General features: G+C 43.4%; 3 protein-coding genes, 1 long non-coding RNA gene and 1 other non-coding gene across 9 annotated transcripts; 2 read left to right on the top strand and 3 right to left on the bottom strand.

The window, feature by feature from the left end:
* Positions 1 to 243353: 243353 nt before the first annotated feature.
* On the bottom strand, positions 243354 to 243425 carry trnaq-cug (transfer RNA glutamine (anticodon CUG)). The gene has a single exon. It is a non-coding gene; the product is annotated as a tRNA-Gln (tRNA).
* A 2254-nt stretch (positions 243426 to 245679) lies between these two features.
* LOC129705904 (mRNA decay activator protein ZFP36L3-like) lies at positions 245680 to 248381 on the bottom strand. Its single transcript, XM_055649809.1, has 2 exons — positions 248352 to 248381; positions 245680 to 247155 (listed from the first exon to the last, which is right to left on the bottom strand). The coding sequence occupies exons 1-2, from the start codon at positions 248379 to 248381 to the stop codon at positions 246742 to 246744; spliced, it is 444 nt and encodes a 147-aa protein (XP_055505784.1). The 3' UTR covers positions 245680 to 246741.
* A 5976-nt stretch (positions 248382 to 254357) lies between these two features.
* LOC129712380 (ubiquitin-conjugating enzyme E2 E2) lies at positions 254358 to 373167 on the top strand. 3 transcript variants are annotated; one of them, XM_055660766.1, is made up of 6 exons: positions 254358 to 254570; positions 255229 to 255411; positions 285918 to 285968; positions 358619 to 358751; positions 366148 to 366295; positions 368685 to 368829. In XM_055660766.1, the coding sequence occupies exons 2-6, from the start codon at positions 255239 to 255241 to the stop codon at positions 368699 to 368701; spliced, it is 522 nt and encodes a 173-aa protein (XP_055516741.1). In that variant the 5' UTR covers positions 254358 to 254570; positions 255229 to 255238; the 3' UTR covers positions 368702 to 368829. The 3 variants fall into 3 exon arrangements, with proteins under 3 accessions (XP_055516741.1, XP_055516730.1, XP_055516750.1); XM_055660775.1 differs by lacking the exon at positions 368685 to 368829 and adding an exon at positions 371668 to 373167 and having other exon boundaries at positions 254362 to 254570; XM_055660755.1 differs by lacking the exons at positions 285918 to 285968; positions 368685 to 368829 and adding an exon at positions 371668 to 373167 and having other exon boundaries at positions 254360 to 254570.
* On the bottom strand, positions 366210 to 491055 carry LOC129712392 (uncharacterized). Of its 2 annotated transcripts, XR_008726046.1 has the most exons (5): positions 490919 to 491055; positions 407913 to 408058; positions 400646 to 400748; positions 386090 to 386194; positions 366210 to 366344 (listed from the first exon to the last, which is right to left on the bottom strand). It is a non-coding gene; the product is annotated as an uncharacterized LOC129712392 (long non-coding RNA). The 2 variants fall into 2 exon arrangements; XR_008726045.1 differs by lacking the exons at positions 386090 to 386194; positions 400646 to 400748 and having other exon boundaries at positions 366211 to 366344.
* Positions 490976 to 557897, top strand: LOC129712368 (ubiquitin-conjugating enzyme E2 E1-like). Of its 2 annotated transcripts, none has more exons than XM_055660733.1 (6): positions 490976 to 491115; positions 491553 to 491914; positions 492437 to 492487; positions 546377 to 546509; positions 551342 to 551489; positions 556622 to 557897. In XM_055660733.1, exons 2-6 carry the CDS (start codon positions 491649 to 491651, stop codon positions 556717 to 556719), a joined length of 696 nt encoding a protein of 231 aa, XP_055516708.1. In that variant the 5' UTR covers positions 490976 to 491115; positions 491553 to 491648; the 3' UTR covers positions 556720 to 557897. The 2 variants fall into 2 exon arrangements, with proteins under 2 accessions (XP_055516708.1, XP_055516717.1); XM_055660742.1 differs by having other exon boundaries at positions 490978 to 491115; positions 491619 to 491914.
* Positions 557898 to 576716: the final 18819 nt, after the last annotated feature.

The raw sequence follows: 576716 nt of genomic DNA, 5'->3' as shown, positions 1-576716 counted from the left end.
TTTGGAGCGCAGAAGGTTAAGGGGGGACTTGATAGAGGTCTTTAAAATGATGAGAGGGATAGACAGAGTTGACGTGGATAAGCTTTTCCCACTGAGAGTAGGGAAGATTCAAACAAGGGGACGTGACTTAAGAATTAAGGGACATAAGTTTAGGGGTAACATGGGGAAACTTCTTTACTCAGAGAGTGGTGGCTGTGTGGAATGAGCTTCCAGTGAAGGTGGTGGAGGCAGATTCGTTTTAATAATTTAAAAATAAATTGGATAGTTATATGGATGTGTAAGGAATGGAGGGTTATGGTCTGAGCGCAGGTATATGGGACTAGGGGAGAATACGTGTTCAGCACGGACTAGAAGGGTCGAGATGGCCTGTTTCCGTGCTGTAATTGTTATATGGTTATATAGTTATAAGATCGAATTCTATTTGCCAATTTCTTCCACCTAACCAGTCTATCATTGTCTGCCTGCAGTGCAGAACTTCATACTTCTTTAATGACTGCACTATCCAGGGGCAGTGCCATGGCATAGTGTTAGCTGCTGCCTTTGAGCACCAGAGACCCGGGTAATATCCTGACAATAGGTCTGTATGGAGTTCCAATGTTCTCCCTGTGATCTGCGTGGATTTTCTCTAGGATCTCCGGTTTCCTCCCACACTCCAAAGACGTACATTGGTTAATTGGCTTGGTATAATTGTATATTGCCCGTAGTGTGTGTAGATTAGTGCTAATGTGCAGGAATTGCTGGTCGGCATTGACTCGGTGGGCTGAAGGATCTGTTTCTGCACTGTATCTCTAAAGAAGGCTAAACTAAAGATCAGTGACAAATGTTATTATTATATTCCATAGATACAAATCTAAATAATTGATCCGTGCCGCAAGATGCACACGGTCTAGAACTGATTCCTTCAGAATCTTGTTGGGTATAGACTTCCTCTCACTATAACTTCTGTCAGTCATCACTCTGCACTTCCTCCCACTGAACCAACTTGGAAATAAGTATGTTATTCTTCTTTTAAATCCATTCAGCTTGAACTTTTCTTTTAATAATATTAAATGGTTTTTGTCAAATGCTCTGAAAATTACATCAAAATTGCTATACTGATCTGCACTCCTTCGCGAGCTGGAAGTCTGCCATGAGGTGAGCTACCTTATATGGACAGCTCTGTGGCGCAGCGATAGAGTTGCTGCCTTGCAGCAGCAGAGACCCGGGTTCGATTATAACCAGAGGTGCTTGTCTGTAGAGTTTGTATGTCTGAACAGAGTTTGGGAGTTTCTTCCCACACTCCAACGACTTACAGGTTTGCAGGTTAATTGGCTTGGAGAAATTGTAAATTATCCCTAGTGTGCGTTAGTGTTCGGGATTCGCTGGTCGGTGCAGACTCGGTAGGCCAAAGGACGCACTGTATCTCCAAAATAAACTAAAAAGGCAATCAAAAAGGCAGTCCTCAGGGTTTATTCACACTCTCTGTCCACCACTAGCATTAGGTTTATTGGACTCCAATGACTCATTTGATCCCTTTCTTCCTTTTTTAACATGAGTATTGCATCTGTGACCTTCCATCGGCTGGCATATGTATGTAATAAAGAGAATACATTGGAAAATGATAATCAGAATCTGCAGTTACTTCTTGTAAGAGCCTGGGTATATTTTATTGAAGCTGTGGGAATTATTGACTTTTAAACTTGCAAAACTTTAATCTCTCGTTTCTCTCTTAAAATTAAGCATTTCATATGGAACAGTATAACACAAGAATAGGCCCATTGCCCAACAACTTCTGTACCAAACATGATGCCAAGACCAACTCTGACCTGCCTGCACATAATCCATATCCCTTCATTCTCTGCATATCCAATGCCTATCCAAAAATCTCAAATGCAATTTATTAATTCTTAATTCCCATTATATCACATCCTTCCTCTTAGTATCAGTGGAGTTGTTATCCCCCTTCCCTGTGAAGGCCGACTCAAAATAACAATTTAGAATTGTGCACCTGTCTTCAGTTCCAACATTAATTTTTATGACTTTGGGAATCTATTCTTTCCTTTATTATCCCATTCTTTGATTTTTTCACTTCTCTGTCTTCTTAATTTTCTTTTAAATTTCCGCCATGTTGCTTCCTTGGCGCCTGTCACGTTTCCTTATTTGTTTTATCCTGTCCTATCTGTCCTTTGATATCCATTGAGATTTCAAATTAAGAATTTGTTCATTACTTTTTATGACCACACTTGGTTTGAAAGTTCATACATTCCTTGATGAATTATTGTTCTGACCTTAATTTATCTTGAAGTAGCTATTTCCAGTGTACTTTTGCTAAATCATATCAGCTTGGTAAAATAAGAACTTATTTTCCATACACAAACTAAATCTGTGAATTATGATCATTCCACACTCGCCTTTTATTTTTGCAAATATGACAAAATAGAGAGTTAGATTCAGCTCTTAGGGCTAAGGGATATGGGGAAAAGGCTGGAACAGGCTACTGATTTTGGATGATCATATTGAAATGCGGTGCTGGCTCGAAGGGCTGAAAGGCCCACTCCTGCACCAATTTTCTATGTTTTCTATGTCTATGTTTAAAATTAGAGAGATAATTTAACTAAAAAATGAGAGAGAGGTGTCTATCTCAGAGACCTCTCTCCCCTTTCTTGATCACTGTCTCCATCACAGGGGACAGACTATTGACTGACGTCAAATACAAAGCTACAAAACTCCCACAGTTATCTAGACCCACCATACCTGCCTCTTGGAAAGACAATATCCCTTACTCTCAATTTCTTTGTCTCCACCGTATATGTTCCCAAGGTGAGGTTTATAATTCTAGGACCGCTAAGATATCCTCTTTCTTTGGTATATGTGCTTTTCTCCCCCTGTTGTCAGAGATACATCCCTCACCCATGTCTCTGTGTCCAGTAGTTTGGCTCCCGCTCCCCCTCCTCCAGACAGAACAAGGATGGATTTTGGGCTTGAACATATTTCTCCCCTCCCACTCCCCATTCACCTACATCACTTGCATTCTTTTCCTCTAGATTCACAATTTGGAACAGTTCAATCCTTTTGTCTCACACCTTCTGTCTTTTCACCTCCATCCAAGCATATGTCTATCCAAAACCCCTCCTCATCTATATCAACCTATTACCTTCCAGGCTATGTCCTGCCCCTCCCCTTTTCTCTTCCCCCACCCCCACACACACACAATTAGTTTGAAGAAGGCTCTTGACTCAAAACATCACCTATTCATGTTCTCCAGAGATGCTGCCTGACCCGTTGAGTTACTCTAGTACTTTGTACCCTTATTTGCAAACCAGCACCTGCAGTTCCTTAGTTCCTTGTTTCTAACAAAATTATGTTCAGTTACAGGTCCAAAATTACATATTGACTGGGGTTTTTAACATGTTCTTCCTCTATTCCACTTTCAATTGCTCTTTTATTTTGCTAGGGTTGAGTCCCTTCTTCAGATCGAGAGTCAAGGGAGGGGGAAACGAGAGATATGAAAATGGGCATAGAGCAAATTAATGAAAGATGTGCAAAACGACAAATCAAAGCCAGCAACCATGATCAAGGAAAGGTGGATTCTGCGAGATGATGGAGTGGTGCTCATCTGTGAGGTCAGTGGTCCAGGGGTAAGTAGGAGGAGGCGTGTGGGGCAGACCAGATACAACAGCATACCATCTTCAATGACACATAGTACCTGGAAGAACAATCATCCTGATCCATCATAGGATATTAATACACTAAAATGCTTTCACCTAGATGGTTAAGTATTTTGATCTTCTTTTTATCGAGTCCACACACAAGATTAGAAGTTGTTCAGCCAGAGCTGAACACACTTCTCGGCATCTGCATACGATGGTGTCTGTCTTGCGCTTCTTGTGCTTCTTGTGTGTGGTGGTGGAATGATTGGTGGATATAGAGCCGTGACGTGAACGCTCTTTCCCCAGTATTTTGATCTAACAATTAAACTTAACAGTATCTAACCTATACCTACTTAAAATATTTATATGAATCCCCTCATGTTTGAAAAATAATTTCTATTTTATAAAAATATTGAATTAACAATGACTGCAAAAGGACCCCAAAATATTGAATTAACAATGACCCCAATTATTTGCTCAGTGTTATTAGCTTGCAGTCCCTTTGGAAATTTGCATCTGCATGTTTCCTATAGGATTTTGCATTTTCAGTTCTAAAGTATTTCAGAATTTCATCTGTTAATTGGTTTTATCTTTACACCACAGGGTGTCCCTGTCACATGCTCATAAAACCTGCAGACATAATGCCAACCTTCAAGCTTGGGTGACTTTTGATTTTTCCTGACTATGTCTGCAATTTGAATCCATCATCTGTACACTCAGAAGTCTCCAGAAAATTACTGACAAAATGCGGGCAGATGTTTCTGAAAAACATCTTTCTGTAAATCATTCCAGTGTGAGGAACATAGTTAGCAATTTATAAAATGTAAAAATCAATAAAGGCAGTCCAGCCGCTTGTTTACTCAATCTGCAGCATTCCACTACCGTCGATGTCTGCAAGCAAAATACTTGCAGTAACAGCACAAAACCATTCCACATCAACCTTGATATACTCTGGTATTAGCACAGAGGGTAAATGCATGTTAAAACTTATTTTGTTTAAAACAGATGTAAAAATATCACTGATCAACCTAGAAATGAATTGTCAAAATTGGGGACAATTTCTTTGCTTGGCTCAAAGATGGCTATATTATTTTAGCTTTATTATAAACGTGAACACATTACTAACATTAAGCAGCAATTTTTTGACAGATACAAGATGTTTAAACCCCTGTATACTGGAAGTTGTCAAGATTTTTTTTAATGAAGTTATTAATACAACAGTTAAAAGCTTCAAATCTGTGGATTCTAACAATCTGCAGTAACAGAGAACTGCGTGATGTACTGATTAAAGCTGCACTTGGTCATCTCTCAAATTCAAGGTCAATTTATGCAGGACTGCTCGATAAAAGTTGTTCCTGTCCATGGCCTGCTACAGTACAAGAAGAGACGGATTTTGTATCGCATGAGCGAACAGCAAAACAAAACTGACTAAGAACTTGCAACTCAGCAAGGTCACAGGATGGCTAGTGTGGGAAATTAAAAAAAAAAACTTCTGATCCTGCAGCTTCGTCATAGCAAAGGGTTGGAGTAAATCAGATCTGTAGTCTCCAACGCTGCTCTTAACTGGTGCCATGGCAGGAGAAAGAAACAGGAATGTGGTCCTCTCTCCTATCGCAACATTGTGATATTTTGTCCCTATTGTCCTATCAGGATGTGAAATTGATTGATTTTTGGTAAGTAATTATATGGAGGGATATGGGAAGATACAGAGTCAGGTTGTAGGTCAGCCTTGACTTACTGAAGGTGGAACATACCCGAGGAGTTAAATGGCCATCAGTCTTCCAGTCTTCCATATTTCAAAGAGCAGCATGCTTATTGTGAACCTTGTTACATATCAGGTAGCACCACCGCTTCACACTGAGCAAAGTTCTCGCAATCAGTAAAATAGTGATTCCCTCTCAGACCAGCCACCCTAATTAGCCACCAATTACCGACAGACTGTGGACTCGTGCCCATTAGCAGCAGGGTTGAATATATAAATATTCATGTAGGCGGCGCGGCTCTGGCCAGCAGCGGCCTCTGCAGCCTGTCCGCGTTTTTGATTATTTTCTGTCTGTGTTTTTTGTTGTAGTTTTTGTTATTTTATGTTGGGGTGTGTGTGTGGGGGCAGCGGGGGTGGGATGGGCAAACGGTGGGGGAAACATTTTTTAAGGTCTCTCCCTGTGGGCAAAGGAGACCCGACCTTTTGCCTCGGACTCGGGTGTCGTTGATTAGATTGTTTACATCTATGCGGCCTCCAACAGGAAGAGATCCGGGGAACTCATATGTTGACTCACCGTTGCCGTCGCGGAGCTGGCCGAGTCCGGAGCGGGTGGAGCGGTGCTGGAGCGCTGCTGCTGCTGCTGCTGCTGCTACCGGAGAGTCGGAGGCTCCAACGACAGGTACTGTGGACGGCGGCACTTAGGAGCCCACGGCTCCCTGGAGGGAGACCGCTTTTTTCGGGCTTCTGCAACGGCGACTTCTCCCGCCCAAGTTGTCATCTGTCGAAGAGCTCCTGGAGCGGGGGTTGACATCACTGCCCCGCCTGCGGCCTGGAACCAAGGCCGCGGACAGTGCGAGCGAAGGGCTGAAGTGCTCTAACATCATGACCCGTGTGCGACCTCGCACCACCCGGCAAAAGGCTTAATAATGGCCGCGGGACAATCGCCATCGCCAATCGGGGGCTATGACTTTGACTCTGACATCGGGGGGGGAGAGAGTGCAGTGGAGAGATAAGTTTATTTGGCCTTCCATCACAGCTATGTGATGGATGTTTATGTTAAATGTAATTATGTTGTGTCTGGGGTCTATTTGTGTGTAATGTATGGCTGCAGAAACGGCATTTCGTTTGGACCTCCAGGGGTCCAAATGACAATTAAATTGACTCTCTTAAAGGCATGTAAATATGGTCGGGTTGGTTAGTAAATTTGCACATGCCAACAAGGTTGCTGAGGTCGCAGACTGTGAGGAAGGCTGTCAAAGTATGCAATGGGGTATAGATCAGCAGAATTCATGAAAAATTCCTATTATAGCAGCGTTATTTATCCATATATTATATGTAAGTTATTGTGTTTGTTAAGTGCAAGAGAGTGCAGAGATGAATTTTAGATAAACATAGGTTAATATTCCTTTTAATGAAGCAGGATCAGATCAACATGATTGCAGTGCCCTCTTATGGATTTTTTCAAATGTTTACCATGCTACCTGCCCATAATTTTTCCCTGAACACTCATTTGATTGACCCCCAGAACCATAATTCACAAGAGCAGAAAGGAAAGGTTGCGCTGCACCAGCAAGTTTTTATTTGCAGATTGCCCAGTTCAACAAGTAATTTCAAGGTCAGTGACATTCCTGGAGGTTATCCTCTTCTGCACAGTAACAAGAAGAGCTTGTTCAATGGCATAAAGGCCAGTCACACCATTTTTGCTCAAGTAGTAAACCAGTAGAGTGAATACCCCTTTCATTGCAGAATGCAGCCAAGTTAAGTCGTATTGTATCCTGTGGAAAACATGGAGGTTCTCCAATCCTTTATCTAATCATTTATCGGCACAGCTTGATTGTAATCACGTATAGTGTTTTCAAAAGCTTTCCACTGTACCTCGGTACATGTGACAATAATAAACTGAACTAAACCCATTGGACAACTCAATGGTGAAAATTAAAGGTTTATAGCGGGGTCCATCCCAGCTCCCAGTGTAGCAATCCCATAGGTTAACTTTCCCCTCTCTCCTTCCCCGTACCCCTACAACTTATTCTCTCTCATTTACGACCAGTGATTTTTTTTTTTGGCATTAACCTACACTCTGCCAATAAGACTACCAGCATATTGGAAATGTGAGGGAGAGAGAGCGTGCCCAAAGGAGACCCACGTTTCACAGAGAGATTGTGCAAACTCTGCCCAGGCATCGTCCAAGGTCATCACTGAACCTGGGTCATTGGATCCGTGGCACAGCAGCACTAACTCTGCCATTATTTTTTAGTATATACACACTATTTATATCTGGCTGAAATTCCAAATAAGTTAATCAGTTAGCATGACATCAGTAAAATGTGTAACAAAGGAATCACACAATTATGTGATACATAATGAAACAATTCCGCTCATCATGCCTCTGCCATTTAATTTCACTCCCCAGCCTTTCTCCTGCAATTCATTTTCAAGTATGTATCTAATTTCCTTCCGTAAGTTACAAACAAAGGTACTAGAGGAGCGTATCTTTGGTTAAAGTGAGTGTCCTTATAACCATAGAGTCTCCTATAATGACAAATTCATGAAACATAATATATTTAGTATTAGGCTGTCAGCAAATCAGATAGAATAAGCGAGTTCGGTATTCCGAAAAACGCAAGGAATCATGGGATTTGTCAAACGTCACAAGCGATAAAAACTCCCGGCAGCCGTGCCAGGGACACAGACCTGCACTCATCAGCAGCCAGGACTGAACCCGGGTCTCCGGTGCGGCAATCGCTGCAGAAACCGCCATCCCAATCCCCATCCCCCCTCCCGAGTGCGCCCCCCCCCCCCCCCCCCAGAAACGTCGGGAGTAGCAGAACCCACAGGCCCACAGCCAGTGCAGAGAAGCAGATGATGAACTGGAGGTGAGAAAAGGCTCGAACATATCAGGGCTGGCAACAGATGACCTCAGGAAGGGTGGAGTTCATAGTGGCGCATGAGGAAGATGTGCTAGTGAGAGGGATACAAGGATGCGAACAGTGGAACTAGTAGGAAAACTAGGGTGTGGGTGTGGGTGTGGGGGAGAGGGGGTAGGGAAGAAATGAGATACTTGAAATTAGTGAAGTCAACGTTCATACTACTCGGTTGTAAGCTTGATATATTTGTTCACAAACAGTAGACAAGCAGGTACAGCAAGCAATTAGGAAGACACGTGCCCCATTAGGCGCTATTAAGGGCCTGTCCCACTTAGGCGATTTTTCGGTGACTGTCACAACCCTCCCCTCCTCCCCCCACGACAATGTCTACTACAAGCTATGACAACCTGCCACCTAGTTGACGTCAAGGTACCGGAAGCTACCAGCAACTGGAGATCCATTAGGATGTCCACCTACAACCACACCTACGACAACCTATGACCACTCAGGCGACAACCTGCGACAAACTAAGTCAACCTACATCCACCCACGACAATCTACGACAAGCAATGACCCTGTCGGCGACAACTGAAGACAACTCAAGACAATTCAGTCGTAGCAAATTTGCAGATGACGCAAAGTTGGGTGGCAGTGTGAACTGTGAGGAGGATGCTATGAGAATGCAGGGTGACTTGGACAGGTTGGGGAAGTGGGCAGATGCATGGCAGATGAAGTTTAATGCAGATAAATGTGAGGTTATCCACTTTGGTAGAAATAACAGGAAGGCAGATTACTATCTAAATGGCGTCAAGTTGGGAAAAGAGGAAGTACAATGGGATCTGGGGGTCCTTGTTCATCAGTCTATGAAAGTAAGCCGTGGTAGTCTGGCACGCCGATCTCTTCAAAGCTGAGGCCACGCGCCAACTCTCAGACACCTCCTCCTGCTTACCCCTGGACCATAACCCCACTGACGAGCACCAGGCCACCATCTCCAGCACCATCACCGACTTCATCCACTCCAATGCCCTACTCGACCGAGCCTCCAACCTCATCGTTCCCCAGCCCCGCACAGCCCGATTTTACCTTCTCCCTAAAATCCACAAACCTGACTGTCCCGGAAGACCCATTGTCTCTGCCTGTTCATGCCCCACCGAACTCATTTCCAAATACCTTGACTCCATTCTATCACCCTTGGTTAAATCCCTCCCTACCTATGTTCAAGACACCTCAGACACTCTCCGTCGTCTCCACGCATTCCATTCTCTAGGCCCTCACCCCCTCATCTTCACCATGGACGTCCAGTCACTCTACACCTCCATCCCCCACCAGGATGGTCTCAAAGCCCTCCGGTTCTTTCTCGACCAGAGAAGCAACCTATACCCAGCCACTGACACTCTCCTCCACCTAGCGGAGCTGGTCCTTACCCTCAATAACTTCACGTTCGACTCCTCCCATTTCCTCCAAATACAAGGCGTAGCTATGGGCACACGCATGGGCCCCAGCTATGCCTGCCTATTTGTCGGTTACGTCGAGCAATCCTTGTTCAATACATACCAGGGCCCCATCCCCGACCTCTACCTCCGCTACATCGACGACTGCTTTGGTGCCACCTCCTGCACCCGCACACAACTGACTGACTTCATCCACTTCACCACTAACTTCCATCCGGCACTCAAATATACCTGGACCATTTCCGACACTTCCCTACCATTCCTTGACCTCACTATCTCCATTGCAGGTGATAGACTTCTGACCGACATACACTATAAACCCACTGACTCCCATGGCTATCTGGACTACACTTCTTCCCACCCTGCTTCCTGTAAGGACTCCATCCCCTACTCCCAATTCCTCCGTCTACACCGCATCTGCTCCACGGATGAGGCGTTCCACACCAGGACATCTGAAATGTCCTCATTATTCAGGGAACGGGGGTTCCCCTCCTCCACCATAAATGAGGCTCGCACCAGGGTCTCTTCCATACCCCGCAACACTGCTCTCTCTCCCCATCCCCCCCACCCGCAACAAGGGCCGAGTCCCCCTAGTCTTCACCTTTCACCCCACCAGCCGTCACATACAAAAAGTAATCCTCCGTCAGTTTCGCCACCTCCAACGTGACCCCACCACTCGCCACATCTTCCCATCTCCCCCCATATCTGCCTTCCGCAAAGACCACTCCCTCCATAACTCCCTTGTCAATTCTTCCCTTCCCTCTCGTACCACCCCCTCCCCGGGCACTTTCCCTTGCAACCGCAAGAGATGCAACACCTGTCCTTTTACCTCCCCCCTCGACTCCGTTCAAGGACCCAAGCAATCGTTCCAGGTGCGACAGAGGTTTACCTGCATCTCTTCCAACCTCATCTATTGCGTCCGCTGCTCTAGATGTCAGCAGATCTATATCGGTGAGACCAAGCGGAGGTTGGGCGATCGTTTCGCCGAACACCTCCGCTCAGTCCGCAATAACCAAGCTGACCTCCCGGTGGCTCAGCACTTCAATTCCCCCTCCCACTCCGTCCTCTCTGTCCTGGGTCTCCTCCATGGCCACAGCGAGCAGCACCGGAAATTGGAGGAACAGCACCTCATATTCCGTTTGGGGAGTCTGCCTCCTGGGGGCATGAACATCGAATTCCCCCAATTTTGTTAGTCCTTGCTGTCTCCTCCCCTTCCTCAGTCCCCCCGCTGTCTCCTCCCATCCCCCAGCCTTCGGGCTCCTCCTCCTTTTTCCTTTCTTGTCCCCGCCCACCCCCGCCCCCGATCAGTCTGAAGAAGGGTTTCGGCCCGAAACGTTGCCTATTTCCTTCGCTCCATAGATGCTGCTGCACACCGCTGAGTTTCTCCAGCTTTTTTGTGTACCTATGAAAGTAAGCATGCAGGTACAGCAGGCAGTGAAAAAAGTGAATGGCATGTTGGCTTTTATAACAAGAGGAATCGAATATAGGAGCAAAGAGGTCCTTCTGCAGTTGTACAGAGCCCTAGTGAGACCACACCTGGAGTATTGTGTGCAGTTTTGGTCCCCTAATTTGAGGAAGGATATTCTTGCTATTGAGGGAGTGCAGCGTAGATATACAAGGTTAATTCCCGGGATGGAGGGACTGTCATATGCTGAGAGAATGGAACAGCTGGGCTTGTACACTCTGAAGTTTAGAAGGATGAGGGAATCTCATTGAAACATATAAGATTGTTAAGGGCTTGGACCCGCTAGAGGCAGGAAACATGTTCCCGATGTTGGGGGAGTCCAGAACCAGGGGCCACAGTTTAAGAATAAGTAGTAAGCCATTTAGAACGGAGACGAGGAAACACTTTTTCTCACAGAGAGTGGCGAGTCTGTGGAATTCTCTGCCTCAGAGGGCGGTGGAGGCAGGTTCTCTGGATACTTTCAAGGAAGAGCTAGTTAGGGCCCTTAAAAATAGCAGAGTCAGGGGATATGGGGAGAAGGCAGGAACGGGGTACTGATCGGGGATGATCAGCCATGATCACATTGAATGGTGGTGCTGGCTCGAAGGGCCAAATAGCCTACTCCTGCACCTATTGTCTATTGTCGCAGCTCGATTAAAAATCTCAACCACATGGAGGAAATTAATCTTGTTAGTAATACTAGAGCCATCATTAAAAAGCTGCCCTGAGATCTTAGAGAAAAGTGAAGAGATAAAGCAGGCCAAATATTGGATAAGATGAAACGAGTATGGTACATGTTAGATCCACACCACGGGAGTAGTAAAGATCATAAACCAATTGCAACTGTCAAAGGTTCGACCTTTACCAAAACTAAAGGAAGATTAGGACCTAAGGGAGGCAATTTTGCCACTGCTATAATACCTGTGGAAAGACGACAGGTGGAATGAAACAAGATGTATCTACTATCAAGCAAAAAGGATTCTGTGTGTTATGTGATGAAGTTGGTCACACCATAAGGTGGTGTTGAAGATTCAAGAAGAAGGAATATAAAGAGAAGGTGGATTTCTTAAAAGAGAAGGGAATCTGTTTAGGATGATTGAAAAAAGGACACATGGTGAAAGACTGTAAGAATCTTATAATTTGTGATAAGTGCAAGCAAAGTCATCCTGAAGCACTTCACACTGGGAGAAACCACCAGAGCAAATAGAAGAGAAGGAACCGGAGCAAACAGAACAGAAGGAGAAGCCAGCTACTAGTGATGTTGTCACCTCGCCTCAAGTAACTTCTCATATTGGGGCCGGGGTTGAAGCCTGTATCTTCTCTATCTTACTAAGGAATTGAAAGACAAATGCAGTATTGCAAACATATGCATTTTGGATTACGGAAGTTCAGCTACTTTTTGCACAGATGAGAAGGCTAGACATCACAGGAGAAGAGATTAAGATTCAATTGCGTACCATGAATGAAGATAAGGAGCGCATTAGTCATTGCATTACAAGTATGGAGATATCCAGTCTGGATGAAGATAATTTTATGCCAATATCTGAAGATTTTACACATGAGACCATGCCTGTCGGTCGTCAAAATATACCCAGATGTGAGGACTTGAGACAAAGCCCTTACCTGAAGGATGTCAAAATATCTAAAATAAATTCTGTTGTTGACCTACTTATCGGAACGAATGCTTTGAAGGGATTGGAACCTATGCAGTTTGTGAGGAGCCAAGGTGATGGACCGTTTGCTGAAAAAACCCTTGAGAAGGAACAACAAAAGCGGGAACTGGAAGAACTCCTCTGCCGCTGCTGTTAATCAAATATCTATTGGTAAATTAGAAAATCTGTTGATGAAACAATACAATCATGACCAATGAAAGTACCAGTAAGGAATCTGAAGAAATGTCAAGAGAGAATTAAAGTTCTTGGATATTATGAACTACTCAGTAAATATGATAGATGGACACTATTGGCTGGACTTACCTTTCAAACAAGAAAATGTTAGTCTGCCAAATAACTGTCGTATGGCAGAGTAACGCACCCAGAATTTGAAACGCAAGTTTGGCAAGAATACAAAATTTCATGAGGAATATACATCTTTCCAAAAGGATATGATTGATAATGATTATGCCAAAATGGTACCAACAAACCAACTGAAACAAAGTGATGGAGAGCTTTGGTACATTCCACACCATGCGGTGTATCACTCGAAGAAAGGGACCTTGAGGGTGGTCTTTGACAGTGCTGCAGTCTTCAAAAGAAAATCACTTAACTGTCAACTACTGCAAGGTCCAGACCTTACCAACTCACTCATTGGAGTTCTCATTAAATTCAGACAAGAACCAATTTCTTTGATGGCTGATATCAGAGCAATGTTTCATCAAGTGAAAGTATCAGAAAAACACATTGACTACTTGTGATTCTTATGGTGGCCTGAAGGGGATGTACAACAAGATCTTGTTGAATACCGGATGAAGGTACATCTCTTTGGAGCAGTGTCATCACCAAGTTGTGTGAACTTTGCTTTAAAGAAGATTGCAGAGGACAATAAAGTTCACTTTCCAGAGGAAGTAATAACCAGTTTGAAGAATCATTTCTATGTGGATGTTTGCTTAAAATCCATGTCTACTGAGCAGGACAAGTTGAGGACAAGTTACTGCCAGCCAAGTTGATTTTGCAGGATCTTTGTAAGGTAAAACTTGGATGGGATGAGAGTATAACGCACATTTCCTCTCACCTATGGACAGAATGGTTAGCAGATCTCAACAAGATCTCAGAATTCAAGATGGACCGGTGCATAAAGCCTACAAACTTTGGTAAGATCATGGGTGCACAGCTGTATCATTTCTCAGATGCCAGTGAAAGTGGCTACGGTACTGTTACATATGTATGACTGGAAAATGATAACAAACATAGAAACATAGAAAATAGGTGCAGGAGTAGGCCAGTCGGCCCTTCGAGCCTGCACTGCCATTCAATATGATCATGGCTGATCATCCAACTCAGTATCCTGTACCTGCCTTCTCTCCATACCCCCTGATCCCTTTAGCCACAAGAAGTACATGTTGCATTCTTAATGGGAAAGGCCAGAGTGGTCCCATTGAAACAAATGACAATTCCCAGAATGGAACTTACTGCAGCAATCTTAAGGGCCTGTCCCACTTAAGCAACTTTTTAGGCGAGTGCAGGGGACTCTGCGCTCGGCACATGATCACCACATGGTCACCACATGTTCGCTGGTGGTCTCTGGTGAGTCTCTTTCATGGTCACGAAGAGTTCCCGCATTCTGGGAACTAGTAGTGGCCTCAGTATGGTTGCCGCAAATTTTTCAACATGTTTGGTCGCCATGGAGAAAATCGATAATCCTGCATCGATAATAGGTGCAGTTGTAGTGGGGTCGCCATGCAGTTATGGATAGTCGAGGTAGTCGTAGGTAGTTTTAATTAGTCGCCTTTGCTGACCGGACATTTTCATTGGCTCATTGGGGGAAATAAACGTAAGCAGGAGTCTTCAGAACCAAAGATAACCGACCGGTAATGTTAAATGCCCGCCGAACTTCACAGCTGTGTATCTCTGGCTTATTAAAAGTTGGCTGCGTTCTTAAAAGTGTCCCCACTCCTTCTCCCCTTCTCACCTTCCCCTCTTTTAAAGGACTTACCATACACTGTGCTAGCCGTCTATACCTTCCTGTTAATCGCGGTGTATGTTTGTATCACCTTGGCTTTGCACAGTGTGCATTTCAGACAGCGCTCCCCCCGCTTTCCCTGGCCCCCGCCTTTGCGATGTGTTTGTGTGTGTCTGTGTGTGTGTTTGTGTGTTCCACTCTGACAGTCGCCGTTCCAGTTCCAGGTTTTTCAGGCGAGTGCCGCAAACTTGGCAGTCACCGGCAGTCCGCTGAAAAAAGCGCCTAAGTGGGACAGGCCCTTTAGCTGTTAAAATTGACATAATGCTGCAAAAGGAACTACAGCCTCAACTGGACGAATCTATCTTCTGGACTGATAGTACTACGGTGCTTAAATACTTCAACAATGAGAACAAGCGTTTCATGACATTTGTAGCAAATAGAGTCTCTTTTGTATCGGGAGCTTCTAATGTTTCACAATGGAAATATGTTAACACAAAAGAAAATCCTGCGGATGAAGATTCTAGAGGACTGACAGCGAACCGCTTCCTAAGCAATAAGAGATGGATCAATGGACCAGAGTTTCTCTGTAAGCCAGACGGAGAATGGCCAAAACTTGAGCTGGGTTTGAAAACTCTGCTTATGATCCCGAAATTAAACAAAACATCACAGTGAACTTGCTAAAGATTCATCAAAAACAACAAATTATTTAATTACCCACTTTTCATCATGGAATAGATTGGTGACTGTGGTAGCCTGGTTTCTTAAGCTAAAAAGAAGTTATTGCTGTTTGCTCAGAAAAGGAGAGAGATTACTGAAGGTATCTTTGAAGAAGATCCTGATATACTGAAGGAAATGGTTGGAAGGAAGATACAAGTTTTTAAGGCATCATATGATGTACAGGGGATTACATCTTGATGATCTCCTCAAAGCGGGAGATGCAATTATTGCTTTCTGTTAAAGACAGAAATACAAAGACAAAATATCAACGTTAGAGGCTGGAATACATGGTGTAAAAAGAAACAGTCAATTGTACAAGCTTGACCCAGTATTGGATGAAGGTCCTCTGTGGTTGGGTAATCACCTAAACAGATTGGCAATGCCCAAAGAGGCTAAACATCCTATCATTGAATTGAATTGAATTGAATTGAATTGAATTGAATTGAATTGAATTGAATTGAATTCTCTTGAAGGACTTTCATATATCAACATTATTGTTACAACTTATTCATGAAGGGATTGCACATGGAGGAAGAAATTATATATTGTCCCAGCTTCGTAAAAAATATTGGGTTATCAAGGCTAATTCCGCCACAAGAAAGATAATAAAAAATTGTATTATGTGTAGACGACAGCATGGGAAGTTTGGAGAACAGAAGATGGCAGACTTACTTCTGGAGAGGATTCTACCGGATAATCCTGCATTCACAGATGAGGGGGTGGATTATTTTGGTCCGATAGAGGCTAAGAGAGAACAAAGCCTTGTAAAAAGGTATGGTGTAATCTTCAGTTGCTTGGGAAGTAGAGCAGTACATCTTGAAGTTGCATCTATGCTTGACACAGGCTCCTGTATTCATACATTAAGGAGATTTATCTGTCGACGAGGTAAAGTTTCATCGTTAAGATCAGATAACAGTTCAAATTTTGTTGGAGCGGAAAGAAAATTAAAAGAGGAACTTAAAAGCTTAAATCAGGATAAGATCCAGAATACTATGCTTCAACAAGGGAAAAGATCGAACCTTAATCCTCCTATGTGTTCTCATCATGGCAGTGTAGGGGAAAGGTTGATCCGCATGGTACGAAATAGCTGAGCTCTGTTCTTAAACAACAAGTTCTGGACGACAAAGGATTACAAACTTTATTCTGTGAAGTTGAAGCAATTTTAAATAATCAACCTATTACCAAGCGTTCTGATGACCCGAATGACCGATAAGTACTTACACCAAATTATATTCTTCTGTTGAAGACCAATCCAACACTACAGCCTAAGCTCTTTGTAAAAGAAGACATATATAAGACGCAGATGGAAACAGGTACAATATACGGCAGATCTTTTTTGGAGGAGATGGATACAAGAATATTTGCCTCTGATCCAAGAGCGACAATGATGGTCAAGGATTAGAAGAAATTTTGTTCCAGGTGATAGAAACATAGAAACATAGAAATTAGGTGCAGGAGTAGGCCATTCGGCCCTTCGAGCCTGCACCGCCATTCAATATGATCATGGCTGATCATCCAACTCAGTATCCCGTACCTGCCTTTTCTCCATACCCCCTGATCCCCTTAGCCACAAGGACCACATCTAACTCCCTCTTAAATATAGCCAATGAACTGGCCTCAACTACCCTCTGTGGCAGAGAGTTCCAGAGATTCACCACTCTCTGTGTGAAAAAAGTTCATCTCATCTCGGTTTTAAAGGATTTCCCCCTTATCCTTAAGCTGTGACCCCTTTGTGGATATTGTGTTGGTGGCTGATTCTACTGCATCACGAGGTTCATGGTTGATCGTGCCTGATGTTAAGGGTTTTGTGCGCACGGTACAACTTCAAACTAAAAACAATGTTTTAATAAGACCAATAACCAAGTTATGCTTGTTTCTAGTAGGCTAAGATAAAGATGGAAGAATCACTGACGAAGTCAGAACGCGGATATATAATGCATGCTACTTTTTGCTTTTAATATATGTGAATTCTTCATGGCTACTTTTTTGATGTTTATTAGTAATTGCCTCGTTATATTCTCAGAACAATAAGGGGCCGGTATGTAGTGGCCATTTTGCTTAATTTTGTGTGTCATAATTATGGCATTTGCCTTTCAATTTAGTCTGTCTGTAATTATGTGGGTGGGATTTATTACGTAGTTGGAGGCGTGTTTGCTGCTGGGTTTCTTGTGCAAAAGCTGTTAGCTTTTTAGTTTTAGTTCGGAGGAGCATGGTAGAAGGAATAACTTTCAATCATGAGGAGTTTTCTAATGTTTAAAAGCGACATGCTGAAGTTTGACGAAGATTAAAGTGTATGAGTCAAAGAAGAAGGTTGGATAAAGTGTATGAATACCTTACTGTTTTTCTTCAACAATAAAGAAACTATTAATCAAAAGACTGTGTTATGAAGATTTATCTTTCAAGAAGCTTGGAATGTCTCGTGGAGAGCTCACATGCATAAAACGACATTCTCCTAACCCTATGTTTTCTCCTAAGTGGCTAGAGGGAGCGATCTCTTGAACGATATAATAATCTGCCACTACACAGGGTATTGGAAGATGTTAGTCAACCCTGCAACCTGAAGCAGGCTCCATGACCACCATGAAGTGTGGCCATGCGGAGTTAACAGATACAGGATTAGTGCGGGTGTCAAGGGTTATGAGTAGAAGGCAGGAGAGTGGGGTTGAGAGAAAAAGATAGATCAGTCATGACTGAATGGCGAAGTAGACTCGATGGGCCAAACAGCCTATGTCAGCTCCTATGACTTATGAACTTGTGAACATGAATCCCAAAGTAGACATAGAATATGGAAATATCAATATTCCATGCTCTATTTGCCGTTGCATTGAGAGGCACATTCATCAAGGGCAGACTTCTGACTGTAAGCCACACCGGAAAGAAATACAAGAAACTGTAGATGCTGAAATCTGGAGCAAAATTAAAAATAAACCCAACAACAGAGTAGAGTTGCTGCCTCCGAGATCTTCGGTTTCCTTCCACACTCCAAAGACGTACAGGTTTGTAGGTCAATTGGCTTGATTAATCGGCTTGATAAATGTAAAAATTGCCCAGTGCTGAGTGCTGCTCTACCTAGAGCTTTTCAGCGTACTACATCCAGATCCAGATCCAGACATCCATGAGACTTCCACCAATGCTGCTTGACCCACAGTTCTTCCAGCAGTTGCTTTGTTAGGCCATCAAAGAAGCTTAAGTGCATGAATAGGGCCCCTGCTAAGTGGAATTCATCCCAGTTTCATGCCAGTCAGATGAGTTTACATTGGTAACATTATGCTACTGCTGGTACAGCTGCATATTTTCACTCAAGCATTGCAGTTTGATGATCAGAGCATTTATTAATCAAACCCAATATTAAAAAAAAATAATTGTGAATAAAAGTTCAGCTGCAGCTAATTTTTTGGCAAAACTTTGAAAGGAACACGTGATGAAAGAAAGATCATTTTTTCAAAACTCTCACCAGGAGCCAGCACAGTGACATGCAACACAATCTCCATCCAACACAGTGAAGGGCCTCACCCCTGGACATCAGCCCACAGCTGCAGCCACATTCACTGCCTGTTCCAACAAGTCCAACTTTTTGTTGGCGTGTCAGAGACTGACAGTTTATGTCGATTAGTGCAAAATTATGGGCTGTTTTGCACTGTGGATTCATTCCCACTGAGGACTGGGCTGAGAATGCTCAAATCAATTTCCCTAGGATTTTCAGTCAATTAGGTTTTATATTCAATTAATTAACACAGCTGTCAGAGAGAGAACAGTTCTTTCCATCAACATTGGCTTGATTTGAACCAGGTCCCAATGGTGAAAGGACTGTTCTGCTTTAAACTCTTTTAATCGACATTATGCAGAATTGTCCAGTGTTATTTGTGAACTCATTCATCACAAGCTCTGAAAACAAACTAATTAAACAGTTTTGTTTTGATTTGTGCAAGGACCAAGCTACGGGGTAATTATTGTAAATAAAGGAGGAGAAACTGTTATCCATCCTGTGCAGACATTGCTGTGTATCATTGGGATTATTTTTTTAGCGAAATTATGAGGAAGGGTCTCAACCTGAAACGTCGCTTATTACCTTCGCTCCATAGATGCTGCCTCACCCGCTGAGTATTGCCCGCATGTTTGTCTACCTTCGATTTTCCAGCATCTGCAGTTCCTTTTTAAACATTAATTTTAGTGTAATCTGCAGATTTATTAATCATGCCTTGCGCATTCTCATCGAATTGTTCATCTAGCTAAATTGATTTAACAATGGACCCAGTACCAATCCCTGAGGCACACCACTCATCATGGATCTCCAGTCCGAGAAACAATCTTAAATCATCACTTATCATTCCTACCATCAAGCCAATTATGTGCCCATCTCTGTTGATATTAATGGTGAAAAATTTACCATTCTGGCAACTCTAATAGCATGATGACAAGACATTTGATTTTACAGATGATTTTATGCAGTTCACTGCCGTGTAAGAAATGTTAGCAATAAAGTTAATTGCACCAATCATCATTAACTTGGTCCTTTGCATAATGCAGCACTGGAGCAATTTCCCTTTTCAAGAAAGCACATGAAAACGTTGTATGTCATAAACACATCAAGTAAACAAGTAATACATTTTTAGTCCGATGGCATTCACCCATGATGCACAAACATTGATTGCAGTAGAAAATGATACACAGCAATGTTAATAGGTCATTCTTGAACTGAAACCATTTCAGGAATTGTTACCAGTGAGGAATAATGGATACACGGAGTAAGATCAAATAGTGAAGAGTCACATAAAGTACAGATAACACAATACAGGAGAACAACCATCAAGAAAACTCATCTGTGTCAACAAGTTGGGAATCCAATATGGCTTCTTGCAGAATTGACAAATTTAAAAATGAATGATCAGAAAAACAGACGTGAACAAGGACTTCCAGGCCTGAATTCCCAATATCCATTTGCTGAGTTCAGAACTCCAATGAGAGAGTAAGTTTTAAAACCATCAAAAAGTTATTTGGAAATATATATATTTTAATTGTACTTGCATTCGAAATGTTAGCCTGATTAAATACAAACCGTTCACAATTTTATTCACATGCTCTAATCAGGAACTTCCTGACGCAACTTTATTTAAATCATCAAGAGATACATGAAAAATCTAATTGATCCATTCTTAGTTTATTCAAAATCTTTCATAATATTCAGGAAATCTTGCAAAGATTCAAGGGCAAAAAGTTTCTAGTCTGTGGGATCTAAAATAAGTTGTCTAATACTGCTGTAATATTCCTCAAGAGCAGATAAAGTGAAATTCCCGCCTACCCATCTATATCTATATATTACTAAACGTCTGTTCTTGACCGTTTTTGGTCATCTGTGCTGCGATTTCTGAGAGAACGGCGCCACCTACGGCCGTCATTTTTGGCCACCTTGCTCAGAGCCCCCCCTCCGCCATATGTGTGCCGAGGATTTTTCCCGTCGATGTAAAATGACAGAGATATTAATGTTTTTACAAAATTCCCCATTCTCTCTGCTGCCCCTGCTGGCGGCAGGGGGGAGGGACTATAAAATCAGGAAGTGGTGTACCTCACAGTCTCTTCAAGATGGAGGAAGGCAGAGGGTCACGTTTCTCTGAGCTGTGAATAACACTGAACACCTGTCTACTCAAATGTAAGTGTCCTTAGTGGTCTAAAACGCTTGCAGAATGTGTCTTTTTTGGTTCTAAAATGTTTTTTAGGTTCTCTCTCTCCTTTTCCCCCCCTCTCCTCTTCCCCCGTCTCCTCTTCCCCCCCCCCCCCCTCCCCCCCCCCCCCCCCCCCCCTCCCCCCCCCCCCCTCCTCCCCCCCCCCACCCTCCCCCCCTCTCCCCCCCCCCCCTCTCTCCCCCCCTCTCCCCTCTCTCTCTCCCCCTCTCCTCTCCCTCCCCCCCCTTTCCTCCCTCCCTCCCCTCTCCTCTCTCTCTCCTCTCTCCCCCTATATTTCCCCCCCCTCCCCTCCATCCCCCCCCCCCCCCACCATTCCTCCCCTAAACCCCCCCTCCCCTCCACACACCCCCACCACCCTCCCTCCCCCTCCCTGCTCCACTCCTCTCCCCCTCCCCTCTCAGCACACCCTCTCTCCCCCTCTTTCCCCCCCTCCCCACTCTCCTCCCTCCCTCCCCCCTCTCTCTCCCCCCCCCCCTCTCTCCCCCCTCTCTCCCCTCTCTCTTCCCCCCTCTCCTCCCCTCCTCTCTCCTCCCCCTCCCTCTCTCCTCCCCCCCCCCCCCTCCACCCTCTCCCCCTCTCTCTCTCTCTCCCCTCCTCCCCTCCATCCCCTCCCCTCCCCCACCCTCCCTCCCCTAAACCCCCTCCCCACCCACTACACCCTACCTCCCCCTCCCTGCTCCCCACCTCACCCCCCTCTCACTCTCACCCTTTCTCTCTCCTCCCCCACCTATCCCCCCTCACCCACCCTCCCTCTTCTCCTCGTCTCTCCCCCCCCTCTCCCTCTTTCCCCTCTCTCTGTGTCTCTCTCTCTCTCTCTCTGTCTCTGCCCCTTCTCTCTCTGCCCTCACTCTCTACCCCCGCCCCCTCACTCCCCCTCTAGGTGTGACTGCAAGTTGGGGGCTATGCATCAGTAGATAGGGTGTTTATGGGGTAAAAGGAGCAAATTAATAATATTAATATAATATCAAGGGGGGTAATTAGCGTGAGTGCGGGGGGGGGGGGGGATTGTTAGTGTGTGTGACGCTGCATGCCGCCTCCTCCCCCCCCCCCCCCCCCCCCACAACCGCACGATGGGGGAACAGACCCAACGGGTCTGCACTTGGTCTAGTCATTTCTATAAATTTAGTATCGGTCTGACAGAATATCACTGATGCTTCTGGAGATGAAGTAAACAAATGTCAATCCAATGCTTACATCTTTCAACTTCATAACATAATTACTGTGACCGAGTAATTTGTGAAATACTCAATCATATAAAGCTAGAAACTTGTAAATAATTTTCTAATGTCTATTCTTATGTATTAACATTTTCTCCATTGATTAATAGTATTTGGGTCCATTCTACTTGGAAACAATAACATTGGAATTACAGCCATTTGGAAACGGCTAGAAAGCAACCAAAAGGCTTATTTTCAGTTATATAACATCAAAGGCATTTTAACGATATACTCACTTCTGCTAAGATGTCCATTCCACATCATCTCTTTTGAAAGCACTGACTTTCAATTTACGGAGATCAATCCTTGCTCTCTGTCAGTTTTTCAACAAACATGAATATTTTTAAAATAAATGTCCATTTCTGCAGGAGATCTGCAGAATGAAATGAGCTGAGGAAAGTGACAATCCAGCATTTTCAGCAAATTTTGCCATGGTGAATTACGTTCAGAAAATCTTTCATCTTTTGCCCTTGAAGCAATTATTCTACATGCCAAATAGATTTTTGTGCACAGATGGCAAATAGTTACTTTTTACCAACAACTAACAAAGTGACATGCATTGCTGTGTCTGGCACCATCAAATGTGTAAGGTTCTGGAAACATACAAAATAAATACAGCATTGCTACCATTTTCATCAGTTTATGGCAAAGTAGCTGCATTGTTTTCATAACTGTAACTGAGTAATTCATTATCATGAACAGGAAACTGAAAGAGGCTCTGCCTTGACGTACTTCATTCACATCGTTTGCTGTTACAGAGTTTAAAATTAATGAAATGTCTAGCTGACATCAGTTTCATGCTCTGTCTTTTTAATTTTTCTAGTCCTCAGTTTTAATTTCATCAGCAGTAGTATTAATTAAATTATACTTGCCCATTACTGCGCTAGAAGCAGCCCTCTACCCCTCCCCCACCACTCATTACATGGGGCGGGGTTGCATTCCCGGAAAACCATCCATATCGCCATTTTCCTTAACACAAAACCACATTATTTGTGCATGTGCCAGGAAATATGAACTGAAAATTTAAAGAAATTAACATAAACTCCATGACAGCAATTTTTAATTTTGCATTGGCTGGATTTGTTAATTAATTCATTAAAGATGTCCGGCCATGACAATGGCATGGAGGAGCGATGTGGGAGGGGGAGGGGTGTGGTCATCTGTACCAAGCTATCAAACTCAGATGTTTTTTGAAAGATTGACAATTTAATTTCCCCCTATTAGCCTCCTCATATGAAGACCGTCAATTTCCACTGAGGTCAATGATGTACCAGGATCTAGGTCATCTACGGCTGATATGGGCTCTGAGGTGATTCCCAGCAAGCCTCAACTCTGCTGTGGGACTCCAAGGAGAAAGCAACAGTGAGCAGGATGACAGATGCAGCTCCATCGTTCACTCAGTAAGTCACCAATTATTGTGTTCACGTGTGCTGAAGCCAAAAAATTACTCAAGTTGAACAGCTGAGTTCCAGCAGAATCACTCATTCCAGCCAGCTAGATTCTCTTCATAAAAGGCCAATGTCAGACAGACATTGTCTCTAGATCAAAACAAATATCTACCAATCCCTAATCACAGGACAGATAATGCTCATTCTCATCAAACAGAAAGATCAACCAAGTGCAAAAACAGCACTGTCTGGAATGTGGGAGCCACAATCCCTTCACATAAAAGATGGAAAAAACACATGCTCCTTATCCAGCAATGTGGCACATTACTGTCTCCAATCAATGGACTGAGAAGCAATTCAGGCAAAGAGTTCTAACTCTATCCTTTTTTGAACAATTCCTTATTTTACAAAAGCCCTTAATAGAATGAAATACTCAAATGAAACATTTGCAGCACTTCAAAGAACTTGCCAGACTGTTTTTCATGCTTATTTTAATATTGAATTATGGAACATTTTTCAATTCACAGCTTATTTTATAATGCAGCCTCTGCATTAGAGAAATGCATGTCAGTGTGTCTTATATTGACTTTTATTTGCATTCTCCTTTGGTCTCGAAAACCATTCAGCTGTTGCTGGATCTCAATCAACATCATTAAATCACAGTCATAGAGCACAGGAACAGACAATTTAACTAATCTTAAACCTGCACTTATCACATTTTTTTCACACCACATTCCCATCAAATCCTCTCAGATACTACAAGGGGCAATTTACAGTGGCCCAATTGACCTGTGATTTCTCTTTTTTTTAGGGGCAAGGGAAGAAACTGGAGCACTTGAGGTAACCCACACAATAGGGAGAACATGTGAACACCATACAATCATCCCTGAACATCAGGGCTGAGTCATAGAGAAACACCACATGAAAACAGGCCCTTTGGCCCATCAAGTTCATCCCAACATCAACCATCCACCTGCGCCAATCTTACATTAATCCCAAATCTTATTCTTCCCACATCATTATCATTCCTCCAGATTTTACCACTCACCTACACACTGGAGGCAATTTGCGGTGACCAACCCACCAATCCGCATGTCTTTCCAATCTGTGAGGAAACCAGAACACCCAGAGAAAATATACGCAGCCACAGTGAGAACATGCAAACTCCATACAACCGGTAAGGCTGCTTTAATTGTGAGGCAACAGCACTAAAGCCAGCTTACTACGCAGCCCTGTAGATTATGAAGAATAAATATGTTAAAATGGAGCCGGAAACCCTGCCTTATATTCTCTATCACTAATGAGGTGATCAACTTAATTTTATAAATGTTCCTGCACTTCCTTGAACCTTGAAACATTTAGACAGGTACATGGAGAGGATAGGTTTAGGGGAAATAGTGAACAAACGCAGGCAGGTGGGAGGTGTAGATGGGGCATGTTGGTCGGCGTGGACAAGTTAGGCTAAAGGACCCGTTTCTGCACTGCATGACTATGATTCTATACATTTATATTTAAGTAAACAGAGGCATTTTTAAATTTGCATTTTTGCATTGATAATGTTCGATTTTATTCCTGTAAACATTTGATTTGAAATGATAACATTTTGTGGTCCGCCATTAAGAACTGATGTACAGTAGTGAAAGGTAGTCTGTGGATCTCCTCCAACCCACTCTTTATCTGGTCCTCTATCCTGAACCACCGAGTGTTTTCACTGAACTTTCAGAGGTCCATTATCTCAGCAGCCACTCCCCATGATCCATAGGTACAATTGCATTATGCAACGTACAATTTGTTAAAAGGTAATGATATGAGCACTCTCAAGGAGAATGACATCCATTATAGGTATGAGTAATGCCAAAGTTGGAATTTGATCTGATCTTCTCAAGATCAGTGTCATCAAGAAAACAAGTGAGGTCACTTTTAATTTCAAGACCACATGACTCATTGTTCAATTGCCAATATCAGGGTCAATGTTTCAGGTCAATGATCCTTCATCAGAACTCAAAAAATGAGAAAACAAAGGTATTTAAAATGCTCAGAGGGAAGGATGGAGAGGATGGGTCTATAATAAACACAAACTGAATTTGTCAAAAGGCATTTATTTTAAACACAAGCCAATAGAGACAAAAGAGAAAAACAAACTGAAATGGAAATATCCAACAACATTTGTAGAGAGAGTGGGGGGGAAATAAAAATCACATTTACCTGAAATTGTTGAGTTTAATGTGCGCGGCTGGAAGTTGAGGTGTCGTTCCATGAAGTTATGTCAGACATCATTTGAACAACATAGAAGCCCCAAAAACAGGGCTCAGAGTGGAAGTGAAGCAGTGAATTGAAGTGACAAGTAACAGGAACCTCCGGCTCACGTTTGCAGATTGAGTAGAGTTGTTCTACAAAGCATTGACACAACTTGTGTAAAGCCTGTCCAACATAGAGACCACCACACCATGACAATTGAAGTAATACACCAGATTAAAAGCAGCAGAAGCTAATTGCTGTAATTTACTTTACTCAGGTATCATTTGACATAGGTCTTCAGCTTTCTTTCACATCTTTCAAAACAAGTTATCACATAGACCTCTCCGTTGGTTGTTCTTCACACTTCCTGGTGTCAAGCACAGTTGAACATCACTGCATTCTAATATCTACCCATCTGGAAGCCCGATTGACGTGGAAAATGCATAATTTACAGCTGTCATACCCAAAATCTGGGATCTGGATTTTAACTCCAGATTTTGAACCGGCGATTAGTGAAGTGAGTTGGAAATTCATCTGCTGAACCAGAGAAAAGGCCTCGCTTATTTTAGTTTCTGGCATTTTAACAATAATCCCAGTTTCTCTTTTGACATAATAGGGAAACTGTAACAGTTCCGGTATAATTTCCAGCATAAAAGTCAAGCAGAGAGTGATTGGCTGCTTAAGAAACATGCCAGTGATACAAGGTAAGACTTCAAGGTCAGATGTAGGAGGCGCACCTGGGAGACAAAGATGGCCGGACGAGGAGAGCAGTGGAGAGAGATGTCGGTTTGCGGGAACTGCTCCAGTACATCAAGCGCATGGGCCAACCACACTTTGGACAGAGCCAAAACATGGCAGCACCTGCAGTGTAAATAAGTAATATGATTTTCACTGTGCAGTTGCATCTATGACAAATAAAGCACCATTGAACCAGTAACTCCCTGCTAAGGCATGTTTGATGGAGTAAATGATAGTCAACAGGAAAGGACCATGATCACCACAATATCTGGAAATAAACAATAGACAATAGGTGCAGGAGTAGACCATTCAGCCCTTCGAGCAAGCCCTGCCATTCAATGTGATCATGGATGATCATCCACAACCAGTACCCCGTTCCTGCATTCTCCCAAAATCCCCTGACACCGCTATCTTTAAAATCTCTATCTAACTGTCGCTTGAAAGCATCCAGAGAACCAGCCTCCACCGCCTTCTGAGGCAGAGAATTCCACAGACTCACAACTCACTGTGTGAAAAAGTTTATCCTCATCTCTGATCCTCATCATGGCCCCTGGCTCTGGACTGCCCTAACATCAGGAACATGTTTCCTGCCGCTAGCATGTCCAAACCCTTAATAATCTTATATGTTTCAATAAGATCCCCTCTTCTAAATTCCAGAGTATGCAAGTCCAGCCGCTCCATTCTATCAATATATGACAGTCCCACCATCCCGGGAATTAACCTGGTGAACCTTCCCTGTACTCCCTCAATAGCAAGAATGTCCTTCCTCAAATTTGGAGACCAAAACTGCACACAATACGCCAGGTATAGTCTAACTAAGGCCCTGTATAACTGCAGAAGGACCTCTGTTATAAAGGCCAACATGCCATTCTCTTTCTTCACAGCCTGCTGTACCTACATGCTTACTTCCAGTGACTGATGAACAAGGACCTCCAGATCCCATTGTACTTCCCCTTTTCCCAACATCATTTAGATAATAATCTTCCTTCCTTTTTTTGCCTCCAAAGTGGATAACCTCACATTTATCCACATTAAACTGCATTTGCCATGCATCTGCCCACTCACCCAACCTGTCCAAATCACCCAGCATCCTCATAGCATCCTCTTCACAGTTCACACTGCCACTCAGTTTTGTGTCATCTGCAAATTTGCTAATGTTACTTTTAATCCCTTCATCCAAATCATTAATATCACGACTGGACTAGGCGTTCCTGGCCTGCTCTGTTTGATCAGTCCCTGGATCATAAACGAGATCTGGTCTGGAGCTGTAATCATGTTGTCCAGTCGTAACCGATGTAGAGACTGGACCCTCTATGCGGATACAAGTGCCATTAACATGAGCGTTTTGAGTGTCAATTGTTCCAGGCTGAGGGATCTGGCTGGTGGCCATCCCCTGAGGTAAGTCAGGACCTCACTGACATCCCATATATGGGTGTACCTTGGTCTAGGGGGGTTGGTATTGTAAATGTCTTTCATTAATTTTACCACTAGCGGGTGAGATCCCATGGCCTGTTGTCCTGGTGCTAGTGTTAAGTAGGCAGACAGGGCACTTCTCGCTGTGTTGGTGGCAATGTAGCTGAGTCCTTCTTCGTAGTGAAGTTTGGCCAGGAATTCCAGTACGTTGGTGACTGATGCAGTTGGTAGGTGGTCCCTGTATCCAGGCAGTACTTTTCCCATTTTTTGATATTGGTAAAGTACTGTTTTTTGGTGGATGTTCGGAGGGATGCTGACATGGTGTCGACAGTTTGTTCTGATAATCCAAGTCCCAGCAATGGTCTGTTCAGAATCTGCAACCCAGGAGTTTGATTTTTTCATGGCATGGGTGGCTTATGCCAGACACTGGGTGTTTTAATAATTCTGCGTCACTGGGAAATGTCATCGGAGTTCCAACAACCATGTCATGGAGTATCGGGAACCATGGCTGCGTAGGCCAGTCGGGTACTATCAAAATACTTGAAACAGACTCCATTTGTATTTTGCGTAGTACCCGACTAATGAGGCAGAAGGGAGGAAATGCATAGAAGAAGAAATTTACCCAATCCAGCGCGAACGCATCTACCGCTGCTGCCTCAGGGTCTGGTTCCCAGGCGACATACATAGGTACCTGGTGATTTAGCCTTCATGAGAATAAATCGATATCTGGCATGCCATATTGCTTGACAATTTTTGCAAATATTTTGGGGTTTAGCATCCATTCGATGTTGTCATTAAATTTACGTGACCTGGTGTCTGCCACTGTATTTAGCTTACCTGGCAGGTAAGTTGCTGATAGCCAAATATGTCTTTCGACACACCATTGCCAAATTGTGTTAACCAACTTGTCGCATGATAACGATTTTATGCCGCCCATATGGTTAATGTAGGCCACCACCGTAGTATTATCTATTTGTAACCGAACATGCAAGTGATGCATATTTGATGCATATGCATTTAAACCATAGAAGGCACCCAACATCTCTAGATAATTTATGCCCAGTGTAAGTAGTAATGATGACTCAGGGTTAGTCGATCTACCACCTGTGCTGGATATGGCATTAGTTGCTCCCCAGCCTTGAGCACTGGCATCTGTTTGGATAACTAGCGTAGGGTTAGTGATGATAATAGGGCTGAAACTATGCCAAACGTTTTCTGCCCACCACTGTAGTTCTGATATTGCTTCAGTGGGTAACTTCATGACACGATCATAATGACCTGCATGTCGTTTTAGTGCCTGTACCTTTGCTCTTTGTAAGTTTTGATAGTGCAAAGGTCCGAATTGCGTAGCCGGAAATGCTGTTACCAATGTCCCAATTACTCTTGCTACTTGTCGAATAGTTGGTCATTTGTTGACCATTAGATTGTTGCATGATTGTGCCAATGCAACTGTTTTGTCTCTTGGCAAAGTTACAGTCATATGGACTGAATTAATTGTGAAGCTCAAGCAGTCCATAGTTGTGGATGGCTTCAACTTAGATTTATCTGGATGTAAGACAAATCACCAGTCCTATATGGTGGACGTCGACTGGTGGACGCGACGGGGTGCTGCCACTAGGTGTGTATTGCTCTAGGTTTGCTTGTCCCGTGCCCTGCCTTCATGAGACCTTGAGTTTTTGAGGCCTCGGCCATATCCATCATTCGCTTAGGGAGGTCATTGCCAAAGAACAGCATGTCTGGCTCAGAGACTGGGGTTTTGCACAACCCCGCAAATTTAGGATTGAGGGCAGGTTTTATTATTTCTTTATGCAGGTTGTTAATCTCAAATTGCGTATTGCACAACAGCGCGAGAGTATCCTATTGAGTGGTGGTCATCTCGGTGTTGTCCACGTAACGAGCAAACAAAGTGATGGCCAACGTCAGGAGCCTGAGGATCCGCTGCAGTTTTAGCTCGTGGTGTCGAATGTTTGTCCCAACGTGCCCCCAGATTTGGCTGTTTACAGCTGGCACTTTGAGGGACTCACAGTTCTCCGGCGCTGTATATGTTTCTAAAGCATCATTGACCACCTGCTCCTGTAGAGCCCTGTTGGAGAGGTGGTTGATGCTGGCCGCTAGTTTGGCTTCTAACGGTCTTCCTGCACGTGGGGTTGCCACGTAGCGGTCCACTACACTAAGCAGCTCTTCTTGTTCGTTTGCATGCTCCTGAGATCTTCAGCCATCGTCCCCTCTTCTTGACCAGCCCAGTCCTGGTCACCAAAGCTATCCTCTGGTAAGGTGGAAGCAATGGATAGTGCACAAGGCACTGTGGAGGGAGTGCCTGACCTCCCTCTGCGAGAGCGCCCCTCTTGGGGCGCACCTCACTGGAGCACCTACTCCAAGCTTTCGCTCCACGCGCTGCTCAGGCGCTAGCGGAGCTGGGCTCGGCACGGTGTCGGGGATAGCGGAGCGCTCGGTTAGCGTTCCTACCGCCTGTTGCTGCCCCACCCCCCCCCCCTGATGGAAAGCTCCTCTGGTGGAGTCCAACGGGGGACAGATTTCTTTGAGAGCCTTGTCTTTGGTGTACTCATTTCTGAAAGAGAAATCAGACGGCTCTTCTTTGGTAAGTAAAGCCGACCTCAGTTCACTTACCTGACGGTCCGTCTTAAATTGCAGCGGGAGCGCCTGACTCCCGCTGTAGCCGCTTGTTGCACTGCTGGCGTAATGCCGTGCATGCGTGCTGAGCGGGTTCTTCACGGAATCACTCACGTGACTCCGAAGTAAAATTCCCTGTTTTCTCCTCCACCTTTTTAAAAAGTGGGATTAGCTACCTTCCAAGCCACTGATCCTGAATCGAAAGAACATTGGAATATGATCACCAATGCATTCATGATTTCCAGAGCCACCTCCTTAGGTACCCTGGGATGCAGACCATCAGGCCCTGGGTATTTATCAGTCTTCAGTCCCATCAGTGATAGTCGAGGAATGTTTTCATGATGCCTTGTTTTTGTGAAGACTCTTAACAGCATTGGTGTACAGAATAATATTTGGGTTCAAATCCATAGCTCCCTGAAAGTGGCAACACAAGTTGATAGAGTGGTACACTTCCTTTACTGGTCGGGGCATTGAGTGGAAGAATCCGGTAGTCATTTTGCAGCTTTATAGGACTTTGGTTAGGTTGCATTTGGAATGTTCTGTGCAATTCTGGTCACCCCTTTACAAGAGGATATGGAGGTTTTCGAGAGAGTGCAGAAGAGGTTTACCAGTTAGTTGTCTGGACGAGAGTTGGAAAAGTTGGACAAACTTGGATTGATTTCTCTGGGATGTCAGAGGCAGAGGGGAGACCTCATAGAAGTATACAAAATTATAAGAAGCATGGATAGGTTCAGAACCTTTTTCCCAGGGTGTAAATGTCAAAAACTGGAAGGCACAGCCTTAAGTTGAGAGGGGCAACGTTTAAAGGTGCGTGGCAGGTGCCCAGAACGCATTGGCTGGGATAGTGGTGGAAGCAGATATAAGGGATTAGAGGCTTTTACATAGACCCATGGATGTGCATGGAATGAAGTGATATGGATTACATGCATGCAGAAGTGATTTATTTAACTTGGCATCATATTTGACGAGGACATTGTGGGCTGAAGGGCCTGTTCCTGTGCTGTATTGATCTATGCTCTGTTATATGATTGGATCCATGTGAACAGTGGTATACCTCAGGAATCAATGCTGGGACCCTTGCAGTTTGTTATACACATTAACACCATGGTTGTGAATGTTGAAAGTATGATAATAAGTTCCCAGATGATACTCAAATTAGTGGCATTGTCACTAATTTAAGGCAACAGGTTGATGTTAATCAGTTGGTAGGATGAGCAGAGCAATAGCAAATGGAATTTAATTGTGATAATTGTAAGGTTATGCACTTTGGGAAGACTAAAACAACACAAATTAAGTGTGGATAAATGTATAGAAAACGAATGGTAGGGTCCAAGGATGTACATTTCAACAGATCTCAGAAGAGATGGGACAAGAAGATAGACACAAAAAAGCTGGAGTAACTCAGCAGGACTGACAGTCTATCTGCAGAGAAGGAATGGTTGATGTTTCGGATTGAGATCCTTCGATAGAACATGTGGAAGGATGAAGGTGGTGAAGAAGGCATATGGAATACTTGCTTTAATTAGCTCGATGATTAAATATATGATCAGACAGATCATGGTTTAATAAATCTTAATAAAGCATGGGTTTCATAAAGCTGCAACACAGCTCATATACTATGTGTAATTCCAGTCAGAGTGTAGGAGGGGCATCATTGCACTGGAGAGGGGAAGAGGAGTATGTTTTAGATGGAGTATTACAGTCATAACAAAACAAACTGGTTTATTTTTGTTGGATGAAGGAGACAGAGGAATTACGAGGGACAGAAATAGATTGGATAGTACAAACCTTTTCCCCCATAGCAAAGGAGTTGAAAAGAAGAGGGCAGAGAATTGTGTAACAGATTTAGAAAAATCCGAGGAAGAATCTTTTCATCCGGAGGGTGGTTGAAAACTGGAATTAGAAGGTAAAATTACTGATAAATGGGATTAATATTGAATTGAATTGAATTGAATTGAATACATTTTATTAGCTAAGTATGTATACATACAAGGAATTTGCCTTGGTGCTTTGCTCACAAGCAACAACATGATATACAATAGACAATTAAAAGTAAAACATTATAAATTAAACATGTGAAGATTGCAATAAAATACCAGAAGGTATCAAACTTTTGGCTGTTGAGTAGAGCTACTGCGCGTGGAAAAGAAAAGCTGTTTTTATGTCTGGCTGTGGCGGCTTTGAGAGTCTGGAGTCACCTTCCAGAGGAAAGTGCTTCAAAGAGTTTGTGGCCAGGGTGAGAGGGGTCAGAGGTGATCGTACCCGCTCGCTTCCTGGCCTTTGCAGTGTACAGTTTGTTCTTTGGGGGAAGGTTACAGCAAACAACCTTCTCCGCTGATCGAACAACGTGCTGCAGCCTCCGGATGTCATGCTTGGTGGCTGTGCCAAACCAGACCATGATGGGGATAGTGAAGACAGACTCTATGACATTTGTATAGAATTGGACCATCATTGCCTGTGGCAGATTATGTTTTTTCTACTCCTGCAAGAAGTACATCCTCTGTTAGGCCCTTTTGACTGTGCAGTCGATGGGAACCCCCCATTTAAGGTCCTTGGAGATGATGGTTCCAAGGAACTTAAATGACTCCACAGATATGACTGTGGTGTTGTTGATGGTGAGTGGAGGGAGGGGTGTGGGAGCTCTCCTAAAATCTACAATCAATTCCACTGACTTAAGAGCATTGACAATAGACACTATACAATAGACAATAGGTGCAGGAGTAGGCCATTCGGCCCTTTGAACCAGCACCGCCATTCAATGTGATCATGGTTGATCATCCCCAATCAGTACCCTGTTCCTGCCTTCTCCCCATATCCCCTGACTCTGCTATTTTTAAGAGCCCTATATAGCTCTCTCCTGAAAGCATCCAGAGAACCTGCCTCCACCGCCCTCTGAGGCAGAGAATTCCACAGACTCATCACTCTCTGTGAGAAAAAGTGTTTCCTCGTCTCCATTCTAATTGAGCTCCAGGTTGTTGCAACGGCACCAGGACTCCAACTGTGTCACTTCCTGTCTGTAGGTAGGTTCCTCCCCATCCTGGATCAGTCCAATCAGGGTTGTGTCGTCTGCAAACTTGAGAAGCTTGACAGAGGAGTCTGTGGTGGTGCAGTCATTGGTGTAGAGTAGAGAGGGGAGAGTACGCAGCCTTGCGGTGCTCCTATATTGAGGGTCAGCGGGTCTGAGATGTGCTTTCCCAGCCTCACATGCTGCTTCCTTTCTGTCAGGAAGTTGGTGATCCACTACATAGTGGTTCAGGCACAGTCAACTGGATGGTTGGCATGCACACGGTGAGTTGAAGGACCTGTTTCTACAGTATGTGGCATGCTTCACCAGTTTGCACAAAACTGTTTTATCCATGATCATTTTCAATTAAAACATGCTCTCACTTTTTCTTGTTCTCAGCAAACACCCACGAGCAGCATTCCTTTGAGTCTGAAAAAGGGTCTCGACCCAAAACGTCACCTATCCATGTTCCCCAGAGATGTTGCCTAACCCGCTGAGTAACTTCACCACTTTTTATCCATTTGATCACTCCCTTTTCATTTACTTGCCTTGGCAGAATCATGAAATGTTCTCATAGCTTCTTCATTTTCACAATCCCGACATACACATTCTATCTGACTTTTCCAGTCTCTGCTTTGTAAGGCAGTCCTGGGGAAAAGGAGAAGAGAAAATCCAGGGGATATCCAGCCAATATCCTAGCAGGAAAAGGAGGCAGAATTCTCCAGAGGGCTGTCTGGACTTCACTAAAATGGATTTCTGCTGTATTTTGTTTAATTTATTCATGATATGCGGTGTTATAGAGTCATGGAACCATATAGCATGAAACATATAAACATAGAAAAGTAGGTGCAGGAGTAGGCCATTCGGCCCTTCGAGCCAGCACCGCCATTCAATATGATCATGGCTGATCATCTAAAATCATGTACCCCTGCTTTTTCCCCATATCCATTGCTTCCTTTAGCCCTAAGAGCTAAATCTAACCCCCTCGTGAAAACATCCAGTGAATTGGCCTCCACTGCCTTCCGTGGCAGAGAATCCCACAGATTCACAACTCTCTGGGTGAAAAAGTTTTTCCTCATCTCAGTCCTAAATGGCCTACCCCTTATTCTTAAACTGTGACCCTGGGTTCTGGACTCCCCAGCATTTTTCCTGCATCTAGACTGTCCAATCCTTTAAGAAATGTCTTTGTTTCTATAAGATCCCTTCTGAATTCCAGTGAATACAAGCCCAGTCGACCCATTCTTTCATCATGACAGTCCCACCAACCCATGAATTAACCTGGTGAATCTACACTGCATTCCCTCTATAGCAAAAATGCCCTTCCTCAAATTAGAAAACTAAAATTGCACACAATACTCCAAGTGTGGTCTCACCAGGGCCCTGAACAACTGCATTAGGACCTTGTTGCTCCTAAACTCAAATCCTCTCGCAATGAAAGCCAACATGCCATCAGCTATCTTCACTGCCTGCTGTACCTGCATACTTACTTTCAGTGACTGATATACTAGCACACCCAGGTCTTGTTGCACCTCCCCTTTTCCTAATCTGACACCACTCAGATAATAATCTGCCTTCCTGTTCTTGCCACCAAAGTGGATAACCTCACCTTTATCCACATTATACTGCATCAGCCATGCATCTGCCTACTCACCCAACCTATCCAAGCCTCATAGCATCCTCCTCGCAGGTCACAGTGCTACACAGCTTTGTGTCATCCACAAACTTGGAGATGTCACATTTAATACCCTCGTCTAAATTGTTAATATATATTGTAAATAGCTGGGTCCTAGCACCGAGCCTTGCGGCACCACACTAGTCACTTTCTGCCATTCTGAAAAGGGCCCGTTAATTCCTACTCTTTGCTTCCTCTCTGATAACCAGTTCTCTATCCATGTCAATATCCTACCCCCAATACCATGTGCTCTAATTTTGCACAGTCATCTCTTGTGTGGGACCTTGTCAAAGGCAAGAGTCAGAAACAGGCTCTTAAGCCCAACACTTCAATCCATGCCAACAAAGATGTATATCTGAGCTAGTCCAAATCTTCCTGCATTTGGTCCATATCCCTCTGAACCTTGTCTATTTTGTGTAAATATCCAAATATCATTTATTCATTATAATTGTATCCACAGTTACAGATTCCTCTTGCGTATACCCACCAATCTTTGTCTGAGAAAGTTAATCCTCAGAGTCCCTTGATTTAAATCTTCCCCTTTCACTTTAAACCTACAGCCTCTAGCTTCGACACCCCTACCCTGAAAAACAAAAGTATGGCCATCCACATTATCTATGCCTCTCATGGAACATAAAACAGGCCCTTTGGCCCAAATGTCATGACGCCAGCAATGTCTCACTGGAAAAAGTAAATCATGAGTGAATATCTCAGCCACCAGTTGAAAAACATCAAAATGATTTTCTGACGCCCATTAATAGTTTACATTGAACATTAGACAAGCTATACAGTCAACTTACCAATCATTTAAGTTCATGGCTGAAGAACAATCAAAGTATACACCAATATTACCAATATTCATAACTGGCACTTGAAGCTCTATATTTTCAACAGGGACTAAAAAATGTTCTCCTTTGGTGTAACTGCTAACTCAATGGACGTGCCTTGGTAATAAAGTAGGTTCTATTCAATATCATTTTAGTATAGCGAGCTTAGCTCAGAGGTACACAAAAATGCTGGAGAAACTCAGCGGGTGCAGCAGCATCTAAGGAGCGAAGGAAATAGGCGACGTTTCGGGCTGAAACCCTTCTTCAGACTGATGGGGGATGGGGGGGAGAAGGAAGGAAAAAGAGAGGAGAAGGAGCACGAGGGCGGGGGGATGGGAGGAGACAGCTCGAGGGTAAAGGAAGGGGAGGAGACAGCAAGGGCTAGCAAAATTGGGAGAATTCAATGTTCATGCCATCCGGACGCAAGCAACCCAGGCGGAATATGAGGTGCTGTTCCTCCAATTTCCGATGTTGCTCACTCTGGCAATGGAGGAGACCCAGAGAGGTCGGTTTGGGAATGGGAGAGGGAGTTAAAGTGCTGAGCCACCGGGAGTTCAGGTAGGTTATTGCGGACTGAGTGGAGGTGTTCAGTGAAACGATCGCCCAACCTCCGCTTAGTCTCCCCGATGTAAATCAGCTGACATCTAGAGCAGCGGATGCAGTAGATGAGGTTGGAGGAGATACAGGTGAACCTTTGTCACACCTGGAACAACTGCTTGGGTCCTTGAATGGAGTCGAGGGGGGAGGTGAAGGGACAGGTGTTGCATTTCTTGCGGTTGCAACAGAAAGTGCCCAGGGAGGGGGTGGTACGGGAGGGAAGGGAAGAATTGACAAGGGAGTTGCGGAGGGAGCGGTCTTTGCGGAAGGCAGACATAGGGGGAGATGGGAAGATGTGGCGAGTGGTGGGGTCACGTTGGAGGTGGCGGAAATGGCGGAGGATTATGTGTTGTATTTGCCGGCTGGTGGGGTGAAAGGTGAGGACTAGGGGGACTCTGCCCTTGTTGCAAGTGCGGGGATGGGGAGAGAGAGCAGTGTTGCGGGGTAAGGATGAGACCCTGGTGCGAGCCTCATCTATGGTGGCGGAGGGGAATCCCCGTTCCCTGAAGAGTGAGGACATTTCCGATGCTGGTGTGGAACGTCTCATCCTGGGAACAGATGCGGCGTAGGCGGAGGAATTGGGAGTAGGGGATGGAGTCTTTACATGGAGCAGGGTGGGAAGACGTGTAGTCCAGATAGCCATGTGAGTCAGTTGGTTTGTAGTGTATGTCGGTCAGAAGTCTGTCCCCTGCGATGGAGATGGTGAGGTCAAGGAATGGTAGGGAAGTGTCGCAAATGGTCCAGGTGTATTGTAGTGCCAGATGGAAGTTGGTGGTGAAGTGGATGAAGTCAGTCAGTTGTGTGTGGGTGCAGGAGGTGGCCCCAAAGCAGTCGTCAATGTAACGGAGGTAGAGGTCGGGGATGGGGCCCTGGTACGTATTGAACAAGAATTGTTCAACATACCCAACAAAGAGGCAGGCGTAGCTGGGGCCCAGGCGTGTGCCCATAGCTACGCCTTGTGTTTGGAGGAAATGGGAGGAGTCAAACGTAAAGTTGTTGAGGGTGAGGACCAACTCCGCTAGGCGGAGGAGAGTGTCAGTGGCTGGGTATAGGTTGCTCCTCTGGTCGAGGAAGAACCGGAGGGCTTTGAGGCCATCCTGGTGGGGGATGGAGATGTAGAGTGACTGGACATCCATGGTGAAGATGAGGGGGTGAGGGCCTAGAGAGTGGAATGCGCGGAGGCAGCGAAGAGTGTCTAAGGTGTCTAGAACATAGGTGGGAAGGGGTGTGACCAAGGGGGATAGTATGGAGTCAAGGTATGTGGAGATGAGTTTGGTGGGGCACGAACAAGCAGAGACAATGGGTCTGCCGGGAGAGCCAGCTTAGCTCAGTGTTGTTTGCTTTTTCCCCCATTTCCTAAACATTTTCTTTCTTAAACCCTAAACATCAATTCAATAGAAGCATATGCCAGGATTATAGGGAACATTCATTGTTGATGTCCGCAGCTGAAAGGTCCAATATATGTTATTCTGTCTGGATGAAACTTTATTAACAGAATGAATTATCTAAATGAAATTCTCCAATCCATTCACTAATTTTATCCTTTTTTGTATGCATAAGATATTCCAGCAACGCATAGGACACACTGTTCAGTTTTGAAAAAGCAGACCGTCTTCCCTCAGTCTGTCATGATAGTTTTCTATACTATGGGCAGATTGAAATTTCCACCATTTAAAACTTTAATTAACTCCTTGAACAAACCTCTGAGTTGCTCAGTTACCATCATACATCACGAATCATATTAAATTTAACAACAAAGTACCTTTTATGCCATGATACAATTAAAACCAGGAACTTGTTAAACGGCTAAAATATCCATGAATATTTTTTCAAAATGTACAATTTTTACAAGAATGGCTTTGAATATGAAAAACTAGTGGAATTTAATAGGTTACAACTGATGATATATTTCCAATTTTACTAACAAAAGGGCATTCTCAGGACTGAAGAGAATAAGTGCATAGATGGCATGAACCGTGTTGCCGATGATTCGGTAATGATATTGACGGTCTTATTGAAATTACTAGTGGCACAGTGCCATCATGAATGACACAAACATATCTGTAAGTGCTACTGTTTGCATGAATTTGGGAAAGTTGGGAAAACATTTATGAGTTGACTGTGTAAGATAATCACAGCTGTACCAGGATCTGTTAACAGCCTGTTTTATTCTAAAATCTACATATTTTTAAAAGTAAGTTTGCACAAAAGGAATTTATGACATTTTAAACCACATTTTTTCAAATCAACTTTTCAGTTAAAAAAACCCAATTATATTGAAGCGGGATAATAATTTTAACTTATTGACTGCAGAACTTCAGATATTTTTGTACAGACCAAATAACCACCCTGGAAGGGACTTGCTGCAGTCTAGTTCCATCCAATGGCAGAGCTGGGAACTGCAGAGCTGCTATTTAACTAGTTCTGGAATGTCATCAAAATGGTTTTAGAATTTCACCACAAGTCACTTTCTCAAGATTAAAATTATGTGTCTTTGCAGATGGTTCCCCTCAGTATTATCTCCACAATATATATTCACTTACCTCTGCACTGTTGTTTGGTCACACAATAGAATCACTGACATTTACTTCACAAGAGGCCATTCAGCCCATCATGCCCACACCAGCCACGTCCCACTTTCCACCTCTAGGTCTGCATTTTAAAGTGTATATTTGTTAAATGGGACAAGGGATTTTACCTCCAACATCCTTTCAGGAAGTGAGCTCCAGACCAAGACCATCCTTCAGGGTGAACAAATATCTCTCAATGTTCCTCTACTTCCTCATCCTATTATTTTAAATCTTGGATATCTTGACCATTCTGCAATGCAAACTATTCCATTCCATCTGCTCTGTCCTGCATTCCTTCTAATTCCACGACGTCAAATCTTCATTCAGCCTTTTATGACTAAAAATTAAATCTAGCAAAGTCAACTTTGCTTATAGCTAAACAAAGCTTGTATTCCAAGTCCAGTGTAAAGTAACATGCAGCATGTCACGGTAATGCATGAGAAATATGGAGTAATCTAAACTGTGTTTAGTTTATTAAAGATTCTCTAAATAATTTGTCTCACGCATCTACTTTTAACATTCCCCCTCTGACCTTCTATCAGATCTCCCTTCAACCTCCCCTCATCGCTAAAACCCCCAATCCAGGCAGCATTATGGTAAACCATGGATCCCATGCATCTATCTTCTGTATTAAACCACCTTGCGTGACTTCATCCATTGCCTTACAAAAATCTGTGTGGACAACATCACTACTGTCCTACTCTCGTAAATCAACTTTGCCACATTCTTAAAAACACTAATTCATGTTAGTATGACATGTCCTGCCTCAGACAGAGCAATGCTGATTGTCCCGCATTAGCCTATTCTCTTTCAAGTATGAGTAAATCCTATCCTATCTCCAACAGCTTGTTTAAGAAAGAACTGCAGATGCTGGTAAATCAAAGGTAGACACAAAATGCTGGAGTAACGCAGCGGGTGGCACCATCCATGGAGAGAAGGAATTGGTGACGTTTCGGGTTGAGACGCTTCTTCAGACTTCTCCAACAGCTTCCCTATCACAGACCTGAGGTTCGCCGCCCTATAATTTCCTGGATTCTCTCTACCCCTTCTTAAATGAAAGACCAACATTGGCTTCTCTCCAATAGATACAAAGATCTTCATCAAGGCTCCTGCAAATCTCTTCTCTTCCCTCTCTCACCAACCTGCAATAGATCCCATAAGGCGCTGGAGATTTGTCCACCTTAATACTTTCAACACCACTTTAATCTAAGTGTGTAGAAAGGAACTTGAAATGCTGGTTTATTCCAAAGATAGACACAAAATGCTGGAGTAATTCAGCAGGTCAGGCCGCACCTCTGGATGAAAAGGATGGGCGACGTTTTGGGTCAGGACCCCTCTTGAGACTGTCAGACCCAGGCTGAAGAAGGGTCCTGACCTGAATTGTCACCCATCCTTCCTTGTTGACCAAACTCACTCACTAACTAGGGCTTGCTATCAGAGCCTTCACCCTTCTGTAACCACGTGAACACTGATGTTACGCGGAGGCCTAAATTCTTCCGCATTTTTAAAAGATGTTGATGACTCTGCTTTATATTCATGCTCAAAAATGTGCTTATGTGTTACATTGCATTAACTTGTCCTGTATAACCAGGGCTCGAAATTAATGGTTGCCCGGGTGCCACAGACCACTCAAAGCACCGCTGGGCAACCTAAACACCGAGCCATTTTGCCCGGCTTGGCAACCACATACTGGTTTGTACCGAAGATAGACACAAAAAACTGGAATAACTCCGCGGGTCAGGCAGCATCTCTGGAGAAAAGGAACGCAACATTTTGTGTCGGCGGTGACGGCTGTATTGCGTGGGAAAGATACTAGGTGCGTGGTGACAAAGTGTCGGAGCAAATGACAGGCCCAGAACAGCGGCTCCATCTCGTCCTCCTCCCGCCCGCCCTGATAAGGGCGTCTGCTTGCAAACCCACTAACGGCACTTTAAAAAAAACCCTCCCGCACGCCGAGACCGGGAGGAGGGAGGGAGGGGGAGGCCTCGGCCTGCGGGAGGGTTGTTTTTAAAAAAGCGGTTATCGCCGTTAGCGGGTTTGCAAGCAGGAGGAGGAGGAGATGGAGCCGCTGTCGCAGTCGCAGTCGCTGTGCGGGGCCCGTCATTCGCTCCGACACTTCTGAAGCAGCTGCACCAAAGATACTATAGTTATAGGATCTTTGAGCTGCACCGCTCAGCCCCGCACCTTGCCGTTGGCTAGCGGAGGAGGGAGGCGGTGGCGAGGAGTTCCTAAAGCCAAGGCAGCGGGGCGATGTTGTCCGAGGAGCGCTGACCCTCCTTCCTCCCCACCTCGCCTCCCTTCTCACTCTCTCTCTCTCTCTTGTTGTACCCCCCCTCCCCCCCCCCCCCCCCCCCCCTTATCCTGGGACGTCTCCTCAACATCCCGCACCGATCTACATTCCCACCTCGATTCAGTCCTCACTGACATCCCCTGGGCTCCCCTCCCCATCTCCCCCCCCCATCCACCTCGCATTAATTCTCCTGCCACCCCCCCTCTCCCCCCCATCCATCCTACACTGGTTCCCCAATGGACCCTGTACTTACCCCTTTCCCATCCATCCTGCACTTCTCCTCCAACCATCCTGTACTGATCTCCCATCCATCCCGTACTAATCCATGCATTCATCCCATACTGACCCACCCTCCATTTACGCTGCACCTTCCCCTCATTCATCCTGTAGTGCTCCTCCATTCATCCTGCACAGACCCTCCAATCCACACTGTACTGACCCCCCCCCCCCCCCCCCCCCATTTAATCCTGCGCTGATCTCTCTCTCCCATCCATCCTGTACTGATCCTCCCATTTGAGAAGAATGGGGGGAACAGTCTGAAGAAGGGTCTCGACCCGAAATGTTGCCTTTCCTTTGCTCCATAGATGCTGCCTCACCTGCTGAATTTCTCCAGCACTTTTGTCTACCCCCATTAATCCCGTACTGAACCCCCCCATTCAACACCACTGACATCCCCCGTGCTCTCCCCTCACAATTCTTCCTACTCCAACCAAAACGTACTAATTCACCTGCCTCAATCCATCCATTCTGCTTCGACTGCCTTCAAACCACCCCGCGGCCATCTACCCACCACGCACTGATTCACACACACCCCCCTCCCTGATCCTATTATCCTGGAAATGTCTTCAGAGCGAACATTGACTATGTTTGTTAACGGAATGCAATCAAATGTGTTTTAATTCCCAATGTTAATATTTGTTTTAATCTATAAAGATGGATTAATTATATTGTGAACACGTGAAACATTAAAACCGCAGTGTTCGATTGTCACTGCTACCGTTGACATGTTATTACAGAATTCATTTTAACGGCAAATCAATGCTCTTAATATGGAGTATCAGTACTGTTATTTGATGAGCAACAGTATACGTACGCATATATGTTACCATGGTCCAGGATTTATTGACACAGGTTGATCATACGCTGAATAATCCAACCACATTTGTTTGGAAGTGGAAAGAACTAAAGAACAAAATTGTGCACCATACTCCAGAATTGGCCTCACCAATGCCTTGTACAATTTTAACATTACATCCCAACTTCTATACTCAATGCTCTGATTTATAAAGGCCAGCACACCAAAAGCTTTCTTTACCACCCTATCTACATGAGATTCCACCTTCAGGGAACTGTGCACAGTTATTCCTAGATCCCTCTTTTCAACTGCATTCCTCAATTCCCTACCATTTACCATGTAAGTCCTATTTTGATTTATCCTGCCAAGATGTAGCACCTCACACTTATCAGCATTAAACTCCATCTGCCATCTTCCAGCCCACTCTTCCAACTGGCATAAATCTCTCTGTAGACTTTGAAAATCTACTTCATTATCCACAACACCACCTATCTCAGTATCATCTGCATACTTACTAATCCAATTTACCACACCATCATCCAGATCATTGATGTACATGACAAACAACAGTGGACCCAACACAGATCCCTGTGGCACCCCACTAGTCACTGGCCTCCAACCTGACAAACAGCCATCCACCATTATTCTCTGGCATCTCCCATTCAGCCACTGTTGAATCCATCTTGCTACTCCACCATTAATACCCAACAATTGAACCTTCTTAACCAACCTTCCATGAGGAACCTTGTCAAAGGCCTCACTGAAGTCCATATATACAACATCCACTGCTTCACCCTCATCAATTTCCCGAGTAACCTCTTCAAAAAATTCAAGAGGATTAGTCAAACATGACCTTCCAGGCACAAATCCATGTTGAGTGTTCCCAATCAGACCCTGTTTATCCAGATGCTCTAATCAGACCCTGTTTATCCAGATGCTATCCGTCACATAATGTATCCGTCACATTGTAGGTTTGCTTGCACCTTTGCATCACATTTGCCAGCACGTCATGTACTCCTAAATCACAGACCTTCCTCACTTTGACTATATTTTCACAAATGTCAAGGCATAGAGTGGCAGTATTTTGCCTTACTTAAAGAGAAAATTAGCCAGCAAGACACGGCCACTATGCAACATCGCAGCATCTGAATGGTGTTATCAAGTTGTTCAGGACCTGGTCAATGCCTCACCTCTTGAACAGTATTATTGGTGTGAAGATGAGAGGGTGAGCTCCTGGAGTTCATATATCCTGCAGAGTTCTTTACACATTAATTTGGCAATCTGCACAAACTAGACAGATATAGTGTTATGGTAAAGAACATTTGAAGTATACAGAATTTTTGGAACCAAACTGCATGTTTCTATAGGAATCTTATCTACAGCTATTGATAATCATCAGTCCAGTGTGAGAGCAACATGGGGGAACTCAGGGATCTCATGATGCCCACCTCCTGTTTTCAAGGTGATTCTGCGCAAATCCAAGAAATCATTTTAAAAAGTGTGAACATGTTGATTCTGTTCTATAAAGAAATGCATAGTTTCCTCCCACTTATTGCTGCGCACCAGATTAAAACATCAGCAAAAACAATTCAATGTGATCAACGTGATCAGAATTAAGTTAATAACTATAATAATTAAAATAAGGTGAAGCTATCCAGAAACCAGCCAATTCACTTGGTGAACTCTATCAGATCATGTTCTCCCACTCACAAGCAGTGGCTGATCTTAACAATTCAACAAAGACTCCACTTGAGCCAAACTCTGCCAAGTCACTCAATCAAAGTCACAAAGCATTTAATTAGGAAATCTTTTAAAGATCAGTGAATTCATTCGAAAATAGTATCCACCTTGACAGTAATTATAATTGAACATTAACCCACTATTGATCATGTAACCTTCAACTGAAGAGGAAGCATCCTTGACTTACTCAGGGGATCCAGAAATCCTTCAGTCTTTTTGTGAAATGTTACCACTGCTGTAAAATAATGGGAAGCAAACAACTGCACGGTAAGCAGTGATGTCCCACAAACAGAAATGATAAATGACATTGCAAACCATTATAATGATTGAGGGGTTAATGTTGTTCTGGTCACTGGATAAATTATTCAGATACTACAAAACAACCTTTTAAACCCAAGGTGAACTAATGGTACTTTAGTTTAAATGATGATGCAGGGAAAATGGAACAGGTCCTGAGACTCAACAACAACTTGGGGAAACTGCCAGTAGGGGTGGTATGATATAGTATGACAAAACGTGAAGCCCATTTTGTCCTGCATTGCTGTTCTTTATTGTGCTCTGGAAAAGTAAATGGGAGGCTTCTTTCCCCACATCAAAGGGGCCCAGAAGCAAATGCAGGAGCCAAGTTAAGTGCATTTAATTGGCATATGTACCTAAACAGAATAATGAAATTTGTACTTGATAGCGCATAGATTGAAGGATTAGAGGAGAGATCTTCACAAGAGGGTGGTAGGAGTCTAAAGATCAATCTGAAATGGTAGCAACTGCAGACACCCTCCTCAGCTTTCAGGAAATGTTTATGAGCTGCAGCAACAGGGCTACAGAACTAGTCCTAGATGATAAGGTTAAACGGAGCTGCTCTTTTTCAACTAACATTGACGATTAGCTGAATGGCCTTGACCTCTGAGTTTTTTTATAATCGAGATGTCTAGAAGGCTCCAGGCATTTGAGAGGCACAGTTGCAGATATATTACCATATAACCTGTTTCACGGTGCAGTGATTTTGATGTGGATACCAAACCTCTAACTTACAACTAGATCATGCCTCGTTATACTGCTGCTTTGTTCCATGCATCAATATTTTGCCACTAAAATATAATTGACATAATTGTAGTAGGCTAGCTCTCCCTGCTACTCACAATGTTAGCCTCTGCTGAGGCAGGCAGCCTATCCACATACAACTAGTGACAGGACTATCAGCAGTCAAACATGCTCTGCAATGAAAGGGAGTAGACGACTCCTCCCCTTCCCAGCTCTCCACCTCTTACTTTCTTCCTGCCCCCCCATCCCCACATCAGTCTAAAGAAGTGTCACGACCTGAAACGTCAACTATTCCTTCGCTCCATAGATGCTGCCTCACCCGCTGAGTTTCTCCAGCATTTTTGTCTATCTACAATGAAAGGGTGTGGGTTAATCATTCCCCCAAGTACTAGTTGGAGAACATTACAATGGAACCTTTTTGTACATCTTCCCCTTGTTTCTGTGGCCAAAACAACCTTCTATAAAGAGAGACCAGATCATTGCTTTGCACAGCTTTAGCCTCTCTCTCAATTCTGGACCTCATTCCATCGCCCTTTGCATTATTTTTTTGCACAAGTGCATTTTTTTAAAGAAAAACTTTTGCTCTTCCTCAGCTCTGGACCATTCTGAAAATGTTTGTGTTTACAACCCAAGATGCTAACTTTGAGTTTTCCATTGTGGAATTCGTTTTGACACAGATTTTCAAGTCAAGTGTGGTTAATTGTTTTATGCACTGAAACGGAACAATGAAAATCTTATTTACTTTTCCCCATTCATATAATTTATCTATGTCGCTCTAACATTTCCACCTCACATCAACACAGTTTACTGTACAACCTAATTTAGGAGATTCCGTGCAAAGCTGGATGTGCTGAACCACATGACAAACCAGGAATTTGTTTAAAAGTGGATTTGTAGCAATGCATTCACAATTTTTCATGAGTTTACGATTGTTCCAAACAAGTGCCAAAAATTGATCAATGGAACAAGGCAGCAGTAATCCATAATTAGGCATGATCTAGTTGTAAGTTAGAAATTTGGTTTCTATATCGAAAACACTGCATCGTGGAACATGTTATATGGTTATATTACTGTCAACATCCTTTCAATTAAGTTATTTCCCTGGTGTAGCCTCTGCTGGCACTATAAGAACACCAGTTCAGTTTAATGAAGCAACTGGGAATTGGTAACATCAGCCATATACCCGCATGGAAACTCCCCTGATAATAACAATTTAAATCATGGCAGGTTAGCCTGTCACACAAGCTATCTTCCTCATAATTTGATGTTGAATTATTAAATGCTCGTGAATCTTTAAAGTGCTTGTTCGGCTTGCAAAAAAATTATAATAACTACTAATATTTACATTTGTATTGGTTATATTAAAATGTTTTAAGTATAATACTCAAAATACTACAAATGACTTCTGTTTAAGTTATTATAGATAAGATATAAGGAATATCTGAGCATCATTAATAAGTAAATATGGAAATTGATCAGCCCATCATAAGTAACCAACTGCTTTAAAAAGAATTGATCCTTAAACAATTGTAAAAATGTTAACTACCCATGTCGTAATATTGTTATTCTTCATGAGTCAGCGAAGCTTTTGTAAATTTGTGGAAGTTGAAGTACAAAATGAAAGATTTGCTGTCAAAATTCACTACGACAGTCAGGGATTCTCATGATTTGGAGGAAGAACAACAATCTTGGAAATACTTCCCACTTCAAATCATGGAGTGACTACCCGCCATTCCATCAACTTACATTTTCCGGTATTCAATGAAAAGGCCATGGGCCGATGGAATGAAAATCCCCAACGACCAAAAATGGGCAGATTGGTCACTTTACTTACAATGTAATGCTTTGTTATAATAAGCTCCGCTTAATACCACACTATTCATATCATCGCAACCCGACATGGGCAGTCAGTCAATGTTGCTACACAGTTGAAGCAACATGCTGTAGTGTGTTATACGAGTTACTCAGTAAATACTGTTGTACCAATCAGTGAGTATGTCTGATTTGCTCAACAGAAAAAGTGAATAAGGATAGATTATTGCATCTTATTCCACTGCCTCACCTCAATGGTGCATTCTCACAAGGTGAACCTTTTGTGGTTTTGCTCCCATCTAGCCAATATTTTAAGCAATGATTTGAATCTCCCAGCATCAAGGTTGAACTGCCCTGGTTCACCTCAGGTTCCACAAAGCTCTTTGGCAAAAGTATCAGGAGTTGATCAGGGATGGTGATCAGCAACTGGTCCACCTGGGGGAAAGTCAGGAAGAAGTAACATCCCAGAGTAGCAATTGCAGACAATGCAAAGATCATTCTAGTGTTGAGACCATTTCCCCGCTCCACCTGATTTCTTGGATCTATATAAATTTACAGATTCAAAATGAACCGGAATTGAATAATTCCATACTCTACCAAAGTCCATTTTCAAGAAGAGGGTGTGACTAAATTAGCTACAAGATGTTGAGTGTCCAACCAGCTTGGACTTCAGATCTATTTTCACTGACAAGTAAAAATGGAATCATAGCTCAACCACGAACCAGCTTAAAATGAATCATTCCAACAGCTTCCATCAACTATCATGATTAATATAATTACCAGAGTTATGAGGAATGTGGCCATCATTGAGTTGTTTTAGTCGCTTCTGATGGGACTTCCCATTGTAATGAATCTGTGTCTGGGCAGCTGAGTTCAGTTGGATGTTACACACATTGCACAATGTGTAAGTGGCAGGCTGCTTTTCCTCATTTCCATTAGGTGTGGACGACCCCACCTCCTCTGCTACATGCAGTGAGGAAATGCTGAAGATAGCACCTTCTTCACAGGGTTCCTCGAGGTTGGATAGTCTCTTCATGCCTAAAACAGAAAATACAATCCAACTTCAAAATCTCATTCCTGGAAACTACCAGCCCAGAGTCACAACTGTCCCATCATATACACCACGCTAACCTAAGTAATTTTAAATGGTTAAGACAAGCAGTTATATATGAAGAAGGGTTTTGGCCCGAAACATCGCCTATTTTCTTCGCTCCATAGATGCTGCTGCACCCGCTGAGTTTCTCCAGCAATTTTGTGTACCTTCAGTTATATATCAAGGCCGATTCATGCTCCTATATGGCACATGTCACATACACTATATGCTGACAAACCAGTTCTATGAAATAACTAAGAGATTTTACTCATTCCTTCATAGTCATTGTGGTGAGGCTCACGTTTGCTACATTTTCTCAATGGCCCTTGAACTGTAGAAAAATAATCAAACTGCTGATGGAACTGAGCAGGTCAGGCAGCATCTGCAGAAGGAAATGGATAGTGGATATAAGACCAGAGGAAGTTTTTTGACCCAAAATATTGACTGTTTATTTTCCTCTGCACATTGCCTGATCTACTGAGCCCCGGACGATGGCGGTAAGGGTCAAGAACCTCAAATTCCTGGGTGTGCATATTTCTGAAGATCTTTCCTGGTCCCAGCACACTGATGCAGTTATAAAGAAGGCACATCAGCGCCTGTACTTCCTGAGAAGATTACGGAGAGTCAGTATGTCAAGGAGGACTCTATCGAACTTCTACAGGTGCACAGTAGAGAGCATTCTGTCTGGCTGCATCGTGGCTTGGTTCGGCAACTTGAATGTCCAGGAGCAGAAAAGAATGCAGAAAGTTGTGACCACTGCCCAGTCCATCATCGGCTCTGACCTTCTCACCATCGAAGGGATCTATCGCAGTCACTGCCTCAAAAAGGCAGCCAGCATCATCAAAGACCCACACCATCCTGGCCACACACACATCTCTCCATTGCCATCGGGAACAAGGTACAGGAGGTTGAAATCTGGAACATCCAGGTTCAAGAACAGCTTCCTCCCCACAGCCATCAGGCTACTAAATACAACATCAAACATGCTCTGTAGAATAACAGTCAATTGCACTGTATCTGCTTATTTATTGTGTATATACATATATGGTCTATGGTATATAGACACACTGAACGTTTATCTCCTGCTCTGTATTATGTTTACATCTTCTGTTGTGCTGCAGCAAGCAAGAATGTCATTGCCCTATCTGGGACACATGACAATAAAACTCTCTTGACTTGACTTCTTGCCTTCTGACACCTGTACAAACCTGTCTTTCACAAATTCAGCAAGATGATCAAAAAGAAACCTAAGACTCCAAGAAACTGCAGCATATTATGTCCAAGTCTAAGCTTAGTTTAAAGATATAGCATAAAAAAAAGGTTCTTCAGCCAATTAAGTCCACGCCGACCAAAGATCATCCATTACATTGGTTCCATATCAACTCTCCCACTTTACAGAGGCATTAACCTACAAATCCGCATATCTTTGGGATGTCGGAGGAAACCGGAGGAAGAACGTGCAAGTTCCACTCACATCGCACAGGAAGAACGTGCACGCTCCACACACATAGCACCTGAGCTCTGGACAGAACCCGGGTCTCTGACACTGGGAAACAACAGCTTTACCAGCTGCACCAAGGTAGTGACTATACCTTCAAAAACACACAGTACTGTTCCATAAACAGACCCCAAAAAGAGGCTGGAAATTCAGAAGCTGAATATCGGCTACATTAATGGAACAGCTTGAAAACATGCCCACTGCCATTGGGAGAAGCTTTGTGAATAATTACAGATGATCCTTCCACTGGAGGGCACCAAAGCTCTCAAAATCATTCCAATTGAAGAGTTGCGGTACAAAGAGAGTGACAATTGTGGAAATGGATCACCCCATGCTGAAAGTTAACAGTTGCACTTCAAGGACTATATGCCCCAATTTGGGGGTGCTGTCTCATGTGCAAACTGTGACTCAACATATGCCTGCTAAGGAGAGACGAGAGGAGGATGTTGGGAGCTGGCAGTGGACACTGGACAAAGTGCCTGGTAGGAAGAAACAGGGGTTCTTACATTCCACGCCCGCAAGGTCAGCTTCAGGATGCACAAGGCCTAAAGAGGGCCATGTAACAACCAGATTGGAGACAATGACTGTAAAGGGCCTTTGTGGCCAGCTGCAGCCGGAACTGTAAAATGGCACCTCTTGCATATAGACAGTGGGCTGTTCTGTATATGTTGTACTGACCGGGTGATTGTGCTTTTCTATGGTGATAGTCTTGCTGAGCTGTATGCAAAAAAAAGTATTTCACAGTACCTCAGTACACCTGATAATAAAGAAACCATTGAACAATGACTACTGCATGAAGCGGGTGCTGGGATCACTGCATATTCAGAAAGACTCGCCACTTGTTGCATGATAACGTTCCAAGCCGGGTCAAGAGGCCATGTGTTTGTGTCCGAACCTATCCCAAAATGGCCAAGGTTTGTGCCACCTCAAAAGGTTTACTGGAGGCTCCCAAATACCCAGATTCATTTTTCTCATTCTCCTGACCCATCTACTGCAGCTTACGACCTCTTCCCCATCTCACCCCCAACACACAAACCTCAGCTGGTTCAGCTCATGTCCTCAAAAAAACAGAAAATATGTGAGGACTGTCTGACTGCCAGACTGCCATCTTACATTTGCTGGAATTCTATCAATGAAAGCACACTTTTGGAGAGCTTTGGGTACTTGGAACAGATTGCATGAGTGCCAATCACTTTTCTCATGACGTCCAAAATCAATTTATTTCCCTTTAAAATTTGGCAGCATTAAAATGACATGCAGCAAATGTAATTTTAATGGCCAGTATTGAAAGAGTAATAAACTGGAACAATTTGTGTTCAATAGCTCTTTACTACAGTATATGGAAGGCTATTTGGCACATTGAATCCAAGCTACCTCTTGGGTTCATCAATCCTATTTCTCCACTTATTTCCATGTAGTCTATTCTCCGTTTGAGCCTATGCGAGTGAGGGTAGGGATAGAAAGGTGGGACAGGTAAATGAGAGGCTGATGAGCTGGTGCAGAGTGCAGGAACTTTTGAAAAATGAAATTGGTAAGTTGACATGAGCAAAGCCGTAAACATTCCTTATATAAACTTCAGCAAAGCCTTTGATAAGGGTTCACATGATATGCTGCTCTAGGAGGTTAGATTGCATGGGAGCCAGGGTGAACTAGCCAACCGGTTACAGAATTGGCTTCATGGCAGAGGGTAGTGGTGATAAGTTGTTTTTGTGACTAGTGTTGTACCTCTGGGATCGGTGTTGGGCCCATTGCTGTTTGTCATCTATATTAATAATTTGGATGAGAATGTACAAGGCATGGTTAGTTTGCAGATGACACTAAAATGTGTGGTACTGTAGACAGTGAAGATGGAAACATTACAGTGGAATCTTGATCTGATTCACAAATTGGACAAAGAATGGCAAATGGAGGCAAATTCAGATAAATGTGAGGTATGCATTTTGGGAAGTGATTTATTGGACCCTCTGGAATGTAGTATAGCAGGAGAATCTAGAAATACAAGTCTATATGTTCCCTGAAAGTGGCCTACGGATGGAGAGGGTAGTGAGAAAGGCTTTTAGCACATTGGCCTTGATCAGTCAGGGAATTGAGTAATAGAAGTTGGATCATTATGTTTGTGGATAAAAAAGGTTAAGGGATTTGGGCCAAATGCAGATAAATGAGACTAGCTTATTTATGGTCATGATGCAACCAGTCAGCATACTCTCTGACATACAACTGTGGAAATTCAATAAACTATTAGTTTATGTAAACAAAGGAGTCACACAATATAAGATCCAAGATCATCTTTAATCTTTAAACCCCCTTTTCACGGTGCGACTTGACGCAAGAGGTAACCAGAGTTTGACATCGTGGGAACCTCGTGCGGTAACAATACGGCATTCGTGGACCACCGTGGCGCTAACGGCAGTTAATCGTGTACCTTGGGTACTCGGGAGAAAATTCAAACATGTTTGAATTTGTCCAAGAGTGTCTTGTGCACTTGTGGTTGAGCATTGCAACATTTTATGAACGAAGTGTCCCGTGCGATATCCGTAGTAACTCTTGCGGTCACCGTGGGAACTCCTGCCAACGGTGAACCCGGAAGTTGGATAGAGTGAATCCAGCCAGTTTGCTATTTACATACAAATCTAATAAAACTAGCTAAGCATTTCATTAATGTCAGTGTGTCTCTTTTTGTCTGAAAGATGGGGGTGTCTTCATTTACTGGCGGTGGGTGTCTGTCACTGAAACAGGCAGGTAAGATTTCGCATCCACCTTGTGTGTGCGTCTCTCTCTCTCTCTCTCTCTCTCCCTCCCTCTCACACAGGCGTGAATGGATGAACTCCGCGGGCCAGGCAGCATCTACAGAGAGAAATAGACAGACGAGAGAGAGAGAGAGAGAGAGAGAGAGGCAGTCCTGGTCAGTCCTTTGAAGATAGACACCAGTTGCTTGGAGCAACTCAGCGGGACAGGCAGCATCTCTGGAGAGAAGGAACGGGTGGCGTTTCGGGCTGAAAGTTTCTTCAGACTGAAAGTTTCACCTCTCAGTAGATCATAAAATAACACAATCATCACGGTCAATGTGAGATACAGTCTTTATTCATATTTGACAAAATAAAAAGACGACTTCTTGCACATATTGAGAGAAGGTGCATCACACCAAACAACATTTGTCTAAAAAAACAGATTATTCTTCAGCTCATTAAAGAGCTCGGGTGAAAAAAACGAATAGAGTGTGTGACAACAAAGTAACATCATTTGTGCCACGTGATTAACTACACTACAGTCCACGATGTTCATTCGGGAAAGATCGGGAGACGGACAAGTCACTCGCACAAATGACAGAATTGCCGAGTACCGTGGGAACTCTTGGTCTACCCCCTCGTTATATCGTGTGATATCGTGCTAGACCACGACCACTCCACTCTGGCTACATCTTGCGTCAAGTCGCCCCGTGTAAACTACCCATTATCCAAGCTATAGCGGTACAGTAGGCTGTTAGTTGTCAGAGCATCCCAACCGCTTCCAGAACTGAGCAGTATAGGAAGTAGGTGTTAATATAAATGGTATAGTAAGGTGGGGTTAGTGATGCTAGTCTATTATGATTGGTTGTCATGCATAAACCAATCTACAGTTTACATGCCAAATCTGCTCAAATGTCTGAGCGTTGACATGCTCCACCACTATCCCGCCACCAGTGGCAGGTTCATGACCCAGTCACTTACACTCGGGGTTAATTTACTGTAGCTAATTAACCCATCAATCAGCAAATCTTTCGGATGTGGCAAGAAACCACAGCACCCAAGAGAAACGCAAACAGTCACAGGAAGATTTCAGACAGACTCTATAGTCAGGATTGATAACGACATTAACGTTAAAGTGAAGATAACAATATTTTTCCATCTTGCATATTAACTAGCACTAGAATTTTGAACTCAGGATGCTTCAGAGAGGTATGTGGGGAATGGGAAGTAATGACAAAAATAGTGTCTAATTCTATTCTTTTTGCTATCAATTAGCCAATTAAGCAAAAAAAAGACTACTTTTTTGGTCAAAATAAAAAATGCCTGTAAAGCAGTGGCAAGTAAAAATGTCACCGTTCTGGTTCATGTCCAGTGCATATGGTAAATAAACAGTCTCCCCCTCTCTCTCCCTCCCTCTCAAATGCTGCTGTGGATTCAGGTCACATGCATTTATTCCCTCTCTGCAGAACATCAGCATGCTAGAAGCCAGGAACTGCTGCATAAAGCTCTAAGAGTCATAGAGTGATACAGTGTGGAAACAGGCACTTCGGCCCAACTCGCCCACACTGGTCAACAATGTCCCACTTGCCTGCACTTGGTCCAAATCCCTCCAAACCTGTTCTATCCATGCACCTGTCTAACTGTTTCTTAAACAATGGGATAATCCAAGTCTCATCTACCTCCTCTGGCAGCTTGTTCCATACACCCACCACCCTTTGTGTGGAAAAGTAACCCCTCAGATTCCTACTATCATATTGAGAAAAGCTAGCTGAATGCAATTGCCAAGAGGACACATATAGAAATAATTCATATTTTATTTGCCGAGATACAATGAACACATCTGTATCATTAGATTTGAAAGGAACAACAGCAAACTACGAAATATTTACTGTGTGGAAACACAAGAGACTCCAGATGCTGAAACGTAGTAATAAACAAACTGTTGGTGAAACTCAGCGGGTCACCAGCATCTGTGAGGCAAAGGGACGGTCAATATTTCAGGTAAAGACCCTGCATCAGAATTTAAAACATCGGATATCCCATTGCCTCCACAGATGCTGTTTGATCAGCTGATTTCCTCAAAGAGTTAATTTTTTGCTCCATTTACTGCATCTGCTGAAACTTGCTGACACACTCAGAAGCTCCATGTTGAATTAATCCTTCAAATTCCTTGACAGGAAATGAGGTGTGTGGAACTCCCACAGCAACAGACCCATGGACCATGAACCATAATGAACAAAGCATATAGCCTGAAAAAGGCTGGAGCCTTTTTTTTTTTTTATTATTTTGATTAGAAGCAATTGTACAAGAATAAAACATTCGGCATGTAAAATTATACAATTATTGTACAGCTTCAGTTTTGACCTATTAACCTGAAAATGAGGGGAAAGAAAAGAGAAAGAGCAAGAGAGAGAGAAAAAGTGAAAAGTGAAAAGATAGGACCCCTAGACTACCACAGTAGTGTGGCCAAAGAGTGAATAAAGATATGAGAAGGGGGAAAAAAAAAGGAAAAAAAAGTGGAGATATACCTGCCCCTCATCCCCCCCCCCCCCCCCCCCCCAATAAATCTATTCATTCATTCAATCATTCATTCATTCATTCATTCATTCATTCATTCATTTACTTTTGAGAGAATGAGGCAATTACATCTCCATCTTAGAACTTTGTGATGGGCCTTTTGTAGCACAGATACTTGTTCTATACAACTAAATTAGATGACTTTCATCCCATGAGCTTTAGTAGTGGATACTGTGTTGAAATGCTGAATCAGTAAATTTTCATCACAACACAGATTGCTTAGCATTGTGTCTGCAGACAAGATATTTTTCCTCCAGGTGTCCTCTACGCACTTAAATTAAATCCTTAATTAAAAATACGACCACAAGGGAACTGCAGAAACTAATTTAATTAGTGACAATCTGAAGTTCTTCACTGGGCACAATCATTTTAATATAATTGTAAAAATATTAGTTGATGTCTTTGAAATCCATGGGAAGAAAATAAACATGACTCGTTTGATCACCAGAGGTTCATGGATCTGTGATAACCTGAGAGTTGATTATTCCCACACCAACCAAATGTTAATGTTTATAAACCAAAGACGACAACAAGGTCAGAGAATGCATAATCTCAAAGCAGGCCATTTGGCACAATTGTGTTCTGTGATGCGACACTGATCAAAACATTAATGTTGCAGGGAAGGTTCCTCAGGAAGTAGGATGAACTTTACTAAAATATTAATACTGTATTAAACAAATGAACATGTTAAATCATGAATAAAAAGTTAATTATAAAAATTAATTTAAATTTATCATTACAATACAAGAAATTGTAGGTGCTGGAAAACTGAATGGAAATGGCCAAAATATTCAGCAAGTTGGACAGTAGGTGTTGAGGGAGAAGCCATGTTAATGTTTCAGCCAATGAACACATGTAGTTTTTATATAAAGTCCTCAAAAATTATTTTGAAAACATTGCTAGGTTATGAAAGTTTTCCAAAATGTAATTCATTTCCTGACCAAGAAAATAAGGCAAAAAAAGTTGCACACAAGTAACACATAAACCAAGGTAGAACTGTTAATAAATGATTTTTCAGAGCAGTGAGACTGTCATGTCCATCGCTCTGGTCCTGAAATGGCCCTGGTGTTTACAGGACCACCATCCATTTTCCTAATTTGCAGTATTTTCCTTTAACTCTTACACGGGCAAGGCAAGCTTCCATTCCCCATCTCTAACAGGCCTTAATGGATGAAGGGAAAGTGTTTCCAAATTTCCCAATTATGTGAAAATAGGTGGAATGGCAAGTTGTGTTAAGGGTACTATGATTCTGCCATGGGTTACAGACAGATTAGGTGAGCGGACAAAAGACTGACAAATTAGTTTAATGTGGTGATGTGTGGAGCCTTGCATGGCAGTAAGAAAAATCAAAAGGCAGATGAAAAGAATAGAGAGTTAACGACATCATGTTCTGTACAGACATTGTGGGCTGAAAGGCCTGTTCTCAGCTGTACTGTTACTTGGTCTATCAAAGTGACAAAGTACAGATGATTTTAGGTGACCTGGCACACGAATAACAAAGGGCGGCACGGTGGCGCAGTGGTAGAGTTGCTGCCTTACCGCACTTGCAGCGCCGGAGACCCTGTTCGATCCCGACTACAGGTGCTGTCTGTACAGAATTTGTACCTTCTCCCAATGGCTGCATGGGTTTTCCCCGAGATCTTCGGTTCCTCACACACTCCAAAGACGTACAGGTATGTAGGTTAATTGGCTTGGTGTATGTGTAAATTGTCCCTAGTGTGTGTAGGATAGTGTTAATGTGCGGGTATCGCTGGTCGGTGCGGACTCGGTGGGTCTGTTTCTGCACTATATCTTTAAACTAAACTAAACATTAACACGCAAGTCCAACGTTATTTAGGAGGCAAACAGAATTTTGGCCTCCATAGCCAAGGGGTTGGACCTTAATAGTAGGGACATTTTGTTTCTATCGTACAGGATATTTGTGAATCCTCAGCTGGACTACTGCATACAATTTTGCTCTCCTTAGCTAAAATATTATAAAGTAACATGAGACACAGTACAAAGGAGATTTGCTAGGTTAATTCCTGGGATTGGAGGGTAGGAAAAAGAAAGATGAAATTGTTCAGATCTGTATTCCTTGTTCATAAGAATTAGGAATGACCTGTTCAAACGTGTAAGATCAAAAGGGAAATTGAGCAGGTAAATGTTGGGATGTTTTCACCAGTGAGAATGTCTCAAACAAAGGACCATACCTACAAAGCTGGTGATTTAAAACTGTTGTACATTGAATTTCCTTCTCTCAAAGGGTGATCAATCTCAAATTCTCTGCCCCAGCCGAGAGTGGAAGCTGGAGTATGAGAAGTATTTAAAGTAAAGAAAGATATGTTTTTGATAGATAAAGGAATTTAGGGGCAGGGAGAAATGGCACAGAAAGGGAATTGAGGCCAGCATGGATCAGCCAGGATTGTGTTAAATGTGGGGAAGGCTTGAATGGCCTCCTACTCGTTCTGTTTTCATGTCCTTGGACCACTTCACATTAAAACCAATGTTATGGAGCCATTCATATACAAGCCCAAGACACCAGGCTGACATAGAAGTAGGATTTCTTGGGACAATTTAGAAGTCTTATGATCTTAATGTGATGCTAGCTTTCACTAAAAAACATCCAGAACAATATAATGACCAGCTCCAGCTGGTGAGCATGGTAGAATTAGCAGCTCTAGGGCAGTGAGCGTGGTAGAATTAGCAGCTCGAGGGTGGTAGGGGGAGCAGCTTTGGGCAATGATTGTTTTGAGAGCAGAGGGCAACCTCTATACAGTTTCCAAATTACTGAGACTTGGGAGAATTCAGCAACTTGAGGGGAGATTCCTGTAATTGTTAAACATCATAAATAAGTATTTTCTAACCACCCAAGAATGGAGATAAGACCATGCTTAACATCTTCTCTGAAAGCAGCTTGTTCCCATAGTGCAGCAACCTCTGCATAATAAATTAAGTGCTCATATGGATTCTGTGTTCCCATGTCTGCAATGCAACTTTGGATCATGATATTCTGACCAAGAAGCAGGAGAACTACCGTTGAGTCACTTCAGAAGCAGCGTCATGATAGAAAAAAGCTGGTGGCTTTTTGCACCTGCTATCAAAATAGACAGCGGTAAATAATTCATTGTAATCTGATGGAAAGGGAACACTCATGAGGACAGACAGAGTCACTGAGGAGCTTTCATTTTGCTTCAAAGAGAACTGGTGCCTTGTGGCAGGACAGACAGTTGATTGATGCAATCTCTATTGAGCAATTACAGAAACCATAAGACAGATTGGGTTAGCATTGACAGACCGAGGTAAATAGAGGGGGATTTATTTTCTGATGCCCTCAGAGCAATCACCGAGAATGCCTCATTTGCAAATTTCTCTCACAACTTGCTGAAAGGTACTGTAATTCTGGATCCACTGGAGCAGAGATCATCTCCTCAGTTGCAGCCCATGCTGAATGAAAGAGTTGCAAGGCGACCACAGGCTATGACCATTCTCAGTTTGGAGCAAACTGCATGTGCAGTCCAGACCAGCCCAGTCACCAATGGCTCACAATCCAGACCCCAAAGGTCGCATCAACATCCAGTCTCAAAGCAGCATGTGCATTATAAGAACATAGAAACAAAGAACTGCAAACGCTGGTTAATACACAAAAGGGCACAAAGTGCTGGAACAACTCAAAAGATAAGAAAGGAAGGTGTGACACAGGTTTGAACAGCTGTGGATTGTAAAGCCGATGGGAAGGGGGGGGAGGGAAGGGGAAGGAGGAGCTGATTTTGAGACAAAACTTAAAATTGGAGGATCACACCGTTGGGTTGCAAACTATCAAATGGCACATGAAGTACTGTTCTGCCAATGGTGGATGCCCAGTACAGAAAGGTCAGTGTGGGAATGGGAAGGGGAGTTGAAGTGGTTGGCAACCAGGAGATCCAATAGGCTTCGGCGGACCAAGCGCAAGCCTTCCGCAAAACAATCGCCCAGTCTACATTTGGTATCACCCATGTACAGGAGGCCAGATCGGAAACACGAGATGCTGTAGATCAGTTTAGAGTTGCATCCTGTAGCACTGCTTCGCTACTAGTTACAGATTCTATCAATCGATTGTCTCTTCCACCACATGGTGACAGCTCTGTGCCTCTCAATGATACTGTAACACCAATAAACATCACCATGAGTGGCGTGGCTATGTTTACATCAAGTAAGTTCTCCCCTTCCTGCCCGATTGTAGCTTCACGCATTCGTTAGCATCAACACAGTACATTACATAATTTGATAGCAGATGGAGTGCTGGTTTTGTTGCCACACATTTCTGGGGATGGAATCACTCCCAAAGAGATATAGCAGAGCAGGCTTCCTGTTGGCACCCACAGGAAAATAAGGGAGAAGAATACAGTGATCGGTACTCCACGCTACCCTGTGAACCTCAGAGGTGAATTTCCCTTTCTTTCTGCACCCTAGTTTTGTTGAACCAGCTACTCTGCATTAACGTCTGTTGCATCGATCCTTTTGTTCTGAGCATGTCAGTCCCCTGCAGAGCGCAGGGTAGGCAGCCGAGCGTGGTTGCAGCTTACAGTGTTGCAGGGTCACAGTGACACTGTTGCTCCGGTGGTGGAGCACCCTGTGGTGGAGCACCCTGTGGTGGAGCACCCTGTGGTGGAGCACCCCGCAAAGACCATCTCCCACTCCCAATTCTTCTGACAACGCTGCATCTGCTCTCGAGATAAGATGTTCCATACCGGGCTTTCTGAAATGTCCTCATTCTTCAGGGAATGGGGATTCCCCTCATCTATCATAGACGAGGCCCTCACATCTGTTTCTCCTCAGTACCCCACAGCTCTTCTCTTGCTCACACTCCCCCCAGTTGCAACAGGAACAGAGTCCCCGTAGTCCTCACCTTTCACCCCATCAACCATCACATACAGCACATAACCCTCTGACATTTTTACCACCTCCAATGGGATCCCACCACTAGCCACATCTTCCCATCCCCATCACTTTCTGCTTTCTACAGAGACTGTCCCTCCATAACTCCCTGGTTAAAATCCAATCCCACCCAAACTTACCCCTCCCCAGATAACTTCCCAGCAACCGCAGGAAATGCAACACCTGTCCTTACACCACCTCCTTCAACTCTGTCCTGGGACCTCAACAGTTCTTTTAGGTGAGGCAGAAGTTCACTTGAGGCAGAAGTTCACAGAAGTTCCAATTTCACCCACTGTATCCGCCGTTCCAGGTGTGGACTCCTATTTATCAGTAAGACCAAGCGCAGACTTGCCGATCATTTCGCTGAATACCTTCACTCAGTTCACCTTGGCCTATGTAATCCCCCGGTTGCTAAACACTTCAACTCCTCTTGCCACACTGATCTTTCTGTTCTGGACATCCTCCATTGTCAGAGTGAGGCCAAACATAAATAGGGCAAACAGCATCTCACATTTTGCTTGCGCATCAAACTCAGCAATTACAACACAGAAATATTGATTTCTCTCATTTCAAGCAACCCTTGCATCCCCTCTCTCCCCCACCCCAGTCGGTGTACTGGTTTTACAGTCATCTTGACTTCCTCTGTCTGTATCTCATTATCACCTGTCCCACAGCCAACAGTGGCCTATTGTGCACCCCACATTTCCTTGATTATCATTGCTTTTTGCATATCTACCATTCATTTGGTGACGTACTGTCTATATCGCTCATTCACCTTTCCCCTGACTCTCAGCCCGAAGAAGACTCAACCAGAAATATCACCTATTCCTTTTCTCCAGAGAGAAACTGCCTGATCTGCTGAGTTACTTTGGTTTAAACCAGCATCTGCAGTTCCTCCCTACGTAGAAATTCACGGGGTGCTGGTTTGTGGTTTATTTGTGCAAATATACACTCTGCCAATATTTGCAGGGTCAATGAGGGACATGCTGCAGGTCTCCTGCTGGTGGGAGTAACTGCATTGATTTTATATTCAGAGTTGATGTAAATCAAACATCACACAAACCAGGCTAATGCGGGCTCAGCTGGGTATTCCTGAAATGATATGAAAGTGGCTGGAGAGTATTTGGTGGAGATATGGAGCCAAGAGGGTGCCCAACCGTTACCGGCAATTTGCAGAGTTCAATCATGTGAAATAATCTCCACAAATTCCCCCCCCTAAGGGGAAAGCAATAGAATTCCTTGCCGTTGTGAACAATATGCTGACGATGGATTAATTCAAACGATTAACTCATGTTGCTAACAACCCCTGCAGCAACTTGGGATCAATGGTAAAACATGAGATCAATGAGAAAACTAACATTTCAGGACAACAATGGTTTGCTCTTTCTGGCTGTGTAACGTGTAGGTTGGAAAACAGCTTGCGACAAACTGCACAATTTAATATTTTTCTCAGACCTTTGCACAATATTGCCTCAGGTCATTATAATCTCACTTGATTTTGATCCTTTTCAATTTTCTCCCACAGCCTTCAGCAAACAAAGGGGGAAATTGTTCCATCAGACTCAGAAATTATCCTTCACAAGTCAATCCCATTGTAAAATCCACCCATTTTACCTGCCAGGTCCTACTAGCAGTGGCATCCAGAAAATTTACCCTTCCAACCCTGCTGTGAGTTGTACCAAACAGCGACAGAATTTAGAAGAAATAGCTTATAGCAAATCACAGTTTTTATATATTTTTGATTCCTTCAAAATTTATATTCACATATTTTCATCTAGGTTTACTGAGCTAACGACAAACCTATACATCTGCAGAAGGGGCTAGAGGATGATCAGAAATATGCAACTTGTGTCTTGGTTCATCCAATTGTGTTGAATTTGAAAATCTCGCAAAGTCAGCAGAGTGATATGAATGTTTGTAGTAATGGTAAAGAAAAATGAGGGTTTTAATGTCTGATTAACGAATGCCAAAAATATGAAGGACGAAATACAGCAGAACCAAAACAAAAATGATAACCTACTTCTTCTGTAGATAGCAAGGTTTGTTAGGAATTGACAGCAGTCGATAGTTCTATATAAAAACTGCCCTTGCTTTAAGCTCCAATTATTGAACTATTGATTTTTTTCATTTATGTCAGTTCCCCTGATTGAAAATGTCCTTTAATTTCTCATTAAAAGAATTAGGTTCGCATAGAAAGTCAGTCATATGTCTATACATATAGTGAGTGTTTATAAAACATCTTTTCAACTCAAGGATAACCTTAATTGCTTGGAGTTTAAAAACAGCTTTTATTGTGTTTCAGTTGAAAATTGTTCTACTACAAACTTCAGTGATGTATAATTGAGAGTTTCAGTAAATTATGGCCCTTGTGCATGAAACCATTACCGTTGCCAGATTCAATTTATTTCCTTCTGCTATATACAGAAGAGAGTCTGCTGAAGCAGGTCTCATATTTATTGCCAAGTTTAGCTGAAGAATACCTGCAATAGTCTGATGATTAATTGATAATGTCCCAATGAATTCAATTTGTTTCAACTCTGTTCAGGGACTCAAGGAAACAAAGAGGGATATACGGAAAAGGTAAAACTTGCTCACCAGGATTCTTCTCTGTTTACTATCAAAATTCAGAGACTCCAAAGAATCTACCGTTGGCTGCAAACAGGAAAATCCATCAATTTGGGCCACTGTGGAAGTTTGTTTACTCCACAGCCCTCATAAGATGGCGAGCTAGATCAATCTTCCATCATTTCAGTATTTCAAATTTGATAAAATCTGTTAATATTTTGATCAGAAGAAACAAGGAACTACAGATGCTGGTTTCCAAAAAAGGCCGCAAAACGCTGGAGTAACTCAGTAGGTCAAGCAGCATCCCTGGAGAACATGGATAAGTGACGTTTCAGTTCAGATTTCCTCAGACTAATTGTAGGAGGAGGGGGAGGAAAGCTAGAAGAGAGGAGAACCAGGACAAAGCGTGGCTGGTAATAGGTGGACACATGTAGGGGGGGGGGGGGGGGGGGGGGGGGGGTTGGTAGACAGACTGTGGGAACAAAGGCCAGGGATAAAAGTAGAAGATGTGAGACAGAAGGATTGAAGAGTTGCACATTGTGAAGCCAGAGGAAGGAATGTTGTAGGGGGAAAGAGGAGAAATAGGCAACAACCCAGGTGGGAAACAGGGGAGGGGGTGGTGAATAGAAAGGGGAATGGAGTAGAGGAGAAAGGGGAGGAGTGGGGTACTAAGACGTTACCTAAAATTGGAGAATTCAACATCCATTCTATTAGGTTATAAGCTACCAAAGAAGAGTATGAGGTGTTCATTCATTTTGCATGTGGTCTCACTCTGACAATGGAGGAGACCCAAGACAGAGAGCTCAGCATGGAATGGGAAGGGGGGGGTAAATTAGTTAGCAACCGGGAGATCTTGTAGGCCTTGGACTAAACGTTCGGTGAAACAGTCACTGACTCTACCCTTGGGTTTGCCGATATACAGGAGACCACATTGGGAAAATTGGACGCAGAAGACGAGGTGCATCCTTGGTCTCACCTGGAAGGACTGCTGGGGTCCCTGGACGGAGGTGAGGAAGGAAATCTATGGACCTCCCTGCAGTACCAGGGGAAGGTTCCTGGGAAGGGGGTGCTTTCCTTGGGAAGGGATGAATGAACCAAGCAGTTGCAGAGGAAGCGGTCTCTTGTGGAAGGGGGCAGATGGGGAATGCAGCTGGTGGTGGAATCACGTTGGCGGTGTTGGAAATGTAAGAGGATAATGTGTTGGATGCGGAGGATGGCAGGGTGGAATGTGAGAATCAGGGGAACTGTATCATTGTTCTGTCTGGAAGGGGAGAAGAAGCAAGAGCAGAACCACGGGACACGGAGGAGGTATGGGTGAGGGATCCATCTATTACAGAAGGGTGGAAACACATTTACTAAAGAAAAACAAGATCTCCTAGAATCGAAAGCCTCATCTTGAGAGCAGAAGCAGCAGGAATTCAGAGTAGGGAATAATGTCTTTGCAAGAGACAAGGTGGGAGAAAATGTAGTCCAGATAACTGTGGCAGTCTGTAAGTTTGTGGTTGACAACATCAGTTGATAGCCTGTCCCATGTGATGGAGACAGAGTGATCAAGAAAGGGGAGAGGATCATCAGAGATGTTTTGATGACTTTAGAAGCTGATTAACATGATTGTTAAAAGATGAGATTCCCAATCTTGGTCCTAAGTAAATAACCACTTCTGAAAGCAAAAAGCACCAAAATGACCATGCCCAAACAAGTTCAAAGGAATCAGCTTTGTTGCAGTGCAGTAAATAATCATGAATTACTGAACTACATCAGGACCATACAACAGCAAGCAACTGCTTCTACCTTCAGTACTGACATTTTTTTATCTGACAATGTCAGACGCAATTTTTTAAAAAAATTGTCGTTAAGTTATCCTTTTACAGTTTCATTTTATCCATGTAACAGCGTGGATTTTTTTAACTGACCGATTTCACTACAGATCCTTATATGATTTGGCGGTTAGCTCTGTCCATAAAATGTTTATTGAGACTTATTTGACTTTTCCAGATTTCTTCCTGTCTGCCTTATTCCTGATTTTATTTCAAAATTACAAATTAAAATAATATAAGCATAATAGCAAAATACACTGTCCAAAATACACTGTCCAAAAATATAAATACATTGGATGCATGCATCATTGAATTCAGTATTTGTTCTCTCTTCCATTCCAGCATTTTAATTTATTGGCTGGGAGCTCAGGTTATTTTTCCAATTTCAGCATCTAAGCACTGGGACTAACCCGAAAGGATATTCTATTATTAATACTAATTACTTACCCCTGGCAAATTTCAGGGCAATATTGGAGCCAATGTTGAGGACCAGCCAAAATATCAGGCAAGAAATATTTTTGACAATTTGGAAAGGCATAGACTGAGCAGAAACAAGGCTCTTATGCCCCTTTAGTTCTTGGGTTCAATCTCTCATGTTCCAATAATCCTGCAATATATTTGAAAGATTTCTACTTGAAGTGTTCCACCTAACAAACCAAAAATCAGCAACTTATAAACAAGTGGAGAAAAATATGAGAAGCAGGTCAAAAGCAGCTCCTTGAGAAGTTCACATCTTGAGAGCAATAGTTGGTACTGCGCGAATATTTGATGATGCTGTTCTTTACTTCGTTCCTTCCAATGCCATCTGAATATCCAATAGCATATCTGTCTGCATTGGAGCGATTTGTGCTGATGAGATCTGACATGTGTCAAATTCATTTTCCCCAAGTCCCATTTATACAATAGTCAGGTCAGGGGAAAGGGCTACATCCTCCAGCTGCAATTTGCATGGTTCAGCAAGATCGCTACCAAACAATAGGCTGCTCCACTTTTCCTCCAATTACTATTACACAGATCTGCAGCTGCGCATCCAATTTTTCCAACCACTATATTGCATTTGCCTCTAAGATTTGCAGTAGGATATGAATTTCCTTCCACTAACAGGCAATTGCCAAGTTCCAGGTTGCATCCATCTGCAACCTATAAATGAGCTGATCCCAGAAATATGGTCACCATTAAGTACTTTCATAGATTGCAAAAAACGCTTACATTGGACCAGGAGAGAGAGGGTTGTAAACACCCCATAAGTGCAAATCAAAACAGACTAATGTGGGCAGACAAAAGCAGACGATTGAATTCAGCCAACTTTTTCAAGATGAACTGAAGATCCGAACTTCAGCCATTGCTGCACTGGAAGCCCTGGTTTCTCACAGGCCCTGTGCAAGTACAGGACTCCCTGCATGACACAGCCACTGCATCCACCCCCACATAGCAGAGCCATTGCATTTATCCTTGCATGGCAGAGCCACTTCATCCATCCCATCGCTGGTCTCCACGTGCTGAAACCTCATGCCCAATCCACTTATTTCAATTGAAAGTCTCAATGTGGGGTGGAGAAGTTTGATAATTATTTTACTTTAGTTTTGTGATTTGTACTGCCTTCATGTGTTTTAATTACATTTATTTTTTGTAGTTTTTTACTCAATCATTTTTAAGTAACATGCCCCATTTACACTATGCCCACCTGCCTGCATTTGGCCCAGATGCCTCTAAACAAGCCTATACTTGCACCTGTCCAAATGTTTTTTACCAGCTTTAGTGAAAAAATGTCCCCTGACGTTCCTACTAAATCTTTCCCCACTCATCTTAAACCTCTGTCCTCTGCTTCTCGATTCCCCTATTCTGGTCAAAAGACTATTTATTCAATCTATTCCTCTCATGATTTTGTACACCTCTATAAGATCACCCCTCATCCTCCTGCGCTCCAAGGAAGAGAGTCCTAGACTGCTTATCCTCTCCCTATAGCTCAGGCAACATCCTCGTAAATCTTCCTTTCCAACTTGATAACATCTTTCCTATAACATGGTGATGAAAAATGAACACAGTAATTTAGAGTACCGTGTTCATTTTTCATCACCATCTTATAGGAACATATTTAATGACCACACTAATGTTATATAACTGTAACATGACCTCCAAACTGCTATACCCAAAATTCTGACTGATGAAGCCCAGTGTGCTGAAAACTTTTTAAACCACACTGTCTACCTGTGACACCACTTTCAAGAAACTATTTACCTTCACTCCTAGATCCTTCTACTCTCCAACACACCCCAGAGCCCTACCGTTTACTGTGTAAATTCTACCCTTGTTGGACTTCCCAAAATGCAACATCAAGTCAAGTCAAGTCACTTTTATTTCTATAGCACATTTAAAAAATTAATTAAATTAATTTCAGCACAGACAGTAATCAATCAAAAGCACATGCGATGATACCCTCTCTTCTGAAATGAGCTACACCACTTTTTTATTTTAAAGACAGACGATAACAGTGCAATGACTATAAAAGCAACTATTAAAGCCCCTTTTCCCGTACATTTTCTCAGTGTGGCATTATTTATAAAACTATAGACACTATCAACAAGAATTAGCTGAGTGAACTGCGTATCCAAAATTAACAAAAGCCCCAACATTTCAGGCATGTTCAAAGGTGAAAATTACTTTATTTCATCATTTCCCCATCCCTTTAGACCACCAGAGTATTCCCCTTAACTTCACCCATGTAACACAAGGAAGATATCTAAATCAGAGGACTCAACATTTTCAACTTACATGGAGGGGCAACGAGTAAGGGGGTCATAGAACAGAATTAGGATAAAATTAAACTATTTGCTGCCCATTTCTTGTTTACATCACCAATGGGCTGTACACGAGGACACGCAGACATCATATGCTGAATGCTGCTGCGATTCCATGCATCTCACTGTCAACCAGCTCTTGGCAATTGCCCCCATGCGGCTGATAATAAGACAGCTGTGTAGACAGACTTACTGTCATTATGGAGAATATAATTAGCAAGGCTGAGTTGGTGACAGGCAAATATCACTCTGCACTGAATAGTGTTGGCAATTGAGAGAGCTGGCAAGTTGTTTTAGTTAATTACTAAAGTGTGCAAAGCATGAGATCTCTCAGATCTGTAGCAGTATTGTTCCAACATCATTCACCATCCTACTTCACCATTATACTTGCTCAGGGCTGCCAACATTGGGTGAGAGTTGAGAGTGAGAAATTGCGAGGGAGTGCAGCGACCGAGGGGGGGGGGGGGGGGGGGGGGGGGGGGGGGGGGGGGGGGGGGGGGGGGGGGGGGGGGGGAGGGGTGTTAAAGCAACTTTTGTGTTTTAAATTGGATTAGGTATGATTAAGATTAGCTACATTCCTAATTACATTCCACGGTCGAGACTTGGCGACATCCGGGAGAGCGTTCCCACTCTCTCTCCGCCCCCCCCCCCCCCCCCCCCCCCCCCGCATCTTTTCCTCTTCCTTTCGCCCACCCCCCCACCCTCCCCCCCCCCCCCATGAATGCGAGCCGGCCCAGGTGCTCTGCGTCCAGCTGGGGTCCGGGGGAGGTGAGGGTCAGTGACCCGGGGGTTGGGCATCGGAGCGGAGCCATAGTCCGAGATTCATCCCCGCGGCTCCGAAGGCAGGCACCAACGCCCCCACTCACCCGGTCCGCTCCTGGCTCTGAGCCGGGGTTAAAACTCCATGGGGTGCGGACAGAGCGGCCGACGGACACAGAGTTGAGGGTGGGACGTGGCCCATTGCAGACCAGTTAGTCTAACATCGGTAGTGGGGAAACTGCTAGAGTCAGTTATTAAAGATGGGATAGCAGCACATTTGGAAAGTGGTGAATTCATTGGACAAAGTCAACATGGATTTATGAAAGGTAAATCATGTCTGACGAATCTTATAGAATTTTTCAAGGATGTAACTAGTAGAGTGGATAAGGGAGAACCAGTGGATGTGTTATATCTGGACTTTCAGAAGGCTTTCTACAAGGTCCCACATAAGAGCAAACTTAAAGCACACAGCATTGGGGGTTCAGTATTGATGTGGATAGAGAACTGACTGGCAGACAGGAAGCAAAGAGTAAGAGTAAACGGGTCCTTGTCAGAATGGCAGGCAGTGACTAGTGGAGTACTGCAAGGCTCAGGGCTGGGACCCCAGCTATTTACAATACATATTAATGATTTGGACGAGGGAATTGAATGCAACATCTCCAAGTTTGCAGATGACACGAAGCTGTGGGGCAGTGTTAGCTGTGAGGAGGATGTTAGGAGGCTGCAAGGCAATTTGGATAGGCTGGGTGAGTGGGCAAATGCATGGCAGATGCAGTATAATGTGGATAGTGGATAATGTGGATACATGTGAGGTTATCCACTTTGGTGGCAACAACAGGAAAGTAGACTATTACCTGAATGGTGGCCGATTAGGAAAAGGGGAGATGCAACGAGACCTGGGTGTCATGGTACACCAGTCATTGAAAGTAGGCATGCAGGTGCAGCAGGCAGTGAAGAAAGCCAATGGTATGTTAGCATTCATAGCAAAATGATTTGAATATAGGAGCAGGGAGGTTCTACTGCAGTTGTGCAGGGTCTTGGTGAGACCACACCTGGAGTATTGCGTACAGTTTTGATCTCCTAATCTGAGGAAATACATTCTTGCCATAGAGGGAGTACAGAGAAGGTTCACCAGACTGATTCCTGGGATGTCAGGACTTTCATATGAAGAAAGACTGGATAAACTCGGCTTGTACTCGCTAGAATTTAGAAGATTGAGGGGGGGATCTTATAGAAGTACAAAATTCTTAAGGGGTTGGACAGGCTAGATGCAGGAAGATTGTTCCCGATGTTGGGGAAGTCCAGAACAAGGGTTCACAGTTTAAGGATCAGGAGGAAATCTTTTAGGGCCGAAATGAGAAAAACATTTTTCACACAGAGAGTGGTGAATCTCTGGAATTCTCTGCCACAGAAGGTAATTGAGGCAAGTTCATTGGCTATATTTAAGAGGGAATTAGATGTGGCCCTTGTGGCTAAAGGGATCAGGGGGTATGGAGAGAAGGCAGGTACAGGATACTGAGTTGGATGATCAGCCATAATCATATTGAATGGCGGTGCAGGCTCGAAGGGCCGAATGGCCTACTCCTGCACCTATTTTCTATGTTTCTATGTGAAGAAATTACAATTTCCAAGGATAAGACAAATTTTCATGCTCTCACCATTGTCCCAATGGTCACCTAGTAACTTAATATAATATAGCTTTCAAACTGACAAACAAACTGTTCAGTGTATTGCCCTTCTACAAGTGGAAACATTGGAAAGGGATCTGGAGGTCTAAGTGCATGAAAAACGAAAGGTTCGTATGCAGTTACAGCAAATTATAGGGTAGACTGATGGAATATTGACCTTTATTGTACATGGTCTGTGGGACATTGGACACCTGATAGAGTACAAGGGTTGCATTTTGGGGACAACATAGACCAATACAGCTTTGCATATCAAAGCAACAATACAAGGGGTATGGGGAGAGAATTGGAAAGTGGCATTGATGACAAGATTGGATCGGACATGATTTTACTAAAAGGTGGATGTGGTTCAATAGGCTTACACCTGCTCGTGTTCTTAAAATAATACTGGTCATTCCTTTGACTAATCAGGTGAAACAAAGGTAAAACATTACAAACTCAGGGATGGACAAATAGTGGATTGGATCTCCCCCTTAAGAATGCGTTAAAGACGTAATAATTAAATCCTTCCTAGTTGCTACAAGATAATATCTTTAAAGTAATTAAAAATGATCATTGACTTTCTGCAACCTCTTAATATCTTTATTTCTCCCATGGCAATAATTCAATAATCACTGGTGTAATTTTATTAACTTTTATACACTTAAAGCTGCGCTCTGGAACGTTTTAGCATCAGATCAATGAAATTACAAGCTGCCTCCCAGTAATAACATGGAGGCCATACATGACCTCTGTCAGATTACTACACTGACAACAAGCAATACAAAATGACTATAAGAACTCTAAGTTCAACTGAAAACAATTAATAAATATGTAATTCATATTGTGATAATGGCACTTTTATTTTGCACTTTTCTGGAGTCAAGAATCCCAAATGCTTGCTACTTCTAATCTGAATCAGCAACCATATATTTTTTATTTTACTTTTTACTTTATTAATTTATTGAACATGTTAAAAAATGCAAACACAAATAAACTTGTAAGCAATAAAAAAATAAAATAAAACGCAAAGGAATATTTGAAAAGCAATACAATTTTGTCTAAATGATACATCCATTTAATATACCGATAAACCAATGAGTTGAGAACATGTTGTACCTCCATTAGAAGTCATTGTGCATTCCTCACAACAATCATATTAATTTTCATTATTTTTACGATATGCGTGGTCCTGCTGATTTAAATTTAAACTAAGATCAGAGATGCAAACATAACAAACAGCATCAAAAGCCATACTTGAATTATACCTCCCTCTCGCTTTTGCATAAAGTGACCCAGTCGGCAGGATTCAATCACAACAGAAATATTAGGAAATAAAACAAACATGCTGTGACCACAATGTAAATCCACATCATGAGCACAAATCAATAGTAGCTAAACCAAAAAGTAAACAGTGTCACACTGAAAAACTGACCTTCCTTGGAGCCTTTCTGGATGAGATGATGCATTAACTTACAATATCTGAAGTTAGAGCACATAATTTACAATCAATCAGAGCACATCGTCTTATAATCAATGACACAATAACTAAACAGCATGCTCCTTTTAACACTGAACAAATAAATCCAAACAAACCATTAAAAATCTAGAGCTCTTATTTGACCTTGAAGAACAACACTGTTGTCCATTCCCCTGGGTACCTGCTTTATAGAATTCACCTCAATTGTTCAGAATACATTGCTCTCTTCTACTTTTGCAGATCACTTGATTATTGGACATCTTACTTATTTTTGTTCATTGAGTGCATCTCTTTCTACAGCAGTGTTCCTGCTGTTTCAGCAACTCCAATAGCATTTCCAGAACAGTAAGATTTCACATACATCCAATCACCATTCTCCTACGTGATTGCAAGCCAGCATTTATACTATTCAACCCGTTGTAAATTAAAGCCATGTGACCTAATGCATCTAATGAGAAAAATCACTGAAAATTGTGGGAGTATATTTAAGTGGAGAAGTTATTTTTGTCAGCTTACAGGGATATTTTTCCAAAAATAACACCACTTTCCACTGATCCTTTACAAATACATGTTTTATTTCCCAAAATGTTCTTTCGACAGTCATTTTAGTTTGTTTGTTTTCCTTGACAGTGAATGCTTCAGAAAGAACTGAGTTGCTTTGCTACTTAAGATGTGTTGAATATTTCCTGTTTTCAAATCGTACACTTTCTATATTAGCACAAAACTAACTCTGGTGCCACAAAGTCATATTCCCCAATAGGAAATAAAACACATTCTACAGCAGCACAGTCACTCGAGACGCTGGTCATGATACACATCAACTCCATTCTCGCAGACAGGCATTATCCACTGAAATTCACCCACTGCCACAATAGATCAATGGCAGACACCATCTCCCTGACCTATACTCACCCATGGAACTTCTGGTTTACAACGACATCTACACCAGACTCATATTTCAACTGCATATTTCCTGACTTCAACTGCATATTTCCAACCAAACTCATCTCCAAACTCCTGGACCTCAATCACAGCCCCCACCTCTTGCTGACACGTATACCACAATCAAGCGAGAACAGGTGATAACATATCCCGCTTAAGGATAGGTTCTCAGCCCTTTGCTACATTCCCTGTATATTCATGACTGTGTCGCTAAATTCTGCCCTAACTCAAGTAATGGCAACTTTCCGACTCTTCCAGTGTCTAACTTTCCGTTGCCATTACTACACAGGTAACTCGGAGTGATCTTACGCAGACGAAATAGATCAGATTTTCCAGCCGTTATTTTCAGTACTTTGGTTCATTACTGAAGTAGTTGTACAAACAAAGAGATGAACGTCGCAGGTTCTCCTTATTCTGCATCTGTTGTAAAGCCTATTCTCCCCGTCTGGAGAGAACTGTATACTCTCCACCACTGTGCCTAGTCTGATCACTCCCTGTCCACTATGCCCACATGTATACACCCCTCTGTGCATCTAATGACCGCCCCCAAATGTCCAAAATAATACTGCAAGATATATCTAGACAAATCCCTCTCACTCAATTTCAACAAAACAAAGAAACTGATCATCATTTTCAGTAAGCTGGGTAAAGTACACTCCCCAGTCTGTATCAATGGCATGGAGATGGTGAGACATTTCTTGGTGTAAATATCACCCACAATTTAACTGGTCCAACACTGATACCACAGCCAAGAGGGCACACTAATGCCTCTACGTCTTCAGAAGGCTAAGGAAATTTGGCATGTCTTCAATTTCTACAGACGCATCATAGAAGCATCCTATCCAGAAGTATCACAGCATTATTTGATAACTGCTCTACACAAGACCGTAAGAAATTGTAGAGCTGTGTGCGCAGCCTGGTCCATCACATAAACCATCCTCCCCACCATCAACACCTCATGCTTCCTTGGTCGAAACAATGACGAAGAAAGCACACCAGCGCCTTTTCTTCCTTAGAATGCTTAGGATGTTCAGCATATCCCCAACAACACTCACTAATTTCTTCAACAGATGTGCCATAGAAAGCATTTTATCAGGATTCATCACAGCTCAGCTCGGAAACAGCACCATCCAAGAAATCACAGCGAATTATGGACGTAGCCCAAACCATCACATAAACCAACCTCCCTTCCATTGACTCCATCTATACCTCACGCTGCCTCGGCAAGGCCAACAGCATAATCACGGACAAGTTGCATCCTGGCCACCCTCTTCTTCCCTCTCTCATTGGGCAAAAAGGTATAGAAGTATGAAAGTGCACACTTCCAGATTCAGGGACAGTTTCTTCCCAGCTGTTATCAGGCAACTGAATCATTATACCACAACTAGAGAGCAGTCATGAACTATTATCTACCTCATTGGTGAACCTCGGACTATCTTTGATTGGCCTTTACTGGCTTTGCCTTGCACTAAATGCTATTCCCTTATCATATATCTATAAACTATAAATGGCTTGATTTGTAATCATGGATTGACTTTTTTCTGACTGGTTAGCACGCAACAAAAGCTTTCCACTGCACACATAATTATAAACTAAATTGAAACCTTGGGTAAGCAGTCAACATAATCACGGACACTGACACCTAGGTCATTCTTTCTTCTCCCCACTCATGTTGGGCAGAAACATAGAAACATCGAAAATAGGTGCAGGAGTAGGCCATTCGGCCCTTCGAGCCTGCACCGCCATTCAATATGATCATGGCTGATCATCCAACTCAGTATCCCATCCCTGCCTTCTCTCCATACACCCTGATCCCTTTAGCCACAAGGACCACATCTAACTCCCTCGTAAATATAGCCAACGAACTGGCCTCAACTACCTTCTGTGGTAGAGAATTCCACAGATTCACCACTCTCTGTGTAAAAAATGATTTTCTCATCTCGGTCCTAAAAGACTTCCTTCTTATCCTTTTTTAAAATGGGGCCAACTTTGGTGTGGAAGCAGGGTCAAGGAAAGAAAAGCGCAAGACAAACATTGTTGTATGCAGATGCCGAGAAACATGTTCAGCTCTGGCTGAACAATTTCTAATCTTGTGTGTGGACTCTTTAAGAAGAAGAAGGTGTGGAAGCCAATTAAGCTGATAAGGTCGGAAATGCATTTGGTGAATGCCTCCAGCTGCAGTATCAAAACTGTGCGGCAGACTTTCAGGTGTGTTGCAATTTTTATGATAAATAGACAGAAAGGAAGCTAGAAGAAGAAGAAGAAAAGTAATGTTCATTGACAGAGAACCAAATTGCTTTCTAAATCCTCATGCAAGAAAGAAAATCCTAACTTAAAAAATCTGCCGCTCACTGATTACTGTTAAAAAAGGCAGAGGGTTGCAATGATCTAGCTATTTTCACACATTAATTGTGACTCCTGGCATCCTGCTCTGCCATCAATTCTACTGCTGGTAGTGCTGATCTGAACAAATTATTGCTGACGTACTGAAGTGAATGACCTTTCAGCAGATAGATCAACTACATTGAAAAAGGGAAGGATAACAATATGCACATCTGTATGTACTTTATCACATCAATATACCTCAAGATACTTTTAGCAATGAATAATTCTGAAGTGCAGTGACTTGTTTGTAAAATGCTGGATTGATTTCAACCCTCCCAGGTTAATAGGAATGGTGGGCGGGGAGTTTAAAAGGGGCAGAGTACACTCAGTGACTAAAATGCATCCCATTTGTACTTGGTCATATTTTATAAGAACCATGGAGGGATGCAGCTGAGGAGTCGGGGAATTTCTCGGGAAGAAGCAACAGGAAGATACTTTTGTTATTCATATAGGTGGATTCCTTGGTGAGTCTGGAGAAGGAGTCCTCATGCCTCGCTTGCAATGTACATCTTCTTGAACCAATAATGATTTATTTTCCAGTGCAACCACAAAAAAAATTCCCTGGGTTCACTCCCAATCAGCAGTGCACCATGCACAATAGTCACATCACTCTGAAGGTACACAAAAAAGCTGGAGAAACTCAGCGGGTGCAGCAGCATCTATGGAGCGAATGAAATGGGCAACGTTTCGGGCCAAAACCCTTCTTCAGACTTCAGTCACATCACTCTGTTGTACTCAAGATCTGGCATTCATGCTGTTGGCTTTGGAGGTAAAGTACAATCTTTTTCTTTGTGGTAACTATATAGGGTGGTCAACGTGGGATGTATTTCTAAGTACGTTTATTTCAGATGTTTTGAGTGAACTAGGAAAATAACCAACAAAAGTTACATTTTATCAGCTTCTTGAGCGAAAAACCACAGATTCAATCTATATTAACTATATTAGCAAATTAGCTATATTTATACAAACTATATTAGCAAAGCAGAGGTGCAATGACAAGATGAAGCTTGGCATGGAATGTACAGAAAAGGGTTGGAGCTATATTTCAGGGTTTAGAAATCGGATTATGATGTTATTTACCCTGCTTTGTGCAAGTAGTAGATGTCTCTGGATGAGGAAAAGGCATAGTATGTAGGCTCCGGCCTCCCTTTTATGACAATCTTATGTCCTTGAGTTTTCAGTATTATGACTGAACTGGTAAACATCTAATAAAACAATTGAATGCTGATCTTTGTACCCAATTTTGCTCTTTACATTTTACCCAGCTTTGTTGGTGCTATTAATAAATGAGCAAGCAAGGATTCATTTTAATAGTAATTTTGAGAGCAGGTTCAGTAACTGAGCACATCTGCATGTGAAATTTGCCATAATGACTGTGATCTATTTTAATCACCCCGTTTATTATCTCGCAGGATTTACATGCTGCAAAGCTGTGGAATAGCATTTTCAAGTCAATCTCCCAAACACGAGTCAAAAGACTTAAGGTGGCAGATATAATTTTTCATTGTGGTACAGAGTTTCCAGTGGTCTGGGGGTGAGTTTGCATCCTTTTCATTGTGACAATCACTCCACTAATGTTTAAGCACGACTACAATACAAATATGTAAGAAGAGAGTTTTATCTGCTGGCAAGGGCAGCAGCTTGCTGAATGCCTCTCCGGCTGGTCCAAGAGAAGCAATCGCTGCTAACATGTTACTCCTCAGTTTCCCATACTAATTCGGGGCCAGCAATCTGTGGAATACCAAGAATTGCTTTTAATGCGTTTCAAACTTTAATGACTGCTTCCTGTAGTATTTTAAATATTTTTTTTATATTTTCTAGTAAGCAAGGAATAGTCTGAACCAAATTCAATTTTTGGAGTAAATAAAATGTTTTCCTCTAAACATTTGCAGTATACCTGTAGAACAGCCCTTACGAAAGATGATTGAACATAACATATAATAAACACTAGCAGTTCTATCAAATCCAACACAATACTGGAAGGGTGGGCTGATTGGTTTCCCACAGCCTGTAAAGAAGTTTGATTGGGCATTAATTAGAGTGCAGCCATGTTGCATCACACAGTGTGTGCCTAACCACATATCCAACTAATTTCTTCTCCAGGCTCTCGAGAGGCTCTGTTATTGCTCAATCTCGTGTGGCTATACGCCACTTGTCCCTCTAAGAAGTTGGACATTCTTTCTGCAATGTGGTGGTCATAATTATATAAAATACTCAACTTAGGGCGTAACAATTCTGCAATTAATTCTAGCATAACCACTCTGCTCAGGTATTAGATGTTTTATCTAATAAAGGAAAGCATCCTGTGTGTCTTTTAACCAGCTTATAGGAACATAGAAAGTACGAGCAGGAAGTTATTCAGCTCCTTGAGCCTGCTCCATCATTTAATAATGTCTGATCCAACAACTTTCTATCTTGCAATTTTTAAATATCTGTGGACATCAAAAGTCCTCTGTTCGTTCCAATTTACCATTATCATGGCATTTATTGTACATTCCTCTGCCTTATTGCATCTCCCTCACTGATACTTCCCAGATTGTGCTCCATTTGCCACTTTCCAGCAGAACTAAACAGACTGCAGTAACCTTCTGAAGTCAGAGCCAATTTTACTATTCCCCATCAACCAAGCCATTTGTATGAAATAGGAACTCCTCAAGTCTGCCCCGCCATTTAATGTGACAAGACTGATCTGCTCCAGATCTCAACTCTTCTGTGCCAGTTCCCCATAGATCTCAATAGACCTCAAAAGATCATAGATCTTTCAAAAATCTATCTACTTCCATTTTAATTAGATCCAATTATTTATCCAAACAGGCTATAATCTCCAAACATCCCTTATATTAAAATCAAATCACTTGTTACTACACCAAAAAGAGAATGCTAAGCCTTGTGGAACCCTATCAAACAGAGCTTTTGAGTCAAAGACACCCAACAACTTTACTCTTAGTTTCAGCAGTTCCATTTTGGATCAAATCTGCCATTCTCCATCAGATCCCTCAAACTTTTGTATTTTTGACCAGCCTGTCATGCCGAGTCTTACCAAAACCCATAAATACAACATTATGCACCAGTCTCAATGACCCTCCTTGTTACCTGACTGTGAGGCACGGTAGCACAGCGGTAGATTTGATGCCTCACAGCGCCAGAGACCTGGGTTCAATCTGGGCTATGGGTGCTGTCTCTCCGGTGTTTGTACATTCTCCCCGTGAACTGCATGTGTTTTCTCTGGGATCTCCCGTTTCCTACCACACTCCAAAGGCATACAGGTCATGTAAAATTGTAAAATGTCCCTAGTGTGTGTAGGATAGTGATAGTGTGCGGGGATTGCTGGTCGGCGCGGACTGGTGGGTCGAAGGGCCCGTTTCTGTGCTGTATCTCTAAACTAAAATCTCAGAAAGGATCCAATCAATTTAGTCACTCATGACCCTTTAACAAATCCACATTAGATGTTCTCGATTAATCTGTGCATTTCCAAATGACAGTTTAGGCTATCCCTTGGAATAGATTCCAAAAATGAGTGCACTGCTCAAAACTTGACAATGAGTAAAAATGCAACAGTTGCTGAAATAAAATTGAAAATGCGTAAGATACTGTGTTCTGATGAAAAGTCATCCATCCCAGCTTCTCTTTCCCCCTGGTTTGTAATTTTTGAATTGTTATACTGCAGTGCAATAATGGCAGTCTTAAACTTGTGATGCTGCTCCCATAGACATGAAGGATTTATCCGCTGGGTACTTCTTTGCATTTTCTGTCTTGACCTGACAGCATATTTTCATGTCCCTTTTATGCTTTCCCAATTTAATTTCATCCCCACATTTGTCTATTCATCTAATCTTTCTATTACACAATATTTGGCAGACTCCCTTTATTGTTTCCCCTTATCCCCTCTACAACTCATTATAAAGAGGACTCCAGGTTTGGTAGTTGTGCCCTCTGCATTGGTCACCATTTTACACCTAAATGAAAGAAAATACTGAATGGCCAGATTCAACTGTTTGAATTAACATGATTGCACATTGCTAAAGATATTCTAAAGTTTATCTGAGGTCCATGTTTTACTTATTCAATATTAAATTCTTGGCATTAGGTGGTTGTAAATCTATACCTTGTGACTACCTACTACATACAAGGTGCAGAAATCGTGTATGTAGTAGGTAGCATGTAGTAGAGAATCTCTTTCTGATTCCAGCATTTGACCCAGGTCATCTCCCACCCATCTCTCACTCACTCCATTGTCCAGCTGGTCTGATTATATTTTAATGATGTCATGCTCACGGAACTGGATTTCAAACAGTGGGATCCATAAACCGCCAGAAGAAATATCGACCACACAAAGTGAATCTTCACCTCCCCAGAACAGCATTTTCTACTCTTAAAAAGCTTTCGGAAACCATTGTAACCACTGGGCTGCCATTACTCTCCTGCAAGTTATAATGGTGTCCTGTCAAAACTGCATCAAGAAACATAAAAACCTCATGTAACCTTTGGACTATTTGCTAGTATTTCCTGATCCACAGTGTTCACTCTGATGGATCAGCAGAAGTTCCAGAGAAATAGCACTTCGGATATTGAGTAGGGAGCAACTGCAGATGCTGGTTTAAACCAAAGACAGAGTCAAAAAGCTGGAGTAACTCAGCTTGTCAAGCATCATTTCTGGAGAAGAAAAAAAAATAGGTGACATTTCGGGTCGAGACCCTTCTTCAGATTTAGAGTCACTGGAAAGTGGAAAGAGAGATATTGACAACATTTAAGAAAATGAAAGGATATATGCAAAAAGCAATTATAGTCAAGGAAAGGCGAAGCCCACAATGGTCCATTATTGGCACCCGAGCAGCCATCACATACAGCATCTAATCCTCTGACATTTTCACCATCTCCAGTAGGATCCCACCACTAGCCATATCTTCCCATCCCCACCCCTTTCTGCCTTCTGCAGAGTGTTCCTTCCGCAACTCCCTGGTTCACTCATCCCTTCCTGCCCAAACCATCCCCTTCTCAGGTACCTATACTTCGTCCTTCGATTCTGTCTTGGGACCCAAACAGTCATTTTAGGTGAGAGAGGTTCACTTGCACCTCCTCCAATCTTATCCACGGTTCCGGGTGAGGACAAAACCAAGTGCAGATGAGGTGATCGTTTTGCTGAACTTTAACTCCCTCTCCCATTCCCATACCAACCTCTCTGCCCTGTGCCTCCTCCATTGTCAGAGTGAGGCCAACCATAAATAGGAACAGCATCTAACTTTTCGCTTCAGATATGGAAATTGCTGGCGATTATTACCCATCTCTAATTGCCCCAATTGCAGGCAATTATTTCAACTATGTGTGTGTCTGGAATCACAAATTGGCCAGATAGGTTAAGGATGACAGATTTCCTTCCCGAATAACACTGGGGAACTGAATGGCTTTTATTTCAGCAATCCAATCAGAAATATAACTATGAAATGAAGTGCAGCTTTTGTTTTCAAGATTCCAGATTTATTTAATTATTTCTATTTAAACTCCCCACCAGCCTTGGTAGGATTTATTTCATTTGATCAACGGTTCAAGACACTGGCCCCTAAAGGGCCTGTCCCACTTTCACGACCTAATTCACGACCTTTTTTACTCGTGGACATTTTTCATCAGGCTAGAAAAACGCCCCGACCTACTTGATGCCACGAGTACCTACGACTAGCATCACGACCGACCTATGACTTCGTGACGACCATGCTGCGAGTATGAGTCAAGGGAAAACTCGGCAGAGGTCGTGAATTAGGTCGTGAAAGTGGGACAGGCACTTAACTTAACTACCTTACCCAATTAATTGTAACACTTCCACTTGGTTTTAGTCAATCATCTGCTGGGGTTACAGTAGGTCACGGTGACAATACCACAGAAATCCTATTTGAACATTATATTTAGCATCGATCCTTCGTTATCACAAGCAAAACAATTGCTACGTTGTCAGTTACACAAGCAGATAATAGAAGAATGCATGTTATTAATCATACCTGACCAGGAATTCCAAAAGGTGATCTCTCAGCTCATTTCATACCCTCCATCCCCAGAAGTGTTTCCAAGGCAATTGTTATTGCTTTACAGGGCAGGTCACCTTACCATTTCTGCAACCTAAGCACAATTTGACTTCCCCTGGTCATCGCAGACCTAAAGTGTGAAATGTACCAAATTGTGCACTTACTAGCAGATCAAATTATAAGTGAAGTTAAAATGCAATTCTCTATGGTGATGTGTACTTTCTCATATAAACATCACACATATATTGACAAATTTCATTGATTCCCCCCTTCCTGCTCCCCACTCCCCTCACCCCCTCTCAGCACCCCTCTCTCCCCCTCTCTCTCTCCCTCCCTCTCTCTCTGTCTCTCGCTCTCTTTCCCTCCCTCTCCCTCTCCCTGTCTTTCTCTGCCTCTCTCTCACTTTCCCCGTCTCTCTCTCTCTCTCTCTCCCCTCTCTCTGTGTCTCTGTCTCTCTCTCTGCCTCTGCCCCTTCTCTCTCTGCCCTCATTCTCTACCCCCACCCCGCCTCTCTAGACGTGACTGCAAGTTGGGGGCTATGTGTCAGTAGATAGGGTGTTTATGGGGTAAAAGGAGCAAATTAATAATATTAATATAATATCAAGGGGGGTAATTAGCATGTGTGCGGGGGGAGGATAGTTAGTGCGTGTGACGCTGCATGCCGCCTCGCCCCCCACAACTGCACGTTGGGGGAACAGACCCAACGGGTCTGCAGTTGGTCTAGTACTCTCTAGATACTCACGATTCTGTGGCATTGCAGAGTTGGCGATGTAGCTCAGTGCATCACACAGCTACATCGCCATTGACTCATCTACACTTTATGCTGCCTCCATAATGCAGCCAAAATAATCAAAGACTTGTCTCACCCCAGTCATTCCTGTTTCTCCCTGCTCCCATTTGGCAGAATGTGCAGAAGCTTAAAAACGCACACCAGAAGACTTGGGAACTTTTTTGTCTCTGTTATCAAGCTTCAGAACGGTTTTTCCATTAGCTAGGGTACTGTCCAATTCACCTCTATGCCATTGTGGACATTGGACTTCATTCATGGAACAGATGTGCCACACTGCTGAGAACTATTTTGCACTGTGTCTTTCCCTTGCTCTGTCTATTATACATGAATTTGACGATTGTATTTATGTATAGTATATCTGATCTGATTGGATAGCATACAAAACAAAGCTTTTCACGATACCTCGATATACATGACAAGAATAAACTTAAACTCAAAACACAAGTTCATTTGACAAAAGGAGTTGTAGTGGATTAAGCTTCAGTAACAAATGTACTGGTGGGAGTTAGTAAACTTTTCAAACAATGTAAATTGCACACAAATAACAACTTTGCAAATCAAGAGTTGCAGGTTTGGGCAGGTGTTCAGTTAAAATCAAAGTTTGAAACATTACTGTTCCTTTTAGCTTCACCTGAGAAATAAAAACAGCATGTTATCTATTTTACCACAGAAATGTACAGCATACATGATGGCAACTATAAGTCATTTTCCAAGTCACCCATGTGACCTGGAAATATATCACCATTCCTTCACCTTCACTGGGTCAAGATCTTCCATCTCCCGCTTGAACAACATTGTAGGTACACACACACCTCAATGACTGCACCAGTTCACGGAAAGTGCTGACAAACCACCTGCTCAAAGTCAATTAGAAATTGACAACTAAATTATAGCTCAGTCTGCAAGGCCCCATCCATTGAATGAATAAAAAGGGCCTCTCAGCCCAACTATGCAGCAGTGAGGCTTAAACTCCACACGCCTCTTCTCAATCCTTCCACCCAATCTCAGTTTTTCAAGATATTTTTCCCTTCCCCTTTCTCCGACATAATCTTCCAGTTTTCTCTTGAAAAACTCTCTGCTGAATGTCACACATTTGCTGTTTTTGAGATGGGGATGCAATCCAAAGCTGATGCACAATTTTATACCCAGTAATTTCAAGTGGGAGTGTTTTCATGACATTTCAAGTGTTAATGAGATGGTAAATATAAATGATGCTCAATTAACAACAGTGGGACCAAAATAGAACTATTGCATACTATTCTAGTTTAAACCTCCCAAGTTGCAATAGCAAATCTCTCTCCCACCATATTGGTCCCCTCCAGTTCAAGTGCAACCCATCCCACTTCTAAAGGTCACCTCTGCCCAAAAGAGATACTGATGATCCAAGAGCTCAATCCTACAAACCGCACGGTGGCGTTGCGGTAGAGTTACTGCCTAACGGCAGGAGACTTGGGTTTGATCCCGACTAGGGATGCTGTCTGTACGGAGTTTTACATTCTCCCTGTGACCACTAGGTTTTCTCGAGATCTTCGGTTTCCTTTCACACTCCAAAGACATACAGGTTTGTAGGTTAATCGGCTTGGCATAAATGTAAATTATCCCAATTGTGTAGATAGTGTTAATGCGGACTTGGTGGGCCAAAGGGCCCGTTTCCACGCTGTATCTCTAAACCAAACTAAATTAAACTAGCTCCTCAGCCACACATTATGTGCTGAGAGAATGTGCACATTCTATTTCTGCCCTTGCTCACATGTGACGCTAGGAGTTATTCAGAGATTACCACCCTTGGAATCCTGCTTTTGAACCTATTTTCAACCTCCTATCTTCACTCTGCAGGACCTCATCCCTTTTTCCATGTCGTTATCCAACAGTTTCACAGAAATACATCTGTTATGGAGGGGAATAGCCAGAAAGGAACTCTGCACTGTCTGCGTACTCACTTTACCTTTGATGGTGATAACCTAACTACCTGCAGCTTGGACCTTGAGTGTGGCTACCTCACTAAAACTACTATCTCTGATGCTCTCACTATCACGGATGAAACAGAGTGCTTAAATTACTCCAACACTTAGTATTTTAAATTCTAGCATCTGCAGTTCTTTGCATCGCTAAAAAGGAGAATTGCTGAGTTACCAAATGGTTGTCCACAAGGATCAGCTGTGCACCATTCACAAACGTCATTTGGACTCCAGAGAGAAACATTCATTTCAAAATTTGCAGTTGATAAATTATTGCAGAGCCTATGGTAAAATGCATGAAGATATTAATTAAATTGCAGAATAGTCTTTAGTTGATAAATGACCATCCATTTGGATATCTGCAAAATATTGTCTTTTGGTCAGGATCAGAAGTGACACAATACTTCTTTAAAAACTAGTTGCATAGTGGTGTAATAAAAGATGAAGATATGAGGTAGTGTTGCACAGATTGATTAATATCGTGATCCAAGTGAAACAGACCATTTTGAAAATAATCAATGCTCAAGGGATGAATTTTAGAATTCTATTATTGAATAACAGAAATTTTCAGTCAATAACAGAGAGTAAAATTTTAAATCCTTTTGGAAAAATGCTGACTTAAAGCATTCATCCACTGCATTCTTCACAATGATTCTATCCTGCGATGTGCAACATTCAAACCACCGACTAAACTAATGTCAGTAGCATACCAATGGGTGATAATCATTAACTGAGTTAATCTGAGACAAACCACTTAGATAATCCATGGATCGCTCTTCAGAGACAGTATCATCTACAAAGAGATTGTTAGCTGATTTCATGTAAACATAGAACCATGCAGCATATAAACAGGCCCTTCGCACCCAATGTTCAATCCAAACATGATCCATATCCCTCCAATTCCTACATATCCACCTATCTAAAAGCCTCTGAAATGCCACTATCATATCTGCTTTCACCACCACTGAAACACAATGTTTCAAAGACTCACCACTCTATAAAAAAACCTATCCAGCACATCTTGAAACTTTGCCCCCTCACCTTAAAGCTATGCTCTCGTGTCTGACCTTGGTGAGGATAGATTGAAGAAGGGTTTTGACCTAGAACGTTGCCTATTTCCTTCGCTCCATAGATGCTGCGGCACCCGTTGAGTTTCTCCAGCACTTTTGTCTACCTTTGGTGAGGATAGATGTGGCTGGTGACCTAGTCTGACTATTGCTGCAAGGTTTCGATTTACAAATGTAGAATTTCACTGGTAAGACTTTTTAAAAGATAATTATTTTTCATAATTTCATAAGATGAAAGAAAAGACAATGCAATATTTGTTCCTGCTCATGCTTTGCGTCACATCCTTTGATTGGGATCACTGGTAGGAATTGAGAATCTTCACCTAACCGTGCTATGAGAACTAACTGTGTAGTGTAGGAGTAATCTTGTGGGATTTCTTTCAGTGGTTTATTCTCAGTATGCCTTTTATCCATCTCCCTAACCCTGTACTTACAACATAACAGTTTATTCACCAATTAATATAATCCATTAAGTAAAAATGTTACGATAAAACACATTTTCACTGCTTGTTTCAGTGTCTGATATGATCCTTTGTTTCCTTTCATTTTCTTAAAGACTGCCAGTCACTATAATGAATTTTAATGAACTTATGAATGCTAATAACTTTAACCTCAATTACAGTGATATCTTCATCTAATGTTGAGCATCACTGCTTAAACTCATTAAAAACAATGCACGGAAGAGATAGTTAATTATTTTAGTGTATAATTATCTTAGTGTATAAATTTTAGTTCCCCGAGCTCAGGTTAGGTGTGGTTTGGCTGTGGTTAAGTTGGGTTCTGGATAGGTTTAGTTTTATATCCAATCTGAATAAGGGTTTCGGCCCGAAGCGTTGCCTATTTCCTTCGCTCCATAGATGCTGCCGCACGCGCTGAGTTTCGCCAGTACTTTTGTCTACCGCTAATTACTTTAGGCTAAGTTATAAATATGTGCAGGAACTCTGCTGGAATAATACAAAAAAGGATAATAAAAAATACATTTAAATTGCACCTTCTCCTCTCAGAAAAACATCTTGATTATTCCCCGAATAGTTATATTTTGAAGTAAATTTTGTGCAGCAATAATCATTTGGTTGGTAACCCTTTGACAACATTACATTGCTCCAATTAGATTTACCAATTTCCAACATCCTTTGCCCATCATTGGTAATTGTTCTTTATCAGCCATGGCACCAAACCTTTGAATTTATTACCTCAACCTTGCCACTCTTTCACCTCTCCCATCCCCTTAAAGACTCCTTAAAACTTCTCTCATTATCCAAGCCTTGGGCTACATGTCCTAATGCAATCTTCTCTGTCTCAGTGCAAATACATTTTCTATTTGCACTCATTTCAGGAGCATTGGGATTTTTTAGAGGCTCCATAATGATGCAAATTTCCAAATACATCTTTGTACAAGCAGACCAGGTCTGCATTTAAGGTTAATTTGACAGTCATTGCTTTATACTGTGAAGCACTTACTTGAGAAATTCTATGTGGACACCATTTAGACCATTGAATGACTATCCATTTGGGTATAAAACTAAACCAATCCAGAACCCAACTTAACCACAGCCAAACCAAACCTAACCTGAGCTTGGGGGACTAAAATGTATTCACTCCTGACCATTGCTTTCCTCAAGTGAACCTGATGCCAAAAGGAACTTTGGGAGACATTTGCACTTCGAAGAGAACATAAAAGATCTACACATGAGACCTGCCAGTTGAGAATGGTAAACTGATCTGAGCACTTTTTGCAAATTTTAAAACATTTTAGCTTTAAATCCTGATTCCCATTACATTTTTGTCCATGTTCATCAGTGAAATGAGCAGAATTTGGCCATTTGGTCCAAGTCTACTCCGCCATTCAATCATGGCTGATCCATCCCAACTCCATTCTCCTGCCTTCTCCCCATAACCCCTGACATCCTTACTAATCAAGAACCCGTCAATCATTGCCTCAAAAATGTCATTTAAATCATTGATAAACATCGTGAAGAGTAGCAGCCCAGCACCGATCCTTGTGGAACACCTCTAGTCACTGGCATCCAACCAGACTAAGCCCCCTTTATTGCCACTCTTTGCCTTCTGCCATTCAGCCAACCTGCTATCCATGCTAGTATCCTCCCTCTGATACCGTGGGCTTTTTTCTTCTTTCACAGCCTCATGTGCGGCACCTTGTCAAAGGCCTTCGGAAAATTGAGGTTAGGCAAGGTGAAATCCATGAAACATTATCCTCAGTTATGTAAAGAAACTACCTTTAAAAAATAGCTGTAAATATCACAAGACCAAATATACAACTATATTTTCAATCAAAATATTATTTTCATGTTTTTTAAATGTATGCACATGCCACCAATGCAACTTTATAGCAGTTGCTATGGAATGGTAAACTTTCTCAAGGAATAAAAGATAAATAATCTTGTCTTGTTAACACAATTGAAAAATAAATAAAAAATAAATAGCTCACTTACATATAATTTTCAAATTTTCACACGTCTATATATAATGGTCTTCTGTATGCTGTTGCTTTCCTCAGCAACCAAAATAGCAGCACTCACAATTTATTTCCTCCCTGATGGTTCTATTTAGCCGGAAGCATCGTTTTATATTTATATCGTCAATCATAAATCATGTCCCACAATCTCAAAGCAAATGTATATGTTAATTTCATCTATTATAGATTACTGCAAAATACAAAGTGGTCAGCAGAAATTAAAACAGAAAATTTCGGAAACAATCAGTAGATCAAGCAGCATCCATGGAAAGAGAAACAGAGGTAATGTATCTGGTCATAAGTTCTGATAAAGGGTGACCATCCAGAAATGCTAACTCTGTTTCTCATTCCATGCATGTTTACTGAGTATTTTAAACATATTCCATTTTTATCTCATACTAGACTAAGTGGGACAATGCATCCAACAGTGTACATTAAAGAAACAAAATGTGACCACTGTCACAACACTTCTACATTGCAAATATCTAGTTCCGATGGCCATATTACATACACCAAGACCCAAGAATTCTTTGAACAATATTTTAGTACATGTATCGTCACCTGCTGCTTTTTATAGAATTTAATTTCTCCAAGGTCACTGTGTAGACTAACATAGAAACATAGAAACATAGAAATTAGGTGCAGGAGTAGGCCATTCGGCCCTTCGAGCCTGCACCCCCCTTCAATATGATCATGGCTGATCATCCAACTCAGTATCCCGTACCTGCCTTCTCTCCATACCCCCTGATCCCCATAGCCACAAGGGCCACATCTAACTCCCTCTTAAATATAGCCAATGAACTGGCCTCAACTACCCTCTGTGGCAGACAGTTCCAGAGATTCACCACTCTCTGTGTGAAAAAAGTTCTTCTCATCTCGGTTTTAAAGGATTTCCCCCTTATCCTTAAGCTGTGACCCCTTGTCCTGGACTTCCCTAACATCGGGAACAATCTTCCTGCATCTAGCCTGTCCAACCCCTTAAGAATTTTGTAAGTTTCTATAAGATCCCCTCTCAATCACCTAAATACTAGAGAGTATAAACCAAGTCTATCCAGTCTTTCTTCATAAGACAGTCTAAGACCAAAGACCAAAGAAAACCTGTGTGGGAATTGTGGGAAGAACTGAGCTGTCTTCCATTTTGTTTTAAACAAGGGCAGCGCTTCATTCTGTGGGAATCGAACTTTACTCCAGCGAAGTTGCTCTTCAGTGCAATGCTAAACATGTATGGTTCAAGTCATGCCCATTGTCAACAACTTGAACACCTGCATGACTTCTTTTTGAGGGGAAAATGACAGAATATTGGATCACAATCATTAACCTTGTAATCGAGTGTGTGTGTCTGGTGTCACATCAAAAATGACATAAAAATGCTGCATGCTTTGAATTTGGGGAGTCTCTTTCTTGATTGTCCTCCTGGTCTGACAAATTATTGCAAATAAAGAAAAAGTTAACCGTCACTCGCCTCTCTTGTAAATTATTCCGACACCTGCCTGAAATATCCCAGCAACATGGAACAAAACAACTACAATACAATACGGTTTTATTCGTCACATTGCACATAAAGTGCAAGTGAAATGAATTTGTCAGCAGCGATACAATGATAAAGAACACATAATACACAATAAAAATTTAACACAAACATCCACCACAGCATTCATCACCGTGGTGGAAGGCACAACATTTGGCCAGTCCTCCTCCATTTTCCCCCGTGGTCGGGACCTCCACCCTCCGCAGTCGCCGCTGCAGGTATCCAGATGTTCAGACGAGGTAAGTCCAGAGTTGCCTCTGCCCCACCAGAGACCGCGGCTTCAAGATGGTGCAGGCCGCAGGCCGGCGGTCGAAGATTTAAAGTTCCCGCAGCCAGAAGCACCGCAGACTGCAGGGCCGGCGGTCGAAGCTCCCCTCCAGGTGTGATGGTAAGTCCCCGCAACTACAATGCAGCGTTATAAAATTGCACAGAAACCTGCAAATTATGTATGTGCTGTGATACAGCATGGAAACAGGCTCTTTCAGTGAGTCAATGCAGACAATCAAGCAACCGTTGCCACCAGTTCTATGTTTTCACATTTTAGCCCTGGCTTCCCGCACACTCCGGGCACAGTGGCGCAGTGGTAGAGTTGCTGCCTTACAGAGACCCAAGTTCGATCCTGACTATGGGTGTTTATCTGTACGGAGTTTGTACGTTCCCATAACCTGCATGGGTTTTCTCCGAGATCTTTGGTTTTCTCCCATTAAATTGTCTCTGATGTGCAGGATAATGTTAATGTGTGGGGATCGCTGGTTGGCACGGGCTCGATAGGCCAAAGAGCCTGTTTCCGCGTTGAAAATCAAAACCAAACTAAACTAAACTGCAGCCCCCAATTAACCAACAAACCTACATGAAAAGCTCAAACTGATCAATTTGTCAGTTTTCAGAAAATATTTGATTGAACTACAAACATGCAAGGCTGCAGCACATAATCAGACAGTGCTGTGGCCATGTGATAGGTGTAGATAGTAGAAAAGAGAGTGAATGAATTTTCAGCCGGTACATTGGCACTAAAGTTCACTAAAATTTATTGTGTAGTCACTGAATCGCCTACAGTATCATGTCCCGACTCATTCAGTGTTACTGCTGTTGACAGGCTTTCCAATTCATTCTGTTTTAGTTTCCCCAGCTATTCTGTAGGAACTCCACCCAGACCTTTGTGGCTGCTAGTGGCATATCTCACAGCAAGCCAGTGATATTAGAAGCAAAAAATGGGAACACTTGGGATTTCGATAGGGTAAAGGAAAGTTGTTGCACGTCTCACTGTTTTAACAATTTAGTCCATCTGTCAATAAAATATTTGAGTAATGTTTAGTTTATTGTCACGTGCATCAAGGTACAGTGAAAAGCATTATTGTAGTGTGCTATCCAGTCACTGGAAAGGCTAATTGGCGAACAGATAATCAGAGTTGTCTCATGTTGTTTCCTCTTACAAATACAGGAAAAATTAATACAAATTAGTAAAAATAATTTATCAAAATGGCAGTGGTCACATGAAGCCAGGGAGAGATATCAAACATATGCCACATTCATCAAAATATTTTTGGTAATATTATTTTTCAGGCACCCCATTGGAGCTGATTATTTTCATTTGTAGCACCAGGGCAGTTCTAAATGGTTAAAAGCTGGTCTTATTTTCTCTTGAATGTCAAAATGCAGACACAAGGTGATTTGAACAATGATTCACAATTTTAAATCAGTCAGCTTGAAGCTGTTTGTTGCCACAACCCAAATAGGTCAGTAACATCTACAAGGGATGAAAACCTGCCCTCCTCATCCAGGCAGGGACGGTCACACTAACATGAACTGCTCTCCAAAGCAATTCATTCAGTTAGACTGGCAATAAATGACAGGCACACCAGCTTCCTGAGAAGGAACAAAAAACATTGCAAATAGGAAGAAAATGACACAAAACTATGTCAGGGGTTGGTTGGGGAGAAACACTGCTCAGGGGCGGGGGACGTGGGGAGGAACAGCCAGGTGGGGGGGCAATACAAACGCCTCGGGGAGGTGGACAATCAGACCACTGGGGAGGGGGATGTGTTGCATCCTGATTTGGAATGCAAGGAAAGATGGTAAAGGACACATCACACAAGAGTAGTGCAAGCTCTGAATCCATGCATTTTTGATATGCAAGAATTCATCATGGGGAAACAGTCACTGACGCAAAGGCAAAAGTAAGAGGCAGTAATTAAACACTGAAGTAAGAAACATGAAGGAATCTTGAGACTGAAAACTTTAAAATAATTATGATTTTCATTATCCTTTGAAACTTTGTACAAGCTAGAAGGTTGGGGAATTGTCTGTTTACTATATTCCATCTCAACCACTCTTTGAATAAGGTCAATTAATATTCTCCAGAATCCTGGCAATGAAACATTTTGTGTCTATCTTCAGTGTAATTCTTCTGTTAATACTACCAAAACAGATTAGTTAGTATTTTATGTGTAGAAACTGGATTTCCATTTCCTCCCATGAATAATAGTATTTTCACCGTGAATGTAATACCTTAATAGCATAACAGGGAAGAATTTAGGAATTCAAGGTGTTAGAAAGCATTGTTCGGGGGTGGGAGATTGCAACCTTCACGTGGTCCGCCCTGTTTCGACAAATGCAATCAACTCAGGGTGCACAATCAAATAAGATCAAATAGAACAAGTTGTCGAACAACTTTAGGCTGTGCACGCCATACGCAACAAGAAGAAGAAGAAGAAGAAGAAGAAGAAGAAGAAGACGAAGTGAGCATTGTTCAATGGCACTTTTGTTTTAATATGCCTTTCTTTCTACTTTCCTTTCCATAACCAAAGCAAATGAGGATTGATACGCAAGTGCTTTGATTCATGCAGCTAAAACGCAAGATGCAGTCGAACTGATGGCAAAATATGAGTTTCAGCGAATGACAAATCATTTATTTGACAACCAAACAAGGCAGGAAATAGTATAGCTGTGAGGAAGCATCAAGTTAACAAGCAAAGATCCAAGGACAAACATTGCCGAGCGCAGGAAAAATGTAATAGCAATGTAAAGCAATAGCAACTTTGAAAGAACACTTCATGTTTCAGAAGCAACTACGATCAGCTCAGCTACACCATGTATTTATGAGATCATGGCGAGTAATTACCTTCAGTTCAGATCATAATTTAATTCCTCTTGTAACACTACATCAAAACCTTCAACTCAAACTCATATTAAGAATGTTCAAGAGGGAACTGCAGATGCTGGAAGATCGAAGGTACACAAAATTGCTGGAGAAACTCAGCGGGTGCAGCAGCATCTATGGAGCTTCTCATAATTCTCATATTAAGGATGTCTGCTTACAAAAGACAGGAGGATGCTGCCAACACATAGCAAATTCCAGCAAAGTCACTTTCCTCAGAAGTGGAAAATCCCAAGTTCACTTTATACATTGTACACATGCGTTTGTGCTCTCAGCAAGAAAACTACACTGGCATATTGGTGCCAAGATTCTACAAATTAAAATACCATTTCATAACTGTACAGCCAAGCATGTTAATATTTTTTGTTAATTCTTTGTTGTCCTATTTTAATTGACTTAGTTCTTGGGTGGTTATCCCTTGCAACTCATTATAGTACAAAGTACTGAGGTTAATGGGATGAATAACACTAACAGCATCAGATAGGTAAGGATTTCACACATCCAGTTCATTAAGCAGAAACATGACTGCCTCTTTTACTGTGCTCGAGGAGTCTAGGTATTGGTTACACTATGGAGGTACCTAGTTTGCACAAATGACGGATGGATTTAAATGTGAAAAACCCTGTCTTTTGCGAAAGGGAATTGCTTCCAAGATGTTAATTTAACATATTTTTAAATTTTAAATAACAAGCTAAAATTTGCCATGATTCTTTACTTCAATCACCTGCATCGGATGCTGCACATTAAAATATATTAATAAGAAAGTATTATTCCCTCTAATAAAAAGAATGCAAATTAAATATTGTTGTTTGTTTGATCATCTTCTGACCCAAAACAATCCGACATGCTCATGAGAGAGAGTCACTGGTGCTCAGCTACATTGAACTGTTCCAAATTATCGATAGGAAGGTTTCCAGCCGCAGGGTGAAGTAGAGCTGATATTATGTGGCAGTGACTGGAAAGGGGATGTGAAAAAGGTGTTTAGTTCAGAAGGGTGATAGCAGTGGGGGACAAGCGGTTCTTAAGTCTGGACGTTACTGAAAATCTAACACTTTAAAACAAAAAGGATAATGCAATGACTTGCAATGTGTAAAACTTTGCAGAGAATGCTACAAAGTAGTTACAGTAGAGTGAAGGATATATCTGATTCAAATAGCCAACCCCAATTCCATGTTCTGAATAAGCATTATTTATGCAGCCTGTAAGTTGTAACAGCTGCATGTAAAATCTTCCAATTGATAACTTTCTGCACATCGCAATTAAATCAGAATTTTGTCGTTGTACAATTATTTGAACATAGTTCTTTATAGAACACAGGCTTAAGGAAACCCGAATTGCTTCAATCATATTGATCATGCTCAAAATAAATAAGGCTCATTCATTGCAATAATATTTTTACACGCCAACGAGGACGACACAGCAGCACAATAACATGGAGCCAAGAATACTGGAATCTTGAGCGAAAAACAGTGTGGGGAAAAGCAATTCTGGAAGCATTCCACACTGCCTATTGCCAGGAAAATCTTGTCGACACCTCCAGCCACTCTCTCTTGCAAGGAAGCCATCATCTACTCTCGCTCTCTCTATCTCTGCCACATCTGATCCCAAGATGAGGCATTCCACCATGGGATATCCAAGATGTCCTCTTTCATCAGTAAACGTGGTTACCCCCTGCTGTTGTGAAGCCCTCACCAGCATCTCCTCTATGTCCCACAGTTTTGCTTCCCCTCAGATGGAACAAGGGTACAGTGCCCCTGATCAGCTGGCAAGGACACAATGAGCTGTGTATATGGCTCCCTTCTGTATCATAATGATACATTATTAATATTTATACTGTATTCAGATGATGCTTGTAATAACCCAAAGTCCTGCAAGTGAAATAAAATCACATGCAAGAATATAAAACTTATAATGGGATTAGTTGGAAGAATATTGACCCTATTTTATAACAACTGTGCTGAACCAGAATTTACTTCTTTGTTTCATTCAAGTAGTTTATTCAGAAATAAAAATATATATCAGATATATCCAAGGACGCAGTGAAGGCTAGAGATGAAATTGTAGGTGCCGTGGTTGAGGTTTATGAGTCGTCATTAAATATTGGTAATATTCCAGAACACTGGAGGGTGGAAAATGTTGTGCCTTTATTCAAGAAAGGGTGCAGGGAAAAGCCAGGGAACTGCAGGCCAGTGAGCCCAACATTCGTGGTCAGAAAGTTACTAGAAAGTATTCTGAGGGTTGAGATATACAAGCATTTGGATGGACATGGGCTGATTAGGGATAGTCAGCATGGTTTTGTACATGGGAGGTCACATGGTAGGCTGCCCTTGAAGAAAAGAACACATGGGATCAAAGGAGAGATAGCAGAATTGATTAAAAAAAAGTTGGCTTCATGGAAAGAAGCAAAGGTGATGGTGGAAGGTTGCTTTTCGGACTGGAGGCCTGTGACTAGTGGTGTGCCTCAGGGTTCGGTGTTGGGCCCATTGCTGTTTGTCATCTATAGCAATGATTTGGATGAGAACATACAAGGCATGATTAGCAACTTTGCAGATGAAATTAAAGTGGGTTGTATTGTAGATAGCGAAGATGATTGTCAAAAATTGCAGCAGGATCTTGATCAGTTGGGCAGGTGGGCTGAGGAATGGTTGATGGAATTTAATACAGAGAAATGTTAGGTGTTGTGTTTTGGGAAATGTAACATGGATCACCAAGACAACAAGTGAATAGTAGGGCTCTGGGGAGTGTTGTCGACCAGAGGGATCTCAGAGTGCAGGTACATAAGTTCTGTGAAAGTTGTGTCACAAGTAGATAGATTGGTCATGTCTGAGTGTTGAATATAGATGATGGGGAGATCATGTTGCAGTTATATAAGACGTGGTGAGACCATATCTCAAGTATTGTGTTCAGTTTTGGGCACCTTGTTATAGGAAAGATGTTATTAAGCTGGAAAGGGTGCAGTGAACATTGATGAGGATGTTGCCAGGAATCGAGGGCCTGAGCTTCAGGGAGAGGTTGAACAGGTCAGGACTCTATTCCTTGAATAGATGGTGTGCTGCCTTCCCGGTGCCAGGATCCAGGATGTCACGGACAGAGTGCAGAAAATCCTCAAGGGCGAAGGTGAACATCCGGAAGTGGTAGTGCATGTCGGCACAAACGATGTCGGAAAGAAGGGGATGAATATTCTGCAGCGTGACTTTAGAGAGCTCGGAAAAATGTTGAAAAGCAGGACCTCCAGGGTTGTTATCTCCGGTTTGCTTCCAGTTCCCCGTGCTGGCGAGAGCAGGAACAGGGAGATACGGGACCTGAACGTGTGGCTGAGGAACTGGTACACGGGGCAGGGATTTAGATTCTTAGATCACTGGGATCTGTTTTGGGGTAAGGGGGAACTGTACAAAAGGGACGGATTGCATCTTAACAGGTGTGGGACCAGCATTCTGGCAGGCAGGTTTGCCACTGCTACACGGGTGGCTTTAAACGGAATAAGGGGGGTGGGGTGTTGAATGGGACAGTGGAGGATGGAGTTAAAGGGAAAGGGTTTCTTAAATGTGTGAGCGTAGAGACCGAAGGGTGTAAAATGAGGGTAGAAGAAATAGGTAGCAAGGTGAAAAGTAAAAGTGGCAGGCAGACAAAACCAGGGCAAAAATCAAAAAGGGCCACTTTTCAACATAATTGTATAAGGGGTAAGAGTGTTGTAAAAACAAGCCTGAAGGCTTTGTGTCTCAATGCAAGGAGCATTCGTAATAAGGTGGATGAGTTGAATGTGCAGATAGCTATTAATGACTATGATATAGTTGGGATCACGGAGACATGACTCCAGGGTGACCAAGGCTGGGAGCTGAACATCCAGGGATATTCAATATTCAGGAGGGATAGACAGAAAGGAAAAGGAGGTGGGGTAGCGTTACTGATTAGAGAGGGGATTAATGCAATGGAAAGGAAGGACATTAGTTTGGAGGATGTAGAATCGGTATGGGTAGAGCTGCAAAACACTAAGGGGCAGAAAACGCTGGTGGGTGTTGTGTACAGGCCACCTAACAGTAGTAGTGAAGTTGGAGATGGTATCAAACAGGAAATTAGAAATGCGTGCGACAAAGGCAAAATGGTTATAATGGGTGACTTCAATCTACATATAGATTGGGTGAATCAATTTGGCAGGGGTGCTGAGGAAGAGGATTTCTTGGAATGTATGCGGGATAGTTATCTAAATCAACATGTAGAGGAACCAACGAGAGAGCAGGCTATTTTAGACTGGGTATTGAGTAATGAGGAAGGGTTAGTTAGCAATCTTGTTGTACGTGCCCCCTTGGGCAAGAGTGACCATAATATAGTTGAGTTCTTCATTAGGATGGAGAGTGACATTGTTAATTCAGAAACAATGGTTCTGAACTTAAAGAAAGGTAACTTTGAGGGTATGAGACGTGAATTGGCCAAGATTGACTGGCAATTAATTCTAAAAGGGTTGACGGTGGATATGCAATGGAAAACATTTAAAGACTGCATGGATGAACTACAAAAATTGTTCATCCCAGTTTGGCAAAAGAATAAATCAGGGAAGGTAGTACATCCATGGATAACAAGGGAAATCAGGGATAGTATCAAAGCAAAGGATGATGCGTACAAATTAGCCAGAAAAAGCAGCATACCAGAGGACTGGGAGAAATTCAAAGACCAGCAGAGGAGGACAAAGGGCTTAATTAGGAAAGGAAAAATAGATTATGAAAGAAAACTGGCAGGGAACATAAAAACTGACTGCAAAAGTTTTTATAGATATGTGAAAAGAAAGAGATTAGTTAAAACAAATGTAGGTCCCTTGCAGTCAGAAACAGGTGAGTTGATCATGGGGAACAAGGATATGGCGGACCAATTGAATAACTACTTTGGTTCCGTCTTCACTAAGGAAGACATAAATAATTTGCCGGAAATAGCAGGGGACCGCGGGTCAAAGGAGTTGGAGGAATTGAGTGAAATCCAAGTTAGCCGGGAAGTGGTGTTGGGTAAATTGAATGGATTAAAGGCCGATAAATCCCCAGGGCCAGATAGGCTGCATCCCAGAGTATTTAAGGAAGTAGCTCCAGAAATAGTGGATGCATTAGTATTAATCTTTCAAAACTCTTTAGATTCTGGAGTAGTTCCTGCAGATTGGCGGGTAGCAAACGTAACCCCACTTTTTAAGATGGGAGGGAGAGAGAAAATGGGGAATTACAGACCAGTTAGTCTAACATCGGTAGTGGGGGAACTGCTAGAGTCAGTTATTAAAGATGGGATAGCAGCACATTTGGAAAGTGGTGAAATCATTGGACAAAGTCAGCATGGATTTACGAAAGGTAAATCATGTCTGACGAATCTTATAGAATTTTTCGAGGATGTAACTAGTAGCGTGGATAGGGGAGAACCAGTGGATGTGGTGTATCTGGACTTCCAGAAGGCTTTCGACAAGGTCCCACATAAGAGATTAGTATACAAACTTAAAGCACAAGGCATTGGGGGTTCAGTATTGATGTGGATAGAGAACTGGCTGGCAAACAGGAAGCAAAGAGTAGGAGTAAACGGGTCCTTTTCACAATGGCAGGCAGTGACTAGTGGGGTACCCCAAGGCTCAGTACTGGGACCCCAGCTATTTACAATATATATTAATGATCTGGATGAGGGAATTGAAGGCAATATCTCCAAGTTTGCTGATGACACTAAGCTGGGGGGCAGTGTTAGCTGTGAGGAGGATGCTAGGAGACTGCAGGGTGACTTGGATAGGCTGGGTGAGTGGGCAAATGTTTGGCAGATGCAGTATAATGTGGATAAATGTGAGGTTATCCATTTTGGTGGCAAAAACAGGAAAAGCAGACTATTATCTAAATGGTGGCCGATTGGGAAAGGGGGAGATGCAGCGAGACCTGGGTGTCATGGTACACCAGTCATTGAAGGTAGGCATGCAGGTGCAGCAGGCAGTAAAGAAAGCGAATGGTATGTTAGCTTTCATTGCAAAAGGATTTGAGTATAGGAGCAGAGAGGTTCTACTGCAGTTGTACAGGGTCTTGGTGAGACCACACCTGGAGTATTGCGTACAGTTTTGGCCTCCAAATCTGAGGAAGGACATTATTGCCATAGAGGGAGTGCAGAGACGGTTCACCAGACTGATTCCTGGGATGTCAGGACTGTCTTATGAAGAAAGACTGGATAGACTTGGTTTATACTCTCTAAAATTTAGAAGATTGAGAGGGGATCTTATAGAAACTTACAAAATTCTTAAGGGGTTGGACAGGCTAGATGCAGGAAGATTGTTCCCGATGTTAGGGAAGTCCAGGACAAGGGGTCACAGTTTAAGGATAAAGGGGAAATCCTTTAAAACCGAGATGAGAAGAACTTTTTTTCACACAGAGAGTGGTGAATCTCTGGAACTCTCTGCCACAGAGGGTAGTTGAGGCCAGTTCATTGGCTATATTTAAGAGGGAGTTAGATGTGGCCCTTGTGGCTAAGGGGATCAGGGGGTATGGAGAGAAGGCAGGTACGGGATACTGAGTTGGATGATCAGCCATGATCATATTGAATGGCGGTGCAGGCTCGAAGGGCCAAATGGCCTACTCCTGCACCTAATTTCTATGTTTCTATGTTTCTATGTTTGAAGCCAGGAGGAAAAGGAGTGATTTAATGGCGGTATATAAAATTATGAGAGGAATAGATTGGGTAGATTCAAGATTCAAGAGAGTTTATTGTCATATGTCCCAGATAGGACAATGAAATTCTTGCTTTGCTTCAGCACAACAGAATATAGTAGGCATAAATAAATACAGAACAGATCAGTATGACCATATACCATTGAATATATATATATATATATATACACATAAATCAGCAGATAAAGTACAATGGGCTATTAATGATCTGAGTTTTGTTTGAGTTGAGCTTAATAGCCTGATGGCTGTAGGGAAGCAGCTATTCCTGAACCTGGATGTTGCAGTCTTCAGGCTCCTGTACCTTCTACCTCAAGGCAGCGGGGAGATGAGTGAGTGGCCAGGATGGTGTGGATCCTTGATGATGCTGGCAGCCTTTTTGAGGCAGCGACTGCAATAGATCCCCTCGATGGTAGGGAGGTCAGAGCGGATGATGGACTGGGCAGTGTTTACTACTTTTTGTAGTCTTTTCCGCTCCTGGGCGCTCAAGTTGCCGAACCAAGCCACGATGCAACCGGTCAGCATGCTCTCTACTGTGCATCTGCAGAGGTTCGAGAGAGTCCTCCTTGACATACCGACTCTCCGTAATCATCTCAGGAAGTAGAGGCACTGATGTGCTCTCTTTATAATTGCATCAGTGTTCTCGGACCAGGAGATGTACAGAGTAAGGGAATTGAGAACCAGAGGACACAGGTTTAACGTGAGGGGAGAAAGCTTCAATAGGAACCTGAAAGGTGACTTTTTTTTTTTTACACGAAGAGTGGTTGGTGTATGGAACGAGCTGCCAGAGAACATAGTTGAGGCAGGTACTACCACAATATTGGAGAAACATTTAGACAGGTACATGAATAGGATAGGTGTAGAGCCGGGATCTCCACGGGTCACATCCAGCCCGCCACGAGATTTTATCCGGCCTATAGCAAGCTCTTAACACATTCCGTGTGGTGGGCTCTTTAGCAGGTTCTGTAGTAGCGCAGCTTTAGAGATATAGCGCTAATACAGGCCCTTCAGCCCATCGAAGCGATGCCTGTACACACTAGCACTATCCTACAAACATTCAGGACAAATTCAATTAACATGCAAACGTGGAGTGTGGGAGGAAACTAGGGCACCCGGAGAAAATCTACGCAGGTACAAACTCCGTACTAACAACACCCATAGTCAGGATGGAACCCAGGTCTCTGGCGCTGTGAGGCAGCACTCTACTGCTGCACCACCGTGCCACTACTCCCGTGTTGCAAAGGCTAGTTGTGCGTGGTGGTAGCGTGGGGTGGGGTGGAGCGAGGGGGAGGGAGTGGAGAGCGGGAGCTAGTTGGTGGCAGGGTCGGCCAGGGTCGGCGTGTAGCGTTCTCCCCCTCCCCTCCCCCTCCCCCCCCCGTGAGAGTGACCCGTGAACAGCTGTGTGAGGGAGGGAGGGGGAGAGAGAGTGAGATAGAGATAGAGAGGGTGAGAGAGTGGGTGTGTGTGTGTGCGTGTGTGTGTATTTGCATGTGCGTGTGTCTGTGTGAGTCTGTGTTTGTGTGTCTGTGTGTCTGTGCGTGGGTCTAAGTGTCTCTGGTGAAATGTATGACTGCGGGGAAACAAAATTTCGTTCAGACCGAAAGACAATAAACAAATCTAATCTAATCTAATCGAATCTCTGTATTTTGGTACGCGGATCCACATTTGATACGTGTCAGTGTGTGTATGTCACTGTGTGTGTGTGTGTGTGTGTGTGTGTGTGTGTGTGTGTGTGTGTGTGTGTGTGTGAGTGTGGCAGTATGTGCGTGTGTCAGTGTATGTGTCTATGTGTATCAGTGTGTGTGTCAGTGTGTGTGACATTTCTTTATTTTTTCCTAGGGCCCACAAAAATGTGCCAGATATATAATGTGGCCCTCATGCTGAAAAGTTTGGAGGCCCCTGGTATAGTGACAGATTTTCATATAATTAAAGGAATCTTTCCTTTAATCACTATGTTTGAAAGCAGGGGTTCAGGAGATAATCAAAACGCACTCACAAGCTCTCCATGAGACATTCAATGCCATCCAAAGATAAATCTTCAGAGGGATATGGGCCAAATGCATGCAGGTGAGATAGTGCAGGTGGAACATATTGTGTTCCACCTAGTACAGCTCACCTGCATCTACTTATGGGCTGGTATCTCTTGCGTGTAATAAATGTATTTATTGTACATTAAAAATAAGAGGGTGACCAGGGAGAAGGTAGAACCACTCAAAGATAAAAAGGAAGTCTAATGAGTTAGAAAATGTTGGTGACATAGTATATGAGTGCATCTGCATTTATTGAGAAGGACTTGGAGGACCCGTGTGGAGAGGCTTGTAGATCATTACATGAAAGTGCAGGGAATAGTGGGATGTACAGGCAGATGAGATCAGTTTAGCTTGGCATCATGTTTGGCAGAAATATTGTGGGCCGAATGGTCCGTTCCTGTGCTGTCATGGTTTATGCTTGCTGTCACGTATTCTCGTCTGAGGTAAGGCTTAGTTGTGACTAGCACAAATGACACGTCCACACCGGGTTTGTGTTCCAGAGCAAGAGCCCGTTTATTCTGCAATCACTGCCTTTTATCTTGAAGGTCACTTGACCTCAGTCACGAGGCTCATGCACGAGTTTCTGTTACATATAGCACATTACAAAGACATCACAGACATCACATCTCCCTCTTTACTTTTAAGATGTTATCTCCCTCTTTACTTTTAAAGATCTTACACTTGCTATGTCCATGTCCATGTTTGAACCTGTGATCTTGCAGGATTCTTCACTGTCATTTCTCTGCCGCTCATAAATTAATGACTTAGCATTTTCACAGCTATCTGACAACTTTCCTTGGTGCTTAGCAGAATTTCAGTCCCTCAGTGCAGGATGAAACTTATTCAAGGCAGACGTTCTTTATATTGCAAGATTGAACAATGCCTATGTCCAATTAATAGATTAGTCACTAATTTAGGTCGTGGAGAGTAGATAATAATCCCATTATTGTTTATTCTTCATTCAGTAACTAAAATCTTTCTTATTGAAAATCCATATTTGAAGCATAATAATGAACTCCATATATTTGTGATAAAGGTTGCTCAGTGAGTTAAAAGCTGAATCAATAGTAATGCAGTGAAATTAAACAAGGACAGCATTACTTTTTTTTAAAATCCTAGCCTAAGTAACTTCCTCTGAAGATCTACACACACCTAGAATAATATTGTACTTCAAATCCTCTATTAGAGGCCTATATAGTCCCTTCTTGTCTTGGAGGAAAAGTGGTATAGTACTTTCCCATAGTACATCCCATACACCCACCACCCTTGTATGAAAAAGCTGCCCCTCTGGTTCCTATTAAACTGTCCCCTCTCGCCTTCAATCTCCAACCTCTAGTTCTTGACGTCAGTGTAAATTGTCAGGTGTTATGCGGAGAAGGCGGAAGAATGGGGTTAGGAGGGGGAGGTAGATCAGCCATGATTGAATGGCGGAGTAGACTTTAATGGCCTAATTCTGCTCCCATCACTTATGACTCTGGGTAAACGACTCTGATTCTTTGCAAAGTACGGTATGTTGCTCCTTTGCAACTCCAGACAGTCATCCTGATCATCCAGTGGTAGGGTGGTGCAACGGTAGTGTTGCTGCCTTAAACTGAACCAGAGATTTGGGTTCAATTATCACTATGGGTGAACCAAGTTTGTACGTTCTCCTCGCGATAGCATGGGTTTTCTAAATGTGGCATTTTGACACCAATTCCCAAGGGAAGCAGTGATCTAAAGAAGATTGTCTTAAAAATATGTCAATTTGGTCTGAGGACAATCTCCAAAGCCTCATCAGCACAGAGTTTAATCCTGTAATTTAAAGAACATCTGCCTTGGATAAATTTCAGCTTGCATTGAGGGGCTAAAATTCTGCTAAGCACCAGGGAAAGTAATCAGATAGCTGTTAAAATGCCGTCATTGATTTTTGAGCTTGGGAATCTGGTGAACCCCCCAAAAAGATAGTCATGCAATGACACTGAAGAATCCTGCAAGGTCATAGGTTCAAACATAGGCATAGCAAACATAGACCATTACAGCACAGGAATGGACCCTCCGGCCCCCAATATTTGTGCTAGGCTTGTATACTCTGGAATTTAGAAGGATGAGAGGGCATCTTATAGAAACATATAAGATTATTAAAAGGATTGGACATACTAGAGGCAGACAATAGACAATAAGTGTAGGAGTAGGCCTTTCTACCCTTCGAGCCAGTACCGCCATTCAATGTGATCATGGCTGATCATCCCCAATCAGTACCCCGTTCCTGCCTTCTCCCTATATCCCCTGACTCCGCTATTTTTAAGAGCCCTATCTAGCTCTCTCTTGAAAGTATCCAGAGAACCTGCTTCCACCGCCCTCTGAGGCAGAGAATTCCACAGACTCACCAGACAAGAAACATGTTCCAGATGTTGGGGGAGTCCAGAACCAGAGGCATCAATTTAAGAACAACATTTAGAACTGATATGAGGAAAAACCTTCCACCCAGAGAATTGCGAATCTGCCTCAGAAGGCAGTGGAGGCCAATTCTCTGGATGCTTTCAAGAGAGTTCGATAGAGCTCTTCAAGATAGCAGAATCAAGGGATATGGTAAGAATGCAGGAACGGGTTACTGATTGTGGATGATCAGCCATGATTACATTGAATGGTGCTGCTGGCTCGAAGGGCCGCATGGCCTACTCCTGCAACTATTGTCCATTGGCGCTCTTGCATGTATCATGAAATTGCAAGAAGAAAAATGCAAGAAAGTCGTAATGCAAATGTGGCCTTAACTTTGGAATCAATTTTTATTTGCTGGCTGAAATAAGTGAAAACCCTGGCAAGATATGTTATTTTCCCGGTATTTCCTCAGATGTTTATGAAAATTAGATTGTGAGAACCTGTCTCACATTTGTCATGTGGGAACTAACCACTTTCACCAACCTATTTTGTCTTTTAAATTAATAAGAAAATGGGAAATGCACCTTCATTTATTCCATTCTGCTTTCCAAGATATTACCGGACCAGATTAAAACGCCAACATGAGACAGGCTTTTTTTTAATATTTCGTTGAGAACTGTATAATGTACTCATCCCCCAACCTTTTACTATCCTCCTTTAGGCTAGCTTACCTTCACACCTCATCTTTTCTCCATGTATTGCCTTTTTAGTTATCTTCTGATGCTCTTTAAAAGTTTCTAAATCCTTTGGCTTTCCGCTCATCTTAGCTCTGTTAAACTTCTTTTTTATTTTTATACTGTCCTTGACTTCCCTTGTAAGCCACGGTCGGCCCTTACTCCCCTTAGAATCTTTCTTCCTCTTTGGAATGACTGATCCTGCACCTTCTGTATTATTCCCAGAAATACCTGCCTTTGTTGTTCCACTGTCATCCCTGCTCGGGTATCTTTCCAGTCAACTTTGGCCCGCTCCTCCCTCATGGCCCCATAGTCCACTTTGTTCAACTTTAATATTGACACTTCTGATTTTACCTTCGCCCTCTCAAATTGTAGATTAAAACTTATCATATTAGAAACCAGGGAACAAAAAATGCTACGCAACTCACAGGACATTCAGTGGCGGACTGGGTCTAAAAATATTGGTTGCCAGGAGACAAAGGGGGCCCACTTCATCAGGGGCCCACTTGATATAGGGGGCCCACTTGCCATCAGGCAAGATGACACCATGGCCAGTCCGCCACAGATGACATTCATTCAGGCCTGCACAAAACAGGATTCTTACTCAGTGCCTATATCTTTGGGAGTCCCAGGTACACCCCAGACTATATGTGAAAATGGGTCAAACCCAGATTTTTCGAATGGACCAATTTTTCACAGCCCTGCTAACTGCTTTTATCGATGCAATCCAATTTCTTGATTGAATTCTCCATTCAATGGCAGAATGATAATGCAAACAACCTCCTGCCTCTGGAATTCTATACCCCAGTGAGATGTGGAGACGAACTCATTATCAGTATTTAAGTAGAAGGTAGCCAATTCTTTAAAAAATGGGGAGATTTGGCAGAGAGGATTCGAATCATGGAGTAGATCTTTCTGAATGGCAGTGCAGGCATGAAAGGTCAAGGGGCCTACTGATGTCCCTATTTTCTTGTATTCTTAAAGAGACCCTATAATCTAAACTAACCTATCAAGATCTGGTAATCTAGAATAATCTCTTTTGATTATTTCACATACATAGATTCCAGAAAGCAGCATTACCTTTCCACTTGCTCGTGTTAAACCTTTTTATTTGATGAAAACTGTATGGAAACTCGGTAGGAGTTGTATGTTTTGATGAGCAAACGAAAGGCATCTTGTCTGGCATTTTCTCAAATGCAGACAGAAAGCAAGAATTTGAACCAGTTGGAAATAACTCCATCACAGAACACTGCATCTTGCTGTTCTTGCTTGGCATATATTTGAAAAAAAGAGTAATAGAATCATATAGTGTGGAAACAGGACCTTCAGCCCAACTTGTCCAGCCCAATAGGTATGCCTCCATTCGACTTGGCCGACCTGCCTGCGCTTGGCCCTCTAAACCTATCCTATCCATGTACCCACTGAAATGTTTCTTAAACATTGTGATAGTACCTGCCTCAACTAACTCCTCCGGCATTTCATTCCATATACCTACCGCTTTGTATAAAAATGTTGCCCCTTACATTCCTATTAAATCTTTCCCCCCTCACCTTAAACCGATGTACTCTGGTTCTTAACTCATGGTAAAAGTCTGTGCATTTACCCTATCTATTCCTCTCATGATCTTATGCACCTCTATAAGATCCCCCCTAATCTTCTTGCGCCCCAAGGAATGGAGTCCTAGCCTGCTCAATCTCTCCCGATAGCTTAGGCCCTCGAGTCCTGGTGGCACCCTTGTAAATATTCTCTGTACTCTTTCCAGTTGACATCTTTCCTATAATAAGGTGACCAAAACTGAACACAATACTCCAAATGTGGCCTCACCAAAGTATTGTACAACTGTAAAATGACCTCCCCAACCTCTATACCCAATCTTCTGACTGATGAAAGCCAATGAGTTAGAAAGATAGAAACACAGAAAATAGGTGCAGGAGGCCATTTGGCCTTTCAAGCAAGCACCGCCATTCAATAATGATCATGGCTGATCATCCACAATCAGGAATACGTGCCTGCCTTCTCCCCATACCCTTTGATTCCGCAAGCCCCAAGAGGTCTATCTAACTGTCTTTTAAATCCATCCAGTGAATTGGCCTCCACTGCCTTCTGTGGGAGAGAATTCCACAAATTCACTACTCTCTGGGTGAAATCCTTCTTGACCACCTACTCTACCTGTGATGCCACTTTCAAGGAACTATATACCTGCACGCCTAGATCCCTCTTCTCTACAATACTCCCCAGAGCCCTGCCATTCACTGCCCTGTATGGCCTGCCCTGGTTCGACTTCCCAAAATGTAACATTTCACGTATATGTATTAAACTCATTAACCATTCCTCAGCCCAGCTGCCCAATTGATCAAGATCCTGCCGCATCTTGCGACAACCATCTTCGTTCTCTACAATACTTTAGTGTCATCTACAAACTTGCTAATCATACCTTGTACGTGCTCATCCAACGCATTGATATAGATAACAAATAGTAATGAACCCAGCACCGAACCCTGAGGCACACCACTAGACACAAGCCTACAATCCGAAAAACAACCTTCAACCATCATCCTCTGCATCCTTTCATGATGAGTATGTTCTCTCCATTCAGTTCTATTATTCTTTATAATGGGTGCTAGTCATTCGCGCTATAAATTCCCCAAAAAAATAGTACCACAGAGAATCATGCTCATTTTTACTTTTCTGGCCAAATAAATAGCACTAATATTTGTTGGCACAAAAGCTTTTTTTTTTCCAACTACTATATAATTATTGTACTATGACTATTAAACATAGATTACCAACATTACATTCTCCTCCTCCAAGCTAGAATGTTTTTGCTTTTAGCTTATGGTTTTAGTTTAGTCTTTATTTGCTCAAAAGATTTCCTTTATTCATTTTTAATATGGAAATCATTCACTTACATTACTGCCAATCGAATTTTAAATGACTTTTGAAGCCTGAATTTTTAGTAATCTCACATGGCTTTATATCTTTAGATTATTTCTAAGGTACTCAAGCAGAAATTGCTTATTCCCATCAATGCCAATATCTGCCATATCAGATTCCATTCAATTCCAGTCTATAAAATGTATAATTTTACTTTATCCATTTTGTACAAATCCAACCATTTTCAGAAGTTGGCACTAAAAGATGAAAATTGAGCAATGCAGACATTCCCTGCCTTACTCCTTACCTCTCACTTAAAAGTCCAAAGAGGGGCGGAAAATGTGTTAGCTTGTTATAGAGCCTGTTATAGAGAGATCTACAAGGGGGGAAGAATGGCTACCATACAAGTATCTCTTGATCACTTTGTCAAGAAGATCCATTTTTAATTATTTATTCCTAGTAAAGGTAATAGCCAATACTGCACAACACATTAGATCATGTTTCAATCTTTACACAGTGTCTGCTGTACAGTCTAGTACATACATAATAAATTTATACATGCACAGTAGTACTTGGGTGATACCGACGCATAAAATCTGACTTACGCAATGGTACATGGAACATTACCCTTATGTAAGTTGGGGAGGGTCTGTTTCAAGCAAAATTAAAGCACATTTGTGCCTGCCAAGAAAAGTTAAAATATTAAAAATTCAAAGATACTTTAGTCCAAATAATTCTACATATAATCTTAATCAATGGATTTGAAGTCTTTCATCATTGTAATAATGGGGTGGAAGATTGCAACCTTCACGTGGTCCGCCCTATTTCGACTAATGCAATCAACTCGACGTGCGCAAACGGAAGATCAAATAGAACAAGTTGTCCTACAACTTTTGCGCCCCCGAAGCAATACAATGAAGAAAAGGTAATAGCTTTTTTAAATGATTTTTTTTTTAAGTGTGGAGTAAAAATAATATGGCAAAGGTATGAAAAATAATAATGAGGGAAAAGTGACTTGGGTACTAAGCAAATATTATACATCTGCATTCATGGTCCAGAGCACAATCAATGGACCATAAATAGTGTGAGCCAAGAATATACTCATAATGCAAACCTAATGCACTAATTACTACTACTAAATGGGAAGCGATTAAGTGATTAAGAGGATTAAAACTAGCCACAATCACCTATGGGTGAGATCAGGGTTCTCAAAGAAGAGGATGCAGCGATAACTGACAGATTAGTGGAGTTTTTCCAAAATTCCAGAGATTTTCAATCCATCTGGGAAATTGGTAAGATATCAATTTTATCATTACCCTTCTAAAAAAATATATAAAAACCAATAAAATGGAAGTAAGTCTTACATCGATTGCCAGGAAATTGCTAAAATCCACCATTAAAGTAAAGCACTTCTACAATGTGTCATAATGGTAGTCAACATGGTTTTATAAAAGGTCATACATACTTGACAAAGGTCTTTAAAGACAAAGGGATGAGAAATAATGAGGATAAAGTGACTTGGGTATTATGCCCTCCGTAATTCCCTGGTCAATTTGTCCCTTCCCACCCAAACCACCCCCTCCCCTGGTACTTTCCCTTGCAACCGCAGGAAATGCTACACTTGTCGCTTTACCTCCCCCCCCTTGACTCCATCCAAGGACCCAAGCAGTCTTTCCAGGTGAGGCAGAGGTTCACCAGCACCTCCTCCAACCTCATCTATTGCATCCGCTATTCCAGGTGTCAACTTCTCTACATCAGCGAGACCAAGCGCAGGCTTGGCGATTGCTTCTCCCAACACCTCCGCTCAGTTCGCAATAACCAACCTGATCTCCCGGTGGCTCAGCACTTTAACTCCCCTTCCCATTCCGAATCTGACCTTTCTGTCCTGGGTCTCCTCCATTGCCAGAGTGAGGCCCAGTGCAAATTGGAGGAACAGCACCTCATATTTCGCTTGGGTAGTTTACATCCCGGTGGCATGAACATTGACTACTCCAATTTCAGATGGTCCTTTCTTTCTCCCTCTTTCCCTTCCCAGCTCTCCCACAAGCCTACTGTCTCCACCTCTTCCTTTCTTTTTCCTGCACCCCCCCCCCCCCCCCCCCCCCCCCCCCCCCGGACATCAATCTGAACAAGGGTCTTGACCCGAAATGTCGACTATTCTTTCTCTCCATAGGTGCTGCCTCACCCACTGAGTTTCCCCAGCATTTTTGTCTACCTTGGGTATTAAGCAAATACTTTTCTTCTGTATTCATGGTAGAAGGCATAGTAAATGGACCATAAAGGTCTGATTTACTATACATTATCTTAGACCTACTGAAAAATGGGTTATTCCTTACTACTTTCTGAAATTGCCCAACACGCCATTTAGTTTCTGGAGCCATCAATGATGGACTGCAAATGCTGATTTCGGGTAATTTAGACAGACAGATATCCCTGGATTCTAACGGACCATGCAAATTTAGTATTTTCTTTACAGTTCTTCAGATGTCGATTTATTGGAAGAACTGGCCGACAATTCTGTTGATCTTGGAGTATTCAGGAACTGACTAATCGGAGGTCCTGATTCTTGGCTTCTCTGGTCTATCAGCAGCTCTCCAACACCACACCATTAATCTGAAGAGGATCACCAAACGTCATCAGACATAGCAAGTTTAGCTCAGTTTTGTTGATTTTCTGTTGTGCTTTCTTATTAATTAGCAGTAGTTTGTTTGTAATTAAATATATTTTCAAATAATTTAACTTTAGTCATTTAGATCAATTTAAGCAGTTTACAAATACTTCATGATTACAGACTTTCAAGAACAGTTGAAACAGACCTTCGAACACATCGAGGCCTCACAATTCATCTCTGAACGCCTGGTCTAACCTGTGGTGGGTCAGGCCACATACAGTCACGTCTCTCGTGATATTTTTCTATTTCCCTGTACCTGGCTCTGATATAATTTAAAGTTCCATGCTATGAGTTCTTTATCCATACACTGTCCGATCGCCATCAATGTGTGATTCAATGGAGAAATAATCTTCATTTTGACACAAGCCAAGTTGAAATTAAATGAAGAACACATCTGTTTATCACATCAAGGCCCATACCAGTTTTAATAAGGCTACTAGGATCACTGGAGGGAACGTGAGGTTCATCTGACTCCAAGCATCATTTTGTATGTATTTTAACAATGTAATTTTCCACAAAACAATTATTCTGCAATGGATTGTAGAAGTAAATTTAAAATGTGGAATCAAGTTGCTCATTTAGCTTGCTCAAAGCATATCATCATTAATTTAATTAATCATTTAGATCCAATTATATGAAAAGTTCTTAATATTTGTGATCCACTGTATCATATAAAATAGCATAAGATTAAAGAGAATCGGAACAGATAATATTGGGTTTCAAATGAACCAAAGGATGAGCTGAAGCACCCGGTGTTACCGTTGACCAATGGATATTTAATTATTTCACAATTAAAGAATTTTAGAAACAACTGTAGATTAAATTCTGAAATTGAATCTGTGTTTAGCTCTGATCCTCTCCCCTTTCATTTGCAGTGTCAACTTGCATTTCACTGTATCTTCTGAGGATGTTACAAGGATAAAAAGTATTCTGAAGGACGATTATACACAAATCATTTAGTCCACGTTTCTCAACTCGTTACAAATTAGGCCTTACCCTGAAATGCTTTTGAGGAAGGAGTGGTGTGCTTCATTCAGGAACTGCTGCAGTCCTTCTGCTGATAGTACTTTGGGAATTTAGACCCAGTAAGAACAAAGGGCCAGAAATGTACTTCCAGATCAGGATACCTTGCGACTTGGAAACCGGAGGTGATGCTGTGCCAATGTTCTTGCTGCTCCCATCCTTCTTGGGATTGCAGGTTTGGGTAATGCCATCAGAATAACATGGGCATGGACAGGGCTTTCCCTTAACTTTTTTTCCCTGTTGCCAGCCGGGCAACCTTGGCAGCTTTTTAGGTTGCCAAATGACAGTTTAGGTGATCATTTAAGATGGCTTGCATGGCGCGTGCTCAGACGAAGTGCGTAGTTACCAGTCGGAATTATGCTCAATGAAGCATTCGCATATTATTTCTGCTTCAAATAAAGTCACAAACTAACATATTCAACAATCAAGACATGATATATACCACAATGACATGCAGCAAAATTATAATACGGTATTTCAACTCTTTTTACACATTGCAATGAATGCCATTTTTATTATTTCTTTCTACTCCCAAACAAAAATGTGGTTGGATTATTCAGCGTATGATCAACCTGTGTCAATAAATCCTGGACCATGGTAACATATATGCTTAACCATGCACACTACAGATTGATGCAAGCATGTTTTCTGTGAAGGACCGAACATTATTATGACATGGCCATAGCATGGGTCGTGATTGCTATTGGTACAGAAACACTCTCGCTTCCCACATAATTTATCCACAACAAAATATACAGGTTGCAAGAAATTTTCTAAAGGCATTTTATGACAATAGCTGTTAAAACTGACTATATCCATCTGACAGGTTAAACATTACACTAACTAGCAAGAGATGGCCAAAGGACATAAATGCAGCAAATGTTCTTTTGGGAATATATTTAAAGGTGTCAAGACGCCACCTTACCGGACATTCAGATTAGATGTGGCAATGAAGATACCCAGTTTGTAAGCAACAATTTTTAAACAAATTGTTTTCCATCATTCCCACTTCAGAATTAACGTTAAAATTTTAACTGAAATATCTCCTGACCAAATTTGTGATGTATATGATCGACTGTAGAAGTAAAACCTGGATAAATGCAACGTATAGTTGTGAATATTGCTCATTAAATAACTACAGTACTGATACTCCATAATAAGAGCATTGATTTGCCGTTAAAATAAATTCTGTAATAATGTTCAACGGTAGCAGTGACAATAGAACACTGCGGTTTTAATGTTTCACTTGTTCACAATTTAATTAATCCATCATTATGGATAAAAACAAACAACATTGGGAATTAAAACATATTTGATTACATTCCGTTATCAAACATAGTCAATGTTCGCTCTGAAGACATTTCCAACACAATAGGGTCGGGGGTGTATGAATCAGTGCAGGGTGAATAGGTGGCGGGAGGGGGGGTGAGAAGGCAATTGGTGCGGAATGGATGGATTGAACCAGAGGAATTAGTGCGTGTTGGTTGGAGTAGGTAAAATTGAGAGGAGAGAGCGCGGGGGATGACAGTGGGTTGAATGGGGGATCTGTGCAGGATAGATGGAGGTGCAGTGCAGGATGGATGGGAAGAGGGGTCAGTACAGGATGAATGGGAAGAGAGGGGATCCGTACATGATGAATTGGGGGACCAGTGTAGGGTTAATGGGGAGTGGCAGGAAAATCAATGCGATGTGGATAGGGAGATCAGCGCTGGATGAATAGATGGGGGGGGGGGGCTGGGGGGGATGGGGAGGGGAGCACAGGGGGGAGCACAGGGGATGATTTCAGTGAGGACTCAATAGATGGAGGAATGAGGATCGGTGCGGGATGGAGAGGAGGGGTCTCAGGATAAGGTGGGTGGAGGGAGTGTAGGGAGGGAGAGAGAGAGAGGAAGGGGCAGAGGAGGTAGGAAGGAAGGTCAGCGCTCCTTGGACAACACCGGCATCATAGCTCAGATCGCTATAAAAATATGGAGGGGACTCGCGGACAGAATATCTTGGCGGCCGCGCGCACATGCGCACACTCACACACACGCGCGAGGCTTCGGTGAACGATAATTTCAGCTCAATCCAGCGCTAAATGCAGCTCAACTGTGCCTGTCTCACCTACAGCCCTGTCTCAATCCAGACAGGGACAGGCAGAGTTGAGCAGCGCTGCTTCTCTGTGCTGGCTGTGGGCCTGGGGGCACCGCGCCCACCTGACTCCCGACGTCTCTGGCCACCCTCGGGCGTGGGGGGGCTCTCGGGTGGGGACGGGGATGGTCCAGTGGCGGTTCGGCAGCGATTGCAGCGCCGGAGAGCCAGGATCGGTCCTGGCCGCAGTGCAGGTCTGCCGAGCGTGTTTTGGCTCGTCTCCCTCCTCCAATCACCACGCTCCTCAGCCACCCCCCTCCCCACCTCCTCTACTCCTGCCTCTGATCGACACCACCCTCCTCCAAGAGTTTGTTTTGAAAGCGCTGTTGGCGGAGTGGCAGCAGCGGCCGCTAACAGCAAAGACGCTATAGCGTTATCAGGCCGGGCGGGGTGCGGGAGGAGGAGATGGAGCCGCCGCTGTTGCTGTGCGGGGCTCGTCATTCGCTCCGACCCTCCGTCATGCCACACTTAGCATCTACCTTTGATCTTACGAATACCATCACCTCATACAAGGCGATATCAGGAGCTCAATTGTCAGCAAAGCATCACTCCCTGACGAGATCAATGCGTTTTACGCACGCTTTGATAGGGAGAACACTTATGTGTCTTTCCGAGCCCCCATTCACCGTAATGGTATTTCAGTCACAGTCACAGAGGCTGACATCAGAAGATCCTCCAGGGGGGTGAACCTCAGGAAGTGCCTGGACCTAATGGTATACCCGGCTGTGTTCTAAAAACCTGCGCAGACCAACTGGCTGGGGTTTTTACGGACATTTTCAACCTCACACTTCTGAGGTCTGAGGTTCCCACCTGCTTTAAAAGGGCATCAATATTACCGGTGCCCAAGAAGAACAAGGTGACGTGCCTCAACGACTATCGACCAGTGGCACTAACGTCGGTGGTGATGAAGTGCTTTGAGAGGTTGATCATGGTGCTTATCAACCCCTACCATGACAAAAACCCGGACCCACTGCAGTTCACCTACCGCCACAATAGATCAACGGTGGATGCGATCTCACTGGCTCTCCACTCTGCTCTGGACCACTTGGACAACAAAAACTCATATGTCAGGCTGTTATTCATTGATTACAGCTCGGCGTTTAACACCATCATTCCCTCCAAGCTGGTTACCAAGCTCTCAGATCTGGGTCTCTGAGCATCGCTCTGCAATTGGATCCCCGACTTCCTTATCCACAGACCACAGTCTGCCTTTGAAATGTGTTATCCTCGATAACAATCAGCATGGGAGCATCTCAAGGCTGCGTGCTCAGCCCCCTGCTGTACTCACTCTATACTCATGACTGTGTAGCTGGACATAGTGTGAACTCCATCATCAAGTTCGCCACTGTTGTGGGACGAATCATTGATGGTGACGAGTCAGAGTATAGAAGTGAGATCGACTGATTGACCAAATGGTGCCAGCACAATAACCTGGCTCTCAACACCAGCAAAACCAGGGAACTGATTGTGGACTTTGGAAGGGGTAGGATGGGGACCCACAATCCCGTTTACATCAACAGGATGATGGTGGAAAGCGTCAAGAACTTCAAATTCCTGGGCCATGCATATTTCCGAAGATCTTTCCTGGTCACAGCACACTGATGCAATTATAAAGAAAGCACATCAGCCCCTTTACTTCCTGAGAAGATTACGGAGAGTCAGTATGTCAAAGAGGACCCTCTCGAACTTCTACAAGTGCACATTAGAGAGCATGCTGACTGGTTGCATCGTGGCTTGGTTCGGCAACTTGAGCATCCAGGAGCAGAAAAGAATGCAGAAAGTTGTGACCACTGCCCAGTCCATCATCGGCTCTGACCTCCCCACCATCGAAGGGATCTATCACAGTCACTGCCTCAAAAAGGCAGCCAACATCATCAAGGACCCACACCATCCTGGCCACACACTCACCTCTCCGCTGCCATAAGGTAGAAGGTTCAGGAGCCTGAAATATGGTACATCCAGGTTCAGGAACAGCTTCTTCCCCACAGCCATCTGGCTATTAAACTCGCCATCAAACAGACTCTGAACTATAACAGCCTATTGCACTTTATCTGTTTATTTATGTGTATATATATATATATATATATATATATATATATATATATATATGGTCTATGCTATATAGACACACTGAACTGTTCTGTATTTATCCTTACAATACTCTGTTGTGCTGCAGCAAGAAATAATTTCATTGTCCTATCTGGGACACATGACAATAAACTCTCTTGCCCTGACTTGAAGCAGTTCCCCTATGGTCACTGAGAAGGAATTGGATGACAATTGGCAACACAAATGGCACAGGCACAATGGGCTGAAAGGCCTGTTCCTGTGTTATTCTAGTTTATGATCTAGAAATAATGAGGAACAATTCACAAAACTTGAGAAAGGGGCAAGAGTATGGAATTGGTAAGTTACTCAGGTGGAGAGGCAGCAGTGCTGATTTGATTATATGATTCTTGCATTAATATTCGTCCACACTTCTGATAAATAGAATCTCTATTTATGTTGCCTTTATTGGCCTTTCTTAATTTGTCATTTCTGTAATAAATATCTGCAGGGATTAGGTCTTTTACCAAATGCTTTAATGCCTATTTTCTACTTTAGCTTCCAGTTCCCATCGACCATTATGAGGACCGCCTTCCAGACCTTTCAAGATACTCTTTATCTAGTATGCATTCTTTGTGACTTTTGATACCAATTACATAGTTTACACCCCAAATTATAGAATCCCCCAAAAGATAAGTCTACAAGATATTTTAATCAGACTTTAATTACTCCTTTTATTTCTAACTGTGAACATGTTTGGGCCATGGCTTTTATACCAACACACTACCCCTGTAGGACACCAAGCAATCTCCCAAATAATTAATGCAGTAAATTTGTTTTAGAAACATTTAAATACTTTTTTTTTTTTAATAGTAAATGGTTAAAGGCACTGTAACCTTGAATGCGAGCTAAATTTGACAAATAAAATTTAAAAATTATCATACTGGAGTACAATAAAGGCTGAAATCAGCTGTCAGTGGGAAGTGTCACCAATGTAATTTTAACAAAGCTGCATCATATAATAAAACAAACTATTTCAAATATTGATTATGATTGATATTATTTTAAAGAAAATGAATGCCAGTTACATAGAGCCCAAGGGCCAATGAATCTACACATTGAGTGGCTTATAAATACAAAAGTATAAAAAGTACTCTACAAAACATAAACATATGGTTAAAATGGCTTTCGGTACATTGGCCTTTGTCAGGGTATTGACCTATGTTACAGCTGTACAAGGCACTGGTGAGGCCACAATTGGAGAATTGTGTTCCGTTTTGATCACCCTGCTATTGGAAAGATGTTAAACTGTAACAAGTGCAAGGACGATTTACAAGGATGTTGCCAGGACATGAGCACCTGAGCTGCAGGGAGAGGTTGGGCAGGATAGGACTGTATTCCTTCAAGTAGACAATGATGAGTGATCTAATACAAGTGTATATTTGTATAAGATCATGAGGGGAATAGTTAGGGGAGATGAATGGAGTATTTTACCCAGGGTTGGGGAATCAAGAACCAGACAACACAGGTTAAAGGTAAGAGGAGAAAGATTTAATAGGAAATTGAGGGGCAACTTTTTCCACACAAAGTGGTATTTGTAGTATGGAACAAGCTGCTGAAGGAAGATAGTTGAGGCAGGAACTATAACAATATTTAAAAGACATTTGCACAGTTACAGGGGTAGGAAAGGTTTAGGTGGATATGGGTCAAACATAGGCAGGTGGGACTAGTGTAGATGGGGCACCTGGGTCAACAATGGGCAAGCAGAGACCAGGCGCCTGTTTCCGCATAGTATGACTATAACATCATTATTTTCACGGATTAAATTATGACTTTTAGTCGTCCTCTTGAACTATTAATCATGGTATAATGATTAATTAACAATGAGAAATGGAAAAACTCGTGGCAGAATGTTTGAAACATGATTATTTCCTCATGACCCACTTATCAACTAAAACATTTCAACAATACGACCGAACCAATTGCCCTGGAAGGTAAAATACATGATTAGTTAATAGTTGGATTTAGCCATCAATGAATTAAACATGTGCAGAAATGTTATGCATGAACGATAGTGACTGGCACTTTACAACGTTATTACACTTTGAGCAATTAATTGAGTTGCAAAGTTATTTTGGAAATGATAAAACGCAATTTTGATTGCAGTTAACAGATACACTAATTCGCCGACACAATTCAGAAGCCACTGACCTGAAACATCTTGCATCTCTGTTCTGTAACTCACGGCAATAGTGAAGCAGGAGGAGGAGGCGGCGGCAGCAACAACAGCAGCAGCAGCTGCTTCATCAAAGTCGACAGGCGTCTGTTCCAAGAGTACTGTCCAAGTTGAGCTCTGGCAGAGAGAGCGAGTCCGAGTCAGCGAAGAGCGGAGCCCCGCGACCTCGTCCCCTGAGCTGCCAATCGCCAGGACTCCCACACCCAGGAAGCGAGAAGCGGCAACTATGCAGCCTTGGGAGCAGCAAGGCGAACAAGTCCATGCTTCGTCTCGCAACGAGGGACGAAATATTATTTTGGCTCTTGTGAACGGAATCCTCAATTGGTAAACTACAGCTTGGTGTAATGGGTGGCAGTTGTTTCACTGTGCCCTCAGCGACTTGAGAGACACAAAATGCTGGAGTAACAGCGGGGCAGGCAGGCAGCCTCTCTGGAGAGAAGGAATGGGTGATGTTTCAGGTCGAGACCCTTCAGAGTTTAAGCTGAATTGCAATTTCGTGACTTGGGAAAACGAGTATTGATTTGTTTTGTTAAAAGGGATGATTAATTGCTGTTTGATGTACTTTAAACATAAGATTACGCAAACAAATTCATTGTTTGAAAGTTTTAAAAACTGATTCTAAAATACTGATCTGAATTTTAAAATGTTAGTTACACTCACATTTATATATTTGTCTACAGCTGTGTGTTTATAGGATTTTTTGATTTTATTTAAAGTACGCCTTGAATTGTGAGATTGCAGAGTGGCGAGAAGTGTGGATAAATAGGTTAGCAGCGTACTATTACCGTGAACATGGCTGTGAGCGAGTGTGGAGCCGGTGCAGCGGGGCTTTTACACAGTTTCAATGCAAGTTGGGCTTTTACCGCCAGAACGTGCGCCGGATTCATCGTGGGCACGGAGGTTGAATCGGATCCAGATAACAGGTGTGTTAACGGCATTATGGTTCATAAACTCATAAATTCTAGGAGCAGAATTAGGGCAGAATTAGTCCACCATTCAATCATATAGTTCTCTCAACCCCATTCTCCTGCCTTCTCCCCATAACCCCTGATGCCCTTGCTTATCAAGAATCGGTCAAATTCTGCCTTAAACTGTGCATTGACTTGGCTTCCAAGTCATCATGTTCCACATATTCGCCACCCTCTGACTAAATAAACATTTCCTGAAGGTACATCTTTTTATTCTGAGGGTATGACCTCTGGTCCTGGACTCACCCACTAGTGGAAGTATCCTCGCCACATCCACCCTATCCAAGCCTGTCACTATTCAGCAATTTAAATAAGGTCCCCCATCATTATTTTAGTCCAGATTTTGGCAAATGGCAAAGAAGCCGCACCAGGAAAGAGAACCAACCAGATAGTGGAAAAAAAAACTGGTAGAGGTGAAGGATGGCTGTGGAAGGCAAAAACAGGTAGCGTTGCTGCCTTCCAGCACCAGGGACCTGGGGTTGAGCCTGACTGTGGTGTTTGTGTGTTCTCCCTGTGACCACGTGGGTTTTCTCTGGTTTGCTTACACACTCCAAAGATATACAGGTTTGTAGATTAATAGGCTTTGGTAAAAATTAATTGTCCCTCATGTGTAGGATGGTGCTAATGTACGGGGATTGTTGGTTAGAGCTGACTCAATGGCTCGAACGGTCTATTTCCGTGCTGTATCACAAACTAAAAAACAGGGAGGGGCCAATATTGTTTATTGGATGTGTATGTGCTTGTGTTAAGAACTTTATATCTACAGCATTTAGGAGACTATGTTTTTGCTTGTGATGGTAGTGCAACTGGTAGAGCTGCTACCCCAGTGCTAGTAATGCAGATTCAATTCTGACTTCTGGAGAATGTAGAAGTTCTTTGACATGGGTTTCCTCCATGTAATGCAGCTGCCACCTACATCCCAATAATGGCTGATGGGTTCAATCTTTGTGTATGCAGTTAAGTCATTTAATCCAAAGGGTGTGGGCATGAAGTAGAGTTCAGAAATATGCAAGGGATATAGTAGGAAATGGGATTACGCTGTGAGCTGACATTGATTGGCTGGATAGCCTATTTTAGAAGCAGGTCTGGAATAATAATGTATTTGTAATTTATTACTAGCATAAATTAACTTTTTTAGATGGTAGAAGAAAACTGGTTCACTGAACAGTTCGGCCGACATCTGAACTATTGCCAGAATCCACCAGGTAGATCGAAGGTGAGAAACACATCGCAGATGTTCTAGGAAGTCCATTTCAAATGCAGGTTGGTTATGTTATTAGATTGGAAGAAAGTTTATCATTCTAAGAAAGGGCTATGGATTGCAGAAATGTTATACTACCTGAATAGCTGCTAAATGGCTTTGACCAGGCTCTGTTAAGCTGAAACACCTCATTTTGCTATGTGGGGGCAGTTTGAGACTTTATATCCTTGTTGGAATTGAAATGGATCAATTTTTCTCTACTTTCCTGGGAGAGATCCTTGCACATTAATCCTAATTAATGACCAAATTTTGCTGAAGGTTTCCAGATTTTCAAAGAGATAATCAGAAATGAGGAAAACATAGGGGGTGTAACTGATCTTGACAATTAGGATCAAGAGAATGTCAAGGGAGTTTATATGGAACAAGAGATAGCTAGAGAAAGGGTATGTCCACTCGAGGACAAAGCAGTATTTATGCCTTTTCTGTTTATTTCAGATTTCCAGCAACCTACAATATCCAGTCTGTTAATGATTATTTGTTTAAACTATTTTTTGATTTTTATAGGTTTTAGTTTTTATATTTTTTAATGGATTTTAGATCATGGCTTTAAATGCTTTGATAGTTAGCAAAGCAGAGAAAAATGCCTCACTTTGTGTGTCAGAACAAGTTCATCACCTCCATTGCAGATAATTTCGCTCTTTATTGATTTGAAGTCAGTCACCTTATAACATATAACCATATAACAACCATATAACCATTACAGCACGGAAACAGGCCATCTCGACCCTTCTAGTCCGTGCCGAAACCCCATCGGGAGCGCGCCTGCCTTGCCCACAAACTCGTTGTCCATGGATTCTCCACCCTATCGGGAGCACGCATCCATCCCACACCAGCTCCCCAACACGGGAGCGCGCATCTACCCCGGCTCCAACGCCCGTTAAGGGTCACCTTGTCAAAAAGCAAGGAAGTAGTCCCTTCGCCTCTTGGGTATTTTAATGTCCTTGGAATATACACCTCCCTCTATTTAAGGGGAAAAAATTGCCTCTTGGGTTCCTTGGAAACCTTAAATCTATGGTCCTTGATTTGATTACCCTGGGGAAAAGGCTCTGGATGTTCACCTGATCTAGTCCCCTCATGAATCCATAAATCATGTGATCTTTCATAGACTTTTTTTTGACGTCTAATGGTGCCAAACTAGAAATACCACCAAATAAAATGTTCTTATATTTTTGAAATATTAAATTAAAGCATTGTTTTCCGGTAAAATATAACTTGCATGTCTCAGTTTGAAGAACATTCTGAGAAATGGATGATTGGTTAGATCTGTAAAAAAAAAAGTAAAACAAAAAATGTCTTGTTGCATGTAATTATTATTAACTTTACTCTCTTTGTGATGATCTGACGGAGTGAATGGGTTGTTTGTTTGTGACATTTCATTATTTTCATTCCAGTATCATTCCTTTTGAAACTTGGTAACAACTGCTTCTATTTATAATAAATTGTTCTGACTGAAAAGAAAAAAACTAATTCATTTACAACCATTCCGTATGAAGTTTCTTGGGACTGCCAATAGATTTTTTTTCAAGAAAAAGAACAGTACAAATTGGAAATGATTGATCATAACTATCCTTATTTAGGCAGTTAATGGGGTAATCAATAAGTTGCCATGTAACATGGTTTTTAATCAACTGTGTATGATCAATTGCTCAATTAAATTCGTTCTTGAGCAAATATTTAAGAGGTTGATCAGCACAAAATTAGTTTATTTTGATCATTTATCCATCACACTGTGAATTATTTTAACCCAATCTGATAAGCTTTGATAGGGAGAACACTAGGGATGTGCCTTCCAGGCCCCAACAGCTCCTAATGGTATTACAATCTCAGTCATCTAGGCCAAAGTCAGAAGATCCTACAGGAGGGTGAACCCTTGGAAAGTGTCTGGAGCTGATGGTATACCTGGTCATGTTCTTAAAACCTGTTCAGTCCTAATAGCAGGTCTTTGTGGACTTCATCATCCAGGTTCAGGAGCAGCTTCTTCCCTACAGCAACCAGGCTATTAAACACTTCAACCTCAAAATAAGCTCTGAGCTGCATAGACTTGGGGAGCATTGTTTTTTCGTATTTACACTATTATAATTTGCTTGTTTTTTTAATATTGTTACACACCCCCTCCCGTGGAAGCCGTGCTGATCCCTATAACTGACTAATGAACCAGGAGAGGCCAATCCCCAGCATCATTGGTAACTGTTGGGTCCAATTAGCTGATATTGGTTGGCTACTTGAACCTTGTCAGCCTGCTCCTGATAAAACACAGGCATTCCAGCCAGAGGGGAGAAAGAAGAGGTTGAGAAGAAGCAGGGGAAAAAAGAAGGAAGAGAGACGAAGTGGGATTCCTCCCAGTTAGCTGTCCCCTGTCACAGGTTCAAGGAAGACTAGAGCCGTTAGGCCAAAACCCGCGACCACAAGCGCTACCGTGTGGTCAAGTCTGAGCTATCGGGAAGAAGATCTAGACAGCTAGCACCTCGATTGAGGTCAATCTGGGTGACCAGTGCAACACTAAGATGCCAGTTCCTCTTCCTGCCTATGGACAACAAAGGACTGCACCCCCACACACACACAGGCAAAGACTGAGCTGCCAGGGTTATCCAGAGATCACCAGCGCAACCTTTTCTAGCCCAAAGCTGAGCCAACAGGATAAACCTGAGACCATCAGCACCTCCGTTAAACAAGGGTGAGCTGCAGGGAGAAGCATGAGTTTGCCACACCTCCTCCTTCGAAGAACAGGACTGAGCTGCCAGGAAATCCTCAATATCGCAAATGGGCACTGATGGTGTGGAACAGCGTCCACATGTGGTCCAGCACTTTCTTACTACTGTAAATAAAATGCATCATGTCAGTCACACGACAGAGTATCGATGTGGTCATTGCGAAACCCAGCATCTCCCCTGAAGCCACAATATATACTTTTTTTTTGTTTATCACGGTGTTCACAGAATACTATGTTTACATATTTGTTGTGCTGCTGAAAGAATTCCATTGTTCTGTTTGGGACATACGGCAATAAAACATTCCTGACTGAACTGTTAGCTCTTGTAATAACTAGGAACGCCAATGCGGTTAGTTCGCATTTCCGATGAATAAATTCAGAAAACTGAAGTGGATGTCTTACATCTGGATACTTGTATCTGCACAACTTGTGCTTCAACATCTTTTGCATGTATTTTGGTCAGATTAATGGTAGTGTTTAATTGCTTTATGCGCTCTCACTGAATAGTGATTTTTTTTTTTGGAAATGTAGATGTGAATACATTTTACACATATATACCGCATGAACATGTTCACTATTTTCCACAAATGTTTTATTGGACAAAATTGTCTAGTCAATTTTTCCAACAATAAGAATTTATTTTTTTAAATGGGCCATCTAATTGCCATTTTTTAATTAAATGTAGGAGTTTTGGTTAATTGCAGTTACTTCCTAATTATTGATTACTGTGTTTATTTTGGTAGGAAATTGGTGTAAGTCTCAAAGTAGATCCTTGAGTATATTCACAATGTATGCTTCACTGAACTATTTCTGCTGTGCAAGAATAACAAGATCTGAATTTTAATCAAAGACCAGTGTCGCATCCTGATTTAATATCTCTTGTATTTCTCAATCTTTTTTGGTATTTTTGTAAATGTATCCTTCACAAATCTCTGGTACATAAGTGTTCATATTGCTAGGGAGCTGGTAATCACTTGATGAATGCCGTGTCGCAGCAGTAGAGACCCGGGTTCAATCCTGACTAAGGGTGCTGTCTGTACGGAATTTGTACATTCTCCCTGTGGCTGTGGCTTTTCTCAGATATTCAGTTTCCTCGCACACTCAAAAGACGTACAGGTTTGTAGGTTAATTGGCTTGGTATAAATGCAAGTTGTGGGGAGAAAAGGGGGTGGGCAGTGGGGAGAGAGTGGGGTGAGCGGGGGGGACTTGTGGGAAGAGAGGGGGGTGAGTGGGGGGAAGTGGGCTCAGAAAAGATGGGGAAGAGCCATGGGGAGAGAGGGGCCAGCGATGGGACCCAGAGGGGTGGTGGTTGGAATTGGCGGTGCGATGGGGACTCACAGTGGGCGCTGGTCACTGGTCGTTCTCCGCTGGGATCAGAGTTTCCGCTTTCCATTTGGTGACATCGGCGTCATCTCCGACGCTGGGCTGGGTCTCGGACGCTGGGCTGGGTCTCAGACGCTGGCCTGGGTCTCCCATGCTGGGTCGGGTCAGGTGTCCAATGCTGGGCTCTGTTTGCGGAGGAGCTGGGCTGATTGGGTCTTGGCGGGGCTGCTTCGGGTCCCTCAAAGTCCAGTTGGAAACCTCCGCCGGCCACCCTCGTCCCGAAACATCACCTATTTTTCTCCAGAGATGCTGCTTGACTCGCTGAGTTACTCCAGCTTTTTGTGTCTGTCTTCGTTTTAAACCAGCATGTGCAGTTCACTCCTTTACACGGGTCTCTGGAGAACATTGATTGGTAGCGTTCCGGACCCTGCTTCGGAAAGGCATCGATTGCTGGTCGGCGAGGACTCTGAGCTGTATCTCTCAAAGAAGTACATGTGAAAAATTTCTCACGGACCATAAAAATGCTGGACCTTTCAGTAAAGTCCCTTTTAAAGATTATAGTTATTTTCTTGAATCTCATTAACATAACTCATGAATAAGTTGATGTCCATATGCGGATGCAAATCTTTATTTTTTAAATTCAATCCCACAGAAGACAATTTTTACTCACCTTCTGTCCCCTCTGTCCAGCTTCCGAGTTCACCGTTCACAGGAGTTCCCACGGTACACGCAAGAGTCAGTACGGATATCGCACTGGCCACTACGTGCATATAATGTTGCAATGTTCAACCACAAGTGTACAAGTCACTCTTGGAGAAATTCAAGCTTGTTTGAATTTTCTCTCGAGTTACCAAATTACACGAGTACCTGCTGTTAGCGCCACGGTGGTCCACGAATGCCGTACGGTTATCGCAAGAGGTTCCCACGATGTTCAACTCTGGTTAACTCTTGCATCAAGTCGCCCTGTGAGAAAGGGGTATTAAAGGAGCAATAGTGTTTGGTCTTGAAAGAAAATGCCAACTAATTTATTTCTTGATATAAAAAGCCCCAATTGTGGTTTCAATGCATTTTATTTTAATTTGCTGGAAAGATTGGGTTATCGAACTACATGACTGATTATATCATACATCATTAGGACTGAAAGCAGGTTGAAGAACAAACAGTATTCTTTGTATTGCACACATTTCACTGCATTTGAAATAGTCTTGCTGATGGAAACTAACTTTTTATGGTGATCGTGCAAGTTGAAAGTTAAAATTAAATGGTGATTCTAAATTCACTTCAGCAAGATGTAGATTTGTGAATGATGATTAAAAACATTTACTTGGTACCGAGTGGAACTGTAGGGATTTTGAAGGCACAATGAAGCCAGTAGTGTGGGGAGGGGGAATATTAATACTGAACATTTGGTAAAACAGCATGGAGGAACTATATTTACCTGTTACAAGGCAGCTTGTTTGATCTCTCATACAGTAACTTCTGTGTGTGCAACTACTAAATCCTGCAGGAATACAAGGTGTGGAAGGAAAATTTGATGAACTGAAATAAGTTGCAAATGTAGAATTGAAGCATTGCAATAACATGCTTGTTACATTTTGGTTCTCGGATTGGGGAAAATCAATGGGCGTGATCTAAGATTGAAAAGTGATCTACGGTGTACCCCTGGATCACAAGACTCCGTTTTACTTGATGGATTTTACAAACCTATTCGAAAGTAGGATTTGCATCAAATTTGGGTTACAGATGAACAAATGAGGGGGGGGGGTTGTATAGGGGGGGAGGGGGGGAGGAGGGGGAGTTTGGTCTGGGGATGGGGGGGGGGAGGGAGTGGGGTGGTATTGGGGAAGAACAGGGGAGGGGTATAGGGGTTGTGGTGGATGCGGGGGGATGAGGAGGGGTCTGTGGGGGGGGAGAAGGGGGAGGGAGTGGGGGGGGAAGGAGGGATGTGGGAGGAAGGGGGATGGTGGGGGGGGGAGGGGGGGGGGAGGGGACTACACTCTGTGGACTCAATCAGGACTACTTGCAGACTCAGCCCCGCCTCCGGGGTTTTATTCTCCAGCGGGTGCTGGAAGGGGTGTTACCTTCATGCTGAGTGACAGGTGAGAAGACCAATCTGCTGATCTCACAATTTATTTTAAACCTTCATAACTTTTCTAATATTTCACCGATTGGAACAAAACTTGGTGCTTGGGGCAAAGGAGAATGGTGAGTAAGGTGGCGGAATACCCCTATCGATAAAGGGTACCGTTTTTGTGCAATTTTTTTAAAAAGCAAACCGGAAGTGGTCAAGATGAGAGTTTTAGATAAGTGGAGAAGCATATGAAGAAAATAACTCGGGGCTGGATTTTTAAAAAGGACTTTGATTATATAAATTTAATATGTTAAATTTTCAAAGTTGTTGAGCTTAATAGATGGCGAGAAAATTTCCCCACTTTTGAAGGAATCTATTGGAGACGCTACCTCATAAAGGCAGCCAGCATTATCAAGGATGCACGCTGCACTGACGACACGCTGATTTTGCTTCTATTATCGGGAAGAAGGTATACAATTTCGAAAACCATTAATTCCAGTTTCAAGAACTGCTTCTTTCCAACATATCGTGTGCTTGAACGCTACAAAACACTAATTAAACACTGTCTTATTTGCATTAAAAAACTTGGGGCTTTTTGCACTAATATTGGGGTTTCTAATTGTTTTTGGTTTATTATCTATGAGTACTGTGTTTACTGATCTGTTATGCTGCTGCAAATAAGAACTTCATTGTTCCATTGTCCATATTTACGACAATTAAACACTTGAATATTGAGTCGAGTACCAGAGGAATAGTTTCAGACTAAGGGCTAAGTTGTTTGGAATTGAAAAGAGGAGAAATTTGTTTACTCGGTAAAGTTTGGAATTCTCTACCCAGAGGGCTATGGATTTTTGAATTATGTTAATTTAAAGTGAAGATTAATTAATGATTTCTGTACATGGGGACATTGCAGGAAAATGTAATTGAAGTACAAAATCAACCAAAATAAATGGTGGAGAAGGCCCAAAGGACTGGAATACTTCCCAGTTATAATTTCTTGAACTCTCTTCAAAAAGCAAAAATACTGTAGGTGTTAGGAATCTGACATATCTGCCTTTTATGTTACCTACTTTTAATTGTATAGAGCTCCAAGGAAAAGGGATTTGTTTTTCCAAATGATTTTAGTAGACAACTGTGCAGGTATTACATGTAACATGGAAAGCTCACAACATTGATGTTTATTGAAAAGGTAATTGGATGCAAAGTAGGGGGTTAATACATTGCTGAGACCATATCAGAGTGCCATGTACATTATTAGCCTCCTTAGTTAACTGAAGATCATTGAGCCATAGTAGTAGTTCAGGGATGGTTTCCTTGATTAATACGGAGAATACATGGGTTGTCATGGGTTCAACTGTTGGGTATAAATGCAGGAATAGCAAGATGGATTCAACAGTGGCTGAATGGGAGAAGCCAGAGGGTAATGGTGGATGGTTGTTTGTCGGGTTGGAGGCAGGTGACTAGTGGGGTGCCTCAGGGATCGGTGCTGGGTCCTTTGTTGTTTGTCATTGTACATCAATGATTTGGATGAAGGTGTGGTAAATTGGATTAGTAAGTATGCAGATGATACCAAGATAGGGGGTGTTGTGGATAATAAAGAGGATTTCCAAAGTCTACAGAGTGATTTAGGCCATTTGGAAGAATGGGCTGAAAGATGGCAGATGGAGTTTAATGCTGATAAATGTGAGGTGCTACACCTTGGCAGGACAAATCAAAATAGGACGTACATGGTAAATGGTAGGGAATTGAAGAATACAGTTGAACAGAGGGATCTGGGAATAACCGTGCATAGTTCCTGGAAGGTGGAATCTCATATAGATAGGGTGGTAAAGAAAGCTTTTGGTATGCTAGCCTTTATAAATCAGAGCATTGAGTATAGAAGCTGGGATGTAATGTTAAAATTGTACAAGGCATTGGTGAGACCAAATCTGGAGTATGGTGTACAATTTTGGTCGCCCAATTATAGGAAGGATGTCAACAAAATAGAGAGAGTACAGAAGAGATTTACTAGAATGTTGCCTGGGTTTCAACAACTAAGTTACAGAGATAGGTTGAATAAGTTAGGTCTTTATTCTCTGGAGCACAGAAGGTTAAGGGGGGACTTGATAGAGGTCTTTAAAATGATGAGAGGGATAGACAGAGTTGAGTGGTAGCGGTGTGGAATGAGCTTCCAGTGGAAGTGGTGGAGGCAGGTTCGTTGGTATCATTTAAAAATAAATTGGATAAGCATATGGATGAGAAGGGAATGGAGGGTTATGGTATGAGTGCAGGCAGGTGGGACTAAGGGAAAAAAGTTGTTCGGCACGGACTTGTAGGGCCGAGATGGCCTGTTTCCATGCTGTAATGGGTTATATGGTCTTGCAAGGACATGTTTTACAAATAATGTTTTATCCACTGGAAGTTTGATTGAAATGTGCAACAACCTGAGGGGCCCTTGAGTGAAGGTTAGTCATACTGCACAAAAACAGGTTGCATTTTTCCACATATCCCTCGGGTCAGGATGAATGTGAGTATTTATTTTCTAAAATAATCTAGAAAGAGTGGTCACCGCATATTTAAGATGGAAGCAGAATATTTTCTCTTATTTCTCATAGAACTCTTCTACAAAGGTTTGCAGATTCAGCAACCCAATATATTTTTTAAGCAGATTTTTAGGACAGATTTGTAATAAACAACAGGGTAAACGTTGCGAGAGGATGAAAATCCAATTTGACATTTTAATCAGATGAGCGATGATCTTTTAAAAGGTGGAGCAAGGCTGAGTGGCTCATTCCTGTTTCGTATTCTCTTGTGATATATTTTTATATATTGTTAAATTTTGTCTGTGTTGGCTACTGGACATCTGAATTTCCCTGTAAAAGGGGATTAATAAAGTATTTATCTATCTATCGATCTATCTATCTATCTATCTATCATTCTATCTATCTAATAGACCATATCTTGTAACATAGATTGGTGAGAAATACTATACAATGTAATGACTTGGTTCTGAATGTTTTTCAAGATTGCAGTATAGAAGGCAGGGATCAAGATTTGACACGGTATCACGGACATGCTGGTTGTAGTCTCAAAATGTATTTTTTATTTGATGAACATTTATTAACACCACTGCCTTCTTATATCAGCCTCACGGCGCTGTACTCAGTGGTTTATATACTACAACGCTTTTACCAATATATCCTGCAAGCTTTGAGGATATGGGACAGGCACAGGCAAGCAGGACTTTGTTGGATAATTTAGTTAATGGACGAGTTGGGCTATAGGTAGACACAAACAGCTGGAGTAACTCAGCGGGACAGGCAGTATCCCTGTAGCGAAGATATGTGTAACATTTCGGATCGAGACACTTCTTCAAACTTGACCTGAAACATCACCTATTCTTTCTCTCCAGAGATGCTACCTGTCCTGCTGAGTTACTCCAGCTTTTGTGTTACTCATTTGTGCATGATATGCAAACTTGTGGACAAACCTGTATTTTCATCCAGATTGTTGATAAGGTTGGTGACGTGGCATTCAGAGAAATCATTAGATTCCAGTGACTTAATCTAATGCACAATCTTTGTCCTTCATAACTAACCCATTCTTTGCACAGATGCACACATGTAATGACTTGGTTCTGCACACATAGCTGCTTCATAAAATTAATTTAATTTCAAATGAAAAGGTCTTAACCCATAAACCACTTTGTATGTGCTCTTGGGCTGCCTGAAGCTCAGCACATACAAATGCTGTGGATTTCATAATAATGTCGACATCACTTTTGTCTTAACAGTTAGATAAACATTTCTTCAGTTCTGTCCTGGGCTTATATCATAGAGTCCAAAAAATATACCCAGAATTGGAACCTTTGCTTCATTCATTTGCCATAATCCATCCACTCGCATCGCTGGATATTAAATAATGACAAGATGGAGTACAGGAAAGAGATACAGTGCCTCGCGACCTGGTCTCAAGATGACAGCCTTTCCATCCTAGGAAATAGTGATCATCTTCAGATACATTGTCGGCACTGAAGTACAGGTGGTTGAAAGCTTCAAGTTCCAAGGAGTAAATATCACCAGCAACCTGTCCTGGATCCACCATATCAAAGCAATGGCCAAGAAAGCACACCAATGCCTCTAGTTTCTTAGAAGGCTTGAGAAGTTTGGCATGTCCCCAACAACTCTCATCAACTTATACAGATGTGCTATAGAAAACATTTTATCAGAACATAGTTTCGGAACTGCTCAATCTGAGACCACAAGAAATTGCAGAGAATTGTGGACGTAGCCCAGACCATCATGCAAACCATATTCCCATTGACTCCATCTATACTTCACACTGCCTCGGCAAAGTCACCAACACAATCGAGGAAAAGTCACATCCCAGTCACTCCCTCTTCGCCCCTTTCATTATGCAAGATTTACAGAGGTTTGAAAACGCATACCTCAATGATTCAGGGACAATTCTTCCTAACTGTTATCAGGCAACTGAATCATCCTATGACCAGCTAGAGAGCGGTCCTGACCTACCATCTACCTCATTGGATCTTTGGGGTACTTATAATGGGACTTCCCTGGAATTTATCTTTTGCAGAATTAACAAAATGAGACCAAGGAATCTGGCTCTTTCAGTGTTAACAGAATGAGACCGAGGAATCTGGGACCTTCAGTGTTAATTGAGCGACAGTTTATGAAAGCAACTTACATGAAAATAATTTTTATAATAGTTAAAAATTGTTTTTGTACAGGTTTGGATCCAGTTGGCCTTGACTGACTGGATTTTTATTTGGGAAGCCATTTTTGTCTGATCTACAGTTCCTGAATATTGTGAATATATCTTATTATCATGAAACCAGGTTCATACTTTTAAAGTACTATGATTTCTCGCATATTATTGATTGTGAAATGTGATCACAGCCTTGTAGGATATTATGAGATGTTCACTTGCATGCTTCTGTATGTGTGATATGCCAAGCGCAAAAAAAACAAAAAACTGAGTCACTTCAGCATTTAATGTCTATCTTAGGTATAAACCAGCACCTGCAGTTCTTTTTTATTACATTGTATCAACTCAGACTGTTTAATTTTCATTGTTACTTATGCATATTTTCCAATCTTTAAATCTCTTGGCTTAAGGTGTGCACTGTTAGTTCCAATTGGATGTGGTCCCAGGCATCCTGGTTCACTTGCTCTGCATTATCATCTTGAATTTTGAAAAATCTGTGGGCATAAAAATGTTGAGCAAAACGTGCACGGCCAAGTCTAATTAATGGTATTGTTCAATGGCACGTTACAACAAAATAGGGCACATTAACAAAACATAATACCAGTTAAGAGCTTAATGAATTGTAGATGATGATATTTTAGATTCATTTAGACACTGGTTGTGCATCTGTGCAAAGAATGGGTTAGTTATGAAGGACAAAGATTGTGCATTAGATTAAATCACTGGAATCTAATGATTTCTCTGAATGCTACGTCACCAACCTTATCAACAATCTGGATGAAAATACAGGTTTGTCCACAAGTTTGCATATTGTGCACAAATGAGTAACACAAAAGCTGGAGTAACTCAGCAGGACAGGTAGCATCTCTGGAGAGAAAGAATGGGTGATGTTTCAGGTCAAGTCTGAAGAAGTGTCTCGATCCGAAATGTCACACATATCGTCGCCCCAGGGATACTACCTGTCCCCCTGAGTTACTCCAGCTGTTTGTGTCTACCTATAGCCCAACTCGTCCATTAACTAAATTATCCAACAAAGTCCTGCTTGCCTGTGCCTGTCCCATATCCCCAAAGCTTGCAGGATATATTGGTAAAAGCGTTGTAGTATATAAACCACTGAGTACAGCGCCGTGAGGCTGATATAAGAAGGCAGTGGCGTTAATAAATGTTCATCAAATAGAAAATACATTTTGAGACTACAACCAGCATGTCCGTGATACCGTGTCAAATCTTGATCCCTGCCTTCTATACTGCAATCTTGAAAAACATTCAGAACCAAGTCATTACATTGTATAGTATTTCTCACCAATCTATGTTACAAGATATGGTCTATTAGATAGATAGATAGATAGATAGATAGATAGATAGATAGATAGATAGATACTTTATTGATCTCCTTTTACAGGGAAATTCAGATGTCCAGTAGCCAACACAGACAAAATTTAACAATATATAAAAATCCCCCCACAATGGTTCCCACTGTGAGGGAAGGAAGCAAAGTCCAGTCCTATCCCATGTTCACCCATGCTCAGGCCTATTGAGGATTCCGCAGTCGCCGCTACGGCAGCCCGATACTTCAGGCCCTCTCGCCGGTGATGGAACTCCGGGGTCGGCATTACCCTCTCAACGGCTTGGAGTGTCTGGAACGGCCGCTTCCCCCCCGGAGACCGCGGCTCCCGAAGTCCACGGGCAGCACTGGTCGAAGCTCCAACACTGTCGATCTCGGCAAGAGATCCCAGGCTCCGCATTGTTTAAAGTTCAGCGCTGCCCCGCGGCTGGATGCTCCACAGCCCGCAGCTCCGCGATGTTGGAGTCCCAGCACTCCGGTGCCCACCGCACGGCGACCGGGGTGAGGCATACCCTGCTCCGTGATGGTGTTTCAGCGCTGCACCGCCGCCGAAGCTGAAATCCTGGCTGGTCCCGGCAGGAAACGCCGCTCCAGTCCCATTGGTAGGCCACGAGGAAGGGGCGAAGATACGGCTCGGAGAAAAGCCGCATATCCGACCAGATAGGGACTGAGAAAAACAGTTTCCCTCTCCCACCCCCCACAAAAAAGATTAGACCAACAAAACAAACACTTTTAACTCACTAAAAAATGTTTTTAAAGGGTGAAAGGACTAACAGCTACTGGCACGGCAGCCATACTCGACGAAGCCCACTACGTTAGTGAGATCTGATTTGTCTTCAAAGTATTAGAACTATTAAAAATCAATTTATGTAAATAAATTATTTGGGATAACTAGATTATGATACAGAAGTGAAGAACTTGACCCAAGGCTAAGAGATGCACTGTGCACATAATTATCTTTGGTCTCTGGAAAAAAGCTCTTGGTATGTGATGTGAGTGCCGACTTAATGCTGATATTCAATATGCAGATGATTATCGGCCTAGTAAGAAGCCAACACTTTTGCCTGTGGAAGATAAATGAGTCTCTTGGGTTGTTTCAAACAGTCACTGCTTTGCTGAAGATAGGCACAAAAAGCTGGAGTAACTCAGCGGAACAGGCAGCATCTCTGGAGAGAAGGAATGGGTGACATTTCGGGTTGAGACGCTTCTTGCTGAAGTCTGTTTCATGAACGGCAGCCATGCAAATCATACTCCTCAATTCATATAAACTAAAGCATTCTAAAGCACTTTTAGAGAATTTCCAAGGGAGTATTTTCTCCACATTGGTTTACTATTTCCTTTGTTTGACCTTATATGGAATGGACTCAGATGGGAGGAGGGGAATGATCATCCACCGAAGTTCCACCTTGCCAGAGTGGGAAAAACTCAGTAATTCAGATTGTCTCTATCAATCCCTTTTTACCTTTTGTTCCAAACGCTTGCTTGAAGATAGTGTCGACATTTGATTTAGAAATCTACAACGATCACCTGCAAATAGTAATTATAAAAATAACACATATCCAGTTGCCTTTTTCCTGAAAATGAAATTATCTTGTATTCCCTTGTATAATACATTTCCTTTTATTATTTAAGCCCATACGTTAGTGCTTGAAATGTGATTCAGTAAGAGTGACAGTTCAAACTGCGATTTCTTACCAGCCTGGTCAGATGTTGCGCTTTAAAAAAAAAAAGACTGGGTGCATTAATAATATAATGTACTCTTTGATTAGTTCAGGTTTGGCCATTTTAACAGTAGTAAATTAGTTTGGAGATGCATTATTCATGAAACCCGTCAATTATCTCTTAATTGCAGCCAGTTTCTGGAATCCTGTGGAGCCAGCCTGGGAATGCAGGTACATCTGTCATTTGGTGTGAAATGCTTTGATTACATGGAGCCACACAAATTGTGTTCATCGTTACAAATCAGCAACATAATCTTAGATCTGGAGAAGAATTAATTTGATGTATCCATTGATTTGAAAAAATACATGTAACAGGTTTGTAGAGGCCCTGTGGAAAAGAAGGATGTTGCATTGAGCAAACTAACTGCTGAAGGAACTGAACAGGTCAGGCAGCATTTGTGAAAGGGCCAGGACAGGTAATGGAGAATGGATCAGCAGATGATTTAGGTGAAGAAGACAACGGTAGAGATGGTCACAAAGGCTGGCTGACAAAAAAAGGTGAGAAGTGAAATGCATGGGGGAGGATGGGAACAGTAGGGTTGGGAAAGGAGTAGATGGAGGAGGGAAAATAAACTGACAAGGAGGAGGAGTGGTAAGAAAGATGTCCATCAGAGGACATGTGTAGATCATGAGACAAAGGGGGAGGGGTACCTAAAATTTGAGAGGCTACCCAAGTGGAATGAGATACCAATTTAGATATGGTGTCACTCAGGCCCAAGATCTGAATGGAAGAATTGTTTGAAATGGGGCTTGAAATGGGAAACTCCAACAGCTCATATTGGATAGAGCTGGGCATGTTTGGTGGAGTGGGCACCACGTCTTGTTGATGTAGACAAGGCCACATTGAGAGAATGCAATAGATAAAGTTGGAGGAGATGCAAGTAAACCCCTGACTTGCCAGGAAGGTCTGTTCAGGTGTGCTGAGTGAGGTGGAGTAGGGTCAAGTGTTGCACTCCAGTTGCAGGGGAAAAGGATGGGGGGTAAGCGAACCAGGAAGTCATGGAGAGAAAGGTCTCGGTGAAAAGCAAAAAGGGGTGGGGAGGAGATCTGACGGTGCTCCCGAATCACATTATGGATTAGTCCAGGCCACGTGGATGGGATCTTCATTGCATGATAACCAAACAGAACCTGTGACAAAATGCACAGTATACCCAAAGTTGACCATGTTCAGAAACTGAATACAAATCCATGGTACCTGCATACAAGATTGGGAAATCTAAAGCTATGCAAAACTGGCACATAAGAGATTTGGAGCAGATTAGCCATGATCACATTGAAGGATAAGGCAGGCTTGAGGACCTGAATCGCCTACTCTTGTTCCTATTTTCTAATGTTCTTGTATTTGTTTTTTAACAGCCAAGCATGTTTACGTGGTTTAGCCAGCTACAAGGTTTTGCAGCATTTTCTTGGGAAAGTTTTATATCCTGCTGTTCGCTCATCTTCTGAAGTCCTCTTTTCTTTCACCTGTCTTTCCAAAATTGTGCTGGACTACAAACATGTGGACCCGGTAGATGTATAGGGCCCAGCCCTTTGCAGGCCGCAAAATCTGGACCACAAATTTTGGACTCTTGGAAATGTGATAGTAACTAGGACTGGTAGTAAAGCTGAACAAATATATATTCAGCATCTCTTAAATATGTAATGATTAACAAATCATCAGCCAGATAATAACTTCACTTTTGATTCCTTAATTTTATCTCAAGTTATCATAAAAAGTCTTACTAATTTTAGATGTGATCAACATCCAGTTTCTGCATGATCTTCTGTAAAATAATTGATCGTACAAGTATTAAAAGAGTGAAGGGGGAAAAGGTGATCTCAATTTGCAGACATTTCAAAGATACAGATTTTTACTTTGCTCTCAGCTCTCCTAGTGTTTGGTAGAAACCTTTCGGAGCACGATTCCGGCCTTGTTTTAAGAATGGATATAAAATGTGTGCATTGCTAATAAGTAGAATTTCTGAGAAGGGATCATAACATGAAAGCAATTATGGCTGTCTACTATTTTATCGACTATGATGTTCTTTTAAGGTTTTCCCAAAACTATAAATGGGAATATTACCCAGATAAAATTAAACTGTCAGCGTACATTCAGAAGCTATCAGCGATAAAGCACATAGAAGAGTTGAAAATAACAGGCAAAGCAAGTGTGTAATGGAAGCAATTTAGTGTTGCAAATCTGATTGAAAGAGACTGAAGAGAATAGGAGCAGATAATTTTAATCTCTTCTGGACCATAAAGAAAATACATAGATCTATAAGCTAGTGCATTATCTAATCAAATAGTAATTGAATATTTATTAACTCTTGATTTCCAAGAAGGATGAATGTAATATATCATTTTGAAAGCAGGTATAAGCCTGGCTTTGTGAAGCAATTTCAGTACAAAGATGGGGCTATTTTTTTTTTAAAGAAATCTTATGAAGGAAAACCATGAATGAGAAATGTGTCAGTGACATCTGCTTAAATTTGTCTGCAGAGCAAGTTGCATACACAGCAAAAAATAAATAATAATAATGCAGTTTATTTTTAAACCAATTTGAACCAAACAGTTCCAGAGATTCACCACTCTCTGTGTGAAAAATGTTTTTCTCATCTCGGTCCTAAGGATTTCCCCTTTATCCTTAAATTGTGACCTCTTGTCCTGGACTTCCCCAACATCGGGAACAATCTTCCTGCATCTAGCCTGTCCAACCCCTTAAGAATTTTGTATGTTTCTATAAGATCCCCCCTCAATCTTCTAAATTCTAGTGAGTACAAGCCAAGTCTATCCAGTCTTTCTTCATATGAAAGTCCTGACATCCCAGGAATCAGTCTGGTGAACCTTCTCTGCACTCCCTCTATGGCAAGAGTGTCCTCGGATTTGGAGACCAAAACTGTAAGCAATACTCCAGGTGTGGTCTCACCAAGACCCTGTACAACTGCAGTAGAACCTCCCTCATGTCATAAGAGCATCTAAATTGTCTATATTTTGTGTAATTGTCTATCCATAGTCGATATTTTCTATACTAAACTAGACCAAGTGCAAACCCGTTGGGTCTGTTCCCCCAACGTGTGGTTGTGTGTGTGTGTGGGGGTGGGGGGCGGCATGCAGCGTCACACACTAGCTACCCTCCCCCCTGCACACACGCTAACTACCCCCCTTGATATATTAATATTATTAATTTGGTTTTACCCCACAACCGCCCTAGCCACTGACGCATAGCCCCCAACTCGCAGGCGCGTCTAAGGAGGGAGGGTGGAGAGTGAGAGCAGAGAGAGAATGGGGAGAGACAGAGAGAAAGGGGCAGAGACAGAAGGGCAGGTGAGGGGGTGGAGGGGGGAGGAGAGGGGGGGGGTGGGTGAGGGGAGGAGGGTGGGGGAGGAGGGGTGAGAGAGATGGGAGGAGAGAGAGAGAGAGAGAGAGGAGAAGAGAGGGGGGGGGGGCTTAGAGGGGGGGGAAGGGAAGGGGGTAGGGGAGGGGTGGAGGGAGATGGGGTAGGGGAGAGGGGGAAGAGTGGAGGGAGGGGGAGAGGGGTAGGGGGAGAGAAGGGGAACAGTGGGGAGGGAGGGGGAGATGGGGTAGGGGAGAGAGGGGGGAGGGGGGGGAAAGAGTGGGGAGAGGGGGATGGAGAGGGGTGGGGGCAGTCGATTTAGGTGGGCCTGGATATGTGGGCATTGTGGCATCAGCAGCTGGTGAGCGGCATTTATATTTTAAAAAATTGAGTTTTGTGCACAATTTTATTCAAAATCTGGGGTAATAATTGACCAAGGAGTGGATTGCTGAACTCATAAGTTAAATCCTACCGAAATTGCAAAAATCTCTGCGTTTTTGCATCTGTTTTTCGAGGTGATACATTTCAAAGGCAAAATCCGTACAACCACACACACACACACACACACACACACACACACACACACACACACACACACACACACACACACACACACACACACACACACACACAGTTTTAAAAGTATACTAGACCAAGTGCAGACCGGTTGGGTCTGTTTCCCCAACGCACGTTTGCGGGGGGGGGGGGGGGGGGAGCTGCGGCATCACACTCTCACTAACCACCCCCCCAAACACAGGGGGGAGGGGGGAGAGGGGAGGGAGAGGGAGGAGGGAGATGGGGAAGGGGAGAGAGGGGGAAGAGTGTGGGGAGGGAGGGGGAGAGTGGTAGGGGGCGGGGGGAAGAGTAGGATGGGAGGGGGAGAGGGGTAGGGGGGAGAGAGGGGAAATAGTGGCGAGGGAGAGGGGAGGGTAAGAGTGAGGAAGAGGGGTAGGGGGGAGTGGTGGAAGAGGCAGAAATGGGTAGGGGGGAGAGAGGGGGAGAGAGGGGTGGGGGTTGGGGGGGGGGGGAGGAGGAGGGAGAAGGGTGCGTGAGGGGGGAAGGGGGGGGGGGGGAGGTGAGAGAAGGTGGGGGAGGGGGGGGAAAGAGGGGGGGGGGGGGGGAAGTGAAGGGAGGAGGGGAGGGGAGGGAGGGGAGATCGGAGAGAGGGGGTTATAGTAGGGAGGGAGATGGAAGGAGGAGGAGAGAGAGGGGTGGGGAGGGAGATGGGTGGGGGGAGATAAGTGGAAGAATGGGGAGGGAGGGGGAGGTGTAGGGGGGAGTGGTGGAAGTGGGGGAGAGGGAGGGGTAGGGGGGTTGTGGGAAGAGGGACAGGGGTAGGGGGGGGGGGAGAGAGATGGAGGGGGGTGGGTGGGAGCGAGTGGGGGGGGGTGGGGGAGAGAGGGATGGGGTGAGGGCAGGAGGGGGAGGGAGGGATAGGGGTGAGGGAGGGGGGGGGAGGGGGGGGTGGGGGGGAGGGGGGGGGGGGGGAGGGGGGGGAAGAGGGGGGGGAGAGGGGGAAGGGAGGGAGGGAGGAGGGAGGGAGGGGGGGAGGGAGGGAGGGGGAGAGTGGTAGGGGGAGAGGGGAAAGAGTGGGAAGGGAGGGGGGGGGGGGGTAGAGAAATGGAAGAGTGGGAGGGAGGGGGAGAGGGGTAGCGGGAGTGGTGGAAGAGGGACAGGGGTAGGTGAAGGGGTGGGGGAGAGAGGGAAGGGTGGGGGAGGGGGGGGGGGGTAAGGGGAGAGATGTGGGGAGGGAGGGGTAGGGGGAGGTGGGTGGGGTGGAAGAGGGACAGGGGGTAGGGGGAAAGGGGCAAGGGGCAAGGGGAGAGAGGGAAGGGGGGGGGTAGAGAGGGAAGGGGGGGGGGGGGGGGGAGAGGAATGGGGGTGGGGAGGAGGAGGGGAGGAGAGGGAGGGGGTGAAGAGAGGGAGAGGAGAAGAGGGGTGGGGGAGGGGAGGAGGGTAGGGGGAGGAGAGGGGGGGGGAGGTGGGAGGGAGGTGAGGTGGTAGAGGGGGAAGAGTGTGGACGGAGGGGGAAGAATGGGGAGAGGGAAGGGGGTGGGGGATAGATAGAGAGATATCCACAACAGTTTTAGCCACATGTATTGTGCAAAAAATAATAATTTTGATTTATATTGAGTGGATGTTTCTAGATTAATTTATGGGAATTAAACATCAAATTCCCTCCATCTGGCATATAAATTCATGAATAAGATTTAAATATCATGTTATATTGTGAATTCTTAAGCGAATGGGATTAGTTTGTTATTTGGATAATTAGGCTATTAAAAAAAAATATCCTTTTCTTAAGAAATGGATAGATGTTTAGATCTAGTAATAGAATTTAGATCGATTTAATTGGTTAGATGAATTGAATTGATTTGATTAAACTGATGAATATGATTTTTTTGTCGGGTATTTACTATTTGTTTTAGCGTTTAACTTTATCATTTCTACCTTTTTTCTAAAACTGCAAATAATAATTTGTTTCTGTTAATGCTGTCAGTGTTTTTTTCCTTTACATTTTAAACAGATGTCTCCGACGAAGAAATGCAAAATTGTCGATCCAAATGCCCAGCAAAAGAAACTGATTTAGACAGCATTCGCAGAGATTATCCGAATTTGGACTACGCCAAATGTGATGATCTACAGGACATTCTTAATGGGAAAGTAGTGGGCAGAAAGGCATGTCATGCGTGGTTTGAAGAGCAAAAACTTGTAGTTTACAATACCAAAATTGAAAAGTTGAGGAAAAACAAGGTGTACAGAGTTGCTTATTGGTTACAATCTAATGAGTATGATGATGCTATTGATTATGATATGCCAATGTACCAGCTAGCAACTGATCTTCTCCATAAATGGTCTATTGCTAGAAATTGTAATGTATTTACCTGTCTGTTACGTACTTACAGCATATTATACAATAATATTAAAGTTCTGAACTTCACATTTTTGAATTTTCAAGGCAGTCTGGGTGTTTATTACTATTTCCATCACAACGGTCAATTTTGTAATAGCTACAATTAGGTAACTAAACTAATTATATGCTTTAATTTCAGGTCATCCAAGTAAGATGTTTTATATTTGTTTCAGAATGCTTCAATCTATACTAACTGAAAATTTCATTCAGTTCTCTTAATTTTTAAGAAAGTTATGGGCTTTTGACTGTCCTCGAACACAGCTTTTGTGTTAAGTCAATGGAAAAGCAATAGGGAACAAGATGCTAATTTCCAAGTATGAAAATGGCCATAACCTTTTTAATACTGAAGATATAAAAGTGAATTATGTGTCAAATTAAACTTTGTTTAATGCATTATCTGATGGGATAAATTGCAGGCTTGATTTTTTAAATCTAAAAATTTTGTAACATTGCTAAACATTGGGGCCTAGTTTTAATGTGAAACGACACAATGTGCTGGTGTAACTGAGCCAACTGAATCAGTCTGAGGAAGGGTCCTGATGTCACCTATTCGTGTTCTCCAGAAATCCTGACCCGCTGAATTTCTCCAGCACTTTGTCACCTTTACATGGGTGAAGAAGCTGATCGCAGGTGCACCTTGCTAGTCAAGAGTGGGATCGGAAGCCAGGGCTGTAAACGGACGGGGATGGGTCGGCAGGTCCATCCACTATGTCTGACATCTGCTATAAGGGGGTTGTTAAAACGTGGGTTTACTGTATTGTCTTTGTGAAATAGTTAGGAGAGAAGATTGAGATCATAGTTAATTCTTTCACGATAGAGGAACATGACCGGAAAGAGCGAACACCACTCGCAATGCCATCTGTGGCTGCTCAGGGAATTGCATCTGAGCTATGGTAATTTTGCCTGGATTATAGGGGTGGGCAGACCATCAGTTGCCAGAAAATCAATGTTCAACCTGTAAATGGTATCAATAGAAAGATGACAGTAACAAAAAATTGAGAGATAATGTTGAACACCTCACTGATGTATTTGTTGCAATATATGGATGCATGAATTAATGATTGGCTGAGTCCTGAAAAGGACAACATTCAAGGTTTGTGTTGAACATCTTCAAGTGAACTTAGTGCCCCGGTAATCCATCACAGCCTCTCAATTATAGTTCAGATGTTTGCTTTCAATTTCTGTTAATCTTTTAACATATTATGTCTTCATAAATCCATTATGTTAATGCATCCATTTTAAAAACACTTGTACTGAATCCAGTGAAAGTGTATAGCAGTCTGACATGATCATTTTAGTGTACTAGTTATAATTATACTATGGTGATATTCATGTTCATGAGTGATCGGAGCAGAATTAGGCCATTAGACCCATCAAGTCTCATTTGACCCATTCAATCATGGCGGATCTATTAACCCCATTCTCCTACCTTCTCCCCATAACCCCTGACACTCATACTAATCAAGAATCTGTCTATATCTGCTTTAAAAATATCCATTGTTTGGGCTCCGCAGCTTTCTGCAGCAATGAATTCCACAGATTCACCACCCTCTGATTAAAGAAATTCCTGCTCCTCTCCTTCCTAATTGAACGTCCTTTAATTCTGAGGCCATGACCTCTGGTCTTGGATTCACCCACCAGTGGAAACATCCAACATGGTACTTAGTTGACCACCTTGTCAATGGGTTCTGTTCCACACTTGTAGGCAATGTCCTTTTCCCTTGACGTCTGCACATGTTATTGGTGGCTCAACAAAAGCCATGTTCTAAATGGGACAGCCTCAGATTGTTGCTGGGATAGTTGGTGTGGAAAGTGCCTGTAGAAGCCAATGGGGAATGTGTCTCTTGGAACCAATACCTTTCTCTAATTTGCAATCTAAAATCTTGGAAGTGGTGTTGAATTTGTTCTAATTATGACTGCACACATGACATTTAAGCACTGCTTTCTGTTGCAAGTTTATTTTTACACTAATTCCACATTCTTTTGGGGAACCAAATTTGCCCCAAGTGCCGCATGCCATTATGTTTTTGTGCATGAACAGATATGGGGGGGTTTTTATGCAACAATTTATGAATATATTATTGGTTCTTGCTGTTAATGAGTTCTTTCTTGTTCATGTCAACCTCAGAGGAATGAATTGTAGCACTAGTAAAGTTGTGAAGTTCACTGAAGAATTTACATACAGTACTTGCATCTATATAAGTTTCATGGCACTAACAATGTTTAGCAAAAATGGATCCATAATGAAATCCCTCTGCTGCACAGATGATAAACTTAAATTTATCTGTGCGACATTTATTATCGAGTCAAAAACGCTGATTTTTGCATTTTCAAACCTTTTAGTAAAATACTGCATCGGTGAAGATGAAGTGATTTGCATCAACTGGAGTACAACATTAGACAATGATCGAATAGGAAATACTTTTCTAGTCTTCACAGTTAGTGGAACTGTAATAAATTGTGGTGCTAGATTACAAGCATAATTACATGGTTGTCTAAAATGTTATGTAAATTCCTTAACTGGATCTGCTCTAATTCTAAACCATATATAGTTGAATGATACAAATGGTTATTTATATTTATTTGCATATTTTTCATTAACATTTTATCTTAATATTTTATTACCCTGACAGATTATTTTGAGATAAGGTTGAAGTGATATTTCTTATGAATAATTGTGCTGTAGTGTTTTATTTTTTCTATTCTAAATTATTTAAATATAGTTCAATACATTCCATTGCCCTAACAGTTGCAATATGACAGATGCTCATTCAATTCAACAGAGACTGCTCTATTTTTAAGCACTTCTGGGGTTTTCAGTTCAAAGCTGCCAGTGTACATCCATGGTGTGTATCAGGAGATGGTGCATATCTGTTAGTGAATTCCAGAAATAGGAAATTTACCCTTTTTCTTATTCCAAATCCTGATATACAGTCATTGACCAAGTATTGATTACCTGATTTCCTGAAGTTAAGCCCCTAACCATTGTCCTACCATATAACATAGAGGAATATTGAATGAAAATCATCGAAAGAGGTAATTTGTGCTACGTGGACATGCTTAAGCTCTGAGCATTTCATCTGAATAAACAGACCGGAAGTGGCGGCGCTGTTAACAGCTGCGGCTCGCCTGCAGTCCGTCTGTCTTTACTTTTTTCTGTTGGTTTTTTTGTCTTGTTTTGGTTAAGTTTTAGTTTGTTGGGTTGTGTTAGAGGGGGTGGAACATGTTCTCTGTCTCTTCCTTCGGGGGAATGCGACTTTTTCATGTCGTATCCCCCTTCTCTGCCTCCGTCTGCGCTGAGGCCTAATGGCGGAGCTGGCGGCCTCCAGCCTGCGACCGACCCCGAGGCTCCGGAGGCAGAGCCAGCCAGGACTTACCAACGAGAGGCTGGCCGTCTTCGGGGCTGAGCAGCGGTGGCCCGACTTGCTGGTGCGGCGTTCTGGCTTTCGGCGGCGGCCTGGGGCTGATGCAGCAGGGCCCGGAGCTGGGGCAGCGGCCCGGAGCGGAGACGGCGGGACCTGGAGCAGCGACTGCGGGACCAGAAGCTGGCGCGGCGGCCTGGAGCTGGGGCAGCGGCCCAGAGCGGAGACTGCAGGACCTGGAGCTGGGGCAGCGACCTGGAGCTGGGGCATCGGCCTGGAGCTGGGGCAGCGGCCCGGTGCAGAGACTGCAGGATCTGGAGCTGGGGCATCGACCTGGAGCTGGGGCGGCGGCCTGGAGCTGATGCTGTGGCGGGCCGTCTCGGAGCGGGGATGGCGTTCCGGCTATCGGCAGCGGCGACATCACCACGGAGGTCCGCTGGACTGGAGAGCGGCATCTCTGGCCTGGATCGACCGCCTCAGCGCAGAGGGAGAACAAGGAGGGAAGAGATGGAAACTAAGACTTTGCCTCCATCACAGTGAGGATGTGCTTGGTGAACTCACTGTGGTGGATGTTTAATTGGTGTTTATTGTATGTTTTGTTATTATTGATTCTGTGTATGACTGCAGGCAACATAGTTTCGTTCAGACCGTAAGGTCTGAATGACAATAAAGGATCTATCTATCTATCTATCAGTAGACTGACTCAAAGATGATCTGTTTTAGTATAAGACATCATACTTAGTGCCCCCATCGTTTGGGTGATAGCATTGCTTCCTGAACACTAGTGGGGAATCAAGAGGGCGAGAAGGAACCATGCGAAAAGGAACCTTAACAAGTTGGATCAAAAAGAATCCCAAAGCTCTCAATATGTAGATTAAAAACAAGTAACTAACTATTGGGAGTGTAGGACCACTCAAGGATAAAGGGGGGGATTTATGCTTGTCGTCAGAGGATGTCGGCGAGATACAAACGAAGTGCATTACATCAGTGTTCACCAAGGTGGAGGAAATGAAGCATGGTGAGATCAGTGTGAGATATAATAGAATGCTAGGACATTTGAAATTGAGGAGGTGATGTTGGATCTCTTGAGCATCAAGGTGGGCTTGAGCATCAAGGTGGGCTTGAGCATCAAGGGGCTAATGGAATGTATCCCAGATTAGTAAGAGAGGATAGACACAAAAAGCTGGAGTAACTCAACGGGCCAGGCAGCATCTCTAGAGAGAAGAAATGGGTGATGTTTCGGGTCGAGACCCTTCAGGTTAGGGACAAGGCAAATAAGAGATATAGACAATGTTGTAGAGAGAAAAAGAATAATATAGGAAAGATATGCAAAAAAGTAACAATGGTAAAGGAAACAGGCCATTATTAGCTGTTTGTTTGGTGAAAACGAGAAGCTAGTGTGACTTGGTTGGGGGGAATGCCGGGGCTACCTGAAGTTAGAGAAATCAATATTCATACCACTGGGCTGTAAGCTGCCCAAGCAAAATATGAGATGCTGTTCCTCCAATTTGCGTTTAGCCTCACTGTAACAATGGAGGAGACCTAGGACAGAAAGGACTGTGTGGGAATGGGAAGGAGAATTAAAGTGTTTTGCAACCGGGAGATCAGGTACCTTCAGGCGGACTGAGCAAAGGTGTTCAGCGAAACGATCACCCAGTTTACGTTTGGTCTCGCAGATGTATAAGAGTCCACATCTTGAACGGATACAGTAGATGAGGTTGGAGGAGGTGCAGGTGAATCTCTGCCTAACCCAAAAGGACTGTCGGGGTCCCTGGACAGAGTCGAGGGAGTAGGTCTAGAGACAGGTGCTGCATCTTCTGCGGTTGCAGGGGAAGGTACCTGGGGAGGGGATGGTTTTGGGTGGGAAGGGATGAGTTAACCAGGGTGTTGCAAAGGGAACGGTCTCTGCGGATGACGGAAAGGGGTTGAGATGGGAAGATGGGACTAGTGTTGGGTTCCCGTTGGAGGTGGTGAAAATTTCAGAGGATTATGTGAGGTATGCGATGGCTGATGGGATGAAAGGTAAGGACTAGGGGGGTCGCTGTTGCGACTAAGGGGAGGGGGAGGAAGGGCAGAGCTGCGGGTTACTGATGAGATACGAGTGAGGGCCTCATCTATGATGGGAGAGGGGTACCCCCGTTCCCTAAAGAATGAGGACATCTTGGATGTCCTGGTATAGAACACTTCATCTTGGGTGCAGATGAGGAAACGATGGAGGAATTGGGAGAAGAGGATAGAGTCTTTGCAGGAAGCAGGGTGGGTATGCTTGGTGGTATGAATGTTGATTGTTCTAACTTCAGTTAGCCCCGGCATTCCCTATCTCTCTATCCCTTCCCCACCCGTCGCATTAGTTCCTCGTTTTTACCCAACAAACAGCTAACAATGGTCTGTTTCCTTTATCATCATTACCTTTTTGCATCTTTCATTCATTGTTCTTTATCTCTCTACTTCATCTTCTATATCTCCGATTTCCCTTATCACTAACCAGTCTGAAGAAGGGTCTCCACCCGAAACGTCACCCATTCCTTCTCTCCAGAGATGCTGCCTGTCCCGCTGAGTTCCTCTAGCTTTTTGTGTCTATCTTCAGTTTAAACCGGCATCTGCAGTTCCTTCCTACACATTTAGTAAGAGAGGAGATTGTTGAAGCTTTTTGATGATCTTTATATCCTCTCAAGCCACATGCGAGGTTGCAGAAGAATGGATATGTTGTTCATTTGTTTAAAAAGGGAAATAGGAATATTCAAGGAAATGATAAACTGGTGAGTCTCACATAAGTGGTACTGAAACTGTTGGAGATGATTTTCCGAAGTAGGATTTACTTTCATCTGGGGAACAAATGGGCTAATTGGGACTACTCAGCCACTCATGGCTCTGCAGGGCAGGTTATGTCTTAGTGCCCCCATCGTTTTTTGAGGAAGTGGCAAAGGTTATTGAGGGTATGGCAATGCATTTTGCCAACAAGGACTTCAGTATGACATTTGACAAGGTCCTTCGAGTTAGTCTAATTCACAAGGATGGTGATCTGTGAATTGTGCTGTTACGCATGGATCAGAGCTGGGACATTTTTTTGCGATTTATACATAAATGATTTGGATGAAAACATTGATGCATTGGTTAGTGAACTTGCAGATTACACAAAAAAAATTGTGGAGCTGTGAATCATGAGGGCTGTCAAAGAATACAGCAAGATATTACAGAAGTGGCAGATGTAGTTTAATCCAAGTAAGTATGAGGTGTTGTCGTTTGGGTGGTCAAATGTAAGGGAAAAAGTATCAAGTTAATGGCTGGACTGTTAACAGCATTGATGTATAGAGGAGTCTTGGGGTCCAATTCCATAGCTCGCAGAAGGTAGCAACAACAGCAGATCGTGGTAAAGAAGACGTATGGTATGCTTGCCTTCATTTGTCAGGGCATTGAGAAAAAGAGTGAAAAAGTCATGTTCAGCTTCAAAAAAGTGTCTTTAGGCCAAATTTGGATTATTGTAAGAAGCTCTGGTTTATTGGAAGGGTTTTTGTTAACAACTTTACAAACTTCTCTCCCTCTCCCTCTCCCCCTCCCTCTACCCCCCCCCCCCCTTCCCCTCTCCCCCCCCCTCAGAAGGAGGGGAAGGCATGGTCCGCACGCGCTCAAGTCGGGTTAGTAAGCCGCCTGTTCGTTACGGCGATTTTGTTTAATTTTGTTTAACTCTGTTGCCATGGTTCCATGCCATGTTTGATTTTCTAAGGGGAAGGATGTAGATGGTTTATGTATGCAACCAATAATATAGCTACCTCAATACCACTAACCACGCCTTAGTTACCAATTATAATAACGCCTTCTTCTCATTCTGCGCGGCACAGTAGAAGACTGGAGACAGTGACTGCTGATGTGTGTTTAACCCTGTGTTCTCATTAAAGACTAGTGTAAAGTACAAGTGTGTTTGATCACTTATTTACAGTTTGTATAAAGGATTTGGATGAGAATATGGCATGATTAGTAAGTTTGCATCGTAGATAGCAAAGATGATTACATCAGGTTCGTGATCAGCTGGGCATGTGGGCTGAGGATTAGTTAATGCAGTTTAATGAAGATAAGTCATTAAGGTGTAGCATTTCGGGAAGTTAAACCAGGGCAGGACCTACAAAGTGAATTGCTGAGCTTTGGGGAGTTTGATAGAGCAGAGCAATTTCGGAGTGTAGGTACACAGTTCCTTGAAAGTAGCATAACAGGTAGATAGGGTGGTCAAGAAGACTTTGACCTATTGGAATGCTGGTCAAATTGAAGCGGAACCAGGTCATTTCTGAGGCAAGAGTTGGTGCATATCATTTCTGAAGCAGAAGCCGTAACCAACTTCATTAATGTGAAGGTACGTACTCCTGAATGATGGTCATTGAGGCACGACACCATGTTCTTCTTGGCTGCGGTATAATAGACAATAGGTGCAGCAGTAGGCCATTCGGCCCTTCGAGCCAGCACTGCCATGCAATGTGATCATGGCTGATCATCCACAATCAGTACCCCTTCCAGCCTTTTCCCCATATCCCATGACTCCGCTGTCTTTAAGAGCCCTATCTAGCTCTCTCTTGAAAGTATCCAGAGAACCGGCCTCCACCACCCTCTTAGGCAGAGAGTTTCACAGACTCGCAACTCTCTGTGAAAAAGTGTTTCCTCATCTCTGTTCTAAATTCCTTACCACTTATTCTTAAATTGTGGCCCCTGGTTTTGGACTCCCCCAACATCAGGAACATGTTTCCTGGCTCTAGTGTGTCCAAACCCTTAATAATCTTAAATTTCAATAAGATCCCTTCATCATTCTAAATTCCAGAGTATACAAGCCCAGCTGTTCCATTCTCTCAGCATATGACAGTCCCGCCATCCCGGGAATTAACCTTGTGAACCTACGCTGCACTCCAAGAATGTCCTTCCTCTAATTAAGGGACCAAAACGAGACACAGTAAAGGAAGGAGATTGTGAACCTGGTAGCCAAGTGCCAGGAAAACAACCTCTCCCTCAATGTCAGCAAGACAAAGGAGATTTTGATTAACTTCTGGGGGCGCAGTCCTGTATGGGTAGGGCTGCCCAGCCTGCAGCTGTCTGTTTTTCATCTCTTTTTTAAAATTTTTAGTTCGTTGAGTGTTTGTTTTTCGGAGTTCTAGCCTTTTTTATGTGTGGGTGGGTGTGGAAACTGCTTTTCAGGGTCCCTACCTGGTCGGAAGGTGGCTTTTCTCCGGGCTGCACCTTCGACCCGTCCTCGCGGCCTGAGGGCGAGCCTGGAGCGGCGTTTCCTGAGGGGACGGCACAGAACCTCGGCTTCGGCGGCGCAGCGCTAGAGCGCTATCGCGGAGTGGAGTGGGCGATGCCTTGCCCGGGTCGCTGCGCTGGTGAGCTGAAGACCGCCGATGAATATCACGGAGCTGCGGGTCTGAGGTGCGGCCAGCTGCGGGCGGCGGCGCTGAACTTTACATCGGGAGCCTGGGATCTCTCGCCGAGATCGCCAGTGGTGGAGCTCCATCCAGCGCAACCTGTTAGGTTTCGGAAGCCACGGTCAAGGAAGCGTCCGTTCCAGGTTTCCCAAGCCGCTGTGAGGATTCTCCCGACGCCGGAGCACCATCACCTGGCGAGAACGGCCTGGAACATCGGGCCTCCATAAAGGCGACTGCGGCCTCAACAGGCCCGACTATGGGTGGACATGGGGATGGGGACTGGACTTTGTGCCTTCCCTCATAATGGGAATCATTGTGGGGGGAATGTTTTTTAATGTTAAATCTCTTTATTATTGTTATGTTGTTTTCTTTTTTATGTGCTGCAATGGCAATAAACATTTCACTACACCAATTGGTGCATGTGACTAATAAAGAACCTTTGAAGTGAAGAGGTACACACCCTGGTATACATTGATGGCGTTAAATGAAGGTTCAGGTTCTTAGAAATATATATCATCAGCAATTTGTCCTCGAAAATCCACACTGATGGCCAAGAAAGCTCACCACCACCTCTACTTCCTTAGATGGTTTAGGACGTTCGGCATGTTCCTAACAACCCACACCAACCTCTACAGATGCGCTGAAGAAATCATTTTACTGGGATGCTTCACAGCATGGTTTGGGAACAGGTCCATTCAAGACCTAAAGAAATTGTGGCGAATTGTGGATGTAGCCCAGACCATCACGCAAACCAACTTCCCTTCCATGAAGTCCATCTACACTTCACAATGCCTCGGCAAGGCCACCAGCATAATCAAGAACAAATCTTGCCCCAGTCACTCCCTCTTCTCCCCTTTCCCAGCAGGGCGCGGCTTCAATGGCCGCGGGACATTCCAGCGCCCGCCGGGGGCTACAGATTGAGGGATAATATACCTCCAGATTGAGGGACAATTTTTTCCCAGCTGTAATCATGTAACTGAACCATTCTCACAGGCTAGCGTGTAGTCCTGACCTCCCATCCACCTCATTGGAGACTTTTGAACTATCTTTAACGTACTATTTTGAGAATTCTGTTGAATATTTAAAAAATAAAACTTTTTTAAAAAACATAATATGAGGGCCTGGAAAATAAAGGGCTCCAAAACATACTGAGGGATTGACCTTACTGACTTTATCAGTTAGACCAAGACCGTGATTGTGCTGAGATGATTGAACAGCCAGCAAGATTTGGCCACTGGTATATCACTGCCATCTGGTGGTGAGAATTCAACTTCTGTCATCCATCAATCTCTTTTCCTTTCCTGAATTCCCGTCTGTGGCAATGTGTGGCAGCGCGACTCAGTGTTGCAGCGGCCCCTTCAACCTGTCTGGCTTTTTTTTTTTTGGCTAAAGTGTAGTTTTTTTGGTTAAGTGTAGTTGTTCATGTTTTTTAAAACTGTTTTTAACTGTGTATATGTGGGGGGCTGGGGGGGGAGGGGGAAATTAAAAAAAATCTCTTCCCCGCACGGTAGACCCGACCTTTTTCCTGTCGGGTCTGCCGATGTCGTTGGGGCCCAGCACCATGGAGCGGCCTCCAGCCAGAACGACCTGGAGGCTCCAGCCGCGGAGCTGCGGACTTACCATCATGGGGCTGGCCGGCCTCGGAGCGTGGGGAGTGGTGGTGGCTCACTGCTGCGGCTCGACCCCGGAGTTCGGAGGCTCCAGCTGCAGCTGCAGGTCCGGTGGACTGGAATATCTGGAGCTCGCGGGTCGAGGTGGAGACCGCTTTCCGGAGCTCCCGCAACCCGACTTCTCCCGCCTGTGTCGCGGGGTTGGAACGACCCGGAGCGGGGCCGTACATCGCCCGGCGCCTAAAATGGCCGTGGGACTCGCCATCGCCGCCTGGGGCTTCAACATTGGGAGAAAAATGGTACGGGGGAGAGAAAATACTTTGCCTTCCATCACAGTGAGGAGGAGATTCACTGTGATGGATGTTTGTGTAATTGAATTGTTTGTATGTCTTGTAGGAATTGTCTCTGTTTGTATGGCTGTGGAAACTAAGTTTCGTTTGAGCCTCACTGAGGTTCAAATGACATGTAATAAATATTAAATTCAATCTCTTTTCCTTTCCTGAATTCCCTGCCTGAAGCTTCAGAGGGCAAAAAACTTTCCAAAAAAGTAAATTTTATGAACTTAGCCTCCGAGCACAGAAGTTAATACATTGACAGGGTATATCAGCCGTCTGATGGTAAAACTGAAAGGGCTCTGAAGAAATGTACTCTCAGTCAAATAAATAATCTGTCTAGTTTAGTTCAGAGAGTGGGTCTGATATTCATATCTGACTTTCATATCAGATAGCTAATGCCAGGACTTAAAATTCATAAAATCCTCTGACTATATTTTCTGTGACATTACTCAACCTTTTGATCAAAAGGTCTGGAACAGGATTCTGAGAATTACCAGGATGTTTATAAGACAATAAATTAGAAGAATTATTTGACAATTAATTTGGTTACAATGTAGAACAGACTGGAACGATCCTCACTTGGGGTTTCCAGTTGTGAATTGGATAGGTACATTAAAACAAACTATTTTCTTTATTTCAGGAGATACTTGTAGTTATTTATATCTGCATGTATTAGACATTACGAGTGTATTTCAGCACCTGCCTGATGAATTGATAAATATGAGCAATCAATTAAAATGATGAGAAAAAAAATCAACATTAATGAACAGTAATGTTGGTGCCTTTCACAAACTCGGGGAAAGAATGAATTTCATATCTATGGGATTTATTTGATGCCAGAGAACTGGTACTTTACCTTGACAAGACTACTTCAGCAAATGACAACACCACCAGAAGAATCTTGACCCAAAACATCATCCATTCCTTCTCTCCAGAGATGCTGCCTGTCCCATTGAGTTACTCTAGCATGTTGTGTCTACCTTCAATTTGCACCAGCATCTGCGGTTCTTTCCTACACAACACCACCACTGTTGTCACAAAGTATTATTGGCAATGTTGGGGAAGATTTTTGTTGAGAAGAGTGTTGCAAGTTCAGGGGTATGGGGGGTGGGTAGGTTACTATTAGGGGAAGCACTGGAAATAGTAATATAGTTAATGTCAAAATCAGCAGGTAGCAATGCTTGGATCTAGGTTGAGGCCAAAGAGAGTGGAGCAGATCAACCAGGAATTCCAAAGACTGAATTAAGGGTCACAGTTTTGTTTGAAAACTCCTAGCCAAAGAAAAAGACATGTAGGCAGAGACAGCAGAAGAGATGCAGGGAATTATGCTTGGCTCGGAACTAAATAAGATGGAGATGTCGGGAGTGAAGCTGAATTTGCTGCTGAGGAATGAATATTCAGGATTAGGAGAGGATCAGAAGGAATAGTGGAGAAAAAGAGTCAGGTGATCATACTGAGTGAAGATAAGACACAAAATGCTGGAGTATTTCAGCGGGACAGGCTGCATCTCTGGATTGAAAGAATGGGTGACGTTTCAGGTCGATACCCGAAGTCTGAAGAAGGGCCTCAACCTGAAACGTCATCCATTCTTTCCATCCAGAGATGCTGCCTATCCTGCTGAGTTACTCCAATATTTTGCATCTATCTTTGGTGTAAACCTGCATCTGCAGTTCCTTCCTACACATACTGGGTGAAGAGATGGGGTCAGAGAAAGGTGGGGGGGAAAGATCCGGACGGGTGTTAGAATTCAGTGCTGTTGAAGTTTATGATATTTGATGTTCAAAAGGAAGCACGAAGGGTATTTTATTAAAGAACCGGAAGCAGCAAGGGGTGAAGTAGAACATCAGTCCAATAGGGTTGTCACTGGAGCGCATTCATGTGTCACTTTATGGCATTCACTACTTTTGATACCTGATCAAGTGTATTGATAGCTGGTTTATGTGCTGGTAGTTATGCAAGTAAATATCAGTTTTCCTGATTATTGTGCATCCACAAGAGATTTGTAGGACAATACTTAATCACCAGTATATTAAAAAAAAATAATAATTTCACCCCCATAGTCATTATCTTATTCCCATGGAAAGCTCCATGATTGACTAGTGAAAATACCATTGGAATTCATTCTAAAAGCTCACACATAATGCGTTACCACGGGAAGGTGGTTTCATCCTGTAGTCTGGTACCAAACATCACTACTTTCCATGTTATACTCTATTTGCCATCTACTATTTGTACATTTACAAACTATCTCCAGGTAGTTTCCAATGTTTGTTCAAAGTGGAGATCAGGTCTAAGGTCTTCTTTCTTCTTAGCGAGTCCACACACAAGATTAGAAGTTCTTCAGCCAGAGCTGAACACACTTCTCGGCATTTGCATACGATGGTGTCTGTCTTGCGCATCTTATGCTTCTTGTGCGTGGTGGTGGAAAGATTGGTGAAAACAGGGCCGCGAAGTGAACGCTTTTTCCTTGACCCCAGGGCTAAGGTGAATTGGCAATGTAAGGGGAACAGATGCAGGGAAATTAAATTGTCTTTACTCAGAGAGTGGTAGCGGTGTGGAATGAGCTTCCAGTGGAAGTGGTGGAGGCAGGTTCATTGGTATCATTTAAAAATAAATTGGATAGGCATATAGATGAGAAGGGAATGGAGGGTTATGGTATGAGTGCAGGCAGGTGGGACTAAGGGGAAAAAAGTTGTTCGGCAGGACTTGTAGGGCCGAGATGGCCTGTTTCCGTGCTGTAATTGTTATATGATTATATGTGGGTCATCCTTACTTTCCTCTGTGTCTTTTTATTACAAAAGGAAATTATGAGATGGTTGTAATTTCCTATTTGAGCTATATAAGAGGTAGATGACTTAATGCAGTTATATCGGGGGCTTAGTGAGACAATATCTGGTAAAAAAATGGTTATACTTGGAATAAAGACACTTCAGTAAAGATTCACCAGGCTGATTCCAGATATGAATGCGATGAAAGTTTGAAGGATGAAAGCTGTTCTCCTGCTTTTTGGAATTGAGAACTCATTCAACCTTGCAACATTCTTAGTTGCTGGCTGAGGTTTCAAGCAGGAGTCACCAACCATGAATAAGGGGTCAGTCAGTTACTATTGAGCTGTGAAGAAATCACTTCAGGTAGATGGTGGTGAATCTTTGGAATTCTCCCAAAATTGGCGTTGGGACGGAAATTGGCGTTGGGGCATCAGTCATGATCATGATGAAGGGCTCCTCCTAAGAAAACTCCTCCTATTTCTTGTATTTTTATTGATTTGAAGGTCATATCTACATGATCGAGAAAACAATGTTCAAGACAGCATGGTGATATGACATTTTATTGGCATAATATAATGAAGTGCTTTCAAGTTGGAATATCAAGGGGATCAAATTATCTCATGATTTCCAATAGTCCTTTCTCAAATGCATCTGAATTTTAAAATGTCAGTGACTCATGTTGTACTCATAAATATTGCTATTTGAATGGTTTTGAATTAATAATAGTCGGCATCATGATTTAATATTTTGCCTTTTCTGTCAGCGTTGAACAATTTTACCATATAACTGAAATGTTACTGCAAGATTTATATTGCACCTACTTGATGTTACAGATAAAAGGAAATATATTAGTGTATTTCCCAGGTCATGTTTACATATCACAAAATTGAAAGCACAGTTGAAATAAGAGAGCTTGTTATTATATCTTATTATCCTTTGCTTCAACTTTTACACATCTGTATACAGGCATATGCATATTAACATGCACACACATGCTTGTGAACACACACACACACACACCATCATTTAGAAATGTTTGACCACTGTGCAGGACAGCAAAAAAAACCGCAGTGATTTCCATTTGTGCGTCCTCAGAACACTTGTGGGGGAAATTAGAACTTGCTAGTAGAACTGCATCGTTCATTGGTGTCATTGCTGGGGTTAGATAGGAAAACATTGCTCACATTCTTGAACATTCTGCTCAAAAAGCCTTTTTCAAATTAATATTGTCAGGGAAGCTGAGGTGGCTACGGAAAACTGCTAAAATGTTTAGCATCTGCACTGCAGTTAAAAGATTATTAGCAGAAAACAAACTGCTGCGGGAAATCAATGGGTAAGACAGCATCTATGGAGGAAAACGGACAGATGTTTTGGGTTGGGATCTTTGTGACTCCAATTAGAAGATCATATCCAATTTCACCAGTCACTGAAAGTAAGCATGCACGTACAGCAGGCAGCGAAGAAATCGAATGGCATGTTGGCCTTTATAACAAGAAGTGTTGGCCTTTATAACAACAGGTGTTGAGTATAGAGGTCCTTCTGAAGTTGTACAGGGCCCTCGTGAGACCACACCTGGAGTATTGTGTACAGTTTTGGTCTCCAAATTTGAGGAAGGACATTCTTGTTATTGAGGGAGTGCAGCGTAGGTTCACAAGATTAATTTCCGGGATGGCGGGACTGTCATATGTTGATAGAATGGAGCGGCTGGGCTTGTATAATCTGGAATTTAGAAGGATGAGAAGGGATCTTATTGAAACATATAAGATTATTAAGGATTTGGACGCTAGAGGCAGGAAACAGGTTCCTGATGTTGGGGGAGTCCAGAACAAGGGGCCACAGTTTAAGAATAAGGAGTAAGTCATTTAGAATGGAGATGAGGAAATACTTCTTCATAAAAAGAGTTGCGAGTCTGGGGAATTCTCTGCCTTGTGAGGGCGGTGGAGGCCAGTTCTCTGGATGCTTTCAAGAGAGAGTTAAGGGCCTGTCCCACTATGGCGACCTAATTTACAAGTTTAGAAGAGTTTGCGCTCGCCACAAACTCGCAGCATGGTCGACACGTGGTCCTAGGAGGTCACTGTGACTCTCCTTCATGCTCGAGAGAAGTTCCCGCATACCCCCGGCCTCAGTTTGGTCGAGAAACATTTTTCAATATGCTGAAAATTGTTAAGCGAGTAAAAATTGGTCGGCATGGGTCTTTTGAACTCGTAGTGCAGTGGTAGTGGGTCGCCATGTAGTTATAGGTAGTCGAGGTAGCTGTAGGCAAGATCCTTTGCTGATGGGGCAATTTAATTGGCTCATTGGGGGAAAAAAACATAAGCACGAGTTTTCAGAACCAAGGAAAACCGACCGTTAAATGTAACACCTTGGCTTGCACCGTGTCCAATCCTTCTCAGACAGCTCTCCCCCATGCTTTCCCTGGCCCCCGCCTTTACGATGTGTGTTTGCAGGTAACACCTTGTGTGTGTGTGTGTGTGTGTGTGTGTGTGTGTGTGTGTGTGTGTGTGTGTGTGTGTGTGCGTGTGTGCGTGCGTGCGTGCGTGCGTGCGTGCGTGTGTGTGTGCGTGCGTGCGTGTGCGTGCGTGCGTGTGCGTGTGTGTGCGTGTGTGTGCTCCGGTGGATCCAGCTCCCAGTTTCATCGCTGACGGTCGATCCAGTTCGCGGTTTTTCAGGCGAGTGCCCCCGATCTTGAAGGTCGAAGATAGTTGCTGAAAAGTCGTGTAAGTGGGCAGGCCCTTTAGATAGAGCTCTTTAAGATAGTGGAGTCAAGGGATATGGGGAGAAAACAGGAACGGGGTACTGATTGTGGATGATCAGCCATGATCACATTGAATTGTGGTGCTGGCTCGTGGGCCAAATGGCCTACTCATGCACCTATTGTCTAGTGTCTAAATCTAAAAATAATCCCAAGCATGCATCATGTGTTAGCTTTGCTAATTGCTTTGCAGAATTTCATAAATGAAGTGAAACTATGACATTTGTCCAAGTATAAATTACTCCAGTATCAGAGAAAAGGAAATGGTAAACAAGCTGATCTGTTTGCAGTTTCCCATTTTTTCAGGAATTCCACACAATTTTTTAGTTTAGTCTAGTTTAGAGATACAGCGCGGAATCAGGCCCTTCGGCGCAACGGGTCTGCACCGACCAGCGATCCATGCACATTAACACTATCCTACACACACTTGGAACAATTTTTACATTTATGAAGCCAATTGACCTACAAACCTGTTTAGTATATTTTATGATTAAACCCTAGAAATATTAGAATCCTACTGTACATGTTCAGTTTGGCTCACCTCAAAAATAGTTTGGAATCAACATGAACATGGTGGTGACACAAAGAACTGCAGATGCTGGATTACAAAAAAAGACACAAAGTGCGAGAATAACTTAACGGTTCAGGCAACATTTCTGGATAACATCGATAGGCGAGATTTTGGGTCGGGACTCTTCTTCAGATGGTCCACAGCTGATGATAAAATAGTCAGAGTGGCACAGCATAGAAACAGGCCCTTCAGCCCACCACATTATGCCAACCTTCATGCCTGCCTATACTAATCCCACTTGACTGAATTATTTCCATATCCATCTCCACCTTGCTCATTCAACTATGTGTCCAAATGCATTTTAAATATTATTGCTGATCCTGCCTCCACCACTTCATCTGGCAACTTATTCTAGGTACTAACTACTCTGGTGTGGAAAATGTTATCCCTCAAATCTCTTTAAAACTCTCTCTTCCTTTAAACCTCGGCCTTCTAGTTTTAGACATCACAACCATGGGAAACAACTTTGACAATCTACCCTATCTGTGGCTGAGATAACCTTATATACTCAGCCCCCTTTGCTCCAGAAACAACAAATCCAGCCAATCCACTTTTTTTTGTTACAACTCAACTTTTCCAACCCAGGCAACATTCTCATTAATATTTTCTTCACTCTCTCTAGTTTTGTCATATCTTTCTTGTCGAGTGGTGACTAGACATGCACACGATACTCCAAATGCAGCCAAACCAATATTTTGTACAACTGTAACACCATGTACCAACTTTTGAACTATGTGCCATTGACTGATGAAGGCAAGCATGCCATATGCCTCCTTCACTACCCTGTCCACCTGTTGTGGGTTTGGAGTCCTTGTAATAATAAAGACCTCACACCATGTCAGGATATACACTGTTTATTTAGAATAAACAACTACAAGCTCTCACTTGAGAGTTCACTTCAGACTGCGGAGTGCAGTAGACCGCGACGCTAATAAGCTAGTGGGCATAACTACAAAAGCATCACTCATAACATGAGCCACTAATCTACACCTGTGTTGTCACTTCCTGGGAAATATGTATTTGTACCCCTTAAATATATATTTGTTCCACAACCCTCCCTAGGGCCCTGCTGTTCACTATGAATCCTTGCCTCATTTAACTTCCCAAACAGCATCACTTTCCCTTTGTCTGAATTAAATACCATCTGGCATTCATTTTCAATATATCAAGTTATGTTGTAACCTTTGACAGCCTTCATTATCCACTAATTGGCGCCAACTGCAAACTTGCCACTTGTGCCACCTGCATTCTCATCCAGATCATTAACACATGACAAACAACAGTGGACCCAGCACTGATCTCTGTGACATCAACACTCCTCAACCACATCCCTATACCTATAAAAGTCTCATCTTGTATGTGTGTGAGTATGTGTTTTTATATTTTCGTCAAAACGCTACGCGGTAACACTTACATTTTTACATGTTCTGATTCACATTTTCCCCCTTCACGAAGTAATCAGGTTCACCTAAGATTTGATCCTATATTTCACACGTTATTGGTGAATAAAATGTTTTTAAAAAGACAAAACGGCCTTTTTAACCGCCTTTCACACTTAGATTCTTTAATCCGCTTCGACTGATGATGTCACAATGAGGTGTGCGCGCACCATGGCTCAGGTTGGCGCCCGTTTCACACACACCCGCCCACAGCCTCGCTCGGGTCCACGCCCGCCCGCAGCCTCGCTTGGGTCCACGCACGCCGGCGACCTCACTTGGGTCCTCGGGCCCACGCCTGCCCGCGGCCTCGCTCAGGTCCAGGCCTGCCCGCGGCCTCCCTCCCTCCCATAGCACCAGTGTTGAGGATTATTTGTCACCAATCCTAAGTGATTCAAACATAGAAACATAGAAATTAGGTGCAGGAGTAGGCCATTCGGCCCTTCGAGCCTGCACCGCCATTCAATATGATCATGGCTGATCATCCAACTCAGTATCCCGTACCTGCCTTCTCTCCATACCCTCTGATCCCCTTAGCCACAAGGGCCACATCTAACTCCCTCTTAAATATAGCCAATGAACTGGCCTCAACTACCCTCTGTGGCAGAGAGTTTCAGAGATTCACCACTCTCTGTGTGAAAAAAGTTCTTCTCATCTCGGTTTTAAAGGGATTTCCCCCTTATCCTTAAGCTGTGACCCCTTGTCCTGGACTTCCCCAACATCGGGAACAATCTTCCTGCATCTAGCCTGTCCAACCCCTTAAGAATTTTGTAAGTTTCTATAAGATCCCCTCTCAATCTCCTAAATTCTAGAGTATAAACCAAGTCTATCCAGTCTTTCTTCATAAGACAGTCCTGACATCCCAGGATTCAGTCTGGTGAACCTTCTCTGTACTCCCTCTATGGCAAAAATGTCTTTCCTCAGATTTGGAGACCAAAACTGTATGCAATACTCCAGGTGTGGTCTCATCAAGACCCTGTACAACTGCAGTAGAACCTCCCTGCTCCTATACTCAAATCATTTTGCTATGAAAGCTAACATACCATTCGCTTTCTTCACTGCCTGCTGCACCTGCATGCCTACTTTCGATGACTGGTGTACCATGACACCCAGGTCTCGCTGCATCTCCCCTTTTCCTAATCGGCCACCATTTAGATAAAAGTCTGCTTTCCTGTTTTTGCCACCAAAATGGATAACCTCACATTGAGGTCTGTTGCTCAGGAAGTCGAGGATCCAATTGCAGAAGGGAGTACTGATTAAGTTCTTAGAGTTTGGAGTTGAGCTTGAATGGGATAATGGTAGTGAAAGCAGAGTTATAGTTGATTAAATGGAATATGATGTATGTGTCCTTATCCAGATGTTCCAGGGATGAGTGAGGGGTCAAGGAGATGGCATCAGCCGTGGACCTGTTGTGGCGGTAGACGCCCTGTAGTGGATCAAGACTGCTTAGTCGGCTGGAGTTGATGTGTGCCATAACCAGCCTCTCGAAGCACTGGTGGTTTCAGGCTTTTGCTGCCTTGGGGCTTGATGAGGTGGTGCTGGTGGTCTCTGCTTATCCTGGCAGCTAAGTCTTTGACTCTGTGTGTAGGAGTAGTCCCACGTTGTCCGTGGGCAGGAAGAAGCAATGGCATCCCAGGCTTGCTCTAGCCACTCAATCTTAGCATCAGTATAGGCGCTGGCTGCCGAAGTCTTCCCAGCAGCCCAGTCTTGACCACACAGTACGCTCTTTTTTGACTACATTGATACCATCTGACCTGAATATTTCCAGCAATAATTGGGGGATTATTTGACGTGCTTAATAAGATCTGCATTATTATCTGTACCATAGAATTTTCCAATCATGCAAATTTATCTGTTATCATTTAAATTTTTCTGTGTTTGTCATCTTGTAACTTTTTGTCAAGATTAAAGCTTTTAGTTTCTGGGTGTGGGTGATGTGGGGGGGGGGGGGGGGGGGGGGGGGGGGGGGGGGGGGGTTGATGATGCTAATTAATTTTAAGTTGATACTTCATGAAACCCCTGAGTATATTCTCTAAATTGGAACATGGATCTCTTTCAGAACCACAAGAGTTTCACTCCCATTATTTGCAAGCTGTCTGCGAAAGCAACCAAATTATTCTTTGAGCAACTGCGGAAAGTGCACATTGTGTTCATTTTGGCATGCACCTACTATAATTCAGCCAGCATACCAGGTTGGGTGGAGTCAAGTGAATTCCTGCTTGCTGATTCAAGTTAGGGTATCATGTAACAGAGAGCCATGGACCACATGTGGCATGGACACGCAGAGAGGCATGCCACGGACTCGGACAACGCAGAGGCTATCATCAGGATATTGAATCATTTTCCTTGAGTACCTCAGTCTCATTGGAAGCACAGATTGAAGAAGATTGTCAGATTCAGATTCAATTTTAATTGTCATTGTCAGTGTACAGTACAGAGACAACGAAATGCATTTAGCATCTCCCTTGAAGAGCGACATAGCAAACGATTTGAATAAAAAAAAAAAATAATAAGTGTCCGGGGGGGGGGGGGGTGATTGGCAGTCACCGAGGTACGTTGTTTAGTAGAGTGACAGCGGCCGGAAAGAAGCTGTTCCTCGACCTGCTGGTTCGGCAACGGAGAGACCTGTAGCGCCTCCCGGATGGTAGGAGGGTAAACAGTCCATGGTTGGGGTGAGAGCAGTCCTTGGCGATGCTGAGCGCCCTCCGCAGACAGCGCTTGCTTTGGACAGACTCAATGGAGGGGAGCGTGGAACCGGTGATGCGTTGGGCAATTTTCACCACCCTCTGCAATGCCTTCCGGTCGGAGACAGAGCAGTTGCCATACCATACTGTGATGCAGTTGGTAAGGATGCTCTCGATGGTGCAGCGGTAGAAGTTCACCAGGATCTGAGGAGACAGATGGACCTTCTTCAGTCTCCTCAGGAAGAAGAGACGCTGATGAGCCTTCTTGATCAGAGTAGAGGTATTGTGGGTCCAAGAGAGGTCATCGGAGATGTTGACTCCCAGGAACCTGAAGCTAGAAACACGTTCCACCTCCGTCCCGTTAATGTGGATGGACTTCCTGAAGTCTACAATGAGCTCCTTGGTCTTCTTGGAGTTAAGGGCCAGGTTGTTGTCAGCGCACCATGCTGCTAAGTGCTGGACCTCCTCCCTGTAGGCCAGCTCATCGTTGTTGCTGATGAGGCCAATCACCGTTGTATCATCTGCATACTTGATGATGGTGTTAGTACCATGTACAGGTGTGCAGTCATAGGTGAAGAGGGAGTAGAGGAGGGGGCTCAGCACACAGCCCTGAGGAACGCCGGTGTTCAGGGTGAGGGTTGAAGAGGTGTGCTTGTCTAACCTCACAGACTGGGGTCTGTTGGTTAGAAAGTCCAGTATCCAGTTGCAGAGGGAGGGGTCGATGCCCAGGTTACCGAGTTTGGTGATCAGTTTTGATGGAATAATGGTGTTGAATGCTGAGCTGTAATCGATGAACAGCATTCTTACATAAGTGTCTCTGTTGTCAAGGTGGGAGAGGGCGGAGTGAAGTGCCGTTGAGATGGCATCCTCCGTACTCCTGTTCTTGCGGTAGGCAAACTGATAGGGATCCAGTGTGGGGGGTAGGCAGCTTTTGAGGTGTGCCAGGACCAGCCTCTCGAAGCACTTGGTGATGATGGGGGTAAGTGCAACTGGGCGGAAGTCGTTGAGGCTTGCCGCAGTGGAGTGCTTTGGCACTGGCACGATGGAGGTGGCTTTAAGGCAAGTGGGGACAACTGCTTGGGAAAGTGACAGGTTGAAGATGTCAGTCCAGACATCTTGTCACTTCATGGGTATGGATGAACCCTCCATAACGTTGTCCACAAGGATTCACACAGAGAGTTGTGAGTCTGTGGAATTCTCTGCCTCAGAGGGCGGTGGAGGCCGATTCTCTGGATACTTTCAAGAGAGAGCTCTTAAAGATTGGGGATGTGGGGAGAAGGCAAGAACGTGGTACTGATTGGGGATGATCAGTCATGATCACATTGAATGGCGGTACTGGCTCGAAGGGCCGAATGGCCTACTCCTGCACCAATTGTCTATTGAGTCATAGCATTTACTTGCTTTGCAAGCATTGGAACTGGTAGATTGAGTGACTTATTCTCAGCTCTCTTGCTGCTCAACAGCCAGAGCCCAGGGTTCCAGGATGATTGAAATAATAAGGTTTGAGTGTAGGTGAGTCATGACGAGTTGAGGATGGAAGTACGAGATGAATAATAACACACCCAAAGCCTTTTAGTCAGAAGAGAGTGTGGGAAGAAGAGGGTGGAGAATATGTAAAGAAGGATTGGTTTGGAGCATTCCATGAATGATCTGTTTCAACTCTGGCAACGCATTCTGGAGTAGCTCCCTCTTTCTGAGGTCAGTGAGCTCAGGGATTCAGGATCAATCCCCCCTTATTGATCTTATTATCTGTTTTCAAAAAGTCAAGAGATATATCAGTGACCGCTCCTCAACCTACTTCATGTTAGTGTTGCATTTAATGTATTGCGCTTGTGAGAAAATCTCCATTGGAACGGATTCCTGTATTTCTCATGTGATGAATATTTAGCTTTTGACTTGTGTCCTACGACAGTACTTGTAATGGCTGAAAATAACCATTGTCCCAAACCAAGGTTCTGGCTATTCTCTCAGGGGCCGCTATTTGGGGGAAATGATCCTTGATATCCTGCTAAAATTTGGGTCCTTGATCAAAATAATTTACGACAGATCACATAATGTTATCACACTGCTCGTTATGGAAGCTGCACTTTCTATATTTTCAAAGTGACCACATATCAAATGAAGATGAGCTGCAAAACACTTGACTATGTGAAACGGACGTAAAGGGCACCAACTGAACATAAGTCCCTTCCCTTTTTATTCTGTATAATACAATATCTAACTCAAGATAATTTTATGATTGCATATTTTTTAGGTTTTGCAACTTTTTTGCATTTGTGCCCTTTGACATAAGAAGTAAAACCATCCGGCATATTGTGCATAAAATCTCAGTTCATATGAGGTAAATAAGGGCAATGAGCTTCAGATTGGTTTAAGGAAACGATCAGAAATTAGAGTGGCAGTAATGCATTCAATACATCAGTGCCAATAAAAAAATCACTGCTCTAGCAACTGACCTTGCAAACAAATTGATTTATTCAATCAACTGACTGCACAATGTTTTTTTTAAGTTTGCATGAAGTTCTGGAGGTTCCAGGCATTTAACAGCTAAAAAAAATCTTGTGAAATATAGCCAGGATTGCAATGGAGAAAACGCAACAGCAATATGATAGTGACAAAATGATCGGTTTTACTGATGTTGCTTGAGGATTAAAAATTGAACAGTCCAATGGGGTAACTGTAATATAATGCATTGGGTCTTTCGCCAAAACACCCTTGGTTTAACACTGCACCTCAATGATTGTGTGAAGAATGTCAATTCAGAATTTTGAAACCGTTACTTCAACAACCAGCTGACTCGGAGGCAAGAACAGCACAAACTAAGCTGTGAGCCATGGCTGACCTTGTATTTAACCACTGCATTTAAATTGGCAGTTTTTATTTTGTTAATTGCAATTCAAAGCTTTAAAAAAAACTGGAACTAGAGCACTATCATCTTTTAAAATTGATCATAAATGTGTCAAGTGGTCACTGAATGAAAATTTGAGTTTTCCATTAAAGCTGGACCACTATTTATATTAATTGACCAAGTGCTCGTGATTACAGTCCCAATCAATATATAGGTTTTAACCATGAGTCTGAAGAAGGGTCTCGACCTGAAACGTCACCCATTCCTTCTCTCCAGAGATGCTGATTGTTCCGCTGAGTTACTCCAGCATTTTGTGTCTATTTAAGATTTTAGCTGCCCATTTAAATGGATCAGTGAATCAGTCAGCTGCATTAAACTGCTGATGGGCTGTAGTGGTTTAAGGCAGTCCCAACACAAAGATCATAGTGCGGAGCACAGCACCTTCTCAAGAGTAGCAATTAATGGACTACAAAAGGTCATATCTTAAGAATAAATAAAGAATTCCGAAAATAGTAAACTCTTGCTGTGTTAGTAAATGTGAAAATGAGGCTATTATACTATTGAAACTTTATGTGCATGCATGTAGTGGAATTTCCCCGATTATTACTCTATTGTTTTATTTTATGTAGCTACTGATTATCCACTGCTAAAGCACTCATGAGGTTTGGATTTCTGGTTGGGTAACTTTACCAAAATGAAACTGACTAGGGATTGTGTAGTTAAGCTGGCAGAGCTTGTGTGGCCTGTCACCTTCACTGCCCAATTACACTGTGGAAAAGCGAGCAAGCATTGTACAGAGTTCCAATTATTGAGCATTGTTTTGCAGATAAATATTTTCCGAACATACCAAAGGCAATGGATATTTATGTGCTGATAAACTTTTCAGGCAGATCATTTTAAACAATTGTTCACATATTCAATTGTTGAGTTTTCAATTGTACAATGAATGACATATAAAGTTCAGTTCACAATGTTAAAGAATAATACACAGAGGAGGAACAAGGGCAGCCAGGTTTCCAGGATGGATTTAAAGAGCCCCCTAGTGGGTGCTGGTGCAATTGCTTGCTCTGCTTTCTCTGCTGAATGTGCCTGCTATAATAATGGAGCATATTTACATTTCTGTGTATGCACTTTGAGAACTTCTGTACAAAAAGATAAAATTGAATTTATATAATGCATTTTATATCTTGCATTTCAAGATATTCAAAATAGTTATGAAAGATAATTTAAAACTTACCACGGTCATTTTTCCATCGCTTTAGTTGGTACTTCTGAGGATTTTCTACCATGTTAATTATTTTTTATAATCGCATCTAATAAGAAATCCCAATTTGCAAGATAATAGAAATATAATGCAAGAAGGCCACGTTGTTTATTAGACTTGGATGTGTTGCAGACCACAATATGATTGTAGGCTCATAGAAACATAGAAAATAGGTGCAGGAGGAGGCCATTTGGCCCTTCGAGCCTGCACCACCATTCAAGATTCAAAATTCAAGATACATTTAATTGTCACATGTGCCAGATGGCACAGAAATGAAATTCCCATACAGCCATACAATAAAAAAAATAAAGAACACACACTATAGAATTTGACATAAAACATGCCCACACAGCAGAATCAAAGTTCCCCACTGCGTGGGAAGGCACCAAAGTCAGTCTCTTCCTCTACTGTTCCCCGTGGTCAGGGCCTCCCCAAGCCCTCCGCAGTTGCAGCTACGTGTGGCCCGATGTCCAGGACCGCTCGCCGGGGTGATACAAGTCCGACGTCGGGGCTGCGGAATGTCCTCAGCAACGTGGACACAGAGTCGACCCCCTCCTACCGGAGTCGGCAGCTTCTAAAGTCCGCAGGCTGTGCCGGGTGGAGACTGCTGCTGTAGGCCCTCTGCAAGGCACCCCAGGACTCCACGATGTTGTTTAGTGCCGCCCGTGTTGGAAGCTCTCCGCACCAGAGCTCCACGATGTTGGAGCAGCGGCCCAATGCTCCGGAGCTCCAAACGGCGACCCAGGTAGGTATCGCCCGCTCCGTGGTGACTCCAGCGCTGCGCCGCCGCTGTAGCAGCCCTGGTCCGGTTCCCGGTCCCCGGCACGAAAGGCCACTCCGCTCCAGCTGGTAGGGGGCGAGGTGGGGGGCGAGGACGCGACTCAGATAAATAGTCGCGTCCCCGCCAGGAAGGGACTGGGAAACAGCTTCCCCCTTACCCTGCCCCCCTCCCCCTCATAGAAAAGTTAAAGTTTCCCCCAACACAAAGGCTGTAGGTAGAGGCTGCTGACAGTGCCTCTAGTGATCATGGCTGATCATCCACGATCAGTAACCCGTGCCTGCCTTCTCCCCTTATCCCTTGATTCCGCTAACCCCAAGAGCTCTATCTAACTCTCTTTTAAATTCATCCAATAAATTGGCAGAGAATTCCACAAATTCACAACTCTCCAGGTGAAAACGTTTTTTCTCATCTCAATTTTAAATGGCCTCCCCTTTATTCTTAGACTGTGGCCCCTGGTTCTGGACTCCCCGAACATTGGGAACATTTTTCCTGCATCTAGCTTGTCCAGTCCTTTTATAATTTTATACGTTTCTATGATACCCTCTCATCCTTCTAAATTCCAGTGAATACAAGCCAAGTCTTTCCAATCTTTCCTCATACGAGTCCCGCCATCCCGGGGATTAACCTAGTGAACCTGCACTGCACTGCCTCAATAGCAAGGATGTCCTTCCTCAAATTAGGAGACCAAAACCGCACACAATACTCCAGATGTGGTCTCACCAGGGCCCTGTAAAACTGCAGAAAGACCTCTTTACTCCAAAACTTAAATCCTCTCGTTATGAAGGCCAACATGCTATTAGCTTTCTTCACTGCCTGCTGTACCAGCATATTTACTTTCATTGACTGGTGTACAAGGACCCCCAGGTTTTGTTGCACTTCCCTTTTTCCTAATCTGACACCATTGAGATAATAATCTGCCTCCTTGTTCTTGCCGCCAATGTGGATAACCTCACATTTATCTATATTATACTGCATCTGCCCACTCACTCAACCGGTTCAAGTCACCCTGCATCCTCTTCGCAGTTCACACTGCCACCCAGCTTTGTGTTATCTGCAAATTTGCTAGTGTTACTTTTAATCCCATCATCAAAATCATTAATATATGTTGTAAATAGTTGCGGCCCCAACACAGAGCCTTGCGGTACTCCACTCGCCACTGCCTGCCAATCTGACAGGGACCCGTTTATTCCTTCTCTTTGTTTTCTGTCTGCCAACCAATTCTCTATCCATGTCAATACCCCACCCCCAATACCAATTGCTCTAATTTTGCCCACTAATCTCCTGTGTGGGACCTTATCAAAAGTTTTCTGAAAGTCCAGATACACTACATTCACTGGCTCTCCTTCAACCATTTTACTTGTCACATCCTCAAAAAATTCCAGAAGATTAGTCAAGCAGGATTTCCCCTTCATAAATCCATGCTGACTTGGACCAATTTTTTACTGCTACCTAAATACACCATTATTTCTTCTTTAATTATTGTCTCCAGCATCTTCCCCACGACCGATGTCAGGCTAACTGGTCTATAATTCCTCGCTTTCTCTCTCGCTCCTTTCTTGAAAAGTGGGATAGCATTAGCTACCCTCCAATCCACAGGAACTGATCCTGAATCTGTAGAACATTGGAAAATGATCACAAATGCGACCACGATTTCTGGAGCCACCTCCTTGAGCTCCTTGCATGTAAAAATGTTATACAGTCCCAGAGGGATAATGTCTGCAGTACAACAATGACTACACTTCACGTTTGTGCCATTGGCTGTTAAGTACTTTAGGATGTCCAGAAAGAAATATAGATGCTAGAATCATACAAGGTGCAAACCTAGAGAAAGGTTGTGATACAGAACAAATATAAAAGCAGAGTGCTTTGAAAACACTCGATAAGATAGAATCTGTGGAGAGAAAAAGTTAATATTTCATGAGACCTTATTGACAGAATTGAGAAAGAGAATAAATAAGTACATTTTAAGTCGCAAATTAAGCTCATAAATTATAGTCACAGAGGTACAAGCAAGGAAACAGGCCCAACTCATCCATGCCAAGCAAGGTGTCTCCCCAAACTGGTTCCATATGCTAACAGTTGACCCATATCACTTTAAACTCTTCCTATCCAACTTCCTCTGGCAGCTCAGACTATATGCCCACCATCCACCGTGGAAAAAGTTGCATGTTGGGTCCCTTTAATTATTTGCCCTCTTACTTTAAACCGAGGCTCTCCAGTTTAATACTCCCCACCATGGCTCATCCTCCGTCTGCAAAGGCCTGCTGGATCTCCTGGTTGCTATACATTTTACCTTCCCTTCCCATTCTGACCTTTCTGTCCCGGGCCTCCTCCCTTGCCAGAGTGAGGCCACATACAAACTGGGGGGACAGCATCTCATATTCCGCTTGGGTAGCTTCCAACCCAATGGTATGACCATTGAATTCTCCAATTTTAGTTAACTACAAATCACCACCAACCTTCCTGCCAACCCCCCCTCACCCCCCCCCCCCCTCCTCCTATATCCACCAATCAATTGCAAGGCTGTGTCTGACCCACACCTCTCTTCCAGCTTTCTCCCCATTTCTACAATCAGTCTGAAGAAGGGTTCTGACCATAAACATCACCTATCTATGTTCTCCAGAGATGCTTCCTGACCCACTGAGTTACTCCAGCACTTTGTCTTTTTTTATAAACGAACATCTGTGGTTCCTTGTGTCTACTTGTACCCCAGCTCTTTCTGTTCTGTAACACTCCCCACGGCCTTACTATTCAGTGTGTAGATCCTACCCTGATTTAACTTACCAAAATGCACCAGTTTGCACTTAGAGTAGTGCAGAAGTTTGCTAAACTGTAAAGAGGGTGCGGCAGGTCTGTGTCTTTTAATTTGTTTACCTATGGATTACAAAGCTAAATGCACCAACCATTTGTAGTTTCATATTTGATTTATATGATTTTTAAGCATTTTAATTAATAGCTTTTAGCAAATTAAGCTTGTAAATTATAGTCTGAGATGTACATGCTGGGATACAGGCCCAGTCCATGCCAACCAAGGTGTCTCCCTAAACTGGTTCCACATGCTCGCAGTTGCCCCATTTCCCTTTAAACATAGCAATAGGTGGATATAGGTGAGTGGGGGGAGGGGGGAGGGGGGAGGGTGGGGGTTTGTAGTTAACTAAAATTGGAGAATCCAATTTTCATACCATTGGAGTGGAAGCTTCCCAAGTGGAATAAGAGGTGCTGTTCCTCCAGTTTGTACATGGCCTCAACTCTGCAAAGGGAGGTCAAAATGGGAAGGGAAGTTAAAATGGATAGCAACCAGGAGATCCAGCAGGTCTTGGCAGACTGAGAAGGCTGATGAATTAATGCCCCTGTCCCACTTAGGAAACCTGAACGGAAACCTCTGGAGACTTTGCGCCCCACCCAAGGTTTCCGTGCGGTTCCCGGAGGTTGCAGGTGGTTGCCGGAGGTTGCAGGTAGTGGAAGCAGGTAGGGAGACTGACAAAAACCTCCGGGTATCACACGGAAACCTCGGATGCGGCACAAAGTCTCCAGAGGTTTCCGTTCAGATTTCCTAAGTGGGCCAAGGACATTCCATCTGCCATCTATTTCCCCACTTTTCATGTTGATTTATATTCTATTGTCGTCTTAGACAACCTTATTCACTGTCCACTACATCACCAGAATTTGGTTTCATACGCAAACTTATTAATCATGTCACCTGCACTTACATCCAAATTATTAGTATATATGACAAGCAACAGGAAACCCTGCACCAAACTCTGCGGCATACCACTGGTCACTGGCGTCCAATCTAAACAAACTACCTACTAACACCCTTTTGTTTCTTTAGATCAGTCTGATTTTATATCCAGTTGGCTAGCTCACCCTGAATCCCATGTAACCTTATCGTCCAGATCAGCCAATCATGTGGAACCTTGGCTAAGCCTTAGACAGCAGCTACTGCCCTGCTCTCTCAGCAATCCCATCAAAAAACTCATTCAACTTTTTTTGTACTGTTCTTGATCCAGGCACACCAAATCAAATGGGCATTGTGACCTTCCAAGGTCAAGGTGCCACAAATTCCAGCAAGCAGTGTTATCTCATCAATTTCACCTTGGGGCATTCACGATGCCAGTGCTTCATGTAAAGGACCAACCTATGTGGAATTAAAAAAGGAGCAAGACTGGGTCTCGCCCCAAATTCTTTCCCTCCCCATTCAGCTAATAAACGCTTTGAACCACCATGAATTTCAAGATTTGTGTTATTTTTTACTTAAATGTGGTTGCAACTACAAAAGCTCCTGTTAGGCAGAACAATTACTCAAAGCATTCCACGGAGAAGGAAACAATTGACAAAAGTACTTTCATCTTCCCTATGTTCCACTTTATTCAGTTCTCCCTAAAACCTTTTCTTTCACCATCCACTCCAATACATCCCCATGATCACAAATGTGTTTTTTGCTGACAACTATTTTGTTGCACCTTCCTGCTCCTTTCTTGTGCTAAACTGCTTGGAGAGTAAATATTGTGATTCTGAAATCGGGAATTCATCAATCTGCAGGGTACTGTCCTTAGGACAGAGTACAGGCAGCTCTGAATCAGTAAAGGTTTTGAGTACAGGAGTTGCAATGTCATGCTAAGAATGTGTGAGACATAGGGGAGGCGACATTTGGAGTATCGCGTGCAGTTCAAGTTGCCCTACTCTGGGAAGGATGTAATTAAGCTGGAAAGGATGCATAATGATTCACCAGGATGTCACCAAGACTTGAGGGCTTGAGTTATAAGGAGAGGCTGGATCAGCTGGGGATTTTACTCAGTGTCGAAGGCTGAGAAGTTGAAATACATTTTGACAGGTACGTAGATAGGAAAGGTTAGAGGGATATGGGATGAATGCTGACCAATTGGGCTAGCTCAGCTATTGACAAGTTGGGCTATAGAGCTTATTTCCATGCTGTATGACTCTGTGACAGAATCTCAAATCTGGAGTGAATAGAAAGGTGTCACACACTATCAAGTACGGTAGTTAAGTTTGCAGATGACACTAAAGTGGGTGGTATCGTAGATTGTGAAGAAGGTTGTCCTAAATTGCAGCAGGATCTTGATCGATGAGACAGGTGAGCTGAGGAATGGTTAAGAGTTTAATACAGAGAAGTGTTGAGAGATGTTGTATTTTGGGAAGTCAACTCTGGGCAGGACTGGCACAGTGAATGACAGGGCTCTGGCTAATGTTGTAGAGCAGAGGGATCTAGGAGTGCAGGTACATGGTTCCGTGAAAGTGGCGTCACAGGTGAATATAATAGTCAAGAAGACTTTTGGCGCATTGGCCTTCATCAGTCAGAGTATTGAGTATAGTTGGGAAGTCATCTTATTGTTGTACAAGACATTGTTGCAGGCACATTTAGAGTATTGTGTTCAGTTTTGTTCACCTTATTATAGGAAATATGTTGTCAAGCTGGAAAGCGTATAGAGAAAATTTAAGAGGATGTTGCCAAGACTTGAGGGCCAGAACAATAGGGATAGGTTAAGCAGGCTAGGGCTTTATTCCTTGGAGCGTAAAAGGATGAGATGTGATTGTATAGAGGTGTACACATTTATGAGTGGAATATATAGGGTAAATGCACAGAGTCTTTCACCCAGAGTATGGGAAGCGAGAACCAGAGGACATAGGGGAAAGATTTAACAGGAACCGGAGGGGCAACATTTTTGGTAGTTGTTTGGAATGAAGGAAGTACAGTGCCCTCCAAAATGTTTGGGACAAAGACCCATCACTTATTTATTTGCCTCTTTACTCCACAATTTGAGATTTGTAATAGAAAAAATTCACATGTGCACATTGTTAGATTTTAATAAAGGCCATTTTTATACATTTTGTTTTCACCATGCAGAAATTACAGCAGTGTTTATACATAGTCCCTCCATTTCAGGGCACCATAATGTTTGGGACACAGCAATGTCATGTAAATGAAAGTAGTCATGTTTAGTAATTTGTTGCATATCCTTTGCATGCAATGACTGCTTGAAGTCTGCGATTCATGGACATCACCAGTTGCTGGGTGTCTGCTCTGGTGATGCTCTGCCAGGCCTGTGTTGCAGCCATCTTTAGCTTATGCTTGTTTTGGGGGCTAGTCCCCTTCAGTTTTCACTTCAGCATATAAAAGGCATGCTCAATTGGGTTCAGATCGGTGATTGACTTGGCAACTCAAGAATTTACCTTTTTTTAGCTTTTAAAAACTCCTTTGTTTCTTTAGCAGTATGTTTGGGATCTTGTCTTGCTAGAGAATGAACCGCCGGCCAATGTTTTGAGGCATTTTTTTTAACTTGAGCAGATAGGATGTGTCTATACACTTCAGAATTCATTATGCTACTGCCATCAGCAGTTGTATCATCAATGAAGATAAGTGAGCCAGTACCTTCAGCAACCAAACCCAGGACATAACATCCCAACCACCGTGGTACACAGATGAGGTGGTATCTTGGACAGTTCCTTCTCTCCTTCATACTTTGCTCTTGCCATCAGTCTGACATAAGTTAATCTCACCTCATCTGTCCACAAGACCTTTTTCCAGAATTGTGGTTACTCTTTTAAGTACTTCTTGGCAAACTGTAACCTGGCCATCATATTTTTGCGGCTGACCAGTGGTTTGCATCTTGCAGTGTAGCCTCTGCATTTCTGTTTTTCTGGTTGTAAAGTCTTCTGCGGACAGTGGTCATTGACAAATCCACACCTGAGTTCTGAAGATTGTTTCTGATCAGTCGGACAGCTGTTTCTGGATTTTTCTTTATAACTAGACTAAGTGGGAACTGTGGTATCCCTGTCACACGGGAGGCCTGGTCCCCCAACGCAACCCATTCCCCAAAGCAATATTCCACCACTTACCCGTTCCCCCAATGTAATATTCCACCACTCACGCCTACCTCCCTCCCTCTTTCGCCCCCTCTCCCTTCTAACCCCCTCCCTACCCCCCTGCGCTCCCTGCCTCTCTTTCCCCCCTGCGGTGCTCCCTCTCTCCATGTAACGCTGCGGTGTGTTACGGCCGCTCCCGGTGTCCACGCCCGCGGGCAGGAGCCGCTGGAGCATTGCCTGTCCTGGGACCCGTGGTGTCCCTCGTCAGCAGGTAGACAGCGGGGCTCGCCGCTCCCCCTCCCCCATCTCCCTCTATCACCCCATTTCCCTCATCCTCCTCTCATTTCCTGCCAAAGCGCTTACCCAGGTCATAGAGCAGCGCCACGGCCTGGAACTCGGCCTGGTTCTCAGACTCAGCCCGATTATTAGATGCTAAAACTTAAAGTCTTTCAAAGTCTTACCACAGCAGAGTTCCAGTAGCATGGGAAGATTATAAAGCTTTCTCCTGTCTAACATATGTCATTTTCAGCATTGGGTTAGGCATATTGTTAAGCCATCTGCTCTCAATTTGAGACCATCTAATACCACATGCTGGGACATACACATGTCCTATTATTTTTTTACGATTTATATTTGGCTATTTGCTGAGGGTGAATGAAGCAACAGGGTTGCCTTAGTGGGTGACTTTAACATCCCCAATACTGACTGGGACTTGCTCAGTGCCAAAAGCTTAGCAGGGGCAGAATTTGTTAGGTGCATTCAATAGAGTTTATTGAAACATTATATGATTGTCCAACCTGAGATGGAAACATGCCAGACCTTATGGCAGGAAAATGATGCTGGCCAGGTGACTGGTCTTTCAGTGGAAGAGTATTTGGGGGTTAGTGATCACAATTTCATTGCTTTGAATAGGAATAAGGCTGCACCTTGCAGGGAAGGTACTGAATTGGAGTAAGGCAAGTAACAACATTTTGACAGAAGGATAGACTGGTTGCAGTTGTTATTAGTTACATCCACATCTGACATGTGATAGTCATTTAAAAGCCAGTTGGGCAAAATTCAAGACTTACATGTTCTAATAAGGAGGAGGGATAATGATGGCAAAGTAAGGGAACTGTGAGTAACCAAAGAGGATGTAAATTTGGTCCAAAAATAAAAGGAAGTACATACAAGGTTTAAAAAGATAAAATTAGCCTGGGCCTTTGAGGAATATGAAGAAAGGAAGAAAGCACTTACTGTCGATTTAAAAGGAGCCACAAAATGGATTTGGCGAGTTGGATTTACAAAAGCTAGGCTTTTGATATGTAAATCAAAAACAAGCAGATAACCAGGGAAAAGGTACAACTGCTCAAAAATAAAGGAGGGAATGTGTGCCTGGAGTCAGGGGGTGTAGGCGAGGTACTAAACGAGCACTTTGCATCTGTTTTCACCAAGGAGAAAGACGTGGAAGTCTGTGTGGGATTAGCGCGATCTGTAACAGTTACAGCTTTTTCACATTGCAGTCAATTCATTTTGGCAAGCAGTTCATTGTGAGCATCACTTCAAATCATATCAAGAAATTATAAATTTGAAACTATAAGCTAAATTTAACAAGCAACATGGCTTCCACTTTTCCCCATTTGCATCAGCTCTCGCAGTCATTATCATGTAGCATGGAAATAGCCATTTGGCCTATTTTGTCCATGATGCCCACTTCAGCCAACTCTATTTGCCTGTTTAAGAAGGAACTGCAGATGCTGGAAAATTGAAGGTACACAAAAAAGCTGGAGAAACCTGTCTGAAGAAGGGTTTCGGCCCGAAACGTTGCCTATTTCCTTCGCTCCATAGACGCTGCTGCACCCGCTGAGTTTCTCCAGCTTTTTTGTGTAACTCTATTTGCCTGTTTGGCCAAAATTCCTCTAAACCTTCCCCATGCATGTACCTAACCACATGACTTCTAAATGTTGTTTTTGCACCTGCCTCAACTACTTCCTCTGGCAGTTCATTCCATGTGCCAAAAAATGTTGCCCCACAAGTTCCAATTCAATCTTTCCCCACACACCTGAAACCTATGCTATTGAATTATTGATTTCCCTACCCTGAGAAATAGACAAAATGCATTCACCCTATCTATGCCGCTCATCATTTTATACACCGCTCTACGATCATCCCTCAGTTTCCTGCATTACAAAGAGTCTGCCCAACCTCTCCCTATAGCGCAGGCCTTCAAGTCCTAGCAACATCTTCTTAAATCTTCTGTAAACTCCGCTGGGTGGCGCCAGCAATGGCTGCCTCCGCAACAGTCTGTCTGTCCCTTTCTTCTTCATTGTTTTTTTAGTATGTGTTAAATGTATGTTTTTAGTGTTCTTTAGCTTGTTTTGAGTGGGGGGAGGGGGTTGAGGAAACTTGTTCTCACCTCGACGGAGATGCGATTTTTTTCCATATCGTATCTCCGTACGCACTGCAGTTAACATCGAGGAGTTAGTGGTCTTTGCTGGAGACTGATTTCGAGAACGCCACTGCGGAAGCCTTGGACTGCAGGACTTTAACATTGCGGAGCTCACGATCCCTTTGTCAGGGATCGACCTCTGAGCTAGATGCAGGAAGATTGTTCCCGATGTTGGGGAAGTCCAGAACAAGGGGTCATAGTTTAAGGATATGGGGGAAATCTTTTAGGACCGAGATGAGGAAAACTTTTTTCACACAGAGAGTGGTGAATCTCTGGAATTCTCTGCCGTAGAAGGTAGTTGCGGCCAGTTCATTGGCTATATTTAAGAGGGAGTTACATGTGGCCCTTGTGGCTAAAGGGATCAGGGGGTATGGAGAGAAGGCAGGAACAGGATACTGAGTTGGATGATCAGCCATGATCATATTGAATGGCGGTGCAGGCTCGAAGGGCCGAATGGCCTACTCCTGCACCTATTTTCTATGTTTCTATGTTTTTATGTTTCTACCACGGGTGCCTGCGGGCTTTAATATCATGGAGCTTGCGGTCTCTGGTCAGAGACCGGCATTGAGAACTCCAAGCCGCAGGAACTTCGACCACCCCGACGTGGGAGTATCAATCGCCCCGACGCGGGAACTTCCATCACCCCGACTGCGGATGGTTCGACTGCCCCGACCGCGGGAGAAAAACGACGGAAGAAAATTAGACTTTATTGCCTTCCATCACTAAGGAATGTGGGGAATCCTGTTGGTGGACGTTTATGTTAACTTTTATGTAGTTGTGTGTCTTGTTGCTTTTTTAGTATAGCTGTATATCACTGTACCTTAATTGGTATGACAATAAAATACTTTTGAAACCTTTGAACTCTTTCCAGCTTAATGGTATCCTTCCTATAGAAGGATGAGCAAATCTGAACACAATACTCCTAATGTGGCCTCATCAATGTCTTGTACAATGTCAACATAATGTCCCAACTTCTATATGCAATACATTGACTGTTGGCCAATGTGCCAAAATTTGCCTTCACCAACCTTTCGATTTGTGACACCACTCTCAGGGAAATATGTACAATACTTGTACTCCTAGACTTCTCTGTTCCACAATATTCTCCATGGCTCTCTATTCACTGTGAATTCCTGCCCTGATTTGGCCTCACATATTGCAATACCACATACTTATCTGAATTAAATTCCATTTGCCATTCCTATGTCCACTTGCTCAGCTGGTGAAGATCCTGCAGCAACTGAGGATTGACATCTTCACTGTCCATGATATTACCTATTTTGGTGTCATCCATATTGTTTCTCCGGCTCAATTGGACAGAATGGAATATTCCCAAAATGACTGGATTGGTTTGTTTATAGATACAGCACAGAAACAGGCCCTACATCCCATTGCATCCAAGCTGATCCTCAATCACTCATTATCCCACTTATTCACTTTCTACGCATATGGGGCAGTTTGCAGAGTCCAGTTAATCTACCCATCTTTAGGGTATGGGAGGAAACTAATACACCTGGATGAAACCCATGTGGTCATGGAGAACGTGCAAACTCCACACAAACAGCACCTGAGGTCAGGATCAAACCCGGGTCACTAGTGCTGTGAGGCTGCAGCTCTACCACTATGCCACCCCATACCATTTAATACCTCATGTGTAGGAAAGAACTGCACATGCTGGTTTATAGCTAAGGTGGACACAAAATGCCGGGGTAACTCAGCGGGTCAGGCAGCGTCTCTGGAGAGAAGGAAAGGGTGACGTTTTGGGTCTTGACCTGATACGTCACCCATTCCTTCTCTCCAGAGATGCTGCCTGACCCGCTGAGTTACTCCAGCATTTTGTGTCTACCTTCATTTAATACCTCATCTGTCCTTAGCTGGACTGCTATTTATCACCCCCAGCAGGATAGGGAAGATCAATTGGAGTGTCCGTGTCACCCACTGGTACTTGTATGTTTGTAAACATCAAGCCCTGCTGTAAAATCACTGTCCTGCTGCCCTGGCTTGCATTTGAAAAATTGCAAAAAATATGAAAACGTGGCTTCATTTCATATGAATTGTTGAGTTCAATTGAGCCACAAAAGGTGGCAAATCTTGCAATTTTAAGTGTATATGCCTATCATACAGGAGAAGTATCATGTATGTATATCAATTAATAAATACCAAATAATAGCAATGTTACAAAATTTTGAGATTTTAAAAATCGTCTGTAATTTATCCCATCAGATAAAGCATAAAAAGAAGTTTAATTTGACACCTAATTCACTTTCATATCTTCAGTATTAAAAAGGTTATGGCCATTTTCATACTCGGAAATTAGCATCTTGTTCCCTATTGCTTTTTCATTGACTTAACGCAAAAGCTGTGATCGAGAACAGTCAAAAGCCCATAACCTTCTTAAAAATTAAAAGAACTGAAATAATTTTTCAGTTATTATAGATTGAAGCATTCTGAAACAAATATGAAACAATCTTACTTAGATGACTTGAAATTAAAGCATATAATTAGTTAGTTACCTAATTGTAGCTAATTACAAAATTCATTTACTAGATCTAAACATCTATCCATTTCTTAAGAATAGATTAACATTTTTAAATAGCCTAAGTGTCCAAATAACATTCACACAAGAATTCACAATATAACATAATTTTTAAATCTCATTGTCATGGGTTTATAGGCCAAATGGAAGGAATTTAATGTTTAATACCTGTAAATTAATGGCCATTTAATTCAGCTTGCGAGTGGGTTTTACTGGAACGCTATCAATTGGAATGTTGCGGTTGCAGTGGATTTAAACCCGTATCGGCAGCAAATACACTGCCGGTTCGTTCGGGGAAAAAAAAATCACCGTTTCGCTACTTAAAATGTGAATTAAATGCATCTTAAGAAACACTTTTATACATAAAAATACTTTCTTTTACCTGTCCCCTACGTAAAATCCGTCCCCGTTGTCAGCGTTGACGGCTTCAGAAGCTGATTTTAAAATCACTCCAGCGAATAACTTGTCGGGCGAATTTTTTTTTTAAACACACAGAACGGCCGTCAGAACGATTCCTCAGCCAAAACTGCACTCCAACAAAATATAATCCAGGACCAGGAGTGAGAAAAAATTGCGTTTTAACCCCCCCCCCCCCCCCCCTCAAACGCGCCAAAATCGCGCGCACGGCCAGTGGCAGAATTGCAGCGCTGCTGAAGGTAAGTATTGTAACATACCTACAAATATCGCTAGAGGAAAATGAAGCTGAAATTTTCTTCCTGGCCCCAGCTGCGGGCTTCGTCAACTTGCAGTGCGCGGGCTCTGACCTAGGCCAGGGGTTCCGTCAGCGACATGCTCCGTCAGCCACGTGCTCCATCAGCCATGGGCTCCAACTCGCGGGGGTTCCGGTCACACCGACTCCTGCCGGGAGGCATCTTCCACAGCGGCTCGTTACATGGCCCACTGAGTTCCTCCAACACTGTTTTTTGCTCTAGGTGATATCGATTATGTGATTGGAGAAGATGATATCTGTTGCAGAAAACAAAGGTTAACTGTACTCTAGGCACTTTTCCAGCTATTCTCCATGCACATAGAATTTCCAGTAGTGGAAATCTTAAAACGGTACATTTGTTAAAGCTGTTGATTTCTTACAAAGCAAGATGAAAAACAATGTTTTCTCAATGGGGAGAAAAAGTAGGAGAGTGCAACTAATGGAGTGTCAGCAAAGGCAATAATGATGGGTGGTCTTTCTGTGTCCTATGATTTGATGGGCATAATATTTAGGAAAATTATCTAACAGGTTAATTTACCCAATTATAGCTACTTGGCCCCATAAATGACTAATTTGCTGTAAAGATGGTTAGTCATTGGTGGGAAAGTAAATGAAAAATGGAAATTAGTGTTCCATTTATGAATTCCATTCCAAAATGTCAAGTATGAGTCTTGACATTTTCTCAATGAATGTATATATCTTGCAAGACCCATGCATTCATAATGCCTGTAATAATGCCTTAAAAAAGTTATCATGTTGTTCGGATGCTTTTATTGTGGTAAATACTGTAAAGTCAGGCAAGCCCAGAGCTTGAGGTTGAGGTTTCACGAACGTCGACCCACGGATGAGTCAGAGTGGAATCGGAATTGGCAGGGAGAAGAGTGAGCAGACTTTCGTGTTAGTGTTGAGGCATGAGATAATTTAAATACAGATCTACACACTGTCAAATTTGTTACTTTGGTGACAGCTTTAGTGCCCTTAAGATGTGTTATTATTTTGATACCTTTTAAGATTTGTGTTAGTTTTCACAGACTTGTGTAAATGTAAGCGTGTGTATCCTTTCACCAGTTCCCTTCTAACTCTGGTGGCTTTGGTTGATTTTCGGATTTGTTTTCAAGACTTCCAGTCTTAAAATGGATTTATCCAATTATGGAATTAGGCAGTGGTGCTGAGATCTATTTCCCTCCCTGGCAAAAATGCTACTGAAAGAAAACTGCATTGTATCTGGGAGCTGTGTTCTCTAAAGCTATCAATGGAGGAGATATAGTGAATGTGTGGCTTAGAATTTTCCAGGATTTACCTTTACTATTGCAGAAAAAGAGGAAGTGCTGCCATTTTTTGTTCCGTTTCCAGTATAGTCATGTTGACAGGATATAGCTATTCCAAAAAAGCCTCTGTGACAGTCAATCAACTGTGCATAGTTAAAGGGCCTGTCCCACTTCAGCGATTTTTCAGCGGACTGCCGGCGACAATTCGCCAGCAGTCGCCTGATAAACCGGGTACTGGAACGGCGATTGTCAGAGTGGAACACACACACACGCACATCAAAGGCGGCGGTCAGGACAAGCGGAGGAGCGCTGACTGAAATTCACATGGTGCAAAGCCAAGGTGATACAGACATACACCGCGATGAACAGGAAGGTTAAGATGGCTAGCACAATGTACGGTAAGTCCTTTAAAAGAGGGGGAGGGGGGAGAAGGGGTGGAGACACTTTTTTAAAAAGCCAGAGATACATAGCTGTGAAGTTCGGCGGGCATTTAACATTACCGGTCGGTTTTCCTTGGTTCTGAAAACTCGTGCTTAAGTTTTTTTTCCCCCCAATGAGCCAATGAAAATGACCGGTCAAGCAAAGGCGATTAACTATAACTACCTACGACTACCTCGACTACCTATAACTACATGGCGATCCCACAACTGCACCTATGATTACAGGATTATCGATTTTCTCCATGGTGACCAATTTGTGGTCGTAGAAAAATTTTCAACACGTTGAAAATTTTGCAGCGACCATACTGAGGCCGCGACTAGTTCCCAGAATGTGGGAATTCCTCGCGACCATGAAAGAGACTCACCAGAGACCACCAGCGAACATGTGGTGACCATGTGGCGAGCGCAGAGTATCCTGCACTCGCCTAAAAAGTCGCCTAAGTGGGACAGGCCCATTAAAGTCAATCAACTGTGCACAGTTAAGTCAGAGACATATTATTTACCCAAGATATATGATGACATCAATCCACTGCCAAACACCATGTCGGAACCAACTTGAATACGATTACATGTCACATGGATATCCAGCTTATTGGCTAACAGTTGTGTTGTATTAAGCAAGTCAATGTTTGGCTGACCAGGAAGTTATCACACTTTCGTTGAAGAAGTCTCAGTGTTGCTATTGATGCTTGCATGTAAATGCAAGATTAACATTATAGTAGCTTTACCTCCTCTTGGGCTGCTCAATTTGGGGTCTTTCAATACTTCCTGACAAAATCAGACCCTGTGCTTGGGCTCACTTTCATAAGGAGACAGTTAAATTAGTGTTTTCTTTTATCGGACAGATTTTAATGATGTAAATAATTCCAATCCCTAAAAACAGTTCTAAGTCTAAATTCCAATTTGATTTCCGCATATTCCAACAGATGAGCTGCAAGTCATTACCTAAGCCAGTTGTTTCATGTTTAACATTGGGATGGGGCAGTAATAGCATCATCCTATTATCCAGCTTTTGGGAGCGCACCTTTATCAGCAGCCATGCCTAACTCTCAATCTGAATGTCTCCACCATCAATCACATTTGGTGGGATCATACATCAGAACCTCACCCACAGACAGAAACAGAAAACGGTGTCAGAGAAAGACCATTTGACCCTTCCCGACTGCTCCACCATTCAATACGATTGAGATGCTGTTTTGTGCGTGAATTGCTGAAATGAGCATGATGATCAATTTTGGGCAAGGTTCAGATCTCATAATTCAGACTCAATCTCGAAACCAAGCCAATAATGGCTGTAATAAATTCTTATCCACGGCAGATTTGTGGTGAATTGCGATTCAAATTTAAACATTACTTAATCTGTATTAACTGTTACTTAAGTCATTTATCAAACTGTTTGAGATCTGTCCGCCAGCAGAACACAACTTGATCCTGTGAAGCATTTTAAGAAATCATTGGTATGGAACAGTTAGTTTTACCTCAATTAAAATATGCTATTCTAGCAACTCTGTGATCAAATATGATTAGCCCTGTGTAAGATTTCTCCCTTTATTTTTCTTGTTAATCAGTTAAATAAAGACAGTAAAGAGAAATACTCAACAAGCTGTTCAGCTGAGGAAAGAACAGGAGAGAAAAGTAATCAAATTAAGCAGTAACCACACACCTCGGGGGGGGGGGGGGGGGGGGGGGGGGGGGGGGGGGGGGGGGGGGGGGGATTTTTTGATGAGATGAGAGCATAATAAGTGTAGTCACGCTCGAAAAGACGTCCGCATTCAGCAATTTCAGAATCAAAGATCAGAGGACTTGGACGGCGACACGAGTTTACCATGATTGAGATAAAAAAACACACAAAATAATCAAAAGAAAATAAAACCTGATAAACATGAGCATAGTGGACAAGTTTCACTCTCTGACACATGTAATTGGTCGACTCGAACACACATCAAGATACAACACATGTTTATTAAATCTACATACAGCAAGGATCCGCAGTCATCACATCTCCAAGCTGCTGCTCATTCTAACCAGCGTAAGCAGGCTCCTGATAATATGAAGCACATACTAGGCGGAGTCACTACTGACAAACACTATAATTGACTAGTATGAAATAGCCAATCTACATGATCCATCTAAGACAGCAAGAGGGAAACATGTTTACTAAAGGAAGAAGAAACATCAGATGTCCAAGTGGAAATCCTCATCTTGGGAGCAGAAGCAGTGGAGACAAAGAAATGAGAGTTGGGATCACATCCTTGCAAGAGGCAGGGTGAAAGTAGGTATTGTCCAGATAACTGTGGAAGTCAGTGGTTTTTTTTGGGGACGTCAGTCTATACTCTGCCCCTCGCGATGGTGACAAAGATTGAGAAAGGGGAGAGAAATCTCAGAGATGGGCCAAGTGAATTTGGGGGCAGGGTGGAATTGGTGGTGAAGTTGATGAAATCAATGGGTTTTGCATGGGTGCAGGAGTCAACCCCGATGCAGTCATGAAAATTAATGGAGGAGTTGGAGGATGGGACATTTGGAACAAACACTTATCATCCCTGTTAGCAATCTCATAACCTCTGGAAATCTTCCTTTCAGATCCTCCAACCATATAGTTCACCAACCCTGTAGTTACCTAAATCCACAATACCCATCGTTTCTGACTGCTCATGTCCCAATGAACTCTTCTCCAAATACCTTGATTCTATCATTGTACCAATGATATCATCAATTTTAACATTGGACAATCATGCCAACATGTCAGCCAGGTTTCCCTTAAAATTTATCCTTTGTAGGTAGGCATTAACTTCAGTGGAACTGACTTCAAAGTAAAGTTGAATCAGAAGCCACGATTACAGTGAACATTCGTCACTGCAGGCCTCTTTATAACGGAATTTTGTTATAGAGGAAGGAGTGTCTCAACAGTAGTCAGACACCGCCCTCTCTTTAAGAACACAGACTGCTAGTTACACTGTGGGGGTCATAGAAATTGGCAAGCAATTACTTTGATCAACACTTGTGCTTTGATGAAGGGCACAGAGTGCTGGAATGACTCAGCAGGTCAAGCAGATCTCAGGAGAACATGGATAAGTGATGTTTTGGGTTTGTAGAAGGGTCTCGACCCACCGCTGGATCAGGCCGCGCATTTATTTAAGAGGTGAGTTTTGGGTCAGGGAGATGGTATCTACTGTGGACTTGTTGCGTCCAGAAGCAAACTGCAGTGGATCAAGGCTGGCTCAGTGGCTGGCGTTAATGTGCGCCATTATCAATCTCTCGAAACACTTCATGATGGTGGATGTCAGAGCTATTGGAAGGTTGTTGTCAAGGCACGCTACCTTACTTTTCTTTGACATCGGGATAATGGTCTTCTTGAAGTCCCTGTGGATCTCAGAATGGAATCGAGCATATTTAGAGTTGTCTGTGAAAATCTTTACCAGTTGATCCACACAGGTTCTGAGGGCATGGCCAAGGACTCAATCGAACCAGTTGATTTCCGAGGATTAATTCTCAGGAAAGTTCATCATACCTTTGCCTCAGTAAACGTTAATACAACGGACCTGAGACTGACAGGGCAGGTGGCATTCAACCGACCTTCTGTTCAAAGTGGACATAGAATACATTGAGTTAATTGGGGTGTCGACTGATTGTTACCAGTGATACTACCTGCCTTTGTTTCTAGCCCATTATAAAGTGCAAGCCTTGCCACAATCTTCGAGTATACCTATCTTTGCCTCAAGACTCCAGTTCTCAAAACATACCTAAACTGCTTGAGGAATTCAGGTTGAGCAGCAAAGGGATGATGCAGGGTCATGACCCAAAACGTTGACAATCCTTTTGTCTCTATAGATGCTGTCTGACCTCCTGAGTTCTTCCAGTATTTTCTTGGTCTCCTTGTAATTCTCCAATCCTGCGATGGTCCTTTGCACAAAATTATGTACTTCCGCATCACTCACATAGAGTCCCACTGTGTACATCTGTGGCAAATTCTTTCAGTTTATATCCTACCATTTAGCCCGTAATTTGGCATCAGGTTTGGCACAGGCATCCTGGGCTGTGTGCTGTGTTCACATCCTGTGTAATACTTCACTGCACTTTATGTACGATGTGATACAATACAGATTCCTTGCTAAGGCACTCCTATCCATAAAAGATGACTGATTGTGGAAGTATAGTCAAGGTAAAAGAATTACAGCTTGCATTGTTAAAAATATTGTGACTCTTCTTTCAAATTAAATACTAAAGTTGCCTTAAGAATGGCAGAAAAATAAATTCTTCATCAGCAGCAAATGTGAAAACTAAGGCAGTTTTCTCATCTTCAAAATATACTTTATTAACTAATTAACATATTAACTATTAACATCTGAAATGTCCTCACTATTCAGGGAACGGGGGTTCCCCTCCTCCACCATAAATGAGGCTCGCACCAGGGTCTCCTCCATACCCCGCAACACTGCTCTCTCTCCCCATCCCCGCACTCGCAACAAGGGCCGAGTCCCCCTAGTCCTCACCTTTCACCCCACCAGCCGTCACATACAAAAAATATAATCCTCCGTCAGTTTCGCCACCTCCAACGTGACTCCACTACTCGCCACATCTTCCCATCTCCCCCCATATCTGCCTTCCGCAAAGACCGCTCCCTCCATAACTCCCTTGTCAATTCTTCCCTTCCCTCTCGGTCCACCCCCTCCCCGGGCACTTTCCCTTGCAACCGCAAGAGATGCAACACTTGTCCCTTTACCTCCCCCCTCGACTCCGTTCAAGGACCCAAGCAATCGTTTTCAGGTGCGACAGAGGTTTACCTGCATCTCTTCCAACCTCATCTATTGCGTCCGCTGCTCTAGATGTCAGCAGATGTCAGCAGATCTATATCGGTGAGACCAAGCGGAGGTTGGGCGATCGTTTCGCCGAACACCTCCGCTCGGTCCGCAATAACCAAGCTGACCTCCCGGTGGCTCAGCACTTCAACTCCCCCTCCCACTCCGCCTCCGACCTCTCTGTCCTGGGTCTCCTCCATGGCCACACCGGAAATTGGAGGAACAGCACCTCATATTCCGTTTGGGGAGTCTGCACCCCCGGGGCATGAACATCGAATGCTCCCAATTTTGTTAGTCCTTGCTGTCTCCTCCCCTTCCTCAGCTCCCCTGCTGTCTCCTCCCACCCTCCAGCCTTCTGGCTACTCCTCCTTTTCCCTTTCTTGTCCCCACCTACCCCCACCCCCGATCAGTCTGAAGAAGGGTTTCGGCCCGAAACGTTGCCTATTTCCGCTCCATAGATGCTGCTGCACCCGCTGAGTTTCTCCAGCTTTTCTGTGTAACCTACTTTATTAACTGTTGTTTTGTAGATAGTAACAGCCAAATTGCACGCAGATTGTTCGCACAAACAGCAATTGGTCATTTTGGTTTATAAGATTGCTGGAGAGAAAACCAAACAAACCTATTCCACTTTAAAAAGTGCTAAGTGATATTTTATAATGTTTGAAATAATTTAAAATCTGTACTGAAATTGAAGCGTGATTATATTATAGGCTTATAGGCCCATATTTATTGATCCATTTAAAGTAATCTATAACAATTCACCAGTGTACTATAGAGCATTATCCCACAGAGAGGGAAATGAGCATTTAGTCAATAACTCTGATCGCACATGTGAGTATTGGTGCAGCTTGTATTCACCTCAATAGGTTCAAATATCTTGATGCCACTGCAAATGGATGTGCAGAGCTGAGTGCAACCAATAGCTGATATGCACACATGTTAAGTGCTCACAGCTAAAACATCTTCTCTCCCTCTGTGCTTGTATATAGCTTCCTGATATCTTGCACCGTGACTGCACAAATTATCTTTAAGATACAGCCAGCCACTTATATTTCATTTTAGACAGGTTACAAGGAGAGAACATAGAACATGTAACAATACTGCATGAGAACAGGCATTTCAGCCCATAATACCTGTGCCAAACATGATGCCTAGACCACCTCTTTCCTACCTGCACATAAACTATTTCCCTCAATTCCCTGCAAATCCATATGCCTACCCAAAAGTAAATTAAATCCCACTATTGTATCTGTCTCCACCACCACATTCCAAGCACTCATCACCCTCTTGTGTAAAAAAAGGCTTGTCCCAAACATTACCTTTAATAATAATAATAATAATAATAATAATAATAATAATAATAATAATAATAATAATAATAATATCTTTTATTGTCATTGCACATAAGCGCAACGAGATTTGGTATACAGCTTCCAACCGATGTCATAACATAAATAACTAATAAAATTTGGATTTAGATATCCCGAGAACATGGATTGTAAAAAGAACAGTAAAACAGTTCAACAGACTAAAGTGCAGATGTGTCTGTGCGACGTGACCATCCGAGGGAGCCAGTCCAGGGGGGATGGGGGGCACTCAGCAGGGCCGGTTCAGAGACGCTATAGCTCTGGGAATGAAGCTGTTCCTGAGTCTGGAGGTTCGGGCACAGAAGGCCTTGTAACGTCTGCCGGAGGGAAGTAGTTCGAACAGTCCATTACAAGGGTGTGAGGAGTCTTTATGGATGCTGACGGCCTTCCTGAGGCACCGTGTGTGGTAGATGCCCTCCAAGGCTGATAGCTGTGTCTTCAACAGTGTCTTCAAGGATGTCAGTATTATAGTCGATGAGGTGCTGAAGATCCTGACGTGTATGAAGGTGGGCAAATCTCCCGGGCCGGATCAGATACATCTGAGGACACCGTGGGGAAACTGGAGAGGAAATTGCGGGAGCTCTGGCTGAAATTTACAAATCGTCATTAAATACAGGAGAGGTACCGGAAGACTGGAGGCTGGCGCCACCCAGTTGCTATGAGAACCCTGTGAAGTTGTTAATGTTGTCAATGTTAGACCAGGACCATTTCTTTCTCTTTTTTGCAATCAGGCAGGCGACCAAAATGTCTCCTGGGATGAAGCTTGGGACACCGGGAAGGGAATACAACAGTGGCCAGGTTTTGTGAGATCCCTCCTGCCCTGCTTCTCCTCAAGTAGGTTGCGGCGTTTTTCCCAGCCTGATAAAAAAATGTCCACGTGTAAAAAAAAGGTTGGCATGGAAAAAATTGATACTTTTTACTCGTAGGTAGGTCGTAGGTAGGTCATGATGGTAGTTGTAGATAGTCGTAGATAGGTAACTGGCGTAGGCCGGTAACTGGCCCGAGAAAAAAAAAAAAGCAAACATAACATCATTTTATCATGTGATTATTTCCACTCGTAGCTCGTCGTAGGTCTTAGGTGTGGAAGACTGAGATCGAGGGGGGTCATAGGAGGTCGTAGACATAGTCGTAGGAGGTCGTAGACATAGTCGTAGGAGGTCTTTTACTTCGGAAAGTCAACACAACCTTGACATTTTTTTCATCTCGTCCAGGGTCTTCTAAACTTGTAGATTAGGTCGTTCAAGTGGGACAGCCCCTTAACAGTTCCTGCTTCCTGGAGAACTTGCAGAATCACCGCAAAATTTGCATAGAGTGCTTGCTGTCTTTGGCTGCTATTGCAGCTAATTTAAAAATAATACAGGTTCATCTCTCTTCCCAGAGAACAGCAGGGTTGCAGGCTACAATATGGTACCGAATGCCATCAGCTGTGCATGTCCCATTTTCCCATTTGCATATATCGAACTTGGAAATATGCTGCATTTAGAAGTCATTCCCTGCAATGTCCAGCTGGTGGATGACCATATGCAGTGAATCAAGCAGATCAGTGCCCAGTAACTTGGCAGTATGCAGGATGCCTTCATTCTGTGACAGTCTGGTTTTCCATCTGTATTTTGTTTTTCACATCAAAACTTAGGATCACAACTGAGCAATTGGCAACATGGTTCCTGATTTTGAAACACAATGCTTGGGCAATGTGCATAGCATGCAATCTGCTGACAAGCCAGATATAATAGGGGCCCATTGGTGTCAATCAATAATTTTACTGCCTGGATCATGAGAGCTCAAACCTTGCCACCTGTTAAATGTCATGCAAGTGAAGGAAATAACAGAGAAAGAGGACTCGATGACTCTTTCTGGTCAAGTCATCTGTGAACAACTGATCTGATTGTGCTACCTAAAATCCTAATTACCCATAAACCCATGTTTTTTTCTACCTCTGCTGCAACTAGTCGAATTGAATGACACAGTTTTAAATTAAAGCTAACACAAAATGGAATATTCAACAATTTCTTAAACAAAACTCGTCTAAATGCGTACAAACATTACGTAATCACTCTCATTGCATTCCCTTAGTATCTTTGCTTTTCCCTGTCGTACAGTTTTTAGTCTGTGCTGCTTTCCTTTCCTTTCCTTTCCAAAGCCCTTGAAAATGTAATTTTAAGTCAATATGCCTTACCTTCACTAAAATACAATGTTGGAAATTTTCCAATCAGGTTTCAGGGCCCACCACAGCACAGTCTGCCTTGTTGAAGGTACATAATGACCTACTCCTCACCATTGACTCCGGCGACTGTGCATTCCTGCTCCTTCTCGACCTCAGCGCAGCATTTGATACCGTCGACCACACCATCCTAATTGACCGTCTCCGGTACGGGGTTGGTATTGATGGCACTGCCCTGAGCTGGTACATCTCCTACCTCAAAGGTAGGAGTTTCTCAACTAACATAGGCAACTCTTTCTCCTCTCCAGCTAGCCTCTGCTGCGGGGTTCCACAAGGTTCCATCCTTGGCCCCAATCTCTTCTCCCTGTATATACTCCCCTTAGGCCAAGTCATTCAAAGGCACGGCATTTCCTTCCATTGCTATGCAGACGATACACAACTCTTTCTCCCCCTGAAGCCCAACAACCGATCAAATCTACTTAACCTTATCCACTGCCTCGAGGATACAAAGTGTTGGATGGCCAAGAACTTCCTCCAACTAAACAAGAGTAAGTCTGAGGTCATCCTTCTCAGCCCCTCGGACTCAATCAAAACGATAGCAGGCAGCCTTCGAAGCCTTACCCCATTACTCAAACCTCACGTCAAAAACCTTGCATGATATTTGATTCAGCATTGTAATTTGACAAACAAGTCAATGCCGTGGTAAAAGCTAGCTTCTTCCAGCTTCGGACGATAGCTAAAATAAAACAATTCCTCCAGTTTGATGACCCTCGAAAAGATCATCCACACATTTATCTCCTCTCGCCTCCATTACCCACACGGGCATCAGCCAATCTTCCCTGTCCCGCATTGCTACTGGTCCGAAACGCCGCAGCGAGACTCCTGACGGGCACCCGAAAAAGGGACCTCATCACCCCGATTCTGGCCTCTCTCCACTGGCTCCCTGTGTGGTTCCGAATAAATTTCAAGATCCTTCTTTATGTTTACAAAGCCCTTAACAGGCTTGCCCCCACCTACATCAAAAGTCTGCTTACCCACCACACCACCTCCAGGTCCCTCAGATTGGCCGACTTGGGGTTACTGAACAACCCGTGGTCTAGGCAAAAGCTCAGGGGCGACTGCGCCTTTGCAGTTGCAGCTTCTAGACTGTGGAACAGCATCCCTCTTCTCATCAGAACTGCCCCCTCCATCGACTCTTTTAAGTCGAGACTTAAAACTCATCTTTACTCTCAAGCCCTTCTTGACGTCCTCTGAGGGAGGGCTATATGTATGTATTTATGTATGTACTTAATCTATGAACCACTGTTGTAGAACGTTAGTACCTCCACCAATGTAAAGCACTTTGTTCAACAAGAGTTGTTTTTTAAATGGGCTATAGAAATAAAAGTGACTTGACTCCAGTAGTCAAGAAAAAAGTGTTACCACACATTTGGAGAAGGCCATGTCTGCAGACATGCTTGTGCAGTACTTGATGTGAAAGGTCTGATTTCAAACTGCAGCTTCTCAAAATGAATGGGATGTCTTTAGATGTAATGAAGGTGGCTGTTGGACATAATGTAAATACAGTAAACCTTTATTATAATGGATTATACAGGGGTGAATGGTGTCTCCCACAACTCCCACCACACAACACCCCCCCCTCCCCCACAACTACTCTGTTCCCACAACCCCGCCCCCCCCCCCCCCCCCCCCCCCCCCCCCCCCCCCCCCCCCCCCCCCCCCACCCCCCCCCCCCCCCCCCCCCCCCCCCCCCCCCCCCCCCCCCCCCCCACCACCCACCCCCCCCCCCCCCCACCCCCCCCAACCCCCCTACCCCCCCAACCCCGCCCCCCCCCCTCCCCCCCACAACTCTCTCCCCCCGCTCACACACCCCTCCCCCGCACACACCCCACCCCACACCCCCCACCCCACATCCATCCTCCCACACACACCTCCCCCCACTCCACACCCCTCTGCCACACACCACCTGCCACACCCCTCCCCCCCCCCCTCCCCCACACACCCCTTCCCCCCACACCACCATTTCCCCCTCTCCTACACCTCCCCATCCACACACACCCCCCCCCCTTGCCACACACCCCACCCCCCTCCCCCCTCCCTCCCTCCCCCTCCTCCACTACCACACGAAAAGGAGGGGAAGGGAGTGCTCGGAGATGAGACGAAATGAGCTGCGCCTGTGAAGTTAGGGACTATGGGTGAGTGGTAGAATATTGTGTTGGGGGAACGGGTTGCGTTGGGGGAATGGGTGATTGGTGGAATATTTCATTGGGGAATGGGTTGCGTTGGGGAACCAGGCCTCCCGTGTGACTGGTACAATAGGTCCCACTTAGTCTAGTTTCACCTTAAAACTAGACGCTGCCACTGGTCAGCACCAGTAATCCCTTCCTCACCAGTTCACACGGCTATTGTTGTGGCTCATGTTGTAGCCCCTGAGGTTAGCACTTTTGTCAGGCCACTGCCAACAAGAAGTTGCGCCTGGCCACTGTGGGTCTCCCTCACCTCTCACTTGCTGCAGCTTCCAAGCTAATGTCAGCGAGAAGGAGGAGGCGATGCTGGGGGGAGCGGGAGAGAGGCTGTGTAGACAGAGTGATGGGAGAAGGAAAAGGTAGTGCCGGTAGAGTGGACAAAGCGAAGGAAGAAGCTGCAGATGGTTGGAGGGGAGGGAGCCACATGGTGACCGAGAGCATCCTGTCTGTGGCGGTAGCCCAAAGAAAGCGTTGTCCCTGGAGGCTACAACATGAACTGTAACAACAGCTGTGTCACCAGACTGTGCAGTGAGTAAGATGGGCTCACAGGTGCACCTTGCGAGTCGAGCGGCGGCCCTCAGAAGCCTGCGCTCTAAGAAGCTGGGGAGGCAGTGAGAGTCAGGAGTTTATCCGCTATAACCAAAATCTGTTATAGAGGGGTCAGTTAAAATGAGGGTTTACTGTAAATCTAACATACTCGTATTGTGCAATGTAACCAGGAAACAAGTCCACTGAGGTGAATTGATAGGGAAAGAATGCTAATAGGGGCAGCATGAGGAAATTCAGGAATGATAAATCATTTAGGACATTTTAGAAAATTTACATGCAGTGCCTTCCATAATGTTTGGGACAAAGACACTTAATTTATTTATTTGCCTCTGTACTCCACAATTTGAGATTTGTAATAGAAAAAAATCACGTGTTTAAAGTGCACATTGTCAGATTTTAATAAAGGCTTTTTTAATACATTTTGGTTTCACCATGTAGAAATTACAGCTGTGTTTATACATAGCTCCCCCATTTCAGGGCACCATAGTGTTTCGGACACAGCAATAGCATGTAAATGTAAATGGTCATGTTTAGTATTTTGTTGCATATCCTTTGCATGCAATGACTGCTTGAAGTCATTTATGGACATCACCAGTTGCTGGGTGTCTTCTCTGGTGATGCTCTGTCAGGCCAGTATTGCAGCCATCTTTAACTTATGCTTGTTTTGGCGGCTAGCCCCTTCAGTTTTCTCTTCAGCATCTAAAAGGCAAGCTCAATTGGGTTCAGATCGGATGAATGTCTTGGCCACTCAAGAATTGACAATTTTTTAGCTTTGAAACACTCCTTTGTTGCTTTTGCAGTGTTTGGAATCATTATCTTGCTGTAGAATGAACTGCCAGCCAATGAGTTTTGAGGCATTTGTTTGAACTTGAGGAGATAGGATGTGTCTATACACTTCAGAATTTATTATGCTACTGCCATCAACAGTTGTATCATCAATGAAGATAAGTGAGCCAGTACCTTCAGAAACCATACCTGTCCAGGCCATAACACCCCCACCACCGTGTCTCACAGATGAGGTGGAATGCTTTGGATCTTGGGTAGTTCCCCCTCTCCTCCATACTTTGCTCTTGCCATCACTCTGATTAACTTCTATCATCTTCGTCTCATCTGTCCACAAGACCTTTCTCCAGAACTGTGGTTGCTGTTTTAAGTAGTTCTTGGCAAACTGTAATCTGGCCATTCTATTTTTGCGGCTAACCAGTGGTTTGCATTTTGCAGTGTAACCTCTGTATTTCTGTTCATGAAGTCTTCTGCAAACAATGGGCATTGACAAATCCACACCTGACTCCTGAAGATTGTTTCTGATCAGTCGTACAGGTGTCTGGGATTTTTTCTTTATTAAAGAGACAATTCTGTCTTCCTTGGCCTGCCAGTCCCTTTGCGATTAGTAAGCTCACCAGTGCTCTCTTTCTTCTTAATGATGTTCCAAACAGTTGGCTTCTTTGACTTTCATTAGCACAACTTTGGTCCTCATGTTAATAAACAGCAATAAAGGTTTCCAAAGGTGATGGAAAGACTAGAGGAAAGACTAGGTGCTGAGAGCTCTCTTATACCTGCATTAAGGAGGCAATTAAACACACATGAGCAATTACAAACATCTGTGAAGCCATGTGTCCCTAAACATTATGGTGCCCTGAAATAAGGGGAATATGTATAAACACAGCTGTAATTTCTACATGGTGAAGCCAAAATGTATAAAAATGGCCTGTGACAATGTCCACTTTAACCATATGTGATTTTTTTTCTATTACAAATCTCAAATTGTGGAATACGGAGGCAAATTAATAAATGATGGGTCTTTGTCCCAAACATTATGGAGGACACTGTAGTTCCCTGACAGTGGTGTCACAGGTAGATCGGGTAGTGAACAAAGCTTTTGGCACATTGGCCTTCATCAGTCATGGAGTATTGTGCTAAGTTTCGCTCACCCTTCAATAGGAAGGTTGTCATTGTGCTAGAGAGGTTGCGGGGAAGATTTACGAGGATGTTGGCAGTAACCTTGGGTCGGAGCTCTAGGAAAAGGTTGGGCAAGCTAGGACTTTGTTCCTTGGAGCACAGGAAGTTGATGGGTGATCTTATAAATGTGTATAAAAGCATGAGCAGCATGGATAGGATGAATTCAAAGTTTTTCTCCCCAGGGTAGTGGATATTAAGAACTAGATTACATGGGTTTAAGATGAGAGGGGAAAGATTAATAGGAGCCTGAAAGGCAACTTTTTTCACACAGAGAATGTTGGGTGTTTGGAACAAGCTGTCAGAGGAAGTAGTTGAGGTGGGAACCATAACAACATTTTAAAGACATTTGGACAAGGACATTGATAGGAAAGGTTTATGCAAGTGGCTCAGATGAGACATCTAGGTTAGCAAAGCCAAATCAGGCTGAAGGGCCCGTTTCCACAGCAGTTTCCAAGCTGTGATTCAAAGGCACATTTAACATTGAACTTCAACTTCCTTGCAATATAAGATATTGTGCAAATACTATGCTGCTCATCAATTAAAACATTCAAAACTTTGCTCATTAATTGAAGCTGTCCTAAATCCCACTTTTGCATTTGTTAAGTCGAAAGTTGGCTGCAATGAAAAATACTGTCTAACAACATTCTCGAAAACATGCACCAAAAGTTATGTATATAATTATTATATTAGCTCCAAATAGGTTGTCATTGTACAATTGAAATTTAGGTGCAACTCAATTCTGGTATTTTCTAAGTGTCAAAAAGGAGTTGTCATTTCAACTAGTAGGAATCCTTAAGCATGCAGTTCCCATTGTGCATAAACTAGTTTGACGACTTTAAACATTCGTTTTCAAACACAAGAGTAGCTTACATTATGACCTGCCTCAAGCCTATGCTATTTGCATTCATTTCCACTTGGCCTGTTTCATGTACTGGATTATATAGCATTGAGATTTTCAGTCTATTTCATCATTTCAGATGGGATGCTCGTTTCAATCTTTCATATAACTTACTGGTTAAGGAAGCTCCAAATATACCCTTATTGATGTCAAAACCAGGTGTGGCAATGATCCTTGACAAGGATGCTTACCATTCCCTGCCATAGAAGAGGGGTGACCTTTATCCTGTCATTGTGTAATCTGCTTTTGGATAGTTTGAGATAGAGCTTTATGCCCCTATCCCACTTAGGAAACCTGAACGGAAACCTCTGGACACTTTGCGCCCCACCCAAGGTTTCCGTGCGGTTCCCAGAGGTTGCAGGTGGTTGCCGGAGGTTGCAGGTAGTGGAAGCAGGTAGGGAGACTGACAAAAACCTCCGGGAACCGCACGGAAACCTTGGGTGGGGCGCAAAGTCTCCAGAGGTTTCCGTTCAGGTTTCCTAAGTGTGACAGGGGCATACGGGAGACACAAACGGCTGGAGTAATTCAGTGGGACGGGCAGCATTTCTGGAGAGAATGAATGGGTGATGTTTCGGGTCAAGACCCTTCTTCCGACTGACTGGGTGATGTTTCAGGTCAAGACACTTCTTCAGAGAAAGAGCTGATTTCCGCAATCTTTTCATTTCAAAAGCCAAGTTTAGGTTCTGTTATTTTATCACCACTGCACAAGTCGTTTCTCATCCTGCCACTGCTGTTTGGCCTGCAGCTGGTTCTTCTCGTGCAGGATGCTGTTTTACACAGAATGAGTATCATGCCAAACGAGGTGGATTAATGTCATGAGAAACAAGAGCTTCCCTCTTGGAAAAGAGAAATGACATTTGCAAAGCTCTAAAAAAGGGGGGGGGACACCAATTATTCCACCTTACGAACAATTGAATCCCGCCGCAAATTTAATTTTTGCTGGTATTTCAGCTTTTTTGCAGGGGTTTACAAAATTACAGAGTCCCCCTTGTCCTCACCTTCCACCCCACCAGCTGTCACGTACAACAGATAATCCTCCAACATTTTCGCCACCTCCAACGGGATCCCACCACTGGATAGGGTGAGCTGTTTTAAATACCTGGGAGTCCACATCTCTGAGGATATGACATGGATATCACACGCTGCAGCATTCGTGAGTAAGGCAAGGCAGCGCCTTTACCACCTCAGGCAATTGAGGAAATTCTGAGTGTCTCTGAGGATCCTCCAGAGCTTCTACTCAGCGGCTGTGGAAAGCATCTTGTCCGGAAATATCACAAATTGGTTTTGGATTTGCCCTGTTCAGGACAAGAAGGCTCTGCAGAGAGTAGTGCGTTCGGTCAAACGCACCATGGGAACTTCACTCGCCCCTCTGCAGTAACTATACATCAGAAGGTGCAACTCCAGAGCCAATAAGATCATGGGAGACCCCTTTCACCCCTGCAACGGACTGTTCCAGCTGCTATGGTCAGGCAAACGCCTCAGTTGCCATGCTGTGAGAACAGGGAGGTTGAGAAGGAGTTTCTTCCCAGAGGCCATTAGGACTGTAAACTCCTATCTCACCAGGGACTAACTTTACTGTACCATTCTACAGTTTTTTTTTTAAATTGCAGTTTTTTTTTCCTTTTTCTTTTCTCCCACAATATGTAATATGTGAATATGTGATTCTGTTCCATTCTGTTTGCAGTTTTGTTTGTTTTAGGCACAAAGTCTGCAAGCATTGCCAATTTTCATTTCACTGCACATCTCGTATGTGTATGTGACGAATAAACTGGACTTGACTTGACTTGACTACTCGTTGGATAAATGACATCGTCACTAGGCAGCATCAACACCCTCCCCCCCCCCCCCCCCCCCCCCCCCCCCCCGTCCCGTCCCGACCCCCGACCCCCTGGGAAACTGAAGGGAGCGACAATAAACTGCCACGGATACAAATGATGTCATACACAAGAAAGGGCAGATGCTGGTTGACAAAAAGTGAACACACAGTCCTGGAGTAACACAAAGACGCAGCAGAATTTTGGAAACGTCATCCCGTCACCTATTCCTTTTCTCCAGAGATGCTGCCTGTCCCGCTGAGTTAATGAGTGCCCACGGTAGACTCACGAGTCACTACGGTAAACTCACGGGCTACTTGCGTTCTTACAATGAGTTTAAAAGTTTAAAATGTTTACTTCAAGAGTAAATTTGACTCGTGGAAATCTTTCATCATGTTGAAAGGTTTTCACGAGTTAACAAGTTTCCCGAGTACCTGCCGTTAGTGTTACGAGTTCCGGCGTTCCCGCTACGTTAATTCTACGTGATTACCACGAGTTTGATTTGTTTTAAACTCGGGATCATTCATGGGTGGACTCGCACCGTGAGACAGGGGTTTAAGTAATGTAATGGGTAGGAACGAATGGATACATTTTATTTACAGTGGTAAGAAATTCCAGGACTGCATGGGGATGCTGTCCTTCACCATCACAGCACATGTGCGGTGGTTCTGGCTATCTCAGACTTGTCCCAGTATCTCAGTCCTGGTCTTTGAAGGAGGAGGCATGGCAATCTCAGGCTTCTTCCTGCAGTTCACTCTTGCTTTGAGAGGAGGTGGTGGCGGTCTCAGGTTGATCCTGGCAGTTCAGGTTTTGGGGCTTGAAGAGGCGTTGCTAGCAGTCTCTGGAATAACCTGGCAGCACAATCTTTGTCTCTGTGTGTGGACAGGAAGGGGCACTGGCATGTGTAGGATGGAACTGCAGATGCTGGTTTAAACCAAAGATAGACGCAAAATGCTTGAGTAACTCAGTGGAACAGGCTGCCTCTCTGGTTAGAAGGAATGGGTGATGTTTCGGGTCGAGACCCTTCTTCAGACTGATGTCAAGGGAATGGGAGATATGTAGATAAGGAAGTGTAAGTTGTGAAAATAGGACAAAGGGAATGGACATCAAGGATCATGTAGAATAGATCATTGTTAGCTGGAAGAAGGTAACAACAAAGCAACAGAGATAAAATGTTGTCGGAAACAGTCAGACTTGTTGGAGGACTGAGAAAGGGGAGAGATGGAGAGGAAAATCTGCAGGGTATCAAGGAGACCGTAGTGAGAGCCTCATTCATGATGGAGGAGGGGAACCCCCATTCCCTAAAGAATGAGGACATCTCCGGTGTCCTGGTATTTAACATCTCATCTTGGGCGCAGATACGGCGTAGACGGACGAATTGAGAGTACGGGATGGAGTCTTTACAGGAAGCAGGGTAGGAAGACGTGTAGCCTAGATAGCTGTGGGAGTCGGTGGGTTTATAATAGATGTCAGATGATAATTTGTCCTCTGTGATGGATAGGCAGGGAGATGTCGGAGATGGTCCAAGTAAATTTGGGTGCAGGATGGAAATTAGTAGTAAAATTATTTAAGTCAGTGAGTTGTGCTTGGGTGCGGGAGGTAGCACTGATACAGTCGTCAATGTAGCGGAGTGAGAGCTCGGGGATAGGACCAGTGTATGCCTGGAACAGTGATTGCTCGACATACCCTACAAAGAGGCAGGCTTAGCTGTGGGCCACGCAAGTGCCCATAGCTACATCTTGGATTTGGTGGGAGGAGTTGAATGAGATGTTTTTAAGGGTGAGGACCAGCTCTGCTCTGTGGAGTAGAGCGTGGTAGAGGGAAATTGGCTGGTTCTGCGGTCGAGGAAGAAACAGAGGGCTTTAAAACCTTCCTGGTGGGGAATGAAGGTGTAGAGTGACTAAAGTAATGTAATCTGCATTGTACCACTAGTTGGAAGTCAGGAGTTCATCTCTTTCACAGATTATTCTGCAAAAGTTAGTGATAGCCAAGTACAGATTGAACTGATTTTCCGACAAATGATAGTCCGCCCACACCTATAATCCGGACATAATTACGAGGGATCAAATGAAATTCTGGGGTGTTGACAATTACTTACTATACCTAATCAATTTATTGAATTTACCGACGTTTCACATCAAGGTATTTGCACACTTACTTGGCCAAGACAACATATAAGGTACGTTTTTAAACCGTATTCTAATGATATTTTTGTATGCTTAATTTTTTTCATTGAATAAATATATCAAAAAGATATAAAGAGGACAAATATGCCAATTATGAGTCTGAAGTTCTCTGTTCATTTAGAACAACCCACCTGTCTGGATTGAAAAAAAACTATTGAAGTTACATCAGATAAAAGTATAATGCAGATTTGCCAACTCTAAAATGTGATATATCTACCTTTACCATCTGTTCCATTTGGGTAAGTTGCCAGCTTGCATTAACTAAGTGCTTGAATTAAAATCAATGCTGTGATGTCAAAACATAACTGCTTAGCAGAAAGAAAACCCCCATTTCACCCTCTGATTGTTTCAGTATCACTTTGCTTATATCACATCAACAGAAGCCAATTGATCCATTCAGTGCAAAATGATTAACCATTTGTTTTACATACATGGATACATAGACAATAGGTGCAGGCCCATTCGGCCCTTTGTGCCATTCAATGTGATCATGGCAGATCATCCACAATCAGTACCCCCATTCCTGCCTTCTCCCCATACCCCTTGATTTTGCTGGCCTTAAGAGCTCTACCTAACTTTCTTTTGAATGCACCCAGTGAATCGGTCTCCACTGCCTTCTGACGCAGAGATTCCACAAATTCACAACTCTGTGTGAAAAAGTTTTTCCTCATCTTAGTTCTAAATGGCCTACCCCTTATTCTTAAACTGTGGCCCGTGGTTCTGGACTCCCCCAACATCAGGAACATGTTTCCTGCATCTAGCGTGTCCAATCCCTTAATAATTTTATATGTTTCTATAAGATCCCCTATCCTTCTAACTTCCAGTGAATACAAGCCCAGTCGCTCCATTCTTTCATCATATGACAGTCCTGCCATCCCGGGAATTAACCTTGTGAACATAAGCTGCACTCCCTCAAGAGCAAGAATGTCCTTCCTCAAATTAGGAGACCAAAACTGCACACAATACTCCAGACGTGGTCTCGCCAGGGCCCTGTACAACGGCAGAACTACTTTTTGCTCCTATACTCAACTTCTCTCATTATGAAGGCTAATATGCCATTAGCTTTCTTCACTGCCTGTTGTATCTGCATGGTTACTTTCAATGACTGATGTACAAGGACACCCAGGTCTCATGGTCCTTCCCCTTTTCCTAACCTGACACCATTCAGATAATAATCTGCATTCTCGTTCTTGCCACCAAAGTGGATAACCTCACATTTATCCACATTATACTGCATCTGCCATGCATCTGTCCACTCACCCAACCTGTCCAAGTCATCCTGAATCCTCATAGCATCCTCTTCACAGTTCACACTGCCACCCAGCTTTGTGTCATGTGCAAATTTGCTAATGTTACTTTTAATTCCTTCGTCTAAATCATTAATGTATATTGCAAATAGCTGCGGTCCTAGCACCAAGCCTTGCGGCACCCCACTAGTCACTGCCTGCCATTCTGAAAGCGACCCGTTAATCCCTACTCTTTGTTTCCTGTCTGCCAACCAATTTTCTATCCATGTCAATATCCTACCCCCAATACCATGTGCTCTAATTTTGCCCACTGTTCTCCTGTGTGGGACCTTATCGAAGGTTTTCTGAAAGTCCAGATACACTACATCCACTGGCTCTCCCTTGTCCATTTTACTTGTTACATCTTCAATAAATTCCAGAAGATTTGTCAAGCATGATTTCCCCTTCGTAAATCCATGCTGACTTGGACTGATCCTGTTACTGCTGTCCAAATATGCCGCTATTACATCTTTGATAATTGACTCCAGCATCTACCCCACCACTGATGTCAGGCTAACAGGGTCTATAAATCTATAACAACACATAATCCTCCGCCATTTCCGCCACCTCCAACGTGACCCCACCACTCGCCACATCTTCCCATCTCCTCCTATGTCTGCCTTCCGCAAAGACCGCTCCCTCCGCACCTCCCTTGTCAATTCTTCCCTTCCCTCCCGTACCACCCCCTCCCCGGGCACTTTCCATTGCAACCACAAGAAATGCAATACCTGTTCCTTCACCTCCCCCTCGACTCCATTCAAGGACCCAAGCAGTCATTCCAGGTGCGACAAAGGTTCACCTGTATCTCCTCCAACCTCATCTACTGCATCCGCTGCTCTAGATGTCAGCTGATTTACATCGGGGAGACTAAGCGGAGGTTGGGCGATCGTTTCGCCGAACACCTCCGCTCAGTCCGCAATAACCTACCTGAACTCCCGGTGGCTCAGTACTTCAACTCCCCCTCCCATTCCCAATCCGACCTCTCTGTCCTGGGTCTCCTCCATTGCTGACACAATTTTTATGTTGACTTTTCAACTACTGAAATCAGTCTTCTGCCTACAATGTCTCACTCTGTCATAATGCCTAACTATCATTTTGCTCTGTAATTTGTATTCTAATGAGAAAGAACTAATAGGATAAAACAATCCTTGACAATGAACAGACACACGACAAAATATTGATATTTGATCGGGCATACCAATTTATTCAAATAGTTTGAAAGGTTAGCCAACTGAAGAGTAAACATTAGCTTTCTTCAGCTTGACTAGTCCTCAAGGTATTACAAGTTGGAATTCTGCTTTCAGCAATGTTTTTGTCTTGGTTAAAGTTTATTTTATTACTGAAGAAATGCGAGGAGCTGGAATTCAATATACACAGTCCACTTGAAGATTCCATGTCATCATTTACTCCAGTGCACATTGAACTAATCATTAGTGCTTTTATTGCTATTCTCCCATGTATTAAATTTGACTTTACATTCATAGCTTTCATGAGTTTGTCTCTAATGTCAGCCTCAGGAGCATAAGTATCTTCCAAAGCAGACAGTTCAGTGCAGTATGCTGCTTGGGGAAGATATTCAAGTCTGGGTGCTGTCTGATTTTTCAGGTCGATGTAAAATATCTAATAACACAATCTGAGAACAGAACTGGTCAACATTTAATTATCTTAATCCAATGTGTGGAGCCTTACCCAATGTAAATTAGCACCCGTGTTGTCCTATATACCAAAGTAACTGCACTTTAGAATGAAAAAGCAGCCAGTTTAACCCTGGTATTTGCCTCCTGAAAGACTTACAAAACAAAACTGTGAATCTCGAGTCTTGAGAGTTTTAATTGATCATTCATGCTTTGAGTCCTGTTTTTTATTATCTTTTTTGTGGGGAAAACATGCTTCTTATCTTGATTCTTGCCCTTTCTCTTATTTTGATTGTTTCTTGTGTTTTGGTTTTCCCATAAAAGGGAAAATTATTCTGTTTCTATTCAACTGACTCCTTGTTATCATTTTAAACATTCTATTTAGATCACCCCCAATTTTATATGATGGGGAAAAACAAGCCAAATCTGTGAAACTTTATTATGTTATTAAACCACTTAACTGCCCATATTAGTCTAGTGAATCTGAATAGCATCTCTTCCAATACCAAAATGCAATTTCCAATCTGCCAAAAGGAATACAGTAGCATGCATGCAATGCAATGCAATGCAGAATGCAGTAGCTGAAGGCCAGCAGCATAATCAAGAACGATTCGCACCCTGGGCACTCCCTCTCCACCCCTCTACCATCAGGCAAAATGTGTGAAAATGCACACCATCAGATTTAGGGACAGTTTCTTCCCAGCTGTTATCGGGCAACTGAATCATCCTACGACAAGCAGGGAGCAGTGCTGAACTACTATTTACCTCTGATGTCCCTCGGACTATCCTTGATCGGACTTTGCTGGCTTTACCTTGCACTAAACTTTATTCCCTTATGTATCTATACACTGTAAATGGATTAATTGTAATCATGTATTGTCTTTCTGCTGTCTGGTTTGCACGCAACAAAAAGCTTTTCACTATACTGCGGTACACGTGACAATAAACTAAACTGAAACAAATGGGGTCCAACCAAAGCTCTTCGCATTCAAGTGTTACACCCTTTATATCCTAGTCTTTTAAGATAAAGATTAAGTGTCGTTAGCGTTTTCTAATTACTTTTTGCACGTTTGCCCTGATTTGTTTACTTGAGTTCCTCTGATCCATTACAGTTTCCGAGCTCTCTCATTGTGAAAATATTTCAGTTTGTTAGTCATGCACCCAAACGTGCTTAGCCCTGGTGAAGGGCATCCTGTAGTGAAACCCATCCTGAATTAAAACATCATGGACTTAAGTTCAAGATACTCACTCAGTCCTTTTATTTCTAGTTATGAAGAGCATCAAATGATATAGAACTGGTATAGCAAAGTAGATGGTACAGCCGATGTAATAGATTAAGCAGGATCTTATTGTATAACAGAGCAAGCAAGAGGGACAGAATGGATAATCTTGATTCTCTAACTGGAAATTACTGTCCTCTAATCTTACATGACATCTATACTATTACTAAAACTCTCATCTTGACCACTTCTGTATTGTTTTTAAATTTGCGCAGAAACGCTGCCCTATAATGCTAGGATTTTTTGCCACCTTACTCACCGTTATCCTCTGCTCCAAGCGCACCAGGTTTTGTTCCGATCGGTGGAATATTTCAAAAGTTATGAAGGTTTAAAAAATCATGAGATCAGCAGATTGGTCTTCTCGCCTGTCATTCACCATGAAGGTAATGCCCCTTCCGGCACCTGCTGAACAGCGGGGAGAATAAAGCTGAAGCAGACTATGAGCAGGGGCTGTGTTCTGCGAGTGATGGGATGTGTTCTGCAAACGTGGGGCTGTGCTCAGCGAGCGGGGACTGTGATCTGTGAGCGGGGGCTGTGTTCTGCGAGCGGAGGGAGGCTGTGTTCTGCGATGCAAGTGGGGGCGGCGACCTGGATGCCGATGTGTGCAGCCGGGGACGAGAACCGGTGAGAGAGTCTGGAGCCGTTGAGTGCGGTCAGAGCCGGGACCGGGAGCCACTGTGCCCACACCCCCCTCTGCTGCACACCCCCTCCCTGCACCCTCCTCCCCTGCACCCCCCCTCCCCTGCACCCCCCCCCTCCCCTGCACCCACCCCACACTGCGAGTCCCCAAGCTGTGAGTGAATTGTGAGTCCCCTGCACCCCCCCTGAGTGAACCCCTGCACCCCACACTGCGAGTCCACAAGCTGTGAGTGAATTGTGAGTCCACAAGCCGTGACTGAGTGAACTGTGAATCCACAAGCTGTGACTGCGTGAACTGTGAGTCCACAAGCCGTGACTGAGTGAACTGTGAGTCCACAAGCCCCGAGTGAGTGAACTGTGAGTCCAGAAGCCGCACGGAGCACGGGGCCTGCCCGTTCGCTGCAAACTCAAGATCCTGGGGAAGTGAGAGTGGGGGGATTGAGGGAGCCAGGCATTGGTGGGGCTGGGCGCTGGTGGGGCTCACCACCCCCGCCCATACAACATCCCCTCGCACACCCCCCCCCCTCCCCAGCGGCAGGTCACAGTAGCAGCAGGCCACGGCAGCAGTAGGCCACGGCAGCGCTCCCCCCCACCGCCCCCTCCCCACTGGCCCCTGCCTGAAGCTGTCCCCCTCCCCCGGCTGCAGAACGCTCCCACCGGTCCCCACCTGAAGCCTCCCCGTCCCCAGCCGTGACTGAGTGAACTGTGAGTCCACAAGCCGTGACTGAGTGAACTGTGAGTCCAATCAAGCCGTCGACTGAGTGAACTGTGAGTCTACAAGTCAAGTGAACTGTGAGTCGTGACTGAGTGAACTGTGAGTCCACAAGCCGTGACTGAGTGAACTGTGAGTCCACAAGCCCCTGACACCCCCCCCCCCCCCCAACGGAGTGAACTGTGACTCCCGAATTCGCACCCCCACCTGAAACCTCCCCATCCCCAGCTGCAGGACTAGCCCAAGAATCCATTCGGCCCATAATGTCCATACATAATGTCCATACTACCCATCTGGAAACCAGTCCCTTCGGCTCACAACCCCCATACTAGCTCTCCAGAAATCCCCCACCCCCATTGGCCACCACTTGAAGCCCTCCCCTTCCCCCGGCTGCAGGACACTACCCCCTCCCCCACCGGCCCCCGACAGCCCCACCTGAAGCGGTGCCTCTCCCCAGGCTGCAGGACGCTCCCCCCACCAGCCCCCGACAGTCCCCGCCTGAAACCGACCCCCTCCCCTGGCTGCAGAACCCAACAAGCGACGCAACAAGAAAGAATGGACTGAATAAATCTCCTCTTTAATGTTTTAATTGTTGTTATATTTTGTTATTCACATTTTAAGCTTTAATAAATCCCTTTTCCACTTGCCGTTCCCGTCAGCTGCACCTGCACAGTAATACCTGTGTGTTCTACGTCACAATGAGAACCCAATGGGAGAGAATGGCTGCGCAGCCGGAAAGCCGCTAAGAGTGGATGGGGGGGGGGGGGGGGGGGTGTGAGGTGAGGGGGGTATGGAGTGGTGGAAAGGGGGGAGGGCAAGGGGCGGAGTGGGGGGGCTGAGGAGGAGAGCGGATCAGGGGCGTCACAATGGGAACCCGTCAACCGCGCCTGTGCAGTCGGGGGCTATGCGTGAGTGATGGAATATTGGAATTGGTGGCGAGGTGGAATATTGCAATGGGGGACCAGGCCTATCGTGTGAGAATGGGACCCAACGGGTCCCACTTAGTCTAGTTGAGTAATAAAAATAAATGTAATAAAACACGCAATGTAATAAAACAAGCAGAAACACTCTCTTAAAATGTAGAAAAATATTGAACAGTTATAATCACACCGACAGTCGCAGTGGGGAGAACCCGCGTGTCGCATTTTACTTACAGTGGTAACAAAGTCCAGGATTGCATGGGGGCGCTGTCCCTCATCATCACAGCACATGTGCAGTGGTTCTGGCTATCTCAGACTTATCCCAGTATCTCAGTCCTGGTCTTCGAAGGAGGCATGGCAATCTCAGTCCTCTTCCCGCAGTTCACTCTTGCTTTGAGAGGAGGCGGTGGCGGTCTCAGGTTGATCCTGGCAATTTAGCTTTTGGGGCTTGAAGAGGAGTTGCTAGCAGTCTCTGGAGTAACCTGGCAGCACAGTCTTTGCCTCTATGTGTGGGCAGGAAGGGGCACTGGCATGTGTAGGATGGAACTGCAGATGCTGGTTTAAACCAAAGATAGACACAAAATGCTGGAGTAACTGCGCGGGACAGGCAACATCTTTGGAGAGAAGGAATGGGTGATATTTGGCTTGGAATGGCTGCGGGACTATGCGAGCCCACGCCGGGGGCTCTAACATCAAGAGCCCGGTGTGCGACCTTGCATCACCCGGCGTGGCTTTAATGGCCGCGGGACAATCGCCATCGCCAGCCGGGGGCTTTGACTTTGCCTCTGACATCAGGGGGGAAGGGGAGTGCAGTGGAGAGATAAGTTTTTTTGGCCTTCCATCACAGCAATGTGATGGATGTTTATGTAAATAATGTTGTGTCTTGGGTCTATTTGTTTGTAATGTATGGCTGCAGAAACGTCATTTCGTTTGGACCTCAAGGGGTCCAAATGACAAATAAATTGTATCTTGTATCTTGTACAGGTGCACAACCTTTTATCCGAAAGCCTTGGGACCAGACACTTTTCGTAATTCAGAATTTGTCGGTCTTTGGAATGGAAATTTTTTAGCGTAGATTTTAATGGCTGGCTCAGTGGTAGAGTGAGTTTGCGCCTCGATCCCGGCAGTTACTCGGTCGCGAGTTTGAGTCTTCAATGTCGTTTTTTCTTGCAGAATAAATGTTTGTATGAAATGCAGTGTAGGAGAGGTGTACTGACTGTGTGGGCAGAACTTTGGAAGTGATTGCCTACCAGTCTAAAACGCCGCTGTGTCTCCCTGTCCCTGGGATAGCAGGGGGCGATCAAACAGCACAATACCCCCCTCCCCCTCCAACTACAGAGGAATCCGCTCCCCGATGGGCTGCTACGGCGACAAGTGGCAGTTTGCCCACAGCCCGAGCTGCGCAACCCCAAGAACACCTTGCACACCATCAGCTTCTGCCCCTACGTGTTCCTCTGGAGTTGGAGCGGGGCTGGGTTGGAGTTGCTGCTGGCTGTGGGTCTCTGGGATCTCCGTGCTTGCAGTGGGCCTGGGGGTCGCTGTCCCGTTGGTCCTGACGTCTCCGGCCACCCCCCTGGACTGGAGCTGAGACTGGGAACTGTACTGCCCTTGCCCCCTCCCTCTGCAACTGCAAACAACCACACTCTCCTGCAAGGGCGGTACAGTTCCCGGAGGATAGCAGGTGGTCGGAGACGTTAGGACCAACAGGAACCCGCTTCCCGATGGGCCCCTACGACGCCCCGAGCTGCGCCCCGTCATCCGCAACCCAGGTTCCTCTGTAGTTGGAGCGGGGCTGGACTGGGCTGCTGTTGGCTGTGGGTCCCTGGGATCTCCGTGCTTGTGGTGGGCCTGGTGGTCGACGTCCAATTGGTCCTGACGTCTCCGGTGACTGCACTAGCCTGCTGCCATCGCCAACGTGAAGACAGTGCAAAGCCCCCGCGCCGGTGCAATGAGCAGGGAGCTGCAGAGGGGAGGGATGGGGTCACACACATAGCCGGGGAGCAGAGGGGTGTAGGTGGGGTGAAACTGAAGGGAGCGACAATCTGCTGCTGCCTGCACGCCGAGTTAAAAAGTTCCCACGCAAGACTCACGATACACTGTGTATCGTGTCTACCGTGGGAACTTTTTAACTCAGCGGGCAGGTAGCAGCATATTGTCAATTATTAGCCCTCCCGCGCAATATACTCTCACCTTCTCTTTTATGAATGGGGATTTAGTTCCCCTTTCTTCGAGGACCGACCGGAGGTTCCGCTGTCACCTCTGCGGGCCGGCCTCGGTGAACGTCCTGTCTCCCTGTCCCTGGAATAGTAGGGGGCGATCAAACAGCACAATACCCCCCTCCCCCTCCAACTCCAGAGGAATCCGCTCCCTGATGGGCCGCTATGGCGACAAGTGGCAGTTCGCCCACAGCCCGAGCTGCGCGACCCCAAGAACAAGACGTACCCCTTGCACACCATCAGCTTCTGGCCATACGGGGAGCGTGTTCCTCTGGAGTTGGAACGGGGCTGGGCTGGAGTTGCTGATCTGGGATCTCCGTGCTTGCAGTGGGCCTGGGGGTCGGTGTTCCGTTGGTCCTGACGTCTCCGGTGACTGGCACTGTGCTGCTAGCATCGCGACGTGAAGACAGTACAAAGCCCCCGCGCTGGTGCAATGGGCGGGGAGCTGGAGAGGGGAGGGAAGGGGTCACACACATGGCCGGGAAGCAGAGGGGTGTAGGTGGGGTGAAACTGAAGGGAGCGACAATCTACTGCTGCCTGCACGCTGAGTTAAAAAGTTCCCACGCAAGACTCACGATACACTGTGTATCGTGAGTCTACCGTGGGAACTTTTTAACTCAGCTGGCAGGTAGCAGCATATTGTCAATTATTAACCCTCCCGCGCAATATACCCTCACCTTCTCTTTTATGAATGGGGATTTAGTTCCCCTTTCTTCGAGCACCGACCGGAGGTTCCGCTGTCACCTCTGCGGGCCGCCCTCGGTGAACGTTTTCAAGGACCTTTCTTCAAGGACCGAAAAAATGTCGCTATTCGGAGGTTTTCGTTATTTGGCTCTTCGGATAAAAGGTTGTGCACCTGTATCTTGATATTTCGGGTCAAGACTCTTCTTCAGACTAGTTAGGGGAAAGGAAAACAAGAGATATAGACAGTGATGTAGAGATATATAGAACAAATTAATGAAAGATATGCAAAAAAGTCACAGACGGGGAATAGCGCGCGGAGAGACGCCCACCACGCACACGGCGGGAGTTTCCCGAGCAGCTGCGCGTGCGGTGGGTGTGTCCCTGGAGCCGCGCGGGCCCGATCCACACGCCAAATAACTGCTCCGCCGACGACCAGAATGACAACCGAAGATTGGATCGGCCCCGCAGGCCTCCCAGGGGACTGCGGTTAAGCTGAGTGGCTAGGCCTGTTTAGGCCAAAGCAGCCTCAGCGGTGGCAGCGGGAGACTCGGTGGTGGCAGCAGGTGCCTCAGCAGCAGCGGGAGACTCGGCAGCAACGTGGGCCTCAGCGGCAACGGGAGCTGGTAGTGGTGGGGCCTCGCGGTTGATGAGCGTGAGGGGGGAGGGGAAGACAATGGGGACCCGGTCTGAGGGGATTGCCATGAAGTACAATGGGGACCCGGCGTGGGGGAGGGAGACGGCACTCTAGTTTAGAATCCTCTGCCAATGGGATAAGCCTGCGTTTGTTTGTTTGTTCATTTGTTCCGGTGAAGGCGCTTTAGACACGGCAGTCGCTTGTCTTTTTCTTTTTGTTTTCTCTTTAAATTTCAAGTTTTTGTGTACCTTGTGTGTTGTGACTGTCGGGAGACCAATTTCCAAATTCCCTCCGGGGATGAATCAAGTTTTATCATATCGTATCGTAGCGAGAGAGAATGTTGCAGAACTCTCGTCAGAGAGAACAGTGTACAAAGATTTACGAGGATGTTGCCAGGACTAGAGGGTCTGAGCTGTAGGGAGAGTGAGTAGGCTGGAACTCTATTCCTTGGAGCGCAGGAGGATGAGGGGTGATCTTATAGAGGTGGATAAAATCATGAGAGGAATAGATTGGGTAGATGCACAGTGTCTCTTGCCCACTGTATGTAAATCGAGGACCAGAGGACATCGGTTTAAGGTGAAGGGGAAAAGATTTGATAGTAATCTGAGGAGTAACTTTTTCACAGAAAGGGGGGTAGGTGTATGGAACAAGCTGCCAGAGGGGGTAGCTGAGGCTGGGACTATCCCAACATTTAAGAAACAGTTAGACAGATACATGGATAGGGCAGGTTTTTAGGGATATGGACCAAACGCAGGCAGGTGGGAGAGTGTAGCTGGGACATGTTGGACAACGTGGGCAAGTTTGGCCGAAGGGCCTGTTTCCACACTGTATCACTCTATGACAGAACTAGATAGATTCTTGATTTGTGCGGATGTCAGGATTATGGGGATAAGGCAGAGGAATGGGGTTAGGAAGGACAGATAGATCAGCCATGATTGAATGGCGGAGTAGACGTGATGGGCTGAATGGCCTAATTCTGCTGCAATTACTTTTGACCTTATGATGAGCTCGTTTTCCCCATCTGTTACCAGCGATGCTGGGATTGGTTTCTCCCAGCCTGTCAGCCAGTGACAGGGATAAGTGTGGCATCCGAGGGAGAGGGTGCTGTCACAGGACATATCCAAAATGAGTCACATTGCTGATGATTGATGTTACAATTAATAATTAGTGTTATTCCTCATGCCATCCTAATTACTGTAATTAAACCACTGGAATGATTAAAATATTTGTCTCCACTGCAGTGTAGAAAAGTGATATAAACTCTCTGGGCTCCTTTAGCTAAACTATCAGAGTTTATGGAACTCAACTTTTGAGGAATCTCTAACAAAATTAAGTTTTTTTAAATCGCAACGGTAGTATTCAAATTTGCAGGCTAGCAATCTTGTGACTTTATTCTTCATTCTGTGGGGTAACTGAGCTACTGCTTCATTATCATTTTATACCTCTTCACCCTGTGCCACTTCCACATCTCGACTTTTCTAAGTTCTGATGGAGAGGCATCGTTGAAATCAGAAACCTTACTAAGTATTTCTTGTGTTTTCTGTTTATCTTTCAAATTTTTAGCATCTACAGTATTTAATTTTGAACTGACATCACCTTGGCCTTTATAAAAGAAAGTGAATGGCATATTGGCCTTTATAAGAAAAGGAATCGAATATAGGAATTGAATATAAGAGTAATATAGGAGGACTACTCCTTCTGCAGTACAGAGCCCTAGTGAGACCACACCTGGAGTATTGTGTGCGGTTTTGGTCCCCTAATTTGAGGAAGGACATTCTTGCTATTGAGGGAGTGCAGCGTAGGTTTACAAGGTTAATTCCCGGGATGGCGGGACTGTCATATGCTGAGAGAATGGTGCAGCTGGGCTTGTACACTCTGGAGTTTAGAAGGATGAGAGAGCATCTCATTGAAACATATAAGATTGTTAAGGGCTTGGACAAACAAGGGCAGGAAACATGTTCCCGATGTTGGGGAGTCCAGAACCAGGGGCCACAGTTTAAGAATAAGGGGTAAGCCATTTAGAACGGCGACGAGGAAACAGGTTCTCTGGATGCTTTCAAGAGAGCTAGATAGGGCTCCTAAAAATAGCGGAGTCAGGGGATATGGGGAGAAGGTAGGAACGGGGTACCGATTGGGGATGATCAGCCATGATCACATTGAATTGTGGTGCTGGCTCGAAGGGCCGAATGGCCTACTCCTGCACCTATTGTCTATTATCACCATACTGGAACAGAGTGCTGGAAAGTTTAAGATCACATAGTTCACATACCAGCAGAATGAATAGCTTTGGTGTCAATACATTATAGAGCTTTTGCCCTCTCCTTGTATTATTGATGTCTTTATTTTAGGGTTGGTGATCAACTGACACACTAAGGTTAGTTTCTGCTCCACCTGATCGAATAATCTATCTTTTTTTTGACAGACCATTCCAAAATAGTTAATAAAATATTAAAAAATAGTCGACCAAATGGTTCCCTCGTTATTGACAGGTCCCAGGGTATGAATGTGTAATGGGAGGAGAGGCCTGCACTGTGACCTTTCCCAATGGACTTTATGATGGTTACATAAAGCTTTGGAGTGTCTTACAGTATTTTGTCTTGGACATTGTAGTGCACTGGCATACTACATTTGACCACACACAGCTCCTTGCAGAGCAGCAAATTGTGTGAACACCATAGGGCATCTTTTGTCAAGTTGATGAATTGATTTTGTTTTAAATGTGTGTCCTTGTAAGCCCTGTATTATCCTCCAGTTTGACATGAGCCTTGACAAGGATCATTGCATTTCAGGGACTAGAGTCTCAGGCAAATGCACATTCCAGGAGGGGCTGGATGGTGGTCTCAATCCCACTACTGCCATCCAGCTCCTTCATGTGGGTGATGGTGTGTGATCTGTGATTCTGATTGTGCATGAGGAGCCCCTCTTGCCATCAGTTAAGCATGGTCTTGGTTCTGTTTCGGAGTTCTAATAATGAGGCATTCTGCCAAATGACTGACACTGCCGAGGGACTGATGAAACTGGGTCCATCACCTGCTTTCCTTTGGGGCCTCAAGGGCATTTATGCAGATTATTGCTTGCCTGGCTTATGTTTCTTCAGCACAAACATTTGCATGGGGAACAGTTAATACAGCATTGTTCAATTGAACAAACTTTTCCACAGCAACATGGCCGGATGCATTTTTTAAAGTGGTGATGATATGTAAATCTCGGCACAAAGTGGCTTTGATTGGTTGCCTACCCAGCCATTACACAATGCAAGAGTTTAAATGTGGAGGGGGGGGGGGGGGAGGGGGGAGGAGGAGGGGGGGGAGGGGGAGAGGAGGGGAGGGGAGGGAGGGGGAGGGGGGGAGGAGAGGATGGGGAGAGGAGAGGATGGGGAGAGGAGAGGGGGGAGGAGAGGGAGGGGGGGGAGGAGAGAGAGTGACTTTTTACTTCAACCCAAACCCAAACAACTATTTGCAGGCAGTGCTTTTTTACCTCTAACCATATTTTCATTTTCAAACCAAATTAAGAGTACTCACAGTGCTGTAGACATTTGTCAGTGTCATTCAAAGCTCTGATTGAGGCACACCACTTGCAGAGACTGATTGAGGCACACCACTTGCAGAGACTGATTGAGGCACACCACTTCCTAGTTTTATAGTAGCTCCCCCTCCCTCCAGCAGGGGCAGCAGAGAGAATGGGGAATGTTGTAAAAACATTAATATCTCTGTCAATTTTCATCGACGGGAAAAATCCTCGGCACACACACGGCGGAGGGGGGCTCTGAGCGAGGTGGCCAAAAATGACGGCCGTAGGTGCCAGCGTTCTCTCGGAAACCGCAGCACAGAAAGCAGAAACCGGTCAAGAACAGAGTTTTAGTAATATGTAGATAGGTGCATAGAAACATAGAAATTAGGTGCAGGAGTAGGCCATTCGGCCCTTCGAGCCTGCACCGCCATTCAATATGATCATGGCTGATCATCCAACTCAGTATCCCATACCTGCCTTCTCTCCATACCCCCTGATCCCCTTAGCCACAAGGGCCACATCTAACTCCCTCTTAAATATAGCCAATGAACTGGCCTCAACTACCCTCTGTGGCAGAGAGTTCCAGAGATTCACCACTCTCTGTGTGAAAAAAGTTCTTCTCATCTCGGTTTTAAAGGATTTCCCCCTTATCCTTAAGCTGTGACCCCTTGTCCTGGACTTCCCTAATATCGGGAACAATCTTCCTGCATCTAGCCTGTCCAACCCCTTAAGAATTTTTGTAAGTTTCTATAAGATCCCCTCTCAATCTTCTAAATTCTAGAGAGTATAAACCAAGTCTATCCAGTCTTTTCTTCATAAGACAGTCCTGACATCCCAGGAATCAGTCTGGTGAACCTTCTCTGTACTCCCTCTATGGCAATAATGTCCTTCCTCAGATTTGGAGACCAAAACTGTACGCAATACTCCAGGTGTGGTCTCACCAAGACCCTGTACAACTGCAGTAGAACCTCCCTGCTCCTATACTCAAATCCTTTTGCAATGAAAGCTAACATACCATTCACTTTCTTTACTGCCTGCTGCACCTGCATGCCTACCTTCAATGACTGGTGTACCATGACACCCAGGTCGCGCTGCATCTCCCCCTTTCCCAATCGTCCACCATTTAGATAAGTCTGCTTTCCCGTTTTTGCCACCAAAATGGATAACCTCACATTTATCCACATTATACTGCATCTGCCAAACATTTGCCCACTCACCCAGCCTATCCAAGTCACCTTGCAGTCTCCTAGCATCCTCCTCACAGCTAACACTGCCCCCCCAGCTTAGTGTCATCCGCAAACTTGGAGATATTGTCTTCAATTCCCTCATCCAGATCATTAATATATATTGTAAATAGCTGGGGTCCCAGTACTGAGCCTTGGGGTACCCCACTAGTCACTGCCTGCCATTGTGAAAAGGACCCGTTTACTCCTACAAATGACCTATTCCTAGTGCAGGAATAGGTCATTTGGCCCTTCGAGCCAGCCATTCAATGTGATCATGGCTGATCATCCACAATTAGTATCCTGTTCCTGCCTCTCCCCATACCCCTTGATTCCGCGAGCTCAAAGAGCTCCATCTAACTCCCTTTTGAATGCATCCAGTGAATCGGCCTCTATTACCTTCTGAGGCAGAAAATTCCATAAATTCACAACTCTCTGTGTGAAAAAGGAATAATACAAAGTCATTTTCTAGTAAGCATTTGCCAGCATTAGCTGTATTCCTTCCTGTCGTTTAAATGATACCACATCGAGTAACCATTTCAGTTTTTAAAAGATTATATTGGAAATTTTTTTCTAGGGATTTATTTAACTCGTGTAAGCCTCGATACTGTGCACTGATGTGTGTGCTTATTTATTCTTTAACTGTATCGGCAGAAGCATTGGTGCAAACATGCAGCTTATTAAATGAGAGTAAGTCTGAGGTCATCCTTCTCGGCCCCTCGGACTCAATCAAAATGACAGCAGGCAGTCTTGGAAGCCTTACCCCACTACTCAAACCTCACGTCAAAAACCTTGGCGTGATATTTGCCTCAGCACTGAAATTTGACAAACAAGTCAATGCCATGATAAAAGCTAGCTTCTTTCAGCTTCGGACGATAGCTAAAATAAAAGAAGTCCTCCACTTTGATGACTTCGAAAAGATCATCCACACATTTATCTCCTCCCGCCTAGATTCCTGACGGGCACCCAAAAAAGGGACCACATCACCCCGATCCTGGCCTCGCTCCACTGGCTCCCTGTGCGGTTCCGTATACATTTCAAGACCCTCCTCTCTGTCTACAAAGCTCTCAATGGGCTTCCCCCCTCCTACATTAAAAGTCTTCTCACCCACCACTCCACCTCCCGGTCCCTCAGATCGTCCGACTTGGGGCTGCTGAATATCCCGCGGTCTAGGCATAAGGTTAGGGGCGATCGCGTCTTTGCGGTTGCAGCTCCTAGACAGCATCCCCCTTCCCAACAGAACTGCCCCCTCCATCGACTCCTTTAAGTCAAGACTAAAATCTTATCTATACTCCCAAGCCTTTCCTGACGTCCACTGAGCGAGGGCTATATGTATATATATATGTAGTTTGTTTGTTTATACTATTCTTATAACAAATGTAAAGCACTTTGGCCAACGAGAGTTGTTTTTTAAATGTGCTATATAAATAAATGTGACTTGACTTGACTTGACTATTAATATAAAATCTGTATGTCGTTTAGTTTAGAGATACAGTGTGGAAACAGGGCCTTCGGTCCACCATGTCCACGCCGACCAGCAATCACCCATATATGTACAGAGGCAGTCATCTATTACGTTATCTGATCGAGATTTGACTCGATAATTCCTATTCTGATAATTAGATATCAAACTGGCAATACAAGGTTTAGATTGATCATCAGTTCATGTTGACTTACAAGGAACATTTATTTCCAAATAACATAAGAAAATTTTAACATCATACACCAATTTATGACTAATTGTACAGAACCGGTACTTACAATAGTGGAAGTGAACTAGTTTTGTGTTCATTTTTGCAAAACATTTGTATCAGTTTTGAAATGAAAACTCATGTAAATAACATATTTTAGCCATCGACTTTGTTTCAGTGTACAGTACAGTAAAACCTTGATATAACAGTCCACATGTGGGGAGATGGTGGCCATTATTACCAATTGTTAGCTATAACCGAAGAAAGGGATTAATATGTACAATATTATTGGAAAAACTAATAAACATTCACTACACAATAAACAGTAAAGGACACAATATACACAATACCTTGGGACGGCACAGTGACGTGGTGGTAGAGTTGCTACCTTACAGCGCCATGACCCGAGTTCGATCCTCCCTGTGGCAACGTAGGTTTCCTCCGGGTGTTCGGATTTCCACCCTCATATGGAGACGTGCAGATTTGTGGTTTGATTGGCTTCTGGTGGGTGTGCAGGCTCTGTAGGTCGCTGGTGGAGCTGCTGCCTCACGGGACCAGAGACCTGGATTTGATCCAAGCCTCGGGTGCTCCCTGTAGCAGCGCAGGTTTTCTCCGGGTGTTCCGGTGCATTGTTTCTATCCTACACGCTGTAATGTGTGAGATGGAGCTGGTGTGCCGGGGCGCCCAGCAGGATGGGGGCCTAGACAGTTGCCAGGGATGGCCAGGGTTGGGCCCGGGTCTCTGGTGCCATAGTGCAATGGATCTGCCAGCGGTTTGCAAAGGCCAGTTATGCTGCAGGCCTGTACCTTTATGGCAAGGGGAGGTGAACGTCCGAGGGAAACCCATGCTTTCATGATGTCTTTGTTTTTGTAATGTGGGAGGAAAGGTAGAACCACTGCGTTAGTTCTATCCTACACACTTTGAATTGTCGCTAGTGTGTAGGATAGAACTGTGAGCGCTGTTCGGCATTGACAATGTGTTTCCACGCTGTATCTTTAAACTAAACTAAGCTAAAATGGTTCAAAATCACCATTCGCTCCATCCACCTATTGGTAGAACAACTAAAGGTCCATTTCTTCATTTAAACAATAATTTTTCTTTTTGTTCTTCTGACATAAGTCTGACATTTGCTCCCCCCCCCCCCATTATGCTCCAATTGTCAAATATTCGCCCAATCAATTCACCTAACTATATCCCTTTGCAAACTGTGCGCATGATCTGCTTTCCGACCTTTGTAACCTCAGTCATTTGGCTACAATACACTTGGCTCCATGTCAGTGATATCGATTATAAATTCAACTTGTGGCATCCTACTGGCTAACAACCAGAAATGTACCCAGTTATCTCAACGTGCTCTGTTATATAGCAAATGCTCTTTCTGTGCTATTATTACAAGCCTCATTGTCATTAGTTCCTACCTTATGCAATGAACGTCAACATCATACCTTATCAAATGCCTTCTAAAAATTCAAATATATGACATCAATTAAATTCTCCCAATCTACCCTACTTCTTACACCTCAAGTAACTAATAAATTCGTTAACTTTGGAGATGTATGTTCTTAAACAGTGCAGGTAAACAAAACTGCTGACATTGAATTCCTCTGTACTACCCTTAAGCAGTTGCTAATGCAAACACATGAACACCATGGTAGACAAAAATGCTGGAGAAACTTAGCAGGTGAGGCAGCATCTACGGAGCGAAGGAAATAGGCAACAGTTTTGGGTCGAAACCCTTCTTCATAGATGCTGCCTCAACGCTGAGTTTCTCCGGAATTTTTGTCTACCTTCGATTTTCCAGCATCTGCAGTTCAATCAATCAACCTTTATTGTCATCTTGCAAAGCTACAGTTGTACAGTGCAAAATGAGAAGACGTTTCCCAGGGAATACCGGAGCATCGCACATGAAACTTAAAACATTTCACACATATGACACATTTCACACCAGTTCCTTCTTAAACATAATAAATTGGTTAAATATGATTTTGCCTTCATTAAGGAGGCAATTAAACACACCTGAGCAATTACTAAGACCTGTGAAGCCATGTGTCCGAAACATTATGATGCCCTGAAATGGGGGGGGGGGGGGGGGGGGGGGGGGGGGGGGGGGGCTATGTATAAACACAGCTGTAATTTCTACATGGTGAAACCAAAATGTATAAAAATGGCCTTTAATAAAGTCTGACAATGTGCACTTTAACCACATGTGATTTTTTTTTCCCATTACAAATCTCAAATTGTGGAGTACAAAGGCAAATAAATAAATGATGGGTCTTTGTCCCAAACATTATGGAAGGCACTGTACTTCTTAAGCTTCCAAATGAGCTTAGGCAGTACTTGAAAATATTTGAAAAAAAATTAAAGCTCCATGTATTTGATGGCTCTCTTCATAATGTCATGACATTATTTGCTGCTTCACATCAAATTATAATCGTTATTTGATAATTTAACATAACCACTTTTCAAATTACAGTCAAAAATGTGTGCTCCATAATTTTCAACAAAATCCAATCACTAAACGAGTTTGGGTATTCATTGTACCAGTCAGTATAGCTATTCTTATTACTTGTAACCTGCATCCTCCAGATCAATCATGTGCATAACTCAGGGAGACCACTGAACATGTGCAGTGGTGCCAAATGGCCTTGTGTCAAACAGATGGAACTTGTGAAAAATTTGACTGAGCTTTTGAGGCCTACGAATGTCATGACCGATAAACAAAAAAGCAGAACTTGGATGAAATCTTGAGGCCTGCTTTGGCATTAATTAATGGATGAAACTGTACCTGTACCAGCCAGAAGGGTGGCTACGTGAGGATGCTGTTCATAGACAACAGTTCAGCCTTCAACACGATAGTCCCCACTAGACTGGCCGGGAAGCTAATGGAATTGGGGCTCAACACCTCCCTGTGTGCCTGGGTCCTGGACTTTCTCACCGCCAGGCCCCAGGTAGTCAAGATGGGAGGGAATACATCAAAGTCCCTCACCCCGAGCACAAGATCGCCCCAGGGTTGCGTCCTCAGCCCCCTATTGTACTCCCTGTACACACATGACTGTGTGGCCAGGTTCAGCTCCAACTCAATAATTAAGTTTGCTGATGACACTGTGGTGGTGGGCCTGATCTCAGACAACGACAAGAAGGCCTACCGGGAGGAGGTGGCTGATCTAGCACTCTGGTGCCAGGATAACAGCCTCCTCTTGAACATCAAAAAAACGAAGGAGCTGATCATGGACTTTAGGAGGGCACATCATCCGAAGACGTACACTCCATTGAGGATAAATGGGGATCCTGTGGATAGGGTGAACTGTTTTAAATATCTGGGAGTCCACATCTCCGAGGATATGACATGGGCATCACACGCCTCAGCACTCGTGAGTAAGGCAAGGCAGCGCCTTTACCACCTCAGGCAATTGCGGAAATTCAGAGTGTCTCCGAGGATCCTCCAGTGCTTCTATGCAGCGGCGGTGGAAAGCATCTTGTCCGGGAATATTACCATCTGGTTTGGGAATTGCTCTGCCAAGGACAAGAAGGCTCTGCAGAGAGTAGTGCGTTCGGCCGAACGCACTATGGGAACTTCACTTGCCCCCCTGCAGGAACTATACATCAGGAGGTGCAACTCCAGAGCCAACAATATCATGAGAGACCCCTTCCACCCCTGCAACGGACTGTTCTAGCTGCTACGGTCAGGCAAATGCCTCCGTTGCCATGCGGTGAGAACGGAGAGGTTGAGAAGGAGTTTCTTCCCAGAGGCCATTCGGTCTGTAAACGCCTATCTCACCAGGGACTAACTCTACTGAACGTTTTTCCTTCCATTATTTATTATGTAAAAGAATATGTGTGTTTATGATTGTGTTTATAGTTTGTTTGGTTGTTTGGTTGTTTGTCTTTTTGCACAAAAGTCCGCGAGCATTGCCACTTTCATTTCCCTGCACATCTCGTATGTGTATGTGACAAATAAACTTGACTTGACTTGACTTGACCTTAGCCTCTGAATCCACATGGTCAAGTCTATGCCAATGTGGTAAACTGCTTGGCTTGGTGCACAGCTAGTTTTGGAACATGGATATTCGGCATTGAACCTGCTACATAAATGCAATCTGGATTAAGAACATTTGGATTAAATGGCAGCTACTATTTTCTTGGACTGGTTTTGATACTGATTTTTTTCTAAGAATACTGTCATAGCAGTGGAAGCTATATCAGAAATTCTGGTCCAGGTCCCTTTTATCCAAAGTCTTTTGATAATTATTGAGAATTTTACAACAGTTGTTTTCCTGAAGTGCGAAGACTGCAATGCATCGCTCTCCATAGTCCTATTTTCTGTTTTAAATCCGAGGTTTTATATACTTTTAACCTTGTGTTTTTATTGCATTGATTTATTCTGGCTAATAAGCCTAACATATGTAGGAACCATTTTCTATGTTTTATTGCTTTATTCCACTGCCTTAAAATGCTATAAAATATATTCAGATTTGCAGTATATTAACCACATTAAAGTTTACATTTACTACCAAAAACAGATGATATATATTTTGGAAAATTAAAAGAAAAATCTTTTGTTCTTACCATTGTAACAAATCTACTTGCGATGTTCTAAAATGTTCAGTTTTCAGATAAATGATACCAAGCTAAATTTAGGACATTAGCAGTTTGCTTTGAATATTTTATCATCATTAGAAATTAGAAACATTTCATGGTTTCGGGATTTCCCTAGGTTCTTATAGTCAATGAATTATTGAGTTATTCACTGTCTAGTTATAAATAGATCACTGGTATAGATACATATGGCACCATACCAACTCTGTGCCACCCTGTAATCACCATTCCCTCGTTGATGAGACAAATGTAGCGATGAATAAATAGTAATTTAAAATAATATATGAAAATAATCTAGAGGTGTCAACCTCTAACTTTGATTTTTTTTTAAATTTGCAAATTCTGCAATATGAGGTTTTGATCACTATTGTAGGCCCTGGACCATCTGTGCAGACCGTTAGCCTGTTGTTGGGCTGTGTTTCATCCAGCCTAGGCATGAGAGGGGGGGGGGGGTTCACAGCACTGCTCTCCAGGCCAAAAGTGCCAGTCCTAGTTGAAGAATGTTGGATGGCAGCTAATTCGCAGAGGGACTCAAGAGTACAACAATTTTAGAAGGTACTAGACCAAGTGGGTCCCGTTGGGTCCCTGTCACACGGGAGGTCTGGTCCCCCAACGCAACCCGTTCCCCCAATGCAATATTCCACCACTCACCCATTCCTCCAGTGTAACCCGTTCCCACAATGCAATATTCCACCACTCACCCATAGCCCCCAACTGCACAGGGGCGGCTCATTTCCCTTATACCCCAGCACTCTCTCCCCCTCCTCTTCATCCTCCCTCTTTTTAAACTTTGAAAAAAATGCAAGCACATGCTGCCAGGATTTTAAAAAAAAAATCCAATTCCATCTTGCCCTGCCTCTCCCAGCACTCCCTCCTCCTCGTGTTAAGCCTCCCTCTGCCAGGATTCAGTGTTCTATGATTGCAACATTGTTGCAAATGAGATCCCATTGTGGCGTCATAGCTGTAACTGCCACTGCAACTGCCATTGCAGTGTTCAAGCCATTCTTCCTCAAACTGGATTTTGTAAAGTTAAAAATGTGAATAACTTGTAAAATATAACTTCAATCTGGACGAAACTTGATGAAAACAAACCACAAGACAATTGTGAGTAAGTTGGTGTGGAAATTATAGAGCTATCGTGACCCATAATTTCAGGATCACACACACACACACACACACACATAGAAACAAACAAAATGAGAGTTTTAGTAATATATAGATAAAACATTTAAAATTACTTGTGCCATTTAAGTATTTTCCAATCTTGTTATCCAGGGGCACAATAGGGGCACAGATTTTCTTCCTTGTAACAAAATACATGAATATCACGAAGGCCCTTTCCTTTGTGATCAATTATCCCTCACCTCAAAAAAAATTATTAACATGCATTATTTAACATTTATTTGTTTAAGGATCTAAACAGAAATGCTATTAGCTAGCAAATTACTTCCTTTGAAGCTTATCATTGGTTTTTTAAATGACAAGGTGCAGCTGTGTAAACTGGAAGTGCTCTATTTGAACTGCATTTGCAGAGAGCAAATGGAGACAAGTGGTCAGGAAACTGATTACTATATTAATATAGATATTGATAAGTTCCTTACTGTGTACATGTACATATATATTTGTGAGAAAAAAAATCAAACTTTAGCCCAGTTTCCTGGGGTAAGTTATTCATTTTAATTAGAGCTCCAGACATGGGATGGCTGCGATCACTACTTGCAGCCAAACAATGTGCTCCCCTTAAGAGGTGGAGGCATGATTTCAACCAGTCAAATGGTATTAATCACAAAACTGGCACCTTCAACATAGAACAGTTTAGTTTTTTAGTTTAGTTTAGTTTATTGGTGGCACGTGTACCGAGATGCAATGAAAAACTTTGTTGACATGCTATCCAGTCGAATAAAAAACTGCACATGATTCCAAATAAGCTGTCCACAGTGCACAACATTTAGTGCAAGATAAAGTCGATTAAAGATAGTTCAAAGGTCTCAGATGAGGCATATGGGAGGTCAGGACCATACTGTAGCTGGTGAGACGATGGTTCAGTTTCCTGATAACTGGGAAGAAACTGTCCCTGAATCTGGAGGTATACGTTTTCAAACCTTTGTACCTCTTGCCTGATGGGAGTAGGGAGGGAATGACTGGGTGAGACGTCCTTGATTATGCTGGTGGCCTTGCCGAGGCAGCGTGAAGTGCAGATGGAAGGGAGTTTGGTTTACATGATAGTCTGGCATCGTTTTTGTTGTCTTGGTTGGTGCTGTTCCCAAACCATGCCATGATGCATCGCAATAAAATGCTTTCTACAGTGCATCTGTAAAAGTTGGTGAGGGTTGTTGGGGACATGCCAAACTTCCTAAATCTTCTAAGGAAGTAGAGACATTGGTGTGCTTTCTTGGCCTGTGTCCTCTTCTGCACCCTCTTGAAAGCCCCCACATCCTTCTTGTAATGTGATCAGAACGGAATAGATTACTCCAAATGTGCCCTACCTAAAGTTTTATGCAGCTGTAATATTTCCTGCCAGTCATTACATCTACCTATCATCCCTCCTTTATCTAATTCTCCTTATCACCTTCCTCACTAATTCCAGAATCTACAGCATTTTGTTGTCCCCATTTATCACTTTACAGTCCCTGACCCTCTTTTCACCCTCCTCTTTCTCTCCACGTCCCCTCCCCCCCAACCACCCCCCGGTAACATCTGCCCATCAGCCCCTTCCTCATCTAGTTTCAGCATCGCCTGCCAGCTCCTGCCTTAACTCTCCCTCTCGCCTCTTTATACTGGTCATCTGGTTATCTTCCCTCCACCCTTTATATCCTGATGCAGGGTCTTGACCCGAAACATCGACAATCCCTCTGATGCTGTCTGACCCACAGAATTCCTTGTTTGCTCAATTGTTCGAAGAGGTGCTCTGAATGCATTGGAGTAACTTTTATAATATTTAATTGCAGTTGCAGAACCAGGTTTAACGCATATATGAAAACTTTGCTCCAACATATTCTGTGCAATTTGGTGCGAAACAGGCTGAAGGCTTTCTTATTGGATAGTATAGCATTCAAACAGTACCAAAGCTAGCAGTACTTCCAGTTGCATAATCAGATCCAAAAGGCAACATAAGGTCGTACTTTCTGGGAAACAAGCTGAGAGAAAAAAATGCACATTTGTTTTTAAATTTATCAGATGGCATGACAGCAGGGTGTCACCAAATTTGGAGAATTTACAATGGGAAGTCAATTGGCAAGTTAATGATTTAACTTTGCTTAATTTCACTTCATAAGTTTTTCAATTCTGTGAAGGGTAATTAATTTTGCATTTGAAAATAAAAAAATAGCAATGCAATCTTTTATTCTGGTAATTTGTATCATTTAAAAAAAATTGTTAATGAAAAACAGAAACCACATTAGTAATTGAAGCACATAAACATGGAGACTGGTAAGCATGAGCAACTTTTGTATCACTGGGCTTCGTAACTTGGCTTGAAGAACAGATGGCAAAATAAAGTCAGCAGAAATATTCGAGCAATGGTGATTTTATTTCCCATTTTAAATGTTATACCATCGCCATCAACGTTTACATTCTCAAAATTAACTTTAACCACCATTTTTAAATGTGTCTCTCGCAAAATTGACATTAAACATCAGCTTCACTTTGGGTTTAGTATTCAAATGTGACCACCAGGGCGAAAATTCAATGTCAACAGTTCTTCACATCATTAAATTAGTAATGGTTGCAAAGTGCAATCTTTGTTACTTTCAATTAAAACAATGTTGAAAAGACCTGGCTGTAGGGTCTATCCACTAAGAAAGGAACAAGCTTAACATTTTACATGGGAAAAATTCCATGTAATTCAAACTAATTTTATTCAATTGGCTTGAAAGGTTGACAGCTTGAAATGTTAACTGTTTTTTTCAGAGTATACAATTTCCAACTTTTTCTGTATTATTTTCAGATTTCCAGTACCTGAATATATTTGAGTCTCATACCTGTAAATGGAACAACACGCTTAACATAGAGTGCAACACCTTATACCTGCTAGGATTAATATCAATTTGCCATTTCTCCACACTCCTCTGTAGCTGATCTATATCCCACTGTATAGTTCAATAGCCCTCCCCACTGTCCACAACATCACAAATTTTGGTGTTGACTGCAAACGTACTAACCATTCCCATCTACAGTGGCTTGCAAAAGTTTTCATACCCCTTGAACTTTTCCAACACAAAGTGGCGCATAATTGTGAAGTGGAAGGGAAATGATTTTCAAATTTATTTACAAATAAAAAACTGAAAAGTGTGGCGTGCAAAAGTATTCAGCCCCCCTGAGTCAATACTTTGTAGAACCACCTTTCGCTGCAATTACAGCTGCAAGTCTTTTGGGGTATGTCTCTACCAGCTTTGCACATCTAGAGACTGAAATTTGTGCCCATTCCTCTTTACAAAATAGCTCAAGCTCAGTCAGATTGGATGGAGAGCGTCTGTGAACAGCAATTTCAAGTCTTGCCAGAGATTCTCAATTGGATTTAGGTCTGGACTTTGACTGGGCCATTCTAACACATGAATATGCTTTGATCTAAACCATTCCATTGTAGCTCTGGCTGTATATTTAGGGTTGTTGTCCTGCTGGAAGGTGAACCTCCGCCCCAGTCTCAAGTCTTTTGCAGACTCTAACAGGTTTTCTTCCAAGATTGCCCTGTATTTGGCTCCATCCATCTTCCCTTCAACTCTGACCAGCTTCCTTGTCCCTGCTGAAGAAAAGCATCCCCACAGCATGATGCTGCCACCACCATGTTTCACAGTGGGGATGCTGTGTTCAGGGTGATGTGCAGTGTTAGTTTTCCGCCACACATAGCGTTTTGCATTTAGGCCAAAAACTTCAATTTTGGCCTCATCTGACCAAAGCACCTTCCTCCACATGTTTGCTGTGTCCCCCACATGGCTTGTGGCAAACTGCAAACGGGACTTCTTATGGCTTTTTTTCAACAATGGCTTTCTTCTTGGCACTCTTCCATAAAGGCCGATTTGTGGAGTGCACGACTAATAGTTGTCCTGTGGACAGATTCTCCCACCTGAGCTGTGGATCTCTGCAGCTCCTCCAGAGTTACCAAGGCTGCTTCTCTGATCAATGCTCTCCTTGCCCAGCCTGTCAGTTTAGGTGGACGGCCATGTCTTGGTAGGTTTGCAGTTGTGCCATTTTCGGATGATGGATTGAACAGTGCTCCGTGAGATGTTCAAAGCTTGGGATATTTTTTTATAACCTAACCCTGCTTTAAACTTCTCCACAACTTTATCCCTGACCTGTCTGGTGTGTTCCTTGGGCTTCATGATGCTGTTTGTTCACTAATATTCTCTAACAAACCACTGAGGCCTTCACAGAACAGCTGTATTTATACTGAGATTAGATTGCACACAAGTGGACTCTATTTACTGATTAGGTGACTTCTGAAGGCAATTGGTTGCACTGGATTTTATTTAGGGGTATCAGAGTAAAGGGGGCTGAATACTTTTGCACGCCACACTTTTCAGTTTTTTATTTGTAAAAAAATTTGAAAACCATGTATAATTTTCCTTCCACTTCACAATTATGCGCCACTTTGTGTTGGTCTATCACATAAAATCCCAATAAAATACATTTACGTTTGTGGTTGTAACGTGACAAAATGTGGAAAAGTTCAAGGGGTATGAATACTTTTGCAAGTCACTGTATGTTTACGCACAAGTCATTTATATATCTCACAAACAACAGAGGTCCCAGCACAAATCCTTGCTGAACTCCAGTACATGGACCTCCAACCAGAATAACACCCTTAAACTACAACCTTTTCTCTTCTATGAGTAAGCCAATTCTTCTCCTTCTTCTTGCGAATGAAACTTAAACCAAAGGAATAGTTAGATCTCAAGCTGGGTTGAGCAGCCACGTTGTTGTTTCTGCGTCAATGTCTGCTAGGCCCTGAGCTCCATTTGGTGGGTGGTAGAGCGGGCACCCAGAGATGACATGGTTGGCTGTCTGTTGTTGTGCTCCGCATTCACAGGCTGGGCTCTGGCGGAGTCCCCATCTCCACATGCTGGCATTGAAACGCCCAAACGCCTGTACGAGGTCTGTTGAGTTTCACCCATGCTCCTCTGGGGAGGTCGGACCCTGGACAGTTTTTATCTGGTGAAGAGATGTAGCTGCGTAATGGAGATGAGGTTGCCCTCCACTCCTGTGACAACTTGGTGGCTATCCAGCGTGCTTTTGTCTCAGTTGGCAAGATGGATGCTAGGAGTTGTTTTCCATGATGAGCAAAGGGATGACGGGACTTCAGTGGGGGTGACCTCTGCTCTCTGCTGATAGCTAGATGGAGGAGGTGATCTGGGTCCATGGCACGACGAGATAGTGCCAGAGTTGCTGCTTGCCTTTGGATCCCTGCAGGCGGAATGCCTGCAGGTATAGGGAGCTGCTCGACTGGAGTAGGTTGAAGACACCCAGTGATGGTTCGCAAGGTGCTGTTCAGGCTCGTGACTACCGGGCTAGTATGTCTACTTCTACACCATACGGGTGCGCAGTATTCAGCTGGGGCATACACAAGAGCTAAGGCAGAGGTGCGAAGAGTTGATTGACTGGCTCCCCAACTTGTTCCTGCCAGGCTCCCCATTCTAAATCAAAATGACCAAATCATCATGGTTCCCATGTATCTTCATCTTCTGGATCAGCCTACCAGAAGTGATTGTACAAACTACCTTACTACACTCTATGTAGACAACATCCACTGGCCTACCTTCATCGATCACCTTTGACACCTCCTCAAATCAAGTTTGTAAGACATGGACCTGCTGCACACAAAGTCATGCTGGCTGTCCGCAATTAACCCCATTCTGAAGAAACCCCTACAATAGTTGCCTGCATTAAGAATCACAATGTTAATTTGGATCTTTGAAATGTATTCTCACTTTAAGAACACTAAGAATTCAACAAATATTCGAGGCTGATTAATAATAATAATAATAATAATTTTATTTATAGAGCACTTTAAAAACAAACATAGCTGCAACAAAGTGCTGTACATCACTAATCATTGACAAAAAAGTTAATACACACCAAAAATAACAATCAAAAGAAATAGTAGGAAAAGACATGTAAAATAAAGAAACATCAAAAACACCACAAACAGAAGCAACGTCTCAGGCATGGTCAAAAGCCAGGGAGTACAAATGTGTTTTAACACTGGAATTGAAGATGGACAGTGAGGGGGCCTGTCTGATGTGCAACGGCAGGGTGTTCCAGAGTGCCGGAGCAGCAACAGAGAAGGCTCTATCCCCTCTGAGCCTCCGACTAGACCTCGGTACCTCCAGGAGCAGCTGACCAGCTGACCTGAGGGACCGGGCAGGAGCGTATGGGTGGAGCAGCTCAGAGAGGTAAGGCGGGGCGAGCCCATTCAGAGATTTAAAAACAAATAACAGTATCTTAAAATGAACTCGAAAGTGCACCGGGAGCCAGTGTAGGGAGGCCAGAATTGGCGATATGTGCTCCCTCTTTCGAGTCCCTGTTAAAAGGCGAGCAGCAGCATTTTGAACCAACTGGAGACGAGCCAGTGAAGAACGAGCAACACCAAAATAGAGCGCGTTACAGTAATCCAGCCTAGATGTAATAAAGGCATGGATTACTGTCTCAAAATGCTGCCGCTCGAGAATGGGCTTCACCTTCGCCAGCTTCCTTAGGTGAAAGAAGCTGGACTTAACCACCGCGCATATTTGGCGATCTAATTTAAAGTCACTGTCCATCCTAAAACCCAGGTTCACAACTGTTGGCTTCACGTACCTTGACAATGGACCTAAATCAACAAATGGAGGTTCACGGCAGCCATTGGGATCAAATAAAATCACCTCTGTCTTCTTTTCATTAAATCCAAGAAAGTTTAGGGCCAACCAGGACTTAATGTCATCAAGACAAGACAGAAGCGATTTTACAGAAAAGGCGTCTTCCCCCCTCAGCGGTAAATAAAGCTGGGTATCATCTGCATAACAGTGGAAAGAGATGCCATGCTTTCTAAGGATGGAACCCAGAGGAAGTATGTACAGCGAGAAAAGCAGGGGCCCCAGTATCGAACCCTGTGGAACCCCATATGACAGGGGAGCGGAAGAGGATTCAAACCCAGCAAGGCTAACACACATGGTTCTGCCCGCCAGATAGGACCTGAACCATCCCAGGGCACTGCCGCAGATGCCCACTAACTGCTGTAGCCGAGATAATAATATATTATGGTCCACCGTATCAAAGGCGGCAGACAAGTCCAGCAGGACAAGAACCACACAATCCCCAGAATCATTAGCCAGGAGGATGTCGTTAAAAACCCTTAGCAATGCTGACTCCGTGCTGTGCATGGTTTTAAATCCAGACTGGAAGATCTCCCGAATATCATGCTCCTCCAGGAATAGTTTTAGCTGAGCATAAACAACTCTCTCCAGTAATTTAGAAATAAAAGGCAATTTCGAGATGGGTCTAAAATTGGCCAGAACAGATTGATCCAGGCCAGGTTTCTTAAGTAGTGGTTGCACTACCGCATGTTTAAAATTCACGGGGACAACCCCAGAACACAAGCTGCTGTTAATAATGGTAAGAACCGACTGCCCTATACTAGGGAAAACCTCCTTAAAAAGATGTGGAGGGACCGCATCACAAGGAGAACCCGATGGCTTAATATGGGAAACCACATCCTTTAAATACGATATAGTCACAGGCTCAAACTTGTCGAATACCACCAGGCAAGGGACCGAAACAGAAGGGTCAGAGGCAGGTGCTGAAATGTTAGCCCTTAAGGAAACAACCTTATCAACAAAAAAGTGCAGGAAGTCATTACACATTTCAGGTGAAGCTTCCAGACAGACAGGCTGCGGGGCATTTAGAACAGAGTCAATGATTTCAAATAGCACACGAGGGTTGTTACACTTTGACACAATAATTTTAGACAGGTACTCTCTCTTGGCCTTTTTAACACTGTTTTGGTAGTGACGCCAACAGTCCCTGAGAATTTGAAGTGAAACCTGTAGCCTGTCCTTCCTCCACTTTCGCTCAGCTCTACGACACTCCCGTCGTGCTGCACGAGTCACTGCACTGAACCAGGGTTCAGGTTTAGCCCTCGGCTTCAACGATCTTAACGGAGCCACAGAGTCCAGTATAGTCCTGCATGAAGAATGAAACCACGAACTAATCTCCTCCGTACCAAGAGGAGTGGACGCAGAGGGGGCGCAGAGCTGATCGAAAGCAGCAGAGAACTTGCCAGCAGTAAAAGGGCTAAAAGACCGACAGCGCCGAGCAGACACCACAGGCAAAATTGCTTCACAGGAGAAATTGACATCAAACAATAGGCATATGATCTGAAAACACACAATCAGAGGTTGCCAAATTCAACACAGACAAGCCATGAGAGAGAACAAGGTCCAGTGTATGTCCATGTTCGTGTGTGGGACCAGACACACACTGGACAAAATCAAAAGAGTCAACAAGGCTGAAAAAGTCCTTCACTAACGGCTTATCAGGACAGCACACATGGATGTTAAAGTCCCCAACCAAAAGGACACGATCATAGTTGGGCATGATCCCAGCCAGAAAATCAGAGAATTCATTTACAAAGTCCTTATTATACTTGGGCGGTCGGTAGATGACTGCACAAAGCACCGGTTTGGAGCGGCCCACTTCAAATAAAGTTGCTTCGAAACTGGAGAAAGAAGATGATAGAGGGCATTGCCTGCACTTAAAGTTATTCTTATAAACAGCCGCTGTTCCTCCTCCACGGCCCGAAATCCGCGGTGAGTTGAAATAAGAGCAGCCAGCCGGTAGTAGCTCAACAAGAGCGCTGCACTCACCTGGACCCATCCAAGTCTCAGTCACACAGAGGAAATCCAGTCCACGTGAGCAGAAGAAATCCCTCAGTATAAAAGTCTTGTTTGCCAGGGATCTGGCGTTCACTAAACCAATCCTGGAGGGGGATGGACTCACCAGATCAGCTGATCGCTGAGCCCGGTGCAGAGTCCTCAGGTTCCGGGGATTCACCCCGCGGTGGCGGGGCCGAGAAGAGCAAGGGGGGCGTGGCCCGTCTCGCCGCAGCTCCTGAGCATAGGAAGGGGTGGGGGCGAAGGGACCCACCCGGAAGAGTTGGTGTACCAGGTGACCTCCTTCGTTCCTCCTACCGAGACGGTGAGCCAGGCCAGTTCTCCGTGCTGCAGCAGGTGGACAGCACTCCCGATCGTTGGGGAGGAGATTATCCGTTGAGAATTGACAGTTGACAGTTGGTGAGCACCAGGCTGAAGGCTGAAGGCCCCGGAGATGTCCCTGAGCAAGGTGTTCCCGACATTCAAGGCCTTCGAGGAGATTCCCACCTCCTGGACCACCCAGTTTAGACTTCACCAGTCGACCGCTACGTTTGCCACGGCGACGGCGACGCTTCCTCGGCCTCAAAACCCACTCCAGGTGAGTTTGGATTCCCAAGAGGAACGGGGGCAGTGTAGTATGTCCGCGGTAAACAAAGGCACCGACATTACGCTGAATGTCCATTAGAGATATACGGTCGTAGACCAGCAGAGACTTTAGTTGTATAACACCAATAGAATACACAAAAAACAGAGAGAGCAACAGACGGGCAGCCATAGACATCGGCGCCATCTTGGAATTAATAGGAAAGCACCAAGGAAGTGTTGCATTGAATGAGATGCAATGATTTAGATTTGATATTAAATTTAAACCACCTTTGTCAGCTCCTCAAGAGAATGAAAAAGTTATAAAATGTTTATTTCAAGTGCAGGGAATCCCTCTGGATATTTTTTCAACGTTTTGCTGCATTCAACAACATCCACACAAATTAACTAATTTGTTTTTTTGAGATATTTACACTAATTGGAGAAAAATTGCCGATGCTGAAAATACAAACTAAAAACAGAAAATGCAGGAAGTATTCAGCTGGTGGTCAAGCAGCATCAATGAGCACTGAAACAGAACCCTTCTTCAGAATTTGAAAAGTGAAAGGACATTTTTTTTTAAATTGCAGAGAGGACAAAATGGAGAAATAGGTGCAGACCAAACTTTCAAAATGTATACTTTAAAATTGACAGGTAGAGATGAGAAATATTGCAAGAGAAATATTGTAGGTCATAAATGACATGAGCTGATTTACGCCATTTGGCCCATCTAGTCTACTCCGCCATTCAATCATGCCTGATCTATCTCTCGTTCCTAACCCCATTCACCTGCCTTCTCCCCATAATCCCTGACACCCGTATTAATCAAGAAACTATCTTTCACTGCCTTGAAAAATATCCATTAATTTGGCCTCCACAGCCTAATGTGGCAGAATTCCAGATTCACCACCCACAGACTAAAGAAATTCCTCCTTATCTCCTTCTGAAAGGAACATCCTTTAATTCTGAGCTATGACCTCTAGTCTTAGATTCTCCCACTAGTGGAAACATCATGTCCACCCACTCTATTCAATTGAAAAACTTCTGAAGTGCAATGCCATCTTATCACTTTGCGTGCGCAACTGAGAACACATTTCCACTCTACTGGCTTTATTTTGAATGAGTTTATTACAATACAAAAATAACCCTGGCATCCACATGTTGTTTTCAATTTAAATTAAATGTTTCCACTCAAAGCTAATAAATGTAACCTGTTTTCCACCAAATAGAGAAGAAATAATATTTTGTGTCATGACCATTTAAGAAAATTGCAGTTTGAATTGTGTGAATGTCCTTGTTGCATTTGTTGTTCTTTCTTCTAATAATAGATTTCTTTAATGTCTCGCAAACTAGGAAAATATAATGCTTTTGCAGCATTTTATTGTTGCGATAAACAATTTGATATTTTATTACCTATAACCATTGAAGATATCAGCATGGGGCCTTTTGCCCCATCAAATATAATGATGGCCACTTTGCAAGTTGATTGAAAGTTAATCCCTCAGCCCCATTGTCTCCATATGAGTGGTTTCTTCTTCCACTTAAGATACTTTTCCCTAAACGCAAAAGTCTCTACCATCCTCTGTGGCAAGATCTTAAATGCTTCAGTAACTGTCTAGAATTATTCTTAACCTGTCTGTAAATCCTCTTAGTGACAGTTTTAAAGACACTATGAATGGTGAAGAACAAAGGATGTTCAGATATAATGTAACCTGCACCATGTACAGGATGCACACAAAATTAGTACCATCCTCCTATTGACATGATTTCATTGCTGATTGCAATTTTATTGTAAGACGGCATGCAAAGCATTTTCTTGAGTAACTGGGACCACGCCAACCTTTTAAGGCTATGCATCCAATTGTTTGTGGATGTAACCTGTGGCAGAAGACAGTGGAAAGGCCTTGGCAGTTTGTGGAAAAAATAGCTACATTTTGATGAACACCAATCAAGGCAATGGGAGAACACAGCATATTGTTAATGAGCACAGATCACAAGATAAATTATCACTGATAACAAGGTTAATGACCTCACACAAGTGATTAACTTTAGACGTCGGATCAACTGCTCGTAGCCTTGTACATAATTTCAGGTAATAAACTTCCATTCCAAGCCACCAACAATTATTGTTAATCATCTCTAATATTTATGTATAGACAGTGATATAGAGAGATCTAGAACAAATGAATGAAAGATATGCAAAAAAGTAACAATGATAAAGGAAACTGACAAAGTTAGCTGTGAGCTAGGTGAAAACGAGTTACAATGAAACTCATCATTGAAACTAGTACAACAACTAAGGCGGGGAGGGACGGAGAGAGATGGGATGCAAGGATTACTTGAAGCTAGAGAGATCACAAATCATACCATTGGGTTGTAAGCTGCCCAAGTGTAATATGAGGTGCTGTTAGGTTTAAGATGAGAGGGGGGAAAAATTGACGACCTGAGGGCTAGGATTTTTTCACACAGAGGGTGATGAATATCTGGACCAACCTACCGAAGGAGTGGTGGAGGTAGAAACAATTACACTTTAAAAGTTGTTTGAAAGGTACATGGATAGGAAAGGTAAAGAGAGAGACAGGCCTATTGCAGGCGTATGAAATAAGTGAAGATAAATATCGCAGTCGGCCTGGATGAGGTGGGTTGAAAAGACCCATTTCTGTTCTGTATGTTTCGATGATCCTAGTCATGATACCTCTGAATTACTGTTGTACACAGTGAAAGCTACATTTAACCATAAATTAAACCAAATGACGACAACACAGCTACCTAAGATTCTGCTGAGGACTCCAAAATACCATAAATATATATTTTACAGAATAAGAAATGACCACATGAAGTCTAATAGAGTAGTAATAAGTGTAAGTAACACTTCTGCTTTTTGTCATGGCATGATGTAAAATCCAAACTCCTCCCTTTGAAGAAATGCACTCAAAGCAACACAGGACACGTTTAACTGGCACTCTTGTTAATTCATCCATCCAGTCAACTGTTAGTGCTGGCTATATGCTGAAATCATTTAAATGAGCAGAAACATGAAGATGCATCTACATTGCACTGAAAAATGCAGACTAATTGTTCATTGTTATCCCTGCACATGTTTTCACTCCCTATTAAAATAAGACCGCCACCAAATTTTCACATCTCTCTGGTCTTTCATACACTGCTCCTGCTCATTAATTAATCTTCACATTAAAGTGAGTAATGGGGCATATCATTTGCTTCAAATCTATTCCAGGAAATGGCTGGGCTGCTATACCTATATTGCACTGATTAATTTGTGGTGCTTGGTGGAACAGCCCAAACATCTTCAGCTTTTCCAGCCTTTTAGGAGACTGTGAGCAAGCGTTTTATTTCAGTTAATTCCTAAAATTAGTCATTATAATCTTTATTTATTAATAAATAAAGATTATTATATGTGTGTGTGTGTGCACGCGCGTATATATATGCACACACACACAATATATATATATAATATATACACACACACACATATATATGATTCTCTTTTTTTTAATTGACAACCATTATTAGCAGATAATTAACAAAGCATCAATTTTAGAAGAAAATGCTGAGTCATAAAATAAATGGAACAGATAAATACGCCACCAACGCTAAATTAAATAAATAAGTTTATAACCTTCATAACAATTCAAATTGAATTGATTTTTTAGATGTTTAAGTATCTATTTTAGCATATACAAAACTGTATATTCGATTACATCTTAAAAGTATTTGCCAACATGGCATGCATGCATCTGCCAAAATATTGACAGAGATGTGCGAGATAAATGAACACATATAACATGTAATGATATGCTATGGCATTGTACTTTATTCTTCTGCATGAAAATGAGACCCAGGTCTCTTTTTTGTTTCTTCACTGATTTCGAAGTTGAAAGATGTAAAACACACTCCTTTAGAGCACAGAAAAAGCTCCCATTTGTTAATGAAAATAGTCACAGTTTCCTTTTATTTTGACAGTTCTGTGTAATGATATTAATACAGGAGGGATTGAAAATAAGATTGCAGTACGTGTAACAATGGTGAGAAACAATATTTCAGTAGGCAAGTCACTGAATATAAGCAAAACATTTTTATTCATTCGTGAAATTTGTGCCACTAGTAGGGACAATCAATAATTACCCTTGCTTCAAAGGAAGGTTAAGAGTGAACCACATTGTTATGATTCTGATGGTACAAAAAGGCCATACAATACTAGGATGAGTTTTCTTTCCCACGCCAGGACTAAATTAATTTTTTTGTGACAGTTTAGCAGTTTATTGTTTGCCTTTGCCTGATAGCTTTTAATCCCAAATTTATTAATTCAATTTCATCTCTGCTGTCAAATTGGGATGCAAGTTTAAACATTTTTTTTTTTAAATGGCCAGGTTAGGCCATTAAAAAATGTTATGGGAAATGGACAGTCAATGTTTCACGTCTCGAGAATCTGAAGACGGGTCCCAACCCAATGTGGCATCTATTCATTGCCCTTCACAGGTGTTGCCTGACCCTCTGAGTTATTCTAGCAGTTTGTTATTTTTATTCCGGATTCCATCATCCGCAGTCTTCAAGATGGGATGTGACCACTGATTATGAATCCTGATCTGGAGCTCGAGGATCACTGGTGTAAGAACATGTCTGACATGGTGCTATGTCCTTAAGGAAAAAACATGCACAATCAGTTTTTCACTTTTGTGTGTTCCGTGATTCGCAGGAGGGTTCTTTGCACATTGGTTTGTCTTAAGATTGTTTTTTATAAAGTAGGTCACAATCCTTTCTGTGATATTCTATAATAATGTATATGGACTAAAGTCCTGTTTTTCCATCATCTGCTTGTTACAAAGCAAATGCCATTGGATGGCTCTCCCTCAATCAAACCCAATTTGGATCCTATCAAATAATGAGGTAAATTGTTTCAGCCTGTAGTTGGGAATAGATAAATGTCTCTGGAAACTAAGATCATGCAGAATTCCGTTTTTTTTTTTAAATGATTAACTGTTTAAGAGGTAGAACACATGTAATATTAGAGATTGGGTACAGAACCTGGGTAGCCTCTGCAATAACTGATATTGGAGTTATTTTGGATGCATTGGGCAGGAATGTGTTAGAGCAGGAATCCAATAAAACTGCAGATGCTGGAGTTATACAGCACAGACACAGCCTCCGGGCCCAATTCGTCCATGCTGCCCAAGTTCATCACTTTGCCTGCTTTTGGCCCATATCCTACATCTTTCCTCTCCATGTACCTGTCCAAATGTAATTTAAACATTTTACTTGTACCCACTCTACTATTTTCTCTGTCAGATCAATAACCATTTACCCACCACACTTGGTGTGGAAAAGGTTGTATTGTATTGTATTGTATATCTTTATTATCATTTCCTGAGTATTCGCATACCCAGAGGAAACAAAAAAACGTTGCTCAACCAGTGTCCATTCAGTGTGCATGAAAAATAAATAGAAATAAAAAATACATGTATCATGAACAAATTTAACACTCTACTAAACATTCAACAGGCGTTCCGACCGGCAGCGGCACAACAGTGGCTCTGCTGCAGTGTGTCCAGGTTGGGGGTTTGTGCGCGATACTTGGCAGGGGGCAAAGTCCATTTAGCAGTCTTATAGCCTGTGGGAAGAAGCTGAGGAGCATCCTGCTGGTTTTGCAGCTAATGCTCCTGTACCTCTTCCCAGATGGCAGGATGGAGAAAATGTCATGCGATGGGTGGTAAGGGTCTTTGATGATGGAGATGGCTCTGCTGATACATCTCTTCCTGTATATGTCCAGCAGGAAGGGGAGTGGAGCACCAATAATCCTGCTGGCGGTCTTCACTATCCTGTCTAGTTGGTGCCGTTCGTACGCCTTGCAGCTCCCGAACCAGGAAGTGATGCCGTAGGTCAATGTGCTCTCGACAGTCCCCCTATAAAAAGTCCGTAGGTGTGTAGTGGGGAGGCCTGCTTTACGTAGTCTTCGGAGAGGGTGTAGTCGCTGCTGGGCGCTCTTGACCAGAGCTGTGGTGTTGGCCGTGGACGTCAGGTCATCAGACAGATGTAGTCCTAGGAACTTCATGCTGCTGACCCTTTCCACATCAGCGCCGTCGATGTGCAGAGGTGTATGGTGTTGTTTCCCCGCCCTCCTGAAGTCAACCACCATCTCCTTAGTTTTTCCCACGTTAAGAATGAGGTTGTGGGATTTGCACCAACCTGTGAGCAGCTCCACCTCCATCCTGTACGCCGATTCATCATTGTCACTGATGAGACCCACCACTGTTGTGTCATCAGCGAACTTGTTGATGAAGTTGTTATTGAGTCTGGCAGTACAGTCGTGTGTCAGCAGACTAAACAGCAGTGGGCTTAGGACACAGCCTTGGGGTGAGCCAGTGCTCACGGCTATGGTTTTTGATGTTCTACTGCCCACCCTGACTGTCTGCTGCCGTTGCGACAGAAAGTTCAGGACCCAGTTGCATGTGCCAGCATCAACCCCCAATAGCTCCAACTTCTCCACCAGCTGCTGCGGAATGATTGTATTGAAAGCAGAGCTGAAGTCTATGAAGAGGATCCTGGCATAGGTATTTTTCCGATCGAGATGTGACAATACGAGGTTCAGTGTTGTTGAGACTGCGTCCTCTGTGGATCGGTTGGCTCTGTAGGCGAACAAGTTGTGGCTCAATCCACTTTAAATCTTTCCCCATTCATCGTAAAGCTATAGTTTCTAGTTTTAGACTTTCTCAACCTGACCATCTGCCTCATCTGTGCCCCTCTATACTTTATAAACATCTATATAGTCACCCTGCAGCCTTTGCCCCAGGGAAAATACTCACAGCCTATCCAGTCTCTCCATATGTTAAGTCCTCCAGTTCTGGCAGCATATTTGGGAATATTTATACATCCTGATCAGCTTAATCACATACATTTAATAGTATAGCAACTCGAATCGCACACGGTATTCCAGGTGTAATCTCACCAATGTCTTGCACACCTGCAACATGACAAACCAACACTTATACTCCATTCCACAGCTGATGAAGGCAAATATGACGTATGCTTCCTTGACCATCTTATCTATTTGTGTCACCACTTTCAGGGAACTATCTTGTTCTTGCACCCAAAGATCTCTTTGATCTAATAACATTCCACAGGACTTGCTTTTCACTGGATATGTCCTGGCCTGATTTAACTTACCAAAATGCATCCTTTCCATGTGTCTGAGTTAAATTCCTTCCGGCATTCCATTGCAAATTTTCCCACTTCATCTAGATCCTGCTGTAGACAACCTTCACAACGCCACAAAAGTTGGTGTCATCCACAAACTAATCATGCCACCTATAATCTCATCCAATTATTTAATATATGTGGCAAACAACAGAGAACCAGCACCAATTCCTGTAGCACATACCTGGCTACAGACCTCCAAATTGAAAACACCGATCCATTACCACCTTCCACCAAGCCAATATTGTATCCTCACTCCAGCAGGTAACGTTGTATCCAGAAGACAAGAGGCTGCTGATGCTGAAATCTTGAACAAAAGCCAAGTCCCAGAGGAACCCAGTGGGTCTGGCAACATCTGCAGAGGGAAATCAGCAGGCACCGCCGTTTTGGGTCGGGAATCCTTTAGAAACGGATGGAATTACAGGTCAGAAAGCTGACAAAGAGGTAGGGGGTAGGGTGAAGCATGGCAAGTGATAGATGGATACAGATGAGGTGATAGATTAATACTGGGATGATTGGCAGATGGATGGAGTTAGTGACAAAAGCAAAAGGATATCAAATAATGAAAGAAGATGCGTGAAATATAAAGCTACACTGAGGGATATGGGTGGAAGGGGTCAGGGAGGAAGGAAGCAAAGGGAAGTGGGGAAGTGGGGAATAGTGGGAGATGAATTAAAGGAAGAGAAAGAACCAGGGTGACAGCAAAAGGGGAATTTTGTGCATACTTGGTTGGTTGGGGTTTTTTACTTGAAATAGAGACTTCAATGTTCTGACCATTGGGGTATCCAAGCAGAATACCAGGTTGTTTTACCGAATTGCATGTGGCCTTGCTGGCAGTATAGGAAGTCTGGGTCAGAAAGGTTGGAATTGGAATGGGAAAGGAAGTAAAAATAGCTTGCAACTGGGATCTCCAGTAGACCTTGGCACGTCTTTAACAAATTGGTCCTCCAGTCTTCATTTGATTTTATATCTAGTTGGCCAGTTCATCCTAATCCCATTTAATCTAACCTTCTGAACAGCAGCATAGAGAATAATGGACGAGAACAAGGGGAGTCTTCATGTATATCATGATAAAGCCATGTTGTATGCCAGTTTTGAGATGCTCTAGAAACTTTCTATCCAATTGATTCAAAGGGTAAATATGGGATGGATCTGAAAACTAATATTCTCCAGTCTTTTTGGTTGTGAGATTGTGCGTGGCATAGAGAAAACTGACAATGAATAAGTGATGCCTTTCTGCATGAATAACATGTTAAAGCCGTGTTAAATTCCAGTTTTGAGAGGCTTCAGATTCCGATTGCAGCGGGGGGGGGGGCAGAAAATTCAGTGGTTTAGTGCAATAACTAAACAAGGAACATACCTAAAAAATGGATGCTGTAGATTCCTTGACAGCAATCCATATGTGTTTGAACCAGCACCGTATGGATTTGACAATACCAACTTTAAAGGAGTCAGACAGCCTTATGTTAAAAAAGGAGATTTGTAGCCTGCAGATAGAAAAAGCTGACCAAACATCTTATTTTAGCATATTGTAAGTACTGAAGTGGCTTAGTAATAAGTAAATCAGTTTTTAAACAAAAATAGCATTACATGGTCTAACTTAATTGTAGATCAATCAGCTATTGAAAACGGTAGTAACAAATGCAAGGCTGTCACAAGATAAACGAGAATTAAATTGTCTGCTTTGGGCTGTCTGACCCCTTCAAATTGAATGAGCAAGTTTGTGGCCTATGTCAAAAGGTGTAATGCGAACAATAACTGCAAATAAATCTAAACTGAGTGAAGGACAACGAGAAACTGAGGAACAATGTTTGCCCCCAAAAAAGCACATCCACGGCCACAAAAACATTGTAGTCAGAGATAGGTAACTGGTGAGCAACCAGACGGCATCAACAGTTTAACCACCAAGACTAAAATGCATTTAGCAAAGTGTGACCTGGTCAGTCACAAGATGTTGACATCTGGATTCAGGTAGCTTGAATACATTGGGGAAAGCTTGTAATTTAGAGTGAAAAAGAGTATTAGAAGTTGCAGTGTCAGCTGTTATATTAAGTTATTGTTATCTCGGGTCAAGTAAAGGTTGTTCATAACAGCTTGAGAATTTCGATCCTGTAGTCATTTATTAAATGCTTGGCTCGGACTCTTGTTAAACATTCCCAAGAATGAATAAATAAATCAAAACAATCAACCGTGGTTAAAATCAGCAATCTGGGTGCAATTTTTTTAATTAAATCTGCCAAGAAGTGCAGCAGTTTTAAATCTGTTTTCAATTGCCATTAACACAAATTCATTTGTTCATTTTTTTAATGAGTGGAGCATATACATTGAATTGGAAAAATGCACTGAAATTTAAGAAATATTACAAGAACTTTTCCAGGCCACACTTGGCAGATATCACCTCCAATGTTGGAATCCGATCCACCATGTCCACAAACACAACTGCCCTGGCAGACCTATCGTTTCTGAAGATACAAGATACAAGATACATTTAATTGTCATTTGGACCCCTTGAGGTCCAAACGAAATGCCGTTTCTGCAGCCATACATTACAAACACATAGACCCAAGACACAACATAATTTACATAAACATCCATCACATCGCTGTGATGGAAGGCCTAATAAACTTATCTCTCCACTGCACTCTCCCCCCCCCCCCCCCGATGTCAGAGTCAAAGTCAAAGCCCCCGGCTGGCGATGGCGATTGTCCCACGGCCATTAAAGCCACGCCGGGTGGTGCGAGGTCGCACACTGGGTCTTGGTGTTGGAGCCCCCGGCGTGCGCTCGCAGAGTCCCGCGGCCATTCCAAGCCGCGCGGGGCAGTGATGTTAGGCCCCGCTCCAGGAGCTCTTCAACCCCGCAACTCGGGCGGGGGAAGTCGCCGTTGCGAGAGCCCTGAAAAGCGGTCTCCCTCCAGGGAACCGCGGGCTCCCGGTGCCGCCGTCCACAGACCTGCCGTTGGAGCCTCCGACTCTCCGGTAGCAGCAGCAGCAGCAGCAGCAGCGCTCCTCCACCGCTCCACCCGCTCCGGACTCGGCCAGCCCCGCGACGGCGACGGTGAGTCGTAGCACCAGAGTCCCCGGCTTCTTCCTGTTGGAGGCCGCTCCTCGTTGCGGCCCCAACGACAACGGAAACCCGACGAGAAAAGGTCGGGTCTCCAGTGCAGGGAGAGATTTAAAAAAGTTTCCCCCCCCCCCCTCCCACACACACACACCCCAACAAAAAATAACAAAAACTACATTTAAACACAGACAGAAAATAATAAAACGCGGACAGACTGCAGAGGCCGCTGCTGATCAGAGTCGCGCCGCCCACCGGTCTCCTTGCTCCTGTCTCAGGGAAATGATTACCACGTACCTCGACTCCATTCTATCCACCCTAGTCCAATCTCTCCCGACATGTCCAAGATACCTCACATGCCCTTCGTCTCTTTAATGACCTGCTTTCCGAGCCATCACTCCCTCATCTTTACAATGGACGTTCAGTCACTCTACACCTCCATCCCCACCAGGAAAGCCTTAACGTCCTCAGTTTCTTCCTCGAACGTAGAATCATCCAATTTCCCTCTACTAACACTCTACTCCGCCTAGCGGAACCAGCCCTCATCCTCAACTTCCCCTTTGACTCCTCCCAGTTCCTCCAAGTCCAATGCGTAGCTATGGACATGCATGGGCCCCAGCTGTGCCTGCCTCTTTGTAGAGTACGTTGAGGATTGGGGATGATCAGCTATGATCACATTGAATGGCAGTGCTGGCTCAAGGGGCCGAATGGTCTACTGCACCTATTGCCTATTGAACAATCCCTGTTCCAGGTGTACGCTGACTGGCCCTATCCTCGAACTCTATCTCCGTTACATTGACATCAATTATACCGGTGCCCAAAAAGAACAAGGTGACGTGCCTCAATGACTATCGACCAGTGGCACTAACGTCGGTGGTGATGAAGTGCTTTGAGAGGTTGATCATGGCGCAAATCAACTCCTACCTCGACACAGAACTTGGACCCACTGCAGTTCGCCTACCGCCACAACAGATCAACGATGGATGCGATCTCGCTGACTCTCCATTCCGCTCTGGACCACTTGGACAACAAAAACTCATATGTCAGGCTGTTATTCATTGATTACAGCTCGGCATTTAATACAATCATCCCCTCCAAGCTGGTTACCAACCTCGGTACTGGGTCTCTGCGCATCCCTCTGCAATTAGATCCTCGACTTCCTCATTCACAGACCACAGACTGTTCGTATTGGTGGAAATGTGTCAGCCTCGATAACAATCAGCACGGGAGCACCTCAAGGCTGTGTGCTCATCCCCTGCTGTACTCACTCTATACTCATGACTGCGTATCCAGTGATAGTGCGAACTCCATCATCAAGTTCGCTGACGACACCACTGTTGTGGGATGTATCACTGATGAGGACGAGTCAGAGTATAGAAGAGAGATCAACCGACTGACCAAATGGTGCCAGCACAATAAACTGGCCCTCAACACCAGCAAAACCAAGGAACTGATTGTGGACTTTGGAAGGGGTAGGATGGGGACCCACAGCCCCGTTTATATCAACGGATCGATGGTTGAAAGGATCAAGAGCTTCAAATTCCTGGACGTGCATATCTCTGAAGATCTTTCCTGGTCCGAGAACACTGATACAATTATAAAGAAAGCACATCAGTGCCTCTACTTCCTGAGAAGATGACAGAGAGTCGCTATGTCAAGGAGGACTCTCTCTAACTTCTACAGGCGCACAGTAGAGAGCATGCTGACCAGTTGCATCATGTCTTGGTTCAGCAACTTGAGCGCCCAGGAGCGGAAAAGACTACAAAAGTAGTAAACACTGCCCAGTCCATCATCGGCTCTGACCTCCTTTCCATCGAGGGGATTTATCGCAGTCGCTGCCTTAAAAAGGCTGGCAGCATCATCAAGGACCCACACTCATCTCCCCGCTACTTTCAGGTAGAAGGTACAGGAGCCTGGAGATTTCAACGACCAGGTTCAGGAATAGCTACTTCCCCATAGCCATCAGGCTATTAAACTCGGCTTGGACGAAACTCTGAACATTAATAGCCCATTATCTGTTTATTTGAACTTCATAAATTTGTTTAGTCATGCGTGTATATATTTATATAATGGTAAATGGACACACTGATCTGTTCTGTATTCATGCCTACTATGTTCTGTTGTGCTGAAGCAAAGCAAGAATTTCATCAGGGACACATGACACATGAAGAGCCAGAGACTTTAAGATTTTGCCTTCCACCACAGTGAGGAGGTGTTTGGTGAACTCACTGTGGTGGATGTTAAATTTGTGTTGATTGTGTGTTTTTGTCATTTTTTTAATTATATGTATGACTGCAGGGAAACAGAATTTCGTTCAGACCGAAAGGTCTGAATGACAATAAACGAATCTAATCTAAATCAATAAACTCTCTTGACTCTCTCGACTCTTGACTTGATGACTGTGCTACCTCCTGCATCCATGCAGAACTCATGGATCATACATTTAATCACCAATTTTCATCCTGCACTCAAATTTACTTTGACCATCTCCGACACTTACCTCCCCTTTCTTGATCTCAGTCTCCATCACAAGGAATAGACTATTGACTGACGTCTATTACAAACCCGCTGATTACCACAACTATCTTGACTACACTTCTTCCCATCCTGCTTCCTGCAAAGACTATCTCCTACTCCCAATTTCTCCATCTAAAAATCTTTTAGTGTGGAATGTTGTCCTAAAATTTTACAGTTATACGAGTCATTGCTCTATACACGGTGCAATTCTTCCACTTGATCGAGTAAGCTACTTTCTAATTGTCAAGAAGTGATAAATACACAGAATCATTGACAACTTTTTAGGTCACTTCAAAAGAAATAATTGACCATATGAAAGATGTAGTGATGAGAAAATTAAATTGCATTCTTCCGAACTCATGTTTATCACCACCATCACATTCATACTACACCATTAGCCTCCAAAGTTACTGAGATACCGGCTACAGTGACATACTATCTTTCATGATGTGAAAGCAATACTTGATGGATATGAAGCAAAATTTTATTCTTTTCTGTTTCTACATGAATGGAAGTTCTGGAGTACCTTGAACAAGTTAACTCTGTTCATGTGCCTTATGTATAAATAAGGTTCATAAATTCATGTTCATGTCATTGGAGCAGACGTAGGCTATTCGGCCCATCGAGTCTACTCCGCCATTCAATCATGGCTGATCTATCTTTCTCTCACAACCCCATTCTCCTGCCTTCTCCCCATAACCCTTGACACCTTTACCAATCATGTATCTATCAATCTCTGCCTTAAAAATACCCAATGACAGCTTCCATAGCCGTCTGCGACAACAAATTTCACAGATTCACCACCCTCTGACAGAATAGATTTCTCCATTTGCTTTCTAAAGGTACGTCTTTTTATTCTGAGATTATGCCCTCTGGTTTGAGACTCTACCACTAGTGGAAACATCCTCTCCGCATCCACTCTAAACAGGCCTTTCAACTTTGGTAAGTTTCAATGAGGTCCTTCGTCATCCTTCTAAACTCCAACGAGTACCGGCCCAGTGCCGTTAAACGCTCATCATACGTTAACCCAGTCATCCCTGGGATCATTCTCCCAGGGGAAAACCTCCTCTGGACCTTCTCCAAAGCTAGCACATCCTTCCTCAGATATGATACCCAAACTGCTCACAATTCTCCAAATGTGGTCCAAGATCTTCGATCACCCGACACTTGCTGCAGATACGGTCACCAGGAACCACCAACAGGTCCACCAGATCCCACATCATGCATCTGCAGAACATTGAGGGTTCCTGCATGCCTCCTTTATGTGTATCAAACATGTATTTCCACTTCCCGTTTGTTACTGCTCTGGCATGACAGGTCAGCACTCTTCTCTACCTGCGTTTCTCACCAAAGCCTCTTCAGCCAAAGCCTCGTTGCATTTTTTTCTCAACACAGCACTTCACCTCAATATGGCCACTCCCAACAGGCCTCTCCGTTGTACCTTGCCTTTATATTTGCTACTCTGCCTCTTACTCAGCCAATTGCACTCCTGCTTCAATCTATGTCCCTCCACCTCAATCAACAACACTCTGACCAAGCAAAATACTAGTTTCTACATTTTCCCGCCGATTTTTAAAGTTGATTTATTTTTCCAGTAAGATGGCTGCTCTCTCACTCGGTCTTCAATTTCCAATCGCCCTATCTGTCTTAGATAGCCTCCTTACTCATGACACACTCACTTCTACAGGAAGGAATTATGGTACGTTCAAATGCCAGTGCCGGTCTGGAAAGTAGCAAACTAGTTCACCGAAACTACTGCATGCATCTGAGAATGTTTATAGTTTTATTGATTAAAATCAGCCACAAGCACCAGGTTATATGCTGGATATAATGAGCTGTACACATCCTTTTGGGGACTCCATGCCATTGGATCCTTGTAAATTTAGAGCATCTGGTATTAAGACTATTATTTCTAGTACTTTGTCAGTGGTGAATAGTTTTATTGTTTGTCCTGAAAAATCCAATATCAACATTTTTGTGCATACACTGTTCATAGGATGAAGGGGTTTTCCTGCGGAAGACTATTTTCGTGGCAGAAGTTTTTGATTGGTATAGTGGTATAGACATTTAAATTATTAATACCACAATCTATCATTCACAAGTGTTCATGCTGTTCAAGGTTTAAGAAAGAACTGCAGATGTTCGAAAAATTAAAGGTAGACAAAAATGTCGGAGAAACTCAGCAGGTGAGGCAGCAGCTATGGAGCAAAGGAATAGGTGACGTTTCAAGTCAGAAGAAAGGTCTTGGCCCGAAACGTCACATATTCCTTCGCTCCATAGATGCTGCCTCACCCGCTGTGTTTCTCCAGCATTTGTGTCTACCATGGTGTACATGTGTTTGCATTAACAACTGCTTAAGGGTAGTACAGAGGAATTCAATGTCAGCAGTTTTCAGATTCAGATTCAATTTAATTGTCATTGTCATTGTCAGTGTACAGTACAGAGACAACGAAATGCATTTAAAATGAACAGGTTCCACCGAGATTTGAACTCGGATCGCTGGATTCAGAGTCCAGAGTGCTAACCATTACACCATGGAACCATTTTGTTTACCTGCACTGTTTAAGAACATACATCTCCAAAGTTACACCAATCACATTTGAAGGGACAGAAGGTGTGCTGGAAAGTGAACGGGTCTCACAAGTTACACCACTATTGAGTGTAGTCATGCCAGATAGAGGGCCATTGCAGTGCTTACTGTGAAAGGTTTGAGGATACCAGAAACCCCGCTTGGCAGCCAGTGTGATGTGTTGCGGCTGTCCAAATAACTGAAGCCTTACACCATGATAAAGGTCCAAAGACTTTATTAACGACATAACATAGGTAACTTCATGGTAGCACGTTTTTCTAATAATGCAGGAACCACGCAGGGAGGGTTACTGTAAAGCTAGTGGACGCAACTACAAAAGCAGGACTCATAACACGAGTAACACTGATCTACATCCTCCCTCTTAAAGAATCAACAACAGTACAAACCCATTAACTAAGTAAGGCATGCATAGCAATTGATAATAAACTGGAGGAAAGTCAAACATAGTCAGGGTACTTCACAACCGGCTTACAAACACGACCAGCACGTGTACGATAGAGACCATCTCCGTTCTTTCTCCCCGGGGACAGAGCAGGTGGCTGCACAAGTGAAGGAGACTGAACCAGCATTCCTGGAGACGAAGCAGGAGACTGTGGCACAGGTGACGTCGTCACTGGCAGAGGAGCCATTGCAGACGTGGGTTGTTGTGCTGGTAGAGGCGGAAGAGTGCCGCAAGACACAGACGGAAGTGCACTAGTATGGTCTGGGTAAAACGGAGGAGGAACTGGCTCGTTCACAAGCAGGATATGTTGTCTGTTACGCCTGTAGGTGCCGCCATCGGCACTGACAATATAGGGGTGTGGCGCAGAAGCAATTCCAGAAATCACACCAATACGGTCATGGCCTTTGTCACGGCAACCCACCCCCAACTGCGCCTCACCATCCCTCTTCCTACCTCCCCCATTCCCCCTCATCCCCAGCACTCCCTCCCCCTTCCACTTCTTTCCCCTCTCCTCCTCTCGCCATTCCCTCCTTCACCTCTCATTTCCCCTACCCCCATACTCCCTCCCCATATCCCCTCCCTATCTCCCTGCTCCCCCATTCCTCACCTCCCCCCAGCCCACTCCTCCACTCTCCCTCACCTCCCCATTACCCTCCTCTCCCTCTATGCCCCACTCACCTCTCTATGCTCCCCCTCACCTCTCTCACTAGACCCTCCTCTCCCTCTAACCCTCTGCTCCCCCACACCTCACCTCCAGCCTATCCCACTCCCCCACAATGAAAATCACGATTTAAAAAAAAAAAATGAAACCTCACCCCAATTTGACCACTGACACACAGTGGTTGAAATGTGCCCCATCTCCAAAATGTACTCCAATTAATCGCCCAAGCCAAGGTAACAGTACTTCCCAAATCCACAACCTCCACCATCAGGAAGTTTTGCAGGAATGCCACTACCTGCAGGTTACCCTCTGCATTATGTGCACACTATCCTGATTTGGAAATGAAAGACTTCCTTCAACGTCTTTCAGTTTAATTCCTGGAATTCCTTACCCAAATATGGGAATATCTTCATCAGGACTGCAGCAATTTAAGGCGGTGGCTGACCACCACCTTCTCACGGGCAATTAGACAAGCAATAAATGTTAGACATTAATGTCCAGATGTTAAAAAAAGATGAATGTAAAAAGCACCAGATCAATTACAACACATATCTTACATTCACATGTGATACCACTGAAGAAATAATGTTGTTAATGAATAATCAGGTGGAAAAAAACATGACAAAGCAAATAAGTAACCATTAAAAGTTGGTGTGCAAAGGCTAATAAGCGAGTTTGGTATTCCGACTGGGCATGCCCAGGTCATAGGTCACTCGCTATAAACATTCTTGACAACGGTGGCGCTGCATTGTGTACAGGTTTGCGTTTCGTCCGAGGTCGGACCTGGCTCCACAGCGCTGCAAGCGCTGTTGAGTTGCTGCTGGGCCGCCCCCGTCTCCTCCCGGGTGGCCCATCACTCCCGGTGGCGGCCCCGGACATGCAGCCGGCACAGGGGGGAGGCGCTGGTGCTGCTCTGGCTCCCGGGGTGGCAGATCCCCGGCCGGCCGGTGACCGTCTCTGCGCCTCGTGCCTTTTCCAGTGGCTGTTAAGAACTTAAGGGCCTGTCCCACTTGCGTGTCCTTGGCACGCAAATTACGCGACCATGGTCGCGTTCGGCCGAGACGGTCGGGCATGATTACATGCGTACGCACAGCCGTCTGGAGCGCGTGACGTCATTTGAAGATGGACACAAAGCTGGAGTAACTCAGCGGGACCGGCAGCATCTCTGGAGATAAGGAATGGGTGACGTTTCGTGTCGAGACTCTTCTTCAGTCTGAAAATAAGGGTCTTGAACTGAAACGTCACCCATTGTTTCACTCCAGAGTTGCTGCCGGTCACGCTGAGTTACTCCTGCATCTTGTGTCTATCTTCAATTTTCTTGGCCCCGCTCTGGGAGTAGAAGTGGGGGCGGATCCGGACCGCAACGGCCGTGAGCCCCAGGCCGAGATTGGCGATCGTTTGCCTGCTTCTGCTGCTGTTGAAGGTGAGACTTTGCGTCGTGCCAGGGTCTTGGGCCTGTCCCACTTTGGCCGTCAGTTCCGTGACAGGCCGTTGGTGCGCAAAGATTTTGTTCACTGCAAGAATTTCGGAGCCCCGCGCGACGTCGGGACCGGCCCCTCACAGCTCCATACCCCTCCGCACTTCCAAGTAGGACCGGCCCCGCGTGGCCATACACCTCAAGCGACTATGAGGTCGCGTAATTTGCGAGCCAAGGGCGCACAAGTGGGACAGGCCCTTTACATTCTCTCAATGGGAAAGATGCCACCGCCCCTTGCTCCAGTCTTTCACACTAGGGTACAACAGGCCCCACAAACCCGGAGGGGAAGGTGACACCCTGTGTGAGACGACACCCAGCCCAGCTTGGGAGAGGCAACACCCTGATTCAGTTCTCTTCTCACCTCCACCCCCCTCCCCTCAGTCTAACACCGAGATCCTACTGAAGATGGGCAGCCGCCGGCCCTGCTCGAAGACGGGCGACTCGGAACCGCTGCTACTTGAGTCGTCCCGGTCAGAGAGTCTGCGGATGGGCTCCTGCCGGCCTTGGGCAGGCCGGGCACCCGCTGGAGCTGCTGGTGCTGGCGGCAGCAACAACCTCCTCCCCCTCCCTTGCCTAGCCCCAACCCCAGAGTCCGGGCTAGCTCCAACTCCAGGTCGGGGCTGATGGCCGCCCGCAGCGTGGCCCAGTCAAGCGCCGGGCCGGAGGAGGCCGAGCCCAGGCTGGAGCTCTAGCGCAGGCGAGGCAGAGGCCCTCGCTCCTCCTCGGGGTTGTGGATGAAGTGGCAGCGGGTACCGAAGGGGCAGAAGCCGGTGGTGTGGAAGGTGCGGCATGGCTCCGACTTGTACTTGGGGTGGTGGCTGAGGGAGCGCAGCTCGGCCAGGCCGTGGGCGAATTGGCACTTGTTCCATAGCTGCCCATCGGGGAGCGGGTGCCTTTGGAGTTGGAGCGGAGTTGAGCTGGAGTTGGCGCTTCTTCTCCGCGCTGGCTGTGGCCTGGGGCTGCTGGGGACGTCGGTCCGGGCTGTCGGTTGGCCCAGTAGGAGAGGCGGAGTTGAGCTGGGGTTGGCACTTCTTCTCCGCGCTGGCTGGGGCCGATGTCCTGTCGGTCCGGACGGTTTGGCAGCACTTACGGCGCCAGGGACCTAGGTTTGATCCTGGCTGCAGATGAGGCGCGGGTATCTGTGCGTGCAGCTGCCAAGAATGTCTCTCCACCAGCCCAGTATCCCCCACCACCCTCCGTCTCCCACTCGCATCTGCCCCCTCTCCCTCGCTGTTACACCCTGCTCTCCCGCTACCTGGCACCTCCGTTCCTCAGATTAAATATATTTTTACACGTAAATCGTGACCAAAGATTAAAATGTATACACAGTTTATACAGTCAGCACATTGTTTGTAATTTGAGTCAGCCATGACAAATACAAGCTTGAAAAAAAGGGGGAAAAAAAAAAATCGGACCCAAACTATACTCACTGTATGTACAGCGCTTCCTTCAATTTTTCTTTATAGCATTTGACCTTTGACATGATTCCTTGCGTTTTTCGGAATACCGGACTCGCTTATTCTAAGAGAGGTATTTTAAGAAGCATCTGAAAAGAGGGAAAGAGGTTATGGGAGGAATTCCAGAGCAGAGTGCTCACAGCTAGGCACAGAGCCATCAAAGGTCATATGGAGGATGAGAGGCCTATAGCACAAGCCAGAACTTGAGGAAAACAATGCCATCAGATTATATCATGGGAAAAGGTTATGGAGAAGTAAAGGAGTGAGGCCACAAAGATGAAATTATTTACTTAAGGCACTGGCAAACCAATAGTCGTGTGTGAATAATAAACAGGTGATGGGCTGACAGAACCTGCCACAAATTAGGATATCAGTGGTATTTAAGGTGGGCTATATTTTTCCAATGAGACGGCTTCAAGAAGGGAACTTGAATGATTACCGCAGGAAGTAACTAAAACACAGATAAGGATTTAAGCTGTAAACCAATTGAAGCTGGGGTGGAAATAAACTAAATTAACAAGATGAAAATAGGCGGTTGTGGTGGTGGAAAGAAGATGAGGTCAGGAACTCAGCTCATATTCAAACAGAACTGCTCAAGCTGTGAATACTGTGGTGAAGGCTGAGGCAGTATCAAGTCACTCTGGTTTTTAAAAATACATTATTTTAAAGGCATAGCATATCAAGTTAACAATAGTGTTTGCATTTCCAACTTGTTTGACAAATGTGGTGGTTGCAACATAGATTCGGTAATGCAGCTGAACAAATGAGAAATCGCAACCATAATTTCTCTCTCTCCCCCAAATGATAAACAGCTAAGTGGCTCAATGCACTGCAAACTCACTCCCTGATGCAGAGCCCTTGCTTCATTCATGTCTTTTACCCCCCCCCCCCCCCCTCCAGATTATTTATCCCCCATGGATATCCTTTGCAGGAACCTCAAAAGGTAATTTACCATCAGTCCCTGATAATGCTGTAAAAGTCGGGAAAGGTTGAAATGTTGGTCTTCTTTTACAGTACATCTGCATTTCATAAACATCCTTTTAAAAATATGTTTTTATTTAAATTCTCTATGTATATAACCAGAATTATTAATACAGAGTGAGCTGTGGAAAAGAGGATGAATACAATGGATTTGATTCTATTTAATGGTTAACTAGAGGTAAAGTTTGCTCTTTGTAATATTGAATGAGCAACCCAGCAGCAGAGAGAGAGTGGGGGTTGAAAAAGGTGGTCGTTTTGAATGATATTGCTGAGGGGCAGTCTCAGACAAGATAGAAGTGGCCAAAGTTAGATAACTGGGAGACTGCAAAGTTAATTTTTGAGTAATTTGAGAATCCACTGAAACAAATTATCAGATTCAGATTCAATCTTTATTGTCATTGTGCAGTGTACAGTACAGAGACAACGAAATGCAGTTAGCATCTCACCCAGAAGAGCGAACATAGAATAATGGAACAGTAAAATATATATATGTACATACAGTAGCAGTAGTGCAATTTTTCTGGGGGAAGGAGTGGGGGGGGGGGGGGTCCGGGGGGGGGGGGGTGACTGGCAAAGTTAAGTTGTGTAACAGCCGCAAGCAAGATGCTGTTCCTGAACCTGCTGGACCGGCAACGGAGAGACCTGTAGCGCCTCCCGGATGGGAGGAGGGTAAACAGTCGGTGGCTAGGGTGAGAGCAGTCCTTGACGATGCTGCGCGCCCTTCGCAGACATCGCTTGCTCTGGACAGACTCAATGGAGGGTGCGAAGAACCAGTGATACGTTGGGCAGTTTTCACCACCCTCTGCACCAACCCTGTCTACCTCGGTGTAACACTGGATCGCACTCTCTCCTTGTAAGGAACACGTCAAAATCACCAAACTGAAAGCTAACTCCCGAAATAACATCCTCCGGAAGCTGACCAACTCCAAATGGGGAGCCACAGCACACACAGTAAGATCTACTGCTCTGGCCCTGTGCTACTCCTCTGCGGAGTATGCGTGTCCTATTTGGGAGAGATCATCCCCATGCCAAGAAACTAGACCCAGCGTTGAATAACACCTGCCGCTCAATCACTGGCTGCTTGAAGCCCACCAACATAAACAACCTGCACCTCCTCGCTGGCATTGCCCCTGCCGATGTGAGACGGGAAGTCGCCAGCCGAGTAGAGATGACTAAGGCCACAAGTGATGAACGCCACCTCCTCTACGGACGTGTACCCCCGGCCCAACGGCTGAAGTCCAGGAGAAACTTTCTCAGCCCTGTCCAGCCCCTAATAGCATCACGGGAAGAAACCAGACTCCAACTATGGACAACAAGGCTTGAGGACGACCCCCCTCTTACTGACATGGGTATCCCTCCTTCTGAAGGAATGGGAAACTGTCATATAACCAACCAGCTTCAAAGACACGAAAAGAAGAGAAGACCACCCTCTGCAGTGCTTTCCGGTCGGAGACAGATCAGTTGCCATACCATACTGTGATACAGTTGGTAAGGATGCTCTCGGTGGTGCAGCGGTAGAAGTTGAGGAGACAGATGGACCTTCATCAGTCTCCTCAGGAAGAAGTGACGCTGTGAGCCTTCTTGACCAGTGTTGAGGTATTGCTGGTCTAAGAGAGGTCATCAGAGATGTTGACCCCCAGAAACCTGAAGCTGGAAACACGTTCCACCTCCGTCCCGTTAATATGGATGGGGGTGTGTGTGCCACCCCTAGACCTTCTGTAGTTCACAATGAGCTCCTTGGTCTTCTTGGAGTAAAGGGCCAGGTTGTTACCAGCGCACCATGCTCCTAGGAGCTGGACCTCCTCTCTATAGGCCGACTCATCGTTGTCGCTGATGAGGCCAATCACCATTGTATCATCTGCATACTTGATGATAGTGTTAGTACCATGTACAGGTGTGCAGTCGGTGAAGAGGGTAGAGGAGGGGGCTCAGCACACGGCCCTGTGGAACGCCGGTGTTCAAGGTGAGGGTTGAAGAGGTGTGCTTGTCTGACCTAACAGACTGGGGTCTGTTAGTTAGAAAGTCCAGTATCCAGTTGCAGAGGGAGGGGTCGATGCCCAGGTTGCTAAGTTTGGTGATCAGTTTTGAGGGGATAACGGTTTTAAATGCTGAGCTATAGTCGATGAACAGCATTCTCACGTAGGTGTCTCTGTTGTCGAGGTGGGAGATTCTCTGACCACATCTGGCCAAACAAGAATAAAAACCAGATGTGGGCAGCTGAGTTACGAGCCTCCAGAATTTGAGTCTTTTTCATGTCATCTGACCACAATTACTTTCCCCTTCCGGACCTTTTTGTAAAGTGGAGTATCAATAGAACCTAAAAGCAATTAATTGTCAAAGAACAATGTGTGATACTCCATAATAAAGTTTTGGTATTGCATAATGTTCACACTGGAAAATGGTTAATGAAACAATGTTAAAAAAAAAATGGACAAAAGATACTCTTGAAATTACTGCTCAGAAATCCATATTTCATAGACTTTACAACAGTAAATTATAGACCATATTTTATGTGACAGTACTATGGCAGAAAGATATTCCCCTTAGACCATCTTTGTTCTAAGTTTACTTTGTGCCAAACAAGATAATCTTAAAATGGTAATGAATATGTGATTTAAAAGACCTGAGCCAGACTTTAAAGCTTAGTTGGATTGATGTCACGGAATCTCCTTTGGTCACATAGTTTAAACCAATGTTTCCATTTATTTGAGTGCCTTAAGCAGCTAATACTTAGATAGGATTTAGTCATTAGGAGCCAAAAACCTTACAATTTAATCTCCTGGGCCACAAAGAATTAAAACAGTCCAAACCAGTAAATATAATATTTAAAAGACAATATGACTGAATTTGCATACAACTTCAAGTCTTAACATCTTGTGACGTTTTAGAGTAGGCAATGTTTCGGGTCAGGACCCTTCTTCAAACAGATTGTGGTAGGGTGGGGGAGGGTGGAGAAAGTTTGAAGAGATGAGGGGAAAAGACAAAGCCTAGCAAGTGATAGGTGGATACATGTGGGGTGTTGATAGGCAGATGGTTGAACGAAGGCTAGAGATAAAAAAAGTACGAGATACGGATAAAACAAGTGCAAATTGTGAACAAGTACAGGAGTACAAGTAGAGGGGGAGAGGAAAATGGGTTTGTGGCCAGGTGGGGCACAGGGAACAGACGGGGAAAAAGGGGGGGGGGGGGGGGGGGGGGGGGGGAGATGAGAGAGAGGTGGCGGGGTTTGGGTCATTTACCCAAAATTGGAGAATTCAATGTTCATACCGTTGGTTGCAAGCTGCCCAAGCGGAATACGAGGTGGTGTTTTCTAGTTTTTGTGTGGTCTCACTCTGGCAACGGAGGAAGTCCAGGACAGGAAGGTCAGTATAGGAATGGAAAGAGGAGTTTAACATTTTATGCGAGTCTACGCTTGGTCTCACTGATGTAAAGGAGGCCACATCAGGAACACTGGATTGAGTAGATGAGGTTATTGGAGGTGCACTTACCTGGAAGTACTACTGGGGTTCCTGGGTGGATGGGAGGGAGGAGGTATACAGACACGTGATACATTTCCTGCAGTTGCACAGGAAAGTACCTGGGGAAACGGTGGTTTGTGTGGGAAGGGATGAGTAAGCCAAGGAGTTGTGGAGGGAACGATCTCTACATAAGGTGGAAAGGGGTGGGTTTGGGATGATGTGACTGGTGGTAGATTCGGGTTGAAGGTTAAGGAATGTCAGAGAAAGATGCGTTAGATGTGGAGGCTGGTGGGGTGAAAGGAGAGGCCCAGGAGAATCTACCCTTGTTCAGTTTTGGGGGGGGGGGGGGGGGAAGAAGCAAGAGAAGAAGTATGGGACAGAGGAGGCACACGTGAGGGATCCATCTATGACAACAGGGGAAAATCACATTTATGAAAGAAAGAGGACATCTCGATGTCCTTAAGTGGAAAGCCTCATCTTGGATACAGATGTGGCATTGATGGAAAAATTGAGCGTTTGGGAAAGGTGTCTTTGCAAGAGGTAGGGTGGGAGCAACTATCGGGTGGGGATAACTGTGAGTCAGTGGATATGTAGTAGATGTCAGTCGATAGTATGTCCCTTGTGATTTAGATCAAGAAAGGGGAGAGAGGTGTCAGAGAGAGTCCAAGTGAAATTGAGGGCAGGGTGAAAGTTAGTGGTAAAGTTAATGAAATCAACAAGTTCTGTACAGATGCATGAAGCAGCCCCGATGCAGGCATTGATGTGGTGGAGAAAGTTGGGGAATGGTGCCAATGTTCATTTGCAACAAGGACTGTTTGCTGCAAACAAAAAAACGGCAGACATGGCTGGGGCCTATAGCTACACCTTTAACCTGCAAAATGTGAGAGGAGTCAAAGCTGGTGAGGATGAGGACAAGTTCTGTCAGGCAAAGTGTATTAGTTGAGGTATACTGATTGGGTGTGTGTGCAAGAAGGGACCAAAGGGCCGTGATACGTTTCTGGCGAGGGATGGAGGTGTAAAAGGACTGGACCTTCATGGTAACTATGAAACAATGGGGGCCACATAATTTATAGTTTTTGAACAGTTGAAGGACAAGTCTGGAAATGAAAGGGAGAAACAGAATGGTAATTATATTAGTTCCTTAAAAGTAATTAGGTACTCAGACATGTTTGACAGATATGCTTGGGGAATGAAAACTGGAAATCTTTTTTTCCCACAAGATTACAAATCTGTTGATGATTTTCAATTATTCCAAACGTTTACAAAGATAACTTATATTTCATAAGTCGGCTGAAGCATGGCCCTTGACACTTAGTTACAAATTTCCACATTAATTACCACAACCCCAGTTGCGGCTCGCCTTCCAAACACCCTGTCAAAACAGGTTTGGCGTTGTCGTCGATGGCCAAGTAACAGGTTCAGTTCAAAAAGCAGAATGTCAGAGACCAGAACCGGTCTCTGATGTAAAAACAGTTTAATTGCACGTAGATAAACACAAAAAGCTGGAGTAACTCGGCAGGTCAGATAGCATCCCTGGAGAAAAGGAATAGGTGACCTTTCGGGTCTAAACCCTTCAAATAGTCTGGGGAAAGGGAAACGAGAGATAGAGACGTCGTTGAGAGATATAGAATAAATGAATTAAAGATATGCAAACATAGGTGTAAGAGTTATAGAATGAAACTCACCAGGATTACAGTGAAACTGGTACAACGACGAGGGACGGAGAGGGGGGTATTCAAGGGTTACTTGAAGGTAGAGAAATCAATATTGATACCACTGGGCACGTAGATCTGGTCAATAACGATTATCAGCTGAGCTCCTCTGGCCAGCCGGCAAATAACCTATCCGCTGCATTAGCATCCTCAGCAACGTCCCAGTGAGTCTTAAGGCAAGTGCCAGCCTGGGTCATTCTGCCCAAACATTGTGTCTCGGAGCCACGGCCACTTCCATCAACTCTCCGCCACGTCCAGACCGAAAGTGAGCAGCAAGGACAGACGAATGGGACATTAAAAAACAAGTCAGACGAATGGAAGAAGACACTTCTCCGAGAGTCGCTTACTTGCCAAGTGCAACTCAAACTTGCTTTGGACAGACGGGCGGTGATGCCGGGTGCGGGTACACGTGGATGGATGGATGTCTAGCTGGTGCCGGCTCCTCTCTGCCCTTCCCCGCCGCCGCCGCCGCCGCCGGGCCTGATCGGCGGTTGGGGTTGGAGCCGGCACGCGGGCCCGTCTCTTCCCGCCGCCCCCTGCTCGTGCTCGTCAGTGTCGCGCGCGAGGAGCGGGGGCGCGAGGGGCGGGGGCGCGCTCGCGCGGCCACGTGTTGCTAGGGCGCTGATTCAGTTGGGGAGCGCGCGCGAGGAGGAGGAGGAGGAGGAGGAGCAGCGGCAGCTTCAGCCCCAGCCCCAGCCCCAGCCCCATCTGTGTGTGTGTTCCCGTGCCCTTCCTCCCTTCCCACCCTTCGCCCGTTCCCAGCACGACTCGCTGGCCAACCAGCCATCCTCGCACTGGTCAACTCTGCCGCCGGCTCTCTTTAACCCCCCCCCCCCCTTCCCTTCCCCGCCCCCCTCTTCAACGTGACTCCGAGACGGGCAGCGTGCTGTCCGGCTGGTATTCATTCAGGTAACATCAATGTTTATTTTGTACCGAGTGGAGGCAAAGTGTGAAGCCCCGTCCGCTCCCTTCCTCCCCCGCAGCGCCCCCAGGCTCCTCTCAAAGCGGCCTGAAAGTTGGAGGCGAGCAGGAACGGTGTGTGCCTTTGTGTGATATTCCCGTGTGTGCGAGAGAAAGAGTGGCAGCAATAAAGGCCTTTAACTCATCAGTCACTGCCCACTGACCGATTTTCACTCTCTGACTCCTCCAAAACGGAAACTAATTCACCCGCAGTAATAAAGACTGAGAAGCTGCCTGGCGTGGAGATTGGTTATGTCTCCACATCAAGTGTGTCTGACGTGGCTGTCAAATGGCTGTGTGCAACTTAATCTTGATATTTATGTTTGGTTTGGGAAACAACGACCAACAACTGCTCATCGCCCCCAAACTTAACGCTGTTGTATTGTCAATATACTCTACTGGAAGAGCAGGCATTGGGAGACGCGATGGTGTCGCCATAACATTGTTTACTTTCGGCGAATGTTATTTTTGTAACTGCTGTAAATTTCAAGCCTTTCATTGGAAATTGACATGTTTGATTTTAAAATTGTTTCAAGATTTATGAAATGTGCTTTTTTATTGAAACTGGTTATATTTAACTTTGATGTCAATTTGTTTTGACTTCCAGAGCAAGTAATATGTCCAGTGAGTCACAGAGGGCTGATGACAGCCCGAGTACCAGTAGTGGTAGCTCAGATGGGGATCACCGTGAGAGTAACCAGCAACAAGAAAGGGAACAACCACAGCCTAAGAAGAAGGATGCCAAGATTTCCAGTAAAACTGCTGCTAAACTTTCAACTAGTGCTAAAAGGTACCAACATCCCAAATCTAATAATTTTGTTTCTTCCTTGAAGATTTAATGTGACAAAATATTAATATGTTTTTCAGCAAAATCAGAACATATATTGGTAATGATAAAATTGTGACAGTACAAATGATGTATAAGATCATAGTATTGATCTGCAGAAAGATCTTGCAGGCGCCCTGTCTCACTTTGCGATTTTCTTTCGGCAACTGCGGAGCGTCAGTGATTGACGCCCGTAAAACGGTCACTGACGCTCTGCAATTGCCGGAAAAATCGCAAAGTGGGACAGGCCCTATAAGGTAGTAACAGCAACAGAACAATTTGCAGAGGTGCCGAGTGCCAATCCGCTGCCTGAGCCTCTGGTTCACAAACAAGCAGCAACTCCACAGGGCAAGGCAGGGAACAAGGATAAGGCAGGAGCACTCTGAGAAACGCCGGTACAGTTTGCACCAGGCCGTCCGCTTTTGCATCTTTACTGGAGGGGGACCGATATTCTGGCAGGCACTTCACATGTGGGTGTAAACTAAATAGTGGGGGGGGGGAGGAATTGACAAATTGGGAGTATAAAGATTGAGTTAAAGGGGAAGTGAGTACAGGAAAAATTACAAAAGATTCTCGAATTAATGGGAAAGAAAGTTCGAGAAGAGATAAAAGAGTAAGGTCAGGGCCAATTGCGAGCGTTGCGAGGGGAACGTGAATACGGAGTCTTGTATATGAATGCGCAAAGTATAAGAAATAAAGTGGACGAGCTTGAGGCTCAGTTAGAAATCGGCAAGTATGATGTGGGAATTACAGAGACATGGCTGCAAGAGGACCAGGGCTGGCAACTGAATATTCAAGGGTATACCTCCTATCGAAAAGGCAGGCAGGTGGACAGAGGGAGTGGGGTTGCTCTGTTGGTGAGGAATGAAATTCAGTCCCTTGCAAGGGGTGACATTGAAACAGGAGATGTGGAGTCAATATGGATAGAACTAAGGAATTGTAAGAGTAAAAATACCCTAATAGGACTTATCTACAGGCCCCCAAACAGTAGTCTGGACATAGGGTGCAAGTTAAATGAAGAGTTATAATTGGCATGTAGCAAAGGTAATGCTGCGGTTGTTATGGGAGATTTCAACATGCAGGTAGACTGGGAAAATCAGTTTGGTACTGGACCTCAAGAAAGGGAGTTTGTAGAGTGCCTTTGTGATGGATTCTTAGAGCAGCTTGTATTGGAGCCTACCAGGGAGAATGCAATTCTGGATTTAGTGTTATGTAATGAACCGGAATTGATAAAGGACCTCGAGGTTAATGAGGAGGTAGTGACCATAACATGGTCAGGTTTAATCTACAATTGGAGAGGGAGAAGGGTAGCTCGGAGGTGTCAGTGTTACTGTTGAATAAAGGGAACTATGGGGCCATGAGGGAGGAGCTGGCCAAAGTTGACTGGAAAGATACACTAGCAGGGATGATAGTGGAACAAAAATGACAGGTATTTCTAGGAATAATACAGAAGGTGCAGGATCAGTTCATTACTAGGAGGAAGAAAGATTCCAAGGGGAATAAGGGGCGACCGTGGCTGACAAGATACGTCAGGGACAGTATAAAAATAAATGAGAAGAAGTACGATGTAGCAAAGATGAGCGGGAAGCAAGAGGATTGGGTAATGTTTAAAGAGCAACAGAAGATAACTAAAAAGACAATACGGGGAGAAAAGATGAGGTACAAAGGTAAGCTAGCCAAGATTATAAAGGAGGATAGTAAAAGCTTCTATAGGTATGTGAAGAGGAAAATAATAATTAAGAATTATAATAATTAAGTTGGACCCTTGAAGACCGATAAAGGTGAATTTATTATGGGGAACAAGGAAATGGCAGATGAGTTGAACAGGTACATTGGATCCATCTTCACTAAGGAGGACACAATCTTCCTGATATAGTAGTGGCCAGAGGTTCTAGGGTGACAGAGGAACTGAAGGAAATCCACATTAGGCAGGAAATGGTGTTGGGTAGACTGATGGGACTGAAGGCTGATAAATTCCCAGGGCCTGATGGTCTGCATCCCAGTCCTCATCCCAGGAAGTGGCTCTAGAAATCGTGGATGCATTGGTGATAATTTTCCAATGTTCTATAGATTTAGGATCAGTTCCTGTGGATTGGAGGGTAGCTAATGTTATCCCATTTTTTAAGAAAGGCAGGAGAGAGAAAACAGGGAATTATAGACCAGTTAGACTGACATCGGTGGTGGGGAAGATGCTGGAGTCAATTATAAAAGATGAAATAGCCGCACATTTGGATAGGAGTAACAGGATCAGTTCGAGTCAGCATGGATTTACGAAGGGAAAATCATGCTTGACTAAGATGTAACAAGGAAAATGGACATGGGAGAGCCAGTGGATGTAGTGTACCTGGACTTTCAGAAAGCATTTGATAAGGTCCCACATATGAGATTAGTGGGCAAAATTGGGGCACATGGTATTGGGGGTATAGTGCTGACGGTTAGAATATTGGTTGGCAGACAGGAAACAAAGAGTAGGGATTAACGGGTCCCTTTCAGAATGGCAGACAGTAACTAGTGGGGTACCGCAAGGCTCGGTGCTGGGACCGCAGCTATTTACAATATACATCAATGATTTGGATGAAGGGATTCAAAGTAACCTTAGCAAATTTGCAGATGACACAAAGCTGGGTGGCAGTGTGAACTGTGAGGAGGATGCTATGAGAATGCAGGGTGACTTGGACAGGTTGGGGGAGTGGGCTGATGCATGGCAGATGAGGTTTAATGTGGATAAATGTGAGGTTATCCACTTTGGTATCAAAAACAGGAAGGCAGATTACTATCTAAATGGCGTCAAGTTGGGAAAAGGGGAAGTACAAGGGAATCTGGGGGTCCTTGGTCATCAATCTATGAAAGTAAGCATGCAGGTACAGCAGGCAGGGAAGAAAGCGAATGGCATGTTGGCCTTTATAACAAGAGGTCGAGTATAGGAGCAAAGAGGTCCTTCTGCAGTTGTACAGAGCCCTAGTGAGACCACACCTGAAGTATTATGTGTAGTTTTGGTCCATTAATTTGAGGAAGGACATTCTTGCTATTGAGGGAGTGCAGCGTAGGTTTACAAGGTTAATTCCCGAGATGGCAGGACTGTCATATGCTGAGAGAATGGAGCGGCTGGGCTTGTACACTCTGGAGTTTAGAAGGATGAGAGGGAACCTTATTGAAACATAAGATTGTTAAGGGTTTGGACACGCTAGAGGCAGGAAACATGTTCCAGACGTTGGGGGGGGTCCAGAACCAGGGGCCACAGTTTAAGAATAAGGAGTATGCCATTTATAATGGAGACGAGGAAACACTTTTTCTCACAGAGTTGTGAGTCTGTGGCATTCTCTGCCTTGGAGGGTGGTGGAGGCAGGTTCTCTGGATGCTTTCAAGAGAGAGCTAGATAGAGCTCTTAAAGATAACGGAGTCAGGGGATATGGGGAGAAGGCAGGAACGGGATACTGATTGGGGATGATCAGCCATGATCACATTGAATGGCGGTGCTGGCTCGAAGGGCCGAATGGCCTACTACTGCACCTATTGTCTATTGATATACACGCTGACATATGCTCTTCTGCGGGTGACGTCCGGTTAGGGGTTTGTTAGGGTTAGGGATCACAGATGGGCTGTAAAATATTATTTGTTCAATGCATGGATTTTAAACAATATATTAAAATTAATACATTAAAATCAATTGTGCAAATGAAAAGATGTCTTGAGTCGTTCAGTTTAACAGATGTATTGGTCTGCTTCCAGATCCAATCACCGTCTCTAACTTTTCACAGGAATGGCTTCAGACTGAACTCCCCTCTCCCCTTCCCCCTCTTCCTCCCTTCTCTCCACTCTACTTCCCCTTCTCCACTTTCCACTCCCCTCACATCCCCCTCTCCCTCCCTTCTCCAACCTCCCCCCCCCCCACTTTCCCCGACGCCCTCCATTTGTGGACCCAGCCTGTGACCAGCAATCCCCCGCACACTATCCCACACACGCTCGGGACAGTTTATACAAACCTGCGCGCCTTTGGAGTGCGGGAGATAACCCAAACCCTAACTGTAGGTTGATAGGCTTGGTATTTATAAATTGTCCCTAGCGCGTGTGAGATAGTGTACGGGGGATCGCTGGTCGTTGCGGACTCAGTAGGCCGAAGGGCACTGTATCTCTGAACTAAATGTGACACAGGGGCCCCAGGGGTTGGACTTGAACTCCCAATATTCTGCATGGGAACTAAACTGTTGGTCACGAGTTGTCCCAGAGGCAGATCTCTCTTCCAATGATCTCTCCAAACCCCCAGAGGCAGCGGGCTTTTCAACTGGGTACAGGCAATGTTGTCAATGTATTAGTGCCAACCACCTGCTCTGGCCACTGGGTCTAAATACTAGCAGGAGAGTCATGAACAAGGGCACATAATTACAAAATAAGGGCAAGTCATGTAAAACTGAACTGAACAGACAACACCCAAAGTCAGGATCGAACCTGGGTCTCCGGCACTGTCAGGCAGCAACTCTACTGCTGCGCTACTGTGCCACCCCAATGTGTGTGAGGTTAATGCATAGAAATTACTCCTCTCAGAGGGTATTAAATGTCTGGAATTCTCCAACCATAGGGTGATAAATGTGAGATAATTAGATATATTTAAAGTGAAGGTGGAAGAATTGAGGTCTATGGGTACTGACATGGAAGAAGAGTTAAGGTCATCATAGATCAGCCATGATTATATCGAATGGTAGGGCAGGCTTTAGGTGACCTGGTGACCTACTCCTGCTCCAATTTTCTGTTCTATGGTGAGTACACAATTGAACTGCTTCAGGAATACTTGATTTTCCTTCCCCCCTCCAAGTTTGCTGCTACTATCAGCGATTGCAGGTAACCTTATGATTGGTGTAGGACACATAGAAACATAGAAAATAGGTGCAGGAGTAGGCCATTCGGCCCTTCGAGCCAGCACCGCCATTCAATATGATCATGGCTAATCATCCAAAAACAGTACCCCGTTCCGGCATTTTCCCCATACCCCTTGATTCCCTTAGCCCTAAGAGCTAAACCTAACTCTTTCTTGGAAAAATCCAGTGAATTGGCCTCCACTGCCTTCTGTGGCAGAGAATTCCCCAGATTCACAACTCTCTGGGTGAAAAAGTTTTTCCTAATCTCAGTCCTAAATTACCTACTTATTCTTGAACTGTGACCCCTGGTTCTGGAATTCCCCAACTTCGGGGCATTTTCCTGCATGTACCCTGTCCAATCCTCTAAGAATTTTATATGTTTCTATAAGATACCCTCTCATCATTCTAAATTCCAGCAAATAAGCCCAGTTGACCCGTTCTTTCATCATATGTCAGTCCCACCATCCCGGGAATTAACCTGGTTAGCCTACGCTGCACTCCCTCAATAGCAATAACTTCCTTCCTAAAACGAGGAGACCAAAATTGCACACAATGCTCCAGGTGCGGTCTCACCAGGGCCCTGTACAAATGCAGTAGGACCTCCTTGCTCCTAAACTAAAATCCTCTTACAATGAAGGCCAACATGCCATTAGCTTTCTTCACTGCCTGAGGTACCTGCATGCTTACTTTCAGTAACTGATGTACAAGCACCTCCCTTTCACCTAATCTGACACCATTCAGCTAATAATCTGCCTTCCTGTTCTTGCCACCAAAGTAGATAATCTCAGAGGAGAAAGAGATATCTGTCAGTGCAGCAGTAGAAGCAGTGCAGAGTCTGTACATTGTGCCTAACATGGTTGGGAATGTTGTGAAAGCGGAGAGCTTTGGAATAAAGGCCAGTGTTTGCTGGTGTGTTAAGACATAAAACGGCCAAGTCTAAATCATGCAAAAGAAATGTGATGGGGTTGCATTGCATTGAAAGATTTAGTTTAGTTTAGTTTAGAGATACAATGCTGAATCGGATCCCCTTGGGCCTTCTGAGTCCTTGCGAACCAGCGATTACTATTCTACCCTACACACTATGGAAAATTTACAAAAGCCAATTAACCTGTGGGAGAAAACCAGAGCACCCAGAGAAAACCTGGTTACATGGGTTACGGGGTACATGGTTACATGGAGTATGTACAAATGTACATGGTTACATGGAGTATGTACAAACTCCGTACAGACAGCACCCATTATCAGTATCGAACCAAGGTCTCTAGTGCTGTAAGATAGCAACTCTATCGCCGTGTCAACCCAATGTGTGTGAGGTTAATGATTCATTAGCTGGAGCAGAAAACTGAGGATATATAATCGACCATTACCACTTGGGTGAGGTTAATCAACCTACTGTGTTGTATCCAGATCCTTGAAGCTTAACTCTCCAAATGATTTCTACTGCAACTTTCACTGGTGCTTGACTAAATAGCCTAAAAAATGGTTTTGTGCCTTCTTGTGGGTGAAGAATCTCTCTCCCCTTCACTTCATCCACTAGAGAAATGGGGAGTTGGATTCCTTCCTTGATCATCCATCAGCTTGTAGAGTGTTGTTTCTTCTGAAGACTGACCTGCACATCCCCTTTAAGAGTAGTAGGTCTGAGATCAGCTGTCAGTCCTGGCTCTGGAACTTATTAGCAGCAAGGCTGGCATAAGTAGTTAACACTGGCTTGTCACTCCAATAATTAAGTTAAGACTGATTACCTGGAAATCCATTGCTGATCAATAATATTCCATCACTCACCTGTTTCCCCAATGCAACCCATTGAGAAGGGGTGTGTGGGGGAGGGGGTGCGTGTGTGGGAGAGGGAGGTATGGGGGAGGGGGTGTGTGGGGAGGAAGGGGAGGTGTGTGGGGGAGGGGGGAGGACAGGGGGGGGTGTGTGGGTAGGTGGGTGTAATTACCTGACTCGCACACAAATAAAGGTATAAGCATCTTTAATAGACATTCCAGTGTCAGGTATGCAGTACATTGTACGTTCAGTCTGCTGCATCTACTGAATATAATAAATTAGTTCTTATACTATAAAGCATGCAATAGGCGGGGTTATTACTACGAAGCATTCTGATTGACTAACATGCAATAGCCAATCTACATCTCTTCTCATAGAAATGAAAAGCAACTACGGCACTTTAACAGTGTGCTGAGGGCCCGGTCCTCGTGCGGTAGGGGAGCCGCCTCATCCCCCTTTCTATCCGAAAAGATGGGGGCTGGGGTTGGTAATGCCGCTGGTGACCCTAGGCTTATGGGGAGAGGTCGCCATGGGGGAACCGGGGGCAGACTGACGCGGGGAGTGTGTGGTCTTAGTCGCAACAGGTGGTGGGACGGCTGCAACAGGCGTCGGTGTAAACACGAACGGGGGGGCATCAGGACCCGCAGGCGCCGGACGAGGTTTCTTCACTGGACGAAGATGTTGACGGTTGCGTCTGTAGAGGACCCCATCCACTTCGACCAGGTAGGAGCGTGGTTCCTTTGAGGGGCCATCAATGTGCCCTAGTTTGGTTTGTCCTCTGTCGGTTTGTAGGCGTACCACTTGTCCTTGTAGCAGTGGTTTAAGCGGTTTGCTTGTCTTGTCGTAAAACCTCTTTTGGCTGTCACGTTTAAACTGCACTTGCTTTTGAATCACGGTGGGAGGGCAGACCTGCGGCTGCAGCTGTTGCTGGGAGACGGGCAGTGGTGGACGCGTCTGGCGAGACATTAGCCGCTGGGCGGGGGAGCCGAGAATGCTGTCCCTTGAAATGTTCCGCAAGTTGAGTAGGTCCAGGTAGAAGTTGGATTTTGCTAGGTAGGAGCGCCCACGAGTTGTTTAGCGCTCCGAACAGCACGCTCGGCAAGTCCATTGGACTGTGGGTATTCTGGGCTGCTGGTGACGTGTTGAAAATTCCACCGTTTTGCAAAGTTCTTGAATTTCTGACTGGCGAATTGCCTTCCATTGTCAGTTTGATGGCGGACAGGTGCCCCATGCACGGACAGGTGGATTGATAGTTTCTGGATCACTGTCTCGGAGGTGATCATTGGAAGCAGGTCAATTTCGAACCAGCTCGAGTAGGAGTCCACCAAAACAAGGTAGTGTTTCCCGTGCCATTCAAAAATGTCGGCGGCCAGTGAGGACCACGGAAGGGAGGGAGCTGGCTGAGGCAGGAGGCAAGAGTACACTCGCGTCCTGCTGTGCCAGCAACAGGCGTACGAGCGCTGCCTGAAGCGGGCGCAGAGCCGCTCCCTGATCAAGGCCGACTTCGGGCCGCCGTTGCTGCCCGGCTCGGCCCCGTCTCGCCACGGAGCGCAGCTGGACAAGGCCGACTGGGGGAAAAGACGACTTGGCCGCGGGGGACAAGGAAGTGATGAAAACTCGCCCGGACGCCGGCGGTGGTCGGACACAGTCATTAAATGTTTGTGCTGAAGAAATCCTGAAGGATGATGGAGAAGAGAACAGTGAACAAGGAGAGTGTGATGACACCAAACGGTTTGGTTCCTCTGCCAACCATGATCATCACCTGGAAGATGATGTGCTGTTTATTGATACAGCTGCATCTGCCACCACCCGAAGAGGTCAAAGAGATCCTGAAGGTCCTGACGTGCATGAAGGCACTGAGACTGGGAAATGCACAGACTGCACCAAACTGCTGCAGACACTGGATATATTTGAAACGAGGATAGCAGCATTAGAAAAATGCAAAGGACTAAAAATACTGCAAGAGTCAACGACAGAGACCGACCATGAACACGTCCTCCAGGATACAGTGCCGATGGGTGAGTTAGCTGAGCTAGCTCCGACAAACACACAACTAAATGATGATGATGAAAGCTACATTATATCCTTCCCGAAACTGGACAAGAGAGAGACAGTTCCAGCTGCCTCTTACTGGCACCAAGTCGGCGCTAAGCCCAAACGGAAAATCACAGTGAATCAACAAGTTCACTCGACGCCAAATGCTAGGATACCCAAAGCTAAAGTAGCACGTACCAGCCGGATTAGCCCGTCCCCGAAGCTAACTCTGCCACTGTAAAACAGGTTCCTGCCACTACGAGAGTCCACGGACGACAGCCCGCAGAAACGTGATGAGAAACGGAGACGGAACACGTCGCCAGGCAGGCAAGCTGCCGCGAGCCCCGAGATGCGTCTGGACAGACGGCGCGGACAGAGACGGACCATGAACACGTCGCCAGGGAGGCGAGCTGCGCATGGGTCCGTCACTGGCACCTCAAGCCCCGGGGCGCGTCCGGACAGACGGCGCAGACACAGAGGGCCCATCACACAGAAAGCGGATGAACCAGACACTCTGATTGTAGAAGATTCAGCCATAAAGGATATAACCAGTAAGAAGATCAAAACGTGCTGCTTCACTGATGTGACGGTTAGTGATGTCAACCAGAAACTAGCCACAATTATACTGGAAAACCCCAAAATCCCACAGGTAATTGTGCATGCAGGATTTAATGACATTCGAAAAGAACAGTCAGAACTTTTAAAGAAGGATTTTACTGAACTATTAGATCCACTGGACAAATTAGACATTAAGTCATTCATCAGTGGTCCCATACCAGCAGTTGACAGGGGAATAAACACATTCAGTCGGCTACTTGCACTGAATACATGGCTTTCCAGAGTCTGCAATGAAAGAGGAAGGAGCTTTATTGACAACTTTAACTTGTTGTGGGGGCGCAAATATCTTTTCAGAGCAGATGGTGTACACCCAAACAGTTGCGGCTCAAGACTGTTAAGGGACAATCTTCTCTTCTCGCTCTCCCACAAATCTACCCTGCCACGGTCTGACACAGGCCGCAGTCAGACCACAGATAGAGACGCGAGGCAATAGCCCCCCCCCCCACACACACACATCTACCCTGCCACTGTCTGGCACACAGGCCGCAGTCAGACCACAGATCCCCCCCCCCCCTCCTCCCCCCACATAGCCCCCCCCCCCCCCCCCCCCCCCCCCACCACATCTACCCCCTGCCACTGTCTGGCACACAGGCCGCAGTCAGACCACAGACCTTGAGGAGAGACAACAGCCCCCCCACCCACCCATCCCCATCGACGCGCCCTTACCCCCCCCCCCATCGACGCGCCCATCCCCCATTGCTGATGCTGGCTTGGAGAGGAACGGCCACCACCCTCCTCTGCACTTGTCCATTGACGATGACCTCCACCCTCATCTCTCCCATAGCCATAACAACACCAGCTCCACTGTTTCCTCCCATTCTGATTTTCCATATGAAACAAAGGGAAACTTAGACACACTGCTAACCTAACAAACCTAATACCTATTACCTCCAAACCGAAACCAACCATAAAACCTATCAATAATACCATCAGGATGGGTCTACTCAATGTTGGGTCTCTTAATAACAAATCATTTTTAGTCAACGGTTTTATTACCACCTCTGAACTGGATTTTATGTTTTTAACTGAAACATGGCTAGAACAAAATAACAGTGCAACCATTCTGATCGAGACAGCTCCTCCCAACTATAACTTTTTTGATGTATGTAGATCTGGAAAAAGAGGTGGAGGGGTTGCTGCTATATTTTAAAATGTATTTCAGGGGAAACAGATGTCACTTGGTGATTTTCCATCATTCGAATACCTTTGTGCTGTATTGAAATGTTCCCCCAGAGTTCTCCTATTAATTATTTACAGGCCACCTAAATATCATGCAAATTTTTTCGATGACTTTACAGAATTATTGTCTAGCATCTCCACTGACTTTGACTGTCTAGTTATAACTGGTGATTTTAATTTTCATACTGAATGACAAGGGTGCAAAATATTTTTTTACTATTTTAGACACATTTGAACTGTCTCAACATGTGAAAGAGGCTACTCATTTGAAGGGGCACACCCTGGACTTGATTATCACAAAGGGTCTCAATGTTTCTGATATTTTCGTGACTGATCCTTCATTGTCTGACCACTTCTGTGTTTTCTTTCATATATATCTTTTATTCCCGACATACAGACAAAATCAAATACTGTCAAAAAACGGTATATAAATGAACATTCTAATGTACTCTTTAAAAATGCCATCTCCTTGTTACCACCTCTAAACCCATGTTCTGCTGATGATCTTGTAGATAACTTTAATTCCAAAATTGTGAAAGTTATAAATGTCATTGCACCTGTTACGGTTAAAAAGATTTCTGGTAAGCAAAAGGCACCCTGGAGAAAGCTGCTTTTGTAACAGCCCAGAAAAGAGAATGCCGGAAAGCTGAACGCATCTAGCGGAAAACAAAACTTCATATTCACCATGACATCTATAAAGAGAGCCTCCGTGCCTACAATTTAGACTTAAAAAGTGCTTGAGAAACATTTTTCTCCAATATCATTAGCAACAACACTAATAAGGCAAAAACCCTATTTGCAACTGTTGATAGACTGACCAACCCCCCAACACAAATACCACCTGAACTCCATTCCACGCAGAAATGCAATGAGTTTGCATTCTTTTATACTGATAAAATTAAAGGCATCAGACGTGCCATCAATATCTCCGCTTCAAACAAAAATGTTGGATCTCCACCCTGTTTAGGCAAAAGTAATGTGGCAATGATGACATGCTTTAATGTCATAGACTCTAAAACTCTTGTGGAAACGGTGACACAACTAAGGCCATCCACCTGCTGCCTTGATGCTTTACCTACCAACTTCTTTAAGAATGTTTTTGACTGCCAAGCAATAGACATCCTGCTAATAGTTACCAGCTCTCTTCAATCAGGCAATTTCCCAAAAGCCTTGAAAACTGCAGTTATTAAACCTCTTTTAAAAAAGCGGAGCCTAGATGCCTCTATTATTAACAACTATAGACCAATATCAAACCTATCTTTCATAAGTAAAATCATTGAGAAAGTTGTCCTCCAGCAACTTAATCACTTCCTGGCTTCAACTGGCTGCTACGACAACTTCCAGTCAGGATTTCGACCTCTTCATAGCACTGAGACCGCCTTTATTAAAGTTGTAAACGACATCCGTCTTAACACAGACTCTGGCAAAGTTTCAATATTAATGCTATTAGACCTCAGTGCTGCAGTCGACACTGTTGATCACTCAATACTTTTGGACAGGTTGGAAAAATGGGTGGGGCTTTCAGGCACAGTCTTAAGTTGATTCAGGTCATATCTACAACATAGGAACTATTTTGTTTCCATTGGCGACTTGTATCAGAACCAACCAACGTGACGTGTGGAGTCCCGCAAGGTTCGATCTTAGGGCCCTTTTTATTCAACATCTACATGCTCCCACTAGGGCAAATCATGCGAAATAATAATATTGACCACCACTGCTATGCCGATGACACTCAAATCTATGTAGCGCTATCACCAAATGACTATCGCCCCATAAATCTGCTGTGCCAGTGCATTGAGCAAGTCAAAGACTGGATGTGCCAAAATTTCCATCAACTAAATAAGGACAAAACGGAGATAATTGTTTTTGGTGCTAAAAAAGAAAGGCTTAAAGTAACCCAACACCTTCACTCTCTGTCCCTGAAAACTTCAAACAAAGCCAGAAATCTTGGGGTTATTATGGATTCAGATTTACATTTCGACAGTCACATCAAATCAGTAACAAAATCGGCCTACTATCACCTCAAAAACGTAGCAAGATTAAGAGGACTCGTGTCAGCTCAAGACTTAGAAAAACTTGTACATGCCTTTATTACTAGTAGGCTAGATTATTGTAACGGTCTCCTTGCAGGTCTTCCGAAAAAAACTGTCAGGCAGCTACAGCTTGTTCAGAACGCTGTTGCTAGAGTTCTAACAAAGACCAAAAAATTTGAACACATTACACCAATTCTTAAATCCTTACATTGGCTCCCTGTATGTCAGAGAATTGATTTCAAAATCCTGCTGCTCACCTATAAATCACTACATGGTTTAGGACCAAAGTATATCACTGACATGCTTCCACTATATAAGCCTTCTAGACTGCTAAGATCTTCTGAAACCAATCTGTTAGTGATTCCCAGAGTAAATACAAAACATGGGAAAGCAGGATTTAGTTACTATGCAACAATAGCTGGAATAAACTTCCTGAAGATTTAAGACTTGCCTCAACTTTGACCACTTTTAATACAAGACTGAAAACGTTTATGTTTACTTTAGCTTTCAGCTAAATCTTAACTACATTGCACTTTTAACTTTTGTACTTTTCATAATGTATTTTTAATTTTGCTTTTCTTTTCTTTTAATTCTTCTATTTTATTTCATTTTATTATTTCATTTTATTGTATGACATGTTTTTATGTGAAGGACTTTGAGTCTGCCTCGTGTATGAAATGTGCTATATAAATAAAGTTGCCTTGCCTTGCCTTGCTTCTGCTGATGTGGTGTCAGGCTGTTGCAGATAGTGCACGATTCGATCTTTTCACGTATAAGCCTCGTCATCCCAGGCCAGTAGAACATGTTTTGGGCCCGTTTTAGAGTGGCCTCTATGCCGGGGTGGCCTCTGTGGATATCGTCATAGTACTCACCCCATAGAATGGGAGGGATGACAGCCTTGTGGCCTTTGACGATTATCACGTCCTGTAGGACTAGTTCGTCACCAACCAGAAAGTAGGATCGTATTTCTAGTGGGGTGTTTGACTGTGGGGCAATCCGTTCTTTATGACGGTAGTTAGCAGTTGTGAAGTTTTGTCCGCAGCTGTGTGTTCGGCAAGGTGACGTAGACGATTAGTGGGCACAAACGAGACCTTCAGGACTGAGAATTCGTCACGTTCGATGGGGTGGCGTTAGCTGGTAGTGCGCGGGGCTCTGGAAAGCGTGTCTGCTATGTGCATGTCTTTGCCTTTCTTGTATACGATGCGGAAGTCAAAACGCTGCAGCTGCATCATCATGCATTGTAGATGAGCCGGGGCAGTGTGGATGGGCTTGTTCAGCATTGTGGCTGGTGGTCAGTCTCAACAGTGATGGTTTTTCGAAAAATAAAGTCCTTGAATTTCGAACAGGCAAAAATTACGGCGAGCAGCTCCTTTTCAATTTGAGTATAGCGTTGCTCAGTATCCGTTAGGGTTTGTGATGCATAGGAGACGGACATCAAATCGCCGTCGGTGGTTGTCTGTAGGCACGCTGCGCCTAGCCCATACTGGGATGCATCACAGGTGATGGTAATCGGCAGCTTGAGGTTGAAATACACCAGTGTGGGTGCGCTGGCAAGCTGGAGCTTGAGTGCCTCAAAGACACGTTGGTGTTGCGGGTACCAGGACCATGCTGTGCCCTTGTGAGTCAGTTGCGCAGGGGGGCAGATAGAGCGCTGAAGTTCGGAATAAATTTGCCCAGGCAGTTCACCATACCGAGGAATCATTGCAAACTGGTAATGTCGGTGGGAGTCGGCAGTTCCTTGATGGCTGCAGTCTTCAGCGGATCGGGTTTTAAACCATTGCTGGTGAACACATGGCCGACGTAGGTGACTTCTGGAACCTGGAATCTGCACTTGAGTGGGTTGAGTTTGAGGTTAATGTCTCTGGCACGGTTAGTACTTTCATCAGGTTGGCGTCATGTTTGGCTAAGTCACAACCGTAGACTAGGATGTCATCAACAATGATGGCACATGGATATTCTGCAAATAACTTCCATTGCGCGTTGGAAAACTTCGTTGGCTGAGTTGATGCCGAATGGCATTCTTATAAATCTGTAACGGTCAAATGGTGTCGCAAAAGTCGTCAACGCGGATGATGCACGGTCCAATGGTATTTGCCAGAAAGAGCTTTTGGCATCAAGAACCAAGAATACCGGTGCGTTTCCAATCTGTGCAGCCACGTTCTCTGTGGTTCTCATCGGGTAGTGCGGGCGCTTGATTGCTGTTTTAAGGTATTTGGGGTTGATGCAGACCCGTAACTCCTCTTTGTTTTTTTGGTGGTTATGGCCATAGTGGAGACCCAATCAGTGGGTTCGCTGACCTCAGCAATAACTCCGATGGAGACCATACGTTTTAGTTCAGTGTGTATTCTTTCCTGCATAGCATGAGGAACTCGGTGCGGTGCATGGACCACTGGTATAACTAGGATCTACGGTGATCCTGTACGTCGTGGGCAGCTGGCCAAGTTTGTCGTCAAACAGGTCTTTACTGGGACAGCAGCTGCTGTGTTGGCTCCTTTGTCAAACAGAGTTTGTGGACAGCACATCCAAAATAGACCAGCCCTAGATCATGGCATGCATTGATGCCAAGCAGGGTTTCAGAGTTAGGTTGAACAATGTAAAACAGCAGGTTTCTTGTCTGTTCATTGACAGTGCACTTAAAGTCAGCTTTCCCTACTGGGTGTAAAACTCCCCCTCCGTAAGCATGTAGTGTGGAGGAATCCTTTTTCATTTGCTCCGTGCTCCTGATTTTATTGAATTTTATTGAATTCTCCTAATGACATAACGTTGACTTTTGCACCCGTGTCGACCTTGGCGGTCAGGGCCTTGTTGTTTATCACCATGGTCACTGCTGGGTCCAGCAGTTTGCCTGAGGAACGTAGGAGAGAAAGTCCTGCAGAGTCGTTGTCAGTGTTATCGGAATCATTCCCGTGGGAAGCATCGTTGTGTTTTTGGGAGTCAGTCAGACAGTTCTTGTTGTAGCAGGTGCAGGTTTGTCCTTGAGATAGCATTCCCACGAGACCGACAACACATCGCAGCGTGATTAAGCTTTTTGCAGTTGTGACAAATTTCCCATGGGCTACGCAGAACTGGCGCCCTTTAGTGGAAATAGTTGCAGTTGGGGCATCTCGTGGCAGGCACATTAGGACTTTTCGGAGGCACATTTGAAACGTTACGGGGAGAGTAGTTAGCAAGATTAACGTTGTGTTGCTGCTGTGGGCTGGGAGGATCAAAGTTTGCGAGCGGGGCGACTACCTCCACCATGCGACATGAACGAATAGTTTGTTCTAAAGTCAGTTTGGCGTTTCGAAGTAGCTCGGCTCTTAGCTTGCGATCGCTCATTCCACCCACAATCTTATCTCGTACTAACTCATTAGTCAACTCACCGAAGCGGCACCGTGTAGCCATATGTCGTAAGTCACTGATGAAGTGTTCGACAGGTTAGTCGACCTGCTGTTGACGGACGGAAAACCTTGTTCTTTCAAGGAAGCGGTTCGAGGGCAGGTCATACAGCTCTCTAAATTATCTGAGTAAGACGGTTGGATTGTCGATAGTTTCTGCAGGCACTAGGACCTGGCCATTAGCGTCGTTGATAGCTGGGGCAAACTCAAAGTTGGCTACAAGAATCATTGCCTCTGGACCCGCTAGATTGAGCACTAGCGATGCCTTCAGATCATCGGGGTAATTCCGGTAAACGATATAGTGAGCATAGTCACGTTCAAACATGCGCCATCGCTCGGCTATGTCAGAGCCAAACACAAGGGGACTCGGCTTTCGACAGGAGTTGGCCATAACGTTGATAATTGCAAAGTAAAACTGATAAAGAAAATAAATTGCAGTAAACCAGCGGAGTGGGTTAGAACCACTTTTCTGATACTATGTAATTACCTGACTTGCACACAGGTAAAGGTATAAACATCTTTAATAGCCATTCCAGTGTCAGGTATACACTACATTGTACGTTCAATCTGCTGCATCTACTGAATATAATAAACAGGTTCTTACACTATAAAGCATGCACTAAAGCGGGGTTATTACTATGAAGCATTCTGATTGGCTAACATGCAATAGCCAATCTACAGTGGGTGTGGGAGAGGGGAGGTGTGTGGGCTTGTGGACGGGCGGTGGTGGCGGCTTCTGGACGTGCTCACGGACTCAGCCCTGCCTCCAGGGCTTTATTCTCCAGCGGGTGCCGGAAGGGGCATTACCTTCATGGTGACCGACAGGCAAGAAGACCAATCTGCTGATCTCGCGATTTTTTAAACCTTCATAACTTTTGTAATATTCCACCAATCGGAACAAAACTTGGTGGCTTGGAGCGGAGCCAACCATGTCACTGGTGGACACGACGCAACAGCCGTTACCAAAAATGTATTTGTGCATTCTGATGCCATTTTTGGAAACTTGCCATCAATATGCTATATTTTCTATATTTTTTGTTGATACTGTGTTAGCCATGAACCCAATAAATTGCTTGTCAACTTTTTTGAAGGAATTTGAAATTTGACCCCCTTTTTCACATTTTTGTGTGCAGTATTGTAAAAAGACACATAGGGTTCTCTCCAGCAAGTTGCCTATCACAACTTGGTTTATATTTCACAGGCTTTTTCTTGCATCCCTTCTTAAATAGAAGCACAACATTAGCCAGTCTTCCAGCATCTCACACGTGCCTAATGATGATTTATATCTCTCAGCCAGGGAATCTGAAATGTTTTCTTTAGTTGGCCACGGTGTTCTCGGATACATCTGATCTGGGAGATTTATCAATGACGTTATTGATGTCATATTACTCACTTATGTGTTGCTAATTACATATTACTTTTTGATCCTGTGCATTTTATTGAAAATCTCATACAAATGTAAAAAATAATTGCGAAGAATTAATTGTGGCATTAGTGTATTGTACTCCATCGGTAAAATTCTGAGATGGATGGTAGGAGGTACAGAGACAAGATTCACAGAGTCACAGATGGAGCAGCAGGGCACCAGACGCCTGTGGCAGGGGCTACGGACTGTAACCAACTGCCGGAGCAGCCCCACCCCTCAACCGGAAGTGCCGGCACCTCCCTAGCTGATGACCCTGAACTCCTTCTACGCTCATTTCGAGACGGGCAACATCACCCCAGGTCTGCCGGCTATCGACAACACCGCCAGCGGGCTGGCTATCGAAGCTGAAGGGAGGTCCATCGCTGGGCACACATTCTCGTTGTCCGAGCACGACGTGAGGAGGGCTCTGACACGGGTGAACACGAGGAATGCTGTAGGCCCAGATGGCATCTCGGGGCGAGTACTTTAGTCTTGTGCTACGCAGCTAGCTCCGGTGCTCACTACAATATTCAACCTCTCCCTGGCCAAGTCCGTTGGCCCTGCCTGCTTCAAAAGATCCATCATTGAACCTGTACCAGAAAATGCCTCCCCAGCTTGTCTGAATGACTACCGTCCGGTGGCCCTCACCTCAGTAGTCATGAAATGCTTTGAGAGGCTGGTCAAGAAACACATCTGCACCTTCCTCCCTCGCAACATGGACCCGCTACAATTCGCTTACCGTCCGAACAGATTCATGGACGATGCGGTCTCCCAGGATATGCACACCGCTCTCTCTCACCTTGACACTCAGAAGAGGGGCTATGTGAGGATGCTGTTCATAGACTTCAGTTCAGCCTTCAACACGATAGTCCCCACCAGACCTGCTGAGAAGCTGCTGGAATTGGGGCTCAACACCCACCTGTGTGCCTGGGTCCTGGACTTTCTCACCGCTAGGCCCCAGGTAGTCAAGATGGGAGGAAATACATTGAAGTCCCTCACCCTGAGCACAGGATCCCCCAAGGCTGCGTCCGCAGCCCCCTACTGTACTCCCTGTACACACATGACTGTGTGGCTAGGTTCAGCTCCAACTCTATAATCAAGTTTGCTGATGACACTGTGGAGGTGGGCCTGATCTCCGATAACGATGAGAAGGCCTACCGGGAGGAGGTGGCTGATCTGGCACTGATGTCAGGACAACAGCCTCGTCTTGAATGTCAAAGAAATTAAGGAGCTGATTGTGGACTTTAGGAGGGCACAACATCCGAGGACGTACACACCATTGAAGATAAATGAGGATACTGTGGATAGGGTGAACTACTTTAAATACCTGGGAGTCTACATCGCAGAGGATCTGACATGGACATCACACGCTGCAGAACTGGTGAGTAAGGCATGGCGCCTTTACCACCTCAGGCAATTGTGGAAATTCAGAGTGTCTCTGTGGATCCTCCAGTGCTTCTACTCAGCGGCTGTGGAAAGCATCTTGGCCGGAAACACCACAATTCGGTTTGGGAACTGTTCTGCCCAGGACAAGAAGGCTCTGCAGAGAGTAGTGCGTTCGGCTGAACACACTATGGGAACTACACTCGCCCCCCTGCAGGAACTATACATCAGAAGGTGCAACTCCAGAGCCAACAAGATCATGGGAGACCCCTTCCACCCCAGCAACAGACAGTTCCAGCTGCAACGGTCAGGCAAACACCTCTGTTGCCTTGCTGTGAAAACGGAGAGGATGAGAAGGAATTTCTTCCCAGAGGCCATTAGGACTGTAAACTATCTCACCAGGGACTAACTTTACTGCACCAATTTAAGGGCCTGTCCCACTTACGTGTCCTTGGCACGCAAATTACGTGACCTTGTGGTCATGTTGAGCCGCGACGGTCCCGCGCGATTTCATGCGTACGCACAGCCGTCTGGAGTGTGGACGTCATTTGAAGATGGACACAAAATGCCGGAGGAAGTCAGCGGGACCGGCAGCATCTCTGGAGAGAAGCAATGGATGATGTTTCGGGTCGAGACCCTTCTTCAGTCTGAAAGAAGGGTCTTGACCGAAACTTAATCCATTCCTCAGCGCGATGTCGCGCACAACTACATACCCCTCTGCGCATCTCAGTGGAACTTGCCATACGATTCCCGTGCGCCTCAACGAGACTACGAGGTCGCGTAATTTGCGTGCCAAGGACTCGTACGTGGGACAGGCCCTTTACTGTTGTGTGGTGTGAATATGTGATTCTGTTCCATTCTGTTTTGTAGTTTTTTTGCACAATCCGCAAGCATTGCCACTTCATTTCACTGCACATCTCGTATGTGTATGTGACGAATAAACTTGACTTGACTTGGAATGTGTAGTGCATTTTGTTTGCCAAATGGAGCAAAACTCTAAGGGTGGTGAGAGCAATTTTCCATTCTATTAAAATGTTTGCCAAGTATTTATGCTAATATATCATTTTTCAGAGAAGGTAGAATATATCTGGAGCTGTTTTACTTAATTAGCATGGAAGGAGATGGCTTGCTATTTTGTATTTAGAAAAAAAACAAATATAGCAGTTGGGCAATACAGTACTAACCTACTTTAACTGTGAATTGTAACAATTCCACAAAATTCACACTTGCATACAGTGTACCTGCTACCCATTGAGAATACACTAGCACAGTAATACTAAACATAAATACATAAATAGTATTTCACCTCCTGCAATTAACCTGAATTACTGCTGCGGTCTGTTATGCTGTTATCAACAATGAAATGTATTTGGATTGTCTAAGTGGGTTAATGAACCAAGTGTAACGCAGTTATAAAGACCAATAGTAATTCATGGTAATCACTTTTACTTATTTAGGTTCCATTTATCTGCTGATTTTATTTTTGAATTTGTTGTGCACATTTGTATCACATCTTAGTTAATTACACCAACTGTAAGTCAGAGTAAAATTGTGGAACGAGTGTTAAATAAAATGTGAGAAGCTGAATTTCATATAAGAATATATTCTTCTTCAATTATCTCAGCCACACCTATGTCAACCACCGAGTCGTGCAGATAACCCAGCGATAAGAAACCTCTATTTGGTACCTGCTAGCCTGTTTGTTGTGCATTGTCTGAGCCAAGAATTAATTAAACATGTAGCAAGTCTCTTGTAGCATGCATAGCTAATGTGCCTGCTGAGGTTACATAACTGGTAATGTGTGCAAAGTGTGTGGGTGGAAATTATAATAAGTGTGTAAGCATTGTGAAGTTATTGAATGTTAAATATGAGTTGTGGTTTATAAAGATTATTGGAAGGTGAGTGAGGGGGTGACATTTGTGGTGATGCATTTTTTGGGAGGTGGGACTTGATGTGCTCATTAACATTAACTAACATATGTTACGACATTAACAAATATATGTTATGACAGTAACAATTTTGTGGCACTGTATCCACGCCCATAGGATTTCATTCCAGGTGTGACTTTGTCTGCAAGCTTTTCCCCACTGTCCCCACATAAATGTGAGGTTATCCATTTTGGTGGCAAAAACAGGAAAGCAGACTATTATCTAAATGGTGGCCGACTAGGAAAAGGGGAGATGCAGCGAGACCTGGGTATCATGGTACACCAGTCATTGAAAGTAGGTATGCAGGTGCAGCAGGCAGTGAAGAAAGCGAATGGTATGTTAGCTTTCATAGCAAAAGGATTTGAGTATAGGAGCAGGGAGGTTCTACTGCAGTTGTACAGGGTCTTGGTGAGACCACACCTGGAGTATTGCGTACAGTTTTGGTCTCCAAATCAGAGGAAGGACATTATTGCCATAGAGGGAGTGCAGAGAAGGTTCACCAGACTGATTCCTGGGATGTCAGGACTGTCTTATGAAGAAAGACTGGATAGACTTGGTTTATACTCTCTAGAATTTAGGAGATTGAGAGGGGATCTTATAGAAACTTACAAAATTCTTAAGGGGTTGGACAGGCTAGATGCAGGAAGATTGCTCCCGATGTTGGGGAAGTCCAGGACAAGGGGTCACAGCTTAAGGATAAGGGGGAAATCCTTTAAAACCGAGATGAGAAGAACTTTTTTCACACAGAGAGTGGTGAATCTCTGGAACTCTCTGCCGCAGAGGGTAGTCGAGGCCAGTTCATTGGCTATATTTAAGAGGGAGTTAGATGTGGCCCTTGTGGCTAAGGGAATCGGAGGGTATGGAGAGAAGGCAGGTACGGGATACTGAGTTGGATGATCAGCCATGATCATATTGAATGGCGGTGCAGGCTCGAAGGGCCGAATGGCCTACTCCTGCACCTAATTTCTATGTTTCTATGTTAGATTCAGATTGTTATATACACCAGTGTGCAACAAAATGCCTTGCTCATAAGACTTGTGTCTTACTCAGCCATGATCATATTGAATGGCAGTACTGGCTCAAAGGGCTGCTTAGCATACTCGTGCACCTATTTTTCTATCTTTCTATATGAAGCTCGTAGGATAGCGTTTTAGCTGTGCCAGGGCTTGAAAGCCATCTCTTCCTACAAGGTGAAACCAAGTGGCAGCTCAAGTGACAGCGAGGCATCACTCCCAGGTGAGCTCAATGCGTTTTACTCATGCTTCGAAAATGGGAACATGGATGTGCCTTCCCTGGTCCCCATAGCTTCCGATGGCATTGTGATCTCAGTCACTGAGGCCAATGACAGAAGATTCTTCATGAGAGTGACCGCTTGGAAACGTCTGCACCTGATGGATTACCTGGTCGCGTTATCAAAACCTACGTGGACCAATTGTCTGGAATATTTGCGGAAAATTTCAACCTCTCATTACTGAGGTCTGAGGTTCCCACCTACTTAAAAAGGACATCAGTACCCTAAGAAGGGTAACTATATTCGCCACTAGGGGCACCGCATTGAAGGCAGCCTCTGCCTACAGTCCGTTTGTTTTTCAATCTTTTTAATTTTTAGTCAGTTTAAAGTTTGTTTTGTGGAATATTTAACTTTTCTATGTGGGGGAGGGGGGTAGGGTAAGGGGGAACCAGTCTACCAGTCGCTTCCTGACGGGGACGCGACTATTCTCCGAGTCGCGTCCTCGCCCCCCCCCTCCCTCGCGGCCTACTGGATTGGCATGGCCTCTCCTGCTGGGGACCGGGGTCTGGACCAGAGCTTCAACAGCGGCGGCGCAGCGCTGGATTCACCGCGGAGCAGGCGATGCCTACCTGGTTTGCCGTTTGGAGCTCCGGAGCGTTGGGCCGCTGCTCCAACATCGCTGAGCTGTGGTTTGGGAGAGCTTCCAGCGCGCGGGCGGCGCTGAACAATCGCGGTCCTGGGGCCCTTTCCCGAGGGCCCGCCAGCGTTGCATCTCTGCCCAGCGTGGCCTGCGGACTTTGGGAGCAGCGGACTCCGGTAGGAGGTGCCCGACTCGGATGTCCAGGCCGCTGAGGAGGTCCTCCAGTCCCGACGTCGGACTTCCATCACCCTGGCGAGCGGGCCTGAACATCGGGCCACTCCGGAGGGCTCGGGGAGGCCCTGACCACGGGTGAACATCAAGAACATTAGAGGAAGATGACTGACTTTGGTGCCTTCCCTCACAGTGGGAAACTTTTGATTCTGCTGGGTGGGGATGTTTTATGTTGAACTCTATCGTGTGTTGTGTTCTTTATTTTTATTGTATGGCTGTATGGTGATCACATTTCACTGTGCCAACTGGCACATGTGACAAATAAATGTATCTTGTATCTAACGTGACTACCTACCAATGGAACTAATGTCCATGGCAATGAAGTGCTGTGAGAGATGATGGATATGGAATTGAGGCACACCTCAACTCTTACTAGATCAAGAACCTGGACCCACTACAATTTGCCACTGCTGCAATAGATTAACAGGGGATCTCGGTGACTTTGCACTCCGCAGAAGACCATTTGGTCAATACGAACACATACATGAGACGGTTGCTCATCAACTACAGATCAGCAGTCAACACCAATATTCCCACCAAATTTGTTACCAAGCTCAGGAAATTGGGTCTCTGCGCAACCCTATGCAACTGGATCCTCGACTTCCTCATCAACAAACCTCAATCACTACTGATTAAAACACTTTTGCCTCGATAACTTCAACTCGGGGGCATCTAAATGCTGTGTATTCACTCTATAACCATAACTGTGCACCCAGTCACAGTTCCAACTCCATCTTTAGGTTTACCAATGACGCCACCATTGTTAGACAAATTACAGGCAATAATGAGTCCGAGTACTGGAGGGAGAATGATTGTCTGAGTGAATGGTCCCAGAACAACAACCTTATATTGAACGTCAGTAATGCCAATGAGCTGATAGTTGACTTTAGAAGAGGGAGGCCGAGGCTCCACAAACTTGCCTTCATTGAAAGGTCAGTGGTGTAAAGAGTTAAAGACTTCAAGTTTCAAGGCATGCAAACAGTGCATTCAGAAAGTATTCAGACCCCTTCACTTTTTCCACATTTTCTTATGTTACAGCCTCATTTTTTTTTTTTTCCATCATCAATCAAAACACAATACCCCATAATGCTAGTGAGAGGCTGGTGCAGGGAGCAAGGATTTAGGTTTATAGACCACTGGGATCCCTTCTGGGGTAGGGGTGACCTGTACAAAAGGGACGGGTTACACCTTAACTGGAGGGGGACCGACATTCTGGCAGGCAAGTTTGCTAGGGCTTTGCACGTGTGGGTTTTAACTAAATAGTGGGGGGGACGGATTGACAAATTGTGAGTATAAAGATGGAGTTGAAGGAGAAGTGGCTACAGGAAAAATTACAAAAGATTCTCGAATTAATGGAAAGGAAAGCTTGAGAATGGACAACAGAATAAGTTCAGGGCCAATTGCGAGGGGGGAAGTGAATACGGAGGTCAAAGTACGGTATATGAATGCGCAAAATATAAAGAATAAAGTGGACGAGCTTGAAGCTCAGTTAGAAACTGGCAAGTGTGATGTTGTGGGAATTACTGAGCCATGGGTGCAAGAGGGCCAGGGCTGGGAACTGAATATTCAAGGGTATACCTCCTATCAAAAAGACAGACAGGTAGGCAGAGGGGGTGGGGTTGCTCTGTTGGTGAGGATCGAGATTTCAGTCCCTTGCAAGGGGTGACATTGAAACAGGAGATGTGGAGTCTGTATGGATAGAACTAAGGAATTGTAAGGGTAAAAAGAACCTATGGGACTAATCTACAGGGCCTCAAACAGTAGCCTGAACATAAGGCGCGTTGAATCAGGAGTTAGAATTGGCATGTAGTAAAAGTAATGCTGTGGTTGTTATGGGAGATTTCAACATGCAGGTAGACTGGGAGAATCAGGTCCCAAGAAAGGGACTTTGTAGAGTGCCTTTGTAATGGATTATTTGAACAGCTTGTATTAGAACCTACCAGGGAGAAGGCAATTCTGGATTTAGTGTTATGTAATGATCCGGATTTGATAAAGGACCTCGAGGTTAATGAGCCATTAGGAGGCAGTGACCATAACATGGTCAGGTTTAATCTACAATTGAAGAGGGAGAAGAGTAGATCGGAGGTGTCAGTGTTGCAGTTGAATAATGGGGACTATGGGGCCATTAGGGAGCAGCAGGCTAAAGTTGACAGGAAAGATACACTAGCAGGGATGACAGTGGAACAATAATGGCAGGTGTTTCTAGGAATAATACAGAAGGTGCAGGATCAGTTCATTCCTAGGAGGAAGAAAGATTTCGAGGGGAGAAAGGGACGACCATGACTGACAAGGGACGTCAGGGACAGTATATAAATTAAAGCGAAGAAGTACAACGTAGTAAAGATGAGCGGGAAGCAAGAGGATTGGGTAATGTTTAAAGAACAACAGAAAATAACCAAAAAAACAAAAGATGAGGTACGGAAGGTAAGCTAGCCAAGAATATAAAGCAGGATAGTAAAAGCTTCTTTAGGTATGTGAAGAGGAAAAAATTAGTTAAGACCAAAGTTTAACCCTTGAAGACCGAAAAAGGTGAATTTATTATGGGGAACAAGGAAATGGCAGATGAGTTGAACAGGTACTTTGGATCTGTCTTCACTAAGGAGGACACAAACAATCTTCCTGATGTTGTAGTGGCCAGAGGATCTGGGGTGACAGAGGAACTGAAGGAAATCCACATTAGGCTGGAAATAGTGTTGGATCGACTGATAGGACTGAAGGCTGATGAATCCCCAGGGCCTGATGGTCTACATCCCAGGGTACTTAAGGAAGTGGCTCTAAAAATCGTGGAGGCGTTGGTGATAATTTTCCAATGTTCTATAGACTCAAGATCAGTTCCTGTGGATTGGAGGGTAGCCAGTGTTATCCCTTATTTTAAGAAAGGTGGGAGAGAGAGGGAATTATAGACCAGTTAGCCTGACATCGGTGGTGGGGAAGATGCTTTAGTCAATTATATAAGATGAGATAGCCGCACATTTGGATAGCAGTAACAAGATTGGTCCGAGTCAGCATGGATTTACGAAGGGGAAATCATGCTTGACTAAGCTTCTGGAATTTTTTGAAGACGTAACTAGGAAAATGGACAAGGGAGAGCCAGTGGATGTAGTGTACCTGGACTCAGAAAGCCTTTGATAAGGTCCGACGTAGGAGATTAGTGGGCAAAATTAGGGCACATGGTATTGGGGGTAGAATGCTGACATGGATAGAGAAGTGGTTGGCAGACAGGAAACAAAGAGTAGGGATTAACGGGTCCCTTTCAGAATGGCTGGCAGTGACTAGTGGGGTACCGCAAGGCTCTGTGCTGGGACCGCATCTATTTACAATATACATCAATGATTTGGATGAAGGGATTCAAAGTAACATTAGCAAATTTGCAGATGACACAAAGCTGGGTGGCAGTGTGAACTATGAGGAGGATGCTATGAGAATGCAGGGTGACTTGGACAGGTTGGGGGAGTGGGCAGATGCATGGCAGATGAAGTTTAATGCGGATAAATGTGAGGTTATCCACTTTGGTAGCATAAACAGGAAGGCAGATTACTATCTAAATGGCGTCAAGATGGGAAAAGGGGAAGTACAATGGGATCTGAGTGTCCTTGTACATCAGTCTATGAAAGTAAGCATGCAGGTACAGCAGGCAGTGAAGAAAGTAAATGGCATGTTGGCCTTTATAGCAAGAGAAATTGAATATAGGAGTAAAGAGGTCCTTCTGCAGTTGTACAGAGCCCTAGTGAGACCACACCTGGAGTATTGTGTGCAGTTTTGGTCCCCTAATTTGAGGAAGGACATTCTTGCTATTGAGGGAGTGCAGTGTAGGTTTACAAGGTTAATTCCCGGGATGGCGGGACTGTCATATGCTGAGAGAATGGAGCAGCTGGGCTTGTACACTCTGAAGTTTAGAAGGATGAGAGGATATCTCATTGAAACATATAAGATTGTTAAGGGCTTGGACATGCTAGAGGCAGGAATCATGTTCCCTATGTTGGGGGAGTCCAGAACCAGGGGCCACAGTTTAAGAATAAGGAGTAAGCCATTTAGAACGGAGACGAGGAAACACTTTTTTTCACAGTGAGTCTGTGGAATTTTCTGCCTCGGAGGGTGGTGGAGGCAGGTTCTCTGGATGCTTTCAAGGGAGAGCTAAGCAGGGCTCTTAAAAATAGCGGTCAGGGGAGATGGGGAGAAGGCAGGAATGGGGTACTGATTGGGGATGATCAGCCATGATCACATTAAATGGTGGTGCCAGCTCGAAGGGCCAAATAGCCTACTCCTGCACCTATTGTGTATTGTATATTATAAAAAAGCGAAAACAGGTGTTTAGAAATGTTTGCACGTGTATATGGAGTGTGTGAGGTTGCGTTGGGGGAACGGGTGAGTGGTGGATTATTGTGTTGGGGGAGCATACCCAATGGGTCTGCACTTAGTCTGGTATATTCTTGTTTGTTTGTATGCGTGCATGGACGTGATATCCCAAAACCTCACCAAAATGGTACACCATAGCGCTACAGTTTTTGGCCCAACTTACTCACATTGCCCAGGGATGTAAATTAAACAAGTTTTGTTTGGATTGATGTTATATTTTACGTTATTGACATTTTAAACTCTACAAAAAACACTTTTCAAACCACTTTTCCACTTGCCCTGTCCGTCAGCAGCATTCAACATCACAATTGAATCCCAAATAGTGACTGAGGGTAGGGGAATGGAGAGGGAGGGAGTGGGGAGATGTGAAAGAAGTGGGAAGGTGAAGAGGCTTGGAGTGGGGCAACCCCCGGGGCTGTAGCCGGGCCCAGGCTTTGGGCGCTGGGGAACGGACACAGACACGGACTGGGCCCTGAGCACGGCTCCGCGCTCTGGGCTGTGGTTCGAGCCGGTGCGGGGACCGGGGGCTGCTGCTCCGAGGGAAAGGAGTGGGACCCGGGGCAAGGACTAGGCCGCAGCCTCGGCCTCTCCCTCCCACTCTCGCAGCTCGAGGCTGCACAGCCCGTCCCGTCCGATAACCCCCACTTCAACTACAACTTCATCTCCAACGTGGTGGAGCATACGGGGCTGATGGTGGTTTACATCAAAATCCTGGGGAGGGAGGCTGGGGAGATTGATTATATTAGATTCCTTTATTGTCATTCAGACCTTTCCGTCTGAACAAAATTTTGTTGCCTGCAATCATACATATAATAATAAATAACAAAACATACAGTAAACACAAATTAACATCCACCACAGTGAGTTTGCCAGGTACCTCCTCACTGTGATGGTCTCTGTGATGGTCTCTGTCTCTTCCCTCCTAGTTCTCCCTCTGCGCTGAGGCGATCCAGGCTTCTGTTGTTGTGACCCCGCCGGATGATGGTAAGTAAGTCCCGCGGCTCAACCGTGCTCCGCGAACGGGCCGGTTCAAGCTTCGTGGCCCGGGGTGGTCGAAGCTGCCGCCCTCCAGTCCAGCAGACGCAGCTGTAGTTGCGGGAGCTCTGAAAAAACAGGTCACCAACCTGTGACCTGCGAGTTCCCGACAATGTCGTCCACTGGGAACGCGGCCGAGCCCCGAATTCAGGTTGCCAATGCCGGAACGTCGCCGCAGCCCCAAAGCCGGGCCACCGCCGCCGCAGCCCGAATTCGGCCAGCCTCGCGTTGGTAAATCCTGGCTGGCTTTGCCTCCGAGGCCTCGAGGTCGGTCGCAGTTGGAGGCCACCAGCTCCGCCATTAGGCCTCAGCGCAGACGGAGGCAGAGAAGTGGGATACGACAAGAAGAGTCGCATTCCCCCGAAGGAAGAGACAAAAAAACATGTTTGACCCCCCCACACACATATACACAACCTAATAAACTAAAATGTAACTAAAACAGGACAAAAGAAAACAACAAAAAAAGTAAAAACAGACGGACTGCAGGCGAGCCGCAGCTGTTAACAGCGCCGCCACTTCCGGAAGAGGGAGAGGAAGGGTAGGGAGGGGAAAGTGGGGGAGGTGAGGAGGGAGAGTGGGGGTGGAGGGGAATGGGGGAGGGTAGAGGTAGGAAGAAGATTGGCGAGGTAATAGGGGGAGGGGGAAGAGAGAGGAGGGGAGGGAGGGCGTGAGGGGAGGAAGCAGAGGAAGGTTGGTGGAGGGTGGGGAATAGAGGACTGAAGAGGGGGAGTGAGATGCGTTCACGTTGATCTTATATTTTATGTTATTTCCATTTTAAACTTTAAAACCATCAGTCGCGCCTGTGCAGTTCTGGGTTATGGGTGAGTGGTGGAATATTGCGTTGGGGGAACGGGCCCAACGGTCCGCACTTGGGCTAGCATGTGTTAAATGTATGTTTTAGTGTTCTTTAGCTTGTTTTATGGAATGGGTTGGGGGAAATGTTTTAATCTCTTACCTCGACGGAGATGTGATATCGTATCTCCGTCCGCACTGTGGCCTAACATCGTGGTGTTGCTGGAGATCGACCGGGAGCACCAACCGTGGGAGCCTGCGAGACTTACCATCGTGGAGCTCGCGATCCCTTTGCCAGGGGTCGACCTCGGAGTTCCAACCGCAGGAGCCTGCGGGCTTTAACATCGTGAAGCTCACTGCCCCTGGTTAGATTTCAGGAGCTCCAAGCTGCGAGAGCTTCGATCACCTTGACACGGGGGCTTTGACCGCCAGCTGCAGGATCTTCGATTGCCCTGACTGCGGGTGGTTCGACTGCCACGACTGCGGGAGAAAACGAGGGAAGAAGATTAGGCTTTATTGCCTTCCATCACAGTGAGGAATGTGGGGAATCTGCTGTGGTGGATGTTTATGTTAACTTTTATGTAGATGTGTGTCTTGTTGCTTTTTTTTAATATGGCTGTATGGTAATACCAATATCACTACCTTAGCACCCCTCTTCCCATCAGAACTGCCCCCTCCATCGACTCATTTAAATCGAGACTTAAAACTCATCTTTATGCCCCTGTCCCACTTAGGAAATCTGAATGGAAACCTCTGGAGACTTTGAGCCCCACCCAAGGTTTCCGTGCGGTTCCCGGAGGTTCCGAGAGGTTTTTGTCAGTCTCCCTACCTGCTTCCACTACCTGCAACCTCTGGCAACCACCTGCAACCTCTGGGAACCGCGCGGAAACCTTGGGTGGGGTGCAAAGTCTCCAGAGGTTTCCGTTCAGTTTCCTAAGTGGGACAGGGGCATAAGGGTGTCAAATATAACGGGGAGAAGGCAGGAGAATGGGGTTGAGAGATAAAGATAGATCGGCCATGAGTGAATGACAGAGTAAACTCAATGGGCTGAATGGTTTAATTCTGCTCCTATGACATGAAATTTTGCCAGATTATGCAACCAAAATAGTATATGCCAGTTTCAAGTTTTTACATAATTAGCAGAAATCAAACAGATGATAACATACAGTAAATTGCCAGGACATGGCTGCTCTAAAACAAAAAAATAGTTTTCTAACAGTATTTTTTTTTTATTGAACCAAGTATTTAGATCTATAAAACTTATGAATTCTAAACGCTTTGATTATAATATGTATCTGCGAATCTGCAGTGCGGGGTCCGGGGTGATTTCTGTTGATATTAAATTGATTTCTGTTGATATTAAATAGGTTCAACCACAATTTCCAAGCCCCCAATTTTCTTCAAGAACATGTCTTCATGACAATTATGTGGCAAGAATATGCATTGCGCTATATCACCAAAATTCTAGACCCACGTTACTTGATGAGTGTAAGAAAAATGATAGGATTCCATGGTGAAAATTTGAGATCATTGCTTTGTTAACATGGAGTTGGGGAAAATTATATATTTCTATTGAACAGATTATCATTTTGTGCCTCCACATAGGATTCAGAAAGAACTTGCAGAGATTACACTTGATCCTCCGCCAAACTGCAGGTAAGAACTAATGGATGTATTGTGATATGTGTATAAGGGAAAATATGTGCTTTTTGTAGATGGCTTCCTCTGGGATTTTTTTTTTGTTCATTACGCAGTTCCAAGGTATTGGATAGATGTTAAGGATAAGGTAGACCTGAGCTATTTTAGGATTGCGGCATAGACTTTAGACACGTTGCCATTGGTACATTTGATGCTGGTCATATCAGCAGTAGTGATTTTTCACTTGGTTTGTTCAGCTCAGGCTTTTCTGTGAGAGTTCAAAAAAAACACCCAATTTGCAATTATTTCAAGAAACGTTGCATTTGGCTGTGAGCCAATTGTGTGATATTTGTTTATATTTCAGATGTTATTCAGAATTAACTTTTGTTCTTGGTCAGTATTAGTGTGCCTTGGTATTTACTTGCATTTTTATGAGGATTGTCATGCAGCAATATTTTTATTGATTTTTAAATTATTGATGATCCAACATGATCATTGCAATAATAAATGACCAACTTTTGCATCAGCTCTTTTTGTAATCATGAACTGTTGCTTTTGTGCAATTTTTTAAAGATCAATATCCGTATCAATACTGTGCTGTTTTGATATTGGTGCAATGATTAGAAAGCATTGATTTTTTTTAAACTTGTTGATCAATGCTCAAATGTTCATGTGTCAATCAAGAAGTTTAGAAAATGTCATCTGAATATTTGGGAAGTGATTATCTGCATATCATTTTGAAAGACATCTAGGTTGTGAATGAATTTGGTATAATTTGATAACAGCAAAAAGTAAGGCACAAGTACAAGGCTCCTCAGCCCACAAAGTCTATGCCGACAATGAAGCTAGGATAGACTGACCCCAACTGTCTGCACATGTTCCATATTCCTTCACTCACTGCATGCATATGAGCACCCTTTAAATATCATTATTGTGTCTGCTTCCGCCACCACCCCAGCATCTGCTTTCCAGGCATCCACACATTTCCATTAAACTTTCCTCCTCCAACCTGAAAGCTATTTTGCACAGATTTTTTTTAACTTTTTCTTCTCGTCATTTTGTCCTGTCAGAATGTTTACATCTGGAGAGATATGTTTGTGATCTGATTGTACTAAAAGTTAAAAATAAGTTCAATGTTTTACTTTTTTAATATATGATTTCTAATGCTAATGTCTCCACCTAAAAATCTCCACCTGAAATACTGAGTTTGCTGATTGGATCATACCTTATGTAATATAAATAATGTACATGCCCCTGTGATTTCATGGAATGCTGAAATTTAAATTATTGCTTTTTGTTTTGCTGATGCACTCATTCAGATTCATAATTTACAAAAATTGTTGAAAGGTTTGAAATTGATTTTTGATCAATTTCTTCTGTTAATTCAATACTAGGCTATTTCTTTAGTAGGGTCAGTACATGGTTTACTGCTTGAGGTTATGATTTTTGGAGCTTTAATATCAGTTCCACATATCTTTTTTTTATACTCTTCTTTTTGAATACTTTTTTTTTTTATTCTGGTAACATTTATCACAGCAAATATGGTTTTCTGAAGGAGAGATCTTGCTTGCCAAATCTGTTGGAATTCTTGCGTCAGAGTGTGGTGAATCTGTGGAATTCATTGCCACCGACAGCAGTGGATGCCAAGTCATTGGGTGTCTTTAAAGTAGAGATTGACAGGTACTCGATTAGTAAGGGTGTCAAATATAACGGGGAGAAAGCAGGAGAATGGGGTTTAGAGGGAAAGATAGATTGGCCATGAATGGATGACAGAGTAGACTCAATGGGCTGAATGGTTTAATTCTACTCCTATGACATGAAATATTGACAGATTATGCAACCAAAATAGTATATGCCAGTTTCAAGTTTTTGCATAATTAGCAGAAATCAAACAGATGATAACCTACAGTAAATTGCCAGGATATAGCTGCTCTAAAACAATAAAAGTTTTCTGAGTAACAGTCATTTTTTTTATTGAATCAAGTATTTAGATCTATAAAACTTATGAATTCTAAACTCTTTGATTATAATATATATCTGCAAATCTACAGTGCAGAGTCCCGGGTGATTTCTGTTGATATTAAATTGATTTATGTTGATATTAAATAGGTTCAACCACAATTTTCTGATAAATAGGCACTTGGACAATGTAGAAATAGTTATGTCAAGGATATAAGAAAATATTTTGAAAATGTTGAAAAAACAAGTGAATGAAAATAACAACATTTTAAAACTGCTTTATTTCTTCTGATCTTTAGAAATAGTTCTGATCTTTAAGGAAGACTTAATGTCACATGTAACTTTTGTTAATCAGAGGTAAAGTAGTTGTGTGAACTCCTGATCTAATTGTGAATTTACAGTGCAGCTTTCAATCCTGGTGTTGTAGTTGCCTTACAGATATAGGTTGTTAGAGCAGGGGTCGGCAATTGATTAGAGTGAACAATTGCACTGTTGATTAGGGTGAATGATACAAGAGAGGAGATGTCCAGTGTGGCAATATAGGTAGAACTTAGAAATAAATAACTGGTGATCTATTTAAATGTGTCAGCTGAATAGATCTGTTATTAAACCAGGACACATTTTGAAATTATGATATAAAATGTGAAGAGTAAACTCCTCACGGTTCAACGTGACAGGATAACTAGAATTAAAACTGTTTTGTCTAATTTGTTAGTCGTTAAATAATGTGGACTTGTGTTGATTTTATTTCCCTTAACCCCACGATACTAGTCACATCGCCCAGAATCAATAACTGGACAAATTAACCAGTAGATTGATATATCAACAGACTAATGTATCAAAGAGATTGCAAACCTAGTGTAATGATGTAAGGTCAATAGCTGGCCTTGCTAGCTATTGACCTTACTAGCTACCTTGCATCTTGCTAACGTTATGTTAGCAAGATGAAATAATTAATTGTTAATCCTTGGAAGCAAGGGGGTAAATACGACCCTATCCTCATCAACGGAACTGCTATAGATATGGTCGATAATTTCAAGTTCCTCAGCCTCCATATCATCAGTAACGTAATCTTATCCCTTCACACTGATACAGTGATCAAGAAAGCGATCAATGTATTTACTTTGTTCGGCACCCGAGGAGATTTGGCATATCTTTGAGGATTCTCTCCAATTTCTATACATGCACTGTAGAAAGTAATCTAATGGGATGCATCTCAGCACAATATGGTAACTGTTCTGCTTTAGACCACTTTAACTTGCAGAGAGTGATGAGCGTAGCCCAGTCCATCACAGGCTCGTCACTTCCTCCTATCCAGTCCATCCTCATGGAGGTTTGCATCAGGAAGACTAGAAGTGTTGGCATGGATGCCTGCTGTCCTGACCTTTTACTTTCTGGGAGAAGATACAGGAGCTTGAAAGCTTGGACGTCCATATCTAAGAATAGCTTCCCCACTGAAATCTGACTGGAGGACCAATCACCATTGTAAAATTCCCTTACCCTAGATGCTGATATGTATTGTTCCTCTTGACTCTACCTCATTTAGTTATTCCTTTATTGTACTTTAATATTCTTTTGCACGACCCATATTTTGCAGTCTTGTACCATTCGGGTGTTTTGAAGTAGTTGTTATATTTATTATATTTATAATTTCTGTATGTATAATATTTACTCTGAGCTTCATGTGAACAAGGAATTTCATTTCACCCTAGTTTATATGGCAATAAACAAATCTAATCTAATCTATGCTTCTCATTCTCAATTTTCCTAATGCTGTTCTGCATAGTTTATGCATAATCATTGGTAAAGATAACAGTGAAATGCAACAAAATGTGTTCTCTTTGTAGTCTCTCAAACATTTTTCTCTAGATGTATTCCATAAAGAACACATTTCTTCATCCAGACATTGCTTAGAATGTAGAATTCACCACTGGCTTCAAGTAATAGTTCTGTGTGACAGTGTAGATGAATTGAAGGGAAGCACAAAAGTGAAAAAAAATTGTGGAATGTATTGCTAATATGAGCGCATGAGAAAGAGTGGGAGGAGGTTCATTTGATGCATAAACATTGGCTTGACTAGCTTGGGCAAGCAAGTTCTATTAAATGTTAATTTAATCATTGCAATTTACGTTTGATGTGACTCCTAACACAATGTGAGATTTAATATTGTGTATTACATGACAGTGAAATAATTTAACGTTATTTCACTCTACCCTTCTCTTTATCACCATGTGACATACATGGAATTATTTAGCCAAATAAATCATTTTATAATTTGGAAAGAAGGCAGCATCTCTGGAAAAAAATGACTGAAGTCTTTCAGACTGAAAGTAGTGGGTGGGGGGAGGCGAGGTGAAGAGCTGGAAGTGAGAAAAGACCAGCCTGATTGGTCCTGGTCTTTTCGTCTCCACCCTCAACCCCCCCACCCCCTACTTTCAAGAAGGGTCCCAACCCGAAATATAACTTTTCTCCAGAGATGCTGCCTGACCCACTGAGTTACTCTGGCACTTTATGTCTATCTTTGGTATAAACCAGCATTTGCAGTTCTTTCTTTCTACTTCCTAAAGAAAGTTTAATTTGACCATTTGGAAGCACACTAATGTGTAGATAGTTAATAGAAACAAGGAAACATTTTTAATATTTGTTATCTCCAAGTCTTTACACAAGTAACATGCTCTAATAAATGAGATATGAGTGCATTACTCAAATGGTAATACACAGCGCCTTCTAAGTTATCACTGAGTTTTTTTTAAGAATAAAAATAATGAAACTAATATTAAAGGTATCATTATTGAAAATCTGGAGAAAAAGCTGATGTGTTGTGAACAAATAGGGGACACTGAGTAAATCTGTTAATCATAGCCTGTGGTTTGTCTATGAGATGTTCCTTTTCATTGTTATTTCCAAAATACAGAATTTTAGTTTAGTTTAGAGGTACAGCACGAAAACAGGCCCTTCGGACCACCGAGTCTACACCAACCAGCGATCTCTGCACATTAACACTATCCTACACTAGGAACCATTCTTTTCCATTTATACCAAGCCAATTAACCTACAAACCTGTACGTCTTTGAAATGTGGGAGGAAAACAAAGTTCTCGGAGAAAACCCACACAGGTCACGGGGAGAATGTAGAAACTCCGTATCGACAAGCACCCGTAGCCAGGATTGAACCCAGGTCTCTGGCTCTGTAGGCACTGTAAGGCAACAACGCTACCGCTGCTTTAAAAAACTTTAAAGGGCAGGAATGATTGCAATTAAAGCATAAATAGCTGAAGTGTATCCATAAAAACCCATTGCAGGAGAAAATGGATAGAAGTTTGAAGCTACAAATCCAATAGTAGCTAATCTTCTCCATTTATATATTTTAACAAAGCAGTGGGTGTAACTTACGCACTTGAGCTTTTTGAGAAATGGTGGTGATGATCAATGAGTTTTAGAAAGGTATTTAACAATGTCCCTCAACGAAGGCTGATCCAGAAGATCAGCAGTGTAGCTGCTTGCAGTATAGCTGCTTCTGTGCTTGCTTGAGCCGACGATAGCTGCCACGGTATACTGTTCCTTGCTGTTAATTGATAATTTTTTATTATTAATGTTTAATGTTTTATGTGTCATTCCTAACTGCCACTGTATGTCACGTTGTCACTTGCGGGCAGAGCACCATGGAAAATTCCTTGTATGTGAATACTTGGCCAATAAACTTATTCATTCATTCAAAGTACATGGAATCCACAGTGACTTGGTCATTTGGATTTGGAACTGGATTACTCATAGAAGTCCGAAGGGTTGTGGTTGAAGGATGTTATTAGGCTGGAGTTCTGTGACCAGTGGAGTTCCACAGGAATCTGTGCTGAGATCTTTGTTGTTTGACTCACACACACATACGTACACACTCATCTTGACTTGACTTGACTTGACTTGATGTTGCGGACAATGAGGAAAGCTGGGTGCTTGAGAAACAGCGAATAAATCTTACATTGGCTCAGCTTGAGACCTCTGCAAAGATGGAGATTTCTATAGCCAAGAGTCGTTAGTGTTTAATTGTCATGCGTACCACCAACAGAACACTGAAGTTCTTACCTGTAGCAGTATAACAGGCCTGTAACACAATACTCATAAATAACATATAACAAATTAAAAAAAACAATAAATTAATAACTCCAATACCCGTGTAAAAACGCCGGAAGTCCTTGTTCAACCAAGACGGTCCACAGTTCATAGTTTAGTTTGTGTTTTGGAATGTTCAAGAGTCTGGTGGTTGTTGGGATGAAGCTGTTCTAGACCAGCTCATGGTTTTCAGTCTCCTGTACCACCTTCCTGATGGTAGGAGTGAAATGAGAGCATGGCCAGGGACGCGTGGGTTTTTGATGGTGCTCGCTGCCTTTTTGAGGCAGAGCCTTCTATAGATGCCTTTGATGGTGGGGAGGTCAGTACCCGTAATGGACGAGGCAGTGTCCACCACTTTGTGTAATCTTCTTCATTCCTGTCATTCAGATTGCCGAACCAGGCAGTTATGCAACCAGTCAATATGTTCCCCGTAGAAGTTTAAGAGAGTATTCCGCAAAATACCAAAATTCTTCAATCTGACAGGCTATAAAATAATCCTAATGGAGTTACTGTGTTATATATTAACTGTATAAATAATTTGTTTTAAGTTTTCAATATCAATGAATGAATTCTTAATAACCAGTTGTTAGTAGTAGGCCCCCTTTGGTCATGACAGACCATGGGTGATGCATCCTGGTCGAATGCAAGCCTGGGCGATGTTATATGAAGGACAGGCTGTTGCCCATGCAGCATGTCCCCCTCTCCACGTCGCTGATCGATCCAAAGGAACAGCAGGGCCGTTACAGGAGCTGCCAGAGCGAGGTTGTAGACAACGAAGAACTGCCTTAGGGGCTCCGACTCCGGATTTTCGTGAGGTTTACTCCTGGAGCCTTTTCCATCACTGGATATGGCCACAAGGCAGTGGAGGTTTTCAATCAGAGTTTTCCCTATCCTAGATGGACTGCCCCATGACGAGCCCCATCTGCCAGTTGTTAAGGCATATAAAATACTTCAAATTAAATAGTGGACTGAAGAAATTGTCTTTATAAATAAAAAGCACCATAATAACACATATTAATTTAATGGTTGGTTTATTTAGTGTTATCCACAAAATAGACTGGGTGATTTTTGATTTTAATTGAAAGTTAGTCCTGAAGATTTTGTTTGTTGATTTCTGTTACATAAGTGTTGAAAAGATTAACAGGAAAATTTGAGACCCTTATCATTACCTTACATAATTTGTTCATCATTCATATCGAAGCATGCTTTCATTGGTCCATAATTCTCTGAATCAGCAGAACTTAAAAGGGCCACACAGAATTTATGCATAAATATACTATTGCTGAACAGTTGGAGGCTTCCTGCTGATTTGGAACACCACTCCAATAGATCTCTGTGACTTTGCGTCACTTCATTTCTTTGCTTGTTACGGCAGCTACTTCTGAGGAGATTCTCCTTGGTGTGCTGCGCATGCTGGCATTGACACGAGGGGTGGGGGTTGCATCCAATTTGAACCATATTTTTGCAAATATGTGAAATATAAAAATATTGCATTATTTGAATAAGTAATGTGCAACATCTGTAAACATTTTGCATAATTTATATTTAAATTTGGCAAATCTTTGGGCAATGTAGTGGTTTATATGATCCTGTTTTCATACCCTATGCAATTGTCAGAATGATAGAACGTACCTATTATGCTTTCCCAGCATTAAACTGGAGTCACTAAATTACTGTCACTTGCACCAGTGCTATCTTGATGGTACATATCATTGTTAAATTTTTATCAAATAATTACTTGTAAACTATTGAAAATCATTGAATTTTTTTCAAGCATCTCATGTTGTAAACTTGACACATCTTCCATACCAATGGAGCATGGAATTGGTCCAGCTATAATGAGGGGTGTTTAAAATGTTATAATTTAGATGATTGAAGCATCTTTAAAATGTTCATCTCTGTGATCTGTTAATTTGTAAAATATTGTCCCTGATATGCTACACGCCTCCGAAAATGACTTTTGATATATGAGGCAGATTCTGTGGAACTCTGTGGTAACAGATTTTCTCTTGATGTTTATAGCATGGCAGCCGTCTGTGGACTTTATATATTGCATTGTGTTTATATTGAAGATTGAAATCAATCGTCATTGAAATGACATGATAGCGGTATTGTTAAGTCATGCAAGTATTTATGTTGACATATAAAAGTCACTTGGCACATTTAATAACTCAATCATGCCTGTCAGATGTCTCTTAAAACCTGAATATGCCATAACTTTTAAATGCATTTGCTGTATTTATGTAGGCAAATCTAACCAGCAGTAAGACGACTGCTCACCAGTTAGTTCTTCAGTGTTTTGTTTTCTTTAAAGAGAACTCCCTGATTATCTTCAAATTGTGTCATGGGCTATACCAAAATCCATCTGCAGCTTCAGTTTAACATCTCATCAGCACCTCAATCAATGCAGTGCTGCACTTCGGAATCAACCTAATTTATGTTCTCAAGTTCTGGGTCATTAGAAAATAGCATATTTTCCCATGATGTATGCAATTGATGTTATATAATGTGAAAATTTGTACTAATATTACTTAACAGAGAATATTTAAATGTAGTAGCAAGAATTTCATCGGCATGCACTGTAAATTCACGTTAATCCTATCTTAAATTTACAGCAATGTATTTAGTTCTGGTTTCCATTATCATGCAAAGATTATTAGAGTTCTGCTTTTTTCGCTAATACTTAAAATTCTACAATATTTCATTTTTGTGATTTTAAGTTATATGCAGATGTGACATGCCAAATTCTCTCTCTACGATAACCTGTTTATCTTTGTGATTTGAGGCACGACGGGCCGTATGGCCTAGTTCTGCTCCTAGAACTTGTGAACCTGCTATCTTTGTGATATGAGGTCTTAAGATCAACCTGACAGTGTTTGGTGGCCAGTATATCTAGCAATTAATCTGAGGCAGTGCAACATAGGTTCACAAGATTGATCCCTGGGATGGCGGGACTGTCATATGAGGAAAGATTGAAAAGACTAGGCTTGTATTCACTGGAGTTTAGAAGGATGAGGGGATGTCTTATAGAAACATATACAATTATAAAAGGACTGGACAAAGTAGATGCAGGAAAAATGTTCCCAATGTTGGGCGAGTCCAGAACCAGGGGCCACAGTCTTAGAATAAAGTGGAGGTCATTTAAGACTGAGAAAAAACTTTTTCACCCAGAGAGTTGTGAATTTATGGAATTCCCTGCCACAGAGTGATCTCACAACTTTTGAGTGATCTCACAACTTCCAAGCTCCTCCTTTCAGATTGATGCCATTCCCAAGGATACACACCATTAAAAGTCTCGGCCTCCCCCTTAGCTTTTAATGAAAACTAACCTGATTCATTTCACTGATTAACTCTCCGATGATTCTCTGCCCTGTCCAAAACCAATTTTCTGCCACATCCAGTCTCCTCTGCCTTCTAATCTGCATTACTGGGCCTTTCATTCCCCCCAGCCCTCGGGGCTGCCTTCTTTTTCTACCTCACAGTCCTCGTTTCTCTCTCCCCAATCCACATTTGTTTGACTTTTTTTTCTCGTTTTCCTCTTACACTCATCATCCCTGTGTTTTTCTCCCACTTTCCCTTCATGATTATTTTTACATCTCTTACCTGACTTGCAGCTGGTCCCACTGACTCAGTTTGACGATCATGTGCTGGCTCGAAGAGCCGAATGGCCTACTCCTGCACCAATAGTCTATTGCATCAATATAGAGTTTTAAACAAGTAGACCTATTGGAAAGGAGACAGAAGAGTACAAAATACAAGATACATTTATTTGTCACATGTGCCAGTTGGCACAGTGAAATGTGATAGAAACATAGAAATTAGGTGCAGGAGTAGGCCATTCGGCCCTTCAAGCCTGCACCGCCATTCAATATGATTATGGCTGATCATCCAACTCAGTATCCCGTACCTGCCTTCTCTCCATACCCATTGATCCACTTAGCCACAAGGCAGAGAGTTCCAGAGATTCACCACTCCCTCTGTGTGAAAAAAGTTATTCTCATCTCATCTCATTCTCATCTCATGATCACTGTGAAAGACGTTCTTGCCATAGAGGGAGTACAGAGAAGGTTCACCAGACTGATTCCTGGGATGTCAGGACTTTCATATGAAGAAAGAATGGATAGACTCGGTTTGTACTCGCTAGAATTTAGAAGATTAAGGGGGGATCTTATAGAAACTTACAAAATTCTTAAGGGGTTGGACAGGCTAGATGCAGGAAGATTGTTCCCGATGTTGGGGAAGTCCAGAACAAGGGGTCATAGTTTAAGGATAAGGGGGAAATCTTTTAGGACCGAGATGAGGAAAACTTTTTTCACACAGAGAGTGGTGAATCTCTGGAATTCTCTGCCGCAGAAGGTAGTTGAGGCCAGTTCATTGGTTATATTTAAGAGGGAGTTAGATGTGGCCCTTGTGGCTAAAGGGATCAGGGGGTATGGAGAGAAAGCAGGAACAGGATACTGAGTTGGATGATCAGCCATGATCATATTGAATGGCGGTGCAGGCTCGAAGGGCCGAATGGCCTACTCCTGCACCTATTTTCTATGTTTCTATGATCACCATACAGCCATACAATAAAATAAAGAACACAACACACGATAGAGTCCAACATAAAACATCCCCACACAGCAGAATTAAACGTTTCCCACTGTGAGGGAAGGCACCAAAGTCAGTCATCTTCCTCTGATGTTCACCCATGGTCAGGGCCTCCGGAGCCCTCCGCAGTCGCCACTGCGGGCAGCCCGCAGCTCAGGCCCGCTCGCCGGGATGTTGGCACTCCGACGTTGGGACGGGAGGCCAACCTCAGTGGCTTAGACCTCCAAATCGGCCGCTTCCCACCGAATTCCGCAGCTCCCGACGTCCCCAGGCCGCGCCGGGTGGAGATTCAACGCTGGCGGCCCTCGGCAAAGGGCCCCAGAACTCCGCGATGTCGGTCAGCGCCGCCAGTGCTGGGAGCTCCGCGAACCACAGCCCTGTTGGAGCAGTTGGCCCAACGCTCCGGAGCTTCACACGGTGATCCAGGTAGGTATCGCCCACGCCATGGTGAATCCAGCACCACGCCACCCCTGCCGAAGCTCTGGTCCGGTCTCCGGTAGGAAAGGCCGCGCCAATCCATATGGTAGGCCGCGAGGTGGGGGGCGAGGACGCGACTCGGAGAAATAGTTGCATCCTCGCCAGGAAGCGACTGGGAAGCGGTTTCACCCTTACCCCTCCCCCCCTCCCCCACATAGAAAAACGAAAGAATCCCCAAAACAAAACTGTTTAGACAAACTAAAATTAAAAAAAAATAGGAAAAAACGGACAGGCTGTAGGCAGAGGAGCCTTCAATGCAGCGCCCCTAGAAGCAGCTTTTACTTTAGATAGATTAGAATAGCAGGGAAGATAACAAATTACATGATAAAATAATTGATGTTATAAGGCAAATAGGAATAATAAGAGAAATAATAAAATGGAAGTAAGATACAAAATCATATTCAACCGCTTAACGGTCTGATATCATGGAACTTGGGTTTGGATTTGGAAGTCTGTATTGAGCCTAATTAAAACAAAGTGGAGAGAATTCTTGCATAACTTTATGCCTCGTCATTGTGATGGGAGCCTACCTCCAAGTCAATGGATATGCACTGCTCCATGCTGAAAGAAAGTACATGCCCTGAACGCTTATGATCTCAGGGCGATGGGTGAACGTCCCCAGCAATTGATTCCGATAGAATGATGAAAGTGTGGGTAAGCAATTGGGAGGAAGGATTTAACCAGGACAGGAAGTTGGAGAGCAACTAAAAGAAACTGGCACTGAGAATGGGGAAGAGGTATCCAAGCCATTGTTGCGAGGCAGCAACTAGAAGAAGCTAAGTTGGAGAAAGAGAGCATTGAGGAGAAAGCTTGAGAACAGGTAGTGACTGGGAGTAGAAACAAGGAACCGCAAATGCTGGTATACAAAAATAAAGACACAAAGTACTAGTTACTCAGAAGGGTTCTGACCCTTTAAAGCACATGGCATTGGGGGTTCAGTATTGATGTGGATAGAGAACTGGCTGGCAAACAAGAAGCAAAGAGTAGGAGTAAACGGGTCCTTTTCACAATGGCAGGCAGTGACTAGTGGGGTACCGCAAGGCTCAGTACTGGGACCCCAGCTATTTACAATATATATTAATGATCTGGATGAGGGAATTGAAGGCAATATCTCCAAGTTTGCGGATGACACTAAGCTGGGGGGCAGTGTTAGGTGTGAGGAGGATGCTAGGAGACTGCAAGGTGACTTGGATAGGCTGGGTGAGTGGGCAAATGTTTGGCAGATGCAGTTTAATGTGGATAAATGTGAGGTTATCCATTTTGGTGGCAAAAACGGGAAAGCAGATTATTATCTAAACGGTGGCCGATTGGGAAAGGGGGAGATGCAGCGAGACCTGGGTGTCATGGTACACCAGTCATTGAAGGTAGGCATGCAGGTGCAGCAGGCAGTAAAGAAAGCGAATGGCATGTTGGCTTTCATAGCAAGAGGATTTGAGTATAGGAGCAGGGAGGTTCTACTGCAGTTGTATAGGGTCTTGGTGAGACCACACCTGGAGTATTGCGTGCAGTTTTGGTCTCCAAATCTGAAGAAGGACATTATTGCCATAGAGGGAGTGCAGAGAAGGTTCACCAGACTGATTCCTGGGATGTCAGGACTGTCTTATGAAGAAAGACTGGATAGACTTGGTTTATACTCTCTAGAGTTTAGGAGATTGAGAGGGGATCTTATAGAAACTTACAAAATTCTTAAGGGGTTGGACAGGCTAGATGCAGGAAGATTGTTTCCGATGTTGGGGAAGTCCAGGACAAGGGGTCACAGCTTAAGGATAAGGGGGAAATCCTTTAAAACCGAGATGAGGAGAACTTTTTTCACACAGAGAGTGGTGAATCTCTGGAACTCTCTGCCACAGAGGGTAGTTGAGGCCAGTTCATTGGCTATATTTAAGAGGGAGTTAGATGTGGCCCTTGTGGCTAAGGGATCAGAGGGTATGGGGAGAAGGCAGGTACGGGATACTGAGTTGGATGATCAGCCATGATCATATTGAATGGCGGTGCAGGCTCGAAGGGCCGAATGGCCTACTCCTGCACCTAATTTCTATGTTTCTATGTTTCTATGACCCAAAATGGCACATATCCATGTTCTCCAGCGATGCTGCCTGACCACTGAGTTACTCCAGCACTTTGGTTTTTTTTTATCGACTGAGAGTAATAGGTTAGGGTATTGGTGAGCTGGAAATAAAAATATTTTTAGCTCCAAGTAGTTTAGGAGGATATAGGCCAAATGCAGGCAAATGGGACATGCTTAGATGGTATATCTTGTTCAGATTGTACCAGTTGGACTGAAGGTCCCGTTTCCATGACTTTACGATTCACTAGTTTTTGCATGCCAGTAGTTTTTCAAAAGCACAATTTCAATGGCTATTGGTTATTGTAACTTTACTTCATGATCTAAGATGCTGTGCACTACTTAAGAGCATAAGGTGCATGTAGATATTAGTGGTTGCATCGGTTTTGGAAGATTTAATTAATTTTAGACATTCCGTAATGAAGAACTGAAAATAACTTCAAATTACAAGAATATTGATTCAGTTCTGCAAGTACTTTTTATATGACATGATGTTCAATAGAAAGGATCCATTTTATGGGTTAACTTGTCGGTGATTGGTATAATTGGAGGGTTTGCCTGATGACTCATGCCATTTTGAATAAGCATTACGTCAGATTATTTCTTCCAATAAGCAAAACAGGCTGGAAATTAGATAACATAATGTCAGGCTTGTATGTGCTAAGCAATGTGCTTTTTCAATGTAAAAGAACAATATAATTGAAAATCAGGAACTTGCGGCATGGATTATGGGGTATGTAAATTTAATTCCACCCCAAGCTTACAGAAGCAAATTTTTAGAGTATCTGTGGCAACTGCTTCCAGATGATTTCAAGGGAATGTCCCCCTGCAGTTCTCAATTCCTCCAAATGTCAATTACATCCCAATTATACGTCCCTACCCCCTACTCGTCTACTGACCGCGGGCGGCTTCTTTCTTCCCAAGTGCTAATCACATTTCATTAATACTGCAAAACCCCCCTCCTCCCACCCTTTGCCCTCTGTGCTCATCTGCTGTCACATGCTAACTGATTTCTAGGCTTTTGTCTTTTCAAATGAAATTATAATCTTGGACTTATAGTTCTGGACTTCCCCATGGGAGGTGGTCATATTGAAATTTGACATTCTTCTGGGGTGGATGCTAAGAAGATGTTTTCTCTTAAGAAAGATGGAATAACCAGGGCTTCCTGGACTAGAACTTATCTTATTTCTCCTTAGCTGGTTTGTGAATTTATTCCAATTTTCAAACCTTGCTAACTTTTGCTGAAAATGCAGACAGCAGAATATTCTATAGACATATCAACTGAAAGAGAGTAGCTACGCGTGTGACCTCTGGAAGATAAGACTTGTGAATTAATAATTAGAAACAAAGAAATGACAGGCAATTTAAACAAATACTTTGCATCAGTTTTCAGAATGGGAACACTGCAAGTATACCGAAGACAACAGATTGGCTACCTTCAAGTAGCAAGGAAGAACTTGTAATAGGCCTAATGATGACGGTTATGGTATAAGGAAGAACTAATAGGATTAGAGGCAGACATGTCACGTGGACTTAATAGCATATATCCAAGAATTTGACAGGAAGAGGCTGCAGAGATGGAAGAACTCAAAACTCACTCTGGGAAGCTACCAGTGGTCAAATGGTTCAATGGAGCTAGAAGTGGGGGAAAGTATAGGCCAGTTGGCCTAATAGCTGTTGAGGCAAGATGCAAATTCCACAATCAAGGAAGAAATAACTAATCATTTGTAGAAGCTTATCAGAGAGAGAATGCAAATGAATAGAATACACAGGCATCTAGGTATTCTTGTGCATAAAACGTAAAAAGTTTTGTTTTTGGACCTGATTTACTTAGCTTAACGTCATCGCGAAAAAACGTGGAAACGGGCCCTTCATCCCAACTTGCTCATGCCGACCAACATGCCCCATCTGCACCCGCCCCTGTTTGACCTATAACCCTCTAAACCTTGCCTATCCACGTACCTGTTCAAAAGTATTTTAAATGTTATGATAGTACCTGCCTCAACTAACTCCTCTGGCAGCTCGTTCCATATACTCACCACATTTTGTGTAAAAATGTTACTCTCTGGTTCCTATTAAATCTTTCCCCCGCTCACCTTAAACCTCTGTCATCTGGTTCTCAATTTCCCAACTCCGGGTAAAAGACTGCATTTACCCAATCTATTCCTCTCGTGATTTTGTACACCTCTATAAGATCGGCATTCGTCCTCCTGCACTCCAAGGAAAAGAGTCCTAGCAATGTGTTCTGCAGAAGATGTTTTAAATGCTATTGATGGTTTTAAAAACTGCTGCTGGCCATCTACATTTTAACTAGCACATATTCTTCTTGGGTTCAATGTGATAACATTCCATTGTAAAGAACAGTCTTCTGTGTACCACAGCAGCCAGAAAGTCTGTCCCACTGAACTCCCAAATACTCATTTGTACATACAAGATGCACACGTCAGGCGTTCATAAACTGGCGATGACCTATATACTAGTAAGGTGTCATTTAAGTTTCTGCACAAGGAATGATACCCCTGGTGTGCTTTGTGTCATCACCATGACTTGCATGGAAGATTGTGATTAAAACTTTCAACATGCGCAATGTGTGCCATAGGATATCATTCACATTTAATAATAACTTTCACACAACAGTCCAATTCGTTGACAAAAAATAACTGCATTTTTGAATTTTTGGGCCGAGGTATTTCTCCAAAGCAGATTTCAATTTTTTTAGATAATTACTATGATGTAACAAGTAGCTATATTTTTCTAAAGACTGATTGTTCAAGCTGTGTAAATAATTTCAAGCAGCCCAGCATTACAATTATGTGTTTGCTGGCAAGCATAGGCCCACAGGAAGAGCAGTATGAGTACCTATCTGTTCTTAATAATGGAAGTAAGTATTATGAGGTACATTGTAGTCAGCAGTGGCAGTAATCAGATGAGTAACCAATTTGTGGATAACTTTGTTATAAAATTCACAGATGTAATTTATTGATATTATGCACGACAAAATGCAGGAGCTTGGGGGCAAAAGAAGGCTAAAAAAAGATGAATGCTCTATGAGTGTCAAGTGCATACATTGACTAATTAGAATTCAGTAGGATTTATACCAACATATGTTATTCCCAAACATCTCATTGGTATGCAATCAAAGCCAATTATCTGTTCATTTTACAAGGAGTGTCCCTTGTAAACAAAATCATAAACCTTTCCAGGGTGAAGTATACTGAGTGGTTGATTGTTCAGACATCTGCATTATCCATTTAATATATCATCTCAGATGCTTCATACTGAATTCCAACGCTGTGCAGCAAACACTGTACAGTATTTTTGTCAGAAACTAGAAATATTGAGTACACTTTTAGACACATAGAGGGTCACATTATATTTTGTGCATGGCAGATTTGATATTAGAATGCGACTGAGATTGTATATGAATAGTAGACATCGGAAGTAATGAATAACAATGATAATAATACAAAGAACAATGGAAATAACGTTGCAGGAATCAGGTGCTCTGGGTTAAGTGTTAATAATGCCAATGATTCAATGATACTTTATTGTCACATGTTCCTAGGTACAGATTTGTTTTGCATGCAACCCGGTAAAATCATGTAGCAGACCTCACCTGGGCAGTAAATACGTGTTGCCACGTTTTGCCACAGACAAATTTACAAAGGTTCACCAAATAGTCCTATCTAGCAGGCCACCTCTCCCTCCCCCCCCCCCCCCCCCCCCCCCCCCCCCCCATCTTTCTTAGCGGCACTCCTCTCTAACGGCCTTCGGATGGCTGTCCTCGTGTTCCGATGCCCCCTCCTAGCTCTCTGTTGACCTTCCTGACGAAACTTGTCCTCCCCTCAACAACTTCTCTTTTGACTCCTTTCACTTTCTCCAAGTTAAAGGTATAGCCACAGGCACTCGCATGGGCCCCAGCTGTGCCTGTTTTTTGTCGGTTGTCGAACAGTCCTTGTTCCAGGTGTACACTGGCACCATCCCCCAACTCTTTTTCCACTGCAACATGACTGCATTGGGCCCAGATCCTACACCCGCGCATAACTCGTTGATTTCATTAACTTCCCCACTAACCTCCATCATGCCTTCAAATTCACCTGGAGGCAGACTATCGACTCTCGTCTACTACAAACCTACCGACCCACCTGTCCCCATGACTTAACCAATTTGTCCTGAATAACATTTTAATTGCACAGTACCACACTCATTTTATAAATAAGTAGAACAGGGGGAGCCCGTTGGGTTCCATCCCCTCAACGTGTGGTTTCGGGGGGAGGGGTGGGGGGGCTGCAGCATCACACACACATTAACCACTCCCCACACACACACACAGGGTGGTGAGGGGGGTGAGAGGGGTAGGAGGGAGGGGAGGGGGAGAGAGAAGAGGGGGGAGGAGAGAGAAGCGGGGGGAGGAAAGAGAGGAGGGGGGGAGAGAGGGGACTAGGTGGAGAGGGGGGGGAGAGGGGAGAGTAGGTGGAGAGTGGGGGGGGAGGGAGGTGGAGTGGGAGGGCGGAGGGGGGAAAGGGGGGGGGGGGGGAAGGGAGGGGGTCAGGGGTAGTGGGGTGGGGGGGAGGGAGAGAGAGAGGAGGGGGGAGTGTAGGGGGAGAGGGGGAAGGGAGGTGGAGGGGGGGGGGGGGGGGGGGCGGGACGCTGCACTGTGGACGGCTGACCGAGTGAGAGTATTGACACAATCAGGGACGGCCTATGTTGACAGTTTGCAGGCAGGCGATCATCGAGTTGTTGTATCGCCAACTTTATCAACGGACTGCTCGAACTCCTGCGACGACCAGCATTCGCGGAGGGCCTCCGGGGATGCGTGGGGCCGGAGGAGGGGCGGGCGGTCGACCCCGGTGCGGACGTTGGCTGCCCACTGCCTTTGCTGGGCCCAGGAGCAGATGGACGGGGTGATCCTCCTCATCCCTCCTGGCCCTCCCGCCGCTGTACCGGGTGCCCAGGTGTCGGGAGTGTGGGGCTGGAATGTGTCCGGGGCTTGGGGAGCGGCCCTTTCGGGTGGTCGAACGGGGGCTGCGACCTCTCACACTGCATGTGCATGTGGGGCGCGGTCTCTTCCTCGCCACAGAGGTGGCAGGCAGCTGGAGGACCGCTCCCGCCGTCGGGTGGTGGCACGGACCGAAATAAGAGATTTTTTTTTAAGTTCGAGCGGACTGTAAGTCGGGAGGCGACAAAATGACTGTGAGTCGGAGGGGGAGCGGATTAACGTAACTCGTCATCGGTTCGTCACCGGGGGGTGGGGGTGGCTTATGGGCCACGTAACTCGCAGCTTGTGGAGAACAGCATTGAAAAATTCTGCGCAGCTTGCCGCGAGGAGCATAGGCATTGTGACGTCATCCAGCTCGTTAAATTTTAAAAGATGGCAGATTGGTGAACAACTTTCGTAAAAAAAACTCGGGAAATAATTTACAGATAAGGGAAATTTTGAAATCTATATAATTAAAAGTCTCATCTTGACCACTTCCTGTCTGCGCTGTATATTGATACAGAGGGAGGGGGGCAGAGCGGGGGGGAGGGGGGGGAATGGGGGGGCAGTGGGGGGATGGAGAGAAAGAGGGGGTGAGAGAGGGGTGTGAGAGAGAGGGGGTGAGAGAGGGGTGGGAGAGAGGGGGGAGGGGGAGGGGGAGAGGGGAGAAGGGGGAGGGAGGAGGGAGGGGGGAGGGGAGAGGGGGGGGGGCGTTTCAAAGGCAAAATGGCACGCGCACACACACACACAGAGTTTTAAAGACAGACAGACACGACAGACAGGCGTAAGTTGAGGAAAATAACTGAATGACATTTCCATCACAGCTGCAGATGCCCTAGTTTTATGCTGTTTTGCATTCTAGGGATGCCAATTTAAGATTTATAAGGCACAGAATCATTCAAACAAGCAGAGATGAATTAACTTTATAAATGTGCTGGTGCCTATATACGTATAGAGGAGAAAGTGCTCAATATGTGGTTATTTGATATTTTGTGATAACAGTCGACTGTCTGGGATTTAGGGCGATGGCATTTCGTATGAATTGCACCTCCTGCAAGGTTTACTACCATCAATTTCCTTGAGGATTGCTTGGAATTAAATATCTGTGAAGCATTTTGTTTTCTTGAATGACTCCCAGTCCTGTTCCATAGATGGTGAATATGTGATCATTATAAACCCTCTCAGGTTATAATTGAGTCCAATTCCTGGGAACTGCTCGTAACCGCACAGTTAACAAGTTGGAAATGTGGCCACATGGCAATATATTTAAACAAAGACATTGGCCAACAAATTGCAATGTATAGTTAAAGCAAGTTGTTTAACTCCGCCATTAAGATATTGCCAAGAACTGATTCCCACAAGGCAGAAGAGGCCTGCAGCTCTGCAGGAGCTGGCAAATCCATCCCGCCAGTCTCTCAAACACACGTTCGTATGCATGGGCTGTGCACAAGTCAGGCATTCATAACGTAGAGATGACATGCATTGAAAAAATGTGCAAATCAGTTATTATCTGAATACTCTTATACACAACAGCCAAGGATTAAATATAACTTCTGAAGTTATTTGAATAAAAGAAACTGCAGAAATCAGTGCTGTAACTGACAAGCTTACAATCCATTTAAATGGATTAGCAGTCATGCGCTCTCCAAATGGTAGCAGAGTTATTGATCATGGGGGAATCTCCGATGGCAGGGGAATCCATGACTTTATGGAGTATCACAGTTATAGTGAGTTAAATGCCAGTAAAGACCGGGAAGCCTCAAGTTTGTCTGGAAATGTAGGCGACAGGATGGCTTGAAAGTAAGACTGAAGCGCAAGAGACTAGGACACCCCCTCCATACCATTCTACTGGTACAGTCCCAAAATAAAGTTTAGGACAAGGTCATGGCTGCTTTATCAAAGAGAGATGAGGGAATATTGTGTGTTCTGTTTCAGAGACCTGGTTCATCCCCAGCTCCCAGACTCGGCAGACAAGCCTGAAGGTTTCTCCATTCATCCCTTGGACAGAATGGTGGCATCAGGCAAAGGAAGAAGTAGATGTGTCTGCTTCATTGGTAAACCTTATTGTGATGCTTAGACATAGTGGTCCTGTCCAACTCTTGTTCTCCGCTCCTGGAACACCTGGTGGTGAATTGCATTCCCTTCTACCCACCGAGGGAATTCACCGACATCATCATGTCTGCAGCCTACATCCCACCCCAAGCAGCCGTTCGTTTATCACTGGAGGAGCTGCACGCTGTGGTTAACAAACATAGAACGGCGTACCCTGATGCCTTTCCTATCATTGCCAGGGACATTTAACAAGTCAAGAATGAAGAAAGCACATCTAAGCTACCACCAGCATGTATCCTGTGGCACCAGAGGATCGAACACCCTCAGCCACTGCTTCTTTTTAAGTCCCCTTCAGTCATGGCTGGCAATGGGTGTCTCCAGGGTGCTATTCCCTATATGGAGGATGCCTGTGCGTGACTTTGATTAACTATAGCTTACTTATGCTGGTGCACAGACAGCCACCCCATGGTCCTTGACAGATCTGGGTCGGGATCCAGTGGCATGGAGTCCAAGACGGCCGGAAACCCGTTTCTGTTGCAGCCTTTATCTGCCTTTCCAGCCGTTGTGATGCTCCACTAAGGTCAGCCATCATCCTCCGCCTATTCCACCGTTGAGGTCTTGGTTAGATTGCTCTTTGTCAGAGACCTCCCCCTCGACCTTAACGCCATGGGTGGCCCTACCAGGAGCATAGCTCCAGAGGGCATCGCTCTCAGGATCTCAGGTCCACACATGCTTCTCCACCACGACAAGGTGACAATCCACTGCAATTCCACCATCAAAGGTGGGTTTTTCTTTATCCCTTGCTCTCACTTTGGGAAATCTGACCACCAAGCTGTGCTCCTTCTCGTGTGTATAGGCAGCAACTGAACACTGAACACAAGCGGTGAGATCTGCATAGAGCTGGTATGGGGAGGCTGTGGAATGACTCCAGGATTGCTTGTAGTTGATCGACTTTGCAATGATCAGGGTCTCGGCAACGGACCTACACGAATGTGCAATAGTTGTTACTAACTTCATAAGGAAATGTGAGGAGGAGTGTTTCTCACGAAAACCATCATGGTGTTTCCCAAGCAGAAGCCTTGGGTGAACCAGGCGGTCTGCAGTCTTCTGAGGATAGATCTTGGGGATTCATGTCTGGTAATGCAGATTCATATTAGAAATCCAGATACAACATCAATAAGGCCAATAGAAAGGCTTAAAGACACTTTCTCTCTAAACTGGTGGATGAGAAGGACATTTAGCAGTTGTGGCAGGACTCAAAACTAACTCAATGTGCTCGATGCACGCTTCGATAGGGAGAACATTAATGTGCCTTCTCAGGTCCCTAGAGCACCCAATGGTATTGCAATCTCAGTCACCAATGCTGATACCAGCATATCCTTCAGAACGATGAACCCTTGGAAAGCATCTCAACCTCATGTTGTATCCAGTGGTGTTCAAAAAAGTTGCGCGGACCAACTGGCTGGAGTGCGTATGAACATTGTCAACCTATCATTATTGAGGTATGAGGTTCCCATCTGCTTTAAAAGTGCTTCAATAATGCTTGTGTACAAAAAGAGTAAGGTGGCATGCCTCAATTACTACCAACCAATGGCACTAATGTCTGTGGTGATGAAGTGTTTTGAGAGGTTGGTTATGGCGTGTATTATCTCTTACCTTAGCAAGAATGTGGGCCCATTACAATTTACCTACCACCACAATTGCTCAACAGGGGATGGGATCTCGCTGGTTCTTCATTCTGTACTGGAACACTTGGACAATAAAAACACCGTAATTCCCTCCAAACTTGTTACCAAGCTCAGGGGACTGGGTCTCTGCGTATCCCTTTACAACTGTATCCTCGGCTTCCTCATCAACAAAACACTAACGGCAACAACATTTAACATATCTGACCACAGGTGAAAGTTAATTTCTTGTGTTTTTTCTTTGAGCTGCTTTTTTGCTAAATAAGTAAGCTATAGTAAGCTATAAGTAAGTTCAGCTATTTTTACTCATTTTGTCTACATATTATGTCTCTTCAGGAGAATAGTTTTACAAAAAATGCAATTAATAATGACATATTACTTTTAAACAAATGTATAGTTATTTGGTATACTTTTGCAAAATAGATGGATTCCCAGAAAATAACATTTTTTTGATCTATCATGTAAATCACAATCTATTTTGAACATCAATGATAATACAACTTTCTCACTTTGCATTTTCTTGATGTTTAAACTCATGGTGTCTTAAGCTGAATTTGCCTATTGTATCATGACACATTTAAATACTGTTAGGTAGTTATTAGGTTGCTTGACACCATAATTGCTTGTGGTGTCTGGGAATTTTGAAATGTAATTATCTATTATCTCAAATCTCAGGTGATGTTCAGAAACTAATCAAGTCAAGTCAAGTCAATTTTATTCGTCACGTGCACTTAAAGTGCAGTGAAATGAATTTGCCAGCAGCTGTACAATAAAAAAGGACACACAATACACAATAAAAATTGAACACAAACATCCACCACAGCATTCGTCACTGTGGTGGAAGGCACAAAATTTGGTCAGTCCTCCTCCATTTTCCCCCGTGGTCGGGACCACAACCCTCCGCAGTCGCCGCAGCGGGCGTCCAGATGTGCAGACAAGGTAAGTCCAGGTAAGTCCTGAATCAGTGCCTCCCCACCGGAGACCGCGGCTTCAAGATGGTGTAGGCTGCAGGTCGGCGGTCGAAGATCTAAAGTCACCGCCACGCCACAGCCAGAAGCACCGCAGACCGCAGGGCCGGTGGTCAGAGCTGCTCTCCAGGAATCCCCAGCGAGGGACCCCACTCCAGATAGTAAGACCCTGCCGCGCTGGCGGTTAGAAGTAGGCCACGGGCCGGCGGTCGGAGCTCTTCTCCTCCAGGGGTCCCCAACGAGGGATCCCAGGCTCCGGACGCCGTGCCAGCTGGAGCTCTGCAGACCGCGGCTTCAGGCTGCCACGGGCCAGCGAACGGAACGCACCCCTCTGGCGACCCCCGGCGAGGGCTCGCCCGCTCCGCAACGAAAGAGTCCTCGCTGCGCCTGCAGCTGAAGTCCCGGGCGCATCTCCGGGAAAGATTGCACCGATCTTCTATGTTAGGCCACGAGGGAGGCGACATGGAAAAAGTTGCCTATCCGTGGAGGAGGCGACCGAAGCGGTTAACCCTTTACCCTCCCCACACCACCCCCTACACAAGACACACAGAGAAACATTAAGAGCACACATTGAGACACACTAAACAACAAAAAAAGTAGAAAAACTAACACGCTGCTGGCAGGGCTGCCGGCTCACACCGCCCCCACCGATTCCATAAACGTGTCATTTATGTGTTTTAGCAATATTCTCAGATACTAGTTGTCGATTATACAAAATAATTTAGATTGTGAAAATGGCTAGGATTAACGTTAGATTAGATTTAATTAGTTTATTGAGATATGCATCAGGATGCAAAGCTAAATTAGCTTTGCATCCTTTGTTCATATGAAGCTCACAAAGAAACAATATTTATATAATAATGATAAAAACAATGGTAAATACAACGTCCACAACAGTAGAAGAGTACAAGATTGTAATACAATCTGAACTTGTAGATAAAGATATTGAAGTACAATAACAGAATAACCGGATGAGGTAAACATAAGTTTCATAGTATGTGGAAATAATAATAATAATAATAATAGTAATAATGCCATTTTATTGTCACTATACACATGTACAATGAGATTAAAACCAGCTCCTACTCAGTGCAGACATGTAATTAATCCAAAAAACAAAGACAAAAACAAAAGGGGGGGGGGGGATAAGGTACACAGTTCTGCGGCGCTATATACATATCTATAAAAAGACAATGATGAATAGAGTGAATAAATAGGATTCCTATATGCAATTACAGTACAAATTACAGTAGGTGGATGGAAGTCTGGGAGTTTGGCTGTGAAGTCAATACATGTATGAGTTCAGGGAGGTTATGGCTTTTGGAAAGCAACTGTTTTTGAATCTGTTTGTCCTTGTTCTGATGCACCTATAGCGTCTCCCTGAGGGCAGCAGGTCGAACAGGCCAAACGCAGGATGGGAGCTGTCCTTGATGATGTTCTTCGCCCTGCTGAGGCAGCGGGAGACGTATATGTCCATCAGAGAGGGGAGAGAGCAGCCAGTGATCTTCTGTGCTGCCCTAACTACCCTCTGAAGCCTCTCCCTGTCTGCCATGGTGCAGCTGCCGTACCATGCTGTAATGCAGAATGTCAGCAGGCTCTCAATGGACGAGCGGTAGAAGGTCAGCAGCAGGTTGGAGTCCAGGTTGTGCTTCCTGAGGACCCTCGGGAAATGCAGCCGCTGCTGAGTTTTCTTGATAACCGCCGTGATGTTGTCTGTCCAGGAGATGTCAGCGGAGATGAGGACGCCAAGAAACCGGAAGGTGTAGACCCTCTCCACACACTCGCCGTTGATGTATAGGTGATATGGGGGCTAAGTCGGTGCTGTGCCTCCTGAAGTCGACAATGAGCTCTTTTGTTTTCTTGGTGTTCAGAGCCAGGTTGTTTTCTGAGCACCAGGCTGTCAACCTCAGGACTTCCTCTCTGTAGGCTGCCTCGTCTCCCCTTGAGATGAATCCGACCACTGTAGTGTCGTCAGCAAACTTGACGATGCGGTTGTTGTTGCGGGCCGGACTACAGTCATGGGTGTAGAGACAGTATAGGAGGGGGCTTAGCACACAGCTCCTGCAGACAGGGAACATGAAAGAGCACAGTAGAGAAGAAGCTATACTTAAATCTGAATGTTTCAAGCTCCTATATTTTCTCCCAGTAAAAGGAATGGCCAGGGTAGCAGGCATCTTTGACAATATTTCCAGACTTTCTGATTGCAATTGCAGACATGCCCTTCCATTCAAAGCAGGCTACAATTCTAGATTAATTTAAAACATAAATAGATGCAATTTGCCAAAGTTCCCTTTCCTATATTGAACTTCATATGGTGTCTAACAGCAATATGAACACTGCAATGGAGCTGCTGAAGAGTGGATGGCAGCTTAAGGTTCCTTGGCATCCATCTCACCAACATTCTAACCTGGCTCTTCACTCCAGTGTGATTTATGTTTTTTCTGTTGCCTCAGCCAATGTGCTTGTGATGCTGCCGCGAGCAAGATATTAATTCTACTTGTGTCTCACCGTACTTGTGCCCATGACAATAGACACAAATTGACTCAACTTGAGGAAAGTGCATCCGCACATTTACTTTCTTAGGCTTGTGAGAAGATGGGCATTTCTTAGGCATATCCACAGGTTCTCACAAGCGTCTGCAATGGCGCGAATGAAAGTATTCTAATGCGGGGTTGCCAACATTGGGTGAGAGTTGGGAGTGAGAAATTGCGGAAGACCAAGCCCGAGGGAGCATAGTGGGGGGGGGGGGGGGGAGCATTCAGTGTCTTTCAATGTAAAGTTTGCATGGGAACGTGCTTTGGAAGTGTGTGGCGGTTGTCGGTCAAGTGAGAGTAACGAAGAGAATAAGACGCGCACACAAGCAGTTCAGGGGCCACGGAACGTTTTTGAAAGTGGGGGGGCTGAGCGATCACTGATCACCAGACTCAGCGATACCCGGTGAGGGAGTCGGAATTATGCTCAATGAAGCGTTCACATATTATTTCTGCTTCAAATAAAGTCACAAACTAAACATATTCACAAATCAAGACATGATATATACCACAATGACATGCAGCAAAATTATAATACAGTATCTCAACTCTTTTTACATGTTGCAATGAATGCAATTTTTATTATTTCTTTCCACTTCCAAACAAAAATGTGGTTGGATTATTCAGCGTAGGATGAACCTGTGTCAATAAAGGAGGACTTGTCACCCTTCATACAGCAAATCAAGAGGCAACTGCTTGGCTAAAGGACTTTGCATTCGCTAAATAAATAAAATAAATCCTGGACCATGTTAACATATTTGCTTAACTCTGCACACTACAGATTAATACAAGCATGTTTTCTGTGAAGGACCGAAAATCATCATGACATGGCCATAGCATGGGTTGTTATTGCTGTTGGTACATAAACACTCTCACTTCCCACTTAATTTATCCACAACAAAATATACAGGTGGCAAGGAAATTTCTTCCTGCCATTTTATAAAGCTGTTAAAACCGACTATACCCATCTGACAGGTTAAACATTACACTAACTGACAAGAGATAGACAAAGGACATAGCTACAGCAAATGTTCTTTTGGCAATATGTTTAAAGGTGTCAAAACGCCACATTACGGGACATTCAGATTAGATGTATGTGTTGTGAACAGCAATGAAGATACCCAGTTTGTACACACCAGATTTTTTTAAAATTATTGATGAACACTGTTTCCATCATTCCCACTTCAGAATTAACGTTAAAATTTCAACTGAATTATCTCCTGACCAAATTCATGATGTATATGACCGACTGTAGAAGTACAACCTGGATAAATCCAACGTATAGTAGTGAATGTTGCTCATTAAATAACTACAGTACTGATACTCCATATTAACAGCATTGATTTGCTGTTAAAATGGATTCTGTAATAACGTGTCAACGGTAGCAGTGACAATCGAACTCTGCGGTTTTAATGTTTCACGTGTTCATAATTTAATTAATCCATCTGTATGGATTAAAACAAATAATAACACTTGGAATTAAAACACATTTGATTGCATTCCATTATCAAACATTATTAAGGGTCGGGGGAGTGAATCAGTGCGGGTTGGATAGAAGGGTTGAGAAGGCAATCGGTGCGGAATGGATGGATTGAGGCAGAGGAATTAGTGCGTGTTGGTTGGAGTAGGAAAAATTGTGAGGCGAGATCGTGGGGGATGTCAGTGGGGGGATCAGTACAGAATGGATGGGGGGGGGATCAGTGCAGGATGAATGGGGGGGTTCAGTACAGGATGAATGGGGAGATCAATACAGGATGAATGGGGGAATCGGTGCTGGGCAATGTGCAGGTGCTTCAGATGGCGGAAGGGGGCCTCCCCCTTCCTCTCTCCCTCCCTCCTCCCGGACTCGGCGTGCAGGAGGGTTTGTTTTGAAAGCGGTTATCGCCATTGGAGGTGGAGCTGCCGGCGCCGACCCGAAACATCACTTATTCCATTTCTCCAGGGATGTTGCCTGACTCGCTGAGTTACACCAGTTTTTGTGTCTATCTTCGGTATAAACCAGTATCGGCAGTATCAAGCTGGCCGAAATGACACGGTTTTTAGGTTGCCAGGCAGGAACTTTAGGTGGCCATTGGCAACCGTTAATTTAGAGCCCTGCTATAAAATTTAGCTTGTACTGTTTGTGTTCTGAAAGGTCAAGAATATTTTATTGTTACACCATTTAAGAACTTTATTTAGTTTCAATGATTTGGATGAAGGGATTCAAAGTAACATTAGCAAATTTGCGGATGACACAAAGCTGGGTGGCATTGTGAACTGTGAGAAGGATGCCATGAGAATGCAGGGTGACTTGGACAGGTTGGGGGAGTGGGCAGATGCATGGCAGATGAAGTTTAATGCTGATAAATGTGAGGTTATCCACTTTGGTAGCAAAAACAGGAAGGCGGGTTACTATTTAAATTGAGTCAAGTTGGGAAAAGGGGAAGTACAACAGTATCTGGGGGTCCTTGTTCATCAGTCTATGAAAGTAAGCATGCACGTACAGCAGGCAGTGAAGAAAGTGAATGGTATGTTTGCCTTTATAACAAGAGAAATCGAATATAGGACCAAAGAGGTCCTTCTGTAGTTGTACAGGGCCCTAGTGAGAACACACCTGGAGTATTGTGTGCAGTTTTGGTCTCCAAATTTGAGGAAGGACATTCTTGCCATTGATGGAGTGCATCATAGGTTCACAAGGTTAATTCCCGGGATGGCAGGACTGTCATATGCTGAGAGAATGGTGCGGCTGGGCTTATATACTCTGGAATTTAGATGGATGAGAGGGAATCTCATTGATACATGTAAGATTGTTAACGGTTTGGACACGCTAGAGGCAGGAAACATGTTCCCGATGTTGGGGTAGTCCAGAACCAGGGGCCACAGTTTAAGAATAAGGAGTAAGCCATTTAGAACGGAGACGAGGAAACACTTTTTCTCACAGAGAGTGGTGCGTCTGTGGAATTCTCTGCCTCTGAAGGGCGGTGGAGGCTGGTTCTCTGGATGCTTTCAAGAGAGAGCTAGATAGGGCTCTTAAAAATAGCGGAGTCAGGGGATATGGGGAGGAGGCAGGAACGGGGTACTAATTGGGGATGATCAGCCATGATCACATTGAATTGCAGTGCTAGCTTGAAAGGCCAAATGGCCTACTCCTGCACCTATTGTCTATGGTCCATTGTCTATTAACTTTCAGAATTAAACCAAGTTTTTATGTCCAAGAAAGGAAGCGTGTTTTGATCATCCAAATAGCATCGTATGGCCTTGAATCTCAAACTAAAATGTGGCTTGGACGATGTACTAGCATTTTGGCTATGTATAGAGACCCAAGAAACAGCAGATGCTGGAATCTTGATCCAAACACATAACCTGCTGGGGGAACTGAGCAGGTCAAGTAGACTGATCAGTCTGAAGAAGTCCCGAATAGACACACCTCCTGCCCATTCGCTCATCAAAGTCAATTTTATTTGTCACATGCACCAACGAAGGCACAGTGAAATTAAATTGCCATGCAGCGATACACTTAAAAAAAGAACACATAATACACAATAGAATTCAACACAAACATCCATCACTGTGGTGGAAGGCAACAAAGTTCAGTCAGTTCTTCTCCCCCGTTCTTCCGTGGTCGGGGCCATAAACGGCCGGATAAACCTACCGGAGACCGCGGCTTCAGGATGTTACAGGCTGCAGGCCGGCAGCCAGAGCACTTCTCCGGCAATCCCCGGCAAGGGATTCCAGACTACGGATGGTAAGCCCATGCCACACGCGCGGCTAGAAGCTCTGCAGACCACAGCCCCATGATGCCACAGTCACCAGGCCAGCGATCGGAGCACTCCTTTCTGATGAACCCCGGCAAGGGCCCTCCCCGCTCTGCGATGGAAAAGTCCTTGCAGCGCCCACTGCTGAAGTTCTGTGCCCGACTCCAGGAAAGGCCGCTCCAATCCAAGCTGTTCGGCCCGCAAGGGAGGCGGAGAAGCAGCATGAAAAAATTGCCTCTCCGTTGAGGAAGTGACTGAAGAACGGTTTCCCCCTTTTCCCCCCCCCAAGACATACCGAGAGACTCTAAAACAAACATTTGGACACACTAAAAAAAAAGTCGAAATAATGAACATGCTGCTGGCAGGGCAGCCGACTCGCAGCGACCCCAACCGACCGCCCCCAACTGATGCTGCCTGACCCGTTTTGTTCCTCCAGCGCAGCTGAAACGTAAATACTGCCTGATTGCATCGTTGATGCTGCCTTCCATCAGTCTGCTGCTGATTGAGAGTAGATTGCTTGGGTGATAATGAGCCAGATTGGATTAATCCTGGTATTTTGTGGACAGCACGTGCCTCGGCATTTTTCACATTGTTGGGAAGATGATAGTGTTGCAAATACACTTGAACAACTTGGCCAGAAGTAGACCATGGCTCTTTTTTTCGTGGTTTAGAAGGCATGTAATGATCTGTTACAGCTTCAACTTTTAGGTACACATGGTGCTACTCCTGGTACGTCCTTTTGCATTTCTCATTGCCTTGATATAATAGGGCCGTAGACGATATACTGGATCAAGAAGTTACAGAATGTGATGATGTAAATTTCCGCTGCTGCTGGCTTATCCACAGTTTCTCATAAATGTCTACTTTTGTGCAGCCCAGTCTGCAGAGTGTACCCCATTTAACATGAACATGTTGGTACCCATTGATTCATTCAAATGGTCATTGATGCTTTCTACTCCATTGAAGAAAACTCCATATATTACTCTTCAGCCCCCAGGTGCAGATCTGGTACTGTCACCTTTAAGGCTACTCCAAAATTCTGTCACTCATAGATTGTAGACAATAGACAATGGGTGCAGGAGGAAGCCATCTGGCCCTTTGAGCCAACACCGCCATTCAATGTGATCATGGCTGATCATCCACAATCAGTACTCCGTTCCTGCTTCTCCCCATATCCCCTGACTGCTATCTTTAAGAGCCCTATCTAGTTTTCTCTTGAAAGTGTCCAGAGAACCGGCCTCCACTCCTCTCTGAGGCAGAGAATTTCACAGACTCACAGCTCCTTGTGTGAAAAAGTGTTTCCTCATCTTCATTCTAAATGGCTTACCCCTCATTCTTAAACAGTGGCGCCTGGTTCTGGACTCCCCCAACATCGAGAACATGTTTCCTGCCTCTAGCGTGTCCAAACAACCTTATAAGTTTCAATAAGATTCCCTCTCATCCTTCTAAATTCCAGAGTATATAAGCTCAGCCGCACCATTCTCTCAGCATATGACAGTCCTGCCATCCCGGGAATTAACCTTGTGAACCTATGATGCACTCCCTCAATGGCAAGAATGTCCTTCCTCAAATTTGGAGACCAAAACTGCACACAATATTCCGTGTGGTCTCACTAGGGCCCTGTACAACTGCAGAAGGACCTCTTTGCTCCGATACTCAACGCCTCTTGTTATGAAGGCCAACATGCCATTCGCTTTCTGTAATAGCTCCACCTTTGTGTCAGAGAATTGTTAATGATCATGAATAAACCACAGTACACTGTGCAGTCAACATCCGGTCACCAGCATGTCAACTCATGCTTTATGTCTTAGCATAAGATATCACAAATGGCGACGAGGATGGGATCGCGGATTCCCCATCTTTATTTGTTCGTGTAGATAAGGAATTCTACAGATGCACAGAGAAGTGTTGTATAACTTTCGGTGTTACAGAAAGCTGAAAATCCGGTCACAAAGTTTGGATTCATGAAGCATTTGTGGTGAGACTGTTAGAAATCCAAGATGGCGGTGCCCAGCGGATACATCGGACGATTGGGTGAGTTCCAGCAAAGCCGGGAAACATTCAGTGCGTACATCAAACGTTTAGAAATGTTCTTTGCCACGAATAACATGCAGAAGAAGCTTCTGATGCGGAATCAAGACGTTTTAATGAAGCAATTCAAGCTAGGAAAAGAACGATTTTCCTCACTAAAATGGGTCCCGATGTTTATGAAACGGTAAAGAATTTGTTAGCTCCAGCCAAACCAAAGGACACGCTGTTGAAGGATAACAGAACATTAAGAAGTTAACAGAACATTATGACCCTAAGCCCTTAAAAACAGCTGAAAGATATGGATTTGAAACGAGATGCCAACTTCCAGAGGAGGACTAGTCATTTTAATGTGGCACTCAAGAGGTTATCAATTCATTGTAATTATGGAAGTTTCCAAGATCGGGTGTTAAGAGACCATTTTGTGTGTGGAATGAGAAGTGAGCGGATCCGCAGTAAGCTTATGACGGTGTGTGACCTGACATTTGAAACAGCTTGTAAAACTGTCCTGTCAATTGATATGGCAGAGAGGGGTTCTAGAGAAGTCAAGACAACTTCTAGACAACCAGCGGAAGAGTTGAACAAGCTGCAGTCCGGCAAACGAAAGACAAAGATGTCAGAGAATCGTCATCCAGGGAAGGGTAGCAAGACTACTGCAAAGTCATGCTATCGCTGTTTGGGCTCACATCTAGCACAGTCTTGTCCGTTCCTCAAGGCGGAGTGTTACTCGTGTCGCAAGACGGGACATCTAGCGAAGGCTTGTCGCAAGGCTAAGCAGAGCAAGGGTTCAACAAGTAAGCATCTTCAGTCGCTGCATACTGTGGATCAACTGCAGGCAGAGGAAGAGCCTGTCGACGTGTACACCATCTGCAGCAATGAGCTAGCAAACCGGAAGACAAAGAATGTGTCCGTGAAAGTCCAGTTGAATGGAGCTCATGTTAGCATGGAAGTCGACACAGGAACATCTGTGAGCGTGATTCCAGAATCTGTGTATCGGGAGAAGTTCAAATTCCTTTGGAAGTGAAGCGAATCGAGCTACGTGGTTACTCTAGAGAGAAGATTCCAGTGTTCGGAAGCGTACAGGTACCAGTTAGGTATAAGGAGCAGCAGGCGGAGTTGACTCGTAGTTGCAAAAGGAGATAAGCCTGCTTTACTAGGTAGGAATTGGCCGCAGATCTTGAAGCTCAACTGGAACGAGATATTCCTCATTCACGCAGAATTCAAGTGTCCGGAGGACATAATCGAGCAACATCCGAAGGTGTTCAGCGACCAGGGAGAGCCAATCAAGGGGTACAAGGCAAAAGTATGTGTGAAGCAGGATGCGACAGGATTGCAAAGCCCGGGCCGTGCCGTATGCACTTAAGGACAAGGTTGAGAAAGAACTGAAAAGACTTGAGGCTGAGAACATTATCAGTAAGGTAGAAAGTAGTGAATGGGCAAGACCCATTGTAGTTGTACCTAAACCTGATGGTAGTGTTAGACTTTGTGGGGATTATAAGGTAACCGTAAACCAGGTACTTGAAGGTAGCATACCAGATACCCTACCAACGGCAGAGGATTTGTTTAGCACCCTCACAGGCAGCCAAGTCTTCACAAAAATGGACTTGACAAATGCCTACTTGCAGTTAGGTGTAGATGACAAATCTAAATCCAAGCTGACTATCAACAAGCATTTGGGATTGTTTCAGTTCAATAGGCTCCCATTTGGCATATCATCAGCCCCAGGGATTTTTCAAGGGGTGATGACACAAATTCTAGAGGGAATTGGAGGTGAGGTGTGTTACCTGGATTACACCCTCATCTCAGCCCCTGACAGGCAGACACATGATGAAAGGTTGGAAGAGGTACTCAAACGTCTTAAAACACACAGTGTAAGAGTGAAAGCACAGACGTGTGAGTTCTTTCAGAACTCGGTAGAGTACTTGGGTCATACGATAGACAAGGATGGTCTACACCCCACCAAGTGTAATGTTGATGCAATCAAGAATGCGCCCACTACCAGAAACATCTCTGAGCTCCGATCCTTTTTAGGAGAAGTGAACTATTACGGTTTTCAGCGGTTGCGGTGAGGCGGCGACCGGTCAGCAATGGCGGCCAGATCTCCCACAATGCAAAGGGACGGAGAAAATGGCCGACGCCGGCCAGTTGCCATGACAGTGCGCATGTGCAGGGTGGCACATGCGCACAACCACAGCCAATGATGTGCTGGCCGTGGTTGTGCGCGTGTGCAGTGGAGGATGTGCAATCCGTGACAGTGCGCATGTGCAAGGCGGCCGGCCATGCCAGAGGATGAGGAGAGCGGAGAACACGGACACAGATGGCGGGCGGAGATGGAGAGTGACAGAAAGAGAGAGATAGAGAGGGGGGCCCGCCCAGAGTTGAACGATAGGTGTCCCGGGTGCTTGCCAAGCCGGGCAAAATGGCAGGGCTCTTAGGTTGCCCGGCGGAACTTTAGGTCGCCATTGGCACCCGGGCAACCGTTCATTTCGAGCCCTGCCATTATGGGTGGGATCCAGGGGCCCACCTTAGCTCCTGGGTTTTAAGGTTTTTTTTTAGTAGTTTGCCGATACTGCGATATATTCAGCTGCCAAGTTTTGTCAGAGCATTTCAGTATTCTAGTACCTGAAAAGCAGTATTTTGCTGAGGAAAGCAGTATTTTTACACAGTGCCATTTTGCTGCAAAATTTGTTAGGGGTTTTTAATGCGTCATACCCATGTAAGAGTACAAGAATGCATAACTTGTTTATTGTGTATTTGTAATACAGTTGATTGTGCATTATATGTCATAGCTGCTTTCTTGCATTTGTCCAGAAGTTTACCATTGAAAATCATTTGGTAGCAACGTTTCCCCATGGCCTGGAGAAACGCTAAGGGGCTGGAATCTCTCTATATCTCGTTCTTTCTTTCGTTCTCTCTCTCTCCCTCCCCCTCTCCCTCTCCCTCTCCCTCTCCCTCTCCCCCTCTCTCTCCCTCTCCCTCTCTCTCTCTCTCTCTCTCTCTCTCTCTCTCTCTCTGCCTAGCACTGTGTGCAAACAGCAGAGAAACAGTGTTGGCTGCAGCCATCTTCTGCCTCAGTAAGGGAAGCTGGTCGGTGATTGGCCGCAACCTCCCTTGGAGAGCATCTGATTAGCCGCGTGACCGACGCATTATGTGATTGGACACACTGCCCTTGGAGATAGCGGCTGATTGGACGGGAATTTTAAGGGAAGCTGGTCTGTGATTGGACGCAACCCCCTTAGAGACAGCGGTTGATTGGCCGTTTTTTCCCCTCATTTCAAAATCGTACTGTTCCGATTTTTCACACTTTTTTAACTTAAAAATTGGAACAAATACGAACAAAAATTGGACTCGTTGGCAGGTATGCATTTGCGTCTAGAACACTCAGTGCCAGTGAGAGAAATTATGCGCAAATAGAGCGAGAGGCTCTTGCATTGATTTTTGGCATTAGGTGGTTTCACAAATACTTGTATGGTAGAAGGTTTGTAATCGAGACAGGTCCAAGGCGTTGACAATGATCCTAAATCCAAAAGCACACGTACCAACTCTGGCAGCAGTCAGAATGCAAAGATGGGCATTGATATTGTCTGCATACCAGTATGATATTCAGTATCGTAAGTTAGCAGAGCACAGCAATGCTGACGCCATGTCTAGAATACCTTTGGAAACAGAGGTTACCCCAAACAGAGAGGACGTGTTTTATTTCTCTCATGTAGATGAGTTATCTATCACATCAGGGGACATTCAGAAGGCTACTCGCACTGACAGACTTTTGTCAAAAGTGCAGGAGTATTTTACAAATGAGTGGCCAAACAAATTGCCGGATTCAGAGGCAGAACTGAAACCATTCTTTGTATGTAGGAATGAACTCTCAGTAGACCAATGGTGACATAGTTTGAATTATATGCTGTTTGTTGGTATAAACCATACATTGTATGATATTTTAAAAAATGTCAACAAGGCGATAACTTTTTCATTAGGATGGGAGTAGTTGTAATAGCGCCACCTTTGTGTCGAAGAATTGTTAATGATCATGAATAAACGGCAGTACACTGTGCACTCGATATCCGGTCAACAGCGTGTCAACTCGTGCTTTATGTCTTAGCATAAGATATCACACTTTCTTCACTGCCTGCATGCTTACTTTCATTGACTGATGAACAAGGACCCCCAGATCCCATTGTACTTCCCCTTTTCCCAACTTGACACCATTTAGATAATAATCTGCCTTCCTGTTTTTGTTACCAAAGTGGATAACCTCACATTTATCCACAGTAAACTGCATCGGCCATGCATCTGCCCACTCACCCAACCTGTCCAAGTCACCCTGCATTCTCAAAGCATCCTCCTCACAGTTCACACTGCCACCCAGCTTTGTGTCATCTTCAAATTTGCTAATGTTACTTGTAATCCCTTCATTTAAATCATTAATATAAATAGCTTCAGTCCCAGCACCGAGCCTTGCGGTACCCCCTAGTCACTGCCTGCCATTCTGAAAGGGACCCGTTACTTCCTACTGTACTCATGATTTTGAGGGAACAAGGATTATCCATTGTTCACCTGGCCGATCACTTTGCTCAGGACTTCAAACACTATCTGAAACACAGCCATGTCACTGCCAAAAATGTAGTGGAGATTACAGTGTGGAAATGCAATTTCTTGTCATCATCCCTCTAACTGCATTTTTCAGTATTCATCAGTTGGAATCTCTTGCATTACCTTGACCTGCTGGGTACTGCATCATTTGGCTATCAGATAAGCTCAGCCTTTGCCTGCTGAGCAAGGGAGATGAACAGCAGCCAATACGCCAGGAGCACATGAGTGAAAATCAACGCCAGGATTATCAGGAGAAGAGGCAAAAAGCCAGTCAGTTTAAACCCCCAGTAAAAGGAGCCCTAGATAGATTTTGCGCAAGAGAACACCTTGCTAAATGTGTTATGGGGTCATGTTTGACGCTAGAAATAATCTCCTAAACTCATTATATCACCCTTTCCTATACAACCCTTTTCAAATAATTCACACATTTGCAAGGTCATTTAAACAACATCATATTGTTATCTTCTTCTTGCGTATGGCGTGCACAGCCTAAAATTGTAGGGCAACTTGTTAGATTTGATCTTATTTGATTGCGCACGCCGGGTTGATTGCATTCGTCAAAACAGGGCGGACCACGCGAAGGTTGCAATCTTCCACCCCATCATATTGTTATGAATTGTGTTCAATCGGTGTGATTCAATTACTGGCACCTGACAATACATTCAATGAGTTCCAAAAGGTTAATTGACATAAAATGGATACAGATCTTATCTGCCAGAAACAGCAGGCTGAAACTTCCACTTAAATTTTGATTCTTTGCCAGACATTGCATTGCTTTCTCACAATCATAGACTTAAGTTTATTTGTCGCCATTATCCATCTGCAAAAATATTTTATTTTTCATTGTATACAATGCCTTCATTTACAGATGATAATCAAATGATAAACTTAAGAACACTTGTCACGTACATCAATAAATAATAAGTTACAGAATAGATTACTTCCAAACTAGAAATGTGTTTCTTCTGATTCTGCACCAGCTTCCATCAGCATGTAGACATGGACTCCTCCAGACTCCTCATTTGGCCAGTATTATAAACTCACCTATGATCTGGACTTGACCTCGATGCCATGTGCCCTCAAATCTAATCTATTTCCTAGAAGTGTCCGTCCCTCAGCTGGCGCTCTGTGGGGACTGACACCTCAGTGCTCTTCAATAGTTGTTCCCAATGCCTTCTCCTTGCTCTTCAGATGATTCCAGTTGTTCCTGCGGAGCAATAGGTGCAGCATGGAAAGCCAAAAGAGCAGACAAAAAATATGTTAATTATTGATATTAAGTTTGCCAATGACACTAAAATAGGTGGTATTGTGGACACTGGAGCACACCAATGCCTCTACCCCTTTAGAAGGCTTCGGAAATTCAGCATGTCCCCAACAACTCTCATCAACTTCTACAGAAGAGCCGTAGAAAGCATTTTAACGAGGATGCATCACGGTATGGTTTGGGAACAGCTCCATCCAGACCGCAAGAAATTGTAGAGAATTGTGGACGCAGCCCACTCCATCACACAAACCAACTTCTCTTCCATTGATTCCATTAACACCTCAAGCTGCCTCGGCAAAGCTACCAACCATAATCAAGGATGAGTCCCCGCCACCCCAGCTACTCCCTCTTCTCCCCTCTCCCATCAGGCAAGAGGTATAGAAGTGCACACTTTATATAGAAGAGGTATATAAAACGCACACTTCCAGTTTCAGGAACAGTTTCTATCAGAATCAGAATCAATTTATTGGTCAAGTATGTACACATACAAGGAATTTGACCTGGTGCTTTGCACGCACATGGTAAAAACAAAATATACAACAGACAATTTAAAACAACATAATTAAAAAAAATAAAATACAAGAGTAAAAAGATGCACATGTAGATATCTAAAGTACACTTGGAGAGTTCGGAAGTGTTTGGTTTACAGACCAGAATGTAGTGGTGTAGTGCGGCTGTTAAGTGGAGCTACCACTTGTGGGAGTAAGCTGTTTTTGTGTCTGGATGTGGAGGTTTTGATAGTCCTGTCGCCCCGCAGAGGGGAGGCCTTCAAAGAGTTTGTGGCCAGGATGAGAGGGGTCAGAAATTATCTTGCCCACTTGCTTCTTGGCCCTTGCAGCGTACAGTTCGTCAATGGTTGCAGCCAATAACCTTCTCAGCTGAGCGAATGATGCACTGCAGCCTCCAGGTGTCATGTTTGGTGGCTGAGCTGAACCAGACCATGATGGAAGAGGTGAGAACAGACTCTATGATGGTAATGTAAAACTGGACCATCATTGCCTGTGGCAGGTTGTGTTTCAGCTGCCGCAGGAAGCACATCCTCTGTTGGGCCTTTTTGACTGGAGTCGATGGTAGCCTCCCATTTATGATGCGAGGAGATGAATGTCTCTGTAGTGCTGTTGATGATGAGTGGGGGGAGGGGGGGGGGCAGCTTTCCTAAAGTCTACAATCAATTCCACTGTCTTAAGAGCATTGAGCTCCAGGTTGTTGCGACTGCACCAGGATGCCAGCTGTGTCACTTCCTGTCTGGAGGCAGACTTCTTCCCATCCTGGATCAGTCCAATCAGGGTTTTTGTCATCCGCAAACTTGAGAAGCTTGACAGAAGAGTCTGTGGTGGTGCAGTCATTGGTGTAGAGAGAGTAAAGGTGAGGGGAGAGTACGCAGCCTTGCGGTGCTCCTATGCTGAGGGTCAGCGGATCCGAGATGTACTTTCCCAGCCTCACATGCTGCTTCCTGTTCATCAGGAAGTTGGTGATCCACCGACAGAGGGGTTCAGGTACAGTCAGCTGGGAGAGTTTGGAGTGTAGTAGCTCTGGCACAGAGGCATTGAATGCAGTGCAAAAATCCACAGACAGCATCCTTGCATTGGTCCTCTGGCGTCTAGCTGCTGGAGGATGAAGTGCAGGCCTAGGTTGACTTATGACCCGGTATGCAAACAGCAGAGGGTTCAGCAGGGGGGCTGTGGTACTTTGCAGGGGGGCCAGGACAAGTCTTTCAAGGGTTTTCATGATTACAGAAGTCAATGCGACAGGCCTGCAGTCATTAAGACCAGTAATCCTTGGCTTTTGGGTACAGTAACTATCGTGGAGACATGATATGCCATTTATTGTCACTATACATGTACAGTGAAACTGAAAGCTGCTCGTACTCGGTGCATACATACAATTTAGCACAAAAAACAAGAGACAGAAAAACAAAAAACAGAAGGGAGAAGGAGGGTGGGGGGGGTGGGGAGGGATAGGTGCACAATTTCTGCGGCGCTACATACATATATACATATATACAGATGGAAGTCCGTGGTGTTGGGCAGTGAAGTCAGTGCGTGTGTGAATTAGAATTAATAGTACAGTAGTTATAATTCTCGGAAAGCAACTATTTCTGAGTCTGTTTGTCCTGGATTTGAAGCAGGCAGGGACAGTACTTGAGTGTAGAGGAGGAAACATTGTCTGGCCCTTGAGATTTTCGCCTTTTCTGTGTCCGAAATAGCTTTTGCACTTACTTAATTTATATTGTTAGTGATGGGGAAGAGGCCAGACTGACATTGGGCAGCATGGAGGGGGTGGGTGGTGGAGGAAAGCTCAGTCTTTGCAGGCTGGAGTCAGGCTGTAAGTGGGTGTGAAGAGGTGATTGGGGGGTTGATGGAGGGTGGGTGGGTACTTGGGTTTTGTTTCTGTCTTTTAAACCCGCAGTAGAACTAATTCAGGTCATCGGTCAGCTGACGACTGTCCAAGGAGTGAGTGGTTTTCCTCTTGTAGCTAGTGATTTCTTGTAATCCCTTCCACACTGAAGATGAGTCATTAGCTGAGAACCTGCCCCTCAACTTCTTGGCAGTCCCTCTTTTCCTCTTTTCAGTTGCTTGTAGAGGTCTGCATTGCTGCTCCTGTAGGCCTCATCTTTAGATTGGCAGAGCTGTCTGATTTTGCTTTAAACCAAAGTTTAGACAAAAGTGCTGGAGAAACTCAGCGGGTGCAGCAGCATTTGTGGAGCAAAGGAAATAGGCAACGTTTCGGGCCGAAACCCTTCTTCAGACTGATGGAGGGTAGGGGAGGGGAGAAGAAAGGAAAAAGGAAGAGGAGGAGCCCGAGGGCTGAGGGAGAGCTAGGAAGGGGAGGAGACAGCAAGGGCTAACGGAATTGGGAGAATTCAATGTTTATACCACTAGGGTGCAGACTGCCCAAGCGGAATTAGAAATGCTGTTCCTCCAATTTCCGGTGGTGCTCACTCTGGCCATGGAGGAGGCCCAGGACAGAGAGGTCGGATACGGAATGGGAGGGGGAGTTGAAGTGCTGAGCCACTGGGAGTTCAGGTTGGTTAATGCGGACCAAGCGGAGGTGTTCACCGATGTAGATCAGCTGACATCTAGAGCAGCGGATGCAATAGATGAGGTTGGAGGAGATGCAGGTGAACCTCTGTCGCACCTGGAACGACTGCTTTGATCCTTGAATGGAATCGAGGGGGGAGGTAAAGCGACAAGTGTAGCATCCCTCCGGGGAGGGGGTGGTGCGGGAGGGAAGGGAAGAATTGACAAGGGAGTTACGGAGTGAGCGGTCTTTGCGGAAAGCAGACAGGGGGGGAGATGGGAAGATGTGGCGAGTGGTGGGGTCACGTTGGAGATGACGAAACTGGCGGAGTACTATTTGTTGTATGTGCCGGCTAGTGGGGTGAAAGGTGAGGACTAGGGGGACTCTGCCCTTGTTGCGAGTGGGGGGAATGGGGAGAGAGAGCAGTGTTACGGAGTATAGAAGAGACCCTGGTGCGAGCCTCATCTATAGTAGGGGAGGGGAACCCCCGTTCCCTGAAGAATGAGGACATTTCCGATGCCCTGGTGTGGAACACCTCATTCTGGGAGCAGATGCGGCGTAGACGGAGGAATTGGGAGTAGGGGATGGAGTCCTTACAGGAATCAAGAGTAGTCTAGATAGCCATGGGAGTCAGTGGGTTTATAGTGGATGTCGGTCAGAAGTCTATCACCTGCGATGGAGATAGTGAGGTCAAGAAATAGTAGGGAAGTGTCAGAAATGGTCCAGGTGTATTTGAGTGCCGGATGGAAGTTAGTGGTGAAGCGGATGAACTCAGTCAGTTGTGTGTGGGTGCAGGAGGTAGCACCAAAGCAATTGTCGATGTGCTGTTGTTGAACATGATCCAGGTTCTCGTGGGAATGCAACTGTCCTCACAAAAGTTGACATATGACATCACAGTGTCTGTATACATGAGGCTTGTGGTTGTTTCCCTGAACATATTCCAATCAGTGCAGTCAAAGCAGGACTGTAGATTTTCAACGCCCTCACTGGTCCACTTTTCCATTGTTCCAACCACAGGCTTAGCAGATTTTAGTTTCTGCCTGTCGATCGGAATTAGGTGAAGTAAGCTATGATGCAGCGGTATATGATTATCACAATGTAATAGCCTTATGCTCCCTTTTAGAATTACATGGCACAACTATCCTTAGCTGCCAATCAGCCTGAAAAAGGGTCCTGACCCGAAGCGTCATCTATCCGCGTTCCCCAGAGATGCTGTCTGACCCACTAAGTTATTCCAGCACTTTATGGGTTTTTTTTTTTATCCTTAGCGATTGCTCCCTTATGATATTTGTCTGGGAAAGGTATCTGAGTGCATGTGAAATGGTCCCTGTTAAACACATTTATCTTAAATTATTTACTGGTAAATATTTGTGTTGAATTCAAATCCCAAGAGTGGTACAGCCCCCTTGTTGTGGACCCATTGAAAAATGCATGTTCTGAAGCACATTAACCGATAATTTGGTTTGTTTGTCCAAGGTCCCAAGAGCTTCTCAGTAATATGTAAGACACAGGCCATCGTTTGCATCTGACTTAATGTACCAATTTAAAATCCTACTAGTGTGCGTAGGTTCCATTCATTGATGACAAAGGCACAAGAGAAATTTTGAGAAAAAAATAAAGTGCTGAAGGAACTCATTGGTTCAGGCGACATCTGTTGAGGGAATGGACAAACAATAGGGGAGAAAGATTTGGAAAATAGATTAATCAATGTTGGTTTTCAGTGAGTGCTTAGTTTTTGGGTGCAGAATCTGCATGAAAACAATTGTACTGGCCCTCCACTCCGCTCTGGACCACTTGGACAACAAAAACTCATATGTCAGGCTGTTATTCATTGATTACAGCTCGGCATTTAATACAATCATCCCCTCCAAGCTGGTTACCAAACTCGCAGAACTGGGTCTCTGCGCATCCCTCTGCAATTAGATCCTCGACTTCCTCAATCTCAGACCACAGTCTTCGTATAGGTGGAAATGTGTCAGATTCGATAGCAATCAGCACAGGAGCACCTCAAGGCTGCGTGCTCAGCCCCCTGCTGTACTCACTCTATACTCATGACTGCATAGCAGGTCATAATGCGAACTCCATCATCAAGTTCGCTGACGACACCACTGTTGTGGGACTTATCACTGATGGGGATGAATCAGAGTATAGAAGAGAGATCGAGCAACTGTCCATATGGTGCCAGCACAATAACCTGGCCCTCAACATGAGCAAAACCAAGGAACTGATTGTGGACTTTGGAAGGAGTAGGATGGGGACACACAGTCCCGTTTATATCAACGGGTCGATGGTTGAAAGGGTCAAGAGCTTCAAATTCCTGGGCGTGCACATCTCTGAAGATCTATCCTGGTCCGAGAACATTGATATAATTATTAAGAAAGCACATCAGCGCCTCTATTTCCTGAGAAGATTACGTAGAGTCGGTTTGTCAAGGAGGACTCTAACTTCTACAGGTGCACAGTAGAGAGCATGCTGACCAGTTGCATCGTGGCTTGGTTCGGCAACTTGAGCGCCCTGGAGAGGAAAATACTACAAAAAGTAGTAAACACTGCCCAGTCCATCATCGGCTCTGACCTCCCTTCCATCGAGGGGATCTATCGCAGTCGCTGCCTCAAAAAGGCTGGCAGCATCATCAAGGACCCACACCATCCTGGTCACACACTCATCTCCCTGCTACCTTCAGGTAGAAGGTACAGGAGCCTGAAGACTGCAACGGCCAGGTTCAGGAATAGCTACTTCCCCACAGGCTATTAAACCTGGCTCGGACAAAACTCTGAACATTAATAGCCCATTATCTGTTATTTGCACTTCATCAGTTTATTTATTCATGTGTGTATATATTTTTATAGTGGTATATGGACACACTGATCTGTTTTGGAGTCAATGCCTACTATTTTCTGTTGTGCTGAAGCAAAGCAAGAATTTTATTCTCCTGTCGGGGACACATGACAATAAACTCACTTGATTTGAACTTGAACTTGTACTTGTACTGATGAGCAAGATTGTTATCAGATGCAACAGAGGGACAGACTGATTGAGAAAGAGGGTGCTGAGAATTGATGGATGGTGAAAATGTTTGTCAATAAAGGTTTGAGAAGAGGAACCTTTGTGGAATCTTTGAAGATTGAACCTGGCTGTAGTGAGACTTTCACAGCTCATCAAAATTCTGCCGAATGCACCCCAGCTCTGAACTCAGCAGTGCCCCTTTGGCCATCTCAGTACTGCTCAACCCTTACTCCTACAGCTCTAGACACCAAACCTTTATTTTTTTGTGAATGGTGTTTGGCTCATGTCCTGGCACTTCAACCTTTGTTAAAATTGTCAGATCTATGCTTTGCGATTAGTAGCAGGCTCTCAGGCAAAGCATAAATGGTAAATGCTTCGATAGATGGGAGGGAATTACAGAGAACATGTGGCAGGGAGGCTGGAGGCACACAGGGAGAGAGGAGACGGTAGGGAAGCAATTAGAGAGCAGCAGGGAATGGAAAAGAAAGATAAAAGAACTGTAAATATAAATGTCATCCTGTGAGTTAAAGTTTAAGAAACATTTAGACAGGAACATGGATAAGAGGTTTAGAGGGATATGTACCAAATGCAGGCAGGCACTAACGTCTACTTGAAGTGCTTTGAGAGGTTGATTATGGCACATATCAACTCCTACCTCGAAAAGAACCTCGACCCACTGCAGTTCACTTACCGCCATAATAGATCAACGGTGAATGCGATCTCACTGGCTCTCCACTCCGCTTTGGACCACTTGGACAACAAAAACTCATATGTCAGGTTGTTATTCATTGACTACAGCTCAGCATTTAATACAATCATCCCCTCCAAGCTGGTTAACAAGCTCTCAGATCTGGGTCTCTGCGCATCCCTCTGCAATTGGATCCTCAACTTCCTCATCCACAGACCACAGTCTGTCTGTATTGGTGGAAATGTGTCATCCTCGATAACAATCAGCATGGGAGCACCTCAAGGTTATGTGCTTAGCACTCTGCTTTACTCACTATATACTCATGACTGCGTAGCCGGAAAGAGTGTGAACTCCATCATCAAGTTCGCCGACGACACCACTGTTGTGGGACAATTCACTGATGGGGACGAGTCAGAGTGTAGAAGTGAGATCGAAGAGTCAATCAAATCTTTAAAAAACGGAAAGGCTGCATGGTCTAAATTCTGAATTTTATAAAAAAAATTATGATTTGCTTTCCCCATGCCTACAGACAATGTACAAATACGCTTATACTCAACAGAAACTCCCAGAAACTCTAAATGAATCTACAATCATACTCATACCAAAAACAGACAAGGATTTTGAAGACCCAGGTTCATACAGAGCTATAGCCCTCTTAAATACCGATCAGAAAATATTAACTAAAATCTTATCTAATAGATTGAGCTTAGTGATCAGCAAATTAATACATCCCAACCAAACAGGGTTTATCCCCAAACGGTATTCATTTTATAATCTGAGAAGATTATTTAATATTATATACTCCAATAGAATCCCTAATAGAATAGAATAGTTTCTTTATTGTCATTGTAACATGAACCATGTACAACGAAATTTAAAATGTCAGCCAGTCAGTGCAGCATTCAAACATTTCTAAAAGCTAACGATACATACAAGGTAAAATATTAAAAGATAAACAACTAAATAAATATCACGAACAAAGCACGCATACACACCCAACCCTCCATCCTTCTGTCGATTTCACAGTGTACCAGTCCCTTAGTCTGTATCGCCCCTGCGTTCCTTGGCGGCTACATTTAGTGCTTTTATAGCAGTGGGGTAAAAACTGTTTTTTAGTCTATTTGTCCTTGTCCTTGTCCTTGTAGATCTGTACCGTCTGCCTGACGGCAACAGTTCAAACAGGGAGTGTCCGGGGTGGGGAATGTCCTTTATGATATTCTGGGATTTTTTGGTGCAGCGGGAACTGTGTAAGTCCTCCAAGGTAAGGAGAGGGCAGCCGACAATCCTCTGGGCGTTGTCAATGGCCCTCTGGAGCGCTTTCCTCTGAGCCGCTGTGCAGCTGGTGTACCACACGCATACACAGTATGTTAGTATGCTCTCAATGGAGCACCGATAAAAGGACAGCAGCAGTCTCTGAGTGATGTTATTCTTCCTGAGCACCCTCAGGAAGTGCAGTCTCTGCTGGACCTTTTTCAGCAGCGCAGTGGTGTTCACGCTCCACGTCAGGTCCTCCTCAATATGGATTCCCAGGAAGCCACCCTCTCTACACAACGCAGATCTAGCAATTATCTCGTTAGATGCTGAAAAAGCATTTGACCAGGTAGAATTATCGCGTTTGCTCGCTGAATTTATCAAAAGTAAGGCATTATTAACTTACTTTTGATAAATTCAGCGAGCAAACGCGATAATTCCCGATATTTTGGACCTGTAAATATCCACGGCAAATGTCGGCTGTTCATTTCCGCCGGTTTGGCACCTTCAGTTCCCTCTTGAATTTACCTTACTTGCTATCTTTTTTTCCCCTGTAAATCTAGGTAGCTGTGCCTCACGGTCACCCCGACTAGCACAGTAAATTGCAGCTCACAACCTCGCCGTTTTCTATGTTTTTAACGGGTGGGAAAATGCGTTTTTTCCCATCCACTAACATGTACCGAACCCTCGAGTGTCCTCCACTTGAGAATTTTGGTCACGTGGGTGCGGATCTACGCTCCAGTGACCTTTAGTGAAATCACCCTATACCTTTTAAATGGTTTGACGTGCGTTTCAGAATTCCAGCATCTGTCTTTTCCAATATCCCTTTCCCTGTATTTCTCTTGGGCTTTTCCTCTATTTCCCCGACTCCTATCTCCTCCATCTGCCAGTCCATCTGAGTGTAGATATGAAGTTCTTCTTGGCAGTCTACTTGAAGGACTGTCACCTTCCCCCCATGTGTCGGTGAGTGGTCGAATGGGGCTCATGTGGGAAATTGATGTGAATGCGGGCAGAAATGAGTTTGAGGTGAATGAGTGTTTGACGGCTGGCTCCGTGCGCCGAAGGGCCTGTTTCCACCCTTTGGGACATTTTCACCAGGTGTGTGCGCTACCATACGCGAAGTTTCGCTATTTGTAAAGGTTTCTTGTCTAATGTACTTTTTTAAACTCACTGAACCTGAATTTTGGGATTTTTCAATATATAGGCTGACGGTTAGTACATTTCTCACCCCTGTTTATTCATCGCTCGGCAGACTGTATTTCGGGGATCTATCCTCGCACCTGTATAATTGGCCACGTTATCATATCCTGCACTGTTTTATCCGTGACTGTGGATGGTAGCGAACGACCCCAAAGGATATTCCCCTTCGTGTTGGCAAAATTTTGCAATTGGTTTATTTTTCACATAAAGGCGATTTATTTTTAAGAGTGGGTGTGGATCATTTCATTTTCAAATAATCTTATTCAAACAAGAGATGGACACAAAAAGCTGGAGTAACTCAGTGGGTCAGACGGCATCTCCGGAGAAAAGGAATAGGTGACGCTTCGGGTCGAGACTCTTTTTTTCAGCGATGCTGCATGACCCGCTGAGATATTCCAGCTTTATGTGCCTGTCTTCGGTGTAAACCACCATCTACAGTTCCTTCCTACGCTGATTCAAACAGGAATACATTCACTCACCTTTTTTTACTCACCTTTTTTTTCTCTGTCCAGCTGCCGTGTTAACTCAACGGGTCATGCAACATTTCTGGATAAAAGGAATCGGTGACGTTTTGAAGGAAGGAAGTTTGGAAGGAAGGAATTGCAGATGCTAGTTTAAACCAAAGATAGACACAAAATGCTCGAGTAACTGCACGGACCAGGCAAGATCCCTTGAGAAAAGGAGTATGCGACGTTTCAGGACGGGACCCTTCTTCAGGCTAAGACCCAGCCTGAAGAACGATCTCGACCCGAAACATCACCTATTTCTTTTCTCCAGAGAAGTGACATTGAGAAGCAAGAGATTGCAGGTGATGGAATCTGGAACAAATAAATAATAAAATGCTGGAAGACCTCTAACATTTTTGTGTTTGGCAAAAAAAAATATTTATTCATATATCGGGATCTGGCTGTTATTGACAAGGCCAATGTCCTTGACCGAATGGCTTGCTCGCCCATTCCAGAGTCGGTCACGTTACTGGCGACCAGGAGTTGCACGTGTATCACACCGGGCAAGGATGTCAGATTCCTGCACTCAGAAGCAAGAGAAAACCAGATGTTTTTACAGTCATCTGTCATAGCTTTGTTGACACCATTACCAATAACAATTTACATCCCATAGCCGCCCTGGTGGGATTTGAACTTAAGTCATTTGATTGTAACTGCGTGTCTCTGGAAGATATAAGAATATATTAGGTATAATTACATTAACCGCAGTGGCAATCGGTATCTCGTTGGGAATACTGGGAAGCTGGAAACCCAGTGATGGATGAGCCACACTTCCCATTACCTGGGAAGACAAACGCTTTCATCCCATCCCAAAATGTCCCCTGCGCTCTAGCCGGTCGTGTATGGAAGCTGTGTGGGAAGGAACTGCAGAGGCCGGTTTACACCTAAGGTAGACACAAAAAGCCGGAGCAACTCAGGCAGCATCTCTGGAGAAATGGAGTAGGAATAGGAATAGGAATAATTTATTGTCGCATTTGACGAGGCACGGTGAAATTATTTGCTTGCATACACAATGTATACGAATAACAGTCACCTACGGCGCAGACTAAGTTACAAAGCACGCCGCTCTTCCTATTTATTGTCCCCCACGTTTTGGGTCCAGACCCTTCTTCACACTACTGAAATTTCTGGGCCTATTTCCCCACTGTCTTTCATAATCGCTATTTAGTTTTTATTTTTACAGATACAGCGCGGAAACCGCACCGACCAGCGATCCCCGCACATTGACATTTACACCAAGCCCATTAACCTATTCACGTCTTTGGAGCTTACACCATTTTCTTATTTGACCTATATGTTAAAACTTTCAGTGTAAATATCAGCTGGATATTTAAAATCACGTTCATTTATTTATCGGTATTTTTTGGCATTCAGGTCTGGGGCAAATTACCGAGCGGAATATATTTTTTGTCCACTTTTTTTCCCATATTGCGTAGCTGCATGAATTCTCGGTGCTGTATTTGACGCTGGTGTATGTGAACTGTCTCCTCTTCCACCATCCCCACTCTCCAACCGGGCGCAGAGTTTAACTTTTGATATGTGTTTGCCGTCCAATCTTGTGTTTAGTTAAGTGAAACATGTAATTATTCATGTCGGGGCGCCTTCTGCTTCTGGAGCTCTCCGTTAACGCCAAGAGTTGAAGAGAATTGACTCCAGTATCACAGAGACTGATGCATTTTAACGATGGGCCGTAGACAATGTTGATTAAAACCGACAGCTTCCACACAAAACTGACTAAAACACACTCAAAGTCACAATCCATTTTAAACGGGTTCAATGCACTCTCCGTGAACCAGAGATGAGAACAATTGCAGTGGAGCAAATTACCTTAAGAGTGCAAAAGAGCAGAGAGACCATCTCTGCTCATACTACAATTCAATATTGGGCAGTGTGCCGTGGCTGGACAGCTTACCTTGAGGGACAGCCGACAACAGGTACATCACTGCATGAGGAGAGCCCACATGCAGACAAATTCAGTAAATATCATGTTCAGTTTAAATCCTGCTGACTTTGATTGATTTAACTTTAAGTGTGGATTTATATTTTCATTTTAGTGTAAATAATTTCATTGCATCTGTCTGTTCTTGAAGCAGTGATTATCATGCATCTGCTTGTCTGATTATTGTAGGTAGATCTCAAAACATAGCCATTGCGTGCATTGCATTGTCTGTTTTATTGCCAGAATTTAGGCTTGTGCTCCATTTCTCAGCTGAATGAGAGGAAATACTGGAAATACTTCTTTGTGTTTTATTTGTTGATTGACATGTATGAGAAGCCCTTTTACAAACCACTGTGTTGTTTGCTGTGGTGCTCCTTTTCTCAAGATGTGCAGAAATGCACTTTATTTATTGAACAAGATGAATAAAGACTTTGTTTCACATTCACCTCCTTGAGTTTGTCTTATTTTCTGATCTACTGAGAGGTTAAACTGTATTACATTTAAAAAGCACGGCATATGAGGCACCTGAGTCCTTCACTCTCACAAATGATTGTGAGAATCAAGGTGTGAATAGATTGTATCACTTCCTCTATTTTATGTTTTATGATGAAAGGAATATTACATTTGGAATGATATTAAAATGAAGACTTGCAGACATCAATTTGATTTTGATAACAAAGAACTCTCTTTTATTGTGCACAAAGTAAACAAACAGTGAGAATCAAACGGATTCGTAAAAAGCTTTTCAACACTATAACCATTAGAAAATGTGGGAGTATCCAAAAAAAACGAAAACATGCTCAAACAGGCAAAAAACAACATATACAGATAGTACCCACGAGTTAATACGGTAAACTCACGAGTCACTAGGGTAAACTCACGGGCTACTACGGTATTGCAACGAGTTTCAAAGTTTCAAAATTTTCCTTCAAGAGTAAATTTGACTCGTGGAAATCTTTCAACATGTTGAAACATTTTCACGAGTTAACAACTTTCCCGAGTACCTGCCGTTAGCGTTACGAGTTGCTAAGTTACGTCCACGAGCTCCGACGTTCCCGCTACGTTAATTCTACGTGATTACCACGAGTTTGATGTGTTTTTAACTTGGGATCACTCGTGGGTGGACTCGCACCGTGAGACAGGGGTTTAACAAATGAAAACAGGAGAAAGAAAGAGGAAATAAACAACACTGGAACTGAGGGGATACATAGGCAAAGCCTATTGTAAATGCCTGAAATGTGAAATAAAATAAAATTCTGGAAATACTCAGCAGGCCAAGCAGTTTTGATTAAAATTGGATGACTAGATATCCATTTTGTCCTCGGGGCTGCAATGAGCAAGTCAGAAGTTGCTATTCCTTGAGTAGTTTGCATTAGGACTTATTGAGAACAGTGTTAGCTGCCGAAGACAGAGAAATTAGAGGGGGAGTAGAATGGAAAAATGAAGTGATTATTTATATGAAATTAATTAAAGCATCAATAGAATGCAGTCCATGATCTGTGTGCTGCGTGCTGTGCCAAGAGCATCATCAGTTCAATTCCTAATCATGGCAGATCTCACCTTATATCTTAATTTATTCATATTTTTTGTGTCTTTTATTGCTAAGTGAGTTTTCCAACACTGATCAATTATTAGGAAAAGTAACAGTTTCGCTTTTCCATTCCAGATAAATGTCACTTTTTTGCATTTTTTGCAATGTTTTGATCATTAAACTGGTAATGGTAGAATCTAAACCTTGACTTGGTAAATTGGAGCAGAATTATCTAGTTTTCTTTTCTGTGACAGCTGAAAGGTTTTTTTTTTAATCCTGCCTATATTGTAAAATAGTCAAATGATAAATACCACAAGGTCAATAAGGTCTGTTAAAGATCGCATTTTGTAAAAAAAAAAATTGATGACGGAATGAATCTGGCGAATCTAATATAAGGTTGAAGCATGTCAGAAACACTAAACCTCCAAAAGATAATTCATTAGAGTTCAGAAGCTGGTCCATGCCCATGCCACCATAGCCCATTTGATTTCTATGATTCCCTTGAAAGTTAATGTAAGGAAAAGTGAAAAAGCTTTGCAGATCTGGGGAGAGAGAAGCATGCTTTGTGAGAGATATGCAACATCTCATAACAATGTAATAAAATAGGTTCAGATGTAGGCTCGCCAGCCTCTTAAACCTGCCCCATTCACAACTGAAGTACAAAGTCTGAATTAGGACATGTAAATTAGAATGAATGAATCCATAGGCAAATACGTTAGATAACGCTAAACACTGAGAGACTGGATTAAAGAGAGGGGGGGAAAACTGCTTATTTAAACTAATTATTACTGCTGTTCATTGGATGTCCATGAATAAAGTATCATAAACATTTTTATTATGCCTCCTGGTGTTAAATTTCTCTAAGTAATTCATAATCAAAATTTTGAGCTATTTCTTATATGCCATTAGTATAAATGTGACCTGGCGATCTGGCACTAAATTGAACTTTCAATTTACTTTCAATTGCACAATCAAATTGCATTTGATGAAATTGTCTTGGAATGAGCGTGCCCAAAAAGATTTATTTTGATTATTTCACCCCGCAGCCCATAACTGCAAAGAAAAGCTTAAGTAGCATTCATTTTAATAAAACTCGTTGGTAGACAGGAGTTTCAAGACTGACAGACTGGAATGTAATCAGCTCTTTCATCATCACCATTGAAGGGTTCTACCTAAATACTAATTCACGAAGGTAGGTGATTTCAGCAAAGATTCTCACCGTATCTTGCTGTTACCATTAGGAAGAAGATATAAGACTTTGCAATAAGACAGCACTACATACTTTAGCTTGCACTATGATTGGTCCAGTTTATCAAGAATGACTGAAACTTATCATATACTAGACCAAGTGCAGAATCGTTGGGTTTGCTCCTCCAAATCAAGATTCCAGCACTCACCCGTTCCCTCAACGCAAGCCATTCCCCCAAAGCCATCTGCAGGCTCGTCCCTGACCCCGGACCCATGCTCGTCCTTGGTTCCAGCGGCGGCTTCTTTTTCGGCCCCGGTCACAGCCCCATCCCAAGCCCTGGGCACGGCCCTCACTCCAGCTCCAGCAACACCCTCCCCACTGACCTTGTGAGTGCATTGTGACGTCACTCGGGTTTTTTTCCGAAATGGGTGAGTTTTCGGGCTGTTTTTAAAACTTTAACCAATTGAAAAGTTCCTAAATATAGGTGGGAATGCAACAGGAAGATGTTTATCGCCTTGATGGGAAAAATGTGAGTAGAATGTATGAAAATGGGAAGGCTGCGGCCTGGCGCTTGGAATATAATAGGAATTAACCAGATTGTGCCCAGATGACACACACACACACATATGCATACACACGAACAAGAGCACAGTTTTAGTAATATAGATAGATAGATGTATGTTTTGCGTGATGCAGTTAATGTGCCTGAAAAGCTGCAGAAAAGTAAGAATTTCATTGTTGTGGTCCTAGTGCATCTGACAGTTACGCGCTCTTTACTTCATTTTCAAGAAGAAATAATTCAGGAGCTGGTCCATGCTAATATATAGCACAGCAGTAGAGTTGCAGTCTTAAAGCGCCAGAGACCCAGATTCGATCATGACTACAGGTGTTTGGCTGTACGGACTTTGAACGTTCTCCCCGTGACCTGCATGGGTTTTCTCCGAAAACTTTGATTTCCTCCCACAATCCAAAGACGTACATGTTTGTAGATTAATTGGCTTGTTATAAATGTAAATTGCCCCTAGTGTGTGTAGGATAGCGTTAATGTGAGGGGATCGCTGGGCGGTGCAGACTGTGGGCCGAAGGGCCTGCTTCCGTGCTGTATCTCTGAAACTAAAAACTAAAATATATGTGTGTGTATATGTGTGTGTGTTTGTATATATTTACAAAAGAGATTTGAATTTGAGTCAGGCATGGCCAGTAAAATTTGAAGCCTTTTAAGGGACAGTAGGAGATCAAAGAGTCACAGAGTTATACAGAACGGAAACAGCCCAATTTGCATACTGATCAATTTTGTATCCTGGACTAGTGTCGTTTACTTGTAATAGGTCCATATACCTCTAAACCTTTCCTATCCATAAATCTGTCCAAATTTATTTTGTAAGTCATAATTGTGTCCATTTCATTTGGCAGCTTTTTCCAGACACAAACTACCTTCTGTAAAAAGTGCCTCTCAAGCCCTCTTAAATATCATCTCTCTTACCTTAAACCAATATCCTTTTAGATTTGGAATCCTGTACTCCAGGAAAAAGCCTGAGTATTCACTTTATGATTATGTTCTTCATGATTTTGAATACTTGAATAAGGTCACCACTCAGCCCCTTACGCTCCAGGGAAAAAGGTTCCGGCCTATCCATCTTCTCCCTAGAACTCAATCCTGCAATTCCAGTAACTTTCTGATGAACCTTTACTGTACTTTTTACCATTATATGACATCCTTCCTATGGCTGAGTAATCAGAACTGCACACAATATTCCAAGTGTTGCCTCACCAATAACTTGTTCAGCTGTATCATGATATCGCAACTTTTGTACTCAGTGAAGACAAGCATGATAACTACCTTCTTCATCACCCTGTCCACCTGAACCACCATTTTCAGGGTACTATGAACCTGTAACCTAAGATATTTCTGTTTCTCAACACTCTCCACGGCTAAACCATGTTCTGTATAGAAACATAGAAATTAGGTGCAGGAGTAGGCCATTCGGCCCTTCGAGCCTGCACCGCCATTCAATATGATCATGGGGTGGTACGGGAGGGAAGGGAAGAATTGACAAAGGAGTTGCGGAGGGAGCGGTCTTTGCGGAAGGCAGACATGGGGGGAGATGGGAAGATGTGGCGAGTGGTGGGGTCACGTTGGAGGCGGCGGAAATGGCGGAGGATTATCTGTTGTATTTGCCGGCTGGTGGGGTGAAAGGTGAGGACCAGGGGGACTCTGACCTTGTTGCAAGTGCGGGGATGGGGAGAGAGAGCAGTATTGCGGGGTATGGATGAGACCCTGGTGCGAGCCTCATCTATGGTGGCGGAGGGGAATCTCCGTTCCCTGAAGAACGAGGACATTTCCGATGCCCTGGTATGGAATGTCTCATCCTGGGAACAGATGCGGCGTAGGCGGAGGAATTGGGAGTAGGGGATGGAGTCTTTACAGGGGGCAGGGTGGGAAGACGTGTAATCCAGATAGCCATGTGAGTCAGTTGGTTTGTAGTGTATGTCGGTCAGAAGTCTGTCCCCTGCGATGGAGATGGTGAGGTCAAGGAATGGTAGGGAAGTGTCGGAAATGGTCCAGGTGTATTGGAGTGCCGGATGGAAGTTGGTGGTGAAGTGGATGAAGTCAGTCAGTTGTGTGTAGGTGCAGGAGGTGGCCCCAAAGCAGTCGTCAATGTAACGGAGGTAGAGGTCGGGGATAGGGCCCTGGTACGTATTGAACAAGGATTGTTCAACGTACCCGACAAAGAGGCAGGCATAGCTGGGGCCCATGCGTGTGCCCATAGCTACGCCTTGTGTTTGGAGGAAATGGGAGGAGTCAAATGTAAAGTTGTTGAGGGTGAGGACCAACTCCGCTAGGCGGAGGAGAGTGTCAGTGGCTGTGTATAGGTTGCTCCTCTGGTCGAGGAAGAACCGGAGGGCTTTGAGGCCATCCTGGTGGGGGATGGAGGTGTAGAGTGACTGGACATCCATGGTGAAGATGAGGGGGTGGGGGCCTAGAGAGTGGAATGCGTGGAGGCGGCGGAGAGTGTCTGAGGTGTCTAGAACATAGGTGGGAAGGGATTTGACCAAGGGGGATAGTATGGAGTCAAGGTATGTGGAGATGAGTTCGGTGGGGCACGAACAGGCAGAGACAATGGGTCTGCCGGGAGAGCCAGGTTTGGGGATTTTGGGGAGAAGGTAAAAACGGGCCGTGCGGGGCTGGGGAACGATGAGGTTGGAAGCTTGGTCGGGCAGGGCGTGGGAATTGATGAAGTCGGTGATGGAGCTAGATATGGTGGCCTGGTGCTCGTCAGTGGGGTCATGGTCCAAGGGTAAGTAGGAGGAGGTGTCCGAGAGTTGGCGCGTGGCCTCAGCTTTGTAGAGATCGATGCGCCAGGCTACCACGGCACCTCCCTTGTCGGCTGGTTTAGGTTGAGGGGACCGGACCCAATGGGTCCCAATTGGTCTAGTGCTCTATAAAATGACACGTTAATGAATGCTCCAGTAAACACATCAAAATACCTATTAGTTCACAAAGTAATATGAAAAATAAGTTAGTCATAAATACACACATAACTTAATAGAGTAAATTGGAGGAAATCAGAGGAAAGCAGAATCAGAATCAGAATCGTTTATTGTCATTGTTACGTTTCTGCAGTCATAATACAAAAAAAAACGCACAATCACACAATTCCACACAAACATCCATCACAGTGAATCTCCAAACACCTCCTCACCGTGATGGAAGGCAAAGTCTCATCTCTTCCCCGTTCTCTGTGTCCATTCCTCTCCCGCAGTCAAGCAGCCAAACTGCTGCATTGAGCCGATTGAGGCTCCTGATGTTAAATGTTAGAGCCCCCCCCCGGCGGGCGATGGTAAATCCCACAGCCGGTTAAACCGCGCCGGGTGATGTAAGGCCCCGCTCCAGATCGATTTAAACCCCTCAATTGGGCGGGCGACGTTTGCCATTGCGGGAGCTCCGAAAAGCGCTTCCATCAGGGACCCGCGAGCTCCCGATGTTACCGTCCACAGGGCCTGCAGCCGAAGCCTCCGAGCTCCGAAGTTGGGTCACAGCCGTGTGCCACCACAGCGCTCCGCTCTCCGAAGTCCGCCAGCTCCGCGATGGTGAGTGCAGGCTCCGCAACTGGAGCCCCAGGTCGATTCCGGTTGGAGGCCGCCGGCTCCACGATGTTAGGCCCAACGACAACGGAGACTCGACAAGGAAAAAGTCGAGTCCCCATACAGGGAAAAGATTAAAAAGTTTCCCCCACCCCCCCGACCCCCCACAACTAAAAATAATATAAAAACTAAACCAAGACATCCACTTAACAGGACAAAACGAAAAAAAAAAAAAAAGACAGGTGGACTGCATGGGCCGCTGCCGACAGGCACCGCCAATAAATTAATACAGTACGTTTCATTAATAATGATTGAGATTTTTTTTGTGAAAATGGCAGTGAGACACATGACTCTGATGGTGCACAGGATGAAGTTTGGTATTGTATTAATGTTATGACATAATATTGCTCCATATCTCCCACTGAGAAGGCAGGTGATGGGATACCTGTGTTAGAGGGATGTGATGTGGCACTCAGATAGTAGTGATATAGTGATTCTTTAATCTGGGCCAGCTGATTCTTTATCTAGGCCAACAGCTATTAGCCACAGGAGTGGCAGAAGGAAGCGGGGAGCAAAATGACAGTGGGAAAGCACATGATTGTGATTAATGTGCTGGTTTGCCTTTTGTAAAGATCATCCTCATGGCAAGCTGTGATGCTTTTTCTTAATTTCTTATACCTTTCTGCATAAGACATTAATGCATTTTCGATATCCATTTTTACCTAAATGATAAAAATTTGTTTTTTACATATAGTTCGAGAGCAACAATTTTAAAGAATTGATTTATCAATGATTCTCATGCTCTTGTGTATTTCACCATCTTCTCAAGCAAAGGGATTTCAACCTGTAGATTAACCCTTATTGATCCATGCCATTTATAATCTCCACTACACATATATGCATACCACCCTTTACATGGTATTACGGTACCTCACAGCTCTACACGAGCAAGATCAGCTGGCTCTCACAAGCCACGCTGAGCTGGATGTGAATGGCTGGCAATTTAAATGTTCCAGATTGCTTATGGAATAAAGATTGATCTTTCACTATGTGTGTTCTTGCGGATCATTCACAAACACAACCTTTTGCTCATCTTCAACTTGTTCATCAGACACAGTTCATATCAATTCTATAAAATCTTCCAAGGTTAGCTCATCTCCTTTTCATATAAGTAACTGTTCAACCTCTACCATGTTGTAAAATGTTTCTTTTCTGAGCTCAGTCAGTTTAAAGATGCAAATGTCTATCAATATAAATGTTGTGAACACCAGCAAGCAATGACTGTCAATTCATGTTGGGATTCTATTTGGATATGCAGTTGGCAATGTTATAATTTAGAGTAATTGAGTCATACTGCACAGAAACAGGTCCTTCGGCTCAACGTTCCCATCCCAACCAAGATGCCCTGACATTTTTCCAATATTTTTGTATATTGAGGACAACATCAGCATTTATGGGTGGGGAAAGGGTGAGAGATACATCAAAGAAAACACTGATTGGAGCTTATTCTCTAGATGAAATTCTGTAAACATTTAGCAGTGGCCCAATAAAGATTGTACTCCTTAGCTAGTGCTGCAGTAGGCCTAAGGTTAAAACTTGCTTCAGTAAGCAATTTGTATGTGACTCAATTTTGTTTACATTGCACAATTTTGTACAAGTGATGCCAAAGTAAGCTTGACATCTCTGGGCATGCCCATAGCTTCTGTAAATAAGGACTTGAATTTGTCACATCATTTCTTTTCTGTTCTTTACATACTGATCCGCCATTCAACGCTCAAATACAAAACATGCTGATTGCCAGAAGGAGCACATATTAGAAACATATTAACAATCTAAACCACATTGACAGAAAACATTGAACATACTGTAACTAGCTCATTGGAAAACTGTCAGGAGACTAACTTTTCCCCCCAGTATAGGGAGGGTTGCACGGCAGTCGAGGTCACGACTCGTGACCCGTACTGTTGCCACGCAAAGCCTTCTGGAGTACACACAGTGAACGCCAGGAAAGCACCAGTGCAGCGGGCTCTTCTTCTGTTCCATCATCCAGACTCCACACTGACTGGTTGGTTCCACACTCGCAGACCCCGGGCCGCCTCTCCATCGCGGCCGGGAGGGGGGGGGGGGGGGGGGGGTCGGTCAGGGGGGTCGGGCGGGGTGCCAGTGCCGCGCGGTCAGTGACTCTGGGTGGACGGAGGGACCAGACTGTCCCCAACTCTGCTGCAGCTGACGGGAACGTTGCCGGGTTTTCGTCCCCGTGTATCCGCTGCCCAGAGCCGGGGCCCCGCTTCACCCGGCCCGGTGTGTGGGCGCTGCCGACATACAGCCCTTCACAGTGCGGCCCACAGGGGGAGGGAGCAGAGGGCAGCCGTGGCAGTGCTGACCACAGGGGGAGAGTGAGGGCTGTCCTGAGGGATGCGCTCCTTCGGCCGCTTACACCTTGGTGCTCGGGTTCAGAGCAAAGATACTAGAGCATTTGGTTCAGAGCGCTCAGTCACCCTCCACAATTATTTACTGCAAAAAATGTCCATTTCGGCGTAACAGGTAAGAAAGTACGCATTTCATGTGTTAATAATGTATGCCGGAGGCTGACATGTCCTCCAGAAGGATTGAGCTGCTCCATGCATCACGCCCTTTGACCCGATGACCTAACGTGCAACCCCCATTCCAAGAATGAAAATATGTCAAATTAACAACGACTTCGAAGAAAACAGAAGGCACATTTTTCCAGTGATGTGACCAATATAAATATGTACAATATCATATACAATAAACTGTAAGGTTCCACCAGTTCCTTAATACTAATTGTATGATCATGAAAAGAGAAAATAACACACGGAAACCTAAATTAAAAGCATAGCAACCTGTAGAGTCAACATCATGTCAATTAATGGAATCTTGCTGTCCATGACCAAAGCTACTGAAAGTAACCAGGTATTTAATGGGCCTGTCCCACTTAGACGTTTTTTCAGGCGACTGCCGGCGACTGTCAGAGTGGAACACACACACAATCGCTTCTTTCATCAGCCCGTTATGCAGGCGGGGGCAGGGCAAGCGGAGGGAGTGCTGTTTAAGTGAAATTCACACGGTGCAAAGCCAATGTGATGCAGACACATACCGCGATAAACAAGACGGTTGGAGCTCTAATTAAGACAGTGAGAGCACAATGTACGGGAAGGGTCACGTATGTCCTTTAAATGAGTGGAGGAGAGGGGGAGAATGGGGGAGAAGGAGTGGAGTCAACTTTTAAGAAGAACACGGCTGTGAAGATCGGCAGACATTAACAATACTTGTTATCCTTGGTTCTGAAAACTACTGCTTACGTCTTTATTGAGCCAATGAAATTCACCGGTCATCACCGGCTACAACCTATGAGAACCTACAACAATCTTCGACCTCCTGGTAACCCACTACCACTGCACCTACGGCACAAGAATTCTTGCTACTCTCCATGGAGGCTTCATTCTGGTCGCCTTTGAAAAATGTTGAAAAATTTACGGTGACCAGAATGAAGCCACATCATCTCCTGCAGTCACCTAAATAGTCGCCTAAGTGGGACAGGCCCATAACCATTTGAAGGTGAGTAAGTGCCGAGATTACTGCTGTACCTTTGATTAATAGGAGAATATGTTAGGGAACTGTCTCTCAGATCATATGCCAATCAAGTCTGGCTCAAGATTTGAGACCCCATTGATTCAATGAGAATTATAGATCTGCAGTTAAGATGGCCAAAGTAAATTATTTAGTTGAAATATTTGGCATTCATTTAAGTTTTTAGGCTATTTTGTACCTTTCAGTTCTTAATTAACTTTGCTTCAGAATGTTATATTTTTTTGTTTTGATTTTAATTCATTTTAAACATTTCAGACGGCTAAAAGCTGTTAAATGCATGACAACTTTACAGTAGACCAAGCTTCGCAACCATCTTTGCCATCTGTCAACGTCTGTCAGGAGCACTCTGGAGGCAGGTCGCCTACATTATGCTGTCTGACTCACAGTTTGGCATCCAGAGACCTCCATGAACTCAAAGATGTACAGGGCCAGTGAGACTGATTCACCAAAACTGGTACAAATAAATGCAGGCATTTAAGCAAGATTTGTGGGTTGTGATGGCTACAGAATACAGAGATCTGTAATTTGGAAACAACATTTTAAAATATTCTGAATATATTTACTATATCATTTTTCAGCAAATGCCACAAAGTGGTGCATCTAGTAGAGAAGCTGTCTCATAGATCGATTGATTTGGGTTTGATCCTGATCTCTGCTACTGTCTGTGTGAAGTTGTATGTTCTAACTGTGACTTCTATTGACATACAGCTAATTGAAGGAAAAATGTAAGACTTACTGTACTTACTTACTGCCTATTATGTCTCCTGGCATGTAGGGCAGCAACGAAGGTCCTCCACTCCCGTCTGTTCTGGGCTAGCTTCTGGACACTGCTCAAGGTTAGGTCCTAGCATCTGTTGATAGCCCTGGAAGTCCCTCATGCCCATTAGTGTTGATTCCTTCCGTTACTGTTTCGGTAACATATTTGTTTTACGAGACAGGGTTGTTAGCCCTGTGCTCAACCTCCAACCCGGAGGACCAGTGGATCGTTCTTCGTCTCGCCTCTACCCTTCGACCTGTCCAGCATGGGAGACCCTAACAGGAGACAAATCTCCCATTGGCATAGCTCTAGGGGTCACTGAGATACACTAGCTGCCCGACCAATCCAATCCAACGGGGAGCTAAGGCATAAGATGGTAGATATATTTGCTGGGGCTCATCAGATATATCCAAGGCCACTGTGGGAGGCTAGAGTGAAATTGCAGGCGCCCTGACTGAGATATATGAATCATTATTAAACACGGGTGAGATACCAGAAGACTGTAGGGTGGTTCATGTTGCGCTTCTATCTAAGATGGGCTGCAAGAAAAAAACAGGAGCTACAGACTGTGCCTAACATCTGTGATGTGAAGGATAGTCATAGAGTGATACAGTGTGGAAACAGACCCCTTGGCCCAACTTGCCCACCCCAGCCAACATATCACAGCCACACTCGTCCCACCTGCCTGCGCTCAGTCCATATCCCTCCAAACCTGTCCTATCCGTGTACCTTTCTAACTATTTCTTAAATGATGGGATAGTCCCAGCCTCAACTATCTCCTCTGGCAGCTTGTTCCATACACCCACCCCCCTTTGTGTGAAAAGGTTACCCCTCAGATTCCTATTAAATCTTTTCCCCTTCACCTTGAACCTATGTCCTCTGGTCCTGGATTCCCCTACTCTGGTCAAGAGGTTACTGGAGTGGATTCTGAGGGATAAGATATATATGCATTTGACTGGACAGGGGCTGATTATGAATAGTCAGCACAGTTTTGTACATTGTCTATATAGACTTCAGAAAGACATTTGTTAAAGGTTCCGCATGGTAGGCTGCTCTGGAAGGTTAGATTGTTTAGAATCCACCGAAAGCTAGCTGACTGGACAGAAAATTAGCTTAATGGAAGGATGCAGAGGGTGATGGTGGAAGACTGTTTTTCAGATTGGAGGCCTGTGACTCGTGATGTGCCTGAGGGATTGGTTCTTGGCCCATTGCTGTTTGGGGTTTATTTAATGATTTGGATGAGAATGTAGAAGACATTATTAGTTGTTTGCAAATGACACTAAAGTGGGCGGTATCGTAAATAGCGAAGATCACCAAAAATTACAGCAGGATCCTGATCAGTTGGGTAAATGGGCTAAGTAATGGTGTTATGGAATTTAATGTAGATAATAGTGAGGTATTGCATTTTGGGAAATCATATCGGGGCAGGACCTTCACAGTGAATGGCAGGGCTGTGGGGAGTGTTATAGAGCAGAGGGATCTGGGAGTGTGTAGATCCTTGAAAGCAGCGTCAAAGGTAGGCAGAGTGGTCAAGAAGACTTTTGATACAAATGTGGGTCCCTTGAAGGCAGAAACAGGTGAAATTATTATGGGGAACAAGGAAATAGTAGAAGAGGTGAACAGGTACTTTGCATCCCAGGGTACTCAAGGAGGTGGCTCGAGAAATTGTGGACGCATTGGTGATCATTTTCTAATGTTCTATAGTTTCAGGATCAGTTCCTGTGGATTGGAGGGTAGCTAATGTTATCACACTTTTCAAGAAAAGAGCGAGAGAGAAAGCAAGGAATTATAGACCAATTAGCCTGACATCAGTGGTGGGAAAGATGCTGGAGTCAATTATTAAAGAAGTAATAACAGTGCCTTTGGATAGCAGTAAAAGGATTGGTCCAAGTCAGCATGGATTTATGAAGGGGAAATCCTGCTTAACTAATCTTCTGGAATGTTTTGAGGATGTGACAAGTAAAATGGATGAAAGAGAGCCAGTGGATGTAGTGTAACTGGACTTTCAGAAAGCCTTTGATAAGATCCCCCATAGGAGATTAGTGGGCAAAATTAGAGCACGTGGTATTGGGGGTAGGGCCGATAGATACTTTCTTAAAGCTGGTCTTACCTACTGCTGTGTATTCTATTTTACAGAGACATGGCTCACCCCTAACTCACCTAGCTGTGCCATTCTACCTGAGGGCTTTGTGATTAACTCTGCGTGATGCATGGATGTGGTGGTCCTGGCGAGCTCCTGCTTACCGCTTACTTACCAGACCACACGTTCGTAAATCTGATCCAAGTGCTTCTACTCCCTGCTTACAAACCAAAAATGAAGCAGGAGGATCCGGTACAGATAGTCATATAGGGCTGGTCCGAGGAAAGGTATGACATCCTTTGCAACAACGGTGTGTCGGTGGACTGGTCCGTATTCAAGAAATCTGCGGCAAACCAAGATGAATATGCCACCATTGTCATAGACTTTAACAACAAATGTTCATAAGGTCATAAGTGATAGGAATAGAATTAGGTCTTTTGGGCCAACCAAGTCTACTCCACCATTCAATCATGGCTAATCTATCTCTCCCTCCTAATCCCATTCTCCGGCCTTCTCCCCATAACTTCTAACACCTGTACTAATCAAGAATCTATCTTTCTCTGCCTTAAAAATATCCACTGACTTTGCCTCCACAGCCTCTGTGGCAAAGAATTACATAGATTCACTTCTCTCTAACTAAATAAATTTGTCCTCATCTCCTTCCTAAAAGAACATCCTTTAATTGTGAGGCTATGAGGCTATGACCTCTAGTCCTCTCCATATCCACTCTATCCAAGCCTTACATCTTTATGTTCAATGTTCTCCCTAATTCTTCTAAACCCCAACGAATACAGGTCCAGTGCCAACAAACACTCATCATAGGTTAACCTACTCATTCCTGGAATCATTCTTGGTAACCTAACTGGACCCTCTCCAGAGCCAGCACATCCATCCTAGTACAAGATGAGAGTACAAGATACATTTAATTGTCATTTGGACCCCTTGAGGTCCAAACGAAATGCCGTTTCTGCAGCCATACATTACAAACAAATAGACCCAAGACACAACATAATTTACATAAACATCCATCACATTGCTGTGATGGAAGGCCAAATAAACTTATCTCTCCACTGCACTCTCCCCCCCCCCCCCGATGTCAGAGTCAAAGTCAAAGTCAAAGCCCGGCTGGCGATGGCGATTGTCCCGCGGCCATTAAAGCCACGCCGGGTGGTGCGAGGTCGCACACCGGGTTCTTGATGTTAGAGCCCCCGGCGTGCGCTCGCAAAATGGTGCTATGGCACTATGGTGCCCAAAATTGCTCACAATATTCCAAATGCGGCCTTACCAGCGCCTTCTGGAACCTCAGCATTACATCCCTGTTTTTGTATACAAGACGTCTTGAAATAAATGCTAGCGTTGAATTTGCTTTCTTTACTACTGATTCGACTTGCAGATTAACATTTTGGGAATCCTGCACCAGCAGTTCCAAGTCCCTTTGCACCTCCGATTTATGGATTCTCTCCCCATTTAGAAAATTGTCTACGCCTTTATTCCTACTACCAAGATGCATGATTCTACACTTTGCTACACTAAATTCCATCTGCCACTTCTCTGCCCACTCTCCCAACCTATCCAAGCCCTTCTGCAGAGTCCCTACTTTCTCTACACTACCTGCCCTTCCACCTATTTTCATATCATCTTCAAACTTGGCCACAAAGCCTTCAATCCCTCATCCAAATCATTAATATACAACGTGAAGAGTAGCGACACCAGCACCAACCCTTGCAGAACTCCTGTTTGGAGGACAATGTACCAAAGAAGACAATATGTGTATTCCCCAACTGGAACTGTGAGGTCCACTCCATGTGAAGACTGCGGTATTCAGGTTAAACTATCCCGAGCGATACAAGAAATCTCTCTACAATCTTCGTAGAGCCATTAGAAAAACCAAGAGGGACTAAGCTGCAGTATTGAGACAATGACATAGATAACGGAAGATTGTAGCAAGGCTTGCACTCTATAATGGGCTACAAAACACAGGCGGGCAGTATTGCTGACAGCAATGGGTCCCCTCCCTGTGCCTGCTTTGAACAGAAGATCGGTGGTGGAATGCCGCTCGCCCCAGCAGTCTTGGGTGCACCTTTACCAAGGGTTACTGAGGCAGATGTAGCCTTCCTGAGAGTGAATCCACAGGACAACTGGTCCGGATGGAGTCCCTGGCCGTGTCCTCAGGACCTGTGCAGATCAGCTGGCAGAGATATTCACAGACTCCGCGTGCTCCTCTCACCGCAAATTTACCTTCTGTTTTTTTATTTCAGATAGCCAAGCACATTAACCTGCTTAGACAGTGTAGGAAGAGCAAAAAAAAAAGGTACAATGAAGAAACTTTGCTCGCTGTCATCCACATCCACCATTTCAAGCAGTTGTTGTGTAAAAGATAACTGAGATAAGATCTACACATGGGATGCCACCAATTAGTGGATAAGGCCAGATCTCCAGAGAACAAGGTCTCACATGAGGATTCTTGCCAAGGATCAGATTTGCACCTCGTTAGCATAGGATACAGAACAAGACTGATGAGCATGCAAAATAAAATCCTTGTCATGTTGAAGCACCTCCCAGAAAGTCATCATTTTAATGATGTTAGTCATTTTAATAATATTAAAAACCATGGTTAATTCTCACACCAACCTTGCACATGACTTTGTACATAGTTTGACACCCACCCTTTCGTGGTGTAAACGGTAGGCAACTGTAATTAGTATACGTGGACTAAATGCAGTAACTTGAAAGGCACAAAGTGCTGGAGTAACTCGGGGTCAGGTCATGGATAAGTGAAACTTCGGGTCGAGACCTTTTTCAGAATCTCCAGTCATCAGACTTTGTCATCAGACTCCAGTCTGAGGAAGGGTTCCAATCCAAAATATCACCTATCAATGTGATCTAAAGATGCTGCTTGACCCGATGAGTTACTCCAGCACTCTGTGGGTCTTTATGTAAACCATCATCTACAGTTCCTTGTATCCACATGCAGTTACTTAAGCTCAATGCCTCACTTCCACTGCAGCTCAAGCATAATCTTAACCCTAACTCACTGTCTGAATACTGAAATACCTGTAGTGACTTAGATTTCTCCTGTGCAATCTCAGCACATTGCTGGGCTAAAATTAAATTTCTAATAATAATGCTGTGGACAGTGTGCAAAGGAGCTTGTAATAATAGTCTGTAATCATCCTTTTAGGAGGTAATAATAATCGCTCTAAGGATATGGCTATCTTTCTCATGCTGTCTTTTCTGAGGATGATAACATTCATTCTTCCACGCTCACTGCTCCACCAGTGCTCTTTGTAGATACCTGGCATTTTGTCATAATGACAAAATGAGGTAGTGTACAACAAACCTCCATTAATCCTGACATTGATTATGGAGTCAAGGGTTGATTCAAGATTCCAGTGTTCTTCAGCTATTCCTCTCTGGCAATAGAGAATAAGACAATTACATTTGCTTGAACACACATGTAATTGCATCTGTTGAAACGGAAAATGGTGCTGGCCTCAAATGTAGGCTATTGTGAACTGTAAAATGTTGGGAATATATCCAGCTTCCACTTGGACAGAATATAATATATAATAATTCAAGGTCATACCTGGAACAAGGTGAATATGAGGTGCTGTTTCTCCTGTTGTTTGTGGCCTCCCCCTGGCAATGGAGGAGTCCCAGGATAGAAAGGTGAATATGGGAATGAAAAGGGGGTTAAAATGGTTAACACCTGGGAGATCCACTAGGCTTTGGCAGAATCTCCCCTCTCTACCATTTCTCACCCACCCCCCTGCCCCCTTTCTTCTCTGTGCCACTTGGACATGCATCAGCATCTCACATACCCTTCCACCTATATTCCTTTCTCTGCTTTCACTATTTGTACCTCTTCTTATCTCACACCTTTTTGTTTTTCATCTCTGGCCTTTGTCCAAACATCTGCCTATCAAAAAGAAACCCTCTCCCACATCTACCTATCACTCACCAGCCTTTGTCCTGCCGTCTGCTCTTCCAGATTTCACTCCCACAATCAGTGTGAAGAAGGGATCCTGACCAGAAAAGTCACCTATCTATATTCTTCAATGCTGCCAGACCTGATGAGTTACTCCAGCACTAATTGCATTTGTCCCCTTCTTTAATACATTCAGCAACACTGTGGTAGTGAATACCCCCAGGTTCATTATCCTCTGAATGAAGACATTTTTCGCATCTCAGTCGTAAATGGCTCACCTATTTCCTGAGTTTCTATGGTTTTTCCACTGCAGCTAAAGAAAGCACACTTTCAGCATTCAATTGGTTAGTTCAATTGGTTAGTCTTGTTAGAATTTGTTATTTGTCAGAGACACATTGCTTACTGATCATCTTGGTTGGACGGTATTGCCGTTTCAAGCCCTGTTCCTTTGCTCTTCTCGCAGTTTTTCTCTGCTTTTGTTCGAATGGTCATTCTCCTCATCATGGCATATTCAAAATGTATCTGTTTTTATATAAAACTGTTTATTTAGAAGCTTTGATGCTAGTCATGTTCTCAGCGCCTGCTGCACCATTCTGTACTTTCTTTAATAATTTGTATAGTTTTAACTCAGCCAGTCAAAGTCAATTAGTGACTAACCTGAAAAGAGTTGATCTTTTTATATAGCGAAAAACGGTGTAAAGAACCAGATTAAGTCTGCGTGTCAGGCAGCAACTTTGGAGAACGTGGATAGGTGACATTTTGGGTCTGGACTCTTTGTCAGGCTGATTGTGGTGTTGGGGGGGGGAGAAAATATGGAAGAGAGGGGGGGCAGTACAAATCCTGGCAAGTGTTAGGTGGTACGGGGGGGGGGGGGGGGGGGGGGGGGGGGGGAGGGTTGATAGGCAGATAGTTGGGCAAAGATCTGAGATGAAAAAGCAAAAGGTGTGAGATAAGGATCAAATAGTTGTGAAACAAGAGGAAAGAATGTAAGTGGAAGGGAAGGGGAGAATGGGTACGAGTTCAGGTGGGGTACTGGGAAGACACATGAAGAAAAAATGGTGGGGGGGACGAGGGATGGTGGGGTGGGATTTGGTTAGTTACCTAAAATTGGAGAATTCATTGTTCATACTGTTGGGTTTTAAGCTACCCAATACAATTTTATACAGCTTTCCAGTTATAATAAAAAACATGTGTTTGAAGAATATGTTCATTAGATTAGTATCAAAGATAGATTGTGTGGAGAAAGGATGATGAAGAGTTGGAAAGAGTGCAGAGATTTACAAGGATGTTGCCAGGACTTGAGGGGCTGAGCTACAAGGAAAGGTTGGACAATCTAGGACTTTATGCCTTGGATCACAAGAGGGGTGATCTTATAAAAATGTCTAAAATCATGAGATTTCTAAACTCACGAGGGGAATAGAAATGGTGAATCCACAGTCTTTTACCCAGGGTAGGAAAATCAAAATCAGAGGAGCTCTAGTATCTTTGGTTTAAGGTGAGAGGGAAAAGATTTAATAGGAACCTGAGGGGCATCTTTTACACACAAGGTGGTGGGAGTAAGGAACAAGCTGCCAAAGGAGGTAGTGGAGGCAAGTACTGTAACAACATTTAAAATACATTTGGCCAGGAACATTGGAAAGGTTTAGAGGGATATGGATGAAACGCGGCCAGGATATAATTACATTTTTTTGCACACAAAAGTAGGGTGGCGTAGTGATAGACATTGCAGCTCCGGTGACCTGGAATTGATACTGACCTTGATACATTCTCACTGTGAACAGAATGCTGCCTGGATTAGAGGGTATTAGCTATAAGGAGAGTTTGAACAAACTTGGATTGTTTTCTCTGGAGGCTGAGAAGAGAACTGATAGAAGTATATACAATTATGATAGGTGGACATAAAGTGGACAGTCAGAACCTTTTTCCCAGGGTGGAAAAGTCAAAGAGGACAAAGTGTTAGGTGAAAGGTGCAAAATTTAAAGGAGATATCAAAGAACGTTTTTTTACACAGACATTGGTCGGTACCTGGAACGCACTGCCAGGGGCGGTGTGGAGCCAGATACCATAGTGGCATTTACGAGGCTTTTAGATAGGCACATGGATTGTGTGGGGAAAGGATGTTGAAGAGCTGGAAAGAGTGCAAATAAGATATACGAGGATATTGTCAGCACAGAGTCGTTTACACAAGGTAAGAAAATCATAACCAGAAGACATATGGTTTAAGGTACAAGGGGCAAGATTTACTATGAATCTGAGGGGCAACTTGTTCACTCAGACGGTGGTGAATAATATGGAATGAGCTGCCACAGGTGGTAGTTGACACAAATACTATAACAGCACTTAAAAAAAATCTGGACAGGTACATGGATAGGAAAGGTTTCGATGGATGTGCGGTAAACATCGACAAATGGGACTAGTTAAGATGGCGCATCTTGGTTGGCATGGACGACCTGGGTCGAATGTCCTTATTCCGTGTTGTATGATTCTATGACTTTAAGAGGTGGCGGTGCGATCATCTGTTTTCACAAGCACTGCACTCAGCAGATGATTAGGGCCCAAATATTTTGAAGTACTCCCAACAATATTTCATGTGCAGCATGTTTTTGTTATATCAAACATGTGGAGGTGGTGACAGACTCTCCCTAAGGTTGTAAATAGGTTAATAAAAGACGTATTGTTCCTCATGAAGTCCATTACTCTGAATTAGGAATGCCACATTATTCCAAATGTTCTCGCAGTAAAAATCAGTTGACAGAGCAAAAAATCCTTTTTACAAAATCACAAGAGATAAAAAAGAAACTGCGATTTATTTGGTTGTAATGAAATATAAAGGATATCAGAAGCAAAAAACTGAATCAACGTGAAATATTAGCTCATCTTTCCAATGGTTATAACATCATCCTTTTCATGACATTGAAATGGTTGTAAGCAAACTGTTACTGAAATATGATATGTATAAATTATTTTATGCTTATGTTACTACTGGTTGTTTGACACCCCCGCAGAGATAAGGGTTAAAAATCGGTATCTGAGAACAAGATCAAGGGCAGTGCTGCATGTGGTAACACTGCAGCTTATTGATAGCAGTCAAAGATGTGGTAGCGGTGCAAAGTATGGCAGCAGTGTGACTTTGTGGTTTCTGTACAATCTATTGCTGACTACATTAGTAGACATCATTAGCACAGAAGTTTCGTTATAACATTATTGTTTTGTGCAGATTAACATTTTTCTTTCAAATGAAACTTAATAAACAAACTGCTGGAGGAACTCACGTGTCAGGCAGCATTTATGGAGGGTAATGGACAGGTGATATTTTGGGTCCGGACCCTCTTCTTCAGATTATCCACTGACTCCACTTTCCTTAAGAGCTCTATCTAACTCTCTCTTGAAAGCATCCAGAGGATTGGCCTCCACTGCCTTCTGAGGCAGAGAATTCCACAGACAATACTCTGGGTGAAAATTAACCTTGTGAACCTACGCTGCACTCCCTCAATAGCAAGAATGTCCTTCCTCAAAATTGAAGACCAAAACTGCACACAATATTCCAGGTGTGGTCTCACTCGGGCCCTGTACAACTGCAGAAGGGCCTCTTTGCTCCAAAACTCAACTCCTACAACCTCACATTTATCCACATTAAACTGCATCTACCATGCATCTGCCTACTCACCCAACCTGTCCTAGTCATCCTGCATCCTCATAGCATCCTCCTCACAGTTCACACTGCCACCCAGCTTTGTGTCATCTGCAAATTTGCTAATGTTACTTTTAATCCCTTCATCTAAATCATTAATGTACATTGTAAATAGCTGCGGTCCCAGCACCGAGCCTTGCAGTACCCCACTAGCCACTGCCTGCCATTCTGAAAGGGACCCTTTAATCCCTACTCTTTGTTTCCTGTCTGGCAACCAATTTTCTATCCATGTCAGTACCCTACCCCCAATACCATGTGCTCTAATTTTGCCCACCTATCTGCTATGTGGGACCATATCAATTGCTTTCTGAAAGTACAGGTGCACTACATCCACTGGCTCTCCCTTGTCTATTGTCTTAGTTACATCCTCAAAAAATTCTAGAAGATTAGTCAAGCATGACTTCCCCTGCGTAAATCCATGCTGACTCAGACCGATCCTGTTACTGCTATCCAAATGTGCCGCTATTTCTTCTTTTATAATTCACTCCAGCATCTTCCCCACCACCGATGTCAGGCTAACTGGTCTATAATTCCCTGTTTTCTCTCTCCCGCCTTTATTAAAAAGTGGGATAATATTAGCTACCCTCCAATCCGCAGGAACTGATCCTGAATCTATGGAAAATGATCGCCAATGCGTCCATGATTTCTAGAACCCTGGACTGGAGACTGCGACGGCCGAACTCGTGGTCCTCGGGTCGACGCCCGGCCGCCGTCTCGCTCGGGGTTCTCGGGCCGACGCCCGCCCACGCCCTCCCTGGAGTCCACGTCCGTCCGTAGCCCTATCTCTGTCTCTGCCCTCTCCCTGCCTCTGCCCTCTCCCTGTCTCTGCCCTCTCCCTGTCTCTGCCCTCTTTCTGTCTCTTCCCTCTCTCTGTCTCTGCCCTCTATCTGTCCTCTCTCTGCCGTCTCTGTCCCTACCCTCTTTCTGTCTCTGCCCTCTCTGTCTCTACCCTCTTTCTGTCCCTGCCTTCTCTCTCTCACTGGCCTCTCCCTCTCTAGCCACGCCTGCGCAGTTGGGGACTATGTGTGAGGGATAGGACGGGGGAGGGGGGAAAAGGAGGGAATTAATAATATTAACTCCCAAATATGGGATGTGAGTATTGTCCTGAAGATGCTCAGGAATTGGTCTCCAGCAACAGCTCTGTCCCTACATAGACTGACATTAAAAACAGTCATGCTAATGGCATTGGTCACGGCACAAGGGGTACAGTCATTACATAAATTAAGACTGGACAACATGACTTCTTCATCTGAAAACATTACGTTTCATATTTATGAATTAGTGAAACAGAACAGACAGGGATCAGCGGGCCTCAATATAGAATTTAGGTCTTACCTAACAGATGATCGTCTCTGTATAGTAAAATATTTGTCGTTATATATGGAGAAAACGAAAATCATCGGAGCCAATGAGAAGGCACTTTTAATCAGCCATAAGCAACCACACAAAAAAGTGTCGGTCCAGACCATCTCAAGATGGCTGAAACAGGTTCTAACACAGGCTGGGGTGGATACTAATATTTTAAATCTCATTCCACCAGGGCTGCAACTACATTGGCAGCTATGCAGTTGGATGTACCAATGGACCAAATCCTCAAGGCAGCAGGATGGTCAGGGGAAAAAACATTCCAACTATTTTATCATAAACCAGTCATTAAACCTGGAACATTTGCAGAAACAATTTAAGTTCTGTAATTTAATTGCCCCATAAATAGGGGCTATAATTTGTGTTAATCAATTAATGGATTTCAATGTCGGATTCATGTCTAAAATATGTTGACACAAGCCCGTTTCCGCGCTGTATCTCTAAATTAAACTAATATGGGCAGCTGGTGCTCCAGTTCTAACAAACCCACTCTCTATAATTCCTTTCTTATAACTGCCTCAAGGCCTTTGAGTACTTTAAGAATTAATTTACTAATATGCAGTTAATGTCAAGACCAACCATTTGTTGCCCATTGCTAATTCTCTCAGAGAAAGTGATGGTGAGTCAACTTAAATCCATGGAATACACATCATGTTGTTACTAAGGGGAAGAGTTCCAGGATATAGACCTGGTGCAATTGGGTTTTAATGTACTCTTTAAAACATTCCTCCTAGACCATGGTAAATCCTTGAGGCTTCAATTTTTTTGATAATGCTTTTGTGACCTGCATCAAAATCTTTTGCGAGATTTGAAGTATTCTATAAATACAAGTTATGGTTGTTAATACCTAACCTGAAACCTGAAGCATTGTTCTTGCAAAATGTTTATGTCAGAGTCTTGGCCAGATGAAGACCAGACATTTTATAGAATAAAAAAACAGAAAATGTTGGAAACAGTCAGCTCAGCAGCACGGTGGCACAGAGGTAGAGTTTCTGCCTTACAGCGCTAGAGACCTGAGTTTGATCGTAACTACGGGTGCTGTCTGTATGGAGTTTGTACGTTTGCCCTATGACCTGCGTGGGCTTTCTCCAGGTGCTCCAGTTTCCTCCCGCACTCCAGAGATGTACCGGTTTGTAGGTTAATTGGCTTGGTAAAATTGTAAAATCAGTTACACTCAATGATAGTGTTGTATGTGGATCGCTGGTCGGCAAGAATGCCGTGGCCGAAGGGCCTCTTTGCGGTCTGTATCTCTAAACTAAACTAAAGTTATCAAGTCAAGCAACATCTGTGGCAAGATAAATTCAATTATTATTTCAGGTTTCATAAGAGGGAATAAGAAAATACATTTGTTTTAAGTTGCAGAGAGATGGGGAATGGATATAGAAAATAGGTGCAGAAGTAGGCCATTCTGCCTTTCAAGCCAGCACTGACATTCAATATGATCATGGCTGATCATTCAAAATCAGGACCCCGTTCCTGTTTTTCCCCCATATCCCTTGATTCTGTTAGCCCTTAGAGCTATATCTAACTCTCTTGACAACATCCAGTGAATTGGCCAGCACTGCCTTGTGTGGCAGAGAATTCCACAGATTCTGTGGGTGAAAAGGTTTTTCCTTAACTCAGTCTCAGTCCTCAGGATATGCGAGATTACCTTACTCTCTAGAATTCTTTCTACCCTCCTTTTTTAAGTGCACTTCTGTATATGTTTAGAATTGCTTCATGGGGTGTAATATATTGATATTTTAGATTTCCAGTTATATTTATGTCATGTTTCTTCTATTGCAGTGCTGGCCCCAAAGGAGACAATGTTTATGAATGGAGGTCAACTATCCTGGGCCCCCCAGGTTCAGTGTATGAGGGCGGTGTCTTCTTCTTAGATATCACATTTTCACCCGACTACCCCTTCAAGCCACCCAAGGTGCGTACTCCTGGAAACAAAGTAAAGCAACAGCAATAAGTATTTATTTTAACAATTTGAACTGACAGCCAATGGAATGAGTTTTGATCCATTTTCAAACATTTCTGATTGGTCTCGCCACAGTAATTACTTTGGGTTGGGACCTATCAAGATTTGTTTTGTCCTCTTTCTAACTGAAGAGATCAGTATTGGAAGTTTGTAAAACGCCATTCTCGTTTCCTTTATTTATTTCAGTCATCTTCAGTACCTCATCCCCATTTATTTTACCTTCTTTCTTCCTTAATCTTATTTCTAACGTTCACTTTCCAAGCATTCTTCTTTTCTGTCCCTTTATATCTTTTACTCCTCCTCTCTCAACATTTGCCTTTTAGTTGTGCATTTGTCCATCTTACTGACTATTCTTTTCCCACGTTCTCCTGTTTGTCCTGACAATAGTTGGCAGTGTTCACATGCTGAGAATGCAGGGAGAGTGGAGAGGGCAGATGGCAGCAGAAAATATCCTCACTGTAAACTAATTTTGCAGTTAATTTCAAACAACCTATTTGTCTCGTATAGTTTAGAGTTACATAGTTGATTTTTTTTTTGATAAGGAGAAGTTCTAGAATAATCTATGCAGTCCAATGAAAACGTTAAAATTGTAGTGTTTTGTCCTTCACATGAGAAATCTGGTACAGAATCATAGTTTGCATGCAAACTAACCTTCTGCCCAACTTGTCCACACCAATCAAGTAGGCATTCTGGGCTAGTCCATCCTGCATTTGGCCCAGACTTCGATAATCAGCATGGCTTTACCCATGACAGGTCATGTCTTATGAACTAGATCGAATATATTGAGAAGGTAACAAAAGCGTTTGATGAGGGTAGAGCAGTGAAAGTTGTCTACATGGGTTTCAGTAAGGGATTTGATAGTCCTTTGTGATAGGCTGATCGAGAGGATTGAGGTGCATTGGACCACAGTGACTTTGTAGTTTGGATTCAAAACTGGCTTGCACACAGGGGGCAGAGGGTTTTTTGGAAGGCAATTATTCTGGCTCGTGGTCTGTGACCAGTGTAGTTCCATAGGGATCTGTGCTGGGACCTCTGTAGTTTGTTTTATTAATGATTTGTTTTATAAATGACGAGTCATTTTATATTAATGACTTGGGTGCAAATGTAGATGGATTGGTGAGTGTTAACAGACACACATAAATTGGTGGAGTTGCAGACAGTGAGGAAAGCTTTTATGGTGTAGAGTGGAAGGTTGACATAAAATGCTGGAGTAACTCAGCGGGACAGGCAGCTTCTCTGGAGAGAAAGAATGGGTGACCTTTCGGGTCGAGACCCTTCTTCAGACTCCAGGCATGCTGCCTGACCCTCTGAGTTACACCAGCTATTTGTGTCTATCTTGGTTTTAAACCAGCATCTATGACGAAGTACAACAGGATCTGGGGGTCCTTGTACAACAGACTATGAAAGTAAGCATGCAGGTACAGCAGGCAGTGAAGAAAGCAAATGGCATGTTGGCCTTTATAACAAGAGGAATCCAATATAGGAGCAAAGAGGTCCTTCTGCAGTTGTACAGAGCCCTAGTGAGACCACACCTGGAGTATTGTGTGCACTTTTGGTCCCCTAATTTGAGGAAGAACATTCTTGCTATTGAGGGAGTGCAGTGTAGGTTTACAAGGTTAATTCCCGGGATGGCGGGACTGTCAGATGCTGAGAGAATGGAGCAGCTGGGCTTGTACACTCTGGAGTTTAGAAGGATGCAAGGGGATCTCATTGAAACATATAAGATTGTTAAGGGCTTGGACACACTAGAGGCAGGAAACATGTTCCCGATGTCCAGAACCATGGGGCCACAGTTTAAGAATAAGGAGTAGGCCATTTAGAACGGAGACGAGGAAACACTTTTTCTCACAGAGAGTGGTGAGTCTGTGGAATTGTCTGCCTCAGAGGGCGGTGGAGGCAGGTTCTCTGGATGCTTTCAAGAGAGAGCTAGATAGGGCTCTTAAAGATAGCGGAGTCAGGGGACATGGGGAGAAGGCAGGAACGGAGTACTGATTGGGGATGATCAGCCATGATCACATTGAATGGCGGTGCTGGCTCAAAGGGCCAAATGGCCTACTCCTGCATCTATTGTCTATTGTCTACATAGGGGGGTAAAAAAAGGCGTATAGTATGCTTGCCTTCATCGGTTGGGGCATTGTGTATAAGAGTCAGGAAGTTATGTTACAGCATTATAGGATTTTTGTTAGTCCGCATGAGAGTTTTACAGGAAGGTTGTGGAGGCTTTGGAGAGGATGCACCTACGACCACACCTACGACAACCAAATACAGCCTTTGGAGAGGATGCACCTCCACCTACGATAACCTACGACCACACAGGCGACAATCTAAGACAACCAAAGTCAACCTACGTTCACCCGCGACAAGCTACGACCCTGTCAATGACAACTGAAGACAATTCAGTCGCCGGTACCAGTCGCTGGTTGACGTGGGTAGGCGCCAATGGAATTCACCGGTCAGCACCTGGCGACAACCTGCGTCATCCTGGGGACAACCTATGACAGCACCTACATCATGAGAAGACAAGCTACGTCAAGTCCACAGTCGCCGAAAAGTTTTGAACATTTCAAAATCCAGCGGCGACCAGAAAAATGTTACGACTCTTTAGGCGACTTGAGGAGACTACTCATGACCATACAGGCGTCACCTAACGACCATGTGACGACAGCCTAGTCACCTGTAGTCACGGCAGCCCCCACCCGCAACCGTGCGTTGAGGGAATGGGACCCAACAGGTCCCCCTTGGTCTAGTTAATATTAAAGCAAGGAATCACTGTCAGCAAGATCTTGTAGGTGAACAGCTTTGTTGGAAAATCAGCATGTAGCAAGAATTCAAAGTTTTATGTTGTAGTGATGGTGAATATTGACAGTTTTGTTGTCTTTTATACTTCATGCTGTCAGGGAAACTGCTCTGGCAGAAATATCTAGAAATATGAAATTCAGGACCTGTAATTCAAATAAACAATATTTACAAACTCTATTCCTATAGATGAAATGTTATTGTTGTTTTGAAAATCAAATTCAAATCTCAGTACCAAATCTAAATAATGGATCAATCAATCATAAGGTATTAAAGTATTTCTTCATGATCACTTCCAATAAAACACAAACAGTGTGATTGATTATGATCATTAAAACACAAGCACATTGTAAATTATGTGTCCAAATTCTTAATTGCTGGGTCATACATGCAGAAGAAATGATCTTAAGCAGCCCTTGGGATTTGATGATGACTTGCTTCCTCTCCAGTTATGTGTCTGGTTAGGTAGGTGTGTGATACACGGACTCTATAACAAGTGGGGCAATTGGAGCATGACTAGATGGGTGGGTGGTATGGTAGTTGGTGTACTTCTTCCACTATTTTCACTGGACTTCCACATGCTTCCAAGGAGTCTCTGTAATCTCAGTCTTCCTTGATGGTGCTTCTCCATGTTGATTTCCATGAAATGGGAAGGGGGCTACATTTGTTAAAGAAGCTTTAAGAACATTTTTAAATCATTTGATGTGTCCTCCTGGTAATCTCTTGCCACTAAGAGATTATGCATTGAATGTCTGCTCAGACGTCCGGTAACAGGAATGAAAGTGACATTGCCCACTCGTTGGAGCTGTTTGAATGCAGTTGAGGTATCATTGCCGGGATTTTTGGTCTGTGAGAGGAAGCAATGATCATTTGTTTATTCTGCCAAAAGATATCTAGAAACTTAAGGGAACAGCAATGACAATTTCTCTTCAGTACTTTGAGGTATCTGCTGTAGGTAATTCATGCCTCCAAAATGTACATATGGGAAGGATTCACTGCTTACCAGTTGACAATGACTCACAATTTGGTCTCAGAGAGTGTATATATGCAATTGTCATTTGTATGATAGTCATGGTAACATACACCACAAAACAGGCCCTTTCGCCCCACTTGTCCATGCTGTCCAAGATGCCCCATTTATGCCAGTCCCATCTTTCTTCATTTGGCCTAAATCCACCTAACCCTAACGCGATCTATGTGCCTGTCCAAATATATTTTAAATGTTGTGGTATCTGACTCAACTACCTCCTCTGGCAACCCATTCCATATACCCACCACCCTTTGTGTGAAAAAGTCACCCTCAGTTTTCTATTATATCTTTCCCCTCTCACCTTCAACCTATGTCCTCTGGTCTTGATTCCCCTACTCTGGGTAAAAAAAACGTTGTGCATTGACCCTATCTATTCCCCCCCATGATTTTATACACCTCACAAAGATGTCCCTTTAGCCACATGTGTACCAAGGAATAAAGACCTAGCCTGCCCAAATTATCCCTATAACAGGCCCTCAATTCCTGGCAGCATTCTCGTAAATCGTCTCTGCACTATTTGCAGCTTAATAGCATCCTTCCCATAGCAGAACAACCAAAACTGAGCACAATGCCCCAAATGTGCTGTGGAACAGCAACATAACACCCCAACTTCTATACTCACTATGACTGATGAAGACCAACACACTGAAAGCCTTCTTGATCACCTTATCTACCTGTGACACCACTTTCAGGGAACTCTGTACCTGTACTCCTTGATCCCTCTGGCCTACAACACTCCCAATAGCCCTGGGAAGCTCATGCCCTGCTTTGATTTCATACAATGTAATATCTCACATTTATCTGCATTAAACTCCCTTAGCCATTCCTCAGCCCACTTGCCCAGCTGATCATTGTAATTTGCGATTGTATTGTCATTTTTGATAAGTATCTTCATTATCTTTGATACCACCCACTTCAGTGTAATCTGCAAACTTATTAATCATACCTTATACAATTGCATCCAAATTGTTGATATAAACCACACACACAATGAATCCAGCAGAAATCCCTTCTATCCCTTCACATAAAGGGTGGTGAGTGTATGGAACAAGCTGCCAGAGGAGGTAGTTGAGGCTGGAACTATACCATTGTTTGAGAAACAGTTAGACAGGTACATGGATAGGACAGGTTTGGAGGGATATGGACCAAGCACAGGCAGTGTAGCTGGGACATTGTTGGCCGATATGGGCAAGTTGGGCCGAAGGGCCTGTTTCACTCTATGACTCTAATGCATGTGTGTATCTAAATATTCTTAAATGTTGAGAGTACCTGCCTCTACCACCTTCTCAGGCAGTGCGTTCCTCAATGAATATGGGTGAGAAGTAAGAGCTCACCCACACCCTTGGGTTCCATGCACAGATTGTTTCCTCACAGATCCTACATGTTGATTTTTGTTAATATACATAAAAAGGTTTACAGACTATCCTTGTTCTAGTCTTCCAGTAATATTTAGTGCCCCATTTTTACCCTCCTGATTTTTTTTAATATGCATCAATCCCCCCCCCCCCCCCCCCCCCCCCCCCCCCCCCCCCCCCCTCCTCCCCCCCTCCCATATATACATTCCATACTCCTGAAGGGCTTTAACTGCTTTTAGTACTCAAAAGTTGTTTTTAATACTCTAAAATTGCCAGGTGTTTCTTTTCTTTGTCGACCTCTTGATATCCTTTGACATTCAGGATTCCCTTAACTTTTCTTCTAATCTTCTAACCTTACAAGAATATCATGATCCTGAATTCTCACTATTTCACTTTTAAAAATCCCACTAGACAAGTAGCCCCCCCAGATCCTACCTTATTGTATTAAATTAGGCCTTAATCCAATTTAAGACATTAATTTCTGGACGGCCCTCACCCCTTTCCAGAACTACTCTGAAACTTAGAGTTATGGTCACAATCCCAATATACATCTAAATATACTTCATCTGCTTTCCAAGTTTCATTCCCCAATATTTGGTGTAGCACTGCCCTTTCTCCAGGACTGACTTCCGATGTACTTTAGACATTCCACCCCCTCTAGACGAGTTTTATATTTCCTGATGAGTACCTACTTGCTTTAAAACTCTGGTCTCCTTTGTGAAATCCAAATGCACTTGCCTTTAAGGATCTGCACTCTGCAGATATAAACAGTAACATGGATATCATCCTAATATATCTTGTGAGGACATGAAATGGATTTCTGTGCTGCTCCACTTTGCAAGGATTCCCACTTTGAGACAAATATAAGAATCTCCTGCCTGCCAGGCTATTCCTGTGATGGGCTTGCTAGCCCCCAGTGCATAGAACATTGCTCCTGGCGTGTATCTAATTGACTAGGACTTGTATGTCCCTTTGAGTGGACATAAAAGGCCTCTCTCCCTCCCCCTCCCCTGCAGCTTTTATCTCCTCTATGGTCACCGCTAAATGCATGGTTGCTGTCGAGGGTGTTCTTATAACGATTGAAGCAGGGATGGTGGGTCCCTTTTTGCTCTTGTTTTGGGGTTATAAACCCCTAACAGTATTTCACCTTTGCATTTAAGCTAAATGCATGCTAGGGACATAATTTGAGCTCAGGGTTAAATGCAACAATGTTTTAGCACACAAATAATCCCATTTCTTGTAACTACACTGAAACTCCAATAAACTGCTCTGCAATTGTTTGGAAATCCAATTGGCTTAACACCCCAATGCCCTGGTTCCCATTTCTATTTCAACATCATCAGAAAATGTATTATATCATTATGTAACATCTGGAGAAAAAAAGTAAATTGAAAGTGCGTTGCTGTATTAGAACATCCAATCGCCAGAACATTTATTAGGTTGGCACTACCAAAATCCTGAGTATGTTGGATTAATGAAGTTTTAAAACTTTAATGACACACATACATTAGGTCTCGACAAATCACATTGATATGTTTAGAAATGGGAAATGATGTGCCTGGAATAATACAGAGTGAATGACATGTATCATTATTATATCATATAATCTCACCTTAAGCCAGAAAGCATTGTAAAATGTAGTTTAATAATAATATCAGAACCTCCAAAGTCATCACAATGTATTTGACTGGATCATGCACCTGCAGCAAAATCATACATCTGTGGTTGCCATTTAGTCAATGCACCATTTTCTTCATTTTCACTGGGCTCAGTCTTTTAAGTTGTGCAGCTACTTCCAAAGGTATGTTGGTCATGCTCTATCCGATCCCGTTATAAGCATCCAGTTGCTATTACAGCATTCATCCAGAGCAGGCGGAAAAAATAAATTGCTTGGTAACAGAGTGAGAGTATTCTTCTGAATAAGTTGAGCTATCTGTTTTCTCAAACAATAGAAAATATGGTTACCTTTTGAGGGTATCATTTTATTTGAGGCCGAAATGGTCTTTGAGGTTTCTCTGAAAGTAGTATCTTATGATCCTCTGAGTGCAGCAAGGTTGTTTCATTTAGTTTATTACAGTTTTTGTTGGAATAAGTTTATAGTTATGTGGAGTTTAAACATCAAAAGTACTTGATTAAATTCACGCAGATTTTTATCGTAATTTGACAGGTGACGTTCCGAACGAGAATCTATCATTGCAATATCAACAGCCAAGGAGTGATCTGTCTCGATATTTTGAAGGATAACTGGAGCCCAGCACTGACGATCTCCAAAGTTCTTCTCTCCATTTGTTCTCTTCTTACAGACTGCAATCCAGGTAAGCAGAGTTACATTATTCTAAACCTGTTTCCTTTAAAGTGCAAATGCTGAAAAAAAAAGAAAAAAGCAGATTGAAATGCATAAAAGGTTTTTTGTTGTTTGCAATTCATAGGTTTCAACTCTCTAGAATTGCTTTAATATATGTTTTAGATGTTTCTAGTATTTAATTTTATGACTCAGTCATTTAGTTGCATCATACTATGCTTGGATAACTTGGGTAGATGTATATTATTTATGTTATAGTATTCCGAGAGATATCTTAACAAAGAGACGTTCTAAATCTTAATTGGACTTAATCACAATTGTTAAACAATAAACCCTAAAATGGCAATTTCTAGAAACATGCGAGGTGCAATGAAGTTGCAAACATTCACTGAAGATATTTCATGAGGAAAGCATTTTCTTAACTTGAGGCCGAGACTTATTTCATAGAAATGTTAACTCCAAGAAAGTTTCCAACATCTTAGATAGCTGAAATTAAGCCACTTTATTTTTAAATGTACTTTTGTTAAGTAATTATCAGATAATAAAAATCAAGTTAAGAATATTAGTGTGTCCTGAAATATAGGTGATCTTGCATTACATCTGGCTAGCCCAATGGTTAAAATACAATATATAATGCTGAAGGGTCTCGAACCAAAACGTCACCCTCTCCTTCTCTCCAGAGATGCTGCCTGTTGCTGAGTGACTGCAGCATTTTGTGTCTATGTTCGAATTAAACCAGCATCTACAGTTCCTTCCTACACATAAAATGCTCTCTAATCCTCCTCAGCTATTTTATTTACAAAAGGATCATAACATTCTGTCAAATTGTTCATGCAATTTTGTTCTGGACAGTTTAACCACATTACAGACCAACATTTGCATAACATATTTAAACGTGATTTTACATCTCCAAATGTGTTACTGTTACGATGATAATTATGACTTATTTGTATTCAATGCAGCAGCATTCATTTAAAACAGAAATAGCTTGTGAAGGGAATGGACCACAAGCTTGTTTATGAGTCTGGACTGGACCAATAATCTCTAGCCATTCCAATCCCAATATGGCAGTTAAATCATTTAAATTCAGCTACTTAAATAGTCTAGAATTAAAAGCTAGTTCAGGTAATAGTGACATGAAACATGTGGATTGTCATGAGAAAGTCACTGGCTTTCAAATCTGCTGTATTAATCAGATCTGGCATAGATGTAATCCAAACCACTGGAGTGCTATTGTTTGCTGATATAGCCCAGAAAGTCATTCAGTTGTACCTAATAGTTATGTTCAAGACAGTAAGAATGAAAACAGATGGGTCATCATGCATTGATCTAGGAACTGGAATCTCAAACCACAAAGCTAATCCCACCCCAGTCAACTGTGCAAAATCTTTCCAACAGCTCTCTGAGACAAGTGCCTACATTAGAAGGCTGACTTGAAAATATGTCATTGTTTCTTCGTGCCGCCAAGTAAAAAGGGCTAACATTCACTATTCAATAACAGGTAGAATAATTTTCACAGAGACAATTCAGGTATCTGATCTGAGGGTAATTATGGAAGTGTATCAAATACTAACCTCGTCATTGACATTAGCATCCCATAAATGGATGAAACAAATGTTGAGGAAGGTTTTTTACTCCAGTACCTGTATAATCATTTACATTTCTATAAAGTGGGTCTAAACCTTGTTCCAAAATATCAGTTTAGAATTAAATTAATTGTGTACTTGATCGTGCAATATAACTTACTTCATTTATTTTTTGTAGAAAGGTGAAATAGGAACTAATTTGTCACTAACTTCGGAGTTCAGATTTGCCTGACATTTTGAATGTAAATAGAAATGGAGAGTTCTAATGTGGGTACTTGTCCTGTGGCAGTCTCCATGTCAAGTAGCTTCATTAGAATGTAGAGCCAGGGGACTGAATGACAGCTAATTAACCCTCTGGAGGCTAAGCATACCAGCTGTCTGACAATGTTCGTGCTTATTAGGGAATATAGACAAGATGATAATGCCTTAGCCTTTTTTCTATTTCTTGTATCTTGTCCTAGTAGAAAGCACCCATATCCAGCAGTTTATTTGTTAATTGCATCAAACTGATGCTGGTAAACACATTTTTACACAATCATTATTAATTGAGCATTTAATACTTAATAACATTTGAATTCCTTCTCAACAGAGAAACTCCTGCCCCAAATTGATCTTTTCATTTTAAAATTCACATGACTAATTTGGTGATTAATAGGAAAATTGAGCAAAATGATTGTGTTTTTAAATACACAATTGCACAAGCTTCAGACAAGATGGTGTAAATATCAATTTAATGTACATTGTGTAAACAGTCATATCTCGATATTGTTGCAATGAGATAATAAAAATGGAATGTTTATTCCTCATATCTTCAAGGTTGCCCAGCTACCTAGAGAAAACATGCCTTTTAAAAAGAAATGTGTAATCACCAATCAAATGAAAGGCAATACAATGGAAAAAACTTTGTGCTCGGATTCAAACACTCTATTAACACATTAACCAGTACTTTTAATTATGTAAAATAAATTACTTTGGCAAAGCAGAGCTTTTGTGATTATTCTTTTTCAAGACAATGATTATTATTTTTCACTTAGCATCCTTCACACATCATTGACTTTGATTCACAACTAAATCACTTCCTGAGGAATGTAAGTCGGGCAGAGTCCATTAGAATGATTTCTATGCTATCAAGAACATCTGGTGGTGTGGTAGAATTGCTGCAGTGAGAGTGGGCTAGAAATTCAATCTCATTATGGTCATTTTACAGGCATGAACCAAACACAATGAGATTCCATTTCAGGCCCAGTTCCAGACTTGCAAAATGTTTAATGAAACATGGGCTTTATTTCTACTCTGCCACAGATCTCAATTTATTAAGTTTGCACCATGTTCTTTCTTCATGAAGCACCTAATCTCATGCAGTTGTTCACACTTTTTAACAATTCTCTATTTAACAATTCTCTATTTAACAATAAGGTGCTTTATCAGTATATTAAGGACAAAAGAATAAATAGGTAAACAATATGAAAAATGGCATAAAATATTTGTATCAATGTTTAGGGGCGAGTGAGTTTTAGATTTGTTGCAACCGTTATTTTCCTGTAGGATTTTGAAAAATAAATGTTTTAGTATATTTTTGTTACTGCAAGCTAAAAATATTGAAGACTGTGTTATTGTTAAATAGAGTATTGTTGCACAAGTATCAATAGAGTAATTCGTTGGCACTTTTTAAAGGCCACCCATGCTGAAACAAACAGCAATATTCTTAAAAGACAACAGTGTCTGATTACCACAGGAAAGGTACATGTGAAGAGATTTCGCCCAGAACTCTGATTTATTTATTTTTTTGCACAACATTTTTTTTCTGCTAGTCTAGGTTCTCTAGTTCCCGATTGAAATTGCATGAAATCAATTGGCCCTCATAATTCAGATTGTTCTCTAATTCACCATCACATTGTATCAATTTTGCGTTATGAAAACACTTTGTAGCTGAACTATCTGCACAAAACTGCAGATTATATAAATCTGAAATAAAATAGACAAAGGTGGAAATATTCAACAAATTACAGCATCAGTGGAAAGAGAAAAAAACAAAAACAAATATTTACATGTTTCATCGGTATTGGTAATTTGGTATTCTGAATTATGGGTTATTGTTGATAGGCTGTAAAAGGTTGAGTCAGGAGGTGAAATACAGTTCCTTGAGCTAACGTTGGCAATGGTTGAAATAGGGTATGATACAAATTTAGAGAGATTAGAATGGAAGTGGGATGGAGAATTAAGGTGTTGCTGAATGAGAAGCTGCTGCCTGAAGGAGTGGATATCAGCAAAGATAGGGAGATCCATGTATGGCAATAATCTTACTGATCTGTATGCAAAAAAATAATCTCACTGTACCTTGGGATACATGGTAATAAAAGAACCATTGAACAGAAAACAATTAGGAACGCTTATGGAATGTTGCATGAAGTTCAGAAGTAGGTATGTTTTCATGCACCTTTACAGAGCAATGGTGTATCTGGGGTAGTGCGTGGCGTGGTCTCCAGGTTTACAGAAGAATGTGCTTTAACTGGAGGCAATGCAGACAGGTATACTTGATTGTTCTATCTCCTTTGCCCCAGCACCACTCTTCTCCTCCCCCAAACCCCCCCCCCCCCCCCACCACCACCACCACCACCACCACATGCTCTGAGCACCCGCTCCCACCACGGCCCCTCCCACTGATGGCTTTTTCACCCCATACCTCTCTTCCCCCTCTGCCTTCCTTCCCCATACCTTCTCTCCCCCTCCCCCCCCCACCCCCTCTCCCCTCCTCTCCCCTCTCCCTCTTCCCCCCCTCCTCCCATATTTCCCCTCTCCTCCTCCCTTTTCTCTCCCCTTTCTCCACCCCCTCTCCCCCTTCCCCTTAGAGGGAGTGCAGAGAAGGTTCACCAGACTGATTCCTGGGATGTCAGGACTTTCATATGAAGAAAGACTGGATAGTCTGGGCTTGTCATCGCTAGAATTTAGGAGATTGAGGGGGGATCTTATAGAAACTTACAAAATTCTTAAGGGGTTGGACAGTCTAGATGCAGGAAGATTGTTCCCGATGTTGTGGAAGTCCAGGACAAGGGGTCGCAGCTTAAGGATAAGGGGGAAATCCTTTAGGACCGAGATGAGAAAAACATTTTTCACACAGAGAGTGGTGAATCTCTGGAACTCTCTGCCACAGAAGGTAGTTGAGGCCAGTTCATTGGCTATATTTAAGAGGGAGTTAGATGTGGGCCCTTGTGGCAAAAGGGATCAGGGGGTATGGAGAAAAGGCAGGTACGGGATACTGAGTTGGATGATCAGCCATGATCATATTGAATGGCGGTGCAGGCTCGAGGGGCCGAATGGCCTACTCCTGCACCTAATTTCTATGTTTCTATGTTTCTCTGCCTCCTCTTGCCCTCTTCCTTTCCTCCATCTCCTCTCCCTTCCCCCTCGTTCTTCCCTTTCCCCCTCCCTCCCTCCTCCCCTCCTCCCTGCCACCTTCCATCCCCCTCTTCCCTCCCTCCCTCCTCCCTCCCTCTTCTCCCTCCCTCCCTCCCCTCCCCTCCTCCTCCTCCCTCTCCCCCCTCACTCCCTCTTTATTTCCCTGCCTCTTCTCCCTCTTCCCCCCTGCCTATTCCCCCTCCCTCCCTCCCTCCCCCTCCCCTCTCCCTCCCCCCCCCCTCCCTCCCTCTCCCTCTAATTTGTGTGAATTGCTCTGTGTATCAAATACTTTGTTATTAAACATGGTTATGATGAGTCATGGTCATGTATTATGCATAGGTATAATATACATATTTATATTTTCAGATCTGTGACACTAAGCCTTATCTGTTTTTCCTTACAGCGGATCCTTTGGTGGGAAGCATAGCAACTCAATATCTGACTAACAGAGCAGAACACGACAGAATAGCCAGGCAGTGGACCAAGAGATATGCCACATAAGAAGATATTTCAGTCAATCCTGATCCCTGGGAAAGCACATTCACCAAGTGCAACAACAGCCCAAATCCTAATCTTGACTTTGTTTCCTTTTTTAAACAAACATCTGTGTAAAAATCTCTTTATGTTCCCTGAAGACTTGAAGCAATTTGAGACCTGGTTGTTTTTACAATGAGTAGATCTGAATCTCGACAATGTAAAAAGTGTTCCAGTAGAGAGCTTTATTGTTACATAGGTTTGTATAAGTGTGTCTTCTTCCATGTGGTTCTTGAACCGTGATAGATTATATATCTCATTCCTCACATGGGTAGTAGCAGTTAGAACCAGAGTGTTTTCTACTGAAGTTAATCATGTCAGGTGCATCGACCAGACTACAGCTCTGCAATAAGCTTCAATTAACAATCACTGTACGTTACAACAATAACCGTCTTTTTCACCAGCCTCAATTTCCTTTTCTCAAAAAGGCTGACGAACAACACTTAAAATGTGTGTATTTTGAACAATACCTACTTTCAAATGCTTGTAAATTTTGAGATACTTGCAATTCTTGACTGTAAAACAGTTTGATTGAAATAACCATTACAACAGCATCATGGCTGAACTACAACACAGTCTTATTTCCTTTGCCCTTTACTTTAAAAAATATCACCGGGAAGCTGACTTTGTAAAATCAGGTCAAAGGTGAGAGAATGTTTTCATACTGAATTTTCAATTGTACAAATTCAGCAAACTGCACTGAGGCTCAGCTAGACCCTTACAGAGGCATGGTGAACTCTGTTTGAGCCTGCCTCCGGGAGCTCAGCTATTTGGATTACATGGATAAATACAGCACAGGAACATGTCCATTGGCCCACAATGTCTGTGCTGCACATAATGACACGGTAAACTAATCTCATCTGCCTGTACACGATCCATATCTCTCTGTTCCCTACATATCCATCTGTTTATCTAGCCTCTTAAATATGATCATATCTGCTTCCATTACCACCCCTGGCAGCACGTTCCACCACTTTCTGCATTAAAAAAAGCGTCCTTCTCACCTTAAAGCTCCCTTGTCTTTGACATTACATCCTACAAGGAAGGTTCTGACTGTCTCCTTTATCTATGCCTCATAATTTTATATACTTCTATCAGATCTCCCTTAACTACTGGTGTTCCAGGGGAAACAAGTTCTGTTTTTTGAGACTTTCAGTATGAAAATGTAATTAGTGGTTCTTCTACCACAAAATATATCCTAAAAGAACGTTGCTGGTTTAAACACTCAATAGATGAGTGACAGAGCAGAACATGCCAGAAATGTGCCCGTACCTTAGAGCGGATGTGTATACAAATTAAAATAAAGTATATATATGTTCTTTGTGTATTCATGGATGTACTAAATAAAGCATGATTCACCATCTTCAAATTACATCTATAAATTTGTTATATTCAAAACTATTTCTCCCAATTAAAACTAGCTGCCATATACACTCTTGAGACTTTCATATCACAATAGTATTTTGCTGTTTGCAGAAGCACTCAGCAAGAGGATACAGTCAAAGGTGAGGCTGCGCTTGACTTTAATCTGATTGCTCTTAAGGAAATAATTTAACAATTGTGAACTAAAATCAAAGAACATAGAACAATACAGCACAGGGTAGGCTCTGTTCTACACCTCCTGTGCCAATCAAAACGGATTCCATCTGCTTGCACATGATCGATTTCCTTCCATTCGCTACCTGCTCATACACTGGTTTAAATGCCGCTGTAACACTATCATATCTACTTCAACCATTTTCCCATGCAGCACATTCCACACACCAACTACTCTATGTATAAATTAAAAAATCACTCCTACCCCAGTCCCTCACCTCCCTCAACTTAAAACTATGCCATCCAGAATTTGACATTGGGCTGGGAAAAAGACTAACCAGGTATACATCATTTTATATACCGGTACTTTAATTGAGGCTCCAGGAACACAATCCAAGTTTGTCCAATGTATCTTTACAGCTATTATTTTCTAAACCAGGCAACACTCCAATGAAAAAATACCCTAAATACTGGAGTAAGTCAGCAGGTCAGGCACTATCTCTGAAGAACATTTATTGGTGAAGTTTCGGGCTGGACAGAAAGGTCAAATGAACCCTTCAGACAGAAGGGTCTGAAGAAGTCCTGATCCGAAACATCACCTATTCCTTTTCTCCAGGGATGCTGCCTTACCCGCTGAATTACTCCATCACTTTTTTTTTGTAAACATTTCAATTCATCTCTTCTGCACCCTCTCCACATCCTTCCTACAAAGCAGCAACCAGAATAGCAAACAGTACTCCAAGGACGGCCTAACCAAAGTTATAGATGCAAGAAAACTTCCCAACTTCTGTACTCAAAAGGACAAAGTTCTGGAGTAACTCAGCATGTCAGGTAGCATCCCTCAATGCACTGACCTGTGAGGGCAAACAAGCCAGACAGCTTCTTAACCACCCTATCTACTTTTGTTGCTACTTTCAGGGAGATAAGCATATGCACCACAAGATTACTCTGTACTTCAATGCCCTTAAGGATCTTTAAATTTATTGTATACTTTCTCCTTCCATTTAACATTCTCAAAATGCAACACCTTGTACTGGTTTGATTTATATCAGCTACATCTCCACCCATATATCCAACCCCAATCCTGCTGTATGTTTTGGAAACCTTACTCCTACCCACAACCACAATTTTACATAGAACTATACAGCACATGAACAGGCCCTTCGGCCCACAATGTCTGTGCCAAACATGGTGCCAAGACCAACACAGAAACCGTATGCCTCCATTTTTTGCATATCCATGTACCTATCCAAAAGTAATGTAAATGCCACAATCTTATCTGCTTCCACCACCACCCTCAGCAGCAAGTTTGGGGCACTCACCGCCCTCTGTGTAAAAACACTTGCCCCGCACATCTTTTAACTTTGACCCTATCACCTTAAAACTATGCCCTCTCATATTTAATATTTTCATCCTGGAAAAAAGCTTCTAACTACATGCCCTATATATACTTTTATATACCCTATAATTTTAAAGTCTCCCCTCAACCTCCAGGGTTCCAGAGAAAACAATCCAAGTCTGTCCTACCTCTCCTTAATAGAAGATAGAGGGTTGTGGTGGAAGGCCAATATTCAGGCTGGAGGTTTGTGACCAGTGGAGTCCTGTAGCGATCTGCACTGGGACCTCTGCTGTTTGTGATATATATAACTGACTTGGGTGTGAATGTAGACGGGTTGGTTAATAAGCTTGCAGATAACACCAACATTGCTGGGGTCACGGACTGTGAGCAAGTCTGTCAAAGTATACAGCGGCATATAGATCAGATACAGAAATGGGTGGAGAAATGGCAAATAGAGTTTAATCTGAGCAAGTGTGAAGTGTTACACTTTGGGAGACGAATGAAAGGGCAAACTATCCAACTAATGTCATGACCCTAAACAGCATTGATGTACAGAGGGATCTTGGGGTCCAAGAACATAACTCCCTGAAAGTGGCAACATAAGTAGATAGAGTGTTAAAGAAGGCATATGGCAAAGGTCGGGACTTTGAGTACAAGAATCAGGAAGTCATGATGTAGTTTTAGAGTTTTAGTTTTAGAGATACAACGTGGAAACAGGCCCTTTGGCCCACACCAACCAGCACACTAGTTCTATCCTACACACCACGGACAATTTACAGAAGCCAATTAACCTACAAACCTACATTTCTTTGGAATGTGGGAGGAACACAGAGCACTAGGAGAAAACCCAGACGGTCACAGGGAGAATGTTTGGGACAAAGATCCATCATTTATTTATTTGCCTCTGTACTCCACAATTTGAGATTTGTAATAGAAAAAATCACATGTGGTTAAAGTGCACATTGTCAGATTTTATTAAAGGCCATTTTTATACATTTTGGTTTCACCATGTAGAAATTACAGCTGTGTTTATACATAGTCCCTCCCATTTCAGGGCACCATAATATTTGGGACACATGGCTTCATAGGTGTTTGTAATTGCTCAGGTGTGTTTAATTGCCTCCTTAATGCAGGTATAAGAGAACTCTCAGCACCTAGTCTTTCCTCCAGTCTTTCCATCACCTTTGGAAACTTTTATTGCTGTTTATCAGCATGAGGACCAAAGTTGTGCCAACGCAAGTCAAATAAGCCATTATGAGACTGAGAAACAAAAATAAAAATTAAGAGACATCAGCCAAACCTTGGGCTTACCAACATCAACTGTTTGGAACATCATTTAGAAGAAAGAGAGCACTGGTGAGCTTACTAATCGCAAAGGCACTGGCAGGCCAAGGAAGGCCTCCGCAGCTGATGACAGAAGAATTATCTCTATAATAAAGAAAAATCCACAAATACCCGTCCAACAGATCAGAAACACTCTTCAGGAGTCAGTTGTGGATTTGTCAATGACCACTATCCGCAGAAGGAAATAGAAACAGAAATACAGAGGCTACACTGCAAGATGCAAACCACTGGCCAGCCGCAAAAATAGGATGGCCAGGTTACAGCTTGCCAAGAAGTACTTAAAAGAGCAACCACAGTTCTGGAAAAAGGTCTTGTGATGAGATGAAGATCAGAGTGATGGCAAGAAGGAACTGCCAAGATCCAAAGCATACCACCTCATCTGTGAAACATGGTGGTGGGGGTGTTATGGCCTGGGTATGTATGGCTGCTGAAGGTACTGGATCACTTATCTTCATTGATGATACAACTGTTGATGGCAGTAGCATAATGTATTCTGAAGTGTACAGACACATCCTATCTGCTCAAGTTCAAACAAATGCCTCAAAACTCATTGGCTGCCGGTTCATTCTACAGCAAGACAATGATCCCAAACATACTGCTAAAGCAACAATAGAATATTTCAAAGCTAAAAAATGGTTAATTCTTGAGTGGCCAAGTCAATCACCCGATCTGAACCTAATTGAGCATGCCTTTTAAATGCTGAAGAGAAAACTGAAGGGGATTAGCCCCCAAAACAAGCATAAGCTAAACTGGCAGAGCATCTCCAGTGAAGACACCCAGCAACTGATGATGTTCGTGAATCGCAGACTTCAAGCAGTCATTGCATGCAAAGAAAATGCAACAAAATACTAAACAGGACTACTTTCATTTACATGACATTGCTGTGTCCAAAACATTATGGTGCCCTGAAATGGGATGACTGTATAAACACTGCTGTCATTTCTACATGGTGAAACCTAAATGTCTAAAAATGGCCTTTATTAAAACCTGACAATGTGCACTTTAACCACATGTGATTTTTTCTAACCATTTTTCTGTCCCAAACATTATGGAGGGCACTGTACATGGCCAGATTTAGCCGTCCTGATTCCTTGCTTACCTTCTCTCTATATTCCAAAAGGGCCTTGTCCAAATTCAGCTTCTTGCTTCTAACATGTTTTATTTTACTCTTTCACAAATCTCATTATCCAAGATTCCTGATTATTGTCATCCTTGCCTCTCTTCCTCACAGGAACACATTGGTCCTGAATTCTGATCAACTGGCCTGATGTCACATGTCAGATGTGGACCTACACTCCCCATATCCGCTCCAATATTGTTGTACAATGTAAACTACTGGAGGCCCATATGTCAAGCAGCATCTGTGAAGATAAATGGACACATCGTGTTTCATGTCAGGACCTTTCTTCAGACTGAAGCGCCTGTTCCAATTAGACTTTCTCCAATTAGGCACTTTGCCCACAGGTTCAGTCCTATCCTTATCCATCTCAACTATTTGAACATTTGTGGAATTATGATCACTGTTCCCAAAATGTCCCTACAATTGGCCAGGCTCATTTCCCACTATAAAGACCAGTACGGCTCGTTCCCTGAATGGTTATCTATATACTGTTGAGAAACCGAGCTACACACAACTAACACATTTTGCCATGAGGAGAGTCCCAGACAATATTGTGGAAATTAAAGTCGCAAACTACAACTACCATGATCTAGCTGCTACTGCCATTTCCCCCCAGTGAGGCTATTCCCCCCCTCCCCTTCCCCCAAAAGCATCCAAAACAGCATACTTGTTTGAGCAGGGTACAACCACAGGAGACTCCACATTGCCTGCCTACCTATCCTGGCAGTCATCCATTTACTTGACGGTGTGGCCATCTCCAATCTACAACACTCCTGTGTGTTCCTCAAGCAACAGGAATACATCAGACACGGAATGGTTGAAGCTGTTAAGATTCCTCCTGGAGAGCTGATAATGTTCTTCTTCTGTTATTTCTTCTTTCAATATTCACTCCTGAACCTGTCACGACCTAAGTATAAACCAGTATAAGTTCCTCCCTGATTGACCACTGTCGATTCAACAGAAACCATTATTTCACAGTTGTTTTGGAATTCCTGTCCGTTACGCCAGATAATTGGACGATTTCCTTTCCAACAACATTCTCACTGAGCATTGCGAGAAACAGTCTATTTCTAAATATGAAATAATTAAAGAAGGGGTTCCATGCAGCCAGCTTTCTAGCACTCACTCTTTAGCTTACCCAAAATGTCCTTAGCTTGTTGTGCAACAGAAGAAACCAGCACACTAGAGGACATGGCGTCACTTAATCCAGTTGGATTAAAGCAGAAGCACAAATACACTCATCCTGGAGGGGTTTGAATAACAAATTACAAACTAGGGAAAGCATAGCGCATGTACAGAACAAGAATTAGTTTGTCATTGAGCCCATTCTCAATTTTTATCAGCCACAGTCAAGGGGCTTGAACCTCAAATAATCTGCCTATAAAACCTAGTAGCTATTGTCCTTTTGATATTCACTGGACTTGCCCGAGCCACCAGTGACCTGCAAGAAACAGCACCCTTGGTAGAGGGTGAAGAACTGTTGAAAAAAATGTGTTCTACCAATCACGGGCACACAAAAAAAAGAGGAAAAACTAAACACCTTGGAAATCTTAGTTCCTTGACTAACCATGGTCCTGTATACCTTTGCATGATGCTGTAAATGATCATACATTGTGCTGGTCCCACCATTGTTTAGGATCATGAATGATCTAAGCTAGCCTCATCTCTTCTGTGCCAGTTCTTCATTCCCCTACATGCCTCGATCTATCCAATATTTATCCTCCTCCACTTTACTTGTTTTAATGATCCAGCTTCCACCACCTGCAGAGAACTCGAGATTCACCATCCTCTGCGAGAAGAAATTTCTACATGCCTCGGTTTTAAATGACCAGCCCTTATCTTGTACTTATGTCCCTTTGTTTAAAACTCGCCAACTAGTGGAAGCAACATCTACCCTGTCACCCCCTCCCCCCCTCCCTTCCTCTCAGGATCTTATGTTTGATTATTGTTCTTTAAACTTAAAGGAAACCAGACTAACTATATCATCTCTCTTGCTTGGACATCCCTCTCACCCCACAATTAGGCTGATGATGTACTGCCTTCAATGTTGGTCTATAATTTTTTTTAGGTAAGAGGACCAAAACTGTACACAGATTACAGACCAGGCCTCATTAACACCCTATACAATTACAAAAAAAGCCTCCTTATTTAAAAAAAATAACACTTTGCCAAAAAGGTCAAAATGCTGTTTGTCTTCTTAACTACTTGTTAAACCCTGCCTGTTAACTTTTTATTATTCATGCACAGGAACAGCTGGAACACTCTGTACTTCACTCATTTGCACTCCACTCCATTTAGATAATAACCTGCCTTTGATTTCTCTTACTGAAGTACCTCTCACACCTCCACAAATTAAATCCAAACTTTTATCCACACACTCCCTCTTTATACCCTTACACCTATTTAAGAAATGTTTAAGAAGGAACTGCAGAAGCAAAAAAATCGAAGGTAGACAAAAATGCTGGAGAAACTCAGCGGGTGAGGCAGCATCTATGGATCGAAGGAAATAAGCGATGTTTCAGGTCGAGACCCTTCTTCAGACTGATGTGAGGGAGGGGGGGGGGGGCGGGAAGAAGAAAGGAAGTGGTGGAGACAGTGGGCTGAGGGAGAGCTGGGAAGGGGAGGAGAAAGCAAGGACTACTTCAAATTGGAGAAGTCAATGTTCGTACCGCTGTGGTGTAAACTGCCCAAGCGAAATATGAGGTGCTGCTCCTCCAATTTACAGTGGTCCTCACTCTGGCCATGGAGGAGGCCCAGGACAGATAGGTCGGATTCGGAGTGGGAGGGGGAGTTGAAGTGCTGAGCCACCGGGAGATCAGGTTGGTTATTGTGAACCGAGCAAAGAGATCGCCAAGCCTCCGCTTGGTCTCACCGATGTAGATCAGCTGACACCTAGAGCAGCGGATGCAATAGATGAGGTTGGAGGAGGTGCAAGTGACTCTGCCGCACCTGGAAAGACTGCTTGGGTCCTTGAATGGAGTCAAGGGGGGAGATAAAGCAACAAGTGTAGCATTTCCTGCGGTTGCAAGGGAAAGTGCCAGGGAAGGGGGTGGTTTAGGTGGGAATGGATGAATTGACCAGGGAGTTACAGAGGGAGCGGTCTCTGCGGAAAGCAGACAGGGAAGGAGATGGGAAGATGTGGCCAGTGGTGGGATCCCATTGGAGGTGGCGAAAATGTCAGAGGATTATTTGTTGTATGTGACTGCTGGTAGGGTGGAAGGTGAGGACAAGGGGAACTCTGTCCTTGTTAAGAGTGGGGGGGATGGGGAGAGAGAGCAGAGTTATGGGGTATAGAATAAACCCACTGACTCCCAAGGCTATCTAGACTACACTTCTTCCCACCCCGCTTCCTGTAAGGACTCTATCTCCTACCCCCAATTCCTCCGTCTATGCCGCATCTGCACCCAGGATGAGGTGTTCCAAACCAGGGCATCGGAGATGTCCTCATTCTTCAGGGAACGGGGGTTCCCCTGTTCTACTATAGATGAGGCTCTCTTCTATACCCCGTAACTCTTTTCAACTTCTCCCCTCTCCCTTTAAAGCCATGCCCTCTAGTATTTGATTTTTTTCATCCTATCTATGCCTCTCATAATTTTATATAGATTTATCAGGTCTCCCCGCAACTTCCAGTGTTCCAGAGAAAACAATCCAAGTCTGTCCAACCTATCCCAGTAGCTGATACCCCCTAATCCAGGCAGCATCCTGGTAAACCTCCAAAGCCTCGACAGCCTTCCAGTAATGGGGCAACCAGAACTGCATGTAATACTTCAAATGTGACCTAACCAAAATTCTATAGATGTGCATCATGACTTCCTAACTCGTATAATCAATGCTCAACCTGTGAAAGCAAACATGCCATATGCCTTATTTACCACCCTGTCTATTATTTTTTAATTAATATGTCCATTAATTATATAGTCCCCCCCCCCTTACATCTGACCTCCCAAGGTGCAACACCTCACACTTGCTTAGATTAAATTCTGTCTATTTCTGTAGCTGATCTATATCCCGCTGTATACTTTGACTGTCTTCCTCACAGTTCACAACCTCAGCAATCTTGGTGTCATCTGCAAACTTACAACCAACTTGTCTACGTTTACATCCAAGTCATTTATGTCTATCACAAACAGCAGAGATCTCAGCACAGATCCCTGTGGAACTCCACTGGTCACAGTCTTCCAGGCTGAATATTGTCCTTCCACCACAACCCTCTGTCCCCTATCAAGCCAATTCTGAAGCCATGCGACCAAGTCACTGCTAATCTCGGGCACCTTAATCTTTATCAGCCAACCATAGGGGACTTTATCAAATGCTTTACTAAAATACATGTAGACATAGTAAATGCATGTACATATTTAGTAAATACATGTACTAAAATACATGTAGCCCCACCATCGATTACCTTCGTCCGCTCCTCAAAAAAGATGATCTGCCATGTACAGACATGCTGACTATCCCTAATTATTCCATTCTCTTCCAAATAGGGGTAAATCCCATTCTGAAAGATCCTTTCCAATAGCTTCCCTACCCCTGACATGAGGCTCACAAGTGATAATTTCCTGGATTCTCTCTATTTCCCTTCTTAAATAAAGGAACAACATTAGCTAGTCTTCAGACCTCTGGGACCTCAACTGTAGCTAAGAAAAGATGCAAAAATCTCCATCAAGGTTCCTACAATCTCTCTCGCCCCTCACAATAACCTGGGATAGATCCCATCAGGTCCTGGAGATTTATCCATCTTACTGCTCTTCAAGAGCCCTAAGCACCTCCTCCACTTTAATCTCAAACTGCCCTTGCATATTACTATAGTCCACACTGATCTTACTGTCCTCCATGCCTATTAGACCATCCGGCATACAAAGCGACAAAACAATGCAACAATTGTTGCCACAAGTGTTCAAAGTGGCTTTGAAGGCATTGCAGCACCTCATCAATCCAATAGATGGATTGGATTGTTGGGACCACTGCAGCATATATCAGTTGCAAGGCCCTAAATCTACTAAAGTCCTTCTAAACCTCCTGCGGGTGCACCTGACCTCTTCCCCTCTGTGTGCATTGTTATCTATCTGCCACCAAAGGCTGATGCAGTGACGATGAAGGCACATCTTTGATTAACATCCCCGATCACCAGCTGAAATACTGATGCCGTGTAGTCTTGGAGCTCAGCACATCAATGATCAGGGGCAACAGATGATCGTAGTGCCAGCTCCCTAGTGAATGCACTCACAGTCCAGAAACATGTGGAGACCACAGAGTGAGCTGCCTGCAGCTGAGGACGTGCGCTGTGATGGTGAATGGACAGGCTTGTGCAACAATGGCAGCCTGTCCTTTACAAAATAGAAGTGCAGAAGAACAACCTCATCCACAATCATAGAGGCAGTGATGATAGAGAGGCTGGTGGCAGATGTCCCCATCCGTTGTAACACACACACACACACACACACACACACACACACACACACACACACACGTGCGTTATCCAAGCCTGCACGTTGTAGCAGAAGATCAATACCTGTTCAGTTTAAGGACAGGCCTTTAATTGCCTCCTGCAGATTCCAACCATCCCCAGCCCTGGGAGTGGAATGGCTCCGTGCACAACTTGCTAGGATGACTGCACTCGTTATCTGTCTGATTCTAACCAAATTAATGTCACCCATCTTGAGATGGCACTATCCTTCCTTCTGTGTGTCCTCTGCCCATCCTCCCCATCATGTCTACTCCAAGATCTGGGAGTAAATAGTCAAAGAAAATATCCAGAATTTAAGGCAACTAAACTGACACGTATCTTTGGACATGCCCTGTAGACATTTAACCCCTTAGAACTCTACAAGCAGGACATGCTATTTGCTTGGATCAGCTCGGTAAAAATCAATCAGCAACTAACCTGCAAGTAGTTTCCCTTTAAATAACATTAGATGTGATCATTTCTGCTGCTGAATGTGTGTTCAGCTGTGCACGTGCTTAATAGAGGCTGTTAGAACGCTGAGCTCCAATTTAAAGCAGCCTGGTATCAAAATAAGCATTGCACATTGATTAACATCACAATGTGTAGCTCTGAATACTTTTGGTGGATGAGTAAAACATCAACACCCTTCCCAATATAATAGCCGGAGTGACTTACTCAGAAAATATGCATGCTATATTAAAAAGTTGACACTGGAATCAGCTTAGCATTATTCAATCAGAAATCCAGACAACATGTAGCCAAATATATTCCAACTGGTATTTGGTTAAAAATAAGGAATAGCTGTGAATTTTGTAAGCAGCTGTACACTAAATACCAAATAGAGGGGTGAGGTTGAAGGTCAAATACATTACATTCATACAACAAGGAATGTTGTAGACCAATGTCTGGGAATAAATGGTAAATTTCCTTACAAGGAATTTGGTGTAATGAAAATAGTGAACTTCAATCATTGTGAAATAAGCAAAGAAAAGTATGGTGTAAGATTGGCTAAGTGGGAAGAGATTCCTGAAATATGTGCCAAGTTCCATAAGGAGTGTGTTTTGAGCTTCACATTGACAGCTGAGTTGGCATTAGTATTTTTGAATATAGGTCAGAAACTGAAATTAAGTTCAGTGGGAGAACATTTATGATACGGAGATCACAACATTATCTCCATTGTACTAAAACTCTTCCCTTTGTTCTTAACATTCTAAATGTCTGTGTGAGCCAGGGTTGTGTTGGCTTTCTTTTAATCTCCTTAATTTGTATCTTCTTCCAAACGCTTGGCCACAGCCTTCCCATTTTCACACACGCTACTCACATTTTCTCCACCGACAGAATACATATCTTCCCATCGCATTTCAGCCTATATTTCTCGTTACTAACCTTTTGAAAACAGCTTCAAAATATTAAAGTTTTCAAAGTTCTAATATTGAAGAAAAAACCCCACAATAAACTCCCAAGGCACGACGGGATACTCCGCGCGGGAGGGGCACTCAAGCTCTCCAACGATATTTTCAACATTTTAAAAATGCAAGTTCTAAAATTCAACTGCACCATTGCAAGAGTTGCTTTTTCAAAAATATTGCATTGAATAACATTTATTTAAAAACAGGTGATTTAAAAAAAACTTCACAATTACATTGATTAAGTTTTATTTTACAAGAGTTGAATTTTTTAAATACTTCGCTATTTTATGGAAACACATTTATTTAAAAACACTTGGATTTAATACGTTGCATTTTAATTATTACTTTGCGTTTTTACACTTAAATTAGACTGCTCGGTCACATTCGGCCATTCACACTCCGCTCGCTCGACCCCGCTCACTCAGCCCCGCTCTGACCCATTCGGCCCTGCACGCTCAGCTCCGCTGGGACCCGCTGGGACCCGCTGGGACCCGCTCCGCCCCACCCCCCCCTCAGCTCGGACCCGCTAAGACCAGCTCCATTGGCGCCGCTCGAAGGGGTGAGGGAGGGATTGGGGGAGTGGAGGAACAAAATCCTGGGGAGTCGATCAGGGAGAGGAGGGGGTAGGGAAAGTTGTTCAAACGTTTACACTCCCTCTCATGCCTCCTCCCTCTCTATCCTCCCTCACCCTCTCTACCCCCTCCCTCGCTAACACCCTCTTCTCTACCTACCCCCCCCCCACTCTACTCCCCTCCCCAGATTCTACCTCCCTCTCTCTAACCTCCTCCATCTGTACCCCCCTCTGCCTCGCTCTACCCTCTCTTTCTACCCCCTCACCTCCCTCTCTACCTCCTCTCCCTCTACCGCCTATGAGGGGCATGACAGCACCCCAACCCGCTCAGCTCCGTTTGGCCCTGCACGCTCTGCCCCCCTCCCTCTCTACCACCACGCCCTCTCTAGCCCCCCCTCCCTCTCTAGGGAGTGGTGAGTATTGGGGCCAATGGGTGAGTGGTGGAGCATTGTGTTCAGTACCAGCACTCCCCTGTTAAAGCCGCATGGGGTGGCTAATTTCAATGAGATAAAAGGTGACAGTTGCAGTGGATTGAAGTAAGACTTTGCAACAAAGGGAGCAATTAAGATTCCTGCAGGGAAGGAAGCAAAGAAAATCTCAAATGAAAAAAATCCCTGGATGACAAATGATGCAATGACGAGAATGACGAGGGAATAGAATAAAAGTCCACTTCTCCATTCAAGAGAGCAAAGCACATAAAAATGGAAAATTGAGGAAAGAGGAGAGGCAAAGAAAGGGCAAGCGAATGAAGTAAACAAAATGCCATTGGCTTGTCAAAAAAAGGTAAAAGTAACTTGATAGAGACAAAAAAGCAGGTGGTGGAGCTATCAAATTGGTCTTTCAAACTGACATGGATCAACTGGACAAAATGGTCTCCCTCTTTGTTGTATCTTTCTACGATAGGCTGCACCATTCACACCATCACTTTGTACAGCAGGATGTGGTGTATTGTATTATCCCACAAAAAGTGCATTCCTGAAGATACATGCAGAGTTCAGGTTATCTGACAAACTCTCTGATATTGGCATAGACTGGGCTAGCTCGTCACATCTGCCTCAGCTGCGGCCCTTTGGTCAATACCAACTGTGTCTCCCTGTTTCCTGGACATTAATACTTCCACTGGGCAACATGGTGGTACATCGGTACATTTGCTGCCTTACAACATCAGAGACCCGGGTTCAATCCTGACTACAGGTGCTGTCTGTATGGAGTTTGTACGTTCTCGCTGTGACCTGCATCTCCGGTTTCCTGCCACACTCCAAAGACATACAGGTTGTAGGTTACTTGACTTGGTAACATTTCAAATTGTCCCGAGTGTGTGTGTAGGATAGTGTTAATGAGAGGAGATTGCTGCGTGGTGCAGACTCGGTGAGCTGAAGGGCCTGTTTCCGCACTGTATCTCTAAAATTAAAAACTAAAACACTGAACAGAATTCATTTAACGAATCAGCATGCAGAATTTGTCTGTTCATACAAGATTATTAATAAATAGTAACAAAATACAGGAAATACAAAACAATTGCTGACCTGATTGTGCAGATTAAATGCCACAATGTTCCCTTCGTCAAACATTTACTGTAACTCTTGCATTTTATTTGAGTTGGCTGTGCTGATTTTCTCCAACTCACGATTCTACAATTAAGCAGAATCAAACAGTGACATTTATGTTTTTGTGCATCCAGCAAAACACACGGTGCTTTGTCACATTATCTAAATGTTCTGCTTATTATTAAAAGGCATGAATTTTAATCAGGTGGCATTATGTTGCTTTTTTATCATTGTTACTGTCTCAACAAATGACACATTCCTCAACACACACGCTCTTCACTTGGCCCAGTCTAAACTCCCAATGCCCACAGTGAGGAGGTACCTGGTGAACTCACTGTGGTGGATGTTAAACTGTGTTGAGTGTGTGTTTTGTTATTGTATTCTATGTTATGACTGCAAGGTTAAACCATTTTGTTGTACTGTAAATGTGCAATGACAATAAAGTTGAATCTAATCTAATCTAAAAAACTGCATCAGTCACAAACCATAAACTGAATGCAGAAACCCCAGTCCATGACCAAAGGTGACATTATTCATCCTGTTACACCTGAAGTAAATGCATAAAATAAACTAACAAACGTCCTTCGACAGCTCTTCACACATCTGGGACTGCCCCCTCCAGCACTCCTAGCCTGACAGCATTTCCTGATGTGAACTTAGAATGTGTCAAGACCTAGAATAACAAACTCTTATACTTATGAATAATGGACTCTCTCTCTAGCCCACTGCCATTGCCACTCTCGCAAATATAACAATATTAATTTAATGCTACAACATATTAAGGAATCCCAAAGTAAAATAATTCATAACCAAGCTGTTGCCACCCAGTTAGCTGGTTTCAGCTAAGCAGCATTACACCTCAGAGAGCTGCCTAGGCCAGGATTGGAAACCAAGAATGCTACCACAATGTCATTTAACACTGTCTACATATGGAGACAGTTTCTGCTATAAAGCTATAGGTGGTTGGATATGATTTCACTGGGATCAACTTGTCGCCCATTGGAAATAAAAGGATAAAAGGCGATGGGGTGTCTAAGAGGACGAGGAGCATTGGAGATGGGAGAAAGGATTCCTTGCCAATGAAATAGTCACGGAGGCAGAGGTGACGGAAGAAGGGCTCACTATCATGGCGCGGGGGTACAAAGGTGAGGCCTCTACAGAGGACAGTGCAAAAAACGTTGAGTTGTCAGCCTTGTCCTTTGGTTTGTACAGTACTACGATTACAGCAGGCTTCATGAATATGTGCTGCCTTCAAGGAATCAGCTCCCAGCAGAGCAGTTGAAGAAATTGTTTCTGTTCACAACCCCTCATCTATTAAATATTAATAGACAAAATTGGGAAGTAATTCCATGATTTCCCAGTGAGTGGCTGGTGAGTAATCTTCCTCAGAGGTAGTTCATAATTTATAGGAGCAGAATTAGGCCAATCGGCCCATCAAGTCTACTCTGCCATTCAATCATGGCTATTCTATCTTTCCCTCTCAACCCTATTCTCCTGTCTTCTCCCCATAATCCCTGACACCCGTACTGATCAGTAAAAATAATAATGTGAATAAAAAAAGATGAGAACAATCAGAAGGAATGCTGCTCTGAGGTGTCTGTGTTGGGGGGGGTGGGGCTGTGGGGGACAGGTTGGTGGGCAGAGAGGACCTGCTGAGGCGTTCAGATTCAGTTCATGCAGTTTCTCTCTCGCTTTATCAACAAGTCCACAAACTGTATGTTAACAGAAGATACACGAGTTATACCTCCAGAATTTACTCCGGCCAATAAGCAGCATCATTCTCTCTACTCAATGGAGAGGTCCACTCCAAAGTCTTGGGCACATAAACCAGGTTGATACCACTGTGGGAGGCACTCGCTTTCAGATGTGATACTAAACATAAAGTGAATGTAGAGGTTTCCACAATGCCATTAAACAAGTTCCCATATCCTGCCCAACCATAAATAGTGAAAACAGAGGATTTGGGCCTCACTTCAGTGTACAAATGAGTTGCCACCTGTTGTGTAATGAGGCACATACACAGGAGTAACAACTCATAGTCTTTATTGTAACACAAGCGGAGGGAACATTACATGCTATCGTAACATGCTATAGTCTGGACTGGACTACATATGGAATGTGCAGCATGCATAATATGTGTGGTGATAGATTAGAATTAGAATTAGAATTACCTTTATTGTCATTCAGACCTTATGGTCTGAACGAAATTTCGTGCCTGCAGTCATACATACAATAATACAATAATAAACAACAATAAACACAAATTAACATCCACCACAGTGAGTCCTCCAAGCACCTCCTCACTGTGGTGGAGGCAAAAATCTTAAGGCTGCAGTCTCTTCCCTCCTCTTCTCCCTCTGCGCTGAGGCGATACCCCACCAGGGCGATGGTACAAACAGTCCCGCAGCTCACCGAACCCCGCAAACGGGCCGGCTCAAACACCGCGGCCCGGGGTGGTCGAAGCTGCCGCCCTCCAATCCAACGGACGCAGCCGCTGGCCCGCGGCTGAACCCCGGACTCAGGTCACCGCCGCCAGAACGCCGTCCCAGCCACCGGAGCACCGCTCCAGCCCCGAGCCGGAACGCCCTCACGTGAGTGCCGTTTCTCCCTCGAGCTGGGCCGCTCCGACGGGAGTGCTGTTCCACCCTCGAGCTGGGCCGCCCCAACGGGAGCGCCACAGCCCCTCACGAGAGAGTCTCAGCCCCGCGCCAGGCTGCCCTCACGGGAGCGTCACAGCCCCTCATATAGTGTTGTAATATAGTAATGGCACACTAATATAGTTAATCTACATCGTTCCACTTAAGGAATTAACCCACAATAAAATAGATATGATAATCACATGCAAAATATATGTACCACTGATTGCATGTGGTAAGTATAAGTAAACTGAAGGGAATAACACCAAAGGCAGTTCAAACGTAATCCTGGTAAATTGGGTTAGGCTTGCAGGTGCGACCTGCACGTGTACGGTACAGTCCTGCATTTCCTCCTTTCACCGGAGATGAGATCGGTGGTAGAACTGGTGCAGGAGAATGAAGCAGCATCGCCGGCGACAAAACTGGAGACCTTGGCAGGGGTCAAGGTGGCGTGGTTGTAGGCGAGACGATCGGATCAGGAGTGGCTGGCAACGGTGGTATGACTGGGTCCTGATTCTTGGTGATTTTAACATTCATGTCTGCTGTCCCACTAAGCCTCTTGTGAGTGAATTTATGAACCTGGTTGAGTCCTTCAATCTGACTCTACTTACCACTGGACCCACGCACAAGCTTGGCCATACACTCTATCGTCTGGTCTCCCAATTTGCAATACAGAGATTATTGATGCCCGTCTGTCTGATCATAATGCAATTATATTCGATGCATCTCTGCCTTTCTCTCCCTCAAAATCCCATCTCCCTGCTCACCATTTCCGCTACGTAAACTCTTCGACTGCAGACCTATTTCCAAACTGCCTTTCCTTTCAAAAGTCATTGAAAAGGTAATTTTAAATCAACTAATGCATTACCTACACCAAAATACCATCCTGGAAATTTTCCAATCAGGTTTCAGGGCCCACCACAGCATGGGGTCTGGTATGTACAGTCAGATTGAAGGACTCAACCAGGTTCATAAATTCACTCACAAGAGGCTTAGTGGGACAGCAGGCATGAATGTTAAAGTCACCAAGAATCAGGACCCGGTCAAATTTGGGCAACAAGCTAGCGACAAGATCAGCAAATCCTTATGCATCTTTGGTGGGCGATACACAATAACAATTAAAAGTGGACAGATTAGACCAACTATGATTAGTTGATGTTCAAAACTGGAGAAATGATCAGCGTTCAGGAGGCGGCAGTTGAAATGTTTCTTAAACACAGTGGCTAGGCCCCCAGCACGACCGGACAGCCTAGGCGAGCTGAAAAAGTTAGGACAGTTCAAGTAGGAAGTCCAATCCATGTGCAGTGAAGAAGTCATTGAGGATGAAGGTTTTGTTCAGCAAGGATCTCGCGTTGATCAGGGCCACTTTAGCAGGGACTGCAGGTGCGTTGTGGTCCGGTAGTGGCTTCCACACCAGCAGGCGGAGGTTCAGGGAAACCACGCCGCTGCATTTCACAGATGGCCTGGCCGACAGACGGGGAAGATCGACCGGAGAGAGGCAAACCTGGGCTCAAGGGACCGCCGATGGATGGAGCGGTAAGGCCGACCAGATCCGTCTTCGCAACACTGGGTGAGGTAGGCTGATGTTGAACAGGCGCGGGCGAGAGTCTTCAACCTTTCCAGGGCGCCTGCGCGTTTACTCCGCCTCCTGGCTTGGTGCTTGCTGCGGCGGCCGCAAGGCCGAGCCCGTATACCCACCGGGAGCCGAGCGAGGAGCGAGCAGTAGGGGAAGTTTTGTCCGGGGCTCAGTCCGGGGCTTTGTCCGAGGCCTCGGATGAAGACCTTGATGACCGAGGCTCGGATGTCCAGGAGTGTTTGGCATTCGTAGTCCAGGATTGACTGCAGGCTATACGGACGGTTGAGGTACGAGACTTTGTCCAGACAGGAGATGACGGGCAGCCAAACACAACGGCGTGGCCATCTTTTGATTAGCAGGCAGTGTACAGCACCCCGAAGGGCCAAATTGGGAGTGGTAGTCTGTATTGTTTGTCCGTGCTGTATGACAGAGGAGAGTAATCATAAGGTATCGTCAGCAGCAGTACGGGTTGCCAGGTCTTCCAAACAGGATGAAGGAACATAGGAGACCATCATGGCAACGAAGCTGTCCTCATCCGTTGATGGTTTTTCGCAGGTCTTACATGGAGCTCGCAACAGGGTGTCAGCCACGTGCATGTCTTTGCCACGTTTGTAAATCAGAGCAATGTCATACTTCTGTAGTTGTAACATCATACGTTGGAACCGTGCTGGAGCAGCGTGTATTGGTTTGTTCAGAATGCTGATTAGTGGTTGATTGTCAGTTTCAATTGTGACTGTTCTTCCGAAGATAAAGTCACTGAACTTCTTGCAGGTGAAAACGACCGCTAGCAGCTCCTTTTCAATCTGAGCGTGGGGTTGTTCCAGGTCAGTCATAGTGCGAGAAGCATTGGCAACAGGTCTGTTGCCGTCACTGTTGTTTTGGAGGCAGGCTGCTCCTAAGCCATATTGGTAGGCGTTGCATGTCAGTTTAACAGGAAGCTTAACATGGAAGTAGATGAGGGTGGGGGCACAAGACATCTGTTGTTTAAGAGTGTCAAATGCCCTCTGCTGTTGTTCATGCCAGCACCATACAATATCTTTGTGAGTTAGCTGGTGCAGTGGGGCTGATAGTTCGCTGAAATTCGTAATGAATTTCCCCAAGTAGTTTACCATTCCAAGGAATCTCTGCAGGCTGGTCACATCTGTGGGTGCTGGTAACTCGATGATTGCAATAGTCATTGATGGATCAGGTTTGAGACCATTACTGGTGAATACCTGACCCACATGGTTCACTTCACTCACCCGGAATTTGCACTTTAGGGAGTTAAACGAGGTTGATCTCTTTGACACGGTCTCGAACCCTCTTTAAGTTTGCATCGTGTTCTTGGATATTTTGTCCAGCAATGAGAATGTCATCAACAATACTTGAGCATGGGTAACCAGCAAATAGTTGTTCCATGGTGCGCTGAAATACTTCACTTGCCGAGTTTATGCCGAACGGCTTGCGCAGGAATTTGTAACGTCCAAAAGGAGTACTGAAATTGGTTAGCTTGGAAGAGTTGTGATCCAACGTAATCTGCCAGAATGAACTCTTTGCATCTAGAACTGAGAATACTGTTGCCTTGCGCAGTTGCGATGCAACATCTTCCACTGTGCGAATGGGATTTTGGTGTTTACAAGACAACTCCGACGTATGTTGGTACTCAGTCCATCGATAGCAGGCAGCACATCCTCATTAGGCAGAGGGATTGCTATTGGAGTTACGTGGGGTGGTTCTGGTTGCAGCAGGTGCACTGATTGCTTTGTCTCTACTCTGTTTGAGCGAGCGACAGCAGCAGATGAAGTAGTTTCTGCATTTACAGTAATGGTAAACTTTTCCATAAGCAGGGCAATGTTTACGAATGCCAACATGCAAACCTCCACATATCCCACATAATATGGTTAATCTACACCAACTTTCTCACATGATAGCAGTACACCACTGGATGAAATGCAGTTTGCAATGCCCTGAGGTGATGAACAATGCTATATAAATTGCAAATCATTGAGCTCTATTTTATTTATATGGCATCTATTAATTAAAAATGCTTGGTTCTACTTTTCTACTTCCTGAGAAGATTACGGAGATTCGGTATGTCCGAGAGGATTCTCTTCAATTCTACAGGTGTACAGTAGAGAGCATATTGACTGGTTACATCATGGCCTGGTCCGGCAACTTGAACAGCCAGGAGCGAAAAAGACTGCAAAAAGTTGTGAACACTGCCCAGTCCATCACCGGCTCTGACCTCCCCACCATCGAAGGGATTTATCGGAGTTGCTGCCTCAAAAAGGCAGCCAGCATCGTCAGAGACCCACAAGACCCTGGCCACACACTCATTTCACTCCTGCCATCGGGAAGAAGGTACAGGAGCCTGAAACTTTATGTCCAGGTTCAGGAACAGCTTCTTCCATGCAGCCATCAGGCTATTTAAACACTACAACCTCAAATAAGGTCTGAACTACAATAGATTATTATTGTTATTATTGCAGCACTATTGCTTGTTTTATGTGTGTAATTGTAAGTATGTGTATATATACACACACGGAACTGTTTTTTCTTTCTCATTTATTATATTGTTTACAGTTTACTATGTTTACATATTCTGTTGTGCTGCAGCAAGTAAGAATCTCATTATTCTATCTGGAACATAAAACACTCTTGAGCTCAGCTCTTTCATTCATGATTGGACTGAAGTTGCAAAGAGGTCAGGATGTGAGTGATTGTAGGAGAACCCAAACTGAGTTTCTGAGAACTGTTTGTTGCAAAGCAAGTGCTGCTTCATGGCATCATCAATTATCCCTTCCATCAGTAAGCTGATGATCAAGAGTAGAAAAATGGGGCACCAATGGCCCAGGTTGGAGTTGTGCTGCTTCTTGGGAACAGGGCAGACCTGGGCAATATTCCACATTGTGGAGTAGATGCTAGTGTTGGAGACAGCCTAGCTAGTGCAGGAACAGCCTAACCGAAGATAGCATACTGGAGCACAGGTCTCAGTATCAAATAAGTCACTTACATCTTGCAGCAATGTTGATCCAGAGAAGGGATCCTTCATTTTCCAGCATTCTTCGAAACAACATTCAAATTAATAGAATCAGGCGGGTCAGCCCCTCACGCCAGCTTCATTATTCAATAACATCATGGCTGCTCTTTTATCTTATTGACACTTTCCTGCACTAATCCCAAATCCTTTAATACTCAATATTTGTTTGAAATAAATATAAATCTATCATGAATATATTTTGTAAAAGGAACTCCACTACCCTCTTTGGCACATAATCCCAAAGATTCACCTCTCTGGATGAAGACGTTCTTTTTAATCTCTGTCCTGAAAGCCCAAGTTCTTATTTTGAGACTTTGGCCCCAAATTCAATCAAAGCCACTGGTAACATTAACTATGTTATTAACTATGGCATAAACTAACATTAGGGGCGGTACAGTGGCGCAGTCATAGAGTTGCTGCCTTACAGCGCCAGAGACCCGGCTTCGATCCTGACTATGGGTACTGTCTGTACGGACTTTGTATGTTCTCCCCGTGACCCACATGGGTTTTCTCCCACATTCTGGGAGCTCCGGTTTCCTCCCACAATCCAAAGACATACAGACTTGTAGGTTAATTTGCTTGGTAAAATTTTTAATTGTCCTTAGTGCGTGTAGGATAGTGTTAGTGTTAGCGGGAATCGCTAGTCAACGCGGACTCGATGGGCTGAAGAGCCTGTTTCCACTATGTATCTCTAAACTAAACCAAACTAAATCTCCCCTCTTAAACCCTGTAGCAATGCAGGGAATTTCAACAAGATTATCCCTCATTCTTCCAGACAGTAGATAATAAGGGTCTGAAGAGGGGTCCTAGTCCCGACTGAAAATGGCACCTATCCATTCCTTCCACGATGCTGCTTGACCTGCTCAGTTACTCCAGTACTTTGTTTTATTAAAGGCCTAGTTTGATTAATCTCTCAGTTTAGAACCAAACGCAGCATCCCAGGAATCATTCTGGTGACCTTTGTTGAAATCTTTCTGGATGAAACGTATCTTTCCTTAGCTAGGATCTTCTATCTAATATTCAAGTTGCACTGTCCCAAATATCCATAGATATTTGGATCAATACATCTCTCCTTTCATTCTCCAAACGTCTTGCATTAAAGCCAATATTGGAGTTGCTTTCTTATTTGGATGGTGAAACCGTAACGTGTAGATCCGCATAAATCTCTCCCCTTGCACCTACGCCTATGCGTTTCAGTTTGATAATCCTCTACCCTAGGAAAATGATTGTGAGCTTTCACCTTATTCACACCCATTATATACTTCAATAACTTAACCTCTCAGCCTCCTCTGCACCAAAGAAAAACATCCCAGCCTTACCAGCCTCTACCTATAACTCAAGCCTACAACTTGTGGTAACGTCCTGGTGAATTTCTTTTGCACCTTCTCAAACTTAATGACACCCATCCCACAGCTGGGTGACCAGAACTGTGGTTTCACCAACAACTTGTGCAGCTGTATCTTGAAGTCCCAACTTTAGGACTCAATACCCTTCCCATTCAAGACAAACATGCCAAACACCTTCTTCATCACCATGCCCACCTGACACACACTTTCAGGGAACCTGCACTTGTATTCACAGATTTCTCTACTCCACGACACTCTCCAGGGCTCTACCATTTACTGTGCAAGTCCCCAAAGTGCAACAGTTCACATTTGGCAGAATTAAATTCCACTTGCCATTCCCAACTGATCTGTTGTAATATCTAAGTTTACAACAATATCTTTACAACTTGCAAACAAGTTGTTAACTTGTGCAAGACTAAAACCTTTGACACATTAGCTGTATCTTCATCCAATGCCTCTCCAGTTACCAGAAGGTCGGGACTATGCTCACCTGGTCCCATTCTTGTCTAGGAAGGAACTGCAGATGCTGAAGATAAATAGACACAAAAAGCTGGAGTAACTCAGCAGGTCCGACAGTATCTCTGGAGAAAAGGAATAGGTGACGATCCTTTTCTCAAGAGATACTGCCTGACACGTTGAATTACTCCAGTTTTTTGTGTCTATCTCCCATTCGTGTGAATCTGGTGGGCTGTGGCGGCTTTTCTTCCTATGCCCCTGTTTTTCCCATGGTGTCCCCCATGGAACTGTCTTTAGCCTCACTCTATGTCTCATCTACATATTGTCCCAACTTCATCATCGCAAAAAAAAGCATCCATTTATGAAAATGGAACACGTTATCTGCAGCCACAGTATCATGTTTGTCCTCAGGTTAAATATCAGACCTCATATTTATGCTATCACTAAGATCGCTGATCTCCTTGGACCTCTGGAAATTATTATTTTAATTAACTCCTGGTTATTCTCCTTCACTGTTCTCGTCATAAACTTGAGGTAATTCAAATCTCTGTTGCCCGTGTCATTGATCACCATCACTCACCAGTCTTTGCTGCCTGATGTTAGTTCCCCATTAAGCAAGGCTTCAATTTTTAAATGCTTATCCTTGTGTTAGGGTTATGTTTATTATTGTGACGTTTAGAGTACAGTGTTTTGTATGCTTTCCAAACAGATCAGATATACTTTACATAAATACAATAAAGTCAAATCCAAACACAATAGATAGAGTAAAGGGGAAGATATCGAGTGCAGAATATAGTTCTCAGCATTGGTGCACATTGGTTCCATAAACAAGGTACAATCTCTCATTAGAATAGAGGTGAATTAGACAGTACCTTAGCTGATGGAAGGACTGTCTTTTAAATCACTAGGTATTTTCATCCATCCCCACATATTGTATCATCTTTCATCCCTAAAACCTTGCAAGATAACTATATAATTCTGACATGTTGTTGAATCCATATCTAACTGCTGCATATGTGGTGGCAGGGCCTTCTGCTGTCAACTTCCTAAAGACTCTAGCTGGTCAGCTCCAATGCTCTCCCTCACTTCCTCTTTTCAGATACTCCTGAACACCGACCTTGTTGACCAAGTATTTCATCATTTGCCCTGATATCTCCCTCCATGACTCAGTTATATGTTTGACATACAAGTTGTGAGAAATAAATGCTAATTCTTTACTTTATGTGTGGTAGGTGGAAAGAAAGTTGGAGATTAAAAAATTGTGAAATAGCTCTATGTGAGAGGATGTGAAGGGGAGGTGTCCAATAATGTCACCAAAATTATATCAATTTTACTAATTGCATTACAGATTTAAGTGGCTTTACTCATAATTTACTTCAATGCATTACTGACAGTCACTCATGAATTACTTCAATAATATTACCAACAATTACTCAAATTATTTCAATTATATCACTGACAATTACTCACAAATGACACATTTGGCCCTGACCCCTTCCTCGAATCAGCACCCACCATCTCCTTATGCCCTACTTGAACTGGCTCTCATAGTTATGAGAGGTCTGAGGGTAATTGAATCGTTCTTTTTTAATGTCTCACGTATGCAAAACCCTTTACACTTAAAAAAAAATGAACATTTAAAAAAATTAAACATCACAGAAAAAAAATTTGAAGTCAACTAATAACAAAGAAATAAAGTGAAAAAAACCTTTAAAGGAACGTTCTTCTCTCTTTGGAATCAACATAGATTGCAGATGCTGGAATCTTAAGCAACAATCAAACTGCTGGGGAAACTGTATGGGTCATCTAGCATCTGGAGGAAATGGACAAACAATATTTTGGATCTAAACCCTTCATCAGATCACAATGCTATACAGAAAGTTGATTATAAAGGGCCAGTCCCACCATCATGCGATAGCATGTGTCTAGCGCGACCAAACGTGGTCACTTGAGGCGTACGTGGTCTATGAGGTTCAAGTGACAAATAAATTGTATTGTAAATTGTATTGTACGGCCTTGCGGAGCCGGTCCCACTTCGATCGGTGGAGGCGTATGGAGTTGTGCAGGGCTGGTCCCGACATCGCGCGGGGCTACAAAAATCTTGCACTGTCCGAAAATCCCGCGCGACAATGGCCTGTCGGCCCGCAGCCGCATTGAGGCCGTACGCAGCGCCTCGACGGTCGTACCCAGCGTCTTGACGCTGTACCCAGCGTCTTGATGGCGTACACCTGGTGCGTGGCGTTGCGCGATGATGTCACCGCCCGTCTTGCCGTTGCCTGATGATGTCACCGCCCGACGCCGTGCGATGTCCAAATTCAGTCAGCGTGCCTCCTGCCCAGCTGATTGGTGAGTATGATGTCGGGACCAGCCCCGCACAACTCCATACGCCTCCAAGGTTGGAATTAAGACCAGCCCCGCGAGGCTATACGCCTCAAGCCACCACATGTGGTCACGCTAGATGCATGCAATCATGCAGGCCCTTAATAATGTACGTAGCTGTTCAAAAACTCAAGCTTATGGTTTTGCTAACTCAGGAGCACAGCATGGATCCTGGGGGAAAGGAGAGAATGGAGAATGCATTGCCCCAGTAATACTAAAACAACAAACAATCTACTGGAGGAACTCAGCATTATCACACCTTCCACAGCCAACAATGGACCATTGTGGGCTCCACCTTTCCTTGGTCTTTGGTACCGGCTCTGAATTGTTCTGAACTTTCCATAACTCTAATTTTTCTCTCCCCTGATTCTTAGTCTGAAGAACGGTTTCGATCCGAAACGTCACATATTCCAGAGATGCTGCCTGACCCGCTGAGTTACCCCTGTATTTTGTGTCTATCTTCGGTGTAAACCAGCATTCTACAGTTCCTTCCTACACCAATTCAAACCCTGCTCTGAAAGCACTTTAACACAGACTGTGCCTGTCGCCGATTTTGAGCCTGTCGAATCCAATTTTGTTCAAGTTCAAGTTCAAGTGAGTTTATTGTCAAGTGTCCCAGATAGGACAATGAAATTCTTGCTTTGCTTCAGCACAACAGAATATTGTAGGCATAAATAAATACAGAACAGATCAGTGTGTCCATATACCATTGAATATATATACACACACACATAAATAAGCATATAAAATGCAACCGGCTATTAAAGTTCAGATTTTTGTTTGAGTTGAGTTTAATACTGATGGCTGTGAGGAAGATTTAATAGTCTGATGGCTGAACTTGGATGTTGCAGATTTTAGGCCGTCGAATCCAAATCCCTTCTTATAGTGGCAGTATCTCCAATTCACAAACAAAGGGATTCTGCCATATCATGAGGAGGGGCTGACTCGGCATTGTAATAACTGAAAACTGGAAAACAGAACTTGTTTGGCAGGATCTGGGATAAGCAAGCATCAATTTAAAAGCCTTCAATTGATTACCTCTCCTCACTAATCTGAATTTCACCATGTTGCTGTGACTGATCCCTTCCCCAAGGCCAAAAGCTCTGCAACCTAATTAGTTTGATGACTGATTCCTTTCCCCAGATGTCAATGACTCTCAGGTGAAATTACATAGTTCATTCTTAACATTCAAAGGTATTACCATTCTAATGTAGAAAAACACACAAAAATAGACAGAATACAGAAGCAGGAGCAACACCCAAAAGCTGTCTCTATCTCAGTACACTATAACCTCTCTTTGGTTAAATAATTTTTTTTATTTTTCCTGCCAAAGTGGTCAATTTCTCATTTCCCACAATATACACCATTTGCCAGTTCTTTGCATTCCTACTTAACCTATCTACATTTTTGTGTTCTCACCATGACCTACTTTCTTTCTCAGCTTTGCATCATCAGCAACTTGAGCAATCACCACCATATCATCCATATAAATTGTAAGTTGATCTCCCAGCACTGATCCCTCTGGAATACCATCTTTCTTCCCATTTCCTGTTAGCCAGCCAACATTCTACCCGTGCCCAACTACATGCTACCTCCCGGATCAAGAGCTTTTCTTCTCCATCATATTACATGGTGCAATATATTGCCATTTGTATCTCCATCTCTTGCTCCTAAATAATAACATCTTCTTTGTTTTCTCTCAACATCTTGCCTTGCTTTGATTTCCCATTTTTACAATGATCAAATTTACAATGAGAAAGAATTAAACCAAAAGATCTGAATGAACAAAGTGCTGTGTGAAATGAGAAGCAGAAATTAAAAAGTACTAAAATTAAATAAAGAGAACTTCAACAGAGAATGTGAATCAACAGTATGAGGATCCTGAAAGATATAGTTAGTGATCAATAAAACATTTGCCAAAACCTGCACGACTTCCCCAGAAAGGCAGAATGTTTGCATTTACAATTTAGAAGCAGAGCTTGATGTAGAAAAGTTATTTAAGCATCTTTTTAGTTATTGGATTAAATATAAATATGGTTCTTTGAAACTTTGACCCGAAATAAACCATAGAGCTGATCTTCGAGCCTGGAAGGGGATTTTCAGGTTTATTCAACAGTCACTCTTACCACTTCCTCTCCTCACTTCCTTCCTACACCACACTCACTGATGATCATTGGAGATGACTTCCTTTTTCCCCACCTGCCCTTTGTCAATTATTCATTCTCGTCTCATTTTTATTGAAGGCGTTGAGGAGTACTTCAGTACAACCAGATAGCTTGACAGATAGCCTTTGTCCAACAAGATGCCTGTCAACCCCGCCCCCCCAACCCCAACTGTACCCCTCTATCATTTGCCAGGCTTTGTCTAGCCCCTCCTCTCCCCCCCCTCCCCATCATAATCAGTTTGAAGAAGTGTCCCAACCCAAAACATCTCCAATCCATGCTCTCCCGAGATGCTGCCTGACCTGCTGAGCTACTCCAGCACTATCTCTTTTTTTCTCAGATGGACAAATACCTTTTCTTAGCTTTCTACTGTTTCAGCATTCACCCTAGATATCCACTAGCACCCATTAGAGACATATCATAGCTTATCTGTCCACCAAACCATCATCTCTTTTATTTAAATCATTATATTTGTGGGCCACTTCTACAATTTCCAAGTTGGCGACTCGCTCTCAACTTTCTCATCAGCAGCTATTTTATTTTTTAATCATTTGGAAAAATATAAACCAAATATAAATGTTGTTTTCTTGTTCACTGGTATGGATTATTTTGTCAAACAGATCAATTTTATTTGATACTCAGTATTTATTGTCTTATGCTAATGTGTACAGGTAGTTTTATTTACTGTCAATTTTAATGCATGGCTAATGATTAAACTATTGCATTGTTCACAGTGCACTATATTGAAGGTGAGACTAATGTAGATCAAAGATAGACGCAACATTTCTGGAGAATAGGTGATGTTTTGGGTCGAGACCCTTCTTCAGTCCTGAAACGCCTTATATTCCTTTTCTCCAGATATGCTGCCTGACCAGCTGAGTTACTCCAACATTGTGTGTCTATCTTCGGTGTAAACCAGCATTTGGAATTCCTTCCTACTAATGTAGATCAGTGTACTTACTGCATTAAATGAATAAGAATGATGATGTAAAGGGGAAATCTCGAATGTACAATTGTTTTGTCACTTCGACGACAATTATATAATGTGCCGATTGGGTAGTTTTCTGAAACCACAAAATGAACAAAATTATAAAAAGCATTTATCCGTTTTACAAAAAGTCACATAAATGATAGGAGCAGAATTAGACCATTCGGCCCATCAAGTCTACTCCGCATTTCAATCATGGCTGATCCATCTATCTTTCCCTCTTAACTCCATTCTCCTGCCTTCTCCTCATAACCCAGACGCCTTTACTAATCAAATATATATCTGGTATCAGTTTCCATTCATGGACTACTGTAATGTGCTAACTTGTTGCACCAATGTAAACGTGAACAGTGACATGATGGATACTTCGATCACTCTCATGCGAAGCATAGATAACATGAGTATGACAACTCCAAACTTGAAGAAGGAACTCAAAACTTTAAGAAGGAATTCATAGAAACATAGAAAATAGGTGCAAGAGTAGGCCATTCGGCCCTTCGAGCTTGCACCGCCATTCAATATGATCATGGCTGATCATCCAACTCAGTATCCTGTACCTGCCTTCTCTCCATACCCCCTGATCACTTTAGCCACAATCATTTTTCTCCAATTAATCCTACTTGCATCTGTTAAAAAAAAACAATTGTATGTGACTTTCTGGCCTGACTCCCATGTAAGCATAAAGAATGAAAAAGCTTGTATTTATATCTAGCCCTTCATTTCATCAAGATGTCCAAAAACTTCACGGCTAATTCATTTTTGAATTGCTATTACTGTTCTTATGTGACAATCAATTTGCACACAAAGTCCCATGAACAGCAAAATAATGAAATGCATGAACTGTCATATCCTCAGACCATACAAAAAAATCTTTCACAGCCAATTAAGTACTTTTTCAAACCTTGTCATTACAGTGGTATGGAATATGTGACAGACAATAAATCCCAAAAGCAGCAACAAAATAAATAATTTTGCAAGGGGGGAGGGGGTCATTCGCCAGATGTGGGGCATTGTTGGCAAGACCAGAATACACTGCCCATCAAGACAAATCATTGAGTACAAGTATGTTCCATGAAACCTTACGCAGTCAAATTTTACATGTTGGAATCACCATCCCCATCCCCTGCCCGAATAACACAGGAGGTGCAACTCCAGAGCCAATAAGATCATGGGAGACCCATTCCACCCCTGCAACGGACTCTTCCAGCTGCTACGTTCAGGCAAACGCCTCCGTTGCCATGCTGTGAGAACGGAGAGGATGAGAAGGAGTTTCTTCCCAGAGGCCATTAGGACTGTAAACTCCTATCTCACCAGGGACTAACTTTACTGTACCACTCCTACTGCTTTTTTTTTAATTGCTGTTTTTTTCCCTTTTTCCTTCAGCCCACAATATTTAATATGCATAAGAATATGTGATTCTGTTCCATTCTGTTTGTAGTTTGTTTGCTTGTTTGTTTGTTTGTCTTTTTGCACAAAGTCCACTAGCATTGCTACTTTTCATTTCACTACACATCTCGTATGTGTATGTGATGAATAAACTTGACTTGACTTGACTAATAAGCGAGTTCGGTGTTCCGAAAAATGCAAGGAACCATGGGATTTGTCAAAGATCATTTGTGATAAAGAAAAAGTGAATGAAGCGCTGGCTGTATAAACTGTGTATAAATTCTTATCTTTATTCATAATTTATATGTAAAAACTAGACTAAGTGGGACCCGTTGGGTCCCATGTTCACACGGGAGGGCTGGTCCCCCAACACAATATTCCACCTCCACCAATTACAATATTGGTGGCCAGTGGTGAGGGGGTATTTCTGGAGCGCTGGTATGGGTGTTGTGGGCTGAAGGGTCTGGTCTCCAGTGGTCTAGTATGGACATTGTGGGCCAAATTAATTCTTGGGGTGGCATCTCAGTCCCTCAAGCCTGATGTGTTGGCAGCTCATTCACGACTGGTGGGCTGGCAGTTGACTCACTTGAAATTCCATTTCAAGCAGGGTGCAAGACCACCAAATTCAAGTGCAGTTTCTTACCACTTTCAGCAGGTTAAAGGCCACCGAATTCAAGTGCAATTTCCTACCACTTCAAGCAGGGTGCAAGGCCACCAAATTCAAGTGCAGTTTCATACCACTTTCAGCAGGTTAAAGGCCACCGATTTCAAGTGCAGTTTCCTACCACTTCAAGCAGGGTGCAAGGCCACCGAATTCAAGTGCAGTTTCATTCCACTTCAAGCAGGGTGCAAGGCCACCAAATTCAATTGCAGTTTCATCCTATTTCATGCAGGGTGCAAAGCCACCACATTCAAATACAGCTTCATACCATTTCATGCAGGGTGCAAGGCCACCACATTCAAATGCAGTTTCATACCATTTCAAGCAGGGTGAAACCACCATAAAACCACACAAAACACCACACTCACAGTTCAGTGAACATTCAGTGTGTTTAGTTGATCCACAGCTCAGACAGAGTCATGACCTCTCCCTCCCCCATCATGCAGAGACTGATCCACACCCACACTTCCGGGATTTATAATCTCTCCCCCCTCCCACTGGAAAAGGTGTGGCCTTCATGGCGTGATTGACAGGAGAGAGATTCTCAACATTTTTAAAACACTAATAACACTTTTATTTTTCATTGATAGGAAGAATCCTCTGCACCTGATGAACGGAGGGGGACTGAGTAAGATGGCCAAAAATCACAGCCGTAAGTGGTAGCGTTTTATCTAAAATCAATATGCAGTGCAAACAGGAAGTTGTCAAGTTTAGACCACCAACCATTTGCAGTGCTTTTACCAACCCAAAACCCCACCCAACCATTTGCAGTGCTTTTACCTCAACCCAAAACCACACCCAACCATTTGCAGTGCTTTTACTTCAACCCAAAACCCCACCTCTGAGGCACAACACTTCTGGGTTTTATAGTCCCGCCCCCCTCACACCAGCAGGGGCAGCAGTGAGAATGTCAACATTTTTGAAACATTAATAACTCTTTTATGTTTCATGGGAAAAATCCTCTTGTCCTGTGCAGCGGAGGGAGACTCTGAGTAAGCTGGCCAAAAAATCACAGCCGTAAGTGGCAGCATTTTTTCTAAAATCATGAAACAGAAAAACAGGAAGTGGTCAAGATCTTACTTTTAGTAATATAGGTATATTTAATCTGAGGAATGGAGGTGCCAGGTAACAGGAGAGCGGGGGTGCAACAGCGAGAGAGAGGGGGCAGATGCGAGTGGGAGACAGGGGGAGACACATTCTCGGCAGCTGCTCTGCTGCGTGCACACAGACCCGTGCCTCATCCGTAGCCAGGATCAAATCATTGTCCCCAGAGCCGCAAGCGCTGCCGAACCGGCACTGGTCTGTCCACGTTCCTCCCCGAGTGTCCCATCCCCTACCGGGGAGCGGCCAGAGACGTCCGGGGTGACCCCGGACCGATGGGAAACCGGCCCGGAGCAGCAGCAGCACCAGGCCCACAGACAGCATGGAGAAGAAGTGCCAACTCCAGCCCAGCCCCGCTTCAACTCCCAAGGAACCTGCTCCCTGACAGGCCGGGGACCGCTAACCGCAACCCCCGCCCCACCCAGCGGCCGCCGGCCAGCCACCCCGGTGCCGGCGAAAGCCGAGCACCAGCCATCAATGGGGCAACACACAAAACGCTGCAGCAATTCAGCGGGACAGGCAGCATCCACGGAGAAAAGGAACGGGTTTCTGGTTCAGGTCCCTCGGGAGTTGGAGCGGGACTGGGCTGGAGTTGGCACTTCTTCTCCACGCTGGCTGTGGGTCTGGTGCTGCCGCTGTCTCTGGCCATCGCACGCCAGCACCAAGGGGTCAACCGACAGCCACTGAACAAGGCAAGAGGCGCAGCCGACGGTCCCCAGCCCGCCGGAGAAGAAGAACTGAGCCAGAGCCCCACCTCCGGGCCGGCCCCTCGCCAGCCCAGGGCCACTCAACAGCGGCCGCAGCGGCAAAAACCCGGGCCCGAACCGACCACGGACGAAACGCAGGCCTGCACACACGCAGCAGCACAGCCTCCGAGAATGTTTAAAGCGAGTGACCTGTGACCTGTGACCTGGGCATGCGCAGTCGGAATACCGAACTCGCTTATTGAGAGTATGAACTGTCTCAGTGGCATCTGGCTGTGTCCAGGGTACTTTATGTGGCACGTGGCCCTCTGGGTAAGCACTGCCACCATTGCCGGCTTGTTTTCAATGTAAACTTGAGTGATCGGACAGTGTTGTGGAAATTACAAACTGCCTTGATTGAGTACAGTTGTTTAAGAAGGATCTGCAGATGCTGGAACAATTGAAGGTAGACAAAAATGCTGGAGAATCTCAGCGGGTGAGGCAGCATCTATGTAGCGAAGGAATGAGTGACGTTTCAAAACTACCCGAAGTGTCACCCATTCCTTCGCTCCATAGATGCAGCCTCACCCCCTGAGTTTGTCCAGCATTTTTGTCTACCTTTGATTGAGTACAGTATTGTTTACCTAAGTGCGAGTTACGTAAATCACCTATTGTGTAAGTCAGGCAGTTTCTGAAGTCTGTAGTTTACTGTAGAATTGCAGAGGGCAGTTAAGTCAACTACATTAAGGAATGTAGAATCACAAATAGTATAGGCTAGACCTGGTAAAATAACAGACTTCCTTCTCTGGAGGACATTAGTACTCCATATGGATGAATTTAATATTTCATAGGCACTATTTCTGAAAATAGCTTTTCATCGTACTATGGTGGGAATTAAAACCATATCTCTAGGTCTATAGCAGGGGCCTCCAAACATTTCAGCATGAGGGTCACATTATATATTTGGCACATTTTTGCGGGCTGTAGGAAAAAATAAAGAAACGGCAATTTTACAAATTTAATGAACAAAAAAGAACTGGAAATGGAAGAAATTCAAATCAAAACTTGTAGCCATCAATCAAGGTCAACCAACAAAATCATAAAGTTTTATGTAACCACATTAATGGGAAGGATGGAACTGCTTTTTTGATTTTGACAGTGGTTGCGCTGCCAAGTAGGGTCGTGCCCCGTGTGAGTCCCGAAGTTCAGTCTACCCGAGGGGGTTCGCTTCGGGAATGACAACAAGCACTTTTCCTGGGAGGTGGGCTCCTGCTTCGTGCTACTGAAGCCAGCCCTGTGCATGTGGCATGTGTGTCTGTGTATTGAGGTGTGAGTGTGTAAGACACCAAAGGCAACCGCGGTTGCGGGATTCACACGGGGGCCGGTGCGATGCTATCAATCACTCGGTTCTCCAGGCAGGAGTCTCCAGCTTCTCCCGTTGGATAGGGGCGAGGTGGGGAAGGAGGTGTTTGAAAGATCTTCTTCACCCTCCTTCTCGGGCTTCTGTCAGCTGCTGGGCCGATCTCTCGGTGGGACACTGGAAGCACAGGCCAGGGAAGGACAGGCTAGGCACCAGTACAGATTTGACTCTTTCCTACACCTCTCCGCTCCACACAGCACCGCAAAGCCAGCGAGCGCCTAGCACAATCTCTCCTTCCACCGATCTTTAACCCCTGCAGTCCCGGTTCCTTCCAACGCTTTGGAGTGGATAAGATGTGGCCCGCCATCCGCTCACAGACATGGGTCCTGGCCCCTATGCAGAACAAGGTTGCCGACCACTGCCCTACAGTAAACTGACGTGTAAGTTCCCACACTACCACAGAGCCCGCTAAATAGCCCACTGCAAAGAAAGTGTTAAGAGCTTGCTGTGGGCCGGATAAAATCTCATGGCGGGCCGGATATGGCCCACGGGCCATAGTTTGGAGACCCCTGGTCTATAGCACAGCCTCTTGGTATTCATCCAGTGATTAAATGCTATGGTAGCATCCTCCCATGATCGAATGATCTAAATAGACAATAGACAATAGGTGCAGGAGTAGGTGTGATATTTACGTCTAGGAACTTGAAGCTCCTGACCATCTCCACATCAGCAGCATTGACACAGACTGGAGCGTGTACACCACCACCTCACTTCCTGACGTTGATGCGCTGACATTGTGAGGGAAGTTGACACCATGCTACCCAGCTTCCTTTCCCCTTGCTTGTACTCCAGCTCACTGCAGTGGTTTCCTTTGGTCTCACTGACACCTTGCAAGGGTCGTACCCAAGTTTCCTGCAGAGGTGGGCAATCGATTTAAAGGCCTCAGACTTGGGCCTCAATACGGAGTGCATCCCATGGGTCATCCATGGTTTCTACTTGGGGGACACTCAGAAATAGCAATTTCTTTACGCTGCTTTAATTCTCACAATTGCAGCTGAAGCAACAGGAATTCCAGTGAAATCTATTTATCCTCCATTGACAAGCCCACATTGAATTAGTCTGGGCTCAGTGGTCCCCAAATCAGAAGGACATCTCTTGGTTGTCTAGGACAACAACCAGTCCCTCAATGTCAACAAGATGAAGGAGCTACTTATTAATTATCAATCAGAATCAATGGTGCCAAAGTGGACATGTGATGATTATGTAGCTTGTCTGTAAGATCATCAGTCCCACCAACTTCACTGACCTGGGGAAAGCTCACTTACGAAAAATGATCAATTGTAAACACACCACAAGCTGAGGTCATGAGTGAAAAGAAGAAACATGCACATTTGAACAAGACGGATGAAGTTGTGGTTCATTGTGAATATCTTTATCATATAAGCCTCATATTTTATCAGACTCTGCTTTCTTCTTTTCTGGTAACAGAACAGCTCTCATTCACTAGGTAGACACAAAATGTTGGAGTAACTCCAGCATTTTGTGTCTACCATCAATTTAAACCAGCAACTGCAGTTCTTTGCTACACATTGCTCTCATTCACTACACTTGAACTTGTATAATTTAGTCACTTTTGGTCTCATAGACAATTGCTTTGTTCCCTCCACTGCTCCCCTTCACTGCCACTGAAAACATGTTATAATTCTATATATTCCATCTCTGATGGAAAGTTTTCAACTTGGTTTCTTTATCCACAGATACTGCCTGACCTGCTGAGGATTTCCAACATTTTTAGTTTTCATTTCTCAATTTTTGGTTTGATTCTCCTAAATGAGAAGTAGGAGATATTTATCTCTGTTTTAGTGCTTTTCATGGGGGAGGGGTTTCTTTGGTAACTTTTTATATTCCGTATCTTTACCACACTTCAATATTTTCATTTAAAAGAAACCCTTGGCTAACATAGTGATAACTAGTGCACCGTTCAAATCTCTTTTAAGACAGTCGCAACTGCATAAGTAGTTAATTGGACAATTATTCCCGCATCCATACCTGATTTTAAGATTCCAGTAAAGTATTTTCCTTCTGCATCTTTGGAGGAATCGTTATAGATCCATGAAATAATAACTTTGTGCTTCAAGCTGATTGTAAGACAAGGTTCTTCCTTCCTCCTGCTTCTTTGTCACAGATGCTCAATCCTGCCATCCAAATTAAAATGGACAATAATGTTGAAGCTGATGAAATAAACTTCAAATTGTGCCAAGAGCACTGATAATTTCTTGACTGTGACTGGATCATAAATGATTGCCAAATCATAATAAAATGACAAATAACAAGCATCACAGTACAGTACACCACTTGTCATAGGGTTTCAATCATTAAAGAACACTCCACTATCAACCTCTGTCACCTGTCACCTATCACCAAGCCAACTGTTAATTCAAGATGTCAACTTGCTGTCGATCCCATGGACTGCAACTTTTGGAATAGCCTTCCATGTGGGATCCTGTCAAAGACTTTGTGGAAGCCCGTCATGTAATTAATCCAATTAATAGACAGTGTATCAAGTCAACAAAGGTACACTGAGAACTGGAAGCACGTCGCTTGCCCTTGCAGATGGAATAGAAGTTTATAATTTTAGCGATAACAGCATGGAAACAGGCCCTTCCGTCCACTGGGTCAACGCCGACCATCGATTAGCTGGTCACCGTGATGAAAGTTATCCCACATTCCCATCCACTCCCTACTCACTGTGGGACAATTTAAAGAGGCCAATTCACTTACGACGTGCACGTCTTTGGAAGGAAATGCACGCGGTCACAGGGAGAACATGCAAGCTCCACGCACTCAGCACCCGAGGTCAGGATCGAACCCGTGATCTGCAATCATGTCATCCAATCTGTATTTGGAACCTCCATTGGAGAACATCAAATGTAGCACACTGGATGGAAGAAGTGCAAGTGAACCCCTACCTCTCCGAGAAGGACTGTTTGGGTTCTGGATGGTTGGAAAAATCAAAGTAAAAGTGCTATTTGTTTTGCCTGCCAAGAATGTTCTGTGTGAAAGGCAGCACACAGTTCTGATCAACAAGATTAAACGGTATCCGCGTACATAAATACACAGGGAGCAGTATATGAACACAATACAACTGCAATCCCAATCCCCTGTCCATTCTGCCTGTAAATCCAAGAGCACCCAAATCCAGCCGCCAAATATGACTTTGCACCATCTCCTTCATGCACCACGCACGTTTGCTGAGCTACAATGGCTCCCAGTTAAGCATTAATATATTTTCCCCACCGCTCTGTGCCTCTAATCTCATCCAGGCCCAAAACCTTCAAGATATCCATGCTCCCAGGAAGGATCCCGACCCAAAATGTAACCTACCCATGTGCTTCAGAAATGCTGCCTGACCGACTGTGTTACTCCTGCACTTTGTGTCCTTTTCCATATTCTTCTACTTTGATCAACCCCGCCTTTGCACCTGTGATAATTTGTACTGAGCTACAATAACCAGGGGCTCTGGCAGCTATTACAACATCTTCAACATTATTATATTCACAGCAAAGCCTATTACACGATAGCCACACTTGCAGAAAGACATGACAAAATACTGGCAATCTGAATAATTCAAAGGGTTACTGACATTCTCTGTTATAGACAATCCCTAAAGCAAGGGATCATGAGCTAAAAGCATGCACCAATTTTAAATGAAATTTGATTGTGATTGTAGATAACAGATAGTTAAAACCCCTGTAACTTATCTCACAGGTAAGGTTAAATAAACCTTAATTAATGGCATTTTCCATCTCATGTCATCGTTCGTGACTTTTTAATTATTAGTCGAATGTGTTGTATTCCGTAAAGTTACCACAATCTTATTGTGATTGATTTGTCTTGGGTAACAACTGATAATTTCAATAATCCAAAGCAAATTACTGAAATACCTCAACAAGTTAATAAATTTAAACTGACCAATCCAATAATCAAATACAATCCAACAACAGTGAGGCTTTCTATGATTGAATAGAAATTGGACAGGACCCAATAGTTCTATTAGGAAACTTAGAACATATTTTTGTTACAACTTATTTTCAAAGCTCCATACGAGTTTTGAATGTATATTATCTGACATGAACAATACACATAGTTTCGGTCAGGTCAATTTGCTACGAATAAAACATAAATTCTGTATCAGATAATTCAAATGAGCATGGCTGATGCCTTAATTGATAAATCACACAAATAACTAAAAAGACTGTCGGTAGAAGATTAGACTAAGTGGGACAGTGTAAACAATTCTAGCAAATAAATGGGCAATATAAATAAACAGGTACAGAATTAATTGCATGTAATCCTACTACACATAGGAATATGTAGTGTATTGATCTACTGTGATGAACGGTACACACATAACTGATCTGTAACCATATTAATGTACAACATAGACAAACGCAGACATTTCCCATCATGGCTTCAGATACCATTTTATAAGCGGCTTAGAGGCATCACGAAGCAACAACAATTCCCTCCCCTTTAACAGATTATTGCTGATGTCCAGAGTAACTAGTGGCAGGAAGTTGCCCACTGTCAAGATGAAAGCATTTATTGTCTCACCATCCTGTCGCCTCCTTGACAAAATCATAGAGTCTCACAGCACAGAAATAGGTCCTTTGGCCCACACATCCATGCAGGGCCGGATTTACGTATAAGCTAGACAGACAAGTTTAAGCTTAGGGCCTCGAGAGCGAGGGGGGCCTCTGCTCGCTGCACCAAGGTGTGTTAAACTTTTGAGATAGTGGCGTTGGGAGTGGCGTTGTTACACAAAACCTACCATCGGTGGCTCGTGCGGTGCTTGCGATTCCGGAGGCTTTGGTGGGCGGGGGGGGGGGGATTAAATTGCAGGTGAGGTTTATATTCGTTGTGGAGAGGAATTTGCTCCACAGATCCTTGGATCATTGGAAGTGCAGGACAACGGAAAAGGTATATAGTTTATTTAACCCTTTTCCCTCGCCGCCGCACGGGGGGCCTACACACCTCCACGCACGGGGGGCCTACACACCTCCACGCCGCACGGGGGGCCTACACACCTCTACGCTGCACGGGGAGCGGACTCACCTCGCCGCCGCACGGTGGCCTTCCCAATTCGCCGCCGCACGGGAGGCCTACCATCCGCCCACCAGGACCTCCCACGCTTTGCTCGCCACTCCACCGCCCTCCAGCAGCCCGCAGCCGTCGCCTTACCTGCAGCCTGGACTCATCACCGGGCCTGAATTTTCCACCAAAGATACTAGAGGAGCTCCTCTAGTGAGAACGCCCCTTCATATTTCCTTTCTAATAACTGTGGGGGTGGAGGATTGGGGGGGGGCCCTCACAAGTGAAATCCGGCCCTGCATCCGTGATGCTGCCAGGTTGGACAAGGATTGATTAGATCTCAAATGCGTGTTTTTAGTTGTAATTAAATAATTTAGAATTATGATTTAGTTTTCTCTGTCAAAGAGAAATCATAGAAACGTAATGGAAGGTAAAATAGAATTAAAGCTTCAGGTCAATGACATTAAATTGCCTCTTCATTGTAGTCATGTTTGTGAGTTTTACAGGATTTATAATCTTCTAATTAAGAAAACCAGGAAAAATGCTTTTTGATTTATAGCTGTATTAAATTTCTTACTAAAACAGTATTTAGATGACAGAAGGTAGACACAAAATGCTTGAGTAAAGGGCCTGTCCCACTTAGGTGACTTTTTAGGCGAGTGCAGGAGACTGCGCTCATCATGATTGCCACATTGTCGCCACATGTTCGCTTGTGGTCTCTGGTGAGTCTCCTTCATGGTCGCGAGGAGTTCCCGAATCCTGGGAACTAGTCGCGGCCTCAGTATGGTCGCCGGAAAATTTTCAACATGTTAAAAAAAATTCTGCAACCAATAATTAGTCGCCATGGAGAAAATCGCTAATCCTGTAGTCGTAGGTGTAGTTGCAGTGGGGTCACCGTGTAGTTATGGGTAATCGAGGTAGTAGTAGGTAGTTTAAGTTAATCGCCTTTGCTGACCGGGCATTTTCATTGACTAATTGGGGGAAAAAAACGTAAGCACGAATTTTCAGAACCAAGCGCTCCCCCGCTTTCCCTGGACCCCGCCTTTGCGATGTGTTTGTGTGTGTGTGTGTTCCACTCTGACAGTCGCTGTTCCAGTTTCCGTTTTTTCAAGGGAGTGCCGCAAATTTGGCAGTCGCCGGCAGTACGTTGAAAAATCGCGTAAGTGGAACATGCCTTTCACTCAGCAGGACAGGCAACATCTCTGGAGAGAAGGAATGGGTGACATTTTGGGACGAGATCCTTCTTCAGACTCTTTAGATGACAGATACATTTTTACACTTAGCATAAATGTTCATTAAAACTTCATACAATTACAGAACAAGCACAGAAACATTGTGTGTTTGAGTTCATGTGATGATACTATGAGGCATATTAAAAGTCAGACTTCTGTTGCTTAAACTACAGGTATCCAGTTCAGAAGCATGTGATGCTATTTACTTTTGTAAATGCAGTAAAGTTCACAATGTTTTTGTCAACAAGTCTTAAGTCTATTCCCAGTCATAATGAATTGTTAGCACAAGCATATCAGATCTTAGAACTGCTTTTTAAAAAACATGTCTGCTTTCCCTTTTGCTAAATGTAATTTTTGATTATACTATTAACTAGTGAAAAAATGATCAGAACAACTAATCATCACATAGATTCTGCTTTGAACAATCTCAGTCAGTTTTTAAACTAATGGGAATTAGCCTATCAGAACTCCACAACCTTATTCATAATCTTGAGCCCTTTGGGGTTCCACATCTAATCCCAACATTTCCAGTCAGCAAAAACAAAGCACTTCAGTTCCCATACCCAGGAGCCAAGAGGCTTGGAAGAGCAAGAGTACATTCCAGTACATTCCAGAATAAATGCCACCTCTCATCCGATCACAAGAAGCATCATCAGGCCAGACTCAACCCTACATCGCGGACCCAGTACCTCGGCCAGGATAAAACACACTTTAAAGCCAAGACAACATTTTTAGAAGGTTGATACTTGAAAGCTACAAGACGGGCCGAAAACGTAATGATTCTTTATGTACGCCTCAGAAGAAATCCATTCAATCGTTGCATTATTTTACTTATGTATGATTGTGCTTATGTATACTATGATTTTGTTGGATTGTATCAAATACTAGAGGGCACAGCTTTAAGATGCAAGGGGCAAAGTTTAAAGGAGATGTGTAGAGCAGGGTTTTTTTTTACATTGTGGGAATTGAGTGCCTGGAGTGTGTTGTCAGCAGAGGTGGTTGAGTCAAAATAAGATAGTGGCATTTAAGAATCATTTAGATAGGCATGTGGATATGCAGGGAAAAGAGGGATATTGAATATGTGTAGGCAGATAAGAGTTGTTCGTGGCATCATGTTCGGCACACACTGTGGCTCCACAAAATTATCTTTTATCGTGCTGCACTGTTCTATGTATGTAAAACAAAGCACTTCACTGAATCTACTGTAGGTACACGTGACAATAAAGTATCTACTACTACACTGCTCCTCTTAAACATGGATCTAAAAGAGTTATCAAGATTCATAAATGATGCTCATTTTGCTGCAGCATGTGTACTATTCATTTACGAGTCATTATGTCAGTCATGAACCATCAAGGTCTGAAGATGTCTGAAGAAGTGTCCCCCCATCTCCAGAGATGCTACCTGACCTATTGAGTTACTCCAGCACTGTTCCTATCTTCAGTATAAACCAGCTTCTGCAGTTCCTTTTTATACAATCGTCAAGACCTTCGGCCTATGGCCAGAGAGTGGCTGAACATTCAGTCAGTGAAATCTCCATTTGTGCAATATTTGAGATTTTTCGTGTAACTCCTCAAAAGATGATACAAGTTCAGTAACTGGTTCTATTCACCATCAGATAGCATGCAATGCTGGTGAACCCATTGCCTCATTTCATCTGCTGCTCTCTTTCCAGCGAGCAGGAGGAGGAGATGAGTTCAACTCTCCTCCTCTAAAATGTTGCTGACATTATCGGTTACAAAGAACCAGAGGCATAAAGATTGATGACCACTGTCACCTTCACTGATAACAGGGTTGTTTGTCTGTCTTCTGTGGTTTCAAGTGTGTTGAGGGAAGCATGCAAAATATTTCTATCAGCACCATTCGGGAAGCAGAATCTGTCACCTCCTAGTCCTTGCTGATGCATATATAGAATGCCCGGCACATCTTTTCTCAGAGGGTCTCTTGCAATGGGTCCTTTCCTGCTCCTCTACCTTATTTTTTATAGCACATAGATCTCCTCTCCTGACCTTTCCACGTTGATCTTCTCAAGGAAGACAGAAGGAAAAGGCCATCAAAATCTTCACCTCAAGGAGCTACAGTCATCCCTAGAACACCTGGAGAAGATAGACACCTACGTCAGACTCCTATTCATAGACTACAGCTCTACCTTATACCATCCCACCTAATCGACAACTCGCAGGACTTGGGGTCAGCACTAACCTCTGCAACTGGATCCTCGACTTCCTGACTAACAGACCCCAATCAGTAGGGGACAAATCATCCTCTAGAATAATCCTCACACCTCCTGAATAGAAACCTCCTTCTATTGACTCCATTTACACCTCACATTACCTCAGCAAGACCAGCAGCATAATCAAGGACAAGTTGTACCCTGGCCTCTCCATCTTCTCCCCTCAGGCAAAAGGTACACAAGTGTGAAAACACACACCACCAGATTCAGGAATAGTTTCTTCCCAGCTGTTACCATGTAAACTTAATACTCCTACCACAAACAGAGAGCAGTGCTATCTACCTCTTTGATGTCCTTCAGACTATCGACCGTAGGCAACAAAAAGTGTTTCACTGTACAGCGTGAGAATAAACTAAACTGTGTAAGAAGGAACTGCAGATGCTGGTTTAAACCGAAGATAGACACAAAAAGCTGGAGTAACTCAGTGGGACAGGCAGCATCTCTGGAGAGAAGGAATGGGCGACGTTTCGGGTCGAGTCTAAACTGAACTGAAACAGTGATTGGCTGAAGCTGGAGGTCACAATACAAACCAAAGTTCTGCCACTCCACACCCTGCAGACTTTAGGAAATATCTCCAAAGACGAAACACTGTTTCTCCACATCCAATCCTCCTTCAAATCATTCACCAGCAAATCACCAAAATATCACTTTAATGAGCACAGGTGAAGGGGCAAGAGGGAATCTTCTTCCGAATGTGCACTGGGTTCTCCATGAGAGTTGCAATAGCAGCTCATTAAAGTCCAATTCAACAGCGCTGCTGTCAAATTGGTGTTATAGTAATCAATGTTGACACTTGCCTCATCTGCACATTCCTGGTGTGCAAGAATGTTGCACATGCTATTGCCACTACCATTATGACAGTTTGTGCAGGACCGACTAAAAACTTGTGTATGTAAAATAATATAATTCAACCCAAACAATGGATTCTAAAGAGTTCCATTGCAGTAATATTTTTCCTTCCCGATTTGAAACCAGGACATTTAATCTTGCACTGCTCTTTCCCCCTTTATGATGCCATGACTTTATGCAGCCTTTAAGAATCTTTAAGGATCACACTTTATGCAGCCATGGTCTTTAAGGATCACATGCCCAAAAATGGGAAGATGTTTATGCAAATTATGAGGCCGTATTAATGCAAGATTTACATATTATGAACTGCGCTGTTTATAGTCAATGCTTTGAGCGTATCGTGCAGGATAAGCAAGAAGGGTCCGCCAATCCTTCATATCTGGGCAACAACTGTAAAATATGAATGTGGAAATAACATATTACAACTCTAAATGTTACTGGCAATCTTATTATGCTGCAGAACAATGAGAAAAACTCTAAATAATTTATCATTTAATATTCAATTATAAATAACCAAGTCCCATTCTGACAAAGTATCATTTTTAAAACACAATGTTTCAGTTCATTCAGCGTGGACACCTTTACTCTGACGAGACAGTGATATAGTTGTCGATTTACATTTATCAAAAGACAAAAACAAAAACTGTTCCCTTCATAACGCGGTCAATTGTGTGTGGAACAATGACGTGATTATTTATTCATAATTCTTCCACTGACTGCTCAAAGGTTTGTCATTGGGGATTGTTACAGGAAACAGATTAGTTTAGTTTATTGACACGTGCATCGAGATCCAGTGAAAAGCTTTTTGTTGCAATGCTCAGTCAGCGGAAAAACTTTTCATAATTACACTCGAGCCGTTCACAGTGTAGAGTGTACACGATAAAGGGAATAACATTTAGCACAAGATAAAGTCCAGTAAAGTCTGATTAAAAATTGCCCGAGGGTCTCCAATGAGGTAGATGGTAGTTCAGGACCACTATATAGTAGTTGATAGAATGGTTCAGTTGCCTGATAATAACTGGAAAACCAAGCAACACCAGCAAAACCAAGGAACTGACTATGGACTTTGGAAGGAGTAGGATGGGGACCCACAGTCCCGTTTATATCAATGGGTCGATGCTGGAAAGGGTCAAGAGCTTCTAATTCCTGGGCATGCACATCTCTGAAGATCTCTCCTGGTCCGAGAATTGATGCTATTATAAAGAAAGCACAGCAGTGCCTCTACTTCCTGAAAAGATTACGGAGAGTCAGTATGTCAAGGAGGACTCTCTCTAATTTCTACAGGTGCACAGTAGAGAGCATGCTGACCAGTTGCATCGTGGCTTGCTTCGGCAACATGAGCGCCCAGGAGCGGAAAAGACTACAAAAAGTAATAAACACTGCCCAGTCCATCATCGGCTCTGACCTCCCTTCCATCAAGGGGATCTATCGCAGTCGCTGCCTCAAAAAGGCTGGCAGCATCATCAAGGACCCACATCATCCTGGTCACACACTCATCTCCCCCCTACTTTCAGGTAGAAGGTACAGGAGCCTGAAAACTGCAACGTCTAGGTTCAGAAACAGCTTCTTCCCCACAACCATTGAACTCAACTCAAACAAAACTCTGAACAGTAATAGCTCATTATCTGTTTATTTGCACTTTATCTGTTTTATTTATTCATGTGTGTATATATTTATTCAATGGTATATGGACACACTGATCTGTTCTGTATTCATGCCTTCTATATTCTGTTGTGCTGAAGCAAAGCAAGAATTTCATTGTCCTATCTGGGACGCATGACAATAAACTCTCTTGAAACTTGAATCTTGGAAGAAACTGTCCCTGAATCTGTTGGTGTGCGTTTTCACACTTCTGTAGCTCATGCCTGATGGGAGAGGGGAGAAGGAATATGGCCGGGGTAATACTGATCCTTGATTATGCTGGTGGCTTTGCCCATTCAGCATGTAGATAGAGTCACTAGAAGGTAGGTTGGTTTGTGTGATAAATCCACACAGAATTCATAAACCAGCTTTCAGGAAAGTAAAAACTCTGTTCAGAAAGCTTAAAGAAGAAAAAAATTAAATTCTTAGTGAAGTTTGGCTGGTTAATTTTTCCTCCAAAAATTGTTTACCACAACTGCAACCTCATTGTCACCCTTTCAGAATGGTCGCTGATGTTATCCTTAACTCTCCTCCAAACCATATATAACCTTATATACCCAACAATACAAACTGACATTGTTTTCTCTCTTTCCTAGTTCTAAAAAAGGGTCTTTGACAGGGAACATTAACTCCAATTATTTTTCCCACCTAAGTATTTCTCTCATTTTTTCTTTTCATTTCACATTTGCAGCACCTGTAATTTTCTGGTTTTCTTTCACAGAAATTATCCAGCACTGATCAGTTTAACTTTTGTTTTCCAACTGCCAAGCATGCACATTTGTAAAATAATACAGCATTAAAAATGTTGATTTAAAACTATTGCTTACGGTTAGGAACTTTCAAATGCTAGAGCGTGTCTCGGAGATACAATTTTGTGATTTGATTTTACTGGGAATAATCCTTCAAAAGTTCACACTGGCACCAATTGTGCAATGACTGCACAGAACATAAGGTCAATAGTGTGCAGACTCCGGGATCTTGAACAAAAAGTTAAATGCTGGAGGGACTCAGTAGGTCAGGCATTATCTGTAGAGGGAATCGACAGACAACAGACTTCTGAAACGTCATCTACCCATTCCCTCCACAGATGCTGTCAGGCCCGCTGAATTTCTCCAGTATTTTGTTTTTTGATCAGGATTAATTGGCTGAGTATTTATTTCTCATATGCTGCTTTCTTTAGCCATATGGCAGCAAGGACCAGGAGAGCTGTCACTATTGTTGGACAAAACTGCTTCCATGTCCTTATCATTTGTTTAGTATTTGATGGTTGTTTAGCACCTCAAATTCAACAGCTCTGAAAGCTGTTAAACTAAGCTTGGCTAAAAAGATGGTTAACCATTGTACGACTAATACCACTGCACAGAACATATGTTGTTCTGTTGCCATTTAAGTCCTTCCACAACACAGAATTTACAAACAAATAAAGGAAATGTTCATGATGTAAGTGATAGCTCATTATTAAGGACCATTTAATTTAATTGCAGAAACACAAAGTAACAGCTCAAATGATTAAGGGAATAAACATTTGTAGACTTTCAATAGACATTTAAAAAAAAAGCTAAATTAAAGTAACATTTAGCAACTTTCAGCCTTAATAAAGTTTTTCTTTAACATTTGCTGCTTAATCAATGTCCAGGTTACCATGATTACCCAAAAGAAACATGCCAGAATTAAATATAAAATTACATGTGTATTTTAATTATATTAGTGATATTAAATGATTTTTGTGATCACGGGCATCTGATAGCTGTGCTTTATGTCTATGCTGTCTGTGACAGAATTTGTATTTCTAAATTGAAAGGATGAGTATCAGTTCATGGCTCCACTCTGTTCATATGCTCGTTCACTTCTGCTGCATACAAAAATAAATGTAAAAGGTTCCCTGATGGCTTAACAGGTTAAGACATCACTTAGTGTGGCATTCAGGTTTGATCCCTCTTCTGTGCTGAGTTAGCTATCTGCAATTGGGAAGGAAATTAACTTATCTCTTCATTTGTAAAGCAGGGAAAGAGCCTTCATTAAAGAAAATTACTTTTGTGCCAATTGTAACAAATGTTCTCTGAGTCAGATACAACTATTTTCTTAATCTAAAGATTGATTCTGACATGATATCAAGATAAAATGATTTATGATTACCTTTGTGCTACCATGGCCTGACAGGTTTGGTGCAGAAAAAAATAAAACAAGTCTTCTTTATGATAGCTTGGCAGCACAAAGCTATCATTTTTATTGAACACAAATCATGAATTCATTTTTTTCTGTAATGACATAATCCATAATTTCAGGTAATTCTGTATTTAATTCAATTTTACTATCTGCGCATTTTCTCATCATGTAAGACAGCTTCCATTGACCAAGATGTCTTTCTTAACATCAAATGCAAAGTTATATTGAATGCAAGAAATGCAGTCTGCAGCCAAGCAAACAATCGTCCTCATTGTAAATGTATTGAAAAACAACGGACATCATCCTTATCACAGTACCTCAAGAATGGATATCACCTGAAGTGTAGGTTATATGAAAATACACCTCACTGCTGAAGCAGCAAAGGCAGAGTTGGCAACAGCTGAGTTTGTCACCCATAACACAACACACCCAGCTTAGACAGGGGTCAACTCTGTCAAATGACAACATTTTTGAATAGAAATATTCAAAAAAAAATTCAACACTAATCAGAAATAAATCAACATATTAACACGTCAAAACTAATTTAGAAATTTGGGGAAACAATATCCCAACAGCATTTACAGCATTTAAAAACAGATAAACACAAATATTAAAAAGTGTAACATGATAGCAATCACTCGCAGTCGTTGTCGCTCACCGAAATCAATGGAAGAGAACACAGACTTGTGTATTCCCCAAACAGTTTCTCAAGTGTGGATACATAGGGAATGTCAACAACATCACACAATGCTGCTAAGGTTCAATGTTGAAACATTCACTTGAAATTACCACTAACAACTGAAAGGAAATGAGGGACTTCCCTACAAAATCTGTTAGACTGCTACATTCAAAATACAAAATTGTACAAGTAATTCTCCAATTTATGCACAAAGGCATTGCGGGCCAAAAGTACACTTAAAAAACAATCCACAAAGTTCAGTCAATGAGGGATTCCTACAAAAATGTGAACACGTTTGTGTGCCCAGATATTTTTACAATAAAAATGAAGATAGGCTCTTGACTAACACTGTTATAATAGAGTCATTCTATGGGAAATTTCAGAAACACCACGTTTCCAAAAGAAGAAATTGGGGTGTAGTTATCAGGTTTTCTATGGTCCGCAGTAAGCTTTGATTCACCTATACTTCACTGAGAAAACATTCTTAATTGCAGGAGGTCGTGGAGTTTACCCATTTTCTACTCAATGACCATCTCAGGAAATATTAGAAATTGTGTATTCAGGTAAAAAATTATTTCATTCAATGGAATGAACCTTACATATTTGCAAACAATCTCTCTTCACCAGTAAACCTACTTTCACAATCGTGCAGTTATATTCTTGGAGATGAAGACAATTCAACATGCAGATAGTTATTTACTTATCTCTCTCTTATTTCCCTCTCTTTATTTTCCTGTTCATATCCGATTTCAAAATGAATGACCACAGAACCAACCAATTCCCATCTACATGTACTCTCCTCCGCCTAGCGGAGCTGGTCCTTACCCTTGATAACTTTTCGTTTGACTCTTCCCATTTCCTCCAAATACAAGGCGTAGCTATGGGCACACGCATGGGCCCTAGCTATGCCTGCCGCTTTGTAGGGTACGTCGAACAATCTCCATTCGAGGCGTACCAGGGCCCCATCCCCAAACTCTACCTCCGCTACATCGACGGCTGCATTGGTGCTGCCTCCTGCACCACACACAACTCATTGATTTCATCCATTTGCCACCTCCAATGTGATCCCACCACTGGCCACATCTTCCCATCTCCTCCCCTGTCTGCTTTCCACAGAGACCTCTCCCACCGTAACTTCCTGGTGAATTTGTCCCTTCCCACCCAAACCACCCTCTCTCCTGCCACTTTCCCTTGCAACCACAGGAAATGCTACACTGGTCGCTTTACCTCCCCTCTCGACTCCATTCAAGGACCCAAGCAGTCTTTCCAGGTGCAGCAGAGGTTCACCTGCACCTCCGCAACCTCATCTATTGCATCCGCTGCTCTAGGTGTCAGCTGATCTACATCGGTGAGACCAAGCGTAGGCTTGATGATCGCTTCGCCGAACACCTCCGCTCGGTTCGCATTAACCAACCTCATCTCCCGGTGGCTCAGCACTGCAACTCCCCCTCCCATTCCGAATCCGACCTTTCTGTCCTGGGCCTCCTCCATGGCCAGAGTGAGGACCACCGTAAATTGGAGGAGCAGCACCTCATATTTCGCTTGGGCAGTTTGCACCCCAGCGGTATGAACATTGACTTCTCTAATTTCAGGTAGTCCCTGCTTTCTCCTCCCCTTCTCAGCTCTCCCTCAGCCCACTGTCTCCACCTCTTCCTTTCTTCTCCTCCCCCCCCCCCACCCTCACATCAGTCTGAAGAAGGGTCTCGGCCCGAAACGTCACTTATTTCCTTCGATCCATAGATGCTGCCTCACCCGCTGAGTTTCTCCAGCATGTTTGTCTACCTTCCATTATCCAGCATCTGCAGTTCCTTCTTAAACATTTAATCAAAATGAATGAAATAATCTACATGCTTCCTGGTTTAAATGGTGAATGGCTCAAGGAGGATTCCATGATGAGATTCATTCCAGAGACATGCTATTGCTTGCCTGCTGCACACACACTATAATTGGCACCTTGCTGGAAATTAACTTTAACATCCACAAATTACCACTCAACCTTCTCCCAGAAACCTGTGGGGATCATTACTAAATGCAGTCTAACACACTGAAATATTTTCCAGGCAGCACTGTAGCTCAGTGTTGGGTACCGATGTGTCACAGCTCCACTGCCTCTGGTTTGATCCTTACCTTGAGTTTGAATTTTGTTTTATTTGCGTGCTCACTTTGAAACTGGTTTACAGGTTTGCCCTGAGTGCAGCAGTTTCCACCCATGTCCCAAACACATCTGGACACAAAGTACTGGAGTAGCTCAGTGGGTCAGACAGCATCTCTGGAGCACACGGATAGGTGACGTTTCAGGTCAGGACCCTTCTTCTGAAGAAGTCTTGACCTGAAACATCGTCTATCCATGTTCTTGAGGGATCCTGCCTGACCCACCGAGTTATTCCAGCACTTTGTGTACTTCTGCATAAGCCAGCATCTGCAATTCCTTGTTTCTACTCCCAAACACATCTGACAGGTTGCCAGGAATTGATTCCGACCTGCAAGTCAACAAACCTTCCCAGTTCAATGCTGGATTAGGATCCCTATCAAATTATGTTCCTTCAGCAAAATAAACAATTTGCCAATGAATAAATTGCTTTACTGTTAGATTTTCTACTACCATAAGTTGATGGAAGTAAAATCTTACTTAACTTGAAGAAATTGATTCAAAAAATAACCTGTGATTATTTTAAAAAATCAATACTGTTCATTTTGTTTTCATTTACCTATTCAACTGGCTGTTAATGCCTTGCCTGAATGGAATATTGCCAGGTATACTATTCTTCAATATTAGAGGATACAAAGAGCCATTGAACAGCTCACTAACATTGCACTCAACAGGCATCAAAATTAAGATGTGGTTCTGAGGCAGTAAATAATGCCCATGTACAGTTGATTTGTGGAGTTTTCAATGGGGAATGATCAGGCTGACTTGGGGGAAAAAAAAAGCAAACTTGCTGAACTTGTCAGTGCATTTAAAGGACCTGTCCCACTGCGGGGATCTAATTTGTGAGTTTAGAAGAGTTTAGGAGAGTTTAAAAAATGTCATGGTCTTGTTGTATCACTAAAGTAGAACACCTCCTACGATTTCCTTCGATTATGTAGAGAACCTCCTACGAATATGTAGAAGGCCTTCTTCAACTATGTAGAAGACCGTCTTCGACCTCCTTCGACCATGTTGAAGACTAGCTTCGACTAGCTTTGGGGAAAATTGGACACCGAATAGTGGAGAGTGAAGACGACCACCTTCAACTACCTTCGATTATACTAACACCATCTATGACTACCTTCGACTACCTTTGATTATCTTCGACCACCTTCGATTACCTTCGATTACCTACGACTAATATGCCGACCTACTACGACCTACTTCGACTAAACCTACGAATAAAAAAAATAGATTTTTTCCATGCCGACCAATTTTTACTCACGGACAATTTTCAGCATGCTAAAAAATATTCCTCGACCAAACTGAGGCCTCGAGTATGCGGGAACTCTCGTGCATGAAGGAGAGTTACATAGGCCTCTTAGGACCACGTGTCGACCATGCTGTGAGTTTGAGTTGAGCGCAAACTCTTCTAAACTCGCAAATTAGGTCCCCGCAGTGGGACAGGCCCTTAACATAGAAACATAGAAATTAGGTGCAGGAGTAGGCCATTCGGCCCTTCGAGCCTGCACCGCCATTCAATATGATCATGGCTGATCATCCAACTCAGTATCCCGTACCTGCCTTCTCTCCATACCCCCTGATCCCCTTAGCCATAAGGGCCACATCTAACTCCCTCTTAAATATAGCCAATGAACTGGCCTCAACTACCCTCTGTGGCAGAGAGTTCCAGAGATTCACCACTCTGTGTGAAAAAAGTTCTTCTCATCTCGGTTTTAAAGGATTTCCCCCTTATCCTTAAGCTGTGACCCCTTGTCCTGGACTTCCCTAACATCGGGAACAATCTTCCTGCATCTAGCCTGTCCAACCCATTAAGAATTTTGTAAGTTTCTTTAAGATCCCCTCTCAATCTCCTAAATTCTAGAGAGTATAAACCAAGTCTATCCAGTCTTTCTTCATAAGACAGTCCTGACATCCCAGGAATCAGTCTGGTGAACCTTCTCTGCACTCCCTCTATGGCAATAATGTCCTAACAGTGTTGAAAACTGCCAAATTAAGAGAAATCACTGCTCTTCAGGGATGGTGAAATCTTTGGTTCCATGTTGCTTAGTTCACCCATAAGAAGGCTCAATACTAGTTTATGTTGAAATCTATTACCTTTCTCAAGCAAATTTAACAAACAATCCCTATCAGACATGCTTTGTTGATAAACTATCTCTGAACCAGTGGTTTAATGGACTTAGCTCCACTCCGGAGTTAGTAGATGATATGCTTCAATATTTCTGTGCATTATTGCACATGTAAGACAGTCTTTGGATGTGTTGTTAAACTGAGGGCTCAGTTTTCATAGTGTGGAAGGGAAAAATCCTGTGGCACCAAATGAAAAAGACACAGGGTTTTCCTGTTATCCTCAAAAATTATTTCCTAATGATTGGCAACTCTCAGGTTTACTTAGTCATTAGAACATTAGACATTAGATCAGTCTGAAGCAGGGTTTCGGCCCGAAATGTTGCCTATTTCCTTCGCTCCATAGATGCTGCTGCATCCGCTGAGTTTCTCCAGCATTTTTGTGTACCTCACATTTACTTACCTCAGTCATGTGCTGAGATTAGTTGCATACAGAACAAGTTACTCTACTAGAAAGAACAATGTCATCCCAGCCATAAAAGGTGTGGGAAGGCAGAGAATGTGATATGGTGCTATATACAATGAATCTAGTTAAGAAGTATATTAGTCAAAACCAAGAAAATGCAAGAGCTGAATCTTTCTTGGAACAGTATTCACTTTACCTCCAATGGAAATTCTTAAGTTTGACGGTGATCCTTTGCAATATGAAACTTTCATATGTTCGTGGAGGGAGTGGAAATGAAAATTACTTATTAAAGAGATCACTTACAATTTCTGGAGCATTACACAAGCGGATATTCAAAACAGCTTGTTGGAAGTTGTCAGAATTTGCCTGCAGGTGAGGGCTATCTAACGGCAAGAGAATTGCTTAGAGAACATTTTGATAACGTGCACCAGATTGCTAATGCATGCATGAAGAAGGCCTATGCTTGGACAGCTATCAAGGCAGAAAATGCAAAAGCATTGCGTGTGTTCGCAATATTTCTTAGAACTTGTTGTAGCTCGATGAAACATCTTAACCACATGCAAGAAATGAATGTTGTTAGTAATATGAGAATGAAGCAATGTTTCATCAAGTCAAGGCATCAGAAAGGCATATTGACTATTTACGATTCCTATGGTGGCCTGATGGTGATATACAACAATGTCTCATTGAATACCGGATGAAGGTACATCCCTTTGGAGCGGAGTCATCACCAAGTTGTGCAAACTTTGCATTATGGAAGACCGCTGAGGACAATAAAGCTCACTTCCCAGAAGAAGTGACAAACGCTGTAAAGAATAATTTATATGCGGATGATTGTTTAAAATCCATGTCTTTGGAAGAGGAAGCAATTCAATGGTAAAACATCTGACTTCCCTCTGCAATAAGGGAGGATTCATGTTATCCAAGTGGATCAGCAACAACCATGCTGTATTGGAAACCATTCCTCCAGATGACAAAGCCAAGGAGACCAGGGAGTTGGATTTGGGCAAAGACAATCTGCCAATGGAAAGAGCACTGGGACTGCACTGGTGCGTTGAAACGGATGTGTTCAAGTTCAGAATCTCTATTCAAGAACGACCACATACTAGACCATGTCCTATCCGTGGTTGGTTCTGTTTACGACCGTTTGGGGTTTCTTGCACCATTTACACTGCCAACCAAGTTGATTTTGCAGGATCATTGTAAGGAAAAACTTGGATGGGATGAGAATATAACGCAAACTTCCTCTCAGCGATGGACAGAATGATTAGTAGAACTCAACAAGATCTCAGAATTCAAAGTGAACCAGTGCATGAAACCTACAAACTTTGGAAGAATCAGGTATGCACAGCTGCATCACTTTACAGACGCAAGTGAAAGTGGCTTAGGTACCGTTTCATATCTAAGACTGGAAAACGATAACAATGAGGTACATGTTGCATTCTTAATGGGAAATGCCAGAGTGGCACCATTGAAGCAAATGACGATTCCTAGAATGGAACTTACTGCTGCAGTCTTAGCTGGTAAAATTGTCATAATGCTGCACAAGGAACTGCAGCTTCAGCTGAAGAAATCTATCTGCTGGATTGATAGTATTACAGTGTTTAAGTACTTCAACAACAAAAACAAATGTTTTCTAACATTTGTAGCACACAGAATCTATTATGTAAGGAGAGCTACTAATGTAGCACAGTGGAAATATGTTAATACAAAGGAAAATCCTGGAGATGAATTTTTAGAGGACTATCAGCAGACCGCTTCTTAAGCAATAACAGATGGATCAATGGTCCAGAGTTTCTCTGTAAGCCAGACAGAGAATGGCCAAAGCTTGAACTGGGATTTGAAATCTCTGCTAATGGTTCGGAAAACAAGCAAACCATCACAGTGAATGTTATTGTTAAAGATTCGTCGAACCCAACAAACTATTTAATTACCCATTTCTCATCATGGAATACGTTGATGACTGTGGTGGCTTGGTTTTTTTAAGCCAAGACATGGTTATTGCTGTTTGCTCGAAAAAGGAAGGAGATTGCTGAAAGCATTTCTGAAGAAGATCCCGAAAAACTAAAGGAAAAGGTTGAAAAGAAGATGCAAATCTTTAAGGCATCGTTCCACCCACGGGGATTACACCTTGAGGATCTTCTCAGAGCAGAAAACGCAATTATCTTTTCCCGACAAAGACAAAGATACAAAGAAGAGTATTGACGTTGGTAGCTGGAGTACATGTTGTCAAAAGAGACAGTCAATTGTACAAGCTTGATCCAGTATTGGAAGAAGGACGTCTGAGAGTGGGTGGTCGCCTGAATTGACCAGCAATGTCTGAAGAGGCTAAGCATTCTATTATTCTTTTGAAGGACTTTCATATTTCAACATTATTGTTACGACATATCCATGAACAGGTTGGACATGGAGGAAGAAATTACATGCTGTCGATACTTTGGATTTTGGGCAGAATACTGGAAATCATGAGGTTGTTAAAAGTTTGTTGCGTACACTACGACTTCAGACTAAGAACAATGTTTTGGTAAGACCAATAACCAAGATATGTCTGCTTCTAGAAGGCGAAGGAGAAGATGGAAGAATCACTAAAGAAGTCTGAATGCTAATGTATAATGCTTTTTACTTTTGTTTTTTTGATGTATGTTAAGCTTTTATAGCTCCTTTTTTTAAATGTTTATTGGTAACTAGACTAAGTTGGACCTGTTGGGTCCCATGTTCACACGGGAGGGTTGGTCCCCCAATGCAATATTCCACCTCTCCATCAATTCCAATATTGGTGGCCAGTGTAGGGGGGGGGGCTTTCTGGAGCGCTAGTATGGGTGTTGTGGGCCAAAGGGACTGGTTTCCAGAGGGCTAGTATGACCATTGTATGCCAAATGGATTCTTGGGCGGGCAGCTCAGTCACTCTGGCCTGGTGGGCTGGCAGCTCAGTCACTTGGGCCTGGTGGGCTAGCAGCTGACTCACTCACGGCTGGTGAGCTGGCAGCTGACTCACCCACGGCTAGTGGGCTGGCAGCTGACTCACCCACGGCTGGTGGGCTGGCAGCTTATCACCCACGGCTGGTGAGCTGGCAGCTGACTCGCTCACGGCTGGTGGGCTGGCAATTGACTCACACGGCTGGTGGATTGGCAGTTGACTCACTCACAGCTGGTGGGCACACACACACACCCACCCTCCATCACACACACACACCCTCCATCACACACGAACACAGACACACACACACTCACATACACATCCTCCATCTCACACACACACACACCCTCCATCTCACACACACGCCATCTCTCACACACACACTCACACCCTCCATCACACACGAACAGACACACACACACCATCTCACACACACCCCTCCATCTCTCACACACACACACACACTCACATACACATCCTCCATCTCACACACACACACCATCTCTCACACCCACACTCACACCATCCATCACACACCCTCACACACAACATATATATGACAGTAAAACTCTCTTGAATCTACTCACGCGGTTGAGCACGGCCTCTCCCCTGAGCGGGACTTCCGCAGTGAGCGGGACTTCCAGAATGAGCGCGACATTCAGTTCAAGCAGCACAAGGCAGACCAACCCTTCAATTCAGTTCAAGCAGCACAAGGCAGACCAATCCTTCTTCTTCTTTCGTGTGGCGTGCACAGCCTAAAGTTGTTGGACAACTTGTTCGAGTTGATTGCATTAGTCGAAACAGGGCGGACCACGTGAAGGTTGCAATCTTCCACCCCGAACAACCCTTCAATTCAGTTTCAACTAGCACAGTGCAGACCAACCCTTTAATTCAGTTTCAAGCAGCACAGTGCAGGCCAACCCTTCAATTCAGTTCAAGCACATTGCAGGCCAACAATTCAGTTCACTCACAGCGTAGATTCACAATTCTGGACTCAACTCTCACTCATGGTCTTCCAGGGTGACTGACTCACATCCTGCATCCGGGGCTTTATTCTGCTGGCCCCCCGGAAGGGGTTCTACCTCCATCATGGTGACTGACAGGCGAGAAGACCAATCTGCTGATCTCACGATTTTTTAAACATTCATAACTTTTTTATTATTTCACCAATCGGAAAAAAAATTGGGGTGGTTGGAGGAGAGGAGGATGGTGAGTAAGATGGCAAAAATCATAGCGATATAGGGTAGCATTTTCTCTAAAATGTATTTACAACGTAGACAGGAAGTGGTCAAGATGAGACTTTTAGTAATAATATAGATCACTTTGTTATATAGATAGAACAATTAGGGGGCGGTATGTAGGAGCCGTTAAGCTTAGGTCAGTATTATTATCATGTCTGATATTTTAACTTTTAGATGTATCTGCCTGTACCTTTGTAGGTGAGATTTGATACATAGTGGGAGTGTGTTCTTTTGTTAGAGGAGTCTGGCGAAGACTCGCAGATTAGAAATTTCAGTTTTGTGTCGTAGTATGATGGGAAATAGTTTTCTACCATGATCACGGCACACACATGTTACAAGACGACATAGCTTCATAAGAAGAATCTTTTATGTGATTTATATGACATGAATGGAACAGCGATTAGGAAAGGAGAGTTATGAGTTATTTCTTTGTTTTGTATTACTTCAATAAAAAAGTAATTAATGAAGAAACGACGTCTGGAGGATTCATCTTTGCTGTCTTTTGTGTGTCATGCATGCGTTAGGTTATACCTTCAATTCATCTCCGATAAATAATGGCTATCAAGTTGGATTTCGAGAACGTTGCAAAAACTGCCATTATACTGGGACTTTATTCCTTGGAACGCAGGAGACGGATGGGTGATCATATAGAGGTATATAAAATCATGCTGGAATAGGTAGAGTGAATGCATAGGGTCATACCCAGTGCAGGCGAATATAAAGAGGATATACTTTTAAGGTGAGAGGGGCAAGATTTAATAGGAACCTGAGGTGCAAGGAGAGGTAGTTGAGGCAGGAACTATAACACCATTTAAAAGATACTTGGACTGGTACATGGATAGCAAAGGTTTGAAGAGATATGTGCCAAATACGGGCAAATGGGACTGTCTTAGATGGAGCATGTTGATTGGCATGGAACAGTTGGGCCAAAAGGCCGTTTTTATGCTGTATGACTATAATTCCATTTCCCACCAACATATTAAATTAATAAAAGTTATTTTAGTTCTCTTTTCGGCTCGTATTGTTCTAGGGCAACATAACTTTGGTAATTTGGCAAATTCAATGTAAACATTAACAATAATAGGCAGCTTACCACTACCTTTTCAAGGGAAAAATAGGGACAGGCAATTAAACACTGGCTCAGTCTGTGAAACCATATTGAATGAATAAAAAAGGATTTGTTTTCACATCTTTGTCAGTACTTCTTTCTTTGCAGTTTTTGATTTCTTCTCCAGTTACTTTCTAATGCTACATATGAATAACAGATTTCAGAGTGATTTATGATGTGCCAAACACTGCAAGATACATTAATTTAGTTTTACTTTTATTGGACAGCACATTATCTCATGCAGAGAATACATTTTTGGATCATAATTTATTAAGATTAGTCAAAATAAAATTATAGAAAATAAATATGTTAAAAATACATCTTGGCTCTACCAAATTCTCCTAATTGATATAGAATTTACCTATTAAACAAATGAAGGATAAATGCCACAAGTGTAAATAATGTACTGAAAAGAACCAGCAGCCTGTATTCTTCAATCACTTGACACCAGAATTTATTTGAAGAGGAAGGAATTTAACTTGATGGCTTTCCACATAAGGAGCACTGAAGTAACAATGTGTAAATATCATAGCCAAAAAATTCGCCGAGTAGATGTGTTAGATGTCATTTGTGCCCTCAAGGCAGCTTTCACTGATTATTCAAGCTTGTTGACACCAGCAGTAACCATACGAGACAAAAGCAGCGATGTTGTCAGAATACAATCGAGTCTGCAGCAAGAATCTCCCTTTTGGCCGCTAAGTGTGCTCCCTTCATAAATTATGTAAACTTTCAACATTTACGCTCTCATAGAAAGTTACCATAAAACTCACAGTAAATCCACAAGTTTTGTTTAATAAAAAATGTGATGCTGCCCTATCCAATTATTTGCCACCTGCCTTTTCGTACAGATACCCACGACTAACGTTGTGACTCCTCTGTAAAAGGCTTCGATCATCAATGGAACATCAAACCGCCCACATTTTCCAAACTAATGAACAAACAGTAAAATGAATACTTGTACACATTCTGCTTACATTTTGCTAGCTTGCCTACACTTCTATTCAAGTAATTGTAAAGGAAACCAATATGTAGTTACTGGGGAGCCTCAAATAATTTAGTTTAGTTTAGAGAAGCAGCACGGAAACAGGCCTTTCAACCCACCGAGTCTGTGCCGACAAGCAATCCCCGTATACTACCCACCTGGGACAATTTACACTTTTACCAAGCCAATTAACCTGCAAACTGAACGTCATTGGAGTGTGGAAGGAAAGAAAGCGGAGCACCTGGGGAACAAGGATAGTTCCCCTGGTCCTTGCTTTCCAGCCCACCAGCCTCCGCATGCCAACATATCATTCTCTGACATTTCCTCACAAACATTCTCTCCTCAACACCTTGATTCACTGATCCCTTTCTACCCAACACGCCTCTCCCCGGGCACTTTCCCCTGCAACCGCAGGAGATGTAACACCTGTCCAAATACCTCCTCTCTTACTTCTATCCAGAGACCTCAGCAACCCTTCCAGGTGAGACAAAGGTTCCAATCTCGTCTTTATATTCAGTGCTCCCAGTGTGGATATCTTTACATCAGCAAGACCAGGCGTAGATGTTGACCATTTTGCCAAATACTTGGCACTGACCAACAAGGCCTGCTAGATGCTCCCAATTGCAAACCATTTTGACTCCCATTGCCATACCACTCTTTCTGACCTTGGTCAAATATTTTCCCCTTCACCTTAAACCTATGCCCTCTGGTTCTTGATTCCCCTATTCTGGGCAAGAGACGGTGTGTTTGCCCGATCCATTCCTCTCAAGATTTTATACATCTCTATAAGATCACCCCTCATCCTTCTACACTGTTCAGCCTGTTCACCCTCTCCCGATGGCTCAGACTTTCGAGTCCTGTCAACATCCTTGTAAATCTTTGAGCCAATTTTCCATCCATTTGGCTATCTCTCCTTGGACTACATGAACACCAAATTCTCCAATCTCAAGTAATACTTGATCTTACCTCTCTTTCCCTCCTCACCCCAGTGCATACACATTTCTCCCTCTATTTTCCACCACCCAAGAAACCCTGCTTCTTTCCTCACATCTGTACATAATTCTCCCATCGCCAAGATGCACAGTTCCCTTTATCCTCCCTCTTTTCCCTTCCACTCATATCCCTCTCATCAGCTTTAAAATGCACCCCCTATTTCCTTATATGACACCCTTTTCTCTACTTTTCACCTCTCATCTTTGTCACATTCCATCCATTTGCCAATCACCCCTCTTGCCATGTCTTGCCTCATCTGCACCCATTTTTCCAGCTCACACCCCTTCTCCAATTAGTCCGAAGGGTCCATACCCAAAACATTGTTTGCCCATTCCCTCCACAGATGCTGCCTGACCTGCTGAGTTGCTCCAGCAGTTTGTGTTTTGGTCCAGATTGCAGTATCTGCAGTTACTTGTGACTCCATATTTCTGATGCTCTCCAATAACTTGCATGGGATGGAAAAACCCATATTTGGTTTGCAGTTGTTGTTTTGTCATCTTTTTGAACTTGAGTATCATATTAATCTGGTTCCACTTCACTAATTCCTTCTCACAATGTATTGACTTCCACAGCACTTATATTTGTTTGTTTTGTTTTGAGAGCAATCATTCTTTCTCGGAATTTTCAAAGGTTCAAATCATTGGTTCAAAGGTTCTTTATAATCACATGATAACAAGGTACAATGAAATTCTATTTTTGCATACAGACCAGCAAGATTATTGCGATACCTTAGTACAATCCCCAGTTAAATTCAGAATGCATAGAAATAATCCACTGACTCCATATGCAAGAGTTGCCAGGTTTTGGAGCCATTTTCAAAGTCCCAACTACAGCTTGCCATCAAGGCCTGTTGCAGGATTGTCTCTATCTGATTCATTCCGCGAACCATTGCCCCTTCCCTTAGCCTGGCCATCTTCAACCTTTGAGGGTGACCTTGAGGGCGCAGAAGGCAAGAACCCGTGTTCTTCTCCCCAGCCCTTTATCTAGCGTTCCCCATTGTCACCAGTTTAATTTAATTAAAGGAAAATTATTATTGCTTGAAATAGCTCTCCTTCAGCATGCATTCATTTTGTTAATATTTGCAGGAAATACATATTCACAATGTTTCCTGCCACATAATTTATACTTTTCATCTCTTCCCTTTGACTTATTCCTGTGGTTCTGATAGAATGGTTTAATCATGTTTAATTTTTTTTTCTTTCCCATTTCCTTCCAGTCGTCCCATTTTATTTGTCCTTTTAAAGCATGTCTACATTTTCTTCCCCCCAGGAAAAAATGAATATATAAAACTACAGAAATCTTATGCAACACATAGCTGATCATTCCTTGTTATTTTAATTTTGTTTGTTAACTTGCCTTCCTGTTGCCAGCACTGCTACTGCCTGTTCATTTCTAATGTGTCAAGTTCAAGGGTTAGGGCCTATGATGTTGGCAGATTTTCATGTTCCTTTTACACTTAGCAACATTTCTGGGGCCGTCGAGGGTAGCACACTCTGCAAAGATGAAGATAAGAAGTATTGAGCAAGAGGGACTGGCAAGCAATCTCCCGTCCTTTGATAGAAACAGAACATTCTGGAATTACTCAGCAGGTTCTGGCAACGTCTAAGGTCAGTGACCCCTTGTCAGCACTTTCGAGTTGCTCCTGAGACCGACACCAAATGGCTTGATCTTGGCCCGCATCTGGAGCTGGGGGCTTTGCTGTGATCTTTGGGATTTGTCTAATGTCAGGTTTTCAGAACTGCAGTATCAGAGGAGGGACTTTATTTGTCCACAGGCTGTCAGTGGTAGACATTCTGTTGGGAGCCAACAATGCAGATGGCCAAATAAGTCTTGCCTTCCAAAGTGCACAGAAACTGGTGGGAATAAACTGCTTGGGCCAAAAACATTCATCCAATCTTGCTGAATAGCTTTGGTGACTGCCAACTTGATTCCTAATTCCCAATTCTTCCACTCGCCATCCCATTCCTTATTTGGATCTTCCACTCCTTACCATAACCACCTCAATAGGATAAATGAGGGAGGCAATACTCTGTACCCTGTGTGAGATATTATTGACCACCACCCCCATTCCTCCCTGTTATGTGGGAGATTAAAGGAGGACGATAATAGGTGAAAGGGTACCAATACAAAGTGATGAAATGTGTGGGAAAGCATTGCTTCTCAGTAATCCGATCACAATATTGAAAGTAGAGGAAATTATAAAAACTCTCTGGGTCAGGTGCGTCACTTGTAGACTAATATGCCCCTTGAAATTGACAATTGCTGCAATCGTAAATTAAGTTTCAAGGTTTTTTTCATTATAGCTTGATTGTGCAGATGATTAACCTGAATTGCAAACCTCTTGTTGCCTCTCATGAACTAATTAATGCCAATCTGATTATGTTGTCATTTGCATTACGTTCAGTTGCTAGGAGGAAGATAATAACTTGGCAGCGCTGGAAAAGGATGCAGACTGAGAACAGCTTCCATTGCTCCTCACTCTAATCTAGACTCTCAGCACAGCTGTCGAGGGCTGGTTAAATGAGAGCTATGCACCTACCAGGATAGCAACGGAGAATGTGATGGGCTACTATTGAAGACAAAATTCCAATGCATGCAACAGTTCTGAGGTTCCCTGTAGTCTTCACAAACGAGCTGCACTGAATTAATCATTCTGCAACACAGGCAGAAGATGCCATCTGGAGGTAGCAGCAAGTGTCAGAGAAAGAAGAAACCAGGTGACATGCAGGGGAAAAAAAGCTGGTCAAAAAGGAAGACAACAGAGGCAATTCCCCGTGGATGAGCCGTTGTTTTCGACTCAAAAAGGCACAAAAGAGGATGTACTTCCTGCGGCAGAGGAGAAAGCACAATCTGCCACAGGCAATGATGGTCCAATTCTACATGGCCAACGTAGAATCTGTTCTCACCTTCTCTATCATGGTCCGGTTTGGCTCAGCCACGAAGCACGACACCTGGAGGCTGCAGCGAATCGTCCAATCAGCAGAGAAGATTATTGGCTGCAACCTTCCCTCCATTGATGAACTGTACACTGCAAGGGCCAGGAAGCGAGCGGGCAAGATCATCTCTGACCCCTCTCACCCTGGCCACAAACTCTTTGAATCACTTCCCTCTGGAATGCGACTCCGGACTGTCAAAGTTGCCACAGCTAGACATAAAAACAGTTTTTATCCACGAGTAGTTGCTCTACTCAACAGCCAAAAATCTGTAGCCTCCCTTTGATCTGGTATTTTGTTGGTTCACATGCTTGATCAATGGTGTTTTATTAATAATCATAAAACATTAATGATGTTTAGTGTTTTCTGAGTCATTCGTAACTGTCACTGTATGTCATGCTGTTACTTGTGGGTGGAGCACCAAGGCAAATTCCTTATATGTGAATACTTGGCCAGAAACTTACTTACTTACTTACTTTTTCTCTTCTCAGTGAGAAGTCTGCAACTAAGGGCAGGAAGGTAAACTGTAAGAAAGGTGATTCCCTTAAACAGTCTGCATTGGCAACATGCATATTAAGTCCCCTCTGCACAAGCCAACCACGATTAATCGAAAAGCTGTTAAGTGTTTTCCGCGCCCATCATGATAAACCTTCATTTTCTCCTGTGCAACTCTACCTCATCCGTTCTTGATTCTTGATTGGAAGACTCAGCATGGAAACATGCCCTTCAGCCTGGTGTGCCCACCCCGGCTATCAATTACCCCTTCACACTCATTCCATATTATCACATTTGCGCATCCACTTCCTACACACTAGGGGCAAGTTACAGAGGCCAATTAACCTACAAATTCACACAACTTTGGGATGTGGGAGCAAACCGGAGCACCTGGAGGAAATCCACACCGTCACAGGGAAAACGTGCAAAACTCCACACAGGCAGCCCCAAGGTCAGGATTAATCCCAGGACTCTGGCGCTGTGAGGCAGCAGCTTTACCAGCTACATCACTGTTCCCCCCATAAGATGGGCAAGAGTCCTTTCACTGCTGCTTCACCTTCAGAACCCTCAATGACCAAAGTGCCTATCTGGAGTATGCAGCAAACTGAAAAAGGGCAGCACAACCTGTGGACTGAGCAACAGGCAAGACGGGTGTCCCAGTGTGCCTTGAGATAGGCAGAAAAACACTGAAGAAAAGTGTTTTTTAACAGATTGATGGTATGTGTTTTAGTGAGACAATCCTCATCTCCAGTACCACTGCCTGCTAGTAAGTGTTGGCTCCACCCGAGGCAAGATTTTGCAGCAAAGCAATGGATTTTCATGTAATGCAGGGTTCTATTGTGTAACGCAGTGTTCTTCCAGAGAGTCCATCAAGTGAAGCCTTCAGTCAACATACCAATTTTCTGGTCTGCTACATGTTATGTGAAAGCATGTCCTTCATTCTGCACACAAAAGTTTGGGAACAGTGGACTGGAATCATCCACAATATTGTCATTGCATTGCTCAGTAGATGACTCCGTTTCAGCAACTGGGCAGCTGCTGAATTGAAAACCTTGTGATAGCCTTGAAGATATCAGCCACTCATCTCCGTGCTTAATGTCACATAGCAAGTGGGGAAGTGGAATTGCTTTCAATTCTGAGGCAGAACCAAATGGAGATGTATCACTCACAAAGATGTATATGCACTCTACAACTCTGGCACCAATGGAAAGATTCCAATCCTAGCAAAGCTGTGTCCTAAATTTCATATCTCTCATTTCCTTTCCCCTGACTGTCTGAAGACGGGTCTCAACTAGAAACGTCACCTATTCCTTTTCTACAGAGAAGCTACCTGTCCTGTTGCATTACTCCAGTTTTTTGTATCTATTCTCAGTCTGCCTGCTCGTTTCTGGTAAAGAACAAATTAGATTTAAATATTTTTAATAGAGAGGCTTCTTAACCTCTAATGGGCCACAAGGTAGGGGAAATTGCAGACATCTTCAGTTTCAGTTTAGTTTCAGTTAATTTTCAGTTTCAGTTAAGCTTATTGTCACATGTTCCGAGTGAAAAGCTTTTGTTGCCTGCCATCCAGTCAGCAGAAAGACAATACATTATTACAATCAAGCCATTTACAGTGTATAGGTTCATGACATGGGAATAACGTTTAGTGTAAGGTAAAGCCAGCAAACCTTGATCAGGAATAGTCCAAGGGTCACCAATGAGGTAGTTCAGGACTGCTCCCTGGTTGTGGTAGGATGATTCAGTTGCCTGATAACAGCTGGGAAGAAACTGTCCCTGAATCTGGAGGTGTGCGTTTTCACACTTCTATATCGTTTGCCTGATGGGAGAGGGGAGAAAAGGGAGTGACCGGGTTCAGTTTCTTGTCAGATGGATTGTGGGGTTGTGTAGTAGTTGGTGGCAGATTTCATATACAAGTTAGAGTGCCAGTTCCTACTCCAAGCAAAGCACCAAGAAATCCTTTAGCAGCTGCTGCACCACTGCCTGTTGCACTCATAAACTTAAACAACTGCACAGATCACAAAATGCTTGTAGTGTCACAACAAAACCCAGAATCATAAAGATATCTTATTAATATTGCCCGATGAATCTGAGGGGCGAGGGGGTAAGGCAGTTACAGAAAACATTTACTTGACCACGGTTAAAAGTTGATACTGGCTGGAGTGTTGGGCTCCAAATTTGCAACGCTGGTGTCATCAGAGTTGTATTCTCTGGCTTTCAACAGATCTCTTTCCAACAGATGTTCACAGTACATGTGTTAACATGATTTCAGTAATGGGTTTCGTATTTTCTCACTTTTGTAACTTTAAGGCCCGGTGTCTTGGCGGCACTCAGCGGGCTGCTGTTGCGCTCAATGTGCTCACTCACCCGGCTGCCGTGGGGCCTCCAGTGGCCATATAGTCTTCCCCACTGTGCCTAAAGTGTGTGGGAGTTCTGTGCTAACCCTATAGCATTTCCACCTGTGCATGCTACCAGGTTGGCTGTTCCTGCTCTAACACGGAAACACCAAACTGTTCTTGATTTCCTGCAATCCTGTTTTGAATGGGGTCCAGCATTAGAGCACAAACCTGCAGTAAATCTTCAGTCTCACAAATGGCTTCCAGCCGTGTAGGACTGGACCTGAGTGGGTGGGATCAGGGGTGTTTGCAGGTGGGGGACAGTTGAAACTAGAATGGCAGAGGGATGGGAACCACAGCAGGATGAGAGAAATTAAAAGAAGAAAGTTGGAGTATAATAGCAGGTGGCAGGAATATAAAAGGAAAGAGACAAATATAGGCTGTGGTATAACAAAATGAAAACAATGTCAAATGTCAAAAGGAAAACCTGAAGGTTTTACACCCCTCAATGAATTTGTAATGTTGATGAATGGTGCTCTATTATTGTTTGTTTGTTTTTTGTGTGCGTGTGTGTGTGTGTGTGCGTGTGTGTGCGTGTGTGTGCGTGTGTGTGTGTGTGTGTGTGTGTGTGTGTGTACGTGTGTGTACGTGTGTGTGCGTGTGTGTGTGTGTGAGTATGTGTGTATTTATGCACACTGAACTTTTTTTTCTCTTTCGTTTATTATATTGTTTACAGTGTACTATGTTTACAAATTCTGGTGTTCTGCAGCAAGTAAGAATTTCATTGTTTTATCTGGGACATATGACAATAAAACACTCTTGACTATTGAATGGCGGAAATAGAGGTGAAAAGGGGAAGAACAACGGGATCTGGGTGTCCTTGTTCATCAGTCTATGAAAGTAAGCATGCAGGTACAGCAGGCAGTGAAGAAAGCGAATGGCATGTTGGCCTTTATAACAAGAGGAGTCGAGTATAGGAGCAAATAGGTCCTTCTGCAGTTGTACAGGGCACTAGTGAGACCACACCTGTAGTATTGTGTGCAGTTTTGGTCCCCTAATTTGACGAAGGACATTCTTGCGATTGAGGGAGTGCAGCGTAGGTTTACAAGGTTAATTCCCGGGATGGCGGGACTGTCATATGCTGAGAGAATGGAGCGGCTGCGCTTGTACACTTTGGAGTTTCGAAGGATGAGAGGGGTTCTTATTGAAACATATAAGATTGTTAAGGGTTTGGACACGCTAGAGGCAGGAAACATGTTCCTGATGTTGGGGGAGTCCAGAAACGGGGGCCACAGTTTAAGAATAAACGGTAAGCCATTTAGAATGGAGATGAGGAAACACTTTTTTGCACAGAAAGTTGTGAGTCTGTGGTGGTGGTGGAGGCCTTTCTCTAGTTACTTTCAAGAGAGAGCTAGATATAGCTCTTAACGATAACGGACCCAGGGGATATGGGGAGAAGGCAGGAACGGGGTACTGATTGTGGATGATCAGCCATGAACATATTGAATGGTGGTGCTGGCTCGAAGGTCCGAATGGCCTACTCCTGCACCTATTGTCTATTGTCAGAGGGAAATTGAATTAATGCAGGTAAATGGGACAACTATAGATGAGCATGATGTTCGGCATAAAAATAGTGGACCAATGGGCCTATTTCTATGCTGTACATCTCTATGATTTCATTAAATAGGTACAGTGGTGAAAGATGAATGAATGAATTAATTCATGCTTTATTGTCATGTGACAAGTCATAGTGAAATTTGGTGCTTGCCTACCCAATGGCATAATGGCACTTACAATGTATAAATGGCGCTTACAAAGTATCCACGCTAAGTTCTCACCCTCTCCCCCTCCTCCATGGCAGTCGCCCCATGCCAGGCCCTCCATTGTTCATTGTTCTTAACCCCTCCTCATGGCAGCAGCCCCCCCCCCCCCCCCCCCTCACGCCGGGTCCTTCATTGTTCATCTAGGCTACAAAGAGGTTGCACCCCTTTGGATGGAGAAATGCAGCAGGGAAAAAGCTCGGAGTAATATACTGACCCTAAAACAGGTCACAGTGTAGGAAATTGTCAAATCCACGAATAAAGGAGGCATACAAATATAGTAGTGCAATATTATAGAAGACTTTAATTTTCACGTAGATTGGTTTAATCTCCATGTAAATAATGGGTTTGAGGGCAAGTACAGAGTGTATTTTCAAGAGCAATACAAGAAGGGGGCAACTGGAATCATAGCTAATGGTGCAAAATTAAAAGAGCAGCTGGAAGAACACAACCGGATGAGGCAGCATCTGTGAGGAGAATAGGGCAGTCAAGATTTCCATTCAAGACTCTTCCTCTGTACCCAAAATGTCAGTTATCCATTTTCCTCCACAAAAGCTGCCTCATCCACCAAGTTCCTCTAGTGGCTCTTCGTTCTTTTGCTATAGATTCCAGCATCTGGAGTCACTTATGCCTCCAGGGCTTTCTGGGCTCCAGTAATGGCCAATGAGGCAGGTTTAATAAAAAAGGCTCCAAGTCCAAGTCTCCCAGGGAAGCTGTCATTATATTCAGATAGGATTGTGATAAAAACAGATCAGAAACAATTGTGTTTAAATGTATTTTAGTGGATTAAATGGAACAAGGATAGGGTAGGTGAGCAGGAACGGCAGGAAGCAAGCGCTTGTGGATATTATGGAGGTGATTTATGACACTAAGCATAAATGTATCCCTGCAAGGAAGAAAGATTAGAAGGGAGTAATGAACTAATCATAGATAACCAAGAAAGTAAGGAAGGTAGTTGAAAGAGAAAACATAAAAACGGAGTAAAGGGAAGCAATAAACCCGAAGATCGTGGGGGGGGGGTCATAAAAAGGGGAGAGAAAGTAAACTCTGAGGCCAAACCAGTGAAGAATTCAAAAGTCAATAATTTTCCTTTGTGTATAAAGAAGAAAGGTTTTAGCAAGTTAAGGTTTCTCCTTAGGAAATAAGGTTCAGGAAATAATCAAGAGGGAAACAAGGAAATGGCAGATGAATTAAACCGATATTTTGTATTTTGTTCATAAGTTCAAGGGGCAGAATTAGGCCATTTGGCCCATTAAGTCCACTGCCATTCAATCATGGCTGATCTATCTTTCCCTCTCAACTCCATTCCCCTGCCTTCACCCCACACCCCCTGACACCGTTATTAATCAAGAATCAGTCAATCTCCATGTCAATATGTTACCTCCAACACCCTGGTCTCTTACCTTGTGACTTATAATGCACCTTCAGGGATACCTTATGAACATCTGACTACATTCTAAATTTTGCTTTTGACAACTGTTTCAAAACTTTAGAATAGTAAGCTTGGAATCAACCACAATAGTAATTGTCCACAACGGAAGGAGAATCTGAATTGAGGGATTTTTTCCAATTTATTTTTGTCCATTCTTCTGCAATCTAAGGAGTTACATGGCTGGTTGGTATGGCCAGCACCCGAGTTATAATGAATATACTAAAGGGTTACCTGATATCAATGAGGTAAATTGGCACGCAAAGATTTTGAGAATGAGGTCAAACTCATTCTTGCCTCACTGGTGGGATCTGGGCCTTGTTGCTCTATTTTGCTCTCACTGTTATCATGAAGTTCACATTTTAACTGCTATTACTATCAATCTCAAGATTTTGTGGATGTTATTTCTGTACAGTTTTAGTTACACAAGAATCAGCTGATGGAGATATATTAGCAGAATAGTCAGCAAGCACAGTCTACTGCAAAAGTGAAGTACGAAAAATACCCATGTGAAACATAAAGAGGAAACAATGGATGCGTGGGCGTCTTGATTTGATTCCCTCTGCTGATCTACTAAGTGACACTAAAGAATCGTTACAAGAACGCCCATTGCCTCTTACTGATCCACAAACAAAAGTACTGATTGCATCACTATTAATTAGCTTTCTGAAAACACACCGTTCACAAATGCTCACAAAACAAGGTCAGTGATCCGAGCACTTCTGCTGCAATACCTTTCTCCACACTGTCACCGACAGCAGCTGTCTAATTTACTGGCAGGCTTGGCTCAGCAGTAACTACCGTCAGCAGGGAGGTTGTACATCTCACTACAAAAGATAAAAGCCAAGATAACTAGATGCCTCACAGCAACAGAGACCCGGGTTCGATCTTGACTATGGATGCTGTCGATGAGGAGTTTGTAGATTCGCTCTGTCACCACATGGATTTCATCCGGGTGTTCTGGTTCCCTCACAAATTCATAAGACGTACAGGTTTATAGATTAATTTGCCTCTGTAAATTATCTCTAGTGTGTAGGGAATGGATGCAAAAGTGGAATAACTAGTGTGAATGGATGATCAATGGCTGGCATGGACACTGTGGGCTAAAGAGACTGCATCTATGCTATACACTTAAAACTAAACCACACTAAATAATTCAGTGTTTGCACAAGTCTACTGCAGTACTGCTGTAGATTGCTTTTCAAATCAGACATTATTGGCCTTGTACACAACCTATAGTGGTATCAACCATTTCCACCCTGGCCTCTGCCTGTAATGTTAGCCTTGCTGTGCAAATTAATTTAAAATAATTGAATTTAATTTTATACTGTTAAAAGTGGTAACATTATGTAAGAACACAAGAAAAATAGCAGTAGTAGGTTACTTAGCTCCTTAATCCTGCCTCGCCATTTAATATGATCATGACAAACATAGGTTCTATTTGTTTATTGTCATGTGTACCGAGATACAGTGAAATGCTTTTGTTGCATGCTATCCAGTCAGTGGAAAGGCAATACATGATTACAATCGAGTCATTTACCATGTATAGATACATAAGGGTTGCCAATGCTGGAATCTGCAACAAAAGATAAATTGCTGAGGAACACAGTGGGTCATGCACCATTTCCAATCTCAATTTAAAACATCAACCATTCCTTTGCCTCCACAGGTGTTGCTTGACCTGCTGAGTTTTCCAGTAGTTTGCTTTTTGATCATGGTTGACCTGCCCTGCCCTGCCCTCAATACCTTTTCTGAGCCCATTCCCCTAGCTCAAAAACTCTAATATTTGAAAAATCATTATAACCCTCCAATCACCGAACTCCACAACCCTCTGGGGTAGAAGCTCCCAGAGGTTCACCACCCTCTGAGACAAGGACTTCTTGTCCTCCTCGGTTTTAAAAACCACAGTCTTATTGTATATTTTGGTAGCAAAGTTGCACATTTTTTAGCCAATTTGGAATTCATTTCTCGTTGTAATTATCATTGCAGTGAGCGAGAATCACATTGCATTTGCTTCATTCAAACATACATTTCCTGCAAGACTAACCAAGGGTTATGAGAATAATGTTTTTGAGCTGGGTGATCTTGGCTTTTTCTCAATTGTAATGAGGCTACTAGTTACAATAGTTCCATTGACTACAAAAGAATAAAAATTAAATACAAACTATATTAGCCTTGTGTTCATAGCCCATTTCGTAGGTCCAACCATAAATATATCAATATACATTTTTATTTCAATGAAGATAACAGCTTGTAGATACTCAGCCAATTGTTTGAGGTTAAGAAACATGTTTCCTCGTAGATAGACAGCAAACAACCAGTGAAATAATTAATGTTAAATTAAAAGAAAACAAATTAATTTCTGTTCATTTCATTTCACTTCATTTATGTGCAAGTGATGAATAAAACTGATTGATTGATTGATTGATTGATAGATAGATAAGAGTCGGTGGAACTCATAATTAGATTGTGTGTTAAGCAGTTTTGATACCTCTACTGAAACAAGAAAGAATCCAGTATTAAATTACTGTTTTTTGGAAGTGGATGATGACCATACACGTCAGGCGAGTAAATGTTCACATTTCATTGCCACATTGTTTTTCCTTCCCTGGGATGCTTATTTTTACAAGTTATTATTACTTTCAATTGTTTCATTGTGCCTTCTTCTCCATTTTGAAACTGTCACAGTGCAGTGTTCATTACACTGAAGAATGGTCGACACCACATCTGCACTTTTTCTTCCAATTCTTTACACATCAACCTGCTCTCGTCTCAGCAAATTCAGCAGGTTTTATTGCTCCAGGTACCCAGGCATAAAGACATAAAACAATTCATGTGCAAGCAAGATGTTCTTTGAAAAGTTAAGAGACTTTGATATATTTCCCAATGACTAAAGCAAAACCATGTGTAGACCAGCAGACTGTGGAGTTCTTTTGATTTCTTAAAATAAAAATTTCAGAACCATCAGTTTTAGTTGCTTCCTTATTGTATTATTCAGGTCAGCACTATACTCCACAGGGTTTTAATAGTATGTTGAGCTGATCTATTGACAAAACAAATAAGCAAATCACTACTGACTGACAAGTTGGCTGGAATCCATGATCACTGAATCTCTGCTCCTTTTTCCACTTACAGGCAGCAATGATAATCATTTTTTTTTTAATGCTAAATAGAAATTTGTGCTTTTTATTTTCTTAATCTGCTTCACAACATTATTTATATGACTGATCCATTATCATTCCAGTCCAAATGTCAGCAGGAATTAATTATTACAGGCAAGTTTTGTCTAATATTTCATTGAATTGCGTTGCTCTTCAATCAAATGTCAATTTCAAAACCTAGACCCCTGCTTTCACCTGGAGAACAAGACAATGGTTTAGCTGTGCTCCTATTGCCAGCTGTTCCAAACAGAACTGCAAAAATCACATATACTCAAGCAAACCTCCAACTAATCCATGATTTCCAGACCCAAGCCCAAGCATGAATCTGTCACTGTACTTCCCACCAAAGATCACAGAGCTCCGCTCTATGATATTTGCTTCCCATGGTGCCCAGTGGGGCCCTCATCTCATCTCCGTCCTAAAAGACATCCCCCTTATCCTTAAACTGTGACCCCTTGTTCTGGACTTCCCCAACATCAGGAACAATATTTCTGCATCTAGCCTGTCCAACCCCTTAAGAATTTTGTAAGTTTCTATAAGATCCCCCCTCAATCTACTAAATTCTAGCGAGTACAAGCCGAGTCTATCCAGTCTTTCTTCATATGAAATTATATTTTGTGCAAAGTCAGGTTTGATGTGGAAATGTATAATCCTTTAAATTTCAAGTAGGAATTATAGGCCAAAGGTTTGGATCAAATGAAGTGTCATATTTCTTTTTCTAAACAATTTGCTTAGATTGAATGTTTTTCATTATTTCTGTCTAATTGTACCATTATTTTGTTTCTAATTATTTACTTAAGTTGTAATAGTTTTTGGAGACATGTAAATACTTAAAATTAATGACAGTTTAAAATTCAGGAAAAATCCTCTCCACATCTTCAAGTTCTAGTATAAAAATGGTTGGTGTGGTTTGGGGTTGGATTCTCCATAGGCCAGGCATTTTGAACATGCTGCTGGGCTTCAAGATGCAGTCAATGAGTTGAACCCTTCATACGCAGTCTGGGAAAGTGGGGGATCTTATTGAATGCACAGTACATTGAGAACTATGCAACCGAAGCACCCTGCTTAATTTTAGGTTTCACTTTGGGAAGAAAAGATAAATAATTTATAAAAGTGTCTTCCTTGCTTTTCTGTATGACATGAACCGTCAAATATATGCCATAACCTCCTTTACCCAAGTTGAATTCAAATTCCACAACACATGTCACTGTTCTGGGTCCTGTTGGTTGGATATTCTCATTTGATTGAATTCGTCAGAATCAAAGGTTTCAGATTAAGCAGTGACCTTTACATGCAGTTCTACAGCAGACATTATTTGGACAATTCAATTTGGGGAATTACTTGAATGAAGCAACTTGAAAATGACATTGGTATTCAACATTAGATAAAATGACATGTCTTTGGTCATTCCATGCTAGTTTGATCTGAATCTGTTGGACGTCTCATGAAAGCCGATAGGACTGCACAATTGCTGTGAAGTGGGTATGACATCAACTTGCACATATGTAAGTGAAATTAATTATTGTGCTCTCCCACATGTGGACGAAATACTGAATAACATATTTGGACTGTGTAAAAGAGCTCCAATATGATCAAGGATCTTGGATATCATAAACTTTACACTAATTTTCCCCACATTGAATGGTCAATCTTTAAAATAAGTATTTTACCTTTACCAATGGACAAAATCTCTAAAATGTTTATTCTGCTTTTATAGTACTATATTTATATTTATGTAACATTATTGTTCTCAATCATAATAAAACTGAAACTAGGGAAGTCAAACTCAGGGTTCAGATGCTTCAGGAAAGATAGAGTTGGGGTAAAAGAGGAGGTGATGTTGCCTTATGATTAAGGAGAATGTCACAGCAGTTGTTAGAGATGACATTATTGAATGTTCATCCAGGAAGGCTACAGGGGTGGAGCTGAGAAATAAGAAAAGGGATGATCACCTTGTTGGAGGTCCCAAATAGTTAACGGGAGTTAGAAGAGCAAATATGCCAGGAAATTGCAGGCAGATGCAGGATTTAGGGGATTTGTAGGGAATGTCATTGTAGGGAATTTTAAGTTTCCCAATATTGACTAGGAATGTCATAGTGCAAAAGGTTTAGACGGGGCATAATTTGTTACATTTTTTCAGTAAAATTTCCTCAGGCAATATGTAAAGGGCCCTACATGGGGGAGGGCAACATCTGATCTAGTCCTGGGTAATTGGGAGGGGTAAGTGGATGAAGTGTTCGTGGATCAGCCTTTTGGGATCAGCGATGTGGTTCTATTAAGATAGTTATGGATAGAGACAGTGAGGGTTAAAATTCTAAATTGGGGCAAGGCCAACTTTGAATATATTGGTCAGGAACTGATTGGAACAGGGTTTTTTTAAGGAAGAATATCAGGAAATTGGAATGTTGTTAAAGTGTGCTGACAAGAGTAATTGAGGCTCTGGTCAAGAGTAAGGAGATATGGGACAGGTATTAGCAGTTGGGATCATGTATCCTTGGAAGAGTTTTGGGAACTGAAGAGGAAGTCAAAAAAGGAAATCAGGATGGAAAAAAAGAGGACAGGAGTTAGCTCTGGTAGATAATGGATAGTCAACACGGTTTTGTGCATGGCAGATAGTGTCTCACAAACCGTATTAATGTTTGAAGATGTCATCAAAAAGTTTGATGTAAACATTGTATATATTTGCAGCTAGGCATCTGACAAGGTTCCGCATGATGGATGGCTCTGGAAGGTTGGATCACATGGGATCTAAAGAGAGACAGATGAATGGATAGAAACGGCTTCACGGAAGGAAGCAAAGGGTGATGGTGGAAGGTTGTTTTTCAGACTGGAGGTCTGAGACTAGTGACTCAGGTTTCAGGGCTGAGCCCATTTCTGTTTGTCATCTATATCAATAATATGATGAGAACATACAAGGCATAATTAGTAAGTTTGCAGATGACACTAAAGTGTGTGATATTCAGTGATGGAAATGGGTTTTTGGAACTAGGGGTACGCTAAGGTCCGTGAGGCTGAGGAGAGGGATTTTGTTTATGTGCGGTCATACCCATGTAAGAGTACAAGGATGCATGATGCATAACTTGTTTATTGTGTATTTGTAATACAGTTTATTGGGTATTATATGTCATAGCTGCTTTCTTGCATCTCTCGCTCTCTCTCTGTGTTGACTCTAGCCATCGTCTGCTATGGTGAGGGAAGCAGGTCAGTGATTGGTCACAACGCCCCTCAGAGACTGTGTCTGATTGGCCACCGAGTGACCAGCGCATTTTGTGATTGGACACAATGCCCTTGGAGACAGCGACTGATTGGACAGGAGGAGACCAATTTGATGATTGCACAGGAATTTTAAGGGAAGCTGGTCGGTGATTGGATGTAACCTCTTAGAGACAGCGGAAGATTGGCCGCTAAATAATCGGGCACAAAAAATTAACAAATAGGAAAACAAAAAAAATCGCAATTCCGATTTAAATCTGATATAAGGTACATAGGGTGGGTATCGCTTAATTCTAGACAACAGATTAAAAAAAAAAATCTAACCCCATTAATTCACTCAAGGTGTATTATGATGTGTTCTACAGTATGAAGTGTACAGCAAAACTTGCACTACCAGAGTGGTCTATCGTGTTGTTTCTTCAATGGACCACTGATTTATTTTAAGAGCAAAATATAAAGTGCTGGAGAACTCAGCAGGTCAGGCTGGATCTTTGGAGGGTCCGAAGAAGGGTCTCGACCCAAAACGTCACCTATTCCTTCTCTCCAGAGATGCTACCTGACCCGCTGAGTTATTCCAGCATTTTGTGTCTATCTATGGAGGGAATGGCTAAGCTGTAGCGGGGTCCAATCAGCTGGGCCACATCACCGATGTGGCCAGATGTGTCTAGAGAGCCTGTGTACTGAAAACCGAACTTTCGAATAAAGATCCGTTTGAAACCAGTTGTTCTTGAGACCGCCAAAAAGCGACGTTTAGGGTCGGGTCCCTTCTTCAGGCATTTTTTAAGGGGTTGGGAAAGATCGAAAATTTCATGTATTTAAATATGTTGTTACGAATTAAACTAGTAGTGTGGGAGAAAATTCCATGAGCCATAATTGCCACATACATATCCAAAAGTAGAAATGTAGAAAGTTACAGTGTGTAAAAAAAATAGATATTACGAGCTTTGTAGTCTCCTTGTGCCAATCAAACGCCAAATTCAAAATTCTATATTTTGAAAATGGGCAAAGCAAAAAGTAGCATGTTCTCAAGAAAGGCGTATCCTAAAATAGTTGATCGGAAAGGTGTGATTTTCAGTCGTGACGTCTGTATCATTCAGTCAGTGAGTTTGCGGTCCGGAGCCCTTCTCAATTACCCCACAACATAAAAACAACGTATCAATGCCTCTTCAAGGGCTGCTAATCCACCCGTTGCTTCATTTGCAGGTACAGCTGAAGGAATTTGCTGCTCGGGCAACCTTATGAATTTATATGAATTTTAATAATCTGATACGTTTAAATCGTTCTAAAGCTACATCCACAACGTGATAAATAACACTAAATAAAACTGAAGCAAATGAAGGCAAACAGAAGAACTAACCTTGAAGAGAGAGAAAACAACACGCATAAACTTTTTTTTTTTAAATTCATATAACATTCCTAAATGACGGGTACAAGTGACGGGTGGCGCAATCGACATTGCAGCGGCCTCTGCAGTCCGTCTGCCTTTCAAAAAATGTTGTCCCGTTGAATGTATCGTTGTTGTGGTTTTTATATATTTTTTTAGCTGTGTATATGTGGGGGGCAGGTGGGGATGGGATGGGGGTGGTGGAGGAAACTTTCCCTGTACGTGTGACCCGACAATTTGTTAACTGCCACTGTTAGCACTTGTTAACAGCCAGTAGTTAACACGTAGTTATACAATGTGTCACCAATACATCGATCTGCATTCCTCAGTCAATATAATTGTGTTTTGACCAAGTATTAATGACGCCGCGTTCCTTTAAATAAAATTCACGAGAGACTTTCTTAAAACTTTCTGTCATTAAGGGCTCCGGACCGTGGGCACGGGCTTCTTCCCGGTGTGCAGGTACAGTCATTCACCCACGTTATTTTAAGAAGGAACTGCAGATGCTGGAACAATCGAAGGTAGACAAAAATGCTGGAGAAACTCAGCGGGTGAGGCAGCATTTTTGTCCACCCACGTTATTTAGTAACTTACAATACAATACAATTTATTTATTGTCATTTGAACCTCAAATAAAGTTCAAACGAAATTTGGTTTCTGCAGTCATACAACAAGAAAAGAACCAAGACTCACAACCAACACAATTTACATAAACATCCATCACAGTGAATTTGCTCCTCACTGTGATGGAAGGCAAAGTCTTGTCTCAAGTCGTCAAGTCAAGTTTATTTGTCACATACACGTACGAGATGTGCAGTGAAATTGAAAGTGGCAATGCTCGCGGATTGTGCAAAAAACCAAACAAACTACAAACAGAATGGAATAGAAACACATATTCACAAATTACATACTTGTCGGAGGGAAGAAAAGGAAAAAAACTGCAATTTTAAAAAGACACCACACAACAGTAATATGGTACAGTAAAGTTAGTCCCTGGTGAGATAGGAGTTTACAGTCCTAATGGCCTCTGGGAAGAAACTCCTTCTCATCCTCTCCGTTCTCACAGCATGGCAACGGAGGCTTTTGCCTGACCGTAGCAGCTGGAACAGTCCGTTGCTGGGGTGGAAGGGGTCTCCCATGATCTTGTTGGCTCTGGAGTTGTACCTTCTGATGTATAGTTCCTGCAGGGGGGCGAGTGTAGTTCCCATAGTGCGTTCGGCTGAACGCACTACTCTCTGCAGAGCCTTCTTGTCCTGGGCAGGGCAGTTCCCAAACCAAATTGTGATATTTCCAGACAAGATTCTTTCCACAGCCGCTGAGTAGAAGCACTGGAGGATCCTCAGAGACACTCTGAATTTCCTCAATTACCTGAGGTGGTAAAGGCGCTGCCTTGCCTTACTCACCAGTGCTGCAGCGTGTGATGTCCATGTCATATCCTCAGAGATGTGGACTCCCAGGTATTTAAAGCAGCTCACCCTATCCACAGTATCCCCATTTATCTTCAATGATGTGTACGTCCTCGGATGATGTGCCCTCCTAAAGTCCACGATCAGCTCCTTAGTTTTTTTGATATTCAAGAGGAGGCTGTTGGCCTGACACCAGAGTGCCAGATCAGCCACCTCCTCTCGGTGGCATTCTCATCGTTATCTGAGATCAGGCCCACCACAGTGTCATCAGCAAACTTGATTATCGAGTTGGAACTGAACCTAGCCACACAGTCATAGGTGTACAGGGAATACAGTAGAGGGCTGAGGACTCTGCCTCTCCCCTGTGTTCCATTCTTCTCCCGATGGTAAAGCCCCCGGCGGGCGATGGCATGTCCCGCGCTGGGCGATGTAAGGCCCCGCTCCGGGTCAATTTCAACCCCGCAGCTCGGGCGGGAGAAGTTGCCGTTGCGGGAGCTCCGAAAAGCGGTCTCCCACCAGGGACCCGCAAGCACCCGAAGTCGCCGTCCACCGGACCTGTGGCTGGAGCCTCTGAGCTCTGGAGTCGGGTCACAGCCGCGCGCCACCACAGCTCTCCACGCTCCGAAGCCAGCCAGTCCCATGATGATAAGTCCGCAGGCTCTGCGACTGGAGCCCCCCAGGTCTTTCCGGTTGGAGGCCGCTCCACGGTGCTAGGCCCCAACGACAACGGAGACCCTACCCGTGAATTTTATTCAAATGAACGCGGCGTCATTAATACTTGGTCAAAACACAATTATATTGACTGAGGAATGCAGATTGATGTATTGGTGACACATTGTATAACTGTATATTGTATAACTACGTGTTAACTACTGGCTGTTAACAAGTGCTGTTAACAGTTAACAAATCGTTTTCGTCTCAGTTGAATCAAGTGATAAACAACTTCAATCTTTCTGCAGTACTCATTAAACCTGAGCTGGAAACTGAAAAGTAGGGAAACGCCGTACCCCTGCGTACAGCCCCATTTCCATCACTGGTGATATTGTAGACAGCGAAGATGGTTGTAAAAAAATTGCAGCAGGATATTAATCCGTTGGGCAGGTGGGCTGTGGAATAGTTAATGGAGATTAATACAGAGGACTGCGAGGTATTGCATTTTGGGAAATTAAACCAGGTTACGACCTACATGGTGAATAGCAGGACTCTGGGGTGTGTTGCAGAGCAGAGGGATCGAGGAGTGCAAGTACATACATTCCTTAAAGGTAGCGTCACAGGTAGATAGGGCGGTCAAGAAGACTTTTGGCGCATTGGCGTTCATCAGTCAGAGTATTGAATCGAAAAGTTGGGAGGTCATGTTACAGTTGTACAAGACATTGGTGAGGTCACACTTAGAGTATTGTATTCAGTTTTGGTCACCCTGGTATAGGAAAAATGTTGCTAAGCTGGAAAGGGTGCTGGAAAGATTTGAGGATTGTGCCAAGACTCAAGGACCTGAGCAAAAGGGAGAGGATGTGCAGGCTAAGACTTTAGTGGTTGGAGCACAGGAGGATGAGGGGTGATCTTATAAAAGTTACAAAATCATGAGAGGAATAGACAGGGTAAATGTACAGAGCCTTTCCTCAGAACAGGGATATCGAGAACCAGAGGACGTAGGTTTAAGGTGAGGGGAGAAAGATTTAATAGTAACCTGAGGAGCAACTTTTTTTTTATATAAAAAGGGTGGTGGATGTATTCGGCGACCTGCGTCGACCTATGGCGGGTGCCGACAGTCGCCGTAAATGTTGCGTAAGTAGGACAGGCCCACAAGACTTCCATCTTGGCAAACTGCCTCAAGTAATTGGACCAGTTGAGGAAATCACAGAAATTGAGTCACATGGAACAGAAACGGCCCATTTCACCTCTCATATCCTTGCCACTTTTGCCGACCTACACTAATCCAATTTACCTACATGTTCTGGTTCTTTCAGTATAGTAATTGCATATGACAGCATCTAGAAACACAACTGCTTTCAATGCCCTGTTACCTTGATACTCTCTAAATCTCTCTCAGTAGATGGACTGGAGATCCAGGCTTCTTCCCTTGTTATTTAGATACACCTTTATCGTTTTGGTTTACATAACAGTACCTTTTCAGGAATTTCCCTGGGAGGTTTATGCTTTGGGGATGAATGTTCAAGCCTTGCATCAACTCGACCTGTCAGCTCATCAGCTACTGTTTTTAATCAACTACATATGTGGATAACAATCTCCTGAGGCAAAGTCACACCTTTAAACATTGAGATCCTTCATTCACTGAAGTGCAAAGCAAAGCTCAGAATGAGAGCAAGTCCTCTGAGGCAAACCTAAAAACAGTTCGCTAATGGCACTCCAAGGCCACTGACTTCCTGACGCAGAAAATCATACTCAACCATTTGTACTAGCACACGATCAGTTTAGTTTTGTTTATTGTCACCTGAACTGAAGTATGAGTGCGACAGGGTCCGGGTCCTGGAGACGGGAGCGGCTGAGCCCACACCCCCCCCCCCCCCACATTCCCCCCCATACCCCCCTCCCCTCCCCCCCCCCTCGCTCCCACCCCTCCCCTCGCTTATTCCATAGTTCTAGAGGGCGGAAATAGAGAGGAGACAGAAGATTCTCGAACAAAAGGTTCGAGTGGTTGGTCAATGTTAAGACTTCAGCTACACAATCGTGAGAGCTGGGGAGAAAGAGTCCAACGAGTTTTCATAACACAAAGGAAAAGCTCCATCAAGCCTGCCCTGCTATTTTATGTGATAAAAGTTGATCTACTCCAGATCTCATATCTTCACGGACAGTTTCTGTTCTCCTTAACCATCTGGGGCTAAGATTCACTCTGTGAGAAAATCAATCTTCTTATGACATACCCTAACAACTACACTGCTTCCATAGAAACACATGGGTTGGGAGGTGTGGGTTAGATTGCTTAGACCCTCAAGCTTGCTCTACCAGTTTATAAGGTCATAGCTAATCAGGAATCTTGATTCTGCATTCCATGTGTCCCAGATTAATAGCAGTTTTATTGTTAAAATAACCATCTAGAATGAAAGAGCTTCTGCACATTTTCACATACACGTGGAGATGTGTAGACTTGGGACGGCTCCACTTTTCTTTTAGCCCACATAATTGTTCAGATGAAGATGGTGTAATAGTGCATTTCTAATTTTTTGCTCTCCCCTTGTCTCAATTCAAACCTTCACTGTTGTTAATTTCAGATACTAAATAGATATTGTCTTCTCAAAAATAGAGGAAGAAGACATAATCAAGAGACATTGTCACTCAATATGATACTTGCAACCAAACACTCCAATACAATACAATTCAATACAATACAATACGGTTTTATTCGTCACATTGCACATTAAGTGCAGTGAAATTAATTTGCCAGCTGCGATGCAATGAAAAAGAACACACAATACACAATAAAAATTTAACAGAAACATCCACCACAGCATTCATCACTGTGGTGGAAGGCACAAAAATTGGCCAGTCCTCCTCCATTTTCCCCCCATGGGTCAGGACCTCAACCCTCCGCAGCCATCGCTGCGGGCGTCCAGATGTTCAGGCAGGTAAAAGTCCAGGTAAGTCCAGAGTCGGCACTTCCCCACCGGAGACCGCGGCTTTAGGTTGGTGTAGGCTGTAGGCCAGCGGTCGAAAGATTTAAAGTCCCCGCCACGCCGCAGCCAGAAGCACTGCAGACCGCAGGGCCGGTGGTCGAAGCTCCCCTCCAGGGGTGATGGTAAGCCCATGCCGGGCCCGCGGTAGAAGTTGGCCACGGGCCGGCATTCGGAGCTTCTTCTTACCCCCGGGTCCCCCACGAGGGATCCCGGGCTGCGAACGCCACACCAGCTGGAGCTCTGCAGACCGCGGCCTCAGGCTGCCGGCTGCCGCGGGCCAGTGAAATGGAGCGCTCCCGAGCGAGGGCTCGCCCGCTCCATGTCGAGAGTCCACGCTGCGCCCGCCGCTGAAGCCCCGGGCGCGTCTCCGGGAAAGGCCGCGCCGATCCTCGCTGTTAGGCCACGGGGGAGGCGAACTGGAGAAAGTCGCCTTTCCGTGGAAGAGGCGACCAAAGCAGTTCCCCCCCCCCCCCCCCCCCCCCCCCCCCCCCCACACAAGACACACAAAGAAACATTAAAAACACACTTTAAAACATACTAAAAAAATAGGTATTACGATTATTACTGCAAGCGCTTCTGACGAGTGCTGTGCATGTGTTGAGACATCAGGGACAAATGGCCAGTAGCCAGGCAGAAGAGAAGGATTCAGAGATGTATGCTCAGAGGGTGTGGTTGCACCCTTCAGGGAGTCAGATTTTAATTTAGACAAACAGGTTAAAGAATGCACATTTACAGCACTAAATCTTCAGTTGATAGGAAGACTGCACCAAATGTTGAGAAATCATTCTCTAATCTGGTACTGTGCTTCATGTGAGCTTTGAAGTAATGTTGGAAAACTTGGAGATGCTGCAAGGAATTCCCTTGGTATAATACGTAAAGTAGACCAGATTAGCTCAGTGAATAGCCACTCACATGCTGCAATTCAAGGATATTGTGGTGGATACAATATGTAATGTAGTAATTTAATGTGACAAAGTCCAGGAATCCAGGCCAAACAATTGTAGCTTAGTGGCCCTGGCAGCTACTCAGAACATTGAAGATGACTCTGCACCCTCTGCCTATTTCTGATTTTACTGGTCAGAAAATCATAGGCTGGCATTGCAGAATGTCCTGTTGTGTGAAATGAAGCAGAAAATCCTGACCCTCCACTTAAACTCCAGTTGAGATGATAGACATTGGAGTGGTTAATTCCATGTATCAGACCAGAGATGTGGTTTTGCAGCAAAATGGATCACCTGAAATGTTGGCCAAGATTTTCCAGACAAATTGTTCATTTTACCAGCAAAACAGAAGCCAGCCTGATCTGAAAGCAGATCAGTGTTCTGACCAAGACATGACAGTGTGCTTCTCTCTTTCCAATCAAGTTATAATTGAAAATTTTGACGAAGAAAATCACAATCAAACATGATTTATTGCGAGAAGACAGATGAGAAAGAGAAACAGACAAGGAATGGAGATGCTGGAATCGTGAGCAATACAAAGTCTTGGGGGTAACTCAGCAGGTTAAGCAGCATTTGTGGAAGGAATGAATAGGTGATGTTTTGGGTCAGAAATTGTAACTTCAACACTGGAAATATACTTTTGTTGTATGCAACAAAGAACAATTTTCATGATGTTCCACAGCACATGGTGGTGATGGAGGAGGCTGCAGAATAGTTTGTCCTGCAGTAAACTTCCATCAGCAATGCAAAAGTCCCAAAGTGTAGTTCAATGCAAAAGTCCCAAAGCTGCTCTCAGTTTCATTGTGTAATCCTTGTGAATATTGATATTTGGGGGAAATGCTGGACACACTCGGCAGATCCGGGAACTTCTGTGGAATCGCATACAGAGTTAATGTTTCAAAAATGTCTCCAACTTGAAATATTAGCTGTCTTTCCACAGATGCTGCCTGACCTAACAGGTATTTTTTTTTTTTAAATATTTCAGAGTACCAGCATCTGCATATTTTAATTTTAATTGACTGATATACTGTCATTCCTATCACAAAATGAGTACTAGGTTCTATTTTTTTTTTAATATACAAGCTTTTCTGAACAGATTTTCTCAAATTACAATCGTGAACCTTTAATTCATATTCTGGTTTTAATCCAATGTACACTAATGTTTTAGATATTGCCAAAAACATGTACATTTTTTGAAATCAATATTCATAAATTGAGTCCATTTCCATAAGTTATAGGAACAGAATTATACCATTCAGACCATCAAGTTTACTTCGCCCTTCAATCATGGCTGATCCATTTTTCCTCCCAACCTCTTTTTCCGGCCTTCTTTCTGTAACCTTTAACACCCTTACCAATCAAGAATCAATCATTCTCCGCTACAAAAATGCCCAATGACTTGGCCTCATCTGCCGTCTGTGGCAATTAATTGCACAGATTCACCACTCTCCAGCTAAAGAAATTCCTCCTAATCTCCATTCTGAAGGTACTTCACTTTATTTTTGGGCCTTGCCCTCTGATTCTAGACTCTCCCATTACTGGTAACATCCTTTCCACTTCCTAAATTTTAATTCCTAAATCATATTCATGATTATTTTCTGAAAGATCTGTTAACTGTACTTTGAAGTATTCCTCAATTTAGCTTTATTTATGAAAATTGAGCGTTTGCCTATATTTTCACGTTTTCAGTGTCGCCTTTCTTGATATATAATTACAAATCAATCTGCATTGCCGATTGTAGCAATGAAATTTAAAAGCTGTTCTTTGTACCCGTGTCTCTTTTATCCAGTTTGTTTTAGTCAAAGCTACATGGCAATCACATCTAAGTACGTACCTTGCTTAAATGTTGCCAGTGTTTTTGAAACTGCAATAAATCCTCAGTATTACGGGCCTCTTTATAGAGGATTTTGATTATAGTGGACAGTCTTTTTAAGAACACAGGTTGTTAGTTACATTGCGGAGGCATATGACATTGACAGGCAATTGACTCGATCGACAGCCTTACTAATCGGGAATCTATCATACCCTGCTTTAAAAGTGCCCAATGACTCTATTGAACCATGTAACAGTCTTTAGTATCTTTAGCTTGCAGGAATAAAAATAAATACATTTTTAGCTGTCTTTGGTTGTGAGAATTTCACTCAAAGGATGGGGTTTCCACATCCCGTCACTAGGCTCTCAGTGATAGGGCTCCAGGTTTCCTCTCTGGTACCCAGACAGTGATGTCAATGGGGGGGGGGGGGGGGGGGGGGGGGGGGGGGGGGGGGGAACACTCACGGTCATAAGTGATAGGAGCAGAATTAGGCCATTAGGCCCATCGTCTACTTAGCCACTAACTGATCTTTATCTCCCCCCTCACTCCATTATCCCTATAACCTTTGGCACCCATACTAATCAAGAATCTATCTATTTCTGCCTTAAAAATATCCATCGACGACCTCCACAGCCTTCTGCAGTAAAAAAAAATCCACTAGTTTAAACAACCTATCCGCATTCACTCTATCCAACACTTACTTGGTTATAGTAGACAATTGGCAATAATAGGCACCAACAAGGGTTTACTGTATTTTCATACATGACTACATTTAATGATTCCATGTTTTTCTCTGTTTAGTCATGTTTACCATCAATTTAAAAACAGATTCAAAATAGTTATGTAATATTTAAATATTATCTTTGATAACAAGGGGAGTTGCATATAGGGGCAAAGACGTCCTTCTGCAGTTGTACAGGGCCCTAGTGAGACCACACCTGGAGTATTGTGTGCAGTTTTGTTTTCCAAATTTGAGGAAGGACATTCTTGCTACTGAGGGAGTGCAGCGTAGGTTCACCAGGTTAATTCCTGGGGTGGCGAGTCTGTCATATGCTGAGAGAATGGAGCGACTGGGCTTGTATACTCTGGAATTTAGTAATATGAGAGGGGATCTTATTGAAACATTTAAGATTATTAAGAGTTTGGACACACTAGAGGCAGGAAACATGTTCCCGATGTTGGGGGCATCCAGAACCAGGGGCCACAGTTTAAGAATAAGGAGTAAGCCTCATAAAGAGCCAATAAGGCTTCGATAGAGTGGATGTGGAGAGTCTGTTTCCACTAGTGGGAGAGTCTGTTTCCATTAGTGGGAGAGTCTAGGACTACAGGTCATAGCCTTAGCATTAAAGGACATTTTTTGAGGAAGGAGAAGAGGAGGAATTTCTTTAGTTAGGTGAATCTGTGGAATTTTTTGCCACAGAAGGAAGTCAGTGAATATATTTAAGGCAGAGATAGATAGATTCCTGATTAGTACGGGTGTCAGAGGTTATGGGAATAAGGCAGGAGAATGGGGTTAGGAGGGAGAGATAGATCAACCATGATTGAATGGCAGAGTAGACTTGATGGGCCAAGTGGCCTAATTCTACTATCACTTATGATCTTATGAATTGTAACAGCCATAGCTGGATATTAAGCAAGGAAGAACTTCGCCATGTGAAATAAATTCCACATTCATTGTTCACATAATCAGTGGTTGGGGTGCAGGGGAAGGACAAACTTGAAAGGCATGTGTTATAGCTTATAGTCTTTAATACTTATTCCCCACTTTGAATAAAGGCCAATTCATTAACCTTTATGTCTATGCTTTGTGCAAAGATTGTGGTGGGGGGGAGCACGTGAAGGGAGTCGGTCTCAGTCTACAGAAGGGGGAGGAGTTGTAAAGTTTGATAGCCTCGGGGAAGAAGGATCTCCTGTGGCGTTCTGTACTGCATCTTGGTGGACCCAGTCTGTTGCTGAAGGTACTCCTCAGGTTGACCAGTGTGTCGTGGAGGGGGCGAGCTGTATTGTCCAAGACGCTCTGCAGTTTGAGGCGCATCCTCCCCTCCAAGACCACCTCCCATTAATCCAACTCCGCATCCAGTACAGGCCAGCCTTCCTGATGAATTTGTTGATCCTATTGGCGTCTGCAGCCACCCCCCTGCTGCCCCAGCACACGGCAGCAACGAAGATGGCACTGGCTACCAACGATTGGTAGAATATCTGCAGCATCTTACTGCAGACGTTGAAGGAACGGTGACTTCTCAAAAAGTATAGCCGGCTCTGTCCCTTCTTGTACAGGGCCTCAGTATCCTGGACCAGTCCAGTTTACTGTCCAGGTACACTCCAAGGTATTTGTACTCCCCGGTAAACCGCACATCCACACTATTGATGGAGACAGGGGACAGGGGTGTTCCTCCCCTACTAAAGTCCACCACTAACCCCTTAGTCTTGTCAGTGTTGAGCTGCAGGCGATTCAGCCCACGCCACTCAACAAAGTCGTTGACTACACCTCCATATTCAGCTTCCCTCCCCTCACTAATGCAACCCACAATTGCAGTCATCTGAAAACATTGGCAGGAGGCAGGAGACGGAGTTATATCTGAAGTCCGAGGTGTAGATGGTGAACAGGAAGGGAGAGAGGACCGGCCCCTGTGTTGCTCACTACCATGTCCGAGACACAGTTCTGTAGCCTGACATACTGTGGTCATCCTGTCAGGTAGTTGGTGATCCAGGACACCAATGGAGCATCCACCCGCATCTTTGTCAGTTTACTCCCTAGCAGCGCAGGCCAAACGGTGTTAAATGCACTGGAGAAGTAAAAAAAACATGACTCTCACAATTCCTCCCGGCTTAACCAGGAGAGCATAGGAATGACGGAGCAGGTGGATGATGGCGTCCTCATCCCCCATCTTTATTTGATAGGCAAACTGCAGGGGGTCCAGATAGGGTTTAACCAGGGCCCGCAGGCAAGTGAGCACCAGCCATTCTAGGCATTTCAAATTGTGTGAAGATCGGGATCAAGGCACTTTTAAAGGCACTGGATGAACCTTGAGAATAAGATCACAAATATAACTCCGTGGCAGTCAGAGAAATCAGTTGATCAGTGCTGTGCTGAGGTGAGGTGAGGTGAGGTGTGGTGTATCAAAGGCAAATAACAGTCTTCAAGGGTTTACAATCCGACTTCACAATAGTAACGCAGTTTTTTTAAGAGATTTCACAGGAAAATTCTAATGATGGTCATACCTTGGACAACATTCTAATTTTCCCTGCAATGCTTCAAAAGGGTATAATGGTCATGGCCAAAGAGGAAATGACCCCATGGGCCACAGTACGATGGAGAATGAAAGAAAATAATACATCCTCTGTCCTCAGCTGCAGAGTACACTATTGTGGTAGATGACTGGTCTTTCACTCAAGCTTAGAGTGTATGCATTAAGACTGGCCAGAGAGCTTTTAATGCTAATGGAGAAGTATTCAAGAAAGAGACAATCTCTTAAGTGTATTCTTTTCTGGTAGACTTGTGTAGCAGCATTGAGCCAAACAGCACAATGTTAGTGCAATGAATGACTCATTGGACCTTTTTGAATTTGTCATTCTTAAAAACTAAAAGCAGTGTCATATCAGAACAGTCAGAGAATTCTCCTTCGCTCATTCAATACCTGACCGTATTTCCCAGCAACGAAGGTGCTATTTTTTACCTTACAATAACTAACACACACACACACACACTTTACTGAACATTTTTCCTTCCAATATTTAATATGTAAAATAATATGTGTGTGTTTATGATTGTGTTTATAGTTTGTTTGGTTGTTTGTTTGTTTGTTTGTTTGTCTTTTTGCACAAAGTCCGCGAGCATTGCCACTTTTCATTTCACTGCACATCTCGTATGTGTATGTGACGAATAGACTTGACTTGACACACACACAAAATGAGGCCTGACACAGAGGTCGTCAACCTACAGCCCGGATCCTGCCCTTAACCGGAACTCATCCGGCCCGCAGGCGTATTTTTTTTTCAATTAGCTTTCGCGACCTGGGAATTGCAGCCAGTCTTGGGGCACGCAGGCGACCTGGGAACTGCAGCCAAACCTGCCAGCCGACCTGGGGCAGGCGAGCTGACCTGGGAACTGCAGCCAGATCTGGGGAAGCGAGACGACCTGGGGTGCTATGTCAGGTAAGAGTCACTTCCTCAGTGATATGGAGGTAAGAATCCTAAAGGGCCTGTCCCACTACGGGGACCTAACTTGCGAGTTTAGAAGAGTTTGAGCTCGACTCATACTCGCAGCACGGTCGACACGTGGTCCTAGGAGGTCTAAGTAACTCTCCTTCATGCTCGAGAGTAGTCCACGCATACTCGAGGCCTCAGTTTGGTCGACGCGGTTTTTTTTAGCATGCTGAAAATTGTCCGCGAGTAAAAAAAGGTTGGCATGGAAACAAAATCAATATTTTTTTTACTCGTAGGTTTAGTCGAAGTAGGTCATAGTAGGTCGGCATATTATTCATAGGTAATCAAAGGCAATCGAAGGTAGTCGAAGGTAATCAAAGGCAGTCAAATGTAGTCAAATGTAGTCAAAGGTAGTCAAATGTAGTCAAAGGTAGTCGTAGATAGTGTTAGTATGGTGGAAGGTATTCGAAGGTGGTCGTCTTCACTCTCCACTATTCGGTGTACAATTTTCCCAAAGCTAGTCGAAGCTAGTCTTCAACTTAGTCGAAGGAGGTCGAAGGAGGTCTTCTACATAATCGAAGGAGGTGTTCTACTTCGGTGATACAACATGACCACGACACTTTTTTAAACTGCCCTAAACTCTTCTAAACTCGCAAATTAGGTCCCCGCAGTGGGACAGGCCCTTAATGCAATAAGCTTCGCACATTCCTGAGCTCAATTACACAATTCAATAGTAAGCAGCTCTAATTATTTGACTTTCAACAAGAATTATCCAACTATTTTTCAAAAATGGGTTAATTCACAGACATTAGTATTGCTTGCACCTCACACACAATCTAAGTACCCAACTCATACTCTGGATCTCTGTGGGTCTTTTGTGTGTTTCCCTATGACTAAACATCAGGATTTCCGAACAACCAGATGTCAGATTATCAATGTTTAGTGTTTATTGCCGATCCCTGTTCCCTTTGAACTCCAGTTTAAATGTCCAGGCTTCTGGAATGATTATCCAGTAGCACAAGCAACAATGCTGTTAGGTATGTTATAATTAGCATATGTAATTAGCATATGTAATTAGTGTCTTGTCATATGTTGTGCAAGTACGCATGTGCGGGAGACTCAAGGTGGCGTCCTGTAGTAAAGAAGCTTGTAAGATTACTCCCGTGTCCGAGCCTATTCAAGTGTGCTAAGCATCTCGAATACACAACAATTGACGACGAGGATGAAAGAACGAAGATAAGAACAAGGCCAGCAAGAAGAATCAAAAAAAAAGTTTTTAAAAAAAAAAAGAAGTGTATTTGGAAACAAAGTGGAACAGCACGAAGCCTAAAGATTTGGCACCAAATGGTTTTGAATTGGCGTCAAAAGGAAAAAAAAAAGAAAAGAAAAAAGGTAGGAACGGGAAGCAATAGCTCAGGGAAGAGCGAAGGAAAACAAGCAGGGCAGTTAAACGTCCGTCGCATGAGGGCTCGTGCCGTGAAGCCAACAGCCAGCCCCAGGAGCAGCCACAGACGTCGGGTGGGGGCCTCGTACCGTGTAGGCCATGGACAGGTCCAGAGAGCCACCGACAGAGGCTGAGTCTTCAGCCCAACCGGGAACAGTCAGCCCGGTGGGGGGAGGAAGCAAAGAAGGCCCGGTCGGGATCAGAGTCAGCCCGACCGTGAGCAGAAGAGTGGGTCCACGCGAGAGAAGCGGGACACAGCATTCAAGCACTGCAGCCCGGTCAGGAGCAGTGTCAGCCCAGTCAGGGGAGTGAAGGGGAGAAAGCCTGGTCGCGGGAGACGGCCGAGAGGGGAGAAAGCCTACCACAAGGGAGGCACAGTCCCGACGCTTGGAGCAGCAGGGACCAGCAGCAAAAGAGCAGCAACCCACCTTCAGCCAGCGACGGGCCGTGCAGCGGGCCCAGTAGCAGCCACAGACGTCGGGTGAGGGCCTCGTACCGTGTAGGCCACGGACAGGTACAGAGAGCCTGACGAGCTGGACCTGTGAAATCCTTCACAATAAAAGCACTGTTTAAATGTTATGCATTATTCACTATTCCTTCACCATAAAATCAGAAATGTTTGAATGTAATGCATTGGTCTCTGTTATTAATAGTAAATCTGTGTGCATAGATGGAATATGGTTTAAAATGTTCTAGTTGGCATTAACCTGAAATGTTGGTTATTAGTATGAATCCATTATTATAAGATTAAGTAATAGTCAGTGAGCTGGATACTCTCTTAGAATGTAAAAGAAATAAGTCCAGTGCAGAGAACACTGTGTGAGAGAACAGAACGTAGTGTACCTGAATAGCAACAGTGTAGCATAGCTACTTCAAATGTAGGAGAGTGGCCCCCGTTAGAATCTGGGTGCAATTTTGAGAAATGGACTGAAGTCTTGGAGGCTTCGTTCATTTCTAATGATATCACTGCAGAGGAGAAGAGAGCATGGTTCATATTAGCCTTAGGAAGAGAGGGTTATCATACCTTACGTACGTTACTGCTGCCAGCAAAGCCCACAGAGAAAACATACGAGGAGTGTAAGGAGGTATTATTGGCTCATTTCTGGCCAAAACCTCCAAGGGCATCCAGAGGCAAGGAGCCTGAACCAAAGAGGGCAGGGAGTCCCTCAGTGGACAAAGGGCAAGTGTAGGGCAAGGGACAAAGGTCAAGTGCAAAAGGACAAAGGTCAAGTGCAAAGTGCAAAGTGCAAAAGGACAAAGGTCAAGTGCAAAAGGACAAGGGTCAAGTGCAAAGGGACCAAGGTCAAGTACAAAGGGACACAAGTCAAGTGCAAAGGGACCAACGTCAAGTGCAGAATGACAAAAGTCAAGTGCAGAATGACAAAATTCAAGTGCAGAGGGAAAAGACCAAAGGTAAAAGGCAAAGGAAAAGGAGTCAAAGGCAAAGGAAATTGCCATTCAAAGGGCAACTCTAGTTATTCAAGCTGCATTTAGGGGTATGAAGGTACGGAGAGAGATCCGGAACAAACAGAAGGCAGCAACGGTAATACAAGCAGCATTTAAAATGCATAGAGTATACCGTCAATACAAGGCAATGCGATTACCAGCTATAATAGTGCAAACCCATTATAGGGCACACCTTCAAATGGTAAGTGATCGCAAAACTTACATGAAGGTCGCAGTAGTGTTGTACTGCTTCAGGCAGCCTACTGAGGAATGCTTGTTCGAAATGCGGTGCATGCATAAATCTGCCAAGGTCATACAGACTTATTATCAGATGCATAAACAGCATCAGTATTTTAAGAAACTACGCTGGTCTGCCATTGCGGTACAGCAACGATACCGTGCATGCCAGATAAGAGATGTCCAAGTGAGACAGTACGATTGTTTGAGAAAAGCAGTGATTTGTATTCAGGCCTTATACCGCGGGATCAAAGCCAGAGTATTGGTAGAGGAAAACCAAGGCAGCACGCCATATTAAGTCATTCATAAGAATGTGCATTACGAGAAAGCATTCTTGATGCAAAAGGCGGCTGTAGTAACTCTGCAAGCAGCATACCGTGGTTACCAATTAAGAGCACGCTACAAAGCTGTGCGTCAAGCAACTATTTCGATCCAGAGATGGTACAAAGCATGCAAAATAGGGCATTCCCAGTTTGTGCAATATCAGTCAATGAGGGATGCAACTATTATCATTCAGACTGCCTACAAGAGTATGGTGGTTAGGCAGTGGGTTAAGCAAAAGAGAGCTACTGTAAAAGTGCAGTCAGTACTCCGTAGGAGTTGGTATAGGAAAGACTTAAAAAGGCACAACAGAAAAGGCTTAAACGATACAAAAGGCTTAAACATTATAGGAAAGCCAGAGGTGCATTGCAAAGACAACATAGATCCTACTTCTTGATAAAGAACCAGAAAGGTGACTTAAGAAGATGAGTAGATGAACAACTGAAAAGGCTTGAACAATGCAAGGAAAGGTTGAATAAATGTATGACAATGAGTAGAAGCCGCTAATAGAAAAGTCTAAAGAAGGGAGGCTGGTCGGTCAAGACAAAAGTAGGCAGGACCGATTGCAATTAGGACACTTCAGTATAGTCCAGCATGGAGCCTCCTTCACTGAGCATGGAGCCTCCTTCACTGAGCAATGGACAAAGGGTTAGGCATTGCAGAATCTCATGAAACACCAAGAGCAGATAAATAAGCAGAGAAGGGAAACTGAACAGCAGAGGAAGCTGCTAGAAAATGGAAACTTGCAGCCATGGGTCAGATCCCACCTACCAAAAGGAAAACAAAACAAATGCATGAACCAGAAAATGAGAACTCATAAAGCAATGGGTAATGTATTTGGTTTAAGTGTAATACCATTGTGTAACAGTGTATTATTCAATGATGGGTAGAAAAAGAGCATATACCGTACAGGTGAAATGGACTTAAAAGGGGAGGAGTGCGGTGTATGTAATAGAAAAGGTATTACCTGCCTCCAAGTTAAAGGGGGAGGAGTGTTAGGTATGTGATAATTAGCATATGTAATTAGCATATGTAATTAGTGTCTTGTCATATGTTGTGCCAGTACGCATGTGAGGGAGACTCAAGGTGGCGTCCTGTAGTAAAGAAGCTTGTAAGATTACTCCCGTGTCCGAGCCTTTATTCAAGTGTGCTAAGCATCCCAAATACACAACAAATGCTATTGTGATTATTTTAAAAGGACAGGACAGGGCAGTAGTTAGAGAACAGAACATGGTCAATTTCAGAGTGGCCACAAACAATGTCATTAAACAACTACTTGTATATGGTTCATAGCAACCTGTTGTGACTTCTGTAAACTGTCAATAATCATCAAATGCAATATGTACCTCAATGCATATGAAACATAAATGAAGCATACCTGTTAGTATAAATCTACTGCTATACAGATGACATATGCAGACAAGTTGATAGGTTACAGCTATCTGATTAACAGACACTGTTATGCTTGGAAGAGAAATTGCCCACCACCAAGGTCTGGTACACTTTAATCTGATCAAAAGAATATTTTGTGAAAGCTCTTGGTACTGTTTTTTTCAGGTGTACAATGAGAAAATTTGTTTTGCGTGCAATACCATATATGAATGCACTCATGCCATACATAAATCTAACAGGTAGTACAAAATGAAAAAGAAACAAACTGCAGGATATGGTGTTATTGCTGTAGAGAAAGTGCAGTTTTTTAAAACAAGGAAGTGCTGCAATGAGCTGGCTTGGAAGATAGGGAATGCATGCTTATCTTACAAGAGATACATTCAAGAGTTTGACAACAATAAGAAAGAAGCTGTTCATGAATCTGGTAGTACATTCTTTCAAGTGTTTGTATCTTCTGCCCAACAGGTCGAGGGAGAAGAGAGAATGACTGGGGTGTGAGTTGCCCGTGATTATTTTGGCTGCTATTGAGGCAGAGTAGATGGAGTTGATGGGGAAGAGGTGGTTTGTGTGATAGGCTGGGGCTGCATACACATCTCTCTGTGATTTCTTGCAATCTTGGGAGAAGTAGTTTGGTCTCCTAATTTGAGGAAGGATATTCTTGCTATTGAGGTTGATAAAAAATACATTATTGATGCTCCTGAACACATCATCAGTGACGTAACCTGGGTGTTTCGGGTCTTTCAACATTAGACACCCTCACCCAGGCAACCCAGCCATGGTTGATCAGACCACGACTTGTGTTCAGGTGGCATTCGCTCTTCCCCATGGACCTCCTCTCCTGATCCAGAGCCATCTTGAGGCTTTCTCCGCTGTCTCTGAGGTGTTCTTGATGGCTCTTCCCCTCTCCATTCCGTTGATGCCCAGTGCACTCAAGGCTTTGTAGAGGGATCCCTTTTCCTGACAAAGCAAAATAAGGGAAATTGGTGGGGAAATTCAGACAGAATTAAGCATTTCCGGACTAAAGGCAGATGAAGAAGAGGAAGGGAGTAAGGACTGAGGTAGAAGAAGAAGAGAAACAGTATTAAATTCAACATTGAGAGTTAAAACAAACTTGCCTTCAAGATTTGAATAACTTTTGGCAACCTTGCTTTGCTGAGCCTAGAATAAGAATGTGGGTCTTTGTGGAATTTGAGACCTTATTGGGTGTGGCCAGACTTTGAAAAAGGGGAGTCTGATTGGTCGCTACCTCAGTGGGTGTGGCAAGACTTTGAGTGACGGGAAATCTGACCAATCACAACGTCCAGGATCTTGACTGACAGGGAATTTGACCATCAACCGCCTCAACTTCTCCACTCCCCTGTCTCACTCCAATCTCTCACCACAGGAACGTTCTGCCATCGACTCACTCCGCAACAACCCAGATTTGGTTATCAAACCCGCTGACAAGGGAGGTGCCGTGGTAGTCTGGCGCGCCGATCTCTACAAAGCTGAGGCCACGCGCCAACTATCGGACACCTCCTCCTACTTACCCCTGGACCATGACCCCACTGACGAGCACCAGGCCACCATCTCCAGCACCATCACCAACTTCATCCACTCCAATGCCCTACCCGACCGAGCCTCCAACCTCATCGTTCCCCAGCCCCGCACAGCCCGATTTTACCTTCTCCCTAAAATCCACAAACCTGATTGTCCCGGAAGACCCATTGTCTCCGCCTGTTCGTGCCCCACCGAATCATCTCCAACATACCTTGACTCCATCCTATCACCCTTGTGTTTTTTTCCCTCCCTACCTATGTCCAAGACACCTCAGACACTCTCCGTCGTCTCCGCGCATTCAATGTGAAGTGTTTAAATTTCCCTCACCCCCTCATCTTCACCATGGACGTCCAATCACTATACAACTCCATCCCCCAATAAAGATGGTCTCACAGCCCTCCGGCGTCTTCCTCGACCAGAGAAGCATACCCATCTCTCTGTGCCACTGGGACACTCTCCTCCGCCTAGCGGAGGTTGATAAAAAATACATTATCCTCCTACCCTCAATAACTTCGCGTTTCGACTCCTCCCACTTTAGACCTCCAAAGGCAACCCAGGCCAGCTATGGGCACACGCATGGGCCCCAGCTATGCCCGCCTATTTGTAGGTTACGTCGAGCAATCCTTGTTCAATACATACCAGGGCCCCATCCACAACCTCTACCTCCGCTACATCGACGACTGATTTGGTGCCACCTCCTGCACCCGCACACAACTGACTGACTTCATCCACTTCACCACTAATTTCCATCCGGGCACTGAAATAGGACCTGGACCATTTCCGACACTTCCCTACCATTCCTTGACCTCACTATCTCCATTGCAGGTGATAGACTTCTAACCGACATACACTATAAACCAACTGACTAAGATGGCTATCTGGACTACACTTCTTCCCACCCTGCTTCCTGTAAGGACTCCATCCCCGACTCCCAATTCCTCCGTCTACGCCGCATCTGCTCCACGGATGAGGCGTTCCACACCAGGACATCTGAAATGTCCTCACTATTCAGGGAACGGGGGTTCCCCTCCTCCACCATAAATGAGGCTCGCACCAGGGTCTCTTCCATACCCCGCAACACTGCTCTCTCTCCCCATCCCCGCACTCGCAACAAGGCCCGAGTCCCCCCAGTCCTCACCTTTCACCCCACCAGCCCTCACATACAAAAAATAATCCTCCGTCAGTTTTTTGCCACCTCCAACGTGACCCCACTCCTCGCCACATCTTCCCATCTCCCCCCATATCTGCCTTCCGCAAAGACCGCTCCCTCCATAACTCCCTTGTCAATTCTTCCCTTCCCTCTCGGTCCACCCCCTCCCCAGGCACTTTCCCTTGCGGCCGCAGGAGATGCAACACTTGTCCCTTTGCCTCCCCCCTCGACTCCGTTCAAGGACCCAAGCAGTCGTTCCAGGTGCGACAGAGGTTTACCTGCATCTCTTCCAACCTCATCTATTGCGTCCGCTGCTCTAGATGCCAGCAGATCTATATCGGTGAGAGCAAGCAGAGGTTGGGCGATCGTTTCGCCGAACACCTCCGCTCGGTCCGCAATAACCAAGCTGACCTCTCAATGGCTCAGCACTTCAACTCCCCCTCCCACTCCGTCTCCGACCTCTCTGTACTGGCTCTCCTCCATGGCCACAGCAGAGCAGCACCGGAAATTGGAGGAACAAATACCTCCTATTCCGTTTGGGGAGTCTACACCCCCGGGGCATGAACATCGAATTCTCCCAATTCTGTTAGTCCTTGCTGTCCCCTCCCCTTCCTCAGCTCCCCAAGGCTGTCTCTAATTGCTATTACAGCTTCTGGCTACTCCTCCTTTCCCCTTTCTTGGCCCCACCCACCCCCGCCCCCGATCAGTCTGAAGAAGGGTTTCGGCCCGAAACGTTGCCTATTTCCTTCGCTCTATAGATGCTGCTGCACCCGCTGAGTTTGTCCAGCTTTTCTGTGTAACTGACCATCCTACCCCGCTGCCTATCATTGTGAAGATTTATGGTAGGAGAAAAAGTGCTATAACGAGTTTTATTTCCAACTTAATTTTCTCATTTCAACAAGAAGGCTTTCACAATTTAAAGACTTTAAAACCACAATTGAGACCTCAGTCCTACCAGAACAATGCCTGAGCTAATAAAACACAGTGGCTTGTAAAATCTTTCTTGTAAATTTTTTGAAACCAAGATTCTGGTGAGCAAAAAAGGTTTTGTCAGAAAAAGGGAAAGTAGATTACAAAGAGACGTCTTTGAAGTAAATATAGTATGAACTGCTTTTGTAAATTGCTTTTGTACATTATTTTGTGTATGTGTACGTGTCCCTTTAAGAAACTGAAATGCCTGGGTAAATAGTTTTTTTTAATTCGATAAAAACGAATCGGGTTTGAAATCTTTGATAACTGTGTTACACTTTGAAGTTATGTGGAATGTGTGTTTTTGGATCATGACTTAAGAGAAAAATGTGCAAATGTGTTATTTGTTATAAATGTTTAAAGAGCTTTGTGTTTGAAACAATAGTTGTGTATGTCCCTTTAAGAAATGGCAATTGTCTGGGGGCTTTAACATCGATCACCTCGAAACAGCAGTTTGACTGTTTTTACAGCATTTCTTTTCCACTGATAAGGATTCCACTGAGGATTCCGATGCGGTCCAGTGCTGTCAATTAAAGTGGCACACTCAGATTCTTCAGATTTGGCGTATTTAAATCAAATACTTTTCTTGCATTGCTAACTTTTGTGGTTCTAAATACTGAGTTTTGTGTAGCTCTATTGTGGAATTTATTTTGATGTGCAAATTTTGTGTTTTTGAGCATTTAATTGTTTTGTGTGAAATTTTTGGCCAAAATGAACCACAAGGCCTGAAATAGCTAATTGCTATTACATTGCTTGCTGAGATACTTCACAAGATCATGCGGCTTGTATTTCTCTCAGACAGGCTTTCTTCAGTGGAACAGATAAGAAGGGAGAGGGAGAGGGAGATAGGACTTTTGCCTTCCATCGCAGTAAGGATGTGTTTGGAGATTCACTGTGCTGGATGTTGTGTGGAATTGTGTGTTTTGTTTTTGCTGTTATGACTGCAGGGAACGAAAAATTGTTCAAACTTTTGTTTGTTTGAATGACAATAAAAGGAATTCAGCAGAGATTTTATATGACCATCCACTGGGGGCAACATGGAACCAGAATACTCCGAAAGCTGGAAACGACTAATTATATTTTATCGTTAACCAGGGCATTGAAAGATTTACAATAGAACCACTATGTCTAAAATTGAACCTGGTACTTGTGTATTGATCAGGAATTGGATGAGGAAGAGACTGGACATTCGGTGGGAAGGGCATTACCAGGTCCTTCTAACAACCCCTACCGCAGCAAAGGTGGAGGGGAGGCAAGCGTGGGTTCACTTTCACCACTGTAAGATTGTCAGTATGGTGCCTAAAAGATAAAACGTTAACTTATTTATTTTAAGAAATCCCTTTCTAGGATACATTGCGATGGACATGTCGCTATTGTTCGCCTATCTTCGGACATTGATAGCCATCAGATATGCGAGAAACCAAGTATGCCGATGTAATGCAATGTGATGGCGATGGTGGCATTGGCAGATTTGCAGGTGACGCAGGGCTGGGTGACTGCGACCCGTGGGAAGGATGCTATGAACTGAGGGTAACCACAGGCTATGTACCCACTGGTGGTGCGACTCAAGTGTGGAAGTTTCACCTACAGGCCCTCAGTGATTAACTAATTATGTATACACGGCAATTAATCCATGCCTTGCCAGGTTTGCATTCTAAGGTATGAGAAGCGCAGAGACCACTACTGGTTGAACACAGGGACGAGTTCATACTGTCAGACTACATACTGATAAGGCATTGGAATGGAAGGAATTGAAACTGTGTCGAATAGAACTGTACCAAGTGGTATCAACAACATCAACCGCCAAGAAGATTGAAGATCACCGTGTTGGATTCATCTGAGTGACTGTAAATGGTTTGGAGAACCAAGAAGGACAATGGAGCTATTGACCCTACTTTTATTCTGGGGTTGGCCCTACTCTGTTTTCGCAATGCTACAGCGTCTAGGAGTTTCCGAATGATCAAGCCACGGGTAAATGGGACCCGTAGATATGGGGGACTTATATATGATAATTTAAAGGATGGTACACACCCCGTTTAAACCAGGGTGGAAGGTGAATGAAATTAAGGCAGGGAAAATACCACGGTTGAGAATAATAAGCGATCCTTGTATACCATTAAATACCTCATGTTATTGCAACAACCCAGAGAAAGGAGGTACTTGTGCTATTATAGGGCACAAAGGCTGCACTTCCATCCATGATGAATCTTCTAACATTGCAGATTTAGCAGTACATATTACTGCAGAAATAACGAAAATTACAGAGGTAGGGCAGGAAATGCGTAACTTTAATAAAGGTGGAGAATGGTGGCCATTTAGCATGTTTGGAAGAATATGAAGAATATAAAACATTATGGATCTATTGTACTGCTGATCATCATATTAATCTATGTACTGAAATGTCTGAAGCCTCTACTATGGGACTATAATTGTTATCAGGTTCTGATAAAAAAGGAAGGAATGAAAGTTAGTTATTAATTGATTGGTGTCATAATTAAGCTTTCCTGTTGTAAAAAGCCAATTGTAATGCATGATGGGATTTGGACAACTCCCATCATGACAAAGGTTTTTTTTTTTTTTAAACTTAAGTTGAATAGTTCACAGCTCTCTTACACGTTTTTTTATGTACGTTGAAGAGGTTAATCAGATAAGAAGGGGCCAGAGGATGCCATTGGGATGACTGGCTTTTGGCAAGAGTGAAAAACAACTCCATATTGGTGGCTGATGGTTTCTTGTATATTACATCATGCAATAGGTTTTATGTCTGTAGGTATATAAACTTATATAAAGTTTTCTGGTATTTCTTTGTGTGTGCGCTGTTGGAGATTCAGACGTAAAACTGTTGCCTCTAGGTCTACAGGTCCACACCCATCAGACGTTAAATTAAAGCTTTGTATGGTCTTAAGAATTTGTACTTTGTCTATCTTTTTTAAGTGAACTTTTACAGAAGCTTGTCACTTCTTTCCATCCAGTCCATCTTCATGGTATGTTACATCAGGAAGGCGAGAAGTATAGTCAATGATGCTTGTCACTCTGGCCATTCGGTTTTCATTTTTCCACCTTCTGTGAGAAGATATAGGAGTTTAAAAGCTCAGACATCTAGACTCAAGAACAGATTGCTTCTCACTGCTATCGGACTCCTGCGCCAATGTGTAAGAAGGAACTGCAGATGCTAGTTTAAACCGAAGATAGACACAAAAAGCTGGAGTAATTCAGCAGGACAGGCAGCATCTCTGGAGGGAAGGAATGGGTGACATTTCGGGTCGAGAACCTTTTTCAGACTCCTGCACCAATCGCCTCTATCACACCCACCTCTTAGCTCTAACACTACCTCATTTCATTTTTTCCGTTGATGTACTTTAATATATTTTGCATTACATCAGATTTTGCACTGCAATTTTGCACAGTTCTGCTGTTTTACACTAATTTATTGTTAGACATAGAAAATAGGTGAAGGAGGAGGCCATTCGGCCCTTCAAACCAGCACCGTCATTCATTGTGATCATGGCTGATCGTCCTCAATCAATACCCCGTGCCTGCCTTCTCCCCATATCCCTTGGTTCCACTAGCCCCTAGACCTCCATCAAACTCTCTCTTAAATCCATCTAGTAATTTGGCCTCCACTGCCCTCTGTGACAGGTAATTCCACAAATTCACAACTCTCTGGCTGAAAACATTTTTTCTCACAGTCTTAAATGGCCTCCCCTTTATTCTAAGACTATGGCCCCTGGTTCTGCACTCGCCCAACATTGGGAACATTTTTCCTGCATCTAGCTTGTCCTTTTAGAATTTTATAAGTTTCTATAAGATCCCCCTCATCTTTCTAAACTCCAGTGAATACAAGCCTAGTCTTTTCAATCGTTCCTCATATGACCGTCCCGCCATCCCAGGGATCAATCTCGTGAACCTACGCTGCACTGCCTCAATCACAAGGATGTCCTTCCTCAAATTAGGAGACCAAATCTGTACGCAATTCTCCAGATGTGGTCTTACCAGAGCCCTATACAACTGCAGAAGAACCTCTCTACTCCTATACTGACATCCTCTTGTTATGAAGGCCAGTATTCCATTAGCTTTCTTCACTGCCTGCTGTACCTGCACGCCAACTTTCAGTGACCGGTGTACAAGGACACCCAGGTCTCGCTGTACTCCCCTTACCTAACCTAACCCCATTGAGATAATAATCTGCCCCCTTGTTTTTCAAAGTGGATAACATCAATTAGTCTGGGTATAACCACACCCTGCAACCTTCCTCTTCATCTGCCATATTATCCGCAAACTGCATCTTGTTCCTACCCATCATGCAGTAAAACCACAGTTGCGGGCCCCAACGCCGAGCCTTGCGGCACTCCACCTGTCCATTCTGAGGTTCACCCTGCTTCCTGTCTGCCAACCTAACTTCATCCCCCAATCTTGCACAGTTCATCACTGCCTTCAAATGAAGAAGGAATTTCATTTCAGCTTTGTGTCGCTGTGGAATTTAAATTAAGCTAATTAGATGGAATTTTTGGAATTTAAATGTAGTCATTAAAAAACCCCACAAATTTATGCAACAGTAAAAAATTATTCATGGTTATCACTCAGGAAGTAATCTGCTATCCTTACCCATGTGCGACTTCAGACTCACCAATATGGTCAACTGCTGGGAATGGGCCAAACTTGCCTGGTAATTCAAGGGCAACCAGCAATGGACCACAAGTACTGGCCTTGAATTTGTAAACTCTTCTGGACTAGTGAATAGGAACAGGAATAATTTACTTTGAAGAAAATCTCAATCATTCGAAACTACTTTATTATGTACTCATGTGAACATTTGCTTTAATTTCCTCCATTGATGTAGAAGGGACGTTTTACTGTGTTAGAAGCTTCTGTTATATCAATCACACTTATTCGGGAAAGTTCTCATTGGAGCAGGCAATTTTTGCATTTTTAGCAAACAGCAGTTGCAACAAATTTGTTGCTACAGTTAAAAAGTCACTCAAACATCAGGATGACTGTTACATCTGTAAAATTAACTGGAAACAATAAAAAAACAAATATTGACGTGGACCTGGTGCAACCTAAAAAGCTGCCAAAGTCATTGCTGTGCAGGAACCCTGCACCACTTTTGTGCAAGGCAGCATTATTTTAATAGGCACTAGGCTTGAGATGTAGGAAATTGAACAGAAACACACATATAAACAACCACAAAGGCCTCTCTCTAATCAGCTAGCTGAGCAACAGAGGAAACCACACACACCATGAGGGCGAGGAGCACAAGGAGTGGATGGGGTAGAGAAACAAATTGGGTAGCATGAGGAAGCAGAGGGCTCATTAGGGATCAGCCATAAAGTTGGGTTGACGGACATAAGAGGATAAACATATGATCACAGGTACCAACAGCATTTGCAGTTGTTTGAGGGTGGGGAGGGGGTGTGTGGTGGAGACAGGGGGTTCAAAGTGAATAGCAAGCAAATTGTTCATTGACTTTGCCTGATGCTTTGAGGTCACTAGCAGGGACCATGCCCTTCCAGATCATGCTAAAGGTGCCTGAACCCTCTAGATAAGATCTACTTTGGTGTCGGTAGCAGCCCAGCCCCCCTCCCCCCCAGTTCTCTGGCCTCAAAGGTACTAATGAATTTTGTTCAGGTCATTTCAAAATCTAGATGTGTAATTGGATGGAACCTTTTGTCAGACTCAAAATAGTCAATATCATTGCAGCTATTGAAATTATAATAAATCATCTGCTGTTCTTCGATCCAAGATCTTTATTCTTAAACAAATAAAACTTTATAGCAGAGGTCTCCAAGAGAATGTCTGTAAAGGGCCTGTCCCACTTGGCCGTCATTTACGTGACAGGCCGGTAGTGACTGATGCGCGACAGTCGCGTGCGTCATCATGCGTCCGCACAGCCGTCTGGAACGCGTGACGTCATTTGAAGATAGGCACAAAATGCAGAAGTAACTCAGCAGGACCGGCAGCATCTCTGGAGAGAAGCAATGGGTGACGTTTCGGGCCGAGACCCTTCTTCAGACTAAAGAAGGGTCTGAAGTGCCGTGAATGGCTTTGGAGCCCAAAATGCCAGTGATAGGTCATGATCTGTTACTGGCATAAACATGGGTATAAGAATGGAGCCTCTATTAGGTATTAATGTTGAAATATTGTTGGCTATCCGAAATCAACATTGAATTGTAGATAAGCACAGAAAAAAAAAAAAAAATTCTGTAAATATTTCTACCCCACCCAACTTACATAAAGGACGTTGATGGTGGATATTGTTCATAATCTACCATCTGACTGTTGCTGGTAGTTATTACAGAGCCAGGCTGTTTTATCTGCTTTTAGAGACACCAAAGTCATGTTAACTAATCATTGTGTTCCATCTTTACCAAAATTCTATGTTTCTCCATCTATGTTAATTCCGCTTCAACCTGGGTATTCAAACACAACCAGTGTCGATTATAATAAACAGGTTTCACAGGTTTGTAGTTTATAATCTGTAATACCATCAAAGGAATCTTTAAGAAATTCTGATTCAGTAAAGGGTCTCGAGACATCTTTTCAACCTTCAAATGCAATGTTTGCCACGTCAACTTTGGTTGCTGGTGTTAATACTTCCACGTCAAATTAATTATTTTAATATTTCTCTACTGCAACAGTGTAGCATCATACATAGGCTGCTATATCACACCACGTATCCCATTTGTCCTAATGTTTAGAGAATTCCTTCTGAACAATCTTCAATTGAAGTCTCATTTTACTTGGAGGTTTACATGAGGAAATTATTAAAGCAAGTTTGCTGATTCATGACAAACCTCAGTTAATGCTGTTGCTCTTGTTATTGACTTTGCCCACCTTGCGCATGCACAGTATACAAGCTACTTTCATTATCATTCTCAGCAGTTTCTACACAATTAAGTAGAACATTCTCATTTAACCTCACCTTCAATTTAGACTGTGACCTGCTAGTTTGTGTAATATAATCCTAATCTTGGCATATGTAACATGGCTGTTTTTCCATCACTGTTCCAGGTGATTGCTGTTGGACCTCCCACAATGACAGTTGATTGCTGACTGGGATATAGTTTTCTTATCTGGCTCTTGTTAGGTACCTTAGTCTGCTCTAGTAAATCATGTGATGAATGATGCTCCTTTGCTTTTAATTTTGCCATCTCCAGTAAAGTTGCTGCAACTCTGATTGGGATCTTTCATTAGTCAATCTACACACAAGTTTATCGTTTAGTTTTACGTGAAAAATCACAAAGTTGCAATGTAATGAAAGTTTGTTTATTGCCACAATGTAACTGCTAATACACCCACCTGACCCACCAGAGTCCAAACTTGTAGCTTTCAAGCACCTCATAAGGTGAACTGCTCTTTTTTTGAAAATTACTTCGCAAAAGCAAGATACAATACTTTTTAACATACAGTAAATTGGTCAGGTTGTTGCACATTGCTAGTCCAATTTCAGTTCAGAAGAACACTTTTTTTCTTATTGCCTTGCTGTGTGTTTTTGTATATGCTGCATTCTCATCTAATTCACTACATCGAAAAACTCCATTTAATTATCCAATGAAGTAAAGGTGCATAAACTCTTATTGAAAGCACCCAGCATTCCAATATAAAGAAATACATTTAGCAAGAAACACAATGATTCTATTACAAGTGTGCAAGTCTTCCTGTCATGGTTGATTTCATGGTTGCACTAATCAACCCATATGGCATCTTCTTTTTCAATACAATTCCTGCAATACATAAAACCTTGGGAACTTTGCAAATTGCTCCTCTGGTACAATGTAACCAAATCATATAAATTTGTGGTAGTATATCTGTGGGCCATTGAGTGTTGCAGTACCATGCTCCACATGGCTTCTAATGTAATGACAAATATCAGTATTGCACTTAAAATACTGAGGCCTACAGACCACTGCTGCCTCATTGAAACCAGTGCTTGTTCATTCACAGGTAAATCTTATCTTGACTCAGTCATCAATTTCTAATTCCTTCTCTATATCTAACATTTTGAACATAAATAAAATATTGGTCCATATTGCAAGGAGGATGGAGTATGACACTAATGAAGATTGACACAGTGCTGGACTAACTCAGCAGCATTTCTGGAGAAAAAGTATGGGTGATGTTTTGGGTTCTGGACCCTTCTTCAGAGACCCCAGGCAATGTGGTGCCCTGGTAGGCCCATTGGTGGCTGGGAAAGTGGCTTCTCAAGAGGGATACCACGGAGAACTGGGGAACTGGTTAAACAACTATGGGGGATCGCGGGGGGGGGGCATTTTAATATCTTTAGGTTTCACCATGTAGAAATTACAGCTGTGTTCATACATAGTCGTCCCCCCCATTCAGGGCACCATAATGTTTGGGGCACATGGCTAAACAGGTGTTTTTAATTGCTCAGGTGTGTATAATTGCGTCCTTAACGCAGGCATAAGAGCTCTCAGCACCTAGTCTTTCCTCCAGTCTTTCCATCATCTTTGAAAACTTTATTGCTGTTGCCAATGAAAGTCAAAGAAGCCTTTATGAGACTGAGAAACAAGATTAAAACTTAAGAGACATCACCACACGTTAGGCTTACCAACATCAACTGTCAAACCAGAGCAATTTTTCAAGACATGGACACCCTTTACCGAATTCTTCCACGGATACTATGGTGCAACACAAACCCAACTATGGGCTGGGTGAGGTGGGTGGGGGTGGACCACGGGCAGGTACATCTCCTGCTTTTTTTTCCCTTTTCCTCTCTTATATCTTGATTCACACTTTGGTAGTCTAGGGGTCCTATCTTTTCACTTTATCCCTCTCTTGTTCTTTCTTTCTTCTTTTCCCTCATTTTCAGGTTAAAAGCTCAAAATCTAAGCTGTACAATAATTGTATAATTTTACATGCCAAATGTTTTATTCTTGTACAATTGCTTCTAATAAAAATAATAAAAAAATTAAAAAATGAGTCTGAGAAACAAGAATAAAACTGTTAGACATTAGCCAAACCTTAGGCTTACCAAAATCGACTGTTATGGAACATCATTAAGAAGAAAGAGAGCACTGATGAGCTTATTAATTGCAACGGAACTGGCAGGCCAAGGAAGACCTCCACAGCAGATGACAGAAGAATTCGCTCTATAATAAAGAAAAATCCCCAAACACCTGTCCAACAGATCAGAAACACTCTTCAGGAGTCAGGTGTGGATTTGTCAATAACCACTGTCTGCAGAATACTTCATGAACAGAAAGAAAGAGGCTACGCTGTAAGATGTAACCACTGGTTAGCCGAAAAAATAGGATGGCCGAGTTACAGTTTGCCAAGAAGTACTTAAAAGAGCAACCACAGTTCTGGAAAAAGGTCTTGTGGACAGATGAGGTGAAGATTAACATATCAGTGATGGCAAGAGTAAAGTATGGAGGAGAGAGAGAACGGTCGAAGATCGAAAGCATACCACCTTATCTGTGAAACACGGTGGTGGGAGTGTTATGGTCTGGGCATGTATGGCTGCTGAAAGTACTGGCTCACTTATCTTCATTGATGATACAACTGCCTGATGGTAATAGCATAATGAAATCTGAAGTGCATAGACACATCCTAGTTGCTCAAGTTGAAACAAATGTCATTGCTGTGTCCCAAACATTATGGTGCCCTGAAAATGGGGGGGGGGGGGGGGGGGGGGGGGGGGGGGGGGGGGGGGGGGAGACTATGTATAAACACTGCTGTAATTTCTAAATGGTAAAACCAAAATGTCTAAAAATGGCCTTTAATAAAATCTACTAATGTGCACTATAGCCACATGTAATTTTTTTCTACTACAAATCTCAAATTGTGGAGTACAGAGGCAAATAAATAAATGATGTGTCTTTGCTTCCAAACACTGTAATTTACTGATAACTTTACCGACTAAAGAATGGGCATGTTATTGCTGCATTTCTTATCTTAGACTTTTCTTGTTACTGCATCTGTTGTAAAGCAGGCTCAATACAATGGAAATGCAAGATTGATACAAAATGCTGCAGTAACTCAGCGGGACAGGCAGCATCTCTGGAGAGTAGAAATGACCCTTCTTTGATCTGAAGAAGGGTCTTGACCTGAAACATCACCCATTCCCCTCCAGAGATACTGTGTGTTCCACTGAGTTACTCCAGCATGTTGTGTCTATCTTCGATTTATACCAGCATCTGCAGTTCTTTCCTATACAATAGAAATACAGTTTGCACAACTATAGAGAAGTTGATGAAAGCAACTATGGGGTTTCCCCCCCTAACTGGGTGACCTTTCACCTCATCACCCATACTCCTTATAAACCAAGGAGCTCCCGCCACAAGGGTGGGGGGGGGGGGGGGAGAAAAAAAAAGTGTGCAAACTCTTCTGCTAACTGTGCTTATGTTTTTCCAGGCTTGGGAGAAGACTGAACAACCTGGACAAACCGGAGGCCATCAGAACTTTCTCTTGAGACCAGGGGAAGCTGCTGGGATGAATCCAAATTGCCGGTGCCTTCTCACTGATGATGAGGTACTGGAACCTTGAGTGGATCTGGAACTTATAGGCACTATTGTTTGACATGGGAGATAAAGCCTATTGTGCTGGTGTGGTCATTACTGACTAGTGGCATCCCTAATGTCCACCATGTCCATGCAAATACAGTTTTAATCACATCAGCTCTGAGACCTGACTAAGTTGGACTGGCAGCTGGGAAACTGGTCACCCAACGCAATATTCCACCTCTCCCCAAAATATTGCTCACCACCAGTGGGGGGGGGGGGGGGGGGGGGGGGGGGGGGGGGTGGGGGGGTCTGTTGCTGTGATGTTGAGGGCCAAAGGGTCTGGTTTCCAGAGGGCTAGTATAGACATTGTGGGCAGAATGGATTATTGGGCTAGCAGCTCAGTCACTGAGGCTTGGCAGTACAGTCACTCAGACCTGGTAGGCTGGCAGCTGAGAAACTGCCAGAAATTCTGCCCAAAACAGGTGAAAGACTGTGAGAGAGAAGGGGGAGAGGGTGGACTGAATGGATTGTTGGGCTGGCAGTGCAGTCACTCACGCCTGGTACGCTGGCAGTTCACTCAGTCACCCCTCCTCCCTTCACCCCCCCACTCTGCTCCTTGTCATTCACACACACACACACTCATTCTCACACACACACATACCCAGAGTAGGGGAATCAAGAATAAATAAATAAATATTTGTTTTTTGCCATATAGACACACTGAACGTTTATCTCCTGTTCTGTATTACGTTTACATATTCTGTTGTGCTGCTGCAAGCAAGAATTTAATTGTTCTATCTGGGATGCATGACAATAAAACTCTCTTGACTTGACTCTTGACTATCTCTTCAGGCAGCTTGTCCACATATCCACCACCCTCTGAGTGACAAGGCTTCCCCTCCGATTCCTATTACATATTGCCCTTCACCTTTGTCTTCTGGTTCTTGATTCCCCTACTCTGGGTAAGTGTGTCTGTGCATTCACCTTGTCTATTCCTCCTCATGATTTTATACACCTCCAAGATCATCCCTCAGCCCCATGTACTCCAAGGAATAAAGTCCTCACCTGCTCAACCTCTAGTCCTGGCAGCATCCTCAAATCTTCGCTGCATTCTTACCAGCTTAAATACATTAAATTTAGGATTAAAGCAGTATTTTCAGTGTACATGGTCTTGAAAGAAATATGTATGCGCTTTGACTATTTGCCAAATTTTAATTGATTTAAATGTTAGTCCATTTATATTAATGAATATTCATTCTCTGGCCAATTTGTGTCTGTTTTGGCTGGAGATTGCCCTGAATAATCTAGGTCGACCATGTTACCATTTTCACTGATGAATAATATCTTCATGTATATTGTAACTGTAAAGTTCCAACACAAAGCTAAGAAAAACCTGTTGTACAATACAAGAACCACAGAGTAAGTTGCCACAGCTAAATTCCAGATTCCCTTTTATTAAACAGATTAGATAAAGCTGTAACTTATTTATCATGAATACACAATTTATTTTGATAATGGAAAACCTGGATTTTTAATGACTTTTTTCATCTACTCTATCCCATACAATTTATCAAATTACATTTATCAAATGACTTCTTGCTGTACATGTTGACTCTGGCTCTCCATGGAGGAATTGGTCAGCTACTTGGCAACAGCCAGCTCCTGCTTTTCACATCAGCAGGTAACTGATTTCTCTGCCTGAAGAGGAACATAATTATTTGTCTTTCTCAAGTTTTTGGTTTTATTTAAGTTTATATCTGGGGAAATGTTCATGCATATCAAGATAACCTTTATTTTAGCAAAGGTTTATTTGGCTACTGGCTTTGTCCTTCCATTGAACCTTCCTTACCTACAGTTAACACAGTAATCTTTCTACATTAGGCTTCAAATGTCAAATTTATTACTCACAATGTGCATAATAATGTCATTAATTTTTAGAGGGTTATATTCCCTCCATGTCATCATGGTTCTGCCATAATTACCCAAGGACCTTCTCCATCCTATTTAAGGCCCCAGAAACACCTTGAAAGTAATTTTGTGCATAAAGGTCATTAGGGCAGTGGATAGGATGGCACTATTGAGCTTTGGACCATATGTTTGAATTATCACCAAGACCACACATTTCTACCTCTGTACTACCAGTGACATGGCTGTGCCTCATCTCATCTGCTTCTGCAACCGTCAAGCAAGCTTGGTACCATAGGTAGACAAAATGCTGGAGTAACTCAGTGGGACAGGCAGCATCTCTGGACAGAAGGAATGGGTGACATTTTGTGTCGAGACCCTTCTTCAGACAATGGGATTTGACTATTTCAATGCATTCTTCACTGCCCTTCTACTTTTCCTAAACGGGACTTCCTTTGAAATCTTGGGTTTTTACTTGAACAAAGTACTTTGAAACCTTGTGAAACCTGTTTTCCCCAAATTGCCCTCCAGTTAAATTTCTTCATTTTAACATTTGTGGCCTTGCTCTCAAAACTTCCATTACCTTCTCCCTCTCTGTGTAAGGAAGCTTTGATTCTGCAAAACATCCCCCCCCCCCCCCCCCAAATCCTCAAATCCTCTCTGACCAAGCATTAGTTCATCTAATTTAGTGTCTCCTCCCTGGTTTGGGATTAATTTAATAATATTTCTCTCAAGTACTTTATCATTTTTGTTTCATTAGGTGCAATGTAAAAAAGATTGTTTAATTAGCTATATTTATTGTATAAAATGGCCAAATTACCATGCATATAATCGATCCGTTATTGTCCCTAACTAGGAACATGAAAACAGGAGTAGCTGCATAACCTTTCAAGCCACTTCCACATTAATGATATCATGCATAATTTGTATTCCAGCTCCATCCTGGCTCGATGATCTTTTATTGCGTCGGCTAAAAACGATGTATGCGGTATTTAATAATATTAATTGAACCAACATATATTGTTTTATTGGGACATAATTCCACACTCGACCACCCTTTGTGAAGACGCATTTAAAAACATTTTTCTAAAAAGGTTGGCTCTAATTATCTGGTTATCCTTCTTGTTCTAGATAAAGTTTTTTTTTAAACATCCAATAACATTTCAAAATCTTAAATCTCAGTCACAACACATTCAGTTTCAACATTTCAGGAAAATGAAGGATCGAATCTTGTCTAAGTTGTCCCTAGGTATCCTGGTAATATGTTGGTGAATTCATGCATTTCCCTTAATATAGTTTCAACTGACCAGATTGTTCTCTGTCCTCAGGATATAGTCTGACTCAAAGTATTACATAGCTGAAGCAGTAACTCCTTTTAAATGGTTGTTTTCTAGATAGAAAGGCAAACATTACATGCACTTTTTTGAAATTATCTGACTGCTATATTTTAGTGACCTATCTACATAGATACTCTCTTTGGACCTTTGGGTTTGCCATTTAAAAGCAATTCCAGTGAATACTTGTTACTTTACATATATGCAAGTATAACTCCTTCTGCCACAATTCTGACCACTTCCTTAATTAACAGATTGAGACAATGTACCAAGTGCCAACAAGCAAAGGCTTTCACAAGCATGGGGTGACTCAAAGTGTACGATAGCCAAGAAGCACTTCCTAAATATCACAATGGTGATAATATAGATTAACTTTTCTGCATAGCAAGGTCACACAAGTTACAATTACAGAAATAACCAAAAATTTAACAAGGAGAAACTATCTCACGTTTTCTCCTGTAACAAAATCTAACTTTACCAAGACTCATGCATGTATATCTAGAAAAGAAAGCTTCATGTTCCCTATATAAATACCTCAGCATCTAGATCGAAAGATAGCCCAGCTGAATTATTTTGATGTTTATAAGATCAGTACCAGTCCTTCCAGTTCCCCAGGCTTATTTTTTACCTTACACAACATTCAACCCTTAATAAAATATCTCTTGATGATGAACATAAAAGTACAAACGTACAAGTTACAGCATGGGAGTTGGCCATTTGTCCTACCTAGTCTGTTTATGCTCTAAAACATACCTCCTTCCCCGAGTTTCTTATTTTCATTGCCATTTGTGTGAAAATTAGTTGTGAGGTTCTTACCTGCTTTAAAAGGGCATCAATAATTAGAGTAAGGTGTCATGTTGCAATGACAACTGACCAGTGGCACAAACGTCAGTGGCAATAAAATGCTTTGAGAAATTGGTTATGGCACATACAAACTCCTACCTCAGCATGAATCCTGACCCACTATAAGTTTCCTACTACCACAATAGATCAACAGAGGATGCGATCTCCCTGGCTCGCCACGTGTCACTGGATCAATAAAAACACATACTTCAGCCTGTTGTTAGCCCATGATTCACATAATTCATAGGGGCAGTATTGGGGCCTTCAGCCCATCTCCAGTCTATTTCATCATTCAATCATGGCTGATCTATATTTCCTTCTTAACCCCATTCCCCTGCCTTCTCCCCATAACTAGAGCTCGGCATTCAACACCAATATCCCCATCGAACTTGATACCAAGCTCAGGGAACTGGGTCTCTGTGCATCCTTTCACAACTGGGCTGTCTCTTCCACAGAACACAATCAGTAGGTATGAATTGGCAAGAACACTCTTCCCCGATAACCATCAGCACAGGGGCACCACAAGGATGTTCGCTCAGCCCCCTGATCTACTCGCTCTATACTGAGTGACGGTGTGGCCGGACACAGTTCCAACTACATCTTTAAATACGCCAACAACACCATGAATTACAGATAATAATTAATTGTCACAGAGTATAGGAGGGAGATCATTCGTCTGACTGAAAGGTGCCAGAACAACAACCTTGCTCTTAACATCTGTAAAATCAAGGAACTGATTGCTGACTTTTGAACAGGAAGGCCAAGAATCCATAGCTCTGTCTTCATCGACAATGGAGGAAGTCAACAACTTCATGTTCCTGGGGGTACATATTTATGTAGATCAGTCCTGGACCCAGCAAATTGATGCAATCTTAAAGAAAACCCAACAATGCATTTACTTCCTTAGAAGATTAGGTATGTCGACAAATACTCTCTTGAACTACAGGTGTACGTTTGAGAGCATTTTAACTGTATCATGGCGTGGTTAAGCAAATCGAGCGCCCAGGAATGATAAAGATTGCAAAAAGTGGTGAACATTGCCCAGTTGTGGTCAATGCAAAAAGTGTGGTCATTGCAAAAAGTGGTGAACATGGGTACCGACTCCCCACCATCGAAAGGATCTATAGGAGACCAGTTGAAAGTACAATTGTCAGGACGGATTTCTGAAGGGATGGAAAAGCTTAACCAATCTTATTGAGTTCTTTAAAGAAAGAATTAAAATATTAAGAAAGAGTAATGTTGTACAGTAGATGTCGTATACATGGATTTTCAAAAACATTTTGATTAAGAATCAGACTGCTTGTATAGATCATGTAGAGCCCTTTGATGGTGGGAAGGTGATTAGCATCAAGGATGCACATCATCCTGGCTATGCTCTCATTTCACTCCTGCCATTGGGAAGAAGGTATCGGAGCCTGAATACAGTACGTCTGGGTTAAGGAACAGCTTCTTCCAAAAAATCATCATGCTGCTGATCACCAAGAACTCCAACAAAATTATTTTAAAAAATAATTTATTTCACTTATTTTGTTGTTTATAATATATCCTCTGAGCACTATGTTTACATACCTATTGTGCAGCTGCAAATAAGAATTTTATTGTTCTGTTTTGGGACATTTGACAATAAAATACTCTTGACATGAGATAGCCTATTACAAGGGTCAACAACAAGGAAGAAATCCAAAAATATATCAGTTCAATAAGGGAGATAATATTCGATAAATTAGTCAAACCTAGAAAACATGAAGCTTGTCCTGAAATAATCCAAGTCTGTCCAAACTCTCCCTGTAGCCAATACCCTCTAATTAAGGCATCATTCTGGCAAACTTTCTTTGCACTCTTTCCAATGCCAATACATAGACATAGAAACATAGAAAATAGGTGCAGGAGTAGGCTATTCGGCCCTTCGAGCCTGCACCGCCATTCAATATGATCATGGCTGATCATCCAACTCAGTATCCTGTACCTGCCTTCTCTCCATAGCCCCGATCCCTTTAGCCACAAGGGCCACATCTAACTCACTCTTAAATATAGCCAATGAACTGGCCTCAACTACCTTCTGTGGCAGAGAATTCCACAGATTCACCACCTGTACTTCCTGTAATGCGGCAGCCAGAACTGTATGCCATACTCCAAATACGGCCTAATCAAACTCCTATAAACCTGCATCATGACTTCCAGACTCTTATACTCAAGGCCCGACCTTATGAAAGCAAGCATACCATATGTCTTCTTTACAAATCTATCTACTTGTGTGACCACTTTCAGGGAGTTATAGACTTGGACACCCAAGATCCCTCTGTACCTAAATGCTGGTAAGGGTAATGCAGGTAATTGCATATATTTCCCATTACATTTCACCTCCCAAAAATGTGGGAACTTAGATAGAAAAGAATTGGAATGTTGAAAGATCGATTGATACAAATACATCTATAGATGCTCCTGAACACATCATCAGTGATGTAACCTGGGGTCATTGGGTGTTTCGGGTCTTTCATATTCAGACACCCTCACCCAGGCGACCCAGCCGTGGTTGATCTGACCATGACTTGTGTTCAGGTGGCATTCGCTCCTCCCCATGGACCTCCTCTCCTGATCCAGAGCCATCTCGAGGCCTTCTCCACTGCCTCTGTGGTGTTCTTGATGGCCCTTCTCCTCGCCACTCCGTTGATGCCCAGTGCACTCAAGGCTTTGTAGAGCGATTGCCCTGCAAAACCTCTGCAGCCAACCTCAATGGGGATACACCTTGCCTTCCAGCCCTGCTTGCGGCAGTCTATGACCAGCTCTTCATACTTGGCCATCTTCCTCTCGTGGGCCTCCTCCAGACGGTCCTCCCACGGCACAGTCAGTTCCAACAAGACGATGTTTTTGGTCGCCTCTGAGACCAGGAGGATATCTGGCCTCAGGGTGGTCGTGGCAATGTGCTGTGGGAACTTCAGCTGTTTCACCAGGTCTATGGAAAGCTGCCAGTCCTGCGCAGTCGCCAGGATTCCTGACGGATTCCTGGCTGCTGTGGTTCTTGGCAGCTGCACTCTGGCCTTCACGAAGGTGATCATCTGGGTGGTGGGGCGTTCTTGTCTGCAGCTGCTGATTCCCACGCTGATGGCTTCTGCAATGGGTTTGAGAACCTGGTCTTGATGCCATGTGTACCGGCCCTACCCAAGGGCCTTTGGGCAACAGCTCAGGATGTGTTCCAACATCCCCTTGCCTGAGCATTGCGGGCAATCTGGAGATTCCGCTTTGCCCCAGATGAAGAGGTTCGATGGGCTGGGCAGGACATCATACACTGCCTGGACCAGGAACTTGATGCACTGTGGTTCAGCCTGCCAGAGCTTAGTCCATGTGACTTTTTGGTCCATGGCCTGCTCCCACCTTGTCCAGGCTCCCTGCTGCCTCAATCCAACTGCTCTGGTACACCTCTTCTCCTCCACCACTGCCCTCACTTTCTCCTGGACCAGCCTGCACCTCTCCTTCCCCTTGGCCTTGTCAAACTGGGGAGATGGGAAGATTCCCAGGCCTGCTCTTCCCCAAGTCACTGCTCCCACCAGGACTCTGTGGCGTATCCGGGACTGCTTGCAGCACGGCTTCGCCGGCTCTCCGCTTCCTCCCAGTTTTCACCTCCACCCCTGCTTGAGCCACCTTGGGGTCGCTGGCGTCCCTGTACAGCATCACCTCTCTGGTCCGAGTCACCTTGAACTCCTCCTCCAGGGACTTCAGGGGCAGCTGGAGCTTGGTGTTATTTCCGTAAAGGGCGATGCTGCTAAGGCTCCTGGGCAGTCCCAGCCACCTTCTGAGAAAGCTGCTGACTTTCCTCTCCAATCTCTCTACGATGGATATTGGGACATCGTAGACAAGCAGTGGCCAGAGTATCCTTGGCAGGATATCATGCTGGTAAATCCATGCCTTGAACTTGCCGGGAAGCCCCGACCGGTCCACTGCTCTCAACCAGCTCTCCAGCTCCTGACAGGTTGCCTGGACAGATGCTGTATCCTTCAGGCTGCTGTTAAACACCTTGCCAAGACTCTTCACTGGCCTTTCGGAGACATTTGGGATTGGTGTCCCTTCGATGCTGAAGCGGAACCTGTCCATGACTTTGCCCTTCTTTAGCACCAGTGACCTTGATTTTCCTGGCTTAAACCTCATCCTTGCCCATCCAATCAGTTTCTCCAACCCCTGCAGGATCCACCTGCCTCCTGGCACTGACTCAGTGGTGACAGTCAGGTCGTCCATGAAGGCTCCGATTGGTGGTTGGCGCATTCCTGACTTGGTCCGAGGGTCCCGGCACTCTGACTCAGCAGACCTGACGATTGTGTTCATCGCCAAGGCAAAAAGGATCACAGAGATGGTACAGCCTGTGATGATCCCAACCTCCAGTCTGTGCCACTCTGATGTTACTGACCCTGATGAGACTCTCATGCTGAACTGGTTGTAATAGTCCAGGATGAGATCTGCCACTTGGCCCAGCACATGATGCTTGGCCATGACTGTCTGGATCAGCTTGTGCGGGATGGAGCCGTAGGCGTTGGCCAGGTCAAGCCAGAGCACTGTCAGGTCACCCTTGTTCTCCCTGGCTTCTCTGATGAGCTGGGTCACCACTCCCGTGTGCTCTAGACACCCCAGCACTCCAGATAAGCCTCCCTTTTGCACTGAGCTGTCGATGTAACCTTTGCTGGAGAGGAAGTTGGTCAGCTGCCTCGCCACTATGCTGAAGAAAATTTTCCCTTCAACACTTAGCAAGGAGATGATCCTGAACAGATCGATCTTCTTGGAATCTTCCTCCTTTGGGATCCAGACTCCTTCAGCGAATCGCCACTGCTGTGCCACTTTTGCTCTCCTCCAGATGACTTTCAGGATCTTCCACAGCCGTTTCAGTAACAAGGGGCAGTTCTTGTAGACCATGTAGGGGACTCCGCTCGCGCCAGGGGCTGAGCCAGCTCTTGCTCTCTTCACAACATCCTGGACCTCTTTCGGGAGTGGCTCTCTACTATCAAACTCCTTGATGGGTGGAGGTGGCTTTATCAGGATGTTGCACTGGCCCAGCTCCTGCTGCCTGACAGGGTCACTGTAGGTCGTCTGGATGCGCCGGTCTATCTCCTCCTTAGAGCAAGCCAAACTCCCACTGCGCTTCTGCCCGAGTAGTTGTTTGGTGAAGCCGAAGGGGTTGGCTATGAACGATACTCGCTTCTTGGCTCTTTCCTTCTGGCGTCTTCGGTGCCACTCAGCTTTACGGAGGGTCAGCAGCTTCTTCCTCAGGATGGTTCACAGCTCAGCCAAGGGGGGACGTTGCTGTTCCCTGGCCTCTTTATACTGCTCCTTGAGGGACTTCAGCTCCTGCCGGATCTTGTGGATCTTTGTTGCTCGTTGGTTCATGGTGAAAGGTGTTCTGGCCGGCTTCTTCTCCACTTCTCCAAACCTTTCCACAGCTAGGCTGATGATGATTGTCATCATCGTCCACAGCCTTCGGTCCACGTCGCCCTTCGCAGTTGCTTCTAGCACCTTGTCGACATCCTCGTCGAACTGATGCCAGACTGCCGTCTTGCAGGCCTGAGGCCATCTGACTCGAACCTTCTCCGGAGAACTGTTCCGAGGGACTAGTAGCGCCACTTGGAGGCTTCGGGCTCTATGGGGTGATTCCGGGCCCGGCTCCTCCTGCGTCTCACCAGGTAAAATACCTGTGCGTTGTGACACTCCCTGTCCCTCCAAACACTTCATCCGGGTCTGGTGAATCTTCAGGCCTCGGCTGTTCTTGCAAACCTTACCACATCTGCATTTGATACTCATAGTCGGTTGTCCATTGCCATTAGTCGTTAACCTTTGATCGGTCCAATTGAGGTGCTCATCCTCCCCCCCTCTCGGGCACCCCTGGGGGTATTTTTCCATGTGTTTTCCTGTAGCGTGATTTGGGTCTCCTCCTCTCAGAGGATGCGGTTTGGGCTGCCAACCCACCCCGCCCGCCGACTTTCCGAGCTGTCCACTGTCTCTCCTGTCGTCGCCACCCTATTCTTGGTTGTCAACCAATCTATTCCTGGTCGCCACTGGTTTCACCAGCACAGTGATTGATACAAATACATCGATAAATGCTCCTGAACACATCATCAGTGATGTAATCAAAAATTGCTGTTTTCAAAGGGAGCCGAGTGATCTTGAGCACGAATTGCTAAAAGTTAGTGTGTAGCTCCAGCAAGCAACTAAAAGGTGGACAATATGTTGGGCTTTATTGCATGAGGATTGTAGGACAGACTTGCTGCATTTATATAAAATGGCAAGACCCAGTCTGGAATATATGCCTGACAATAGGAAGGTTACAGTTGTGTTTGAAGCACTGAAGTGATAATTGATTGATTCATGCAATGGTAGGTGTGTTGTTTAAGGAGTGGTTAAGTAAAGGATGAACCACTGCTTTTCTCCATCTTCCCATCTCTGAGGGGGATTACTGGATTATTTTCAGTGTTGTCATAGGCTTGATGGGCTGAATGGCCTTCTTTGTCATTATGAAATACAAAAAGGTGTCTGATATTCACCATAAGAAACTCTTCATGCTCACTGTTGAGTAGATATCATACAAAACTGTAGTGTCCAGAAATAATCACACTCAAAATTGGAGGTCTACCACTTAGGACAAAGATGGAGTGGCAATGGTGTGAGTGAAGTGGAGAGTGTTTAGAGGGCCGGGTACCTTGAGGGTCCTCAAGGCGAGCAAGGAAGGATATAGAGAGGACTGATTCTTGTTCCTTGTGACAGACATTCAACAACTGTTTCCTTCCGTCACCTTGCCTAGTGATATAGTGCCCTGAGGAGCTTTCTGAATTGGTAAAGCTTTGGGGAAACAAAAATCAGAGTTAAGAAGTCTGCAATATTCAGAAGTGAATACTGGAATGAAACCATCAGGTGATGTGGAGGGAATTGTCATATTTTGGTAGCATTATTTACATAATCCATATCATCTTGGCTTTGAACCCCCACCGATTCTCCCATGTCAAACTTTGTCTTTATTGCTTTCAGGAAAGAGAAGGGAAATCTCAATGACCCGACTAATACTTATGCCCCCACTACCAGCAATAAAATAGGTTATGAGACTATAATCACCTTACTACTTGTGGTAATTTGCTGGAAGCAGATTAGCTGCTGCCTTTTCTACGTTACAACAGTGACTATGTTTCAAAAATACTTCACTTCTCAAGCGCTTTGGGGCACCGGGGTGACATAAATGTAGGTTATTTTCGTGTTGACGATACAATAAATTCAAGGCCTTCTTACCACATTAGAACATTTCTGAAAAAAACATACGTGCCTCAATACACAAGTATATCACCTCACAAATCAATTTCTGAAATAAAATCCCCATGGGTGAAGAAAGCGAAATACTTCCCTTGTGGAAAATTGAACTGAGAGGTTGCAACATACTCTGAAATGCAAGAAACCATATAATTTAACATAGAGACCTTAAAAAGTTGCTTGTCTGAAGCAGCAGTTTTCTGTAAAGTTACTGTACCTCGTGAAAGTCCTTGTCCTGTCTCCTCCCTGTATCTGTACTTCCGTTCCATTCTCGGTGACCGTGTGAGACACGAGTCTGCCCCTGTACCATCGCAGGCGACAATTGTCAGACAAAGAAAGGGATAGAATCATCCAAAGGAGAAAGTACAGGAAGAAGAAAGAGAAACACGAAGCTGATCCAACAACATCTGCCAGGTGGGTTCTTGACCTCACGCCCGAATTTGCCACCACTTATTTACTTTCTTTCCTTCTTTCTTTCTGTCTCTCTCGGTCTTTAACTCCCCCTCCCCCTACAGCTAAACACAAAGTATCGCCCGCTTCCTATTATTGGAATTGCACCCCATAGTCAGCCTAGGGGAAGGGAGGCAACTCCGGTTGACGGCGCGGTGCAATAGCAGCCTGTGACGAGATATAGCTCCGTGAGTGTGTCAGTCAATGCGTTGCCCTGTGAGTGTTACACTACATCAGATACACTGACTCACTCTTACTGACATTGTATCCTCGCTCTCTACATTTAGTTCTCTCTTCGGGCACAAATCTGGTGCCTGGGTATTTCCTTTTATTTACTTTAATCCTCTTTCTCGCAAGTCCTATGTGGTAACTCCTTGTTCTCTGTGTTTTGCTGTTGTCAGTGTGTAGTTGGTCTGTGTGTTTGTGTGTGAGTGCGCGGGGTGAGACACTGTCGTGTTTCACTACAGTCAGCGTGTGCCAGCGAGCCAGCGGCGGAGATGTCGGATGACGACTCGAGGGCCAGCACCAGCTCCTCCTCGTCTTCTTCCAGTTCTTCGCAACCAGGCGAGAAAGGGACCGACAGCAGCAGCAACAACAACAACAGCAGCAGCAGCAGCAGCGGCGGCGGCACCACTATCACCGGTAGCAGCAACCACAACAACAACAACAACAGCGGCGGCGGTGGAGGCAACAAGAGGAAAAGAGAAGCGAAGAACAGCACCATGAGCAAGAACCCCAAGCTGCTCACCACTAGCGCCAAGAGGTGAGCACGAGCTCCGGGCACCGTTCCGAGTCCGGGACTCGGTGGCCAGCCTTGCCCTGCACTGCACTGCACTGCACTGCACGCCTCTTGCTTTCTCTCCCTTTTTATTTCCTCCCCTCACTCGCGACACGCCAGACTTCTTTAATACCAAAGGTTCATTTGCATATTAGCTAAAATCGCTTTGTGTAGAAGGACTGCATCATGGTGTGACCCCGTTTCCCCGTCTCTGGGTAACTAACGTCGACTATTTCCGATCCCTTTGGCTTTTGCGGAATGAATTGGCTTTGGAACGAGACAAATCGAGTTGTGAAATTTTACCGTATTGGCTTCTTGGAGCTACGAGAAGCGGCCATGTTTTTTTCTCGTTTTCTCGTAAGCAAAGGTCAGGGTCTTTGCTTTATTTTTTACTTAATTTTGTTAACTTTAGTAGTGAGATCTCTGGAGAATACGGCAAGAATGCAGGGTGCTGATCCCGAGTGGTGCAGTGTGTTTTTAAGAAGATCAATGTTTTATGATCCACAGGATCCAGAAGGAGCTGGCCGATATCACGTTGGATCCACCGCCGAACTGCAGGTTGGTAGGTTTAACAAAATACATTGATTGGGTTTAAAATATGTTCAATGCGCCGATCAGGAGTAACTGGTACTGGTTTTGCCCACGAAAACCGTGTTAATCATTCAACTCTATTGTTGTATTGCAACAGGAATTGGGATTGAGGCCCAATTTTACATTTTAGACCCAAACATGCTTTAGATGCCAGTACTTTTAACTGAAATGTTTTAGTAAGTTTCGTTTTGGAAGCTTAAAACTTACCTCGCTGCTCAGGGGGTTACTGTCAAAACCGTACTCTTTAGAGTGGGATTTGATGTCATTTTGGAGACTAATGTTTCGGATGGGGGGGTGGTCCGCAGTTATCTGTTGAGTGTGTGTACCGGTGTTTTTCGAGATATTCCAAAGCTTTTTGGTCTGAAAGTGTTATAGATGTTGAAGGTGTGAAAACAGTTGGTTTGTACCGAAAAAGGTTTTTATTAATACTGCTATCATGCTGACTGTCTATTTTATGGATTATTTAAAAACTTTCAAAATAACGGGAGTTATTTCTGATTATTTTTTCAAAAAAAGTACCCAAGAAGCTCCTAAAAAAAGTAGTCACATATTTTAGGTTGGCTGTTTTTAGTTAAGAATTATGTATATAAAATATAATTATGCCTTTATGATGTTGATATATTGTCAAATTCTAGGAAAACAGGATGATTCATAATTGTTATTCTATTGTGATTGTTTTTTAAACTGGGAACATTACAGTTTTGCAATATTTCTCAAAAGCCAGTTTTGACTTGAGTTTGGTCAATTAGTTCTGGCCACTTACCTAAAGCAAACCAGGCTTTTGCAGACATTAATCCTTTTGTCTTTTTTTTTTAAATCTAGGGTAGAAATCGTATTAAATTTTGCATGATGACTACTCTTTTTGGGTTATCCATATTTTCCTTTTTAAGAGTGTAATATTTGTTTTGGATCTGATCAAGTTTCAGAAAATCTGGCACATCATAGTTTAATTTGTGTAATTCTATTGTATCACAGATATGTTTTCTTCTTTGAGTTATGGGACAATAAATGAATGTCAGTGAGTTCAGGCTAGTAATTTATACAAGCACTTCAGAAACTATAAACTGAGATTAATGGTTGGCAGTGGCATCTTGAAACTGAATTGCTGCACTTAGTTCACTGTAACTAATTTTTTATATAATTTGCATAAGGCAGCTTGAGTGAAAGGCATCACACCAACCAAGCTTGCAGGCAAGAGAGGTAAATGTCCTGACCAAATTCACACTTGTAAGATTAAAGACACCCTTGAGAATTGGGTTTTCTTCTCTGTGGATCTGCTTTGTAATCAACATTGATGGATAGTTTTACTAGAAAAAGTGTACCATGACTCAAATTGTATGTTGCGATTAAGTATTTTATGGTGAGGTGACCTGCATTTTTTTAAAATAAGATTGAGGGAAAGTGGTCCACAATACATCGGAGAATTTTGCTGCAGTAGTACTTTTCCTCATCGTGAAAATCTGGATATACTGTAGTTGCATATGATTGGTGTATCATTCAAGGCATCTTTCTTGGGGGCAACTGAAAAAGTGGAATGTTATTACTGTATCTCAGTCAAGCCATCAAGTGGCACTGAGCAGAAAATTAGTGTAACAAGGTCAATTCAGGGTTGAGGAGATTATGCATTGAGAAGGATTTTGAGGGTCTTTAATTCAACACAGGATCTTATGAGGGCATGACATTGAAACACATACGGAAAACCCTATTTTAGATTAGATTAGAGATACAGTGCGGAAACAGGCCCTTTGACCCACCAAGTCCGCACCAACCAGCGATCCCCACACATTAACACTATCCAGCACACACTAGGGACAATTTACACTTATACCAAGCCAATTTACCTACATACCTGTACGTCTTTGGAGTGTGGGAGGAAACCGAAGATCTTGGAGAAAACCCACGTGGTCACGGGGAGGACGGGGGATAGCACCCGTAGTTAGGATCGAACCTGGGTCTCCGGAGAGCTGCATGCACTGCAAGGCAGAAACTCTACCTTTGCGCCACCGTCGCCCTTGGATTCTTGATTTTGTTTTACACACTGATAGTAGTGACAATAGCTGTTGTCTTGCGAATGGAACTGTTTCAGTAAGAGTGCTAAAGCGAATCTTGGCCTGTATGATGTAGGATTTACAGATGCTTATCATGCACACATTTCTGGGTACAATAGAGACTCAGGTCTATACTGAAGTGATTGCTTTGTTTGGCTTCTCTAATTGTCACTTGATCTTAATGGGCACTTAGTCTTAGTTATGAGGTTCATTTGGTTTTGAAATAAGTGGGACTTGCAAAGGCAGTGCATGCCTAACTTCAAAGGTAGCGAAAAATGCTGGCAAAAGTCAGCGGGTGAGGCAGCATCCATGGAGCGAAGGAAATAGGCAACTTTTCGGGTCGAGACCCTTCTTCAGACTCACAACGTTTCGGATCGAGATCCTTCAGATTCTTATTTCCTTCGCTCCATAGAGTTTCTCCAGCATTTTTGTCTACCTTCGATTTTCCAGCCTCTGTAGTTCCTTCTTAAACATGCATAACTTCATTGGATTCATTCTTTCTGTCTTGGGAATTTGGATTTGAATGTCAAATATTATATTACATTGGTTCTATTTTCTGTCTAGAATAATTAAAGGCAGTTTAATTCTGATAACTGCTCACTGTAATTTTAAGTTATCATAGTTATTTAAAAAAAATTAAAAAGTAACAACTTCAACATACACTTTTCCAATGGCTCCTACATGTACGTGCTTTCAGTTGACTTGCTGGCTGAAAATTCAGTCTAGCCTTATTAGAACTAAAGGTGCGTGAATTTCTTTCTGATCTGGACTTTCACTTTTCCATTTCTTGTGCCTTTAGCTGTCAGATGAAGCCTTGAAAATCGTCTATTGGAAAAATTGCAATTATTTAAATATCGTGGGAAAAACTTTCTCTTTGTTCATCTAATCTGATAGAATTCTAAAACCTTTAGAAATTGAATGTATGGTCATTTAATGTAAATCATGACATTTGTTACTTGGATGGTAAAATGGGAATTGAGTAAGTGATGGGTATTATTGCTGTACAATGACATATTATTAGATCACATAAAGAAAAGCGTGACAGTTTCTTTAGGAAGGGTGGCCTTGCACAGTCACCTCAGGATGGGCTAGGGTTAAATTACGAGTACTGGTATTTCACTGGAATAATATTGAGGAAAATCTAAAATGCTTAATGCATTTCATAGGGCAAATAAAGAATAACCAATTACTTTGCTGGAGTCCAGGTCACTGAGTAGAAGCGAGACAAAAATGCTGGGGAAATTCAGAGTCTGAAGCAGGGTCTCGACCCGAAACGTTGCCTATTTCCTTCGCTCCATAGATGCTGCCTCACCCGCTGAGTTTCTCCAGCATTATTTACCTTTGATTTTCCAGCATCTGAAGTGCCTTCTTCAATAAACTGAGTAGAAGGGGGTGTTTTTTCAGATTAAAAAATGATTTTTCTTTTGTGAAACATTTATTGCAGTGATTTTGACTGCACAATAAGCTTTTGAATTTGCATCAAATTTCTTTTTTTGTTTTTCGATAATATAATTATGAAAACAGGAGTTTGATGACGGGAATGGATCCATTATGATGTAATTGAATGATAGAACCAGTTTAGGGGCCAAATGCCCTACTCTTGTTCTTAGATTCGCTCCACTTTCTATAAATCCAAGCATGAGCTGCAGTCGACCAACTTTTTCAGCAAAATGCTGGGACAGTAATTGTTCGTTATGTGAACTCGTCTAGCCACATTGTACATAAATAAAGACATAACCAATCAAAATATCCTCCACAATATAATGTTTAAAACCGTTGCCTTGCAATGATGTATTTCTCTGCCTTGTACTATATACACTGTACTCTCACAGCTCTTGTGGAATTCAGACAAATTCTGCTCAAACTTAATTTACGGGTTTGCAGATGACACCGCCATTGTGGGCCAGATCGCAACAATGACGAGATGGAGTACAGTAAAGAGATAGAGAACTTAATAACTTGGTTTCAAAATGACAACCTCTCCTTCAATGTCAGCAAGATGAAGGAGCTGGTTATTGACCAGAAAATGAGGTGATGTTTGTGCTCATATTGGCATTGATGTCTGAAGAATGGTCTTGACCCGAAAAGTCACCTATTCCTTCTCTCCAGAGATGCTGCCTGTCCCGCTGAGTTACTCCAGCTGTTTGTGTCTACCTTTGGCATCAATGGTGCTGGTATAGGGATGTTTAAGCATAGGTATCACCAACAATTTTGGGGGGAGGGGGTCCAATGTAGGAATGAGGCAGGTAATAGGCTTGAAGTCAATATAGAAGACGATGAAAGAAAGTTCAGTGCACAGAATAGGCAGGAGCTTGGCAGCGAATGGGAAAGCACTGTTGGATTGCATTACATTTATTTTAATGCGAGAGACCTGAGCGGTAAGGTGGATGAACTCGGGGCATGGATAGGTATTTGATACTGGGGCGTTGTAGCCATTACAGAAACCTGGCTGTGAGGGACATGACTGACAGCTTAATGTTCCAGGTACAGGTGCTACTGGACAGGAGGTGGGGGCAATAGAGAAGTGGATGTTGCATTATTGATTAATTAGAATATCATGGCAGTAAGATGACAATACTGATGGCTCATCTACTGAGGCTACATTGCCCTCCATAATGTTTGGGTCAAAGACCCATCATTTATTTATTTGCCTCAGTACTCCACAGTTTGAGATTTGTAATAGAAAAAATCACATGTGTTTAAAGTGCACATTCGTCAGATTTTAATAAAGGCCATTTTTATACATTTTGGTTTCACATAGTTTATACATAGTCCCCCCAGTTCAGGGCACCATAATGTTTGGGACTCAGCAATGTCATGTAAATGAAAGTAGTTATGTTTAGTATTTTGTTGCATATCCTTTGCATGTAATGACTGCTTGAAGTCTGCGATTCATGGACATCCCCAGTTGCTGGGTGTTTTTTCTGGTGATGCTCTGCCAGGCCTGCATTGCAACCATCTTTAGCTTATGCTTGTTTTGGGTGCTAATCCCCTTCAGTTTTCTGTTCGGTATATAAAAGGCATGTTCAATTGGGATCAGATCGGGTGAATGAATTGGCCATTCAAGAATTGACCACTTTTTAGCTTTGAAAAACTCTTTTGTTGCTTTACCAGTATGTTTGGGATCATTGTCTTGCTGTAGAATGAACCACCAACCAATGAGTTTTGAGGCATTTGTTTGAACTTGAGCAGATTCTATACACTTCAGAATTCATTATGCTACTAGCATCAGCAGTTGTATCCTCAATGAAGATAAGTGAGCCAGTACCTTCAGCAGCCATACATGCCCAGGCCATAACACCCTCACCACCATGTTTCACAGATGATGTGGTATGCTTTGGATCTTGGGCAGATCCTTCTCTACTCCATACTTTGCTCTTGCCATCACTCTGACATAAGCTAATCTTCATCTCATCTGTCCACAAGTCCTTTTTCCAGAGCTGTGGTTGCTCTTTTAAGTACTTCTCGGCAATCCTGGCCATCCTATTTTGGTGGTAACCAGTGGTTTGCATCTTGCAGTGCAACCTCTGTATTTCTGTTCATGAAGTCTTCTGCGGACAGTGGTCATTGACAAATCCACACCTTTCTCCCGAAGAGTGTTTCTGATCTGTCTGACAGGTGTTTGGGTGTTTTTTCTTTATTATAGAGATAATATTTCTGTCATCAGCTGTGGAGGTCTTCCTTGGCCTGCCAGTACATTTGCGATTAGTAAGCTCACCAGTGCTCTCTTTCTTCTTAATGATGTCCAAACAGTTGATTTTGGTAAGCCAAAGGCTTGGCTGATGTCTCTAACAGTCTTATTCTTGTTTCTCAATCTCATAATGGCTTCTTTGACTTTCATTGGCACCACTTTGGTCCTCATGTTGATAAACAGCAATAAAAGTTTCCAAAGGTGTTGGAAAGACTGGAGGAAAGATTAGATGCTGAGAGCTCTCTTATACCAGCATTCAGGAGGCAATTAAACACCTGAGCTGTAATTTCTACATGGTGAAACCAAAATGTATAAAAATGGCCTTTATTAAAATCTGACAATGTGCACTTTAATCACATGTGATTTTTTTTTTCTATTCCAAATCTCAAATTGTGGAGTACCGAGGCAAAGAAATAAATGATGGGTCTTTGTCCCAAACATTATGGAGGGCACTATATATGCGTGGAGCTGAGAAATAAAAAGGTGATGATCACCATATACCCTATGGGAGTGTACTACAGTTCCCCGAATAGTCGATGGGAATTAGAAGAGCAAATATGCCAGGAGATTGCAGGCAGCTGCAAAACAAATAAGATTGTCATAGTAGGGGATTTTAACTTTCCCAATATAGACTGGCACTATCACAGTGAAAGTGCTTAGATGGGGTGGATTTTGTCAAATGTGTTCAGGAAAGTTCCTCAGGCAATAGGGGAGAGGATAAAGCTTATCTACTCTTTGCATTAGGGTTAGGTGGGTGAGCCTTTTGGCATCAGCAACTACTGTTCTATTAGCTTTAAAATAGTTGCGGATAGTGACAGGGTGGGCCACCAAAAATTTCTGAATTGGGACATGGCCAACTTTGATGGTATTAGAGAAGATTTTACTAAAGGTGATTTCATTAGGTTGTTTGCAGGCAAAGGAACGTATGGAAAGTGGGATGCTTTTAAAACTGTGATGACAAACGTTCAGACGTGCATGTTGCTGTTGGAGTGAAGGGCAAGGCAGGTGGGAGCAAGGAAGTTTGGATGACAAAAGAAATTAAAGTTCTAGTCAGGGAAAAAAAGAAAGAGGCATGGGACAAGTATAGGCAGCTGGGATCAAGTATATCCCTGGAAGTTTTTGTTTTTGGAACCGAGGAGCATACAAGAAGGATGTCAGGAAGGCATGATTAGTAAGTTTGTAGATTACACTAAAGTGAGTGATATTACCGATCGTGAAGATGGTTATCAAAATTACAGATGGCACTGACAGATAATATGAAGGAAAACCCAGAGATTTTATGTACATTAAGGCATGGACGGTAACTGGAGAGAGAATAGGGCCCCTCAAGAAACCAAAGTTGTCATCTCTGGCCACAGGAGACGGGTAAGGTCCTCAATGAGTATTTCTTCTCTATTATTACTGTGGGGAAAGACCTGAAGACTAAGGAACTTGGGACAATTAATGGAAATGTCTGAGGATAGTTCACATTACAGTCGAGGGGGTGCTGAACGTACTAAGATGCATGAAGGTGCATAAATCTGTCCTGGTCAGATATCCAATGTCACTGTTGAAAGCGAGTGAAGATTTGAAGGGGCTGAAATATATGAATCATCATTAGACATGGGTAAGATGCTTTAAGACACGAGGGTAGCTAATGTTGACTGGAGGGTGGCTAATATTTATTAAAGGAATGCAAGGAGAAGCCTGGGAACTATTGATCAGTAAATCTAACATTTGTGGTAGGCATTTTACCCGAGTATTCTGCGAGATAAGATATTTACACATTTGAAGAGGCAGGGGCTGACTGGGGATATTCAGCATAGTTTTGTACGTGGGAGATCATGTCATGAATCCGATAGTGTTTTGAAGTAGTAACCAAAAAGGTTGATGAGGGTGAAAGGACAGAAAATGCTGGAATAACACAGCAGATCACATCTCTGGGGAATAACGATATCCATACATGATCCTTGACCTGCTTGATCCACTCTAGTACTTTGTGTCATTTTGTGTATTAACCAGCATCTGCAGTTGTTTGTTTCAACTACTTGATGAGAGTAAAGCTGTAGATGTTGTCTATATTGACTTCAGCAAGGCAATTGATAGGATGCTGCATGACAGGCTGTGCTAGGTTGCATGGGATCTAGGGAGAGCTAGCTGACTGGATAAAGAATTGGCTTAATGGAAGGAAGATGTTTTTAATTTGGATTTGAGACCTATGGCTATTGGTATGCCTCAGTGATAGGTACTGGGACTATTGCTGTTTGGGGTTTATGTCAATGATTTAGATGAAAATGTAGACGGCATGATTAGTAAGTTTGCAGATGACACTAAAGTGAGTGGTAATCACAGATAGCGAAGATGGTTATCAAAATTTCAGCAGATCTTGATCAGTTGGGCAAGTGTGCTGAGGACTAGTTGATGGAGTTTAATGCCAGGTGTTGTATTTTTGGAAGTCAATCCTGGACAGGACCACAGTGAATGACAGCCCCCTGGGGACTGTTGTAGAGCAGAAGGATCTAGGAGTGCAGGTACACAGTTCCTTGAAAATGGTGTCACATTTAAGAAGGCTTCCGGTGATGTTATGTTTCAGTGGTACAAGACATTGGTGAGGCTGCATGTGAAGTATCGTGTTTAGTTTTATTCAACCTGCTATTGGAAGCTGGACAGAGTGCAGAGAAGATTTACGAGGATGTTTGTAGCACTTGTCTATCAATGATTTATTTGAATGATGGAATTGATGGCTTTGTGGCCAGGTTTGTGGCAGATACCTCAGCAGGACTTGAACAGGTTGGGAGAGTGAGTAAAGAAGTGGCAGATGGAATACAGCATAGCAAAGTGTGCGATTGTGCACTTTGGTAGTTGGAATAAAAGTGTAGACTATTTTCTAAATGGGGAACATTGCGAACAGAAATTGGAGGTTCATCGAGACTTGGGAGGGCTAGTGAAGGATTCCCCAAAAGCTTAATTTGCAACTTGAATTGGCAGTAAGGAAGGCAAATACAATGTTAGCACTTATTCCAAGAGGACTGGAACGGGGTACTGATTGGGGATGATCAGCCATGATCAAATTGAATGGCGGTGCTGGCTCGAAAGGCCGAATGGCCTACTGCACCTATTGACTGGAGTATAAAACAGGGTTGTAATGCTGAGGCTTTATAAGGCACTGGTCAGATCACGTTTGGAGTATTGTGACCAGTTTTGGGCCCAATATCTGAGGAGGGATGTGTTGATTCTGGAGAAGGTCCAGAGGTGGTTTGCGAGAATGATCCCAGGAGTGAGTGGGTTAACGTATGGTGAGCGTTTGACGGCACTGGGCCTCTACTCGCTCGAGTTTAGAGGGATAAGGGGGACATTGAAACGCCCAGAATAGTGGAAGGCCTGGTAGAGCGGATGTGGAGTGGATGTTTCCACTAATGGGAGAGTCTAGGACCAGATGGCACAGCCTCAGAATAAAAGGACGTACCTTTAGAAAGAAGATGTGGAGGAATTTCTTTAGTTAGAGGGTGGTGAATCTGTGGAATTTATTGTCACAAACAGCTGTGGAGGCCAAGTCATTTGGATATTTTTAAAGCAGAGATTGACAGCTTCATGATTAGTACGGGTGTCGGGGATTACGGGGAGAAGGCAGGCAAATGGGGTTGACAGGGAAAGATAGAACAGCCATGATTGAATGACAGAGTGAACTTGATGGGCTGAATGGCCTAATTCTGCTCTTTTGACTTCTGAACTTGAAGGCCTGAGCCATCGGGAGACCGCACAGAGTATTTTACCCAGAGTAATTTAGAGACACTGCATTGAAACAGGCCCTTCAGCCCATGGTCCATGCTGGCCATTGATCACCTGCACACTAGTACCATGTTTTCCAGTTTTGCATCCTATGCACTAAAGGCAATTTACAGAGGCTAATTAACCTGCCAACCTGCACGCCTTTGTAATGTGGGAAGAATTGGAGAACCCAGTGAAAACTCGCACTGTTGTAGGGAGAACATACAAAGTCTGCACTGATAGCACCTGTGGCTAGGATCGAACCCGGAAAATAGGATATGAGCGAAACATGGCCAAGTGGGACTAGTGTAGATGGGGAATCTTGGTTGACATGAGTATGTTGGGCCAAATGACCAGTTTCCTTATGGGTATATCTCTTAAGTCTGAGGAAATTCAGAATCTCTTGTAATTTCCTACAGGTGCACAATAAAAAGCATTCTATTGGGATGCGTCATAGCTTAGTTTGGCAACAGCTCCACCCAAGTCTACAATAAATGGCAGCCAGTAGCGGAATTGTCCATTCCAGCACACAGATCAGACGCCCACCCCCAACTCCACCCACCATTGACTCGCATTACACTTCCTACTACCGTAGGAAAGTAGCCGATTTAATCAAGGACCATGTTCAGCCACTGGTCATCCCCTCTTCCCTCCTCTCCTACCCTACAGAAGATACAAAAGCTTGAAAACACATACAGACAGATTCAAGAATAGCTTCCCCCCTGCTACTATCGGTCTTCTAAATGACCCTCCCATGAGCTAGGATGAAGTCCCATGTTCCAACCTATCTGATTGCAGACTTTAGAATTGTTTTCTGTAACTGTGTTGCTGTAATGCTCTATTGTGCATGTTGGTATCTCTCTCTTTGTACTAACTTGTACTTGTGCATGGCTTTTTTGTACTTGTGTACAGTACGATTTGACTATCTCGAAACACATGATAGAAATGAATCAATAACATTAGCAGTGGATAGATGCTGTAACATTATAACAACTATAACGTTATAACAGAACAAACACTGCTGCAGGAACTCAGCGGGTCAGGCAGCATCTACAGAGCGAAAAGGAAGATGACGTTTTGGGTCGGGACTCTCCTTCACACTGTCTGAAGAATTGTCCTGACCCGAAACATCATCTGTTCATTTCCCTCCACAGATGTTCCTTGACCCGCTGAGTTCCTCCAGCAGTTTGTTTCCTGCTCAAAATTCCAGCAACTGTCGTTCTTTTTGTCTCATAAGTTAAAGGAGCAGAATTAGGCCATTCGGATCATCAAGTCTACTCCGCCATTCTATCATGGCTGATCCCACTTTCCCTCTAAACCCCATTCTCCTGCCTTTGTCCCATAACCCCTGACAGCCTTACTAATCAAGAATCTATCAATCTCCACCTTACAAATATGCACCAACTTGACCTCCACAGCCTTCTGTAGCAATGAATTCCACAGATTCACCACCCTCTGATTAAAAATGTTTGGTGTTCCACTGGATATTCAATGATAAACAATCAGTTGAGACTTAAATTCAAAACTTGTACTAAATTGGTCCATTTGCATTATTAATAATCATAACTGGAAAATTGACCCATGGCCCTTTAGCAAAATAGGTGAAAAAAATAGCCATGGCTTCAGCAAGTTATTTTGAAAGATAAATTGACTTGGGCATAGGATTACCAGTAATGCCTTCCAAGCTTGAATAGTCTGGACAGTGTTTTGGGTTACTTAAGAGGAATATAAGAAGGTGGGGTACTGAATGCGTGAACATACTCTTTTTGTAAGTTGGAAAGCATAACTGTGCACAAATTACTTTCAATGAAAGGACTTGTTTACATTTAATTTTGATAAACTGCTGCACTGTTAACAATGTGGATACTTGTGTGTGTTTAAAGCAGGCTAAAAACAGTTTAGAGAATTTGCTGAAATGCAAGCAGGTATTGAAATGGGAAATGGAATCTTGAAAAATCAATTTATTTTGTTGTTTTAGCTTGTTGAAGTTTAAGTAGTGGAGCAGTTGAAGCTATAAATGCTGTTAAAGTCATCTTTGCTGTGCTTTGGTTTTCTGGAGCTGCCTTTGACAAGGGATATTTAAGGTTCAAGAAAGTGCCTTGTGAAAGGAAATATTGTCATCTTATAAGCTTCTGACATAAGGTATTTTGAACAAAATGTTTAGTTAAAAATATCAGGCTGATGTTAAGCCTTTCAAGCAATTACTTTGGCAACACTCTGATTAATTGTAAAAACTAAGACCCTTGTTATTGTAAATATTTAATATTCAAATATTTCATTTGTCAAATATTGTTTTAATAATGAAGGACAATACTGATGAGCTGCAACTCTTATCTGTTGTGTATATTGTCCAACTTCTAAAATTATTTTTGATTTTGGTAGACAAATTAAATCTGACCTACATTTTTATCATAGGATTTTGTTTTTAATTGTAGGCGCATCCAGGGATTTTTTATTTTCTGTGGCTACTGTTGGAATTTGAAAATGTATGCTGAATATTTATAAGGAGTCAAAGAGTATTTGCTTGTAACCTGTTGCATTTAAATTCTAAGCTAAATATTCTAAACCAAGCTGCATCTGTCTTTCAATTGAGAGGTTTTATTTGAATTTTCCAGGCAATAGTAATTTTGACCTTCTGTTTCATCACTTCTCATAATTAGATTTTCTGAAGTAACAAGATTTAAACCGGTTTTAAATGCTGGTTTTATAGATGAGCAATGAACCTCTATTTGGGAAGATGGTTATTACAATTGGCTGCCTTTTCACATGTTATAACTTTGAGGAGGACTCGAGTAAATTAATTCATTTCATCCATTGTATTAAACCAGCTGGAGTTGGCTTACTTGAATGTGTGAGATAATATTAACAGACAGCATAGGATCAGCCTATTTGGCCCAACCAGTCCACATCAACATACTTTGCTCCACCTGAGCCTTCTCTCTTTTAGCTTCATTTATCAATCAGTTTTGTTCTCCCCCATCTGTTTGTTAAACATTTCTACACTATTAGCTTCAGTCTCTTGTGATCATGAGTTCCACATCCTCAACACTGTTTGGGCAAGGAGGTTTCTACTGATTCCTGACTGGAGTGGCTTAAAGGCCTGCCACTTACGCAACCTTCTCGACGACTGCCGGCATCCGTCATAGGTCACTGAAAAACTTCAACATGTTGAAAATTCATCAGCGACCAGAAAGATACTACGGCTCTTTGGGTGACTAGGAGACCTCTCACTAGGAGACCATACAGGTGACCCCTGGCGGGGAGTCGCCTGTATGGATGTGAGAGGTCGCCAGAGGTCGCCTGTATGGCCGTGAGAGGTCTCCTAGTGGGACAGGCCCTTTATCATTTTCAAGGGTTTGAATATAGCCCAGACTGGTGAATTAAAACAGATTTCCTCTCCAAAAGGACATTACTACATCAGATAGGTTTTACCGATTTTTTTTAAAAAGCATAAAGAGGTGGAGTATCTCAGCAGGTCAGTTAACATCTCAGGAGGACATGGGAAGGCACTTTTTACGCAGAGATTTTACAATCTATTTGTGTAATAGGCGTTATCAATGATTCCAATATTATATAAATTGAATTTAATTTGTTTGTTGCCAGTCAGATTCTGTCTTGTTTTTGATGGATCGGTCTAGTAATGTAATCATTATGTTATCCCAGCCTATCAACTGTAAACAGATCAGCATTGTGTATAAACGTAAATAAGTTAGTAATTGAGATTTATCTGTTTGTAGAAGTAAAGAGAAGTATAATAATGATGGGAGTCACAAACATTAGGTTGAGGAAAGAGTGGGAGGGGAGGGAGTGGGGGTGGGGTGGATTTGGAGAAGTTGCTCTGCAGCTGCTGCTGATTAGCAAGCTCGGAGAGCATGTCCACAGCTTCCCAAGAATAAGACATATATTTTACAGAGTCTGCTGTCTCCAGAATCACATTAAAACCTTCATGTTGGTTCTGTCCTGATGACTCAATAAATATGTACACTAACTGGCACGGTGAGAAAGAACAATGTGTCAGAACTAAACCTTGGATTAGACAAATTATCTAATCTTAGATAGAACTAAATTGGCTGCTGATTAGGTTGAAAGACAATTGGGGTTTTTTCCCTCGCATTATTGTATGGTCCTCCATCTGAAAAATGGTAACATATTTTAACTATATTATTCTCATGTGTACTGAGATACAAAGAAAAGCTTTGCTGCTTTTTGCATACGATCCAATCTGATAGGATAATACAATATATGAATACAATCATGTCAGACTCAAGTACAATATGTAGAGTAAAGGGGATACAGAATGCAGATGTGCCCACAGCTGACCAGGGCTGGATCAGGTGCAAATCTTTGTATCCTAAGTAGTTAAATAGTCTGCTGACATTCACTGTGTAGGTTGATATATGATATGTTGCTTGTTTGATAACATAACAGAAAACGCCTGTGGAATTGTGCCTAAGCTTGGGTAAGCTTAAGTAGTAAAAAGAAAATATGGGAATAGAGGGCATCATAGACATGGACAAGCATTTATGCATAAAATTGAATGTCACGGTTCAAACAGATAAATATCATTCAAATATAATTCCTATGTTTGTAATCTGTTCTCCTTATAGATTGCAGGCTTGTAAAATTACTCCCAGATGTCTAATTTTATTCTTTTTGGAAGTGGACGTGCATTGTCTGATAATCCCTTTATTGTCTGGCTTTCCTGGTTGCATAGTGGTTAGTGGATATTGAAGAGGTTCAGGTGAAAGGTATTTCAATTGGACTCCGGAATTATCTTTTAGTTTTATATAGACGATTCTGGATTGTTGTAACATTTGGGTAAATAGTGTGCTTGATGCTGAGAAGAAGTGATCGAGGTGAATCTGCCGTTAGCAGGCACTGATTTTGTTTTTTTTTCCTTCTCGTCACTTTTGCGACAGAACATTGCATGCCATTTATAATGGTCTATGGGGGGGGGGGGGGGGGGGGAGTAGTTGGCTGAGGCAATTCTAGACTCGAGACCTTTTTCGGGTCACCGCCCCTTCCTGCCCTTCCACCACCCGTCGCCGCCTCCTTCTCCCCTGGAGCCACCAGCATACTCCACCTTGGAAGCAACAGCATGTGCAAGGGGAGGGAGCCCCACGCTGACCGAGCATGTCCTGTCGATGGGGGCACACTGAAGAAAGCGCTGTCCCCAGAGGCTACAACATGAACTGCAACAACAGCGGTGTGAACCAGTGACGAAGGGCTCGCTGGTGCAGACTAGCGGCAATGGCGCCTAGTTTTAAAGTTAAATGACGCAGTGCTGGGGTAACCCAGCTGACGGAATCAGTCTAAGGAAGGGTCCCAATATCCGTGTTCTCCCGTGATCCCGACCTGTGTTCTCCAGAGTTCCTGGCTCTCAACTCCAAGGCGATGGTGTGAGCTGGGGCAGGGCTGTCTGCTATATCCAGCATCTGTTAAAAGGGTAGACACAAAATGCTGGAGCAACTCAGCGGGACAGGCAGGATCTCTGGAGAGAAGGAATAGGTGACGTTTCGGGTCGAGACCCTTCTTCAGACTGATGTCAGGGGTGTGGGTGGGACGGGTAGAATTAGACATTGTCTTTCCTAACTTCAATTAACCCCTGATACCCCTCTCTCTCTAATTAACCCCTGATACCCCTCCTCTCTAATACCCCTCTCTCTCTAATTAACCCCTGATACCCCTCTCTCTCTAATTAACCCCTGATATCCCTCTCTCTCTAATTAACCCCTGATACCCCTCTCTCTCTAATTAACCCCTGAGATACCCCTCCCCCTTCCCAGTTCTCCCACCAGTCTCACTGTCTCCGACTATATTCTATCTCTGTCCCACCTGTAGATGCTGGTTTAAACCTTAAATTTTTAACCAGCATCTGCAGTTCTTTCCTACGCATCTGTTATAAGGGGGGTGTTAAAAACAAGGGTAGGCAGGATTATCTTTTGTGAAATAGTTCGGGAAGGAGGGTCGAGACCATAGACTGATGTCTTTGTACAATGGACGGGGAGAATTAGACATTGTCTTTCCTAACTTCAATTAACCCCTGATACCCCCGCTCTCTCTAATTAACCCCTGATACCCCTCTCGTCTATTTTGTCCGTATTATATGGGCCCCGGACCATCAGTTACCCCTCAAAATCGATGTTCAACCCCTGTGGTCGCTAACTTGGATTTTGGTCCCAGACCAAGATAACGTCACATATTTACTACTTTCTACAGCTCCTTGCATCCAGTGTTGCTTAATTGCCATTTGAGAGATCATCATCACATTTTCTCTCCCATAGAAACATAGAAACATAGAACATAGAAATTAGGTGCAGGAGTAGGCCATTCGGCCCTTCGAGCCTGCACCGCCATTTAATATGATCATGGCTGAAACCTTAAATTTTTTAACCAATCAGCATTCTTACCTACACATCTGTTATAAGGGGGGTGTTAAAACAAGGGTGTAACCATATTATCTTTGTGAAACAGTTCGGGAAGGAGGTTGAGAGCATAGTTGATTCTTTTACAATGGAGGGACACAACTGAACTCACCCTGCCATCTGTGGCAGAGAGAGTTCCAGAGATTCATTTTGTCACTCTCTGTATGAAAAAAGGCGGACCTCATCTCGTTTTTAAAGGATTGTTCCCCCTGGGTCGCTAACTTAAGCTGTGACCCCTTGTCCAAGATAACATCCCAACATACTACTTTCTTCCTCCTTGCATCCTGTGTTGCTTAATTGCCTTAAGAATTTTCATTTCTATAAGATCCCAATCACCATTTTTGGAACTGGAATGGTGTTTTTCAGTTGCTGTCTTGTGGTAAAAGTAGATACGTTTTTAAATGTTTATATTTTCTCTTGAGGATAATAGTATCTCACTTGAAAGGACATTCTTTGAATTTCATATTGCGACGATAGTTGTCCTATTCTGTGGAAACCATCAGATCATCGATCATGTCCACATCTGAAGCACTGTTTTTTTCAGCAGGTGCATCTGACTCTTTGAATCTTCCTCCCTCTGAGTCGCTGATACTGATTATAGCTGCACTTTGCTTTCAATACACTCACTCATTAAAGACTGTATCTAAGACCTTTATAGGGGGAATGACTTTTTCAATAGTGCTTATTGACCTAAGAATACTGTAAAATATGATTGAAATATTAATGGAAAGTGTTATGCCCACTTATTTTAAAAAGAAAGATGTAATTTATTGATTCAACAATATGCCTGAAAATCTTTATGAACCACACTGATTTTTTTAAAATTAAATCTAAATATCGGTGGATAGTCGGCTCCAGCAATGAGTTATTCAAGGACTAGTGTTTTATTGCTTGCTTTATAAATCTGTGTTATTCTTTGACACATTGGATAGGCATTTTTTAATAGTGCTATTACAATAATTTTAAAATTCTTATTCATTTTACAACATCAGTGTGATTCCCTGTTGCTAGTTACACCATAAAGTTTATTAATTCACAGTTATCAAAAAACTATAGCTGCAATACAATTTTAAAGCTGATTTTTATAACATGCTCTCCGGCACTGCCTATATCTGATGTGTTGATTAACTTAGCTGGCTGGTGTACAAAAGTTGCATTGTTTGCTTTAGGATTGATGTGAACATACTTCAAATGTTGCTGGCATGCTTACCATTTGTAATTAAAGTAAACTTTAATGAATAACTGGATAGAGGAGTGGTGTTAGGCGATGCTAAATGAAACAATATAATTTTTGCTTTCCACAGAGACTGCTCCCTCCATAACTCCCTGCTCAATTTGTCCCTTCCCACCCAAACACCCCCTCTCCTGGCACTTTCCCTTGCAACCGCAGGAAATACTTCACTTGTCACTTTACCTCGCCCCTTGACTCCATTCAAGGACCCAAGCAGTCTTTCCAGGTGCGGCAGAGATTCGCCTGCACCTCCTCCAACCTCATCTATTGCACCCGCTGCTCTAGGTGTCAGCTGCTCTACATCGGTGAGACCAAGCGAAGGCTTGGCGATCGCTTCGCCCAACACCTCTGCTTGGTTCGCAATAACCAACCTGATCTCCCGGTGGCTCAGCACTTCAACTCCCCCTCCCATTCAGAATCCGACCTTTCTGTCCTGGGCCTCCTCCATGGCCAGAGTGAGGACCACTGTAATTGGAGGAGCAGCACCTCATATTTTGCTTGGGTAGTTTACACCTCAGCGGTATGAACATTGACTTCTCCAATTTCAGGCCGTCCCTGCTTTCTCTTTCTTTCCCCTCCTCTTCCCAGCTCTCCCACAGCCCACTGTCACCGCCTCTTCCTTTCTTCTTCCTGCCCCCCCCCCACCCCTCACATCAGTGAAGAAGTGTCTCGACCAGAAATGCCGCCTATTTCCTTCGCTCCATAGATGCTGCCTCACCCGCTGAGTTTCTTAGAACATAGTATAGTACAACACAAGAACAGGCCCTTCAGTGTCCGTGCCAAACATAATGCCAAGACCATCACTTATCTCCTTACACATAACCCGTTTCCCTCTCACCGTAAAACTATGTCTCGTACGAGTCACGTATGAAGGACATCTATGATAGATCTCCCTGTTGCCAACCATTTCAACTCGCTTTCCCATTCCCATATTGACCTTTCTGTCGTGGGCTACCTCCATTGCCAGCGTGAGGCTAGACATAAATTGGAGGAACAGCATCTCATAATTGACTTGGGAAGCTTATAATCCAGCAGTATGAACATTGGATTCTCTAATTTAAAGTAACCAACTTGCTCCCCTCCCCTCTTTCTTTCCCCTCTGGGAATCTGCAGTTCCGTCATGCACATTGAAATCAGCTATGCCTGAGGTCATTTGTGGTTGGACCTGACTGACCTAGACTTTGCTCGTTTCCAGCTCTTCACCCCCTGCTTTTACTGTGAAGGAGGGTACCAACCCAAAACATCTCACATCCTCTTTCTCCCAGAGATGCTGCCTCACCCACTGAGTTATTCCAGCACTTTGTGACTATCACTTTGTATTAACCAGCAAATGTGATAACTAAACTCAGTTTTAAATTGCAGAATTTATGTTTAAGTCGAATCAAACTGAGGAGGTGATGGACATTTGTTGTGATTGCAAATTATAGGGTTCGTGTGTTGGATCAAGATACAATAACAAACCCAGCTATCAGGGATCCAGAGAGAGAACTCCCTGAGAACACCACTGGTAAATGTTGAGTTCATCCTCCACTCTTAGTTTAAATCATCAGTTCCTGATCTATCTATTTCTAGTTTGTCTATAGCAGCAAATGGAAAATCTGATTTAATAGTCTGGTTAGTTATTGTATTATTAAAGAAGGGTCCAGGCCCGAAATGCCATCTGTTTATTTTCTCCACAGATGCTGTCTGACCTGCTGAATTCCTCCAGCATTTAGTGTTTTGTGCATATTTTTTAAATTTGATTCCATTAAGATTCTGGAATATCATGTGCTATTAATGCTCTATGCTACTGCTTTGGTTGACAGGTCTTGAAATCTTCTGCCAAGCCCTATTATTAGCATGGTTGCTCATAATTCTCAGAGGTAGAATAGTGACAGGAAGCATCAAAATAATAATCAGTTGAGCTGTGTGGGACTGTTCTACCATTAATGTTTCATGATGTATTTATGGGATGTTTGTTTCAGCTCATTCACTGAAATGTTTTTGCCATCTGAACCTTTGTTCTGTATTTTGAAATGAAAACGATAAACCTAATAGAAACTTGGAATGTCAACAAAAGCAAAGTTCGATGGCTTTGTTAACACCAAGATTTTATTTATAAACACTGACTTGATTTACCACCTTATGGGTGTATTTGAAATGCTGATTAGTGAAATTAATTTTATTGCAAAGTTCTCCAATAAGACATGGGTACGTGAATCAAAAAAAAAGTAGAATAATCAATGCCATTTGACCGATCCTGTTTTCTGAAATACTTTTCTTTAGCAGATTATCAATAATCAAGTAAGATTTAAAATAAATTCTGATAAAAGATAAAAATATTAAGAAAATAAAACAGCACAAGGATGAACATGTTCAGCTGGTTATAAATGAACAGTTCAAAATACTTTTCAATGACTTAAACAAGTAGCCCTTTGACAAAAAAATATCCATATTCCTTTGAGCGATTTTCAAAAGCTTATGGGATAAGGTGCAAGAATTTTCCATGCAACCCACATCATAAATATTTAAGCAGCAATCTTGTTTTGAGTTTTGCGTGCAAATGGCTTTCTAAGAGAAATTTGTTGCAATGCCGGATGTTGCATCGGTGTTTTTCTCTATTGACAAATGCTGCCAGATCAGGTGAGTATGAACAACATTTTTCATTTTGTCCTTTTTTAAAATTGAAAGTTACACCACAGAAGCAGGCTTTTTGGCCCACCAGGTGCATGCCGAGCATCGATCACCTGTTCACATTAGCTCTATGTTATCTCGCTTTCGCTTCTACAATTTACAGAGGTCAATTAACCAACAAACCCACACATTATGGGAATGTATGAGGAAACCAGAAAACCCAGAGGAAATCCACATGATCAGGGAGAACATACAACTCCACACAGACAGCATCCGAGGTTCGGACCGAACCTGTCTCTTTGGTGCTGTGAGAAAGCTGCCCTGCCATTTGTGCAACTGCACTGTGCCATATGTGTAAATAGTTTTTTTAATACTACTGCTAATCGACAAGCCTGTGGATCTCTGTTCCATGATGTGCACTTGGTTGCAATACATAATTCTTGGCATTCTGGGACTGTTTTGTGAGACTGGAATATGCTGCATTTTCTTGATTAATAATCTATTGTCGTTGAACAAAGAAGGAACTCGAGGTGTGGGAATTTGTAAATTATACACCATGCATTTGAAGTAAATTGGTCCTGTCTTTCTCCCCAACCAATTGGCCATTAAACAAATTTTATAAATCAGACATAAATGCCAGAATGTAGTTCCTAAAGGAAAGTGCACTATCTCTCATTTTGTAGAAGAAACCTCATGAAAAAACTAGTGCACCACTAGTTGTCAAGCTTGTAATTCATGGATCATGACTATGTTTTGCTAGTGTTAATACATAACAAAGATATTTTTAGTTGACACCTTTTGTCGTACACGTTGTTTACGTATGGTACGAGCAAACATTTCATAAGTAATGATTTTTTTGAGTGCTTGAGAAGTAATCTACAAAGGTTGATCTTATCTAGTACATTTGCCAATTTTGATTGTTATTTCTTTAGAGCTAAAATCTGGCAGAAATGAGAAAATTGTATTTGTTCTAAACACTAGTTGTAGGTTTTTGTATCTTTTAAATGGGGAAGTGAAATTTGGGGTTTTCAACAAATTGGTACACAGGTTTTTACTGATTGTGACCTTTGGAATGTAGAGTAATGCTTTGAAGCCTTTACAAAATACTGAGATGCATCCTTTAGTTTTGTTTATTTTTCTTTGTATTTGGGACAGTTTGTTCTGCAGCTACTAATAATGTAGTGATGTCTGTGTGGTAAAAATAAGTGTGCCATGAGACATAAGAGCAGGATTAGGCCATTCGGCCCATTGAGTTTCTCTGCCTTTAGATCATAGCCCTGTAACCTTTGACACCCATATTAATAATGCACCTATTAATCTCTGCTTTAAAAATACCCAATGACTTAGCCACCACAGCCATCTGTGGCAATTAATACCACAGATTCACCAGGGCTCGAAATTAACGGTTGCCCGGGTGCCTATGGCCACCTAACGTGCCGCTGGGCAACCTAAATGCCGAGTCATTTTGCACGGCTTGGCCTGCAGATACTGGTTTATACCGAAGATGGGTGCAAAAAACTGGAGTAACTCAGCAGGTCAGGCAGCATCTCTGGAGAAAAGGAACGTGACGTTTCGTGTCGGCGGCGGCAACGGCTGTAGTGCGAGGCAAAGATACTAGGTGCGGGGAGGGTCGGAGCGAATGACGGGCCCGCGCAGCAGCGACACCCACCTCCTCCCGCACCCCGCCCGCCCTGATAGCGGCCGCTACTTGCCACTCCGCCAACGGCGATAACCGCTTTCAAACAAACCCTCGCGCACGCCGAGGCTGGGAGGAGGAGGGAGAGAGGGTGGAAGGGGGAGGCCCCCTTCCGCCGTCTGAAGCACCTGCACTGCTCGGCCCCGCACCTTACTGTTGGCTGGCGGAGGAGCGGAGGCGGTGGCGAGGAGATAACGTTGGGGAAGTAACACCGGTCCACTGTCTTCCCCCCCCCCCCCCCCCCCCCCACCCTGTACCTTCACCTGGCCCTTCACACTCCTCCTCTCTCAGTACTGCTCACACCCCTCCCTTTACTTCCCCCCCCCCCCCCCAAACTACCAAGTTTGCAAGAATCCCTTGTATCTTAATCTTTTGGATCAGTCTACTGTGTTGGATCTCAAATTCCTAAAATCTTTGTGAATAATATCAACTGCCCTATCATCGTTGTCACCTCATCATAAATTTGAGTCATATTTGTAAGACATGATCTGCCACGGGCAAAGCTATGCTGACTGTCCTTAATTAGCCTATTCTCTGACAAATGTGGGTAAATCCTATCCCGTAAGAATCCTCCCCAATCATTCCCTGACCTGAGGTTCACGGGCCTCTAAATTCCTGGATCAAAACTAATTTCCCTTCTAAAACAAAGGAACAGCATTGGCTATGGGCACACGCATGGGCCCCAGCTATGCCTGCCTATTTGTAGGTTACGTCGAGCAATCCTTGTTCAATACATACCAGGGCCCCATCCCCGACCTCTACCTCCGCTACATCGACGACTGCTTTGGTGCCGCCTCCTGCACCCGCACACAACTGACTGACTTCATCCACTTCACCACTAACTTCCATCCGGCACTCAAATACACCTGGACCATTTCCGACACTTCCCTACCATTCCTTGACCTCACTATCTCCATTGCAGGTGATAGACTTCTGACCGACATACACTATAAACCCACTGACTCCCATGGCTATCTGGACTACACTTCTTCCCACCCTGCTTCCTGTATGGACTCCATCCCCTACTCCCAATTCCTCCGTCTACGCCGCATCTGCTCCACGGATGAGGCGTTCCACACCAGGACATCTGAAATGTCCTCACTATTCAGGGAACGGGGGTTCCCCATCTCCACCATAAATGAGGCTCGCACCAGGGTCTCTTCCATACCCCGCAACACTGCTCTCTCTCCCCATCCCCGCACTCGTAACAAGGGCCGAGTCCCTCTAGTCCTCACCTTTCACCCCACCAGCCGTCACATACAAAAAGTAATCCTCCGTCAGTTTCGCCACCTCCAACGTGACCCCACCACTCGCCACATCTTCCCATCTCCCCCCATATCTGCCTTCCGCAAAGACCGCTCCCTCCATAACTCCCTTGTCAATTCTTCCCTTCCCTCTCGGTCCACCCCCTCCCCGGGCACTTTCCCTTGCAACCGCAAGAGATGCAACACTTGTCCCTTTACCTCCCCCTCGACTCCGTTCAAGGACCCAAGCAATCGTTCCAGGTGCGACAGAGGTTTACCTGCATCTCTTCCAACCTCATCTATTGCGTCCGCTGCTCTAGATGTCAGCAGATCTATATCGGTGAGACCAAGCGGAGGTTGGGCGATCGTTTCGCCGAACACCTCCGCTCGGTCCGCAATAACCAAGCTGACCTTCCGGTGGCTCAGCACTTCAACTCCCACTCCGTCTCCGACCTCTCTGTCCTGGGTCTCCTCCATGGCCACAGCGAGCAGCACCGGAAATTGGAGGAACAGCACCTCATATTCCGTTTGGGGAGTCTGCATCCCGGGGGCATGAACATCGAATTCTCCCAATTTTGTTAGTCCTTGCTGTCTCCTCCCCTTCCTCAGCCCCCCTGCTGTCTCCTCCCATCCCCCAGCCTTCGGGCTACTCCTCCTTTTCCCTTTCTTGTCCCCACCCACCCCCGCCCCCGATCAGTCTGAAGAAGGGTTTCGGCCCGAAACGTTGCCTATTTCCTTTGCTCCATAGATGCTGCTGCACCCGCTGAGTTTCTCCTGCTTTTTTGTGTAGCATTGGCTACTCTCCAGTCCTGTGGGACTTGCTTGTGGCTGGAGAAAATTCAAAGATCTTCATCCCATCCCCTGTAATCTCCTTTCCTGCCTATCAATAACCTGTGATAGATCCCATCAGGCCCTGTGGATTTATCCGTCTTATTGCTCTTCAAGGGACCCCGCACCATTCCCTTCCTGATCTCAAACTGCCCTCATAAATAGTATACCCCACACTCATCTCACTTTCCTTCCATGTCTTTGTATTGTATTCAATTTAATGTAATTATCTCATAAAAGACAACGAAATGGATTTTCCTTACAGTCAAGTAACATAAAAAGAAATCATAAATAAATAAAACTTTTTTTTTTTTAAAGCACAAACACAGAAGTCCACGACACAACATGACCCCATAGTGGCACCAAAGTTGAGGAAGGTATCATAGTCCAGCCAGCCTCCCTGCCGACCTTCCCAGATGTTCACCTGTGGTCGGGGCCTCCCGAGCACCCACAGTCGCCGCCACGGGCGGCCCGATGCTCAGGCCATCACGCCGGGATGATGGAATACCGACGCTGAACCCCGATGGAGAACATCCTCAGCGGCCCGGACCTCCAGATCAGCCACCTCCCACTCTTTCTCCTTGGTGAATACCAATACAAAGTATTTATTTTGTACCTCTTCAACATCCTCTGACCAGATCCTCTGGCTTGTTAGCTATTCTTATCATGGGTAAGCCAGTCAATCCTCCTGCTAGCACCAGTCCATTCTTTGCTCGAACCCATTTGTGGAATTAAAGACAGAATGATAGGATAAAACCCCAGACTGAACCAGTACGGACTATTGACTTCCTTCTTAGCCCACGCCTGAGACAGCGAGCACTAGCATCCAAAGCCTAGCTTCAGCCAACTTCAGGGCAATTTGTGTATGTTATTAAACAAGTAGAAAGAGTTAGATTTCCAATACCTTCACTGGTTTAAAATAAATATATAATCCTACATTACTAGATTGCTACTTCTGTAAAAAATATGTTGCTCTAAAGTTAGTTGAGCCATCGGAATGTTTGATGTTTAATCCCTAAGAACAAGTGTGGGCTGCAGTGGGCCCCAGCATTCTCTGTAGACCCTTGGGTTGGGAGGGAGATGAACTGAGGGTTTTGTCTCCAGCTGACTATTCAGTGACATTTCTTGTTTATTGAGAAAAGAATGTGCAATATGGACATGAAAAGCAGATGCAAACGTCATCGACTTGTAATTGGTGTGACACACACACACACACACGCACACATGCGCACACGCACCATCGACCTCCTGGCAACCCACTAGGACTTCCTGGTGACCCACCTAGAGCACGAGAATTCTCGATACTCTCCATGGCGGCTTAATTCTGATGAGCGCTAATTTTTCAAGATGTTGAATAATTTGTAGCGACCATAATGAAGCCGCGACTAGTTTCCAGAATGCATAGACTCTTACAGTCGCCTTAAAAGTCACCAAAGTGGGACAGGCCCATTAGTCTTCAGATGATGGAAAGTTTTTTATGCTTTCTTATTCTTCTTTCTCATAATTCATATTCAATCCTTAGCTCGTATGTATTGTCTTTTTGACTGTTATTTGGGAATCTCAGTGTTTGTAGTTACTTTAAACATTCTTGCGGAGGTCATTGGTAAACACAAGCTCCTGAACAAAGTGATTGAAAGCTTATTTGTGCTTTTTATAACTTTGGACACGCTACATTTTCTTTTAATTGTTATTAAAAGTATTCCATTTCTATTAGTCATGAAAATGCCTCGGTACAAATCTCAATGCCAGTAAAAGCTTTTTTTTGTTATGTAAGATTTTTGTTAATTCTTAATATGCTCTGTGAGATTAATTAGTTTCAGCTTTTCTTCAAAGCGATTGCGTTGATAATGATGTAGTTATTGAATTGCTAACACGGCCACCTAGTAAGGTAATCATCACTTGTTGATTTTAACCAGATTCTGTTTTAAACTCTTGAGTCTATCAAGTCATCTCTTTGCTTTGTTTGCTCTAGAAAGAAAGACCCTAGCCCATCCAATCTCTTATCATAACTCAAGTCCTCCAAATTAGGCAACATCATTATGAATTTCCTCTGTACTCTCTCTCTCGAGCACAAACACAACCTTCCTACAGTGTGGTAGCTAAGCAATTACATGATGCTCCAAGTGTGGTCTATCCACCGTCAACTTGAAGGGTGGCACTGGTGGTAAAGCTGCTGCCCTGCTGCGCCAGAGACCTGGGCTTGATCTTCACCTCCCTCGGGTGCTATCTTTGAGGAGTTTACACGTTCTATGACCATGTGGATTTCCTCTAGGTACTCTGGTTTCTTCCCATATCGCAAAGACATGCAAGTTTGTAGGTTAATTGTCTCTGTAAATTGCCCCAGTATGTTGGAATGAGGAGAAAGTTGGATAACAGAATTAGTGTGCACAGATGATCGATGGTAAGCATAGACTCAATGGGCCAAAAGGCCTGTTTTTATGCGGTATCTCTACACAAAACTAAACTATTTTATTCTCTAACCTGATCTATGAATATAACCATGTCATATGCATTATTCACAATCCAATCTATTTATAATGCACATGTCCTATTCAAATTTCAAAGACTTCCAGATAGGACTTGGCCAAATGTTCCTTTTTTGTTATTGTGCTCAGATCCATCACAAAAAAATACACCAGGAAGCAGTTTTTAGAACGGTACACGTTATGTCGTTGGTGATTTAACGATATTTATTAAGTGCACACCGTTGCATTATCACAACTATTTCCTATTGTCCGTGCTGGTAGTATCGCCTGTCAATTATTTAACGTCCTGGTGGTGGTGCTGTGAATTTAGCTTAGCCTTTAATCCTTCAAATACTTCAATTTGTTTTGTCATTCTTACTGAATAGCTCCATTCCCTACCAAGCTCTGACAGTGCATTGAGAAACCCATTTTTAGTTATTTCAGCTTCTATTTCAATTTACTGACCTGTTCTCCATTTCGGCATAACCTTCCAGTACTCCTCAAACCTCTCCCTTCATATAAACATTTAAGATCATAAGATCGTAAGTGATAGCAATAGAATTAGGCCATTTGGCCCATCAAGTTTACTCCGCCATACAATCATGGGTAATCTATCTCCCTCCTAACTACATTCTTCTGCGTTCTCCCCATAATCGCCATATTTGCATCGCCTTGTCATCTCCTGAGGCCTCAACACTATTGCAATATCAGTCACGAATAAACACCGTCTACAAATACTTGTGTCTCTTCATAGGCGTTCCAATTTCTAGATTGGTGAGTCTGTGGTGGGTGGCAGCTTCAAATTGCTGGGTGTTAACATCTTGGGTGACGTGTCTACATAGATATACTTATGAAGAAAGTGTGCCAGGGCCTCTACTTTCTTGGATGTTTAAAGAGATTTTGCATGTCAGTGAATACTTGTACAGATGTGCTGTAAAATGTATTCTGGCAGGTTGCATAAGCGCCTGGTTTGATACTTACAATGCACAGGAACGCGAGAGACTGCAGAGAGTGGTGGAATTCATTCCCGTCCATCACAGGCATCTCCATCATCAAACGCGTCTACATGAGGCGCTGTCAAAAAGGTGTCGCCTATCAACAAGGTCCGTTGAATGTGGTATCATAGGTAGACAGCGTGGTGAAGAAGACTTTTTGCAGGCTGACCCATAATAGGGCATGGAGAACGTAAGTTGGGATGTTATGTTGCAGTTGTGTAAGACATTGAAAAAGTTACACTTGGAGAATTGTGTGCTTTGTTGGTCACCCAGCTATAGGAAAGTTGCCCTTCTTCTTCTTTTCGTGTCTTTGAAGCTGGTTGGTTATATGACAGTTTCCCATTCCTTTACACAGTCCTTTGCGTTTTTATTGAACACTGCAAGATCCTTTGGGCTGCACTGGTTGGGTAGAAGGGGGCAGACAAGGCAGTGCATTGTATGGTCCTCTTCTCCACATTCACAGGTGGTTTGGCCAGTTTCATAGCCCCATCTGGTCATGGCAGCTTTTGATCGCCCTGTTCCTGTTCTCAGTCGGTTGAGCGTCTTCCACTGGACCCATTAAGCTAGAAAGAGACCAATAACGATTTGTGTGATGTTGCCAGGATTCGAGAGGGAAAGGTCAGGAAAACAATTCCTTTCTTGGAGTGTAGGAATCTAAGGGGTGATCTTATGGAGGTATATAAAATCATGTGGGGCATAGATGGGTTGAATGCACAAAGTCTTTTTCCCATCGCTGTGTATTCAATAACTAAATGGCAGTCTTGATTAGTAAGCATGTCGGGGGTTATGGGGCGAAGGCAGGAGAATGATGTTGAGAGGGAAAGATAGACCAGTCATGATTGATGTTGGCTGAATGGCTTTATTCTGCTCTTAGAACTTATGAACAAGGATTTAAGGAGGAAGGGAAAAGATTTAATTGGAAGTTGTGGGACATTTTTACAAACAGGGAGGCATGTATATAGAACCAGAGGAAGTGGTTGAGGCAAGTATATCAATAACATTTAAAATACATTCGAACAGGTACATGGATAGGACATGTTAAATAGATGTATGGGGAAATGGCATTTGCTTAGATGGGCATCTTAATTACCACTGAAGAGTTGTGCCAAATGGCATGTTTCTGTGCTGTCTTACTGCTACCATTGGCAGGATGTACAGAAGTCTATATTCACACCTCACCAGCTTCAGGAACAGCTATTTTGCTACAACCATCCGGTTCTCGAACTGACCTGCATAATCTAATTAGTTGTGTTTTTAACTGATGTCTTGTTATTCGCAGACTTTCTTTTCACCCTCTTGTTGAAACGTTGCTTTCCACGGAGGTTTACTAGATTAAAATTTCTACTTGTACCGATAATTAAATTGGCAGCAACATTTGCTAATATTGCCTTGAAAAACTAAGAGCAATTTTGATGTTTATGCATGTGAAGCTTAATCTGAAAATTCAGAATTCACTGAGCGATACCTTGCTCTCACGCATTGACTGTGAGTGACGCCTTGTTCTCGCGCTGTGTGCATTGTTGCATTCTTCATAGATTTAATCAACAGACAAATAAGTCCTGTCAAATGAGGCTACACTTTAATTTCTGATGGCAAACATGTGTCATACATACTGCTGAACAACATTGTTAGACTTGAGAAAACAAATATGAGAATTGTGAATTGTTCAATTATAATGTCATAGGTGTTTAAATATTTTTAAACAGTTGAATTTTCAGCTTCTAATTTGGGCCTTTATTTCACTTTTTATAAAAGAACTAAAATATTAAGTACAATCATGTGTTTTACACTCCTGTGCTGCATCATCTGCTGACAATGTTGTCTCCTTTACATGGAGAAAATAGCTGCTGGTTGAGTGACCAGTTTGTTCAGTCCACAAGCACAACCCCATGCGTCCAGTTGCATGTTTATTTGATTATCCTTCCCATTCCCACTTGTAGTCTTTGGCCTTTCACATTGTTCCAGTGGTGATATCATAATATAAATTTGAGGAATAGAACCTTGCCTTTGCTGTTCCCTACAAGTGATATACTTAATCTTATCAGATTGGGGGGGGAGGGGGGGACAATCTTACTACATTCAAGAGTCAGAACTGAGTGCAATCCCTACACCATTGAAAACCAAATCCAGATTCCAGGGTCTGAAGAAGGGTTTTGGCCCGAAACGTTGCCATTTCCTTCGCTCCATAGATGCTGCTGCACCCGCTGACTTTCTCCAGCTTTTTTGTGTAACTTCCAGATTACTTTTTTTTTCAGATTGAATATCTGTGCCACAGTTTTAAAGAAAAGTAGAATTTTTTGCACTTCATGGGAATTTTTAATTGAGTAGGATAGTTAACTAAGTACAGTTCCAAACTATGGGGTTGATACCTAAGCCTCTGAAAAGGGAGATATAGTTGGAGCAAATAGCAGCTGATGTCAATATGTAACATTTTTCAAAGTGTTAAAAATTAGAGTCATAGAATCATGCAGCAGGGTATCACCTCTTTGGACCAACTCTTCTATACTGACTTGGTTTTATAACTGAACTTAACACATTTTCCTTCATATAGTCTTCTTCAAGCGTATGGCGTGCACAGCCTAAAGTTGTAAGACAACTTGTTCCATTTAATCGTCTGTTTGTGCATGACAGGTTGATTGCATTCGTCGAAACAGGGTGAATTAGTAAGTATGCAGATGATACTAAGATAGGAGGGGTTGTGGATAATGAAGTAGATTTTCAAAGTCTACAGAGAGATTTATGCCAGTTGGAAGAGTGGACTGAAAGATGGCAGATGGAGTTTAATGCTGATAAGTGTGAGGTGCTACATCTTGGCAGGACAAATCAAAATAGGACATACATGGTAAATGGTAGGGAATTGAAGAATACAGTTGAACAGAGGGATCTGGGAATAATTGTGCACAGTTCCCTGAAAGTGGAATCTCATGTAGATAGGGTGGTAAAGAAAGCTTTTGGTGTGCTAGCCTTTATAAATCAGAGCATTGAGTATAGAAGTTGGGATGTAATGTTAAAATTGTACAAGGCATTGGTGAGGCCAATTCTGGAGTATGGGGTACAATTTTGGTCGCCTAATTATAGGAAGGATGTCAACAAAATAGAGAGAGTACAGAGGAGATTTACTAGAATGTTGCCTGGGATTCAGCAACTAAGTTACAGAGAAAGGTTGAACAAGTTAGGGCTTTATTCTTTGGAGCGCAGAAGGTTAAGGGGGGGACTTGATAGAGGTCTTTAAAATGATGAGAGGGATAGACAGAGTTGACGTGGATAAGCTTTTCCCACTGAGAGGAGAGAAGATGCAAACAAGGGGACATGACTTGAGAATTAAGGGACAGAAGTTTAGGGGTAACATGAGGGGGAACTTCTTTACTCAGAGAGTGGTGGCTGTGTGGAATGAGCTTCCAGTGAAGGTGGTGGAGGCAGGTTCGTTTTTATAATTTAAAAATAAATTGGATAGTTATATGGACGAGAAGGGAATGGAGGGTTATGGTCTGAGCGCAGGTATATGGGACTAGGGGAGAATACGTGTTCGGCACGGACTAGAAGGGTCGAGATGGCCTGTTTCCGTGCTGTAATTGTTATATGGTTATATTAACCACGTGAAGGTTGCAATCTCCCATCCCTTCATATAGTCCAGTTACCTCTAAACCTTTGCTGTCTATGTATCTGTTCAAATGTATTTTCATCATTACCATTGCACTCCCATCGAGTTTCGACTGACAGCTTATTCCATCCGCAGAATGAAAAATAAATCCCCTTGGGTCTCTTTAAAACCTTTCCCGCCTTAATTAAGCCTATGTTCTTTAATTTTGGACTCCTCCACCCAAGGGAAAAAACTGCGACCATTTGCCTTATCTACGGCTCTCATGATTTTTTGTAACCCCTCATGCTCAGGAGAAAGTCCCATTCTTTACTTATCGCTCAAGCCCATGAGTCCTGGTAACATCCTGGAGGGTCTTTTCTACACAATTTCCAGCTTGATGACATCCTTCCCAGAGCAGGGCAACCGGAATGGCAAACAATACTTACCCCAAATGTTGTCTCACCACATCTAGTCCACCTGCAGCATTATGTCACAACTCCTGTAATCGGGTTATCCTTACCGATGAAGGAAAGTGTGCCCAACCCTTTCCATTTACGGAGTAATTAGCTCCTGGATTGCTTTACAACCGAGAGTACATTGTCTGCATTATTTATTCCTGACTCATCCTTGTGTAGATTATGTTAAATGCAATGCACTTTAATGTACCACAATATTAATATTCATCATGGGACATTGGGGGTTTCCTTGTGTTCTCTTGTTTCCTCCAACCTACCTGGGGATATGTTTGTTTATTGTCAGTAAACTCCAATGTGTAGGTATCTGTGGGAGAGAAGAGGGGAATGTGGGGATAATAGAGCAATATTGGGTAAATGGAATTAGTTAGTATAGGATTGGTGCTTGATTGTTAATAGCTATTATCAGATTTTGGCACTTCACTTTTTTTCATCACTATTCAAGTAATGGTCTTGGGACGCAATCTTCTGTAGCTCTGTATTTTGCTGATTTACATCATGATACCTTATAAATATGCTGTGCATTGGTTGAATTTACAATGGATTTAAATTGTTTTGATCCCTGAAGACCTATATTAAACAGCTATGAGGTCTGTAATAGGCTAATGACAATTTTGGTCACGAGCTTGCTGCTGTGAAATTCAGTTGCCTGATACCTGGATAGCTTTGCAGTAAGAAATCTTTTTGCTTAATGGTCGTAGACTGTGCAAAGAAAATTGGTGAAGCTTGGGGGGACGAGAGATGAGAAGCTAAGGCCTTGGTGCAAAGGCCAACTGGTGGTGGTGATGGAGTCTTTGATCAGGGCTGGTAGGTTGATGGGGTGGAGCGTGACAAGGGATGAATGGTTGTGTCTGAATACTTTCTGAATGCACTGTACATCGTTAATTGCATCTGTCCTTTTATAAACTGTTTATCACAAGTTTAAAATGATTCTTGCTGCTGCAGTAAAATAAAATATTGTTTATTGTATGTAGCCTGATGCTACAATTGGTTACGAGTTTCTAAACTGGTAAATAACCGCATACCGGATTGATAACTGCATTTACCTAGGACAAAAACAACTTTTCTCGCATGTTTCAAAAACAATCGCTATATGCAATGATACTTCCAGTAATGCAACTTGATATTTCTAAAACAGATCAGTTTTAATCACTATTATCTATTAATCCTGAGTGTTCCAGTATTGGAGGATAACCAGTTTAATCTCCCAAATAACTAATTCTTATTTTTATGATATTTATGCAATATTGACAGTCATTAAAACACTTTATAAACAAAGTAGTTTCAGAGCAAGTGTTTTTTTTAACTTGAGGCATAATTATGATATTATTTATTAGTCAGCACTTGGGTGTTTAAAAAATCTTGCAATAGGTTTCCCCTCCTTCGCCTTGAGGTATGAAGATAATTGTAGCAATTCTTGCAACATAGACTGCTCAACACACACCAAAATGTATTCTCATGTGTTGGCTGTATAATGGTGCAGTTCCACACTGTGAAGTGAATACAATGCCCACCTTTTTGGACGATACATATTCATCATTCCTGACAGCTCTTCGAATTGCTTACAATGGATGACTCAACTTATTCATGCAATTCACATCACATAATATCCAGACAGGGCCATAAAAAAAGCTGCATTAAGAATTTATTTGTATTACAAACAATACGATTTCAGGTAATGGATTTTAGTTAATTAGAAAAACATAATTTAAATGACTCGTTTTTTGCCTCATTTTGTGCACCTGAGTCTCATCACCACAAAACCTGAGAGTGTAAAATGAAACCTAATTGTTTTTAAACATTGTGGAATAAAATTCTCAATTATGCTGAAAAGCAGAATTCTTGCACATTTTTCAAGGCAGAGATACTTGGATAAGGGAGGGGGTGAAGAAGGATAATTGTAGTAGATGGGAATGTTCAAGTTCAAGTGAGTTTATTGTCATGTGTCCATGATAGGACAATGAAATTCTTGCTTTGCTTCAGCACACAGAACATAGTAGGCATTTACTATGGAGTTGAGGTTGTGATCTGATCAACCCTAATCTTATTAAATGCTGCAGGAAGCTTGAGTGCAGGACTCCTGATCCTATGCATGTAACAAACTCAGCAAGGATTTACAGCAGATTACTCCACAGCTGCAATAATTTAATTGCAGGTCTTGGTCAGGATCATGTCTGACTGATTGCAAAGAGATTCACAATATGGAACCAAAAGCATACTCAAGTTTTTTGCTAAGCCGAAAGGATTTCACACTTCCTCACATAATACTCCATTTACTTACTTATTGTTCTCCTTTGGAACCCGCACATCAATCACTGAAAGCACTGCCACTATTCTTTCAGTCCTCCAGCAACAACCAATCACCAGTCTCACAACCATTCATCCCTTGTCACGCTTCACCCCATGAACCTACCAACTCACCAGCCCTGATCAAAGACTCCACCACAACCAGTTGACCTTTGCACCAAGGACTTAGCTTCTCATCTCTCGTCCCTTTACCAATTTTCTTTGCACAGTCTACGCCATTAAGAAAGAGCTTTTCCTACTGCAAAGCTACCCAGGTATCAGGCCACTGAATTTCACAGCAGCAAGCTCGTGACCAAAACTCTCATTAGCCTATCACAAACTACAGTGCATTCAGAAAGTATTCAGACCCCTTCACATTTTGTTACGTTACAGCCTTAATCTAAAATGGATTCAATTCATTTTTTTATCATCAATGTACACACAATATCCCAGAATGTAGAAATGAAAACAGGTGTTTAGACATTTTTGCAAGGTAATTAAAAATAAATAACTGAAATATCACATTTACATAAGTATTCAGACCCTTTGCTATGACACTCAAAATTGAGCTTGGGTTCATCCTGTTTCCATTGATCATCCTTGAGATGTTTCTACAACTTGATTGGATTCCACCAGTGGTAAATTAAATTTATTGGACATGATTTGGAAAGGAAAACACCTGTCTATATAATGTGCCACAGTTGACAGTGCATGTCAGAGCAAAAACCCAAGCCATGAAGACGACGGAATTGTCCGAGACAGGATTGTGTTGAGGCACAGATCTGAAGAAGGGTATAAAACAATTTCTGCAGCATTGCTGGTTCCGAAGAGCAGAGTGACCTCCATCATTCTTAAATGGAAGAACTTTGGAACCAACAGTACTCTTTATAGAGCTGGCCGCCCGGCCAAACTGAGCAATCGGGGGAGAAGGACCTTGGTCAGGGAGGTGATCAAGAACCCGAATGTCACTCTGACAGAGCTCCAGAGTTCCTCTGTGGGGATGGGAGAACCTTCCAGAAGGACAACTATATCTGCGGCACTCCACCAATCAGGCCTTTATGGTAGAGTGGCAGGGCTCAAAATTAATGGTTGCCCGGTTGCCAGTAACCACCTAAAGTCTCGCTGGGCAACCTAAAAGCCGTGTCATTTTGCCTGGCTTGGCCCCCCTCTCTCTCTCTCTCTCTATCACTCTCCCATCTCCGCCCGCCATCCGTGTCCTGGCCACCGAGTCTCCGCTCTCCGGCCGCTCCTCATCCGCCAGCACGGCTGTCCGCCTTGTTCATGCGCACTGTCACGGCCTGCACATCCTCCCCCTGCACATGTGCACAGCCACGGCCAGCACATAATTTTTCAGTTGGTATGTGACTGTTTATAACCTCCTATCAGTCTGGAGTGGTGGCAAGACTGGACCAGATGTTACATCAGGACTGCTTGCATCAGGAGTAGTCTCAGTTGAGGAGATCTTTAAAGTGCTCCTTCTAATAGGCAGTGACTGTGTTGTTCTCAACCATTACTGTTTCATCCTTTGTTATTTGAGCCACAGATGGTCCTGCCAATTTCCCATAGTAAATTGTAAATTCTCATAAAATAACCTCTCAATTTATAAGATTATAGGGAATAAATCTCTGGTCTGTAAAATATTCCTATAAATCGTACTCGGATTGTCTTGATTTCAATATGGATTATTGAAAGAATGTGCCAAATTCAGTTTATTAGAACAAGGACAATTCTGTCAATGGCCACAGAAATGACTCGTGACTAAGCAAGGTGTTTATGACATGTTATAAACAGGTCTTCTGTTTGGGGTCGCATTTAAAAGGTGGAATTACCCTTTCCAAAATAATTCTACTTTCTGTGTTTAAATATTAAACATTTTTAGCATTGACTAGATGCACAAATGTAACCTGAAAAAAAAATGTCTATAATTATCATGGTCGGAGTGTTATCCACAACTGGCGCAGGTCAATCACCTGGCAACTCCATTATTAACATGGTCTCCGGAGTCTGATGAAGGGTTTCGGTCCGAAACGTTGCCTATTTCCTTCGCTCCATAGATGCTGCTGCACCCGCTGAGTTTCTCCAGCTTTTTTGTGTACCCATTATTAACATGAGTTGGCTTTCAAACAGGATGCTTGAACCAGTATTTTTTGAACCACCCCCTCATCATCACCATGGATGTCCAGTCACTCTACACCTCCATCCCCCACCAGGATGGCCTCAAAGCCCTCCGGTTCTTCCTCGACAGAGGAGCAACCTATACCCAGCCACTGACACTCTCCTCCACCTAGCGGAGTTGGTCCTCGCTCTCAACAACTTTACATTTGACTCCTCCCATTTCCTCCAAACACAAGGCGTAGCTATGGGCACACGCATGGGCCCCAGCTACGCCTGCCTCTTTGTCGGGTACGTTGAACAATCCCTGTTCAATACGTACCAGGGCCCCATCCCCGACCTCTATCTCCGTTACATTGACGACTGCTTTGGGGCCACCTCCTGCACCTACACACAACTGACTGACTTCATCCACTTCACCACCAACTTCCATCCGGCACTCCAATACACCTGGACCATTTCCGACACTTCCCTACCATTCCTTGACCTCACCATCTCCATCGCAGGGGACAGACTCCTGACCGACATACATTACAAACCCACTGACTCACATGGCTATCTGGACTACACGTCTTCCCACCCTGCCCCCTGTAAAGACTCCATCCCCTACTCCCAATTCCTCCGCCTACGCCGCATCTGTTCCCAGGATGAGACATTCCATACCGGGGCATCGGAAATGTCCTCGTTCTTCATGGAACGGGGATTCCCCTCCGCCACCATAGATGAAGCTCACAACAGGGCCTCATCCATACCCCGCAACACTGCTCTCTCTCCCCATCCCAGCACTCGCAACAAGGGCAGAGTCCCTCTGGTCCTCACCTTTCACCCCACCAGCCAGCAAATACAACACATAATCCTCCGCCATTTCCGCCACCTCCAACGTGACCCCACCACTCGCCACATCTTCCCATCTCCCCCCTTGTCTGCCTTCCGCAAAGACCGCTCCCTCCGCAACTCCCTTGTCAATTCTTCCCTTCCCTCCCGCACCACCCCCCTCCCCGGGTACTTTCCGTTGCAACCGCAAGAAATGCAACACCTGTCCCTTCACCTCCTCCCTCGACTCCATTCAAGGACCCAAGCAATCGTTCCAGGTGCGACAAAGGTTCACCTGCATCTCCTCCAACCTCATCTACTGCATCCTCTGCTCTAGGTGTCAGCTGATTTACATCGGGGAGACTAAGCGTAGGTTGGGCGATCGTTTCGCCGAACACCTCCGCTCAGTCCGCAATAACCAACCTGACTTCCCGGTGGCTCAGCACTTCAACTCCCCCTCCCATTCCCAATCCGACCTCTCTGTCCTGGGTCTCCTCCATTGCCAGAGTGAGCAACAGCGGAAATTGGAGGAACAGCACCTCCTATTCCGCCTGGGGATCTTGCGTCCGGATGGCATTAACATTGAATTCTCCCAATTTTGCTAGCCCTTACTGTCTCCTCCCCTTCCTTAACCCTTGAGCTGTCTCCTCCCACCCTCCTATCCGCCCGCCCTCGGGCTCCTCCTCCTCCCCTTTTCCTTCCTTCTCCCCCCCCCCCCCCATCAGTCTGAAGAAGGGTTTCGGCCCGAAACGTTGCCTATTTCCTTCGCTCCATAGATGCTGCTGCACCCGCTGAGTTTCTCCAGCAATTTTGTATACCTTCAATTTTCCAGCGTCTGCAGTTCCTTCTTGAGCACGGAGACTAGAGTCCCCCTAGTCCTTACCTTCCACCCCATCAGCCGTCGCATACAATACATAATCCTCCGAAATTTCCGCCACCTCCAATGGGATCCCACTTGCCACTTTTTCCCATCTCCACCCTCTTCCGCCTTCTGCAGAGACCGTTCCCTCGGCAACTCCCTGGTTAACTCGTGCCTTCCCACCCACCCCCTCCCCAGGAACCTTCCCCAGCAACTGCAGAAGATGCAACACCTGTCGCTATACGTCCTCCATCAATTCTGTCCAGGGACCCCGACAGTCCTTTCAGGTTAGGCAGAGGTTCACTTGCACCTCCTCCAACCTCATCTACTGTATCCGTTGTTCAAGATCTGAAGATGTGGACTCTTATACATCGGCGAGACCAAATGCAGACTGGACGATCATTTTGCGGAACATCTATGCTCAGCCCACCTGAACCAACCTGATCTCCCGGTTGTTGGGTACTTTATTTCTCCTTCCCAATCCTACACAAACCTTTCTGGTCTCGGTCTCCATTGTCAGAGAGAGGCTAAAGACAAATTGGAGGAACAGCATATATTTCGCTTGGACAGCTTGCAGCCCAGTGGTATGAATATTGATTTCTGTCACTTCAGGTAGCCCCGGCATTCTCTCTCTCCCTCCCCCACTCAAGTCGCACAAGCTTCTCATTTTCACCCAACAAACAGCTTACAATTGCCCATCATTGTTACTTTTTTGCATATCTTCCATTCATTGTTTTTTTATCTCTCCACATCACTGTCTATATCTCTTGTTTCCCTTATCCCTAACCAGTCTGAAGAAAGGCCTCGACCCGAAATGTCACCCGTTCCTTCTCTCCAGAGAATAATACCAATGCCCAAGAAGAGTAAGGTGGCGTGCCTCAATGACTATCGTCCTGTGGCACTAATGTCTGTGGTGATGAAGTGCTTTGAGAGGTTGTATGGTGCACATCAACTCCTACCTCGACAAAAACCTGGACCCACTACAGTTCGCCTACCGCCACAATGGGTCAATAGAGGATGCGATTTCACTGGCTCTTCACTTTGCATTGGACCACATGGACAATAAAAACACTTGCGTCCGGCTGTTGTTTATAGACTACAGCTCGGTGTTTAATACCATAATCCCTTCCAAGCTGGTTACCAAGCTCACAGAACTGGGCCTCTGCGCATCCTTCTGCAATTGGATCCTTGACTTCCTCATCCACAGACCACAGTCTGTTCGAATTGGAGGAACCACTTCATCCTCGGTAACAATTAGTATGGGATTGTATAGGATTAAAAGCCTGCAGTCTCAGCCCCCTGCTTTACTCACTCTATACCCATGACTGCGTAGCCGGACATAATGCGAACTCCATCATCAAGTTTGCCGACGACACCACTGTGGTTGGACGAATCAAAGATGGGGACGATCAGAGTAGAGAAGTGAGATCATCCGACTGACCGAATGGTGCCAGCACAACAACCTGGCTCTCAACATCAGTAAGACCAAGGAAATGATTATGGACTTTGGAAGGTTGAGGACCCACAATCTTGTTTATATCAAGGGGATGTTGGTGGAGAGGGTCAATAACTTCAAATTCCTAGGCGTGCATATTTCCAAACACATCGATGCAATTATAAAGAAGGCATATCAGCGACTCTACTTCCTGAGAAGATTACGGAGATTTGGCACTTCGAAGAGGATTCTTCTAAACTTCTACAGGCGCACGGTAGAGAGCATTCTGACTGGTTGCATCGTGGCCCGGTTTGGCAACTTGAACGTCCAAGAGTGAAAAAGATTACAAAAAGTTGTGACCACTGCCCAGTCCATCACCGGCTCTGACCTCCCCATTTTCGAAGGGATCTATCGTAGTCGCTGCCTCAAAAAAACAGCCAAAATCATCAATGACCCAACACCGATTGGGAAAGGGGGAGATGCAGCGAGACCTGGGTGTCATGGTACACCAGTCATTGAAGGTAGGCATGCAGGTGCAGCAGGCAGTAAAGAAAGCGAATGGTATGTTAGCTTTCATTGAAAAGGATTTGAGTTTAGGAGCAAGGAAGTTCTACTGCAGTTGTACAGGGTCTTGGTGAGACCACACCTGGAGTATTGCGTACAGTTTTGGTCTCCAAATCTGAGGAAGGACATTATTGCCATAGAGGGAGTGCAGAGACGGTTCACCAGACTAATTCCTGGGATGTCGGGACTGTCTTATGAAGAAAGACTGGATAGACTTGCTTTATACTCTCTAGAATTTAGGAGATTGAGAGGGGATCTTATAGAAACTTACAAAATTCTTAAGGGGTTGGACAGGCTAGATGCAGGAAGATTGTTCCCAATGTTAGGGAAGTCCAGGACAAGGGGTCACAGCTTAAGGATAAGGGGGAAATCCTTTAAAACCAAGATGAGAATAACTTTTTTCACACAGAGAGTGTTGAATCTCTGGAACTCTCTGCCACAGAGGGTAGTTGAGGCCAGTTCATTGGCTATATTTAAGAGGGAGTTAGATGTGGCCCTTGTGGCTAAGGGGGTCAGGGGGTATGGAGAGAATACAGGATACTGAGTTGGATGATCAGCCATGATCATATTGAATGGCGGTGCAGGCTCGAAGGGCCGAATGGCCTACTCGTGCACCTAATTTCTATGTTTCTATGTTTCTATCCTGGCCACACACTCATCTCACCATTGCCATCAGGAAGAAGGTACAGGAGCCTGAAAACTGTAACGTCCAGGTTCAGGAACAGTTTCTTCCCTACAGCCATCAGGCTATTAAACACAACAACGAATAAACTCTGAGCTCTGAACTGCAAAAGACTATATTATTAGTGCATTATATTTGTTATTTATTGAACTTTTTTTTTCTCTTCCCCTGTTATGTACTCTGTTTACATATTCACATATTCTGCTCTGCTGCAGCAAGTAAGAATTTAATTGTCCCATCCGGGACATATGACAATAAAACACTCTTGACTCTTGAGATGCTGCCTGTCCAGCTGAGTTACTCCAGCTTTTTGTGTCTATCTAGGGATTAGTTTTGTTTGACATCATGTGTGGCGCCGGCATAGTGGGCCGAAGGGCCTGTACCTGTGCTGTACCGTTCCATGTTCCATGTTCTAAAGCACCTGTTGCACACATTGGTGTGGGGAAAACTGATCATGGGCCATCAGTATAAACAGCAAACAGAAAACTGGTTAAAGTTTACATGACAAATTGCTCATCTAGCATGTAATAACATGCAATGTTATCTGAACTTCTACAAATGAGAATTTTGAAGTATTGATGGAAGACATAAAACAGAAACAGAAAGGAAATGTTTTTCAGCTGGGAGTAGAATTTTTCAAATAATTTATGCATTTAAATGATTAGGTTATAATGTTCCAAATTTCGTTTCAGGCTTTGTTGTGAATGAATCATAAATAAGTTGGCACAGAGGGGAAAAAAATGGCAGGGTTCCAATTTCTGTCACTCTTCAATAATTCATGCTGAAAAGTATTGAACTATGAGTCATAGAGTCATGCAGCGTGGAAACAACCGCTTCAGCCCAACCTGCCCACACTGACCAACATGTCCACATTCCCACTGCTATCAGACTCTTGAACAGACCTCACATAAGCTGTGTAGAGCATGAAGACCTGAAGTAACTCAGCGGGTCAGGCAGCATCTCTGGAGTACATGGATAGGTGGCATTTTGGGTCGGGATTCCAGTTCAGCCTGATTATAGCTCGGGAAACTCATTTTAACGTTCATAAATACATCAATCACGTTGCATCCAAATTGTGTTGTTGAACAATTATTATAGCAAAACTACCTGTAAAGGGGCTTTCTCATTTGGGCGACCTAATTGGCGAGTTTAGAAGAGCTTAGGAGAGTTTGAAAAAATGTAATGTTGAAGACCTCCCTCGACTATGTTGAAGACCAGTTTCGACTAGCTACGACTAACTTCGGGAAAATTGGACGCCGAATAGTGGAGAGTGACCTCCGTCAATCTCCTACGACCTCCCTTCAACTATGATGAAGACCACCTATGACTAGCTTCGACTACCTTCGACTACCCACGACTAACATGCCGACCTACCACGACTAAACCTATGAGTAAAAAAAGTATTGATTTTTTCCATGGCGACCTTTTTTTACTCACGGACATTTTTTAACATTTTGAAAAAAGCGCCGCAACCTAGCTGAGGCCTCGAGTACGCGGAGAGCACTCTCGAGCGTGAAGGAGAGTTACAAAGACCTCCTACGACCTCGTGGCGACCATGCTGCGAGTATGGGTCAAGGGTAAACTCGCCAGAACTCGCGGTAGAGGTCGCCCAAGTGGGACAGGCCCTTTACATTTTCAGAATGATGCATTTCTAGAATTGTTTTTGTTTATAGAAATGAAAGAAACTCAGCAGCAACCACAGTGACATTAGCCATTGTTCTCCAGTGCAAAGTCTGTAAGGTTACCTGCACTACTTCCATTCTATTATCTTTAGATGAGAGAAGAGGCAGGGATTTCAGTGATATATTTTGGAGGTTTTTGGATAAATATACTCAGAAATATTATTGCAATGATTGAAATTGTGATATAGAAAAGTAAAAGATGTGAACATCGAAACAGAAAATATGTGCAGGATTCGGCCCTTTGAGCCAGCACCGTCATTCAAAATGATCATGGCTGATCATCCAAAATCAGTACACCGTTCTGGCTTTTTCTTCATACCCCTTGATTCCCTTAGTCCTCAGAGCTAAATCCAACTGAATGTGAATGCTTTGTTTCACAGTAGTTATTGCTAATTCAAACCACTGCATATCAACATTTTGCACAAGTTGTTCATATCCTGTGTTGTGGTTACTTCCTCAGTACAGATTGACATAAATATAGCACAACATTCATTCTTAAAGTCCTGTCATGTGCTCCAAAAATATTCTTGAGTCTGGGAAATGCACTGTACTGTATTTTTTGCACTGTATTGCTTTTCTCTACCATGTGACTAAGCACTCCCATGCTTTAAATTACCACATTTTGAGGATCCACTGCCCAATAGTACAATATATTAATCCAGCGTGGTGATGTTGATGGATCGGAATGAATTACATGTTTGAGCATTGAAATAATAACCGGAGATGGGGGTGGTACTTGGGTTCTTAAGTTGATGACTTTACTTTGCACCAAAATCAATGGACTGATCTCGGCCGAATGTCACAATCAGTGCCCCAGCAATGCATTGTTTCCTCAATAGGACATTGAATGTCAGCTTTATGTAAAATAATGCAAAAGTGAAAGTCCTGAAAACATTTATTCACTAATGCTATTCCTGTGATTGAATGGTGGCAACCAGAGTTTGTAATAGTTTGTCAGCTTATAATAATGAATAAGGATAGCATACTCACCATTTTATTTTGCTTACCTGCTCTCATAAGAGAATATTTTGCACCAACCCAGTGTATCCTGCTTCTACTGCCTCCCTTCAAAAATGCAAAATGTTCCAACAGTCATAGAGCAGTACAGCGCAGAAACATGCTCTTCAGTCCAACTTGGTCATTGTGACCAAGATGTCCCATCTAGGCTAGTCTCATTTACCTGCATTTGGCTAGTATCCTTTTCAATCTCTCCTATCCACGTACTTGTCCAAATGTCTTTTTAATGTTGTTGTTATACCTGTCTCAGCTACTTCCACTGGCAGCTTGTTTCATTTACCCATTACCTCTTTATGTGGAAATAGTTGCCCTTCTGGTTCCTTTTCCCTCTCATCTTAAACCTATGCCTACAGTTCTTAATTCCACGTCCCATGATTTTATACACCCCTCCAAGATCGCACATCAGCCTCCAGGAGAAAAGAGCCAAATTCCTGAGAAAGGACAAGAGTGACTGTCCTTCACTTGAAGTTCGTACATATGACATCAAGGGTAAAGCAGAAGGCAGGTCAAAACAGTTGAAAGAGCTTTCCATATTCATGATTGAAAAATGTGGCGAAAGGAACATTAGGTGGTGATACATGTACAAAGTATTTAGATGAATTGGACTCAAACAAATTAAACTGTACTGTGACCTCACAGAGACTGCTAGTTAATTGGTTTAATGCAGTAGTTATCTTGCCACTTGTCACATAAACAACGTTAGACATATTTCACTTGCAGCTACCAGAGCTAATACACTTCCTGTCTCAACAGTATGCATGATTACATGCAGAATATTTAGATTCATTTAGTTTCAGTAATTACTATTTATACAGTGATCTGTTTTGAGGTAATATAAATCTGCCCAGTGTAATCTTGCATGCATGTATGTAGTCAGTGCAGTTTATTTGCACAAAACATTTTATGATATGTACATTGATATCGCTCAGATATTTTATATTCTCCCTGTACCAAACTATTCTATTTATACTGATTTTATATACATGTTGGAAACATTTTTGTATTATAACATGCACAGCTGACCTGAACTGACGAAGGCTACTGAGCTTGTGGTATCAATGCTAGGCCAGGCTGGAGAATGCCAGAATTATAGTCATACAAAGGGGTTAGCACTTAATCAAAGTAAAAGCAATCCTTTCCTGCAGCATTGGAAACGAGTTTGCATGATCTGATCTGGCAACAATGGATTATGATTAAAGACACAGTTTGACCAATTAGTTGTTTGAAGATTTGTTAAGCAAAGAGCCAAGCCTTTCACCCTGGATTATTTACATACACATATTAACAATATAGGCTTTTTTTGGTCTCTAAATTTTGAGTAAAGTCCAAAAAGAAATGAGGTGATAGGAATTTCAGATTTGGGGGTTTAAGCACTAAGTAGCTAACAATAAACCAGAATCAGAGAGGAACAATACGAAGTTTGTAAGGATGGAGTCAAATGTATGGGTTAAACACCCATAAATGGGTTTCGGGTCAAGACCTTGCATAAGGACTGAGAGGGTGGAGAGAGCATCCAGTAGAAAGGGAGGAAGGTGTGAGACAGGCTGGTAGGTGATAGGTCGATCTGGATGAAGACGAATGATGGACAAATTGGTGATGGTATAAGAAACGGTCAACCATTGCAGATGAAACACAACTGGATCAGTGATGGATCCAAATGGGGAAAGATAACAATGGGTATTGTGGTGGGAAATAAGGGTGGAAATGGTGAACCAAGAGAGAGACCCTGGGTGGACTGGTGGGAGTTAGAAAGGAACATGGGAACAGATATGTGGGTGACTTGAAATGTAATCCATGTTTGAAATGGGTGTGGGTTACCTTAAAAACTAGGAATTGTATAACACAAAGTTGGCTTTGAACCTCGCACTATTATAGATCTGACTGAAGTGTTGCTTTATTGCAATGGAAGCTGGTTGGCTTTAGGATAGAGAAAGCTGCATTTGCATTGTACCATGTGGAGATTTTAAGTATGCCCCTGAGGCAAAATTCTCAACTACATTAAAAATAAAAAGAAAGATCCTAAACAGTTAAGAGACCATTTTAGGTTCTTTCGGAACAAAACAAATTCGTTAATGTAACCTTACAAATGTGTAAGAAGGAATTGCAGATGCTGGTTTAAACCGAAGATAGACACAAAAAACGTGGAGTAACTCCAAGAGAGTCAGTGATTTGCTACATTATATGTGCTTTGATATCATAGCATTAAATATGCGGTGAATGAGTTGGCTGGTCTGATTACTTGAAGATGCTGATATGAAGCAGTGTGGAGGTTAGGGATAGCATCAAGCAGGAAATTAGGGATGGGTGTAGCAACGGTACAGCAGTTATCGTGGGTGACTTTAATCTACATATAGATTGTGCCAACCAAATTGCTAGCAGCGCTAAGGAGGAGAATTTCCTGGAATGTGTACAGGATGGGTTTTTTTAAACCAGTATGTAGAAGAACTGACTAGCGGACAGGCCATCTTAGACTGGGTATTGTGTAATGAGGGAGGATTAGTTAGCGATCTTGTTGTGCAAAGCCCCTTGGGCAGCAGTGACCGTAATATGGTGGAATTCTGCATTAAGATGAAAAGTGACACGGTTAATTCAGAAACGAGGGTCCTGAACTTAAAGAAAGGAGACTTTGAAGGTATGAGACGGGAATTGGCTAGGATAGACTGGAAAATTATACTTCAGGGGTTGATGGTGGAGATGCAATGGCAAAAATAAAAAATAAAAATAAAAATAAAGACATTTTCAAGAGTGAGTTAGATTTAGCACTTAGGGCTAAAGGAATCAAGGGATATGGGGAAAAGCAGGAATGGGGTACTGATTTTAGATGATCAGCTATGATCATATTGAATATGTTTAAGAAGGAACTGCAGATGCTGGAAAATCGAAGGTACACAAAAATGCTGGAGAAACTCAGCGGCTGCAGCAGCATCTATGGAGCGAAGAAAATAGGCAACGATTCGGGCCGAAACGTTGCCTATTTCCTTCGCTCCATATATGCTGCTGCACCCGCTGAGTTTCTCCAGCATTTTTGTGTACCTTATGATCACATTGAATGTTGGTGCTGGCTCGAAGGGCCGACTGGCCTATTCCTGCACCTATTTTTCTATGTTTCTGTGCCCTGTCCACACGAAGTAGCACATATCCAACCTGGTCAAGTACTACCCCATTAGTCTACTCTCGATCATCAGTAAATAATAGAAAGAATAATTGTGACAGCACCTTCCAAAAGTCATGATGGCTACCAGCTAGAGGCCCATGGACAGCGCATGGGAACATGCGCTAGAAGTTGCCCACCAAGCTACATCCCCATCCTGATTCGGATATAAAGTATCATTCCTTCACTGTTGCTGGATCAATATCCTGGGGTAGACTCTCCCCAACTACATTGTTAGTAAACTCACACCTCCAGGACTACAACAGTTCAAACTACTTTCCAAGAGTAATCGGGAATGGACAATTAAATGCTGGCTCAGCCTGCAAAGCCCACATCCTTGGTATAAACTTTAAAAATTCTGGTTTGGTGAACCTGTAGAATTCTCTGCCTCAGAGGGCAGTGGAGGCAGGTTCTCTGGATGCTTTCAAGAGAGAGCTGGATAGGGCTCTTAAAGATAGCGGAGTCAGGGAATATGGGGAAAAGGCAGGAACGGGGTACTGATTGGGGATGATCAGCCATGATCACATTGAATGGCGGTGCTGGCTCGATGGGCCAAATGGCCTACTCCTGCACCTATTGTCTATTGTCTATTGACCTGTGGCAAGTAGCAAGAACTGGCTGAAGTGAATAGCCAAGTTGGGAATGTGGGAGCACTGCTCGCTCTTGATTTCCGGAAAGAATCTGGCCATCAGGTGTGAGATGCTCTTGTTGTTGCTGTACACGGCAAAGACATGAAACATGTCTTGCTCTTCCGCCATGGTGGAAACCCACACCATTTGCCATTTTATCTGGAGATCCAAGATGGATCATGTTGGTTGGAAGTGATGTACAGGCTTCCAAAAAAAAGGTAAGAATATACTCAATGTAGATATTATCGTAATGGCCATCTTTTGTGTGTGGTTACATTAAGCTGTGGATAGACTCTTGGTGTGTATACATCCAAGTGTCACCATCTGCTGTGATTGCACTTGTCCTGCTGTTGCTGCAGAACCGTCTACTCTGTTTAGACTGTGCCATCTGTCCCTCATAGGAATGTTAATGCAATAAAACAACTTTGACCACAAGCCAATCAGGCATGGCTTACAAAGAATGTTCTGGAGTCTTTGCAGGCAAAGAAGACCATGGATCGTTTTGGTGGTAGCCAACTATCAAAATTATCTGGCAGAACGCCTCATCACCAAATAACTCAAACCAGCACCTGGACCTTGTTTGGCTGGTGGTGAGGTAGGGCTTCCATATCAGACCCTTCCATCCTTGTGGAATGCATGGTTGCCAAGAAAATCTGGAAATGGATGCAGTGGTCTTTGTAAGTTCATTCAGGAAGCTGTTAAGCTCGGACGGAGTTTGTGGTTTATGGATTGTTTGTAAAAACGCACACTTGGACAAACATCAATCACTGCTTGAGGATCCTCAACTTGATGAAAGGCACACTTTGGCCTGCCAGACGTTTGCTGGTCATCCACTACAAGGAACAGTTATGATGCCAGGAATGTGTGCTGAGGGATTCACTGAAGCTTAATGCAGCCACTGCAAAGGCTGTGTGGGTATATATCATAGTCTAGGTTCCTGCCACCACTGGACACTGAGGAGCGGGGTGCTATTTAATAACCTCACAAACATTTGACTGATAGAATATTTGCAGATGAAACATTAGTGATTTGATGGATCTTATAGAAACATATAAAATTATTAAGGGATTGGACAGGCTAGATGCAGGAAAAAATTTCCTAAAGTTGGGGGAGTCCAGATCCAGGGGTCACAGTTTAAGAATAAGGGGTAGGCCATTTAGGACTGAGATGAGGAAAAACGTATTCACCCAGAGAGTTGTAAATCTGGAATTCTCTGCCACAGAAGGCAATGGAGGCCAATTCACTGGATGTATTCCAGAGAGAGTTGGATATTGCCCTTGGGGCTAACAGAATCAAGGTATATGATGAGAAAGCAGGAACAGGGTACTGATTTTGGATGATCAACCATGGTCAGCTGGCTCTTGGTGTGTAAACAAGGCCTACTCCTGCACCTATTTTCTATGTTTCTATGTTTTCTGAGGTTAATTTACAGTAACAATTATATTCAGTGGGGCAGTTCCTTGAGTGTACACTCAAAGTGATTGGTATTATGTTTCAACACCAGAGTTATCATCCCAGCAAAAATACTTGCTTAGTGGCAAGAATGACCTACCCTTTGGATCCTTCATGCCTGACTTGCATATTAGCCACACTGCATGCTACACTTGTGATGGCAGCTGGAAATAAGACTGTTGCCTCTCTTATTTAAATAATGCACCTTTACTAGGAAGGTTCTGGAAAGAAATACGAAGGGATTTGTCAAGGCTTGTGCCGGACAGCAGCATGACACAGGACTTTGTGCTGCACTGCACAGACTTTTCCTAGTGGGCACACTGAAACAAGTAATAATTCTGTTGGGAAACCATCATTGGAGTAAATGATGCCATCTGGTATTCATAAAAGCAGGAATAAGTGATGGTAATATTTTATTGCTTCTTATGATAATATGGACTTGCACTTTCAATATCGCTCAGATTTTTTGTGTAAACTATGAATATTTTAAAACATAAATACATTGATGTTTTGTGCTATCCAGTCAGTGAAAAGACTATCGGGGCTCGAAATTAATGGTTGCCCGGGTGCCAATGGCAACCTAAAGTCCCGTTGGACAACCTAAAAGCCGTGCCATTTTGCCCCGCTTGGCAGGCACCCGGGGCACCTATCGTTCAACTCTGAGCGGGCCCCCCTGTCTATCTCTCTCTCTCTCTCTCTTTCTCTGTCACTCTCGATCTCCGCCCGCCATCCGTATCAGTGTCCGGGCCGCCGGTTCTACGCTCTCTGCCCGCTCCTCATCTGCCGGCACTGCCGACCGCCTTGCACATGCAAACTGCCACGGCTTGCACATCCTCCCCCTGAACATGCACACAACCACAGCCAGCACATCATCGACCGTGGTTGTGCGCATGGTCGGCGCCGGGCACTTTCTCCCTCCCTTTGCATTGTGGGAGATCTGACTGCCATTGCTGTTGGGTCACTGTATATCTAGCACCCACACAACCAGCAAGTCACTGGACACTGAACAGTTAAATCACTGACTTTTTTTTAATATATCCTTCTTTACTCGGGCATATTCTAGCCAAATTTATTCCCATAAAATAATTGGGGGGAAATCCCTCGGGCCTAAGTTGTATGGGAAAGCAAAATTAAAGCAGAGAACATAATTTTTTTTTTTCCTTTTTCATAGCCACGCGTTTTTGTCTTTGTAGCATTTAGCTATTTGAGCAGAATGTTTCTATTCACAATTCTAACCAAAAGGAGCTTGCTACATAGAAAATCTATTACACAGTGTTTGCCAGCCTTTGAAGTGTTTGAGCATAGATTTACAGTTGGCAAATGTGGTGTGAATACTCTTGTCTTATTGACGTTTTAATGTAATTCCGATTTTTCTAAAAGGACTGCAGCAGAGTCCTAGTGTAATCAAAATACATGTTACAGTGGCTCTGCAGTTAGTGCAGCTGCCGCACAGCTCTTGTCTAGGTGGAAGTTGCATGTGGATTTCCCTTGAGGTTCTTGTTTCCTTCAACCACCCAGAGATGAGAATCACACTTTATTCGCCAAGTATGTTTTGCAACGTACGAGGAATTTCATTGGCCAGGTCAGTCATACAATTAAAAGCAACAGATCACTCAAACAACATATTTAACATGAACATCCACCACAGTGACTCCTACACATTCCTCACTGTGATGGAAGGCGAAATAAAGTTCAAGTCTCTTCCCTTTGTTCTTCCTCGGTCGTGGGCCTCGAGCCCCCATTGACGGGATGATCTTGACTCCCGTAGCCGGCGGCGTTCGGACCCTCCGCGTCGAGGCGATCAAGTTCCCGCATTGGGGGGATGTTAGCCCCCCCGCGCTGGGCAATCGAACCTCGCGTTGGTAGCTGGTCGAACCTTCCGCGACGTTGGAGCTGCCGACTCGGCCTCACCCGAGACTGCGAGCCCTTGATGGTGATTCCGCGGTGGGAGCGATCCCAGACATGGGATCATTTCCAATGTTAAGTCCACGTGCCGCGGTGCGGCTCACGACAGTCCGAGGAGGCTTCCATCTCCATCGATTGAAGGCCGCAGAGCCCGGAGAATGTGACCTGAAAATTAATCACATCTCCCGGGAAGGTAATAGCTTGAAAAAAAAGTTTCCCCCGATCCCCTCCTCCCTCCCCCACATAAAACAAGCCAAAGAACATTAAAACAAACTTCAAACGCACGAAAAAATAACACAAAGAAAGAAAGAAATTAACAGACTGCCGGCAGGGCAGCCAGCGCCCCTGGTGGTCTCTCAGTGAAAAGTGGGCTGATATGTTACTTGACTATTGCAAATTACCCCTAGTAGAGGTGGCAGTTGGGAGGATTAGGGGATTAATGTGCATGTATCATGGGCCGTGGAACAGGGGAGGTTGGGGGCTGCAGCCTCTCCCCCACCATTTTTTTGGCTAGTTATGTTTCAGTGTCTCTGGCTTTGGACAAGGCGCTGCTGTGCTCTGAGCAACCTGGTCGTGGGTGTTGGAGCGCCGGGGCAGAGGGAGGGATGGAAGCAGATGCAACGGTGGGGGCAGAAGCGGACGGGGAGCCGGTGTTGGTGAGTGTTTGCGGGGCTGGCAAGCCGCTCAGTGCCTCGGGTCGAAGGCGAGGAGGAAGCGTTGCGCCGCTGCTGTGAGAGACTCTGCGCTGAATTCACCCTGGGTGACCGGCATAGACCAGGCTGTGGCTCAGTGCATCATTTGAGAACGTTGGAGTGGTCAAGTAACAGGGGAATGAAGGCATGGGTGAGCTGAGGCAGCCAGTGTCTGGCAGTGAAGGTATAACGGCCTGTCTTGGCAATGCTGCGCACTTGTTGTGAGATGTTCTTCACAAAAATCTAATTACAACAAACATCGAGGCTACAAATCATCTGACTCAACTTGAAAGAATAATTTGGGAAATAAATAGAACTGGAATTAAGAGATGGAGTTTTGTGGCAGTCAGTGGTTTTGGTCTTTGTGGTACAGGTCGTACCTGGGTTATGAATACCCAACATGTGGATACATGCATATTAACAAACAAGCTCCCATTCATTAAAAGCATTATAGCATGCTATGATTTTTAAAACTGAAATCATGTCTGCTTTTTAATATTTGAACCAATAAGCGAGTTCAGTATCCCGAAAGACACAAGGAATCATGGGATTTGTCAAAGGTCACTCGCTATAAAGAAAAAGCGATCTAAGCGCTGGGTGCATAAACTGTGTGTAAATTCTTATCTCTATTCATGATTTAAGTGTAAAATTATATTTAATCTGAGGAACGGGTGGTTGCCGGTGAGCGGGTGTAACAGCGAGAGAGAGACAGAGAGGGGGCAGATGCCAGTTGGAGACGGGAGAGCGCACACAGACCCACACCTCATCCGCAGCCCGGATTGCGCTCGTGTCCCCGGCGCCACGGTCGCTGCCGAGCCGCCGCTGGGCCCCCCCCGGTGTCCCGTCCCCGCCAAAGGGGGCAGTTGAAGACATCCGGGGCGACCCCGGAACGGCGGCCCATAGGCCCGCAGCCGGCGCAGGGGGGGGGGGGGGGGGGAAGGCGCCTGCACCAGCCCGGCCCGGCTCTGCTCCTACAACCGAGGAATCGATTCCTTTTCTCCAGGGATGCCCGTCAAGCCGAGCCGCCGCATCTTCCGCATCAGCGCACGGTCGGCACCACCCGGCGGCCGCCCGTCCGTTTGCGGGGGTGCATGTGGGGTGCTGCGGCGGCTCAGCTGGATGGGCAGCATCCCCGGAGAAAAGGAATGGGTGACATTTCGGGTCGAGACCCTTCTCCTGAGATGTTGGCCCGCCCCGTGTGCATTCCCGCCGGTGGCTGGCACTCGGCGCCTGCCGCCACCGAACCTCCCCGCCTGAGTCACAACACCCTCAATCGGCAGGGCCTTTGATGCCGGAAGACTACAAGCAGCTCCAGTGTAACTGATTGCTTATTCCAGCTCTGACTGACTCACTGTTTGTAATGACGTGCCCTCCAAACTGACGGCCGCTGGACAGAAACAGTGGCGCGGTCAGCGGTCCCCGGCCCTCCGGGTGACAGCCCCACCGATGCTGAGAGCCCATCCCCCCCACCTCACGCCGGATGCGAGCCCGGCCCGACACCTCCGAATGGGGATGGGGCACCCGGGTTGGTGGCGCCCGCGACACCGGAGACACGACCATGGACCCCCAACCCCGCGGAGCAGCACGAAGCATAAAGCGCTCACTGAAACGAAGGTTTGATAACCAAAGGTAACACAGAGCAGATCCGCCCCCTCCAATGCTTATCTCCAGTGACCTATAACCTGGGCACGCGCAGTTGGAATACCGAACTCCCTTATTAATTCCCTGTTCTCTTTTTGCAGTAAATTATTGAAGTGTTCTACCATGATTCTATTTATCTAATTAATGTAATCTTAGTCATTGGATTACTATTGATTTGCTGATTTAAATGTTCTTTTAGACAAGATCACCGTTATCAGAAAATGCAATTATTGTGATCAACATTTCAAATTAATGCACATCTGATAAATGTGTCCATTTTTAAAAGCATGTGTATTTTAGTGCAATAGCAGAAAGGTGAATCACCAGGAATAGTTTCTGGAAGGTGGTAGATTATGGTTTAGTGCGAATGATCTCTTCTGCAATGCAGATTTCTTCACCCTAAGACATTGGGAAGTGCATGTGTGAAATTAACCAGTAATTTTCTAATTGTACGATCTGCAGTGATCAAACTGAGAATGATTTGCTTAAATGCTTTAAGGGCAGGTCACACTTGGACGTCATTTACGCGACATCCTAAAAGCTGGTTGGTGTGTCGGGGTGCACGCATGACGCATGGTGAGGCGATAATGTGCGGAACCCCAGGATTTTGGGATGCTCAAAATCCTCGCGCGCCACCTGCAAATGACGCCCAAGTGGGACAGGCCCTTTATTGAGAAACGGGGTCCTGAGCAGGGTCTTGATTGTGCACTTTTTGAGGGCTGGCTGTTAAATTAGGATTGTTGGATGTGTGATGCAATGTGAGGGGAAGAATGTGGAAGAGAAAGAAGAAACAATTTAATTTGTTGATTGATTTCTCAATTCAACATGCATCTTACATCCTTATGTTCTTGAGCAAGTAGAATTATATTAATATTTTAATTTGCTTCGCAGAATCATTTGTGATCTGCAACTGTAACATTTGACTTCCTTGTTCACAATTGATTCCAATAATTGGCTTTGCAAAAGAAAACATGGTAATGGATTTGGTCCAAGCTCAGTGACAGGTTCACAGACAGGTTTATGGGTAAATGGCATGTGTTGTCCATTAATCTGTTGTTATACACCATCTATTTTATAAATCTGATGCCTGAATGGTGTATCGAGTTGCTATGGAATGAACTCTGACCACACATTGTTAAATCTGTAACAAATTAAAAAATAATCAGTGGTCTTGAATGCCTAATGGTGTTGCAACAGTAAGTGACCGTGAAAACTTAACTAATTAATTACAACAGCCTTGAATCTACAGTAATACGACAGTTCATAACTGAACACACAGTAATCTCACTCCTTAACAGCTTTGGCAAAAATAACAGGAAACGGTCAGGAATTGTCCAAGAATGCATTTCTTTTACCCTATCTCCCAATTGCTTGTCATGATCTGATGAAGATTTTAGCCATAACCCTCCCTGAGCAAAGGGCTGAAGGCCAAAGAAAATGCAGCGACTTAAGAGACATCCTCTCCATTAATGTTAAATATGGTCCCCTGCACACCCCGTCTGTAATTCCAATTTCAGCCTAGCCAGTTGGCCGTTTATCTGCATTTCATTTGCCATTTGCTCTCCTCCTCCCCCCCTCTCCAATTCAGTTGCAGTCACAGTCCTTGTTTCCCTTTGACTAAAAACCTTCGTCCTTGCGACATATACCCCGTTGCCCATCCCACTCTTTTTCTTCATTGCTCAGCACGCTCCCAATCGTGATTTACCTTTTCCAGTCGCAGTTCTCCCACTGTTGTTTCTTTGGCAACTAATGAAAAACCACATGGAACCCTGACTATGTTTAATGCTAATTTTCATTAGCTCATGCTAACAATTTTTAACCTATTTTTGTGCTGAAATATTTCGAATGCCCAATGTTCTGAAATTTATTACACTGTCTTTTTGAAAACATTTTTTTTCAGTGCTGGTCCAAAAGGTGATAATGTCTATGAATGGAGATCAACAATCCTGGGCCCCCCTGGATCAGTATACGAAGGTGGCGTCTTCTTCCTTGACATCGTTTTCTCAGCAGAATATCCTTTTAAACCACCCAAGGTAAGAAGACTTTATAACAGTACCTCATATTGACGTCTTCTGCCTATAATTTGGTGGTATCGTTGGTTGGCATAATGTTTTAAATTGATCAAACTTTGTCACTGAAAGCTGAAAGTTATATTGAGTCCCTTTTTATTGATGGATGCTTGAGTTGTGATTCGTAAGTGGTGAGATGTTGCTATTGTCAACATGGCACAGTGTTATTCGTGCTGAGAATGATTGATACATTTGAGCTATAGAAGAATGTAAGGAGTCTTGCAATGTTGCTGTCTACATCGATTCCCTTGTCAAGGATTCTAGTTCCCTCTAAGGAGCTGCATACAGAGATAATGAAATGTGTAAGTGGCGTTCCTGGGTTTCGCACTGCTATTCTTCAGAGTACTTCATGATATCAAAAATTGATGTAGTATTCACATTTGTCATTTGAAAACTGTGTTTGAAACTGCATATCTCCTTTACATTTCCCTCCCTTTATCCCCACAGTCATCCCACACATCATATTGTATGTTGTTTTGACAGCCCTCGCTCACACAAAGAATTAGTCAATCTTGTAGGAAGAATAAAAATTGCTTTTGTCAGAATTATAAGGAATAATAATAATCACTAAGTACCTTTAATTTGGGGGAAATAATTTGCCGTAAGTTTTTTAAGACTTGCCCATTTCATGTTAGTTCAGCTTCATTTTGGATTTGTGTGAGTCATATTAATCCTGTGAGTGAGCTATAATAACAACCGCCTGCAAAAGGAATTGCCATTGAACAATTATTTATTTTTCTTTTGTAGTTTCTTGGCCCAGAGTTACTGTGGGGTGGGGGTGGTGGAGACAATGGGGAGCCGGTGTGGGGGAACCGCCGTGAAGAACAATCGAGGACCCGGCATGGGGGACCACTGTGAGGGATGGTGGGAGAACAAAGGGGGACCCGGTGTGGGGGAATCCTCTGCCCAAATCTATGTTTGTTCATTTTTTTGTTGATCGTTCCCGTTTAGGCGCTGTACAGTCAGCCAACGGTTGCTTGTCATTCTCTTTTGATTTGCACTTTTAATTTTGTGTACCTTGCATGTTGTGACTATTGGAAGACCAATTTCCCTCCGTGGATGAATAACAGTTTATCGTATCGTGTAGACTTGTGTTCAGTGCAATAAACAATGGCCGTTCGCAGTACAGCAGCTAAATCCTATGTCTGATTCATGAGCCTAAACAACAACTGCTTGCAGGCTGTTTGCATGTGCAAGCTGGTCCCTTTTTTTTTACACCTACCTTTTACATAATTTTTCTTCTCAGCTGGTGTAAACTGAATCTTAATCAGAAATGGAAATTATTTCACTCTTTCATTCTTCCCCCATATACCCCCACCCTAACCACATATCCCATTAAAAGCACAAGATCAAGAGATTCAAGAAAGAGTTTATTGTCATGTGTCCCAGATAGGACAATGAAATTCTTGCTTTGCTTCAGCACAACAGAATATAGTAGGCATAAATAAATGTTGATATTTTTGCCACAATCCATCCTGAGATTTGGCACAGTAGTGAATGCTCAGATCGCAGCGCTGTTCTTTACATATCGCCATTCTTGATATGTAGAGAACAATGTTGTGCCACTTTAAACAATTAAACTTATTTTCAGTGAATTTATTTTCTTTTTAGTTTAAAGTAGACTAAACTAAATTCTTATCAAAAATGGTCCTTGTTCAAAATAGCATTAAGATTTACTTTTCTTTTCTCTTGTACTCTGTCCAGATATTGTAGTTTTACTTTATCCAAATATACCAATTTCCAGTAGTTAATATTGTGCTGTCACTTACAATCAGTGTAATATTGAGTGAACAGAAGGCAGTGTTTTGAATGCATTTGGTTTTTGTTGTCTATTTGACTTACAAATTAACAGTTTCTAACTGGTTCTGAACTGCCATGAAGGATTGCACTTAAGCATGGTGGAGAATATCAACAATAAAATGTTTGATGTTGCACTTTAGACAAGCATCAGTAAAGATTGAAAAAACATTTTTGGGTGGAAATTAAATTTGTGTGTGAAGCATTATATCTTTCATTTGACTTTTGGCTCCGAGGATAAAATAAACATAAAGCCTTATAAAGCATTACATACCTGCTTTTATATTCTTGTCCTCGCGAAATAAATACTAACATTGCATTTGCCTTCCTTACTGCTAATTCAACTTGAAAATTCACTTAATCAAGATACTTTTGTTGTTTCAGTTAACTTGCTTCACTGTCCATCACACAACAAATTTTCACTCCACTTTCATTTGCAGTCTTGATGAAGGTCCCAACTCAACGCCGTCTGTGATTTTCATCCCAGCTTATTTTTTTCATCAAGATTCCAGCATCTGCAATCTCTTGTCTCCAGTACAACCTTCTGTCTCCTTTGTCTCCTTCCACCAAGCCTATTTTTGTGTTCAACTGGCTTGCTCACGCAGGATAACATGTGGTCTAATCTTTGATACCATATGGGACCACATCAAAAGCCTTGTTAGTCAATGTAGGCAAGTCAACTGCCCAGCTCTCTTTAACCCCCTGGTCATTTCTTCTAAAAGCTCAGCTGCATTTGATAAGGTGCCACATAGGAGATTAGTGGGCAAAATTAGGGCACGTGGTATTGGGGGTAGAGTGTTGACATGGATAGAAAATTGGTTGGCAGACAGGAAACAAAGAGTAGGGATTAACGGGTCCCTTTCAGAATGGCAGGCAGTGACTAGTGGGTACCGCAAGGCTCGGTGCTAGGACTGCAGCTATTTACAATATACATCGATGATTTGGATGAAGGGATTCAAAGTGACATTAGCAAATTTGCAGATGACACAAAGCTGGGTGGCAGTGTGAACTGTGAGGAGGATGCTATGATAATGCAGGGTGACTTGGATAGGTTGGGTGAGTGGGCAGATGCATGGCAGATGCAGTTTAATGTGGATAAATGTGAGGTTATCCATTTTGGTAGCAAAAGCAGGAAGGCAGATTATTTTCTAAATGGTGTCAAGTTGGGAAAAGGGGAAGTACAACGGGATCTGGGGGTCCTTGTACATCAGTCTATGAAAGTAAACATGCAGGTACAGCAGGCAGTGAAGAAAGTGAATAGAATGTTGGCCTTCATAATAAGAGTAGAGTAGAATAGAGTAGAGAACAAGAACAAAGAGGTCCTTCTGCAGTTGTACATGGCTCTAGTGAGACCACACCTGAAGTATTGTGTGTAGTTTTGGTCCCCTAATTTGAGGAAGGACATTCTTGCTATTGAGGGAGTGCAGCGTAGGTTTACAAGGTTAATTTCCAAGATGGCGGGACTGTCATATGCTGAGATAATGGAGCGGCTGGGCTTGTACACTCTGGAGTTTAGAAGGATGAGAGGGATTCTCATTGAAACATATAAGATGGTTAAGGGCTTGGACACGCTAGAGGCAGGAAACATGTTCCCGATGTTGGGGGAGTCCAGAACCAGAGGCCACAGTTTAAGAATAAGGAGTAAGCCATTTAGAACAGAGACGAGAAAACACTTTTTCACACAGAGTTGTGAGTCTGGAATTCTCTGCCTCAGAGGGCGGTGGAGGCCGGTTCTCTGGATACTTTCAAGAGAGAGCTAAATAGGCCTCTTAAAGATAGTGGAGTCAGGGGATATGGGGAGAAGGCAGGAACGGGGTACTGATTGGGGATGATCAACCATGACACATTGAATGGCGGTACTGGCTCGAAGGGCCGAATGGCCTACTCCTGCACCTGTTGTCTATTGTCTGTCAAATATGTAAGACATGATTTCCCATCCACAAATTCATCCCTTGCCTTATTGAAGTGCTTTAATGCACAAAAAGCTGTCAATTATTAAAAGTTTTTTTGACAAAATTGCTTAATACTAGGGACATATAAAGATCCAGCAAGGGAATAGGGAGGAAAGAAATTAATTGCTTAATGTGTTCTTAACATGAATTTGAATCAGAATTTATAATTCTGAAGTAGAATTATAAGTAGTAAAGATATGATGATTTATAAAAAATAAAATGTTCTTTTTAAAATAAAGAATAGTTGATAGGCTGTTTTAAATAACAACACAGGTTGAAAACCAATTATCCGGCATCCTCGGTTCCAGAGCTTTTCTGGATTATCCGATTTTCTGCACCAACAGAGATGACGTGATAATGTAATGGCATGTTAATGACACCCCTCCTGTGTCCGTAAAGCACCACGGAGTGCTAGAAACTTAAAAAACAAATATAAAACGGTATCTGTATGTGAATGGAACGACCTGCTGATCCATCCCCAGCCCGTATCATCACCTCGGCCATTTAGAGCCCCGGTTTCCGACCCCACTACCGACTCTAGTCATCTACAGACAGCACTCCCTCCGCCTTGGTCTGTTTACAGTAAATCCTCGTTATAACGGACCATAGCTGCGGGAGTGGTGACCATTATTGCCTGCAGATGATGGTTAATAGAAGAAAGGACACAGTGCTGGAATAATTCAATGGGTCAGGATTTCTGCAGAGCATGGATAGGTGACATTGAGACCTTACCTCAGACTTTGAGTTACTCCAGCACTTTGGTGTTCAACCTGTATATGTTATGATTTTGTATGAATTCACAGTCTGTGTGAGTAGTTCCTTAAACAAACAAATCATGTATGAAAATTCATGCAAATGAAGATTTTCCTATCCATGTGAATTCCTGTTCATTATGTAAGCACTGTGTGATTTAGAATCAAAGGCTCATACACATCTTATTGTCCTCTGCTTTAGCATGTTTCTAGCATATGTTATTGGGCACTTGTTCATTAGAGCTTGCTTTCTTACTTTTCAAGAACACGTGTTAATTTTTAACAAAATTGACAGGTCACTTTCCGGACGAGAATTTACCATTGCAACATCAACAGCCAAGGAGTGATCTGTCTGGATATCCTGAAGGATAACTGGAGCCCAGCATTAACAGTCTCTAAGGTTCTGCTGTCAATTTGTTCACTTCTAACAGACTGCAACCCTGGTAAGAGGATTTATACTCTAGCATCTAATTTGATTTGGTCAGTTCCAATCACGGTCTTGTTGTCAAAGTCAACTTGTTATTTCACTGTTGGGCTGAAAATGGGAGAAAATATGGAAGATTAGGACTGGGAACTATTTCTCAGAGAGCTTGGTGAACTGTTCAATTCTCTACCTCATTGGGGTGTGGAGACAAATCGCTGGAGATATTTAAAGAGGAAGGGATACATTTTCAGAAGTTCAGGGAGCTGAGGGCTTTTGATAACTGGCAAAGAGGGGGTGAACCCTTGGGCAGATCAGCTCTAATTGTACTAAATAGTGGACGGGCTTTGTGCATGTGTATTCTGATGTTTCAGTGTGAATGGAGGTAAGTTCTGCATATTAACGAATGGGTCAAGAACCTCGGTCCGTAGATTTAAACTTTGGATGAAGGACCTTGGAGGGAAGAGGGGAAAGTGTGAAGTGCAAGGAGAAACTTTTTAGCTCTGCATAATTAGAATCTGGAATTCACTATCAAATACATAATGGTAGAAACATAATGAATCAAGGCCATAATGAATCAAGGGGAATTACATCAGTACTTTCCACAGAATAATTTACGGGACTATAGGGAAAGTGCTGGAGTAATTTAGCAGATCAGCCAGCATCTTTGGAGAACATGGTGAGGTGATGGTTTTGGTCGAGATCCTTTTTCAGACTGGTTGTGGGGTGTGATGGAAGAAAGCTGGAAGAAAGATCAGCTAGGACAAAGCCTGGCAGATAGTAGGTTGATGGTTGATATCGGTGAGGGAGGTTTGTGGTAGGCAAATGGTTAAAAAAGGCCAGAGTTGGCTCCAACAGTCCTAACAGGTGAGACAGCGGTTCATGTGCACGTCCTCTAACCCTGTCTACTGCATCCGGTGTTTCAATGTGGCCTGATCTTTGGCGAGACCTAGCATCGACCGTTTTGCTGAATACTTGCGCTCTGTCTGTCAAGGCCTAATGCATCTCCCATTTGCTAACTATGTTAACTCCACTTCCTATTCCCTTAAGGGCCTGTCCCACTCGGCCGTCATTTGCGCCTCATTTACGTGTCATATGTAAAATAGATGGACGCGCGTTACGTGCGACGTCGCGCGCAAATCACGAGTCATCATGCCGTCTGGTGCGAGTGACGTCATTAGAATACCCTGCGGCGTGCAGCGACGCAAGGTTACGCACGGTGACGTAACCATGCGTCACCACGCAATACACGTGGGATGTCGGGACGCAGTGTGCGTACCCAATGCGTCAGCTTGCGTGATATTTTACATATGACACGTAAATGAGGCGCAAATGACGGTCAGGTGGGACAGGCCCTTTACTGACCCTTCTCTCCTGGACCTCCTCAATTACCAGAGTGAGGCCACACACAAATTGGACGAACAGCACATCAAGGGTGGCTTAAAACCCAACAGTATGAATATTGAAGTCTATAATTTTAGGTAACTACAAACCTGCTTATTCTACATAGTAAACACAGTCCATTCGACCGGTCTGTGCCACATCTATATAATCTTTTGAAGGGGACAGTTCTTAATTTGTTCTTGATCTTCAAAGCCTATCAAGTTACAGGCTTTAGTGAATACTGAATAACAAAGTACCAGAGAACAACGGAAATGGCCAGAGTATTACAGAGGATCAGGGCGACAAGTTCCTAACTACTCTTATGCACAGTGTTCGTCTTTTGCCAAAAAGATTATTCTGTGAGGACAGAAAAGGTCAGTGTTTCTTGGGCAATTCAAGCAAGGCAGTGGCAGAAAATACAGTTTAAGAATAAGGGGTAAGGCATTTAGAACGGAGATGAAGAAGCACTTTTTCACACAAAGAATTGTGAGTCTATGGAATTATGTGCCTCGGAGGGCAGTGGAGGCCGGTTCTCTGGATACTTTCAAGAGAGAGCTAGATAGGGCTCTTAAAGATAGCGGAGTCAGTGAATATGGGGAGAAGGCAGGAACGGGGTACTGATTGTTGATGATCAGCATGAGCACATTGAATGGCTCGAAGGGCCGCAAGGCCTACTCCTGCACCTATTGTCTATAACTCCGCAGGGATATCCTAGAAGAAAATTTGGGTCAAAATAACGATGGAACAGTATTAGAGTTTCAATAGGTAGATGTAAATGGCTAATGAGCAAGATCATAAGTTATAAACATAATCATAATCACATCAATATATCTGATTCAAGAGTAGAATTAAAAAACAGAGAAGGGTTTAATACACCAGTCAGATTTGCATATAATACCAAGTAGCAGCTGTGAAGTGACAAAATGAAGGGATTAGTCCAAGGTAAAAGTAAGGGGATCATTGTCATGAAGGGTGATTTTTTTACTTGTATGTAGGTTTGAGTGTTATTCCAGTTTCTGGCCTGTATACAGAACTGTTTTCTGCAACATATGTGCCAGACCAAAAGGGAAGTGGGTAACATTAGATTAAGTTCTTGGTAATTAGCCAGAATTCATTAAAATAACAGCGCAAACTTCACTTTCCAGTGATCAGAAAAATGTCTGTCCTTAAAAGAGAGAAATACAGAACACTAACATATCAAGATTTGAGCATGTTGGCTTCCATGTGATGATATAAGACGTTCATTCTGTGGTTAAACTGAGCAAAACTGCTGAAACCACAAAAGAGAGTGAGAAAGCGACTAATTCAATTCGGGACCATATTGGGCTAGAAATTATGTAGTACCTCTATTTTGTGTCGGCCACTGCATGCACATGTTGAAGGCCCATGCTGTGAACCAGAATAGCATGGATTCCCTTTAAAACAGGCTCTTCTTCTACCCCTCTCCCATTCCACTCTCAAATTGCCCCACAACTTCCAATTACTGATTACCATCTCCCCCACCATCCACCAAACTCTAACTTCTACCCACCTGCTTTGATTGCCCCTTCACCACAACCCTCTGCAATTGTGAATTCTAGCTCACAATCTACCCTTGTCTCTTATGAGCAAGACCCTGGACCTAAGAGCGTGCAACCCAATACATTATTTGTCCACATTTTGTTTAGCCAGGCACAATGCCTTGGGACTTTAATGTTAATTTATTTCCCAGCAGTTGGCTCAAGAACAGAATGTTAAATGGCCTGTCACAAGCCATCTGATTATTGTGCCTTTATGGCATCAACTAGTTTGTAGACAACATGGTCCTTTTAAGGACTAAGGGCATATTTGTGTAATGATGTTGGCATGACACAAAAACATGTAATTAAAATGGGGGAAAAAACACAGTCAAGATAATAATCGAGTAATATTTCAAATGTGCTGAAATGGATCAATAAAATTCTTACATGCATCAGCATAACAGGTCTTTAAACGTAGTACTCAATAGTTAACATAATAAAACAAACAAAAAAAAGTTACATTAAAAAAAAAAAGTTAATGGCAAACAAAACAAAAGCCCAAAGTCCCTCGTGCAACCAAGACATTTCATAGTTTGAAGTTTAGCTGGTGTTTGTAGTGCTCAGAAGCCTGATGGTTGTTGGGAAGTAGTGGTTCCTGAACCTGGAGGTCACTATTTGCAGACTCTTCTTCCTGATGTCAGGTGGTAAACAAAAATTAACCTCTGATCTTAGCAAATTGGAGAAATACACAATTCCAGGGAGGGATAAAATAAGAAATCCTAATGTGTTTCCAAAATGAACCATTTTTTTTCATAATTTATATTTGGAATGGGAAGTTGGCTAGGATGACAGTTGAAAGTGGAAGTAAAAGCATGGAAACGTTGAATTACCCTCTATCAGTATTAACAGTGGTGGAAGAGAATTATATGCCAGACAATCCAAGAAAATATTGAATTGCTACTTTGTCCATGCTGATTTTGGCATGTCAATGATGAAAGGCAGCATGGAATGACAGACCGGCAGGATCAAGATTTTCTTTAAAATAAGAAAATTAAAATATGGTGGTTTTGGTTGCTTCAACATTTTCCTCATTACAGACACTGTTGCATATGTATTGCAAAATTAATCAAATCACTCTTCTCCACAATAGTGGCAGAGATAGTAGAGCCACTGCCTAACATGCCCAGGACAAGGGTTCAATCCTGACTTTGGGTGCTGTCTGTACATGCTCTCGCTGTGACCTCATAGATTTCCTTTGGGTGCTCTGGTTGATTTTTGTACTTCAAAGATGTGGATTGGCAGGTTAATAGGACCCTGTCAATTTTAGGTAAGTGAGTAATAAAATATGAAGGGAGTTGGAGTGAATGTAAGGTAACTAAACAGTAGAATTGGTGTAGGATTAGCATAAATTGGTGGTTGGTGGACTTGATGGTGGAAGGGCTGTTTTCACGCTGCATCTCATTATGATTCCAACATGGGTGGCATTCCTTGGAATTTGAACTTTTTTTCTTGGTGAAATGACCAGACCCTGCTATTTGGGATGAAGGTGTTCAGCTCCAGAGAAGTTTCAGTTGATGGGAATAAATCTGCCTGGATTTCAGTAGGGTAGGTCAACACAATGGCGTAGTGGTAGAGTTGCTGCCTTGCAGCACCAGAGACCTGGGTTCAAACCAGACAATGGATGCTGTCTGTATGGAGTTAGTAATGTTCTCCCTGTGTCCGTGTGGGTTTGCTCTGGGTGCTCTGATTTCCTCCCACATCCCAAAGCCAAACAGGTTTGTAAATTAATTGGCTTTGGTAAAATTGTAAATGGTCCCTGGTGTGAGATAGTACTAGTGTGTGGGGTGATCACTGGTCTGTGCAGACTCGGTGGGCCGAAGGGACTATATCTCTATAGTCTAAAGGTCGTGCCTGATGAATTGATTACATTCTACAAAGAAGCAATGGTGGGAATAGTCGCTGCTTATTATCATATATATCATATTTAGCTGATGATGTAAATCAATCATTTACGCTTGGAAAGCTGCTGTTGCCTTCACAATCCACTGGAAAAGGAGAAAAACACAGGATTGCTCCGGGTTAACTGTCCATTGGCAAATATTCCCGTCGGAATAAAATCGATTATGATAACTTAGTCACATGCGGGATTATCTGATTATGCTGCTTTATGGATGGAATGTGGGAGAAGGGGAATGAGACATTTGAATGCTATAATTCATGGTCTATCCCAAAGCAAAGTACTTACTAATCAGTATCTTGTGTTTCATTGCAGCGGATCCTTTGGTTGGGAGCATAGCCACACAGTATATGACTAACAGGGCTGAACATGACAGAATAGCAAGACAGTGGACCAAGAAATATGCCACATAAACTGGATGGTCATCAGTCCTACCGACATTTGTCTCTGATGGAAATGAGCTGCTCCTCATTGGAATGAAAATGGGAAGGGGTTAAGGGTGAAGGGGTGGGGGAGGGGAATGGGACAAGCATTCCTATTACAGGTTTTAAATGCAACTGTCTTTTATTTGCATAAGTCTAGTCAGAACTCTTGATGAGCTTTGTTATTGTAGCTTAAACAATAAACTATTGATATGAATAGATAGGAAATTCACATGGAAAAGTTTGAAGATTATGACATGATGTGTCATGCAAGACCCAGATTTGTTACTGAAATATTAAGTGATACCTCTTTACTGGTATGAGTTTTATTTGTTTGTGTCCACTGTGTTTGGTCAGAGTTTGAAAATGCTTAACAATCAAAAAGCAGGAATTAAAACTGAATGGAAACGTAACCATGTTTAAGACCCAAATAGAATAATGGTCAGATATATATGGAATTGTCTGCATTCAGGGAATAAGAAATGAATTGGCAGAATATTTGCAGTTTGTGGGAACTGGTTTTAATTTGCAGGAAACTTGGGAGAAATAAGTAAATCCAAAATCCTTTCAAGTAACAGATTTGCCTTATTTAAACTAAGCATTACAACAGTTATAATATGGGTTGTTTTGTTTCAATATTTTACACGGCTTTGGGCATTGTTTAAATTTACAAAATGTAATCTTAAAATTAATAGATTAAGGTCTGTGAGTCCAGAATGGTTTCCAATTCTACAAATATCTGTTTCAAAGCACAGTTATGTCAATGATCATGCTGTAGTCAGAGTATTGTATTAAAATATGTATGGCTGCTTATTTGATGCAGAGAGTTCGCAAAAAGAAAAAGCTGCATCTTAATTCTAATTTTGTTTTAAAGACTATAAGCAATGTTAGGTCTTCCGAATGAGTTGTTAGTAATTGATATCCTTTCAAACAACTTATTGTTACAACTCTATTGGCCCCATTCACATTACAAAATTAAAGAATGTTGACCTCTACCAAAGTTGTACAGCCACTGGTCTGTAACCACTGTAACTGCTGATATTTTCTTTGGAAAAATTACATTGCCAGATTGTAGGAAATCGCATGTTGTAATTAAAAACACTGATCAAGATATGTTATTTAATGAGCAGTCGTTGAAAATCACATAAACCCTGCATTTGATCCATAGACTTGGTTGGTTCTGCTGTTTGTGAATGTTCAGAATTTATAAAAGGCAGTTTGGAGATACTGCTCACAGGACACTTAAAAAAACCAATTGTGTATCATGCGTACATTAACACAGAACTAATCAATAAGTGGCGTCTGCAACTTACAGTTTTACAGGGGGAAAATTGGTGTGTGCTCTGTGATGGCACAAAATCACTTTTCACAAATGGTATTAATGTGCATATCCCAAAACTGTTTAAAAGAGTTTCTTATTTTTTAGAAAGTAACTTTAAGATGTGTGGTGACTCAATTAATGTATGTAAATAACTGAAAGTGTTACTGACTGACCAATGAATCAACATTTTCACTGCTTCCCCCACGCCCCTGCTCTCTATTTATCATCTGTTCACGGACTCTAACTATAATTAGTTGTCTCCATTGCAATGCCAGTCTTGAGCTTTGTTTTCTTGTTATGGTTATTCCAGTAACTGAGAGTCCTAATATTGTAAATACAGAACTGGTGCACATGATGCAAACCAGAAGGTAACAGACTCAATTTAAAATAATGCTGAGTTGGTGAATCTCAGTGGAAGATCAACAAGATGCCTCATTAGACAAAGAGGAGCAAAATCAACCAGATTCCAGGGTCCTACAGCTGCTTGCCATTTGGCAAGACCTGCGGTGGTGCATTTCTGCAGACTTTGCTTGCAATTAGTTTTGATATATGAACTTCTAAGTGTTAGATGAGGTACCACAATCTGCTGCTACACTTGAAACTACACCAAGCAATATTGAAAAGTTTATAAAATTCTTCTGAACTTGCTTCACAATCAGTCTCCCTAATGTAAGTAGATCAGGACCATTATTTTAGTTTAACCTTAGGTAATTGTTACCAAATTGTTATCCAGATGTTACCATGAGATGCAAGTTACCTGAAAATATACAATGGATCATAATGTTTAACTTTTTACAGACAACCGAATTGCAGACACAAAGCAGATACCTAAACGGTTATTTTAGATTCAAGAAGGTTTATGCTCATTCCTTGGTATCTTCAGTACAAATATGTATTCATAATATATTTTTTCATTGAGTAAAAAAAAAATCAGCACATCTGTTTAAGTCATGCATTTTAAGATTTGATGCAAGGTTTTTCATTTTTGCAGATGAGAGTTTTTAATGTTTTATTTTGCATACATCTGATACCAAGTTCCTTCTGAAGTCAAAACTACAAACCTATTGGAGCTTTTCTGTAATCCCATTTTGAAGATGCTCACTGTTGGTATTTGGTGAAAATCACCCAGGTTCTGAAATTATCCTAAGGGTGATTCCGAGAGTTGCAGTCTGCTTTGAACCATTTGGAATTGCACAAAGAAGAAAGCAGAGGAAATAAAAAATAATAATAAAATGCAGCCTCGAGCATGGAGTGGATATGGCTAGATCCCAGAGAGCATGTATTTATTTTATTTATTTTGTATATTTGAGATGTGAAATGAAATGTGGATGTTTTCACATAGATATTTAGATATAGATATAGATATGCCATTTATTGTCACTATACATGTACAATGAGATTAAAAGCAGCTCGTACTCAGTGCATACATATAATTTAGTACAAAAAACAAGAAATCGAAAACAAAAACAAAAGGGAGAGGGGGGGGGTAGGTGCACAATTCTGCGACGCTATATACATATCTATAAAGGCAAAATGGTGAAGGAGATGTTTAAAGATTATATTAAAAATGTTTTTAAAAAATGTTAAAAATTACAGTTACAATACACATTAATTTCCCTTCGGACCCTGTTTTCTGTTTACTCCGGGATTCATCTTTTGCTTCTGTAGTATCTTTTCTGATTTGGAAGTCTAATTTCAAAGCACTTTGTCATTGAAGAGTTTTGTTAATTTGAGTCGTGAATTTTATTTTGTTTTTGAGAGGGGACGACTCTAAGGGATACAATTTGCTTGTATTTGGAAACAAATGGATTATCCAGAAGATAAAGATGCATGAAATTCATGGTGATTCAGCAATTTGTATTTAGAATTGGCTGGCTTACCCATAGAAGACAGAGGGTAGTGGTGGAAGGGCGTTATTCTGGCTGGAGGCCTCGGTGTTCTGTGATGTATATGTCTTGGATGAAAATGTAGATGGGTTGTTAGTGAATTTAAGGGAGCACAAAAATGAGTGGAGTTAGTGTAGGTGAAGAAGACCATCAGCAGGATGTAGATCAGTTATAGATATGTGTGGTGAAGTAGCAGATGGATTTTATTTTGTGAGCTGTTGCACTTTGGGAGATCAAATGTAAAAGGAAAGTATGCAGGTAATAGAAGGATCAAGAGCACTGATGTAGAGAGGAATCTTGGGATCCAAATCCATAGCTCTTGAAAGTAGCAACACAAGTAAATCGAATGGTAAAGAAGGTTGAGGCATCGAGGATGTCAATAACTTGTGTTGCAGCTTTATAAAACTTTAGCTAGGTTGCATATTGGGTCTTGCGGCACCTGGTTACAGGAAGAATGTGGTGGCTATGGAGAGGGTGCAGAGGACTAGGATACCAGGATGGGAGGATATTGGCTGTAAGGAAGGATTGGACAAACGTGGATGGTCGACTCTGGAGGGTTGGAGGCTAAGGCAATTTTATAAAATTCTGAGAGAGAGTCAGAATCTGTTTTCCCCAGGTTAGAAATATCAAACACTAGATGATGTTGGGAATGGGAGGAAGAGGGAAGAGTGGGGGTAGAGAGATCCTTTAAAGGAAATGTGCATGTTTTTTACATGGTAAGTGCTAGGTGTCTGAACGTGGTGCTAGGGATGGAATTGGAAGCGGGTATAAAAAGGCTTTTAGATTAGGCGCATAGATATACAGGGAATAGGACATGGTTCATGTGCAGGTGAAGGGATTTGTTTAATTTGGCAATTTGTTTAAAGCCAACCTGATGTGGTCCATTGTTCTAAATTGAATTAGTCTTTAATAGAGGACCTGGATGGTAATGATTTGAAGAGTGTTAATTAACAAGTACTGAATTTTTCAACCTCTCGATTTTGTACTGCGCTCAGTTTCAAAATTGTTAGCAGTATTAATGTTTTGAAGCTAATGTTAAGATAATTTCTGAATTCTGTACTTCTACTGCAATTTGTATAGTCACAAAGTACATCCTGATTAATTTTCTTTGTTAATTAAAAATGACATAGGTAGCTTAAAAAACATCTGCTGGAAACACGCAGCACGTCAAAGACCACATGAAGTGCTTTAGTCCTGAAATGTTCACTCTGCTTCTCTTCCTTCAGATGTTACCTGACCAGTTGAGCAATTTCTGCTTCTTTTTTTTTTGCTTTTCTGACTGATTAATTTTACCCTATGTGGATTTTTGATTTCCATTTATGATAGAAAATTTACATTTTTTTTCTTGTTTTACAAAAGAGAAATACTCAGGAGGTCAGCTAGCATCTGCAGAGAAAAGTCTAATGAAAAACCAATAACTGGAAACATTAGCTTTGTTTTTTCTCAACTGATCATATGGCTTTTTGTTGTTTTTTCCGCAGTGTACTCAGCCATATACTCTTCAATGTGCATCACTACAGGAGATAATATTAATAAAGATGGCACAATATGGACACTAGATGTCAGAATAAGAAAACAGTCATTTAGCATTTTAAAGGAGGAAAGAATAGAGTAGCTATGGGAATGAGGGATATGGCTGGATGAAGAGAAAAAAGACTATACTATTAGGCAATATCAATGGAGAACAAGATCTCAGAGCAGTCATTTAGCATTAAGATGAGACCTTTCTTCACTCAGTATTATGACTCTTAAAATTTCCACCCTCGGGTGGCTAGAATGCTGATTCAAAGTGTATGTGTGGGAGTGATGATGGGTTTTGTGGCACTGAGGCTCTATAAGGCGCTGGTCAGGCCTCATTTGGAGTACAGTGCGTAAATTTGGATCCCATATCTGAGGAAGGATGTACTGGCTCTGGAGAGGGTCCAGAGGAGGTTTACAAGAATGATTCCAGGAATGAGTGGGTTAGCATATGATGAGTGTTTGACAGCACTAGGCCTTTACTCATTGGAGTTTAGAAGGTTGAGGGGGGACCTCATTCAAACTTACAGAATAATGAAAGACATAGATAGTTGATGTTGAAAGGATGTTTCCACTGGTGGGAGAGTTCAGGGCCAGAGGTCATAGCCTCAGAATTAAAGGGCGCTCTTTTAACAGGAGGAACTTCTTTAGTCAGAGCGTAGTTAATCAGTGGAACTCATTGCCAGAGGGCTGTGGAGGCCAAGTTGGATATATTTAAGGCAGAGATAGATAAATTCTTGATTAGAATGGGTGTCGGGGGTTGTGGGGAGAAGGTGGAAAATGGGATTAGGTGGCAGGGATCAGCCATGATTGAATGGTGAAGTAGACTCGTTTGGCCGAATGGGCTAATTCTACTCCTATAACCTGTGAACTTGCTGAAATTAAAAAGGGAGTGGAAATAAAGCTGATATAGACCTTGATTTAGTTTGGTGGTGTAAAAAAAACTTGTGGGATTGTGTAGCTTGCACTTATGCTGGAATTCCTATAGCTGGCTGTCTGTCTTATACCGTAATGCTTTGAAGCGCCCAGGGACCAAACAGCTATATTCTTTAAATCAGATAATTTTGTGTCATATTCATTGTTTTAAAGACCAATCTGTCAAAGAATAATTAGATTTTATTTTAAAACCTGGTAACCTCAGTGATTATGGTTTTCCATTCTCAACAATAAAAACGACTTTGATGATTTATTGGGCGAGACCTGCATCTTCTGATTTCAGCATGATGTAAAACCTTAAAGTATGGATTTACCAGAGGTTCTAAGGAGTTGAAACATCATTTGAATAGTGATAGCAAGAATGAAACTAATTGTGGCCAGTGGAAAGATTTTCCAGAATTAAATGTGAATCACACACTACACAGACTGGTAGCTGCTCTAGTCACCAAATCATTTCAAGGAACTCTACAGCATAGCTTGGGACCTAGCAAAAGTAATGCTAAGCGTTTACGTTCTTGTTGAAGATAATCATTTGTGTGGCTTGACTGTAACTATTTAACGGAATTGTGATGTGGCAAGCTGCCAAGTGCCTAAAGGGCCTGTCCCACTTAGGTGACTTTTTGGGCGAGTGCAGGAGACTGCGCTCGCCACATGGTTGCTACATGTTTGCTGGCGAGTCTCCTTCATGGTCGCGATAAGTTCTCCCATTCTGGGAACTAGTCGCCACAAATTTTTCAACATGTTAGAAGTTTTTCTGTGACCATAAATTGGTCGCCATGGAGAAATTCAATACTTTTGTAGTCGTAGGTGCAGTTGTAGTGGGGTCGCCATGTAGTTATAGGTAGTCGAACTAGACGTAGGTGGTTTTAGTTAATCTCCTTTGCTGACCGGACATTTTCATTGGCTCATTGGGGGGAAAGAAACGTAAGCACAAGTTTTCAGAACCAAGGAGAACCGACCGGTAATGTTAAATGTCCGCCGAACTTCACAGCTGTGTATCTCTGGCTTATTAAAAGTTGTCTGGCTTCTGAAAAGTGTCTCCACTCCTCCTCCTCTCCTCTCCCCCCCCCCCCCCCCCCCCCCCCTTTAAAGGACCCCGTACACTGTGCTAGCCGTCCTAACCTTCCTGTTCATCGCGGTGTGGGTCTGTATCACTTTGGCTTTGCACCGTGTGAATTTCAGACAACGCTCCCCCGCTTTCCCTGGCCCCCGCCTTGGCGATGTGTTTGTGTGTGTGCATGTGTGTTCCATTCTGACACTCGCCGTTTCTGTTCCCGGTTTTTCAGCGAGTGCCGCGAACTTGACAGTCGCCGGCAGTCCGCTGATAAATCGCCCAAGTGGGACAGGCCCTTGACTGCTATATTTAATGAATTGCAGATGACACATCATTGACAAAGCAGCTGGAGATGAATTCCTACAAAACTAACCATGAGCTGAGATTATTGTCCTCAAACAACCACAAACATTCTTTGTGTGAGATATGATTCCACCCACTGGAATGATCCCTGTCCCCTTTTGCCAACATCAGAAACTCACAGGAAACCTGCGACAGAAAAGGAAACTTTTGAGCAAACGGCATACATCTAGCAGTCTAATTCCTTCTTTGTAGCCCTGCAGTGCAATCTTATGAAAAGGGTGAGCATACATCTCCACTGATATGCAGAACAATAATGGCTTGAGATGAATCGGTGTGCTTTGTTAAATTGAAGCCACTATTACTGTTTGCAAGTCGTGAACTGATCGTGTTTGTCAGTGTGTTATGCTTTTTTACGGTTTTGTGCAAAGGTTGTATGTAAATTGCTTGATTATTACTTTTGGCTGTCGCTCAAGTCATAGCGTATGCTTCGCTAAGTTCCAGGGCAGTTGGTTTAATAAATCAACAGACTGCAATTGTTGTTCTTGCTGTCTTTTTGCCCAAGCCAGTGAAAGTATGTCTGCATGCAGCTGAGGGACAGTCCTTTTGGGGAATAGGAAGACATAAAACAGGACAAACTGCTGGAAGAGTAGACAATTCAGTCCTATGTCTTCACGTAGCAATTCTTTAACCTCAACATAAGGGAGCTGTATTACATTCTAAACGTTTTCCTTCCATACATTGAGCCAGTCTCCAGAACCCTCTCCACGTGGTGACAACATTTCAATAAAGTCCTTCCAGAAACAAAGTGATAATCTTGATCACACCTCTGTAAACACGTGTTACAAGAAGTGAACTGGATTTAAACTAATGATGGGGTTTCGCCTGCAAAGAGGAAGTGACAAGAGACAAGCTGGAACACACCTGGGAAAGGGACTGAAAATCTAAAAATGGGAGCAGCAACATTAAATTATTTTTGTAGGGGGAAAAAACGCCACATTATGTCTGATTTTAAAGGCTAGCTGCAGGAATGCATCATACCTTCTCACAGCTGAGATTTAGTAAATAAAACAAAGTGCTGGTGCAACTCATTGGGTCAGGCAGTATCTGTTGATTACACAGACAACATTTCAGGTCAGAACCATCTTCAGACTTTTAAGCACTTGTTTTAACACTTGAGTGTGATCTTCAGTTTGATGTGCACCTGAAGTCTCAACAGATATTTGCAACTGTAAAAAATAACTCCTCAGAATGTACTGTTTAAAGGTCCGTATGATATTAAACTTAAAAAAATTATGGGACTGCATGCATGACGTCATTATTTTTGAATGAAGATGTGAGTGTGCATCCACTAACAACTTGTTTCAGACAAATATAAGACCCTGTGCTTTAACAGTATCTGCCATGACAAAGCAGCAGGGACAGTGACTACATGGACCAACTTGTGCCGATCTGTTCTACATAACCCAGAAAATAAGTTCAGTGAAGTTTTGTGGTTCTTTTGGCCTTAACAACCATAGTTGTCTCCTTAACAGCAATAGTTTTGCAGTAGGAATCTGTATTTATGTTGTTCTTTAACAAAACATTCAAAGAAAATTCACAGAACTGTCATCAATTTTAATTTGTCAAAAGCTACTTAAGTATATATGGAGTGGATGATATGCAAGGTTATAAAAAAGTATCTGATGAGAGAGAGATTGGGACAGGAGATAGGTTGGTTGAGGGTGGCTTATGTATACGACTAAATAAAACAAAAGGTTTGTATATTGTGGTAAAGCTTTTTAGAGCAAATGAAGTATTTTCTAAAAGTTATCCATTGTTTCATAGAAATTGCTGCAATCATCTATGTCGTAACGATCAGATAATCTATGGAGTGATATTCACTGGTTCAGATGAGGAGTTCGGCCTGGATTCAGGAGGATTACAATGGGTTTCACAACTTCAAAGAGGGAAGGGAGATTAAAAATGAGACTGCATTTGTGAGGACTAAAGGATTGTTTTTTGGGAGAGGTAATCTCACATCCGAAGAACAATGGGATCAGGAAGGAAAGATGGATGGTGGGAATCAAAGTGCGGGACATGGATCGAAAAGGGGAATGGGCCTGAAACAGAAACAATACACAAGTGGAGGTGCTGGTGGGGAATATGTTTGCGGGTTGGCTCTTTATGTTAAGGAAAGAAAGAAGCAGATTAAGCAAACACTACTAACAAGATCGCCCAGATCCTAGTTGCAAAGAACCCCATTGAAATGACTGAAATATTAATAGAAGAGGACCTCTCGGCCCAGCTTTGGATGTGATGCTGACATCTACCATCTTCCTTTTGTTCCCTGTGATTCCTCTGTAATCCACAATCCATATTTTTATCTTAAATTCAACTGTTCCTACATGTTGAAAAGGACTGACTTTCTTTCAAACTGTTTCTTACAGTTATTGAAACAACTGTAGTGTGACTTTTACATGCTTCAGAAAATTGTTTTGTTCTTTTGGTAAGGAAAAACTTGAGAAATTGCTTATTTTGTGTCAACATTGCCTATAGACGTCTAATTTATTAATTAACGTATAATAAAATCATTTTGCAAAAGGCTAATCATTCAATTATCATGATGTAGGTATCCCTGATATTCAGAAATAACAATCAATTGTAATTTAGGTTATTATTACCTAATCAATTAAGTAATACTTTAGGTTACTTCTGAATATTGCCTTGGAAAATCCCAGAACTGAGCTGAACCCAATTTGGAATCAACATTTGAAGGCTGAATGGGCAATGATTCAGCATGAATTAGTGGCTTTAATTGATTCTAATGATTGTGTAAACCTGGCTGCTTGCAAGCTGTGAAGTAGTCAGTGATGTCAATATTTATCAATGATTATATGCAGCCAGATCAGTTCAACAGATGAAAGGTGTTAATTAGAAGACTGATTAAATATTGCTTTGAAATGTCATAGTGCCATTCGGGAAAATTACCCGAATCAGTGCAAAAGATTGGAAATTTAGGAGTATATTGATTGCATATCAGGTTATATGATTTAAAAGTGTGCGCTCAAGCTGATCCTGCCCACAACACAGTTTGTGCCCCAGGACAAATGAATCACCTATATCAATTTCAATTAAAAAGGCAGCTTTAAAGTGAGTCAAGAATGATTCAATGTCATGTGCACCAGGAACAAAACAATGAAATTCATACTTGCTGCAGCTTTACAGGCACAATAACAACACAACAAATAAATATGCAAAATTTCTAGGTAAACCAGACAAAAATGGTCCAAAAACAAAAGTACCAAACAGCCTAAGTGCAAAGTCCATGATTGGTGTGCAATGTAGTTCAAGAGCCTCACAGTTGAATGGAAGAAATGATTCTTGAAGTTGGTTCTTGGGTGTGTGTACCACTATCCCATTGGTAGCTGCGAGACAAGAGTGTGGCCAGAACGGTGTGGGTCTTTGGTGATATTAGCTATCTTGGGACAGTACTTCCTGTAGCTTCCTTCATTTTGGGGAGTGGAAGAAAAGTTGCTAACTATGATCCACTGGGTACTTTGCATGACTCTCTGGAACCACCACCTATCCTGAATGTTCGAATTACAAAACTAGGCTGTGATGCAACCCGTCAGTATGCTTTTCACAGTCGATCTGTGGAGGTTAGATAAAGTATTTGGTGACATGCCAACATGCATTAATATGCTGGGCCTATGATAGATCCTCATTGAGGTATATGCCTTGGAACTTGAAGATGTTGACTCCAGATCCGGTCCACCAATGAAGATGGGTGCATGACAACTAGCTCCTTGGTCTTACTGACATTGAGAGCACAATTGTCGTTTTGGCACCACTCAACCTGAGCATCAATCTCTTTCCTGTACTTTGACTCCTGTCACCCATTATTCGTCCAATGACAGTGATATTATTCATTGAATTTTAAGATGGTAATGGAGCTGTGTCTGGCTACACAGTCATGGGTATGGAGAGAGCAGAGGAAGGAAATGAGCACACAGCCATGAGGTGCTCCCTTTGTTAATGGTCAGTGAGGAATTGGTGGCGTTGCCAATCCATATTAATTTATGAGGATGTAGCTCTTAAAATTGAGTTTGCAACAAAAGGAAATGTCACCATGTATTGTTTTTAAACCTGTCTGTATACCAACATCAGCAAGTAGTTCTCCCAATGTAATATTTTGTGTTTTTTAGTTTTTCGTTTAGAGATACAGTGCGGAAACAGGCCTTTCGACACACTGATCAATGATCCCTGCACAGGACTATCCTACACACACTGGGGACAATTTACACTTATACCAAGCCAATTAACCTACAAACCTGTACATCTTTGGAGTGTAGGGGGAAACCAAAGATCTCGGAGAAAACCCACGGGGAGAACGTACAAGCTCCGTACAGACAGCGCCCGTAGTCAGGATCGAACCCAGGTCTCCAACGCTGTAAGGCATCAACTCTACCACTGCGCCACCGTGCCGCCCTATTATGTAAAATGTAATTTTGTATTTCCTTACATGGAAGGAAGTAATTTGGCCCATTGGGTGTTTGTCTTGTGTAGGAGGAATCCACCAGTTCCATTTCCCCCATTAGTTTCCTGCTAATCTAAATCTTGACTCTTTTTAGTTGACTTGGTTCACAATCACTTACCTAACAAGAATCAAACTGTCACACTTTCCAATTTTGAGCAATAATCTAACCCCCAACAGCTTTTTTGAAAAACATTGATCTCAATTTACCCATTTTTACATGAAAGATACACATCCTGAAATTCCTGAACATCCTAGCTGATTTTAAGTTTCTATCCCCTTCAAGCCTTCCAACTATCGTGAGCAGTTCTTTTACTCTCTCAAATACCTTAATCATCTTAAATAAATTAGATCATCCCTTAATCATCTATAAGCGAGGGAAAGCAAACTACACTCTGCAATCTGTTGCTGTAATTTAACCCTTTTAGCCCCAGTAATATTTTAGTAAATCTACACTGCATCTACTACAAAATCTACATGTCCTTTGGAAACACAGTAAAACAAGTATAATAGAATTGTGTCTGTATGTTTATTTAAGTCTTTATCTCGTGTTTATTCTGTCTTGCTCCAACCCCTCCCCACCATCCTCTTCATCCCATTACCTCAGTTAGTTACTTTCATTATTTCTGTGAGATAGAATTATCATTTTTCCCTTCCAGGTTTTCTAAATCAAATGCTTCTCGACGGCAAGTGCAAGAAAATCTAGCACTGTGGTGGATACGAACATAGCTGAATCTGGCACAATGTAAGGAAGGAGCAGCACAAGGCTATAATAAAAAAAGAGCAATAACGAGCCACAGGATTTCCTTATGGAGGAATAGAATTGAAAATTACGCAAGTTTTGCTAAAACTTTTTAACCTTTTCCAGAGCACACTTAGAACAATGCATATGGTTCTGGTTACCTTATATAAAGGATATGGAGACACAAGAAAGAGTGTAGGGGAAATTTATGAGCAGAATAATAGATAATTATGGCAAAGGATGAAAAGATGAGGAGAAAACAAGGTCGTGAAGAAGTCGTCAATCATTAAACATTTTGATAGTCACAGAGTTAATGCTCATTATTTCCTTCTAGTTACTTAAATTTGGAACAAAGGAAGGTTATTGGAATTGAATGGCAGAATAAGCTTGAAGGGTTGAAAATTCAAGTCTCCATAATTACTAGACGTTCCTAATGTCTGCACTGCTCCTGGCAATTAGTTCAGAGGTATTTATCTTAAGGGGTCCTTTTAACGCGATCATTCCGCGTTTCCTTTAGTGAGTGTGCAGCAGATAGATAAAAGGATTGCCTTCAATTGCCAAGATAGATTTGCTCTGTAGAGCACAAATCCTGCAGAGAAACCATGCAGTTATATGATTGGCCCCATTCCAGAATCACAGTGGGACCATGCCAAAAGGATGCCAAGTTCAAGTTCAATTGTGAGTCTGTGGAATTCTCTGCCTCAGAGGAGCGGTGAAGGCCGGTTCTCTGGATACTTTCAACAGAGAGCTAGACAGGGCTCTTGAAGATAACGGAGTCAAGGGATATGGGGAGAAGGCAGGAACGGGGTACTGATTGTGGATGATCAGCCATGATCACATTGAATGGCGGTGCTGGCTCGAAGGGCCAAATGGCCTACTCCTGCACCTATTGTCTATTGAGAAGCCCTGCCTCCCATCACCACAAGCCCCTAATTCCCACCAGCATAGGTGTTCTATCTGACAGCTCCAGTTGAAAAGATAATATCAAAGCTTACCATTTCTAAGATTTCACAAACTAAAAATCACAAAAAGATGTTGATTTAAGTTGATTTTTCTTGGATTAGCATAAGCTTCAAATGTTTTTATTATTTGGAAAAACCATAGTGGCTCTCTTGGTGTTTTTCTGTATGTTGTCAATTTTTAAATGTAGTACAGGTATACCATCAACTGCTGCTCAAAACTTTGCATGAGTTCAGTCCACAACCTCAAGCACATGCAAATGTATGGAACCATGCCTCATCCCCGATTCTCCAATCAATGTCATCCTGTTTTCCATCCTGGGAAAGAAAGACTTATTGTATGGCATCTGAGTGAGACCATACCTGGAGTACTGCATACAGTTTTAGTCTCCTTATCCATGGATGCACTTGCCATATTGGGAGTAAGTGAAGGTTCACTTGATTGGTTCCAGGGAGGGCAGGTTTGCAATATCGGAGTGCAATATGTGGACTAGAAATGTATTTAGAATAAAGAGATTTTAGCAAAACATTTTTGAACTTGAGATAAAATTAAAGTTGTTTCACCTGATTGAGGAGACTGAAACTTATGGGCAGATTCTGCGAGTTACAGAAATTTCAGGCTGAGATGAGAAGAGATTTCTTCACTCAAGTTGGTGCTGGACTTTTAAAAGTCCTGAAGGAAGGAACTGCAGATGTTGGATTAAACCGAAGATAGACAAAAAGCTGGAGTAACTCAGTGGGACAGGGAGCATCTCTGGAGATAAGGATTGGGTGACGTTACGGGTCGAGACCCTTATTCAGGCTTTAAAATTGTGTATGTCATTGGGCTGTGGAGTCTCAATTGTAGTCTTCATTTAAAACTGAGATTAATTGATACCTGAATATTAAATGAAATCAAGGGATGTGGAAATATTTGACCACGTAAAAATTATGCTTATGTGAGAGATCATAATGAAATTACGGGTCAGGTTCAAATGGCCAGAAAACCTATTTCTTATGTTAAGTTGACATCACACATTATCTCCATACATGCTCAGTAACATTCTTTTCCTTTGCCCTGCTTTATATTTGTAGTTTATCTGGTATCTGAATGGGCACATGATATAATCTGTGGCGCTTGCACCTTGGAAACATACCCATTGCAAAGAGGTCTTATTGTCTGAATATTCGATACTGTAGCTCAATAACAAATATCCCATTGTAGGGTGTGTATGTTTAGAAAATATTGTTGTTTTGAATGCAGCAGTAAACTGAGAAATTATTCACTTGAATAATCCCTGCAATAGCTTGAATGGACTGGAAACAAAAAAGCCAACTTCCTTCCATGTGACGTTAGAATGATAACTATTCAAGTTTGAGTGAAGTTTACCAACCGAGGTACAGTGAAAAGCTTTTGTTGCATGCTAACCAGTCAGCGGAAAGCCAATACGTGATTACAATTGAGCCATTTGTGCACAAATACATGATAAAGGGAATAACGTGACATGAAGTGGTCAAAGTAAAATCCAATGGCATTTCCTGATGCAACAGATGCATCCCCATGGGTGTTACAGGACTCCATGCATTCCCCACTCTCTCTCAGTGCTGTCACTTCCGTGCCAATGAACCAATTGCAAATAAATACCAGCAATGATGTTAATAACTGGGTTCAGTTTACTCGAGTTGGATGAAGAACAAACACTAATTGCACTTAGATGGAATATATTGCTAAATATAGCTATTGGAACTAGTATTATAACAAGTCTTAAAAAGGTAATGCACAAAGTACTTGAACTACTTGTATCGCCTTTTGATAGCCTGAACTATTAATCTGGAGATAAGAGTCCAAATCTCAATATGGCAGTTGAGTTTGTGATTTAAATAATGCTGGAAATGTTTGAATCTGTAATGATGTCCACAGCACAACATGATTGTTTTAAAAACCCATTTGACACACATGGCCTTACGGAAAGGAAACCAGCGCTACCTACCTGTTTAAGAAAGAACTGCAGATGCTGGAAAAATTCGAAGGTAGACAAAAATGCTGGAGAAACTCAGTGGGTGAGGCAGCATCTATGGAGAGAAGGAATAGGCGATGTTTCGGGGCGAGCCTGAAGTCTGACCCAAAACGTCGCCTCTTCCTTCAATTGTCTATCTATGACTACCTGGTCTGTCCTTTTTGTCACTCCAAACCCACGAATGAGCTTGTCTCCCAACAGCTTTCTGAACTGGCCCCGCAAACTAGAGACATTTAGAGTTGGACAGGATATGTTGGTAATCCCGGTGACAAGCACACTTAGAGCAAGAATAAAAAGATGCTCCAAAAGTATGCATTGATTCAGTTGTGAGTATAGAAATTGGGAGGTCATGTTGCAGTTGTCTAATGCATTGGTGAGTCACATTTAGGATATTGTGTTCAGTTCTACCTAACTGAACTGAACTGTTAGGGCACCATGTTATAGAAAATATGTTGTCAAGCTGGAAAGGGTACAGAGAAGATTTACAAGGATGTTGCCAGGGCTAGAGGGTCCGAGCTCTAGGGAGACGTTGAGTAGGCTGGGACTCTATTCCATAGAGCGCAGGAGGATGAGGGATGCTCTTCCCAAGGTGTATAAAATCAAGAGAGGAATAGATCGGGTAGATGCACAGAGTCTCTTGCCCAGAGCAGGTGAATCGAGGGTCAGCGGACATAGGTTTAAGGTGAAGGGGAAATGATTTAATATGAATCTGAGGAGTAACTTTTTCACACAAAGGGTGGTGAGTGTATGGAACACTGCCAAGCTGCCAGAGGAGGTAGTTGAGGCAGGGACTATCCCAACATTAAGAAACAGCTAGACAGGAACATGGATAGGCCAGGTTTGGAGAGATATGGACCAAGCACAGGTAGGTGGGACTAGTGTAGCTGGGACACGCTGGCCGTTGTGGGCAAATTTGGCTGAAGAGCCTATTTCCACACTGTATCACTCTATGACTCTATAACTGACCATTCACCTCACCAACGCTATCTATCTAGTTGGAGATTTCCATTAATCTGGATTTATTTCTACAGGAATCTGTAGTGTCCATGAACAAAGCAATTAGCAAGGCTCTTCAACCAGTCTGTTGGAACTACCTACCCTGGGACAGCATCCCAACCAGGAAATAAGCTTTAAATAGTATCTGGAAGGCAAAATAAATATAGGGAAATATATTACGGGAGAGATACAAAAGAAACAAAAAGAGAAATATTTTAAATTATTTCAATTTTTAGTTTGAAAATCTCCCATATCATTTTTCCTCTAAGACACAAACCTATACTTGTAAAGGTAACTATTCAAGGCCAAGAGTTTACATTAAGCTGTAATAGTTGATTATTAACGAGTTAACCCTAAATGTATCAAAACTATCTTTTTCTGCCATCTTTAGTGGTATACTAATTTCATACAATTGTAATAAGAGATACAATGTTAAAGTAAGCGTGAATAGTTTTTGAAGTGCACCAGTATTTCGAGGATACTGGAGTGACAACATATAGATAATGGATCTTGAATCAATATTGAATCCAAGAATGTGGACATTACTCAAATGAAACATTCCAATCTGGGTCATATCAAATTCTTGAGTGTTATTGTGACTGTGTCTGTTCATGTAAATGTAAGGTTTTCCACCACATCCCTGACAAGGTTGAGAGCTTCCAGGGATCGTGAGATGAATGCACATTTTCCAGCTTCTGCCCTGCCCTTGTAGTTACAATGTTGATATAGCTGGTCCAGTTCAATTTATTTGGTCCTTCCCAACGTGTTGCTGCAGGAATACCAATCCTGACGTCATTGATGGTCAGATTAAAATGGTGTGACGATAACCACCAATTGTCAACCTGAGTTTGGATGTTTACCAAGGCCAATAAATGAGACTGAGCTTTGTGGAATCATTGGGAAATAACTCTTTCCTCTATAATAAAGTAATGAAAAGAATCCAGTTAAAAGGCCTTGTATCCACCGGTTATTTTGTCAGAATTCACAACAATCTTGTTGGAGATTCAATAAAATGTTCTCAGAAATTATTTGCCGAATTATTTTGGGAAATAAATTGACAATAAGCAGCTAAAGCCACTTCCCTGAGGAATTCCAGTGATATTCAGTGACCACGGTATCTCAGTATGAAAGTTTTCTGTTTACAATTACTTCAGATTTAGTTAGACCTTTTTGGTGCTGTGTGTGATTAATATGTTGTAGTTCCTCTTACCCTACATATGGCACTGTTTATGATTACCAGATCTGAATCAAGGTTATGATGACATCTGAGGTCAAATTTCTCAGGCAGAACCTGAACTGAGGATCAGTGATCAGATTATTGAGGTGTAATAGCCCTGTCCCACGGTACGAGTTCATTCCAAGAGCTCTCCCGAGTTTAAAAAAAAATCAAACTTGGGGTAAGCATGGAGAATGAACGTAGCGGGTACGTCTGAGCTCGGGGACGTCTCTTAACGGCTCATAACACAGGTACTCGGGAAGACTCGCTAATGGCAGGTAAGCACGGGAAGACTCATGAAGATTTTACAACATGTTGAAAAATGTCCACGAGAGCCCCGAGTACTGACAAGTGGCCATTACCGTAAATCTCCGAGTTCGAATCAGGGCAAACTCGGGAGAACTCTTGGAATGAACTCGTACCGTGGGACAGAGGTTTAAATGTCATATAATGACATTTCAAATAAATCCTTCATGATGATTTGGATGAGGCTGGCAAGATAGTAATGACACATTGCCATGTGGCTAATGTTGCAACAGCTTTAGTTTAGTTTAGAGATACAGTGTGAAAACATGTCCTTTGGCTCACTGGATCCGGGCGGACCAGCGATTATCCTTACGCCAGTTGTATCCTACCCCTTGGGGACAATTTGCAGCAGGCAATTAACCTACAAAATTGCATGTCTTTCGAGTGTGGAAGGAAACTGGAACACCCGGAGAAAACCCATGCGGTCACAGCGAGAACGTGCAAAGTCCGTTCAGACAACACCCGTAGTCAGGATCGAACATGGGTCTCGTGCTGTAAGGCAGTAATTCTACCACTGCGTGACTGTGCCACCCTCTTTGTTTTGGGGAGGCTAGTTTTGTGAAGGACTTACTTTTCTTGTACGTCATTATCTCCACAACTGGGGTATTATCAGGAGCCATAGTGTTTATTATATGCATACCATGGACTAATGACATGCAAACAATAATATTGGAAATACTGGTATGGCAAATTCTTGTAGATAAAGACAAAATACACAAACCAACAAACATGTCTCAGCATCATGAAACCAGAAACTATTTTAACTAAAATTAATGTAATGTTTTTTAAAATTAACCAACTTTTTCCATAATTGATCTTTAGGTTTACCTTGACTCCATTCTGGTGGTGATGCCAAACAAGTTCTTCCTCAATTTCTTAAAGTAACAAGCATTTAATAGTGTTTATGATTCCTCCCCATTTTTTATTTAAGTTGTGAAACATCTAAAGGTAATTAGAAATCTCTTACACTCCTGATACTTCCAGAATCAACTATGCACAATGCAGGAGTAATTGAATGGATTATTATATTTGCATAAGCACTAGTTATTAACCTAAACCCAAAGCACTCACAACTGTTTAGCCACATAAGAAAAAGTGTCATAAACATATTGTGTGAGAGAGAGAGAGTGAGATCAGCTGCTAGTGCAGACGATAATGGAGGTTTAATGACATTAAATTATCCTTTGTGACAACTCTGTGGGATCTGAAATGCTACTAATTCCCAGTAGCATCTCAGCACGGTCAGCTGTGCTTACTCTAAAAATCTACACAAGGTGCAAATCGCGCGCGCTCAGTGTTATACAAACACAATTTGCACTAACAGCCTAAGTTGATTATTAACAATCTGTTTCTTTTCAGGGTTTTTTTTTAACATTAAGGAACAGTTTTAATGTTACATTTTTCCACATCATTCTCTTTTCATGACAGTCGCACTGAAGGCATTGCGATTTGATAAAAGTTGAAGGATTTAAATGTAATTTAAAAATTAAAGCTTATAGAATGGTAGATCAAAATGTTGTAGCCAGTCAATGTAAGCAAATATAATCATAATTTGCAATTAGATCATTTAACTCATTACTGTTAAACATCTTATCACTTTAAGAAATAAATTAGATTTTAGCCATGTTTTTAAAATGTGCAAATAAAACATTTATTCCAGTAGTCTGGCAAAAAATTACTACATTGTTTCTTTTTCAAACCATTCATATTTACACTTATGAATTGTAACTTTATCAGAAAGAGTCCTAAAAATTGTGATGTACTGATACAGAGCTTCTGATTTTTTTTTTCTGGATATGCTGATATAGATTGTTCTACTTTCAAACATTCAAATTTTCTATTGTTAGTTTGGCTCAACTCATGATATTAATGCCGCCATGTCAAAAATAATTCAGATTCAAGCTCTTTGGTTCAGCAGCATATAATGCAGGTTGGAATTTCATTTTAATGCCGAGGATTTGCTGCAATACAAATTTCATCTTTTGTAGAGTTTCAAACTGAGACTCCATCTGCTGGATCAAGTGAACGTTAATGATTCTGGGGCTACATTTGAAGTGGGGCTGACAGTTGTGACGTTCCAGTCAACAGTCATTATCAACTAACAATACCAAAAACTAATTAACTGACTATTCACATCATGTTGACTGTGGGACATTGGTACGTATACAAGATGGCTGTTGTGTTTACCTGCATAAAATTACAGCTTTATAGTATATCAAATAGTTTGAGATGTTTTGTGAG

The sequence above is a fragment of the Leucoraja erinacea genome, chromosome 2, assembly GCF_028641065.1.
Source record: "Leucoraja erinacea ecotype New England chromosome 2, Leri_hhj_1, whole genome shotgun sequence".
In the NCBI taxonomy this organism is placed as follows: domain Eukaryota; kingdom Metazoa; phylum Chordata; class Chondrichthyes; order Rajiformes; family Rajidae; genus Leucoraja; species Leucoraja erinaceus.
The sequence above is the reverse complement of the archived record's forward strand: the minus strand, read 5'-3'. Positions and strand labels throughout refer to the sequence as shown.

What these genes read in the sequence shown, in the direction of transcription:
- LOC129712368 (XM_055660733.1), top strand. Translation starts at nt 491,649, where the DNA reads ATGTCGGATGACGACTCGAGGGCCAGCACCAGCTCCTCCTCGTCTTCT. An exon ending in CTCACCACTAGCGCCAAGAG is followed by an intron (nt 491,915 to 492,436) that starts GTGAGCACGAGC and finishes TATGATCCACAG; the next exon opens with GATCCAGAAGGAGCTGGCCG. An exon ending in ATCCTTTTAAACCACCCAAG is followed by an intron (nt 546,510 to 551,341) that starts GTAAGAAGACTT and finishes CAAAATTGACAG; the next exon opens with GTCACTTTCCGGACGAGAAT.
- LOC129712380 (XM_055660775.1), top strand. Translation starts at nt 255,239, where the DNA reads ATGTCCAGTGAGTCACAGAGGGCTGATGACAGCCCGAGTACCAGTAGT. An exon ending in CTTTCAACTAGTGCTAAAAG is followed by an intron (nt 255,412 to 285,917) that starts GTACCAACATCC and finishes GCCTCCACATAG; the next exon opens with GATTCAGAAAGAACTTGCAG. An exon ending in TCTTACAGACTGCAATCCAG is followed by an intron (nt 366,296 to 371,667) that starts GTAAGCAGAGTT and finishes TTTTCCTTACAG; the next exon opens with CGGATCCTTTGGTGGGAAGC.
- LOC129705904 (XM_055649809.1), bottom strand. Translation starts at nt 248,381, where the DNA reads ATGAATGAAGCAAGGGCTCTGCATCAGGGA. An exon ending in CAAGGGCTCTGCATCAGGGA is followed by an intron (nt 247,156 to 248,351) that starts GTGAGTTTGCAG and finishes GATCAAACCTAG; the next exon opens with GTCCCTGGCGCCGTAAGTGC.